The following is a 576716-nucleotide window of genomic DNA, read 5'->3' as shown; positions in this document are numbered from 1 at the left end:
CCTTCGGGTCCCATGGGTCCACTGGCTTTCAATCTAGGAGTACCTCACTCCTATCCTCATGCTCCATTTATGCCTTATATGCCAGCCCCGACGCCGCCTTGGCAATTTCCGGCTCCACCGAGGCCGTCGACGCCGGTTCCGGCTTCACCCGCTCCAGAGCGACCTCGAGAGCCTCAGGCTAAACCTTCAGATTCGATTCCGATTCCTCAGAGCCGTTGGTGGATCCGGCTGCGAGGCGTGTGAAGGGGAGGTCCAGGAGGGAGGCCCAACGCCTTTTAGAAGAAAGAAGGTATATAGAGTCTCATCCTGATATGGAAGAAGGTGAATTGGATCAAGATAGTTTTGATGAACTGGCTGATGCTAGTAGCCTGGATTTCTCCCCAGAGTGGGAATTGCCTTTACGCTCTGATACACCTTCTAAAGATGTCCAACCTTACCATATGGTTATGAGGAAGGCGGCAGATCTTCTTCAGTTAACTTTACCTACAGTGGAATTTAAGTCCAATCTTCTGACTGAGGTGTTACATTCTCCTAGTTCTGTGGTAGAGCCATTGCTTCCATTTAATGACGCCTTGACAGAGCCCATTTTGGAAGTGTGGAAGAAACCACTGTCAGCTCCTGCAGTTTCCAAGAGTGTGGCTAGAAGATACAGGGTTCCACCTGAAGACCCTGCTTTTTTGACTTCTCATCCTTCACCAGAGAACCTGGTCATTCAAGCAGCTTGCTCTAAAAAGAATGTAAGTGCCTTTCCCCAGGTTCCTTGTGAAAAGGAAGCAAAGTAACAAGATCAGGTTGCTAAAAAGACCTTCTCCTCTGCAAGCATGGCATTGAAGTCGACTAATGCCACTTGTCTGATGGGGAGATATGTGCATGCCCTTATGGATTCTTTGCGTGTTCTAACTCCTAAGGTTCCAGATGCCAACAGGAAGGATTTTGAGGAAGTGATCTCAGATGCACAGGCAGCGGCTCGCCAAGTTATACAAAGTGGTCTGGACACTGCAGACTCTGTGGCGCGTATCATGGGCACTGCTGTCGCCACTAGAAGATCAGCTTGGCTGAAATCCTCAGACTTTTCAGCGGATGTTCAAGTGACTTTATTGGATCTTCCTTTCGATGGGTCTGGCCTCTTTGGGAAGAAGGCTCATACAGCCCTTGAGAGATTTAAAGACAGTAGAGCAACTGCTAAATCTTTAGGTCTTCAGATAAGGGGCTCTTCGACCAACAAGAGATTCAGGGGTTTTGGTCGCTCTTCCTTTTGGAATTACCGACAAGGTCAGCAGCAGCAGCAACAACAGCAGCAGCAGCAAAATTTCATGTACAGATCATACAGGGGAAAGCAAAGAGCGCGTCCTCGCGGACGTCAAGCCTCTTCCTCCTCCACTTCCTCCAACCCCCCTGCCTCAGAAAAGCAGTCCTAGATCTGCCATTCGGATCATGTGGGTCCGGTGGGGGGTCGGCTTACACATTTTCTACAGGATTGGGAATCGGTTACATCAGATCTTTGGGTTCTCAATCTTGTAGAAAATAGGTATGCCCTTCCCTTTCGGGAGTTCCCTCCCAATTACCCGCCTTGCCAAGGTTTTTGCACCAAGGAACATCTGTTGCTTCTACAGGAGGAAGTGCAGACACTGTTAAGAAAGGGTGCGATAGAATGGTCCCAGAGCAGGAAAGGGGTCAGGGATGCTACTCCCGGTATTTCCTGATTCCCAAGAAGGATGGCAGACTTCGTCCAATCCTGGATCTCAGGATCTTGAATTTTTATCTGAAACAGGAGAAATTCAAGATGCTCACCCTTGCTCAGGTTCTTCAAGCGCTGCTAGAAGAAGACTGGATGGTGTCACTCGACTTGCAGGATGCGTACTTTCACATCCCAATCCTGAAGTCGCACAGGAAGTATCTCCGTTTTACGGTGGGATCGCAGCACTATCAGTTTGCGGTCCTTCCATTTGGACTTACTACTGCGCCTCGAGTCTTCACCAAGGTGATGGCAGTGGTGGCGGCGCATCTCAGAAGATCGGGGATTCCAGTATTCCCTTATTTGGACGACTGGCTGATCAAAGCAGAGTCGTCAGAGAGAGTGCTCCATCATCTGTGAGAGACAACCCAGTGTTGTACAGGTTGGGTTTTTCGATAAATGTACCCAGGTCTCACCTGGTGCCCCCCCAGCGCAACCTGTTCATAGGTGCTGTACTGGACACAACTGTATGTCGTGCATTCCCTCCTCCTCAAAGGATTCGCGACATACAGGAAATGATTCCTTTATTTTACAATGGAGCGGTCGTTCCGGTCCTGAAGGTCCTTCGCCTGCTCGGTCTGATGGCTTCCTGCATTCTGTTGGTCAACCATGCACGCTGGCACTTGAGGGCGCTCCAGTGGTGCCTCCGCAGGCAGTGGTATCAACACAACGGAGATCTCAGGGAGTCAGTGAGGATCTCCAGAGAAGCTGCGGCGGATCTGTCTTGGTGGGGCGTGGAAGGCAACCTGTCTCAGGGGAAGCCTTTTCAGCTGCCTCCTCCGGTGGCCACAGTAATAACGGATGCATCCACTCTAGGGTGGGGTGCTCATCTGGGGGATCTGGAGGTCAAGGGTCTTTGGTCTCCATAGGAAAGGTTGCTTCACATCAACCTTCTAGAATTGTGGGCGATACATTTGGCGCTCAAGGCCTTTCTCCCTTCCCTTCGCGGTCGTTCGGTCCAGGTCTTAACGGACAACACGACCGCGATGTGGTACATCAACAAGCAGGGAGGAGTGGGGTCGCAGTGTCTCTGCAGAGAGGCTCTGCGTCTCTGGTCCTGGGTTCAGGACCATCAGATTTGTCTGATGGCGAATCATCTGGCCGGAGTTCTGAACGTGCGTGCAGACAGTCTCAGTCGGCAGTTCTCAGCCGACCACGAGTGGAGGCTTCACCCGGAGGTGGTTCATCACGTCTTTCGGACGTGGGGGACTCCTCTGGTGGACCTGTTTGCCACTCGCGAGAATGCTCACTGCCTGTCATTCTGCAGTCTCCAGTATCCGTTGCAAGGAGCCTTGGGGGACGCGTTTCAGTTGAGTTGGGGAAATCAACTCCTTTACGCGTTTCCTCCCATACCTTTGATTCCTCGGGTTCTGAGGAAGATTCGCCAGGACCGGGCCCAAGTCATATTGGTCGCCCCGGACTGGCCAAGAAGGGTGTGGTATACAGATCTTCTCCACCTCTCCTCTCGCCCGCCGCTCCGTCTCCCTCTCAGGGCAGACCTCCTCTCTCAGATGGAGGGGCAGGTTCTACACCCCCACCTCCAGACATTGCACCTTCATGCCTGGAGATTGAACGGGGCAACCTGAATTCCTTTTCTCTCCCGCCTGACGTGGTGGATGTCATCTTGTCAGCCAGGCGTGACTCCACTAAGTCCATCTATTCTTATAGATGGTCAAAATTTGTCACTTGGTGTGGAGGAAAATCTATTGACCCTTTGAGAGCCCATTTGTCTGATATTCTCCAGTTTGCCCTTTCTCTGGCGCAGCAAAGGCTTGCTGTTGCCACGGTTAAGGGCTATCTTTCTGCGCTGTCGGCATTTCTCTGTTTGCCTGATCAGCCTTCTCTTTTCAAATCTCCTGTAGTTTTAAGGTTTTTAAAGGGTCTCACAAATAAGTTCCCTCCTGTTCCTTTTATTGTGTCTCAGTGGGACTTAAATCTTGTCTTGACCTTTTTGATGGGTGCTCCCTTTGAGCCTCTTCACAAATGTCCTATGAGGCTTTTGACTCTTAAGACAGTCTTCCTCGTTGCAAAAACCTCTGCAAGGAGGGTAAGTGAGCTTCAAGCTCTTAGTTCCAAGCCCCCATTCTTGACCATTCATGCTGATCGAATGGTCCTTAGGACCAGGGCTGCTTTTCTTCCAAAGGTGGTTACTCCTTTCCACCTTGGTCAATCCATTACCCTCCCTTCCTTTTATCCTCCCCCACACCCTTCCAAGGAGGAGGAGAGGTTACACCGTCTGGACCCCAAGAGGGCGGTGTCCTTTTACCTGGACAGATCTAAAGACTGTCGTTTGAATGACCAGCTCTTCATTGGCTTTGCTGGCTGCAAGAAAGGAAGAGCGGTCCATAAAAGAACTTTGTCAAGGTGGATCGTCCTCTGTATAAAGATCTGCTACTCTTTGGCCGGTAAGGAACCACCAGAGGGTATAAGGGCTCATTCTACAAGAGCTAAATCTTCAACCTCAGCATTGGCTAGAGGTGTTCCTGTAGAGGATATTTGTAGGGCGGCAACTTGGTCTTCCCTCCACACTTTCGCGAAGCATTACTGCTTAGATTCCGAAGTGAGGAGGGACGGTCATATTGCGCGTTCTGTCCTCCAGGATTTCCTGGTTTAGAAGAGTGGAAGCCCTCCTCCGGAAGTGGGGACTGCTGTGGGACTCTATTCACAAGGTGAAGAATCCACACGGCAGATGTATCTATCAGAAGAACAAGTTACTTACTTTCGGTAACGCTTTTTCTGGTAGATACAATATCTGCCTGTGGATTCCTCACCGACCCACCCGCCTCCCCGTTGTCCACTCTTCTATACCAGAATATCTGTATTGTTTTTATTTTATGGTCAAAGAAATGTGTTATTTCAAATGTTTGCTTACATTTGCTTCGCACTGTGTGTGTTATTTTGACTATCGTGTACTGTGTATACTATGTACATTACTACTGTCATTGGTCCGTCCGTGTGCCTCGAAGGCACGGAAAAAAGGGCGGAACTGATGTCATCACGCCGGCGTGGGCCTATTATAGGCGTCGGTGACATCAGCGGAGTCGTGAGCGATGTCGTGTCTCTATGACGTCCGAATCCACGTCGGCGCGAGGCTACGAAAAGAATTTCCGAATGTTGCTGACGCAAGGGGATATTCACAAGGTGAGGAATCCACAGGCAGATATTGTATCTACCAGAAAAAGCGTTACCGAAGGTAAGTAACTTGTTCTTTTGGCATCTACTGTTGTGCATGCTCAGTGTGTATACTCTGCTTCTGTCATACAGTTTTGTCCCTTCTCTGTGACTTTGTCTCTTGCAGATCCATAGGATCCTGTGTTCAGTTTAACTTCTTTTTTGAAAAGTTTATGGCATTTCTTAAGTTATACAGTACTCATTCTGGTTCTTTGGTTTCCTTTCATCCCAGTCTGGACGAAAGAGGGCTCGTACCGTCCTCTGACTGCTTGTGGTACCTTACTCCCCTTGCTCAGGCTTCCCTCCTGAGCTTCATGGGTCTGGTGTCAGCCACGCTGGCATTGCTGTCACCACCGTGTTTTAGTCAATGTTATTGACATATCTGAAAGAAACAGGTTAGTGTTAGATTCCTTACCTTAGAATATCCCAAGGTGCCAGACTAAATCCGGAAAGTTTTCATCAGCAGTACCCCTGCGCGTCGCTAGGCGTCGTCTGCTGCTCCACGTCCGTCGTCGGCGTCGTGATTGCCCTGATGAAAAGGGTTCGTTAGGGCGCACTACGTGTTTACTTGTGGTTTGTTTCCGTTGTATGGTGCTCCGAGGTATCACTCTCCGATGAAAAGTGTATAAAATAACTCAAAAGGTTGCACCCCCATAGATGTGGGGTGTGTCCCCCGGGCTCCAATGACTCCTTCTATTGAGAAGGTTACTGTAAGGTCATCAATAATATACACAATATTTTTTTGTTGAGACTTATAGTGTTTATTTCATCTTGTTATCTTCACAGAGATGTAAAGTTCATAATTTTTCACTGTTTCATGAGTAGACATTTAAACATTCCCAATGCATTTCGGCAATGAACATGCCTTCTTCCAGGGGATTTCTCTATAACAAAGCAAATGATACAGCATTCAATATGATTCCTAAACATATTATTTGTTAGCAGACATAATTCAAACATAATACATGATGAAGGATTAAAAAATGATGAACTATATTGAGCTCATACCAGTACCTCTAAATCAATGTGTGGTGGCTTGTTAATGACAAGGTAGTTGTGAAACAGAAACCTTACTAACATCGGCTTTAAACTGCAGTTAACTAGGCTCAGTGAAAAAAATATATATGCTCGGGTTTGCCGCTATCTTAGTGGGTGTGTTCCCAGTGGTGTTCCCAGTCGTGTAAAACTCACTTTTATCGGGTCTTTATTAATAAAATGCGGCGAAAACGTGCAAAAACGAACTATCTATTGATGTTAGTTAATCAAAGTAACGAGGCATAATAAGCACTCGAAGGGCGGGCTTACCGTTAAATGTTTGTTGCGTCCTGTATTACTCTCAAGGTACCGGAGCACTTTGCTATGCTCCGGATGTTTAAATAACACCAGGGTTAGTCCGTGCCTGTTGCTAGGCAACGTATGAGTGCTTATCAAGAAAGTAAATAAACTACGGTGATTAAGATATCGGGTTAGTTTCAAATTATGAAGAGTGTGAACGAACTATGTAATCAAAACACGTGTGTTCGAAATGAAGTACAGTGTATTCGGGGTGCCAAACAATAAAATACCCGTTGCGATATTTTTGATGTCAATAAAGTTCGTTGTTAAAAAAAGAAAATGTTTCACAATACGAGAGTATAGTATTATGGTTTCGATATAACACATTAAACAAAATAAATTAACATTTGGGCTGTAAAGCTGAGTTGAACAAAAAATAACCGAATAAGTATATGTAAAGCCACTTTTCGGTGTGAGGAACAAGAAGCATATTTATAAGTAACAGGTAAATTCCATACGGTCATTAAGGCCGTAGGGAGTCATGCTGGTCAGAGTAGAGATCCAGTAATTCTCTCTTTGCAATAGTCTCTTTTTATGATCTTGTCCTTCCACTCTGGGTATATTCTCCAGAACACAAAATCTTAACTGGCTGATATTGTGACCTATCTCAATGAAGTATTGAGCCACCGTTGATTTGAGTTGTTTTGTTCTAATGTTTGACTTGTGTTCGTTTAGTCTTGTTTTGATCTTACGCTCAGTTTGTCCCACGTATATCTTTCCGCAAGGGCATTTTAACATGTACACCACATTGGCGGTGTCACATGTGGCTGTAGCTCTTATATTGATTTTGTTGCCCTTCATAGGGTGATTGATAGTTGTTCCCTTAATGATGCTGTTGCAATGGTTGCAATTCCAGCAGGGAAGAGTCCCTTTGTAAGACATGAGTTTATTGTGGGATTGTTTTATACGTTCTCCAAGATTTTTGGTTCTGGTATATGCAAAAGTGGGATCCACATCGAAAATGTGATTGAAGTCTTGTTCGATGCGGAGGATCTCCCAATGTTTTTTGATTATACTCCTGTATTTTTTACTCGCTGTTGAATATTTAGAAACTACTGTGATGGATTCTTTAGTCGTGGATTGTTTCATTGTCAATAGTTCCATTCTTGTTTTTGTTGCACAACGTTGTTGGGCCTGTACTAGGATATGATCAGGGTACCCTCGTGCTTTGAATCTTGATACCATATCCTGTGACTGTTGTTTTAGTGTTTCAGGATCCGACACTATCCTTTTGGCTCTTATGAGTTGGCTGTACGGTAGATGTTCTTTAAGGGGTTGAGGATGAAAGCTCGAATAGTGCAGTGTGTTGTTTCTGTCCGTGCTTTTCCTAAACAAATCTGTTCGAAAACATGTTGGTGTTTTTATGACTCTCACATCCAAGAATGCTATTGATTCCTCCTGTATTTCGTAGGTGAATTTAATGCGTGGATCTATGTTGTTGAGGTGTACAAGTTTGGTTTCCAGGGTGTATTTGGAAGATTCCCAAAGGAGGAAAATTTCATCGATGAATCTTAGGAACATCTTAACCTGATTTTTTCAAATGGGTTTGCTGAGTATGTTGTCTTCCTCAAATCTACTCATAAAAATATTAGCATATGCAGGAGCTGCTGAATTTCCCATTGATGTCCCTGTTTTTTGTTGATACCACTCCTCATTCCATGAAAAATAGCTATGAAATAGCGTAAATTCCAAAAGTTCCATTAGGAATACTTTAAAATTCTCCTCATGATCTGTTCTCAATAAACAGTATTCTATGGCTTCAATTCCTTTTGAGTGTGGTATTGAGGTATACATTGCTGTGACGTCTACAGTACAAAGTAGTATATCGTCATTATTTTCCAAATCTAATGTTTGTAGTTTCACTAAGAAGTCTGTTGTGTCCCCGATATATGTCTGTGTAGACATAACGATGGGTTGCAGATATTTGTCCAAAGATTTCCCCACAGGTTCGTGGATGCTTCCAACAGTGGAAACTATCGGTCTACAAGGGGGGGTCTTAAGATGTGTGTGTATTTTTGGTACCAAAAAGAATTTGGGACTTTTTGGATATTCTCAAGACAAATATTTTTTGGTTTTCTCTGTGATAATCCCCTTTTTCAATGACTTTGTAAGAATGGTGTCTAGGATTGCTTTGAACTGTACAGTGGGATTTGCATCGAGTTTCAGGTATGTTTCTTGGTCCCAGAGGTGAAGGGCTGCTTGACTGTTGTAATAAGTGGTATTCATAATGACTATGGCCCCTCCTTTATCTGCTTTGGCACATGTTATATTTTGGTTAGAGGCAATGGATTTAAGGATATCCATTTCTTTTTGAGGGTGGTTCTTCTGTTTGGGTTTACGGTGCCAGTTCATCTTGGTTATGTCATTTTTTACCAGTGTTTCGAACGTGTCTAAAGTCTTGTGAGACATTGGTGCCATCAGGTTAAGATGTTCCTAAGATTCATCGATGATATTTTCCTCCTTTGGGAAGGTTCCAAATACACCCTGGAAACCGAACTTGTACACCTCAACAACATAGATCCACGCATTCAATTCACCTACGAAATACAGGAGGTATCAATAGCATTCTTGGATGTGAGAGTCATAAGACACCGACAGGTTTTCGAACAGATTTGTTTAGGAAAAGCACGAACAGAAACAACACACTGCACTATTCGAGCTTTCATCCTCAACCCCTTAAAGAACATCTACCGTACAGCCAACTCATAAGAGCCAAAAGAATAGTGTCGGATCCTGAAACACTAAAACAACAGTCACAGGATATGGTGTCAAGATTCAAAGCACGAGGGTACCCTGATCATATCTTCGAACAGGCCCAACAACGTTGTGCAACAAAAACAAGAACGGAACTATTGACAATGAAACAATCCATGACTAAAGAATCCATCACAGTAGTTTCTAAATATTCAACAGCGAGTAAAAAATACAGGAGTATAATCAAAAAACATTGGGAGAGCCTCCGCATCGAACAAGACTTCAATCACATTTTCGATGTGGATCCCACTTTTGCATATACCAGAACCAAAAATCTTGGAGAACGTATAAAACAATCCCACAATAAAGTCATGTCTTACAAAGGGACTCTTCCCTGCTGGAATTGCAACCATTGCAACATCATCATTAAGGGAACAACCATCAATCACCCTATGAAGGGCAACAATAGGTGAGTTTCACAGGTGGTGGCAGCTCCTGGGGCTCATTGGGGGCTCTACGACTTGAAACAGCATTGCTGGCTAATTTTATCTGCAGTGATTACTACTGCTCGCTATTTTAAACCCTTTCTCACTGTTTAATTTTCTTTTGAAAGCAGTGAGCTTTTACTGTTTTGTGTCATTTTTAAAACTGTACTGGTGCATCTGCATATAATTACCTACGGTCTTGGCCTCCTTTGCCCCGGTCCCGCGCGGCTCTTAGTGCCGATTGCGTGGAGGGAAGCTCCCTCAGCGCAGCTTCCTGTGCCGGTCAGCTGAAGAGCAGGCGCCATCTTAGGAGCAGCCGGAAGGGCGCGCGCACCGCAGGCAGCGGTCTAGCGGCCCGAGGCTGCTCCCTACAAAGCGGCAGACAGCGCAGGGTTCCTGGTGAGTTTCACAGGTGGTGTCAGCTCCTGGGGCTCATTGGGGGCTCTACGACTTGAAACAGCATTGCTGGCTAATTTTATCTGCAGTGATTACTACTGCTCGCTATTTTAAACCCTTTTTCACTGTTTAATTTTCTTTTGAAAGCAGTCAGCTTTTACTGTTTTGTGTCATTTTTAAAACTGTACTGGTGCATCTGCATATAATTACCTACGGTCTTGGCCTCCTTTGCCCCGGTCCCGCGCGGCTCTTAGTGCCGATTGCATGGAGGGCAGCTCCCTCAGCGCGGCTTCCTGTGCCGGTCAGCTGAAGAGCAGGCGCCATCTTAGGAGCAGCCGGAAGGGCGCGCGCACCGCAGGCAGCGGTCTAGCGGCCCGAGGCTGCTCCCTATAAAACGCACATGTGTTGCCGGAAGCGCCTTTGCATCTTGACCCTGTAATTCAGGACCATATTCGCGATATGGGCATTGCTAGAGCCTCACCTTTACCTTCTCTTCCCTTGAACACTCCCTCTTTGTTGTCACTATCCACTTCCCTACCCCTCGGGGCTACTCTAAATACTACTGCCCCCCCCCCCCCACCGGTTCCCCCGGACATTTCCACTCCTACCATTTCGGCCTTTTTGTTAAACACCCGCTCGGCCGTTAAACACCAGTCAGATCTGTTTATTTTTTGGGACACCCATAACCCGGACCTAATGTTCCTTACGGAAACCTGGCTTCGCCCCGAGTCCTTGCCTAGCCTTCTGGCCGCCCTGCCCACCTCATACTATGCTCTGCGAGCGGACCGGCCCCCTGGTAAGGCAGGAGGAGGGGTGGCCATGATTGTCCGTACTGGCATTCAGTTCCAACTCCTTCCCTCCCCCTCGATCTCAGAGGTGGATTTCCTGATTGCCTGCTCTGTGTCCTTTAAAAACCCCATTACTTGCGTTCTGATGTACCGGCCACCCCAACCTATGTCTCACTTTCTCCCAGCTCTTCAGGATCTATTAGCCACACTCATTGTAAACCATTCATAGGTCCTGTTGCTTGGAGACTTCAATTTTTGGCCCTCAGCCCCAGCGGAAACCTCACTATCCAAAGAATTTACTGAGCTGCTTGTTAGCTTAAACTTTATCTCGCACGTCCACTCTCCCACACATGTTCACGGTCATACCTTGGACCAAATTTGGTCTCTTAACATCTCTATTTCTGCCCCAATTGTTACTCCCTGTCTATGGTCTGACCACCTCTTGATCTCCTTCTCCCTAGACTTGAGGCCAGCCTACAGGCCACCCCGCCCTAAAAACATCTGGGCGCGTAATCGGGGAAAAGTTAATATTTCATCTTTGTGCACCTCTCTTTCTACTTTCAGCCCAGCTATTGACAAACTTTCTATTCCATCTCAAGCTGAGGCTATAAACAAATGGCTAACTACGTCATGTGATCAGGTGGCCCCCCTTAGGCGTGTCCAGGTGAAGCGCACTCACCACGCTAACAAGTGGTTTAATCAGGAGCTCAAGGAGCAAAAATTGGCGGCTCGCCAAGCAGAGTGCATCTGGAGACGTACCTATAGTGAGACCTCTAAAACCCGGTATCACTTTATTCAGGCGGAATACAAGAGAGCAATTTTGAAGGCAAAAACTTCTTATTTTTCTGGCAAGATTCTCCAGGCAGAGAACAAACCGAGGGAAATTTTTGCCACAGTATTCGATCTGGCTTCCTCGGACAGAACAACTGCCAAACCGGCTCCTTCTCAAAATGTATGTGATTCCCTGAACAATTTTTTTATCAGTAAAATTGAAGGTATCAAGTCAAATATTCCCTCTCCTTCCACTTCATTTTGCGACATTGTCCCGCCTAACAATTCTTATCACCTTGACCAATTAGCCTTGTTATCTGAGGAGACTTTTTTTTCTATCCTCCCCAGCATTAAATCTGGCTCTCCTGCAGATGTCTGCCCGGCTTACATCATGGGCGACATTTTCCGGACCTGCCCTGTTCCCCCCTGACTTTTCTCAATGCATCCCTTAAAACAGGTACTGTCCCTTCTTCCCATAAAGCAGTAATGATTGTTCCCATCCTAAAAAAGCCGAGCGCTGACCCTACTATGCCAGCCAATTACCGTCCCATTTCCCTCCTACCCTATTTGGCAAAGGTGTTGGAGCGGCATATTACACTCACCCTTAGTTCTTTCATCGAGTCTAGTGGGTACCTCGCTCCCTCTCAAGCGGGTTTTCATCCCCTTCATTCCACCGAAAAGGTGGTAGTGTCCGTCATGGACACACTTAGAGAGGGGCTTGATTCCAATCTCTCACAAGCGCTGATTCTCCTCGATTTATCCGCCGCCTTCGACACGGTTGATCATACCATCCTTCTTTCCCGGGTCGAGGCGGCGGGCATCGGGGGTTCTGCCCTCACTTGGGTGACCTCATTTCTCAGTGATCGCACCCAAGCCGTCCGTCTGGCAGACTTTTCCTCAGCGGCTCAAAAAGTACAATGTGGTGTCCCTCAGGGCTCGTCTCTTTCCCCTCTTCTCTTTAATTTATATATCTTTCCACTTATTTTTGCTTTACAGCAGATGGAGGTCACAGTATTCAATTACGCTGATGACCTCCAACTTATTTTCACTCTGTCTAACTCCTCTCATTCCATTCACAGCTTCCAGTCAGTGATGGTCTTTATCAGGGATTGGATGAGCTCGAACCATCTGAAACTCAACCCTGATAAGACCGAACTTGTCCTGACTGGAGGTAAACTCAATCCTTGGTCCTCTGCTTTCTGGCCCCCCTCACTTGGTCCTTCTCCTTCTCCTTCTTCTTCTGTTAAAACTCTGGGGATCACTCTTAATCAACATCTTACCCTTCATTCACATGTTAGTACGGTGGTCTCTTCTTGTTTTTTCATGTTGCGGACTATCCGCAAGATATCACGTTTTTTCTCCACCTCTGCCCTCAAGCTCATAGTCATGGCGATGGTTCTCTCTCGCCTTGACTATGGCAACGCACTGTATAATGGTATCCCCAGTTACGCCCTCCGCCGGCTTCAGCTGGTGCAGAACCAAGCTGCTCGCTTGGTTCTTAGTCTACCCAGATCTGAACACATCATCCCCGTCTCTCTGCTCTCTGCATTGGCTCCCGATAAAAGAAAGAGCCCTGTTCAAACTTGGATGCCCGACTTTTCAGGCCCGCGCCGGGACTGCCCCTGCCTTTATCAAGGCCAACATCCATAATTACATTCCGGGCAGGCAATTGCGCTCCTCCTCCCTTTCCCTCTTAGTTGTACCTCGTTTCAAGAAAAGTAGGACAGGAGGCTGTAAGTTTTCAGTCCTTGCCCCGTCCTTTTGGAACTCCTTGCCCCTCCCTATTCGAACTTCTGTATCTTACATGGAGTTCCGTAGGAGACTGAAAACTCATCTATTCTCACAAGCTTTCTCACCCTAACCAAATTGGTCCCCCCTGTTAAAGCTGTATCGCCCCCGCAGGGCCATGAAACCGCTAGGTAAACGTGCGCTATAAAAATATTTTAAAATTCAAATTCAATTCAACAAAATCAATATAAGAGCTACAGCCACATGTGACACCGCCAATGTGGTGTACATGTTAAAATGCCCTTGCGGAAAAATATACGTGGGACAAACTGAGCGTAAGATCAAAACAAGACTAAACGAACACAAGTCAAACATTAGAACAAAACAACTCAAATCAACGGTGGCTCAACACTTCATTGAGATAGGTCACAATATCAGCCAGTTAAGATTTTGTGTTCTGGAGAATATACCCAGAGTGGAAGGACAAGATCATAAAAAGAGACTATTGCAAAGAGAGAATTACTGGATCTCTACTCTGACCAGCATGACTCCCTACGGCCTTAATGACCGTATGGAATTTACCTGTTACTTATAAATATGCTTCTTGTTCCTCAAACCGAAAAGTGGCTTTACATATACTTATTCGGTTATTTTTTGTTCAACTCAGCTTTACAGCCCAAATGTTAATTTATTTTGTTTAATGTGTTATATCGAAACCATAATACTATACTCTCATATGGTGAAACATTTTCTTTTTTTAACAACGAACTTTATTGACATCAAAAATATCGCAACGGGTATTTTATTGTTTGGCACCCCGAATACACTGTACTTCATTTCGAACACACGTGTTTTGATTACATAGTTCGTTCACACTCTTCATAATTTGAAACTAACCCGATATCTTAATCACCGTAGTTTATTTACTTTCTCGATAAGCACTCATACGTTGCCTAGCAACAGGCGCGGACTAACCCTGGTGTTATTTAAACATCTGGAGCATAGCAAAGTGCTCTGGTACCTTGAGAGTAATACAGGACGCAACAAACATTTAACGGTAACCCCGCACTTCGAGTGCTTATTATGCCTCGTTACTTTGATTAACTAACATCAATAGATAGTTAGTTTTTGCACGTTTTCGCCGCATTTTATTAATAAAAACCCGATAAAAGTGAGTTTTACACGACTGGGAACACCTCTGGGAACACACCCACTAAGATAGCGGCAAACCTGAGCATATATATTTTTTTCACTGAGCCTAGTTAACTGCAGGGTAAAGCCGACGTTAGTAAGGTTTCTGTTTCACAACTACCTTGTCATTAACAAACCACCACACATTGATTTAGAGGTACTGGTATGAGCTCAATATAGTTCATCATTTTTTAATCCTTCATCATGTATTATGTTTGAATTATGTCTGCTAACAAATAATATCTTTAGGAATCATATTGAATGCTGTATCATTTGCTTTGTCATAGAGAAATCCCCTGGAAGAAGGCATGTTCATTGCCGAAATGCATTGGGAATGTTTAAATGTCTACCCATGAAACACAGTGAAAAATTATGAACTTTACATCTTCGTGAAGATAACAAGATGAAATAAACACTATAAGTCTCAACAAATAAATATCGTGTATATTATTGATGACCTTACAGTAACCTTCTCAATAGAAGGACTCATTGGAGCCCGGGGGACACACCCCACATCTATGGGGGTGCAACCTTTTGAGTGATTGCCTGGATGACATCGTCGGCGTACTTAGACGCCGCCCTCGCGCGCTGACCTCAGTTCTTCTTTTTTCCGTGCCAACAAGCGCAGATCCGGCAAGACCAGTACTCTTAGTCATTTTTTTACTAACTTTTTTGATCTATTTTGATCACTTCTCAAATCGACCTTCGACTCACGGTGCCGGTATGGATGCCTGGGTTTAAACCTTGCGAGCCCTGTCACTGCTTGATGTCGGTGACCGACCCCCACCGTCGGTGCCTTTATTGTCTCGGGGCCGACCACGATGACAAGTCGTGCCCCGACTGCCAGGCCTTGACCTCGAACGCTAAATGGGAGCGATCCCGTAAGCGACTCGAGCTCCGGCAGTTGGCTCTGCGCCGCTCGAGGTCCCGGTCAAGGAGGAAGTCGAGGGACCTGTCGTGGAGCCGCGGTCATCGCCGCTAGACGAGTCACCACCACTCGTCGGGCTCCAAGTGCTCCGGTAAGTCGAGGCACTCGAGGAAAAGTCGAAGAGGCGTCATCGCTCTTCCGACTCACCCCGAAGCTCGTGCGACACGGCCAGGGGGTTCGCAAGCACCGCCTCCAGCTCCATACCCGCCGGTCCCTGGGCTGCACGCGACGCCGGAGGAGATACGTGCCTTCCTCGTGGCCACGAGGACTCACTTGCCTCTGTTGGACCATGTCGAGGTGCCTTCGAGCCCCACGGGTCCGTCTGGGAGTCCTAGCGGGCTGGCAGCTCTGGCCCCGCCGCGGTCGTCTGGTTCGTCCCCGGCAATGTCGTCTACTTCGGTCCAGACTCCGCAGGACCCCGCAGGATCCGGGCCTGGATCCGGGTCGTCGCCAATCAACCTTCCGATTCCTCCGCTGGCGCCGACCGAGAGGGGGTCACCGGACGCGGTGTCAGACCAGCACCTCCCGGCACTGTCTACGGCGCCGATGGGTGAGCAATTCACCTACGACCTGGCTCCATCATTTTTCCCTGACTATCAGGAGATGGATGACGAGGAGGACTGGGAGGAATCTGAGGACCCTCTGGCACTGCAGTTTCAGTTGAGCCAGGACTGGGCAGACGAGCTAGGGGGGAGGCCAGCGGTCTGGACACTTCGCCTGACACTGGATTTGTCTCTCCTCCCTCCGTGGCTACAGAGGAGGGGGCTGCTTACAGCGTGGTGTTGACTAGGATGGCCAAGGCCTTGGCTCTTTAGCTCCCTGTCGTGGCCTTGAGGACTAACCTCCTCACTGAGGTGCTCAAACCGCAGGCAAGCTCCTCGGAGCCTCTACTGCCGTTCAACGAAGCCCTCACCGACTTTCTGCTGGGCACCTGGTCCAAGTCCTCCACAGGCCCCCCTGTGGATCGGAACGTGGCCCGACGCCACCACCCGACTCCGGGCGACCTTCGCTTCCTGTCCATTCACCCCACCCCCTAGAGCCTGGTGATCCAGGCCTCTACCTCCCAGACCGAATTCCTGACCGCTCCTTTGGATCGGGAATCCAAAAAGTACGATCAGTTTGGGAAGAAACTGTTCTCCTCCTTGAGTTTGGGGCTGCGGTCTGTCAAAACCGCCTGTTTTTTGGGCCGTTACACCCACTCTCTGTGGGATACGGTTGCGGAGGTGCTGCCACAGGGCCCGGAGGCCCGGGCAAAGCTCGCCCAAGCCCTTGCGGAAGGGCGGGATGCAGCACGCTACTCTATATGGTGTGGACTCGACACAACGGACTCGCTGGGCAGGGCGATTTCAACGACGGTGGCGGTTCACCGCCACTCCTGGCTGAGGTCTGCCAACTGTTCGCGGGATGTCCAGGCCATGCTCATGGACATGCCCGTTGATGGCCGTCGCCTCTTTGGCGGCAAGGCGGATAGTGCGCTGGAGCGTTTCAAGGACTCCAGGGCTACAGCCAAGCCCTTGGGCCTAGGCCAGCGCCAGCAAACTTCAGCATCTGAAAGAGACATGTTAGTATTAGATTCCTTACCTTAGAATATCCCCAGGCGTCAGACTGGATCCGGAAATTTTTGCGTAGCAGTACCCTTGCGCGTCGGTAGGCGTCGTCTGCGGCTCCGCGTCCGTCGTCGGCGTCGTGGGCGCCGTGATGACGTCGTCGGAGTACTTAGACGCCGCCTCCGCGTGCTGACGTCAGTTCTTCTTTTTTCGGCGCCAGCAAGCGCAGATCTGAAAAAAGCAGTAACCCTAGTCAATTTTGACTAAACTTTTAAATCCTTTTTGATTACTATTTCGAAGTCTTTCGACTCCGAAACGGTGCCGATAGGGATGCCCGGCTTCAAGCATTGCGACGATTGCGACCGGCTGATGTCGGTCACGGATCCTCACCGTGTGTGTTTGTCGTGTTTGGGCGTCGACCACGACGACAAGGCCTGCTCCGACTGTCGGGCCCTCTCTTCGAAAGCCAGGCGGGAGCGGTCCCGTAGGCGCCTCGAACTCCGACAGTCGGTCCCGCGCCGTGAGAGGTCCCGATCCCATGGGAGGTCGAGGGACAGGTCGCGGGCCCGGAGCCACCACAGCTCCGAGCGTAGGCCTCACTCTTCCGGGTCGAAGTCGTCGTCAGGTAGGAGGCACAAGAAGTCCAAGCGGCGTCATCGCTCCTCGGACTCCCCCCGACGCTCGCACGATGCGGCCGGGGGTTCGGGTGACACCGCCCACGCGGCTCCGACGGAGTCGCGGGCGCCGCGTCCAGCCCCATACCCTACGGTCCCTGGGCTCAACGCGACGCCGGAGGAGGTCGAGCGCTTCCTCATGGCCATGAGGAAACTCTCTCCTCCGACGGGCTCCGTGGGGCCTCCGGGTCCAGCGGACCCGTCTGGGAGCCCTAGCGGGTCGGCGGCTCCGGCCCTGACGCCGTCGGGTGCTTCGACGCCGCCGGTGCCTTCGGGCCCGGCGCCGCAGGCCCCTGTTATCCCGACGCCGCCGGCGCCTTCGGGCCCGGCGCCGAGGGGTCCAGTTGTTCCGACGCCTTCGGGCCCGGCGCCGCAGGACGCCGCTGGTCCTCCTTCGGGATCTGGTTCGTCGCCGGTGGATCTGACGGCCTCCCCGGCGTCGGACCCTCAGGTGTCGCCTCCGGCGCCGTCCTCGGGCGGCGCCGACCCCGGTTCTACTTCGGTTCCTGTTCGGCCGTCGGGGCGGCCCCGTTGGGCGCCGCTCCAGACGCCGTTGGGTGAATTTCACTTTTATGAACAGGCCCCATTGGTTGAGGACCCTGAATTTCAGGAGATGGGTGAAGGAGAGGACTGGGAGGGGTCTGAGGACCCTCTGACCAGGGAGTGTCGGTCTCATGAGGACTGGACAGAAGACCTTGGGGAGGCCAGTGGCCTGGACACCTCTCCAGACCCTGGGTTTGTCTCCCCTCCTACCGTGGCTTCGGAGGAGGGGGCAGCATATAGTGTGGTGCTGATGAGGGCGGCCAAGGCCTTAAACCTTGAGCTCCCCGTCGCAGCCGTGAGGACTAACCTCCTCACTGAGGTCCTTAAACCGCAGTCAAGCTCGGCCGAGCCTCTGCTGCCCTTTAATGAGGCCTTGACTGACGTTCTTCTGGGCACTTGGTCCAAGCCCGCTACGGGTTCGCCCGTAGATAGGAACGTGGCCAGACGCCACCGCCCCGCCCCGGGCGACCCATGTTTTCTGTCCTCCCACCCTACCCCCGAGAGCCTGGTCATCCAGGCCTCCAATTCCCAAACCGCATTCCCGTCGGCCCCGCCCGATCGGGAATCCAAGAGGTATGACCAGTATGGGAAGAAGATCTTCTCATCCATTAGTTTGGGCCTGCGGTCTTCCAACACCGCCTGCCTCTTGGGACGTTACACCCACTCTGTGTGGGATAAGGTCGCGGAAGTGCTGCCAGAGTGTCCGTTGGAGGTACGGGCCAAACTCGGCCAAGCCCTTGTGGAGGGCCGGGATGCAGCCAAGTATTCCATCCGGTGTGGGCTGGATACCACTGACTCGCTGGGTAGAGCGATGGCAACGACGGTGGCGGTCAGACGCCACGCCTGGCTGAGATCCGCCAACTTCTCGGCAGATGTCCAGAGCACGCTCATGGACATGCCGTTCGATGGCCGTCGCCTCTTTGGCGACAAGGCAGACCATGCACTTGAGCGTTTTAAGGACTCCAGGGCTACGGCCAAGTCCTTAGGCCTCTCGGGCCAACGCCAGCAACCAGCTGCCTATCACTCCTTTCGTGGCCACGGAAGGGGTGCGCCCGCACGTGCCGCCAGCCACGCGCCGCAGGGCAATACCCAACGCGGTGGCGGCCGTGGGAACCGCCGTCCAGGCGGTCGTGGGCAGCGGCGAGGTCAGGCTACACCTTCCCCCGCAGCATCCGCCTCAAAACCCTCCTAGTCCGTGCTTTCAGGCCCATGTGACGCCAGTGGGGGGCAGGGTTCGCCATCACCACCTCCACTGGCGCACTGTCACGTCGGACAGGTGGGTGCTGCAGATCGTCCGAAGGGGCTACTCCCTCCCCTTCGAGGCGACTCCTCCAACCATGCCACCGCAGAACCACCGTGTATCGGGGGATCACTTGCGACTTCTGCAGGAGGAAGTTACGGCCCTCTTGGCATCGAGCGCGTTCCTGGGCCAGAAGTAGGGTGTGGTTGCTACTCCCACTACTTCCTGGTACCCAAGAAGGGCAAAGGGGGCCTGCGCCCTATCTTGGACCTACGGAACGTCAACGGCTTCCTCCGGAAGGAGAAGTTCAAGATGCTGACGCTGGCTCAGGTCTTAGCTGCCCTGGATCCAGGAGACTGGATGGTAGCGTTGGATTTGCAGGACGCTTATTTCCACATCCCCGTCCTACCGGCGCTACCTGCGGTTCACGGTTGGCCATGAGCACTTTCAGTTTACCGTGCTCCCCTTCGGCCTTACCAGCGCCCCACGGGTGTTCACAAAGGTGATGGCGGTGGTCGCAGCTCATCTGCGCAGGTTGGGGGTTTCAGTCTTCCTCTACCTCGACAACTGGCTGTTGAAGGCGGGCTCGCCCCAGACAGTCGTCAGCCACCTCCAGACTACGGCAGACCTCCTGCATCAGCTGGGGTTCTCGATCAATGTGCCAAAGTCACACCTGTGCCCCTCTCAGAAGCTCCTCTTCATCGGAGCGGTTCTAGACTCGGCGCAGTTTCGGGTTTATCCACCCGAGCAGCGGGTCCGGGATATTCAGGCTCTGATTCCCATCTTTCAGCCGTTATCCCGGGTTTCGGTCAGGTTGACGCTGCGGCTTCTGGGGCTGATGGCCTCCTGCATCCTGCTGGTGCATCACGCCAGATGGCGGATGCGGGCTCTGCAGTGGGACCTGAAGTTTCAGTGGGCCCAGCATCAAGGCAACCTATCCGACCATGTCCTGATCTCGGAGGGCACTGCGAGACAGTTGCAGTGGTGGCTCACGGACCGCGATTGGGTCTGCGGCAGATCCCTCTCCCTTCCCCAACCGGAGCACGTAGTTGTGACGGACGCGTCCCTCCAGGGCTGGGGAGGCCACATGGGAGAGGCGGAGATCAGAGGCCTCTGGTCTCCGGCGGAGACTCGACTCCACATCAACATGTTGGAGCTTTGGGCGATTCGTCTAGCACTGAAGGCATTCCTCCCCTCTGTCCGGGGGAGTGTAGTGCAGGTGTTCACGGACAACACCACCGCCATGTGGTACTGCAACAAACAGGGCGGGGTGGGGTCGTGGACCCTTTGCCAGGAGGCTCTGCGCCTTTGGCAATGGCTGGAACATCAGGGCGTGACCCTGGTGGTTCAACACCTGGCAGGTTCTCTGAACGCCAGGGTGGACGAACTCAGCCGCAGGTGCATGATGGATCACGAATGGCGTCTGAACTCGGACGTTGGCGCAAGGCCTCTTTCAGCAATGGGGAGAGCCTTGGTTAGATCTATTCGCCACCGAAGAGAACGCTCAATGTCATCAGTTCTGCGCGTTGGAATTTCCAAGGCGGCACTCGCTCGGAGACGCTTTTCGTCGCGAGTGGAGTTGCGGTCTATTGTACGCCTTTCCGCCTATACCACTTCTGCCCAGAGTGCTGAAGAAGATCAGGCGCGACCGGGCCCAAGTCATCCTTGTGGCTCCGGACTGGGCTCGAAGGTACTGGTATCCCGAGCTACTCAGTATGTCAGTCGATCCCCCTGGTTCGTCTGCCTCTTCAGGAGGACCTTCTGTCGCAGCAGCAGGGGACGGTCCTCCACCCGAACCTGTCTGGTCTCCACCTCCATGCTTGGAGATTGAGCGGCGACAGTTGAGGCCATTTGACTTGCCTCCTGGTGTCTGTAACGTCATTCTGGCAGCCAGGCGTCCCTCCACAAAGTCGGTATACGCCTGCAGGTGGAACAGATTTGTGGCATGGTGCACAGCAAAGGCTGTGGATCCTCTTGCTGCCCCTCTTTCAGAGGTTCTTCTCTTCCTTCTTTCTCTTGCCCAGCAGGGCTCTGCTCTGGGCACTATCAAGGGCTACCTTTCTGCCCTTTCAGCCTTTCTCAGGCTACCTGATCAGCCTTCTTTGTTCAAGTCCCCTATTGTGAACAGATTTCTTAAAGGCATCACTCACACTTTTCCTCCTGTTCCGTTTGTGATGCCTCAGTGGGACTTGAACCTGGTTCTGACTTTTCTGATGTGCGCTCCCTTTGAGCCACTTCACAATTGCCCTCTTCGCCTTCTGACTCTGAAGACTGCTTTCCTGGTTGCCATCACCTCTGCCAGGAGAGTGAGTGAGCTCCAGGCTCTTTCTTGTACTCCACCTTTCCTTTCTGTCAATCCGGACAAAGTGGTGCTACGTACCAAACCATCTTTCCTGCCCAAGGTCGTCACGGCCTTCCACATTGGGCAGTCTATCACCTTGCCTACCTTCTTTCCGCCACCGCATCCCTCTAAAGAGGAAGAGCGGCTCCATCGTCTGGACCCAAAACGTGCGCTCTCGTTTTATCTGGATCGCACACGCCAGTTCCGGGTGGATGACCAACTCTTTGTTGGTTACGTGGGCGCTAAGAAGGGGAAAGCGGTGCACAAGCGGACCATCTCCCGGTGGATCATCTTGTGTATCCAGGCATGCTACTCCTTGGCTAGGAAGGAGCCCCCTGCTGGATTGCGGGCTCATTCTACCCGAGCCACGGCAACTACCACTGCCCTGGGGAGGGGTGTGCCCTTACAAGACATCTGTCAGGCAGCTACGTGGGCATCGCTGCACACGTTTGCGAGACACTACTGCCTGGACAGCCAAGTCCGGAGGGATGGCTTCTTTGGCCGTTCCGTCCTCCAGGACTTTCTGGTGTGAGTATTGGTTCGCAGACCCACCACCGGGGTTGGTATTGCTTGGGTATCTATTCTAAGGTAAGGAATCTAATACTAACGTGTCTCTTTCAGATGCACAAGTTACTACTTGTGTAACGATATATCTGTAAGAGACATTAGTTAGTATTAGATTCCTTACCGACCCACCCATTTTGAGAAGTTGGCCTGATGTGCAGTGCTCACTGTAGGAGAGTAGGGTCTGCAATCCTATGATCACCCAGATTTTTTGCTTTTTGCTGCACTGGTTTACGACTTTCCCTGGCTGTGGGCCTGCTAATCAGACCCACAGCCTAGCTGTTCTCTCTATCCAAATTGTACTCAGGTACTGAATTGGCACTGGGCCCTCTCCAAGTCCCTGTACCCAGGGCTGAGGTGCACCCAGCAGTCTCCCAGGGGCTGAAGCATGTATTATGCCACCCCTGGATTGACTGACTAAAACTGACACAACTGGCTGCACGACAGCTGGGGCGAAGTGGTGTACTCACCCTTTGCTTTAGATATAGTATATCTATATCTAACCCTAAAATGGACACACAGATCTCCTATCAGTCACTCCTATGGCAGGCCTTAACAATCCTGAAGGCAGAGTGCTTGGAATCGTGTGAGATGGTGCTCTGGCATGAGCTGAGCCTGTCTGCGGCTTTCGGGATCTATCCCTTAGCCGTTTCCATGATATCGCATACCATATACTCTTAAGTGCATTATAATCCTCGCGGTTAAATGCCAACTCTGGTATCGCTTTATCAAAACATGTCGAGTAAGGTGTCATACGAATTGGAATACTAACCCCTCGCCAATTCTGGCGACGGGGTTAGCATTCCACCCTTCTAGAGGGACACGACATGCATGTAACCTATAACCCGGTTAAAAGTCAGACAGAGCCTTAGCATCCACAAAATGGATGCTGCCACCGAGACACAAGTCTGCCCTCCTGCTGCTGGGAGTCCTCCCAGAGCAGGAGATAAGGACAAAGGGTTTCCTGCCAGGGGCGGTGCCAGCACCGTCCCAGACAGGGTTTTGTGTATTGTAGGTAGGCAGGGCTTTAGAGGAAGGTGACTGCACGTGGCACCCCGGTGCTCACTGTGCATAGGCTGGCTGGAACCAGTTCCAGGGACACTCCAGACCCTGTGCTGGGGAAAAGCCCGCCAAGGAAGTGGGTGTAACCACCCCCCTCCTGGTCTCACCCCTAGGGCAGGACTTAGTCGCGTGCCAGCCCCCTTTTTCCAAGATAAAGGTAGAGACTGGCCCCCTTCCAAATCAGATCATCTTTGAATCCTGAAACTACTTTCCACGAAAGGAACTCAAGACTTCTTCCTAAGATTTCTCCCTTGTGACTAAGGAGTAGTCACCCTGCATCCGCAGGCACCATCTTAAGAACACTGCGGTCTGCTGCAAGTCTCTCCTCCGGATCAAGACTGCCCAGCTCGACGAGAACCGGCTTCCCTGGCACCTCTGACCTCTACCTACATCATCAGTCACGCTGAGATTCGTGGGTGTGACGAGACCTCGAGGGACCGGCCATCTTCCAGACTGCACGACTTCTGCACAGCAAGCCCACCGAGTAATTTCCTGGTGAGTGCTTTGGGGTCCGAGAAGCCCCCACCCTGAGCAGCTCCAGCACCGAAGAGCAGCCCCCCAGCATCTCCACGATCGGCGTGGGGCCCTTCTGCTTTCAGCTGCTCACCGCGTTGTTTGGCTACTAGCCCGCTGGCTTGTGGCCTTCCGAACGACGCCCGACGACAACCCTGCTGCTGGTCTGGTTGCTCCAGACTGTTCCTTGCTTCCCTCCATCGGAGAAGTACCCTGGACCCTCCTGGTCCGGCTGAGACGCCATTTTAGGTCCACCGCGTGGGCCTTGCATTTGCCAAGACTTGTTGCCCAATCCTGGGTCCAGCGACGTCGCCAGCAAGAACCTTCGTGGGACAGCTCGCACCTCCATCCTGGTCGCCGACAACGCCTCCTGGTCCGAGAGACTGCAGAGCCCAGCAGCGCCCACTCACCTGACTGCGGTGACTTCGCCCGGTGCCATCCTGGTGCCCACTTAATCACTGGCTAGTGATTCAAGAACTTGGTCCCCTCTGCTTTCAGGTTTCCTTCTTCCTTGATCCAGGCTTGGATCCATCGAACTTTCCTTCACTGGTCGCCTGCCAGCAACTTCCTTCTTCCAGGCTCCTGGTCCGGCAACGAGATCCCCGACGTCTTTTCAGACCTATGCAGCTGCAGCCCCTGGGCTAGGTAACTTCAGCACTTCGGTGTCCCAGCATAGCCTCACTATCTAAGGGTCAGGATCCACTGTCGTTTTCTCCCTACCAGGTCGGGTTCGCCCGTGAACACTAACTTTGCCTTTACTAGCCTCCATAGACTTTGTCCCGCATCCCGCGTGAGAGTGCACACTCTGCACCCGAGTCCCCTAGGTCTCCTAGAAGTAATCTAACGATTCCCTAGTCAAGTCCTAGCCATTCCAAAGCCTATTAGTACTGTTACTTACCTGCTAGTAATTCGCATTCCACTTTTAGAATATATGGTTTTTCGTGCCCCTCGGGCATTTGTGTATAACGTGCTAACTTAAGTATTTTCAAAAGAGTTTTGTTGTGTGCTTAGCACCCTGTCCTCATAAAGAGTACAGGGTTGTTGTGATTCTAATAAATACATTGTTTATTTTCATAACGCTTGTGTGGTGTCCTTTCACTGGGTGTTCAAGGGGTAATGTGATGGTAAAACAGCTGGCTTAACACGCCCTCTAGAGTCTTAGCCTTAGACTGCTCGTATCCATGCTACTAGGATAGCTGGTCTATAAGGTTGACTTACAACCAATCATCAATAAGGGTTGTTTGGACTGATACATAGTGATCACTAGAATAGCAAGCAGAGACACCAGGCAATCACCGCGCCGCGAGGGCAACGGCACCAGCTCCCTACCGCCAGCGCCGTGAGGGAAACGGCAGGACCCGCCGCCAGGTAGTTCAACCAGGCGAACTACACTCCCCAGAAGCCCCGGGGGAGGCGTCCAATCCTGACGCTCTGCACGCGCCCGGAGGCGCTTTAAGAACTTGGAGCGGCGAACGCTCTTGGGGGCAAGCAGAGACACCAGGCAATCACCGCGCCGCGAGGGCAACGGCACCAGCTCCCTACCGCCAGCGCCGTGAGGGAAACGGCAGGACCCGCCGCCAGGTAGTTCAACCAGGCGAACTACTCTCCCCAGAAGCCCCGGGGGAGGCGTCCAATCCTGACGCTCTGCTCGCGCCTGGAGGCGCTTTAAGAACTTGGAGCGGCGAACGCTCTTGGGGGCAAGCAGAGACACCAGGCAATCACCGCGCCGCGAGGGCAACGGCACCAGCTCCCTACCGCCAGCGCCGTGAGGGAAACGGCAGGACCCGCCGCCAGGTAGTTCAACCAGGCGAACTACACTCCCCAGAAGCCCCGGGGGAGGCGTCCAATCCTGACGCTCTGCACGCGCCCGGAGGCGCTTTAAGAACTTGGAGCGGCGAACGCTCTTGGGGGCAAGCAGAGACACCAGGCAATCACCGCGCCGCGAGGGCAACGGCACCAGCTCCCTACCGCCAGCGCCGTGAGGGAAACGGCAGGACCCGCCGCCAGGTAGTTCAACCAGGCGAACTACACTCCCCAGAAGCCCCGGGGGAGGCGTCCAATCCTGACGCTCTGCACGCGCCCGGAGGCACTTTAAGAACTTGGAACGCCTCACGCATCGCGGGACGCGCGCGGGCAGCGCCGGGAGAAGCCCGGGACAAGGGCGGGCCCTCTGTGGCCCTCAGAGGCCTGAGGAGTCTGGTCTGGGCCAGAAACGCTGCTCGGACTGGGTAGGCCCCTTTTGTATGTCGATGCTTAGTAGCAACTGAGACATTCTAAATATTGTGCCTATATTTTGTATGGTTCTGTTTTTGCTCTGTTTATCTCTTTCTATAGTGTGTCTTATCCTTTCCAAGCTCAATGTCAAAGGCTAAAGTAGGCACTATGCCTCTGGGACAGATTGCCATCGAGAACTACATGGTAAAAAAGGTCGCCCAGATAAACTGCGATCGACGTGCCTCACTAGGGAAAGGAGATACCACAGTATGTACACAGGATGATCCTCTGGTTGTTGAACAAGATACAGAGGATACTAATAGGGCTAGTTTGTCCAACTCGGAAATGCCCTCTCTGAGGTCTCCCGACCCGCTATCAGCTAGCCCATCAACATGTATGCTGACACTAACACCAATCTCTGTAAATGTTGAGGCAATGGTACACACAGGAGAGAGGGAGCAACCCGATATAAATAGTGAAGTGAGTGAGGGGGTACCCACTAAGAAGAGGCCAGTAAGGCAGTGTAGAAAGACGGCATTACGTCAAGGGGGACAACCAACTAGCAACTCAGCGGTAGCAATCCCTAGCCACACTACCGATAACATCTGGGCTGCAGCTAACAATCCCTTTGTGTTTACGGGAGCTGATTCAGGCCCCCCCAAGCAGAATGCCAGTAATAATATTACTATTGAGCAGTTCACTGCCTTAATCTCTATTATGGAGACTAGCCTGGGAACGAAGATAGAGGAAGCTCTTAAACCACTTGTGGATAAAATTGATTCCCTTGTAAAAGAAGTTGACAGGCTTGGGGGGCTTGTCTCCTCGCAGCAAAAGGCCGCTGGAGATACTAGTACTATACTAAAAGAAATAAGGTCCACCCAAGCTGAACAGGGGAAAAAAGTGCCAGCAGCAGTTAATTCGGCAGGAGCACAGGGTGCTTCAGGGAATAGACCCCAGCGCCCACTACCTGTCAGTTCCCCCCAATCTAAAGCAGGATCCCTGCAGCCATGTGTTGGCTCACTTCCAACTACAGGTAACAAAATAGACCCTAGACCTGACAGAAGAAATCGTTATCTAAATCTTCCCCCGGATTGTGCGCCTTTTGTGGTGGTCTTAACAAATGTCCCTGCAGTTGGCACCCATCCGGCATCTCCACATGGCGAGTCATATGACTCGCTAAAAAACAAGACAGTCTCATGGCTAAATAAGAACTGCGGTTTCCCCGTTGGGTACTCAGATCAGATAACGCTAGTTAGAAGGGTAAACTGGGTGGGGCCCTCTAATAAAGTGGGTAATGGGGATTGTATTGTGGCTAATTTTAGACACCCCCAACATGTGGCAACTGTACTCCTGAGAGCTGCATCGCTGGCTTACAACGAGGGTAGTATCTGTGTTCGCCCACTGGGTTATTTTTATGCTCACCTTTGCACGGCGTCCCCGCAACTGAGTAGGCCAACACCTCGGTTTGATACTCTGACCCCGAACATTGGGAGTAATGGGATGCAATTTACATACAATGTAGTTAATTCTGGCGGGCAAGGCTTTCCAACTAACCCAGGGAACAGACTTGATCTTGGTGGGCAACGCCAGACGGGCTATAACGTCAACACACATAACAGATACGAACTCTTGTCCGGTCTTGACATGTGTGACTGACATAAAGTACCTGTGGGTAAGGATGGATTAAATGTAGCTGATCTAATATGCATTACTGACTCTACCAACCCACAGGAGCCCAATAAATGTGTGAACATTGTGTCTTGGAATGTTGCGGGTCTAGCAATCAAAATGGCAGATGAAAAATGGGTTACTTTTATTAAACAATTTAAGGTTATTTGCCTCCAAGAGACTTGGGATGTGGAGTGTGAAATGTTCTTAGAAGGTTATAAAGCGTTCTCTGTGCCAGCAACTCCATCTAATAGAGGAAGACCAAAGGGAGGTTTGGTGATTTTTGTCTCTGTTTTGATTACCTCGAGTATCCTCACCACTAATGTACAACGTTCATGTGCCCAGGGTATTGTTATGTCTGCCAAAAGTAATAGTGTTGGATTGGTCAATTTTTACAATGCTACTAATACCATCCTAGCATCTAATGATCTAACTGTACTAGATGAATATATTAATGTCTCCATGAGGAAACACAGCCTTAATTTAATGGTCATGGGAGATTTCAATGTGCACCTCTGTGGCGATCCCCTTAGGAAGTGTATACGGGATTTAAACTGCGATAGAGCAGATGGGCTACATTTTGTACATACAGCAGAGGGTGAATTTTGCAATTCCATGATGAATGATTTAGTCTTAACAATGGGCATGGAAATTAGAGATCCCTGTAAAAGCTTTGACACTCCGACTTTTTTTTTTTTTTTAAAAACCTTTATTGAAAAACAGGTATAAGTACAAGCGCTGGCCAACAACCACAGGGGCCGGCCGCAAAGTCAGGAGAGGCAATAAACATAGCAATGTACACGACAGGATGAATACAGGATGGATGCAACAAACATAACATCGCCAGCGCCAGGATAAAGAGGTTTCATTTTACATTGTATAAAGGAGGCAGTAACCACATCTACCAGCGCGTCATGCAGCATATACCGAAAGAAAAACGGGGGGGGGCGGGAGGGAACAGCCCCCCATGCAAGCCGATGATATAGTAGGGCGGAGCCCAAAGACCACACACGCCCACATCAGGTACAAAATAGACAAAGAATACCAACAAACAAATAAAGTGGACGCCATACGTACAGCCCACCCGCCCCGAAAAAGGAGAAAGTGCAGACGCTAACGAGACAAAGGAGTAAACACCAAGGGACACAGCCCACCCCCTGAAAAAGACAAAAAGGGACCATAGAATAAAACAAACTAAAACAACAAACACCCCCCCCACCCTACATCACTGTAATGGCTACGGTCTACCCCACTAACAGCGTGCCTGTCGCCCAGATTTACCCGAAATATAGAAGAAAGAAAGGGAACAATAACGAGAAGAGAGGGAAATAAGAAAGGGAGAGAGAGGGAAAGGAAAGCAAGGAAAAAGGAAAAATTATAAAAGAGCAAAAATAGGTCCCATAGAAACTAACAAAAATGAAATATAACCCCCCACCCTACACACATGCAGAGGCTATGGCCTACCCCCCCCCTAGCAGCGTGCCTGTCGCCCCATAAACCCGAAATGCAGCAAGAAAAGAAAGACGGAAGAAAGGAGAAGAGAAAGCAAGGGAAACGTAGAAAAAAGGAAAAAGGAAGATAAGAAATGAGAATTTTCACACTGGAATAGAGGGAGGAAGAAAAGGACAAGCTGATCTACCACTCCCAAAAGAAGGATGCGGGGAGGAGCCCACACAATAATAGAGCTCCCGGACCCCAAGCCGCTTGCAACCCCTACGCATTGTGAAACAAATGGTCAGCGCCATGCAGAAGGGGAGGAACAATTCTGATGAAGCAAGCCAGGAACAGGCCCAACCCAGGCCCCGCCCGCCCATGCATCCAGCACACTAAAAAGACCTAGCCCTGGCCCGATCTAAGATGTCCTCCTGCGCCCGCCCCCCCTGGGAAGCCAGCAACTGCGAAGAGAAGGGGAGAGCCCACCCCCACAAGAACAAAGAAACAAAATGGCCACACTCGGCAATAGAGAGGAGTCCAAGGACTGAGTAAAATTCGCCAGTCCCAGCCAGAGTCAACACGTAAATGGAGCAGCATGTCAAAATCCTCAACACCACACATTGTGGGAGATAACGATGTCCCCAAGAGATAGGCACAGTCAGACAGGATAGGCAAATACTGAAGCAGCGGTCCCTGGAACCCAGTGGGCGAGGTTGCTCTCCGTGTTGGGGAGAGAGACAATGTAACAGTGCACAGGCGGGAACAATGTAGCTCGCTCTCCATGAACCCGCGAAGCTGCTGATCAATTCCACACGTCCCCGGCAACAATGTCTCACAGACCGGGAACCGCGGAGGCAGTTTAGTAGAGCAGGGAGAGAGGATGGGCAGAGTGTATTCCAAATCAGCCAGGCAGCCATCAACTTTCCCCTCCAGCAGCCGCAAGCACGTTTGCCAGGCACCCCGCAGTCTAGTTAGAGCCAGGAAAACAGAGGTGAGAGTAACTTGAGAGTGTAGCTCCATTACCTCCGTGATATAAGACGCTTCAGTCAAATCAGCTCCCCAACTAGGAGCAAGCCGGGGATTTCGAGCAGGAGCCAGGGCGCCATCCGCCATTGCCTCAAATGAACCGGTCGTCATGCTCCCACCGTCGAAGCAAACAGTGATTTCAGGCAGAGCCGGCGCCAGGAGAAAATGATCCGCTCCCTCGGGACCGGACAGGTCCGCAGTCGCAGGCTGCATACCGTGGGGGGGGGGCCCCTCTCCGATCGGCACAGGAGAGGCGAGGCAGTGAGGGAGTAACGGCCGCCGAGGCGCCCCCGGCAGAAGGGAAACAATGGATGGTGATCCCGCAGCGTTTAACAGGGGGAAGGAGCAAGTCAGGCTTACAGTCGGCCAGCAGTTCCAATCACCCGATCGCCCAACGGAGAGGCCGGTTATCCAGTCGGCCAGCCCAGGATGACGGCGCCGCTACGAGGTAATTGGCCCCTGTAGCCACGGCAATCACAGGCGGCGCTGTGTGTAACAGGTCCCGGGATCAGGGCTGGGGTCGTCCCCTTCGTGGATCTAGACGTTTCTCAGGTTGCCGGGCAGGCAGAAACTCCGGAGGGACACCTCCGGAATCAGGAAACCACCCCCGACACTACGCCGGTACTCAGGTACAGGATAGGAAGCAGGATTATTGTGCGGGATACAAGGGCTCGAGGAGCCGGGAGATCACACGTCCGTCTCCGCGGCCATCTTGACACTCCGACTTTTAAAGGGCATGGCAGAGGCACCTTTATTGACCACATGCTATTTTCTGAAGCTTTGTTGCCTTTCCTAGAATCCTTTGATATTAACAAAAGTGAGTTCAGTGATCACAACCCCCTTGTGGTTTGTCTCAGGGGTTTTGGCCTCTCAGATGTCATGCCCTCACGCCTTGAAGGCAATCTGACAACGACCGATGGGAGGCGGCGCTTAAAGTGGTCAACTATTACCCCTGACCTTCTGTATAAAAATATAGAGGAATCCTGTGCAGATGAAATTGTTAATTGTACAGGGTTAGATCCGGAGGGGGTGCTTAATGCCTTTCAAGCTTTGGCGGGGAAAGTGTCAGGGTTACTTACGAAACCTTCAAAGGGAAATGTAGAGAAATGCGGGCCAAGGTGGTTTAACCAAGAGTGCTCGAAAGCTGCCCGTAACCTGAAGGTGGCATTGGCAGATGTACCGCGGAATCAGGAGAAAATTCGCCTCTGCCGCAAAGTATATAAGTCTTCCCTTAAAACACATAAGGATACTCTGCGTGTGGAGGCCTGGAATGAGCTTTTGGACCCCGAGACCCTAAATAGTAGCACGAAATTCTGGCAGTTAGTAAAAAAACCATTCCTGTCAGAATATCCGGGGGATGGGCTGGAGTGCTGTATAATGAAAGAGGATTGGTTTCGTCACTTTGAATCACTGTACTTTTCAGCCGATCTTGGAAATGGTGTGAGCTATCCTAGTGAATCTAAAGGAGTACTCAGGTTTGAGTGCGGCGAAGTGCTTGAAGCCATAGAAGGTTTAACATCAAATAAAGCCCCCGGCCCAGATGGCATCCCCCCTGATCTATTTAAGTCCAGACCACATTTCTGGGCTCCTATCTTGCAGGCGGTTTTTAACGCTGCCACAGTGGTAGGATGTCCAGTGACCTGGGGGGTGTCAACCATTGTCCCGGTTTTCAAAAAGGGAGATAGGGGTAGCCCACTGTGCTACCGTCCAATCTCCTTAATTGATTCAAAGATTAAAGTTATCGGGAGAGTTCTGTTGAGGAGAATCACTAGTTGGGCAACCGCAAATAATGTCATGTCCATATCTCAATATGGATTTTGCGAGGGCAGATCCACGATAACTCAGTGTCTTAATTTGTTCCTCATACTCAGCAAATACACGGTAGCACAGAAGGGTACGATCCACCTCGCCTTCATGGACCTGTCGTCAGCCTTCGACTGTGTCAACAGGGGGAGGCTGTGGCAGCACATGAGGGCGAGGGGAGTCGACATTGGGATTGTCGACTTCCTGGTGGATATGCACCATCAAACTAGTGCCAATGTAAGATATTCATCCAATGGGGACACCACTGATAAGTTTATGATAAATAAAGGAGTACGTCAGGGATGTATTCTTGCCCCTTTTCTTTTTAATTTTTATATTAACGATTTGGATGCAGCTCTACAATCTATACAGGTGGATTGCCCCAGAGTAGGTAGAAGGGGCATCCCCGTGCTGTTATACGCGGATGACGCGGTTTTAATTTCGCGCACAGAGAAGGGGCTCCAGGCACTTTTAACTGCTTTTAATGTTTTTATGTCTGAAAGGGACCTAATGGTCAATAATTCTAAGTCCTATATAATGCAGGTTGGCCAACGCCCAAGAAAGAACTTTGTATTTAAGCTTGATGATAGTCCCATTCCGGTCACAGAGACTTTTTCCTATCTGGGTGTGCTATTTGACTCGAAGTTAAGTTGGGCCCCTCACCTGGTGAAGAAGAAGAATGATATGTTGAGGGTTAATGGAACCATCCTTAATCTTGCGAAAAAGATAGGAAAGAAACCAATATCAGCAATGATTAAGTTATATAATGCTAAGTCTGTAGCCACGGCGGTGTACGGCAGTGAACTGTGGGGCTATGTGTCTAATACTCAATTACAGGTTATCGAAAACACCTTCTTTAAACGGTTACTATGTGTCCCTGCGAGTACCCCGAACCTTGTGGTGCACGAGGAGTTAGGGACACCGTTTTTATGCGATAACCTAGCACTGAAGCCACTGACCTGCTGGGTCTCACTGTGGCTTAACAAGGAGATACCACTCACTCACCAGATTGTACGGGATGTAACATCTCAGGATAGCTGTATGCGCATCCCCTGGCTCAAATACTTGAAATCTTGCTTTGAAATGCTGGGGTGCCCTAAACTGTTTTCCCACCCGAGTGGCATTGTGAAGGGGGACATAACAGCGGTAAAAAGAGCCTATCTCAAGTTTAAAATGGCGGACAGAGAAAGTGTGGAAGTGCTGAAACCAAGTGTTAGAAAGTTTATTATGCTAAAGTCGTGTGGTGGAATGGAGCCCTACTTGGCTTGTGCCTTCAGCTCACATGAAAAGTTTCTGCTGACTAGGTTCAGATTTAACACTTTTCAGCAGCTCTTAATAAGACCCAAATCAGACATTTTTAGTAAACATGTAGCTCCCTGTGGCTGCGACGGGAAGTCTCCCCAGGATTTGCTACATTTTATATTTTTATGTAGGTTTTATGATTATCCCAGACGCTACTTTCTTGTTGATTTGCTGAGATCATTGGATTTTAAACAAATCAGACCTGCCCTCATCTATTTGCAGCTTTTGCACCAGGACTGTGTACTCCATATTTTGTCGTTTTTAAAACTTGCACTGAGAATAAGAACCTGCTTAGACCTATGATCTTTTTTAAGCGATATTGTACTATGTCAGGACCAGCAGGCCATCTTCTGCTAACTAAACAATCATGATGATTTTAATGATATTTGTGTATAATGTTTTTTAATAATGTATTGATGTGCAATTTGATAAAGTAATCAATGTATGTACTTTTTATGGTTTGAAATATTAACCGAAATAAAGTCTTATTTGATTTGATTTGATTAGTGAGCACTGCATATCAGGCCAACTTCTCACACTCACTATTCTAGTGATCACTATATATCAGTCCAAACAACCCTTATTGATGATTGGTTGTAAGTCAACCTTATAGACCAGCTATCCTAGTAGCATGGATACGAGCAGTCTAAGGCTAAGACTCTAGAGGGCGTGTTAAGCCAGCTGTTTCACCATCACATTACCCCTTGAACACCAAGTGAAAGGACACCACACAAGTTGTTATGAAAATAAACAGTATATTTATTTATAACAAGACTACCCTGGCTCTTTATGAGACAGGGAGCTAAGCACACAACAAAACTCTTATAAAAATACTTCAAGTTGCACAATTTACACAAATGCCCGAGGGGCACGAAAAACCATATACTACAAAAGTGGAATGCGAATTACTAGCAGGTAAGTAACGATTCTCAGAGGCTTTGGGATCGCTAGGACTGGACTACTGAACCTTTAGATTACTAGCAGGAGGCCTAGGGAACTCGGGTGCAGAGTGTGCACTCTCACGCGGGATGCGGGACAAAGTCTATGGAAACTAGAATTCACAAAGTTACTGTTCTCGGGCGAACCCGACTAGCTGGGACGAAAACGGGAGTGGATCCGAACACTTGGAGTGTTGGACTATGCTGGGGCACCGGAGTGCTGGATTTACCTAGCCCAGGGGCTGCGGCTGCATAGGGTTCAAGTTGCGTCGGAAACCCACGTTGACGGACCAGGAGCCTGAAGAAGAAGTTGCTGGCAGGCGGCCAGTGAAGAAAAGTTCGAAGAGATCCAAGCCTGGATCAGGGAAGAAGAAAACCTGAAAGCAGAGGGGACCAAGTTCTGAATCACTAGCCAGTGATTAAGTGGGCACCAGGATGGCACCGGGCGAAGTCACCACAGTCAGGTGAGTGGGCGCTGCTGGGCTCTGCAGTCTCTCGGACCAGGAGGCGTTGTCGGCGACCAGGATGGAGGTGCGAGCTGTCCCACGAAGGTTCTTGCTGTCGACGTCGCTGGACCCAGGATTGGGGCAACAAGTCTTGGCAAATGCAAGGCCCACGCGGTGGACCTAAAATGGCGTTTTGAGGGTACCAGGAGGGTCCCAGGTGCTTCTCTGAAGAAGGGAAGCAAGGGCCAGTCTGGAGCAACCAGACCAGCAGTGTTGATTGTCGTGGAGCATCGTGAAGGGGCCACTAGCCAACGGGCAAGCGACCTGGACAACGCGGTGGGCAGCAACAAGCAGAAGGGCCCCACGCAGATCTCGTGGATGCGAGGGGGCTGGACTTCGGTGCTGGAGCAGCTCAGGGTCGGGGCTTCTCTTACCCCAAAGCACTCGGTCGAGGGTCACTCGGGTGTCGTGCTGGACAAGCGTCGTGCAGTTCGGAAGATGGCCGGTCCCTCGAGGTCTCGTCGCACCCACGGATCACAGCTGGGCTGATGATGTAGGTTGAGGTCAGAGGTGCCAGGGAAGCCGGTTCTCGTCGTGATGAAGCAGTCTTGATCCGATGGAGAGACTGGCAACAAACCGCGGAGCTTGGTTGGTGCCTGCTGCTGCAGGGTGACTACTCCTTAGTCACAAGGGAGAATCTTGGGAAGCAGTCTTGAGTTCCTTTCGTGGAAAGTAGTTTCAGGATTCAAAGATGATCTGATCTGGAAGGGGGCCTGCTCCTACCTTTATCCTGAAAAAGGGGGCTGGCACGCGACTAAGTCCTGCCCTATGGGTGGGACCAGGAGGGGGGTGGTTACACCCCTCTCCTTTGGCGGGCTTTCCCCAGCTCAGGGTCTGGTGTGCCCCTGGAACTGGTTCAAGCCGGCCTATGCACAGTGAGCACCGGGGTGCCACTTGCAGTCACCTTCCTCTAAAGCCCTGCCTACCTAGAATACACAAAACCCTGTCTGGGACGGTGCTGGCACCGCCCCTGGCAGGAAACCCTTTGTTCCTTGCCTCCTGCTCTGGGAGGACTCCCAGCAGCAGGAGGGCAGACTTGTGTCTCGGTGGCAGCATCCATTTTGTGGAGCTAAGGCTCTATCTGACTTTAACCGGGGTTACAGGTTACATACATGTCGTGTCCCTCTAGAAGGGTGGAATGCTAACCCCGTCGCCAGAATTGGCGAGGGGTTAGTATTCCAATTCGTATGACACCTTACTCGACATGTTTTGATAAAGCGATACCAGAGTTGGCATATAACCGCGAGGATTATAATGCACTTAAGAGTATATGGTATGCGATATCAGGGAAACGGCTAAGGGATAGATCCCGAAAGCCGCAGATAGGCTCAGCTCATGCCAGAGCACCATCTCACACGATTCCAAGCACTCTGCCTTCAGGATTGTCAAGGCCTGCCATAGGAGTGACTGATAGGAGATCTGTGTGCCCATTTAGGTTTAGATATAGGTATACTATATCTAAAGCAAAGGGTGATTACAACACCTTGCCCCAGCTGTCAAGCAGCCAGTTGTGTCAGTTTAGTTAGTCAGCCCAGGGGTGGCATAATACATGCTGCAGCCCCTGGGAGACTTCTGGGTACCCCTCAGCCCTGGGTACAGGGACTCAGAGAGGGCCCAGTGCCAATTCAGTACCTGAGTACAATTTGGATAGAGAGAACAGCTAGGCTGTGGGTCTGATTAGCAGGCCCACAGCCAGGGAAAGTCGTAAACCAGTGAAGCAAAAAGCAAAAATCTGGGTGATCATAGGATTGCAGACCCTACTCTCCTACATGACCCCCCCCCCCCCCAAACTTTGGGACAATAAACTAACCTTGACCAGGTGAGTCTTCTTGCTCTAAGTGGAAATACCTGGAGAGCCCATCAGCATTGCATAAAATCCATCCCCTGTAGGGAAATGGACCACCTAAGCAGTTTGGGGTTTTCACCCTTCATCTGACTTAGCCACAAGAGGGGCTTATGGTCGGTCTGAATGGTGAAGTGAGTGCCAAACAAGTAGGCCCTCAGCTTCTTCAGGGCCCAAACCACAGCAAAGGCCTCCCTCTCAATAGCTGACCAATTTTTCTCTCTGGGGGTCAGCCTCCTACTAATGAAAGCAATAGGCTGGTCATTACCATCAAAATTCAGCTGAGACAGAACAGCTCCCACACCCAACTCAGAAGCATCTGTTTGGACAATGAATGGCTTGGAGTAATCTGGACTCTTAAGGATAGGTGCTGTGCACATGGCCTGCTTTAGGTCATTGAATGCTTTCTGACAGCTTGCTGTCCACTGAACTTTCTTTGGCATCTTCTTGCTTGTCAGGTCATTAAGAGGGGTCACTATGGACCCATAATTTCTGACAAACTTTCTGTAATAACCAGTCAGGCCCAAGAAAGCTCGAACCTGAGTCTGGGTGATTGGAGGAGCCCAGTCCTGGATGGCCTGTATTTTACTCTCCAATGGCTGAACCTGGCCTCCACCTACAAGGTGGCCCAGGTATACAACCTGTGTCTGCCCTATCTGGCACTTAGTGGCCTTGATAGTGAGGCCTGCCTTTTGCAGGGCCTCTAACACTTTCCTCAGGTGGACCAGGTGATCCTCCCAGGTGGAGCTAAAGACAGCAATATTGTCAAGATATGCTGCACAGAAGTCATCCAGCCCAGTGAGGACTTGATTCACCAACCTTTGGAAGGTGGCAGGTGCATTTTTCAAACCAAAGGGCATTACCACAAATTGATAATGCCCACCAGGGGTAGAAAATGCTGTCTTGGGTTTGGCCTCCTCAGCTAACCTGATTTGCCAATACCCAGCTGTCAAATCAAATGTACTTAAGTACTTGGCAGAAGCCAATCTATCTATAAGTTCATCTGCTCTTGGTATTGGGTGGGCATCAGTCTTAGTGACTGCATTGAGGCCTCTGTAGTCTACGCAAAACCTCATCTCTTTCTTACCACCCTGGGTGTGAGGCTTTGGCACTAGAACTACTGGGCTAGCCCAAGGGCTATCTGAGGGCTCAATGACTCCCAGCTCCAACATTTTCTGCACTTCTGTTTTGATGCAGTCTCTAACATGATCAGGCTGTCTGTAGATTTTACTCTTGACAGGCAGACTGTCTCCAGTGTCAACATCATGGGTACACCAATCAGTTTGACTGGGTGTCAGAGAGAACATATGTCTGAAGGATTGCAGAACTTGCCTGCAATCCTGTTGCTGATGTTCAGTGAGGCTGCCACAAAAGACAACACCATCTACTGATCCATCATCAGGATTCTGAGTGAGCAGGTCTGGGAGAGGGTCACTCTCTTCCTCCTGTCCCTCATCTGTGGCCATGAGCAAGCTCATGTCCTTCCTGTCAACATATGCCTTGAGCCTGTTTACATGGAGCACTCGGAGAGGGCTCCTGGGAGTTCCAAGGTCCACCAAGTAGGTAACCTCTCCCTTTTGCTCAATGATGGTGTGGGGCCCAGACCATTTGTCTTTGAGAGCTGCTGGCGCCACTGGCTCCAGCACCCACACCTTCTGTCTAGGCTTGTACACAGTCAGGACAGCCTTTTGGTCATGCCAAGCTTTTTGGAGTTCTTGGCTGGCCTCCAGGTTTTTAGATGCCTTTTCCATATACTCAGCCATCCTGGAGCGGAGACCAAGTACATAGTCCACTATGTTGGTTGCAGGCTTTTTGAGAGGTCTCTCCCATCCTTCCTTCACCAAACACAGGGGTCCTCTTACAGGATGCCCATACAGAAGCTCAAAGGGGCTGTAGCCAACCCCCTTCTGTGGGACCTCTCTGTAAGCAAACAAGAGGCAGGGGATCAGGACATCCCATTTTCTCCTAAGAGTTTCAGGTAGTCCATGAATCATCCCTTTGAGGGTCCTGTTGAATCTCTTAACAAGCCCATTGCATTGTGGGTGGTAGGGTGTGGTGAACTTGTAGTTCACACCACACTCCTTCCACATTGCAGTCAGATATCCTGACATGAAGTTTGTACCTCTGTCAGAAACGACCTCCTTCGGAAAGCCCACTCTGGAGAACACTCCAACTAGGGCCCTTGCCACCACAGGAGCTGTGGTGGTCCTTAGGGGAATAGCTTCAGGATACCTGGTGGCATGGTCCACCACCACCAGTATAAACTTGTGCCCTGATGCTGTCTGGGGTTCCATTGGACCAACAATGTCAATCCCCACTCTTTCAAAGGGAACCCCCACCACAGGTAGTGGTATGAGGGGGCCTTTGTTGTGCCACCTGACTTACCACTGGCTTGGCAAGTGACACAGGAGCGACAAAACTCCTTGGTATTCTCATTCATGTGGGGCCAGTGAAAGTGTGAGACAAGCCTGTCCCACGTCTTTGTCTGACCTAAATGACCTGCAAGGGGAATCTCATGGGCCAAGGTGAGAAGGAAACCTCTCAGAGACAAGGGGATGACCAGCCTCCTGGTTGCACCAGGCTTGGGGTCTCTTGACTCAGAGTACAGGAGTCCATCTTCCCAGTATACCCTGTGGGCACCTGTGGCATTCCCTGCAGCCTCAGCAGCAGCCTGCTGTCTGAGGGGTTCAAGGGAAGGGCATTCTAACTGTGCCTTCCCCAGGTCTTCTCTGGAGGGTCCCCCTGAGCCCAGAAACTCAACTTGATCAAGTTCAAGCTCTTTAGGCTCAGTTTCCCTCAGCTCTCTCAGATCAGCCTCCTCAGAGACTTGATCCTCAACCTGGGGCAAGGGGGAAGGCAAAGCCTTAACCCTACTGCTCTTCTTCTTGGAAGGTGTCTGGTCCATTCTTCCAGGATCCAGCACCTGTTCAGTGGGGCATCTTCTGGCCTGTGACCTAGTCACAGCAAGCACATGTGCTGGCAAGCCTAACATTTCCATGTGAGTCCTCTGCTCCACTTCTGACCATTGTGATGACTCCAAATCATTGCCCAACAAACAATCAACTGGGAGGTCTGAACTGACTACAACTTTCTTTTGACCCTTCACTCCACCCCAGGAGAAAGCCACAATCGCCATACTATGACTGGTAGTGACGTTGCTGGCATTGGTCACCAGGAAATCTGTACCTGGCATGATCTGTCCAGGGTCCACAAAGTTAGGTGTCACCATGGTGACACTGGCACAAGTGTCCCTATAGGCCTGAGCCATCTTGCCATTAATCAAAGGTGTCTGCCTGTATTTGCCCAAAGTATTGGGACTTGTGTCAGGGGATATATCCATATCCCCTGTACAGACAAGGACAGCCTGAGTGAGTGTGCCAACTAAGTTGTCAGACCCCTCAGTTCCCAAGGTTAACCCAACTAATGCATTGGGAGGTGCACTACCACTACTGGCTGTACTTGGGGGTGCAGTTGCCTTAGGGGCTGTAGTGGTAGGAGTTTGCCCTCCTCTTTTGGTGCACTCACTAAACCAGTGAGACTTACTTTTACAGTACTGGCACCACCTTTTTGACTGGCCTTCTTGAGTCTTCTTCTTCTGGGAAGCCTGACCCCACCCTCTTTGGTTTGTTGGGGACCTGGTGAAGACTTCTGGTCATTTTGTTCATTCTTAGTATTACCCTTCTGGTCTGCTTTCTTCTGACCACCCTGGTTCTGGTTCTGGTTCTGCTTGATCCTTGTCCTGACCCATTTGTCTGCCTTCTTTCCCAATTCTTGGGGAGAGGTCAGATCTGAATCAACAAGGTGCTGGTGCAACAACTGGTTCTGACAATTGTTTAAAATGTGTTCTCTCATCATCAGATTATACAATCCTGTGTAATCAGTAACCTTGCTACCCAGCAACCAGCCCTCCAAAGCCTTAGTGGCACAATCCACAAAGTCAGACCAGTCCTGAGACTGAGTTTTCTGGGTGTCTCTGAACAGCAACCTGTACTGCTCAGTGGTTAAACCAAACCCATCAACCAGTGTATTCTTCAGGACCTGGTAATTGTTAGCATCCTCCACTCTTGTAGTGAGGAGCTTATCTCTACCTTTACCATCAAAGGAGAGCCACAGTATAGCTGCCCACTGACTCTGGGGAATGCACTGCACAGTGCAGGCCCTCTCCAAAGCAGCCATCCATTTCTGGATGTCATCCCCTTGTTTAAAGGGGGGCACTATTTTTGTCAGGTGTTTAGTATCTAAACCCTTCTCTCTATCTCTTGGGAGATTGCTGCCACCAGTGGGAACTATCCCACTCATCTGCTGCTCTCTAGCAAAGGCAAGCTTTTCTTTGGCCAGGGCAAGTTCTTCCCTTTCAATCCTCAGAGCAGCCTGTCTCATTCTAGCTTCATGCTCTATTCTCTGGGGGGAAGTCAATCTCCTCTGGGGAGAGTTCCTTCTCCTCTGAGAAGAGGCATTAGAGTGCAGAGATCTATTGGAGTCCCTAGAAAGAGATCTATCTCTCCTAACTCCAAGGTTAGGCCCACTTCGGGTCAGTACTGGGGGTCCCCCAGATCCTAGCCCAAGTAAGTCTAAGTTGGCCCTAGTTAGCCTTCTGACTACCTCAAGACCTTTGTCTACCTCATCCCCAGAGAGTTCCTCTTGATCCTCCTCCTCAACTGCATTGGCAGTGTTGGGGAGGTCTGGATCCCCAGAGGTACCCTCTAAGGCTGGCATATTCCCATCTAGCTGAGAAATCTTTCTCGCATCATAAGTCTCTAAGAGACCTATCAGAAAGGGAATGGTGGGGTTAGACCCCTGTTTCAGTTTCCTGGAGGTACACACTTGTCTCATCTCCTGGAAACTGAGAGCTGCATATCTTGAAGTGACCTGTGGAGGGTCAATAACCACAAGGGGGGTCTCAGTAGACTCTCCCTGGTTAGACATGCTTTTCTAGTGAGGTGTAAGTGGTGCACTTACCTACACTATTTGTTTGCCTACTGATCCCTTGCTAGAGTTGTAGTTTAGGGTGTGCTAGGCCCTAGGAGCTACAACAGCTGGTTCAGTAGAACTCAGAGTATGCTAAGCTAAGTTATATGTACCTTAGTACCTATGTGATCTTTCAAATGATATTCTTAGGATATGTGTGGTAAAACAACAGCAAGCTCAAATCCCAACTGCTGCTCACCAATGTGAGAAGTTGGCCTGATGTGCAGTGCTCACTATTCTAGTGATCACTATATATCAGTCCAAACAACCCTTATTGATGATTGGTTGTAAGTCAACCTTATAGACCAGCTATCCTAGTAGCATGGATATGAGCAGTCTAAGGCTAAGACTCTAGAGGGCGTGTTAAGCCAGCTGTTTCACCATCACATTACCCCTTGAACACCAAGTGAAAGGACACCACACAAGTTGTTATGAAAATAAACAGTATATTTATTTATAACAAGACTACCCTGGCTCTTTATGAGACAGGGAGCTAAGCACACAACAAAACTCTTATAAAAATACTTCAAGTTGCACAATTTACACAAATGCCCGAGGGGCACGAAAAACCATATACTACAAAAGTGGAATGCGAATTACTAGCAGGTAAGTAACGATTCTCAGAGGCTTTGGGATCCCTAGGACTGGACTACTGAACCTTTAGATTACTAGCAGGAGGCCTAGGGAACTCGGGTGCAGAGTGTGCACTCTCACGCGGGATGCGGGACAAAGTCTATGGAAACTAGAGTTCACAAAGTTACTGTTCTCGGGCGAACCCGACTAGCTGGGACGAAAACGGGAGTGGATCCGAACACTTGGAGTGTTGGACTATGCTGGGGCACCGGAGTGCTGGATTTACCTAGCCCAGGGGCTGCGGCTGCATAGGGTTCAAGTTGCGTCGGAAACCCACGTTGACGGACCAGGAGCCTGAAGAAGAAGTTGCTGGCAGGCGGCCAGTGAAGAAAAGTTCGAAGAGATCCAAGCCTGGATCAGGGAAGAAGAAAACCTGAAAGCAGAGGGGACCAAGTTCTGAATCACTAGCCAGTGATTAAGTGGGCACCAGGATGGCACCGGGCGAAGTCACCACAGTCAGGTGAGTGGGCGCTGCTGGGCTCTGCAGTCTCTCGGACCAGGAGGCGTTGTCGGCGACCAGAATGGAGGTGCGAGCTGTCCCACGAAGGTTCTTGCTGTCGACGTCGCTGGACCCAGGATTGGGGCAACAAGTCTTGGCAAATGCAAGGCCCACACGGTGGACCTAAAATGGCGTCTTGAGGGGACCAGGAGGGTCCCAGGTGCTTCTCTGAAGAAGGGAAGCAAGGGCCAGTCTGGAGCAACCAGACCAGCAGTGTTGATTGTCGTGGAGCGTCGTGAAGGGGCCACTAGCCAACGGGCAAGCGACCTGGACAACGCGGTGGGCAGCAACAAGCAGAAGGGCCCCACGCAGATCTCGTGGATGCAAGGGGGCTGGACTTCGGTGCTGGAGCTGCTCAGGGTCGGGGCTTCTCTTACCCCAAAGCACTCGGTCGAGGGTCACTCGGGTGTCGTGCTGGACAAGCGTCGTGCAGTTCGGAAGATGGCCGGTCCCTCGAGGTCTCGTCGCACCCACGGATCACAGCTGGGCTGATGATGTAGTTTGAGGTCAGAGGTGCCAGGGAAGCCGGTTCTCGTCGTGATGAAGCAGTCTTGATCCGATGGAGAGACTGGCAACAAACCGCGGAGCTTGGTTGGTGCCTGCTGCTGCAGGGTGACTACTCCTTAGTCACAAGGGAGAATCTTGGGAAGAAGTCTTGAGTTCCTTTCGTGGAAAGTAGTTTCAGGATTCAAAGATGATCTGATCTGGAAGGGGGCCTGCTCCTACCTTTATCCTGAAAAAGGGGGCTGGCACGCGACTAAGTCCTGCCCTATGGGTGGGACCAGGGGGGGGGGGGTGGTTACACCCCTCTCCTTTGGCGGGCTTTCCCCAGCTCAGGGTCTGGTGTGCCCCTGGAACTGGTTCAAGCCGGCCTATGCACAGTGAGCACTGGGGTGCCACTTGCAGTCACCTTCCTCTAAAGCCCTGCCTACCTAGAATACACAAAACCCTGTCTGGGACGGTGCTGGCACCGCCCCTGGCAGGAAACCCTTTGTCCTTGCCTCCTGCTCTGGGAGGACTCCCAGCAGCAGGAGGGCAGACTTGTGTCTCGGTGGCAGCATCCATTTTGTGGAGCTAAGGCTCTATCTGACTTTAACCCCGGTTACAGGTTACATACATGTCGTGTCCCTCTAGAAGGGTGGAATGCTAACCCCGTCGCCAGAATTGGCGAGGGGTTAGTATTCCAATTCGTATGACACCTTACTCGACATGTTTTGATAAATCGATACCAGAGTTGGCATATAACCGCGAGGATTATAATGCACTTAAGAGTATATGGTATGCGATATCAGGGAAACGGCTAAGGGATAGATCCCGAAAGCCGCAGATAGGCTCAGCTCATGCCAGAGCACCATCTCACACGATTCCAAGCACTCTGCCTTCAGGATTGTCAAGGCCTGCCATAGGAGTGACTGATAGGAGATCTGTGTGCCCATTTAGGTTTAGATATAGGTATACTATATCTAAAGCAAAGGGTGATTACACCACCCAGCTGTCAAGCAGCCAGTTGTGTCAGTTTAGTTAGTCAGCCCAGGGGTGGCATAATACATGCTGCAGCCCCTGGGAGACTTCTGGGTACCCCTCAGCCCTGGGTACAGGGACTCAGAGAGGGCCCAGTGCCAATTCAGTACCTGAGTACAATTTGGATAGAGAGAACAGCTAGGCTGTGGGTCTGATTAGCAGGCCCACAGCCAGGGAAAGTCGTAAACCAGTGAAGCAAAAAGCAAAAATCTGGGTGATCATAGGATTGCAGACCCTACTCTCCTACACCCATCCTCCCCGTTCTGCGAACCAATATCTAGGGTTAGGGTTGTCCCCTTTCAGGGCCCTAGTTTCAATGGCGCCAGTGTTGGTTTTTAACATGGCTCTGCGTTTCTGGCGCGGAAAAGCTGTGTCTAAGAACTGACGTCAGCACGCGGAGGCGGCGTCTAAGTACTCCGACGACGTCATCACGACGCCGACGACGGACGCGGAGCCGCAGACGATGCCTACCGACTCGCAAGGGTACTGCTACGCAAAAATTTCCGGATCCAGTCTGACGCCTGGGGATATTCTAAGGTAAGGAATCTAATACTAACTAATGTCTCTTACAGATATATATCGTTACACAAGTAGTAACTTGTGCTTTTCGCCCCTTTCATGGCCAAGGAAGGGGCGCCCCCACACGTTCAGCCAGCCACAGGCCGTAGAACCAGCCTCAACGCGGACGTGGTTACCGCCGTGGCGGTGCCGGGGGACAACGGCAGGGTCAGTCCACACCCGCTCCTACAGCATCTGCCTCTAAGCCTTCCTTGTCCGGCATTTCAGGCCCATTCGACGCCAGTGGGGGGCAGGGTTTGCCATCACCTCCTCCACTGGCGCACCATCACGTCGGACAGGTGGGTGCTGCAAATCGTCCGAAGGGGCTACTCCCTCCCCTTCTCGACATTCAGGACATGACTCCCTTGTTTTACAGTGGAGTGGTTGTTCCAGTTCTGAAGGTCCTTCACCTGCTCGGTATGTGCGCTTCCTGCAACCTGCAGGTCAACCATGCACGCTGGCACATGAGGGCACTCCAGTGGTGTCTCCGCAGGCAGTGGTATCAGCACAACGGAGATCTCAGGGAGTCTGTATAGATCTCCAGAGAAGCTGCAGTGGATCTATCTTGGTGGAGTGTGGAGGGCAATCTGTCTCAAGGAAAGCCCTTTCATCTTCCTTCATCGGTGGCTACAGTGATAACGGATGCCTCTACCCTAGGCTGGGGTGCACATCTGGGGGATCTGGAGATCGAGGGTCTTTGGTCTCAAGAGAAAAGGTTGTTTCACATCAACGTTTGGCCCTCAAGGCCTTTCTCCCTTCCCTTTGCAGTCACTCGGTGCAAGTCCTGAGGGACAACACTGCTGCGATGTGGTATGTCAACAAGCAGGGACGAGTAGGGTTGTACCGTCTCTGTAGAGAGACATTACGGCTCTGGTCTTGGGCTCAGGATCATCAGACTTGCTTGATGGCAACTCATCTGGCCGGGGTGCGTAACGTGCGTGGGGACAGTCTCAGTCAATAGTTCTCCGCCGACCCCGAGTGTAGGCTTCATCCAGAGGTAGTTCGATACATCTTCCAGATGTGGGGAACTCCTCGGGTGGACCTGTTTGCCACTCTTGAGAACACGCACTGCCTGTCATTGGTTAGTCTCCAGTTTCCAAGGCAGGGAACGTTGGGGGGTGGGGGGGGCAAGTTTCAGTTGATTTAGAGCTCGCAACTCCTTTACGCGTTTCCTCCCATACCCTTGATTCCTCGGGTCGTGAGGAAGATTCGCCAAGACCGGGCTCAAGTTATATTGATCGCCCCGGATTGGCCAAGAAGGGTGTGGTACACGGATCTTCTTCACCTCTCGTCGCACCCCCCGATCCGTCTCCCTCTGAGTCAGGATCCGCCAGAGGCAACGACGGACAGAGCGGGGCCTCCTAATTCCTGAGCCTGGTCCAGGAGAGGTGAGGTCTAGTCTCCGGTCTACCCGGGTGTGAGACACATCGGATTGACACGGAGAAAAGAATAAATCCGGTCACATATATCCTTTTTTGATTATCCTTTTTTGAATATATTTTATACACTTTGTGATTAACACATGCAGTAGCATAAATTTAAGAACAGAGGCCCTGAAGAAAGCCGAGGGTATTACCGCACACGGCTGAAACATGTTGGCCCCAACACACTTATTTGTTATAAACTGTTTTTTCATGCACTGTTCCTGTGTTTAATTAGGAAGAGGCCAATCTCTAATAAAGTTTTTTCTTTACCCTCTATCCTATTTTATATTCACCACATATATATACACCTCTCCTTTTGGTTTTGGCACTGCTCAAATTTCCATCAATAAAAAACTATCTACACTGTCCAGGAGTGACTGTGGGTCTGATCCCAACTCCGATCGGAGGTTGGTATAAATGTCTCAATGATCTAGAGACACACCATCCCCGAAGGATGACCAGATGATAGTATTGATCACAACAAGACTTTGATGGGAATCCTATAGTTATATATTGGTTTCGCCCACAATCACTGTTTGGTTCTGTGTGTATTGCTTTTTCACCTACTCCACTCAACCTCCCCAGACGTCCCCTTCCTGACAGAGACCTGGCTGAACCCCGCCTCGGCACCCGACATAGCCATAGCTATCCCGGAAGGCTACAAGATCACCCGCAGGGACCGCACCACCGGAGAAGGAGGAGGGATCACCATCATCTGCAGGAACACTCTGAGTCTCGACCAACACCGACAACACCCTCAGCACCGCCGAACACCTGCACTTCCAGATCCACACCGACCCCAACACCACCCTCAGAGGAACCCTCATCTACAGACCCCCGGACCCTGACCACAGTTCAGCAACTCCATCGCCGACTTCGTCAGCACACACGCCCTTGCCTCCACGGACTACATCCTCCTCGAGGACCTGAACTTCCACCTCGAGAACAACGACGACACCAACTCCACCACCCTGATCGATAACCTAGCCAACCTCGGACTCAGACAACTCGTCACAACACCCACCCACTCTGCTGGTCACACGCTTGACCCAATCTTCTCTGCAAGCCCCCACGACTCCTTCAACCACACCACCAATCTCCACTGGACCGACCATTGCTGCATCCACTTCACCTTCAAGAAACCCACCATGCACCACCGCACCCAACAGATGCCTCGCCGCTGCTGGAGCAAGGACACTGAAGATCAGCTAACCACCACCTTTGCCCAGAGCCCACCCACCGACCCCACCGACCCAGACACCGCCTCCCACAACCTCAGACAGTGGATCAACGACTGCGCCAACAGCCTCGCCCCGATTAAGAAACCCTCAAACAGTCACACCAACAAGAAAGCCAGCTGGTTCACTGAAGACCTCCGGGCCTCCAAGCAAACCTGCCGAAAGCTGGAGAAGATCTGGCTCTGTGAACGAACACTGGACAGCCACGCAGCCCACAAGAACGCCACCTGCAGACATCATCACCTCATCAGATCCGCCAAAACGGCCTCCTTCAAAAACCGCCTAGACAACAATGCGTACAACAGCAAAGAGCTCTTCAACATCGTGAAGGAACTCTCCAACCCCAGCTCCAACACCAACGACGTCCCACCCTCGCAAGACCTGTGCGACTCGCTGGCCACCTTCTTCCACCGCAAGATCGCAGACATCCACCAGAGCTTCAACGCCACGACCCCCCTGACAACCACTGAGACCTCCGCCCCCACGACCACCATCCGCACCAACTGCCTGCTCTCCTGGACCAACATCAGTGACGATGTCACCATTAAGATAATAAACACCATCCACTCTAGATCTCCGTCAGACCCATGCCCACACCACATCTTCAACAAAGCCAGCACATCCATTGCACCCCATCTCCGGAAAGTTATCAATACCTCCTTCGAGACAGCAACCTTCCCGGAGACCTGGAAGCACGCCGAGATCAGCGCCTTACTCAAGAAACCCAAGGCGGACCCCAAGGACCTCAAGAACTTCTGGCCCATCTCCCTATTCCCATTCCCGGCAAAGGTCATAGAGAAGACAGTCAACGAACAACTGACACGCTACCTCGAGGAGAACAACATCCTGGACCCTTCCCAGTCCGGGTTCCGCAGCAACCACAGCACTGAGACTGCCCTCATCGCTGCCACCGATGACATTAAGTCCCTGCTGGACAACGGAGAAAGGCAGCCCTCATCCTCCTGGACCGGTCAGCCGCCTTCGACACGGTCTGCCACCACACACTACGAACACGCCTCCAAAACGCTGGGATCCAAGAGAAGGCCCTGGACTGGACCACCTACTTTCTCTCTGGCAGAACACAAGAGCATTCGCCTTCCCCCTTTCCGCTCCAAAGACACAGACATCATCTGCGGCGTACTCCAGGGCTCATCCCTCAGCCCATCTCTGTTTATCATCTAAATGGCACCGCTCGCCCGCGTCGCCAGTCAGCACGAACTCAACATCATCTCCTACACCGATGACGCCCAGGTGATCCTCTCCCTCACCAAGGACCCCCAAAACAAACCTTTACGAAGGAATGAATGCCATCGCTGAGTGGATGAGGAACAGTCGACTGAAGCTGAACTACGACAAGATGGAGGTCCTCATCCTCGGATCCACCCCTTCAGCCTGGGACGACTCCTGGTGGCCGACCGCACTGGGAACAGCTCCAACACCCACCAACCATGCACGCAACCTAGGGGTCATCCTCGACTCCACCCTCTCCATGACTAAACAGGTCAACGCCGTCTCCTCCTCCTGCTTCAACACCCCCCGCATGCTCCGCAGGATCTACAAGTGGATCCCCACTGAAACGAGAAGAACGGTCACCCAGGTCCTCGTCAGCAGCAGGTTGGACTACGGAAACGCCCTCTACGCAGGAGCCTGGGCCAAACTCCTGAGACGGCTCCAACGCATCCAGAACGCCTCTGCACGCCTGATCCTCGACATCCCTTGCCGCAGCCACATCACACCCCACCTGAGAGACCTGCACTGGCTCCCGGTCAACAAAAAGATAAACTTCAAGCTCCTCGCCCACGCACACAAGGCACTCCACAACACCTGACCAACATACCTCAACAGAAGACTCCGCTTCTACACCCCCACCCGCCAGCTCCGCTCCGCCGACCTCGCCACAATCCCCCGCTTCCGAAGAGCGACCTCCGTTGGGAGATCGTTCTCCCACCTTGCCGCCAAGTCCTGGAACACCCTCCCCATCAACCTACGGCAGACCCAAGACCTGCTGACCTTCAGAAAACTCCTCAAGTCCTGGCTTTTCGAGCAGTAGCAGCATTCCTCACCCCAGCGCCTTGAGACCCTCACGGGTGAGTAGTGCGCTTTACAAATGATATGATTGATTGATAGATTGATTGATTTACTACTTCTCTGCAATGTCTTCTCCTTTATCACTGTAAGGTTTCCTTAGTATTTCATCCATAGGATATATTACATATCTTCATTTAATGTTTTGTGTTTGCCTTGCTAGCTTTCCTCAAGTTGTTTTATAGCTTATTCTTGCAATTGTTACCTACATGTTTGATATGCCTACTTCTTGATTTATCTTTCACGTAATTGTTATTGCTATGATTCATATACCTACTTCAGATGCCAAGTTGTTTGCTAGGATCTTGCTTAATGAGTTGAATGATTGGGCGATAGAAAGTAAGATCCTGCCACTGAATCAAACTGGCTTTGTTAAAGGACTGGGGACATCAACAAACATCCTGGCATTATCGCTAATAATGGACAAGTCAATTAGTCTTAAACAGCCCTTGTATCTTTGTTTCGTTGATTTTAAATCAGCCTTCGATTGTGTTCAAAGGAATTTACTGTAGAAAAAGCTCAGAGAAATGAAAATTCCAACGGCCTTACTGAAAATGATCCAGCTATTGTATAGCAAAACTTGGGTTAGGGTAAGGATGGGGGATGGGCAAACGCTGTCGAAGAAATCCCAGCCAACGAAGGATTAAAACAAGGCTGCGTACTGGCCCCCCTTCTTTTTAATTTATTCTTGGTAAATTTGTCAGGGACCCTAGAGGAATTAAATGCTCACCCTCCGAAATTAGCGGATAGGCATATTTCAAACTTACTGTATGCCGATGATGCCATCCTGTTAAGCCAAACAAAAATCGGGCTGCAGCGACTAATCTCTGGAACATGTACCTACGCAAGGGAAAATGGGATGGTGATTAATGAAACCAAAACAAAGATCATGATTGTCGCCAAGAGCAAAAAATTAAGACAAAAATGTAGTTGGTACATGGAAAACCCCAAACTAGAGCAAGTCGAAGTATATAAGTATCTGGAAGTACTTTTTGATGAGAAGGGTAGTTAACAGCCGCAAAGAAGAGATATTCAGAGGAAGTCCAACTCTCTAACAGCTGCATTTAGAATCCTGCAGAAATCGCTGGGCAACCTCACATATGGGCCGTTTTTAAAGATTATAGGGGCAAGATTACTACCAACAATCACATACGGCAGTGAGTCATTAATGGGAAGGGATACGGAAACAATAAATAATGCTGTATCTAAAACATATAAATTACTATTTCATCTCCCAATAAATGCCTCGCCAGCCCAAATTAGACTTGAGTTTGGCTTAACTAACCAATATTATGCGAGGACGGGACATTTTATCAAAACCTGGAACCGGATTAAAAACGATCAAGATAACCACATTTCTCAGTTATTATGGAAGGAGATAAGTAATAACACAATGGCAGAAGCATGGATCTTTCTTAAAGAAGCTATAGAAGAGTTTGCAGTAACCTCAATTTGGAATAATACCATAACTAATGCTTTCTTTAAGAAAATAATTAATAGAACCACAAACCAACTATCAATTGTAAATGATAAAGGTAGTCTGACAAAAAGAAAACATGCCTGGACAATAATAAATGGATATGAAACAAAGAAGTTTCAAGACTATTTGGAAATACCGTGGTCAGGAAACAACAAACAAATCCTTCTCAAAGCAAGATTTGGAATCCTTCCGGTAACCTGCCACCTCCCGCCTTGGAAAATCTCTGAAAAGAGTTCAATATGTACACTATGTAACAGTGGAGAGGAGAATATTGTCCACTTGCTCTGTATTTGTCCGGGACTCCAAAATGAAAGGATAAAACTACTTAAAGTCCCTTTTAATGTACGCGGAATACGGACATGTAGGCAAGCCCTGAAATGTTGTCTTCAATCAAATGATATAGGCATGAATGCTACCTTTGTAAAGTTTTTATTAATGGTAAAAACAAAATTAGCACACTAAGTCTTAAATGAAGTATATTAAGGATTTTTTTTAATGAATTTTATGATGAAAGTTCTTTTATTGTTTTTTTATACTAAAAGTATTTTTTGTAATTGTATATTGTAAGATTTTAAATAATCAAACAATAAAGTATTTGTTTGAGTTCCGCTAGAAGCTGAAGACCTGGCTTTTCGAATAACCCTACGCAAGGATAGGCATGCACACCTACTAAGCGTCAGGTGACGAAAAGAAGCAGTTAAAAAAAAAATTTGTGTAGTAGACTGTGGACGAAGCCAAGTGAAAAAAAACAGAATAGTTGGAGGCGAAGATGCAAAATCTGGAAAATGGTCTTGGCAAGCGAGCTTACGAATAGGAATGCTTGGGCATGTGTGTGGAGCATCAATTATTGCAAAGAAATGGATAATTTCTGCTGCGCACTGTTTCCAGGACACTGACCTCTTCAGGTATTCTTTGCCTTCAGTCTGGACAGTGCATATAGGAATGAGATTCATAACGAAAAACTATCATCCTTTGTTAATGAAGTCAGTTTGAAGGATTATCGTACACCCTCGCTATGACCGATACATATCAGACTATGATATTGCTCTGTTGGAACTGGAAACACCCCTGTTCTTCAATGACCATGTCCATCCCATATGCCTACCCAGAAATCCAAAGGTTTTCTCCTCTGGGACTCTCTGCTATGTCACTGGCTGGGGTTCTCAAAAAGAAAATGGTGATCTAGCAAGAGTACTGCAAGAGGCAAAAGTTAAAATATTCAGCCAAAGTGTCTGCAACAAGCTGTATGATGATTCCATCACATCCCGGATGATGTGTGCAGGAAACCTTGGCGGTGGTGTGGATGCATGTCAGGGAGATTCTGGTGGTCCACAGGCCTGTCGAGGACGAGGGAATAGATGGTACCTTGCCGGTATCGTCAGCTGGGGTGAAGGATGTGCTCGCCGCAGTCGGCCAGGCGTGTATACAAAAGTAACCGAACTTTACGACTGGATCTATGAACAGATTCATTGAAGAATTCATAATAAACCAGGAAAAAATGATTTCTGACCAAACAAATTTTATAGAGGGAAAGCTGCACAAGTTTAAAACACGTTTATAGCATTTGAACTATTTTTACAACTGCACAAATTGTATTTTTCTGCCATTTCTTTATACCCGTAAATAATATTTATGAATCAAGATACATTTTGGAAATGTCCAAGCTACAAGTTTAATCCATCAATGATGGTATTTTGATTGCGTGTTTTCAAACTTTCTCTTAATAAATGAAGCCAGCATTACATGCAGAAATTTTGGATTTGCGGAAACTCATATTAAGTCTGAACAAGTTTGTTATTTTGACTCAAGTGCCATTTCTGCCATTCTTGTAATAACGAAAGAAAACAAGACCGAAAAAAAAAATACTTCTTGATTTATCATTCAGGTATTATTATGTAAAGGGAAAGATGTGTTTTATCTGATCTTCAATGCAATGCATCTTTCCTGATTCATGGTCCTTGCCGCTCAGCCAGGGTGGATGTGTTCTAGAACGTTGGTATGTGTGGTGAGGTGATAGTGTGTTGGGATGCCTGGGGAGTGTCAGTTGAGAGTATGGGCTGAGCATCAAGGGACTTGCTCCTGGTGGGGTTTGCATTATAATCTAAGGACTATGTCAATAAAGTACCATCTTCTTCATCCACACCTCAGCTACATGAACGTATTTAACCTTACAACAGTTCCCCTCCGAGTCTCGTTACGGAGGCAAGTGCCTCATTCACAGATGTGTTGAGGAGAGTAGCAGCAGTTTTGGACGTGTCACTGCCTGCTGTGAAGATGTCCACCAACCTTCTGATTGATGTCCTTTACCAAGGACAATCAGGAAAAGAACCTGTTCTTCCAAACAGTGAGGCTCTTTTTGCCATATTGTCAGGAACATGGGCCAAGGCAGATTCAGGGGTCTCAGTGGAAGGTGATATCTTGCAGACATGCCTGCTCCAGGAGACCATTTTGTCTCCTCAGACATTCTACCACTCGTAGCGTGGTAGTTCAGGCTGTTACTGGCTCACAGGATGTGGATTCTGCACCTAAGACTCTGTTAAATAAGGAATCTAGAAGTCAAGATGCATGTGGCAGACATATTTTCCCCTCTGCTAGTTCTGTGTCAAGATTCGCAGACACTTCTTTTGTTCTGTGGGTGGATTTCCCAGGCTTTGTGGGATACTTTGCAGACCATGTTGCCATCCCTTTAGGATAGCCTCTGTTCTGAGGTTGAAAACCTAGTTAGAGATGGACAACAGGCGGCTAAGCTGACAATCAGATGTGGCAAGGATAGTACTGATTTAGTAGGCAGGACTATGGCATCTTCTGTGGCATTCCGGTATTGTGCATCGTTCAGAGCTTTAGGTTTTTCAGAGGCTGTATAGATGACTTTAGTTGATATGCCCTTTGATAGTGCTCTTTTGTTTGGGGCTCGACAGATTCAGCATTGAGACACTTCCAAGGTAAAAGAAGTGATTCAGAGTCTTAATTACTCTTTCTCTGTTATATGTTCTTTAATTTTGACCCAATACTTGAGTTCTTTACCTGCATATGGGATTTTTTTTCATGGAAGTTTGCTCCTCTTTGCTGGAGAACTTAATTCTGGCTAGCTCAGGTTGTCAGACGTGTATTGTTCTGAATATTTGCTGTCTTTGTTTCCTCTATTTTGGAAGTGATGTTTATTCTTATGTTCTGCTTCCGAGATTATCTGAGATTCTGTATCTGAATAGTTATCTCTCGGTTGTTTACGGCTATGCCTTTCATGTTTGGAAAAATTTCAGTTTTTTCCAGAGGAGATTGTTTGTTTTTCATCCTTCTTCGCTTTAACGACGCTTTGTTTTTATTCCATATCTTTGATAGTCATACATTTTCTGTCTGGTGGCTAGATGTTCTCTGTCTACTTGGGGCCAATTTCCGTTCTCTTCTAGGCAGTTGTCAATTTCTGAACCTTACAGCTTTTTAAGGGATCATAGTGTGATATCATGATCTGGTGCTTAATTGCTCTTTGAGAACTGAATATGTCTTTATGGACCTTTGCCTTATGGTCAGATTAGACTTTGGCTCATGTGTCTCATGGACAGTTATTCCAACTAGATTCCCTTTTTGGGCTTATTTTATTCATCCTAACCTTCTAAGCCAAGTGTTGTCATAAGTGCAACTAATGGCAAGGTTTCATTTTCTTATAGATTTTCATTACATAATACCAGCCAGATAAGATACGTTTAGCAGTCAGCATTAGCTTGATGCTAAGTCACCCAAGGTGTTTTGTTGAAGGTGCAATATCTCCATTGATACTTTTTTTCTGCTATTTGTAATTAAAAAGTACATTCATTTACAAACAAAAAAGATTAATTGTGAGATGTGTTTTGCCTCTCGCTTGTCTGAAAGTTTGGATTAGGGTTTATATGCATGCGTGAAAAGTGATAATATGGATCTGGATATAATTGTCAGATTTTTAAGACGCATTCCAATCTGTTAAGTGCCATCTTTACATTTCTACAGGCACTGTACATTATGTAAACCTTGGTGGTCAAATAAGCTAAAACATTATATTGTTTCAAAAACGGACTATGATGTTCATCTACCTTGATACTTAGATTGGTCGTGCCGACCTTGCAATAAATTAGTTATTTATCTTGGTTTTAATAGAAATGGTTCTGGATGCCCTTCCTTTCTTGAGTTATTAGGTTCTCCAGTATTAGGGGTGTCTTTCATAGATTCACATGCCTGAATCATTCCCCGTCGTCGGAGTGGGAGTCCCACGGTATATATAAAAGCAATAAATGCCATAAAACTTATAGCAAATATCAGAGATACTAAACCAGGAAGTAAAGTAGCACCAGCTACAGTAGAAAAAACTTCCACATTAGTGACTATCCTAGTCGTTATGTATTAGTCCAAACTGCGGCCAATCAGGCGACAGCACCCACCAGAATGTCCTCCCCAGAGGCTCAGGCTCTCAGATTTTCTACCGCACGTCGTGTGCAGGGAGTCTCCCTGAGCTCTGCTCAGTTTTTTCTTCTACATTGTCCCTGTTCAGGGCCTGTGATTCTTGTGGGAAGCCAAGACTTTTCAAGGAGGATCCCCACAAGAAATGTTTATATTGCCTTTATCCAGACCATAAGGCAAAAGAGTGCAAGATCTGCCGGACCTTCCCCCCAAGACCATCAAGGATAGAGAAGGACGACTGCTATTGTGGCTCAACAGACTCAAAGACAAGGATGACCCTTTGTCTGAGGTAGGAAGCTGTGCCTCTGGTTCTTCATTTCTTTCTACTAAGAGGAAGGCTGAAACAGAAGTTTCATCTCTAAGGGCGAAGGTGGCTAAGAAGGCTAAATCCTCTCAGGATGCTCCTGGGCCTAGTACTTCGAGTAAAACTCTTCCACCTACTAAAGGGGATAGTACGCCCTCTAAGAAGTCTGGGAAAAATACAGTTCCCAAGAAATCTTCAAAATCTGCGCCTCCTCAGTTGCCACCATTGACAATTTCAACGTCAAAAAAGGACTGTGTTTCCTCTCATGTGGCCACGTCTACCACCTGCACTATGACTTTCTCCTCACCAAAGCCTACTCTTGTCATGTCTTCAGCTTCATCGCCTACACTGGTTCATGTCCAGATCAGGCCTATCTCGTCGTCGACAATTGTCCCGTCGACGACGGTCAAGGTACCGTCGACGAGTTTCTCGTCTACGTCTATGATGTCGACAGTTGGATCCCCGTCGACGATGAAGTTGGTGCCATCGACGAAGCCCTCGACGTCGACGGCCTTTCCGTCGACGATAAAATCCTCATCGACGGCGAAGTCCACGTCGACGAAGCCACCGTCGACGACCTCGACGACGTCCCCGTCGATGATGCCACCGTCGACGACCTCGTCGACGAAGAGATCCTCGTCGACGACGAAAACCACGTCGACGAAGCAACCGTTTCAACAGCAAACGGATGTACCATCGACGCCGCCTCTATCAAGCTGCACTACTTTGCAAGTTTGGTCAGCGCACACAGCAGGGATTCCATTGCCATCACCTGCAACTACGACTACGCTGCTAAAGAAGAGAGCTACTACGGAGACGATTTCTTCAACGCTTGTAGTGCCAGACAAACTCTTGGATTCCGATGAGGAAGGATCCTATGAGGATGAAAATTTTGGGGCAGCTAGAAGTCCATCTGAGCTCCGGATTAAGGTTCAAGAGGATGTAGAGGAAGAGATGGAGGACACTGAGCCTACTTCACATGCTGACAGGCCTGCTCCTGATATGCAGTTGCCTAACGATTTTTTTTGCAATCTGCAGTACATGCTCAGTGACTATTACAGACGTTTCCCACCTTCAGAGTCTGGTGAATCTATAGTATCTACACCAAGACCTAAGACAGCGACTCCGCTTTCTAAGCGGACGCAACCAGTGACTACTGTGCCGTTGGAGGAAGGACGTCCAACGTTACCTGCGTCGGAAGTTTCAGCTCCTCAGCCAAGGGAGGAAGAGTTCTCAGATCATGAAGAACAAGAGGAAGGAGAACTGGATAATGTGTCAGAATCGTCGGAGTATGAGGATTATAATGCAAACACGCCCTCTCCGGCAGAACATACTACATCTGAGTCACCACCTGTGGACATTGCCTCATTCCACAAGATCATGAATAGAGCAACGAGGAGGTTTATGATAACCATGGAGTCAAAGCAAGAAGAATGCTTCTTGTATGATTTCAAATCTACACCACAGAAACAGAGTTGGACCATTCTGATTATAGATTTCATCTGGAAGGAAGGACTAAAGATCATGTCCAAGCCAAATTCTTTGCCAGCAGTGCTCCCAAGAGTAGATAAGAAGTATAGGGCGCCAAATTCTTCTCCAGCATGCTTCATCGGACAAGCTAAAGCAGACTCTGTGGTAGCGCAGGCAGCGCAGAAGAGATCTTCTAATCCAACGTCTCAAGTCTCTGTTCCACCAGACAAGGATGGGAGGCGCCTAGATTCTATCGGGAAGAAGGTTTCTACTATTGCAGCTACAACCATCAGAGCCGCAAACTCCCTAGCCATTTTAGGAAGATACGATAGGCAGATGTGGTCGGACATCTCGCCGTACATGGACAAGCTTCCCGAGCCAGATCGAACTGAGGCGAAGAAGATCCTTCAAGAAGGAGAGTGTGTCTCCTCGGAAATGATTGACGCTGCAGTGGACGTTGCTGCCACTGGATTTCGGCAGCTAGCGGGTGCAGCTGTTCTTAGGAGGCAAGGATGGTTGAAGGCAACATCCTTCCGGCAGGAGGTCCAAACCAGAATTATAGACATGGCATTAGATGGGGAATTCTTATTTGGAAAACATGTTGATGAGGCTCTGGAGGCCATCAAGAAAGATACTGAAACAGCACGTTCGCTGGGTACTCTGCAATACCGGAAGTATTCCTTTCGTGGAGCAAAAGGAAGAGGGAATTTCTCTAATAGAGGAGGTTACAACCAACAGCGCTCCTATTCTTCCGCCCAGGGAAACCAAAGATTCCAGCCATATCGGCAGCAAACTTATGGGCAGAGGAGAGGAAATTTCTCTCAACCTCGAGGAAAATCTAATTATCGAGGGAGAGACAATAAGAAATGAGGTACGCATCCTGCCACCACTTTTTGCCAACCCGAACCAAATTGGAGGAAAAATATCCCAAAATTACTTAAATTGGTCCAAAATTACCACAGACAAATGGGTCCTGGTTGTGGTAGCCAGAGGTCACATTTTGGAATTCGTAAAAACTCCCCCAAAAGGACCCCCTCCAGCGCACGTCAAGGAGCTGTTCATCCAGATCAACACCATGATCCGGAAGGGAGCAATCGAAAGAGTACCTCATCATCAGAAAGGAAAAGGCTTCTACTCAAGGTTTTTCCTTATTCGCAAGAAGTCGGGAGAATGGCGTCCCATCCTCGACCTGCGTGCCCTAAACAAGTTCCTGAAGAAGCTAACATTCAGGATGCTAACACTTCAAGAAATCCTCCAATTTCTTTCGGCGGGAGAGTTTATGGCAACACTCGACCTTCAAGATGCATACTTCCACATACCGATTTTTCCACGGCATCGGAAGTTTCTGAGGTTCAGAGTGGCTGGCAGGGACTTCCAGTTCAAAGTCCTTCCATTTGGACTGCGTTCAGCTCCCAGAGTGTTTACGAAGATACTGGCCCCAGTGGCTGCCCATCTTCGGTTGCAATCGATACAAATATATCCATACCTGGACGATTGCCTTATCAAGGCCAGTTCTTTCGACATGGCACAAGATCACGTTCAAAGAACTCTGTCACTGTTGCAAAACCTGGGTTTCTCAGTAAACTTCGAAAAGTCACACCTCACGCCAGCAACAAGAAAGACTTTCTTGGGAGCGACACTGGACACCAAGCTCGCCCAAGTATTCATCTCAAAGGAAAGACAGGACAAGATCCAACGACTCGCTGCGGCACTGTTATTAAAAAAGTGCGTTTTAGTGCGCATGTTCAAGTCCTTCATCGGGATGCTTTCTTCCTGCATTCTTCTCACCCCCAACTGTCGTCTTCGGATGAGGCCCTTGCAAGAAGAGCTCAGTCGCCAGTGGATCCAGGTATCAGGATCCTTCGAGGATATCATCCAAATTACACCGCGAATGCGACAAGCGATAAAATGGTGGACCCACCGATCCAACATACAAGTGGGATGCTCCTTCCTCACGGAAGTGCCCAGGTTCATAGTAACGACCGACGCATCAATGACGGGCTGGGGCGCACACCTCCAAGGCATGACGGTCAGCGGGAAATGGAACCAGATCCAAATGAGATGGCACATAAACAGGCTAGAGTTGCACGCCATATTTTTAGCCCTGAAGTCCTTTCAAGCGACTCTACAAGGTGCCACAGTTTTAATACGGACAGACAACACCACCTGCATGCATTATCTGAACAAGCAGGGCAGCACAAAATCAGCCCGGTTGTCGCAACAAGCACAAGAGTTCTGGAGTTGGGCCCTGACTCACAATATCCATCTGTCAGCGGTCCATGCTCCGGGAATCGCAAATGTGTTGGCGGACTCTCTCAGCAGGTCCGGGGCTGCACTCACGAGTGGGAACTACATCTACCATCTCTTCATCGCATCTTTCAGATATGGGGGCATCCGGATTTGGACTTGTTTGTGACATACCAGAACCGGAAATGCCCATACTTTGCAAGCTGGGTTCCCCACAAGGACTCGTGCGGGGATGCCCTTTCGCTGAATTGGAATCAAATATTCGCATACGCTTTTCCACCGATACCTCTGATCCCGAAAGTCATCAGGAAGATGAAGAAGCAGCCATGCCGGTTGATCCTGATCGCTCCACGATGGCCCAGGCAATACTGGTTCACCGAGCTACTCCTTCTCTCGGAATGCAACCCTATCCAACTTCCACGCATTCCAAATCTTCTCTCCACCCAGCAGGGCAGGGTATACCATCCGAACCCGAACTCGCTGAAATTGTCAGCTTGGCTCCTCAGCACATGGAATTTGCACACCTAAACATTCCACTGGATTGCCAGGAGGTGCTGGCGAAAGCCAGAGCACCATCCACGATCAAAACCTACCAACTTAAGTGGAAACGTTTCTGTGCATGGTGCCAATCTAATGATCTACATCCCATTCATGCAAAACCGGAGCAAATCCTTCCTTTCTTTTTGCATCTGGCCAGATTGGGTTTGGCACATTCTACTCTTAAAGTCTTCCTAGCTGCCATTTCTAGATTTCGTCAAGATGGATCAAACTCTTTGTTCTCTGTAAGGATCATACAACAATTTTTCAAGGGATTATTTCGTATGTTTCCGCCTGTCCGGAAACCTCCTCCAGCATGGCATCTGAATGTCGTACTAACTCAGCTCATGCGTCACCCTTTTGAGCCGATCCATAAGGTGGACCTGAAATTTCTGACATGGAAAGTGTCGTTGTTACTAGCCTTAACATCTGCTAGAAGGGTAAGCGATATTCAAGCGTTTACATCTAAAGCACCTTTCATTCAATTCACCACGGACTCAGTGGTACTGCGTACTAATCCAACGTACATGCCTAAAGTGCCTCTGGATTTTCATCTGAATGAGCCGGTTGTCCTCAAGACATTCTTTCCAGCCCCACAGTCTTCGGCTGAAAGAGCACTACATTCATTAGACATTAGAAGATGTCTTAAATTTTATCTCTCCAGAACTTCTGCCATCCGCAAGACAGACCAACTGTTCGTGGCTTATGGGCGGCAACGCCGGGGCTGTGCAGTTTCAAAACAGACCATTGCTAGATGGGTCTCCTCTACGATTGGACTTTATCAGCAGCAGGCCGGTAGACCCTTACAGGCCTTGCCAAGAGCACATTCTACAAGGGCGGTTAGCTCTTCCACTGCCCTTTTTGCTGGTGTGCCTCTTCGACAGATCTGCAGAGCTGCTACATGGTCTAGCAGACACACCTTTACTAGACACTACTGTCTAGATTCAGCAGATGACGCAGATGCTTCGGTTGGAAGAGCAGTGCTGCGTAATCTTTTCAAATAAGGTGAGCCTCTGTTTCCTCCTCCTCCTATATGCTCTTTAGACGTTCTTCAGATTCAATGCTTATTGTATAACTGGTATTCTGTTTTTTATATATATATATATATATATATATATATATTATATATATATATATATATATATATATGCATTTGATACTCTGACGTCTACGAGCCTTATGTTAGGAGTACTGCTTACTATTCTGATTCAGGCATGTGAATCTATGAAAGACACCCCTAATACTGGAGAAGAACAATAGTTACTTACCTGTAAGTAGGTGGTTCTCCAGTATTGGTGTCTTTCATAGATTCACATGCAACCCGCCCGCCTCCCCCCAGAGACTCACTCAGGCATTTTAGGGTTTCACTCCCGTGCGAGAAAATCTGAGAGCCTGAGCCTCTGGGGAGGACATTCTGGTGGGTGCTGTCGCCTGATTGGCCGCAGTTTGGACTAATACATAACGACTAGGATAGTCACTAATGTGGAAGTTTTTTCTACTGTAGCTGGTGCTACTTTACTTCCTGGTTTAGTATCTCTGATATTTGCTATAAGTTTTATGGCATTTATAGCTTTTATATATACCGTGGGACTCCCACTCCGACGGCGGGGAATGATTCAGGCATGTGAATCTATGAAAGACACCAATACTGGAGAACCACCTGTTTACAGGTAAGTAACTATTGTTCTTAGGTTTCCTTCAGATATTTCTTTAACGATGTAGAGAATGGCATTCGCTTGGCCCTGGCCATTCTAGTTCAAGGGCTTACTTACTTCTTGGGGGTTAAATGCTATTGTCCGGGAAGCTCCATTTTCTGGATTTCTTAGGGCAGGTTCTTAGAAGATTTCCTTACTGGTGTAGGGTGCTGTAATTCACAGGGTATTCCTTATTGCCTGTGGCCTTCTGGTCCAGACGCTCATTTCACCGTTTAGGGGTCAAGCACTGCTGTCCTTCAGTTGACTGACTCGATGTTATTCAGCTGTCCTTGGGACATGGATTCCGGGCCTCTAAGGTGGTTTCTTTATTTACGTGGTCTGTGGTCTTAGCCACGGTATTTATAAGGAGCTCGTGCTCTTTTTCTTCAAATTCCTACGTATGTCTGGTCTATGGTTAATTATGACTGGCTGGTTCTTTGAGAACTTCAGTTGGATTAGTTTGCAGACCCTCCTTTGGGTGGGCATAGCTATGGTATTTATTTCACAAGTTAAGGAATCTGCGGCTAGATGTCTCTATCAGATGAACAAGTTGTTTAGCTTGTCTTAACGTATTATTTGATAGAGACACAGTCTGTCTAGCCGCAGATTCCGTAACGCCCTGCCCACCCTGCAAACCATCAGTAATGTAAGGGTTACACCCTTTTCAGTACTGGTTTTATACAACTTTGATCACTGTTTAATGTAATTTTCTAGTCCAACGGACCATTTGCTTTAGCTTCCTAAATCCTGACTTGGTATTGCCATAATTTTTATTTGTTTGCTCCGTCATTCCTTTTGGTATTTCCTTATGGGCCTGGTCTGGGTATTTTCATACCATTTACTTCTATTTTCTCTGTTTTTCAAGATATTGTGATGTTTTTTGGCACACTGTTTTCACAGCAAGTTTCTGTTGTTGCTCCTTGTTCTGGCATGGAAGTTTAAAAAAAAAACTGATGTCCGTTTGCCGGATGGACTTATATGGCTCCACTGACGTCACAACAAGAATCGATGTCATCACGAAGCCATACAACGCCGTACCTTGGCGCGCAGAGATACTGCTGAAAATGTTCCTGATCTATTGTGACATCTGGGGGGAATTCACAAGTTAAGGAATCTGTGGCTAGACTGTGTACCAGATAGTACGTTTGTGAAGGAAAGTAACTTGTTCTTCTGGTGGATACTTTGTCTAACGTCAGTTCCCCTCCACGTCCCTGTACTGTGTAGTGGCCTCTTTTACTTTCTAAAAAGGTCCCAAAGTAGAGATTTGCAAACTGGTACTGGCATTTGTTTATATGATTCGCGCCCAAGGATGCAGAAGTAGACCAGCAACAAATAGACATTAGAAAGAGAGGGGGTGGCTCCCCTCCGTCACCTCAGGGGCAGCACGAAGTCTACACAGAACCATGAGGTGCCACCTAGCGACGGGTGGGTGCACTGCAATTTACGGTTTCTCGATCCAGTCAGGCGCCTGGGGCATATTCTAAAGGGGATGCAACAGTGGTTAGAAACTCGATCTACTAGAAAGGGTATTACCAAGGGTAATAAACTTGCTCTTCTGAAACTATTCTAGGTCATTCAGTTGGATGAATAGCAGCTACGGCAATGAAACGACATTTAGAATGACACACACTCATAAAGCATTACCAAATAATAATACCTGATGGTACTTTTAGAGTTGAGGTATAGATTTGCAGCATCAGCCACTGGTCTGCAGCTCTTAGACGCTTCTATGTAATCCGCATAGGGAATCCAATTGTATATTGTATGTTTTATTTCTTTATTTATGAATTTTGTAAAGCTTGATGTATTAAGTTGTTTTTACTTCAGAGTGCTATATCTTTTAATTTTGTTAAGTTATGCCAACACATCAGAATGGAGTGCGAGTGCCTCAGCAAGGAATGAGAATAAAGGTGCATATGGTAGAAAAGGGGTCTCATTCTCCTTCCAGGGAGTTTTCATTCTTTAAATGCAACTCAAATGTACCTAACTTACATATTTTGACAACAAAATAAACATGTAAACAGAAAATATATGGCAATATAGTATGTGAATAGAAAATACGGTCATAGAAAATCCTGTCTTAAATCCTGAGGTAAGAATTCGGTCGTGGGGTTGTTCCTGGCTCTGTCAATTAGGGGATTTAAGTTCTTCTCATCAGTTTCACAGCAGTAGGGGTGCTGCAGCAGTTAATTGTCCCTTGCTACACCAAGGAAACTGAGGGCTGAAGGAGATGTCAATTGCTTGTTAACTCTGGGTTGTCATTTCTAGGTGTTTAGATAAGAGGTCAGTTTTAACAAACTCAGTTACTGGAAGAGTGCATTACTTTTCATGTACATATTTTCCAGGAGAAAGCGGAACTGCGTAAAGCTTCAATCATTTTATTTGGGAAACTGACCAAATTCAGCACTGGGAACAATGAAGATGTTTTCTTCGAGCAAATTCTGAATGGTTTAGTTGCATTGTTACTTCACCTTCAGGACCCCATGCCAGAAGTTGTCAAGGTGAGTGTGCTTCATAGAACATTAATTTCCCGAAACTTTGGAGTTCACCATTTTAAGTTCTTGTTCTTAAACTTTCACTGACATCTTGATCATGATTATGTGACTGTTTGCTTCATATATTCGAATGGTGATCACTTTTGTATATACATTTTTGTTAAATCTTTGCTCATTATTGTTATTGTGAATCTCTGATATTGTTGCAACATACTGCAGCAATTTGTATTCTGTTAAATTCTACTAACCCCTTAAATATTGTCCTGTTGGGACTGTAAAAGGCTAGCAGTGCTAGATTTGGGCTACACCTTATTTCTTTTCAGTTGAAAGGGGGCCTATCACTGTTCACAGTGATATCCTGGACCTGAGCTCTCATCCATGCTCCCACCGATACATTGCCATTCTGAATAACATTGCATGATATTAATAAAAGTAGCTAGTTCACAGCCTGTTCAAGTCTGATCCAGTGAATAATTCGATCCTAAAATTAAGATTGAACGTTTTAGTGGGGAATATTTTTGGTTTTATAAACGTTCTTTCCATCTTGAATAACAATGGCACAATGAAAATACATCAATAATAAAACAGTTGAAATTCTTGCATGTAATTTTTGATTTCACCTATTTTCTCCAATCGTGTTAAGTGAAATAGGGATGCTGCATTTCTGGCTCTGGGACAGAATGATAGTTCTCAATCACGGAGTTCTTGATATTCATGAGCAACAAATCATCTGCATGCTTTTGTGGAATTCCAATAAATCTTGATGGTTCCGTATTTAAATGCATTTTAAACAGAAAAGCAATTAAACCAGGTTAATCAAATACGTTACATTTGTCTGAAAACATAAAAAGAACTGAAATAAAAACGCAATAATCATATCTTTTTTCATACGCTTTGATGCAAGTAATAAACCTGACCCTGCTGTTTTAAGGCTTCCAGAAATGAGGGGGCGTGGCTGGGGTCTTAAAAGGATGGCCTCCTAGAGTGCAGCTCCAAGCTTCTGTGCGGACTAGGAACCGAAGGTGGAGTACCTACTGGTTCTGTAGGGTCTCCTCTGGTCTGGTGTACTCAATACACTGACTACTAGGTCTATGTGGTGTGCTTCGAATAGACGACCATGACAGGAGGGGTTGGTGACCCTGAGGTTCCTCCTGTGCTCGACTTCTGTGTCTGAGGAGCTGTGAGGCTCAGTAGCCCTTTTTAGGTCGAGCCTTCGCAGCGCGCATGCGCTGCAAAGGAAAACTTCCTCTTCCGAGCGCTTTGGCTTTTCAGCCAAGCACGTGCATGCGTTCCATTGCCTTCAATGGCAACGCATGCACATCAGGAGATTCACTCGCGGGAGTGCGCGGCCCATCTAGCAGCAATTATCGCTCCCGCGAGTGAATCGCGCCCGCCCCATCACCCCCCAATCCCCGACCCCTCGCCGCGCGAGGCAATAGTGTTTGTTGCTTGTTCTGTTAGTAGTGTTTGTCTGTGATCGCTGACTGTCCCAGTGAGCAGTGCGTTTGTCTCTGTGGTGTGAGAACGCGTGCATATATGAGCGGCGTATGTGTTGTGACATTTGAATGAGTCTGAGAGGAGTATGTATGTGAGCAGTGGATGCGTCTGTGAGAAGTCCTCTTAAAGCTGCAAATGCAACTGTGAGCTGGTCAGTCAGGGGCATCGAGGTACCAGCGGTTTATGCATCTGTGAACTGTATATGCGTCTGAGCGAGGCATGTGGGCGCTGTGTGTGTGAGCAGTCCATGAGTGGTGTCTTTGATCAGTGTGCATGAGGGCAGTATGTCTATAAACACTGCCAGCAGTTTGGATGCCAGCAGTGTGTGCGCCTGTGAGCTGTGTGTGTGAGAGCAGCATATGAGCCTCTGTGCGGTGTGTCTGTGAGCTGTGTGTATGTGGTAGCTGTCTCCGTGGGCTGTGTAGGCATCTTTGAGCAGTGAATGTCTAGGAGTATTGTGTGAACATATGATGTATGAAAAGTGTTTGCGTCTGTGAGCTGTGCATCCGTCTGTGAGCAGTGTGTATGTGGGTCCGAGCTAAAGCTAGCTCTTTTAGTATGTTATGGGATTGGTGTTTAAATGGTGCTTACTGCCCCAGGCGAGGCGCTGAAGTGCTTTGTGGATGCACAGCACACTACTCTGTGCCAAGTGTTAGTGATTTAGTTGTGCACAGTGGTTACTTTGTCATTTTGTTTTTTATGCATTTGCTCTACAGTGTTAGCCTCTTTATGCAAATGTATAATGCAGAGTATAAGTTGTTGTCACGTATTAGTGTTTTGGATGCACAGTATTATTGACTTCAGGAAGCATATATACCCCACCTGCAGCCGTCATGCTTTATGGTACATATTACATGCAGAGAGTTCCCCTCTCTTATCAGCTGTGGCATGACCCTGTCATGCAGTTCGTTGTTTCTGGGGTGCGATATACCTTGGTGGCCATGCACAAGAAAGTTGAAGTCATTATCGAGCTGTTTGTCATGCATAGTAAACACAATTAAAATGCAGTCATAATGCTGTTAACCTCATACTTGTTACACGTTGCAAAACAAATTCACACCATTAGTTGTGGGAAAGAATCTTTTGTTGTATATCAGCGTTTTATTATTGTTATTAGTTGGGTAAATGTTTAGGTGAGGTGTGATGCCGCCCACATGGTTAATCCTTGTATATTTCATCCTTAGTACATTGGCGAACCTCCTCGTTGTGGTTTGAGTAGCAATAATTCACAATTGCTGGAAAGTTGGCCTGATATGCAGTGCTCACTATTCTAGTGATCACTATGTATCAGTCCAAACAACCCTTTTGATGATTGGTTGTAAGTCAACCTTATAGACCAGCTATCCTAGTAGCATGGATACGAGCAGTCTAAGGCTAAGACTCTAGAGGGCGTGTTAAGCCAGCTGTTTTACCATCACATTACCCCTTGAACACCAAGTGAAAGGACACCACACAAGTTGTTATGAAAAATAAAGTATATTTATTTATAACAAGACTACCCTGGCTCTTTATGAGACAGGGAGCTAAGCACACAACAAAACTCTTAAAGAAACACTGAAAGTCGCACAATTTACACAGATGCCCGAGGGGCACGAAAAACCATATACTATGAAAGTGGAATGCGAAATTACTAGCAGGTAAGTAATACTTTTCTAGACTTTAGAATCGCTAGGCCTACAATACTAAACACTTAGGTTAGGAGCAGGAGGCCTGTGGACGTCGTATGCAGAGTGGGAACTCTCACGCGTAAGGCGGGAAAAAGTCTATGGGTGCTAGCAATTGCAAAGTTACTGTTCTCGGGCGAACCCGACTAGGTGGGTCGAAAACGGGAGTGGATCCGAACACTTAGGGTGTTGGACTATGCTGGAGCACCGGAGTACTCAGTTTACCTAGCCCAGGGGCTGCGGCTGCATAGGGTTGAAGTTGCGTCGGAAACCCTCGTTGAAGAACCAGGAGCCTTAAGAAAGAAGTTGCTGGCAGGCGGCTAGTGAAGAAAGTTCGTGGAGATCCAAGCCTGGATCAGGGAAGAAGAAACCTGTAAGCAGAGGGGACCAAGTTCTGAATCACTAGCCAGTGATTTAGGTGGGCACCAGGATGGCACCGGACGAAGTCACCTCAGCCAGGTGAGTGGGCGCTGCTGGGCTCTGCAGTCTCTCGGACCAGGAGGCGTTGTCGGCGACCAGGATGGAGGTGCGAGCTGTCCCACGAAGGTACTTGCTGTCGACGTCGCTGGACCCAGGATTGGGGCAACAAGTCTTGGCAAATGCAAGGCCCACGCGGTGGACCTAAAATGGCGTCTTGAGTGGACCAGGAGGGTCCAAGGTGCTTCTCTGAAGAAGGGAAGCAAGGACCAGTCTGGAGCAACCAGACCAGCAGTCTTTGTCTTTGAAGTTCGTCGTCAGAGGGCCACTAGCCAACGGGCAAGTGACCGGGACAACGCGGTGAGCAGCCAAGAGCAGAAGGGCCCCACGCAGATCTCGTGGATGCAGGGGGGCTGACCTTCGGTGCTGGAGCTGCTCAGGGTCGGGGCTTCTCTTACCCCAAAGCACTCAGTCGAGGGTCACTCGGTGGTCGTGCTGGACAAGCGTTGTGCAGTTCTGAAGATGGCCGGTCCCTTGAGGTCTCGTCACACCCACGAATCTCAGCGTAGCTGACGATGTAGGTAGAGGTCGGAGGTGCCAGGGAAGCCGGTTCTCGTCGTGCTGAAGCAGTCTTGATCCGAAGGAGAGACTGGCAACAAACCGCGAAGCTTGGTTGGTGCCTGCTGCTGCAGGGTGACTACTCCTTAGTCACAAGGGAGAAAATCTTGAGAAGAGTCTTGAGTTCTTCGTGTAGAAGGTCGGTTCAGGATTCAAAGATTGATCTAATTTGGAAGGGGGCCTGCTCCTACCTTTATCCTGAAAAAGGGGGCTGGCACGCGTCTAAGTCCTGCCCTATGGGTGGGACCAGGAGGGGGGTGGTTACACCCCTCTCCTTTGGCGGGCTTTCCCCAGCTCAGGGTCTGGTGTGCCCGTGGAACTGGTTCAAGCCGGCCTATGCACAGTGAGCACCGGGGTGCCACTTGCAGTCACCTTCCTCTAAAGCCCTGCCTACCTAGAATACACAAAACCCTGTCTGGGACGGTGCTGGCACCGCCCCTGGCAGGAAACCCTTTGTCCTTGCTTCCTGCTCTGGGAGGACTCCCAGCAGCAGGAGGGCAGGCTTGTGTCTCGGTGGCAACATCCATTTTGTGGATGCTAAGGCTCTGTCTGACTTTAACCGGGGTTACAGGTTACCAACATGTTGTGTCCCTCTAGAAGGGTGGAATGCTAACCCCGTCGCCAGAATTGGCGAGGGATTAGTATTCCAATTCGTATGACACCTTACTCGACATGTTTTGATAAAGCGATACCAGAGTTGGCATATAACCGCGAGGATTATAATGCACTTAAGAGTATATGGTATGCGTTATCATGGAACAGCTATTAGGACTTGGTTCCGCAAGCTGCAAACGGGCTCAGCTCATGCCAGAGCACCATTTCACATTATTACAAGCACTCTTCCTTCAGGATTGTTAAGGCCTGCCATAGGAGTGACTGATAGGAATATATGTGTCCATTTTAGGGGTAGATATAGGTATACTATATCTAAAGCAAAGGGTGATTACACCACCTTGCCCCAGCTGTCAAGCAGCCAGTTGTGTCAGATTTGGATGGCCAGCCAGGGGTGGCATAATACATGCTGCAGCCCCTGGTAGGCCCTGGGTACACCTATGCCCTGGGTACCTAAGGTACACTGTACAGGGACTGATAAGGTGACTCAGTATCCAATTAGATATGTACCTAAGGTACATGGAATCCATTTTACAGAGAGAGCAGTAGGCCTGGGGTCCTGAATAGCAGGGCCCCAGGTCAACTAAGTCAGAAAACCAGCAAACCACCAGGCAAAAAGTTGGGGGCAACCATAGTCGGGGATCTACCTTCCTACAATGCACAAGAAAGTTGAAGTCATTATCGTTTGTCATGCATAGTAAACACAATTAAAATGCAGTCATAATGCTGTTAACCTCATACTTGTTACACGTTGCAAAACAAATTCACACCATTAGTTGTGGGAAAGAATCTTTTGTTGTATATCAGCGTTTTATTATTGTTATTAGTTGGGTAAATGTTTAGGTGAGGTGTGATGCCGCCCACATGGTTAATCCTTGTATATTTCATCCTTAGTACATTGGCGAACCTCCTCGTTGTGGTTTGAGTAGCAATAATTCACAATTGCTGGATTCAGCAGTGTATATTAAACATAAAGTGAGGATCTGCCCCTACTCTGGGATCTTCAAGGAAGCTCTCACTAGGCTTCAGCGCCTTTAGTCCTTGAGATGGTGACATTCACTAAATACAGAGGTATGTCAAAGGGGTATCAATATTGCACCTTCCATATCACCAGTGTTAGTGCAATATCATTCTTCCCGACATAAGCACAGAGGTGAGTAAGAAAGGAACTTTTACGCTTTCGAGGGAATCTCCGGTGCAAGGCTGGCCATAACTTCAAGTCTCTGCATGGTGAATAGGAAATAATGGAAGAGCTAAACTCTACATTGATTCGGGATAGGCATAATGGCTCCTACCTGATAACTTCCATTGTTCTCCTTGGAATGCCCTCTCTTAGAATCTTCTTGAGGTTGGATAACTTGGTCAGCCGACTTAACGAGTCCATGTTCAATATTCAAGGGCAATGACCAGTCTGTGTTTCATACCTAAGTTCAGCAGTCTCGATTTAAGGTTTTGACTGCAGTACTGCCCTGATGTGACACATCGAAAAGAGATTTGCCCTTAAATGTACACATTCTTATTTCCTCTCATACGTGAACAGCTGAAAGCAGTCTGCCTTTGAATAACGTTGGTATATATATTTCGGCAGTCCATGTGTGCAAACCAAAAACATATTTGCCGAAAGCTTCTCCCTTATGGTAGAGAACAGGTGTACAGCTGAAATCCAAGGAGATCTACTGGAGAGTTTGCCAGTTCCTTTAGAACTATGATCCTTGACAGGGAGATCTCTCTCAATCGACCAGATGGCATTCTCTCCATGTTGGGGTCAATGTTCTAGACATGCAAGAGCTGACGGATCACCACAAAACTGGTCAGAAACATCGACTAATGGAACTACTTGTTCTGTCCACACAGGCACTAGCCAGTGGTGCTGAAGCCCAGGTATTTTCAGGCATCTTCTCTTTTTCCAAGAAGAAAACAGACCATTACTAAACTAACCTACACAACACTAACAAACAACAAGCATTGGCATAGCCAATAGGTCTCGCCTTTGGGACCTTATAAGTGTTTAGCCATGCAACAGTTAATGTTGTTGCAGTAAGGATATTGTACTGCATAACTAAATACTTATAAGGTCCCAAAGGCGAGATCTATTGGCTATGCCAATGCTTGTTTGATGTGTTATCCTCCACTGACTGCGGGAGGATGTATAGCCTACTGGTGGAAGAGTGGATGTCTTTGAAGTATTGATGACATGCGTTGGCGGCGTCATGAAAGATCAGCCATCTTGAACAGAAGAGTGGAGGCCATAGGTGCTAAACCTTAAGGTGAGAAAGTCATTAAAACACTTGCAGCCACACATGGAACTGCTGGGCTTAGTGCAGTTATTTCTACTGGCTCCGAAATGGAAAATGGAGCAGGCAGGAAGTGATGCTCAGTCTCCCAGGCTCATAATCTACTACCATGAATACTAGCCTTCAAAGGTAACATTAGGGGATTATTGCGGGAGCATGAACTGTCTCTGGTGAAATACTGCAGAGGAGCAGATACAGTTGTGACTGTGGAGGACCTTAGCGGCTTACTGTTAGATATCCATTCCATATTTGCCTTCACTGTTTAGCAGGTCCTTTCGGGCACAGGCTCCTCTCTTCCTTTGGTGGGTGTCCTAGGGCCTAATCTGATTGCATTGAAAACTTTAAAACTACTAGCACTTTCTTACTTGGGCTTCAGGCTTTGTCTGTTTGTGGATTTTTTCTTGTATTATATTCCTCCAGGCTTCCTCTGGATGGTGGTTGGGGTAATTTCCATGCCTTGTCAATGTTTTACTCAGCCATGGTCATGCTAAGCTGCAGAAAGGTCATCTGATGTCTGTCGTGATCTGTTTCTTCCATAACATGGAGTGACACCAATCAAGGCTCTCTGGGGACTTTCCACCCCAACACCTCCTCAAGGGAAGCAAACACCCCCTCAAGAGAAGCAAACACCCCCTTCCAGAATAAGGCTAGCCCTCCACAGGACCACATGGTATGTCGAAAATCTCCCTGTTGTATGTTACAGCGTAGACAGTTATCCAAGCCTATTGTTGTGGGATTCAACAAGGCCTGAGGACAAGATTGCCATTTCAGTTAAACGCTTACAACTAACATTATTTTACACTGTGACTTTTAATATGCTTTGTACGTACATGATAGCATACTAAGAAATGGTTCTACTGGCAGCACATTTCTTCGTAGGCACATTATCAAGTTGTCTTGTATATTCCTTTCAAGGCTAGGAACACGAAGAACAATACATTTGCTTTTAGATGTTTGGCTAGAGACAGCTGTGAGTCGCAAAGAGAAACAAAGATATCAGTGTTGCACCTCTGACACAGTGCGATTGCAAGAATGGTTTTATTATCTAACCTACACCTGGGCTTTTTTATTTTTTTATTCTGGTTATTGAAGTTTTCAGGCATAAACAAAGAGAGCGAGGGAAAAAAGGGGGTAGGTCCTCTTCTTTGTCAGAAAACAATAAAAAACAATAATAGGAACATACTCTGAGGGGAAATTCAAATTCACTGCATCAAAAGACTAGGGAATAAGGGAAACCCATTGTGTTTTTAAAAGAACCCTCACCCACCAACCAACTGGAACAAGAGCCCATTATTCCTCAGGTCTGATCCTTCTCCAGATTTTGTCATAGTGGCAACAGCATGTAAATCACACACTGCTGCCACATCATCATCATCCTTAACTCCTCCAGATAAGGAAAGTAAGAGATGGATGCACTGGGAAAGAATGTGCCGGGACCTCTGCATCCTTCATTGAGTAGCAAGTTCCTCAGCTCTTCTTGGGCGCTACGACAGATTCAGCTTGGGATTCTCCTTCAAGGTTTACCGAAAAGTTACCGAAAGAAGACAGACAGGACTTCATGGAGGTTCTTAATGAAGGTGGCCTGGTTGCCAACGAAATCATAAGCGCAGATGCATTGGAATTGGTAGCACATGGATATGTGCATGGGGTATGTGGAAGACGATCTTTCAGGCTGCTCCTCACAGGACTGAAGCCTGAGGCGCAACATTACATCCCAAACCGCCCGTTTTCTGGTAACACCCTCTTAAGCTCTCACACAGATGAAGAGATATCCAGGATGAAGGCCAAGCTGGACACTCTGACAGCAGTGGGCCTCGAGAAAGACTTCAAGAAACAGTACAGGCCCTACGACAGGCGGTTCTACCAGCAGAGGTTTCAAACCCCTCACTTGCAGCAGCACCAGGAGCGGACAAGATCTCACTACCACCCTCGTAGACCATCAAGAGGAAAGGGTGCACAGCAGCAGCAACAAACTGCACCGCCAGGAAAGTCTGTGGCAAAGCAATGAGGAGTTTCTTTCCGCTTCCCTGTTTCCCACTTAGGTGAGGAGGCAAGTGTGACAAACTACAAGGAAGAGTGGCACATCATCATGAAAGACAAATGGGTCTTGAATATTGTGCTGAATGGCTATTCCCTATGCTTCAAGTTCCCTCCTCCAGCCATTGCCCCAGCAAATACTTCTCTTTACCAACTACTTATTTTGCATTCAGAAGTCACCATGATGATGCAATAAGAGGCAACCTGAAAGAAACATGTGAGTTATAGATTCCTTACCATTACCCCCGGCGTCAGACTGGATCCGAAAAGTTTTTTCGTCAGCAGTACCTCTGCGCGTCGGAAGGTGGCGTCAGTCGGCTCTGCGTCCGTCGTTGGCGTCGTGGTTGCCGGGATGATGTCGCGACAGCTACTTAGATGCCGCCCTCTCGCTCTGAAGTCAGTTTTTTCTTTTTCCGCGCCAGCCAGCGCAGATCCGGGAAGAGCGGTACCTCCAGTCACTTTTTGACTGACTTTATTCTCAACTTCTTTTTCGAATCTTCGGCTCCTGGTGCATGAGGGATGCCCAGCTTCAAGCCATGTGGTTCCTGTCATTAGATGATGTCAGTGACCGATCCGCACCGTGTGTGCCTCTTTTGAATGGAGCGCAACCACGACCCCAAGTCGTGCTTCGACTGCCGGTCGATGGCACCGAAGGCTTTGTGGGAGCGGTCCTGAAGGCTGCTTGAGCGCCAGCAGTCGGCTCCCCGCTGTTAAAGGTCCCGGTCGCGAGGGAGATTGAGGGACCAGTCGGGGAGCCACCACCATTGATCCAAGTCTTCGCACTGGGGTTCGGGGAAGTCACAGCATAAGAAGAAGTTGAAGTCGACCCTGGGCTCCGTCCCGACGTGGAGCCGGACCGGCGACGCCGGTTCCGGCACTGAGATGGGTTTTTGTGCCCCTGTTCACTCCTGGGGTCCCTTTTAGGCCAGATTGGCACCCAGAGGAGGAGGAGGAGGACTGGGAAGGGTCAGGTGACCCTCTGACTGACCAGTTGAACAGTGAACAGGAATGGAGAGAGGAACTGGGGGATGCCAGAGGTCTTGAATCCTCTTCTGACCTCGACATGTTGTCTCCTCCTACCTTGGCTACGGAGGAGGGAGCATCATACGCCGTGGTGTTGCATAGGGCGGCCGAGGCTCTCAACGTCAAGCTTCCTATGGTGGCAGTCAAGACAAACCTCCTGACAGAGGTGCTTCAACCAACTGCGAGCTCTTCGGAGCTCCCGTTTAATGAGGCCCTCACAGACGTTCTTTTGGGCATGTGGTCCAGGCTTAACACGAGGGCTCCCGTGGACAGTATAATTGCCTGACGCCACCGCCCGGCTCCGGACGACCTCACTTTCCTCTCCCAACACCCTACCCCGGAGAACTTGGTAGTCCAAGCCTCTACTTCCAAGAGCGCATTCCCTACTGTTCCACCAGAAAGGGAATCCAAGAAGCTGGACCAACTTGGAAAGAAAAATTTCTCTTCCGCCAGCTTAAGACTGCGGCCGGTAAGCACTGCATGTCTTTTGGGCCGTTATTCCCACTCATTGTGGGATACGGTAGCGCAGGTGCTGCCTTGGTGTCCAGAGGAGGCCCAGGTAGTGCTCTCCCAGGCTCTCGCCGCCGTGAGGGATGCGGCGAAGTTTACCATCTGTCGTGGGCTTGACACCGCCAACTCCCTGGGCAGGACCATTTCAAAGTCATTAGCACTTTGTTGCTACATCTGGATGAGATCAACTCGCATTTCTGATGGATACATCTGCCTGTGGATTCCTCACCTTATGAATATCTCCTGCGCCAGCATTCCGTGGAATTTTTTCCTAGCTCTCTATGCCGACGAGACGTCACAATGCCACGGCTCTGCAAGCGACTCTGCATGACATCACCGGAGCCATAAGAGCCTCGTCGGCGTGATTATGTCAGTTCCCTATTTTCCTCGCTGTCGACACGTAACGGTTTTCTGTCTCTCCCCATATTTGTCGAGTTACTTTGTTGTTCTTCAATCTTTAACTGTTGCTGTTGGGATGTCGTCTTTGAGGAAGTCCTGATTCAAGCCCTGTAGGGAGTGTGGGTGTCACATGTCCATCACCGTCCCCCCATGAAGATTAGAACTTAAAGAAAAGGCTGGACTGAGGGAAAAAACTTGGAGATTAAATTATTGGATCTGTTGTCACATGTTGCCTTTATGTTGTTCTTGGAGATAACTATATAAGCTTCCGTAATATTTTATGTTGGTGTGATAGGTCTTTTCTTTAAGTTCTGATTTTGATTATTGATGGGTTAGGATGACAACCCATGCCTAAGCACCCAACACCATATATAGTGATTAACTGAAATATATGCCTGTATTCTGTAAAGCGCCAATCCCACCGAAAAACAGCCATCCGGTCATAAATCCCCCCATGAAGATTGTTTATGCTGTTTGTCGTCTGATCACGACGTGGAGAACTGTTCCAGTTGCAGGAAGATGAACCCAAAGGCTCTTAAAGAACGGGAGGCCAAATTGTTTATGGCTAAGGAAAAAGAAGGAAGGAAGAGGTCGTAAAAGAGCTAAGTCGAAGTCGTCGGCTTCGCATTCGTCGAAGTCGAGGAAACACAAGAAAAAGAGGAGACATGGATCTCGGTGCCGTTTGTCGAAGGGTAAGGCTTCGAGGTCGCCATCACCGGCCCCTCGACGTCGTCAAAAAGACCTTGTGTCTCCTTCACCTCTCCTGGTGACTCCGGAGAGATCTCCTTCTTCTAAAGACACTCCGGCGCAGTCTACGGCGCCGAGGGGTTCGCCAGATTCGGAGGGGTTGCCAGACCAGGTTGATCCTTCTCCTGTGCACGAGGTTGATCCTGTGGCTCTGGCGGATCCAGCTGTTCCGGCGCCGGATGCCCCTCGTTTGGATTCTGGATCAAATCCATTTCCACAATTTCCTACTCCAGGTTCAGATCCAATGGAGTTTTTTAAATGCAATGTATAGAGTATTTGCTAAGGCAGCTTTCCCCTCCGGAGCGCCTTCGGGATCCATGGGTCCGCTGGCCTTCAACTTGGGCATGCCACAGCACTATGCCCTGGCACCCTTCATGCCTTTCATGCCGACGGCGCCGTCATGGCATTTTCCAGCTCCGGGGGTTGCAACGCTGTTTATGGAGTCCCCTGCGCTTTCTGTTGGGCCTTCCTCTCGGCCTCGTGCGGCACCGATTCTGCCTTCGGATCCTCCTTAGATGCTGGCTCAAGAGATGTTGGCGCCACGTGTGGTGCCGCCAACGCGGATTCCAAGGTTTCAATCAAGGAGAAAGGCACAGAGACTGCTGGAGGAAGATCATTATCAGAGACAGGAGGTTGAGGAGGGTGAGATAGATGATTCAGTGGATGATTTTGAAGGTATTCAGGATGCAAGTGGACTGGATACCTCCCCTGAGTGGGAGCTTTCTTCCACAAGGGCTTCTCCACCTCAAGAGGTAGCTCCATACCATAGTGTTATAAGAAAGGCTGCAAAGCTTTTGAACTTAGAATTACCACCTCGCCTTCTTCAATAGTTGAGCCCTTGTTGCCTTTTAATGAAGCCTTGACGGAGCGTATCCTCGAGGTGTGGCGAAAACCACTCTCTTCTCCTGCTGTGTCTAAATCTGTGGCGAGAAGATATAGGTATGCTCCAGGGGATCCACTTTTTCTTTACTCTCATCCTTCTCCAGAAAGTTTGGTGGTTTAGGCGTCCTACTCTAAACTATCTTCAGGCGCATTTCCCCAGGCTTCTGCTGACAAGGACTCTAAGAAACTGGAGAAGTCTGCTAAAAAGGTCTTTTCATCTTCTAGCATGGCTCTAAAATCTACTAATGCTGCCTGTTTGTTGGGCCGGTATATACATGCCTTGATGGACTTGGCTAAGCATTGGCACCCAAGTTGCCTGATGAGGAGCGGGGAAATTTTATGGAGGTTCTGTCAGATGCTCAGACTGCAGCTAGACAGGTTATTCAATATGGCCTGGATACGGCTGATTCGGTGGCCAAAGTTATGGGTTCCCCCATTGCTACCAGGAGACAATCATGGCTTAGATCCTCTGGATTATCCCCAGATGTTCAGGCTACCCTTCTTGATTTGCCCTTTGATGGTTTAAAGCTTTTGTGGGAGAAGGTGGATTCTGCTCTTCAAAGGTTTAAAGATAGCAGAGCCACGGCAAAATCTTTGGGACTGTAAACCCAGTCAAGGGGGTTTGGGTATAAAAAGTATTGTGGATTTGGAAGGTCTTCCTTTTGCAGCTTGCGACAGCCTCAGCAGCAGCAAAATCCACTCTATATGTCCTATAGAGGAAGAGCCAAGGGTTGCCAACATGGGTCTACTCGCAATCTTTCCTCCTCCTCATCTATCTACCCAGCTCCCCCTGGTAACGCAGGAAAGCAGCCCTTGACCCCCCATCCTGGATCATGTGGGTCCTGTAGTGGTTCGGTTGTCTCACTTTCTACAGGGTTGGAAATCGGTCACGTCAGACCTTTGGGTTTGAAACCTTGTAGAGAATGAATACGCCCTTCCCGTTCGGGAATTTCCTCCTCCTTACCCTCCTTGCCAAGGATATTGTTCGGAAGACCATTTGCTTCTTCTACAGAAGGAGGTCCTTGCCTTACTACAAGAAGGTGCAATTGAGGTGGTTCCGGAGCAGGAAAGGGGTCAGGGATGCTACTCCCGGTATTTCCTGATCCCCAAAAAGGATGACCGGTTACGTCCGATTCTGGACCTCAGGGTCTTGAATTTTTACCTGAGACAGGTGAAGTTCAAGATGCTTACCCTTGCTCATGTTCTTCTGACGTTGCAGCAAGAAGACTGGATGGTGTTGATCGATTTTACAGGATGCGTATTTTCACATTCCCATGCTGAAGTTGCATAGGAAGTATCTGTTTTACGGTAGGGTCACAGCACTACCAGTTTACGGTCCTACCGTTTGGTCTTACTACTGTACCTCGAGTCTTCACAAAAGTGATGGCAGTGGTGGCAGCTCATCTCACAAGGTAGGGGATTCCAGTTTTCCCTTATCTGGACGTCTGGCTGCTCAAAGCGGAGTCGCCAGAGATGGTGCTTCATCATCTGCGGGTAACAACTCAGCTGTTGTTCAACTTGGACTTTTCAATAAATGTACCCAAATCTCACTGGGTGCCCTCTCAGCGTAACCTGTTCATAGGGGTGGTACTGGATACCACTGTGTCGAGCTTTTCCGCCTCCACAAAGAATTCTCGACATTCAGGAGATGATTCCTTTGTTTCACAATATAGCGTTTGTTCCGGTCCTGAAGGTCCTTTGCCTGCTCGGTCTGTTCGCTTCCTGCATACTGTTGGTCAGTGATGCACGCTGGCACATGAGCAAAACAAGTTGCCAATACTGCACTATTACTTAACCATCAGTTCAAGAGACAATGAATGAAACAATTGCCCTTGCAAAACCAATTTTTCAGTTTGAATTTAATCAAAAAAAGTTTTATTTATATCTAACAAGTCTTTTTTTGACTTTTGAACCATTTTTTAAAATTTTTGCTAAATTCTCAAACCACATACCCAATTTTTTCCTTTTCTTATTTTGGAGCCCCTTTTAGAATTGAAATTCACACTCATTCTTTAAAAACCAACTTTATATACAACATATATACCGTGTCAGAATCATACACCTATTGCAATATTTCACACATCTATCCATACATTCTCACATCATACATACACAGAATGCCCACCCTGGGAATGCTTCACTAAACCCTATTTATGGTGCGGCACTACAAATTCAGTATTTTATATACAAAACAAAGATGTTTGCATAAATAAGGCCATCTAACAATATGACAAAATTCAGAATTTGACAAAAAACTGAAACAATACAGATTGGCCTAAGAAATGAAATGGTCTACGCGTTTCGAATCACCCTCACTGCGGGGATTCTCCTCAGGACCAAAGATTTTTTCTGAAAGACAAAAACACAGCTGTCTTACTTCCTATACTATAAAACACACCCCCTACTGTCCACTCACTCAGCATTCACATCTTACCTCTGTATTCTGGAAAAGAAATTTCCATGTCAAAATCTGAAAGTATGGAAATTATAGAAACTGTGGTCTTAAACATGTTCTTTAAATATAAAGCCAGACAATTTGGGAGGATTCTTACTTGATTAAACTTCATAAATGGTGCCGTATAGATGCACTCCTCACGCTTGTCTTTGTACTCTATCTGTTGTACAATAAAGTTTGTCAAACTTCCATTCAGAATAAACTGCTATTGACGATCTATGGTGACAAGGAATCAATGTAACTTATTCAGTGAACTAACATCAATCCAAGTTGTGTAGTCTTTTAGATAACGCTCCCGTCCGATGACATCAATCCGGACCTGTAACCCGATAAGTATATTGTGTCTTAGCATCTTGTTGTATCGAGAATATGCGCCTTTTAAAACATGCAGTCAAATCTGCCGACACTCCCTGGCTACGTCAATTAATGGAGAAGAGCTATGCAAAAAATACTTGAGTGCATCGTAAATGCAAGCATTTTATCGGGCGTCGCGCTGTGTTAACTACGGTCAGAAAAAAAGGGGGGTGGAAAGTTTGAAGGAGTTTTACCTTGCTCGTTCTCAGAAGCTTCCGACCGAGGCAACACGGGTACACAGTCTCCGATTGCTAGCTCAATAGTCGCATATGCGCCCTGGTTAGACGGCACGGTATTTTAGACATCATCGCAAATGGAGGATGCTGGGAAAGGTAGTTTGTCCAGCTCGGGGCTAATATGGCGATTAATTATTGGTATTCTAAAAAACCTTTTGTCGGTTGCTCAGTGCAATTCGCAAGTGTGTCAACACATTTATATCTATACAATTTTTTTGAGCATACAAGTTTATACATCCAAAATGTCACAGGCTTGTTATCTAGATGACTAAATACAGGTCGGTAGTAGTGGACTACTTTGTATAACGTCCTGTTAGAAAATCTCTAATTAGAGTCCTTGATGTGGTTCTTAGACCAGTTTATTCTGCCGGGTTTAAAAAATGGCTATATTTCCCCTGGTTCATAAATGTTAAATCTAAAGACTTTATGTGCGCAAGGCAAGCCGATGTTTAAACTCTCTTATAATTGGCGCCTCTATTACTGTAAAGCCTGCTTCACCACCATATGTCTGGGCCACAGTACTTATAATTAGCAGATCATAACTTCTGACCTTAAAGGATGGTTTTACAGATGATACATTTCTGATAACTGGTTCAGTCCATCAACTGCTGTATTGTACTTTATAATTAGTGTAGCTTCTCTCTTGGTCAGTTTGGTCTCCAGATCACCTCCTCTTGCATCCTGATCAACTTTGGAAATTACCATCCATCTCAAATCTTTCTCGGTATGGGCATGAGTATGCCAATGGTGCGCTAAAGGTGTCGTCTGTATATTCCTTTTAATCCTGGACTTATGTTGTGTTATTCGGTGTCTGACTTCTTGATTGGTTTTTCCAATATAAAGTTTTTGGCATGGGCACAATATACCATAAACCACATATTTAGACTTACAGTTCGTAAAATTTTCGTGTTTCCAGTATATTCCATTATGTATGAATACATCTCCTTCGATGGTCAAAGAACAGCAAATACATGTTCCACATTTGTGGTGACCTAAAATTGGCGGTAGGCCAACATAGTCCCGCAGTGTGGCAGTTTTTTGTTTGGGTATCGCAGCTCTAACAATTTGGTTCGCGATGCTCTTATCTTTTTTAATCGCAAAGAGGGGAGCCTCAATGAGTTTTGGATCTAAGTTCTTTATTAGATTGATCTGTTTTTTCAGCCAGTTGGACGTTGTATAGCACGTAGACACACATACGATTCGATTTACTGGGCTTTTTTCTTTTTTTAAGAGTAAGGTGTCTCGTGGTGTCCACCAGGCTCACTTCATAGCCCGTTTCAAATTTTCTGAAGGGTAGCCACGCGATGCAAGTTTTTCTTTTAAGTTGTTAGCATGGAACATGTATTCGTCCTGAAAAGAACAATTTCTTCGAATTCTTAGAAACTGCCCTAAGGGCAAATTCTCCTTTAGACTTCGCGGATGATTACTCGTAAAGTGTAATGCTTTGTTCCTGTCCGACTTTTTCTTAAAGAGCGGAGTTGCCAACCTTCCTTCCGAAGGGTAAATCTCAACGTCTAGAAAAGGCATTCTGTGTCTAGAATGGTTAAGGCTGAATTTGATGTCTTTAGTTCTGTTGTTTAACCACTGATGGAACGCTTGGAGTTGTTCTTCTTCACCTGTCCAAATTAGAAAGACATCATCAATATAACGGACCCAGCCACCGATCCACTGTTTGTAAGGATTATTCTCATAGACACATTTCTCTTCGAACTTGCTCATGAAGAGTACCTCTAATTCTGGGGCAAATGGACACCCCATGGCTACTCCCTTTATTTGGAAATAAAAATCTTCCTTGAATTTGAAGTAGTTTTTTTTCAATGCCATGCTTGCCAGTTCCAAAATGAATTTGGTAGGAATTTTTACTGGTCTCTGTCTACTGTATAAGTATGTCTGTAACACTGCAAGACCTTCGTCTTGCGGGATCTGAGTGTATAATGAAACGACATCCATACTGACTAGAATATGTTTATTCTCATCAAAGGGCATCTGGTCTAGTTTATTTATAAAATCCATTGTGTCCTGCAGGAATGATTTCACGTCAGACATGAAGGGTTTTAGAAAAAAGTCACGAATTTCGATACTGGTTCGAACAAAGACTCGCAGCCCGAAACTATAGGTCTTCCCGGCGGTTGTTTTTCGTCCTTGTGTACTTTTGGTAGTACATAGAACAGAGGCGTTCTCGGATGTCTATTCTGGAGGTATTCATATTCTTTCTTTCCAAAGAAGCCCTGATGGAAACCTATATTCAACACCTCAAAAAGCTGTCTTTGTAACTCCCATGTTGGATCTTTCTGTAGCAGTCTACATTGGATAATTGTTTGTTGACTTCAACTGTATATTGGGGAACACCCCATACAACAATTGATCCGCCCTTATCGGCCTGCTTAATTGTTATAGTTTCATCACTTTTCAAAGTTTACAAAGCCTCCTTTTGAGCTTTTGTCAGATTCGATTTTATAAACCCATGTTTTCTTTTTTCTTTATCGGCAATGGCTGAAAGTACTGTTCTCTCAAATGTGATCACCTCTTTGGGGATTTTGCTCGATGGGGGGCAGAAAATAGACTTCTTCTTCAGTCCTGTTGTTTCAGAATTCAATTGTATAATATGTTCAGAAAAGAAAGTGTAAGACGAATTTTCCTACAGAATTCAATGCATTCTGCTTTCATCTGGAAAAAATTAGTAGGTTTAGTAGGAACAAAAGTTAACCCCTTTTCTAACACACTAATCTCCATTTTTGTCAGAACCTTGTCTGACAGATTGTATATTGGGAACTCGTTTAATTTTTGTAACTGTCTCCTCGTGGACATCTCCCATGGTTGTTCGTTGTAGTGAGTTTTTCCTTGTGTTCTTTACTGGCCTCTCCCTACAAAAGGCTGCTGTTGTGGCAAGTTTTGTTGGTAGTTTTGTTGGAAATTACCTCTTCTTGCAAAACCTGGTCGAGTGTTTCTATTTTCAACTTCGCTTCCACTTGAGGATGAGGTGTCTGAAAAACGAACAAAATTATTTCTTGATCGCCCCTGATTTTCTGGGAGAAAACGGAAAATCAGGGGCGACTTTTGTTAGATATAAATAAAACTTTTTTTGATTAAATTCAAACTGAAAGATTGGTTTTGCAAGGGCAATTGTTTCATTCATTGTTTCTTGAACTGATGGTTAAGTAATAGTGCAGTATTGGCAACTTGTTTTGTTTATTTAGATTGTGGCGTGGCGTGGCCTTGCTGCGCTTAAGCCAAACCCTTGTTGTTTTCCTCTGGTACATGAGGGCACTTCATTGGTGCCTCCACAGGCAGTGGTTTCAACACAACGGAGATCTCAGGGAGTCAGTCATAATCTCCAGAGAGTGTTCAGGGCAGCCTGTCTCAAGGCAAACCCTTTCAACCTCTTCCACCGGTGGCACAGTTATCACGGATGCCTCCACTCTAGGGTGGGGTGCTCCTCTGGGGGATCTGGAAGTCAAAGGTCTCCAGAGGAAAAGTTGCTTCACATCAACCTTCTGGAATTGCGGGCAATATGTTTTGCACTAAAGGCTTTCCTTCCTTCCCTTTGCGGTCAGTCGGTTCAGGTCCTGACAGACAACACTACCACAATGTGGTACATTAACAAACGGTGAGGAGTGGGGTCGTATCGTCTCTGTTGAGAGGCTCTGCGACTCTGGTCCTAGGCTCAGGACCATCATATTTGTGTGTTTGCTAATCATCTAGCCGGTGTGCTGAATGTTCATGCGGATAGTCTGTCTGCATTTATCTGCAGATGACAAGTGGTGGCTTCATCCAGAGCTGGTTCATCACATCTTCCAGATGTGGGGGTCTTCTCGGTTGGACCGGTTTGCCACTCACAAGAACGCGCACTGTCCGTTGTTCTGCAGTCTCCAGTAACCGATACAGGGAGCACTGGTGAGGTACTGGGTTTTTCAGAACCGGTACTGATCCGGTAACCCAGCGGTGCCAGGGTACACCCAAAGACCTCGGGTACTTTCCTGATTCAGACCACAGAAACTCAGAGTCTTCTAGGTGAAGTCAAGGATCGATTTTATTGGCTGCAACCAAGGTAACAAGCGTCCTAGAAGTACAACACACAGGAAGTATGTTCTCAGGAGACTGCCGCAATTCACAAAGTCAGGCTTCTCTTTTTATACGAAATATTGTGCTTTAGGCAAACATTCTTTGCATTTTACTATACTATCGAGATGTTTCCATTACAAAGAGAAAGCAGAGTCATGATGACAAGGCCATAGTTCAGTGTGTACAACCCATAATAAATTACTCGGCAAGGCCCAACATTTTCATCAGATATCGCTGGACCCCCAATAAAACCGGGCACCTCCCCATCATAAAGCAAGCGAGAGAAAAGAGCAGGGACAGGTGTGAGCAAGATTCGGCAGGGTGTGTGTGCGATGGATGGGTTTATGGCCTGTTGAGCCCTGATGCTATCTTGCTCGGCCACTGGGAGAGGAACTGACCAAACAGGTTCCGCCTGGGGCAATGGTTCCAACCTGCCCAGGTCAGAGAGGAGTCCATTAAAGGTGTACGTGTCCTTTGGGATCGAATGGAGCTGCATTATAGGCCTATGTAAAGGGCAACACACAAAATGGCTGCCGTACACAAAATGGAAGCCAAGGGTTCAGGAGGTAAATGACGATTTCGAGGTGAAGTCGTCAATCAAATACGACGAAAATGCTTATATATAGCGTACTAGCCATTCTCGGTCTTTTGATACCAAATTCGTCATGTTCTGATGAAGTTTTATTCTCGAGTGCAGAATTATTACACGAGTCCAGAATTTTCAATACTACACTGGGGGACGCGTTTCATTTGGATTGGAGCTCGCAACTCCTTTTACGCGTTTCCTCCCATATCCATGATTCCTAGGGTTCTGAGGAAGACTCGCCAAGACCGGGCCCAAGTCGTATTGATCGCCCCGGTTTGGCTAAGAAGGGTGTGGTACACAGATCTACTTCACTTCTCATCGCTCCCTCTGCTCTGTCTCCCTATCAGGGCAGACCACCTCTCGCAGGGCCAGGTTCTTCGCCCCACCTCCAGAGCCTGCACCTTCATGCCTGGAGATTGAACGGGGCAACAGGAGTTCCTTCTCTCTCCCTCTGGATGTGGCGGATGGTATTTTATTGTCCAGGCAACACTCCACTAGGTCTATTAACTCGTATAGATGGTCTAGGTTTGTTAAATGGTGTGGAGAGAGATCCAATGATCCTTTAAAGGCCCACTTGGCAGATGTTTTTCACTTTTCTTGGCTCAGCAGGGTTGTGCTGTGGCCACTGTTGAGGGTTATTTGTCAGCTATATCTGCTTTTCTTTTTTTGCTGGATCAGCCGTCTTTATTTAAATCTCCCATTGTTTTGATATTTATTAAGGGCCTTACCAATAGGGTTCTGCCTACTCCTTTTGTTATGCCTCAATGGGATTTAAATCTTGTTTTGACTTTCTTGATAGGTTTCCAGTCTGAACCCTTACATAGTTGTCCTTTGAAACGCCTGTCTTTTAAAACGTTCTTTCATGTGGCTATTACCGCAGCAAGGAGGGTGAGCGAGCTTCAGGCTCTCAGTTCAAAACCCCTGTTTTTGACCATACATTCTGAAACCATGGTTCTCAGGGCCAGGGCTGCTTTTCTGCCTAAGGTGGTTACTCCCTTACATCTAGGGCAGTCCATTACTCTTCCTGTGTTCTATCCTCCCCCTTACCCTTCCAAGGAGGAGAGACTTCACCGCCAGGATCCTAAAAGAGCGGTTAGCTTTTTTTTGAACAGGACTATGGACTTGCGATTGGACGATCAGCTCTTTGTGGCCTACGTTGGATGCATGAAGGGCAATGCTGTGCACAAGCGCATTCTTTCCAGGTGGATCATCTTGTGCATCAAGATTTGCTACGCCCTTGCTGGTAAGGAACCGCCTGAAGGTGTTAGTGCTCATTCTACCAGAGCCAAGTCATCCACTTCTGCTTTGGCCAGAAGTGTACCTGTAGTGGACATTTGTAAGACTGCGACTTGGGCCTTCCTCCACACTTTCGCAAGGCATTATTGCTTGGACTCTGAAATGAGGAGGGAGGGCAACTTTGCACGCTCTAAACTGCAGGACTTTTTGGTATAGAAGGGTGGACACCCTCCTCCGAGAGTGAGACTGCTGTGGGAATCTATTCTTAAGTTGAGGAATCCACAGGCAGATGTATCCATCAGAAGAACAACTTACTTACCTTCAGTAACGCTTTTTCTGGTGGATACAGTATCTGCCTGTGGATTCCTCACTGACCCACCCTCCTCCCCGATGTCCACCCTTGTATACCTTAAAGGTGACATTGTTTGACATGTTGTTTTGCATTGTCTATTCTATCTATCTTGTACATTTATAGGAAATGGTTATATTCTTTGGCTATCCTTTTGATTTTACACTACGTGTATTTCTTTGAATATTGTGTACTGTGTATACTTTGAATCGGTTGTCGGTCCACCTGTTCGCCTCGGAGGCACGGAAAAAAATGGGTTGAACTGACGTCATCACGCTGACAAGGCTCTCTTATGGCTCCATGACGTCATGCGGAGTCGCGAGCGGTGCCACAGCATTGTGATGTCCTCGTCGGCGTGGAGAGCTAGGAAAAATTCCACGGAATGCTGCCGCAGGGGATATTCATAAGGTGAGGAATCCACAGGCAGATACTGTATCCACCAGAAAAAGCGTTACCGAAGGTAAGTAACTTGTTCATTACCACCTAAAGCATGTTTGTAATTTATTTTTCCGCACCAGCAAGCGCAGATCAGGAGAGAGCGGTACCACCAGTCAATTTTTGACTGATTTGTTTTTGGGACTTTTGTCTCTGTTCGTTGAGTCTTTGACGCCTGGTGTATAGGGATACCCGGTGTTAAGTTTTGCGCTGCTTGTCCCCGCACAATGTCTGTGACGGACCCGCACCGTGAGTGTCTCTACTGCCTGGGGCACAACCACGACTCCAAATCGTGCCCCGAATGCCGGGCCATGGCTCCAAAAACTTTGCGGGAGCATTCCCGAAAGTTGCTAGAGGCCCGGGAGTCGGCTCCGCGCCGTTCAAGGTCCCGGTCCCGTGGGAGGTCGAGGGACCGGTCGCAGAGCCACCATCACTGGGGTGCTGGGGTTCTCCATCAACGTGCCGAAGTCGCACCTGATTCCCTCTCAGATGCTCCTCTTCATCGGAGCAGTTCTGGACACAGCACAGTTTCGGGTTTATCCTCCTGAACAGCGATTCCGAAACATTCAGGCTATGATTCCGATCTTTCGGCCCTTGTCGTGGGTTTCGGTCAGGATGACATTGAGACTGCTGGGCCTCATGGCCTCCTGCATCCTGCTGACCATTCATGCCAGATGGCATATGCGGGCTCTGCAGTGGGACCTGAAGTTCCAGTGGGCGAAGCATCAAGGGGAACTGTCCAATGACGTCCAGATCTCAGAGGGCACGGTGCAACAGTTGCAGTGGTGGTTCATGAACCAGCATTGGGTCAGTGGCAGATCACTCTCCCTTCCCCAGCCGGAGCACACAGTGGTGACGGATGCGTCCCTCCTGGAATGGGGCAGCCACATGGGAGAGGCGGAGATCAGAGGCCTCTGGTCTCAGGCGGAGTCCAGGCTCCATATCAACCTCCGGGCCATCCTACTTGCACTGAAAGCATTCCCTCCCTCTGTCAAGGGGAGAGTAGTGCAGGTGTTCACAGACAACACCACCAGCATGTGGTATTGCAACAAGCAAGGCAGGGTGGGGTCATGGACCCTATGTCAAGAGGTTCTGCGTCTCTGGACATGGCTGGAACGTCAAGTCATTTCCTTGATGGTTCAACACTTGGCAGGTTCTTTGAACGCCAGGGCGAACTTCACTCGCAGGTGATGCAAGGTCTCTTTCAACAATGGGGAGAGCCTTGGTTAGATCTATTCGCCATCGAAGAGAACGTGCAATGTCAACAGTTCTGCGTGTTGGAATTTCCAAGGCGGCACTCGGTCGGTAACGCTTTTCGTCACAAGTGGAGTTGCGGTCTTTTGTACGCCTTTCCGCCTATACCACTTCTACCCAGAGTGCTGACGAAGATCAGGCGCGACCGGGCCCAGGTCATTCTTGAGGCCCCGGACTGGACTCGAAGAGTTTGGTATCCGGAGCTACTCAGTATGAGCGTGGATCCCCTGATCCGTCTCCCTCTTCGTGAGGATCTTCTGTCGCAGCAGCCGGGGGCGGTCCTCCACCGAACCTGTCCAGCCTCCACCTAAGTGCGTGGAGATTGAGCGGCGACAGTTGATTCCATTTGACTTGCCTCCTGAAGTCTGTGATATCATTCTGGCAGCCAGGTGTCCCTCCATTAAATGGGTATACGCCTGCAGGTGGAACTAATTTGTGGCATGGTGCACAGCAAAGGTTGTGGATCCCCCTTCTGCCCCTCTTTCAAAAGTCCTTTTGTTGCTTCTTTCTCTGGCCCAGCAAGGCTCTGCTCTGGGCACAATTAAGGGCTACCTCCCTGCGATTTCGGCCTTTCTCAGGCTCCCTGATCAGCCCTCTCTTTTCAAGTCCCCTGTTGTTCATAGATTTCTCAAAGGCATTACTCACCATTTCCCTCCTATTACGTTTGTGATGCCGCAGTGGGACTTGAATCTGGTTCTTACTTATCTGATTTGCGCTCCCTTTGAGCCACTTCACAACTGTCCTCTTGATCTATTGACTTTGAAGACTGCTTTCCTGGTTGCCATCACCTCCACTAGGTACATGAGTGAGCTCCAGGCTCTTTCCTGTAAGCCTCCTTTTCTGTCTGTTCATTCGGACAAGGTTGTGCTTCGCAATCGTCCTTCCTTCTTGCCGAAGGTTGTTACTGCCTTCCACATCGGACAAACTATCACCTTGCCCACTTTCTTTCTGCCTCCGCACCCTTCCAGAGAGGAAGAGAGGCTCCACCGTCTGGACCCAAAATGTACGCACTCATTTTACCTGGATTGCACACAACAGTTCCGGGTGGATGACCAGCTCTTTGTTGGCTATGTAGGCGCCAAGAAAGGTCAGGCTGTACACAAGAGGACTATCTCCTGCTGGGTCGTCTTGTGTATCAAAGCCTGTTATTCTCTAGCTAAACAGGAACCGCCGGTGGGGTTGGCCACCTCTGCTTCTGCATTGGGACGTGGTGTCCCCCTGCAAGACATCTGTCAGGCAGCCACGTGGGCCTCGCTGCACACTTTTACTAAGTATTATTGCCTTGACAGTCCAGTCCGAAGAGACCCCTTCTTTGGCCGTTCTGTTCTCCATGACTTTATGGTGTGATCTTTGTTCGCAGACCCACCACCGGGGTTGGTATTGCTGGGGTATCTATTCTAAGGTAAGGAATCTATAACGGGTTTCTTTCAGATGAACAAGTTACTACCTTCAGTAACGATATATCTGTAAGAAACATTAGTTATTCGTTACCGCCCCACCCATCCTCCCCGTTCTGCGAACTTAATTCTAGGGCCCTAGTTTCAATACACCAGTGGTCAGTATCTTGCATAGCTCTGCGTTCCTGGCGTGGAAAGTCGTGTACAGAACTGACATCAGTGCGTATGGGCGCGTCTAAGTAGCTCCAGCGGCGGCATCTCAGCGACTACAACGCCAGCGATGTACGCAGAGCCGTTCTACGACGCCTACCGACGCGCAGGGGTACTGCTGATGAAAACTTTCCGGTTCCAGTCTGACGCCTGGGGGTAATTCTAAGGTAAGGAATCTATCACTAACTAATTTTTCTTAACGATATATCGTTACTGATGGTAAGTAACTTGTTTGTTTGTGGATTTACAGATAATCTCTCTGATACAGGACTATGGTTACAGGTAAGTAACTTTTCTTCATCAAAAACATACTGATTTTAGATACTCTAATGATGATATATATGGATAGCATCTATGTTAGTCTGCATGTTAATAAGAAGTGTTTTTCACATTCTTTTGCATTCCAGGCATGCAAGTTTGCCCTAAGGATGTGTGGCCCTAACATGGGATGTGAAGGTCTTTCAGACATGTTTAAGAACCATCTGCATGAGGATAGAGGCCTGCACTATGGAGAGTTCTTGAATGACGTCTGCAAAAATCTTGTAAGGGCAGATCCAGACATCTAAAAAAGTTTGTAATAGGAATAAGTAGGGTGGTTAAGTGAGTGAGATACATTGCCTGTACCTCAATTATTATTTCTGAAATTGGTGTACCACCATTTTGTACAATATATGCCATAAAGAGAGCAGGGATTGAGCCAAAAGCATAGAATGATGACCTGAATTGTCTAAACTGTAAATATGATAAAATAATATGCATTTGAATTTACACCGCCCATTGCCCACAATGATATAAAATGCCAATTGTTTTCCTTAGAGGGCAGAGGGGCATGCATTTATAGTCTGCAGGAGCTATAATATAGTGTTGTGTTTCAGGTGTTGTCATGCTTTTTGAATGCCCACTTTGACAGTGCAACTCTTGGGTGGGTGCTGAGATAATGATTCAACATTGTGTGATTTAGCCTAGTGCAGAACACAGCCTTGAAATATGTCTGTTGCAGCTACCAGTTGGTCAATGTGACTAACATGAACCCATGGTTTGAACCCATGGTTTGACCGTACTGTGTTATATGTCTTGTTGTGTATCTCCAGTGTTTTTTATTTTTATTATTATTGTTCTGTCAAATACTGCTTCATTGGACTTGCAGCTAGCTCAGTGCTGTATAACTTAAGATAAATAAGTGGGCTCATTATTTTCCAAAAGAAACCTGAAGGTATTCTTGGGTCTCCTTGACGCTCTTGACAAATGGACTGCCCTGGAGTGCATCCTTTTGACATCTCTCCTAAGCCTGCATATTTGAGTGCTCATTTCAGGAAACAGAGCTATGAATTAGTATTTTTAGCCTTATATAACTATGGCAATATTGTCAACACATACAAGTGTAGGAGGCTGGCTTAGTATATGGTGCACACTTGCACTAATCCAGGCAACCCTTATGGTGACTGTAGTGGTATTTGATAACCATAGAATGCTCTCAAAGTGGGAGCTGGGGAGAGCAGCCTGCAGGCTTATCTTGATCTAGTGGTATGCAGCTTGCTTTACCAGTTTCATCTGTAGTTTCGATTAGAGGAAAGGTAACCACACAGGGTTTAGCAAAAAGAAGTCAATTTATTACAAAACAATATCACTATAACATTGGTATATCTCCGACCCGGAGATATCAACACAATACACTAGAATATTTCCAAAGCAATCCGGTAAGTATCATAAAATACAGTGGTCTCCAGGGGGAAGACCAAACCATATATTAAGAAAGTGGAATGTAAAGGAGAACAGGACTTGGACCACAAGACCCAGAGGAGCCAGAGCCACAAGGAACCGCCCAAGGTAAGTACCCAGGAACCCCACAGAGTCTGTGTGCAGAGTTGGAACCTGGTATATGTGCCCAGGTGGAAGCTGAAGAGGGGACACAAGTCTGCCTGTCACCATGGTGACACTGGTCCCTGTTTCCCTAGAGGCTACAGCTTCTTGACCAATTATAAAAGGCTCTTGTCTGTACATGCCCACCGTATTCAGACTTACAGTAAAGGTGGCAAGGCCCATGCCACCATCACTGACCAAGGTAGTCTGAGTGGGGGTTCTGACACGGCCAGAACCCACGTCAGTACCCCAGGAGAACCCAAAACACTACTTCTATCAGTGTTACTGCTAGAGGCCCTAGGGGTTTTTGTAGTAGTAGTCTTGCTAGCCTTAGGGCAATTGGCATACTTTGCCTTATGGCCTTTCTCTTTACAGAGATAGCACCAAGGTTTCTTGTTAGAGGAAGAGGATTGGGACCTACCCCCAGAGGAAGAGTTTTGGGGACCTTCAGGGGACTCTTTCTGTTCTTTAGAGTTTCCCCACCTTTCTCTTGGGCCTTAAAAAAATACGCTTCTTCTTGTCACCACCACCGTGAGACTTTTGTTTCACCCTGGTACAAACCCATTTGTCTGCCTTCTTTCCCAATTCTTGGAGAGAGGTGAGATCTGAGTCTACCAGGTACTGGTACAGTAGCTGATTTTGCAAATGAATAAGGATGTGCTCCCATGCACATTACTTCCATGAAGCCAGCCTTCCAGAACCTTAATAGCACTATGAACAAAATCTACCCAGTCTTCAGTGTGTGCCTTTTGTGTGTCCCTAAATGTAAACCTGTATTTCTCAGTGGTTAAACCAAACCCATCAGTGAGGACATTCTTCAAGACTGTGTCATTATCTGCATCTTCCTAACTGTGCGAAGTCTGTGTCTACTTTTGTTAGCAAAGGAGAGCCACGGTATAGCTGGCCACTGCCTCTGAGGGACCTTCTGAACTTTACAGGCCATCTCTAAATCAGTTGTCCATTTATGGATGCCATCCTCTTCCTGGTAAGGAGGGACCATTCTGCTCAAGTTCCAACTGTAAAAGGAGTGTTCCCTAACCCTATGTTCACTAGTGGTGCCACCATGGGATGCTAATCCCAAATTCTTCCTAGCCCTCTGAACTTCCAGGGTCTCCTTATCCAGGGCCATCTGTTCCTTCTTGATCCTGAGATTGGCTCTCTTAAACCAGAGCAGATGGTATTTCCTTTCTAAGGAGTCCTCTCTCTGGCTGGAGATGGATGTCCCTCTGGATTGATTAGAGGAGGTTGAATTTACAGAGGAGGTTCTAGACCTCCATGGAATCTTTGCACCCTCCCAGGAGGAATAAAAGGGGACCTACCTCTTGGGCCACCCTCTGTGTCGCTAGAACTATTCACTGGGGTGTGAGAAGTTGGCCTGGTATATGATGTTCACTATTCTAGTGAGCACCTTGCACCAGTCCAAACAACCCTTATGGTGATGGTTGTAAAGTCAACCTTATAGACAAGCTATCCTAGTGGTAGCATGGACAAAAGCAGTCTTAGGCTAAACTCAAGAGGGCATGTGAAGCCAGCTGTTTTACCAAATGCAAACCTTTTAATACCAAATGAAAGGACACCACACAGGTTATATATTCAAAATATATATGTATTTATTTCTAAATCAATCCCCTTAACTCTTTATGAGCACAGGAGCACAAGCACATAACAAGTAACTTAATATAACATACAAAAGTTGCACAAATGTGGATTGGCCCTGGTGGCCCCCTAAACCATATACTAAAATAGTGGTATAAGAACCACGTCACGAACAATGGTAAGGCCTAAGGCCTAGGGCCTTGGGAATCGCTGGGGCTACACTGGACTAACAGTAGTTAGGGAGCAGGAGGCCCACGGGATGCGGGTGCAGTGTCTAAATGCACACGCGTGCACACATAGAAGTCAATGGGTGCGCAAAGTTAGAAAGTTAAAGTTTTAGGAGTCTTCCGACTGGACTAGAGACTAACCACTTGAAACTAGGACACTAGGAGTGTAAACCTCTACAGGAGCACCGCAGTACTCTCGTTACCTCACCCACAGGAAGCGGGTGCATAGGTGTCAAAGTGTCGGGTTTCGTCGTGGAGTTCTATGGAGCCTTGGAGAAAAGATGCTGCAGGCGACCAGGAGAGAAGAGTCCGGTTGGATCCAAGGGCGGATTGAGGATGAAGAGTACCTGAAAGCAGAGGGGACAGAGTCTGGGTCACTAGCCAGTGACCAGGATGGAACCAGGAAGGAACCAGGCGAAAGTCGGGGAGCAATCAGGTGATGTCGTGAAGCTTGTCTCTGCAGCCACGTGGACCAGGAGGTGTAGACGACGACCAGGAGCTGGATACGGATGTCCCACTAAGCTGGAGCAACCAGACCAGCGTTGGAAATTCAAAGTTTCATCGTCACAGAGGCCACTAGCCAACGGGCAAGTGACCGGACAGACGCGTCGAGCAGGAAAATGCAGAAGGGCCCCACGCAGCACTCGGTGAGTGTGGAGAGGTGATATTCAGTGCAGTTGGTGCTCGGGGCTGGGTCTTCTCAATCCCCAATGCACAACTACGAGGGTGCCTCAGAAGTGGCACTGAAAGCAATTTGCTGGCTTTCCAAGATGGCCGGTCCCACATCTCGCGTCGCCTCCACGGGTCTCGGCTTTGCTGTGGCTGTGGATCGGGCTGAAGGAAGTCTGGAAGTCCGGGTCTTGTCAGGCTATGTGTTCGAGCTCCGGCTGGAGCAACGACAAAGCAAACCGTTGAGCGCTTGATGGTGCCTGCTTGCACAGGGTGGTCACTCCTTGACCACAAGGGAGATTCTTCAGTCTTCTACGTCGAGTAGGATGTCGAAGGGTCCAGAGTTTCGTATCAGAGTTTGTCAGGATTATCTAAAGTCTTGGGACTCAGCTCCTACCTATATACCAAATCTAGGGGCTGGATTACCTGCTAGGTCCCTCCTATGGGTGGGACCCAGGAAGGGGGTGGTTACACCCCTTTCCCTTTGTCCAGTTTCACGCCAGAGCTGGGGCTGGAGTGCCCCAGCACCAGTTTGAACTGACCTATGCATGGGACACCTGGTGTGCCCCAGGCAGTGTCTAGTTTCATTCAGCCCTTCCTGCCCCAATACACTATAGCCTGTCTGGGGTGGTGCTAGCACCTCCCTGTGACAGGAAACCTATTGTCCAAGCCTCCCTCGCTGGAAGGACTCCCGGCAGCAGGAGGTCAGACTTGTGTCTGTGGCAGCAGCATCCATTTTGTGATGCTGAGGCTCTGGTTAACTTTAACCAGGATTAATGGAAGTAACATGTCTTCTCCCTCTAGAAGGGTGGAATGCTACCCCCGTCGCCAGAACTGGCGAGGGGGTAGTATTCCAAAGCGTATGACACCTTACACGACATGTTTTGATAAAGCCAAACCAAAGATAGCATTTAACCGCGAGGTTCATAATGCACTTTTTGAGTATATGGTATGGCATTATTCCAGAACAGCTATAAGGACATGGTTCCGAAAGCTGCAGACAGGCTCAGCTCATGCTAGAGCACCATCTCACATAAAACCAAGCACTCTGCCTTCAGGATTGTTAAGTATATATGTAAGCAAAAATTCCCAGGCATGCACAAACGTGACTAGCAAGTACACATGTAGATAGAATTATCTACAACAACATTAGACAAACTGCTTTCTCCAATAAAATTGGTTTTAATTTTTCAAATATTCATAAAAAGTTCATATGATAAAAATGCATTACAATGTTCAGAGTCAATGCAAACTTCATTGTAACTATACATGATCTGTTAAGGTTAAAATTTCAATAAACATTATAAAAAATGATGGTTTCCTGTCAGGATTGTTAAGGCCTGCCATAGGAGTGACTTATAGGTGTATATGTGTCCAGATATAGGGTTAGACATAGGAATACTATATCTAAGCAAGGGGTGATTACACGACCTTGCCCCAGCTGAGTGATCAGCCAGTTGTGTCAGTTTGGATGGCCAGCCAGGGGTGGCAAAAGATATGCTGCAGTTCCTGGTAGGCCTTGGGTGCACCTATGCCCTGGGTACCTATAGTACACTGTACAGGGACTCATAAGAGTGACTCTACATGGGGTATTAGAGTTCATCAGTGAGTGATCGTCAGTGCCCCTGCCCCATCCCACCCCAGCACACTAAGTCCTGTCTGAGAGGTGGTTACACCTCCCTGTGACAGGAAACCTAGTGTTCTACCTTCCCCTGCAGCAGGAGGGCAGAATCGTGTCTGTGGTCAGCAGCAGCACTAGCTTGTATGCACATACTGAAAGGTTGTTGCCAGGAGATCAGGGGGTCCCCTAAGGGCCATCAAGAAACCAAGAAAGGGGAGTGAAGAGGTAATGCTCATAGGAGCAATGGAGGTGGGTGCGTCAATGATCCATTCTTGGATTGATGTTTAACCGTGTCCTCCGAGACTACATGTGTTTTCTACAGTGGTGGAAAACACACAGTTTTGTTAAAATACCCCTCACACACCAAAAGGGCCCTTGGTGTCATACTTCATCTTAGGGGGTACTATTTCTGAAAAAACAAGACTGTGTCGTGTAGGAGTGTGAGTTGATGGTTCAGGAGTGAATGATAGAGTGATTTAAAAAATACCTGGCTCTCTGGACTAAAAAACTTTAATATTCCTTTGAGCTGGTATTGTTAAAAGTGAGGAAAAAGGGTTGGAGGTATATTGCCTCAAAGAGCAGTCCCTCCTATGTCTGTCAACATGTTTCGAAGCCCTCACCTGGCTTCTGCTTCAGGACCAAGAGGATCCCTTCTACACTCACTATATAATATAGAGCGATGTCAATAAGGTATCAAAAAAATAGGGGTGGCTAAGAAAGTAGTGTATATACATGTAGTTATTACTACATGGTGAGCATACCAAATAACCATGCACAGTATACAATACCTAAATAGGTATACTACTTTGTAATTTGATCCCTAAGGAGATAATGCCCCATGAGTGAACGAGCCGCGGGGAGGCAAGACATAGTAGAGGCAGTGTCCTTGAGGTAAGTGTGACTATAGGCACACTTCCCATCCGTTTTAAGGCTCCTTATTATATAGCTCAAAGGAATATTAAAGTTTTATTAGTCCACAGAGCCAGGTATTTTTTGATTCACTCTCTTATTCACTCCTGACCCTTCCACTCACACTCCTACATGACACATAGTCTTGTTTTTTCAGAAATAGTGCTCCCACGTAGTCGTAGGTCGTAGCACGCCCCGTCCTGCAGCGGGACGGGAAGACCCCTATGATGAAGTATGACACCAAGGGGTCTTTTGGTGTGTGAGGGGTATTTTAACAAAAGGGTGTGTTTTACACCACTGCAGGAAACGTGCTTAGTCTGGAAGGACACGGTTAAATATCAATCTGAGGGTGGATCCTTATGTTTTCTATACAGTCCCCTAAGGGACCCAAGTACAAGGGGGACTCCCTTGGGGGACCCTCCTGTACTATTGGTAACAGCTTTTCAGGGTCTGACAGCAAGCTAGTGCTGATGTGGCCAAAGTCATGATTCTGCCCTCCTGCTGCTGTACCAAGCTCGAGCAGGGGAAGGTAGAAAAATTGGTTTCCTTTCACAGGGAGGTGTGACCACCTCCCGGACAGGACTTAGTGTATTGGGTTGGGGTGAGGGCGCTTCCCAGCGCCACCAGACTGCTTTCAAGGGCACATTAGGTGCCCTCTTCAATACCTCAGTTTGAGCAAGTTCCGGGAGCCCTTTGCGCCTGCTCTGGTGCAAAACTGGACAAAGGTCATGGGATTATCCTCCCCTTTGTCCAGCCTTCCTCTGGAAGGGATGCCAGAGTCATTCCAACCCTTTCCCTAGGGTACTTATGGACTTACCTGTGGGTGGTTCCTTACATTCACCATGGGACAAGAATCAAGCCTGAAACCATGTCACTCTTTGACTGTTTGGATACTTGGACTTAGCTAGACTTCGCCTGGCACCGAGACGGCATCAAGGAAGACTCCTGCTGCTCTTGGTCGAACCGTTCTGTGAGTCATCTTCATCGTGTGTGTCTGTGCTTCTTCCAGGATCTTCAACGGACCTGTGGGCTTTAAGGAAACTGGAAGTAATCTCCCTTGGAGGGAAGGAGTCACTCCCTTGCATCTGCAAGCACTGCAACAAAGCTGACCGTCTGCTGCTCCTGACGTCCCATGAACTTTGAAAGGCTCAGCAACACAGCCTGTGGTTCTGCAACTTCCTCGAGGCCTGATCTGTCCTCACTGCAATTTTGAGGCCAGTATCCCTTGTCGGAACCGCTGGGACCGAACCCTTATGCAACATGTCAACTTACCAATGCCAAGGCTTCATTGCTCTGTACTCCAGAGATCTTCGGGTTACAAGAAGCTCAATCCTCCAGCATTTCTTTCTGCTAAGTACAGCGTCCTCACCGCATCCTCTGCACCGTGGGCCTTCCTTCTAGGTGAACTTAGTGGGCTTGACTGCTTGCTCAGAGCCTGCTCTGACTCTCCTGCTTTTGGTGAGTCACTTGAACCTTCTTCGTTCTCCACACCAGTTGTGGCTACCAAGGCTTGGTATTCCCACCGAACAGCTACACCCTGGTCACCAACATCCGACGTGGGACAGCGCATGCACAGCTCTTGGTCTTCCTCGGCATCGCCTGGTCTTTCGCGGGGACAAGGACGCAGTCAACTCATCTGAACCGCCGACATCGGTGAACATTGCTCTTCGTTGCCCCCTGGTCACTCCTGAGTCGCATATACACTGTTCCCTTTGCTTGCAGGTTATTTACTTCCAGAATCCACCCTTCAATTCCACCGGGCTTCTTCACCTTCTTCTCCAGAGGCACTTTTCTCCAATTCTTCCATTGTTATCTACTGAGGTTTCACACTTCTCTTCATCCCTATGCACCTGGCTTCCCTGGTGAAGGTAACCTGGTCTCCGGGGTATACACGGGTGGGGTGGCTCTCCAACCTTCAGTCCTCCAAGGGAATTCTTCAGGGTCCTCTGGGAAGGGTCCTTCTGCAAAACCAGAACCAAGACTTCTCCATTGACTTCTACTGGGCATGCAGCTTTGTTCCTACTCGGCACACAGAATCAGTGGGGTTCCTAGATACTTACCTTGGGTGGTTTCTTGTGTCTCCGGCTCCTCTGTGTGTTCTGCTCCGAGTTCGTCCCCTCCTGCAGTTTGCATTCAACTTTTTTAATATATGATTTGATCTCCGCCTGGAGACCACTGTATGTTGTGCTACTTACCATATTATTATTTTCGTTTTGATGTGTATTGTGTTGATATCGTGGGTAGGATATATACCAAAGTGTTAGGGAGTGCTGTGTAATAAATAGAAGTATTTTTATATACACACTGTGTGGTTCTCTTTCATTTAACTTACATCCTAAGGTTAAACTGGTAAAACAAGCTGCTTAGCACTCCTTGAAGATAAGCCTTAAGACTGCTCTCCACAGACAGCTACCACTTAAAGAGCTTTCTAAGGTTGTCTAAGACCACGAAAATCACCATAAGGGTTGTCTGGGTTAGTGCAAGGTGCACCACTTAAATAAATGTCCACCATATACTAAGCCAGCATCCTACAAACGTGGTGACAATGTTTGTATATACTAATTTTACTCCTCCACACTATTTTATGTTGCTGTCACTTTCATTGACTTGATTATCTAAATAAAGTATTTAACCCCTTCCATGCTGATGACGAGCTCAGCTCGTCATCAGCTTTACCTACCCTGTGCGGATGACAAGGTGAACTCGTCATGGAACAAAGAGATTTGAGAAATCTCAGCACAGGACGGGAAAAGCCATAGCATTGAAGGTGTTAAACAACCAACCATGTGAATTTGTGTTCATGCAATGATTCCAGTAAGTTGTCATTTTACCAAGTATTCCTGGTAAAATCTGTTTAGGGAAAGGAACATGGATGCACAGTAAAACTATGCAACTTGTGACCCCAGTTCAGCTAGTAACTCCAGTTCTGATGGATACTTCTGCCTGTGGATTCCTCACCTTTTAAATATCCTCTGCGCCAGTATTCCGTGGAGGGGATATTCAAAAGGTGAGGAATCCACAAGCAGATACTGTTTCCACCAGAAAAAGCGTTAACTAAGTTAAGTAACTTGTTCTTATTAGCAGAAATAGAATTTATTGGCACCTGGAATGAAAGGTAGGAAGATATGTTGTGTGGTGTTGTTCTCTCATACATTCATCATGTTTCTACACTTGCCCTTATTTCTTAGTTATATGGCTTCTTTTCCCCTAGATGCAAGAATATCCTGAAATGCTGAACCGCTTGATTGCTACCAACATGTCTTACTTCAAGAGCATTTGGGCTGACATCAGAGCTGCTGCACCCATGTTCATTGGTAAGATCCTCATTCGATTGGTATTTTCATGAATCTTATATTTTAGCCATTATGGGTGGCTTCTGACAAGATTGTAGATGTTGATACTAGGTGCTTGACCACTGCAGTGTTCTTGATCTTTGACCTACACTGTTCTCTCAGTTTTTAAAGAAGACTTAATAACATCCTTTTAGTGTCCGTTACGTTTATTAAAGCCCACTTGAAGTTTTAAAGGGCTGTAAAGATAGAGCAGTGGCGGGTGCTAATGATCAGGGGTGGGGGGGTGAGAGGGAGCGGAATGAAAAAAAACACTTACCTGGGTACTGCCGCCGTCTCTCCTCCGTCGTCTGTTCTCTGTCCATGAAGCAAGAAGCACACAGGCTCGCAGACTCCATTAGCCAATCACAACACTGCATGACAGCAGCGTTGTGAATTGTCTGAGCACTGTGGGTCAACGCTCCGACGGGCTGGGAAGCTGTGCATGTTCTCCACCCAGGCTGTGCAATGCAGATCCTGGAGAACAATCAAAGTGGGCATGACTGTTTGGCCAGCCCAAGACAGTTGGCCCAACCGTCATGCACACTTAGAGTGCTCCCCACTCCTCCAGCTACTCTGATCAGCCCCACACCAAAGCCAGTTTGGTACAATAAAATTATAATAACATTGCGTTATCATTTTATTGTACCTTTTTGAACTGCTCAGAGAGCAGTGGGGCGACATTCCTCAGCTGAGGAGCCGCTGATGAGATGGAGGGTTCTTGGTAATTTTCTTTCCTCTACTTTACATGTGTGACCCTCTTGGTTGTATGTCTATTAGATAGCTTGCAAATTGATTTTATGATGGCTGCTTCTACCTGCAGATCCTCACTAGTTGAATATCTCAGGCACCAGACTGGATCTAAAAATGCCTTTCAAAGCTCTCCCACAGTAGTGGCACCGGCTCCACTATGACGCTGGATGCTAGCTCATGATGTGTCACTGGAGAGATATAGCATACTCCCCGGCACACTAACATCAGTTCCTTTTTACTATGCCCTTCAGTGGAGATCTAGAGTTGTCCTCAGAGGTTTTCTCCTGGGTTTTTTTCAAGTCCCTCAACCATTCACATTTTTAGTGCAGTATTATAATGGATACTTCTAAACACAGATCCTCCAACATTGGATCTTTCATTTATTTATATGCTTGAATTATTAGTCATCATCAGATTACGCATCCCTGATAATCTTAAATAGCAGTAAACAGTGTTTAGGTCTGAATAACACTGTTTGTTTTGTAGTACATCTACCTCATTTGAAGCAATCTGAATTTCAGCCAGTGAGGTAGAAGTGATCGCTCTCTTACTCCTCCTACATGACACTTAGCTCTAACCTCTCTGCAAACTTTTCCTGTTACTTTTTCTGGTCTACCCTGGGACTGAACCAGCCCAGCCTTCAACTTTTAGACAACTGTAAGTTGTCTTTAGGGTACATTTTATGAATAACCTCCAGATTCTGATAGAGACTACTAACTGCAGATTGATCACCTTCTGAATACCTCCAGTCATCAAACTAGATCCGAAAACCTTTGCTCAGCAATATCCTCCAGCATAGATAGGTGGCGTTGTGCAACGTCAAGGTTCCTCGTGCAGACGTGAAATTGGTCCCAGAATATATATATATATATCACTTGCTCATGCTGGCGTCGGTTCCTTCCATTCCGTGCAAACAGATGCGGATCCAGAGCTTCAAATGTTGAGTTTTTTGCTAAATTTCTACTAGACATTACTTTTTTAGTACAAAATGTCACCCGGACCATCATGTTTTAAGATGTTATTGACTTGAAACCAATAAATGTTGGTTACAGATCCACACAATGTCTCTTTGGAGTGCCTTTGTTCTGGTCACGTTTCAAGCTTTGTGGCAGCGGAGATGAGGAAGTCTCGTTCAATGTCAACAGCATGACAGCCTCAGTTGAGAACAAGGAGGAGATCTCGTTCTACATCTAGAGGTCATTAAAGAGACATGAGTTCATCAAAATCAAGTAAGTCCAGAAAGAGCCATAAAAAATCCAAACATGGATTTCCTGCTACATGGTGCTCCAACCATTAGAGGTCAAATGAATCACCTTGAGCTTCTAGATAAAGTTGTTCCCCTATTGTTGAACCACCTTCAACATCCTTTCCATTCCGGCTTCCAACTGATTAAGTGGCGACGCCAGACCAGCTCCAATAGCTGAAGAAACCTTTGGTGTTACTCTAGATCCGTCTGCTACGATTTAGAGCATCAGAGATCCCTGGAGGCTTCCTTTTAGACATTGACAGATCCATCCTTGATGCCAGCTGTGCCTCTTAGTTTAGTATCAAAGCCAAAGACTTCAGGCCCATCATACATGGACCTGTCAACATCTCTGCTTTCAGCACCGCATCTAACGCCACAGTCGCTCAAGACCTCAGACTCTATTGCCGATGCTGTTTGCAGATTTGATCGTTGTTTCAGACACTGAAGCATCATTTGCCACAGTTATACGCAGGGCAGCAGAGACCCTTGATCTTATTTTGCTCCCTGAGAGTTTGAAACTACTTTGGTAATGGAAATTCTAGACCCAGCTTGCACTTCGGAAGAACCTTTATTGCCATTTGATGAAGCTGGGCACCAGGGCTAAACCATGATTGTGTCCTCCAATAAATCGCCAGATTGCGGGAATCAACCATCCGTCTCTGTGAGATGCGGAGGTTCTTTTTTTCTTCTTCAGTACCCAAATCCAGAAATCTCAATAGTGCAGGCTTCAACTAGCCATACTAATCCCAATGCCTTCTCTGCTACTCACCCTGACAGGGAATCGAAAGATGGAAGCTTACACAAAGAAGGTATTCTCTTTCACTAGTTTAGCTTCAAGGTTTGTTAATGCTTCAAATATGGTGTTCAGTTTCTTAGTTTCACCCGTTTCGAACCCGGTCCCTCAGTTGCATCAGATCCTTATACCTCCGAATGCCAGATTTGATCGATGTGCAAATATGTTTGCCCTGATGAAGTTCACAGTGTGTATGAAACGCGGTGGCTGTCTGTTGCCATCATCAATGAAAAATAAAGATTTTCTGGATTATATACAACTTGGAATTAGATCTGGATATAAATAAACTTTGCTGTGTTTGGATTCAGATCCATGGGTGCTCCAGATTGTGACATAAGGTTATTCCATACACTTTCAGTCATTCCCTTCTGACATTCTTCCACTTCCACATCTACCACAACATCTACCGAAGGACCACTTGTCAATTATTCAAGAAGTCCAGGCTCCATTTACAAAGGGAGCAATAGAGAGAGTTCCAGTTTCAGAAATTGTGACTCCTGTTCATTTTTAATACCATAAAGGATCTGTGTCTTCACCCAAAATTAGATCTTTGTCCGTAAACTTCTTCATCCACCACTCAAATTACTTTCATATTTCACCATACTAATTCACCACTAATCCTTTATGGGGTCCGGAGTAGCGTGCTACTTGCCAAAAAATTGCTTCAACGCCCCATCCGGGGTAACCAGCGCTATATAAATACAAACCTTTTTTCCTCCTCGATAGTTCTGCTATCCTTCTGAATCCAAATAACTGACTAACCTATCCACCACTTAAAATTACTTTCATATTTCACTATACTAATTCAACACCAATCCTCCAAGGGTCCCGGAGTAGCGTGCTACTCGCCGAAATGCGCTTAGACACCTCGTCAGGGGTACTAAGCGCTATATAAATGCAATTACAATACAAAGGGAAAAGATAAGTTCAAGATGCTCACTCTGGGCCAAATAATCTGCCCTGGACCCAGTAGAATGAATGTTAGTGTTAGATCTGCGGGATGTGCATTTTTACTTTCCCATCCTGAAATCTCACAGATGTTTCCTGCATTTTAAGATGGAAGAGTAACATTTCCATTTTCCATCCTCCCTTTTGGGCTGACCAGTGCACCTCGGGTGTTCTCAAAGGTAAAGGTGTTGGTTGCGCCCACTTATGGAAGTTAGGAATGCCAGTCTTCCTATAACTCGACGACTACCTGTTGAAGGCTATCTCACCTCAGATACTTACGAACCATCTCCAGACAAGGGCCGACTTGTTCATATCATTGGTTTTACCATCAATATGCCTATCCGGGATACAGTATTGTTCCTCGGTATACCTCCTCAACGAGTCCAGGACATTCAGGCTATGATTCCGATGCTTCAACCTGCTGCCTGAGTATCAGTGAGAACAGCTTCGAGACTTCTGAGTCCCTTGGCCTCCTGCATCCTACTTGTGGACCATGCCAGGTGGCACATGGGGGCTCTGCCGTGGAATTTGCAGTGTTAGTGGACTAAACATAAAGGAAATCTGTCAGATTTTATTCATGTGTTGGAGGAGACTGCAAAAGACCTACAGTGGGCGTTACTTGACTGCAGTTGGACCAGTGGCAGATACCTTTTCCTACACTACCCAGAACTTTCTGTGGTGAAGTAAACACTGTTGCTGGGTTGGGAAGGCCATCTGGGAGAAATGGAGATCAGCGGACTCTGGTCTCTTGAAGACACCCAGTATCACATAAATCTTTTGGTGTTTCGAGCCATCTGTTTGACTTTAAAAGCTTTCCTTCCAAAGATCAGGTGGGAGAATGCGTACAGGTACTCATAGACAATATGGCTGTTGTGTGGTATTGCAATGAACAAGGTAGAGTAGGATTGTGGGATCTGTGCTTGGAAGCTCTGTCTTTGGAAGTGGCTAAACAATCGGGGTGTACACCTGATGGAATCTTAATAAGTCAGAATGGATAAACTCAGCCAGTATTTCCTTGCAGATCACGAATGGCACTTACAATTGGAGATGCTACAGAGCATCTTTCAGCAGTGGGGCGAACCCTGGCTTGATCTATTTGCCACTACAGAAAACATGCATTATCCAAAATTTAATGCGTTGGCGTGCCCAAGGCTGTCGTCCCTAGTAGAAACCTTTCGCCTGCATTGGGGATTGGGTGCTACCTACCTCTTTTGCCCTGAGTACTCTGGAAGATCAAGAGAAACAAGGCCTAAGTCATCCTAGTGGCTCCGGACTGGGCGAGGAGATTGTGGTACTCTGATCTTCTGGTCATCAGCATTGGTTCACCAATTTGCTTTCCTCTTCAGGAGGATCTCCTGTTGCAGCAGTAGGGAGGGTGTCTGTAGCAGAACCTGGGCAATTTACATCTCCGTGCATGATCTAGTGGCAACAACTGATGGCATACGATCTTCCTCCTGAAGTCGTTGGTGTGATCCTGGCAGCCAGGCGTCTATCTACAAAGACTGTTTATGGTGGACGCTGGGAGAAGTTTGTGGTGTTACTCATGTCGTGTTCAACATTTACAAGCTTCCCTTTCTGATATTCTCTTGATCTCTTTGTGTTCGAGGCATGTGGGCTGCTGAATTCATATCTATAGCATAGATCGCCGCCTAGTGTTGGGTCCGGATGATTGCACATTGTTGTCCTGGAAGAGTCTTCGAAGTATCACGAGATAGGTGGCTCCTCCCCTGGACTACAGTGCGCATGGGCATCGACTGCATCCCCAGATTGTTTTTTTCCGCCATTGGGTTCGGATGTATATTCATTATCTCCAGTTCGGAATCGATATAGACTTTTCTTAAGGCCTGAAGGCCTTTTTTTCCTATACCGTCGGTATTGTTTTGCGCTCGGTGCCCAGCTCTGTTCCGGCTCAGTTCCCGAGTCGGACATCCCGAGGAGTCGCGTGGCTCTTCGGTGCACGAGGCCCAGTCGACGCAACAAGACTTTCGACGACACATCATGTAGGAAGGTAGATCCCTGACTATGGTTGCCCCCAACTTTTTTGCCTGGTGTTTTGCTGGTTTTCTGACTTAGTTGACCTGAGGCCCTGCTGTTCAGGACCTCAGGCCCACTGCTCTCTCTGTAACATGGATTCCATGTACCTTAGGTACATATCTAAATTGGATACTGAGCCACCTTATCAGTCCCTGTACAGTGTACCTTAGGTACCCAGGGCATAGGTGTACCCAGGGCCTACCAGGAGCTGCAGCATGTATTATGCCACCCCTGGCTGGCCATCCAAATCTGACACAACTGGCTGCTTGACAGCTGGGGCAAGGTGGTGTAATCACCCTTTGCTTTAGATATAGTATACCTATATCTAACCCTAAAATGGACACACAGACATCCTATCAGTCACTCCTATGGCAGGCCTTAACAATCCTGAAGGCAGAGTGCTTGGAATCGTGTGAGATGGTGCTCTGGCATGAGCTGAGCCTGTCTGCGGCTTTCGGGACCCATCCCTTAGCCGTTTCCATGATATCGCATACCATATACTCTTAAGTGCATTATAATCCTCGCGGTTAAATGCCAACTCTGGTATCGCTTTATCAAAACATGTCGAGTAAGGTGTCATACGAATTGGAATACTAACCCCTCGCCAATTCTGGCGACGGGGTTAGCATTCCACCCTTCTAGAGGGACACGACATGCATGTAACCTATAACCCGGTTAAAAGTCAGACAGAGCCTTAGCATCCACAAAATGGATGCTGCCACCGAGACACAAGTCTGCCCTCCTGCTGCTGGGAGTCCTCCCAGAGCAGGAGATAAGGACAAAGGGTTTCCTGCCAGGGGCGGTGCCAGCACCGTCCCAGACAGGGTTTTGTGTATTGTAGGTAGGCAGGGCTTCAGAGGAAGGTGACTGCACGTGGCACCCCGGTGCTCACTGTGCATAGGCTGGCTTAAACCAGTTCCAGGGACACTCCAGACCCTGTGCTGGGGAAAAGCCCGCCAAGGAAGTGGGTGTAACCACCCCCCTCCTGGTCCCACCCCTAGGGCAGGACTTAGTCGCGTGCCAGCCCCCTTTTCCAAGATAAAGGTAGAGACTGGCCCCCTTCCAAATCAGATCATCTTTGAATCCTGAAACTACTTTCTACGAAAGGAACTCAAGACTTCTTCCTAAGATTTCTCCCTTGTGGCTAAGGAGTAGTCACCCTGCATCCGCAGGCACCATCTAAGAACACTGCGGTCTGCTGCACGTCCTTCCTCCGGAATCCGACTGCCCAGCTCGACGAGACCCGGCTTCCCTGGCACCTCTGACCTCTACCCACCTCTACAGCCCAGCTGAGAACCGTGGGTGCGACGAGACCTCAAGGGACCGGCCATCGCCAAGACTGCACGACTTCTGCACAGCAAGCCCACCGAGTAATTTCCTGGTGAGTGCTTTGGGGTCCGAGAAGCCCCCACCCTGAGCAGCTCCAGCACCGAAGAGCAGCCCCCCAGCATCTCCACGATCGGCGTGGGGCCCTTCTGCTTTTGCTTTGCTCACCGCGTTGTTTGGCTACTAGCCCGCTGGCTTGTGGCCTTCTGAACGACGCCCGACGACAACACTGCTGCTGGTCTGGTTGCTTCAGACTGGCCCTTGCCTCCCTCCATCGGAGAAGTATCCTGGACCCTCCTGGTCCGCCCAAGACGCCATTTTAGGTCCACCGCGTGGGCCTTGCATTTGCCAAGACTTGTTGCCCAATCCTGGGTCCAGCGACGTCGACAGCAAGAACCTTCGTGGGACAGCTCGCACCTCCATCCTGGTCGCCGACAACGCCTCCTGGTCCGAGAGACTGCAGAGCCCAGCAGCGCCCACTCACCTGACTGCGGTGACTTCGCCCGGTGCCATCCTGGTGCCCACTCAATCACTGGCTAGTGATTTAAGAACTTGGTCCCCTCTGCTTTCAGGTTTCCTTCTTCCTTGATCCAGGCTTGGATCCATCGAACTTTCCTTCACTGGTCGCCTGCCAGCAACTTCTTCCTTCCAGGCTCCTGGTCCGGCAACGAGATTCCCGACGTCTTTTCAGACCTATGCAGCTGCAGCCCTTGGGCTAGGTAACTTCGGCACTTCGGTGTCCCAGCATAGCCTCACTATCCTAGGGTCAGGATCCACTGTCGTTTTCTCCCTACCAGGTCGGGTGCGCCCGTGAACACTAACTTTGCCTTTACTAGCTTCCATAGACTTTGTCCCGCATCCCGCGTGAGAGTGCACACTCTGCACCCGAGTCCCCTAGGTCTCCTAGAAGTAATCTAACGATTCCCTAGTCAAGTCCTAGCGATTCCAAAGCCTATTAGTACTGTACTTACCTGCTAGTAATTTCGCATTCCACTTTTAGAATATATGGTTTTTCGTGCCCCTCGGGCATTTGTGTATAACGTGCTAACTTAAGTATTTTCATAAGAGTTTTGTTGTGTGCTTAGCACCCTGTCCTCATAAAGAGTACAGGGTTGTTGTGATTCTAATAAATACATTGTTTATTTTCATAACACTTGTGTGTTGTCCTTTCACTGGGTGTTCAAGGGGTAATGTGATGGTAAAACAGCTGGCTTAACACGCCCTCTAGAGTCTTAGCCTTAGACTGCTCGTATCCATGCTACTAGGATAGCTGGTCTATAAGGTTGACTTACAACCAATCATCAATAAGGGTTGTTTGGACTGATATATAGTGATCACTAGAATAGTGAACACTGCACATCAGGCCAACTTCTCACACATCATGAAACGGAGCCCGTTCAAGAAATGTCCCGTGTGTGGATCGAAGTATCCCCACATCGACGTCCACCCGGTGTGCAACAAGTGCCTGTCGCCGGACCACGATGAAGCCAACTGTATGGCTTGTTCCCGGTTTCGATCGAAGAAGACGATTCGACTTCGGCGCGTGGCGTGCCTGGAGGCCCAGAAGTCGGCCCCGGCACCGGTGGACATCTTCGAGGGAGAAGAAGCAGACGAACAAGAAGTTCATTTGCAGATTTCACCTCCAGCGGAGGAGATCGACTACGACTACGACGTTGATGCGCTCGATGCAGAAGAAGTCGTCGACGAGGTAGGAGACGACAATGAGGCCTATGGGGCCATGGAAGATAGCTCAGGCGAAGAGCTATGCCCCGTTCGAACAATCACTAAGGCTCAGGTCGAGGGATCGCCACACGGCCTTACCCAAGACCTTACACCCAGATCCAGGGCCTCCCCTACGGGCCCGGCTACGGACACTTCTGCGGCGCAGCCGTTGGTCAAAACGAAACCGAAAGGGAAACCTTTGGTGTCGACGAAAACGAAAGTGATGGAGATGCCGTCGAAACAGAAGACGTCTGTCCCTCTGGCCGCCTCCTCGTCTTCCGAGATGTCGGGGCAGCCGAAGTCGAAGAAGGCTGTCGACCCGGTGAAGCCGAACAAAGACGTCGAGCCAAAGTCGGTCACGGGCGTCGATCCAAAATCGATCAAGGGCGTCGAGCCGAAGACGGTGGCCCCAAACCCTGTTGTCAAGGCCGCCGACCCACTGACGTCGGCGCCGAAGGCCGTCGACGCGGAAGGAGGACACGGCGCACCTAAGAGGGCTGATCCTGTGCCTCGGCCGGAAAAGACCACGACATCGACACTCCAGTCTTCACACGCTGGTGGACCGAGGACGTCTGTCGGGTCGACAAAACCGTCCGCTTCCTTTACGAAGCAGGTGTCGGACTCACTGCATCGCATCAGGAACAAGGCTTCAGCGGTCGATCCGAAGGATGCTTCCACCCCGAAGCAGGCTGCCAAAACGCCAAAGTCTTCGACGCCACTCCTGTTTACGGTGCCGCCGAAGGTGGCACCGAAGGCCTTCGCACCAAGGTCGGTCGCCGAAGCGCCCGTGCAAGGGTCTGCAGGGTCGAGGCCTTCTCAGCAGCTTGGGAGCTTAAAGCATCGACAACCCTTAATGGAGGAGCAGTCGGAACACTTTATCGACGCCGACACCGGTAAACTTACCCTCTACAAGAGAAAGATCACGGCGACACAGCCTTTGGAGTCCTACACTATTCCTTTGAAGCGCAAGAAGCCTTCTACGGATTCCCCGGTTCTGGTTGAGCCACTTGCTCCATGGACTCCAAGAGTTGCTACACCCTCACCCACTTATTCAGATGTGGAGGCTGGGGAAGGTGATGACGAGGAGTATAACTTTCCTGCCAACACTGATCCTGAGGATCACCAGGACTCTTGGGCAGATGCAGGGGAATCAGGTGTACAATGTCAAACCCTCTCCTACTGAGGATTCTGCGGCATTTAATGCTCTAATTGAGAGGGCAGCTAAAAACCATGACGTCCAGCTGCATGCTGACCCTATTGAAGTGGACTTCCTCTTTGATACCTTTTCCAAGGCAGAAAAGACTGTCAAGACTCTCCAAATGCTGAAAGGGGTTCTCAAACATGCTGCAGACATTTTTAAAGAACCCACACGTGCCAGGGTAATCAACCCTAGAATTGAAAAGAAATATAAGCCGGCACCTGGCGACCCTACCTACATCAAGGGCCAGTTGCCATTGGACTCTCTGGTCGTGTCTAATGCCCGGAAGAGGGCGAATTCGCAAACCACTGGTGATGCTCCTCCCCCTGACAAGGAATCTAAAGTTCTGGAGGCATCAGGGAAGAGGGTGGCGGCTCAAGCAGCCAATATCTGGCGTATCTCGAACACTCAGGCACTCTTGGCCAGATATGACAGGGCGCACTATGACACACTAGAGACCCTGTTACAACATCTACCTGATCAGTATAAAGAGGCAGCGGAGATGCTCATTCAGGAAGGGAAGCTCATCTCCAACGCTTCTATTAAGTGTGCACTGGACGTGGCGGACACCTCGGCCAGGGCCATTAACACCAGTGTGATGTTGAGACGTCAGGCATAGCTCAGAATCTCCGGTTTCAAGCCAGAGATACAAACCACCATCCTCAATCAGCCGGTAAACCCTGATAGGTTATTTGGTCCCGAGGTGGATACCACCCTGGAAAAAATAAAGAAGGATACCGAGACTGCAAAGTCCATGGGAGCTCTCCAGTCCCAACAGTTTAGGGGCAGTACTTTTCGTCGCTCAGGCAATAGAGGTGTTTCCAGAGGCCAGATGTCCCAGCAAACGCAATACACTAAAGGTGGGGCGCAGTCCTCTTACACCAAGCAGAGTAGAGGCGGCTATCGGGGCAACAGTGCCAAGGGCAGAGGCCGTGGAAATAACAACTCCCGCTCCTCCGCCACCAACAAACAGTGACGCCCTGCCGCTGCCCCTGTCGGGGAATCCATCACCACAGACAGGTGGGTCAGGAAACTTATCCAGTTCGGTTATTGTCTGGAGTTAACATCCACTCCACCCAACATGCCACCAAAACACCGTCCTATGTCCACAGAGCATTTGCACTTATTGCAGCAGGAGGTACTTGTCATGCTGCAAAAAGGGGCAATCTAGCTCGTGCCACTGGAGGAAGAAGGCACAGGAGTGTATTCCCTGTACTTCTTAATCCCGAAGAAGGACGGGTCCCTCAGACCCATACTGGACCTCAGACCCCTAAACCAGTATATTCTCTCGGAACACTTTCACATGCTGACGCTGCAGCAAGTTCTTCCGTTGCTCAACCAGGGAGACTTCCTCGCAACCTTGGATCTCAAGGATGTGTATTTTCACATTCCACTACATCCATCACACCGAAAATACCTCTGATTCACCATTCAGGGTCGGCATTATCAGTTCAAGGTCCTACCTTTCGGGGTGACCACAGCGCCCAGGGTGTTCACGAAATGCCTGGCGACAGTGGCTGCGCACCTCAGGAGGCAGAACGTTTCACGTTTACCCTTATCTGGACGACTGGCTTGTCCAAGCAAAGTCGGCCCAGCAGTGCGCCGTCAACATGTCCCACACCATTCACCTTCTTCACAATCTGGGATTCTCACTAAATTATCCCAAGTCGCACCTTCAGCCAGCCCATGTGCGGCAGTATCTGGCCGCGACAATAAATACTCTAGCAGCCACGGCTCAGCCGAATTCTGTGAGGATCAACAGCATTCAGTCGCTGATCCAGAGGTTCAGACCGCAACACTCGCTTCCGGCACGAGTGTTCATATAGTTGATAGGCATGATGGCCTCCTGCATCTTCATAGTCCCGCACGCGAGGCTACATATGCGTCCGCTTCAAGAGTGCTTGGCACGTCAGTGGAATCAGGCTCAAGGACAGTTAAAAGACCTAGTGTTGGTGACCGGTCGGGCATACAACTCTCTGCATTGGTGGAATCCACACAACCTTTGCAAGGCCCGACCGTTCCAAGAGCCTGTGCCACAAATTATCCTGAAGACGGACGCATCTCTCCAGGGTTGGGGAGCTCATGTACTCCACTACACGGTGCAGGGACTATGGGCAACGCAGCAAAAGAAGATGCACATCAACTACCTAGAACTAATGGCAATCTTCATGGCGATGAAAGCATTCAAAGTACATCTGTGCAACAAAGTCGTGTTGATCCGGACGGACAACATGACAGCCATGTACTACATTCAAAAGCAGGGAGGTACACACTCTCCACAGTTGTCTCATCTGGCTCAGAGCATGTGGAAGTGGGCCATTCAGAGGAACATCTTCCTCATGGCGGAACACCTCCCGGGCAAGGACAATCAGATGGCGGATCTGCTCAGCAGGTACAGCCACCAAATGCACGAGTGGGAGATACATCCATCAGTACTCCACCCGTACTTCCAGCAGTGGGGTCATCCACAGATAGACCCGTTTGCCACAAGGGAAAACGCAAAATGCCAACACTTTGCCGCCAGGTTCCCTCACCCACAGTCTCAGGGCAATGCGATATGGATGAACTGGTCAGGCAGATTTGCGTACGCTTTTCCCCCAGCACCTCTCATACCGCTGGTGGCACGAAAGCTAAAGCAACACTCGATAACACTCATCCTGGTTGCTCCAACGTGGGCGCGCCAACCATGGTACACCACGTTTCTAGAACTCTCTGTGGTACCGCATCAAAGGCTGCACCTCACGCCCAGACTTTTGACGCAGAGCCATGGCGAAATTCAGCACCCAGACCCGCAACAGCTCAACCTGGCGATCTGGCTCCTGAAGTCTTAGAATTTGGCTACCTTAACTTGCCTCCCGACTGCATGGATATCATACGGGAGGCAAGAAAGCCCACCACCAGAGCTTGCTATGCAGCAAAATGGAAGCGGTTTTTCATTTACTGTACAGAACACAACATCAACCCGCTAGATGCATCCACTCACAACATCATCTGTTATTTGTTACATCTTTACAAATGCAATCTGGCATATGCTTCCATTCGGATACACTTATCCGCCATAGCGGCTTATCTCCAAAACAGGCAGCATCTCTCCGTTTTCAGAGTGCCTGCCATTAAAGCCTTCCTAGAAGGACTAAAACGGGTCATCCCTCCCAGGACCCCGCCGGCTCCTGTATGGAACCTTAATGTGGTCCTCACCAGGCTGATGGGCCCACCTTTTGAGCCTCTGCATTCATGCGAGGTTCAGTTTTTAACATGGAAAGTGGCTTTTCTAATAGCCATTACGTCTCTGCAACGTGTTAGTGAGCTCCAGGCGCTCACTGTACAAGAGCCATTCATACAAATTCACTTGAACAGGGTGGTGCTGCGCACTAACCCTAAATTTCTTCCTAAGGTGGTTTCACAGTTCCATGTCAATCAGACCATTGAACTGCCCGCGTTCTTTCAAAACCCAGAGACAGTAGCCGAAAGAATGCTCCACACTCTTGACGTCAAACGAGCTTTGATGTACTACATCGATAGGACCAAGGATTTTAGGAAGACACAACAACTCTTTGTTGCCTTTTCGGCCCAGCACAAAGGCAACCCCATTTCCAAAGCAGGTATAGCCAGGTGGATCGTTAAGTGTATTCAGATTTGCTATCACAAGGCTAAGCGCACTTTAACGGTCCCCCCCAGAGCCCACTCCACCCGCAAGTTGGGGGCCTCCATGGCTTTCCTTGGTAATATCCCTTTGGAAGACATTTGTAGAGCAGCCACATGGTCTACACCACACACATTTACTAAACACTACTGTGTAGATGTGCACTCCAAGCAGTTGTAGGGCAGGCTGTTCTTAAGACACTGTTTCAAACGTCTGCAGCTGGCACAGGCGGCCGCCGTTAATGGAGGGACTGCTGTATATTCTATGCTATAGATATGAATTCAGCAGCCCACATGCCTCGAACTGAATATGCTACTTACCAGTATGCATCTGTTCTTGGCATGTAGGGCTGCTGACATTCATATCGCCCACCCTCCTCCCCCGGCGCCTGTAGCGGCTGCAGAATTTACACTTACTCTTAGCATGGTCATCGCTCACACTGTTACACTCCATCTTCGCCACAATGGCTAAAAACAATCTGGGGATGGAGTCGATGCCCATGCGCACTGTAGTCCAGGGGAGGAGCCACCTATCTCGTGATACTTCGAAGACTCTTCCAGGACAACAATGTGCAATCATCCGGACCCAACACTAGGCGGCGATCTATGCTATAGTTATGAATGTCAGCAGCCCTACATGCCAAGAACAGATGCATACTGGTAAGTAGCATATTCACTTTGGCACAGCCAGTGTTCAAAATACTGGCTGTACTTTCTCAAGTGCAGTCCCCAAATGCACTGGTTAATATGCGAATACGGGCAATTTAAACAAAACAAACAAATGTATTTGCAATGTCACCAATGGTTCTCGTCTTATTTGTAGTTACTCTTCATGTGGATTATAAATCACTAGTCTTTTGTGGATTTTCAGATTTCATGTAATAACATCAATCAATTCTCAAACTTTTGTGTCCAAAGTGTTAATTCACCTCCAAATATTTTGGTCACATGTTCTTTGGTCCAAATTCCTCCTTTGTATTTGGGATGTTTTTGAATTTGTGCATTATGGTGTGCCTGCCAGCATCCTATCCATTCCCTTTGGTCCTGAGAACGACAGACAATTGGGTCCCCCAAATTGTCCACCGAGGCTATGCCCTTCCATTTCTTCCTACCTCGCCACAGCTTTCCACCGCCTTCAGGGCGGCTAATGGAGGACCATCTATCTGTCTTATGGCTAGAACAGCAGGCCCTTTTGGCCAAAGGTGCCATAGAGAGAGTTCCGGTCTCAGAAGTAGGAACTGGATGTTACTCCCACTGCTTCCTTGTTCTGAAAAGACAGAAACCTTTTCCCTATTGTAGATATTAGCCCTGTCAGTACCTTGTTGGAGAAGGACAAATTCAAGATGCACATTCAAGCACAGGTCCTGGCATTGGACCTGCATGATGCTTATTTTCACATACCTGCCCTGCATGCCCACAGGCACAGTCTGTGGTTCACATAGGACCAGGAGTAATTTTTGCTCTCCGTGTTCACCTTTGGCCTCGCAAGTGCTCCTTGGGTGTTTACGAAAACAGTGCCGGTGGTGGCAGCACATCTACGAAGTTCAGGGGTTCCAGTCTTCACCTACCTTTATGACTTGCTGTTGAAGGAAAACTCTACCCAGCAACTTCTCAAACACCTCCAAACGAACGACAATAAACCTCTTTTTGTCTTTAAGGTTTGCTATCAATGTGACTGAGTCACACCAGACTCCTTCGCAGATGCTACCTTTCCTCTGAAGTATTCTGGGTGCATTGCAGTTTCATGCCTCCTGCCAATCTTCCCTACCCAGCCCCCCACCCGCTGCCCACCTGTGTGGGGAGTCCAGGACATTCGGGCTATGATCCTGCTGTTTCAGCCTCTGTCTTAAATCTCTGTGAGGATGATTCTGAAGCTGCTTTAACTGATTGCCTTCTACAGGTAAAACATGGCAGGTGGCTAACGCAGGGCCTGCAGTGGAATTTGAAGACCCAGTGGGACAGTGTCATGGAATCTATCAGATTGCACCCAGATTTTGGAGGAGACTGCAGGCTACATTCAGCAGTGGATGCTGGTTCACGGTTGGACCAGCAGCAGACCCCTCCCCTTACACCACCCAAAGCTAGCTGTGGAGACCAATGCATTGATCTGGATTGGGGAGGCCATCTGGGAGAGGTGGAGATCAGAGGCATCTGGTCTCTGGTGTAGGCCCAGCTCCATCAACCGTCTGGAGTTACAGACCTTCCGCTTGATACTGAAAGCTTTCCTCCCATCCATCAAAGGGAGGCTATTGCAGGTGCTCATGGGCAAAACCACTGCCATGTGCTACTGCAACAAGAAGGGACAGGTGAGGTTCTGGACCCCGTGTAAGGAGGCACTAGACTACTGCATGTAGCTAGAACACCAGGGGATTTTCCTGGTGATACACCACCAGGTGGGACCTCTAAATGCCAGAGAAGACCTAGCCAATAACAATCGACAGTTGCACCCAGAGTGGCATAAGGTATCTTCGGAGAATGAGGAGAACCTTGGCTCGATCTTTTCTCCACCTCCAAGTACGTGCAATATCAGCACTTTTGCACACTGGAATTACCTTGATGGCTCTCTTTCAGATCAGCCCTCTTTATTTAAATCACCTGTTATGAGTTTTAAAAAAATGTTTGCAACTTAATGTTTCCGCCTACTCCTTTGATTAGTGACAACTGAATGTAGTCCTTACATTTTTCATTTGCACTCCCTTTGAATCTCTACAGAACTGCCCATTACAGCTTCTCATCCTCTTGACAGTTTTCCTCATCGCCATAACATCCTCATGACATGTAAATGAGCTGCAGGTCACTGCTTTGAACCAATCATACATAACTTTCTTTCTAGAAGTTGGTCCTAAGGATCTAGGCCTCCTTTTTCCCAAAAGCTGCGACTCCTTTTCACATTGAGCAAAACATCAGTCTCCCAGCATTCTTCGCATCATGCCTCAAAGGAGGAGGAAAGGTTCCATCAGTTGGATCCTAAAAGAGCTTTTAGCTTTTGCATTGATTGTACCAAAGCCCATCGGGGGACGATCAAGTGTTTATTTGATTCACTTGAGCGAAAAAGGACAAGGTAGGGGAGAAGAGAACCAGTGCTTGTTGGAATTTGCTCTGTATTAAAATCTGGTATGTAGTGGCCCAAAAGCTGCCCCAGAAGACTTTTAGGCTCATTCCACCAAAGCCAAGCCTGCTACCATTATGTAAGCAAATGAAGTGCTTGTTCTAGATATTTGTAAGGCTCTATCTAAAAAGGCCCACAGGTCTAGAGATCTGCGCAGTGGTCACAGCCAATCTGTTAAAGAGCTCTGCATATGGGAGCACAGACATCCTAGAAAGCAAATGATGCTAGTACGCATGGGTGGCACTTACGTGCAGCTTTGCGCAGCCCTTCTGAAACGAAACGACTTCAGTGCAGAGCTGCACGTTGCTACCTACCGGCAAGCAGGAATACTGCTAAAGTGTTTCTGAATATTAGTCTGATCCCCGGGGAATATTCAAATAGAGAAGAGTTTACAGTGAGCTAGAGTAGCCAGAATATTGTGTGCACTACAATAAGATTATAATTTTAACCAATCTTGAAACTATATTCCCAGCTTCCTAGTGTTAATCAGTGTTTATATTCATGATGAAAGGGGTTTTAAGGATCCACTAACTATTACTGTAAATCTCACAGGATGGATTGTTCCCTAATGCACACCATACCCATGTAACGCTCTGTGGGTTTTAGTCCATCGGATTTTCTGTCTCATATTGGTACGTTGACTGAGTCTTTCGTGCCAGAGGGTCTAGAGAACCCTCTCTTGGGTCTTGTTTTAGATATGAATTGCAGAATATTCAACACGTTGTAGTACAGGTATCCTCAGTCTAGTGCTTAGTAACAGTATATTTCACTATCCACCTCCTGTTCAATTCAATTAGGGATAATACAGCTGTGATGTGGCCCTCTGTTACACTTATGGTGCACAACAAGCTCTCCTGCTAAGATCACTCCTCACAGAAGCCGTATTGCCCTCTCTTAAAGTCGGAAACAGCAGTTAACACCTTCTGCATAAAGTGTCAACCAAGATGATCTGCCCACATAACAATCATGGGCCTCGTTTGAAGGCAAGGCCACATAATATGGGGAATGGTAGTTAAAAGTTACTAATGCCCATCAACAACAGGGCAGTAGATCTTCTAGCAGCAGTCCCTGTTATCTCCTCACCCATGAAAGGTAGACAAACAGGCCAATTAAGTCTTATTTTTCTGTCCCCACTTAATTCTCCCAGTGAACGTATATTTCAGGCAATTAACAGTAATCTGATAGAGACTTCTTGCTGCAGATTCCTTAACTGGAAACTTTTCATGAGCAGTACCCCTGCACACCAGAGGTTGCGTCTCTGTGTGGTGTCGTCGGCGCCAAAAGTGAAGTTCACTGTGCCTGTGTAGGAACCACACGAGTGCACTGATATCAGGTAAGGAGTCTGCTAGATTCTCTCTATCAGATAGTGAGTTACTGAAGCTAATTAACTTGTTATTTAGTGCCAGTATCTTAAGCATTGTGATCAGCTGGGATAATCTCAGCTTTCATTTCACCCTGCTAATGATGTTGATGTTGTAAATATGTAATAATTCTGTTTATTATTACTACAGGCTTTTTGGTATTGCACATGAAGCAGGAGCACTGTAAGCAAGTGGATCTAGACCACCTACTTTCTTGTGAGTAAAAGACACGCTTCAAAAAGGAACATGTCACTACATATGCAATCTTGTTAATATATTTGAGCTATAACGGGCCAGTTGGAAGAATATTCTGCATGTCTCAATATGTTAGTTACAGCTTAGTTACGTTACACTTTGAATACTTAGTGTGCTGTGGTGGTGTTTTCTGTGTGCTTGACAAGCTTCAAAAGCTTCATCTTATTTATTTATTCATTCAATGTTTTGTATAGCGCAAACTTGACCCCGTAGGGTATCAGAGCGCTACACATGTTCAGGGCATGGTTACTTTTCCGGTACATATATCTGTATAGCATTAATATATTCCAGTCCAGTTCAAAGTTGACATCTTTATTTCTTTTGATAACTGTTATAGTACGTTCGCATGCTGAAAGACTAGAGGGACCATGTCCCCAAGGTAAGCAAGAGCCCTGTAATGGACAAAGGACATTAGCTCTAAAACTCGTGTCCTTGAGCAATAGTATTTGGGCGAGCCATGTATGGATGCTCTGTAATGTTTGCGGTAAGAATTTACTCCTTAAGAAGATCTTGGTTTCTTTCTTGAATCTTGTGTGGTTGGGTAGCCTTCTGATGTCTGGGGTAGCGAATTCCATATTCTCGGTGCTGCACCTGAGAATGCTGTGTTGTAAGGTTTTTTTATTTGGCGAAAATCAGTGGTTTCAGCACTAGGTCTCTGGCACTCCTCGATTGTTTGCTTCCTTCAGAAATAACCAGTATCTGAAAGAAACAGGTAAGTGTTAGATTCCTTACCTTAGAATATCCCCAGGCGTCAGACTGGATCCGGAAAGTTTTCGTCAGCAGTACCCCTGCGCGTCGGTAGGCGTCGTCTGCGGCTCCGCGTCCGTCGTCGGCGTCGTGATCGCCAGGATGACGTTGTCAGAGTACTTAGACGCCGCCCTCGCACGCTGACGTCAGTTCTTCTTTTTTCCGCGCCAGCAAGGGCAGATCCGGGAAGAGTAGTACTCTAGTCCTTTTTCGACTAACCTTTTTGTTCTCTTTTGATCACTTTTCGAGTCGACCTTTGACTTGCGGTGTCGATAGGGATGCCTGGTTTTAAACCTTGCGAGGCCTGTCACCGCCTGATGTCGGTGACCGACCCCCACCGTCGGTGCCTTTACTGCCTCAATGCCGACCACGATGACAAGTCGTGCCCCGACTGCCGGGCCTTGACCTTGAAGGCTAGACGGGAGCGGTCCCGTAAGCTGCTCGAGGTCCGGCAGTCGGCTCCGCTCGAGGTCCCGGTCAAGGAGGAAGTCGAGGGACTGGTCGTGGAGCCGCAGTCATCGCCGCTCGTCAAGTCACCACCACTCGTCGGGCTCCAAGTCCTCCGGTAAGTCGAGGCATTCGAAAAAGAAGTGGAAGAGGCGTCCTCGCTCTTCTGACTCCTCCCCATGCTCGCGCGACGCGGCTGGAGGTGCGGGCGACACCGCCCAGGCGGCTCCGTTGGAGCCGCAGGCGCCGCGTCCAACTCTATACCCGCCGGTCTCTGGGCTGTACGCGACGGTGGAGGAGATCAGTGCTTTCCTCACGGCCATGAGGTCACACTTCCCTCTGTCGGAACCTGCTGAGCCACCTTCGGGCCCCGCGGGTCTGACTGGGAGCCCTAGCGGGCCGGTGGCTCCGGCCCCGGCGGGTGCTTCCGCCCCGGTGCTGTAGTCGACTCCGGTCCTGACCCAGCAGGATCCAGGCCTAGATCCGGGTCATCGCCAGTCGACCTTACGACTCCTCCGCTGGCACCGACCCAGAGGGTGTCGCTCCTGACGCTGTCCCCGGACGACGTGGACCCCAGTTTCAGCCCCAGTCCGTGTCCAGCGTCGCACCGGCGCCGTCTCCGGCGTCGATGGGTAAGGCCTTCACCTATGACCCGGCTCCATTATTTTTGCCTGCTTATCAGGAGATGGATGACGAGGAGGACTGGGGGAATGCCGGGATGCAGCACGCTACTCGATCCGGTGTGGACTTGACACCACTGACTCGCTGGGTAGAGCGATTGCAACATCAGTGGTGGTTCGCTACCACGCCTGGCTGAAGTCTGCCAACTTTTCGGGAGATGTCCAGGCCATGCTCATGGACATGCCCTTCGATGGCCGTCGCCTCTTTGGCGGCAAAGCGGACAGTGCGCTGGAGCGTTGCTAGGACTCCAGGGCTATGGCCAAGTCCTTGGGCCTAGGCCAACGCCAGCAAACTTCCGCTTTTTGCCCCTTTCGTGGCCAAGGAAGGGGCGCCCCCACACGTCCAGCCAGCCACAGGCCGCAGAACCAGTCTCAAAGCGGTATCGGACGTGGTTACTGCCGTGGCGGTGCCGGGGGACAACGGCAGGGTCAGTCCACATCCGCTCCCGCAGCATCTGCCTCTAAGACTTCCTAGTCCGGCATTTCAGGCCCATTCGACGCCAGTGGGGGGGCAGGGTTCACCATCACCTCCTCCACTGGTGTACCATCACGTCAGACAGGTGGGTGCTGCAAATCGTCCGAAGGGGCTACTCCCTCCCCTTCGAGGCGACCCCTCCAGCCATGCCACCGCAGTGCCCCCGCATGTCGGGGGATCACTTGCAACTTCTGCAGGAGGAAGTTACGGCCCTCTTGGCCAAGGGGGCTATTGAGCAGAAGTAGGACGTGGTTGCTATTCCCACTACTTTCTGGTACCCAGGAAGGGCAAAGGAGGCCTACGCCCTATCTTGGACCTACAGATCGTCTTCCTCCGGAAGGAGAAGTTCAAGATGCTGACTTTGACTCAGGTCCTAGCTGCCCTGGATCCAGGAGACTGGATGGTAGCGTTGGAATTGCAGGACGCGTATTTCCACATCCCCGTCCTGCCGGCCCACCGTCGCTACCTGCAGTTCACGGTAGGCCACGAGCACTTCAGTTTACAGTGCTCCCCTTCGGCCTTACCAGCGACCCTCGGGTGTTCACGAAAGTGATGGCAGTGGTCGCAGCTCATCTGCGCAGCTCAGGGGTTTCAGTCTTCCCCTATCTCGACGATTGGTTGTTGTAGGCGGGCTCGCCCCAAACAGTCGTCTCCCACCTCCAGACTACGGCCGACCTCCTGAACACGCTGGGGTTCTCTATCAACGTTCCAAAGTCACACCTGTGCCCCTCTCAGAATCTCCTTTTCATCGGAGCGGTTCTGGACTCGGCGCAGTTTCGGGTTTATCCCCCCGAGCAGCGGGTTCGGGATATTCAGGCTCTGATTCCGATCTCTCAGCCTTTATCCCGAGTCTCGGTCAGGTTGATGCTGCGGCTCCTGGGGCTGATGGCCTCCTGCATTCTTCTGGTGCATCACGCCAGGTGGCGGATGTGGGCTTTCCAGTGGGACCTGAAGTTTCAGTGGGTACAGCATCAGGGCAACCTGTCCGACCACGTCCTGATCCCGAAGGGCACTGCGAGTCAGTTGCAGTGGTGGCTCACAAACCGCGATTGGGTCAGTGGCAGATCTCTCTCCCTACCCCAACCGGAGCACGTTGTGAGAACGGATGCGTCCCTCCTGGGATGAGGGGCCACATGGAAGGGAGGGAGATCAGAGGCCTCTGGTCTCCGGTGGAGTCCCGGCTCCATATCAACCAACCTTCTGGAGCTGCGGGAGATCCGACTTGCACTGAAGCCATTCCTTCCCTCTGTCTGGGGAAGTGTAGTGCAGGTGTTCACGGACAACACCACCGCCATGTGGTACTGCAACAAACAGGGCGGGTGGGGTCGTGGACCCTTTGCAAGGAGGCTCTGCGCCTCTGGCAATGGCTGGAACACCAGGGCGTCACCCTGGTGGTTCAACACCTTGCAGGTTCCCTGAACGTCAGGGCGGACGAACTCAGCCGCCGGTGCATGATGGATCACGAATGGCGTCTGAACTCGGATGTGGCGCAAGGTCTCTTTCAGCAGTGGGGAGTGCCTTGGTTAGATCTATTCGCCACCGAAGAGAACACGCAATGTCATCCATTCTGCGCATTGGAATTTCCAAGGCGGCACTTGCTTGGCGACGCTTTTCGTCGCGAGTGGAGCTGTGGTCTGTTGTATGCCTTTCCGCCTATACCACTTCTGCCCAGAGTGCTGAAGAAGATCAGGCGAGACCGGGTGTGAAAAGTTGGCCTGGTATATGATGATCACTATTCTAGTCAGACCCTCCAGAATATCGCGATTTGCATCAAAATCGGCACTTTTGTAAAAATGCTGCAATTTTTACAAAAGTGCCCGCGAAATCGGCACTTTTGTAGAAATCGCGGCATTACAAAAGCCGCTATATCATGGGGGCCCACCTACGTTGTTTATTGGGGCGGGCGGGAAGGACACAGAAGCACAAAAGAATAACTTTCCAGGCTTAATGGGGCATTAGCAGCTCACTGTGACGGGCTTTGAAGTGCCCCTCCCGCGTCTGGCCCCCCGCTGGAGACCCTCCCGGTGACTGGGGCGAGGCCCCGCCCTCTCCTCTGGAGCCGAGGGTCAATATGGGAAAGAAAGGGCGATTGTTCGCTGACCTGTGTGAGGAAGGCCCGGGGGGAATACAACATGTGCAGCCAATGCTAACACGGGGCTTTTTTTTTTTTTTTAAATAGCGACATCTATCTTCGGCTGTCTATCTGTGTCTATATTTGTCTCTAGCTGCCTACCTGGCTGTCTTTTTATCTCCTCACTGTCTGCTTCGGTCTGTATCTTTCTTCCTTGATTATACTGAATTTTACAAACTAGTATGTTTTACATTCTTGGCAAAGCAATGAGGCACACGTGATCTTTTATTGCACGTCTGCCATCTGCCCGGGCCCGTCTCGACTGTCCAGAAAGCCCCAGGCTAAAACATCAAAATACCAGTGAGCATTCTTTCTGGCACGCATAATGAAGAAAAGACTTTAATCCACAAAAGCAATGCGTTTTTTTAAACCGTATCCTCGTGGCCAGAATAGAGCAGGTTGAAAGAATGACCTCTGCAGACACAAACACTAGCTCAAACCGAAGGTTTCTTAGTGACTGGACCAAACTTTTTCTTCACTGGCAGGATGCAGCAACAGCTTGGAGTGGACAAGCATGGACAGATGAACCTCTGGGAGCCGGTGGATTTGTGCTTTCTTTGGCAGGCAAAATACACCAAAGGGAAGCGCAAAATAATAGTCAAAGGTGATAATCCCGTAAAACAGAAAATGTAAAAAAATAATTTCTTGAAAAAAACGCATCTTGTGCAGTTAATTCTGTCATTTTTCGTCTTCCAAAAATTCCCAATATATGCAAGTAGGAGTTCAGGAGGTTTTAACAAAAAGTAACCCCTAAACCAGAGCTTTACCACTACATTGTCGACATTCATTTCGTGTAACTGTCAAGCTGTAGGAAAAGGGAATTACTTAAACCCACAATCAAGAGTGTTTCTAGGGAGGAATGCTTACATTAGTATACATACATAGCTTCATGTTGTTAAATAACTAAAAAAACTAAGATATCTGTGTTTGTTGTAGGAAAAATGGGCAAATAAAATGCCGCAAAATTGCCGCTAAATTTTCATATTTGTGCCGCTAAATTTCCATTTTTGTGCCGCTAAATTTGCTAATCCATGCCGCTATATCCTGGGGGGTCTGTCTAGTGAACACCTTGCACCAGTCCAAACAACCCTATGGTGATGGTTGTAAGTCAACCTTATAGACCAGCTATCCTAGTGGTAGCGTGGACAGAACACTCTTAGGCTAAAAGACTCTTGAGGGCGTGTAAAGCCAGCTGTTTTACCATATGTAACCCCTTGAATACCAAATGAAAGGACACCACACAGGATATATATAAAATATATATGTATTTATTTACTAACACAATCCTCTGAACTCTTTATGAAATCAGAGGCAAAAGCACATAACTAGTTACTTAGTCAGAATACGTTAAGTTGCACAATTTACGGTGAGGCCCTAGGGGCGAAGCAAACCATATACTAAGTAAGTGGTATAAGTACCACTTCACGAGAAAAGGAAAGGCCTAGGGCCTCGGGAATCGCTGGGGCTACACTATCTGAACCTTAGTTTAGAAGTAGGAGGCGCGTGCAGTGTCTTTACACACACACGCGAGAGTCAATGTTAAGTCAATAGGAACTTAGAAGTTAGATAAAGAAGGATTTAGGACACTTTCGGTTTAGCTAGGAGGAAACAACTAAAAACCTAGACACTTGGATAGTCAATACCCTTGGGAGCACCGAAGTACTCTCGTTACCTCACCCACAGGAAACGGGTGCATAGGTGTGAAGATGTCGGGTTTCGCCGTTGAAGCCTATGGAGACCTGGAGGAAAGATGCTGCAGGCGACCAGGAGGAAGATGTCCGGGTAGATTCGAAGGTGGATCGAAGATGAGGAGGACCTGAAAGCAGAGGGGACAGAGTCTGGGTCACTAGCCAGTGACCGGGTGGAACCAGGAAGGAACCAGACGACGTCGAGGAGCAATCAGGTGCTGTCGTGAAGCTTGTCTCTTCAGCCACGTGGACCAGGAGGCGTCGAGGACGACCAGATGCTGGAGAGGAGCTGTCCCACGAAGGTTCTCGCAGATGGAGGGGTCGACTGCCGGATTGGGATAAACAAGCCTTGGCAAAGGCAACCCACGCAGGATTCAAAGAAGGCTTCTGATGCAGACCAGCAAGGTCTGAGGTGCCTCACCTTTGCAGGGAGGCAAGGGCCAGACTGGAGCAACCGGACCAGCGAGTTGATTCAAAAGGATTGTCGTCACAGAGGCTACTAGCCAACGGGCCAGCAACCGGACAACGCGTTGAGCAGAACACAAGCAGAAGGGCGTCACGCAGAACTCGTGGAGTGTGGAGGACTGATCTTCGGTGCAGGTGGAGCTCGGATTTGGGGCTTCTCAATCCCAAGTGCACAGCTGCGAGGATGCCTCAGGAGCTGCACAGTTAGCAAGTCGTGGACTTTTTCAAGATGTCCAGTCCCACGTGTCTCGTCGCCTCCACGGATCTCAGCTATGCTGCAGACGTGAAGAGAGGGTCAGAGAGGTCTGGAAGTCTGGGTCTTGTCAGGCTCTGTGCTCGGGTCCCGGCGGGAGCGTCGACAAAGCAAGCCGTTGATTTGCTGGATGGTGCCTGGTTGCCCAGGGTGGTCACTCCTTGGCCACAAGGGAGATTCTTCAGTCTTCAGCTTCAGCAGAATGTGGAAGGTCCAGAGTTTCGTTTCAAGTTTCAGTTCAGGATCAAATCTAAAGTCTCAGGACTCCGCTCCTACCTTTATACAACTAAAAGGGGCTGGATTGCTTACTAGGTCCCTCCTATGAGTGGGACCAGGAAGGGGGGTGGTTACACCCCCTCTCCTTTGTCCAGTATCGCGCCAGAGCTGGGGCTGGTGTGGCCCAGCAACCGGTTTGAACTGGGGTATGCATGGAGCACCTTGCCTGCTCCAGGCAGTGTCTCATTCTATTCAGCCCTCCCTGTCTCAATACACAAAGTCCTGTCTGGGGTGGTGCTCGCACATCCCCAGGCAGGAAACCTATTGTCCAAGCCTGCCTGATTGGAAGGACTCCCAGCAGCAGGAGGTCAGACTTGTGTCTGTGGCAGCAGCATCCATTTTGTGATGCTGGGGCTCTGGTTAACTTTAACCGGGTACAGTAGTTTCAACATGTCTTCTCCCTCTAGAAGGGCGGAATGCTACCCCCGTCGCCAGAATTGGCGAGAAGGTAGTATTCCAAAGCGTATGACACCTTACGCGACATGTTTGGATAAAGTCAAACCAAAGTTAGCATTTAACCGCGAGGTGCATAATGCACTTAAGAGTATATGGTATGGCAATATCATAGAACAGCTATAAGGACATGGTTCTGAAAGCTGCAGACAGGCTCAGCTCACGCTAGAGCACCGTCGCACACATAACCAAGCACTCTGCCTCCAGGATTGTTAAGGCCTGCCATAGGAGTGACTTATAGGTTACTATGTGTCTATATATAAGGTAGGTATAGGGATACTATACCTAAGCAAGGGGTGATTACATGACCTTGCCCCAGCTGAGTGATCAGCCAGTTGTGTCAATTTAGGTGGCCAGCCAGGGGTGGCATAATATATGCTGCAGCCCCTGGTCGGCCTTGGGTGCACCTATGCCCTGGGTACCTATGGTACACTATACAGGCACTCACAAAGGTGACCCAATATCCAATTTGGTATGTACTTACAGTACATGGAGTCCATTTTACAGAGAGAGCAGATAGCCTGGGGTCCTGAATAGCAGGATCCCAGGCCAACTAAGTCGAAAACCATCTAAACACTAGGCAAAAAGTTGGGGTAACCATAGTCCGGTATCCACCTTCCTACACAGGGCCCAAGTCATCCTTGTGGCTCTGGACCTGGGCATGTAGATACTGGTATCCCGAGCTACTCAGCATGTCAGTCGATCCCCCAATTCGTCTGCCTCTTCAGGAGGACCTTCTGTCGCAGCAGTAGGGGACTGTCCTCCACCCGAAACGTGTCCATTCTCCACCTACATGCGTGGAGATTGAGCAGCGGCAGTTGAGGCCATTTGACTTGCCTCCTGAAGTTTCCGACGTGATTCTGTTTCCTCCTGTGCCCTTTTTGATGCCTCAGTGGGACTTGAATCTTGTACTAGGGTATCAGATGTGTGCTCCTTCTGAGCCACTTCATAACTGTCATCTTCGTCTTCTGACTCTTAAGACTGCATTCCTGGTTGCCATCACCTCTGCCAGGAGAGTGAGTGAGCTCTAGGCTCTATCTTCTAAACCTCCTTTCCTCTCTGTCCATCTGGACAAGGTTGTTCTAAGGACTCGTCCTTCTTTCCTGCTCAAGGTGGTCACAGCCTTTCATATCGGGCAGTCCATCACCTTGCCCACCTAATATCCGCATCCCTTGAAAGAGGAAGAGAGGCTCCACCATCTGGACCTAAAACGTGCGCTCTCCTTCTATCTGGACCGCACATGCCAGTTCCGGTTGGACGGCCAGCTCTTTGTTGGTTACGTGGGCGCAAAGAAGGGACGGGCGGAGCACAAGCGGACCATCTCTCGGTGGGTCGTCTGGTGCATCAAGGTTTGCTTCTCTTTGGCGAAAAAGGAGCCTCCTGTTGTGCTGCGCGCCCATTCCACTCTGGCCACAGCAGCTACTGCTGCCCCTGGGTCGGGGAGTACCCTTGAAGGACATCTGCCAGGCAGCTAAGTGGGCCTCGCTGCACACGTTTGATAGACACTACTGCTTGGACAGCCAAGTCCCTGAGAGATGGCTTTTTCGGCCGTTCCTTTCTCCAGGACTTTCTGGTGTGATCTTGGTTCACAGACCCACCACCGGGGTTGCTATTGCTGGGGTATCTATTCTAAGGTAATGAATCTAACACTAACCTGTTTCTTGCAGATGCACAAGTTACTTACCTTAGGTAACGATATATCTGTAAGAAACAGTAGTTAGTGTTAGATTCCTTACCGCCCCACCCATCCTTCCCATTCTGCGAACCGATATCTAGGGTTAAGGACATCCCTTTCAGGGCCCTAGTTTCATGACATCAGTGTCGGTTTCTATCATGGTTCTGCGTTACTGGCACGGAAAGCTATGTACAGAAAACATCAGCGCGCAAGGGCCGCGTCTAAGTACTCTGATGTCATCCCGGCGATCACACCGCAGATGTCGCCTACCGACGAGCAGGGGTACTGCTGACGAAAACTTTGCGGATCCAGTCTGACGCCTGGGGATATTCTAAGGTAAGGAATCTAACACTAAGGCAGTGGGCGCCCCCCTTGCTTCAATCGGCTCACCTCAGGGCCAGATCCGAGGGAGCTCGGAAGCTAGGCCTCCCCCGTCGCTCCAGAACAGGCCACCGCCCCGGCCTCGCCACCTGCCCACTGCAGGGCCGGACGGGCTTCAGCAGCCCCCTGCTGCTCTGGAAGCCCCCGATGGCAGTGGGCGCCTCCCTCGCCGCTACCCCCACTGATGGCTCAGCTCCAATGGGTGCCGGGTGCGCGGCCGCCTCCGCCGGCTTATTGCGGGTTGCCACCCCAGTCTCGTGCTCCGTCCGCAGAAGAGGGCACAGGAGCTCTACACCCCACGGGGGGCCCCCGATGGCAGTGGGCACCTCCCCTGCCGCCTCGCTACCCTCAACTCTGCCCGCGAGGGGCTCTCAGATTGCAGGCCTCACTTGCCACGCTCTAGGCCGCAGCACCGGCCTCGCCTGACTCCGGGCCCCGTCGTCCTGCAGCTCAGCTGCCGCCACCGCCCACCGGTAGGGGTAAACTTCGGATCCGGGTGCATCCCAAGGTCACTGGGACTCTTGGACCCCCTCTACGCGGTCCGAGCTCCACAGGATCAGATGCTGTGCAGGATTTTGAAGCTGGCCGGACGGGAGCTGAGGGAGCTCACGTCCTGTCGGCCATGCTGCTTGGCCATGCCCCCCCTTGTTCGCCCTAAGTCGACAAGTTATGCCCAGACATGGGTCCCTTGCTCACTTTGCCACTGGATTCAAGCTAACCTGGCTGATTAGCCAGAAACCGGTCCCAGGATGCTTGTTTCCGGTCCAGGGAAGACATGGCTTGGCAGTTCGGGCTGGACTGTTCCCAGGAGGCATAGGGTCAGACTGATTTGCATCTGATCATGTCTGTGCTGGAGTGGCGGAGTGAGCTAAAGGATGATGGATCGAACCCAGATCTGTTGACTGGGGGTGAGTGCTTGCAGTGTTCAACACTCCGTCCATCATCCCCTTTAGTTTTGCTTTGTTCGCCCTAAGTTGGCAGGGTATACCCAGATGTGGGTCCCTTGCTCACTTTTCCACTGGATTCAAGCTAGCCTGGCTGATGACGGCTGATTAGCCAGAAACCGGTCCCAGGATGCTTGTTTCCGGTCCAAGGAAAACATGGCTTGGCAGTTCGGGCTGGACTGTTCCCATTTGGCACACGGTCAGACTGATTTGCAGATTGCCATGTCTGAACTGGGGTGGCGGAGTGAGCTAAAGAATGATGATGGATTAAACCCAGATCAGTTGACTGGGGGTGAGTGCTTGCAATGTTCAACACTCCGTCCATCATACCCTTTGGTTTTGCTGTGCTTGCCCTAAGTTGGCAGGGTATGCCTAGACATGGGTCCCTTGCTCACTTTGCCACTGGATTCAAGCTAGCCTGGCTGATGACGGCTGATTAGCCAGAAACCGGTCCCAGGATGCTTGTTTCCGGTCCAGGGAAGACGGCTTGGCAGTTAGGGCTGGACTGTTCCCATGAGCCACAGGGTCAGGCTGATTTGCATATGGCCATGTCTGAACTGTGGTGGTGGAGTGAGCTAAAGAATGATGATGGATTAAACCCAGATCACTTGACTGGGGTGAGTGTTTGATTTGCTCAAACCCTCCATCCATCATCCCCTTTGGTATCGCTTGGTGTGAGGACTTGGCGGAAACCAGAGGATTGGACATTTCTCCAGATGCTTTCTCCCCCTACTGTGTCTACGGAGGAGGGAGCGTCCTTTTTAATGGTGGTCAGAGGGCGGTTGAGGTTCTGGACTTTATCTTGCTCTTGGTGGCAGTTAAGAATAAAGTCTTGACGGAGGTGCTTCAACCAGGAGTCACCCCCTCAGAACCGCTTTTTCCATTTAATGAAGCTCTCACAGACGTCCTGCTTGGGACCTGATACAAGCCCAGCACAGGGTCCCCTATGAAGAGGATGATTGCCTTCCACCATCGCCCTGCCCCAGGGGACCCCAACTTCCTCAACCAATACCCTTTTCCTAAGAGCTTGGTGGTCCAATTCTCTACCTCCCATGTAAATCCTGGTGCATTTCCTACTGCCACACCGGATAGGGAATCAAAGAGGCTGGACACCATAGGAAAGATGTGTTCTTCACTAACCTGGCACTGCCATAAGTGAACAACGTGTGCCTTTTGCGCTGTTACTCCCATGCTTTATGGGATTCAGTTGCGCAGGTGCTGCCCACTGTTCCTGAGGAGGCTCGGGCTGTACTCTCCCTGTCTGTTGCTGACTGGAGCGACGCAGCTAGGCTCATGATTATACGTGGACTGGATACCACTGAGTCGCTAGGCAGAGCGGTTCAACAGTGGCCCTATGGCACCACACCTGGCTGACGACAACTGCCTTTTATGGGGCTGTCCAAGAGTCTCTTTGATGGCTCCTGTCTCTTCGGAGACCATGCAGATTCAGTGCTGGAGCACTTTAAGGACAGCACGGCTACCATCTGAAAGAAACCGGTTAGTGTTGGATTCCTTACCTTAGAATATTCCCAGGCGTCAGGCTGGATCCGGAAAGTTTTTTCGTCAGCAGTACCCTTGCTCGTCAGTAGGCGACGTCTGTGACTCCGCGTTCGTCGTCCGCGTCGTGATCACCGGGATGACGTCGTCGGAGTACTTAGACGCCGCCCTCGCGCGCTGACGTTAGTTCTTTTTTCCGCGCCAGCTAGCTCAGATACGGGAAGAGCAGTACTCTTAGTCACTTTTTGACTAACTTTTTTTTTTTTTTTTTGGATTAAAAACTTTTATTGAGCAATCAAATAAGAGTTACAAAGATGGGCCTACAACCACACGGGCTGGCCGCTAACAGCAAAGCATAACGTAAGAAGCATAAGAGCTCTCCCGTGGTCAGGCAGAAGTCAAACTTCAACTGTTACTCAAATTATCAAACAGGACACAACAATTTTCCGTTTTATACATACAAAAAACAACGAACTACAAAAAGGCGAATGCATACTAATCAAAGTCAGCCCAGAAGGCAGAGGGGAAGCTAACAATCAGGAACACAAAAGCCAAGCAACGGGACTCGGCAAGGTGTGGGGGGGGGACAGCGGGGAGGATAAGAAAATCACAGAACAGCATGAGAGATTTCGGGAACATCAGCCTAGGGAGACAGGGTAACATCGGGTGGGTCAACCAAGGGAAGGGTACAAATATTCCCAAGATAGTCGTTCCACTGACCCCAAATCTTCGTCCACGCCCTGGGCCTGCCCCTAGCTACATAGACGGTCTTCTCGCGGAACATGGACCAGTCCATCTTATCCTCCCACACCAAAACATCGGGAGGTCTAGAGGCGCCCCAGAGCTGCGCAATGTCCCGCTTTGCGACCATGTAACCCAAGGTCGCCCATCTAGTCTGGGCCACAGAGTAGTCGGTGGGTTCCCACACATTCAACAGGCACCGTCGGGCCTCAGGCCGCAGGGCAATTCCAGTCACAACAGTCATGACCGCAAGCACATCAGTCCAGTAGGCCGCCACCGCAGGGCACTCCCAAATAATATGCAGAAATGTAGCACTCATCCCACAACCACGTTTGCATAAACCATCCGGGGAGAAACCCATCACTACTAGACGTGGACCAGTTACATACACCCGGTGGAGGATCTTAAGCTGAACCAAACGGAGACGGGCGGGGATGGCGACCTCTTTCGGAGAAGAGAGCGCCGATTGCCAGTCTTCGTCATCCAGGTCTAGCCCGTCACCGATCCAAACCTCTCTAAGCCGGACCAGTAAGTCAGCGCGATTATTAATCAGTTTCTTGTAAATCAGGGAGATAGTGCTATCGGGAAGGTGGCCATCCAGTATGCGATCCTCGAGGGGGGAGGACTCGGGCAGGGTCACGCCAGGAGTCAGGACAGAGGCCAGAGCATGTCGGACCTGTAGATATCGAAAAAATTCTCTATCACCCAAGTCATATTCGGCCTGAAGGGCCTCGAAGGACTTCACTTCACCTTTTACACAGACATCAACCACTTTACATATTCCAATCATATCCCAGCGGTCAAAGCCCTTAGTAGACCAGAGACATCCCAAACGTTCAGAGGCATAAAGTGGAGTCGCCATTGTCAGTCGATTCTCCCATCCCAGACTCACATTCGCGGCGCGCCACACACTGACTGCGATCCTGGACGGGCCCGTAAGATGGCGCCCAGCCGATCTGGAATAAAGCGCTCTATTAAAATCCCCTCCCGGCAGCTGGAGTCTATCCATCTCAAAGGCCGGATCCCGACCCGGGGAATACATTGCATGATTAATGGCAGACAGCTGGGTAGCCCAATAATATCTTTTGATATCAGGGAGCGCCATGCCCCGTCATACCAAGGGATGGTAAGTTTCGCAAGGGCAATACGCGGACGCCCGTCCCAAATCAGTTGCCTTTGGAGACTCTCGATCTCTCGGAAATAGGTTGCGGGAACGTCATCATAGGAATTCTGAAGGGCGTATAGGAATCGTGGCAAAGACATCATTTTAAAAAGGGCAGCCCTGCCCAGAGGAGACAGGGGTAACTTACGCCAGCGGGCCACATCCAGTCGCAGTCTAAGAAGCGGGGGGAGGAGATTACGCTCGAACCGGAGTGAAGAATCCAGCGCAATAAAGATCCCCAGATATTTGAAGCCAGACTGGACAACCTGAATAGGAAATCTATCCGGCAATGGGGGCAGAACACCCGAGAGAACATACACACAGGACTTAGCCCAATTAATGACCAGACCAGAGTTAGCACCAAACGAAGTGAGAACGTCAAATAAGACATTTAAAGATTTGCGCGGGGAGGTAAGGTAGAGAAGAATGTCATCCGCGTAAAGCGAGACGCGGTCCTCAAAATCTGGTGACCAACGGATCCCTTTGAGGGAAGGTTCCCATCGAAGCCACGCAGCCAACGGCTCCAAGGCAAGTGCAAAAAGCAACGGAGACAAGGGGCACCCCTGTCGGGTCCCCCTACCAAGACAAAAGGGGACAGAAACTCGACCGTTGACCACAACCTGTGCCAAGGGTTCGGCGTATAACAATTTCACCCAACCAATAAACCCAGGGCCGAAACCAAATTTCTCAAGAGCCGCCCAAAGATAGGGCCATTCTACTGTATCAAAGGCCATCGAGGCATCCAGCGAAGCCAAAATGGCTGGCTCCGTCAGAAGCCCCGCCCTCGCAATGGCACCGTGGAGACGACGCAGGTTAAGAGCCGTGTTGCGATGCGGGATAAATCTGGATTGATCCGGATGAATCAAGCTGCTGATAACCGTCAGGAGGCGGGTAGCGAGAAGCTTAGCCAGAACCTTAGGTTCGACATTCAACAGCGAAATGGGCCTATAAGACGAACAAAGGTCCCGGGGTTTACCTTCTTTGGGAATAACAACGATCGTAGCCAGACGCTGATCATATGGGAGAATACCCCGATCCCGGGACTCCAAAAACATGGTACGAAGATAGGGCGCCACCTTATCAGGACGTAACTTGTACAACTCAATTGGCAATCCATTCGGGCCCAAAGCCTTGCCCGAACGGAGTGAGCGAATGGCAGTCGCTATCTCGTCCGTAGAGAAGGGAGACTCCAAAAAGACTTGGTCTAAATCGGAGACACAGGGCAGAGCTATATCGCGCAACAGGAGGCGAGAGTCATCAACATCACGCTCAGACACAGGGGAATAAACCACACGAAAATAGTCCGCAAAACATTCCACTATCTCAACTGGGTCAGTCACTTTCGCACCATTCAAAGACTGAATCACTGGCACCACACGATTCGCCCTCTCCTTCTTGTCCAACCACGCCAGCAATTTACCCGCTTTGTCCCCCACATCATACAAACGACCCTGTTGCTCCCGAAACATCATTTTGGCCGCGTCCGTAACCAGAGACTTATAAGCAAATTGTTTCAGACCCAGGGCGTGGAGTTTACCAGGAGTAACATTCGATTCCAGGTCCGCCTCTATCTCAACAAGTTCCCTCTCAAGGTCCACCACCTCCCGCTTCCTCGCCTTCTTGGATTCAGCAATAAGGGAGAGGGCCTGCCCACGGATCACTGTCTTAAATGCCTCCCATAGGGACACCGCAGAGGAGACAGACCCCTCGTTGTCTAGAAAATAATTGTCCAATGACTCGATCAAGAGACCACGGGTCTCGGGGGAGGTGAGGTACCATGGATTGATAGGAGCCACCCAGCCTGCCGCCTCCACCCCCACCTCAAAACAAAGCCAGAGCGGAGAGTGGTCAGAGATGCCCCGGGGGAGGTGTCTAATTTCCCGAACAGCCGACGACTGCGCCGCAGGCATCAGGAAATAATCCAGTCTAGACAGACTCCCATGGGCCCCGGAATGGAAAGTGTATTGAAGCTGAGTAGGGTGCATGAGTCTCCAACAATCCACCAAACCAAAAGTATCCAGAAACCCACCCAGCCATTGTTGGGCCGAAGGAGTGTCCCTAGGGGGGTGACGGTCACGTAGACCGGAGAACACAGAATTAAAATCACCCGCTATGAAAAGAGTACTATCAGGAAGGCTCAACAACACTCGACCCAAATCGGAAAAGGTAGAGGTCTGCAGACCGGGGGGCACATAAACGGCAAACAGGGAAAGGGTCCGACCCTCATAGCGTCCCACGAGGACGGCGTAAAGCCCCCGATCATCGAGGATCACATCATCAATCGCCAGGGGGAGGGAAGCCCGAACAAGGATACCCACCCCCCTGGATCCCGTGGTAAACCCCGAATGCGCGACGAGGCGGTAGCCCCACCTATTCATTGCACGACATGTATTGCCCACCAGATGGGTCTCCTGTAGAAAAACAATATCAGGAGACAAACGTCTTAGACATCGCAACACCACACCCCGCTTTATACGATCCCCCAGACCATTGACATTCCACGAAATAAACCTCAACCTGCTACCCCCCATCCCACACAGTAATGCCGAAACCCCCCCCCAATGAGCATGACACAGAAAACATCATTAGCAAAATAGAATCGCCTTGAAAAAACCAAACACAAACATCAAACTTCCCATCAACCCACCCCCCAACGAACAAGAAAACACCCTGCACCCCTGCAAAAAGCTAAAGAGCCACCCCAACATGCAGTGTGCCTGTCGCCCAAGAACCCCCTTCTACAAAAAGACCCCGGAGGAGGAAAGGCCCTGTCCCACCCGCCACCCCAATCAAGACAAATAACGAGGAGAACACACAGAAAACAGAGGCACTTAGGCATAAAATCCCAGAAGAAGTTACGCTGCACGGAGACCCGGGCAGAGACAAGTAATTCAGCTCTCTATACCACCCTCGGCACCACCCGGGTGGTCGGCAGGCTCAGTCCCAGGAGGTCGGTCCGGCAGAGAGTCTAGCCAGTCATTCACTGACTCAGGCCAATCAAAGAAAAAGGTCCGGTCATTGTACTCAACTCGCAGCCTGGTCGGAAAAAGCATAGCGTAGCGCAGTCCCAAGTCTCGGAGACGCTTCTTGACTCCACGGAAGCCCATACGCTGTTTCTGCACCAATTGAGAAAAGTCCGGGTAGAAGTTTACCGTGGCATTCTCAAAGGCCACCGGGCCCCTCACACGCGATGCCTGCAGGATAGCGTCCCGGTCCCTATAGTGAAAGAGTTTCGCAACAATAGGCCTCGACGGGGCGCCCGGCTTGCCCTGGCCTCCCGGAACACGATGGGCACGTTCCACTGCGAAGAATTTACTCAACCCAGACGGAGAGAGGTGGTTCTGTATCAGGTCCTCGACCAGGAGATCAACAGAATGCGGGTCCGGATTTTCCGGAACGCCAACCACACGCACGTTGCAACGACGTGCCCTGTTTTCAAAGTCCTCCAAGCGCCGGGTCATGAGATCGTTCACCCTTCGGAGATTGCCAATCTCCGTCTGTATCTCCGAGACGTCGGCCGTGAGGCTGGATAACTTGAGATCCAATGACTTCACCTTCTCATTGGTTTTAGATAAGTCGGCCTGAATCAAGTTCACATCAATGGCCACGGTGTCGATTTTGTGGGCCAAAGCTTCATACTGTTGGCCTATTGTTTCCTTCATGCCAGAAATGGCGCCCATGATGTCCTGCAAGGACGGCTCTGTCAACGAGTCCACAGTGTGGTTGTAGGAGAGTAGGGTCTGCAATCCTATGATCACCCAGATTTTTGCTTTTTGCTGCACTGGTTTACGACTTTCCCTGGCTGTGGGCCTGCTAATCAGACCCACAGCCTAGCTGTTCTCTCTATCCAAATTGTACTCAGGTACTGAATTGGCACTGGGCCCTCTCCAAGTCCCTGTACCCAGGGCTGAGGTGTACCCAGAAGTCTCCCAGGGGCTGAAGCATGTATTATGCCACCCCTGGGCTGACTAACTAAACTGACACAACTGGCTGCACGACAGCTGGGGCAAGATGGTGTACTCACCCTTTGCTTTAGATATAGTATACCTATATCTAACCCTAAAATGGACACACAGATCTCCTATCAGTCACTCCTATGGCAGGCCTTAACAATCCTGAAGGCAGAGTGCTTGGAATCGTGTGAGATGGTGCTCTGGCATGAGCTGAGCCTGTCTGCGGCTTTCGGGATCCATCCCTTAACCGTTTCCATGATATCGCATACCATATACTCTTAAGTGCATTATAATCCTCGCGGTTATATGCCAACTCTGGTATCGCTTTATCAAAACATGTCGAGTAAGGTGTCATACGAATTGGAATACTAACCCCTCGCCAATTCTGGCGACGGGGTTAGCATTCCACCCTTCTAGAGGGACACGACATGTATGTAACCCCTAACCCCGGTTAAAGTCAGACAGAGCCTTAGCATCCACAAAATGGATGCTGCCACCGAGACACAAGTCTGCCCTCCTGCTGCTGGGAGTCCTCCCAGAGCAGGAGATAAGGACAAAGGGTTTCCTGCCAGGGGCGGTGCCAGCACCGTCCCAGACAGGATTTTGTGTATTGTAGGTAGGCAGGGCTTCAGAGGAAGGTGACTGCACGTGGCACCCCGGTGCTCACTGTGCATAGGCTGGCTTGAACCAGTTCCAGGGACACTCCAGACCCTGTACTGGGGAAAAGCCCGCCAAGGAAGTGGGTGTAACCACCCCCCTCCTGGTCCCACCCATAGGGCAGGACTTAGTCGCGTGCCAGCCCCCTTTTCCCAGATAAAGGTAGGGACTGGCCCCCTTCCAAATCAGATCATCTTTGAATCCTGAAACTACTTTCTACGAAAGGAACTCAAGACTTCTTCCTAAGATTTCTCCCTTGTGACTAAGGAGTAGTCACCCTGCATCCGCAGGCACCATCTTAAGAACACTGCGGTCTGCTGTAAGTCCTTCCTCCGGAATCCGACTGCCCAGCTCGACGAGAACCGGCTTCCCTGGCACCTCTGACCTCTACCCGCCTCTACAGCCCAGCTGAGAACCGTGGGTGCGACGAGACCTCGAGGGACCGGCCATCTTCAAGACTGCACGACTTCTGCACAGCAAGCCCGCCAAGTAATTTCCTGGTGAGTGCTTTGGGGTCCGAGAAGCCCCGACTCTGAGCAGCTCCAGCACCGAAGTGCAGCCTCCCAGCATCTCCACGATCTGCGTGGGGCCCTTCTGCTTTTTGCTGCTCACCGCGTTGTTTGGCTACTAGCCCGCTGGCTTGTGGCCTTCTGAACGACGCCCGACGACATTTCTGCTGCTGGTCTGGTTGCTCCAGACTGGCCCTTGCTCCCTTCCCGAAGAGGAGCACCCCGGACCCTCCTGGTCCACTCAAGACGCCATTTTTAGTCCACCGCGTGGGCTTGAATTAGCCAAGGCTTGTTGCCCAATCCTGGGTAACTTCGACGCCGACAGCTTCATCCATCGTGGGACAGCTCGCCTCTCCATCCTGGTCGCCGACAACGCCTCCTGGTCCGTGAGATCTGCAGAGCCAGCGTCGCCCACTCACCTAGTCGAGGTGACTACCATCCGGTGCCCTCCTGGTGCCCACTGACTACTGGCTAGTAGTCACGAACTTGGTCCCCTCTGCTTTCAGGTGTCATCCTTCTTCCAGATCCAGGCTTGGATCAACTCGAACAATCTTCACTGGTCGCCTGCCAGCATCTTTCTTCCAGGCTCCTGGTCCGGCAACGAGGATTCCCGACGTCTTTTGAGACCTATGCAGCTGCAGCCCCTGGGCTAGGTAACTTCGGCACTTCGGTGTCCCAGCATAGCCTCACTATCCAAGGGTCAGGATCCACTGTCGTTTTCTCCCTACCAGGTCGGGTTCGCCCGTGAACACTAACTTTAACTTTACTAGCTTCCATAGACTTTGTCCCGCATCCCGCGTGAGAGTGCACACTCTGCGCCCGAGTCCCCTAGGCCTCCTAGAAGTAATCTAACGATTCCCTAGTCAAGTCCTAGCGATTCCAAAGCCTATTAGTACTGTACTTACCTGCTAGTAATTTCGCATTCCACTTTTAGAGTATATGGTTTTTCGTGCCCCTCGGGCATTTGTATATACTGTGCTAACTTAAGTATTTTCGTAAGAGTTTTGTTGTGTGCCTAGCACCCTGTCCTCATAAAGAGTACAGGGTTGTTGTGATTCTAATAAATACACTGTTTATTTTCATAACACTTGTGTGGTGTCCTTTCACTGGGTGTTCAACGGGTAATGTGATGGTAAAACAGCTGGCTTAACACGCCCTCTAGAGTCTTAGCCTTAGACTGCTCGTATCCATGCTACTAGGATAGCTGGTCTATAAGGTTGACTTACAACCAATCATCAATAAGGGTTGTTTGGTCTGATATATAGTGATCACTAGAATAGTGAGCACTGCACATCAGGCCAACTTCTCACAGTGGTCGACTGCACTCGGGCCAGGCAAGGCGGCTCCAGGGGACCCCTTCGTAAGGGTGTATCGGTCCATAACGTTAGACTGGACCGGGCCCCCACGCAGGGGCGTTTTGGTCTTCCGTGTGTCTCGGTCCCCTCTGCCCGCCATGTTGGAGACCGCGTCTCTAGGCACACACTCGACCCGATGGAAATGGCCGCAGGAGAGTAGGGCGTGGGGGCCAAAAGGCAGCGGCGAGGGTACCACCAGGTGTGAACCAGCCCGGAAGAACAATAAGCTAGCCAAAGGCACAACAGCAGTCTCGTGCGTTGGACCCAGCAAGGGCCAGACTCCTCTGCCAGATGTCTCAGTCTGAGGCAGAATCGAAACCGAAACTTAAGAGGGGGACCCACGAGTCGAATCCCCCTGCCGCTGTTGTTCAACTCAGAGACGGCCACAATGCCTCACCCAGGCCCGGGCGCACCTCAAGGGCGGACCCCGAAAGTTTGAGTCGTCGTATCTTCGGCGCCCCTGGTCCAAATCAAAGTCCAAAAACCACAGGAAGATCAGCCCAGTGTCCTCTATACAAATCCTCGTGAAGAATCAGGATATGTTCAGGATATCATGCCGGGAGTGGCGGGGGCCCGGAGAGCGCTGTGCTCACGCGGCCATCACGGATGCCCGCCAAGCTCCTCCTCCTTGACTAACTTTTTGATCTATTTTGGATCTCTTTTTCGAGTCGACTTAGACTCCTGCTGCTGTAGGGATGCCTGGCTTCAAGCCGTGCGTGCCTGTCACCGCCTGATGTCGGTGACCGACCCCCACCATCGGTGTCTCTACTGCCTAGTGGCTGACCATGACGACAAGTCGTGCCCTGAGTGCCGGGCCTTGACCTTGAAAGCTAGGCGGGAGCGGTCCCGCAAGCTACTCGAGATCCATCAGTCGGCGCCGCTTAAGGTCCCGGTCGAGGAGGAAGTCGAGGGAACGGTCGCGGAGCCGCAGTCGTCGCTCGTTGAGTCATTGTCATCACTCGTCGGGCTCCAAGTCCTCCGGTAAGTCGAGGCACTCAGTGAAAAAGTCGAAGAGGCGACATAGCTCTTCAGACTCCCCTCGCCGCTCGCGCGAAGCGGCTGAGCGTCTGTTGGAGCCGCAGGCGCCGCCTCCAGGCCGGAGGAGATTCATGATTTCCTCATTGCTATGAGGACTCACTTCCCTCCTTTGAGGCCTGCCGGCGCGCCTTCGAGCCCCGCAGAACCGACTGGGGGCCTCGGCGGGCCGGTGGCTCATCTACTTCGATCCCGACGCCATCGGCCCCCGTGGGATCCGTGCCTGGATCCCCGTCGACGCCAGTTGACCTTAAGCCTCCTCCGCTGGCACCGACCCCAATGGTGTCGCTTCCGGCGCCGTCCTCGGACGATGTTGGCCCCAATGTCGGCCATCGACGTCTCCGGCGTCGATGGGTGAGGCCTTCACCTACGACCCGGCTCCGTCATTCCAGCCTGTTTACCAGGACACGAATGAAGGGGAGGATTGAGAGGGTTCTGAGGACCCTCTGGCACAGCAGTGCCAGTTGAGCCAGGACTGGGCAGATGAGTTAGGGGAGGCCAGTGGTTTGGACACATCGCCTGACACTGGTTTCATCTCTCCTCCCTCTGTGACTACGGAGGAGGGTGCTACATATGGTGTGGTGTTGCGCAGGGTGGCCAAGGCCTTGGCTCTTGAGCTCCCTGCTGGGGTCGTGAGGACTGACCTCTTCACTGAGGTGCTTCAGCCGCCAGTAAGCCCCTCGGAGCCTCTACTGCCGTTCACTGAGGCCCTCACGGATGTTCTGTTGGGCACCTGTTCCAAGCCCTCTACAGTGTCCCCTGTGGATCAGAACGTGGCCCGACGCCACCGCCCTGCTCCGGGCGACCCTAGCTTTCTGTCCGTGCACCCCACCCCGAGAGTCTGGTCCTTGTGGGACATGGTTGCAGACATGCTGCCCCAGTGCCCAGAGGAGGCCCGGCTCGCCCAAGCCCTTGCGGAGGGGCGGGATGCGGCGCGTTACTCCATCAGGTGTGGACTGGATACTACGGACTCGCTGGGAAGGGCGATTTCCACTACGGTGGCGGTTCGCCGCCACGCCTGGCTGAGGTCCGCCAATTTCTTGGGCGATGTCCAGGCCACACTCATGGACTTATCCTTCGATGGCCGCCGCCTTTTTGGCGACAAAGCAGACAGTGCGCTCGAGCGTTTCAAGGACTCCAGGGCTACGGCCAAGTCCTTGGGCCTGTCTGGCCATGCTGCATCAAACTTCTGCTTTTCGCCCCTTTCGTGGCCAAGGAAGGGGCACCCCCACACGTCCTGTAGCAGAACCAGCCTCAACGCGCCCGCGGATGCGGTAACCGCCATGGCGGTGCCGGGAGACAACGGCAAGGCCAGTCCACATCCGCTCCCGCAGCATCTGCCTTAAAGCCTTGCTAGTCCGAGCTTTCAGGCCCATTCGACACCAGTAGGGGGCAGGGTCCGCCATCACTTCCTCCACTGGCGCTCCATCACATCAGACAGGTGGGTGCTGCAAATCGTCCGAAGGGGCTAATCCCTCCCTTTCGAGCCGACCCGTCCAGCCATGCCACCGCAGTACCACCGCATGTTGTGGCATCACTTGCAACTTCTGCAGGAGGAAGTCATGACCCTCTTGGCCAAGGGGGCCATTGTGCGCGTTCCTGGGACAGAAGTAGGACGTGGTTGCTATTCCCACTACTTTTTGGTACCCAAGAAGGGCAAAGGAGGCCTATGCCCTATCTTGGACCTCCGGATCGTCAACGGCTTTCTCTGGTAGGAGAAGTTCAAGATGCTGACTTTAGCTCAGGTCCTCGCTGCCCTAAACCATGGAGACTGGATGGTAGCGTTGGACTTGCAGGATGCGTATTTCCACATACCCGTCCTGCCGGCCCACGGCCCTACCTGCGGTTCACGGTAGGCCACGAGCACTTTCAGTTTATCGTGCTCCCCTTCGGCCTTACCAGTGCCCCTCGGGTTTTCGCGAAAGTGATGGCGGTGGTTGCAGCTCATCTGCGCAGATCAGGAGTTTCAGTCTTCCCCTATCTCGACGACTGGTTGTTAAAGGCGGGCCGCCCCTGACAGTCGGCTCCAACCTCCAGACTACGGCGACCTCCTGCATTCGCTGGGGTTCTCCATCAACGTGCCGAAGTCGCACCTGTGCCCCTCTCAGAAGCTCCTTTTCATCGCAGAGGTTCTGGACTCGGCGCAGTTTCGAGTTTATCCCCCCGAACAGCGGGTTCAGGATATTCAGGCTCTGATTCAGATCTTTCAGCCTGTATCCCGAGTTTCGGTCAGGTTGACGCTGCGGCTCCTGGGGCTGATGGCCTCCTGCATCCTTCTGGTTCATCACGCCAGGAGGCGTATGCGGGCTCTGCAGTGGGACCTGAAGTTTCAGTGGGCACAGCATCAGGGCCACCTGTCCGACCACGTCCTGATCTTGGAGGGCACTGTTAGTCAGTTGCAGTGGTGGCTCACGAACCGCGATCAGGTCAACAGCAGATCCCTCTCCCTACCCCAACTGGAGCACGTAGTAGTGACGGATGCGTCCCTCCTGGGATGGGGGGGGTCACATGGGAGAGGCGGAGATCAGAGGCCTCTGGTCTCTGGCGGAGTTCCAGCTCCATATCAACGTTCTGGAGCTGCGGGCGATCCGACTAGCACTGAAGGCATTCCTTCCCTCTGTCCTGGGAAGTGTAGTGCAGGTGTTCACGGACAACACCACCGCCATGTGGTACTGCAACAAACAGGGCGGGGTGGGGTCGTGGACCGTATGTCAGGAGGCTCTGCGCCTCTGGACATGGCTGGAACATCAGGGCATTTCCCTGGTGGTTCAACACCTGGCAGGTTCACTGAATGCCAGGGCGGACGAACTCAGCCACCGGTGCATGATGGATCACGAATGGCGTCTGAACTCGGGCGTGGCGCAAGGACTCTTTCAGCAGTGTGGAGAGCCTTGGTTAGATCTATTTGCCACCGAAGAGAACGCGCAATGTCAGCAGTTCTGCACGTTGGAATTTCCAAGGTGGCACTCGCTAGGCAATGCTTTTCGTCGCAAGTGGAGTTGCTGTCTGTTGTACGCTTAGACCACTTCTGCCCAAAGTGCTGAAGAAAATCAGGCGCGACAAGGCCCAAGTCATTCTTGTGGCTCCGGACTGGGCTCGAAGAGTTTGTTATCCCGAGCTACTCAGTATGACCATCAATCCCCCGATCCGACTGCCTCTTCGGGAGGATCTTCTGTCGCAGCAGGGGACAGACCTCCTCCCGAACCTGTCCAGTCTCCACCTCCTTGCGTGGAGTTTGAGCGGCGGCAGTTGATTCCTTTGGACTTGCCTCCTGAAGATGTGGTCTCATTCTGGCAACCAGGCGTCCCTCTCCATAGTTGGTGTACACCTGCAGGTGGAACAAATTTGTGGCATGGTGCACAGCAAAGACTATTGGTCCCCTCTCTGCCCCTCTTTTGGAAGTCCTTCTGTTCCTTCTTTCTTTGGCCCAGCAGGGTTCTGCTCTGGGCTTTCAAGGGCTACATTTCTGCTGTTTCAGCCTTTCTTAGGCTTCCTGATCAGCCCTCTCTTTTCAAGTCCACTGTTGTAAATAGATTCCCCAAAGGTATTACTCATCTTTTCCCTCCTATTCCCTTCGTAATGCCATAGTGGGACTTGAACCTGGTTCTCACATATTTAATGTGTGCTCCCTTTGAGCATCTTCACAACTGTCCTCTTCGTCTGTTAACTTTGAAGACTGCCTTCCTGGTTGCCATCACCTCTGCTAGGATAGTGAGTGAGCTCCAGGCTCTTTCTTTCAAACCTCCTTTTCTGTCTTTCCATCCGTACAAGGTTGTACTATGAACCGTCCATCCCTCAGCCAAAGGTTGTCACTGCCTTTCACATCGGGCAGACCATCACTTTGCCCACCTTCTTTCCGCCTCTGCATCCTTCCAGAGAGGAAGAGAGGCTCCACTGTCTGGACCCAAAACGTGCATGCTCATTTTACCTGAATCGCACACAACAGTTCCGGGTGGATGACCAGCTCTGTTGGCTACGTAGGCTCCAAGAAACGTCGGGCTGTACACAAGCGGACTATCTCTCGATGGGTCGTCTTTTGTATTAAAGCCTGTTATTCTCTGGCAAAAATGGAGCTTCTGGAGGGGCTGTACGCCCATTCCACCAGGGCGACTGCTGCCAGTACTGCATTGGGATGTGGTGTCCCCTTACAAGACATCTGTCAGGCAGCTACGTGGGCCTTGTTGCACACTTTTACTTAGCACTATTGCCTGGGCAGCCAAGTCTGGAGAGACAACTTCTTTGGCCGTTCTGTTCTCCGGGACTTCCTGGTGTGATCTTGGTTTGCAGACCCACCACCGGATTGGTATTGCTGGAGTATTTGTTCTAAGGTAAGGAATCTATCACTAACGCGTTTCTTTCAGATGAACAAGTTACTTACTTTCGGTAACGATATATCTGTAAGAAACATTATATAGTGATAGATTCCTTACCGCCCCACCATCCCCCCGTTCTGCGAACTGGTTTCTAGGGTTAAGTTCGTCCTTTTCAGAGCCCTAGTTTCAGTGCACCAGTGGTCAGTATATTGCATGGATCTGCGTTCCTGGTGCGGAAAGTCGTGTACAGAACTGATGTCAGCGCGCGCAAGGGCGGCGTCTAAGTAGCTGCCGCGACGTCATTTCTGCGACCACGGAGCCACACGACGCTACCTTCCGACGCGCAGGGGTACTTCTGAAAAAACTTTTCCGGATCCAGTCTCACGCCTGGGGATAATACTAAGGTAAGGAATCTATCACTAACTAATGTTTCTTACAGGTATATCGTTACCGAAGGTAAGTAACTCGTTCATCTGTAAGAAACATTAGTTAGTTATAGATTTCTTAGTGCCCCACCCATCCTCCCCGTTCTGCGGACTGATTTCTAGGGTTAAGGTCATCCTTTCAGGGCCCTTGTTTTGTGCACCAGTGGTCAGTGTCTTGCATGGCTCTGCGTTTCTGGCACGGAAAGTCGTGTACAGAACTGACATCCGCATGCGAGGACAGTATCTAAGTAGCTACTGCGATGTTATCCCTGTGACCACGATGCCAACGACTTACGCGGAGCCGACCTACACCACCTTCTGACACGCAGAGGTACTGCTGACAAAAAACTTTCCGGATCCAGTCTGATGCCTGGGGTAATTCTAAGGTAAGGAATCTATAACTAACTAGTGTTTCTTACAGATATATTGTTACCGAAGTTAAGTAACTTGTTCTTTAGCCTCTACACAATTGTCCCCTCAGGCTTCTCAATTTGAAAACCGCTTTTCTTGTGGCAATTACATCTGCCTGCAGAGTAAGTGAGCTGCAGGCCTTATTATCTAAGCCGCTTTACCTCCAAGTCTATCTTGACAAACTGGTGCTATGCATAAAGGCCTTCTTTCTGCCAAAAGTGGTCTCCCTTTTTCATAGAGGCTTAGCTATCGCCTTGCCTACCTTTTATGCTCCCCCACATCCCTCCAAGAAAGAGGAATGACTCCACCATCTGGACCCAATAGTAGCTTTGTCGTTCTAGCTTGACTGCCTCTAATAGTTGCGGGTGGATGACCAACTCTTTGTGGGGTATGTGGGCGCAAAGAATGTTTGGGCTGTGCAGAAGCGGACCATCTCCAGATGGGTCCTGCTCTGCATCAAAATCTGCTATGCACTGGCCAAGAAGCAACCTCCTGAAGGTTTGTGGGCTCATTTCACCAGATCTAAAGTGGCCACCACTGCTTTAGCACGTGGAGGTCCAATCCTGGATATCTGCCAGGCAGCTACCTGGGCTTCCCTGCACACGTTTACCAAATAGCACCGTCTGGATAGTGAGGCTTGCAGGGATGGGCACTTTGCCTGTTCGGTCCTGCAGGACTTTTTTGTTTAAAATTTGTTTGCTACCCTTACGGAGCCCCGACAGTCTTTACCGGCGCTCCATGCAGCGCTCTGCTCCTTCGAGGGCGCCTCCGGCTGAAAATCAACCACGATAAATCGTGGGTACTTAACCTTACGATCCCTCCGGCCGATGTCCCCTCACTGGAACAGTTATGCCCCTATCGCTGGACTGATCGCCATATTAGATACCTCGGCCTATCCCTGACCCCCTCCCTGGAGGATTGGTCGGCACTCAACTGGGCGGATTGCCGCAAATCCATCCTTGATGACCTGAGACGCTGGAAACCACTTATCTCCTCGTGGCTGGGAAGGCTAAACGCAATCAAAATGTCTATCCTACCTAAACTCCTTTACCTGTTTCAGTGCCTTCCTACACCTATCCCCTTGCCAAACATCCGAGCCCTGCAAAAAGACTGCACTAACTTTATATGGGGGGGTAAGAGGCCCCGCTTCTCTCAGGCACTTCTTATGGCCCCGCGCGATCGCGGAGGGCTTGCATGCCCTAACCTGGTGGATTATTACTAGGCTGCTCACCTGCGCTTTGTGGTTGAATGGGGCACCAGGCGGAGCGAGAAGGGGTGGCTCCATATGGACAGGGCGGTCACGGGCCGCACCATCTGGAACCTGGCTTGGATTCATAAAGCGGGGCGGTCCCCTAGTGCATATTTGGCGTGCCCACGAAGACAGTCCTGAATGTGTGGGACAAGATAGCGGTGCGGAGAGGCCTCACGACCTTCCCCTCCCCGCACACCCCTATTGCAGACAACCCGTGGTTTCCACCGGCTAGCCGCACTAGTGCCTTTTGCAAATGGACGCAAGGCGACTGCAGAGTCCTTACAGATCTCTTTGATGGGGGCACCCTTAAGACTTTTGCCCACTGTAAAGAGGAATTCCGTCTTCCGCCTGAAGCTGAGTTGCAATTTCTCCAATTGCGCCATTGGGCCTTGTCGGACGCGGTATACCCAGGGGCCACCCGGGCCTGTACCCCGTTTGAGCATCTGGCCCGCTCCTGCACTGACACGAAGGGCCTAATCTCTCAGATATATCGAATTTTGCAACACCCCCAAGCTCCCCCCTTGCAGCCGTACCAGCAAAAGTGGCACGCGACGCTGGGTGAAGATATCGCGCCGACGCAATGGGCTCGCCTCTGGGGAGATATCCCCAAAGTATACCGCAGCATACCGCAGCAAGAAAACGCGTACAAAGTAATGACACAATGGTATTACACACCACAGCGCTTACACAGAATGTTCTCCTCTTCCTCCCCCGGTTGCTGGAGGTGCCATCATGTGCCTGGGGACTTTCTACACATCTGGTGGACCTGCCCCCCGATCGCTATCTTTTGGAAGGAGGTTCTGAGCCACATAAGGGGGGTCCTGGGGTTCCCTTTGCCTGATGCCGCTAGTACAGTATTGCTGGGAATCAAACCTGCCAATTTGCTTGCTCTGACCCGTAGTGAATGGAATATATCATTGCAAATGCTGGGTGCTGCCAGACAACTTATTGCCCTGTACTGGAAGAAGGCGGAGGCTCCCCTCCTTGCTGCATGGTTTGGGAAACTCTGGCAGGTCATCACTATGGAAATGCTTTCAGCGAGACTACAATCTCGCACTACACGCTTTGAGAAAGTTTGGCAGCCCCTGGTGACTTATCTGTGCAAAAGTGAACATGCGAGAAACATGCCTCCTAAGCTGCGGGCGCTGCGCTTAGTGGATGATGCTGTGATCCCCTTTGCCTCCCGTAGTACCCTGAGATAATGGCCCGCGAACCCGGCATGGAGCTGCAGAGGGGTGCCTCGACGACTGCTCCTCTCCGGGTCCTCTCACTCCCCCTTTCCTGACTTCTTCTTTCCTACCTTTCTCTCTGCTCTCCCTTGACACTGTTTCTATTCTTTTGTTGCCTTCCTCTAGGCCCCTGGTTGTGTGTTGGACCGCTATGGTCCGATGTTTGATACGTTTGGCCCACTAGTTGCTGCCCGACCTTCAGGGCTGGACCTTATGCGTGGTGACAATTGGGCGTGGTGGACTGCACATAATGCTCTTTCATATGGCCGGCCCGATTGGGTTGTAGGCAGAACACTGAATATGAGACTGAAGGAATTGCAGATCATGTACGCATGGAACGCTATTGCGCATCAAGTTATGTGTCGCGGCCGGCCCCTTGGGGGTTGTAGGCCTATCGCTGTGTAAGTGTCACCTTTTTCTTTGCATATCCCCGTCTGGGGGTTTAATAAAACAGATGTTGAAATAAAATGTGTTTGCTGGCCCACCTTCGGGGATGGTATTGCTTTGGTATCTCTTCAAAGTTAAGGAATATGCTGCTGAAAGTCGCTAGCAGATGAACAAGTTACTTACCTTTGATAACATCTTATCTGGTACAGACAATATCTAGTCACAGATTCCTTCCAGACTGTATGGAGCTGGCTCTCTTTATAGTGCACTAAAAAGTCATAGTCCAGTGGGTCCCCAATTGGCTTACAGAGGCTAAAGTAGATAATATTAATGCTCTCCCTTTTCTGCTAGTGTGAGCAAGCAGTTAGGCTTATCAGAGGGTAGTGATAAGCATTGGTTGCACTCACGGAGGCAATAAATGAGACACACACTCAAGAATAAATTGGAGACCAAATTAGAAAATAGCACTTCTTTTTATATATTTTGTTCAAAACGAAGTACTGTTTTTGTTAGCAATTTTTACAGGTAATCAAATCTTTCAAACCTGTGTGCCTTTACGCACAATGCAATCCCATGGGAGGAACATTCATAAATGCATAATGGTAAATACAGCCAGTTCCAGGGTTTCACTTTTGGGTTTGGAGTTGTAGTGGGCTAAGGTCCAATGTACTACCAGCAGTTCTTTGGGAACTGCCGGGTTTCACCAGGCGCAGGGTGTTGGTGAGGCTGAAGCAGGGCATGCTGCAGTAAAGGGGGGCCACCTGGAAACTGGCTGCACAGGGGGACAAGGGGACAACTTCGACCGCTCCTAAATGGGGGCTTGGGTCACAAGGGGTCTTAGTGCAAGGGGGCACAACTGGCTTTCTGTACCCAGACCAGGCAGCTTGGGTGCAGAGTGGTCAGGGCAGCTGTGCTTATGCTCAAAGATGCTCCTCATGGTTAGGGACAACAGCTGGCAGGGGCAAATTCAGGACAGCTTGGCCACTCATGAAGTGGGTCTCAGTGATGCTGACATCCTTTGACGGCTGCTCGGTTGTGGTGCAGTAAGAATCTGGACTTGACTCTCACTGGTGTTTGGTGCAGGGCGTCTGATACACCAGGGATTGGTGCTGTAGAGCTCCGGTTGGTCCTGTTGTCTTCACAATCGATGGGTAGACAGATTTGTCCTTCCAGAGAATGAGTACCTTTTGGTCATCTGCGGCATCACTGGGGCTGAGGAACTGCAAGGCAGTGGACCGGAAACTACTGTCTGTGCCTGCGGGCTGCAGGGGAGTAGCTCCTCTACTCCTATGGAGACTGTAGGTGATTTTTGAAGTACTGGCAAGCTACCAAAGGCTTTGGTAGTTTTCCAGCTGGTGTGACTGTCAACAGAGTTGTGAGTAGGCAGGGTTTTGTGCCAAAAGTTCTAAATCTCCTGCAGTTCTTGCCAGACAGTGACCCTTCCTCGTCCTTCTACTCCTGGTCTGTCGAATCTGAGTTCTTGGGTTCAGGGGTGCCACCTAAATAGTCAATTTAGGGGCATAAAAGGGGGGTGACAGGTTGTAGTCAGTGGACTACCTACCTTTAGGTTATCTACACCCTCTATATGACCACTTCCTGTATAAAGTGTATATAACTTTGAACCTAGAATAATAATCCTGCCCAAATCAAGGGACTAGGGAAGCTAAAAAGTGGAGTTCACATGAGCTAGTCTACCTTAGGAGTAGTGCTGGTTGAATGTGGGCACACTTCCTAATCTTCCTGCCTGTCTTGCCACCAAAATGGGGGCTGAGGACGAGGGTTGACATCTCCTCTATCTAGAGCGACCTGGGTCACATAACAAAGGCGGAAGGGCCTTTGAAGCTTCCCACCCTGGAATGCAGTTCCTGTTTGGAGGAGGTGTAAACCCCTCTGCCCAGAGTAGGCTTAATTCCCGACCTCTGAGAACGATAGCTCTCACCTCAGGAGGTCAGAAACTTGTCTAGGGTGGCTAGCTGGTCAAGACCAGTCAGTGAACACACTAGTGGTCTGTAGGTTTTCAGAGGGCATCTCTAAGGTGCCCTCTAGGTGCATTTCTTAATAAATCCAGCACTGGCATCCGTGGGGGTTTATTAAGACAAGATGTTTTGTACCAAACATCTGGGGGTACAGTGAAGCCATCATATAGCTGGTGCACTCGTTATCACTAGTGTCCAATCCATATATTTGGTATGACTTCCCTGTGCCCTTGTGGTATCTAAGGGTGATACCACAGGGACACATTCACTCATGCAAATATACCCAAACATGGGTACAGTGCACTCGGCCTTAGAGCTGTAATGCCTTGTGGAGGGGTGACTTACCTATACTACATGCAATGCTGTGTAGGCATGGTACACAGGGATGTGTGCCATGTTGACTCTTCGATTTTATCTGCACCAAGAAATGGCAGTTTGCATGAGCTTGCTGAGGAGTCCCTTAGGGTGGCACAATTTGTTCTACAGCCCTTAGGAACCCTCTTTAGTTCTAATGCGCTAGGTACCAGGGTTACCATTTACTGGTGGTGCCAATTATGCCAATTATGGCACAGTTTAGGGAAAGAACACTGGTACAGGGGACCTGGTTAGCAGGAACCCAGAACACTTTCATTCAAAGTTGTATCAGATACAAGGCAAAAAGTGGGGGGTAACCATGTCAAAAAAGACACTTTCCTACACTGATCCACCCTCCTCCCTGCTCTGTGAAATCATTTCTAGGGACAGGGCAGACCCCTTTCAGGGCCCTAGTTTTCCACACCAGTGGTCAATGTGTTTCATGGCTCCGCGCTTCTGCCGTGGATAGTCCGGAAATGTAACTAGCGTCCGCTTGCCTGGGTGGCGCCTATATAGATACTGCAATGTTTTTTCTGGCACGGACAATGCCGATGTACGACGTGGAGCTGATTAACACCACCTACAGGCACACAGGGGGTACTACTAGTGAACACACATTCTGGATCCAGTCTGACGCATGAGGAAATTCTAAGGTAAGGAATCGGAGGCTAGAAATAGTCTCTACCAGATAAGGTGTTACCTAAGGTAAGTAACTTATTAATTAAAATCCACTATGTATTGGCCAAGAAGCAGCCCGAGAAGGTCCAAGGCCGTGGTACTCTAAGTACTGCCTGAGGTCTGCATATGGCCCTCCTGACCTTTACATGCGGCCGTCACCTGAATGGCTGCACTTGGCTGCCGTTTACTTCAGAAAGCCCTAGCATTCAAAAATATGTTAAATAATCAGGAAAGCGTTTATTTTCAGCCTAACTGAAGTAAAAGAAAAGAAACAAATAAGGTGCCCTGCGATACGTAACTTCGGAAACACATTTAGAAACACATTCATTTTTCAATATATCTTGCGAAAAACGTGTAAAAATAAGATGTCTCTTCAAAATTCAAAAAGTGTATTTAATATACATGCAGAAGAGTTACGCCTTAGTACATCATAATAGATAATGTAGTCAGAAGTTTTTTATTCATAACTGATCGTTTTTAGTAATGCGTAGAAATATTCATGCCTCTTCACATCCTGACAACAATGCTAATATTGAACTTGACACATGGAACTCTCTGGGTTAATAAACATTATAGTTTATTAAATCAAACACAAGAGGTTTGTATTGCATTTGCCCTGAACTTGTGTATCTCAAGGAGCTCTTATATTTCATAATGAAGAAAAAGGAGGGAAAGGGAAACCAGGCAACTAACCAGGATCAAACAGTTAGGTCAAGTGGGAAAGCCAGTATTGATCCTAGATTTTCTACTTTCATGTCGGGCAATTCTATTTCATTACAATTCAATTCAATAATCAAGTTGCTTCCTGTTTTAGACTCTGTCTCCTAAGGTAGTGATAGCAAGCAGAAAGGCATACCCCAAAGTACGTGAGAGGGATAGCAATTAAGATGCAGAATAGCATAGTATTGTCAATTCTATGACTCTTTCCATACTGCTCTCGAAATTTAAGTTCCTAGTCTTTAGAAGAGACACTTAAAATAACCATATGATTAGCTGACCACACCATGTATGTGATTCGCTTTCCCTATGCCCACCTTAAACCCCCCACAAAGCCTCACTCCCACCATGCTGCCATTAATGTGGCCCCCGGGCACACCACACACTATAGTTTGTGGCCCCTGGAGAAATGTTCGGGGGTACCCATTGATCCTTTCTGGTGCCTGAGGATATTTACGAGATGAGGAATCTGTGGTTAGCAGGATTATCCACCAGAAAGCATGTTATCAAAGAAAAATAACTTGTTTGCTAGGTCCAACTGGCAGCCAGCCAGTATGATACTTGAACAGTAGAAGAGATGATGGCACTTTAACACCTTCCGTGTTCCTGTTGGCCGTCGCGAGCACTACCTCGCTGGTGTTGAAAGCGGCCGACGCGGCCCGCCCACTCCACGGAACTGCTGCACTGCGGCGAAATAACGGCCGCGGTTAAGGAGCTAAATCAGGCCTTTGTTTTGGTTCCAACATAAAGTGAAAATAAGAAACCCCCCTCACCACCACACGATTGCTGCTTGGAACGGGAAGCAGACAACGTGCAGGCGCTGCTGAATGTGTTCTAGTTTCAATAAATTACACTGGGGCAAATCCTGCATATTTCACTGGACCCAGCTCGGATTCAGATCAATAATAGCAGTGTGATCCCACTCATTTTCTGCCTTAGCTGTTTTTACTGCACCCCTGCTTTATCCCTTAGCACATTTGGCAGGGTGAAATTTAGCTGGGGACATTTCCTGGTGAAGGGAAATGTGTTTTCTTTATGCCTCATTCTGAGTTTATGAAATATGAGGCACTTTTTACAGGGTGCGTTACCCATAACACGTACCTTACTCAAAATCACTGCTTTATTATATAGTTTGATATGAAGAGTGCCACTACTATGAACTGGCAAATAAGGGTGCAAATTGTGCACCCCCTATTTTGTGTTAGTGCAGGGGACACTTATCAGCAGGTAGACAATTTGCATCTCAATAGGAGTGTGACGCTTGGAAATGTTCATGTTATTTCTCCTGCTACTAATACCAAACAACATTTGTACTGTCTGTTCCTCTGCTTGCAGGCAGGTTTTACCTCCTACATATCGCAGAACAAACATCTGCAATTTGCTCATATTTGTAGTCCCATTTTGGCGGCAAGCTCCCAGATTTACAGTATTTTTGTTGTCATGACCTTAGTATATTGTGGATCCGTATTGATACTTAACGTCTGATTCTTTATTCAATTACACTTCACTGATATTTTGATAAGAATAAAATAGAACCCTATATTTTCATTACTTTGGCATTTCTGACAAATTTTTCCTTTTCTCGCTCTTTTTCAGCTCTTACAGTTCTGCTCAAAGACCCCATTCCAGCAGTCCGGATGAAGGCAGCAGAGACACTAGGCCGGCTTGTAAAATTCACATAATCCTCAATATGTTGTGTATTCATCACTTGGAAGCACACTCTGGAGATAGGGTTGCAGGTCAGCCATTGAGATGCAAGAAAACACTACTACTGCTGACGGGGACCCATGCTTTCTCCATCATGCCTATGTACCCTGCTCCTGTGGGAAATCATCATAGAGAACAACAGCTCATGAGGTTTCTTCCCATGATAAAGGCTTGCTTTCAGAGGCTTCCAATGCAGTGTATACTCCTTTGAAGAGCACATGTACTTGGCACTAATAATCCTAGTCTTGAGCTCACAGTCCAGAGCTTTTCGCTCCCCACAGTATGTCATAGTAAATGAGCATCACTGACTTGAAGCCAGAGAAGCAAATGTAGTAGTTTATGCTCATATGCTGGATATATATAAACAAGCTCTGAAAGCTCAAACTTGTAGTGGGAAGCAATTAAGAGGAAACCTCAGAAGATAACACCAGCAGCCAATAAATATTGGTGTCACGAAAATATTTTAATGGACTTTCAACCATTAATATGCTATTGTCGGACTCCTTTGAAGTCTATGTCAGATGGCGGCCATGTACTACGTAATAACTATAGTCCATGCACTTAGTACGTTGGTCACATTGAAGTCACAGGAGACACTCCATTCCACTTGATGTCTGCTGGTGTTGGTGAAACGTGGACTATGGGAAGGTGTTACATGCAGTGTCGGAGTACCGGCCCATTTCTTGAACCATATTTTGTTAGTCACAGCTTATTAACTGCTGCTACTTTCACTGTCATCGGGCTGTATGCCCTCCTCTAGTGGTCTTCTGCTTCCCTGAGCTGGGATGGTAGACACCTCTTCTAGACTAAGCTTCTGTCTGTCCTGTGCCAATAAAATTTAAGAAGGTTCGTGCTCCACTGACGAAGAGATGTGACAAATCATTTCTCTTTATCGCTTGCCATTTTTAAGGTACCATGCACTCATACTTTATTTTCTCTTGGTGGAAGGGTTCGGTTGGGGTCTGAATGATCAGTGATTCTAGCCTGGTTAATGCTGATTTTTCTGCGTGTGGTATACACTAACCACAAGAAGTCCCAGGACTGTAGAATTATTAGCAAATAGTTGCGATTGTGGAAATCATCATTTTATATGCCACTTTCAAAACATATTATTTTTGCTTAGATGAACCTGTGGTGTATATAATAAAATATAATACATATTTTTAAATAAAAGATCGTCTCTAATGGTTTTATATGTCTTCAGTTCCTGTGTTCTTATTTTAGTTTTTTTAAATATATTTCATCTTTAGTTTTTTTTTATTAATATGAATGTTTTTCTTGATTTAACTTTTTTTAAATTAATTTTGTCAACAGTAACAAAACGCAGCACAGCGCATGTGATTAAGTACCGATCTTTGGGTATTGCAGACAGTAATAATTTCGAATTCAAACCAGTCTGAAAAACTCCCATCATTTGTCCCATATCAGTTTGTGGGGACATCCCTGTGCCAAATGTTTTAATTCCTCCATCTTAGCACCCCATCCCATTGCCCTGTGCCAGATCGCAGTACTCAGTGGGGTAGCCAAGTTCCATGATTGCTCAGTATCTCTTTTTGCTAGCAGGGCTCCTACTCCCACCCATGTCCGTTCACCCCAGTTTTTCCCCAGGCCCTCCAGTAGTCCTAGGAGAGCAGCTCATGCCGATACCTCTAATGAGTACTCCAACAATCTGAAAGAGACACGTTAGTGATAGATTCCTTACCTTTGAATATCCACAGGCGTCAGACTGGGTCCGGAAAGTTTTGCTAGCAGTACCTCTGCGCATCAGTAGGTGGCGTCATGCAGCTCCACGTCGGTCGCTGTCGTTTTAAGCGCCAAGATGACGTCACGGAGACTACTTAGGCGCCACCCATGCGCGCTGACATCAGTTCAATTTTTTCCACGCCAGTAAGTGCAGATCCGGTTAGAGCACGTACCTTAACACTTTTTGACTATCTTTTTGGGGACTTTTTTGTCTCTTGTTAGTCTTTTCTGGTGCATGTAGGGATGCCTGGTTTAAAGTCCTGTGGGGCCTGCCGTTGCAATATGTCGGTGGCGGACCCCCACGACGTCTGTCTCTACTGCCTGGAGCGCGACCACAACTCCCGGTACTGTCAGGCCATGGCCCGAAGGCCTTGAGGGAGTGGTGCCGGAAGTTGCTTGAAGTTCAGCATTCATCCCAGCGCCGTTTGCGGTCCAGGGGTCGTTCTAGAGAACACTCGCGGGGCCACCATCGCCGCTCCTCGGGCTCCAAAGCTTCACCCTCTGATTCGGGTAAGAGATGACACAAAAAGAAGTGGAAGAAGCGTTGTCGCTCTCTGACGTCCCCCCGTCGGACCCAGATGCGGACGAGGGGGACAGGGGTACCGCCACTGCAGCTCCTTCGGAGCCTGGGAGTCCCACGGCCTACCCGACTTACCCGGGTCCGTCGGCGACTCCCGCACAGGTGCAAGAGTTTCTTGCTGCCATGGACCTCCTGTTTAGGCCTCGGGCTCCTGCCGGTGCAACCTTTGGGCCCCGCGGTCCCGTGTCAGGATCCTGCCGGACTGTCAACTCCACCGGCGGCTCTGGCCCCCACGGCTCCATCCCCGGCGCCGCAAGGTCCTGTGCCGTTGGCTCTGGGCACGGTGCCACAAGGTCCCACGCTGCCGGCTCCGGCCCCAGCGCCACCTGCGGCTCCGCAGTGGATGCCTCTCTTCCGCCTCTGTTCCACTTCCCGGCCGGTTTTGTCCCCACCCGGGATCGAAATTGGGGCGCTGTTTGTTCCTTTCCCGGTCCTTGCCCCACCGCCGCGGTCTTTGCCACACACGCGGAGGTGGAGGACGACTGGCAGGGGTCCGAGGACCCTCTTGCTTGTCAGTGTGACTCTGAGCAGGATTGGGCGGACGACTTGAAGAAGGCTGGCGGCCTCGACGTCTCCTCTGATCCGGGGTTTGCCTCTCCCCCTCCCACTATGGAGGAAGTTGCCTCTTACACGGTGGTGCTCCGTCGGGCAGCTGAGGTCCTTAGCCTTCATCTCGCTACGGTGGCCTTAAAGAATAATCTCCTCACTGAGGTGCTCCAGTCGGCGTCCACTTCATCGGAGCCACTGCTGCCCTTTAATGATGCCCTCACCGATGTCTTGTTGGGTACTTGGTTGCAGCCGGCGACAGGGGCCCCTGTGGATAAGAACATCGCCAGGCGTCATCGCCCGGCTCCGGGTGACCCTGCCTTTCTGACCACTCATCCGACGCCCGAGAGTCTGGACATTCAAGCTTCAACATCCCAGAGTGCCTTTCTCAAGGACTCTAAAAGGCTGGAGCAGTTCGTCAAGCGGTTGTTCTCCTCGGCCAGCTTGGGGCTGCGTTCGGTGAACACTGCATGTCTGTTGGGCCGCTATTCACACCGCAATGTGGGATACTGTTGCTCAGGTGTTACCTCAGTGCCCGGAAGAGGTCCAGGCTGTGCTGTCCCAGGCTGTGGCCGAGGGTAAGAATGCGGCTATATTCGCCATTCGTTGTGGCTTAGACACCGCAGACTCCTTCGGTAGGGCAATTTCAACGACTGTAGCGCTTCGCCGTCACACCTAGTTGAGATCAACTGGGTTCTCTCCGGACGTCCAGAGCTCGCTCATGGACATGCCCTTTGGCGGCACTCGCCTGTTTGGTGATGAGGCCAACAGTGCTCTGTAACGTTTTAAGGACTCTCGGGCTACGGCCAAGTCCTTGGGCCTTTCTGCCACGCGTCCGGCCACGTCTACTTTCATTCCATTCGTGGTCATGGGAAGGGCGCCCCTGCCCGCTCATTCAGAAGCCTGTACAGAATCAGACTCAGCGTGGGTGTGGAGGCCGCCGTGGCGGCACAGGGGGCCAGCAGGCAGGTTAGTCCACCTCCGCACCTGTGACATCCGCCTCAAAGCCTTCCTAGTCCGAGCTTTGAGGTGCACCCCATGCCTGTGGGTGGCAGGATTCAACATCACCTCCCACACTGGCGTTCTGTCAGTTCAGACAAGTGGGTGCTGCAAATTGTCCGACGGGGTTACTCCCTCCCCTTCGGGTCTGCCACCCCAGCCATGCCACCTGAGTTCCACCGCTTGTCGGGGATTACTTTGCGCTTCTCCGGCAGGAAGTCATGGCCCTCCTGGCCAACGGGGCCATCAAGCGCGTTCCTGTGCCAAAAGTAGGACGTGGTTTTTATTCCCACTACTTTCTGGTCCCCAAGAAGGACAAAGGGGGCCTGTGCCCCATCTTGGACCTCAGGAACATCAATCGTTTCCTCCTGAAGGAGAAGTTCAAGATGTTGACTCTGGCTCATGTCTTGGCTGCCCTCGACCCTGGAGACTGGATGGTAACGTTGGACTTGCAGGACGCATATTTTCACATCCCCGTACTGCCGGCCCACCAGCGTTAACTGCAGTTCACGGTAGGCCGGGAGCATTTTCAGTTTGCCGTGCTCCCCTTTGGCCTTACCAGCACCCTTCTGGTGTTCACGAAAGTGATGGCGGTGGTTGCAGCTCACCTGCGCAGGTCAGGGGTGTCAGACTTCCCCTACCTCGATAAAGGCGGGCTTGCCCCAGGCAGTCGGCACCCACCTTCAGACTACGGCCGATCTCCTGCATTTGCTGGAGTCTCCATGCCAAAGTCGCATCTGAGTCCCTCTCAGAAGCTCCCCTTCATCGGAACGGTTCTGGATTCGACGCAGTTTCAGGTTTATCCTTCCGAGCAGCGAGTCTGGGATATTCAGGCTATGATTTGGATCTTTCAGCCTCAGGATGACCCTCTGGCTCCTGGGCCTGATGGCCCCCTTCATCCTGCTGGTGCAACAAGCCAGATGGCATATACAGGCTCTGCAGTGGGACCTGAAGTTCCAGTGGGCACAGCATCAGGGCAACCTGTCCGATCATGTCCAGATCTCGGAGGGCACTACTCAACAATTGCAGTGGTGGCTTACGAATTGCGATTGGGTCAATGGCAGATACCTCTCCCTTCTCCCACCTGAGCACACAGTGGTGACGGATGCGTCCCTCCTGGGATGGGGAGGCCACTTGGGAGAGGCGGAGATCAAAATTCTCCTGCGGAGTCCAGGCTCCATGTCAACCTTTTGGAGCTTCGGGCAATCCGTCTTGCACTGAAAGCATTCCTTCCCTCTATCCGGGGAAGTGTAGTGCAGGTGTTGACGGACAACACCACCGCCATGTGGTATTGCAACAAACCGGGCGTGGTGGGGTCCTGGACCCTATGTCAGGAGGCTTTGCGCCTCTGGACATGGCTTGAACATCAAGGCATTTCCTTTGCGGTTCAACACCTGGCAGGTTCTCTGAACGCCAGGGCGGACGAACTCAGCCGCCGGTGCATGATGGATCACGAATGGCATCTGCACTCCGACGTGGCGCAAGGTCTCTTTCAGCAGTGGGGAGAGCCTTGGTTAGAACCATTTGCCACAGAAGAAAATGCGCAATGTCATCAGTTCTTCGCGTTGGAATTTCCAAGGCGGCTCTTGCTCGCGACGCTTTTTGTCACCAGTGGAGCTGCGGTCTATTGTACGCCTTTCCACCTATACCACTTCTGCCCAGAGTGCTGAAGAAGATTAGGCGAGACCGGGCCCAAGTCATCCTTGTGGCTCCGGACTGGGAACGAAGATACTGGTATCCTGAGTTACTCAGCATGGCGATCGATCCCCCGATCCGTCTGCCTCTTCGGGAGGATCTTCTGTCGCAGCAGCAGGGGACGGTCCTCCACCCGAACCTGTCCAGTCTCCACCTACATGCGTGGAGATTGAGCTGCGGCAGTTGAGACCATTTGACTTGCCTCCTGAAGTTTGCGACGTGATTCTGGCAGCCAGGTGTACCTCCACAAAAACGGTATACGCCTGCCGGTGGAACAAATTTGTGGCATGGTGCACTCTCTCTGACCCCCTTTCAGAGCTTCTTCCTGCTTTCTCTTGCCCAGCAGGGCTCTGCTCTGGGCACTATCAAGTAAATGTAAATGTAAATGTATAGGCATTTATATAGCGCACTACTTACCCGTAGGGTCCCAAGGCGCTTCGACCGCTGCGAAACCCTTCCTGGCTTCCCTGAGAGATGGTCCCTTAATGGGTATCTCCAGGGTGAGACCAGGCATCCCCGGCGGTCTGGTGGGGCCGTTAGTGAAGATGAGGCAAGCTAATGCCCAGAGTTGCCGAGTGTGATCGCTGATCAGAGTGGGCACCGAGGCGAGAGAATTATCGAGTCCGCTGACCCTGGTCCAGAAACCTGCCGCGCCGGGAATCGAACCCTGGTCCCGGGCCGTCCTCTGCTCTCGGGTCTGCCGCCTCTAACCAGTGAGCCACACTACTTCACTATCAAGGGCTATCTCTCGGCCGTTTCAGCCTTCTTAAGGCTTCCTGATCAGCATTCTCTTTGCAAGTCTCCTGTTGTAAATAGATTTTTGAAAGGCATCACACACATGTGTCCTCCTGTTCCCTTCGTGATGCCTCAGTGGGACTTGAATCTTGTTCTAACATATCTGATGTGCGCTCCCTTTGAGCCACTTCATAACTGTCTTCTGACTCTTAAAACTGCATTCCTGGTTGCCATCACCTCTGCCAGTAGAGTGAGTGAGCTCCAGGCTCTGTCTTCTAAACCTCCTTCCCTCTCTGTCCATCCGGACAAAGTTGTTCTGAGGACTCATCCTTCTTTCCTGCCCAAGGTAGTCACAGCCTTTCACATCGGGCAGTCCATCACCTTGCCCACCTTCTTTCCGCCTCCGCATCCCTCGAAAGAGGAAGAGAGGCTCCACCGTCTGGACCCAAAAAATGCGCTCTCCTTCTATCTAGGTCGTACACGCCAGTTCCGGGTGGACGACCAGCTCTTTGTTGGTTACGTGGGCGCTAAGAAGGGACGGGCGGTGCACAAACGGACCATCTCTCGATGGGTTGTCTTGTGCATCAAGGTTTGCTACTCCTTGGCGAGAAAGGAGCTTCCTTTTGGGCTGCGCGCCCATTCCACTCGGGCCACGGCAGCGACTACTGCCCTAGGTCGAGGAGTCCCCTTGCAGGACATCTGCCAGGCAGCTACGTGGGCCTCGCGTCACACGTTTGCTAGACACTACTGCCTGGACTGCCAAGTCAGACTGCCAGAGAGATGGCTTTTTCGGCTGTTCCGTTCTCCAGGACTTTCTGGTGTGATCTTGGTTCGCAGACCCACCACTGGGGTTGGTATTGCTGGGGTATCTATTCTAAGGTAAGGAATTTAACACTAACGTGTTTCTTTCAGATGCACAAGTTACTTACCTTCGGTAACGATATATCTGTAAGAAACATTCGTTAGTGTTAGATTCCTTACCGATATCTAGGGTTAAGGACATCTCTTTCAGGGCCCTAGTTTCATGCACCAGTGTCTGTTTCTATCATGGCTCTGTGTTTCTGGCGCGGAAAGCTGTGTACAAACCTGACCTCAGCGCGCGAGGGCGGCTTCTAAGTACTCTGACGACATCATCCCGGCGATCACAACGCCGGACGCGGAGCCGCAGATGATGCCTAGCGACGCGCAGGGGTACTGCTGACGAAAACTTTCCGGATCCAGTCTGATGCCTGGGGATATTCTAAAGTAAGGAATCTAACACTAACTACTGTTTCTTACAGATATATCATTACCGAAGGTAAGTAACTTGTACGACTAGCTTTTCAGGGTATGTTCATGCCTCGCTTACGGACATGCCCTTTGATGGCTCCTGTCTGTCTCTGCAGAGACAAAGTGGAAAACAGTGGATACAGTGTTGGAGCGTTTCAATGATTGAGCTACAGCCAGGTCATTCTGCCTTTCCATGGACCCCGACAACCCCAGTCCGCCTCTCACTCCTTTCTTGGCCACAGAATGGGCTTCCAGCCATGACCTTACCCACCCAGCCACCATGGCACACAAGCTCCCACCCTCTGCGTGGCCAAGGATGCGGTGACCCCAGAACCTGTGGGTCAGACAGTCAGAGGTCAGGGCAGTCCACCACTTCCACCAGCGGCAGCCTACAGACCTCTTTAGTTCGCCCTCCAACCATCATGGGATACATCAAAACATGCATGACTGGAGAATGATAACATCAGACTTCTGGGTTCTCCAGATTGTCCAAAGGGGCTACTCCCTCCCCTTCGTGACTAACTTCTACCCATGCCACCCTGTTGCAACAGGCTGATGGAGGGCCATCTCTTTTTTTCTCAGCCAGGAAGTGACGTCTCTTGGCCAAGGCAGACATAGATGGGATACCAAATCCAGAAGTAAGTTGTGGTTGTTTTTCCCGCTACTTTCTAGTGCCCAAAAAGGACGGAGGATTTCGGCCTATCCTAGACCTGCTCCTTTTCAATTTTTTCCTCAAGAAGAAGTTCAAAATGATCATTCTTGCTAAAGTTCTGTCTGCCCTGGACCCGGCAGACTGTATGGTAGATTTGGATTTGCAGGACACATACTTCCTCATTCCCATTCCGCCTGCCCACAGACATTACCTGCGGTTCACGGTGGGTCACACACACTTTCAATTTGCTGTGCTCCCCTTTGGCCTTGCTAGTGCCCATTGGTTGTTCACAAAGTTGATGGCAGGTGTTGCAACTCATCTGCTGAGATTAGGGATACCGGTCTTTCCCTATCTTGACGACTTGCTTTTGTTCACAAAGTTGATGGCAGTTGTTGCAACTCATCTGCTGAGATTAGGGATACCGGTCTTTCCCTATCTTGACGACTTGCTTTTGAAAGCAGGCTCGCCCCAGCCAATCATCTCCCACCTACAGACTACGGCGTACCTCCTGCACTCGCTGGGTTTCACTATCAACATGCCAAAGTTGCACCTGACTCCCTTTCAGATGCTCACTTTTCCCAGAGCTATTCCGGACACTGCTGTTTCAAGCTTATCCTCCTGAATTGCTAGTCCAGAATATTCAGGTTTTGATACAGGTGTTTCAGCCTCTAATCTGGGTTTCGGTGAGACTGACTGACTGACATTGCTGGGCTTCTTGGCCTCCTGCTAGTGACACATGACCGCTGTAATATGCAGGCATTGCAGTGGGACCTGAAGTTCCAATGGGTGCAGCATCATGGGAATATCTCCAGCGTGGCCCCGATCTTGGAGGGAACTGCAAAAGATCTACAGTGGTGAACAAACCTCGATTGGGTCAGCACCACACCCCCTCCCTTCCTCAAACAGATCTGACAGTGGCTATAGATGCTTTACTTGGGGGATGGGGCGGCCCTCTGGGGGAGGTGAAGATCAGAGGCCTCTATTCTCCGGCAGAACCAACCTTCTTGAGCTCCGGGCGATCCTGCTGACATTAAAAGCCTTTCTACCCTCCATCAAGGGAAGGCTAGTGCAGGTGTTCACTGACAAATCCACCACCATGTGCTATTGCAACAAAGTGGGTGGGGTTGGGTCAAGGGCCCTTTGTTGAGAGGCCCTGTGTCTCTGGAAACAGCTGGATTGTCAAGGCCTTTCCCTGGTGATACCCTTTATCCTGAATTGCCACACTATGAGGTGACGCAAGTCTAGTGCAGCCTCTAGATATCTACATCATAAGGTTTTAGTAGTAGGCACTTCAAGTTAACAGGAGCTAAGGATGATGCAAATGCTTAGGGGCTTCTTATATAGGTTGTGTACTTTATACCATATGTTAAGTGCTACTAAACGTAGCACAGGCATATACAAAGGAACAATTGCCAAGGCAAATGCTGAGTACTGTGCGACATCCATTCTAGAGGCATCTAATAATGCCAGAGCTATATTCAAATTAGTGAATGGCCTTTCCAAACCAGACTGCATTACAAACAAGGTCACTGCAACCCAGAACCTATGTGAAAGTCTGCAGCCTACTTCGAGGAGAAGATCAATAACATTTTTGATGGTCTGGATATTAACAAGGGAGATAAGATCGATAGTGTCTTCGAACTATATGAGCTGATGACACCGGGGAAGCAGAAGGAGGAAGTAGATAGACAAGCTGATAATTCTGGATCATCTCCAGATTCTCACAGAAGAATTGTCTCTTCCGGGTCACCATTGGACTCTCTCCCACACAGAGTGTGGAAGGAATTTAAGGAAGAGTTGTTTCCTCAGCTCCGTCAAATCTGCTGCCAATCCTTAAGCGAGGGAGTTGTGCTAGTCTGCTGGAAACAGGCTACAGTGCCACCATTATTGAAGGAAACTAAGCTTGATCCTCTCCGTCCATCCAACTACAGAACTATTTCCTTGCTCCCTTACCCAGTAAAGATTCTAGAGCGACTAGTCAGCAAAACCCTCTCACAATTTCTAGAAAACAACCATAAGTTAGATGATGTACAATTTGGGTTTCGCCCAGCTCATGGAACAGAAACCGCGCTAGTAACTGTCTTAGATGAACTAAGAATGCAAGCAGACATCGGCTAGTCAGTTACACTGGTGTTATTAGATATATCAGCCGCTTTCAACACAGTTCATCTTTTTTTTTTTTAACATAGTTTTATTGTTTTTCAAAAGTACATCATACCATTGGTGCAGTACACTTACATCGTCCTCATTCAGGTTAACATTTGCTACAAGACAGTTCACAGCGAGTTGTGATATCCAAGACATATATCCAGTGTAAAATGACTTTTATGGAATAAACACCTATACAATCACAACCCTGCCAAATTAATGTGTTTGGTGACCGAACCCATAGTTATTACACCTTGTGTCATATCATATCCTGTGTACAGATTTCTCATCTGTTACAATAAACAATATTCCAAACTGCTCACAAACACCCCCCACCCTCCAGTCCTATGCATGCTCAGCTATTCAATAGATATGTCGTATTTAACATTTTGAGGCTCTTGATAAAGCTATGCACTTTAAAAACACATCTTGGCTTGTGGCATTCGAGAAATGATCCTCTTATTGTATGTTCTATTGTGTGCAGTTAAGGGTATTGTACTGGTTTATGTCCACTGCTTTGAGTGCCTCCAACATAACATCCCATTCTAATGTTATTGGGATTTTGGGTGAGCCTCTGAGCTCCTCTCGACATGAGGCAGCACTCTCTGCACAGCCCCAACGGGGCAGTTCACTATGCCAGGCGTGTTCCGTAGGTGGCTTCCTTGACTTCCAGCGCATAGTGATGGCACGTATGGCTAAAATGAGCGCCAAATCAACAAAACGGTATTGTACTTTATGCTTGGACACATGTTTGTGCAGGCCTAATATACATTCCTCCACAGTATTTTGTATCTCGCGGTGTGCGGCCATACTAATAATGTGTCTGACAGCATCCCAAATCCTACGTAATGTTGGACATGCCCATACCATGTGTAGGAGACCAGCCTCCTCCAATAGGCATCTCGGGCAGTAGTGCTGCGTCTGTGGGAACATTTTGTCTAATTTATGGGGGGTGAGATAAGCCCTGTGAAGAATCATGTTTTGAATAAATTTAAATATTGCATTCCTTGATACCTTTTTGGGGTGTTCTACAATAACCGCCCATTTCTTATCCGCCAAGGCTCTCCCTATGTCCTCTGCCCATGCCGTGCGCAGTGGATCTAGACCTCAGTATGGGAGCGTATCCCTGTGTATAGCCACTTAATAAGGTGTCTGCCTCTGCCCATATAATAAAGCATCTTGACCAGTTCATGTGTGGGAGGTTCCTGTCTCTACGGGGCCCAGTGCATTTGTATATATTGTACAAATGTGGCATGCAATACATACAATTGCGCTGGAGCTCACATTTCGTTAACAAAAGTATTATGGTCTAACAGCGTCCCATCCCCAAACAGGTCAACCACCATACTGATCCCTACTTCCAGCCACGGTGTTATTCTTCGTTAAGTTATTTGGCCGTCTGTCAACGGAATTCCCAGTAATGCGATGTTACCTGCATAAGCAGTGGTGCGCATGTATATTGCAGCGCTGCTTTCCAGCACTGAAGCGCAGTGCGCAGTAAGGGGGGTAACATTTCGGGATCTTGCTATTGGGTAACATCAGGGCATGTAAGGTGCCACGATCTATATCTTTTTCTGTAAACCCTACCTCTTTTAAGTGACGCCCAGCAGTCCAAAAGGTCAGCCATTGTAATTGGCATGCATAATAGTATGCTGTAGTTCAGGAACACCCAATCCTCCTCTACATGTACCCAGCTGCAGTTTCTTAAGACTGAAGCGCCGTCTACCAGATCCCCATATGAGGTCAATAAGTAAGGTATACATCAGCTCGAATGTATTATGTGGTATCATAAGAGGTAAGTTAGTGAAGTAATAAATCAGTCGCGGACCAACATTTTTGCTAAAGCTGCTCTACCCATGACTGACAACGGTAATGTAGTCCAGAAAGCAACACTGGAGCACAAGGCTCTAAGCGCTCTCTGTAAGTTACCATCTAGCATATCTATATGTGTCCGGTAGATCAGGATACCCAAGTATTTGAATGCAGTATTTGAATGTATGCTGTGCAACCTGGAGTCTTGTATCCCCAAACTCAATGTCAGTGGGGCTTGCATGTTCTGTGAAGAAAAATACATGTGACTTCGCTGCATTAATGGCAAGGCCTGAGATTAATTCAAAGTGATGGAACACCTCGTGTAGCGGGTCCAGGGGCAAGCGGAGATCACTAAGATACAGAATAATATAGTCTGCGTATGCAGAAAAAAGGTGTGTCGTGTTCCCTAGTTTTATGTCCATATCAGTTGGGTCCTTACGCACTTTGAGTGCCAGTGGTTCCAGGGCCAGTATGAATATGAGGGGCGATACGGAGCATCCCTGCCTCGCTCCTCTATATATCGGGTATTCTGCTGAAATATTACCGCCGGTATGAGCACGCGCCGTAGGAGCATCATATAATAGACTTAACCAGTCAATGTAGCCTGCTGGGATCCCAAATTTCTCCAGCACACGGAACATATAGTCCCAGTTAATAGAGTTGAACGCTTGAGGCAGATCCAAGGATATGCAGCCTGCATGTTCATATCAACTCGGGGCTTCCGTCAGGAGATAGTGGAGCTTCCTGGTGTTCAGTGATGTGCTGCGGGCAGGTAGAAAGCCAGTCTGGTCTATATGGATCAGTTTAGTCAGGGAGGGCAATAATCTATTGGCTAACACCTTACTTAGTATTTTGTACTCTGTAGTCAGTAATGATAACGGGTGATAGCTGGCCATATCTGTGGGGTCTCTCCCTGCTTTCCGGAGTGATACCACTAATGCTTGTGCTGTAGTGAGGGGTAAAGAACCCTTTTCCAGCGCTGTGTTGTATAATATTTCCATTCTGATGGATACATCTGCCAGTGGATTCCTCACCTTGTGAATTTCCCCTGCGTCAGCAACATTCGGAAATTCTTTCGTAGCTCCTCAATCCGATGTAGATGACGTCACTGAAGCACGGCATCGCGCGCGGCTCCGCTGATGTCACTGAATCCATAATAGGACCCCGTCGGCGTGATGACATCAGTCCCTTTTTTCCGCGTCATCGACGCTAACGATTTTTCTTGGGATTCTCAGTAGCTCGTTTGGTTACTTTGTTACTGATACTTGTTTAGTGTTAAATCTTGTTTCCTGTCAATATGTCTTCGAGGAAATCTGGATTCAAGCCCTGTGGGGCATGCGGAAAGTTAATGTCGATAGCGGACCTGCACGAGGACTGCGTTTGGTGCCTTTCAAATGACCACAACATCCGAGGATGCTCCAGCTGTAATAAGATGAACCCGAAGGCGCTACGAGAGAGAGAGGCGAAGCTGCTCGTACCGAAATTGAAGGAGAAGACAGGTAGGAGGCGTTCGAGGTCCCGCTTGAAGTCGAGAACGGCTTTGTGGTCGTCTTTGAGGCATCCTTCTCGGTCTAAAAAGAAGCACAAGAAGCAGCATGGGTCGCGGTGTCACTCTGGAAGAGAGTCGGATCCGAAGCCGAAATCTCCAAAACATCGACATCGGAAGGACTATGTCTCTCCTTCACCTGTTGCATCAAATCCTGAGTCGCAGGGTGAGCCTTCTCCTGTAGCTTCTCCGGAGCATTCCCTGGCTCTGGCTTCGAATCCTTCTCCGGCGCCGACCCACTCTCCATCTCGGAAGGAGGAGGAGGCTCCATTGCCTGAAGGGTCTTCGACTCCGTTGGATCCTCCCTCGGGTCCGGTTGGCCCGACTCCGATGGTACCTCAACAGGAGCAGTGTCTAGGGCCATACCCACCCTTTCCAGGCCCGGGTCAAGACCCGACGAATTATTTAAATGTGATGTACGGGGTCCTTTCAAGAGCCATGTACCCCTCTGGAGCACCATCCGGTCCCATGGGTCCAATGGCCTATAATCTGGGTGTGCCGCAGACTTGTGCACAGGCACCGTTTATGCCTTTTATGCCGGCGGTGCCATCCTGGCATTTCCTGGCTCCAAGGTCATCGACGCCGATGCCATCTTCACCGGCTCCGATTCCTGCTCGACCTTGTTCGTACCAGACTGTACCTCTGGATCCGAGCACGACGTTGGCTCCGTCGGAGTCGGTTGTGGCTCCATCAACGCCGATCCCGAGGATGAGATCTAGGCGGAAGGCTCAAAGGCTAATGGAGGAGCAAAGGTATCGAGCAGAGGAGATGGAGGAAGGAGAATTGGTGGAGTCTGAGGACTTGTTTGAAGAGCTTAAAGAGGCAAGTGCCCTGGAGTTATCTCTGGAGTGGGAGCTTTCTTTGGCTCCTGATGTTCCATCAAAGGATGTCGCACCGTATCATATGGTCATTAAAAAGGCGGTTGAGCTCTTGGATTTGAATTTGCCTACTGCAGAGTTTAAATCGAATTTGTTAACGGAGGTGCTTCATTCTCCCTCTTCGGTTGTGGAGCCAATGCAGCCATTTAATGAGGCTATTACTGAGCCGGTGTTGGAGGTGTGGCGTAAGCCCTTTTCGTCTCCTGCGGTATCGAAGGCTGTAGCAGGAAGGTATAGGGTTGCTCCTGGAGATTCGGACTTTTTGTCACCACATCCGCCTCCAGAGAGTCTGGTAGTTCAGGCAGCCTGCTCCAAGAAGTCTTCCGGAGCTTCCCCTCAAGTACCAAGTGATAGGGAGTCAAAGAGATTGGACCAATCTGCAAAAAAGGTTTTCGCATCGGCCAGCATGGCTTTAAAATCTACGAATGCCACATGCCTTCTGGGGCGTTATATTCACGCACTCATGGACTCTGCGAAGCAGTTGGTACCAAAGATACCTGAAGAAGACAGGCAGAACTTCAGTGAGGTTCTAGCAGAAACGCAGGCTGCCGCTCGTCGGGTAATCCAGAGCGGTTTGGATACAGCCGACTCTGTGGCAAGGGTCATGGGATCTTCTGTTGCCACCAGGAGGGCTGCTTGGCTGAAGACTTCTGAGTTTTCTCCTGATGTGCAGGCGACTTCGGTAGCTCTCCCTTTCGATGGTTCGGGTCTGTTTGGCAAGAAGGGAGACAAGGCCTTGGAATGGTTCAAGGAGAGTAAGGCGACGGCTAGGTCTTTGAGTCTGCAAACCAGAGGTTCTTTGAATAAGAGATTCAGAGGATTCGGAAGGTCTCCCTTTCCTCATACAAACAGCCACAGCAGCAGCAGAATTCCCTGTACAAATCGTACAGGGGCAGAAACAGGGGCCGAGCTCGAGGTAGTCAAGTCTCCTCTTCCTCCTCCTCCTCCTCCTCTTCCCACCCCCCTCCTGCCACAGCAAAGCAGCCCTAGATCTCCCATTCCGGATCATGTTGGTCCTGTAGGGGGTCGGCTTACTCATTTTCTACAGGATTGGCAATCAGTCACATCAGACCATTGTCTTCTCAATCTTGTAGAAAATGGGAATGCTCTTCCCTTTCGGGAATTTCCCCCAAATTACCCTCCTTGTCAAGGATTTTGCACGGAGGACCACCTACTTCTCCTGCAGGAGGAAGTCTTGGCGTTACTGAGAAAAGGTGCGATAGAGGTGGTTCCGGAGCAGGAAAGGGGTCAGGGATGCTACTCCCGGTATTTCTTGATACCCAAGAAGGATGGCAGGCGTCGTCCAATCCTGGACCTCACGATCTTGAACCTCTTTTTGAAGCAAGAGAAGTTCAAGATGCTCACCCTTGTGCAGGTTTTTCAAGCACTCCATCAAGAGGACTGGATGGTGTCGATCGACTTGCAGGATGCGTATTTCCACATTCCAATCCTGAAGTCGCACAGGAAGTATCTCCGTTTTACGGTAGAATCGCAACATTACCAGTTTGCGGCTCTTCCGTTTGGTCTTACTACTGCACCTCGAGTCTTCACCAAGGTGATGGTGGTGGTGGCAGCCCATCTCAGAAGGTCGGGGATACCATTATTCCCTTATCTGGACGAGTGGCTGATCAAAGCACAGTCGCTAGAGAAGGTGCTCCATCATCTGCAGATTACAACTCAGTTGTTATACAGGTTGGGTTTCTCGATAAACATGCCCAAATCTCACCTGGTGCCCTCTCAGCACAACCTGTTCATAGGTGCGGTACTGGATACCACTGTGTGTCGGGCATTCCCTCCTCCACAAAGAATTCTCGACATACAGGAAATGATTCCTTTATTTTACAATGGTGCGGTTGTTCCAGTCCTGAAGGTCCTTTGTCTGCTCGGTCTGATGGCTTTCTTTATTCTTTTGGTCAACCATGCACGCTGGCACATGAGGGCACTCTCGTGGTGTCTCCACAGGTAGTGGTATCACCACAACGGAGATCTCAGGGAGTCAGTGAGGATCTCCAGAGAAGCTGCGGCGGATCTATCTTGGTGGAGTGTGGAAGGCTATCTGTCTAAAGGAAAGCCCTTTCATCTGCCTCCATTGGTGGCCACATTGATAATGGATGCATCCACCCTAGGGTGGGGTGCTCATCGGGGGGATCTGGAGATCAAGGGTCTTTGGTTTGCAGAAGAAAGGTTATTTCACATCAACCTTCTAGAGTTGCGGCCGATATGTTTAGCGCTCAAGGCCTTTCTCCCTTCCCTTCGCGGTCAGTCGGTTCAAGTCCTGACGGACAACACTACCGCGATATGGTATGTCAACAAACAGGGAGGAGTGGGATCGCATTGCCTTTGCAGAGAGGCTTTGCGTCTCTGGTCCTGGGTTCAGGACCATCAGATTTGCCCGATGGCAAATCATCTGGCCGGAGTTCTGAACGTACATGCAGACAGTCTCAGTCGGCAGTTCTCAGCCGACCACGAGTGGAGGCTTCATCCAGAGGTAGTTCGTCACGTCTTTCGGACGTGGGGAACTCCTCAGGTGGACCTGTTTGCCACTCACGAGAAGTCTCACTGCCTGTCATTCTGCAGTCTCCAGTATCCGATGCAGGGAGCTTTGGGGGACGCGTTTCAGTTGAGTTGGGGCTCACAACTCCTTTACGCGTTTCCACCCATACCCTTAATTCCTCGGGTTCTGAGGAAGATTCGCCAAGACCGGCCCCAAGTCATATTGATCGCCCCGGATTGGCCAAGAAGGGTGTGGTACACAGATCTTCTCCACCTCTCCTCGTTCCCGCCGCTCCGTCTCCCTCTCAGGGAAGACCTCCTCTCGCAGTCGCAGGGGCAGGTTCTACACCCCCACCTCCAGAGCTTACACCTTCATGCCTGGAGATTGAACGGGGCAACCAAATTCTTTTTCTCTCCCACCTGACGTGTTATTTTATCAGTCAGGCGGCACTCCACCAAGTCTATCTATTCTTATAGGTGGTCCAAGTTTGTCTCTTGGTGTGGAGAGAAGTCCATTGACCCCTTGAAGGCTCGCTTGTCCGACATTCTTCAGTTTGCAGTCTCTTTGGCTCAGCGACTGTGAATGGTTATCTTTCGGCTTTGTCGGCCTTCCTTTGCCTGCCGGACCAGCCGTCCTTATTTAAGTCACCTGTTGTTTTAAGGTTCTTAAAGGGTCTTACAAATAAATGTCCTCCCACTCCATTTATTGTGCCTCAATGGGACTTGAATCTTGTCCTTTGGTTCTTAATGGGTTCAGCTTTCGAGCTCTTGCACAGGTGTCCTTGAGGTTGTTATCTTGTAAAACGGTCTTTCTGATTGCGATTACCTCGGCAAGGAGGGTAAGTGAGCTTCAAGCTCTAAGTTCAAAACCCCAGTTCTTGACTTTTCATGCTGAAAGAATGGTACTCAGGACCAGGGCTGCTTTTCTGCCTAAGGTGGTAACTCCCTTCCATCTGGGGCAGTCCATTACCCTCCTTAACTTCTATCTTCCCTGTGAGAAGTTGGCCTGATATGCAGTGCTCACTATTCTAGTGATCACTATGTATCAGTCCAGACAACCCTTATTGATGATTGGTTGTAAGTCAACCTTATAGACCAGCTATCCTAGTAGCATGGATACGAGCAGTCTAAGGCTAAGACTCTAGAGGGTGTGTTAAGCCAGCTGTTTTACCATCACATTACCCCTTGAACACCAAGTGAAAGGACACCACACAAGTTGTTATCAAAAATAAAGTATATTTATTTATAACAGGACTACCCTGGCTCTTTATGAGACAGGGAGCTAAGCACACAACAAAACTCTTAAAGAATTACTGAAAGTCGCACAATTTACACAAATGCCCGAGGGGCACGAAAAACCATATACACAAGAAGTGGAATGCGAATTACTAGCAGGTAAGTAACTATTCTCATAGACTTTAGAATCGCTAGGCCTACAATACTAAACACTTAGATTAGGAGCAGGAGGCCTGTGGACGTCGTGTGCAGAGTGGGAACTCTCACGCGTAAGGCGGGAAAAGTCTATGGAGGCTAGTAAAGACAAAGTTACTGTTCTCGGGCGAACCCGACTAGGTGGGTCGAAAACAAGAGTGGATCCGAACACTTAGGGTGTTGGACTATGCTGGAGCACCGGAGTACTCAGTTTACCTAGCCCAGGGGCTGCGGCTGCATAGGGTTCAAGTTGCGTCGGAAACCCTCGTTGTCGAACCAGGAGCCTGAAGAAAAGAAGTTGCTGGCAGGCGGCCAGTGAAGAAGTTCGTGGAGATCCAAGCCTGGATCAGGGAAGAAGACGACCTGTAAGCAGAGGGGACCAAGTTCTGAATCACTAGCCAGTGATTAAGTGGGCACCAGAGTGGCACCGGACGAAGTCACCTCGACCAGGTGAGTGGGCGCTGCTGGGCTCTGCAGTCTCTCGGACCAGGAAGCGTTGTCGGCGACCAGGATGGAGGTGCGAGCTGTCCCACGAAGGTGTCTGCGGTCGACGTCGCTGGACCCGGGATTGGGGCAACAAGTCTTGGCAAATTCAAGCCCACGCGGTGGACCTAAAATGGAGTCTGGAGTGGACCAGGAGGGTCCGGGGTGCTCCTCTGCTGGAGGGGAGCAAGGGCCAGTCTGGAGCAACCAGACCAGCGGTGTTTGTCGTTGAAGTTCGTCGTCAGAGGGCCACTAGCCAACGGGCAAGTGACCGGGACAACGCGGTGAGCAGCAAAGAGCAGAAGGGCCCCACGCAGATCTCGTGGATGCAGGGGGGCTGAACTTCGGTGCTGGAGCTGCTCAGGGTCGGGGCTTCTCTTACCCCAAAGCACTCAGTCGAGGGTCACTCGGTGGTCGTGCTGGACAAGCGTTGTGCAGTTCTGAAGATGGCCGGTCCCTTGAGGTCTCGTCACACCCACGAATCTCAGCGTAACTGACGATGTAGGTAGAGGTCAGAGGTGCCAGGGAAGCCGGTTCTCGTCGTGCTGGAGCAGTCTTGATCCGGAGGAGAGACTTGCAGCAAACCGCGATGCTTGGTTGGTGCCTGCTGCTGCAGGGTGACTACTCCTTTGTCACAAGGGAGAAATCTTGAGAAGAGTCTTGAGTTCCTTTCGTGGAAAGTAGTTTCAGGATTCAAAGATGATCTAAATTGGAAGGGGGCCTGCTCCTACCTTTATCCTGCAAAAGGGGGCTGGCACGCGACTAAGTCCTGCCCTATGGGTGGGACTAGGAGGGGGGTGGTTACACCCCTCTCCTTTGGCGGGCTTTTCCCCAGCTCAGGGGCTGGTGTGCCCCTGGAACTGGTTCAAGCCGGCCTATGCATAGTGAGCACCGGGGTGCCACTTGCAGTCACCTTCCTCTAAAGCCCTGCCTACCTAGGATACACAAAATCCTGTCTGGGACGGTGCTGGCACCGCCCCTGACAGGAAACCCTTTGTCCTTGCCTCCTGCGCTGGGAGGACTCCCAGCAACAGGAGGGCAGACTTGTGTCTCGGTGGCAGCATCCATCTTGTGGAGCTGAGGCTATGTCTGACTTTAACCGGGGTTACAGGTTACCAACATGTCGTGTCCCTCTAGAAGGGTGGAATGCTAACCCCATCGCCAGAATTGGCGAGGGGTTAGTATTCCAATTCGTATGACACCTTACTCGACATGTTTTGATAAAGCGATACCAGAGTTGGCATATAACCGCGAGGATTATAATGCACTTAAGAGTATATGGTATGCGTTATCATGGAACAGCTATTAGGACTTGGTTCCGCAAGCTGCAAACGGGCTCAGCTCATGCCAGAGCACCATTTCACATTATTCCAAGCACTCTGCCTTCAGGATTGTTAAGGCCTGCCATATGAGTGACTGATAGGAATATATGTGTCCATTTTAGGGTTAGATATAGGTATACTATATCTAAAGCAAAGGGTGATTACACCACCTTGCCCCAGCTGTCAAGCAGCCAGTTGTCAGTTTTGGATGGCCAGCCAGGGGTGGCATAATACATGCTTTAGCCCCTGGTAGGCCCTGGGTACACCTATGCCCTGGATACCTAAGGTATACTGTACAGGGACTGATAAGGTGACTCAGTATCCAATCAGATATGTACCTAGGGTACATGGAATCCGTTTTAACAGAGAGAGCAGTGGGCCTGGGGTCCTGAATAGCAGGGCCCCAGGTCAACTAAGTCAGAAAACCAGCAAAACACCAGGCAAAAAGTTGGGGGCAACCATAGTCAGGGATCTACCTTCCTACACTCCCCCTCACCCTTCCAAGGAGGAGGAGAGACTTCACCGTCTGGATCCTAAGAGGGCGGTGAGCTTCTACCTTGACAGAACCAGGGAGTTCCAAATTGATGACCAACTCTTGTGGGTTTCGTTGGCTGCAGGAAAGGCAGAGCAGTGCACAAGCGCATGCTGTCTAGATGGATTGTCTTGTGTATCAAGATATGCTACTCCCTGTCCGGTAAGGAACCTCCAGAAGGGTTGAGAGCTCATTCTACTAGGGCAAAGTCATCTACATCTGCCTTGTCTAGAGGTGTTCCTGTGGAGGACATTTGCAGGGTGGCAACTTGGGCCTCCCTCCACACTTTCGCAAAGCATTATTGTTTAGATACAGAGGTGAGGAGGGACAGACTCTTTGCTCGTTCCGTCCTTTAGGACTTCTTGATATAGAAGGGTGGACACCCTCTTCCGTGTTGTGACTGCTATGGGAATCTTTTCACAAGGTGAGGAATCCACGGACAGATGTATCCATCAGACGAACAAGTTACTTACCTTCGGTAACGCTTTTTCTGGTGGATACAGTATCTGCCTGTGGATTCCTCACTGACCCACCCGCCTCCCTGTTGTCCAACCTTGTATACCTATGATAGTTGCTGTTGCTTTTGTGCATGTTGTTTTTAAGTTTTTGTTGTTTTTGTGTGCCGTTTGTGTGGAGGGCGGAGCAGAGCCTGGCACTTCCGAGAGCAGGCAGAGGCGCTTCCGCCTCAATTCCCTCTATATTAAGCAAGGTGCCTGCGACCGCGCAGCGGACGCGCCGATGGCACGCAAAAGGCAAGCCCGTCTGCGCCCATCTGTGCCCGGCTGGGACCAGGGGCCAGAAACCCTGGTTCCGAGAGGATTTTAGAGAGGATTAAGTATTCAAAAGAAGCAATGTTAGACCTAAATAAACCCATTGGTATTGCATGCAGACATAATATCCATGTAGAGAACATGCCATTAACATGTAGACACTCACGACTAGGGAGTTAAAACTACAGTTAGCACTACTATACTGCAGGTCTATGGTCAAACATAAACATGAGATATGTGACCTACTCTGTGAAAAATCCCTGGACGTCTGGTTTCTAACCGAAACATGGCTCAATGAGTACTCAACACCCGATGTGATAGATGCCATTCCGAATGGTTACCGCCTAGTTAGGCAAGACAGGATAGGCGAAAGAGGGGGGGGAGGGGAATTGCTATAATCCTTAAAGAGGAGATAAAATATGAGGTACAGCAAACTGGCCTAGATAACTGAGAGTCATTTTTCTTTGCGCTGTCAGTAGCAGATAACAAGACCTTAGCGGGATTCCTTATATATCGACCACCCAGCCAAATAACAAAGTTTATGACAAGTCTGGAGGACAGGATAGTATATCCAGCACTGAGACATAATAATTTTCTGATACTGGGGACCTAAACATACACTTTGACGATAAAGAAAATCCAGAAATTAGGGCTATCTGTAAGGACCTCCTCTCACTGCATCTGGCGCAAAAAGTGGAATCTCAAACCCACCAGGGGGGCCACATCTTAGACCCGATCTTTACCACCTGCAAGGAGACAGAAGTAGGTGTACCATGGCCAGTTCCATGGTCAGATCACTATTTGGTCCCATTTACTGTGCCAGTGCAGAAACTGAAGGAACAATGTCACAGAGAGGAAATAACCACCAGAAAGTGGAATACATTTAACGCCACCTCATTTTCACGAGCTTTAAAGGAGCAGAAGCTTACGTTGGACAATGATATCAACAGAGCCAACAAACGGATTGAGACATGGATTACCGATGCGCTAGATAAGGTAGCACCTTGCAGCACGAGAATCCCGAAAAGACCAAGGGAAACAGCACCTTGGTATAATGACAAGTTAAGGCAGGCTAGGAAATCTTGCAAAAAATCAGAACGCATCTGGAGAAAGAACTACTGCAATAAACTTAGAGAAGACTATAAAAAAGAACTGAAAGTCGATCATGCACTGATCAAAAAAATCAGATGTGAATTCTATACAGATAAAATAGAAAGAGCCAATAACTCACAGAAGGAAATGTTTATTATTTTAAAATCTCTCAGAAATCAAGAAGAGAAGAAAGAGGATACTCCGGACATGAAAGAGTCCTGCAATGAGATAGCAGAATTCTTTGCAAATAAAGTAACAAATATATATGATACATTTCCTAAAGAGGCACGTCTTGGCACCATTGCACCGGTAATCAAAACGGTGAGCAATGTAAGAACTACGCTGGATGGGTTTAAAATGCAGGAAAGGGATGTTCTAAAAGCTACAGTAAAAGGAATAAAGTCCGGCTCCCCCCGAGACCCGGCACGACTGGATAAAATGATGGAGGGATGGACATAATCCTACCTTATATCACAGATCTTATCTCCCACTCCTTTCAGATGGGTATAGTTCCAAAAAAATGGAAACAAGCCATTGTCAGACCCCTCAAGAAAAACCTAGCACTAGACTATACCAAGCTAGACAATCTGCGTCCCATTTCACTGCTCCCATTTGTGGCTAAAGTCGCAGAAAAAATAGCTAACAAACAGCTGGTAGACCACATTTACGCAAATGACCTTCTGCACCCCTCACAGTCAGGCTTTAGAATGGCACATTCAACAGAATGCGAGGGACATACAGAGAACGACATAAAATGGACTGTCCTGTCGAAATTGGAAAGTGACATCAGAGGTGGCGACATGGAAACTAGATTAAGCCAACGCGAGGCACAACTTATCATGAGATTCAATACGGTCATAAATGGACTTAATGAATTCTCCGAGATCCCGCGAGTGTACTAGGATTTTCAGTCACATCCCTCATATTTCAACAAATCTACTGCACTTTCGATGAAAGAAATATTAACTGATCCCCCACAGCCGATGGGTAACATAAAGGGCCTCTGAATACGATATTTTTCAATTTTGGAACTACAACTCCCAAGTTTCCTGGGAGGTCACATGATCAATTGACCTGTTCTATTTCGTGTTCAGGCCTCAAGCAGACACACTAGTACTTCCGGGTGTCGCCCTTCGCACCGCCAGACTTCGCTGCAGGGCGAGCTATATGCGAGGGACTCGCTGTCTTCAGGTAAGCTGGCGCTTTGTGAAAACACCGAGCAAGTCCCTCCGTTAACTTAGTCTAAAACACTGGGAACATGAAGTGATTGCTCTTCAATCTATCTTCCCCAGGACAGCCGAAATTACTCAACGCCAAACAATGTATGTCGGAAACGAAACGCCTCCAGCGCCGCCCCTCCGAGTTGAAAACAGAATCTCAGCCCAGTGGCAGGCATTCGAGGTAATCCTATGGCACCCCCAGGGAAAATACTGCGTTCTTCTCTATATGTTGAGACACTGGCATTTGTAACTAAGCTGAGACACTGGCATTTGTCACTGAGTATCTTGCACCACTATGTTTTTCAGCTGCATCTAAAACTACAAAGTGGATATTCGCTGCGTGACCCCCTGTGCATTCATTAATCCAGCGCCACGAACAGAAAAGTGGTGTCTATCAGTCACGATTCTTTGCCCTACAGGTAAAATTAATGTTTCCATCTAGACCAAGCCTGACGGCAGATACTAACAAACACACAGTATTTTGTCACTGACAGCATTACATGTGTCTTCCGTAGATTCAGAATTTTACATTGATTGGATTGAAGCACGCCCTGGAACATTAAGGTAGGGGGCTTGTAGCGCTAGTGACGGGTGTGTTTTATTGAAAATTGAATACGTTTCTTGGATTTTAAGGAAATGTTCTGTTTCCTCTTTCAGATTCCCCTTTTGGGTCCTGATGAGAATCGGACAAAGGGTCCGGTTCGAAACGCGTCGACCTTGTCGTGGTATCCTATGTCTAAAAATGAATAGGCTTTATTAATAGCTTGAACAAAAATGTACCTTTAATATTGGAATTGCGGGATAACATTGTAAATTAGCTTTACTCCTGCGATATTTGTGTTATTCACAACTGAAAATTATCCTAACTTATTGACATAGGTTCCAAATTATGTTTTGCTTTATGTCTTTTTTCTTTGGGAGTATGTCTATGTGAGTGTGAGCTGAGTCAGGTTATGTCTCAGATGTTGAGTATGAAAGAGGATGTTTGAATTTGGTGTATATAATGACAACTTTTGTGCACGTCTGTTTTTTCTAAGGATTTTAGGTGTCACACATATGCATTGATATAATTTGTGTGTTGTGCTCTTTGAAAAATTTAAAAACAAATAAATTATGATGGATTAAATCCTATTCCCGACTAAAAATTCATGGTTTTTTAGTCTGCTCTAACAGTTACTTCTTGCAGTAGGACTCAGTATTGGCTTTTTGTTCTGGTTTTTTACATTCAACAGAATCAGCATTACTCATGGCAACAGAAACACTCAGGAAACATGCTGACGAGGGACAAACAGCCGCGCTGATCTTGCTGGATCTAAGCGCGGCATTTGATACCGTGTCGCACCCCTTGTTACTTCAAAGACTTGAAGCATGTGGCATCAGGAACAACGCTCTGAAGTGGCTGACCTCGTTCCTAGACGAACGTAGCTTCCAAGTCTCCCAAGGAACGCTCCGGTCTGATAGCTACCCTCTGCCCCAAGGGGTCCCACAGGGATCAATTCTGAGTCCCACCCTGTTCAATCTGTATGTGGGACCACTAGCAGAATGTGTAGAGAAGCATGAGGTGTCGATAGTGTCCTACGCAGACGACACACAGCTCATTGTACTGTTATCCCAGAACAAAGCTCAGGCAGCTACCCGTTTTACCAAATGCTTAGAGGAGGTAGCCGACTGGATGTCGAACCACTGCCTCAAATTAAATGGGAGTAAGACGGAGGTAATGGTGGTGGGTAAGGCACCCTCCATCTGGTCATCTGCTTGGTGGCCAGAAGTACTCAGCCACCTCCTGCACCCAAATTCAGTGGTAAAAAACCTTGGAATCTGGTTCGACTTCAAATTGTCTTTAGACAATCAGATGCGGAAGGTAGCGGGGAAGTGTTATGGCGCCATGAGAACACTGAGAAAAATCATAGATCTACTTCCATATAAAACCAGGAAAACCCTAGTGCATGCAGTAATTACCTCACAATTAGACTATGGTAATGTGCTGTGCTTGGGTGCGTCCAAAAAAGGCCTTGCCAAACTGCAGAGCGTGCAAAACGCTGCGGCACGTCTGTTTCTCGGCCTTCCAAGGAGAGCTGACTCGAAGAAAGCCCTGTCCACCTTACACTGGCTGCCAGTGGAGAAGAGAACCATGTTCAAGGCACTGTGCTACTGCCACCGCATCCTCTCATATAAAAGCCCAAGATACCTGCAACCATTGCTGACTAAATATACCCCAGGACGAAACCTGAGATCTAGGGACATGACATTAGTAAGCATCCCAAGAATATTCAAGGCCCGTATGGGGGCTCGTTCTTTTAGGTACTTAGCAGCCAAAAGCTGGAACGACATGCCGATTACCTTAAGAACAGAGCCTAATGAAGGCCCATTCCGCAAGCAGCTGAAAACATGGCTGTTCGCAAAAGCCAAGGACGTTATGAACTAAGGACCGGGTAAACCACACTTTCGCTCACTTAGATATGTCTCAGCGCGGGGACACACCGTTGGTGTAACCAGGCGCTCTACAAATGAAATAAATAAATAGATAAGGCAATGTCTTGTTTCTTTTTGCTCTACTGCATTGTCTTTACACTGTGTGTGTTACCTTGATTATTTTGTACTATGTACACTGTGTATATATACTGTTGTCGGTCCGTCCGTGTGTCTCGAGGGCACGGAAAAAAGGGCGGAACGGATGTCATCACGCCGACGGGGTCCTATTATGGATTCAGTGACGTCAGCGGAGCCGCGCGCGATGCCGTGCTTCTGTGACGTCGGCGTGAGGAGCTACAAAAGAATTTCCGAATGTTGCTGATGCAGGGCATATTCACAAGGTGAGGAATACAGAGGCAGACGCTGTATCCACCAGAAAAAGCGCTACCGAAGGTAAGTAACTTGTTCATTGGGGCACCAGGGAATCAGCATATGTAGCATAGAATTCAACTGATAGGCCATCCAGTCCAGGGGTTTTATTACGCAGGAGTCCCCTCATGGCGACCCTAATTTCAGATGAAGTAATGGGCCCTAACAGTTCCTTCTGGGCCTCTGCCATGAGTTGTGGGTATGTAAGGGTGGAGAAAAAAGCCTCCATATGGGCCTCCGTGCTGCTACTAGGTTTACTGTACAGTGAGGGGTAATATTGACAGAATGCAATAATAATATACCCTTGGGTAGTGGCCTTGTCACCTCCCAGGGTAGTGACTTCGTTTATGATAACCGCGGGGGTGTCTCGAATCAATCTGGCAAGCAATGACCCGGATTTATCTGCTTCAGTGTGGCGCAGCTGTGAGTACTTTTGATAATCTGTGACCCGGAGAGTTTCGAGCAATTCCGCATGACTGATTCTAGCCTCCTGTAGTGAGGCAGGCTTGTCAGTGACAGTTATGGCGTCCTGTTCCAGCCTACCCATTTTGTGTTCTACATCTAAAAGGGACTTATGGATTTCTTGTCGGGCGCCTACTGTCATATTGACTGTCCTACCCCTTATAAGCGTCTTAAAGGCGTCCCATTTAATAAGCCTATTCGATGCAGTGTTACTATTCTCTGCAAAATAATGTGCAATAGTGTCCGACATAGTAGCTCGGAACCCTGAGTCCTCCTATAATTGCGGCCATAGACGCCACGTGGTTACCGGGGTGGGTATTCTGCACCAGTTAAGTACAATCTCCAGCAGGTTATGGTCGGATAAGATCTTTGCCAAGTATGTAGCCTGGGACACTTGCATTGCAATCCTATTGGAACAATATATTCTGTCTATTCTCTTGTGAAGCATGTAAACAGGGGAATAGAAGGAGTATTTTCTGTGTAGGATGTCTCTTTCTCCAGGCATCACATATTTACCATCCTTCAGCCCATCTACCTAATGCTTCTGCTTCTTTAATCACTCCTGCAACATGTATAGGTGGGTGAGACCTGTCCAATGTAACATCCATTACTGTATTGCAATCGCCCCTTATACTCCATGGATGCAGTTCCCATTCCGCCAGTGCAATGTTTAATACACCCCAATACTTACCTTGCTCAAAATTAGGTGCATATATGTTACCCAGGACCACATGCTGGCCAACTAATGTCCCCCGCACAAACTGCTCCAGCGCTATAAAGGGCAATCCATGTCTAACCCAAATTGTGACCCCTCGCGCAAAGCTTGAGTACGTAGTGGAAAAAATCTGACCTCTCCATTTCTTATGGTGCTTTACCACTTCACGGTCCACCATATGGGACTCCTGTATTTACACTATCTGTGCTTTATGGCGCTGCAGCTGTGCTTGTATTCTATGTCGCTTCTGCACAGAGCCCAATCCCCGAACATTCCATGTGAGTATATTGTATGCATTGTGGTACAACCTTTACCCGCTTAACAGCAGGTATAGCTTCTAGGCAGCCGGGCCTAACCGAGCCTACATCTGTAATAGGACTGTTTCCCCCCCCTAAAACCCCAATACTTGGTCCATTCGAAGAACTATACCGGACCATACAACTAAACTGAACATATAAAAACATGTTAAGTACATGAAGCGCTTTCGCCATGTGAGGGGCATTGCCAGCACTTCACATGTGGTGTAATCACCGTCTCCAAGGTACATTTAAGTTCCTTAGGGGCCCTGGGCGTTAAAAGCGCGCTACTAAGCATCACTATCACATGTGTACTTAAATCATATCTTAGGAAACCATAGTACATTTTAAGGTACAATATAAGATGGTATCTAGTTAACCAAATATTTCATCAACTGTCTGCGGAGTAACAGTGGGGAACAGGGCCACACTTCCCTCTGAGTCTGTGTAGTGCGTATCTTCTGCAGAGGAGGTCTTGTCATCTATTCTTGCGGTGTGCGTAAAAGTGGCCTTTGCGAGAATCGCCTGTGACTTGTTCAGTTGCATCTGCTGCGACGTGAGGAACTTCCTTATGGTTTTTCTGCGTGACCGCCTACCATTGCGGGGACCGGGGACCAGGTACTCCCGTACTGTTTAGACTTTTGGCGGTGCTTTGAGAGACAGACGTTACAGTTTTGGTTGGCTTCATCACCTCCAGCCATTCTTCCACACCACCGGGGCTCTCAAAAAAGTATGCCTTTTTGGTCATGCAACATTTTTAAACCTGGCTGGAAGTGCGTACTTTAAATTCAGGTCTCTGTTTCCTTTTGACTGCAATGAAAGAAGATCGTTGCTTTTGCACCATGACCGTGTAATCGGGATATAGCGATATCCTGGCGTTCTTGAACTTTATCTGGGGCAGTTCATGAGCCTTTTGCAATATGGTGTCCCTATCTCGTAAGTTCAACAACTTTACTATGAGGGGATGCGGAGGGGCCCCTGGTTTTGGACGCCCTGTGGGTCGCCTGTGCGCTTGTTCAAATCAGTGTTGAGTGGAGAGCCCTTCATTTGTGACATGGTCCCTGAACCACTGTTCCATATAGCGCGTTGCATCACTTCCTTCTCTCCTCTCTGGAAGGCCAATAACATGAATGTTGTTCCTCCTGGCTCTCCCTTCTGCGTCTCGGCCCAGCAGGGTGGCAACTTGGTCCTGCAGTTGTTTAATGTGAGCTGGGTTCTGGGCCTGACGTGGGGTCAGCTCCTCCAGGTTCGCGGTATTATCTTGACCTTATCTGTGAACTTTGCCTGGTCTGCCTGGAGCAAGTAAGGCCAGTCATTATGGTCCCAATCTGGAGCTCAATAGCCTTCCTGGGATCCCGCACCTCCTGCAAAATTAGGTCTAATTTGTCCACAGGTTCGGTTGTGACAGTAGGTGGGACACAGCTGGGTGTCAGCGTGGTATCAGTGTGTTCTACGGTGTCCGGGACGTGGTCAGGGCCTCTGCCCGATTTCGGTTGCTTACCCCGAGGGTGAGCCAATAATCCGCTCAGCGACGGGTAGCGTTCTCAGTCGCCCTAGTACCGTGCCAGCGTCTTCCCAACACAGTGACCCAGCAACCACAGCCACTCTTCTTCCCTACTGATCAGCGCCCTATGCCCTTGTAGCCGCCATGCACCACGGTCCAGCTTGTCACATCGTCACTCCGCACAGCAGCACCTCGACACAACATCAAGGCTGGGCCTTTCCTGCAACAGTCCAATGTGCCAGTGAGGTCGTAAGTTCCGGACAACCCAGTCCCACAGCACAGCCACCTCACCCCCGGCACACAGATACCAACCGGCACCAGTCGCCACCCTCAGCTGCTTGCTCAAAATCCCAGCGCAGGACAAAACCAAGTAGGCTGTAATTAGGTTCCACCAGACAATCCGCCCCATCTGAACTGCATGTTGCGAAGCCTTGCCGGTGGACCGAGTCCATGTGGCAGAGATCGCCGCACTCCTCCGTCGTCCACCTCCAGTGTGCTCACCGTGAATAGGTATTCCTCTGCGGCCTCCGCTGTCCCTGCCGGTGGGCCGCCAATCAGTGCAGTGGATGTAGGCCACAACTCTGCAAGCCTAGCCAGCAGGTAACTCGCTGTAGCGCGGTGTGATGCCGCTCCTCCTCACTTCTCATAGCCAGGTTTCGGGGCAGATATCTTCCCGCACGCCGGCGTTCCGCGGCTGAAAAGCAGCTCCGAGTCTTGGCGCTGCTTCAGGCAAATTGTCCATGCATCTGTAGTCTCTGTTCTATCGTGTGCAGTAGGTTATTTTCAGGATGTTGCAGACCAGGTCCAGAGCTCGTCTAAAAGACAACCGCCATGTTCGGCTGTTAGCCACGCCCCTCTTCAACACAGTTGATCATAACATCCTTTTGAAAAGACTTAGGGATGTCGGAATTGAGGGAAAAGTACTGGACTGGTTTAAGTCATACCTGTCCATAGGCAACAGGCAGTGGCCTTACCTCCCTTTACTTCTAAATACCATTCAATTCAGCATGGTGTCCCTCAGGGATAGGTGATCAGCCCGATTCTGTTTAATATATACTTGAGCCCACTAATTTTCATCATCAAATCCTTTGGATTTAAATTGGTAAACTACGCTGACGACGCACAACTTATCTTCTCACTGGAGGGGAGTCAATCAGTATCACTTGACTGATTCCACGAATGTATGAGAAAAATGGCAAATTGGCTCAGGGACAACTCTTTACAGTTTAATGGTGACAAGACGGAAATCTTGTATTATACAGCAAACAAAGTCCCATGCCCACTTTTAGCCAACTCCCACAGATAAACAACTAATCCCATCAAAGACAGTGCGTAATCTGGTGGTGATTTTTTTTTTTTTTTGTTCGTAAGAGTTTTATTGACATTTAGCTTCATTACATTTAATTCGCCTACAACCCTCAGGCCGGCTACATTCCTCAATCACTTGCGAAGGTTATATTTTACACAGCTGTTTAGCCGACAACCAGCGGTCCGGCAGCGAATGTATCGGGTTCACGTGCACATCAAATCACATGGCATTGCCGATCTTAGGTATCTCTTACTTTTGTATTTTATAAACATAACTTTAACTTTTGATCAAGAATTTCGAAGAACATCCTTCAAGTCTGCCCTATGTATGTAGTCTTCCCCACCGGCGGTCAGTTATGCCCCCTCCTTATACGACCATGTACAGTTATCCCCCCCACAATCCCTTCCGATGTGTAAAACTTTTTAAAGAGCCCCCTAGGTCCACATTCAGTACCGTCATTCATCCGAGTCCTCTCCCTCTGAACTGTCATTATCGTCTTCATCCAGCGATTCACATATGTCTCCCCGGTATTTATTCCAGGGTGACCACACTGCATTCCATTTGCGCGGGTTGGCCCTCTTCTTATACACCGCCCTTTCTGTCACCATAATCATATCCATATTCTTGCACCACTGGCCTAGAGTTGGTGTCTCAACCGCCCCCCACTTTTGTGCTATATCCCGTTTAGCTACCATGCATCCCACAGTCGTCCATACCTGTCCCTGACGTGTCAGGTCCGTCGGTCCCCATATATGTAGTAAGGCCACACGGGGGTCTGGCACCAGTGTCGTTTCTAGCGTCTGTGAGATGGTGCGAGTGATACGTCTCCAATATTCTAAAATCCTAGGGCACTCCCAAAGTGTATGCAGGAATGTACCCTCCCCACCACAACCCCTCAGGCAACGCGGGTTATCTGTTCTGTGTAGTTTATATAGGGTTGTCCTTGTGAAGTATATTCGGTGAAGGACCTTCAGTTGGACCAGACGGAACCGTGCCGAAATACCCGCCTCTCTGGGGGAAGCTAGCGCCGCATTCCAGTCTGTTTCATCCATGTCACCCAGTTCCTCCACCCACTTCTCCCGCAACTTGAGTAAGGGGTCCGGCATATTATGTAATAACTTACGGTAAGTGAGGGAAGTGGCGCCAGTTTGCATGTACTCTGTCAGCAATCTGTCCTCCTGCGGAGAGGACTGCGGGACTGTGGTTCCCGCTGGTATCGCAGTCATCAGTGCGTGCCTAATTTGGATATATCGATACGTTTCATTTGGGCCTAGGTGGTAGGTCTGTTGGAGATGGGAGAGTGGGACTACACCATCAGCCGCCCACATGTCTCCCCCTGTAGATATACCTATGATGTCCCATGCATTAAAACCCTTAGTGTGTCGCAGGCTCCCGAGTGCCCTAGTGTCCCACAAAGGCGTCATTTTCGTTATAAGTCCCCTCCATTTAAGCTTAGTCTGTGCGCTGTGCCAGAGTGTCACTGTATGTTTGGTCGGCCCCAGTAGCTTGCTCGCCTTGCCCTTATGATACAGCAGTGCCAGCAAGCTTTGTACGCCCAGTTGATATCTATCTGCCAAATAGGCCGGATCATCCTGCGGGACATGTAGCCAGTGATTGATGACTTTAAGCTGCGCTGCCCAGTAGTACAGTTGTATATTAGGCAGGGCTATCCCGCCGTCGTACCAACTTCTAGCGAGTTTTATATGCGCTATTCGTGGTGGGCGTTCGTTCCACAATAAGTTATTCACCACCGCAGTCACTGCCCGTAGATAGCTTGTGGACACTACGCTCGGGGCGTTCTCTAGTACATGCAAAAATCGTGGTAGCGCCAGCATTTTAAATAACGCTGCCCTCCCCAGCAACGTTAATGGAAGAGTCTTCCAGTGTCTGACGTCTCTCTTCAATTTATTCAACGGTGGCAGTAAGTTCTTTTCATAAAAGCTCTTAGCGTCCCTCGTGACGTGTATGCCTAGATATTTAAATGACGTGCCCGCCGTCTCCAGAGGGCAGTCAGGTGGCAGAGCGGGGGGGGGTCCCCTCAGCTCGTATATGACAGATTTGGTCCAGTTTATCTTATAACCAGACGCCTGTCCATGCACCTTACACAGTGCCAGGAGTACTGGGACCCCTTCTTCTGGGTTTGTGAGGTAGATCAGCATATCGTCAGCGAACAGGGAAACCCTGTCTTCCCAGTTGTGACTCCAAGCGATCCCCTTAAGCAGTGGAGTGGTTCTAAGTATCACCGCCAGTGGTTCCATGAAGAGTAACGGCGAGAGCGGGCACCCCTGTCTCGTCCCTCTGTTCAGTGGTTTCTCACGGGAGACATGCCCATTGGCCGTCACTCGTGCCACCGGATCGGTATACAAAAGCCGCACCCAGGCAATGTATTTAGGGCCAAAGCCCATATGAGCTAGCACCGCGAAGAGGGAGCGCCATTCCACCATATCGAACGCCATCCTGGCATCCAATGACAGAATGGCCGTCGGTTCAGTTAACAGCGACGCCCGTGCTATTGCACCATGGACTCTCCAGAGGTTCAGTGCCGTACTTCTGTGTGGTATAAAGCCCGATTGATCTGGGTGAATCAGCTGGGCGAGATGTGGCATCAACCTGGTGGCCAGTAGCTTAGCCAATATCTTAGCCTCCACATTGAGGAGTGATATCGGGCGGTAAGACCCGCATTCCTCAGGCGGCTTACCTGGCTTCGGGATTGCCACAATGATGGCCTGCCTCTGATCGTGGGGCAACATCCCTCTAGCTAGACTGTCTTTGTACATAGCTAACAAGTGCGGGCTCAGCGTGTCTGACATCACCTTGCACCATTCGATCGGGATGCCGCTGGGGCCCATTGCCTTCCCAGAGTGTATCATGGTAATTGCCTCTTGTACTTCGTCTATTGTAAAATCGGAGTCAAGGTTATCTACCGCGTCCTGCGACAAAGTCGGCGTCGGCACATCAGTTAGCGCTGCCTCTGCCATTTCTTCCGTGACATAAGTGTCTGGGGTATAGACCTCCTGGAAGTGGTCCGCAAGCAGACCTACAATTACCGCCGGACGTGTGTGTGTCTCCCCACCCCTATCTTTCAAGTGCAGTATACTCCTGGCTCCTCCCCCCTTCCTTTCCAACCAGGCCAAGAGCTTGCTGGCCTTGTCCCCAACATCATAGATTGTCTTTGCCGTTGCTGCAATGTGTTCCACAGCCCTCTTCTTGAGGTGGTCTGTGTGGAGTCGCTGACTGAGTTGTAGGGAGTGCAGGGTGTCTGCCGACGAGTCCGTCATGTGCGCGGTGTTCGCCTCTGCCAGGTTCAGTTCCAATTGTGCGGCTTCTCTCTCTTGTGTGGGTTTGTATCCTTTTATAGTGGATATGGCCTGCCCCCTCAGAACCGTTTTATACGCCGGTCGTGGGGGAGTCTACCGAGGTTACATTTTCCTTAAAATAATTCCGGGTCGCTTTTTTCAGCTCCCTTTTTATCGCTGGTATCGCTAGGTAGCCCAGGCGTATCTGGTACATTCTTTTATACACTCTTTCCGGACACAACAGTGTAAGGGTCAAGGGTGAATGGTCAGATATACTCCGCGGTCTAATTTGGACATCATCTATGCTAAGGCGACCCTCCCCTAATGTGAAGAAGTAGTCAATGCGTGATAGGCTGTTGTGCGTTGCTGAGTAATATGTATATTGTTGCTCACTGGGGTGCATACTTCGCCATATATCTACTAGTCCCTGGGACTCCACGAACTCACTGAAGCGGGAGGGGGCTGGGGTATGTGCTCGTACAGGGAACCTGTCCTGTGTGTTATGGATGACAGCATTGAAGTCACCCCCTATGACCACGTCACCTTCCGGAAGCTCCAATAGGAACTTCCCCAGTTCAGGAAAAGCTATGTTGTGTAGTGCTGGGGGGATGTAGACCGATACTATAGTTGGTGGCTTACCCTCCCATTGGCCGCAGGCTGCCGCAAATCGGCCCTGGTCGTCTGTTTTCGTAGAGAGAAGCAGGAACGGGGATGATTTCTGCAGCAGGATTCCCGACCCCCTCGACCCTGAGGTAAAGTCAGAATGTACTATCATATGGTAGCCCTTCCTATTTAACGCCTGGCTTGCAGTACCCACTAAGTGAGTCTCCTGGAGGAGGACCAAATCCGGATTCGCTCTCTTAATACCCTGCACCACTAGACCCCGTTTAATTTTATCTCCCAGTCCCCGTACATTCCAGGACATGAGCTGCAGTGGTACCACTGGTACCATTTGGGGGCCTACCCCTGGGGCGTCAGCCTGTACATTGTGTGCCATGTTGCAATTTGGGGTGGAGCCGTCTCGATCGTCACTAGGGGGTCCCCACACGGGCATTGGAATAGTACAGTGTCTATGCGCATAACTGCCTTGCAACGTGTTCTTCCATTCTGAGATAACTTGTCAACAAACAACACCACCTGCAGTGAGGTGTAAACTTTTAAACTCACCCCCCTTGAACTCCCCCCCTCCCTGCCCTCATGCCATACGGACCCATAACTGCCCGCCCCCCCAACCTAGCAGAGTGCTTAGCCCCCAACTTGAACTTGATACTTGCTCGTTGAGGTGAGGAATGCCCCACAATCGGCGGCCTCTCATACTCTCCTCGGGGGCCCTTCGCCCGATATCCAATGGCAGTCTCTCAGGCAGTGGTCTCGTGTGTCCATTGACCTTTATCCACCGGGTGATCATTTTCCCGTCTCAGGGACGTCCTCCACCCTGCCCGACACTTCTGCATGTTCTCCTTCTGCGTGGTCTGCGGTCAGCGAGCTCGTGCGACCCCTTGCAGTTTGGTCACCTTTTTTCCTGCCCACTCTACGGTGCTGGGCGGCCGGCCTCCACCCATCAAGCCACTCTCGCGCCATCTCGGAGTTGTCAAAGAACCAAGTCTTGTTTTCCGCTACTATTTGCAGTCTGGCTGGGAAGATCATAGAATAGGGAATGTCTCGTGACCTCAGTTCCCTTTTGATGTCTAGGAACGTCCTCCTACGACGTGCGACCTCCGCTGTGTAGTCTGGAAAGAAGGCAAGTGTCGCATTTTGTATCTTGATCAGAGGGGATCCCCGGGCTGCCTGTAAGATGGCGTCTCTATCACGAAAGTTAAACATACGAGCCAGAATGGGTCTCGGAGGCGCTCCCTGTTGTGGTCTGCCCCCCGGTACTCTATGTGCTCTTTCCACCGAAAAGAACGTCGACAAACCCTTGAGCTTCAATTCGGTTTTGATCAGTTCTTCGACGAATAAATCCGTCGCTTCCGTGCCTTCCGATTCCGGAACTCCCAAAATCCTTATGTTGTTGCGCCTTAACCGCCCTTCCTGGTCGTCCAGCTTGTCTTTTAGCGCTCTGTTCTCCGCCGTGACACGTTCCATCGCCGTCTGCAGCTCCGACACATCCTCCACCAGCGATTTAGTGACCACCTCCAGCGAGCCCACTTTTTCCGATATTTTATGAAGGTCCGCTCTTAGTAATGTAATCTCCGTGGAGATGGAGCCCACCGTGGTTTGCACCTGCGTCAAAGTGCGCATAACATCATCCAGCGTCTCCTTCGGTCCCTCGCCATTCCCCTCCACTAATTTCCGGCCGGGTTGCCGTCCCTCCGGTGGCGAGGACGCCCCCTTGTTGTAAGCATATTTCTCGAGGCGGGTCTGCGCCGCACACCCTCTGGACCCCTTCCCGGCCATTTTGTCGGTTGGTGCTGTGTGTGACACTTGCGGCCTTTTCCGCCGGCGCAGTCGTGACGAGCTTGCTTTCCTTTGCCCCCCTAACGTAGCCTTGCGATATATGGTACACGCTGGCTCCGTCGTACAGAGGGGGAGCAGTTTATATAGCAGTCTAATAGTATCCGGCCTGTCCGTGCACAGTCGTGGCCACGTGGATGGGCACTGCTCAGAGGACTCTTACTAACGCTCTTCCCTTCTCGGCAATGCCCGGTGTCGTTTGTCTTCCCAGCCGGGGGTGTGTGCCAGCCGGTGCGCCGTGTGAGTAGCCAGGGTCACTGTGTGTTGCGTGATGGGGACTTACTATGCCTGAGTCTCGATCACCTTCGCCGCTATTCTGGTGTCACTCTCTCGCACTGTGCTGCGGTGTGGGTGTGTGGCTCCACCACGTGTGGCTCGCGTTCCGCGGGAGCCCAGCCGTCCCCTCCACTCCCATCGATTGTTGCGCTGGGGAAATCTGCGGCCGTACTTAGGGTCACGCTCCGCTCTGTCTCCCAGCGGGGCTCGCCTGCACGCGAGTGGCCCCCGCACCCCCTGCCGGGGACGCCCTGTATGTTGAAGGCTCGCCCTCGCCGTGAGGCCGGTTCCCAGGCGCGATGTTGACGGTGCTCTGGCGGCGCCGCTCACGGTATCTTGCGTCTTCCATCAGGCTGCTGTTCAGGACGCCCCTGCCTTCGGATTCAGTTGCGCCAGGTGCCGGAGTCTCGGCCGTGGTCTGGCCTTCTCTTTCGGCTTGTTCTTGTCTGGCGTCGCTCCGCTGCTCGCTGACCGGGTGCTTCCGGTCCGGCCAGTCCCTGCACCTTGCACTTCCTGTCGGGGTGGTCTGACACTCGCGCCCCCGGCTCCAGATCGCCGCGCAGGCCGCGTAGGTCTTCAGTGATTACTCGGTCTCCCGGTTTCGGATCGCCACCGGAGTCACTGCCTTCGATTCCGCCCGGTCTCGGGCTTCAGGTAAACCCCGAAAGAGGCAAATGTTGATTCGGATTTATGGTCGGATTTGAAGAGAGGCCGCTCTAATCACGGAGCTCGTCCTCTAAGCTGCCGCCATGCTCGTGTGGTAAATAAATAATTAAATACCGGTACTATTTTTCAGGATACTCATACAAATAGATAGCTCAATAAATAAGAGTCAAGATTCGAGGTAGCTGGAGTTTGCAGGGTTTAATACAGCATAAAGGACAGGAACAGGACAACCTGCACGGGAATAGGATGGCAGCTGCCGGGGGGCAGGAAAAAAGCTGACCTTTAATAACAGTACATTAGTATATATAGTTGAACAATTGCATTGCAGTACATACAGTAGGCGTAGCAGTGGGTGGAGTTTGTAGCAGTCGCGAAAGATAAGGCAGAAAGTAGGTGTAACAAGAGGCGTGTACATAGACATGTGATCTAAACGTAACAGAATATGTCATAAACGGGGCGGAAACATTGAGGGGGCTACCTAAGGAGCCGGGACCTCTGACCTAGTGGTGCGCGCAAGCTGGCGATGACGTGTTACTAGGGAGAACTGGGGGCTATGACTTCTGCACTAGAAGAGGAGATGAAAGTCTGGAGTGTCAGAGCGACATGTACCTAAACACTATCTAATATCTGATGTTTAGAGAACATGTTGATAGAATCCAAGAGTTATCAGGGCAAAGGCTAACAGACTCTAAGAGTGGTGCATGCATTATTCTACATGTAGTGCGGGGCGAGGAATATTAAATGAACATTAATACAGTATTTCTCTTACATGGAGACGTAAAGGCTAGACCATGACTGAAACTATTGATGCGATTCAGTAGCTTAGGAATGCAGAGTAGGAGAGCTGGACTGATAACTAGAATCATAACATACTCTTGGCAGACTGGCAGGCAGAGCCAGGCCGAGCCGGGCACTGTGAGGCAGGAAGTAAGTGAAGGGTCAGGGATACAGGTGGGGGCTGTATCGCTCCTCAGCGAGGGTTCAGGAAACAGGAGCTGAATCTGGTGTCCGGGCCCTTTTGAGGCCTAGAAACGGGGACTTTTACTGAATTAACGTGCACACTGTGAAACGTGGCAACATAGCTTTACATAGGCCTAATACTCGTAGCTTTCACGAGAACTGGAAACTGGCATACTAGAGATGGACACAACTAGAATTGCGTCTTTAATCGATCATAAGGGAATACATATGCATATTAATCATGCACATATAACATAGGATGGGGAACACGTAGGGACACAGAACATGGCAAAATTTACTTTTCCACACTCGGCTGCAAGCCACGCCCCTCCTGGTGGTGATGTTTGATGATAATCTAAAACTAGACTCCCAAGTAGATAAAACAGTGGGAATCTGACTTTCTTTGATCAGAGCCTTACGGAAAATACTTCCTATGTTACCGACCTCAGCCAGAGCGTTGGTAATGAGAAGGTTATCATGAGTCGGCTCGACTACTGACTCTCTGATGAAGTAACTTCAAAGAGTTCATACAATAGCGGCCAAGATAGCTTTAAAGAGACAGCGTAGGTCGCGGCTTCGTTGTCCCTCAAGGACCTTTGCTGGCTGCCGATTATGCAGAGAATACAGTTCAAATCGCTCTGCATTGCCTTCAAGGAAGTACATGGAATGGGACCCAGGCCTTTGCAGAGTAAATTTACCTGGTATAACCCTGTCAGAAGCCTTAGGTCATCAACAGCTAGGGTGGTAAATACCCCTAGAATTAGAAAAAACAGGATGGGAGTCAGAGCATTTAGCACTGTAGCCGCGTGACTGTGGCATGACCTCCCGGTAAATCTCAGACAAATAGAGGTCTCCCTCAGTGTAGAAAAAGGCTCAAAACCTGGCTTTTTCCAAGAGATTAAATAAACCCAGCCTTCGATCTGACATAATTTCAGTTGTGGATTGGTTGTGTATGTGCTCAGTGAAACTTAAGTTAATCTTAGCGCCAGGAAACCCGTGGGCTGATAGTGCGCTTTATAAGTGTGTATTACAATACATAATTACACATCTCACTTTTTAAGTCTGGTTATATCTAGTGTCTTAGAAAAACGCCTGTTTGATTTTGCAGGCTAAAGGGCAGTTGTCAGTCTTATATTAATACCCAGAACTGACCACTGAAGAGAGAGAAATTCACCAAGTTCACACATCCAGGCGCACAGCACCAGATTACAACTTAACCGAAGAAGGCTGTAGCAAGACTCCAAAGGCTCTGCAAAGCATTTAGCCTTAAATGACTTGTGCCAGGATTGTGCTCTTGCACAGATGTAATCTTCATTCCCTTGGTCTCCGGTGGAATATGGACCCCGGATCAACCTTCTTGAGCCCTGGGGAATCCAGCTCCCACTGAAAGCCTATTTTCGCTCCATCAAGGAAAGGCTAGTGCATGTGATGACGTACAACACCACTGCCATGTGGTACTGCAACTAACAAGGTGGGGTTGTAGCCCCTCTGTCAAGATGCCCTTTGCCTCTAGACATGACTGGAATGACATGGCATATTCCTGAAGTTCAACACCGGGTGGGCTATTTGAATGCCAGGGCGGACATCCTCAGCTGTAGATGCCTAGCGGATCACAAATGGCATCACCATCCGTAGATGGTGCAAGATCTCTTTCAGCAGTGGGGAGGGCCGTGGTTAAATCTGTTTGGCACAACCGAGTATGTGCAATTTCAGAAGTTCTGCGTCCTGGAGCTTCTAAGGCGGCTTTTGCTTGGAGACGCTTTTTGTCTTGAATGAAGCTCAGGCCTGCTGTATGCCTTTCCGCCCAAGCACTCCTGCCCAGTGATCTCAATAAGATCAGGAACAACTGTGGTCAAGTCATAATTGTGGCTCTCAACTGGGCTCATAGAGTTTGGTATCCCGCTCTGTTGAGCATGGCCATCGGTCCTCCAAACAGGCTGCCCCTTCTGCAGGATCTTCTGTCGCAACAGCTTGGGGGGATGTTCTACATACAAACCTGTCAAAACTCTGCATTCAGGCTTGTAGATTGAGCAGCAAAAGTTGACTGCATTTGACCTTCCACATGAAGTCTGCACTATTATCTTTGTAGCCAGGGATCCCTCTGCCAAGACAGTATTCGCCTGCCATTGGGACAAGCTTGTGACATGGTCAGAGAAACAGATTGACCCTCTTTCTGCTTCCCTCCAGTAAGTCCTTCTCTTTATTCTTTGTCTTGCCTAGCAGGGATCTGCTTGAGGCACCGTAAATGTCTTTTTTTTCCTGACATCTCAGCCTTTCTGCAGTTGCCAGATCTGCCATCCCTGTTCAAATCCCCTATTGTAAATAGGTTTTTGAAAGGTCAGCAACACATGTCCCCACTTTCACCCTTCATCATTCATCAATGTGAGCTTCATCTAGTGCACACTTTTTCATGTGTACTCGTTTCGAGCCACTGCACATCTGTCCTTTCAGGCCCCTTGCCATCAAGACCGCCTTCCTTGCGGTGATAACATCTGCCCAGAGGGTCAGTGAGATTCAGGCTTTGTCTTCTAGTGCTCCGTACCTGAACATCTTCCCAAACAAGCTATTTCTACACATTAAAGCTACCTTCCTGCCAAAAGTTGTCACTCCCTTTCATGTAGGCCAGTCCATCACCCTTCCTACCTTTTACGCAATGCCACATCCATCTAAGAAAGAGGAGTGATTCCACCAACTGGACCCAAAAATGGCATTGTCATTCTACCTTGACTGCACAAAAGAGTTCCGGGTGCATGCCCAACTCAACATGGGTTATGTCAGAACAAAGAAGGAAGGCCATGCAGAAACAGACCATCTCCTGATTGTTCGTGCTCTGCATTAAAATCTGCTATGCATTGGTTTGCATGCTCATTCCAACAGAGCTAAGACTGTGACTGTGACCACTGCGTTGGCAGGCCGAGTTCCAGTCCTGGACATCTGCCAGGCAGCAACGGGGGTATCTTTTGTGTAAAACAGTTTCGAAAACCCACGGATTTCTAGGAACTGGGCTTACCCCCTTCAGGGCCCAAGTTTTCCACACCTGTGGTCAGTTTTCTTCATGGCTCGGCACTCCTGTCGTGGAAAGTTACAAAAAGAAATAGACATGCGCGTGCTGGGGTGGCGCCTATATAGACACCACACATATCACTTCCGGTACCGACAATGCCATGCGGAGCCATAAAATGCCACCTACTGGTGGGCAGGGGTACTGCTCATGAATAATGTCCAGATCCAGTCTGATGCCTGGGGATAATTCTAAGGTAAGTGCAACTAGATAAGAAGGCGTTACTAAAGGTAAGTAAGTAGTAAATACCGTTTAGCCTGAATTGCCACACTATGAGGCGACACAAGTCTAGTGCAGCCTCTTGATATCTACATCACAAGGTTTTAATCGTAGGCACTTACAGTTAACATGAGCTAAGGATGACCAAATGCTTAGTGGCTTCCTATATGGGTATGTACTTTATATCTCACTGGTTTAGTCCGGTTACATCTAGTGTCTTAGAAAAATCCTCATTTGATTGTACAATGCTGGCTAAAGGGCAGCTGTCACTACTATATTAGTCCCTAGAACTGACCACTGAAGAGAGAGAAACTTCACACAGGACAAACGTAGAGACGCACATCCAGATGGTCACAGCACCAGCTTCCACCTTAATTGAAGAAGGCTCCAGCAAGACTCTCCCAAGCTCTGCAAAACATTTTGCCTTAAATGACAGATGTCTGGATTGGGTTCTTGCACAAACTTAATCTACGTGCCCTTGTGCTCGAAATAGGTGGCAAGTTTTCCAAACAGGCAATAAAACTTGCTGTTCTAGGTGTGCGCACCACCTCTGAATTTCTAGAAATAGGCTCATTATGTATAATCTGCTAGAACTAGCATAGTGCCCAGAGAAAGCACAGAGGGTATTAAGGGTCCCAAACTGTGATGTTTCAATTTTTCTTTGTTGCGTTCACTGTTCATGAAAGGCTTGGCTGCTTTTAATTTTTATCTTCTATGATGTTACCAAACAACATTGTGTGCACTAGATCCAAGGGTTTTAAAATAGCTATTTAAAATAAATATATTGGGCTGCATATTTTGCTTCTAGTGATCCTCAAGTGTTCAACTTGGTAATGAACAATCGTTTGTATTTCCACTGCATGCCTGAGCCCTTTAAGGGACTGTTAGTATTCCAGAAAGCTCAGACCCACATCAACAGGTATGCTCAGTGGGTTGTGTGGGGCTCTAGAAATGTGGTATTCCCCACTCTAGTGATGGTGCTCTGAACTCAGTGTGGCTGCACCTGTGGATTGGGAATCCAAACCTAGTTGACCTGGACAAGAGTCCCAGGATACACAACAGGCTGGTTAAGCAATCTTTCAGAAGGGATTTGTAAAACTTCTGTCTCCCCTTCTTAGGTATTTGGAGAAATAGTTCCCCTTCACATGTCAGCCTGGCATGATCAGAGATTGCTATTTGAGAAAATATCCTCCACCTCCTGCAAGCTCCAAATTAGATCTATTCATGAGTAAGACATGTGGACGTGGGAGAAAATGGAAATGTTAAATACTCTTTAAGCATCTATCGGTGGCATGTAGTGCTGTAGATCCTCATGCTCTGCATACTCCTGCCATCTATTGTTGGGTTCGGACGTGTGCAACTTCTTTTTCTTTAAAGAAGTCTTTCGAGTTTTGTGGTATAGTGAATAATCCTATGACTGGTAATGCGCATGGGCTCCATTGTTATATTGTTTTTCTGCACAGCGGGTGAGTATAAAAATGGAGCATGGAAAAGCATAAAATGGCCGAGCAAGGAAAAATAAAGAAAAGCATCGGCAACAACCTGAGACTTCTGGAGAGGAGGGTGGGTCCATGTGAATCTATATGCCAAGAGCAGATGCTTACAAAGTAAGTAATATTTTCCATTCATGGCATGTGTAGCTTTAGAGACACATGCTCTGCATAGACTATACAGCAGTTCCCCTACGTGGTGGCTAGCCTGAGGATGTTGCAGAGGATTGGAAAAGTGTACATAAAACAGCTTGGCCAACATTAGCTTGTTGGCGCTTGAAAACATCTACACAGATATATTTGAGTTAATGTGTATGGAGTGGGCCAAGCAGCTGCTTTACATGTGTCAACTATGGTAATATTACCAAGGAAAGCCATGAAGGGCCTAATTGTGTAGGTAGAGTGGGAACTGGGGGTGTAAGCAGTTGCATTTGTCTATAGAGTAGCAACTCTGAATGCACTTGACAAGTCACCTGGCTATGCCCACTTCAGAGAGAGCATGGCCTTTTTGTTGTTTTGTGAAATGAGACAGAGCGTTGCTGCATTTTGCACTTGAGCTTTGTTATACCAATTTAGTAGTAGAGGTCTATTTTGTGTGAAGAGCCCTCTCTGCCATGGAGTCTAAGTGTGGGAGGAACAACCCTAGTTCAGTAGGATGTAGGCAGTGTTTGGCGGGGAGACTACCTTGGTCACACTACCTTTCACTCTGCCCCTGGAGTTGCTACACCAGTAGCTTCCTCTGGAGTATCCCTGTGCAGGTGTCTGTTGTTGCTGTTTCTTCTGGTAGGAGGTAGACACTCGGGCAGTGGCCTTGGCACCCCTTCTTTACTAGGAAACTACGAAAGGAACACTGGGGGGAAGGTGTTTATGAGTTCCCTTTACCTTGGTTGTGTCTGTGTCAATTTTCTACAGCTAATGCTCAACCTGTGTTACAAAGAGGTGCTCCCATCAAAGAGCAGGTTGAGGAGACGCTGTTGAACCTCCGGCTTAAAATCAGAGAATGTGCAGCCAGGCATTGCATCTAATAGTGGCACTTGAATTTGTGCCCTGTGCGGCAGTATCCACAGGGTCCAGGGCATGCCGAATGGTGGTGTAGGAGTTCACCTTCCCCTCATCCATGAATTCATGGCCCCTTTCTTGTACTAATCAGGCCGGTGTTGGAGTACCTCCTCCATCCCTTTTCGAGCAGTCCGATGGAGGTGGAGACTTGTCAGTGAGTCTCAGATTGAACGGAGACCTGGTTCCCGGCTGCTTCAGTCTTCCTCCTCTCCTTATTTGGCGGAGATACTTTGCCAGTTCCCAGCCTGTATAATGAATGTGGGGAGCCCTCTGGAGAATGAGGCGGGTGAACCAAGTGAGGGTGTTGAGGTAGGAAGCGGAGAAGAGGATGAAGGTGGTGGATGTTATGGTTTAGGTGGTAGAGGATTAGTGCCCCTGTCCTGATGCTTTTTGATCTTGGCTGGAAGTGTAGGCTCCAAGGCAAATTCCTCCTCAAGAGACCGCTTCCTCTTATGAGGGATAATGTCCTGGATTTTTAGAGGAGGCTTGGTGACAATCTTGCCAGTCTGAGGGTGGATGAAAATATGCTTCTGCTGATCGTCAAGCACTTCCTGTAGATACTGCAGGATGGACTGCTCCAGTTTCTTGGATGCAGCAGAGGATAGAGATTTAGCCGACAAGCATTTCGGAACCAAGGAGTCTTTTGGCCTGCTGGCACTGAAGGAGTTGTTGCGCCATTGAGGCTGAAGATGGCTTTCTAATCTCTTTTGGCATAAAAGCTGTTGTTGTGACAGACGTCTGGGTCCCTGACTGATTCTGATCCAGCCTTTTGTTAGTGCCAACCATGGCCTTCAGACAGTGGTTGACTGGAAGCCTGGTGCTGAGCTTCTGGGTTTGACACCAGATTTCCTCAAGGGTGGTGCTTAGCCTGTGGGGGTTGTCAGGAAAATGGTGGAGGGAGGGCTGTCATACTCACAGTTTACGTCTTCCCTTGTGGTTGTATACTTTTTAGGCCTGCGGCTCCTCCTTTCTGACTCCCAGTGGGAGCGTGGCTTGGGACTGAAGTGCAGGTCTTTCTCATCTGAGGGTCTCCGCTCTGGTTCCTCCTTGACGTCTCGGTGCTCGAAGAGGTTGGGTGGAGCTATTGTCTTCTTGTCACTGTGCCATGGAACGTCAAGCGAGTCATCAAGCTGGTCAATACCATAAGGTCTGTCTGATAAAGACTTGTAGCTGCAGATTCCTTAACTTAGAATAATCCCAAGGTATCACAATAGGTCCAGAAACTTTTCTAGCACTACCTCTGTACGCGGGTAGATGGCGTCATTCGAATCTGCGTCATTCACACCCGAAGTGACTTGGCGGTGACTATATAGGCACCACCGCTACTTGTTGTCATAATTTTTTTTTGTTCCGTGCCTGTGAACACAGATTCGGGGAAAGAAACCAGTCATTTTTTGACTAACCTTTTTTGACATTTTGTTGAGCCATTTTTCAATACCTTGTCTCCCAGTGTGCTTAGGATGTCACCCAAAAAACCAGTGAGGTTTAAGACCTGTGGTTCCTGTCACAGACAGATCTCTGTGACAAACCCCCAACTGGTGTGTCTTTAGTGCTTGGAGTCAGACCACTACTCCAAGTCTTGCAATGACTGCCGCGCCATGAATCCAAATGTGCTGAGGGAGCACTTGAAGCTCAAGTAAACATAGGGATTCTATCAATATGGGGAGGTGTCAAATATTTAAAGGTTTTATGTTTTATTGTGAAGTGATAGGCTCTCTCTTAGCGGTGGAAAGATGAGAGCACGTGTGCTTTGTTAAAATACCCCTCACACACTAAAAAAATCCGTTAGTGTCATGCTTCATCATAGGGGTCTTCCCGTCCCTATAACGGGGCGGGGCGTGCTGCGACCAGACGGACTACGCGGGAGCACTGTAAAAGTGACAGATCTATGTGTAGGTGTAGTGATATCAGTGAAGTGTAGGGATCTAACTAGTGAATGCACAAAAAATAGAAAAATGGAAAAATTTAAAATTCCCTGGCTAGTAGAACAAATACATTTTATTGGTATCTCTAGCTGGAAACGTTAAAAAGGGGAGTAAAAAGTAGAGTGATTACTAACTACTAAGTCGACATGTTTCATAGACAGTCCCCAACTGCCTACTCATCAGGACCTTTCGGTGATCCCTACTAGGAAAAAAGCTCAGTTCTACAGTAATATGCCTACTGTCCTATAAATATATCAGCAAAAATAAGCTGAATATTTATGCTTCGGGGCATGAGCTGGCCCTAGTGAAGCAAAGCACCAAAAATTAGTGCCAAAAGGAAATGACCAGTGGTCTCTGTAAATGAAAAAGAGAAAAAGGGTAAGAAAGCACAGACATATTTGTATTTTCACTTCTGATCGTTCGACGTACATCAATCTGTGAGGTCACATTCGTTACTAATTTAGTAGAATCTGTCTTAATTTCTGCCAATTCATTCGTCACGTTTGTTGTGCATTGGTCAATGTGCACCTCCTAATTATGGGCGCTCTGCCCGACGTATTTGTCCAAGCAACCGTCCAGCTGGAGGCGGTTATTTATTCATTCATCATCCATACATTTGTGGCTCAACGCACTCATACACCCAATCACACTGGTAGGAAAGAAGACCCATAGGTCATATGTTTTTTTGAAAAAGTCAATAATCTAGCTCACAGTATGATTGAAGATAGTAATCAATACATTCATGGTATACATACTTAATCGTTCGTTTGACTGTGCCCCATGAGCTGGCAGGCGGGGGAAGTTTGTGCTCGGTCTACTGGAGAAATAAATAAATATTGCCGCCCTCAATAATGGATGCGGTACACTCAAGTTCTGGCATATACATTAGTGAGCCTGTCACCCGTTATTTAGAGACTCAGGGTCAGAGTCTGTTACTCACGTTACCGGCCTGGCGCATCGCCTCTCACCCCTACCGTGCAGCTCCGAGGACGCGTGGTCTCTCGTCTGCGCTGTAGATATACTGTCGGCAATTGCCGTCAGTGTGGATGGTTGCTTCCGGGAGACACCCGTCGTTGAAAACACTAGACTGGCTCTAACGAGTGAAACAATGTGTGAATCTTTGGATGGCGAGTAATTGTAAATAGATATTGTTTCATCAAAATATCTCTATAGTCAAACTGGTGGGATCCCCATTTATTCACAGATCAAGAAAAATTGAATGTCAGAAAAGGGAATAAAAATGGGAATAAAAATTCGATTTTTCAATTTGTAATGATGTTAGAGCCAGAGGCAGTGAAGAAAGACTTCCGTGTATTTTCCCCTCATAGTGCCAAATACCGTCGGCCATCTTTGAACTGAGCAGTCTAGTGTTTTCAACGACTGGCGTCTCCCGGAAGCAACCATCCACACGGACGGCAATTGCCGACAGTATATCTACAGCGCAGACGAGAGACCACGCGTCCTCGGAGCTGCACGGTAGGGGTGAGAGGCGATGCACCAGGCCGGTAACGTGAGTAACAGACTCTGACCCTGAGTCTCTAAATAAGGGGTGACAGGCTCACTAATGTATATGCCAGAACTTGAGTGTACCGCATCCATTATTGAGGGCGGCAATATTTATTTATTTCTCCAGTAGACCGAGCACAAACTTCCCCCGCCTGCCAGCTCATGGGGCACAGTCAAACGAACGATTAAGTATGTATACCATGAATGTATTGATTACTATCTTCAATCATACTGTGAGCTAGATTATTGACTTTTTCAAAAAAACATATGACCTATGGGTCTTCTTTCCTACCAGTGTGATTGGGTGTATGAGTGCGTTGAGCCACAAATGTATGGATGATGAATGAATAAATAACCGCCTCCAGCTGGACGGTTGCTTGGACAAATACGTCGGGCAGAGCGCCCATAATTAGGAGGTGCACATTGACCAATGCACAACAAACGTGACGAATGAATTGGCAGAAATTAAGACAGATTCTACTAAATTAGTAACGAATGTGACCTCACAGATTGATGTACGTCGAACGATCAGAAGTGAAAATACAAATATGTCTGTGCTTTCTTTCCCTTTTTCTCTTTTTCATTTACAGAGACCACTGGTCATTTCCTTTTGGCACTAATTTTTGGTGCTTTGCTTCACTAGGGCCAGCTCATGCCCCGAAGCATAAATATTCAGCTTATTTTTGCTGATATATTTATAGGACAGTAGGCATATTACTGTAGAACTGAGCTTTTTTCCTAGTAGGGATCACCGAAAGGTCCTGATGAGTAGGCAGTTGGGGACTGTCTATGAAACATGTCGACTTAGTAGTTAGTAATCACTCTACTTTTTACTCCCCTTTTTAACGTTTCCAGCTAGAGATACCAATAAAATGTATTTGTTCTACTAGCCAGGGAATTTTTAATTTTTCCATTTTTCTATTTTTTGTGCATTCACTAGTTAGATCCCTACACTTCACTGATATCACTACACCTACACATAGATCTGTCACTTTTACAGTGCTCCCGCGTAGTCCGTCTGGTCGCAGCACGCCCCGCCCCGTTATAGGGACGGGAAGACCCCTATGATGAAGCATGACACTAACGGATTTTTTTAGTGTGTGAGGGGTATTTTAACAAAGCACACGTGCTCTCATCTTTCCACCGCTAAGAGAGAGCCTATCACTTCACAATAAAACATAAAACCTTTAAATATTTGACACCTCCACATATTGATAGAATCCCTATGTTTACTTGAATCGTTTAGGAGGGTGATTCTATCTCAACCTCTACGCTTCCTCCTTCTGATTTTTTTGTAGCACTTGAAGCTCCCCACCAGCTGACACCAGTCCGTCCATGATGCTCCAGGAGCTGGTTATGCAGAAAGAACCAGGCCCGCTCATGGAGCCGTTCCATGTGCTCATCTTCACATTCAAAGTCATCAGGTTACATCCACAAGAAGCCAAAGTGTTCTTCGACGTCACAACGCCGGTCCATGTCATCGGAAACGCCGTGGGAACGACATCACTGTAGGCCCAGTTTGCATAAGGAGCCTACCTCTGAGTCTGCTCTGCACCTCCCAGAGTTTCCTGGAGCTGGAGTGACCCCCACCCAACTCAATGAGTTGTATGAGGTCTTCCACCTCATGTTTAGGAGGGCCAACCCCTCTGGAGTGCCTTTGGGCCACATGGGTTCAACAGCTGGCCCGCTGGATTCCCGCCAGCAGGTTAGCCCTTGGCACCAGTTGGGCCCTTTGAATCTGTTGTTAGATCTGGAACAGCTCTGCCCGTGAGACGGCAACTTTCCCCAGAGCCTATTCCAGCGACATCATCCCCAGCATTGCCAATGCTCCACAGCGGTGCTGCCCATCATCATACCGACTTGGATACAAAGCCGATTTGTTGGCACCTGTCGCCATTCTGATGCAGGCCAAAACCAGACCATCTGAGTTGGAACCAGTGCCTCTTTTCTTGGACAGAAGTGGAGAGAAGTATGATTAGAGAAATCTGAGGATCCCTATGGCTACAACCCCCTTGAGGAAGCTGAAAACAACTGTGATGTGAAACTGGTGGATGCTAGTGATCTGTACACCTCACTTGTCACTGGCCTGGTCTCTCCTCGTTGTGTGGCTATGGAGGAAGGGGCCTATTTTTCTGGTGATGCACAGGATGGCGGACTTCAGCTACCGTAGGTGGCAGTCAAATCAAATGTTTTAACAGAGGTGCTTCAACAGGGAGTCACTCTCCCAGACCCCCTTCTCCTCTTTAATAAAGCCCAATTGATGTCCTGTTTAGGGCCAGGCCAAGCCATGCACAGGGGCGCCTGTGCACAGAATCATTGCCCGCCACCAGTGCCTCGCTCCCAGGGACCCAGTTTTCCTCCCCCAGCACCCCACCCTAGAGTGCCTAGTTGTCCAGGCCTCAACCTCCAAGGTTAGCCCTGCACCTCTCCCTATCACACCACTGGATAGGTAATTCCAAGATTCTGGACACCTTTGGCAAGAGGATGTTCCCTTCCCTCTGCCTAGCCCTGAGGTCAGTGAAGACTGCATACCTTTCAGGCCAATACACCCACACAGTTTTAGATTCCATTATACAAGTGCTGCCCATGGTGTCGGAGGAGGCTCAACCCATACTCTTACAAGCTATTTCGGATGGCAGAGAAGCAGCACAGTTAACTAATTGCTGGGGACTGGACATGATCAACTCACTCGGCAGAGTGATTGCATTGTTAGTGGCATTTAATGCCATGCCTGTTTGAGATCAACTGGTTTTTCTGAGGATGTCAAGGCATTCCCTTTGATGGCACCGCCTTCTTGGGGGTAAGGCTGACAGCACTGGAGCAATTTAGGGACAGCCGGGTTACTGGCAGGTCCTTGGGCCTCTCCATGTCCCCGCCAACCCCATTCTTTCTATCGCCCCTTTTGTGACTACAGTAGTGTTAACTAACCGCATTCATTCCCAACGAGATACCATGGCCAACAGGCTCACCTGTCCTTTCATGGCCGAAGTTCCTGCAAGCTGCTTACAACAACCAGCCAGAGGTTGACCCAGACCGCCACCCCCCAACAGCTGCAGCCTCCAGACTACTGTAGTTTGCCCTCATACCATTACGGGCACCCAATTGGCGGCAGGATCAGCCATCACCTTTTTCTGGCAGTCTAGAACTTCAGATAAGTGGGTGCACATTTTTTACACGGTTCTGGTTTTCTCCCAGTATGGATCTTCTCATGATGAGGGAGGTTACGCCTGTATCCCCTTGTTCACCATCTCCTAGGGCATTAGGATATATTGTCTCATTTGTATGAGGCTTTGGTTCCGGCCACAATTCAGATCCGCTGGGATCTCCAGTGGTGGCTGAACCCTGCTCATCTGAGCAAGGGTTTTTCTTTGATTCCTCTGCCTATCCTGGTTCTCACGACCAATGCCAGTAGAAAAGATTGGGGTACCACTCTGGGGAATGCTGCAGCTCAAGGGCAATGGGATCAGATGGCGGCTCTTCAGTTTTCCAATTGGTTCCTTGGTTCCCTTGTCTTCTCTGTCTGTTTGTCAATCAACATTGGGTGTTGCTGTTCCTTCCATCTCCCCTGCGTCAGACCCTTCTTCCCCTGGACTCTCTTTGCAGGTCAAAGCTGGCAGATTGGAACTTGAATGACAGTCTCTCTTAGAACAGGGTAGCTCTGTGGATGATCCTAATCTCTTGCAGCAGTCTATGCAGCTGTCTACCCTTAAGGCTTATGACCGCCACTGGCAGAATTGTTCTGTCTAGTGTCTTGATCGGGGCTTGTCTTCTTCTTCCTGCGAGTCTATAGCGGTTTTGTAGTTCCTTCTGAATGGTTTTCAGCTGTCTTTGACTGTCTCTACCCTCCGTAGTCAGTGGGCTTCTGTTCAGGCATTTCTGGGGGTGTGTGTAGGTCCTCTGGCAGCTCATTTGCTGTGGAGTTGTTTCTTTTAGTGGCCGGTGGTGCATTCCCTGATGTTGGTTTGGGACTTGCCTTTGGTTCTGCAAGATTGGCAGTGTGCTTTCATTGAGCCATTGAAGTTCGAGGACTTCAGGATGCTCTCTGATAATGTGGTCTTTCTGGTGGCCATCTCTTCAGGGAGGCGGGTTTGGAAAATTGAGGCTTTGCTGTGCTCTCCTCCTTTCCTTCATTTTTTGTTAAGGACAAGGTGGTGCTTAGGCCTAATCCAGCCTTTCTTCCCAAGGTAATGTCTTCTTTTCATTTGGATTCAGATATTGGTTTGCCCACCTTCCTTACCCATAACTGATCTGGTGGGAGCAGAGGCCATGGGTGTAGGAGAGTAGGGTCTGCTTCCTATGGTCACCCCCACTTTTTGCTCTTGCTTTTCTGGTTTTCGACTTAGACGTGGCTGTGGGCCTGCTAATCAGACCCACAGCCCAGATGCACTCTCTCTAAATTCACACCATGTACTCTAGGTACATCCACAATTGGGAATTGGTTCAACTTGTCAGCCCCTGTAGAAGTGTACCCTAGGTACTCAGGGCATAGGTATAACCAAGGCCTACCAGGGGCTGCAGCATGTATTATGCCACCCCTGGCTGACCACTCAAACTGACACAACTGGCTGATCACTCAGCTGGGGCAAGGTCGTGTAATCACCCCTTGCTTAGGTATAGTATTTCTATATCTACCCTTATATATAGACACACAGTAACCTATAAGTCACTCCTATGGCAGGCCTTAACAATCCCGGAGGCAGAGTGCTTGGTTATGTGTGAGATGGTGCTCTAGCATGAGCTGAGCCTGTCTGCAGCTTTCTGAACCATGTCCTTATAGCTGTTCTATGATATCGCCATACCATATACTTTTAAGTGCATTATAATCCTCGCGGTTGAATGCTAACTTTGTTTTGGCTTTATCTAAACATGTCGTGTAAGGTGGCATACGCTTTGGAATACTACCCCCTCGCCAATTCTGGCAACGGGGGTAGCATTCCACCCTTCTAGAGGGAAAAGACATGTTAGTTCTGACTATCCCGGTTAGAGTTAACCAGAGCCCCAGCGTCACAAAATGGACGCTGCTGCCACAGATACAAGTCTGACCTCCTGCTGCTGGGAGTCCTTCCAGTCACGGAGGTTTGGACAATAGGTTTCCTGCCTGGAGAGGTGCGAGCACCACCCCAGACAGGACTTTGTGTATTGGGACAGGGAGGGCTGAATAGAATGAGACACTGCCTGAGGCACACTAGGTGCTTCATGCATACCCCAGTTCAAACCGGTTGCTGGGGCACTCCAGCCCCAGCTCTGGCGCGAAACTGGACAAAGGAAAGGGGGTGTAACCACCCCCCTTCCTGGTCCTACCCATAGGAGGGACCTAGGAACTAATCCAGCCCCTTTTAGCTGTATAAAGGTAGGAGCTGTGTCCCTAGACTTTAGATTTGATCCTGAACTGAAACTTGAAACGAAACTCTGGACCTTCGACATTCTGCTGAAGCTGAAGACTGAAGAATCTCCCTTGTGGCCAAAGAGTGACCACCCTGGGCAACCAGGCACCATCCAGCAAATCAACAGCCTGCTTTGTCGACGCTCCCGCAGGGACCCGAGCACAGAGCCTGACAAGACCCAGACTTCCAGACCTCTCTGACCCTCTCTTCACGTCTGCAGCATAGCTGAGATCCGTGGAAGCGACGAGACACGTTGGACCGGCCATCTTGAAAAGTCCACGACTTGCTAACTGTGCAGCTCCTGAGGTATCCTTGAAGCTGTCCACTGGGGATTGAGAAGCCCCGAATCCGAGCTCCACCTGCACCGAAGATCAGCCCTCCACACTCCACGAGTTCTGCAAGGAGCCCTTCTGCTTGTGTTCTGCTCGACGCGTTGTCCGGTTGCTGGCCCGTTGGCTAGTAGCCTCTGTGACGACAATCCTTTTGAACCAACTCACTGGTCTGGTTGCTCCAGACTGGCCCTTGCCTCCCTGCAAAGGTGAGGCACCTCAGACCTTGCTGGTCTGCATCAGAAGCCTTCTTTGAATCCTGCGGGGGTTGCCTTTGCCAAGGCTTGTTAACTCCAATCCGGCAGTCGACCCCTCCATCTGCGAGAACCTTCGTGGGACAGCTCCTCTCCAGCATCTGGTTGTCCTCGACGCCTCCTGGTCCGCGTGGCTGCAAAGACAAGCTTCAAGACAGCACCTGATCGCTCCTCGACGTCGCTTGGTTCCTTCCTGATTCCACCCGGTCACTGGCTAATGACCCAGACTCTGTCCTCTCTGCTTTCAGGTCTTCTTCATCCTCGATCCACCCTTGAATCCACCCGGACATCTTCCTCCTGGTCGCCTGAAGCTTCTTTCTTCACAGGCTCCATAGACTTCAACGGCGAAACCCGACACATCTTCACACCTATGCACCCGCTTCCTGTGGGTGAGGTAACGCGAGTACTTCGGTGCTCCCAAGGGTATTGACTATCCAAGTGTCTAGGTTTTTAGTTGTTTCCTTCTAGCTAGACTGGAAGTGTCTTAAATCCTTCTTTTTCTAAACTCTAAGTTCCCATTGACTTAATATTGACTCTCGCGTGTGTGTAAAGACACTGCACGTGCCGCCTGTGGGCCTCCTACTCCTAACCTAAGATTCAGATAGTGTAGCCCCAGCGATTCTCTATGCCCTAGGCCTTTCCTTTTCTCGTGACATGGTACTTATACCACTTTCTTAGTATATGGTTTGCTTCGCCCCTAGGGCCTAAGTGCATTTTGTGCAACTTAACGTATTCTGACTAAGTAACTTGTTATGTGCTGTAGCCTCTGATCTCATAAAGAGTTCAGAGGAGTGTGTTCGTAAATAAATACATATATATTTAATATATATACCGTGTGGTGTCCTTTCATTTGGTATTCAAGGGGTTACATATGGTAAAACAGCTGGCTTTACATGCCCTCAAGAGTCTTTTAGCCTAAGACTGTTCTGTCCACGCTACCACTAGGATAGCTGGTCTATAAGGTTGACTTACAACCATCACCATAAGGGTTGTTTGGACTGGTGCAAGGTGTTCACTAGAATAGTGAACATCATATACCAGGCCAACTTCTCACATTGGTGTGCAGCGGTTGGGATTAGAGCTTGCTGTTGTTTTACCACTTGTAATCTTGAGATATCATTTGGAAGATCACATAGGTACCTATAGGTACATATAAAAACAAGTCTTAGTATACTTAAGTTCTACTGAACTTAGCTCTTGTAGAGCCTGGGCCTAGCACACCCTGACTACAACTCCTAGAGAGGGTCTGTAGGAAAACAAATAGTGTAGGTAGGTGCAACACCACATCTCACTAGAAAACATGTCTCAGACAGTGAACCCCAGTGGTTCTCTGCCTGCGGAAGTAGATCCCTTGAGGACTGCTTCGAGATATGAAGCCTTAGCCTTCCAAGAATTGATACAATTGTGTACTTCTAGAAGGCTAAAACAGGGTTCAAACCCTACCATCAAGTTCCTGGTTGAGCTCTTAGAAGAGTATGATGCTCAACAGCCACCTAAGACAGGTGACACAGGTAGTGCAGATGAAGTCTTTCCCTCTTCTGATGATAATACTGATACTCCTGTACCAGAGGAAGAAGAGGGGGTAGAAGAAGATGATTCTGATCTTGAGACAAACAGCCAGGTCCCAGTCAGAAGACTTAGCCAGGCTAACTTAAGCATACATGGGAGTCTGTATGGGCAGCCCTCATACAGACCCCCAAGTGGGCTTAACCAGAGGCAGAGAAGAGGAAGATCCCACTCCAGGGAATCTCTCCTATCTCATGCTTCAAATAGCTCTCATGGCCTTGCTCAGAGAGGGATGACTTCCCCTCAGAGAAAGGAACATGAGGCAAAGATGAGAGAAGCTGCTCTTAGGATTGAGAGGCAGGAGGTTGCCCTGGCCAAAGAGAAGTTTGCTTCTGCTAGAGAGCATAGAGAGAATGGGTTAGAACCCACTGGTGGCAGTCATATCCCTAAGGATAAAGATAGGTCCTATGGGAATAGAAACCTAAGCAAGATTGTGCCCCCCTACAAAGAAGGGGATGACATCCACAAATGGATAACTGCTTTGGAGAGGGCCTGCAAAGTGCAGCAGGTACCCCAAAGTCAGTGGGCAGCAATCTTATGGCTCTCCTTTTCTGAAAAAGGTAGAGATAAGCTCCTCACAGTTAGTGATGGGGATGCTAACAACTACTCTGTCCTGAAGAGTGCTCTGATTGATGGGTTTGGCCTAACCACTGAACAATATAGGTTATTGTTCAGAGATACCCAGAAGACACTCACTCAGGACTGCACTGATTTTGTTGATTGTGTCACTAAGGCTCTGGAAGGCTGGTTATTGGGAAGTCAAGTTAAGGACTATACAGGATTGTATAATTTGATCATGAGCGAGCAAATACTTAACAATTGTCAAAACCAGTTTTCTGATAGATACATCTGCCGTGTGGATTCCTCACCTTGTGAATATCCCCCTTGCGTCAGCAACGTTCGGAAATTTTCTTTGTAGTACGCCGACGTGGGCCACGTCACAGGAGCACGGCATCGCGCGCGACTCCGTCTGACGTCACCGACCCCATATCAGGCCCACGCCGGCGTGATGACGTCAGTTCCCTTTTTTCCGCGTCTTCGACGCTAACGGTTTTCGGGATCTTCAGCGATACTTAGTATCTTTCTGTTAATTAATTGCCACTGTTTCTCTCTTATGACTTGATTCTTCTCCGAAGATGTCGTCGAGGAAAACAGGCTTTAAGCCATGTAGGGCTTGTGCCCGCACGATGTCCATCACTGACCCACATAAGGATTGTTTGTGGTGTCTTGGTTCGAGTCACGACGTCAAGAACTGCAATTCCTGTTTTAAGATGAATCCAAAGGCGCTTCGAGAGCGTGAAGCTAAATTACTTTTGGCGAAAGTAAAACAGGATTCTGGTCGATATTCGAGATCGACGTCACGAAGATCGAAGTCGAAGCAAAGGTCTCGATCGAAGTCGGGATCGGCGTCGAGATCCAGAGCGGGTTCGAGATCTGGAGAGGAGTCGAGATCTAAAGCGAAGTCAAAATCCAGAGAAAGATCTAGGTCTAGATCTAAATCGGCTTCCGGTCACGCTTCGAGCTCCTCGAGGAGAAAGCATAAGAGGAGGAAGCACAGTTCGAAACATCATTCGGAGAAGGAATCCTCTGATTCGAAGAGAAGATCTCACAAACATCGTAAAGACTTTGTCTCTCCTTCGCCTGCTTTATCAAAAGAAGGTTCTCCGGCTCCGGAGCCGGAGCCGGAGCTGGATCCGGATCCGGTATCCTCGGCGCATGAAGAGGAAGAAGAGGTGATTCCTCAAGATCCGGCTCCAGCGGAGACTCCTGTGGACCCAGAAGGTCAGAGTGAGGATGTGTCGGGGCGGCCTCCATTGGAACATCCGGTAGGTCCGTACCCTCCCTTTCCTGGTCCTGGACAGGATCCCTCGCATTTTCTAAATGCGATGTTTGGAGTATATTCTAGGGCAATGTACCCCACTGGAGCGCCTGTTGGCGCCATGGGTCCATTATCGTACAATCTGGGTATTCCTCAGTCGTACGCCCCGGCTCCATTTATGCCTTTCATGCCGGCGCCTCTTCCACCATGGCTCGGTACGGCTCCACCGAGGTCTTCGACTCCGCATGCGGCTTTGCCGACTCCGGATCGACCTCGCAGTCGAGATTGAGGTACCACACCTGTTCATGACTCTCGTCCTGCTGCTCCGGCTCCTCGATCGACGTCGGAACCGGCTCCGTCGGAGTCGTTACCGGATCCGTCGACTTCGATTCGATTGGAGTGGTCGAGGCGAAGAGCTCAGCGTCTTCTCGAGCAAAAGGATGATGAAAGTTCTGATGTGGAAGAAGGCGAGCTTCCTGATCATGATGATGATTTCGATGAGCTTCGGGATGCTAGTGGTCTGGAACTCTCTCCCGAGTGGGGTCTGCCTTCGACTTCTGATGCTCCGTCTAGGGACGTGGCTCCCTATCACGTGGTTATTAGGAAGGCTGCTGACCTTCTTAACTTAAAGCTGCCCACAGTGGAGTACAAGCCCAACATCCTCACTGAAGTCTTGCATTCTCCTTCTTCAATTGTTGAGCCTACACTGCCATTTACTGATGCCTTGACGGATCCAATAAAGGAGATTTGGAAGAGACCATTATCTGCTCCTGCAGTTTCAAGAGTTATTGCAAGGCGCTATAGGGTGGCTCCTGATGACCCTGCATTTCTTTCTACGCATCCATCTCCGGAAAGTCTTGTGGTTCAGGCGGCTTGCTCTAATAGGGCTGCAGGCTCTTTCCCTCAAGTGCCAGCTGACAAAGAGTCTAAGAAATTAGATCAGTCTGCGAAGAAGACTTTCTCTTCTGGGAGCATGGCTCTTAAGTCATCAAATGCTACTTGCCTTTTAGGTAGATATGTGCATGCGCTAATGGACTCAGTGAAGCAATTGTCATCAAAACTTCCTGAGGAGGATAAGAAGAACTTTAATGAAGTGGTCTCTGACACTCAGGCTGCTGCCCGCATGGTCATTCAGAGCGGCATGGACACTGTGGATTCTGTTGCTAGAATTATGGGTTCATCCATTGCGACCAGGAGAGCCGCATGGTTAAAGTCTTCAGATTTCTCTGCGGATGTGCAGTCTACATTGCTGGACTTACCCTTTGAAGGAACTGGCCTTTTTGGTAAGAAGGCTGATGTAGCCTTGGAAAGGTTTAAGGACAGCCGTGCCACCGCAAGATCTTTGGGTCTGCAGATGAGAGGGTCGACGACTAGAAAATTCAAAGGATTTGGTAAATCTTCTTTTCGTCCCTTCAAGCAGGGTCAACAACAACAGCAGCAGCAGCAGAACCCTCTATATAGGTCCTATAGAGGTAGACAGAGGGGTCGTGGACGTGGACGTCAAGTCTCCTCTTCCTCCAATAATGCCCAACCCCCACCCGCATCAGCAAAGCAGCCCTAGATCCACCATTCTGGATCATGTAGGGCCAGTAGGGGGTCGGCTTACTCATTTTCTACGAGATTGGGAATCGGTTACATCAGATCTTTGGGTTCTCAATCTCGTAGAGAATGGGTATGCACTTCCTTTTCAGGAGTTCCCTCCCAATTACCCTCCTTGCCAAGGTTATTGTTCGGAGGACCACCTGCTTCTCCTGCAGGAGGAAATCCTGGCACTGTTTCGAAAGGGTGCGATAGAGGTGGTTCCAGAGCAGGAGAGGGGTCAAGGGTGCTACTCCCGGTATTTCTTGATTCCCAAGAAGGATGGCAGGCTTCGGCCGATCCTGGATCTCAGGATTTTGAACCTCTATCTCAAACAGGAGAAGTTCAAAATGCTCACCCTTGCTCAGGTTCTTCTGGCGCTGATGGAAGAAGACTGGATGGTGTTGATCGACTTGCAGGATGCGTATTTTCACATCCCAATCCTGAAGTCGCACAGGAAGTATCTCCGTTTTACGGTGGGATCGCAGCACTACCAGTTTGCGGTTCTTCCCTTTGGACTTACTACTGCGCCTCGAGTTTTCACCAAGGTGATGGCAGTGGTGGCTGCGCATCTCAGAAGGTCAGGGATTCCAGTATTCCCTTATCTAGACGACTGACTGATCAAAGCAGAGTCGCCGGAGAAGGTGCTCCATCATCTGCAGGAGACAACTCAGTTGTTACACAGGTTGGGTTTTTCGATAAACGTACCCAAATCTCACCTGGTGCCCTCCCAGCGCAACCTGTTCATAGGTGCGGTACTGGACACTTCTGTATGTCGTGCATTCCCTCCACCTCAAAGGATTCACGACATTCAGGAGATGATTCCTTTATTCTACAATGGAGCGGTTGTTCCAGTCCTGAATGTCCTTCGTCTGCTCGGTCTGATGGCTTCTTGCATTCTGTTGGTCAGTCATGCACGCTGGCACATGAGGGCACTCCAGTGGTGCCTCCGCAGGCAGTGGTATCAGCACAACGGAGATCTCAGGGAGTCAGTGAAGATCTCCAGAGAAGCTGCAGCGGATCTGTCTTGGTGGGGCGGGGAAGGCAATCTGTCGCAAGGAAAGCCTTTTCAACTGCCTCCATCAGTGGCCACAGTGATAACGGATGCATCCACTCTCGGGTGGGGTGCTCATCTGGGAGACCTGGAGGTCAAAGGACTTTGGTCTCCGGAAGAAAGGTTGTCTCACATCAACCTTCTGGAATTGAGGGCGATACGTTTGGCGCTCAAGGCCTTCCTCCCTTCCCTTCGCGGTCGTTCAGTTCAAGTCCTAACGGACAACACGACTGCGATGTGGTACATCAACAAGCAGGGAGGAGTAGGGTCGCAGTGTCTCTGCAGAGAGGCTCTGCGTCTCTGGTCCTGGGTTCAGGACCATCAGATTTGTCTGGTGGCAAATCATCTGGCCGGAGTTCTGAACGTTCGTGCAGACAGTCTGTCGGCAGTTCTCTGCCGACCACGAGTGGAGGCTTCACCCGGAGGTTGTTCACGACATCTTTCGGATGTGGGGGACTCCTCGGGTGGATCTATTTGCCACTCGCGAGAATGCTCACTGCCTTTCATTCTGCAGTCTCCAGTATCCGATGCAAGGAGCATTGGGGGACGCGTTACAGTTGAGTTGGGGAAATCAACTCCTTTACGCGTTTCCTCCCATACCTTTGATTCCTCGGGTTCTGAGGAAGATTCGTCAAGACCGAGCCCAAGTCATATTGGTCGCTCCGGATTGGCCAAGAAGGGTGTGGTATTCGGACCTACTCCACCTCTCCTCTCACCCGCCGCTCCGTCTCCCTCACAGGGCAGACCTCCTCTCTCAGATGGAGGGGCAGGTTCTACACCCCCACCTCCAGACATTACACCTTCATGCCTGGAGATTGAACGGGGCAACTTGAGTTCTTTTTCTCTCCCTCACGAGGTGGTGGATGTCATTCTCTCTGCCAGGCGTGACACCACTAAGTCCATTTACTCCTATAGGTGGTCAAAATTTGTTTCTTGGTGCAGGGAGAGAGATGTTGACCCTTTGAAGGCTCATTTATCTAATATTTTACAATTTGCTCTTTACCTGGCACAGCAAGGTTTGGCTGTGGCCACGGTTAAGGGGTATCTTTCAGCCTTATCGGCGTTTCTATGTTTGCCGGATCAGCCATCTCTCTTTAAATCTCCGGTGGTTTTAAGATTCTTGAGGGGTCTCATAAATATGTTCCCTCCTACTCCGTTTGTTGTTCCTCATTGGGATTTGAATCTTGTGCTGACCTTCTTAATGGGGTCCCCCTTTGAACCCTTGCACAAGTGTCCATTGAGGCTTCTCTCTTTTAAAACTATCTTCCTCGTTGCAATCACCTCGGCAAGGAGGGTGAGTGAGCTTCAAGCTCTAAGTTCCAAACCCCCATTCCTGACCATTCATGCTGAAAGGATGGTTCTTAGGACCAGGGCTGCTTTTCTGCCTAAGGTGGTGACTCCTTTCCATCTTGGGCAGTCCATTACCCTTCCTACCTTCTATCCTCCCCCTCACCCGTCTAAGGAGGAAGAGAGGCTGCATCGCCTGGACCCTAAGAGGGCGGTGTCTTTCTATCTGGACAGGACTAAGGACTTCCGGATGGACGACCAGCTGTTTGTTGGCTTTGCTGGCTGCAAGAAGGGCAGAGCGGTGCACAAGCGCACTCTTTCCAGGTGGATAATCCTGTGCATCAAGATCTGCTACTCACTTGCGGGTAAGGACCCTCCTGAGGGTATTAGAGCTCATTCAACTAGAGCAAAGTCTGCAACATCTGCTTTGTCTAGGGGTGTACCTGTTGAGGATATTTGCAGGGCCGCGACTTGGGCCTCCCTCCACACTTTCGCGAAGCATTACTGCTTGGATACCGAGGTGAGGAGGGATGGCCACTTCGCGCGCTCTGTCCTCCAAGACTTCCTGGTGTAGCAGAGTGGGCACCCTCCTCCGGGAGTGGGGACTGCTGTGGGAATCTATTCACAAGGTGAGGAATCCACACGGCAGATGTATCTATCAGAAGAACAAGTTATTTACCTTCAGTAACGCTTTTTCTGGTAGATACTATATCTGCCTGTGGATTCCTCACTGACCCACCCGCCTCCCCGTTGTCCACTCTGCTATACCTGGTCTTTCTGTATATATGGTTTATACTATTGTATTAATTTAGTTCTATATGTACTGTGTACATTGTATATTTGCATATTTGCTATCGTTGGTCCGTCCGTGTGCCTCGAAGGCACGGAAAAAAGGGCGGAACTGACGTCATCACGCCGGCGTGGGCCTGATATGGGGTCGGTGACGTCAGACGGAGTCGCGCGCGATGCTGTGCTCCTGTGACGTCGCCCACGTCGGCGTACTACGAAGAAAATTTCCGAACGTTGCTGACGCAAGGGGGATATTCACAAGGTGAGGAATCCACAGGCAGATATAGTATCTACCAGAAAAAGCGTTACCGAAGGTAAGTAACTTGTTCATTGCAACAATACCTGATTGACTCTGATCTGACCTCTCCCCAAGAATTGGGAAAGAAGGCAGACAAATGGGTCAGAACCAGGATTAAGCGGAGAAACCAGAACCAGGGGGGTGATCAGAAAAAGGCAGACCAGAAGGGTAATGAGCAAAAACAAAAAGACCAGAAGTCTTCACCATGCCCCCAAAAGGCACAGGGGGAGGGTGGCTCCAAAAAGAACATACAGAAACAAGAAGGTCCAAAGAAGCCCTGGTGTGTATACTGTAAATCAGCCTCTCACTGGTTTAGTGAGTGCACCAAGAAGGGCACAGCACTGAGGTTCCGTGAATTCTGAACCCGTTTTATAAAGGTCATCATACCATGACAATTTTGGTATCAACAGACCGAGAACGGCAAGTGTAAGATGTACGAGTGTTTTTCGTCATGTTCGAGTGACTAGATCACCCTGAAATCAAGGATTCTGTTCTGAACCCTTGGGTTCCATTTTGTATGCGGCAGCCATTTTGTGGTTGCCCTCACATAGGCCGATGACTAAGGCCGAACGAGTCCTTGGGACACGTACACCTTTAGCTGACTTCTGCGTGACCCGGGCAAGCTGACTCCGTTGCCCGAGGCCGGACTTGTTGAGCCAGTTCCTTGCTCGGCAGCTGTTCAAGATTGCGGATCAGGGTGCAGGACATCATAGACCCTTTTATTGCACACCACTATGTCTTATCTGACTCCCACCTGTCTCTGCTCCTTTCTTTATGACCTGTTTTACGATGAGGAGGTGCCCGTTTTTATTAGGGGCCGTCCGATATATCTGATGAAGAGTGTTGGACCTTTCTGGGTAATCAATGGTGGGCTGGACAATGAAATGTGGGTTTGTCATGCAATGCTTTTGTCGTGTACACATGGGATTGGGCAACTGTAAATAAGGAATGTTTGCCTGAAGCCCAATATTTGGTATAAAAGGGATGACACGCTTTGTAAGATTGAGCAGTCTCCTACGAATATACAGCCTTTGTACTTCGGGGACCTCTGTTACTGGTTGCAGCCAATAAATCTGATCTTTGACGTCACCAAGAAGAGTCCGCGTTTCTGTAGTTCTGAGACAGGTGAATCCGGAGACTTCGGGTGTGTCCCCTGGCACCGCTGGGTCTTAAATAACCCGGTTCTTCATTTGGCGCCCAACGTGGGGCGACTTCAGCGGTACCGGTCCAAGCCTGAAGATCGTGAGGAGCTTCGTGTGAAAATTATGGAGGAAGGCCAACCACTTCATCGACCGCTGTATGTCGTCGTGGTCCGAAAGTCTTTGCTGCGAGGTTCCCCGCTTTCCAACGGCTACTAAGGACTGCTGCCCTGACTGTCGCCCTGTCTTGGAGCCTTAGACGATTTGTAGAGCGAGACGGTAGACGGGTCTTCTGGTGACGTCATCGACATTTCAGTTAAGTACGAGTGGAGCGTCTCCCAGTCCTTAGTTTTGGGTATCCCTTGGGATCTTTGATTTGGGTTCTTTGATTTGGGCCTTGCAAGTACCAAAGCCGAGGGACTCGTGTATTCGCGAGACTATCGTATTCGATAATCCCTTGAAGTTTGAAGCTAGGCTAGTGAGCGAAGATGCCTGGTCTTAGCAGACTTGGTAAGATATTTTGTTGTGGTTCTAATAGGGATTCCCGATTGGAGGACTCGTGTCCGGTTCCTCCAATTGGAACTCCAACCTATGAGCTCTATGTGAAGCATGGCGTGGGCCCCATCATGTATAATGAAGTGTGGATTAGGTACACTAGGAACGACGGTGTCCTCAAATGGCCCCAATATGGTAGTTTTGATACGGAAGTTCTAGATAATTTAGAGGTTAAACTCTTTAAGAAGAAAGCCCGGCCGGCGATGTTTGACTCTTTCCGCCTATGGCAAAAGGAGGCCAAACAGAAGGAAATCAAATTAGCGAAGAGAAATAAAAGAGAGAAGGCTATCTCGATAATGCAAGCTGCTATGCAGTTTAAAGATAATGAAGAAGAACAGGCGAGCGAGCAGTTGCAAAGGCAACATAAAATGGCGATTGATAAATGCTATCCAGCTTTGCCGCTTCTTCAGCAGGACGCAGCGAAGGAACTTGAGAAAGATCCCTTGATGTCGCATTTGTTGAGTTCGCCACCCCCTTATGCGCAAAGTGCTACAGCACCTCCGCAACCTTTGGTTGTGCAACCTCCAGTTGTGCAGCCTCCTGTTATCCCACAGCCACCAGCTCCTCTTCAGTTGGCTCCTGCTCCTTTGGTCCAGCCTTCTCAAGGGCTGCCGACTCTGTCACCTCCTCCGCCTTTAATTACTGCAACTTTTTCACCTGTTCTTGCTACCTCCTCTGCTACTGCTCCTATGCTGACCTTTTCTCAGTCCGCTTTATCTCCTGTCCACCTCTCTTTCTGTTCGACAGAGAATAACCAACACTGTTACTAGTCTTTTTTCTCCTTTCTTTGGGTCGCCTACTACGACCCCTGTTTCAGAGCGTAAACAGTTGCGTAGCCAACTGCCTGATTCTCGAGAGAGAGAAATATTGGATCGCCTGGCGCGTAAATGGGTCACTCGTCCTTTAAGATACGATGTAGAATCTGTTATGGATGTCTTCCGTCAATGGGAAGAACCGAAGCAGAGATATGTTTTCGATAAAATGTGTATTTTCCTTCGTGAAGAATGGGAAGATGATGATTTGGGACGGACTGCGCCGGAGTTGTCCAATGTGCAATCCGAGTTTGCAAAAGGAACGATTGTGGGTTCCGATGTTGAGAAAGCAGTTGCGACGTTGTTGTCGTTTAGGTGCGAGTCTCTTTCTCAGCCGTTGTTTGAGCCCGATCCCTCTGTTAGAAGAAAGGTGAGACAGTACCCAATGAGAGAAGTTCCTCCGGTATGGAAGGAAGCAGTTCAGGCTGATGTAGGTCTTGGCATTGTAGCTGCACCGGCTCATTTTCAGCGTGTTTGGGTACATGTTCCATGGAAACGAGCAGAAGTCTTGGCTCTTAAGCAGACCTTACCTGATCCTCGTAAGAATCCTGCAGGGTATTATAAGGAATTATCACAGACTGCAGACTCATGTGTTATGAATCTAGCTGATATAGACATTTTGTTTGGAAATGTGGTTCCACAGCCTTTATGGGGATTGATTCGTCATACTGATCATGCGCAAGAGTTAGGTGATTCATGGGTTAATATTGCTGCTGCAGATGGCCGACAAGTTGGTGGTGCCAAACCTGAGCCCTTAGTCGCAGAACTCCCTGGTAAGATTGTTAATTACATGAAAACTTTAATGCCCGCTATGTGAGTAAACTGGGACAAATTGTCTGCGTGCAAGCAGAAGAAGGATAAAACCGTATCTGACTTCTTCACCAGGTTTGAAGAAACGTTTATTGACCACAGTGGTCAAGACATGAGTACCGAGGGTGGTCAACGTTTGTTTGTTGATAAGTTTGTGCATAATTTACTTCCCGAGTTATGTACCAAGTTAAAAGATTCAGAGAGCTCTTGGGCTGTGTCGTCATCAGCACAGATACTGGCTACTGCACAGTGCTACGAAAATAGGGATAAGGATGAGAAAGATAAAGCAGACAAGAAAACTAAAGAGTTAAAAACGAAGGTGCTTTTACAGCAAGCGTATCCGCCCCGTAATAGCCAACTTGATTATCAGCAGCCTCAGCAGTTTCAGAGAAACTCGCAAAGGTTCGAGTCTCCTCAACAGCGTTTTCTGGTAGGCCCCAATCAGTGTTCATATTGTAAGGAAGAGGGTCATTTCAAGTATAGTTGCCCTATTTTGTTACAGCGTATGAATGGTGTTTCTAGTGTACGAGGTCGAGGTGTTCAACAAGCTCCTAGAGGTAGGGGACGTGGAGGTTTCCCCCAGAACGCGCGTTCATTTCCTCCACAAAATTCGATGAATAGTTTTGATCAGCAGAATAATGCATCTGGTAGGACGACTCAGTACTATGCTGACGACTACTATGTCGAAGGCGAGAATATGGATGGTAATGATTGCTAGGACAGCCATGGACAAAGAGAGGGAGTTGTTTCAGTTCCAGTAGATCAGAGTGGACCTTATGTTGAGGTGATTACATCAGGTGTGTCAGAGCCTTTTCTGTTGGATACTGGTGCTACGAAGAGTTCTATTATGCACTCTAAACTGCCTGGCGCACCTTTGTCTGGCTTAACGAATGTTTCAGTAGGTTTTTCTGGCGCCCCAGTTAGAAACCCAATTTCTAGCCCTTTGTCTCTTTCTGTTGGACCTCGCGAGCTTGAAGCACCCCTCATTCTGACGACAGGTTGTGGTGAGAACTTGTTGGGATTGGATCTGTTGAAAAGATTGTATGCGACATTGTATTGTTCTCCTTCGGGAGTACTACTTACATTAGGTAAGAGAGTGGTCTCTCCGATGTATTTGTCGAGGGATCAACTTCCGACCGAATTGTCTTCGTTTCCCGACACTATTTGGGCTGCTGGTCCTAATGATGTAGGTCTTCTGGAGATTCCGCCATATGTTGTGACGTTAAAAGCGAACGTTAAAATGCCACGTATTCCCCAATATAGGATCTCTAGTGATGGTGAAAGAGCGTTGCTAGCGATTATCCATGATTTGATTGAGAAAGATGTGATCGAGGAAACAAGAGGTAATGTGTGCAATAGTCCTGTTCTGCCTGTCTTGAAACGCACTGACTCTTCTCAGCCACCTGTTTACAGGTTTGTGATAGACCTTAGAGAGGTGAATAAGATAGTTGTGCCACAGTTTCCTGTTGTTCCGGACATCACTGCTTCATTGATTATGATTCCAGCTTCGGCAACTTGGTTTTCAGTGATTGATTTGAAGAATGCTTTCTTCAGCATCCTGATTGCCGAGGAGAGTAGAGATATTTTCTGCTTCTCTTTAGGAGGTCAAAGCTTCCGGTTCAAACGCGCTCCTCCGGGCTATTGTGAGAGTCCGTCAATCTATAGCCAGGCTTTGAAAACGCAACTTGACACGATTGTGTTACCTGATGGTGCTGCTCTTCTCCAGTACGTTGATGATTTACTAGTCACCGCCGATAATGAGGAAATTTGTAAGAAAGCTACTCTGTCGTTATTGCGTCATTTATCTAACTTCCATCACAAGGTGTCTCTTTCGAAGTTACAATATTGTCGACAAGAAGTGACCTACTTAGGTTATCTCTTATCGAAGGAGGGAAGAAGATTGACCCCAGAAAGAATTCAAGCGATTGCGAGCATGAGTGTGCCGATTACACAGAGAGACGTGCGTGCCTTTTTGGGTATCACGTCATATTGCAGACAATGGATACCGAATTTTTCTCTGCTGGCCAAACCGCTTGTGGCATTGACCTGTAAAGATACACCAAATCCCCTCCCGTGGTCTGAAGATTGTCAGAAAAGTTTTTCTGAATTGCGCGACGCATTGTGTTCGCTCCTGTGTTGGGTACCCCCGACTACAGTAAACCCTTTATGTTGTATGTCCACGAGAGAGAAGGATGTGCGTTGTCAGTGTTGACACAGTCTTTTGGGGACAAGCAGCGTCCATGTGCGTATTTTTCGTCGACTTTGGATCCGGTAGCTAGAGCGTTGCCGAGTTGTTTGAGAGCCACAGCGGCAGCAGCTGTTTCTATTCGACAGTCTGCTGGTTTAGTGATGAATAATACGCTGGTCGTGATGGTTCCACATGCAGTGGATATGTTGTTAAACAGGACCAAGACACAGCACTTGACTAGTGCTCGATTGTCAGGTTATGAGCTGACACTTTTAGCGAGTCATGTACACATAAAGAGATGCAATACGTTGAATCCAGCCACGTTGTTGCCGATTTCAGTAGAGACAGATATTGTTGAACAGCATGATTGCTTTCTCAGGACAGAGGAAGAAACAAAAGGAAGAGTAGATCTTAGGGACACTCCTCTTGTGATGTGTGATGGTACCTTATGGGTGGATGGTTCATGCTTCAAGCTTCCGAATGGTGATACGACTGCGGCATATGCTGTTACGACTTTGCAGACGATTGTTGAAGCTGCACATATCCCACATAATTCAGCTCAAGCAGCAGAATTGATTGCACTTACGAGAGCGTGTGTGTTGTCGAAAGGAAAGAAAGTGACCATATATACCGACAGCCAGTATGCGTTTGGTGTGGCTCATAGTTTTGGACGCTTGTGGAAGGAACGTGGGTTCCTTACGTCACATGGGACAAAGATACAGCATGGTCAGTTGGTGAATGAGCTTCTGGAATCACTTACCTTGCCGTTGCAAGTTGCGATTGTGAAATGCAGTGCACACAAGAAGGTCACCGATGATGTTGGGCGTGGTAATGCGTTTGCAGACGAAGTTGCGAAAGATGTGGCAAGAGATGTGATGAGTCGAAAGTATGTTGTGGGTCCGGCGAGATGGGTTCCAGATAGAGGAATGTGTGAGGATACGATAGAGAGTGTGAAGTCGATTCAAGCTGAAGCTACAGAGAAAGAGTTGAGTGTGTGGAGAGAGAGCACGGGTAAATTGGATGCGAATGGTTGTTGGATTGAGTTGTCAGAGCATCAGCGATGGTTGTTACCCGATGCGTACGTGCTTGCAGTGGTTACGATGGCACATGGAATGGCCCATATCAGTGTGAAAGGGATTTGTAAGTTGTTGACTCCAGTATGGCAAAATGCTGGAATTCCTAAATGTGCAGAGAATGTGCTCAAGAATTGTATGGTGTGCTTGAAGTACAATCCTGGTAAGGGAACTTCAACCCCAGCTGGCCACTTTGCGCCTCCGACGTATCCGTTCAAGGTTTTACAGCTAGATTTTATCCACATGGAGAGGTGCAACAACCTGAAATACGTACTCCTAGTGGTTTGTGCCTTCTCAAGATGGGTAGAAGCATATCCCTTGAAAGATAACACTGCCTTGTCCACAGCTAAAGCCCATATCAAAGAGTTTTTCCCTAGGTATGGTTTGCCGAGAATGGTCTGGAGTGATAATGGGAGTGAATTTGTGGGTCAAGTGATGAAGAGAGTATGTGAAGGGCTAGGAATCCGCCAAAAGTTCCATGCTGCAAATCACCCCCAATCAGCTGGACTAGTAGAGTGCTATAATGGCACTCTCAAACTGAAACTGGCCAAGATACAAGCAAGCTCTGGTCTTAAATGGCCTGATGCTTTGTCATTAGCACTTTTGTCAACAAGGATGACTGTACACTCCCGAGTGGGACTTAGTCCCTACGAAATCATTTTTGGTCGCCCGGCCAACATATGGGGAGTGCCGAGGCCGACAAAATTCAGTGAGATTAAACACCCTGTACTGCTTGATTACTTGTATGATTTGACGGCTAAATTGCGTGTCTTACACCAACAGGTTCATGATACACTGCCTCAGGCTTCTGAAGATCCAGGACATGTCATCGATCCTGGTTCATGGGTGTTAATCAAGAACTTCCAGCGAACAAAGAACGATCAGCCCCGCTGGATTGGTCCCTACTTGGCATCCTGTCAACACGATCTGCAGTACGAGTGCAAGGAAAAAAGAACTGGATCCACGGCGTACACTGTAAGAGGGTTCCTTTGCCTCTGCCGTACGACCGGTGGGTCCAGGAGGGTATTGCTGATTCTGAGACTGAGACTGTGCCTCGTTTTCTGCCTTTTAGCGATGCACGTTTAATTGAGACAAATTCCGAGCGAGAGAGCGACAATCTTCTACAAGAAGCTGTGCCACCGACAGTTCGATTGGACACTTCCAAGCCTGAACTCTTGTTCTGTGATCAGACATTGCCCGGGAAGGGCCGTTATAATTTACGACCAAGAGTTGTGGGACAAATAAAGTAATTCCCTTTGCTATTTTTGAACATTCAGCTCTCCCATCTGAGAAACTGTTTTGACCGATTTTTGTTTTTCGAGCCGCCATCCGGGTTCAGCTGGTAGGTCGCGGTGTCAAGTCTTCGGAGTGCAAACAGGAGACACAAGGTCGACGGTTCTGGTTGGTCCTAGGGCGTTCCCAGGACTGACAGACGCATTCCTTAGCACGGAACACCCAACAGCCGCGAACAGCACGGTTAGAGGATGGAGTTTTTCAAGATGGAGAGACCTGTTGAAGAAATGAACTTTAGAGCCAAAATGTGTACAATCATGAGCAGAAAATGTTTTTTAGTATTGTGTCTTTGCATGTTGCTTAGCGTAATGATGTTTTTGATGGGATATATAATATTCTCTTTTCAAGTGACGTTTGCACCCACTGCACAGCCCATACCTCCTTCTACTGTTTCCTCACATTCTTTTCACCCTCTGCCCGAACATGAGTCCATTAGGAGATTGGAATTCGCTAATAACTCCTTCGTTCAGCTTCTGCACCAACACCAACTAGTAGTGAACACGACTGACTGTTGGGTGTGTGGTCTTATGCCTCATACTACTGATAAAGGTATTCCTTACCTGGTCCTGCCATTTAGCTACAATGGTTCGGTGTGGGCATACAGAACGATGTTCATATATGCTCGTGAAGTCCACCCCCTACGTTCTGTGAAAGACAATCCGAAGAATAGTGCTCTAGTTAAGGGTATAGTAGACATGATTAGAGGAGCTACTTCCTATGAGACTATCACGAGAGATGAGACACTAGCATATATTGGATGGAACGTAACCGGATATGGAGTTAGTCTGAGTGAGAACCAGCGAGCAAAAAGATCTTCTCCGATCTGGATCGTACCCCATCAGGGTCATTACTGTCTGCAGGGAAATGGCAAGAATCCGAGAGCTCAGTTAGGAAAGAGTATCTGCACGGAGACATATGTTTTCGCATCCCAGACTTCCCCCTCGTTTGTAGCAGCTAAGGGTACCCATTTTGTCTGTTACGATAGAGCATACACATGGTTGCCCCCTGATTTCTCAGGCACATGTTTTGTCTCGTTCCTGTTGCCTCCCACCTACACAGCTGCGGCAGATTATTACAAGACAAGAATTGTTAGAGGTGTCTTCAGTAAGGAAGACACCGCAGGACAAGAATTAGGTGATTTCTTGAGGGGTTTTCTGCCGTTTTGGGGACCTATGGTTAACAGCAGGAACATACGGCAATTGACAAGAGTGGTTGAGTCCACCATAATTGAAACTGCCGGTGCCCTTAGTAACTTGACTGCTGAGCTCCAGTCGGGTCGCCTTATGACTCTCCAGAACAGAGTTGCGTTAGACGTCATACTAGCAGACCGAGGTGGGGTATGTAAAGTGATCCAATCAAGTTGCTGCGTTTTCATTCCAGCCAATGCTCCGACAGTGTACCAGGCCATTTCCAAGTTACATAAGATCTCCGAATCTATACACGTGGATAAAGGAGATTGGTCGTTGATGGGATGGTTCTGGGAACTGATATCCACGTGGGGATGGAAGATTCTGATGGTCATTGGAATGGTCTTAGCCATCCTTTTCCTGTTCTGTCTTTGTGTACAGTGTGCTCCTGCTATATGTGGCCTCTGTGCTGCATCGTGTGTAAGGAAACCTGTATCACGAGACGTGCTAAGTAATAGGATGATGCTACAGCAACATCTCGATGATCTGATGAGCATAGACCCAGATTCAGACTGACATGGGTTTAGGTTATTGCCTATGTAAGGGCAAAAGGAGGATCTGAGGTTCCGTGAATTCTGAACCCGTTTTATAAAGGTCATCATACCATGACGATTTTGGTTTCAACGGACCAAGAATGGCAAGTGTAAGATGTACGAGTGTTTTTCGTCATGTTCGAGTGACGAGATCACCCAGAAATCAAGGATTCCGTTCTGAACCCTTGGGTTCCATTTTGTATGCGGCAGCCATTTTGTGGTTGCCCTCACATAGGCCGATGACTAAGGCTGAACGAGTCCTCGGGACACGTACACCTTTAGCTGACTTCTGCGTGACCCGGGCAAGCTGACTCCGTTGCCCGAGGCCGGACTTGTTGAGCCAGTTCCTTGCTTGGCAGCTGTTCAAGATTGCGGATCAGGGCGCAGGACATCATAGACCCTTTTATTGCACACAACTATGTCTTATCTGACTCCCACCTGTCTCTGCTCCTTTCTTTATGACCTGTTTTACGATGAGGAGGTGCCCGTTTTTATTAGGGGCCGTCCGATATATCTGATGAAGAGTGTTGGACCTCTCTGGGTAATCAATGGTGGGCTGGACAATGAAATGTGGGTTTGTCATGCAATGCTTTTGTCGTGTACACATGGGATTGGGCAACTGTAAATAAGGAATGTTTGCCTGAAGCACAATATTTGGTATAAAAGGGATCACACGCTTTGTAAGATTGAGCAGTCTCCTACGAATATACAGCCTTTGTACTTCGTGGACCTCTGTTACTGGTTGTAGCCAATAAATCTGATCTTTGACGTCACCAAGAAGAGTCCGCGTTTCTGTAGTTCTGAGACAGGTGAATCCGGAGACTTCGGGTGTGTCCCCTGGCACCGCTGGGTCTTAAATAACCCGGTTCTTCTGCACCAACCACCATTGCCCCTATCGCAACTGTTCCCCCTAGTCCAGCTGTTAGTGGTGGTTCCCAGCAAAAGGGTGTAGTTGGGTTGACCCTGGTAACTGAGGTGGACTCTGGCCTAGTCAGAGTACCAACTCAGGCTGTTCTTGTCTGTGATGGGGACATAGCAATGTCCTCTACTATAAGTCCCAGTAATCTGAGCAAGTACAGACAGACACCTTTTATTAATGATAAGATGGCTCAGGCCTACAGGGACACATGTGCCAGTGTCACCATGGTGACACCCAACTTTGTGGACCCTGAACAGATCATACTAGGTGAGACCTACCTAGTGACCAACGCTAGCAATGCCACTACCTCCCATAGTATGGCAGTTGTTAACTTCTCCTGGGGAGGGGTAACTGGCCTCAAAAGAGTTGGTGTGAGTTCAGACCTTCCAGTAGAGTGTCTGTTAGGTAATGATCTTGAAACCTCAGTTTGGTCTGAGGTGGAGTATAGGACCCATTCAGAAATGCTGGGAATATCAGCACATGTCCTTGCTGTGACCAGGTCACAGGCCAAAAAGTGCTTACCTGAACAAGTGCTGGATCTTGGAACAATAGACCAGACACTACCCAAGAGAAAGAGCAAGAGGGTTAAGGCAGTGCCTTCCCCCCTGCCTCAGGTTGAGGATCAGCCCTCCCAGGAGGATGATTCTGAGATCCAAGAGGGAACTGTCCTAGAAGAGCTTGAGCCTGATCAGGTTGAGTTTCTTGGGACAGACGGATCCTCAAGGGCAGATCTGAGACAGGCACAATTAGATTGTTCCTCTCTTGAACCCCTCAGACAGCAGGCTGCTGCTGAGGCTGCTGGGAATGCTCAAGGTACCCATAAAGTGTATTGGGATGATGGGCTCCTTTATTCAGAGGCTAGAGACCCCAAGCATGGTGCTTCCAGGAGGTTGGTTATACCTCTGCAATTTAGGGGCTTCCTTCTTACCTTGGTCCATGATATTCCCTTAGCAGGACACTTGGGCCAGAACAAGACTTGGGACAGGCTTGTCCCTCACTTTCACTGGCCCCATATGTCGGAAGATACCAAGGAGTTTTGTCGCTCCTATGTTACCTGCCAAGCCAGTGACAAATCAGGTGGCACAACAAAGGCCCCCCTCATACCACTACCTGTGGTGGGGGTACGCTTTGAGAGAGTGGGGATAGACATTGTAGGACCAATGGACCCCCAAACAGCATCTGGACACAGATTTATACTGGTGGTAGTGGATCATGCCACCAGGTATCCAGAAGCTATTCCAGGGCCCTACTTGGAGTTTTCTCCAGAGTGGGGTTTCCAAAGGAGGTTGTCTCTGACAGAGGTGCAAACTTCATGTCAGGATATTTGACTGCAATGTGGAAGGAGTGTGGTGTCAACTATAAGTTCACCACCCCCTATCACCCACAGTGCAATGGGCTTGTGGAAAGATTCAACAAGACCCTCAAAGGGATGATAAAAGGGTTACCTGAAAAGCTGAGGCGAAGATGGGACATCCTTTTACCCTGCCTTCTGTTTGCTTTCAGAGAGGTCCTTTAAGAGGTCCCACAAAAGGGGGTTGGCTACAGCCCTTTTGAGCTTTTGTTTGGGCATCCTGTAAGGGGACCCCTATGTCTTGTGAAGGAAGGATGGGAGTTACCTCTCAAAAAGCCTAAGCAGGACATAGTGGACTATGTACTTGGTCTCTGCTCCAGGATGGCTGAGTATATGGAGAAGGCTTCCAAAAACCTTGGGGCCATCCAAGAGCTTCAGAAAGCTTGGCATGACAAAAAGGCTGTGCTGACTGTGTTCCAGCCAGGACAGAAAGTGTGGGTGTTGGAGCCAGTGGCCCCAGCAGCACTCCAGGACAAATGGTCTGGACCCCATACAATAGTTGAACAGAAGGGAGATGTCACCTACTTGGTGGACCTTGGGACTCCCAGAAGCCCCCATGGGGTGCTTCATGTCAACAGACTAAATGCATTTGTCGACAGGGCGGACATGGGCTTGCTCATGGCTACAGATGAGGGGCAGGAGGAAGAGAGTGACCCTCTCCCAGACCTGCTTACTCAGAACCCTGATGATGGGTCAGTAGATGGTGTAGTCTTTGCAGACAGCCTCTTTGAACATCAGCAACAGGAATGCAGACAAGTTCTTCAGTCCTTCAGACATCTGTTTTCTCTGACCCCAAGTCAGACAAGCTGGTGCACCCATGAGGTGGACACTGGTGATAGTCTTCCTGTCAAGAGTAAAATCTACAGGCAACCTGATCATGTCAGGGACTGCATTAGGAAGGTGTGAGTCACATTGGCGGGAACTGACAACGCAGCCCGTCGCACTCCTTCGTGGAACTGAATCGTTTCCAAAATAGTAATCCTGGGTATTCCAAATGAAACAACATAATCAAGTAGTATATTTCAATGGGTTATTTAATTTTCATTCATCACGTTTGGGTTTGTTTCAACTGTTGCATCACAGTCAACAATCCAGTATGTTGGATTCCATCATAGTATATACAATCCAGATACTATTCTTCTTATTTCATCTTGAACCAATTCATTTAAATCCCTATGCATTTCGTGCTCATGCACTTCATCAGGGGAAAGGGGTGAATCTATAAATCGAAGCATGGTAAAACAAGTATAAATTATACGGAAGTAGATAGGGGTTATAGTAAGTGAAAAAATTAGAAGAGAGTCAGTTCATGTAAGTCACATGCGTAGAACAGAATACGTGTGATCCAAAATGGTGAAGCGTGTGAATGGTAACTGTCAAACTTAAAACGCGTGTCCATAAGCAAAAAATCCCGTGCATGCTTGAGGAGGAAGTACTCGTAAACGTATCGACTGTGGTTGACCTACACACAACCCGTGTCGAGTGTAAAAGCGAAACGGAAAACAGTCTTAAAAAGTGCACTGAATCGTGTATAAACAAAAAGGCTCTAATGACGGTGATCAGGGTGCCGCTGAAACATGGAAAGAAGTGCCCCACGTTCGGACTGCATTAGGACAGAGGTCCAAAAGATGTTGGAGCTGGGAGTTATTGAGCCCTCAGAGAGCCCTTGGGCCAGTCCAGTAGTCCTGGTGCCAAAACCTCACACCCAAGATGGTAAGAGAGAGATGAGGTTTTGTGTGGACTACAGAGGTCTCAATGCTGTCACTAGGACAGATGCCCACCCCATCCCCAGGGCAGATGAGCTCATTGATAGATTGGCTTCTGCCAAGTTCTTGAGCACATTTGACCTGACAGCAGGCTACTGGCAAATCAGATTAGCTGAGGATGCAAAAGCCAAGACAGCATTTTCGACCCCAGGAGGACATTATCAATTTGTGGTAATGCCCTTTGGTTTGAAGAATGCACCTGCCACTTTCCAAAGGCTGGTGAATCAAGTTCTCACAGGACTGGATGACTATTGTGCAGCTTATCTAGATGATAATGTTGTCTTTAGCTCCACCTGGGAGGATCACCTGGTCCACCTGAGGAATGTTTTAGAGGCCCTGCAAAAGGCAAGCCTCACTATCAAGGCCACTAAGTGCCAGATAGGTCAGAGCAAGGTTGTGTACCTGGGCCACCTGGTAGATGGGGGTCAGGTTCAACCACTGGAGAGCAAGAACCAGACCATCAGAGACTGGACTCCTCCAATCACCCAGACACAGGTCAGAGCTTTCTCGAGCCTGTCTGGGTACTACAGGAAGTTTGGAAAAAACTATGGGTCCATTGTGACACCACTGAATGATTTAACTTCCAAAAAGATGCCAAAGAAAGTTCAGTGGACAGTTAGCTGTCAAAAGGCCTTTGATGACCTGAAGCAGGCCATGTGTACTGCACCTATTCTGAAAAGTCCAGATTACGCCAAAGAGTTCATAGTCCAAACAGATGCTTCTGAGTTGGGTGTGGGAGCTGTACTTTCACAACTGAATATAGATGGTCAAGACCAGCCCATTGCTTTCATAAGCAGAAGGCTGACCCCTAGAGAGAAACGTTGGTCAGCTATAGAGAGGGAGGCCTTTGCTGTGGTTTGGGCCCTGAAGAAGCTGAGGCCATACTTGTTTGGCACTCACTTCAAGATTCAGACAGACCACAAGCCCCTCCTATGGTTAAGTCAGATGAAGGGTGAAAATCCCAAACTTCTTAGGTGGTCCATTTCCCTACAGGGGATGGACTTTACAGTGGAACATAGACCTGGGACTGACCATGCCAATGCAGATGGACTCTCCCGATATTTCCACTTAGAACATGAAGACTCAACTGGCCAAGGTTAGTTTAATGTCCCTAAGTTTGAGGGGCGGGGAGGGGTTGTGTAGGAGAGCAGGGTCTGCTTCCTATGGGCACCCCCACTTTTTGCTTTTGCTTTACTGGTTTTTTACTTGGACGTGGCTGTGGGCCTGCTAATCAGACCCACAGCCCAGATGCACTCTCTCTAAATTCACACCATGTACTCTAGGTACATCCACAATTGGGAATTGGTTCACCTTGTCAGCCCCTGTAGAAGTGTACCCTAGGTATTCAGGGCATAGGTGTAACCAAGGCCTACCAGGGGCTGCAGCATGTATTATGCCACCCCTGGCTGGCCTCTCATACTGACACAACTGGCTGATCACTCAGCTGGGGCAAGGTCGTGTAATCACCCCTTGCTTAGGTATAGTATTTCTATATCTACCCTTATATATAGACACACAGTAACCTATAAGTCACTCCTATGGCAGGCCTTAACAATCGTGGAGGCAGAGTGCTTGGTTATGTGTGAGATGGTGCTCTAGCATGAGCTGAGCCCGTCTGCAGCTTTCTGAACCATGTCCTTATAGCTGTTCTATGATATCGCCATACCATATACTCTTAAGTGCATTATAATCCTTGCGGTTGAATGATAACTTTGGTTTGGCTTTATCTAAACATGTCGTGTAAGGTGTCATACGCTTTGGAATACTACCCCCTCGCCAATTCTGGCGACGGGGGTAGAATTCCACCCTTCTAGAGGGAAAAGACATGTTAGTTCTGACTATCTCGGTTAAAGTTAACCAGAGCCCCAGTGTCACAAAATGGACGCTGCTGCCACAGACACAAGTCTGACCTCCTGCTGCTGGGAGTCCTTCCAGTCACGGAGGTTTGGACAATAGGTTTCCTGCCTGGAGAGGTGCGAGCACCACCCCAGACAGGACTTTGTGTATTGGGACTGAGGTTCTGAAAATCTGGATTCGTATAATTATTCTGGACTCGAGAATTAAAACTTCGTCAAAACATGACGAATTTGGTATCAAAAGACCGAGAATGACGAGTACAACATGTACATGTATTTTCAGCACATTTGGGTGACGGTTTCACCTCGAAATTGTCATTTGCATTCTGAACCCTTGGCTTCATTTATATGTTGCCCTTTACATAGGCCTTAATCCAGTTGATTTCAATTCCACAAGCACACATACTCCTTAATCGACTTTTCCATGACCTGTACAAGCTGGAACCATTGCCCCAGGCCGAAATCGTTAGGTCAGTTCCCTCCCAGTGGCCGAAGCAAGATAGCATCTAGGCTCAACAAACCATAAAACCATTTCAGCGCGCACACCTGCCATATCTCGCCCACATCTATCTCCACTCTTTTGCTTCACTTACTTTATGGTGGGGAGGTGCCCGGTTTTATTGGGGGTCCAGCGATATCTGATGAAATGTTGGGCCTTGCCAAGTGATTTGTTGTAGTCAGCACGAAGTGAAATATGGACATGTCATCATGACTCTGCTTTCTCTTTGTATTAGAAATATGTTAACGATTTACTTTACAACCAAGAATGTTTCGCCCGAGGCCTAAAACTGTGTATAAGAAGAGAAGCCTGACTTTGCAAAAGTGTGCAGTCTCCTGAGAATATACCCGTATTGTACTTCTAGGACACTTGTTACCTTGGTTGCAGCCAATAAACTAATCTTTGACTTCACCTAGAAGACTCTGAGTTTCTGTAGGTCTGGATCAGGAAAGCCCCGAGGTCTCTGGGTGTTGATTCCCTGACACCGCTGGGTTACCGGTTCTGTGCCGGTTCTTAAAAACCCAGTACCTCAGTTGGCGCCCAACATTTGGGGCGATTCCAGTGGTACCAGTCAGCCAGAAGATCGTGAGGAGCTTCGTGTGGAAATTCCGGAGGACAGCCAACCACCTCATCGACCCCTGCATGTCGACGTGGTCCGAAGGTCTTTGCTGCGAGGTTCCCCGCTTCCCGACGGCTACAAGGACTGCTGCCCTGGCTATCGCCCTGATTTGGACCCTTGAAGTCTTTGGTAGAGCGAAACACTGAGATGAGTCTTCTGGTGACGTCATCGATATTTCAGTTAAGTATAAGTGGAGCGTCTCCCAGTCCTTAGTTGGACTTAGTTTTGGTATCTTTGGGATACAAAGTTTGTGTTGGTACTTGCAAGCACCAAAACCGAAGGACTCGTGTATTCACGAGAAATATCGTAATCGATAATCCTTTGAAGTTTGGAACTAGACTAGAGAGCAAAGATGCCTGGTCTTAGACTTGGGAATTTGTTTTGTCTTGGTGGTAATAATAGGGACTCCCGATTGGAGGACTCATGTCCGGTTCCTCCAGTTGGAACTCCGACTTACGAGCTATATGTGAAACATGGGGTAGGCCCCATCACCTACAACGAAGTATGGATTAAATACACCAGGAAAGATGGTGTTCTAAAATGGCCCCAATATGGTAGCTTTGATTCCGAAATCTTAGACAACCTTGAAGTAAAACTCTTTAAAAAGAAAGCCCGGCCGGCGATGTTTGACTCTTTCCGCCTATGGCGTAAAGAAGCCAAACAAAAAGAAATTAAATTAGCTAAGAAAAATAAAAGAGAAGGGGGACTTTCAGTAATACAAGCTGCTGTGCAGTTTAAAGACAATGAAGAAGAGCAGATGAATGAGCAGTTGCACAGGCAACGTAAAATGGCAATAGATAAGTGTTATCCAGTTTTGCCGTCTCTTCAGCAAGAGGCAGCAAAAGAGTGTGAAAAAGACCCATTAATGTCACATTTGTTAAATTCACCACCCCCCTATGCGCAGAATGCTACAGCACCTCCGCAACCTTTAGTTGCGCAAACTACGCCTCCTGCTCCTCCACAGCACCCACCAGCTGTTCTTCAGCTGGCTCCTATTTCTTTGGTGCATCCTCCTCCAGGCCCACCGACCACCTCTGTTTCACCTGTGTTTTCTACGGTTTTACCTACTGTATTCTTTTCGGCTCATAATGCTCCCTCTACGATTTTGCCTAGTGCCCCCTCTATTTTCCCTGATACCTCTTCTGCTATCTCTGCCCCTGTCTTATCTCACCCCGTTTTTCCATCTGTTTGTCCTTCAGTTTCACCTTCCATTCGGCAGAAAATGGCCAGCACTGTTACTAACCTTCTTTTACCTCTTTTCGGGTCGCCTACTACGACCCCTAACATGGGAAGAAGACATTTGCGAAGTCAACTGCCTGATTATCAAGAGAGAGATTCACTGAATAGTTTAGCACGGAAATGGGTCATGGACACTGTAAAATATGATGTACAGTCTGTCATGGAAGTCTTCCACCAATGGGAAACAGCTACACAGAGATATGTTTTCGAACAGATGTGTGTTTTCCTTTGCGAGGATTTAGAAGACAATGATCCGGATTGCCTCCCACAAGAGATGTGTCGTGTGCGGTTTAAATTTGGACAGGGTATGATTGTAGGTCCAGATGTGGAGAAAGCAGTTGAAATGTTGTTATCATATCGAAGTAAGGGAAGCAGTTCTGGGTCACCATCCGAATCTAATACATCCAGTAGGAAAAAGGCGCGACAATACCCTATGAGAGAAGTTCCCCCACAATGGAGAGAGGGTGATACGACTGCTGTCCCACCTATTCTGCCACACTTCCAGCGTGTATGGGTACATGTCCCATGGAAGCGAGCTGAAGTTTTAGCACTCAAACAAACATTACCAGATCCGCGTAAAAATCCTGCAGGGTACTATAAAGAGTTGTCGCAAACCACTGGGTCATGTATAATGAATTTAGCCGATATCGATATGTTATTTGGAAATGTTGTTCCACAGCCTTTATGGGGTAAGATTCGTCATATAGATCATGACCAGGAATTAGGTGACACATGGGCTAATATTACTGCTGCAGATGCCCGACAGGTTGGTGGTGCCAAGCCTGAGCCTTTGATAGCAGAACTCCCTGGTAAGATAGTAGATTACATGAACACGATAATGCCTGCAATACGCGTAAATTGGGATAAGTTGTCTGCATGCAAGCAGAAGAAAGAAGAAACAGTCTCAGACTTCTTCACCAGATTTGAAGAAACATTCGTTGACCACAGCGGTCAAGATATGACCACAGAAGGTGGTCAGAGATTGTTTGTCGATAAATTCGTGCACAATCTGCTTCCAGAATTGTGTAAAAAGTTAAAAGATTCAGAAAGTTCTTGGGCAGTGTCATCTTCAGCCCAGATATTGGCTACTGCACAATATTATGAGAATAGAGACAAAGATGAGAAAGATAAAGTAGAAAAGAAAACTAGGGAACTAAAAACGATGGTTTTGCTACAGCAAGCCTATCCGCCATGAGGTGGTGGTAATAAAAAAAATAATGGTCAGAATCACTACCAAAATACTTTTCAGCAGCCTCAACAGTATCAGAGAGACTCGCAAAGATTCGAGTATAATCAACCCCGTGTATCTGTAGGCCCCAACCAGTGTTTATATTGCAAACAAGAGGGTCATTTCAAGTATAATTGTCCTATTCTATTACAACGTGCAAACGGAGTTTCTGGTGTTAGAGGTCGTGGCAGTCAGCAAGCACCGAGAGGTAGAGGGCGTGGAAACGCCCCTCAGGACACACGTCCCCTTCCACCACAAAACTCTATGAACAGGTTTGATCAGAAAAATAACGTATCTGACAGGACAGCCCAATATTACGTTGATGATTATTACACAGAAGATGAGCATTGGGAAGGTAATGATTGCTAGGACAGCCATAGACAAAGAGAGGGAGTTGTTTCAGTTCCAGTAGATCAGAGTGGACCTTACGTTGAGGTGATTACATCAGGTGTGTCAGAACCTTTTCTGTTGGATACTGGTGCTACAAAGAGTTCTATTATGCACTCCAAACTCCCTGGCGCACCTTTGTCTGGCGAAATGAACGCTTCTGTAGGTTTTTCTGGCGCCCCAGTTAGAAATCCAATTTCTGACCCTTTGTCTCTTTCTGTTGGTCCCTGCGAATTCGAAGCACCCCTTATTCTGACAACAGGTTGTGGTGAAAATTTGCTAGGATTGGGTTTGTTAAAAAGATTATATGCGACTTTGTACTGTTCTCCTTCAGGAGTACAACTTACTTTAGGTAAGAAAGTAGTTTCTCCCATGTATTTGTCGAGAGATGCACTTCCAGCTGAATTGTCACTTCTCCCAGATATTCTTGGGCCACTGGACCTAATGATGTAGGTCTTTTAGAAATTCCACCATATGTTGTAACATTGAAGTCCAATGTCAAAATGCCACAAATCCCCCAATACAAAATATCTAATGAGGGTGAAAAAGCTTTGCTAGCGATTGTTTACGAATTGATTGAAAAGGATGTGATTGAGGAGATACGAGGCAACGTGTGCAATAGTCCTGTTCTGCCTGTTTTAAAACGAACTGACCCTTCTCAGCCACCTGTGTACAGATTCGTAATTGATCTTCGAGAAGTGAATAAGATAGTTGTGCCACAATTCCCAGTTGTCCCCGACATTACCACATTATTGACTATGATTCCAGCTTCTGCTTCGTGGTTTTCGGTGATTGACCTAAAGAATGCTTTCTTCAGCATCCCAATTGCTGAGGAGAGCAGGGACATTTTTTCCTTCAGTTTAGGAGGTCGAAGCTTCCGCTTTAAACGCGCTCCTCGGGGCTACTGTGAAAGCCCCTCAATATACAGTCAAGCTCTGAAAACACAGCTTGACACAATTGTTTTGCCTAAAGGTGCCACTCTTGTACAGTATGTGGACGATCTGCTCATTGCTGCAGACACTGAGAAAATTTGTAAAAAAGCCACTTTGACATTACTGCATCATCTGTGTGATCTGCATCACAAGGTGTCAATTTCCAAGCTTTAATATTGCCGACAAGAAGTGACCTACCTAGGTCACCTCTTATCGAAGGAGGGAAGGAAACTGACCCCAGAAAGAATCCAGGCAATAGCAAAATTGAATGTGCCAAGAACACAGAGAGAAGTGCGTGCTTTCTCGGGCATTACATCGTACTGTAGACAGTGGATTCCAAATTTTTCATTGTTAGCCAAACCCTTGGTGGCATTAACGTGTAAAAATACACCCAATCCCATTCCTTGGTCTGAAGAGTGTCAGAAAAGTTTTCTCGAATTACGCACAGCATTATGTTCGGCTCCAGTGTTAGGTACCCCCAACTACAGTAAACCTTTCACATTGTATGTCCATGAGAAGGAGGGCTGTGCATTGTCTGTGCTGACTCAATTATTTGGAGGTAGACAGCGGCCATGCGCCTATTTTTCGTTGACTTTGGATCCGGTAGCTAAGGCATTGCCAAGTTGTTTGAGGGCCACAGCAGCAGCAGCTGTTTCTATTCGACAGTCTGCTGGTCTAGTAATGAATAATACACTAATCGTGATGGTTCCGCATGCAGTGGACACATTGTTAAATAGGACCAAGACACAGCACTTAACTAGTGCTCGACTGTCAAGCTACGAATTGACGCTGCTAGCGAGCCATGTACACATAAAAAGATGCAGTACCTTAAATCTAGCCACGTTGTTACCAATTGCAGAAGAATCAGATGCTTTAGAACAGCACGATTGTTTCCTCACAACAGAGGAAGAGACAAAAGGGAGAGTGCATTTATTTGACACTCCTCTTGCTGAATGTGATGGTACGTTATGGGTGGATGGTTCATGCTTTAAGCTCCCAAATGGTAACGTGACTGCAGCATATGCTGTCACAACTTTGCACACAGTTGTTGAAACTGCACGAGTACCGCATGGTTCAGCTCAAGCTGCAGAATTAGTTGCACTAACGAGAGCATGTGTATTATCCAAAGGAATGAAAGTGAATGTCTACACCGACAGCCAGTATGCTTTTGGCGTGGCTCACAGTTTCGGACGATTGTGGAGAGAACGTGGGTTCCTGACTTCGCATGGAGCTAAGATTCAGAATGGTCAGTTGGTGAATGAGCTTCTTGAATCACTGACTTTGCCTCTGCAAATAGCGATTGTGAAATGTAGTGCTCACAAGAAGGTGACTGATGATGTTGGTCGTGGAAATGCATTTGCTGATGAGATCGCTAAAGAAACGGCAAAGAATGTGATGAGCCGAATGTATGTTGCAGGCCCTGAAAGATGGACTGGTGATGTTGGAATATGTGAGGACACGATAGAGAGTGTGAAGTCCATCCAAGCTGAGGCCACAGAGAAAGAGTTGAGCACGTGGAGAGAGAGTACAGGTAGAATGGATGCAAATGGTTGTTGGATTGAATTGGCAGAGCATCAGAGATGGTTGTTACCCGATGCATATGTGCTTGCAGTAGTTACAATGGCTCATGGAATGGCTCATATCAGCGTGAAAGGGATTTGTGAGTTGTTGGCCCCAGTGTGGAAGAATTCAGGGATTCCCAAGTGTGCAGAGAATGTTGTCAAGAATTGCATGGTATGTCTGAAACACAATCCTGGTAGGGGAACCCCAACTCCAGCTGGTCATTTTGCACCTCCTACGTATCCGTTTGAGGTTTTGCAGCTAGATTTCATACACATGGAGAGGTGCAACAACTTAAAATACGTGCTCGTGGTTGTTTGTGCTTTCTCAAGATGGGTAGAAGCCTATCCCCTAAAAGACAATACTGCATTGTCCACAGCAAAAGCCCTTGTGAAAGAGTACTTCCCCAGGTTCGGAATGCCTAGAATAGTCTGGTCCGACAACGGAAGTGAATTTGTGGGTCGTGTGATGAAAAGAGTGTGTGAAGGGCTAGGCATTAGGCAGAAGTTCCACGCTGCAAATCACCCCCAATCAGCTGGATTAGTAGAATGTTACAATGGCACTTTAAAACTTAAATTGGCCAAAATCCAAGCGAGCACAGGTCTTAAATGGCCTGACGCTCTACCCTTAGCACTCCTATCCACCAGAATGACTGTGCATTCGCGAGTGAAACTCAGCCCTTACGAAATTGTCTTTGGCCGGCCAGCCAACATATGGGGAGTGCCTAGGCCCACAAAGTTCAGCGAGCTGCAACACCCTATTTTGCTTGATTACCTGTATGAATTGACGGCTAAATTGCGTGTTTTGCATCAACAGGTTCACAACACCCTGCCTCCGGTCTCTGAGACTCCCGGTCACTCCATTGATCCTGGATCCTGGGTTCTCGTTAAAAACTTCCAAAGAACGACCAGCCCAGGTGGACCGGGCCTCACCTCGTCCTTCTTTCTACAAGATCTGCAGTTCGGGTGGAAGGGAAGGCCAACTGGGTCCACGGGATCCATTGTAAAAAAATAACATTTCCTCCGCCCCATGACCAATGGGTCCAGAAAGGTGTCACTGATCCAGAACCTGACACATTGCCACATGCCACCCCTGTCAAAGATTTGCGCACAAAAAGAACTGACTCTGAACCAGAAAGTGAGAACATTTCGCACAAGGCTGTGCCACCGTCCAAGCTATTGAACACTGCAGAACCTGACTTGTTGTTTCCGGACCAGACAATACCTGGGAAACAACGGTACGACCTGAGACCGAGAAAAACGAACTAATGAAAGTTTTTCTTGCAATTTGAGACCAAAACCTATGGACAAATAAAATATTCTTTTTTTTTTCCTCCCAAGTACTATTTTTGAAAGTGCAGATCTCCCATCTAGGTAACTTGCTTATTTTTGTTTTTCGAACCGCCATCCGGGTTCCGCTGCTAGGGCCGCGGTTGATTAAAGTCTTTTGGGTGCAGCTGACGACGTTAGGTCGGTAGTTCTGGTCAGTCCAAGGGAGTTGCCCTAGACTGACGGAAGCATCCTTTAGCAGAGGCAACCTACCACCGCGGGCAGCACTTTAGAGAGGATGGAGTTTCCTGATGTGGAGAGACCTGCCAAACCAACGAACTTTAAGCAGAGACTGTGTAACACGATGACAAAGAAAAGTTTTATAATATTGTGTATTTTTATGCTATTTAGCGTAATGATCTTTTTGATAAGTTATGTTTTATTCTCTTTCCATGTAACATTTGCGCCCACCGCGTCACCCATACCTCCTCCTACTGTTTCCTCTCATTCTTTCCACCCTCTGCCTGACCACGAATCCAATAGAAGGCTAGAGTTCATTAATAACTCCTTTGTTCAGCTATTACACAAACACCAGCTTGTAATGAACACAACTAACTGTTGGGTGTGCGGTCTCATGCCTCACACAACGGATAAAGGTATCCCCTATTTGGTCCTGCCATTTAGTCACAATGGTTCAGTATGGGCATATAGGACAATGTTCATATATGCACGAGAAATCCAGCCCCTACGTTCTGTAAAAGACAACCTCAAGACTAGCGCCCTAGTAAAAGGTATAGTCGACGTGATCAAGGAAGTAATTTCTTATGAAGATACTTCGGATGATGAGATGCGGGCATATGTAGGTTGGAACGGGACCGGGTATGGCACTACTTTAAGTGAAAAACAGCAAGCCAAAAGATCATCCCCTATCTGGATCGTACCCCATCAAGGTCACCTGTGTCTGCAAGGTGTTGGCAAGAATCCCGGAGCACAGTTAGGGAAAAGTGTCTGTACAAAAACGTATGTTTTTGGGTCTCAGACTTCCCCTGCATTTTTAGCAGCTAAGGGTACTTATTTCATCTGCCACGATAGAGCCTATACATGGTTGCCCCCTGATTTCTCGGGCTCATGTTTTGTTTCGTTCCTGTTACCTCCCACCTACACAGCAGCGGCGGATTACCACCGGACAAGGGTAGTTAGAGGTGTCTTGAGTAAAGAAGACACTGCAGGTCAAGAATTTTGGGACTTTGCAAAGGGTTTTCTGCCGTTCTGGGGATCCACGGCTAACAGTAGAAACATAAGGTAATTAACAAGGGTAGTTGAGTCCACCGTGACTGAAACTGCGGGTGCCCTTAGTAACTTGACTGCTGAGCTCCAGTCGGATCGACTTATGACCCTTCAGAACCGGGTCGCTTTGGATGTAATACTTGCAGACCGAGGTGGAGTATGCAAATTGATCCAGTCTAGTTGTTGCATTTTCATCCCAGATAATGCTCCAACAGTGTACGGGGCCATCTCCAAACTGCATAAGATTTCCGAATCTATTCATGTGGATAAAGGAGATTGGTCGTTAATAGGATGGTTCTGGGAACTGATATCTGCCTGGGGATGGAAAATTCTGATGGTCATTGGGATGGTCTTAGCCATTCTTTTCCTGTTCGGTCTGTGCATACAGTGCGCTCCTGCAATATGTGGCCTCTGTGCTACATCATGTGTAAGGAAGCCTGTGTCAAGAGATGAACTTAGCACTAGAATGATGTTACAGCAACATCTCAATGACTTCGCGAATATCGATCTGGACTCAGACTAACATGAGGATAGATTAATTGCCTATGTAAGGGCAAAAGGAGGGATTGAGGTTCTGAAAATCTGGATTCGTATAATTATTCTGGACTCGAGAATTAAAACTTCATCGAAACATGACAAATTTGGTATCAAAAGACCGAGAATGACGAGTACAACATGTACATGTATTTTCAGCACATTTGGGTGACGGTTTCACCTCGAAATCGTCATTTGCATTCTGAACCCTTGGCTTCATTTATATGTTGCCCTTTACATAGGCCTTAATCCAGTTGATTTCAATTCCACAAGGACACATACTCCTTAATCGACTTTTCCATGACCTGTACAAGCTGGAACCATTGCCCCAGGCCGAACTCGTTAGGTCAGTTCCCTCCCAGTGGCCGAAGCAAGATAGCATCTAGGCTCAACAAACCATAAAACCATTTCAGCGCGCACACCTGCCATATCTCGCCCACATCTATCTCCACTCTTTTGCTTCACTTACTTTATGGTGGGGAGGTGCCCGGTTTTATTGGGGGTCCAGCGATATCTGATGAAATGTTGGGCCTTGCCAAGTGATTTGTTGTAGGCAGCACGAAGTGAAATATGGACATGTCATCATGACTCTGCTTTCTCTTTGTATTAGAAATATGTTAACGATTTACTTTACAACCAAGAATGTTTCGCCCGAGGCCTAAAACTGTGTATAAGAAGAGAAGCCTGACTTTGCAAAAGTGTGCAGTCTCCTGAGAATATACCCGTATTGTACTTCTAGGACACTTGTTACCTTAGTTGCAGCCAATAAACTAATCTTTGACTTCACCTAGAAGACTCTGAGTTTCTGTAGGTCTGGATCAGGAAGAACCCGAGGTCTCTGGGTGTTGATTCCCTGACACCGCTGGGTTACCGGTTCTGTGCCGGTTCTTAAAAACCCAGTACCTCAGGACAGGGAGGGCTGAATAGAATGAGACACTGCCTGAGGCACACTAGGTGCTTCATGCATACCCCAGTTCAAACCGGTTGCTGGGGCACTCCAGCCCCAGCTCTGGCACGAAACTGGACAAAGGAAAGGGGGTGTAACCACCCCCCTTCCTGGTCCCACCCATAGGAGGGACCTAGGAACTAATCCAGCCCCTTTTAGCTGTATAAAGGTAGGAGCTGTGTCCCTAGACTTTAGATTTGATCCTGAACTGAAACTTGAAACGAAACTCTGGACCTTCGACATTCTGCTGAAGCTGAAGACTGAAGAATCTCCCTTGTGGCCAAGGAGTGACCACCCTGGGCAACCAGGCACCATCCAGCAAATCAACAGCTTGCTTTGTCAACGCTCCCGCAGGGACCCGAGCACAGAGCCTGACAAGACCCAGACTTCCAGACCTCTCTGACCCTCTCTTCACGTCTGCAGCATAGCTGAGATCCGTGGAGGCGACGAGACACGTGGGACCGGCCATCTTGAAAAGTGCACGACTTGCTAACTGTGCAGCTCCTGAGGTATCCTCGAAGCTGTGCACTGGGGATTGAGAAGCCCCGAATCCGAGCTCCACCTGCACCGAAGATCAGCCCTCCACACTCCACAAGTTCTGCGTGGGGCCCTTCTGCTTGTGTTCTGCTCGACGCGTTGTCCGGTTGCTGGCCCGTTGGCTAGTAGCCTCTGTGACGACAATCCTTTTGAACCAACTCGCTGGTCTGGTTGCTCCAGACTGGCCCATGCCTCCCTGCAAAGGTGAGGCACCTCAGACCTTGCTGGTCTGCATCAGAAGCCTTCTTTGAATCCTGCGTGGGTTGCCTTTGCCAAGGCTTGTTGACTCCAATCCGGCAGTCGACCCCTCCATCTGCGAGAACCTTCGTGGGACAGCTCCTCTCCAGCATCTGGTCATCCTCGACGCCTCCTGGTCCGTGTGGCTGAAGAGACAAGCTTCACGACAGCACCTGATCGCTCCTCGACGTCGCTTGGTTCCTTTGTGGTTCCACCCGGTCACTGGCTAGTGACCCAGAATCTGTCCCCTCTGCTTTCAGGTCTTCTTCATCCTTGATCCACCCTTGAATCCACCCGGACATCTTCCTCCTAGTCGCCTGCAGCATCTTTCTTCACAGGCTCCATAGACTTCAACGGCGAAACCCGACACATCTTCACACCTATGCACCCGCTTCCTGTGGGTGAGGTAACGCGAGTACTTCGGTGCTCCCAAGGGTATTGACTATCCAAGTGTCTAGGTTTTTAGTTGTTTCCTTCTAGCTAGACCGGAAGTGTCCTAAATCCTTCTTTTTCTAAACTCTAAGTTCCCATTGACTTAACATTGACTCTCGCGTGTGTGTAAAGACACTGCACGCGCCGCCTGTGGGCCTCCTACTCCTAACCTTAGGGTCAGATAGTGCAGCCCCAGTGATTCTCTAGGCCCTAGGCCTTTCCTTTTCTCATGACGTGGTAATTATACCACTTTCTTAGTATATGGTTTGCTTCGCCCCTAGGGCCTAACTGTATTTTGTGCAACTTAACGTATTCTGACTAAGTAACTTGTTATGTGCTGTTGCCTCTGATCTCATAAAGAGTTCAGAGGAGTGTGTTAGTAAATAAATACATATATATTTTATATATATCCTGTGTGGTGTCCTTTCATTTGGTATTCAAGGGGTTACATATGGTAAAACAGCTGGCTTTACACGCCCTCAAGAGTCTTTTAGCCTAAGACTGTTCTGTCCACGCTACCACTAGTATAGCTGGTCTATAAGGTTGACTTACAACCATCACCATAAGGGTTGTTTGGACTGGTGCAAGGTGTTCACTAGAATAGTGAACATCATATACCAGGCCAACTTCTCACAATGGGTTTCAGCCTCTCTCTCTACCCCAATCAGTCCGTATCCAGGGCATTCATTTATAGGCCTGCTGGTCCCACAGGAGGATTTATATCCTCACTATGTGATGTTCTGGCTCCTTTAACTCTTAGATATGCCCACTGCATCCTGCTGGGAGACTTTAATCTACATATGGAAAGTGAGAATGTGAGAGAAACATCTGTACTCCTAGAGAATCTGGTGGTTATGGGCCTGACCCAGTCAATTTTTGTTCCCACTCATCTTGCTAGTCACGCTTTAGACCGAATATTCACCTCTCTGCCTCTTGAAGTTGATGCCTATATCCCTTTGATCTGGTCAGACGACTATATGCTCCGGTACAGATAGACTAGGGTAAAGAGTCCACTTTCCAATAAAGGCAAATTATCCAGTACAGTAAGAGCCTTTCATAAAGTCCAATCTGAAGCCCTCTGCAGTAGGCTGGAAGTGAGAAAGCCTTCTCTCTCTGGCAAGGTCAACCAGGATGCTAGTCTTATTGTCAGTTGGATTGAGTCCTCCATACAAGCACTGGCCTCAGAAAGACTAAAACAGCTGCGTCTGAATAAATCTTCCTGTCCATGGTACAGTCACTCTCTCAAAACAATCATACTTGATATAGGGAGGGACAATGGAGGGAGACCTACTGCCCTACCAAAAAATCATACAGGGCATCACTAACAAAATATCATTTAAGAAATTAAATTAGCAAAATAGCTTTATTTTGAGGCAAAAATTTTAGATGCCGGAAATCACTCCAAGGAAATATTTTAAATTGTTAAATCGTTCACCTCCCCCAAAGCCGACATAGGCCATAAAAAACCCTCCCAGGAATGGTGTGAACGACTTGCCCTTTTCTTTCACGAGAAAATAGCTGCTATCCAGGCCAGCCTCCTCCCCCCTGGGGAGGACGGCGGCGCAATGGGTGCTGGCACGGCAGGGACATGGCAACTCCTGGGGAGAATATGGGAGTGAACAGTCTAGCTCAATTAGCTCCCCTCACTAAAGACAAAGCCGTTTTCCTAGAGTCCTTCTCTCCAATATCCATGGAAGATTCCTTGTCAGCATTGAGGCGCCTTAAATCAGGCGCTCCCTCGGATCCAGTCCCAGCCATTATTCTATCCCGAGGAGCGGAGGATATCAACTCACTTGTATATCAGCTTCTCAACACCTCCCTTTCATCAGCTACAGTATCCAGAAAATGGAAGCAGGCAAAAATTGTACCTCTACTGAAAAAAATCCAGGCCGACCCCAGAGATCTGGCCAATTATAGACTGATCTCTCTACCTCCAGCACTCTCGAAAGTGCTTGAAAAACATTTAAATCAATAGCTTTCTTCTTACCTAGAAGCCAACAACCTGCTACATGCCAGTCAATCTGGGTTTCGTTCTAACTGCAGTACTGAGACAGCACTGCTTGAAGTAGTCGACTTCATCGGAAGTAGCCTTGATGCAGGTGACAGGGCACTGCTGATCATGCTAGATTTATCGGCTTAATTTGATACTATCTCTCACCACATCTTACTGGTCCGTCTCAGCTCTGTTGGAATTGGGGGGCAGGCCTGGAACTGGCTAGCATCCTTTCTCGAGGGCAGAGGACAAGAGTGGTGCCCCCAATTTCTCAGCCAATCATCGTAAATTGAGGTTGGGAGTGCCACAGGGCTCGGCATTGAGCCCCCACACTATTTAATTTGTATATCATCCACTCGGCAGCCCTGGCAGAATCATTAGGAGCCAAAATTGTGTCATATGCTGATGACACCCAGCTAACTGCTGTTCTACTGGAAGAACAATGATGCATTCCAGGTGAGAAAATCCGAAATTGTCTCAGGCAGACTTTCGCTGGCTCTCTTGAAATCAACTCAAATGCAATGCTGCGAAGACTGAGCTCCTCTTCTTTGGACATAAAGCAGAGGTATCTTGCCAGTCTTTCTGGCCAACTGGTGCCTCCCCACCTCCTACTCAAAACTCATCAGTGAAAAACATAGGCATTAAATTTGATGAACAACTATTGTAACGCTCCCAAGTCAACACAGTGGTGACAAACTGTTTCGCCGTACTATGTATGTTGCGAAAGTTTGCATTTCTCTTGTCCTTTACAGTGAGACAACAAGTGATCTAAGCCCTGATCACAGAGTGATTGGACTACGGGAATGGACTCTACTTAGGCCTACCTGATTATCTGATAGACAGGCTGCTGGTCCAGCACGCAGCTACACGAACGATTTTTGAGCCACCCAGTAATTCCCACTTATCACAACTTCTTCACGATCTTTACTGGCTCCGGATCAGGAAGAGAATCAGCTTTAAGATCTTGCTTCTTACCCAGAAAGCCTTATACGAACTGGCCTGTGTTACTTGTGCGTCAGAATGAAGTTCTATACACCCCAAAGAAACCTGCACTCTGCCAACCTATGTCTGCCTAAAGTTCTGCGCTTTAAGAAGACAAGGTCAGGAGGCAGATCTTTCACTGTCCTATGCCCCTCTCTCTGGAATAAACGTTGTTTGGAACTCACACATCAGGACTACTCCCCTATTCTGGAAAAAACTCAAAATGTGGCTCTTCCCTAAATTCTAAATCCTTATCCTCATTCTCCTTCGGGTAACCCTTTTCTTCTGCATTAGTGCCAGGACACTCCTTTGAGTAACAGTCGTGCTCTAGAAATACTATATCAAAAGAAAGGTGTGATGTGTTACCAGATTATATTGTATCCAAAAATCCTGTCCCTCAGGACCCTTTAAGGCTGTGAAATAGAATAAAATCAATTGTGAATGCATGGGTAAAAGGAGTCGGGTGTTCATCTCTGCAATTGCTTTAACTGTGTATGAGTACATCTGTATTGTTCAGCAGTGCTCCAAGACTCGTTACTTTTTGCCTCCTGGTAGGGATGAGTGCAACATGAATATCTGTTGATGTACTGTATCATATATGGAGGATGCAAATGGTGGCACTTCTAGAGAATTCAAGGTCATGGTTTCGACTTAGTTTTTTCCCCTGAGGTCAGGGACTATTCTTTCTTTTCAGCATTGCACGCACTACACGTTAGGATAGACACCATACTGTGTAGTGGTCCCCTGGCTCCTATGGTGAAGCATACTGAATACCTGGCCAGGACCGTCTCGGACCACAATCCCTTACTGATGGCGATGCACTGGCAGCAGGCGAGATCTGTGGTCCCGAATTGGAGATTGAGGCCAGACACGCTTGAGGACCCAGTGTTTAGTGACACGGTCCAGAAGGGCATTGAGCACTATTTTGATGTGAACGAGGGCACGACGGCCACCAGATCGATTGAATGGGACGCGATGAAAGTGGTGATGAGAGGTGTCTGTATGGGAAGTTTCATGAATGCGAGGGCGACTGTGTTGACGGACCTAGAGCGGGCGGAGGGTGTGCTCCGGGACCTGGAACGGCATAGGCCTGAGCGGCCGGATCTCCAGGGCCGACTCCTAGAAGCGAAGGAGGTGGTGGCGACGCACACGGAGAGGTTGCGGTGCTTTGACTACAAGCTATATCTCACCAAGGTGCATGAGGAAAGGGATAAAGTGGGCACGCTGCTGGCAAGACTTGCCAACCCGGAACTTCGGGGTTGCCCGATATTGAGCATTAAGCTGAACTCGGGGGAGGTGGTTCACTCGCAGACAGTGGTTTTGCAACGCTTTCAGTCATACTACACGACTTTATATAAGAGCCAGCTGGAGGTGGATGATGCGGCGATAGGCGAATACCTGGACTCTGTTAGGCTCCCCGTAATAGATGACGAGACAGCCAAGGTCCTAGGTGGCCCGATAACCCTAACGGAGATTCGGGTGGCCGTTAAGCGGATGGCTAAAAACAAAACGCCGGGGGTAGATGGTCTGCCGATTGAATTCTACGTGAAGTATATAGACGTTCTGGCGCCAAGGCTCTTGGAGGTGTATTCCGAAGCTCTCTGACCTTAGGCTGCCTTCCTCAGTCAATGAGGGAAGCCTTAGTGGTGCCGCTATTGAAACCGGGTAAGGAGGCCCTGGATGTCACGTCGTATAGATCTTTGTCTATGCTTACGGTAGACTACAAGATCTTAAGCTGTATCCTGGCCACTAGGTTACTGCCGCACATGACCTCGTTGGTTCACGCTGACCAGGCGGGGTTCATCCCCACCAGAAACACATCCATTAATATCCGCCGCCTGATCCGCATCTTGGACAGTGCTCCGGACTCGGACGCCAAACCTGCGGTACTGTCGGTGGACATTGAGAAGGCCTTCGATAGCCTGGAGTGGCAGTACCTGGATAAGGTGCTGGAGAAGTTTGGCCTAGGTAACGGCTTCGGCCGTTGGACGAGGGTGCTATACTCTGCTGCTACTGCGAGAGTACGACTGGGGTCTGTTATATCATCCGACTACCCAGTATGCAGAGGAACGAGACAGGGCTGCTCGCTATCCCCTCTCCTGTTTGCTTTAGCGATGGAGCCACTGGCAGCACAGGCGAGAACAGGAGAGTGGTACGCGGGAGTTTGGAATGATGGGGACACCCATCACATTTTGCTGTATGCGGATGACCTGCTGCTCTACTTGGAGGACACGGAACGGGCTCTCGGGGGGGCTGTGGAGATGCTCTCTCGCTTTGGAGGGTACTCAGGTCTCAGGGTAAACTGGACTAAAACTTGCGTCTTCCCATTGAGGGCGGGGGTGGCATATCCCCCTCTTGCAGTGGAAGTGGCCTGGGAAGACAAGTGCTTCACATACTTAGGAGTCCGGGTTTACCATGAGGCTGTGAATCTGCTGGAGGGAAATGTAGGTCGCTGCGTACGGGCGTTGCGGGGGTGCGTGTCCTTTTGGGCTTCCCTCCCTCTGTCAGTACAGGGCCGAGTGGCACTGCTGAAGATGGTGGCGCTGCCCAGGCTACTTTACTATTTTCGAACTTTGCCGATATGGATTCCCCAGCGGATCTTCAAAGACCTGAGATCAATGATTATTGCGTTCATCTGGGGCCAAGGTAGGCGAAGAGTAGCACTGCAAACGATGATCAGACCTAAGTTGGAGGGTGGACTGGCGGTTCCTGATTTCGAACTGTATTATTTAGCGGCCCAATTGCAGATCCTGACGCAGCACATTGCGAGAGAATTCAGGGGCCCGGACCATGGGCGCGGTAGGGGTATCCAGAGGTATATCCTATCTTATATAGTCATGCAACAGAAATTGAGGCAGAATGATCTCACCATTGAGGAGAACACCCTTCGGATGTGCTGGCGCAGGAGCCTAACGAGGGCTAAAGCCGGACGACCGTATGCCCCGGAGATCCCTCTCGGGATGTTGACTGCGCTGCCGCATGGAGGCGGCTGGTCCCCGTTGTCGGAATGGGAGGAGTTGGGCTTGCAGATGGTGGGAGACCTGTATGTGGATGGGGTGTTGGCCCCCTATGGGGTACTACAGGACCAGTTTGGTCTTCCGGATGGGAGTTACCTTCTGCATGCCGCCATAACTGCGGCGATTCAAAAACACTGGAAGACAGGATTAACCGAGCTGGACACGACCGCGGCCTGCCAGTATGTGGTGATGGCGGCGGGTACGATCAAGGCGGTGACTTGCATTCACTCGCGAATCCTGAGTGAGGGCGTTGAACCACTCACGGCGCTAAAAAGTAAATGGGAGGAGAGTATAGGTAAACCCATACCAGACACGGTCTGGGGACACATCTTGCACCGAACGTGGAAAGGCTGCAGGAATGCCCGATTCCAGCTGGTGCATTTCTACGTACTGCATAGGGCATATTTAACACCAGGGAAACTGCGACGGCACTTCCAGGTGCAAGAGGCGGCGTGCCCGAGATGCCTGGCAATCGGAGTCGAGTTGGATCATATGCTGTGGGGCTGCCCGAAGTTAGGGACGTACTGGCCTGAGGTGGGCGAGCTCCTGAACGCGGTCACGGACAGGGAGGTAGAGTTCGACATGGCGGCGTGTTTACTGCTTTGGTTTCCCCACACGACGAAAACAAAAATTACGAGCAAGTTTATTGACATGGGACTTATGCTAGCACAAAGGGAGATCACCTGGCACTGGAAATCCAGGGAGGGCCCATCGGTCCGGAGGTGGACGAATGAGCTTATGAAGTGGTCAAGATGTGAGAGTGTGATCAGAATGCGGCAGGCTACGAGAACTGGTAACGAGAGGACCCTGGAATTGGCGAGGGCTTGGGAAATGGTTGTGCAGGCTCTGAGTGATTATCTGACAGTGGACGATGAGGAGGAATAACTGGAGAGTGGACATTCCTGAGGCTAGGAAGACCGAATGCCTGACCCTGATAAGCAGCGACACATCCTGGAAGGTTTAGGGATATCACACACACCAGCAGCAGTTGGGAGGGGAGGGGGGGGGGTGTTTTTTGGGGCACCGTAGTTGTGATAGGGTGGATGTATGGTATGGGGGGTTCCGCCTGGCCTTTATGGGAGAGGGAAATCCGGAAGCGCAAGTGGGCATCGGTGGAATGGTGGTAGTTATGCGCAGATAGGTGGTTGTCATTGTGGGGCGCCAACACAGACTTAGTGATGCGGGCGCGATGGGCCCGAATGCCACCCATACGATATGGCTGAATGACACTGACGGTGAGGGGGGGGGCGAGGGAGTTTGGGGGATGAAAAGCAGATACGTAAATTGTGTAGTGGACCTGAAACACCTTGGAAGAGTACGGTGACCAACTGATGGACCCTATTAAAGCGCAGCCCGGCCTCTGGGATGTGGGCTGAATGGCTGTGTCCAACTTTAAGGATGTTTAGAGTTTACATTAAGGGTATATGACGGTCGACGGACCTAGATGTTTTGTTTCTAATTCTGCAATAAAAACATATTTTTTAAAAAAAAATGGTTTTGACTTAGTTTGTCCAAGTAGCTTGCTGCCATTTTCATGTATATGAATGCCAGCCGATATGTGTATCTGAAACAGACAATTAGTTATGGTTTCCTCACCTTAGAATTAGTTATGGATTCCCCACCTTAGAATTACCCCCAGGCATCAGACTGTATCTGGAGAATCTTTTCTTCAGCAGTACCCCTGCGTGTCGATAGGCCATGAACCCGTAGTCTTTGCTGGACAGTCCCTAAAGCTTCTCGTGGCCCAGCAGTCAGTTCCGCGCTGTTTGAGGTCCTGGTCGAGAGGGAGTTCATGGGACCAGTCGCGGAGTCGTCAACACCACTCTTCATCCAAGTTTTTGTCTTCGGGTAAGTCGAAGCACAAAAAGAAGTTGGAGAAGCACCGATACTCTTTGCGTTCTTCCCGTCCGTCGTCCGACGCCACACGGGAAGCGGAATGTTGTTGTCCGGCTCTGCCTGCAGAGCCTGTGGGGTCGACTCCGGCCTTCCCTCCCTTTCCGGGAGCTGGAGAGACCCCTGCCTAGCTTCAAAGTTTTTACAAAGCCTTACTTTCCATCTTCGGGTAGCCCGACTCTGCCGGTGCGCCCTCGAGCCCCACGGACCCGGTTGGGGGCTCTAAGCCTTCGATGCCGGTGCCTTCGGTGCCGCAGGGCCCACATGGATCCAGGCCTGGACCCGGATCGGCACCGGTCAACCTCTTGACACCTCCTCCAGCGCAGAATCCAGTGACGACACCTCCTCCGACGCCGGTTGTGTCCCCAGCTGACGTCAACCCCAGCCTCCCCCTCGATGTACACATGGAGCTGGACTGACGTCAGGACCGGCGCCGACCGGTACTTTTGTTCCATTGTTCTCCCCTGGTTAAACCTATCACCCTGAGTGGCTACCAGAGGATGGTGAGGAGGACTGGGAGGGATCTGTGGACCCTCTAGCAGACCAGATAGAAGAACCGGACTTGAGAGAGGAGTTGGGTGAGGCCAGTGGTCTGGATACGTCCCCAGACCTTGGCATGCTTTATCCCCCAACTGTGGCTTGGGAGGAGTGTGCATCTTATGCAGTGGTGTTGCATGGGGCGGCCGAGGCCTAAAACCGTGAGCTTCCTACAGTGGCAGTCAAGACTGACCTCCTGACCGAGATGCTTCAGCCGGCAGCAGACTCTTCGGAGCCCCTGCTGCCGCCATTCAATGAGGTCCTCAGGGACATTGAAGTACTGGGTTTTTCGGAGCCGATAACCCAGCGGTGCCAGGGAACGCACCCTAAGACTTCGAGTCCTTCCTGTTTCAGACTAAAGAAACACAGAGTCTTCTTGGTGAAGTCAAAGATCGATTTTATTGGCTGCAGCCAGTAACAGGTATCCTAGAATTACAACACGGTGTATATTCTCAGGAGACTGCTCAACCTTACAAAGCCAGCCTTCTCTTTTTATACAAAATATTATGCTTTAGGCAAACATTCCTTATTTTACAGTTGACCATTCACATATTTTCACTACAAAGAAAAAGCAGAGTCATGATGACAAGCCCATATTTCAGTTTGTCCAGCCCACAATCAATTACCCGGCAAGGCCCAGTATTTTCATCAGATATCGGCGGACCCTCAATAAAAACGGGCACCTCCTCCTCGTAAAGCAAGTCATAAAGAAAGAAACAAGGACAGGTGTGTGTAAGATTAGGCATGGTTTGTGTGCGATGAAAGGTTTATGATATGTTGTGCCTTGATACTAATCTCATTCGGCCACTGGGAGAGGAACTGACCGAACAGGTTTGGCTTCAGGCAGAGGAGTCAGCTTGCCCAGGTCACGGAGAAGTCAGCAAAGGTGTACGTGTCCTTCAGACTCGTTTTTGGCCGTAGTCATCGGCCTATGTGAGGGCAACCCACAAAATGGCTGCCGTTCACAAAATGGAACCAGAGGGTTCAGGACGAAAACTATGATTATAGAGTGATTTCATCACTCGAACATGACGAAAATACTCGTACATGATATACTAGTCATTCTCGGTCTGCTGATACCAACATAGTCATGGTGTGACGATGTTTATGACACGGGTCCAGAATTCTCAGTACCACAGACCCTCCTTTTGCCCTTACATAGGCAATTAACCTATACTCATGCTAATCTGAGTCCAGGTCTATATCCATAAAGTCATTGAGATGTTGATGTAGCATCATCCTATTACTTAGCTCGTCCCTCGATACAGGTTTCCTTACACATGATGTAGCACAGAGGCCACATATAGCAGGAGCACACTGTACGCACAGACAGAACAGGAAAAGAATGGCTAAGATCATCCCAATGACCATCAGAATCTTCCATCCCCAGGCGGATATCAGTTCCCAGAACCACCCCATCAAAGACCAATCTCCTTTATCCACGCGAATATAGTCGGAGATCTTGTGCAGTTTGGAAATGGCCTGGTACACTGCCGGAGCGTTATCTGGAATGAAAACACAGCAACTCGATTGGATCACTTTACATACCCCACCTCAGTCTGCAAGTATGACGTCTAACGCGACCCTGTTCTGAAGGGTCATGAGACGATCCGACTGGAGCTCAGCAGTCAAGTTACTAAGGGCACCGGCAGTTTCAACTACGGTGGATTCAACCACCCTCGTCAATTGCCTAATGTTCCTGCTGTTAACCATGGGTCCCCAAAACGGCAGAAACCCCTTCACGAAGTCTCCAAATTCTTGTCCAGTAGTGTCTTCTTTACTGAAGACACCTCTAACTATCCTTGTCTTATGGTAATCTGCCGCAGCTGTGTAGGTGGGAGGCAACAGGAACGAAACAAAACATGTGCCCGAAAAATCAGGGGGCAACCATGTATAAGCTCTATCATGGCAGATGAAATAGGTACCCTTAGCTGCTAGGAACGAAGGGGAAGCCTGAGACGCAAAAACATACATTTCAGTGCAGGTACTCTTCCCTAACTGAGCTCTGGGATTCTTGCCATTACCTTGCAGACATAGGTGACCCTGATGGGGTACAATCCAAATCGGGGAAGATCTCTTAGCTTGCTGTTTCTCACTCAGAGTAACTCCATATCCGGTCACGTTCCATCCTATATATACTAGTGTCTCATCTCTCGGGATAGTCTCATAGGAAATATCTTCCCCAATCATATCTACTATGCCCTTAACTAGAGCACTATTCTTAGGATTATCTTTTACAGAACGTAGGCGGTAGACTTCATGTGCGTAGATGAACATTGTTCTGTATGCCCACACAGAACCATTATGGCTGAAAGGCAGGACCAGATAAGGGATACCTTTATCCGTAGTGTGAGGCATAAGACCACACACCCAACAGTTAGTTGTGTTTACTACTAGTTGGTGTTGGTGCAAAAGCTGAACGAAAGAGTTATTGATAAATTCTAATCTCCTAGCGGATTCATGTTCAGGAAGAGGGTGAAAAGAATGTGAGGAAACAGTAGAAGGAGGAGATATGGTCGATGTAGTGGGTGCAAATGTCACTTGAAAAGAGAATAAAGCATATCCCATTGAAAACATCATTACACTGAACAACATAAAAATGCATAATATCAAAAAGCGTTTCTTGGTCATCGTTCTGCAAATTTTATCTTTAGAGTTTGTTTCTTTGGCAGATCTCTCCATCTTGAAAAACTCCATCCTCTCTAATTGCTGCTCGCGGTGGTAGGGTGTTCTATGCTAAGGAATGCTTCTTTCAGTCCAGGGCAACTCCCTTAGACCAACCAGAACTGTCGACCTAACGTCTTCAGCTGCACCCCAAAGACTTGGGCAACCACGACCCTACAGCTGAACCCGGATGGCGGTTCGAAAAAACAAAAATAAGAACGTTTCTCAGATGAGAGAGCTGCACTTTTCGAGAATAGCAAGGGAAAGAAAAGTTTTTTTATTAGTCCATAGTTCTCGGCCTCAAATTATAACGGCTTTTTCCAGGCCAGGTACTGTCTGGTTCTGGAATAAGAGTTCAGGTTCGGTAGTGTCCAATCGATTTGACGGTGGCACAGCTTCTTGCAGAAGATTGTCACTTTCTTGTTCAGAAATTGTTCCTTTTACAGGTGCATCGCTAAAAGGCAGAAAACGAGGCACAGTTTCAGTCTCTGAGTCAGCGACACCCTCCTGGACCCACCGGTCGTACGGCAGAGGCAAAGGGACCCTCTTGCAATGTACGCCGTGGCTCCAGTTTTTCTTTCCTTCCACTCGAACGGCTGATCTCGTTGAGAGAAGAACTAGATGGGGGCCGGTCCATCGGGGCTGGTCATTCTTTGTTCGCTGGAAATTCTTGACAAGCACCCAGGATCCAGGATCGATCGGATGTCCTGGAGCTTCAGAGACCCGAGGCAGAGTATCGTGAACCTTGTTGGTGTAAAACACGCAATTTAGCCGTCAATTCATACAAATAGTCAAGCAGTACAGGGTGTTCGATCTCACTGAATTTTGTCGGCCTTGGCACTCCCCATATGTTGGCCGGATGGCCGAATACGATTTCATAGGGACTAAGTCCCACTGGCGAATGCACAGTCATTCTTGTTGATAGGAGTGCTAAGGGCAGAGCGTCAGGCTATTTAAGACCAGAGCTCGCTTGAATCTTGGCCAATTTCAGTTTCAATGTGCCATTGTAGCATTCTACTAGTCCAGCTGATTGGGGGTGATTTGCAGCGTGGAATTTTTGTTGGATACCTAGCCCTTCACATACTTTCTTCATCACTCGACCCACGAATTCACTCCCATTGTCACTCCAGACCATTCTTGGCAAACCGAACCTAGGGAAGAATTCTCTGACAAGGGCTTTAGCTGTGGACAGGGCAGTGTTGTCTTTCAGAGGATATGCTTCTACCCATCTCGAAAAGGCACAAACAACAACGAGTACGTATTTCAAATGGTTGCACCTTTCCATGTGGATGAAATCTAGCTGCAAAGCCTCGAACGGATACGTTGGAGGCGCAAAATGACCAGCTGGAGTTGGGGTTCCCCTACCAGGATTGTATTTCAGACACACCATGCAATTCTTGACCACATTCTCTGCACACTTAGGAATTCCTGCATTTTGCCATACTGGAGCCAACAACTTACAAATCCCTTTCACACTGATGTGAGCCATTCCATGAGCCATTGTAACCACTGCAAGCACATACGCATCGGGTAGCAACCATCGCTGATGCTCTGACAATTCAACCCAACAACCATTTGCATCCATTTTACCCGTACTCTCTCTCCACACACTCAATTCTTTCTCTGTAGCTTCAGCTTGAATAGACTTCACACTCTCTATCGTGTCTTCACACATTCCAACATCACCAACCCATCTTATTTATTTATTTATTTATTTAATTTCTTGTATAGCGCAGGAATCGACCCCGAACGGGGTATCTCCGCGCTTTGCTCGCCATGATGGTTAAAGATGGACTTTACAGAAGGAACTAGAGTAACAGTATCTTAACTAGGGTCTGTTATTCCTCCAGGAACAGGTTGGTTTTAAGCATTTTCCTAAAGGATAGGTGGTTGGGGATTTGTCTGAGACTGAAAGGCAAGTTGTTCCACAGGGTCGGTCCCACCAGGGAGAGCGCACGTCCACCTTGTCTGGTCTTTTTAATGAACGGGGGTTTTAATAGCAGTTGGTTGCTACAGCGCAGAGATCGATCTGGCTTATAGAGTTGTAGCTTTTGGGTCAGATAGTTGGGACCATTTCCAAACAGGCATTTGTGCACCGTGCAACAGATTTTAAATTTAACACGTTGCCGTATTGGGAGCCAGTGAAGATCTCTCAGTAGGGGCCTTGAGGGAGTTCTTGTGGGAGCATTCAGAATCAGTCTTGCCGCTGTATTCTGGACTACCTGTAGCCGGTTTATGGCGTCTTCGTTAGCTAGTATCAGGAGCCCATTGCAGTAGTCTAATTGCAGGGCCTGCAACATACATTCGACTCATCACATCCCTTGCTGTTTCTTTTGCGACTTCGTCAGCAAATGCATTGCCACGACCAACATCATCAGTAACCTTTCTGTGTGCACTACATTTCACTATCGCAACTTGCAAGGGCAAAGTAAGTGACTCAAGAAGCTCATTCACCAACTGACCATGCTGTATCTTAGCTCCATGCGAAGTCAGAAACCCACGTTCTTTCCACAATCGTCCAAAACTGTGAGCCACACCAAATGCATACTGGCTGTCGGTATATATGGTCACTTTCATTCCTTTCGACAACACACACGCTCTCGTAAGTGCAATCAACTCTGCTGCTTGAGCTGAATTATGTGGAATACGTGCTGCTTCAACAATCGTATGCAAAGTCGTGACAGCATATGCCGCAGTCGTATCACCATTTGGAAGCTTGAAGCATGAACCATCCACCCATAAGGTACCATCACACTTCGCAAGCGGAGTGTCCTGAAGATCTACTCTCCCTTTCGTTTCTTCTTCTGTTCTGAGAAAAGAATCATGCTGTTCAGAAACATCTGTCTCTGCTACAATTGGCAATAACGTAGCTGGATTCAACGTGTTGCATCTCTTTATGTGTACATGACTCGCTAAAAGTGTCAACTCATAACCTGACAATCGAGCACTAGTTAAGTGCTGTGTCTTGGTCCTGTTTAACAACGTGTCCACTGCATGTGGAACCATCACAACCAATGTATTATTCATCACTAACCCAGCAGACTGACGGATAGAAACAGCTGCTGCGGCTCTTAAGCAACTTGGCAACGCTTTAGCTACCGGGTCCAAAGTCGACGAAAAATACGCGCATGGGCGCTGCTTGTTTCCGAACAACTGTGTCAGCACCGATAATACACAACCTTCTTTCTCACGGACATACAATGTAAAGGGCTTACTGTAGTCGGGGGTACCCAACACAGGAGCCGAACATAATGCATCACGCAATTCAGAAAAACTTTTCTGACAATCTTCAGACCATGGAATGGGATTCGGTGTATCTTTACAAGTTAATGCCACCAAAGGTTGGGCCAACAAAGAAAAATTCGGTATCCATTGTCTGCAGTATGATGTAATACCTAGGAAAGCACGTACTTCTCTCTGTGTCCTTGGCACACTCAATTTCGCAATTGCCTGAATTCTTTCTGGGGTCAGTTTCCTTCCCTCCTTCGATAAGAGATGACCTAAGTAGGTCACTTCTTGTCGACAATATTGCAATTTTGAAAGAGACACTTTGTGGTGCAAATCAGACAAATGACGCAACAACGACAACGTGGCTTCTTTACAAATCTCCTCAGTATCTGCAGCGACTAGCAAGTCGTCAACATACTGAATAAGGGTAGCGCCATCAGGTAAAATAATCGTGTCAAGCTGTGTCTTTAAAGCCTGACTATATATCAATGGGCTTTCACAGTAGCCCTCGAGAGCGCGTTTGAAGCGGAAGCTTCGGCCTCCTAAACTGAATCCGAAAATATCCCTGCTCTCTTCGGCAATCGGGATGCTGAAGAAACCATTCTTCAAATCAATCACCGAAAACCAAGTCGCGGAAGCTGGAATCATAGTCAATAGGGCAGTGATATCAGGAACGACTGGAAATTGTGGCACAACAATCTTAGGTCAATCACAAACCTGTAAACAGGTGGCTGAGAAGGGTCAGTACGTTTCAAAACAAGCAGAACAGGACTATTGCAAACGTTGCCTCTTGTCTCTTCAATTACATCTTTTTCAATCAAGTCGTAATGATCGCTAGCAATGCCTTTTCGCCTTCACTAGAGATCTTGTATTGGGGAATGCGTGGCATTTTAACATTGGCTTTCAATGTTACAACATATGGCGGTATTTCCAACAGACCCACATCATTAGGACCAGTAGCCCAAAGAATATCAGGAAGAAATGACAATTCCGTCGGAAGTTTATCCTTCGACAAATACATTGGAGAGACCACTTTCTTACCCAGTGTAAGTTGTACTCCCGAAGGAGAACAATACAATGTCGCATACAATCTTTTCAACAGATCCAATCCCAACAAGTTCTCACCACAACCTGTCGTCAGAATAAGGCGTGCTCCGAATTCACAAGGTCCAACAGAAAGGGACATATGACTAGAAATCGGGTTCCTAACCGGGGCGCCAGAAAAACCTACTGAAACATTCATTTCGCCAGACAAAGGTGCGCCAAGGAGTTTTGAGTGCATAATAGAACTCTTTGTAGCACCAGTATCCAACAGAAAAGGCTCTGACACACCTGATGTAATCACCTCAACATAAGGTCCACTCTGATCTACTGGAACTGAAACAACTCCCTCTCTTTGTCTATGGCTGTCCTAGCAATCATTACCTTCCATGTTCTCATCTTCTGCATAGTAGTCATCAGCATAGTACTGAGTCGTCCTACCAGACGCGTTATTCTGCTGATCAAAGCTATTCATTGAATTTTGAGGCAGAAAGGGACGCGCGTTCTGGGGGAAATTTCCACGTCCTCTACCTCTAGGAGCTTGTGAGACACCTCGACCTCTTGCGCTAGAAATACCATTCATACGCTGTAACAAAATAGGACAACTATACTTGAAATGACCCTCTTCTTTACAATATGAACACTGATTGGGACCTACAGGGACACGTGGTTGAGAAAACTCGACCCTTTGCGAGTTTCTCTGATACTTTTGAGGTTGCTGATAGTTATTCTGGCCACCACGTGGCGGATACGCCTGCTGTAAAAGAACCTTCGTCTTTAACTCTTTAGTTTTCTTGTCTGCCCTATCCTTCTCATCTTTATCTCGATTTTCATAATACTGTGCAGTAGCCAATATCTGTGCTGAAGAGGAAACGGCCCAAGAACTTTCTGAATCTTTCAATTTCTTACATAACTCGGGGAAGCAAATTGTGTACAAACTTGTCAACGAACAACCGTTGACCACCTTCTGTACTCATATCTTGACCACTGTGGTCGATAAACGTATCTTCAAACCGGGTGAAGAAATCAGACACTGTCTCCTCTTTCTTCTGCTTACATGCAGACAACTTGTCCCAATTCACACGCATCGCAGGCATTAAAGTCTTCATGTAATTAATGATCCTACCAGGAAGCTCTGCTACCAAGGGCTCGGGTTTAGCACCACCGACTTGTCGGCCATCTGCAGCGCTAATATTAGCCCATGAGTCACCTAACTCCTGATCATGATCCGCATGACGAATCTTTCCCCATAAAGGCTGTGGAACAACATTTCCAAACAACATGTCTATATCCGCTAAATTCATAATGCATGAGCCTGCAGTCTGTGACAATTCCTTGTAATACCCTGCAGGATTTTTACGGGGATCAGGCAATGTCTGTTTAAGAGCCAAAACTTCGGCTCGCTTCCATGGAACATGTACCCAAACACGTTGAAAATGTGCTGGAATAGATGGAGGATTGTTATTCGCACCAGCAGGTATTTATTCCTTCCATACCGGAGGAACTTCTCTCATGGGATATTGTTTCACCTTCTTTCTAACAGAGGAATCAGGCTCAAACAACGACTGAGAGATACCCTCACTCCTAAACGACAACAATGTCGCAACTGCTTTCTTAACATCAGAACCTACAATCGTGCCTTTTGCAAACTCGAACCGTACACGACACAACTCAGGTGGATTGGATTCCAAATCATTTTCCTCAAATTCCTCATAAAGAAAAGCACACATTTTCTCAAAAACATATCTCTGCTTCGGTGCTTCCCACTGATGGAAGACATCCATAACAGATTCTAGCTCATATCTTATTGGGTCTGTAACCCATTTATGTGCCAAATGATCCAATATCTCCCGTTCTCTAGAATCGGGCAATTGACTACGCAACTGTTTGCGTGTTGAAACGGGGTCTTACTTGCTGCTCCAAAGAAAGGAGATAGAAGATTAACAACGGTGTCAGCCATTCTCTGTCGAACAGAAGGAGAAGTCGACAAAAGAACAGGAGGAAAAACAGAGGCGGACGCAGAGGCAGTATCAGAAGAAATACCAGAAGAGGCAGTAGGAAGTACAGAGGGAGCAGGTAGCAAAGTCGGCGGCCCTTGAGGGGGCTGCGCCATAGGAGTAGGAGCCAACTGAAGGGGAGCTGGCGGTTGTGGAAGAACCTGAGGCACAATAACCGGAGGTTGCACAACTAAAGGTTGCGGAGGTGCTGTAGCACTCTGCGCATAAGGTGGTGGCGAACTCAATAAGTGCGACATTAAAGGATCTTTTTCAAGTTCTTTTGCTGCATCTTGCTGAAGAGGGGGCAAAACAGGATAACATTTATCAATCGCCATTTTACGTTGTCTGTGCAACTGCTCACTTGCCTGTTCTTCTTCATTATCTTTATACTGCGTAGCAGCTTGCATACCCCATTCTCTCTTATTTTTCATCGCTAATTTAATTTCCTTCTGTTTGGCTTACGCCATAGGCGGAAAGAGTCAAACATCGCCGGCCGGGCTTTCTTCTTAAAAAGTTTAACCTCTAGATTATCCAGAACTTCCGTGTCAAAGCTACCATATTGGGGCCATTTTAAAACACCATCTTTCCTGGTGTATCGGATCCATACTTCATTGTATGTGATGGGGCCTACTCCATGTTTCACATACAATTCATAGGTTGGAGTTCCAATCGGAGGAACCGGACACGAGTCCCTATTACAACCAAGACAAAACAAATTTCCAAGTCTGCTAAGACCAGGCATCTTCGCTCTCTAGTCTAGCTTCAAACTTCAAAGGATTATCGAATACGATATTCTCGTGAATACACGAGTCCCTCGGCTTTGGTACTTGCAAGTTCCAAATCAAAGATCCCAAGGGGATACCCAAACTAAGAACCAAACTAAGGACTGGGAGACGCTCCACTTATACTTAACTGAGGTATCGATGACGTCACCAGAAGACTCGTCTATCGTTTCGCTCTACCAATCATCAAAGGGTCCAAAACAGGGCGATAGTCAGGGCAGCAGTCCCTCGTAGCCGTCGGGAAGCGGGGAACCTTGCAGCAAAGACTTTCGGACCACGTCGACATGCAGGGGTCGATGAAGTGGCGGCCTTCCTCCAGAATTTTCACACGAAGCTCCTCACGAACCTCTGGCTTGGACCGGTACCGCTGATATCGCCCCATGTTGGGCGCCAACTGAAGTACTGGGTTTTTCGGAGCCGATAACCCAGCGGTGCCAGGGAACGCACCCTAAGACTTCGAGTCCTTCCTGTTTCAGACTACAGAAACACAGAGTCTTCTTGGTGAAGTCAAAAATCGATTTTATTGGCTGCAGCCAGTAACAGGTATCCTAGAAGTACAACACGGTGTATATTCTCAGGAGACTGCTCAACCTTACAAAGCCAGCCTTCTCTTTTTATACAAAATATTATGCTTTAGGCAAACATTCCTTATTTTACAGTTGACCATTCACATATTTTCACTACAAAGAAAAAGCAGTCTCATGATGACAAGCCCATATTTCAGTTTGTCCAGCCCACCATCAATTACCCGGCAAGGCCCAGTATTTTCATCAGATATCGGCAGACCCTCAATAAAAACGGGCACCTCCTCCTCGTAAAGCAAGTCATAAAGAAAGAAACAGGGACAGGTGTGTGTAAGATTAGGCATGGTTTGTGTGCGATGAAAGGTTTATGATATGTTGTGCCTTGATACTAATCTCATTCGGCCACTGGGAGAGGAACTGACCGAACAGGTTTGGCTTCAGGCAGAGGAGTCAGCTTGCCCAGGTCACGGAGAAGTCAGAAAAGGTGTACGTGTCCTTCAGACTCGTTTTTGGCCTTAGTCATCGGCCTATGTGAGGGCAACCCACAAAATGGCTGCCGTTCACAAAATGAAACCCGAGGGTTCATGACGAAAACTATGATTATAGATTATAGAGTGATTTCGTCACTCGAACATGACGAAAATACTCGTACATGATATACTAGTCCTTCTCGGTCTGCTGATACCAACATTGTCATGGTGTGACGATGTTTATGACACGGGTCCAGAAATCTCAGTACCACAACATCCTTTTGGGCACCTAGTCCAAGCCCAACACAGGGGCTTCTGTGGATAGGATGATTGCCCGACGCCACCGCCCAGCCCCGGGCAACTCCATTTTCCTCTCCCAACACCCCACCCCTGAGAGCTTGGTAGTGCAAGCCTCGACTGCCAAAGGCATATTTCTTAACGCACCACCTGATAGGGAAACCAAGAAGCTGGAGCACTTTGGGAAGATGTTTTCTTCCTCCAGCGTAGGACTGCGGTTTGTGAACACAGCATGTCTCTTGAGCCGTTACTCTCACTCGCTGTGGGACTGGTTGCGCAGGTGCTGCCAAAGTGCCCGGAGGAGGCCCGGGCCATGCTATCCTGTGCTCTTGTCGAAGGGAAAGACGCAGCGAAGTTCGCCATCTGGTGTGCGCTGGACACCGCCGACTCACTAGGCAGGATGATTTCTACGTCAGTAGCACTGCGATGCTACGCCTGATTGAGGTCCACTGGATTTTCAGGTGATGTCCAAGCAGCGCTTTTGGACATGTCCTTTGATAAATGTCACCTTTTTTGCGACAAGGCAGACAATGGGCTAGAACGCTTTAAGGATTCAAGGGCTACGGCCAGATCCTTAGGCCTCGCTTCCACCTCCCGCCCAGCGCATTCTGCTTTTTTCCCCTTTCGTGGCTACGGAAGGGGGGCCCGCCACGTTCCACTCAGCCACATGCCTGTGCAAGCTGTCCAACCTCTGCGCAGCCGGGGACGTGGATCCCACCCCCTTGGGTCAGGGGACCAGCGGGAGGGCCAGTCCACCAGCGCCCCCTCTGCACAGCCTCCAAACCCTCCTAGTCCGACCTTTCAGGGCCACCAATCATCAGTGGGTGGCAGGATTCACCATCACCTCCCCCACTAGCTCAACATCACGCCGGACAGGTGGGTTTTGCATATAGTCCGAAGGGGCTACTCCCTCCTCTTCGAGACCACCCCTCCATCCATGCCACCTCAATTCCATCATGTTTTGGAAGATCACATAGCCCTTCTCCAACAGGAAGTTACAGCTCTCTTGGACAAGGGAGCCATTGAGCGCATTCCTACCCCAGAAGTAGGTTGTGGTTGTTATTTCCACTACTTTCTGGTGCCTAAGAAAGACAAAGGGCTGCGTCCTATCTTGGATCTCTGGAGTGTCAACCGCTTTCTCCGGAAGGAGAAGTTCAAGATGTTGCCACTGGCTCAGGTCCTGTCTACTCTTGACCCTCGAGACTGTATGGTAGCATGACGTTTATTTTCACATGCCCATCCTGACAACCCATTAGCGTTACCTGCGGTTCACGGTAGGCCACAAGCACTTCCAGTTTACTGTGCTCCCCTTTGGCCTTACCAGTGCCCCTCGGGTGTTCACGAAAGTGATGGCGGTGGTCGCAGCACTTCTGCGCAGATCAGGGGTTCCAGTCTTCCTCCTAGCTTGACGACTGGCTGTTGAAGGCAGGCTCGCCCCAGGCTGTTGTCTCCCACGTCCAGACTACGACCGACCTCCTGCATTCGCTGGGGTTCACCATCAATGTGCAGAAGTCACACCTGATTCCCTCTCAGAGTCTCCTTCTCATTGGAGAGGTTCTGGACACAGCGCAGTTTTGGGCTTATCCTGCTGAACAGTGAGTCCAGGATATTCGGGTATGATTCCGATCTTTCAGCCTCTATCCCGGGTTTCAGTCAGAATGAGTAAAATAGAATGTTTCCCTTGGCACAATTCATTCGTTAAGCCCACATATTAATTTTGAACACTTTGACATTTGAACAGGATAAAACAAACCAATACATGTGTAAGCAACTTATAGCAAATGTATTATTATTGTTAAAAACAAAGAGAATCACATGTTAAAAAATATGGTGGTACCATATTACAAGTAATATAAAGACAAAGGGGAAAAGAAAGGGGAAAACCTTTTCCTCTGACAATATAAAATTAAACCCAACACAATATGACGAAAGAATTGAACAATTAAAAATCCAAATGACAATACAAAGTGGATTGGTCAAATTATACTACAACACATCAGAGAGAGACACATTAAGACAATACAGTTTTGTCATTAGAGCTATAGCACACCGAGTATATTAGTCTCGAACTGGCAATCTTGGGCACATATACTTATTGCACTTTACAAAATTGACACGGTTACTCGGTTATGCAGTTTGTTTTGCGTCGACGCGTTTCGATGGCTTATTTCATTTTCTTGCCATCTTTTTCAAGACTGTTATGTTTAGTCTCTCTTTATCTGCGGCACTGGATGGTTGCCTTATAATTTGGAAGGTCCTGTATTTGTTGTTGTTTGTTAACATAAACGCACTGGTCGCGACTGCTGGGTAGAGAGCCCCCGCTGTGTTTCTGTCTCTTGTGAGTCTGCAGCTATCGCGTCTCCACTCACGGCCGGCGTTTCTTGATCGTACGTCCAATTGCCCCGGAGCAATTGGACGTACGGTCAAGAAACGCCGGCCGTGAGTGGAGACGCGATAGCTGCAGACTCACAAGAGACAGAAAACAAAAGATTGGGCGCAGCCAAGTATCCACTCCGTTTAATACTCTGCTACATGAGGAGCAAGATACAAGCCAAGCTATAACACAGCGGGGGCTCTCTACCCAGCAGTCGCGACCAGTGCGTTTATGTTAACAAACAACAACAAATACAGGACCTTCCAAATTATAAGGCAACCATCCAGTGCCGCAGATAAAGAGAGACTAAACATAACAGTCTTGAAAAAGATGGCAAGAAAATGAAATAAGCCATCGAAACGAGTCGACGCAAAACAAACTGCATAACCGAGTAACCGTGTCAATTTTGTAAAGTGCAATAAGTATATGTGCCCAAGATTGCCAGTTCGAGACTAATATACTCGGTGTGCTATAGCTCTAATGACAAAACTGTATTGTCTTAATGTGTCTCTCTCTGATGTGTTGTAGTATAATTTGACCAATCCACTTTGTATTGTCATTTGGATTTTTAATTGTTCAATTCTTTCGTCATATTGTGTTGGGTTTGATTTTATATTGTCAGAGGAAAAGGTTTTCCCCTTTCTTTTCCCCTTTGTCTTTATATTACTTGTAATATGGTACCACCATATTTTTTAACATGTGATTCTCTTTGTTTTTAACAATAATAATAAATTTGCTATAAGTTGCTTACACATGTATTGGTTTGTTTTATCCTGTTCAAATGTCAAAGTGTTCAAAATTAATATGTGGGCTTAACGAATGAATTGTGCCAAGGGAAACACTCTATTTTACTTTGAATAAGTACCCTATTCCCCTGGTTTAAAGGGGTCTCTCTCATTTAAATTAAGTTCAGTCAGAATGACCCAGAGGCTACTGTCCCTCATGGCCTCCTACATCCTGCTGATGGACTATGCCAGGTGGCATATGTGGGCTCTGCAGTAGGACCTGAAGTGCCAGTGGGCACCTCATCAGGAGAATCTTTCCGTTGCGTCCAGATCTCGGAGGGCACTGTATGTCAGTTGCAGAGATGGCTAACGAACCAGGATTGGGTCGACGGCAGATCCCTCTCCCTTCCCGAACCAGACAGATGCATCACTGTTGGGGTGGGGCAGCCACATGAGAGAGGCGGAGATCAGAGGCCTCTGGTCTCTGGCAGAGTCCAGGCTCCACATCAACCTTCTGGAGCTTCGGGCGATTCGTCTTGCACTAAAGACATTCCTTCTATCTGTCCGGGAAAGAATAGTGCAGGTGTTGAGGGACAACACCACCGCCACGTGGTATTACAACAAACAGGGCAGGGTGGGGTCGTGGACCTTATGTCAAGAGGCTCTCCGCCTTTGGACATGGCTGGAACATCGGGGCATATCTCTGGTGGTTCAACACCTAACAGGTTCTCTGAATGATAGGGCAGACAAACTCAGCTGCAGATGCATGATGGATCACAAATGGCGTCTTCACTCGGAGGTGGTGCAAGGTCTCTTTCAGCAGAGGGGAGAGACTTAGTTAGATCTATGCGCCACTGAAGAGAAGGTGCTATGTTAGCAGTTTCTGCATGTTGGAATTTCCAAGGCGGCACTTCTATACGCATTTCCACCTATACCACTTCTGCCCAGAGTGATGAAGAAGATCAAGCGCGATCGGGCCCAAGTCATTGTTGTGGCACCGGATTGGGCACGAAGAGTCTGTTATCCTGAGCTATTACACATAGCCATCGATCCCCCGATCAGACTGCCTCTTCGGGAGAATCTTCTGCCACAGCAGCAGGGATCGGTCCTCCACCCGAACCAGTCCAGCCTCCACCTCCTTGCGTGGCAATTGAGCGGTGACAGTTGACAGCTTTCGACCTTCCTCCCAAAGTCTGTAGTGTTATCTTGGCAGCCAGGCGTCCCTCCACCAAAACGGTATACACCTGTAGATGGAACAAGTTTGTGGCATAGTGCGCAGCAAGGACTATGGATCCCCTTTCTGCTCCCCTTTTAGAGGTTCTCCTCTTCATTCTTTCTTTGGTCCAGCACAGCTATGCTCTGGGCACTTTCAAAGGCTATCTTTCGGCCATTTTTGGCCTTCCTTCGGCTGCTAGACCATCCTTCTCTTTTCAAGTCCCCTATTGTAAATCGCTTCTTTAAGGACATTACTCACTTGTTTCCTCCAACCCCTTTCGTAATGCCCTAGTGGGACTTGAACCTGGTTCTCACCTATCTTAAACTGTCTATTGCACTGTTTTTAAGTTTGAGCACTGATAGATATTAATAAAAGTTTTTTTTCTCTTACTGCCCAATTTTAATTCACATTCTCGAAACTATCTCTGCACTGCACATTTATTTTCTCACATGTAGCTGCTCGCATCTGTAGGTCCATTAATAAAAGGCGTTATTTTGAGAGCACAATCAATAGCTCTTGATAAAAACATCCGCGAGCTCCCCTTTCCTTTTAAAAGTTTTGCAGCCCTTAGTGTCACTAGTGTGGCACTAGGAGGAGACCCAAATGATGAAGCATGTCACCATTGGTGAGTGATGGGAATCCATCATTTTGAGTAGGACTCCAAAACATTTGTCAAGAGAATTTCTTCTTAATTCCCTTTCACAGTTAGCTAGAGGTTAGTGATCAGGCTCTTTCAGGACTCTCCTGTCTGTCTATTTGATTGTCTAGACCAGTGGATAGAAGTGTGTTGTATCTGTCTTCAATGGGGAGTATATCCACGCTAGGTCTTTAAATATTCCCTTAGACCCTACTACAATTGGTGTGTTTGTTGAGATGCGTTTTACACCTAAAGAAAATATACTGACTGCAGTTCAGACAACCGTTTTGAAGGAAAGATCATTGACTCAGGGAAACACATAATTGTTGTGACTCCCATCCCAGCCTTAGAGGCAATTACAAAAGCCAGCATCCCCAATGCGAAACCCTTATACCCTAGGTAGATACAGTGGGCCACTTCACTAACAGCAACTGACATATACTATATCTATACAAGCAGACTAATCAGTATTTCCTTAACTGTGACATTTGCCAACAAAAAAACATTTCCACTATTGCACGCCCACCGCAGACACCTCTCTTGATTTCAACAAGCCTCTCCCTTTAAAAGTGATGGCTCTTTTAAATACATTCTGTTAGCAGTGGATTCATGTTCTAGATTTCTATGGGTGTGGCCACAATGATCAGCTGATGCTAACTGTTATAAAAGATTTGCAAGTCTTCATCAGGACTTATGCAGTAGCTGCATTCCAGTCGGCCAGGGTCCAACATTTGCCTCTAAGGCTTACCGGGATACCATGGGTGTGGCTGTACCTTATTTCTTGCTATACCATCCTGAGGGAAATTCGATAGTGGAAAGGAAAAACCTTGACTTAAAGCAGTCTTTAACATCTAGAGTACTAGATTCAGGTCATAGTTAGAACCATCGGCTGTATGGAATCTAGAGAGCCTTAAATAGTTTGCCTAGGAGATCCTTGGGTGGTCGAAGTCCCTATGAGGTCCTGTTCAGCATTCAGATGAGGGTTCTGGACCTACACAAACCTAGCACAGTGGCTGCAGAAACGCCTTTTAATATCACTGAACATTTGTCTGTCTTACAGGAATTGAAAGACTTCCAGGATCAGCACTCCAACGACCTTGAGACTCGTTCTGCCACTGGAGAAGTGAACATGCAACCAGTACCTCTAGGCTGAATTCCATAGATCGGGGATCTGGTCCGAGAAAGGATTATGGACAAGAAAGAATGTAGCCCGTGTTACAGAGCACTGGTGCCAGTCCTGGCAATTGAAGGTGCCAGAGCAGTACTTTTACTGCCTCTCGCTGGTTGTGAAAACAAAAGATTTATGTCGATTGATCTAATCAAACCACATCATATGGCCAGTTTTGTACAGTAAGCAGTGAGGGTTCCTGGGTAGTTATCTGCCTCCTCTCACTATAGTACAGGAGAGCCCATTGCAAGCCTTAAGAAACAGAGAAGTGTCTGTCCTCAAGCTACCTAGCAAAACCATGCACACACTGTATGTGAAGTCACAGACTTCGACAACACAGGCTAACACACAAAGTTATTTATTATGATCCTCCTTGGAAGTTAAATACTAGTTCTACAATACCATGTGAGTTCCCTGTTTTTCCACAGACTGAATTGAGCTATTTTGCCAACATTGATAACTTTTCCTCTGATTCATCAGACCAACCATTGAATGGAATTTGGGCATTACTTATATGACTCAATTAAGACATACTTTGTTTCACCTTGTATTTCCATTTCATTGCTTGTCCTTTTCATCTGGATTTGTTTTGTGACAGTATTTTTTGCTTCTGAGTGGACATTATCTCCCAGAACACTCTACTGTCAAACTGGCAACTGAGGTATTGAAGCCTCATACTTCATCACATAAAGTGCGAAGAGACCGGTCACTTGTGAACATTTCTGCTGTTCCCATCCCAGCCACTGTCTATGGTGCTAGTTCAAGTGTGCCTTGTATATATGCCTTGGAATACATTCAGTACAATCTATAGATTTACAACTGCTGATGAGTCCATTGAGAATCCATTTTCAGAGATGCCCTATGTGATCTCCATTGGTGCAAAATGTATAATATGAGCCTTCTGTGGATGCGTTTGGCTTCTAGATGTTTGGATCCTGGCTCGTCCTCTGTGGAGGCACTACTGGTTGTCCTCATACCTTCTCTGGGTTCTGAATGGGCTGGATATGACTATGCTTGTTCTTAGGATCTGGTGATTGGGGTTCCATAGGGAACATTGTCTGCTTAACTCAGGAACACCATGGTTCCTAAAGTTTCTCAAAACATTCATGGACTTTAGAGGATTTTAAATCAGCATTATTTTTACTCTTATTTGTTTTTTTTGTACTTTTCAGATATTTCTTGCTTCTCTTTTAATTGGTTTGTAATGCAATGTGGCTTTCTTTATGCCTTGTTATAAAATTCACCTATATTTTAGGTATTTAGGTTACAATATATTTTAATTTTGTAATCTAAAGTCTTTATTTATTTATTTTATTTATTTATTATTTTATTTTCAAAGTTTTCTATAGCGCGAACAAGATCCTTAACAGATATCAGAGCGCTTTACATAGATATGAAAAGATAAAACAATGTAATACAGGGGAAAGAAAAACTGTTAAATAGTATTTCCAAAGTTTATGTTCAAGTGAATTTAGCCAAGAGGATCGATTTGACTTCCTTTTTGAAGGATGCAGTGGATGAGATAAGTCTTGTTTCTGGAGGGAGGGCATTCCAAATCCTCGGAGCCATCCCTGAGAAGGAGCGTTTGTATGTTTTTATCTTGTGGAATTTTGTGGTTTCAGAAGGAGAGTTTGTGCACTTCTTATTGTTCTTGAACCTCCTGAGATTGTCAATTTCTGAGCAATGTAACTGGGCGAATTGTGGTGTAAGGCCTTATGAGTAATGCACGCGATTTTCAGGTCGATTCTGGCTTCGAAGGGTAGCCAGTTCAGAGATTTTAAGTCGGGAGAGATGTATGAGCGTTTTTTTGATCCTGTGATGAGTCTTGCAGCAGCATTGATAGAGGCTCTTAATGCTGCAGTTGTAGATGGGGGGAGGCCGCAGAGGGCAGTGCTTCCATAATCAATCCGAGGGATAACTAGCGCTTGGACCGCAGTTCGGAAGTAGTTGGCTGGGAGGAAGGGTTTCAGCTTCCTCAAGGTGTTGATTTGGAAATTAGCTCCCTTCGTTGCATTGCTGATATGTCGTTGCATATTGAGATTGGAGTCGAGGGTTATACCTAAAGATTTTGCTGAGTCCTCAATGATAGGTTGGACGTTGAATGTGTTTAAGCCAATCCTGAGCGATGTGGATTTTGGCAGGGGGAGCTATTAGTAAGAAGTCAGTTTTTAGAGCATTAAGTTTGAGATGGTTCTCTGCCAGCCATGTCTGTGTGTCCTTAAGCGTTGAGTTGAGAAGTTTGATGTCATCCGGGGATTGTAGTTTGAGGTAGAGTTGGGTGTCATCAGCATACATGTGGAATTGCACATTGGAGGCATGAAGCAGTACGGTGAGTGGCTCCATGCCTAGATTGAACAGTGTAGGGGATAAGGCTGATCCTTGCGGGACACCTAGTGTTACTGGGACAGGGCTGGAAAAAGTTTTGTTGATTTTGAATTTCTGAGTCCGATTATGGAGGAAGGAGGTGAACCATTTGAGAACTGTCCCTGAAAGACCCATTCTGGTATTCAGCAGATCGAGTAAGTTCTTGTGTTTGATTGTGTCGAATGCTGAAGAAAGGTCGAGAAGGATGAGGAGGCAGGTACCGTTTTGGTCAAGAATTTCAAGCGCGTCATCAATTATGTGTGTCACGGATGATTCTGTGCTGTGGCCTGCACGGAAGTCGGATTGGTGTAGGTTGAGGAGGTCAAAGTGATCGATGTGTTTTGTCAGTTGGAGGTAAACACATTTTTCTAACAGTTTGGCTAAGGTAGGAATATTGGAGATAGGGCGAAAGTTATTAAGGTCAGTAGGGTCAGCTGTGGGTTTCTTGAGTATGGGCGATACTTGTCCCACTTTGAGGGAGTCTGGGATGCATCCTTGTTGGAGAGAGCTGTTGATCATTTTGGTCCAGAGCGGTAGAAGCCATGGGATAAGATCCTTTACAGCATTAGCAGGTAGAGGGTCCGAGAGGTGGTTGGAGGGCTTCAGGGTGCCAAGGATCTTACCTATGGAATCTTCTGTGTAGGTATTAAAGGATGACCAGAATGCATTGTTTTTTAGTTTAATGGGTGTTTTGCTGAGGGGGCTAGAGTATAGGTTTAGATCAATGAGGAGATCATTCTTGATGTTGGTTGTTTTTAGATTGAAGAAGGTAGAGAATTCTTCACAGGATGGTAGGGTGCTGGATGTGTTCGGTAATCGTTGTGGTTCGTGGTTCGTCCTTGGAATGCGATTTGATTAGTTCAAAGAGGTTTTTTGGTTGTTTTTTTTGCTTGGTCAAGTGGAAGGCTAAAGAAGTCAGCTTTCGATCGTTTGATTTTCCTGAAGCCGCCAGAAGTATACAATCTATGCCATCTCCGGGGCCCGCCCTCACAATGACCGTGCCAACTCACCAGGTTCGGCGGGAGGCGCATCCTGAACCTGTGGGACCTCACCACCCGTCCCCCTGTACGTTCTCTTTGATCAGCAAGCAGGTCCTTACGATAGGTGTAGATCACTTGGGGGGCGGCAATGTCAGCTTGATAAACAGAGGTCAGCTGCATTGCGGAGCACTTCTTTCAGCCACCGGGTATGGTCTCACAATTCCCAAGGCGCCATCTTGACATATTCAATAGCAGGGACGTCGCGGCTCATAACTACGATGCAAGATCGGAGAAGGGCTCATTTGAGCTTCAGATGATCCACCTGCATTCCGGTTGCAGAATCGTTGTTTTAGGTGGAATTTCAGTGCAGCAGAACGCCGCTCAGGAAGCTGGGGAGAGGGTTAAACATGGAGTATCTGCTCCTAGTGGCCATCTTGACGAGGCTCCTCCTCCTTCCAGAGATTACAATCCTAGTCAGGGTAAGTCACAACACAATCCTAAATGATCCTGTGCTCACCTCCTGGTAGCTTGGCAAAGAGCAGGCAGGCTTAACTTTGAAGTATTTGTGCATTAACTCATAAAAGTGAAAACACCAGAAAAGACCCCACAACAGTTTAGAAAAAGACAATATTTATCTGAGAAAATTAAGAACAACAAGCATTGAAAATGCAATAGGTCTCGCAATAACGCGAGTCTGAACTATTAGCATTGTAAATGATTATGCCCTTTATTTTTGCGTTCTGGTTTTTGGAACATAAATAAAAGGCTTTGCCATTTACAAGGCCTATAGCTTACATTTGCGTTAAAACGAGACCTATTGCATTGCAATGGTGGTGGTGCTGCTGAGTTTTCTCTGAATCTGCACCCACAATCTGCACCCGTGTGTGAGTGGCGTTGCGTGTGTGAGTGGCGTTGCGTGTGTGAGTGGCGTTGCGTGTGTGAGTGGCGTTGCGTGTGCGAGTGGCGTTGCGTGTGCGAGTGGCGTTGCATGTGGCGTTGCGAGTGGTGTTGCGCGTGTGTGTGGCGTTGCGCGTGTCAGTGGCGTTGCGCGTGTCAGTGGCGTTGCGCGTGTCAGTGGCGTTGCGCGTGTCAGTGGCGTTGCGCGTGTCAGTGGCGTTGCGCGCGTCAGTGGCGTTGCGCGCGTCAGTGGCGTTGCGCGCGTCAGTGGCGCTGCGCGCGTCAGTGGCGCTGCGCGCGTGAGTGGCGTTGCGCGCGTGAGTGCCGTTGCGCGCGTGAGTGGCGTTGCGCGGGTGAGTGGCGTTGCGCGGGTGAGTGGCGTTGCGCGCGTGAGTGGCGTTGCGCGCGTGAGTGGCGTTGCGCGCGTGAGTGGCGTTGCGCGGGTGAGCGGCGTTGCGCGGGTGAGCGGCGTTGCGCGCGTGAGTGGCGTTGCGCGGGTGAGTGGCGTTGCGTGGGTGAGTGGCGTTGCGTGGGTGAGTGGTGTTGCGTGGGTGAGTGGGGTTGCGTGTGTGAGTGGGGTTGCGTGTGTGAGTGGGGTTGCGTGTGTGAGTGGTGTTGCTTGGGTGAGTGGCGTTGCGTGGGTGAGTGTGGTGTTGCGTGGATGATAGTGGGCTTGCGTGGGTGTGAGTGGCGTTGCGTGTCTGTAAGTGTTGCTGTGTGGGTGAAAGTGGCACAGAGCCTTTGATGTGGCCTGGCGCAGGAGAAATGCTGCTGCTGCTAATTAAATACAAGAGCGGCCGGGAAGCGGCCAGGAAACACAAGTACGGCCGGCCACATAATTAGGGGAGGAGAAGCCGCACAGCACACGCTGGGAGAAGCCCTTTGATGTGCTGTGCGGCCGCGATGCGCGCTCTGTGCTGGGGGAGGGCCATTAGCCTGAACTCGCGGCAGGTCTGTGGCCAGAGAGTGGGCAAGAGAGAGCGAAGGCGTAAAGGCAGGAGCGTGTACGGGGCAGCGTGAAGGGCTGACTGCACACTGAAGCAGAAGCACACAGGCATACCGCCGTGTGTAGACAGAGCAATCAAATGCGCTCATAAGGTTCACGTACTGGGACAGACCCTATTCTTCAAAGTGGGTATGAGTCTTGGTAGGACAACATCCAGTGATTCTTTTTTTTGAAAACCTTTATTGTACAGAAGGCGGTCACAAATACGGGCCTACAACCCACCGGGCCGGCCACCACAATGAAAAATATACGAGGGAATACAGGAGATGTAACAGGATTTCGAAACCAGTCAGATGAAAGGCAAAAGCAAGAAGCCTTCGAGCAACCACCACGGACAGGAGAAGAGAAGGTTAATTTTATAATAGAATAAAGGGCGTGGCAGAATGTTTACAATCCGTGGAGTCCAGAGGGCCGTGGTGAGCCGTGAGCAAGCGGGAGTACCACGCACAGGCAAATTCCAAAAAGAACAGTCACATTTTAGCAAAGGCAGAACGTGAGGCCCACATTAATAACATGCGCAACCGCTGCTCAACGCCCTCCCACCACTACGAGAGCATACAATAATACAATAACTAAAATAAGCTTGCAACACAAATGGCCCTCCGTCACAACAACCCTGGGTAAGAAAATAAAAACAGGGGGAAAAAGGGGGATAAGGGACACAGAAAAAAGGAAGAAAGGAAAGTGAGGGCGCAGCATCACAGCACGCTCCCTTCGGCTAACGAAACAATCAAGATTAGCTCGGCACAAGGAACTAGTGGTAACAGGAGGAAGGAATGCGCAGTAAACCGTGACAATAGAGATACCAGAAAGGCCCTGCCAGCAAAAACACCCCAGGGGGCCACATGCCGACACCGCGCCACGAAAATAGGGGATACACAAGAGCCATAGAAACAAAAAGGAAATGAAGAAAAATACAATAAGACAGACCCCCCCACCCCGCACAGCCCACCCTGCACCCCTGCAGAAGGCTATGGCCTACCCCCCAGCAGCGTGCCTGTCGCCCTAATCGGAACCCGAAATATAGAAGAATATAAGAAAGAATCACGGAGACAAAAAAGGAAGGGAGGGGAAAACAAGGAAAAGAACAGCGGGAGAGGAGTCATGTAAGCAAAACCCCAACAGCTCCGACCGCCCCGCCCGAAAAAAACTTCATGCCCACGGGAAGCTAGTAAACATACGGATAAGCTCCAGGAACATGACGAAGTAGCAAACATTGTAACACAAATATAAACGGATCTTCCGACCATACCACAAACTAATTGTCCACCAAGGCAAGTTCAGCTCAACCCTGCCCTCTTTTCTCGCAAGTTGCAGCAGTCCGACGTACAAGAAACCAGATCATGTGAAACAGGAGGTGAAGGATAGGGAGTGCGATAGATAATACACACAAGTCATAGCAATCGGAACCCGGATGATCCGAAACGGACAGTCCCCACCTCAGGCAATGTAGACATAGTTCCGACGGCACTATGGAAGCCGGTCCAACGGAGCAATCACAGGATCTTCGGTCGGCCATGCGAGGCAAATAGGGAAATAAAGACCCATCAAGGCCGGTCAGGACAGGAACCGGCTGGCGGACCTCCCGAGTAGGAGGAAGCACAGGATGAAGGAGGGCAGCGGACTTCCGTACAGCCACACCGACAGCAGACGCCGGGTCCAAGATCTCCAGGAAAGTTCCAGCAGCACACAACAGAGATGAAGCCTCACACACGGGGGGGGCACGGCAGGCCCAGCAAGAGGATCTCCCTTCAGGATAACGATAGGCTCAGCCATGGGCGCCCCCCAGGAGCGTAAGGCGGCGAGGATGTCGCCAAGTGTAGGCCAACCTTTACGGTATTCAGCAAACGTGCCATGCGGCGAGCCATCGCCGCCACCCCCAGCCAGGCCGAGAGTCATGGGGCCAGCCGCCATCTTAGAAGCTCGGCGGGGCCGCTGCAAACTCCGACCCGCGTCCGGACACCAGCAGGGCAAAACAGGCTACGGCCAACCACCAACAAAGGCACCACTAGAGCAGGAAGGGGGGCCACCAGAAGAAGGCGATGCGCCGGCTCCCCACACGCTTCCAGCACCGTTCTCCGAGTCCGGGCGGAGGAACTCAAAATGGCCGGGCCGGAGAACACAGGGGAGACGAGCCACACACATGGTCAACCCCGTCCATGGAAGGCAGCGCCCCAACACCAGGCCGCAGGACCGCCGGACCAGGCCCGGAGAGCCGTAATCGGTCTATTTGCACATCGGCCGTCCAGACCGACTCCACACCACCACCAAAGGGCCATCCACAGCGCCCCGCCCGGCCCGGGCGCCGCCAAGGAGCGTCAGGCCCGGTAGCTCCGGAGACCCCGAAGCAGACAGGGGTGCAGCTCAGGATCCGCGGCACCCAAGGACAAGCGGATCAAACGGTAAGTGCCTGTGAGATGTCGTCATTCCATTGCTTATCGAAGAATACTTCCCGGGGCAGGATAAAATACAGAATAGACGGTACAGACAGGAGAGCGAGCGGAGCCGAGCTAAAACGCGGCCATCTCGGACGCGAGCTTGGCTCCTCCCCCCATCCAGTGATTCTGGACAAATAAATCACGTAACCTCTCCGTACATAAGAATCAATGTGTCCTTGTGCAGAGCAACTGATTCCTCAGAGTAAAGCGCTCTGATACCTTCGGGTTGGGTTTGTGCTCTATTAAAGTGCACAATTAAAAAAAAAAAAAAATGGAGACTGAGTTTAAACAGAACTCGTAAGGAGTGGGGGAGGCAAAGATAATGGATGTGGCGTAATGGCTGGAGCCGACGTCTGTGAAGCTGGGGAACCGGGTTCAAGTCTCAAAATACACAGCTGCCAGTGAATGAACATGGGTGGCCCCACAATACCCTAGCACAGCAGAGCATGCTGGAGGAGCGCCCACTGAGTGATGGCAATACAAGTGGTGGTGCATTTCAGAAAAGCAGTGAGGCCTTCGCAATGGAGTGCGATGGGTGGAAGCAAGGGATCATGGAATGAAAGAAGGGAACTGGAGAGGTAAGGAAGGAAGACAGGAGATGCCCTTTCATGGACCTGATGGTGGCTGAGGTGTGGGTGCCAGCTCGAGAGGTAGAGATTCCACATGGCACTGCTGTCTGTGTGCCAAGCCTGACTATGTTTGCCGTGAGTGGGTACAAGGCAAAGATGGAAGGATAGAAGCGCGGATGGGAGTAAGTGAAGAAGAAAAAGAGGTGGCGAAGCAGGAAGTGGGATAAACGTGCTGGGAGGAGAGATGGGGGGAGGGGTCTAGAGGCCTCGGAGCACGAGTGTGAGGGCTGGGGAGGGGGAGCACAGGGAGAGGGGAGAAAGCCTTTGATGCAGCAGGGGGCGGAGCGGATACCTTTAAAGAGCTACTGGCGGCACATGAAATGTGAAGCAGTGGGGGGGGGGAAGCTCTTGGAGGCAGGAGCAAATGGTAAGGGGAGGAGAAATACAGCTGGAAGGCTCGGGCAAGCTCGTGCACGAGGACGTGCACTTGATGAAAACGCCTTTTTGATTGAGAGCTTAGTTTAGCTCTTGGTTTCACCCCAATAGGGCTCGCCTATTATATCCCTGCGGGATATTAATAGGCGAGCCCTAAAAATCCAACATGGAGAAGTTGAGATATTGAATTTTGAAGAAATAAATGCAGTAAAGAGCTTAGAGCAAGAAAGGGTTACTTTAGATCGCGCTGGACTGAGGCAAAGTCAAAGTTCGGGCCGACCACATAGAAGCACATGCTGGCTAAAGAACCAACGCAGACTCCGGTGAACATAGTACCTTTCTTGGTTGCAAGCAACGGAATGCGCTGATCTTTACACACAGTGAAGGCAATGCGTCGGTTCCGCTTCACGCAGGTGGGTTGATAACTCGCAGTTAAGTCTCACAGTCAGGACCTTGGATCGGCGATGTGTCAAACTGCGCAATCGGGTCAATGAGCCGAAGTCGAGCCTCGCAGTCAGATCCTGCATCATCTTAGAGCCGTACAGGGCAGTCTCCAAATCAGAACTGTGTCGGTGTCGAAGGGCGCTGCGTCGCTTCTGATCAGCGCAGTGGTGATAATGCATTGAGTTGGAACCCAACTGCTGTAGAACCTACTTCTGAGGCCCAGAACTTCGAGAAGGCACCTCAGGCAAGGGTAGGACTCACAAAACGCACAGACCAACAGCACCAGCAAGATTGCAGGAAGTCTTTTGCATCCCTGAGACTTCAGAAAACAAGCCAGCAAGCCCTTGGAGATCACCTGGAGGGAAGGTAGAGTTCAGCTCTCCTTCAGCAGAGTAAGGGAGCAGCAGGAAGCAGGGCAACAAGCAGAAAAGCAGTCTTTTCAGAAAAGCAGTTCAGTTGAGTCCTTAGAGCAGCACAGCAGTCCTTCTGACAGAAGTTCAAAACTGACTGCTTTCAGGGGGTCAGAGACCTAGTACTTATACCTAAAAGTGCCTTTGATGTAAGGTGTGACTTCAAAGCAGCTCTCTGAAGTACACAAGGATCCCTTTCAACCCAGTCCTGTCTGACATGCTAGCTGTGGGGGGTAAATCTGTGCTATGTGTGCAGATGGGACACTATCTATTAAAGTATAAGTGTCAACTCCCATTCCTCCCAGCCCAGGAAGACCCATTAGAATGCAGATGAGTCTCACCTTCCTGTGTTTGTGGCTGTCTAAAGGGAATGCACAAAGTGTAGCTGTCACCCAGCACAGACGTGTATTGGAGACAGGCTGTAAGGCACAAAGGAGCTGAGATCAGAAAAATGTCCACTTTGTAAAAGTGGCATTTCTAAAACAGTAATGTTAAATCTTACTTCACCAGTAAAGAGGATTTATCACGACCATTCCAAACATATGAAAAAGCTACTCCTCACTGATCAGGAATTACAGCTTAAAGGTGTATTAAGGAATCCCATTGCTAGCCTATGAGTAGACCTCACAGTAGTGAAAAATGAAACAGGCTGTAACTACCAGGACATCCAAACATAAAAGTACATGTCCTACCTTTTACGTACAAGTGCCCTTAGGACTACCTAGGGCCTACCTTGAAGGAGACAGACTATTTAGGGACTTCCTCACGGGTGACATATGTAATAAAAGCGGTGTTTTAGGCTTGGCAAGTAGTTTTAAATACCAAGTTGAAGTTGCAGTAAACCACACAAACAGGGAGTGCAATGGCAGGCTTGATTCATGGTTAGATGGCTACTTAAGTGGGTGACACAAGCAGTGCTGGAGGCCCACTAGTAGCAATTAATTTACAGGCCCTGCGCACATGTAGTGCACTTTACTAGGGACTTAAATATGCCAACTGGGTATGAGCCAATTTTTCCATTTTTAGAGGAGACAGCACGTGTACGTTAGCACTGGTTAGCAGTTGTAAAGGGGTTAGCGTCCTAGAGGCAAAAAATACATGGTCAGATTAACAGGAGAAGGAATGTTTGAGGTGAGCCATCAGAGAGGGACATTTTTCAACACAGAGGATAGTCAGAACTACTTAAAAAGTCATATTCCCAGCTGGTTGTGCAGTACTGGATCATCTGTTTCCCCAGTTGGTTTTCTCAGTTTAATTCGGAGCAACTTTAGTTGGACAAAAAATGATTGTTTGAACTCTATTTCACAACTAGCAGAACTTATCTTGGGTCTTGCACACAGTGGTTTATGGGAAGACTGACCTAGAATTATCTGGATCAAACAGTCAGCATTTGTAAGCTATATTGAGGAATCACCCAAAAATGAGTCAGTCATGTTATTTTCAAGTGAGAATGGCAAGATAATTCGCAATGGAATAACTTATGCTGTTGTTGAATTCATTTATTTGGAAGCATAGATCTACCAGGTTAGCTTGGAAGATTAGGCGAAAGAGGGAGAAGGGGGGACTGACAATGCCCGACTTGCAATATTATGCATGGGCATTTCAGTTATCTCATTCACGAATGCCGCTGAAGACGCCTACTAGTACAACTGTGGGAGAACTGTTCCGGGCTATGCTAAGGGGATCAGATCTGCCGGAAGATGGTTTTATGTACAAGTTCAGAGACCAAAAATTCTTTAAAAAAGTCAAATTGAAAATCCTTCCGTTAATAGCCAATACTTGGGCTGCAATAAGAAGGAGAGTAGGACTGGGCTATTTTTCCAAAAGGGCTCCATTATGGGATTCCCCGGGTACTCCTGCATGCCTCCCAGACAGTCTGAGCACGCCACTGAGAGATTCTGGATTAATGATGTGGGGAGACTTGTTGGATGGAGGTGCCCTGCCTTCCCGGGAAAATCTGCATGAGCTGGTAGGGCCTGGTCTCTCCAAATTTTAATATATTCAATTGAATAGTTGGGTCCAGTCACAGGCTAAGAGTACCGGGCTTTCAGGGTGGGACAGTAACCTAGAAGAGCAGCTCGTGACAAAGCCGGTAGGGAGAAGGCAGGTCTCTATGTGTATTGGGCTATTGTAGAGGAAGCAGATGGTGAATTTAAACTAGCGGACGACTTATGGGGACAGCAGATGAACACTCAATGCGAGTCGTTATGGATGGAATCATTTAACACCCTGTTTAAAATTGTCAACCCTGCTTGGCTGAGGCGTAATCACATCTTTACAGCTCATAGGGCCTACCTCTCCTCGCTCAGACTATCGAAATTCCAACCCGGTAAAGCGTGCAAGAAATGAGGACTCCTAGAAGCATCGGATATACATATGTTTAAAGACTGCCCCTGCCTATCCGATTTCTGGGACAAAGTCATAGCATCCATGGAATCCATCCTGAGGGTCCCTTTGACTATCAGTTTACAGCTAATTATTTTTGGTCTTGAAGACAACATCAGGGGCCCTGCAAGATCCTTACTCTTCTACGCAATTCTTCTTGCAAGAAGGCAAATATGTAAATATTGGGTAGAGTCCATACCACCGACCCACTCAGAATGGTTGACATCATTGTATGAAGTGTCCAAGGTGGATATGGCTAGATCCTGCAATAAGAAAAATGTGGCATTTTGGGATCTATTGAAGTCGTGGAGGTAGGAGTCCGGGGTTTTTTTTGTGGTTTTTTTTCCCGGGTCCTATGATTATGCCTTTGACACTCCTCGGACTACCATAAAGGGTCTTCCAGGAATCTGGTCCGGCAGGATTTGTAAAATCCTAGCTGGAGTATAAATCTCTTTCCCACGGTCCTCCTCTGAGTAATTAAATGTCTCTGACTGATGGCAGTAAAATCAGCAGGACATGAAATAAAAATTGGAGGTTTACTTCTTTCTCTTTTTCTTGAGTGGGAGTAAGGCAAATGAGGACACAAAAAAACCCAAAAAAACTTATGCTGTTGTTTTAATTATCTGTATAGAGCAGTGAATCTTAACCTTTTGATTTCTGTTGACTCCCATTTTACCTTTACTGGAATCTGGGGATCACCACTTAATCATTATTGGAATCCAAGGACCCCAATGAATTATTATTGGAATCCAGGGATCTCTGCCAAAGCAATTTCAATGATTTGAGCTGCAAAAATAAACAAAATTACAGAAACAAGCATTTGTCAAATTAAACCACAAATGATGAAATCATTTATTAAATTCGCAAACAAATGTAAATGTTAATTTTAATGCGAAGGTTGGAGCTTTTTAAAGTTCAATTGAGGCTGCCCATCGTCCATACTATAATTTGTTTAATGTACTTGCACTGCTCACACAAATCAATCGGAGTACAACTTAATTTATAGCCTCCAAATGTAACCCCATCCATGCTGCCGTCGGCCATTGGCCAACGGCAGCACTACCTCCCCAGTGCTGCCATCGGCCAATGGCCGACGCGGCCCCGCCCGTTTTGTGGAAGTGCCGGGTTAACCTTCACATTTCCAGAATATTACATTTTCTAATTTACATTTTGCTTCTTTATTGATATATCATTTATTAATCTATTATTTTTTAAGTAGTCGCGGACACCCCGAGTAGGGTTCGCGGACTCGCAGGGGCCTCATGGCAACAGGTTAAGAACCGCTGGTATAGAGGATTGGTCCAACTTTTCTTTATCCCCAGAATGGAGTATGTTTTTCAGATATCAAGGTCACCTTTGTAATTTTATTAAAATAAAGTAACTTAACAGGTAATACAACTAATTTGGAAGTGAACTGTTTATGCCAGTTTGGCTTGAGGAGTTCCCAGAGTCTAAGCCTCCTCCTAACCACCCACAAAAAAAGGAGATATAGTTCTATGTGGATGTAGTCTTTGTAAATATTATCACACATCATACCGGCACATTCCTCAAAGGATTACATGTCTTGTAAGTTGATAGGGAAATCTCCTTATGGGTATAAGGTAGTTTCTTGAGTAGTTCCATGTTGTGTTCATATTCTGCATTACTAAACTCTTAGGCTAATTGCAAGTTGCAGCTGGTCTTTTTAAACCGTGAATTGTGCCCCAACTACATCCTCTGACCGTATTTCATGGCTGGCAACTGTATAAGACCATCCACAATATGAAACAACAGGGTGATTCCAGAAGTTTTGATGCATCAATGTTTTAATAAAGTTGCCCTAGTAAAGCTTTTCTTCCTGTCTGTATACTAGTGTCGTTTTTCTCTGGTATGGATCATCTGATGCCTGTAAAGCTGTGAGGACTGATTGAATCTTTTCTCACACACACTACACTGGTATGGTTTCTCCCCGGTATGGATTCTCTGATGCCTAAAAAGAGTTGAGCAGCGACTAAAGTTTTTCATGCACTCATCGCACTGGTATGGTTTCTCCCCAGTATGGATTCTCTGATGACGAACCAGATGTGACCTTTTAATAAACGTTTTCTCACACTTTGAACACTGATAAGGCTTCTCCCTAAAATGGGTGATCAGATGTGATTGGAGATGAGAGGGCAGACTGAAGCTTTCGTCGCACTCAGTACACTTGTGTGATTTTACCCTAGTATGAATTTTCTCATGCTGTGTTAAAGCTGAATTACCACTGAAGCATTTGTCACACTTAGTACATTGGTACGGTTTCTCCCCAGTATGGATTCTATGATGCAGTACCAAAGATGACAGAAAAGAGAAGCTTTTCTGGCACTCAGGACACTGATATGGTTTTTCACCAGTATGGATCCTCTGATGAGCATATAGATTACCCCTCTGACTGAAGCTTTTTTCACACTCAATACATTTGTATGTTTTTTCTCCAGTATGGACTCGACAATGCCGGGTAAGATGTCCCCTTTTACTGAAGCTCTTCTCACACATTTCACATTGGTATGGTTTCTTCCCAGAATGGATCTTTTGATGATATAACAACCCTTTTTGATAGGTGAAGTTTTTCTGGCACTCTGTGCACTGGTATGGTTTTTCCCGAGTATGGATTTTGTGATGCTTTCTCAGATATGACTTTTCAGTGAAGCTCTTCCCACATTCCGTACACTGGTACAGTTTCTCAATAGTATGGATTTTTTGATGATTTAATAAAGAAGACTTCTGAGTGAAGCTTTTTCCACAGTCCATATTCTGATACGGTTTCTCACCAGTGTGGTTTCTTTCATGTTTTAATAAAGAAGACTTGTGAGCAAAGTTTTTCTCACACTCTGTACATTGGTACTGCCTCTTTATGGGCTTAAATCTTTCATGCTTGAATAGCTGTGAACTTTGAGTAACACTCTCCATGCAATCCATATGAGTTTCCGCCCCAGTATAACAAAGAGACACAATCAGAGATGGTTTTCCATCCGCTAGTATAAGTATTTAGAGATAATTCTCTAACATGTGAACTTATTCAAGCTGGGGGTAAAGGTTAACTGGCACTACGATGTGAATAGAGATCTTATCTTCAAGTGTTTCCTCATACTCCTTGCTGTGGGTATGATTCTTTTTTCCTTGCTCCGCTACAGAAGGCGTGCTGTGGTTAGCACATCATATTGTACAGCAGGCCTGTTCATCAGCAACCTTTCAGACTGTGAAAGAGAAGAAAAGTAATTGTAAATGTGTGGTTAAAAGGGGTCTGGTGTTCACTTATACACAAAAATACTCATGTCTTTAATTTCTTCAAAAGAGTGTAAAAGTATACATATCTGTATTGTTCCAGAGTGCAGTGACCCATGTTACTTTTCTCTCCCTGGTATGGAAAGAGAATAGTGCAACATGTATACCCTGTTGATGTTCTATGTCTAACCCACTAGAATTATGTGATTCTGCAGCCACAGCGTTTTCCTATAATTATGGATTTGTCGCATTTGCCACATAATCCATCATATCCTCCATAATTTGCAGATTTGAAACACAAAATTACATTTTGTTCCTAGCTCAAACAGATCAAGTTACAAAAAGATGCAGCAATGCTTGCTGCTGTCCAGTGTAAGGCACTTCACAAAGGTTGACTGTTCACTTTTCAGTTGCTTATAGCTGCATTTAGGTGTTAGTACGAATAAGGTGAACCCTTTGTCCAGACAGTGTTAATGTAAAAAAAAAAAAAGTGACAAAACAATGAGCTGATACTATAATGTGCTGCACCATGCAGCATAATTTAAATTTTCTTCCCACATAATTTAGTAAACACTGCTCAATAATTTGGTCCTCCTTTGGCGCTTAATTCCAGTGGACCGGACTGTGACATACATGGAAGATGTCAATGGTGCCATATTCTTGTACAGGAATGGGAGATTATGAATGTGTTGGGCCAAGGCAGAACAGGAGACTGCAGAGAAGGGTTGATATTGTCCCTTATATGTGGAGCTGTGAGTTAAATATTTAATTGATTTCATTCATTGCAAAGGTCAACATAGATACATTAATGGCAGCAGTGTATTTAGGTCTTGTTTTCTTGCAAGCAAGTGGCTTAAATCACGATTGCATTTAAACCTGAATCCAGCATTATTCCATAGGCTAGATCTGTTTTTTTAAATATCAAAGCACAAACTGTATACAGCTTTAAAACATTTACACCCTACTCCCTCTTCGCTCTGAGTGGACCCATATTAATCCGGATTAGTGTCTGAAGATATTTAATAACCAAGTTGTTTGATCCTCAGTAGACTGACCTATGCATCTACACTGTATTTAGACCAAATTAAACATGTATTCGAGTTTGCATCCAATCCAGAAGTCATACATAGTTTACATTTACAAACCGATTAGGCTTTGATCTATGAGCATTTGTATTTGTAAAGTATGTATATCATAGGGGCCTGGGATCATCTTTATTATCATCTTGAATAATTGTAATATCTCATTCCACTGTGGTGCCATAGGCTGGTTCCTCAATCTCAGCCTTTACTCTCTGTAGTGTAAGGCCCTCCGCATCTCCGAAACTAATCAGACGAAACCTGGGGTCTTTGAAAGTAGGGTAGTAGCTCTCTTACCCTATTATGAATGCCAAATCAATAAATCTCAAAGCCACATTTGCCCATTTAGGTCTCCGGAATAACCCAAGAATACAAGCATCTGCTTGTAGAAGGGCAGTCCTATAGTCAGGGTCTGAAGCCAGGGTGCATCTCAAGCTAATGTGGCCTTTCCGAAAAGGGGTTCGGAATTATCTTGTTCATTTTCTGCTGGGTGAGGTAATATTTTAGATTGTAAAAATGAATTGGGAATTCTGGGATATCTTGGCAATATTGCCATTGAGTGTCACTGAATGCACACTCTATGTCGGGCTCCCATGTACCCCTAAGTGGGACGAGAGGTATATCTGAATGTTCCAGTATTGCTTAATAGAACCAGGAGACCAGAGGTCTGACATCTCCCTTTGTGTGTAGTGTTTGTAATAAGGCAAGCTCCAGGATGGTATCCTATTGCCTTTTAACTGCATTATTTCTTCTCACATACATTAGGAATTGGCCATAGGACAGTCCTCTTATCTCTTTCTTATATGGACAGGTCACCTATTTGTGTGAAGCCTGCCATTTTCCATTGCGTCAAGTCCTTTGCAAGAAGTATTCCATCTTATGTATGGAGCGGCTTAAGAGGATTCACAGGTGCATATGGCTTAACTCCACTGTTTTTGTTCATTCACCATGTCAAACAACCCAGCGCTGTGCGTGCTAGGACAGAAAGGCCTTTGGCAGTCAAGGCACTATAAAATAAGTTGAAAGTGGCCATTTCATTACCGCACAGGAGTATAACCATATTGATCTGCAGGGGTGGGGAATTCCTATCTCCCGACGCCCGAGACATCTAGATTCCTTACAAGGACAAGAGGTTTTAATTTCTAACTTGTCCAAAGGACAAGTAGAAAGTCTTACGGTAATCCGATACACAGCTGCAGCCTGTTCAACCCTTTTGGTCACAGCCAGTTAATAAGGAGCTCCGAGCAGTTTATTGGCAGTGAAAGGGTCAATGCAAAAGCTGGCGCCTGCACTTCCCCGGAGCAGAACATCATCATGATGGAGATGAGCACAAAGTTGCAGCTCCATATAAAACATCCACAGCACCGCCAGGAAAGAGTCTTTTGTCTTTCTCCCCGAGCACTGGTGTGGTTTGCGGGTCCTTTCATTTTCTTCGAGCACGAGACGCCTCTGACTTTAACCTTGTGACCCCCTGCCTTTCATTCTGTGCTTCACCCTGGAGCTTCAAATCGGCCCAAGATCCCTCCTCACCCTTGCCTCCGGGGGCCTACAGTAAAGCCCATGCTTTCCCTTCTCGTGCAGCCCCTGCGCAACCCTCATTTGCACTTTCCTTTGCCTGTACACCTTATGATTCACCTGGTGCATGTACTTGCTAACCCCACCCCACCCCCTCTGCTGCCCCGTCTGACTGACCTGACCCGCTCCCCTTGGCCTCTCGTATCTTACCTCATCCAGGGCTTTCCTTACAGCTCATTAGTTTCCCCATGAGAAATTCAAGCAATCCTCAGGCACAGCCTCATTTCTCTCCTTGCACTGGGCCTCTCATCTCACTTTGTGCATTCACTAGGAGCACCTGAACACGCTGCTGTAGCAGCTACAGCAGCTACAGCAGCTGTGGAGTTCTCAAGGGGCCACTTCTTTCTGCAGGTCAAGACAAAGGTTCATAATTGACATGAAAGGGTGCTTGGATATATACATGGATGAATGAGTGAAAGGATGGATGTAAGGATGGATGAGTGAAAGAATAGATGGATGTGTGCAATGATGAATGAATGGATTGACGAGTGAAAGGATGGATGGAAGGATGGAAGGGGTGAAAGTGGATGGGTGAGTGAAATAATGAATGTAAGGATGGATGTGTGAAAGGATGGATGAGTGAAAGAATGGATGGATGAGTGAAAGGATGAATGGATGAGTGCAAGGATGAATGGATGATTGCAAGGATGAATGGATGATTGCAAGGATGAAGGAATGGATGGAAGGGGTGGACGTGGATGGATGAGAGAAAGGATGGATGTAAGGATGGACGAGTGAAAGGGTGAATGAATGGTTGAGATGAAAGTGGATGGTTGAATGAAAGGGTGAATTGATGGATGAGAGAGAGTGGATGAATGGCTGATGGAGTGGGTGGATGGATGGCTGGGTGGAAGGATAGATAGGTGGAAGAATAAATAGATTGATGGGTCGACGGATGGATAGATTGATGGGTGGATAGTTAAGTGAAACGGTGGATGGAGAGATGAGTGAAAGGGTGGATGGATATGAGTGGAAAGGAAGATGGAGGGATGAAAGATGGAGGAGCAAAAGGATGGCTGATGGGAGGGATGAGTGAAAGTGGATGGATATGAGTGAAAGGATGGATGGAGGGGGTGAAAGTGGATGGATGAGCGAAATGATGGATGGATGAGTTGAAGGAAGGGAGGAGGGATGGAGGCGTTTGAATGATAGATTTGGAGCTGGAAGGATAGGTTTGGCCAGGGGTGTCCTGAAACACTCACTTTAGCAGTTACAGCGGGGGTTGAACTCTTGATGAGCCTCTTCTCTCTGCAACTCGGCAGACAAAGGCCCATAATTAACGTGTAGGGGTGAGTGAGTAAAAGGATGGATGTGTGGGTGAAAGGGTGGATAGATGAGAGTGTATGAATGTTAGCGTGGCTTGCTAGATGGATGAATGAGTGAAAGGAGGGATGAGTGACAGGGATGGTGGAAGGACGATGGATGTATTGATGAAGAAAAGGGTGAAAAGATAGATGGGTTGCAGGGTGGACGGATCAGTAAGTGAAAGGATGGATGAGTGAAACGGTAAATTGATGGATGAGCGGAAGAATGGGTGAGCGAAAGGATGGACAGATGGCTGAGATGGATAAGTTTGGGGATGGATCGGTAGATATGGATGAGCAGATGGATGGATTTACAAAGAGAATGGAGAAAGGCTGGTGAAAGAATGAATGGAGGCCAATGTATAGGTGAAATGCTAGATATCAGTTGGTGAATGAATGGGTAGATCTGCAGAAAAGAGACAAAATAAGGAAATCACTAGTATTCAAATCCTTCTATGCTATGAGCCTGACATAACCAGAGAGGCTATTATCCGAGCTCTTCTATAATGAGTGCTGCCATTATTTGACGGTGCACTACATGGCACCAAAAGGACAAGTGGATTTTGTACAGGACAAGTAGGTTTATAAAGTTACCAGTCCCATGGACAAGTAGATATTTTATTAAATTCCACACCCCTGGATCTGAGTGACTCTCTACTAACCAGTAAGTCACCTATTGGAGCTTGGCTTCTGGATAAAAAGTTTCAAAAAGCGGGGCTTGATCCTCCCTTATCCGTTGGCAGTTTTAATTCTGCTAATGCCACTCGTCTTCTGTTAAAACCCCATATCAGACCACTCAGCATAGACTCAAGTTTACAAACAAATTGTTTGAGGAGCAAGGAAGGAAGATTAATAAAAGTGCAAAGAAGACGTGGTAGCCTAATCATTTTGGATATAGGGAGCTACAAGGCTCATTGCAGACAAAGGGAATGTGCAGGAGAATGCAGCCTGAGATCTGTGTATGAACCGTGGATCCTAAATTGTTCACCAATAAATCACTCTTCAGTTGATATATTAGACACCTAATTATCAGGAGATAACTCTTGCCTATTGCATCTCCTGTCACCTAGAATAACTCTTCACTGTGGTAGTGTAAAGGATGTTGATAATATGCAGAATTTGCTCTAATTAAATTCCAGGCTTGATACTTCTTTGAAGGAGCTGAGACTATTAGAAATAGTAGAGAGATTCTCTTGAATATTCCAAAATAAAGTACCATGTTATGTACATATAATGACATTGCATGATTATCATCTTCTAGTTGATTTGCCTAGTCTTCTCCCAAAACTGCTATGGTCCAATGGCTAGGGAGAAGAGCAGGAGCGAGAGGGGCACCCAGCCAGGTTCCAATCCCCACTTGATACAATGCAGATATGAATTGTGTGATTTAACGCTGGTCGTTGGCCTTGCATGGAGGATATTGATCCAGTGGAACATTAGCCATTCACCCATTTTCCCAGTACTTTGACTTATAGCACACGTTATATGTCAAGCACTGTCTTCAAGGCCACACCGGCTATGCATGGCCAAAGCCCAGGAGCCTTTTCCATAATACAATAGAGGCCTCTAATATTCAGAGATGTTTTAAGAGGGATGAAACCATTTTGGTCCTCATGTATTAAAGTGGGTAAAAAGGGTAGTAGTCTGTGTGCTAAGATTTTACTGAGAATCCTGTATTCAGTATTTAAAATCTGTAATAGGTAATATGAAGCTAAACTAAAGGGATTACGTGGTTTAAGGATACTAGTATTGCTTTGTTTGTTGAACTATGTAGATACTCATATTCCAATGCAGTTTCAAATTGTTTCCACCAGTTTGAGGGCCAAAAGAGCAGCATATTCAAGTCTTGATTTCCCTAAGGTGGTTGTCTCCCCTTGTTCACCTGGATTGTTGGCACAGACTTCTGTACTACATCATTCACCTCCTAAGGTGGTTGGCATGCTATGCACAACTTTGTGTGACTGCCCTTTTACTGTTACGGTGTTCACGTTGTGTGCTACTTTGAGTCTAGTCCCGGAGAATGGAGTCTTCAACACAGCTCTATGTTCAGTAGAGCTTTCTCAGAATACTTACTGGTGCTACAATGTGACCAATATATTACCCAAGGCTGGGCTAGAGAAGTGGATACATAGCACATCCTGGTGAAAGATCATCACCCACACACACATCTGAGATCTGATTTATTTTGGGCTTTATAGTGCTAACTGACAGCTTGCTAACAATGTAGAGTGCTGGATTACATAGATTAGGCTTGGCTAGTACTTTAAATTTATCAAACAAGAAAGCTTATTAGTGTTGTAAGCAGAGGTCATGGTAAAGTTCATCTAACATGTAGATTCTGAAAGGTGGTCAGGATGTTTGGGATATTAATCAGAACTAGGAACATGACTGACAATATCAATGGGAGTAGCCGGAAGCTGAAGCCATAGCCCAATTCGACTATCTACTGGAGTTAGGGTACAGATAGTACATGGGGTTGGCGCTCAAACTGGTTTCCTTTATTAACTGTGTTTTCTGCTGAAGCCAACTGCTTGATCGCAGAGAGGTTCTGGCCTTATTGTTTAGAAACTAGATGTTCGATGCTTCAATGTGCCTTAAAGAGGGGTCATCGCCCTGGCTATCCCTGCAGGGTATACAATTACGAGTGGCGATGTCAAAACAGGCAGAGGAGGAGGGGTTGCGGTAGTCTTCAGGGAAAATTGGTCTCTTACTCAGGGACAGTCGCAGGATTTTAGGGAGGGGAAAGCGCTGGACTTCTCCCTTACTATTTCTCTGCGTTTTTTACTGGGAGCCACGCTGTTATATAGTCCCCCTGGGCCCCCAAACTCTTTGCTAAAAGCTTTTGATGAACCATCGTGCCTAGAGCCCTACACTATTCTAATTATCTACTGCTCGGTGACTTCAATACTCACTTTGGCTGTAGAGAGGCTTCCGACACACCTTTCCTTAATGAGTCCCTGGATCTTGCCCAATTGACCCACTGGATCAACTCCCCTTCCCACAGTGGGGGACATACCATTGATGGGGTATGTTCCAACTTCCCTTAAGCTGTTCAAGATCATCTCCCTGTCTCTTGGCCTGATCCTTTTTTGATTCAACTCTCTTGGACCATTAAGCCATCCCATTCTTCTACGAAGTCTTTGAAGGCTAGAGCCCCTCCTCGCATTGAGCCTGCTGCCTTGGGCAGAGTCCTGGCAAATACCCACCCGGGTACCTTTGGGGGTCTGTTGGAAGCAGTTGGCTAATTTATTACTTGGCTGGCCAGAGCAGTGGAGCATTTCTCCGCACCTCTGGGTCATAAAAGAGCGAGAAAATCCCCGTTCCAACCCTGGTTTTCAAAGGAATTAAAAGAACTAAAAAAAAGTCCTGTAAAAAGCTTGAGCACTGTTGGAGACAGGCCTATTGTCCGCTAGCCAAAATAGCTCTCAGGAAGGCTCAGAACATCTATTACACCATGGTCAAGCTAGCCAAAGGCCACTTTTTTGCAGACCACAGTGCCCAATCAAAAAATAATTCAAAGTAAATATTTGCAATCGTTCAAAGCTTCCTGAATCCATGCGCTGAACAGATGGCTTTGCCCGTCTCGAACGACTGGCGTGAGCAGCTTTCAGGATTTTTTATGGATAACATTCAAGCCATACAGGATAGCTTTGGGACTGCTATTCAAATGCAGGCAATCTATTCGCATCAGACAGCCGTAGACTCTGATCCAGTCCACCCGTGTTTGACTACATTTACTCCCATCCCGCTGTCAGATACTCCGGCAATACTTAAATCGCTTAAATCAAGCTCTCCTACGGATCCCTGCCGAGCAAGGTTACTGGCGGCAGTTGCGGACGTAGTTAACCCGGAAGTCAACAAAATTGTCAATCTGTCCCTCCTGGCCGCCACGGTCCCGCCTGAGTGGAAACCAGCAAAACTCCTCTCCCTGCTGAAAAAACCTTCATTAAATCCCGCTACACCAGCTAGTTACCACCCAATTTCAATCCTCCCGGCTGTGGCTAAGGTGTGTGAGAAGGCCGCTCACAAGCAGCTCTCTGAGTTTGAGACTTCCTGCGCCCTCCACCCCGCCTAGTCGGGTTTCAGGGCCTCTCATAGCATCGAGACGGTCTTGGTTGAGGTGGCTTAGGCTATTAGAGAGTGCCTGGATGCCGGCGGCATAGTGGCTCTGGTGCTGTTAGACCTCTCTGTCACGTTTGACACCGTGCCACACCGCCAACTTTTGGCAGGGTTGTCTCATATCGGCATCTCTGGTAAGGTGTGGGAGTGGATTAAATCCTTTCTAGCCAATAGAATACAGAAAGTATGGCTGCCTCCTTTCTCCTCAACACCAAGAAGTCTGACTACAGGGGGTCCCTCAGGGCTCAACACTGAGCCCTCTTGTGTTTAATGTCTATATGACACCCCTAATTTACCTGGTGGAGGATCTGGGTGCTAAGATCATAGCCTGATGATACCCAGCTCCTTTTCACGTGGACGAAAACTCATTTCTCTCCGACCATTGCCAAAAATTGTCTTGCAGAAGTTTTCAAATGGTTAGCGCAGGCCCAACTGAAATGCAATGAGGAGAAATCGGAGGTGCTCCTCCATTGATCCTTCCCCCGCATTTCAGAGAGGACATCTGGCCGGTGAGTTACCCCTTGCCTAACTCTAAGGGGAGCCCGCACAAAATATCTGGGGTTTCAGTTCAGTGAGGAATTAAGATTTCTGCCGCAGATCAATAAACTATCCGGTGTTTGCTTTGGCACACTGAAACGCTTAAAGAAGTTCCTGCCCCTCTTCCCCAAAGTAGCTAAAGAAATGGTGACCCGTGCTCTCATCCTTTCATGTCTGGACTATGCCAATGCTTTGTACATTGGTCTACCGGCATATCACCTTAAAAAGCTGCAGATTGTCCAGAACGCGACGGCGAGAGCTTTACTGGGTAATCCTGGCAGGTCTAGCATAAGGCAGACTCTAGGGGATCTGCACTGGTTCCCGGTCGACCAACTGATTTTTTTTTAAGGCTCTTAGACTGGCCCACGGTGCTCTCTACAAGGCAGGGCCTCAGTATCTTAGGAGACGCTTCACGTTCTATGTGCCGCCCAGACATTTACGCTCTACAGGCCAATGCCTTGCAGTCGTACCTAGGTACCGCCTGGCTAGAATGGGAGGTAGCTCCCTCTCTGTCAGAGCGGCCATGGCTTGGAATGCCTTGCCCTTTAACTTCAAAACATCGGTAACCCCAGGCTGTTTAAAAACATTCTAAAACTTTGTTATTCAAGTAATCTTCCAACCGGGTCAATTCCCTTCTGTCTCCACCATTTGGCTTTAGCGCTGGGACACTTCCGAGTAGCCGTGCGCGCTATAAATGAAGGTTAACATAACATAACATTTCCTCTACCATCTGGAGCTATTCGGATCGTGTTGTTTCAATTAATGTGCTTTGGATTCAAATGCTATAAAATGGATGCTACCTGCCAGTATTGTGACCTGTGTTCCCTCTAAGATGTGCTCTTGGGTGCTCTTGCACACTCATGACACATGCAGATAGGATGGCACTGCACATAAACGGCACCCCTAACACATAGAGTGAAGTGATGGGGGCACCATCAAAGGCCTTAGGGGAGGTGTCCTGCTTATGTGTTCATGAATGCAGCACTCCATGACGAGTTAGCACCTGTGAAGAGTAAAGCGGTGCTAGAGCACTGTTTAACGTACAACACCTTTGGAGGAGGAGCTCCCGCCGCCAATGTGAATAAATGCAGTCAAAGCACTTCTAATTTACTGTAAGTATGAGTCCTGCCTGTTAAACAAGTAAGACTTTTTAATCAGCAAATTGAAATGTGAACTTAAATATGTTCACTTGGTCCCCTTCCGTGCTTTGCTTTACAAATCACTGGTGTTCATATTTCAGAGGAATGTACCAATAAGTGTATTAAAAGAGTTGTCGCCTATTTACAACTACTTTGAACTAAAACATTTTTTTTCTTTAATATTGAAAATTGTAATGTGTACTTTGACTAAATCTAATGGAGGACAGAAAAAAACACATATTACCAGTTTTTCTTAAGATAGTGCCACAAACAGTTTCTACTGAAGGCTTAGTTACTTCACCAGGAGTGCGTTTAGTGATGATGTTGTACGACATTTCTTAATGCTTTGTGTTAGTTAGCGAAGTTGGCTTACATTATATATGGGAAATTAGTCTTTATTGCACACAGCAGGAATTCTACAAAACCCAAGCAGCCTCAATTAGAGGGCTGCCATAAGTTTGAATCAGGAGCAGATTTCGATTCAGCCACTATTTTGCCTGCTCAGTTCCCTTCAAGCAGGACCAGCCGTAACTGGTGTGAGCAGAAGAATATGGTTAGAAGAATGATATGTAGTAAAAACCATCCGCAGATACCATTATCACATATTATTCACCTTTACCGGAGGAGAAATTCTAAAGGTATCTTGTATTAACTGTATTTTCCACTAATATGTCCCCAACTGGAATAACCCTTTCAGTGTGGGGCGTCATTACACCCCAATCGCAGTCGCACAGCAAAGACGCAAATACTCAATGCTCCAGTTCAATAAGTTCATCCATTTTATTAACCGTTTCATGACACTTTATTCCAAACATTTAATACTTTTTCATTCTTAGTCCACATACAAGGTTGAATGATTTTCCGAGACTTCTAATGCTATAGATGTGCCCATCCAGGCCTCTTCCTAGAGCACGCTGAAAAATGCACAATTCGTCTTGGGCAGTATATATCATTTAAACCCAATGCATTTCGGGCTTTCAAAGCCCTTCTTCCAGGGTAACTGGAAATTAAAAACCACCATTACGAATTTGTTCTCCATAAAACAAGTTACATAATCTGTACTCCCTTAATTACTTAGCTTAACCCTTAAAGCCATGCTGAACAAACCAAACACATTTCTATCCATGCTCTATTATTTAAAGCACCCACCCTTTCTAATAAACTCAAAATACATCCCCTCAATGTCAAACTAATCTATATGCACCCCTCCTGTGTCCCATGATCATTTATCCATCCTGTGTAACTATCTACACATACACACTGCACCCTTATCTCAAATTTCCCGGATCAAACCACTCCCTCCTTCAAACACTCCATTCTCCAGCAGCCACACACTATCCACTTTGAATTAATCTCGCAACGTGCTTAAAACCACACCAACCTCACATCATACATTTCCTGAATCAAACCACTCACTCCTCCGACCTCGCCCATTCCCCCTTCATCCACACTCTATTCACTACACAGCAACCACGCTCACCACATCCTTCAGCCATCCCAGCCACAAAACTTTGCAATACCTGCACAAACTCCAACTAGCTCTCGCCTTAACAACCAGCTCCGCCGTTCTCAATCACCTCCATGACAGGGTTTCATTACCTTCTCCAACGTGACCTCCCAATTTTGAACTGAAAAATGAAAACGTAGCCCCTCCACCTCAGTGCGTGCTAATTAACCACCCGATGCTGCCTACCCTTTCTAAACCTCCTCCCACTTCACGAACTACATGTCCCATAACTCACTATGACTCTTTGTTGGCCTTCAATAACTTTCAGTGTCGAATTCTACTCTTTTCCTTTCCCATCTAACACCGCTCCAAAGTGGTAGCTCGCTTAACATAATCACAACTTACATTTGAATCTACAGACAATCAATAAACGTGTGCACAATACCACACTGTTGATGAGAACAGAGATATATAGAAGGAACTGATAAGACCTGTGTTTAGTCTACCAAAAAATGGACCACCGATGCAATCACCTAAAGATATTGATCTCTCTCTTTAGGCACAGCTTCAGCCATGCAGCTCTTTAGGACACCCTCAGTTTTACCTTCAATTCAACAAAAAGGGGTAAGGAATTCAATCAATTACATTTTATTTTTTATGATTACGGAACTCCATGGAGGTCTACATAAACTGAAAAACTAACAACACAATAGTAAGGATTGTATTTTGATAATAAAATGAACACAGGAAATGTTCCTTCCCGACAAGGCATCAGCGACTCCTAAGCGGAATCCAACATTATAAAAAAATCTTCACATTAAAACATAGCAATATAATATACAGTACAAAATGATTAAAAATATCCTTCATGCCCTTAGAAGCAAGTATTAGCAGATACTCCCTACATACCTATGACAATAATCCCGCTCCAGCCAACGTGAATCTGCCTCCCTGTGCACCAAGTGTGTTTACTATTACGAAGGCTAGTGGGCTCTCTTCACAAAAGATTTTAAAGCTCCAAGATGCCCCATTGTCCAGCATTCCACAAATCCAAGAGCAACGTCCTTCCTGCATCCTCTGTATCAGGGGCCTTCGTCTCCTGTGTGCTGCTGAGGCTTCCCTTTGACTCCCTATGCCTGCTGCCAGAGGGTCCTCGAAGAGGCTCCATTGATTCCTGCTTGCTCTTCTGCGTGATGAGGACAGGCCCTGATTTACCCTTGCTGTCTTAGTCCCAAACACCTTGCTGATCTGCTACATAGCATCTTCTCTTGCAAACCATTGTTTGCGTTTGCCAAGGATTGTTGGTGGTCCTGCCGGCCACTGACCTTCCTGCACTCATTGATCTGTGTGGGACAGCTCAAGTAATGCTCCTGAACTGTCACCTTGTCTCCAAAGCTGCTGCTTTAACCACACTGTGCTACAGCAAGAAACTCCGACAAGGACTAGTATTGTGCTCCTGTGCCTCCTGGTCATCTCCGGGTGGTTTGGACTCTGTTTCCCTCTGCTTTCAGGTTCTTCTTGTTGGGATTTCACAGCCTGGTTCCACCAATCTGGTCGACGAGACTCTGTAGCGGACGATCCTCCATTGGCGTCAACAAGCGTTTCCGACACCCCTTCACCCCTATGCACCCAGGCTCCCTGGTGACTCTCTAAGCTTCCTTGAATCAAGTGGGTACTTTGAGAATGGTCAGAGAACCAAAAACATCCAACCGCAACTTTACCTGTGATACTCTATGGACGTCTGACGCAGTGGGTCCGTGATTCTCTGGGGTCCGCCACCTTTGGGTATTAGTCTTGTTTTGGTAATAATTTCACATTCCACTATTTCAGTATATGGTTTGGTCACCTGTTTCTGAAGTATTTCTTGTGTGTATTTGATATCTCCGGGTACGAGATTTACCAAGTTAGTGTCTAGTGTGTGCTACGGAATACTAAGTATTTTTATACTCACCTGGTGTGGTTCTTTCTTATGTGTTAGCTTGCTGACTGACTATAATGGTAAATGCACCCACTTTACACTCTCCAGAATAAGCCTTAGCTGCTCTCTACAGCTCTCCCTTGAGAGCTTTCAGGGACCTAAACACTATCACTAAGGGTTGCCTGGACCTCGCACGCAGTGTAACGCCTTCTCCATATCTACGACGACATCACTTTTGTGACATCATCGTGGCGGTGCACTTTCACGTCATACTCTGGGGACGCAGCGTGATGCGCCGTCATTTCAAACTGCACAAGTAACAATTGATGGACGGAATGCTGAACAATGAAAACATTCACCCCCAGTCACAAGGATCTGGGTTAAATCCATCATTCTTTTGCTCACCACACCACCCCAATGTGGACCAAGCCATATGCAAATCAGTCTTGACCCTTTTCCTTGTGGGAACAGTCCAGCCCGAACTGCCAAGCCAGGTCCTCCCTGGACCGGAAACAAGCATACTGGGACTGGTTTCAGGGCATCACCCTTCAACAGCCAGGCTAGCTTGAATCCAGTGGTGTAGTGAGCACGGGAATGCGCAAGAAACAATTGACTTTTTACATTTTAAATTGGGCCCCAGTGTTATAGTGTGTAACAAATCGTGCATTACCCAGTCTGTCTGGTTAATGATCCTTTATATTTGTGAGGGGAAAGACTTTATATATTGTCTTTATATTACATGCGATTTTCTTCACACATGTATCCTGAGTAAGAAGTCATTTCAGATTCACCACCTCACATTTCACGCTTCTTCAATTGTTTATACGGTATTCTTACATTCTCTTCCTGCTGGTGATTCATCTGCATTGGTGTGTGTGTGTAAATTCCTCTTTATTACCGCACACGTTTTTAGAAGAGAGTATCCTGGGATATAGTTCACCCTTTACATTTACTCAAATGTTAGCGTGTGCCTTTTAGTTGTGTAAATTGTGCACACTTACACTGTTTTAATTCTGACACTTACAATGTTATATTCTATAATACACACTACTTTTTGTAACAATGGCCTCAGGCAATGTAAGGAATCTTTCACTACTCAACCATTTTTAGCGTCGTCTGCAGAATCCACATGGAAATGGGAAGAATGGCGAAAGTATTTTATAAACTATATCTCTACTTTCGAGAAGGATGAGGATCTAACTGCTGAAAAGAAAAAGAAAATACTCCTTCACTGTTTGGGTCCTCAATGTTAGGGGAAAAAAACACAGACCTGAAGGGCAAGGAGACATTTTTTAATGCTGTAGAAGATTTAGACAATTACTTTAAACCCACTGTGTGCGTTAAGGTAGACCGTTACAAATTATTTCACAGGAAGCAAGGGAAGGAAGAGCCCATTTGGGATTTTGTGTCATCCGTGACCAAGTTGTAGTGCATGTGGCCAATCTTAGCATACATGATAACCTGTGGGCAAAGGGGGAGTCTTCTCTTCAAGATCTTGAGAGCAGAGAGGACTGGTACATGTGCAAAAGCTGTGCTTTCTAAAGGGAACATTAAAAAGAGGATAATTCTATTCTATGTTTGCGAAAACAGAAAATACCCAAATGCTTCTGGTGGATCCTTTGGGAAGAGATTTCTGGAGAAGTTAGACAATGAGAGAAAATCCATCCTTGCAACCCGTAGAAAATGCTAAATATGTAGAAGCGGCAACCACTTGGCTAATGATAAAAAATGCTCAGCACTCAAGCAGAAATTTTCTAATTGTGGCGTCATAGGGCATTTTTCAAGGTTTGCCAGAGGAAATCTGGAAACTCCGTTAAGATTGTACATCCAGATGTTGAGTTACAATCCAGTTCTTCTGATGATACAGAGCAAAACATGTGCCTTGAACACAACTGATATTCCGTGTGAGGATAGAAAGAAAAAGATACCTATGTGTGAAATGTCTATTGGGGCTGTGGATGTTTCTATCATGGCTGACTCAGGTTCACCATACACAATTGTAAATGAAGATGTTTGGAATGACAGGTTTGTTCCTGTGCCAGGAGAGAATTTACAACATCCGGACATTTCACCCAAGACATTCACAGGTGAGCCAATCAACATGTTTGGGTATAAGAAGCTATTTGAATTTATCATCCGACAAGCGTATAGCAAATTGTATAGTACCATCTCTGGGCCAACTGTACTGGGTTGGATAGATCAAGGGACACTGGGCATAACACTTGACCCTAACAGCCCTGAACTGGTTTTGCTACTACAATCGGAAGATGAATTTGTGATAAATATTTGTAAGAAAGTTCCCAAACCTTTTTATCTGGGAATATAGGAAGACTCAATGGTTTCCAACACAAAATACAGTCACATCCTGAGGCTGAACCGTTTTTACAAATAGTCAGAAGCATAAGCATACCCTTTTCTGCACCGGAAGATGTAGAGAAAGAACTAAAGAATTTACATGAAGCTGGTATTATTTAGCAAGTTGACTCAAAGTCAGTCGCATCCTTAGTGTTAAGCCAGACGGGTGAACAACCAATTAAAATTAGGCAACAACAAAAAATCTTTCCTCAGCATAAAATTTGCAAAATATTGATACTGTCCAAGGGTAGAAATGGTTTACTACAATTTAACAGCTGCATACCATCAAGTTCCCCTGCACCCCGATAGCAAAAGCGTCACTACTTTTGTGACTCTATTCGGCTGCTTTAAGCGCAAAAGAGTACCTTTTGGATTAGCCTCTGTGTTGGCCGTGTTCCAGAGACTTGAGTATATGATTTTTAATAGTGTCAAGAAACTTGCTATTTTTCAAAGATGATATTCTGGTACTGGGTAGAATCAGAGAGGAACCTGATCTCAAACTCATGCAAGTACATAGAATTCAAGAACAAAAAGGATTGACCGGAAAATTCAGCAAGTGTAAGTTTGCAAAGGAACAATTCACTTATCCTGGGCATGAGGTCACTGGGGAGGATATCAGACCTAAAAAAACGTTTTTTTCTAAAGAAAATGTATGATTTGAGACAACTACTTAAGTTGAAAAACAAATATGAGTTGTCTAAACGGTGTGAGAAAACATTCGTGTCCATTTTGACCCTGCCCTGCACAGCGTATTCGCCACTTATGCCATTAGCAAAGGCTTTAGGCGGTACTATCGCAAAGGATGTGGAGGTGTAGAAAAATAGAGTGCATTTACTTCTCGTTTGTTAACCCCCAGAGTAGAGAAATACTCAATCACAGAGCGAGAAGCACTTGCTTGTGTCTTGGACATGTAACACTTCAGGCAGTATATTTGGGGGGAAAGAGTCACCCCATGCATCGATCATAAACCACTCACAAAGGTTTTGAGCACAAGAGGTTTATACAATGCATCAACACTGCAGCTCTAATATGCAATATATGCCTGGAGTGAAGAAGAATGTAGTAGCAGATTTTTTAAGCCATATGTCATTAACCTCAAGAAAGGTGAGTGAGTTGGATGTATTTTACGTTGATCACATCATGGCTGAAATACAGCTATTACTGATGAAGATTGGTTGAACGTTCAAAACATGGAAAAAAATGTGTTGACGTTGGCAAAAGAATTACTGAAGGGTGGCCAGAAAAAAAACATGTACATGTGACATATGCGAAATTTTGGAAGTTGAGGCATCAATTGTCTTTGGAGGGAGTGTTATTTATGAGAAACAGGAGGGTAGCCCCTAAGATCTAAAATTTTGGAAAATTGCATTGAATAACATATGGGCATAGGTAAAACTAAGGGCAGAGTGAAACGTTTGGACGGGTGGCCTGGTCTAGATTCAGAAACTGAAAGTGAGGAATTGCATCCAAGTGATAATTCTGATAAGACTCACACCACTCTTAGGCCACCTTTACATCCCATAAGCAGCCCAAGCATACCTTTGGGAAAGAATCGGAATCAATGTCACTGGTCCTGTGTTGGAAAACGGTGAACAGAAATAGTCTATAGTGGTTGTTGACCATTTAACCAAGTAGCCAGAGATAGAAATTGTTCTTAAAGTTGATGTGGGTAACATTGTATTGTTTTTGAACAAGGTATTCCTAAAATATGGGTTATCCAAATGTATCATAAGTGACAATAGTCTAGATTCTCTATTATTTTTAGGTCGAATAATTTATTACTCGAACCTATTACATCTGAACCAAAGTCTCTTGAACCAGCCGGGTTTCCTACAATGCATGTTAATTTTTAAACCGTGACGCTTCTCTAGCGTGCGCTTGGCCCGTTCCCTCCCACTCGTTCGCATCCCGCCCCCCCCCCCCACCAGGCTCTTGAAGCGCGACGCTACGCCAACGCTTCCCTCCCACTCGCTCACTCCCCTGCCCCCCCACCCCACTTGTTTTTTTTATAGCAGAGACTTCGCCTCACTCCTCCTTTGCCATATCTCCGCTCACTAATCACTGTGTATTAGAATTTATTGTATTATTTTCATCTCTTGCTCCAGCGCGTCTTTTGTTTTCCAAACCTTTTCCCATTATTGCACCCATCTCTCCTGCGCTCTGCACACTTCCTCATTTCTCTCCTTAACCCACATCTTTCCTGATTCTTTCCCAGCTCCTCTACTTGTTAGGCTCATTTGCTCATAGAATCCCTTTTCTATCTTTTCCCACTTACAATCATATGTATTTTCTTTCTTCCTGTTTCTCCACATCTCTTTATTCGTCTGCGTCCTTACCCCTAGCCTCTTATCAGTATCTCTTTTTACCACGTTTCTCTGCATCCCCTCGACCTGTACTCCCCTCTCGCTAGCATCTTTTCAGTTGCATGGACTCCTACTCCACACGACTTTCTTTCCATAGCCCTTTCTTCACTCACTGCTTCCTATCAGCCATCTTCTCATACCACTCCCTTTCCTTGTTCTTTCATGTGTCATTTTTGCCACATACTATGCTCTCCAAAGTCTACCACGTGTTTTCAGTTTTCCACCTACTTCTACACGCTATTGTGTTTATATCCTGACTCAGTTCAGACCCAGACTTCGTGGAGGAGTGTGGCTCAATGGTTAGAGCGGCAGACCCTGATGCAAAGTTTTGGCCCGGGACCAGGGTTCAATTCCCGCCTCGGTGGGTCTTGGGCTCAATTTCCTCGGACCTGATAATTCTCGCCTCGGTGCCTATTCTAATCATGGGTCCCACGCTGCAACTCTGGGCAATAGCTTGATTAACCTCCACACCGGCCCCAACAGCGCTAGGATGCCTGGCTTCACCCTGGGGGTGCCCAGGAGTGGACACTTCACAGGGAAAGCCAGGAGGGGTTCCACAGCGGTATGAGTAATAGCGCCAGGAAACCGATTGGTGACAGTGCCCTCTACAAATACCTTGACATTTACATTTACCGCCCGATACCCCCGCCTTTCTTCCTGCCTCTGCCACATCCCTACTGTAAATCTGGCTTCACATTCTCACTCTTCTTTTAAATTGTATGTCCAGCTGTTGGTGAGCTGGAAGCAGGGTGATATTTTTTGAGCGGGCAGTGCTTTAAGACTGTGTTATCAGGGCAATAATCCAAGATGTTTTCTTGTTTCTGAAAGCTTGTGCTGTGGAACAGTCTTAATAGAACTCTGAAAGATTGTATAAATAGCCAGTGGTAATGGAGAGAAGGAGTAATTAATTATAGTCCAGCCCAAACGGAGTGTTTAACAGTGTACACATAAAATGTAGAAGACCGTGCAGTCCAGCCTCTAACAAAGACAGCTTTATTAAACTGTGGGAGATGCAATGCTATCCAAATCTTTTCACAAAGCCGATGAATACATGCCCCACAACACATACAGGGGCACACCGCTGAGTTGTCAGTGTAAAATGTGTGATCTCAAAGTATTTTACATTGGTTGCTCCACTGTTTATTTTTGTGTCTTTTGACACCCCTTAGTACAACAGTTGAAGTGCAGACAGAAGGTTACCGAAAATACATATGGTGTATTTTATTTATAGCGAAGACACTATGATTGCTCATTGATTTTGTTGAAGGAACCAGAGCAGTGCATTCATACTATATATACAGGTGTGGCGCTGCACGGGGCAGCACAGAGACATTTCACTCATCTATAAATACACAGTTCCCTCAGTTCTAATTCATGTTTTCCCACCTCTGCTCCATGCTGTGAATATTTGCTGGGCTTCTCTTCTGTGCACTCAGTCTTGTCCAGTTGCAATATGGCACCATTCTGTGCTTCAACTTCTCATTACGCCGAGTGCATGTGCCCGTGCACGCGCTTGCCGTTTGCTACCCGAGCCGCCTCCATGATCGCATCAGACCCGCCACAGCAATGCCGAGAACTTCACACTTCAAAGGAATGCTCTCCCCCGCCCCCCTCTGCGCAATGCCTCTTCTCTCACCCTTTAGCTATCTCCCCCGCCCTCCCACCTTCAGCCTCTTCCTCTGCAGCGCACTCTCCCCCCCCTCCCTCCTCCTCACCCCAACATTTGTCTCTCACACCACAGGCTGCTGCTCCCCCGCCCACCCAGCAATGCCGAGAGCTATTCCCTCCCACTTACTGGCTCCCCTGCTCCCCCACCCGATTTGAAAGGAAGCCTCGCACACCACGACCAGGAAAACACACACACACACATTCACAGCAAGATTTTTCTGTGTTTTAAACGCTCGCTGCTGACATCTTCAGTTATGTAATAAAGATCTTCAGTTCACATCCTGGCAGGACCAACTCAGACACGTGCTACTTAGTGTTAATACTTTCACACAAATGCACGCACGCACGCACACACGCACACACACAGCAAGATTTTTCTGTGTTTTAAACGCTCGCTGCTGACATCTTCAGTTATGTAATAAAGGTCATCAGTTCACATCCTGGCAGGACCAACTCAGACACGTGCTATTTAGTGCTAATTCTTTCACACACATGCACGCACGCACACACACGCACACACACACAGCAAGATTTTTCTGTGTTTTAAACGCTCGCTGCTGACATCTTCAGTTATGTAATAAAGGTCATCAGTTCACATCCTGGCAGGACCAACTCACACATGTGCTATTTTGTGGTAATTCTTTCACACACATGCACGCACGCACACACACATTCACAGCAAGATTTTTCTGTGTTTTAAACGCTCGCTGCTGACATCTTCAGTTATGTAATAAAGGTCATCAGTTCACATCCTGGCAGGACCAACTCACACAGGTGCTATTTAGTGCTAATTCTTTCACACACATGCACACACACACACACACACACACACACACACACGCGCACACAGCAAGATTTTTCTGTGTTTTAAACGCTCGCTGCTGACATCTTCAGTTATGTAATAAAGGTCATCAGTTCACATCCTGGCAGGACCAACTCACACACGTGCTATTTAGTGCTAATTCTTTCACACACATGCACACACACACAAACGCACGCACACACACACACACATTCACAGCAAGATTTTTCTGTGTTTTAAACGCTCGCTGCATACATCTGCATTTATGTAATGAAGGTCATCAATTCACAACCTGGCAGGACCAACTCACACTTCCAGCTTCGAAGGTGGATGAATTGAGTACCGTTACATTGGGTAATAGTAGTTCATTTTCATTGTGTTGTGAGTGCGCCTGCCGGCCAAAATAGACTGCCACATTAACGCATGCATGCAACACATAGAGCCAGTGGTTCAACGGCTACGGCTAAGGGGGATACCTTTATCACTTTGTGTGCAGACTAATTACTGAGATTCATGCGCATCAGCAAAAATGGAGGCCTGCGGGTCGGCAATTCTCATCACATTCTCTGCCTCTCTCGTCATACCGTCACTGTAAATTGCCTGGAATGCGGCTCACACAAAGCCTCCCTTTACCTGGGGAATGCTTCTGAGGAGCACGCTGCCCACAGCAGAAAATTATTAATTTAATATTATTTGCAACAGTCCTATTCTTCCTATTTTGAAAAAAGACACTGACACTAGGATTTATAGATTCATCATTGATTTGTGAGAAGTTAACAAGTTTGTAGTACCACAATACCCCGTTGTTTCTGACATAACGCCACTTCTTACCTTAGTTCCTCCGACAGCAACTACATTTACTGTGATCGACCTTAAGAATGCTTTCTTTTCGATTCCTATTCATCCTGATAGCCGATATTTGTTCGGCTTCACTTTGAATAATTGATCGTACAGATTTTGTAGAATTCCTCAAGGGTACACTGAGAGTCCTAGTATTTACAGTCAAGCATTGAAAAGACAACTTGATTCTTTGACTTTGCCTGAAGGAGTGGCTCTCATACAATATGTCGATGACATCTTGTTGGCAGCCGATACGCCTGAACAGTGTGAAAAATTTACTTTGTCTTTACTTTACTTTCTTGATTCACAACACCACAAAGTGTCCCGGAAGAAATTGCAATGTTGTAGACTGAAGGTTACCTACTTAGGTCACCTTCTGTCTAAGGAGGGACGTGCACTTACACCAGTTCGCATTCAAGCACTTTTAGACACACCAGTACCTTCTACTCAGAAAGATATCCGTGCATTCATTGATCTTACTTCTTTTTGTAGACAATGGATATTAGGGTTTTCACACATTGTTGAACCCTTGTTAGCGCTTTTGACCAAAGACACTCCAATGCCCCTTCCATGGACGACTGAATGTCGGAATGCTTTTCGTCAGTTACGTCAAGCTCTTTGCTCTGCGCCAGTGTTAGGCACTCTAGATTACACGAAGGCTTTTACACTCTATGTACACGAGAAAGATGAGTGTGCATTGTCAGTTTTAGTACAGACACACGGTGACATTCAGCATCCCTGTGCATATTTTTCAGCGGTTCTTGATCCTGTTGCTCGTGCATTGCCTGTGAGTTTTTGTTCAGTTGCAGCAGCAGCTGTGTCCATACGTCAGACTGAAGGGATAGTTTTGTCACATAAACTGTTGGTGTTAGTACCCCATGCGGTCGATGCCCTTTTGAATCTGACTAAGACACAACACTTGACTAGTGCTCGTTTGACAGGATACAAATTAACACTGTTGGCCCCTCACATTACCCTGAAGAGGTGTGCAACTCTGAACCCAGCTACTTTGTTACCATATCCAGTGACTCAGACTCAGTCACAGGAGTCTGATGATTGTATATTCCTTACTGAGGAACAGACAAAGGGTTGCGTCGATTTGCAAGATACACTCCTTTCAGATGTAGATGGAGAGCTATGGGTTCATGGGTCTTGTTTGAAGTTACCAGATGGCGTAACATCAGCTGCATATGCAATTACGACACTTCAGACAGAAGTGGAGATAGCTTGTATACCACAGAAGTCCACTCAAGCAGCTGAGCTAATAGCTTTGACACTGACTTGCGTGTGAACATCTATGCAGATAACCCCTATGCTTTTGGAGTGGCCCATGATTATGGCCGACTTTGGAAGGAAAGAGGCTTTCTTACGTCCCACTGGATGCAGATAATGCATGGAGAACTAGTGCATAATCTTCTGACTGCATTGACATATCCGAAGAAAATAGCTATTGTTAAGTGTAGCGCACACAAGAAAGTGACTGACAAGACGGAACAAGGCAATGCCTTTGCAGATCGCGTAGCTAGTGAGACTGCGATACAGTGAAGTATTGCATCAATGTACGTAGTAAAGCCACAAGCTGAACGTTGGCATGATGCTAGACAAGAAGTACTAGACATACAGAGGTCTGCTTCTGTGGAAGAACTTGAGCAATGGTCTAAAGAGGGAATGTTGGATGATGAGGGCTGTTGGCGTGATAAAGAGATGAATAAGTGGAAACTGCCTATAGCATATTTACAGCCTATGGTTCACATGGCACATGGGCCGGCACATGTTCGGAGTTTCAGCAATAACGAAATTGCTTACGCAAGTTTGAGAGCATCCATAAATTGCCAGCACAGCTAAAAGAATAGTACAGTCTTTTTTGATCTGTTGGCAGTACAATCCTGGAAAAGGAACACGGACTCCTACAGGAGGGTTTGCTACACCAACCGCACCTTTTAAAGTTTTGCAAATGGATTATATCCAACTTAAATGTTGCAATAACTTGAAGTATGTTCTAGTGGTGGTATGTGCCTTCAGTAAATGGTTAGAGGCATACCCTACAAAGGATAATACGGCTCTCACCACAGCAAAGGTGCTTTTAAAGGAATTCTTCCCTAGATTTGGTGTTTGTAAACTTTTGTGGAGTGACAACGGACCTCATTTTATTGGGCAAGTTGTTGAGTATGTTCTGAAAGGATTAGGGATCAAACACAAGTTCCATGCAGTCTTCCACCCACGATCAGCAGGATTAGTGGAGAGGTATAACGCTACGTTGAAATTGAAATTAGCGAAAATACTGGCTTCCACGTCTTTGAAATGGCCTGATGCGTTACCCTTGGCATTGTTGTCCATTAGATCGGTGCCACATTCACGATCTGGGCTTACACCATATGAGGTGGTATTTGGGAGACCGATGAACATTTGGGGGGTTCCTAAACCACGCCCCATACATGATGTACCTTGTGTTCTGATGAATGACTATTTAGCACAGTTGACTGATAGTTTGATCTCTATTCATCAACAGGTTCGAGAAGCTCTTCCTGACAGATCTACTGGTGAGGCCAATGAACTCTGGCCCGGTAACTACGTGATGGTCAAAAGTTTCTAAAGGTTGAACAGCTTGGAGCCGAGGTGGCGAGGACCGGAGAAAGTGCTCCTACCCACGAGGACAGCAGTTCGAGTGACGAACAGAAAGAACTGTATCCATAGCACTTACTGCAAGCGAGTGTAGCCTACCTTGGTGGAACCTGCTGTGCTGACTGACCATCGAGAGATTCTGGAAACGGAGAAAGGCCACGCTATCTCACCTGACGAATCTGAGGAAGTCTTCCCCGACCACACAATCCCTGGAGTATCCTGGTACCAACTGAGACCGAGGAAAGAACCTGCATTGTTGAAAAAGACTGGTTGAGCTACCGTCCTGGGTTTGTGAAAGGCGCTGTTGTGGCAAGGGGGAGGGGGGGGGGGGGGGAGTCCTACATAGCGACACCAGTCTTGACGCTCGGTGAAAAAACCAACGGCTGCCCAGGACATTAGAGCTCCAACGATTGATTCAAAGACGAAGTGATCATGTCTGCAGGGAGATCAACTAAGATCTGTAATAAAAAGACCATTTGTGCTGTAGGATGTATTGTTGCTATGTTGGCTGTTGCAGTGACAACCTGGTTTGTTAAGAAAGTGGCTCCTGCTCGACAGCTTCTGATCGCCACAACTCCAGTACCAGTTGAACATCATTACTTTACGCTTCCATATCATGAGCAAAAGCATCGACAATCCTACCTAAACAATATGTTTATTCAGATGTTGCATCACACTCACAATGCCACAAATACTACCAACTGTTGGGTGTGTGGGATGATACCTGCTCACCAGAAGAAGGGAGGACACCTTTTATTCCTCTTCCTTTCTTGCATAATGGTTCTTGCCAAGCCTGGTTTGCGCTTTTTATTGCTTCTGGAAAGAAGGCAGTAGGACGGATTAATTATCATCTCAATAAAGTGTGTTATCCAGATGAAGATGGTAATCCGCAAGCTGGAGGGATTAAATGGGAACGGGAGGAGTATCGACCTAAGAATATTTCTACATTTTCCCAAATATGAGAACTATCAAGAACAATGGACCATTTGTGATTTCTGTTACTAGAGCTAAAGCAGACTTGTGTATAAGTAGTGTTGGGAGAATTCCAGTGGGGAGAAGTGAGTGTACTGTAGTTCTGACTATTGAAGGTGCCAATAACAGCAGTTTCATATCGTCACATAATACATACTTTGTCTGTGGTAACAAGGGATATTACCAGCTACCAGATGGATGGCCTGGAATATGCTATGTGTCCTTTCTGTTGCCCCCTGTGTTTCTGGCACCTGCATCATATCATAAGGACTTCAAATTGTAGAACGATATCTCTAAAAAAAAGATATAAGAGGACAACAAGCACTGATGAGGTGGACCAGCCAGACACCACCTTACAACAATACGTTGATTTTAATTTGGGCTTGATTTTCTTTGTGGGTCCTGCATTAAATAGTAGAAAGATAAGACAATTGACTCGTGTTGTAGAAACTGTTACCAATCAGACAGCTATGGCACTTGGGAACATTACAGAAGAGCTGCAAGTTGCGAGGATTGTAGCACTCCAAAATCGTATGGTTTTAGATGTGGTCTGGCTGATCAAGGTGGTGCATGTCGCATCATCGGTAGTAAGTAAATTCTTTATTGTTTAGTCAGACCCTCCAGCTTATCGCGAAATCGGCCGATCCGTGCAAATGCTGCGATATTTACACATACGCCCGCAAAATCCGCCGTTTCCGTGAGTCGCCAATCCAATCAATGGAAAGGAGGAGGGTCAGCATCCAGCAGCGGCGAGGGGCGACGAGAGGAGAGGAACAACCAGCAGGAGAGCAGGAAGGAGACCAGGGGGAGAGAGAAGCGGCAGCGGACACGAGGAGAGTGGAGAGCAGGAAGGAGACCAGACACGACAACTCTTCTCCAGCCCCCAGCCCAGGAACACGGAAGCGGCACCCCGGCAAGCAGGAGACAGCCGGCGAACAGCGAACAGGTACGTCCTTCACGCCGTACTTAATAAAAGTATTTTTTCCTTTTGTGGGGGCCCGCCGCACACTGGGCACGCGGCGGGCCCGGGGGGGCAAAAATCCTTTTCTTTACTTTCCTGTGGGGGCCCACCGCACACGGGGCACGCGGCGGGCCCCGGGGGGCCAAAAATCATTTTCTTTACTTTCCTGTGGGGGCCCGCCGCACACGGGGCACGCGGCGGGCCCCAGGGGGCCAAAAATCATTTTCTTTACTTTCCTATGGGGGCCAGCAGCACACGGGGCACGCAGCGGGCCCCAGTGGGGCCCAAATTCATGTTTTTAACTTTGTGGGGGTCCAAATTCATGTTTTTAACTTTGTTGTGGGGGCCTGCTGCACACAGGGGCACGCAGCGTGCCCAGGGGGGGCCAAATCCATGTTTTTTTACTTTGTTGCACTGTACTGATCGATCCAGGCATTATTGTTTTTACATTATAACCAGCAGCACAATACTGGTCTAGATTTGGAGTGCTCAGAAGAACTGAACGTACATGGCCAAGATTAACATGCCTTTCAACCAAAACAAATGGGCTGAATTGTAAATAAACAAAATGTACATAGCTACATGTTGGCAAATAACTCAAACAGTAAGATATCTGTGTTTGTTGTCGAAAAAACCCCAAAATAAAATGCCGCTAAATTTTCATTTTTGTGCCGCTAAATTTGCCAATCCATGCCGCTATATCCTGGGGGGGGGGGGGTCTGTTTAGTTAATTAAAACCATTACAATATATAAAATACCACAGTGTTTAAAAAGCAGGATGTTGACACTACTATATAAGAGGTAAAATCTATAAAATCAAATGTCAATCTTGCTTAAGGATATGCTTGTTGTGGGCCGCGTCTCTGCCACAATGAAAGGAGTTCTTGTTTCGAGATCAAGTCTTTGACAAAAGGTCTTGTTTTTTTCGAAATGGGTGATGAATTTGACTGATCTGCATATCAATTGTGGATCCGTTGAGCATAGGATTTGAACAATCGCTGACCGACAGGTGCGTACTCCATGTTCATTAAACTTTGATTTTAGCCAGCGCCGACGATCTTGGTTCATGGCTGAACAGATACAAATCAAGTGAATGAAGTCTTGTTTACCTGCACCGCAAAGTTCGCATTCTTTACTTTCTTGGGGCCTCCATATCGGTTGATCTGCACTTGTTGGAAGGTTGCTCAACCTTAAATTGAGGTATTCACGCTTAATAAATGGCGAGAAAGCAAGGTCTAAATAGGCTGCTGGTACAGGCTCTTTATATGAGTTAATGGTCATCCATGCGTGGGTTCGATGACCAAAGGTTAGCTTATCGTTTAGGAGCGAGTGCCTTTTGGCAGTCTTCTTAACCACCTGTTTGAATGATATTACTAGAAGCTTAGTTTCCCAGAGAGTTGCCAACTCAGTTGCTTCTAGCGATTGTCTTAAGTACTTTGCGTACACGGAATTCGGACTCTTTTGGATTGCTTCCCACATGGCGCGGTAGACTTCATGTTCCTGGTTCCTCCAGACATCATACCAAAATTTGATGGTCTCATACTTTTTCAAGAGCACTTGCGATTGCAAACCAAATTCAAGTCTTGCTTGGTAAGACAAATACACGCCTATAGACTTTGGTTTGTATTTTGTCAATGAGTGTCGCACTTTTGCCATGATGTAACACACTCCCGTATGCTATCGTTGGCAGTAGCTTTGCTTTCATTGCAGTTAGCAAGGGGGAGACCAATGGGCCTTTGAGCTCGATCGCTAAGTTGGTGAAGGCATGTGATAGAGTAGAACCCTTTTTTTCAATGTCTTTAAAATGAGCAGAGAAGTTGAGGTGCTTGTCTAGTTGTAACCCCAGATACCTGTAGCTATCCACCACTTCCAGCTTAACGTTGTCTATTAGGAAAGTTGGTGGGGCTTTGTGACGTCCTGTTATAACCATTATCTTGCTGTTTATTTCTAGCAGATTCTGTTTGGTGTATCAGGTCAGTTCTTGCAGTAGACGGTGTAAGCCTATTCTCGTTTGACTTAATAGCACCACATCGTCGGCATAGGATAGATTTGTTACACGTAGATTACCTAGCCGAGGAGGATGAGCATTAATCTGGTCTAGGCTTACTGTCAGATCTGCCATAAACAGATTAAAGAGGTAAGGGGCCAGCACACAGCCTTGTTTTAGGCCGTCTACGGTGCTGATCTTCCGGGTTAACCGCTGCCCGTTGTCAATTTTTACCTGCATCCAAGTATTGGTATACAGGTCAATGATTGGCGAGAGGATTGAATCCGGTAGGCCCTGGTGCTTCAGTTTGGCCCAGAGTGTTTGCCTGGTGACGCGGTCAAATGCCACCTTAAAGTCCACGAAACAGGTGTAGAGTTCCAAATGACTTTGTAGACTTTTTTCAGCAATTAGGCACAGTGCCATTGCATTTGCCATGGTTCCCGTACCGCGACGGAATCGCGTCTGGTTCAGCGGTATTTACATCATCGGTAGTAGTTGCAGTGTCTACATTCCTGACCACTCACCTTCAGTGTTTGATGCAATCTCTAAACTGCATAAGATTACTGCTGAAATTCACCCAGAGACTGACACCTGGACTTTTGCTAGTTGGTTTTGGACACTCTTTGCCACTTGGGGCTGGAAGCTATTGACCATTCCATGCGTAATACTCATGATATTATTTACATGCTGTGTAAGTTTAAAATGTGGCCCAATTCTTTGCTCCGTCTGCATTACTGCCTGTACTCCTGCTAAGCGAAATGTTGCAGAAATTCGAGTCCAACGTATGCTAAATACAGAGGTTAATGAAATGATGAATATAGATGTACAAGATGTGAACCTAGATTACCCCAAACAAACAAATGTCTTCAGCTAATGCTAAAAGGGTAGTTGTTGTAAATTGGCAGCGATCAGGGTTAGCATTTAGATGAAGCCATCTTGTATTCGGCAGCCATCTTGTCTGCCATGTGCTCACCATGTGCTCTGTCCTACATTGCTGTTGTTTACTCTTTCACTATGCTTATAGACAGACTATATTTAGGATCTGCTACTCTGCACATGCGCAGAAAAAGACTGTGACTGTCCATACACCTGTTCTAGTTTGTAAATGTCAGGTTATTCTTACCGGAGTCAGCAAACTGCTAGCTCCTCCCTACTGCTGACTGTGCATTTCTGTATGACCTTTTATGTATGTAACCCTTCTCTTCTGTACTTGTACCACCTTCTTTTGAGACCCTGTATGGGTATAAAAAGACTATGCTCCTTCTGTTCAGTGTGCTACTTCATACTCTACTGAAGGGTGTTGTGTGAATGTAGTTCCACCTCATGAGGTTTAATAAACACTTTGTTTTATATTTCAGTTTCTGTGCCAACTTCTATCCTATTGGTCTAAGGACTTGTGCAGAGAAGGGCGAACCCCTAGCACTGGTAGGCCTAGCTGAGGCTCACCCCGACACACAGACATATATTTTAATTCTAGATTGCGGGAACATTGCCAGGATATAGAATGAATTCATATATCTAATACTCAAAGACATTTTGCATGTAAATTTATCAAGCGAAGGTATGCATATACGGAAGAAATGTATGATTCACGAGAATAAAAACTGTAAAGTGAGATTGTGGATCAAGCACTCATGCTTTAACATTAACTATATACTAATGAGTGATTACCTTAAATATCAGGATTACAAATCGAATACTATCACACAGATTTCCAATTGAGGGTGATATTTTAAGCACTTGCCGGGACGGAAGTACAACGGGTGTGGAAGTAAGCTGTTTGATTAAGAAACTTACTACAGATGTGTATAGTTCAGGATCATATTAGACAGAATATATGAACTGAATATGATTGTTTTGTGTTTTAGGTGCTAACAAGCGGCATTCAAGGAAGACAAGTATACGTGCACCTTTTGTGTGCCAGTGGTATTTGGAGCACCATGTTACACTTTGAGGGATTATTTATTGGCCCACTGAGTGTGTGTGATTGGTCACACCTTGGTACAACTAGAAAAATGGAAAAACTGCCCCACGTCCCACTTCACCTCACCGTAATCCTTTTGTTGAGAATTGTAATATGAGAAGAAAATACAGGATTATATATAATATAAATATGCAGAGCCAAGTCTTTGTGGGTCTTGGCTTAGAAGCTATTGGGATTGTTTTACACAGTGCACCATATACTATGTACTTAGGACGAGGTTTTTGGTTTCCACAAGACATGTGCGTACAGTGTGTTGTGTTCTTTCAAACACAACAACCAGATCTATATTATTTTCTAGCCCTGAGGAAGTTGAGGGGAATACCCTAGATGACTAAATACGTGTTGGGTGGCTGGACAGCAAAGGAAGAAAATAGAGACAAAGAGAATAAAAAAAGATATGTGTCATAAATGTTGATTAGATATTCATATAATTCAACTAAGTGTGTGCTCGGGTTGGGAATTGATCTTTAAAAATGTATTGCACAAGAATGGTATCACACATAAAACTACCTCTCTACCATCCTGCTGGTAATGTTGCTGTAGAGAGATTTAACTGTGTAATCAAAGGGATTATCCAACTGGTCAACAACAATGAGCTACAGTGGAGGAAAGAGTTGCCTCGCACTATTTGGGCCTACAGAATCACTCCATGCAACTCTACGGGGTATAGCCCTTTTAAGTTGATGGAGGGAGGACAATGTGGGGTGGATGACGACAGCCAAAAAGTTGTCTGGTCATCAGAAGATATTAAGCAAGAGTAGAAGCGAGCAGAGAATGTGTTAAAAAAAATCATTACGACATTAAGCATAAAAGGAACCTTGTGCACACTGCAGTGGGTGACAGAGCTAGAGTTGAGAAGCAGTATGTTGAAAAAGGGGCAAAGTCATTCTTCGCACCTATTTATTGAAAAAGTCCACCGTAACGTTGTACTATTGAATGACGGAAAGATCTGGTATCTCTCGTCTGTCTCTCTGTGTAAGGGGAGAGGGGGTGTATGCCCAAATGGATAACACACAACAAGTGCCCATTCCTTCAAGGAACACGTTTGATTGGTTAACTGATGGTGATGAGTGTGAACAAATGTGTAGCCAACTGACTAACCCGGCTGGGTTGGATGCATGTGAGAAAAGCTTAGACGATTCAATCAATCAATCAATCAGAGCATTTATATAGCGCACTACTCTCCCGGAGGGTCTCAAGGCGCTGGATTCAACTATCAGGGAGGAAAATTCAGAAGTAACAAACAGTGAGCACGTTCTGTAGAGTTGTTATAAGAACAAAAAAGTTAGGCGATTATATTGGTGTTTAAAGGTGCAGAACTCTAATGCACTACTCTCCCTCCATAGACCCAAGTCATTCTCGGCCCCTGCCAAAAACCTTTAACTTTTTCAGCTCAATAACACAGCATCTGAACAGAATGGAGTGGAAAATTAACTCCTTTGCTGCCGATTTCCTATACTTACAACAAGACCTTCTCAACAGGACAAAGCCACCGTGCTCCCTCTCCCCGGGTAGAATTGCTCCTACACCCCTCAATACCTCTCCCAGGGCCCCACAGAGCACCCTTCGACCCTCGAGTCCATCAGCGAGTCAAGCACTTCGACCGAACCGGAACCGCCAACCCTTTCGGTACCGAAACCTGATGAGATCAACAACTCTTATTATTGGCACGAACAGAATCCCTAAAACTGTCCACTCGCCTAGACCTCCTGCTCAATACTCCTCTATCCACCTAACTCCCCCACATCATCGAGGCTCCTGCCCTCTCTCTTGCATGTTTCTAAACTGCAGCTCAGCAGTACAACACGCCACAGACATTGCTGAAGCTCTACTTGCAAAAGAAACTGACATTGCTTTCCTCACAGAATCCTGGCTCAATGTCCACTCAACCCCCATTCTTGACATTCTAACCCCTCCAGGGTACAACATCATCAGACAAGACAGGCCGATCAAAACTAGGGGGGAGACTAGCCATCATTCACAAAGCTGGAATACAGATTACCAAACTTAAACCTGCAGAATACCTATCATTTGAATACCTGGGTGTCGAACTCACTGCCAAGAGCACCTCACCCATCAAATTCCACGCCATCTACCATCCTCCTGGAGAGCGAACCCTTTTCCCCGAAGAACTAACATACCTAATAACACGTTTCTCCATAACAGACACAAAAGACGTGTTCCTGGGTGACCTCAATATCCACTGGAACAACCCAGAAGACTCCACTGTCCGGAACCTATCCAACCTACTTGAAATATACAACCTCAAATAACTCTGCAATAAACCAACTCACGTCAAAGGTGCAACACTGGATGCGATCATTACCTACAATGAACTGGTCTCTCTGAGAGCGATTTCTCCCATTGACTGGTCCGACCACCACCTCATTCTGTTCAATATTGACGCACTTGTCAACCACCGACCTATTCGTGATGACAAACCTAAACACTGGACCAGAAACATCAAAGAAGTCCCTTTACCCGAACTTGAGTGCAACTTCCTTCTGTTTTTTACAGTGTGTATGTAAAGCACTCTGATACCTACGGGTCAAGCTAGGGCTATATAAAACTTTTAAAATAAATAAACTTGTAGTGTGGAGTTTTATGTAATTTCAATCCTTCAGAACATATATATTTGAACGTACGTAATACTTGGCAGATTTATGGTGTAGTGTTTTTATAATAAATTATAGTATTTATGCATAGTAGACCATAGTACTGTTTACAGTGGAATTCATTTAGATTTTACAGTAGAGTATTATATTTCACATATTTACATTACTATAGCTGCACAGTCGTGTGTGTGTTAAATGGAGGGAGGGGTGTTGTGATGTCATTTATGTCACTTACTAGTGGTGCCCATCCCAGGGCAACGTTGGGGAGTTGGGGTATTAGAGAATGTTTGGGAGGATGAATGGAGCAGCATTCAAGGAAGGGTGTAGTCACTATTGTACATAGTGATTTGTGTCAGGTCACTATTGTACATACTGATTTGTGTCAGGGTTTTTACTTTGCAATAAAAGTACTCCTTCTTCCAAGGCCTGCGTCCAGGAGATTCCTTACACAGAGCAGCTCTTGAGAAGAGCTGAGGCTGGAAGGGGGTCAATGGTGCACGGGGGTCGCAGAAGGATGAGAGGAGACGAGGCTGGAACGGGCTTATAAACCACCACTGAGACCTGTTAGGGTCGAAGGTGCGCGGGAGGGACGAGTCTGCGGGGAAGGGGAGGTCACTGAGGCTGTATGGGGGCCAGGAAGTCGGATCCTGGTGCGGCCGGTTCATACCGGGGTGAGAAAAAGCCCCAAGGCTGCAGAGGTCTCAGAGCGCCACTAAAGGTGTTGGTGGGGAGGGGGCAGATAGCTCCACAAGGGGGGGGGGGGCGGAGGGGAAGGGTGACAGTTTAAAATATGAGCAGATATTACTAACCAAAACCGGCGGCGGCGAAATTCGTGTTCAGCTCTCCCCCGGGCCGTAGATCTGAAGAGAAACAGAGTGATGGACGCAGAAATGAGATGCGCGGTTTCCAAATGAAAGTGATTATCCCATTCTAAGATGGCGGCGTGCTCGACTGAAACTGGTTTCTCTTCAGCGGCGGCCATCTTGACATGGCACAGGTCACGCAAGAAGGAGAGGGCGACGAGGCAAACTCAGTCACGACCATCCTTTCCGTAACCATTAGCTCTTGCTTCGGTTTTTTAAATCACCGATAGATTGTTTTGCAGACGTTAATGCAGGCTTCGTTCGCCTCTGCTATTTGGTGGGTTACTTAATGAGGTCAGTACCCTACAATTTATGCCTGCATTTCTTAGATCCTTTTTTCGTTCCACACATTCTAAATCTCACAATCAGTACCCGACAACTTATGCCTGCATTTCTTAGATCCTTTTTTCGTTCCACACATTCTAAACCACACAACCGCCAAGTCAAAACAAATATTCCAAAAAGTGTTAAATGAACAAAAAAAGTACCTTGCTTGAAGAAACGTCAAGGCCCATGTAATAGCAACCCTAAATTAGCGCACCTCTATTAGTTGTCTTTAAATCACACTTCAATTTGGTTGCCCACCACCTGTGTTCAACTGTTTTGCTTCAAAGGATTTCAGGATACCCGAGGAGTGCTTTTTAAACCAAAAAACGAGTTATGAGCAGCAGAGTGCTTTCAAACTGAACCCAAACATTGCTGCCAAGTTTTCCATTTAATTATGTGTGATATTTCAGTACATTCTATACTAATTCACCTCTAATCTTTTTTGGTTTCTCAAGTAGCATGCTACTCGCCAAAAAGCACTTCAACGCCTCGTATGGGGTAGTAATGGTTAATGTAGTGTCCTGCAGGACATGTTCTAGTGTTTACAGACTATGACATTCCCAGCCACTCCCTTGAGGGCTGGGCACACTAGCACTTCCACTCATCCATCACGAGTGACGTGGCCCGACAATAAAAGGGCCCGGGTGCAAGGGCTCGTGACCAGTTACCAGTATCATGCTACGGTGTCTGTGTGTCTCATTTTAGTAGCGTGTGGGTCCAGGGCCCACAACTCTACCCTGGCGACGAGTGGGTCATACCCTGTGTGCGAGGTAGCAGCCGCCTCACCATTCCTTGTGGTGGGAGTACAGTCCGAGGCACTCTGCATCTCCTGCCGCCGTTGTTCTGATTGGTGCTGAGGTAGGAGGAAAACAACTGTGCATCCAGCCTAGACCGGCCAATGAGCCCAGCGCCGCCTATGCCTGTTGGCGTAGCACCGTGCATCCCCGGGTGATATTGCGGCCCCATGTAAGGCGTCCCGCCACAGGTACCTGCATCAGTGCCCCAGCAAGGAAGAGGGACACGTCCGCACCACTTCAGAGTACTACTGAAGTCGCCCGGTCCATTCAAGGCCGCCGTGGCAACAAAGAGGTGTTATGCAGAGAAACGCACCCCAGGCAAGTGCCCAGAGCAAAGTCCCTGAAGCAAGAAAGGACAGGACGTGCCCGCAGTGGGTGTCCCACTGCCTTCCAGCGAGACCCGGGCACCTACACGACAGGGGGCTACCGGCAACAGATTGAGGTAGAAGGTAAGGAAGCCACCTTCTGCCATACCTCCCTTCCCGCCCATAGCGCTCCAGCAGGTTGCCCAGGCCGGCCTGCGCCCCCTTGCAGCATAGAAAAGGGGCAGCACCTACCCAGAGGGAAGCAATGACAGAGGCCGCTTCAGCGGAAGTGTGCCGTCCCCACGTTGCTCCATCGGCCCTCGCATGAGCAAAGCTGCTGTGTCCGGAGGCACCATCTAGCTGCTATACTGAAAATAAGGAGGACTGCCTCGAGAGTGCAGACTCAGCAGTCCAGCACTGACTCAGGCATGACGAGACCAGCCCAAACGGGGAGAGGTGGCATAAAGAATCCCCGCAACAGCCAGCAATCCCTTTCTACCCAGGCATAAGCACCAAACGGGCCTGCAACGCAGAGGAGGCTGCAACTGACTCTCAAGGCAATGCTCTGCCACCTAGTGGTTGCCAGTACCACCTCGGAAATTAAATGGAACAAATAACGGAGCAACCCCTGTCTGCACTGCAGCCACAGAGAAACTGCCCCAGAGTGCGAAGTGGACTGCCAGTGCTTCCAATTTCAACAAGCATTGGCATAGCCAATAGGTCTCGCTTTTGGGACCTTGTAAGTATTTAGTCATGCAGCACAATATCCTTGGTGCAACAACATCAACTGTTGCGTGGTTACACACTTATAAGGTCCAAAAGGCGAGACTTATTGGCTATGCCAATGTTTTTTTTTTTTTTTTGTAAGACCTTTATTATGCAAATAATATCTGTACACAGCCTGGGGCCTACAACCCTGGGGCCGGCCGCTTGTTAATTATTACCATACTGTGCTGATGAAGTTACACAGCCCTTCAGCCAACAACATGATGTCCGGCGGCGTGTTGTACATAAACGTGTCTTACCTTTTTTGGTTTTTGGTGATGCCTAATTACATACGTATAACAACAATTTATAAACCTAAAACTGAGACCATTACCATCTATCAGTCAAATCATTAACATCTGTACATACCACTGTATAAGCGTGCAGACAGAGCCACAAAACACACAACCACTGCGATGTTAGCCCATCCATGGCGGTTTGCTACCATAGGTTACTCATCCGAAGTTCCCTCCAATGTGCTCAAATAGTCAGTGAGGTAACACCAGAAATCCTTGGGCCTAGACTTTGCCGGTAGTTCTTCCTCATACGTCTGGAGTTTATCCCTACAGCTGGATAGATCTCGTAGCCACCTAGATGTCAGCGGCACCTTTGTACTGTGCCAGCATTGTGCAATTTGCCTCTTAGCCAGTAATAGTGAGATAACACAAAATTTTCTTTTAGTGGCTTTGAGGAGTGGCGTTATACCAAGTAAGCAAGTACGTATCGTGCACTCTACCTCCGCCCCGTCATAATGGAAATCTTTGCAGTTACCTCCTCCCAGTACTCCTGAACCTTAGGGCAAGACCAAGCTAAGTGTGTGAAATTCGCACCCTCTGCACCACACCTTTTACATCTGTCCTCAGCTTGTAGACCATATTTAAACATTCGTGCAGGTGTATAGTATGCCTGGTGGAGAAACTTGTAATGTATAATTCTAAGATTGCCATTAGGAGTGAGAATTTGGATTAATGCGCACGTCTGTTGCCATTCCTGCTCCGTCAGTGGCTCCTCTAATACAGTGTCCCATCTCGATTTAGCCTTTTCTGTGGTGTATGGTATTTCTACCTGTGCCGTGGTGTGTAGCCTCGATACCATATGTGACAGATCTTGGGTTTTGATTATGAGCTGCAGTGCATTAAGACTTTCCGGCTCGCTGGGGAAGGTGGGATAGTGTTCTCGCAATGCACGTTTCAATCTGTAATGCGTGAAGTAAAACAATTGCGACTTGTTTTGAATGTACGTTAGTTCCCCAATGTCTATGGATTTGCCCTCGCGAAATAGGTCGCCCATCTTCTCTATGCCAACCTGGTGTAATAAGGACATGCCCACTTGGTCCCCCGTTACCGACAACGCCTGATGATGATGCAGGGGCATATCCGGTGCGTATAGGGAGGATTTATGCGCCAGCCGTCCTAATTTCCGCCACGCTTTGACTGTGGTGTCGATCGTGTTTATATCTTGAGCATGTAGGGGTTGTCTCTCAAGCGTCAGAATAGCTGTAAATGGTATGGGTGTCGCGTCCCCTTCTATAGCAGGATGGGTGAGGTGCGGTACCTCATGGTACCAATAAGCAGCGTATTGGGCCTGCGCACATAAATAATATAGCAGGAAATCAGGCACTCCGAAACCGCCCCTGGCATATGGGAGAGTCAGTGTCTGCAGATCTATGCGAGCTTGTTTACCCGCCCATATGAGCTGCAGCACAAGCGTTTTTATACGACGGAAAACTTCCCCAGGTGGCGTAATAGGTATATTGTTGAAGAGGTATAAGAATTTGGGTAGTATGTTCATTTTCACGATCGCAATGCGATCCGCCAAAGACAATGGTAATTGTATCCATCGTCGTATTTTGTCTTCCAATTTAGATATTGTCGTCCCATAATTGGAACGGATCACCACTTCCGGATCTCTATGATACATAACCCCCAAGTACCGTATTGGATCTGTTTGCCATTTTAAGGGGTATTCAGTGTCTAGGGGAGTAGTCGTATCTGTCAGGGGAATGATAGAAGATTTGGACCAGTTTATGGCCAATCCTGAGTGTCCGCCGAATTTGATATATTCTCTCAGCAGCTGATTCAGATGTTCAGCGGGATCTCGGACATATAGCAGCATATCGTCTGCATATAGTGAAATATGCAGAGGCCTCGATGGGAATTGTAGGGCAGACGATTTGTACTTCTGATGGAACAGGCAAGCCAGTGGTTCCAGGGCCAGAGCGAACAGCAGGGGCGATAGTGGGCATCCCTGCCTGGTACCACGTTCAATAGTAAAGACGTCAGAGACGTACCCGTTCACCCTAACCCTGGCACACGGATTGGTGTAGATCAGGGACACTCACTGCACAAACCGCTTCGGGAAACCCATCCTGTGCAAAATGGTAATCAGATAGCTCCATTCTATAGAATCGAATGCCTTGGCGGCATCCAGCAACACCGCCACCGCCTTTGTAGAAGGTCTAAGATAGTGGGAGAGGGCGAATAGTGTCCTGGTGTTATGTGACGTGGCTCGCGTCGGTATAAACCCTGCCTGGTCAGGAAGTACTAGATTCGTCATCAGCTGCGTCAATCGAACTGCCAAGATTTTCGCAACGATTTCGGAATCAACGTTGATAAGCGACAGAGGCCTGTAGGAATCGCATAATTCTGTGTTTTTAGAGGGCTTCAGAAGGGCGATTATTACCGCTTCTCTTAGTGTCGGGGGCAATTCCGCCTGGTCAAACGCGGAACCGTACATTTCGACCATGTGTGGAGCCAGTATATCAGCATATTGTTTATAAAATTCGTTTGTGAACCCGTCTGGCCCGGGTGACTTCCCATTCGGCAGGGATTTTATCACATCCGTGACTTCCTCCACTGTAATGGGTAACGCTAGGTCTTCCCTCTGGCCATCAGATAACCACGCTATTGCCACATCTTCCAAGTAACCAAATATCTCCTCCGCTGACGCTATTGGTTGTGATCTGTACAGTGCTCCATAGGTGTCAACAAAGCAGTTTAAAATGTCAGATGCTTGTGTCTGTAGAGTGCCATCCTCTGCTCTAATACCTAGAACGGCCGTGTGTCCCCTGCCCTCGCAAATTTTGGTTGCCAATACTCTACCAGGTCTGCCTCCCTCTCCGTAGGACCTCGCCGTGTGTTTCCTGTCTAAGTATCGTACCTCCTCGTCCACAAACGTTTGATGTTCCGTGTGTATTTGCCGCAGTTCCCCCATCAGAGTGACGTCATTAGTGGTCTCATAGGCCAACTCCAAGTCCTTCATGCGTGTTTTGCAGTGCTTTATTTGTCGCCTAATGTCCCTCAGTATGCCCGCTGTTGTGCCCATGCATACACCCCGTACTGTAGCCTAAAAGGCTTCCCAGAGGAGCCCTGGGTCCTCCACCACCGGCGTGTTTATCTGAAAATATTCCTTGATTGCTTTGTGAATGGTGTCCGCATAGACTGTGTCAGTCAGTGCACGGGAATTGAATCTCCATTGAAACGGGGGCGGTACGTAATGCGGGATTGTGAGTTTTAGCAGGACTGGGTTATCAATTCAATTTCAAAGCTTTATTCGACATTTGTCATAAAAGCATCAATCCCTAACCTATACAATAAATACTATGGCTAAAAACTTTTCATTTAAAAGACATATTAAACAATGACGGTCGAATGCTTCTTACAATTAAAAGTTATTAGCAGTTCATAAAAAGACAATTAATAACAATTAAAATAATATACACATGTTTCATATATGAGAGCAATTTAACAAGGCAACCTTATTTCATTATGTTACATTTGATAGTAATGAGCGGGAACGGATTACCCAGGCCCAAGCAAGGAATTTTGCTACCGCAATCGCTACTAGAGCAGAACAGTCAGATTTTAATATTCTAAGTGCGGTTGATTGACAACGAGTGCCCATATTTAAACAGACTGGCTTTAGCCATTTACGCCTTGGACTGGCATATAAAGGGCAGCAGAACAATAAATGGGAGATGTGCTCTATTTGGTCCTCGCAATGATGACAGTGTTCATCCCGTGAAGGGTTCCAGTGTTTCATAAAGGTATTCACTGGAAGTGTTCCAATCCGGAATTGAAAGTATAATTTCCTGTCATGAGGACGTTCGATTATGTCCCAATAGTCTTCACACGATGGGAACATCTTAATGTCCCAAAAACGAGATGACAAATTAGATGAAGTGCCTTTTTGATACATTGTTGAATACACCACCTCCCAGTACAATTCTTTCAGTGTGGTTTTTGATGGAAAACAAGCCACATCCCTATTACCCCACAAATATTCTAGTTTCAGCTTTACAAGAGTAGCCCGCAGATCCTTTAGCCATGTAATACAGTGGAATCGGTCACACTTGACTACATCTAACAATGCTGTTAGATAGTGGGATAGCTCTGGGGTCACCATCAGGCGCCTCCAATATAACAAAGGCCGTAGCCGAGCTATGTCCTCTACATCTTTCCTGCCAAGGTCCAATTTCAAGGGGATTGTTGGCGTACTCTGTGGGGCCATTACAAGTCCTCGAAGAAATCTATTTTCTGCTCTCCCCAAGTCGCTCAGGTTTGAAAAGCCCCAAAGCTCGGAGCCATACAAACAAGAGCTCAGTACTTTCATGTTATAGATTTCCAGAGCACAGTTAATCGGCTTTGTCAATGAGGCCCTGTGTTTAAGGGCTACCACCCCTGCTAGTTGGTTAAACTTTAGTACTGCCGTATTAATGTGCGATTTCCATTTCATGTCTCCCTGTAGGATTATTCCTAGATAGGAAAAAGCATCTACTTTCTCAAGTGGGGTGCCCTTGTATGTTATCACGCCCTTGAACGTAGAGTGATAATTAAGGCACATGAATTTGGTCTTGGTTGTGTTCAATTCAAGGCCCCTGCCATCACAAAATTCACCAAAGGCATCTACCACTTTTTGGAGACCCCTCGGTGTACGCGAGAGTAGAAGCGTATCATCCGCAAACATTAATACGGGTACATGTGAGCCTGCTATGATGGGCGCATCAGTAGGGGATTTCTTCAGGTGGTCAACAATACCATTAATGTAAATTGAAAACAAGGTTGGTGCCAGGACACAACCTTGCCTCACCCCTCGCTCCACTGGAAAGGACTCAGTCACTTCTCCCTGTTTGCCCCATCTGATTTTTGCAAAATTGTTTTCATGAAGGCGTACTAGGAGGGTGAGAAGTTCCTGACTTAACCCAGTAGCAGCCAGGGTCTGCCACAGTTTTCCTCTTGGGACCAGGTCAAAAGCTGCTTTTAGATCTACAAAGACAGCATATAGTGTGCCCTTTTTTAAGATTAACTACACAAAACTAGCAGTGCATCTTCCAGAATATAATATTATTACCCTTTTTTAAGATGACATTTCTCCAAAAGATTGTTATAAAGTAGAAAACTTGGTCAACACTACTGGTCAAGGGGCGAAACCCTGCTTGGTAAGGTGACAGTATGTTATTTTCATCAATCCATTGTTGCAGCTTGTTCTGGACTAATCGCCCCATTAATTTTTGCGCTGTATCAATGAGACTGATGGGTCTATAATTTTTCGCCAGTGTTTTGTCACCCTTTTTAAATATAGGGATAATTTCTGCTCCCTTCCAAGAGGCGGGCACTTCCCCTCCCATCGCCACTGCGTTTGCCAGCCATGTGAAATAGGTGCACCATGAATTCCTATCAGATAAAAACACATCTGCAGGGATACCATCCATGCCCGGTGCTTTTCCCCCTGATACGCAGTCCAAGGCCAAGCTAACATCTTTTTCAGTAAATATTTTGTGTTTAAAAAAGATACTAGGAGGGGGGGAATTTACAGCGTGCATCGGGTTACATGCATACTGTGGTTTGAAAAACTCAATCCAATCTTTTTTTGCGACATGATTATGTGGCTGCGCGGCTATCTCACCCCTATCCCATTTTACTGTGGCCCAGAATAGCTTGGAGTCCTTAGCTGTGCAAGCCTGTTTCAGCTCGCACCAACGTTCCTCGTCCCAGCGTTTCTTAGCATGTTTTTGAGACAATCTATATGCGTCTCTTGCCTTCCTAACTGATATAGAATTGCCCGTTCTTAATGCGATGCTTAAATTATGGCGTGCCTGTCTACAGTGCGTATCATACCAGCCCTGCCTAGGTTGTTCCTTTTTAGCTCTACTGGGATCTACAGATTTAGTCAAAAAGCTTTGGAGTTTAGAAAAGAATGTTTTATATGCCTCCATCATGTAGACCTGGAAGTTGGATTTCTCACAGTAGGGCTTAATGTTGTTTACTTCCTCTATCACTACTTTTTTAAGGTCCTCAAGTCTCGTTGTGTCCTCAATCAACATTCTCCATTTCAAATGGCGCTGATTGTTTGAGCACACAACGTCCTGGGTGACCCGTTCGATTTTGTTAACACCATCTGTAGTCTTGTGATAGGTGTGGAGGGTCAAACACAAGGGAATATGATCACTTTCCATTCTTGCCTCCACAGACATGTCTACCAATTTACTCCATGCCCTTACGTCTATCAGAAACTAATCAATTATGCTAGTGGCCCGACCATTATCAAATGTGTTGCTCCCATTTATATCAGAGGGCGTACGTCCATTTGCCGCTCTCAAACCTCTTGCTAAGCAAAAGCTCTTTAATTGTATTGCTACAGCACTCCATCTTTTAATGGCTGGAACCTCCAACTGAGGTATGCCCCATTTACTGTCCTCCTCCTCAGACAGGGACCTATCCTCTTCACCCATAGGTTCAAAAGTAGAATTAAAATCCCCACCCACAATCACATGGAATTGTGGTTCCAGTGATTCTAGTTCATTTTCTAGTGTAGTTACTACTTCTGAGGTTTTGCCTCCACCTACACCCCTGGCATATACATTGAACAAAGCCAGTTCTTGGCCGCTGTCCCATCTAATAGTTACTAGTAGGATATCATTTGATGGGGAAGATCTTTGAGTTATTGAACAATTCAACCTCTGGTCAATCCAAATTAATAGACCTCCAGAAGGGCGTCCTGTATGATTTCTAGTTGCTGGTATGTAATAATTTAGGTACCCGTGGTGAAAAACTGGTTTTAGTGTCCAAGTTTCTTGTAACAAGATAATATCAAATTGGTCAATAAAATCAGCCCATTCAGGAGAAGATATCTTGTTATTTATGCCTGCTATGTTCCACGAGATGATAGTCAAAGCATCTGACGTTCCTGGATTACGTCCTAAATGACTCATGTCCTCAGCATTTTCCGTATGGTCAATACTCGTTATTCTACCACCCTTCAAAACATCCTCATTTTCTACTCTCACCCTATTTTCCCCCTGCTGATCTTTATCTACCTCCCCAAGTTTTAAATCTTTGATTTCATTGGGGTCTATTGGCTGTTTGCACAATTGTGTGCATGGGCAGACGACTAGCTTTTCCATATTTTGCCTTCTTTTGGATGAGACTGGCGGATATTCGTACCTTGTGAGTCAATCGCACTCATTTAAATTAGATAATGCTGAAAATCTATTTTCCAAGTGCAGCCCCCAATCATGTCTTGGGCTATCCCTAATACTTCTATTACCCACGACAGACCACTTGGTCCTTAAAACACTAGGCTTTATCCCTGATCCTCTTCTACTATAGAAGAAATCGAGTGTAAGTGGTATTAGTTCTGCAGTTCTTCGTTGTGGAGGGTATAAATTAAGCAGGATTTCCGATAGCACTTCTGGGCCCTTCAGATTCAGTACCACACAGTCCCCCGCAAATTTCTTTGGTTTACTCCCTATCCACTTCACTCTTCTAGCTGAAATCAAGTCATCTATCAGCTTTTCTTTACCCCAAGGAGAGATATGCATATTATTACTCAACAAATTGAATGCTTTGTTTAGCAGTGATTCTGGTAGCTCAGTCTGTCCTACGTTCAGGGGTGGAACATTAGCAAGAACGAGGATCAAAGGTGACGCTTCTATAACCAGCTCTACAGGTCCTGTCTCTATGTTTGGGCCTGGATCAATGGTTTTCCCTGGGATAGATGGCAGGTCAGCAATAGTAGGGGGAGATCTTTGTGTATCAGGGATTAGGCTAATTGTCTGGGTGGGGACTACAGCATCTACTACTCCCCTAGATATAATTTCTATAGGTAGTTTTTCATTAATTTTATCCAACACCAAATGCGGTATCTCCCCCACATTATCATTGGTGGTTTTTTAGAGGATCTCCATTTTATTAACTTTGTCGGTGAGATGGTCAATTTTAGATAACAACGGTTTGATTAACCTGTTAAATTTGTTATCCATCATATCCATAAGTTTCTTTATAACTGCGTCATCCCAGCCTATGCCCCCTTTCTCTTCTCCCACTTTACCTTTTGCGGGGTTCTTACTGGGAGGAGTTGCTGGTCTTTTCCTATTTGATCTCAACCCTTCTCTTCTAGGGAGGGCCTTAGAACCCCCTCTAGCTGCTCTTGGAGCGGGGACAGGGGCCAATGGGGAGGAATGACACTCAATAAGTTCTATATCATCTTGAAGGGTATCTCTATCTCTATCACCCTCCTCAATTATGTCAGGGTTAGTTTTTGAAATTGAAACCACAGAAACATTCAGCTCTAAATCGTCAGCAAAATGCTGGATGAATGGATCTGTGATATTTTCTGCATCTATATCTACCAGATTCATACATATATTTCCCTCTTGCAATGATGTTGGAGAGTTGCTAAGACCCAAAGACGATCTACGCTCATTATTAATTTTTGCCACCACCTGCACCAAATAGTTGTCCATGGTGTTGGCTGGAGCAATGGGGGTCTTCTGTTTCGACATATCAGAATCTGGTTTGCGCAAAATGCAAGAATTCACTTAAACACCCCAGGACAATATTGATAGACAATACTTCCACCCGTCTCCCCCCAGATACAATCACTAGGATAGAGGGAGACAGTAATATCTGAGTACCTCACCACGGAGATTAATTTCAATCAGGGGGTTATGGCCCAGCCCAGTCGTGGCCAGTCTTGGACTGTCTTAGACTGTCCGCCCTTAGTCCGGGCTTCGTCCGGCGCGTCCCGCGCGCGTCCCCGCGGGACGAGGGTCCTGCAGGCTTCTTATGGTGCGCCGCCTGGTGCGCTGTTCGCTGACGTCACAGCCCCCCAAGGGATGCTGGGGGCTGTAGTCCGGCCGGCGGAGCCAAGCCCGGCCGGTCGGTTTCACCCGGGAGTTCAAGCGGGTTCTGGCGGAGCCAAGCCCGGCCGCTGCACCGCAGGACAGGAGCTTTCAGGTGGGGCAGCAAAAATACAACGATGAAAGACGGGGAACTCGGCCCCTGCAGGCTTCTTATGGTGCGCCGCCTGGCGCGCTGTTCGCTGACGTCACAGCCCCCCAAGGGATGCTGGGGGCTGTAGTCCGGCCGGCGGAGCCGAGCCCGGCCGGTCGGTTTCACCCGCGAGTTCAAGCGGGTTCTGGCGGAGCCAAGCCCGGCCGCTGCACCGCAGGACAGGAGCTTTCAGGTGGGGCAGCAAAAATACAACGAAGAAAGACGGGGAACTCGGCCCCTGCAGGCTTCTTATGGTGCGCCGCCTGGCGCGCTGTTCGCTGACGTCACAGCCCCCCAAGGGATGCTGGGGGCTGTAGTCCGGCCGGCGGAGCCAAGCCCGGCCGGTCGGTTTCACCAGCGAGTTCAAGCGGGTTCTGGCGGAGCCAAGCCCGGCCGCTGCACCGCAGGACAGGAGCTTTCAGGTGGGGCAGCAAAAATACAACGATGAAAGGCGGGGAACTCGGCCCCTGCAGGCTTCTTATGGTGCGCCGCCTGGCGCGCTGTTCGCTGACGTCACAGCCCCCCAAGGGATGCTGGGGGCTGTAGTCCGGCCGGCGGAGCCAAGCCCGGCCGGTCGGTTTCACCCGCGAGTTCAAGCGGGTTCTGGCGGAGCCAAGCCCGGCCGCTGCACCGCAGGACAGGAGCTTTCAGGTGGGGCAGCAAAAATACAATGAAGAAAGACGGGGAACTCGGCCCCTGCAGGCTTCTTATGGTGCGCCGCCTGGCGCGCTGTTCGCTGACGTCACAGCCCCCCAAGGGATGCTGGGGGCTGTAGTCCGGCCGGCGGAGCCAAGCCCGGCCGGTCGGTTTCACCCGCGAGTTCAAGCGGGTTCTGGCGGAGCCAAGCCCGGCCGCTGCACCGCAGGACAGGAGCTTTCAGGTGGGGCAGCAAAAATACAACGAAGAAAAGGACTGGGTTATGGTCTGAGAGTATTCTAGGAAGGACCTGTAAGTCTTGCGCCCACAGCGTAATGTTGTCTGAGCCCAGCCAGTAATCGAGGCGTGCCCAGCTGTTGTGAAAAGCAGAAACGTGTGTTGCACCTGGTGCGTCAGAGTATCTGTGTCGCCATAGATCCGTCAATGACAAATCTTTCAACATGTGAAGAAGTTTCGTCCTTGCCTGTCTGTGCGGTTCGGTGGAGTGTGAAGAGCGATCTGTACTGTCAGCTAAAGCTACATTCCAGTCACCCCCACATATGACATGTGTGTCTGTTAGCTTCTGCAGATGCCCCCATAGCTCTTGAAAAAATGTGGGCGCGTCCACATTCGGACCGTACACATTAAGCAGCGTCAGCCTTTGCCCACGCAGCGTGCCCGTGACAATAACATATCTGCCATGTGGGTCTTGTATTACTTGTTGTGCTGTGAAGTGCATTCCCTTTCGAATCAGCGTCACTACCCCTCTTGAATAGGATGAGTAATTGGCAGTGTAGGACGATTCCGCCCAGCGCTTGCCTATGGTCTGGTGTGTGTTAGGTGCAATGTGTGTTTCTTGCAATAAGGCCACATCAATTTCCCATCTATTGAGGTATGCAAATACTTGTCGTATTTTCTTGGGCTGTGTGAAACCCCTAATGTTCCACGTTAGGAAATTAACATGAGTTCTACCCGGACCTCAGGTTCCCAGAGTCATTGAAAATGCAAAGGTGTATAAACCATCAGCAAAGTACAATCATGAACAGGACCATTGAGCATTCCAATGTGCGTGCTCGCATGTGTTCGCGAACCCGCCCGCCTCGCAACACACAGTAGTGCAACAATTCTCAGATGTTGTGGTCTCTCAACATTAACAGTACCCCAACTCCTCCCCCCCCACCCACTCCAGCAACACAATCCTTCCGAAGCCATTTGCCCTTAAGAACTTTTCCCTTAACCCTAGTGAACCCCCCAAAATATCCCATCGGGACAGAGCTCACTCTCTACAATGTCCCTCTGAACAGAACTGAATTGGGGAACACCCTTGTGGGGGACCGCTAGGGGCGCAGCTCGGCATCCAACTCAATGGATGTGGACGACTCAATTGTCACTTGTTTTACACAATCGCCTTTCATTTGGCCGCCCCCTGCCCCCGATGCCCAGCCTATATCTGATCATAACCTGTGAATACAAACATTTAAAACATTATTGGAATGTGAAGTCATGTGGAACCAATAGCGTTGTAGAGCAGGAATACAGTTATTGTAATTATGACCTCGAGATGTAAGAGACGGCATCTCGCGCATTGTCAATAAAAGCCCCTTCGGAGCAGGCTAGTGTAGTGCAGCTTAATCTGTGTGCAGTGCTGGACAATAAAGGGCCAGATAGCGTTCATTACAGTACAGCAACCCTGTGAGTGGTCGCTCCTGGGCACTCATGCCCCTGCTGCAAGCCAATTTCAGTTTATGTAGCAGGTATACAGCTATTGCAATCGTGTCCCCAAGATAGAAGAGGCAGCCTCTTGCACATTGTAAATAAAGGCCCCTCTCGGACCATGTATGTCGAGGACATCTAAACTCTGCGCAGTACATAACAATAAAGGGCCAGAAGGTGTTCATTACAGTTCATCAACCCTGAGAATAGGTGCACCTGTGCACTTTTACTCATGCTGCAATCCAAATTCGCACAGATATGTACATTACTTCCCCTCAGGTTAGCTGATTGCGATGTTAACAGCAACTGGCATCATGCAGTGTTCATTCCGACCCAGCATCCCTGAGACCCAGTGAGGGCACAGCACCCCTCAGCAGCAAGTTCACCGTTCGTCGAGACTGCCCTGTTTCTATCAGCCCCCCCCCCATCTGGGGACCAAACGAGTGCTTCTAAGTCATATTTGCAAAACCTTACCGCTGATCGTAGTTTAACGAGTACCTATCGATAGTCACCCTCAGTCCGATTCCTGGTTCTGCTCCTCACGTGCTTTGGCTTTAGACTGTTTCGACACTTTCTTAACAAACTCTTGCGCAGCTTTGGGAGTCGCCAATAGGACTGCTTTACCCTCCCATGACACCCTCAGCCGGGCTAGGTATAGCATAGAATAACTAATGTTGAGGTCCCTGAGCTTGGCTTTGACGGATGCAAATTCCTTCCTCGCTTGTTGTACTGCGACGGTGTGATCCGGGTAGAACTCCAAAGTATTTCCCTGATGGGTGATTTTTCCTTTCTCACGTGCAAGCCTCAAGTTGGTATCCCTGTCGCGGTAGTTCAATATTCTTGCCACTATAGGCCGTGGGTTGGCGCCTGGTGGTGGACGAGGCGCGAGGGATCTATGCGCCCTTTCTACAATGAAGATCGACGAAAGTGCTTCTGCTCCGAACAGATCCGTACACAACTTCTCAATGTATAGGTCCATGCGCCCAGTGTTTGTTGTCTCAGGTAGGCCCGTGACGCGTATATTGTTGCATCTGGACCGTGCTTCCAATTCCTCCTCCTTTGCTCTTATCACCTCCAATACATGTTCCATGCCGGTGCATTTGGTGGATGTAGTGTTCGACAAATCCTCAACTGCCGATATTCGCGCCTCAGCCGTCTCCAGGCGTTCGCCATGCTTTTCGATTTTGGCAGTCATCCCATCCATCCTGCATGTCAAATTATCCAGCTTGCCGTTAATGTCTTGCAGGTTCGCTTGTATAGCCAATAGTATTTTCTCCATGTTGTTGTTGGGCGGCAATTCAGCTGGTACGTCACACTCCGCCATAGTCTCCGAGTTTTGGGGTGTTTTTTTGGCCTCAAACGAGATTTTCTGTTGTTGTTTGTCGAGCTTTACCATTGTACCTGGCAGTGTTGTTTTTGGTTTTGTGTCCTGAAGTGCGGACCTGGTTTTCCTGATTGATGTCGCCGTCTTGGCTCTCGACTCTGCTGTTAGGCTGAAAGCCCTGTGTCCCAGAGAACGTCGTCGTCGTCCTAACTGCCTTGAATTTCTTTCTGCTGGAATTGATCACTACTGGGTGAGGCCGCTCGCCGTTTTATGTTGTGGGTAATATTCAGCGACCACGACCCGCAAGTTGCACATTTCTTATAATAATGCCTGGCAATGAACAGCCTGTGAGCATTACAAATTTGCGCGTGCCTGGGGGCACTCTGCTTAGCACAGCATTGACACCGATACTCTGCATACACACAGCGCCGCAGCCCCCATCGGTTCGTCGCGGTTCATGCACCCTCAGCAGAAGCTCGTTAAGGGATCCAGTAGCCTGGGACCCTTCTCAGTTTGTGATCCCGGGTCGGCACCTTTCGCGCCCTTTTCAATTGCGCCTAACGTTTTTATCAGCAGCGGTGCGTCCATTGGGGCGTAGGGGCGTAGCCCCACTAGCCCCCATGGACCCGCGGCTGTGCAAGGAAATGTAAATATTTAATTTTAATCATCCTCATGTCCAGGCCGTCAGGGATCCGGGCAGCACCCGGCGTATCCGGGAGTCGGGGGGGGGGGGAGTGCTTTGCGGCAGGGAGGCTGGTCCGGACTGCTGTGCAGCTTGAGTTGAGTGACAGTCCACGTCACTGACTCAGCTGCAGCAGAAGCGGTGTCCCGACGACGAGGCTCGACGAGTGCGCAAGAGAAGCTTGGGGCTGCAACTAGCCCAAGCATGCGCATTGTTGTTCTCCTGTGTAGCGAGTGGCCAGGGGGGTGCTGGGTTTAACTAGGCGACAGCCCCCGGCGATAGACAGGGCGACAGGGCGAGCACGCAATGTGACCCCCTAGCCAATCCTGGCTGGCCAGTCACCGCGCGCAGGCCAGGGCAATCCATTATTGGATGCCGCGCGTGGGTGGTTCAGCCGTGGCCAATCACTGTGTCCGACTTCAGTCATGATGCAGTGATTGGCCATTTCGCGGCGCTGCTGACCTGTTCTGTAATCTATTCTCTACTCTCTCGCTCTGGGTGGGTGGTGATGAGTGTGACTCTCGCCTCGTGTGTGTGCATCAGCCAGCCTGTGTGCTCTCGAGTCCGTCTGTCGACCCGTCGTCGTGTGATTTCAACTTCAGTAATTTTTTAGTGAGTATATCAAATGATATGATTATGTAGACTAATTGTTTTAATCTCCTCTCCAGTCGACGATAATAATTTAGAAGTACGACAGCGCTGTGGCTGCCACGCTACTGGGCCGGCCTTGTGCTGCACCCAGAGAGGCCTAGGCCGCCTCAGTATATCACCCATCACCAGTATTTCACTCATCCCGCCCTCTGTCGACACCATATATTCATTCAATGAACTTGAACTGTCTGACTGTGCAGTGCACTTGCCGCCCTCACAGGCCTGTACGCCTCATCATTCCCGCCCCCACACAGACATACACCACACAAATGCCCGCAGTTACTAATCCGACCAGCCGTAGCTGCAACAAGGCATCCCGTCATCAATTAATTCAAATCAAATGACTGAGTTCGCTCGCGCTTGACATCCAGTCAAAATAAAACAACATGATTTTTTCCCCCAAAAATTATTTACACTGGAGACTCTGAACAGAACATAAAAAAGCCTAGCTGCTAGCTGGCAGACCGCAGGGCCGGGCACCCGCAGCAATTAGCCCGCAGGTGGTTCGGGGACTAGGGTGCTGGCTCCGGGGCCGGGCCAGGACTTCACCAGTTCCGACCCAATGGGGGGATTAACAGAAAGTTCTTGCAGAGTAACCATGATTAAGAAGTTACTCAGTGTTTATACCCCTTAGCGTTCCATACATTTAAATTCGGTACTATCCAGTATCTTCTCCCGATACAGATGACATTTTAGGACTGGTAAGGTTAGAGATGTCTCCTAAGACACAGTTCCAGTCAGTCCGGGATTTCCTCTCCAAACACAGTGTGCTGTGATAGCCTCGTCCAATTGGTTTCATTGATGGAATTAAAGACTACAAGTCCCAGAGTGCATTATGGTGTTCATTTACAAACAGATAAGTGGTGCGAGTCGACCTTAAGTGCAGGAATCTGAACCCATTGCTGTCATCACTCCTCAGATCCGTGCTGCACCACCTCCTGCCACCCCACCCGACCCTGGCATCTGCACTTAGTCCTGTCAGCACCCCCAGTCTTGAATTCTAGCACGCCTGCTCAGCAGCAGGAATGTGCCCACGCTGATCCGCCATGATCTCTGACCTCTCGTGCCCTCTGCTATTTCAGGACTTGGGGCTAGTCGAGTAACTTCTAAATTCTTAATCATGGACAGCGGAGTAAATCGTAACCGTCCGAGGTCTCACTCCCTGACGGTCAGACAATTACACTAAGCATCCCGCCTGCCGCCTGGGAGGAGGATGAATTGGGGGGCTATATTGAGCGTGCGGGGCTCAGAATCCACGGAGCACAGGGTCAAGCGAGGCCAAAAATAATCCGAAAAGGAAACACATGAACTATGTTAATTCAGTTCTCAATCCATGGCCTTCACTTCAGAGGATTTTTTTTCTTTTACAATTACGGTGCATGCCCTCTGAGAGGATTGGGATGTGCGTTGCGCAGTTTTTGAGGTGTGTGCTTGAGGTAGCTGAGACTATGGTTTTTGATTGCACTGAGAGGGAGAGGGAGAGAGAGAGAGAGAGAGAGAGAGAGAGAAAGAGAGAGAGAAAGAGAAAGAAAGAGAGAGAGAAAGAGAAAGAAAGTGAGGGAAAGAAAGAAAGAGAAAGGGAAAGAGAGTGAGAGAGAAAGAGAGTGAGAGAAAGAGAGAAAGACAAAGAGAGAGAGAAAAAGAGAGAAAGAGAAAGAGAGAGAGAAAGGGAAAGAGAGTGAGAGAGAGCAAAAGAGAAAGAGAGAGAGAGAGAAAGGGAGAGAGAGTGAGAGAATGAGAAAGAGAGTAAGAGAGAGAGAGAAAAAGAAAGAGAGAGAGACAGAGAAAGAGAGAGTAAGAGAGAGGGAAAGAGTGAGAGAGAGAGAGGAAGAGAGTGAGAGAGAGAGAGAGAGAGAGAGAGAGAGAGAGAGAGTTTTGTCTAATTGTGTGGTTGTATTCGTGCACACGTGCACTTAAATATTTCATTTATGCATATGGGTTCATCTAAGTCTGTTCCTGCACCCAACCATGACACAGCCATATTGGGCCATTTCAACTAAGAAGACGTCAGCTTAAAAACAAATCTAGACCACTTGGCCAATGCTTGCTGTATACATTTGTTTATTTGCTCTATTATCAAGCACAAATGGACTTGCTAACATTTGTTTTCTTTGCTCTGCACTGGTAAACCCCTGCCAATAGACCCATAATGTTTAGGGGTGTTCTTTCCCACCTTGTAATTTGATTTACTCCTGCACTTCACGACATGATAATATTTATAAACGTGTCCATGGTGGCAGAGGGCCATGAAATGGTTTGCAAATCCCCATAAACGCATGTTTATGACACTCACAAGCCCTGGAATTCCATTACCACGCTCCGGGGAGAAAATTTACTTCCATGTGCAAGTAGGTGTGATTACTCTTTTTACACTTGTAAGTGTATGTTTTGCAGATTTCGTAAATCAGGCCATTTACACAGGTGAGTTCAACTGAGGTGGGCTCATAGCTAAGCTAATTTGGGTCAATGGATCCCAAAAACGGAAAAAGTTCCATTTGAGTGTGTAAGTTCCTTTCAGGCGCCCAAATGACTTTTGGGATTGGAACCAAAATTAGCAATTTCCAAAAATTGACATGTTGAGGCTGGATCTAGCAGAACCAAAGTTTGTACTAGGTAGAGTAGATGTCTGTCACTCAAGCCCCTACATCAGAGGTTCTCTGGTTACCCTGGATCTAACTCACAACACATTTCCCGAGTAGTTGTGTGTTACTCTAGTTTAATTGTTAATGCAAGCATTTTTCAGGAGTAAGACATATTTATCTAAAGGAAAAAACATTGTGAGTCACGAGACTTGTTTTGCCCCCAAAGGAGCATTTCTTCTTACGCCTGGAAATTTGTCAATCACACCTAAGCCTGAAATAAGAAACAAATACTTTAAAATGCTCAGTAAATCAGATTTGATATTCATAAGTAATTCACATTTGAAATGGGATTAAGACACAAATACTCATAGAAAAAGTTTTGCCGCTCAGATCGCCTGTCAGTGTCAGCCCATCTTTTAATTTCAGTGCCTAGTTCTCTGTCCGCATACATATATCTATCTACCTTGCAGCCTAACGATATTTTTTTCCCCGAATCTATCGCTTTCAAATTAAAAAGCATCATCTCCGCTGAAATCTTTAGCATATATGCAAGGTTATGTTGACTTTCCTAAAAAGTGAAAGCAGCGGTCTGGGCTGCCTGCTAATGAGGCAAACGTGAGAAAAGTTCAGGTGCCTTCTGCTCTACAGATCAAACACTAGCAGTCAGTCGAGTGTGTCAGTCACGCGGCCCCCTCTTTCACGATCAGTTGTCACTGCTCAGCACGATTGTTATCCAATGTTCAGAAACAGCGTGTTAGGTCTTTGTCTTTTCCCTGCCCTCCCTGAGTCCCTTCATTCTGCTAATTCTCACCTCATTATTCGTGTAATACAATACATGATTTATGCCTCCTTTATTTGCTCTTCTTTTCTCACTGTCTCAATCTGTCTCTTTACCCTAGGTGGTATATTAACATTTTTGGCTGTCTTGAAAGCTAAATAAGCCCTACTGTCCAACGCTGCTTATGACAATACCAGAGGTTAATGTGCCCTGTCCATGCAGTGTTAACTGATGTTAATTACGCACGCCGCAATTATGGGCCTAAAACCAAGGAGTGGGTGCTGAAGGAAGAGAACAGCAATTAACAGCTCTTAACCTCAAATTAGCATTAGCACCAACTCCCCCCACTCTCACTCAAAATAGGGAGACAAAGAGGCCAATCATTCTTTGTCATGTATGTCCTACAGAAGCAGCGCAACACAATGCAACACACAATGATGAACATGATTTGACGGAAATAATCGGAACTGAGTGCGGGAGGTAGGGAAGGTCCGGTCCTACTCCTACAGGCAAAGTGAGCACCCCGAGAGCCCATGAAACTGACACAGGTGGAGGGGGGTGGGCGAGTGCCGGAGCCTTGATGATGGAAATGATGGATAGATTGAGGGAGGGGGTATGGAAATAACGCCGAAGGTAGCGAGAAAACTGCTGAGACATCCGTAATACTATCCAAGAAGAGGACTCCCCTTTTTTGTAATAATGTTGGTGATATTGACATATTGCTCGGTGCATCGCCTGCCCCATACGGGGTTGTTGGCTTTACGGCTGTGAAACTTTTGAGATGGAGCTGTTGTATGGCTGCCTATTATGTTTTCAAGAGTCTTGCTCTGTATGACTGTATGCTTTTGGTTTTGTTACGTAATAAAAACTAAAAATAAAATAAAAAATAAAAAAAACAATTTGCATGCAGTTTCCCATCCTGGGAAAGCTAACACATGTACTCCTGGTACAGGCAGGAGTAAACGTATTTTGAGGGTGGAAGTGCATAGGAAGCACTGACAAAAAAAATCGGTGGGTTTAGGTGGAGGAGTTTCTACATTTGGGAAGACTGAAGAAGTAAAAAGTTTGAATGTAGTGCCACACTTCTGCACGGCGTTGGTGTCTCCGTTCACCCCCACTCTCCCCCCCCCACCTGCTGCCATGAATCAGTGTTAATGGCCCATCAGCGGGAGGCGAGAGTCTTCGCACAATGTGTACAAACGGAAAACCTCCCTTTGTATAGGTAGGCGAGTGCCCGGGGGGAGGGGCAGGAGGGGGGGCAGCTTCACACATACCTGCCAGATGTCATGTCCAGAGCCTGCTGGGGGTCGGGTGGGTAGTCGGGTGGTATCAGGTGTGCATACCTTCATTCTGTTTTTTGTGCAGCTATTAGCAACACAGGTGGGCCTTGATTGCATCCACATGCATGGAAGTCCCGAGAGCCCTTGGAAGCAGCAGTAAGGCGTGTGCTTCCGGATAATGACGTCCTCGCGACTATTTTGACTACGCTTAGCTTGCAGCCACCAGTTATCTAGGCTAAATTACCTCATACCTGGATGCAACTAAATTGGTTTCTCCTCATGAGAATATTGTAGTACCGATCTGCCTAGTTTATGCAATTTTTAGAGCACACAGCTCCGTGGGGGTAGAATAATATTTGTGTAAATTTCTGAACCTAAAGATATGGGCATTTTTAAAAGGCAGGAGGCCATGTGTACATTCTGCCGACATGCTGGCACAGATGCCCACCAGGCAGATTGGCAGAATGGTGACAAACCTGGGCAAGGGGTTTTCAGATTGTGTACATTTGCAGCTTTATTATATAGTGCGAGATCGACCCAAATATATCAGAGCACTTCACATGAGCACCAGGGACCTTACACAAGGACACATTCATTATTTTGGTAGGCGATGTAGATTAAATGATTTGCCCAAAATTCCAGAACGGTGAGGCCACACCTAGGCTCGAACCCTGTTCCCCAGCGCTAAAGTCAGAAGCTTTAGCCGTAAGGCTACATCCACAGATGAGCTGTAGATGCTCTCTCTACATACTTTCTTTGTTGTCAATACCACAGTCAAAGTGATCCCGGCAGAATCTGGTGGACGTGAATGTGCAGATAACGCAAGCATGACATTGATTGAATTGGCATATTTCAGGCAGCACTTTAAGCTTGAGTGCACATGGTTATTGTTTGTATTGTTTACCAGACTCATCATCAGTGACTAAACAGAGCTTCACAAAATGCTTTGAGGTAATGCTTTTCCATGCGTGGCATAGTGTTTCAGTAACACTTCGTGAAAGCTAAACTGTTGCTCTGGCATCCTCCAATTTATGCTTAATGTCAGGTTACGTTAATAGGGAACATGTGGTTGGAGTGAAGTTAATGTAAGTGCATTACTGTGTTAGACTGGGTGCAGTCGTTTTACTATATTAAAAGAGCAAAATCAATGCACTTTGCACAGTATGACGAACAAAACACAGAGACACAGGGCTGTAAAATAAAAGGCAGGGAAATCGACAATTGTGCTCCAAAAGCGCATGCAAATGGCTGCTTCACCTCAAACTGCCTGATTGTGTCTTTGGTCTCTGATCTATGAGATGCAGGCTCGCATGTGGTAGGAATCATGAAAAAACACTTTCTTCCTTTCATTTTCTTAATAACACCACGTAGCGCCATTAGACCATCACGAGCTTCAATGTTCCCCGGGGTAGAAAACACCTGACTAGCTGCATATGATGTAAATAGGTCAGTGAGGCACTGCTTTTGTCAGAGAGATCCTTTTGTTACTTGCAGTTTCTAAGTTAAAATCCTAACATACAGGGCGAGCTATTAACTGTCATGTAAGAGCTGCATGCAAATTGCAAGGAAAAAATTGGAGCGTTGTTTTTTCCCCCACAGTCTTTGTTTCATTACCCTACTGTTTCAAAAATATATCGTTATCTTTTCATTTTCAGCACCAGACAACCTGAAACATTACCGCATTTGGGGCAATTTTTCAGCAAACCACACGAGGACCCCAACCTCCGTTGCTGCTCTTTCACCCCGGCTACAACCCAGCAAACAACAATAGAAGGGGGCTCCCCGTAGGGTTTCTTAGAGATATAGGCAGGCCAAGGGGGGAAGAACAACTGTAAAGAGAAAATAGAAGGTACCCTGCCAATTATTTATAGAGGTCCCACCTAGAGGATCCTACTGTGATAAGGTGAGGGGGTGAATAGCCCAGAGGCTGAGGCTGCACAGGACAAAACTAGGTCATTCCAAACAAGCTCCACAACATGTTTTGGAAAAATACATATTTTTTTATTTTATTTTTTTTCCCTTCTTAGATATATTCAAAAGACATACATATATAAATTTAAATAGTCAGTGATATTTTACAAAACATATAAACAAAATGCTTTTCAAAATTAAGACCTGCCCATACTTCAGACAAACTACCACACTCATTCACACAGGGATTTTCCTAACTACGATAGAAACATTCAACTCTCATTCATCCATTCTTATAGTCCTGGCGTAGACAACAATAGATCTTAAATAGGTTGCCTAAAACGGAGGGTTCATCCAGGCAGATGGTATTAATACGGGTCCTGATGTATTTAGAACGGGTTGCCGTATTCCTGGGACAACGTGCCGACGCGCGTTTCGGTGGAAAGCCAATATGGCCGCACCTTCGTCAGGGCCAAGGTAGTATGGTGGGCAGGGATAAGGGATAAAAATCTAGAAGTAAAAAAGTCATGTCTTAGTTCTACATTTTGGATAAACTCACACACAAAAGAGACATATTCCATCATTTCATTTTGCTTGGATTTCTATCACTTTGCTGAACATTTATGAAGCAATTTTGATTCAATACATTCCAGGATGACATTTTTGACCCTGTGCAGTAACAGACCGCCTGAAAACACTCCCCAGATTGGAATTCCCTGTTTCGTGGAATCCAAAAAAGGCATACAGATAGCCTTAGCCAAATGAGTAGTAGAATTTATATTCCAACATCATACAACATCATACACCTTTTTGTTAAAATCACATATACTAAGTTTCATCCACCTAAGACCTTTTATTTCAGCAAGGCAATTTCTCATTTATATTTTTTTTGGATCAAAGAAGGTTGCTAATCTGAGAGGGTGGAAAAAAAGTTTTTTTCACAGAAGGTTTACCAGGTCGTATTCTGTACCTAGATCAGGTTATAGCTCTTTTTAAACATAATATTAGTTTATTTTCATGGATGTTACCTGTTTAGTTTATTGGGGACGCCTACGCAGTAAGGTCCACCTTCACCATTTCAGGAGGGAGTAAATTCCATTTATTGCCCTAATGAAAAGGTACATAGGGTTACTCTTTGCCCTCAGAGATTAATAGATCTTTATTACATATTCATTAGGGAGATATTCATTTACCAAGATTTAAAGAATCCACCCGTAGTCCCTCCTGCAAGGTTAACAGGTTTTATTTTATAGCTTCTTCCTTAGTAGCTGCCTTGCGTCCAGAAGGAGGTAGTTTTGGTGCGTAGTCCTATTGATGACATAGCACAATAATGCGTACTTGTTGTTTTCAAAGTATGTCTACATTACCATACTACAAGGCCAGAAATTTATTTATGCTTCATTACCTGCACTTTCTAGTCCTTTTCATTCGGTGTCACAGATCGAGTCAAAATAATGCGTCGGGTATTTCTTTACTAATACACACAAGAAAACAGATGGAAGCCAATGAAATAATTAATTAAACATCACTTTTCACGCTCGTACGTTTTTGCCATTTTAAGATACTGGTAGTCCCCTTTACTGCCAGAGTTAGCTTTAAGTGTCATATTTTGTAGTTTTCAAAGCGTGACTTTCTCTCAATGATGGAAATAATTAATAAAGCTTTACTTTCCACACTTGTATGTTTTTGGCCGTTTTAAGATACTGGTAGTCCCCTTTCCAGAGTTAGCTTTAAGTGTTATTTTGGCTATCTGTCTCCCACCAATTAATCATTGAGAGAAAGTAACACCATGAATATTACAAAACATGTCTCTTAAAGCTAACTCTGGAAAGGGGACTACCAGTATCTTAAAACGGCCAAAAACATACAAGTGTGGAAAGTAAAGCTTTATTAATTATTTCCATCATTGAGAGAAAGTCACGCTTTGAAAACTACAAAATATGACACTTAAAGCTAACTCTGGCAGTAAAGGGGACTACCAGTATCTTAAAATGGCAAAAACGTACGAGCGTGAAAAGTGATGTTTAATTAATTATTTCATTGGCTTCCATCTGTTTTCTTGTGTGTATTAGTAAAGAAATACCCGACGCATTATTTTGACTCGATCTGTGACACCGAATGAAAAGGACTAGAAAGTGCAGGTAATGAAGCATAAATAAATTTCTGGCCTTGTAGTATGGTAATGTAGACATACTTTGAAAACAACAAGTACGCATTATTGTGCTATGTCATCAATAGGACTACGCACCAAAACTACCTCCTTCTGGACGCAAGGCAGCTACTAAGGAAGAAGCTATAAAATAAAACCTGTTAACCTTGCAGGAGGGACTACGGGTGGATTCTTTAAATCTTGGTAAATGAATATCTCCCTAATGAATATGTAATAAAGATCTATTAATCTCTGAGGGCAAAGAGTAACCCTATGTACCTTTTCATTAGGGCAATAAATGGAATTTACTCCCTCCTGAAATGGTGAAGGTGGACCTTACTGCGTAGGCGTCCCCAATAAACTAAACAGGTAACATCCATGAAAATAAACTAATATTATGTTTAAAAAGAGCTATAACCTGATCTAGGTACAGAATACGACCTGGTAAACCTTCTGTGAAAAAAACTTTTTTTCCACCCTCTCAGATTAGCAACCTTCTTTGATCCAAAAAAAATATAAATGAGAAATTGCCTTGCTGAAATAAAAGGTCTTAGGTGGATGAAACTCAGTATATGTGATTTTAACAAAAAGGTGTATGATGTTGTATGATGTTGGAATATAAATTCTACTACTCATTTGGCTAAGGCTATCTGTATGCCTTTTTTGGATTCCACGAAACAGGGAATTCCAATCTGGGGAGTGTTTTCAGGCGGTCTGTTACTGCACAGGGTCAAAAATGTCATCCTGGAATGTATTGAATCAAAATTGCTTCATAAATGTTCAGCAAAGTGATAGAAATCCAAGCAAAATGAAATGATGGAATATGTCTCTTTTGTGTGTGAGTTTATCAAAAATGTAGAACTAAGACATGACTTTTTTACTTCTAGATTTTTATCCCTTATCCCTGCCCACCATACTACCTTGGCCCTGACGAAGGTGCGGCCATATTGGCTTTCCACCGAAACGCGCGTCGGCACGTTGTCCCAGGAATACGGCAACCCGTTCTAAATACATCAGGACCCGTATTAATACCATCTGCCTGGATGAACCCTCCGTTTTAGGCAACCTATTTAAGATCTATTGTTGTCTACGCCAGGACTATAAGAATGGATGAATGAGAGTTGAATGTTTCTATCGTAGTTAGGAAAATCCCTGTGTGAATGAGTGTGGTAGTTTGTCTGAAGTATGGGCAGGTCTTAATTTTGAAAAGCATTTTGTTTATATGTTTTGTAAAATATCACTGACTATTTAAATTTATATATGTATGTCTTTTGAATATATCTAAGAAGGGAAAAAAAATAAAATAAAAAAATATGTATTTTTCCAAAACATGTTGTGGAGCTTGTTTGGAATGACCTAGTTTTGTCCTGTGCAGCCTCAGCCTCTGGGCTATTCACCCCCTCACCTTATCACAGTAGGATCCTCTAGGTGGGACCTCTATAAATAATTGGCAGGGTACCTTCTATTTTCTCTTTACAACCCAGCAAACACCAGTGTTAAAGGTAAGCAAACTGATGCTATATATTTTTTTTACATGGTAGTTAGGGCTATGTAGTATGTGGTCACTCTCCAGGCCCTCAAGCAGTGTCTCTTTCAGTGCCTCCAGCAACCACTATGGCACAGAGAGGCAGGAGGCAGAAGAATGTATGAAGCTCTGTGGTAATACTGAATAAGCAGCTACCTATGTTATGCCATCTATTAATGTAATAACTGCACTTTCACAATTGGTTTATTAACCTTCCTGCTTTCTCAAATTTGCTTGAAAATGCATGGTTTTTCTTCTTTTTTTTCAAAATTTTCTTGAGGGGGGTAACCCCCCCAAACCCCCCTTTTGGGGTTCGGGATCGCTCGCTGCGCTCGCTCGCTACGGTGCTGTATGCTAATTAGTTTGCGCCCCACCACTTTAAAATCTCACCCACCGCCCCTGGTTTTTATATCTCCGGATGCACAGCCACACTTTCAGTACGTGTATGACGACCCTTCCGCAAGTGTTTCCAGGTGCAGACGCTTACCGCTTATGTCAGCCGTATTCCTAGTTCCACATTGACACAGCACACATTAGATCCCCTCGCCGATCTTCGGTTACTTGGGCGCCGCCATCTTGTGTCAGCGCAGCCCCGGACAAGCCACTTATGCACTTAGCGATAAATCCGGGCTCATAGAAAGTCAATTTAACATAGCGCCTCACATCGCCTACTCGATCCGACCACTGCTTTCAATGCTGGTGGAGAGGCAGACTATTGCGTTACTCACTGCCGTGGTACATGAGCTCCTCCGTTGGTATCTGCGGCGGCCTCCATCTTAATTGCCGCTGCGGTTCGGTCTTCGATTTTTGCCGTTATCATCCGCCCTCATGAACTTTCACCGCTGTTTCTCCCGTCCACTGGTTCCTGATACTATCACATGTCAGGGATCACTTTTTGTCAGCGTTTTTTGGCGTCGGAGCGGGCGCAGGCCATTTCGTTAACGGTCGTCCAGCGGAGCTGTGGTCTTACCCAGCCATCCCGCTGTGCGCCCCCCTGGCTATGCCAATGCTTGTTTAAAATGTTTTATTGCAAGCATAAGGTCACCGAGTTTAGACATCGTCACTGTCGTACCATCTTGTCAAGGCCAGACCTGTTGACGTTGCAGTAATAATTTGTATGTGTATGTGTACAGGTCAGAATTCAGTACATGGTATGCTCTGTTCCTCACAACTCGGATATTTTCCAACTTCATTTGAGTCACAAAAATGATTCTTAGAATTGCTAGCCGACTCTTCCAAAGCAATGTGTTAGACCTAATATACCACATAATAACACCGTCGTTTGAAATGCTTCTGAATCTGTCGAGGCGCCAACCAAAGCCGTCACTCATATGTATCCGTCCCCGTCAGTACATCAGTGTGATACCAAAGAGTAAACATTACTTTTAACGTTGTTGTGTTTTTTAGCTATGAAAGACATTTGTGCCGTTTTCTATGAAAGCACATCTCTGTGCGCGGTTATTACCCATGATAGTTGGCAGCTGAAACGCTTGTAATTAAAATAGAGAACCAATAGAGAACCACCCCGGCGCTCTTCTCTGTCTCCGTATAGGTTGCTGCCGCTTGTTTTACGGTGCTCTTATTGAACCGTATGTTTTATAAATCATGCAAATGTGTTTCTTGTTACTGCATGTGACTGCCATATCAAATATACATAATATGCTTATGCCCCGAGGACGCTGTGAATTGTGAACTGTCTGCAGCGTGCGAATTTAATATATTACGCTTTGAGGCTGTCACTCATATTTATGGAAGTTGTAAAGAATTCCTCTGAGACAATGTAGGTGAACTGAAGATCCTTTATTTTAATATGCACCAACACGAGCTCCGTACAGGCGGAGCATACAAGCTTTCACAGCCTGCCACCAGCTGTCATCTGTTAACATTCCAAGGATGACAGCTGGTGACGTAGGCAACGAGAATACGGTGTCCCTAAGCGGACACAAAGCAATCACAACAGAAGTGATGTGCGAATTACCACAGTCAATTGGCTGCACTTCAAGCCTCCAAAATATAGATCCGGGAAATGGTGGCTGATGACGTCACCGTAGTATGCGGAATACGTGCTCAAATCTAGGCGATTGTATATTGCAACCTTTCTGCCCATGTCATCTCAACTGCAAACTATATTTGTGTTTCTGAAAGGAACGGTGTGATTTCTCCAATGCTTGGTTTAAAAGGCCACAACAGAATAAACACTTTTTAGGCAAAATGCAACTCAGAGGCTTATACTTTACTTCATGCGTGTTCCATGTAAAAAATTTGAAATTTTAATTGATATCTTAAAATATCAAATATTCTTGGAACTTATATTTACTGCCAAACATGCCTCCATTCTTCTCCATTCTCTATTCTGTTTGAATTTCACAAAATGATTCCTGACAGGCATAAATGGGTAGAATTGTGTAGATTTCTCTACCATGAGTGTGTAGAAATCAGCAATAGTAAATCCCATACAAGGGGTGGAGAGTGGGAATTGAAAGGCGTGGTTACTGGTAAATTATAAGAATTTTTATTAATCCACGTCTCAGTTTACACTTGACTACTGATATCTGAGCTTCCAGAAATGGAGGCTTGCATGGGAGAGTAGAACTCTTTCAATGAACTCTTTGTTATTATGTGACTGCCTTAGAACCCCAGCTCGTAATAAACCTGGCTTCCACAACCAGTTAATCTGCTGCTTTTCTGCTTCAAAGGAGCTGATTGGTATGCTGTAGCTCCAAGACTCCACAGTTCTTATCAAACCCCTCAGATTGTATGCTGCCAATAGCATACAAGCTTTCAGGATAGGGGCTTGGTAGGTCCCAGAAACAAGATGTGTGAAGGGCCAAGTTCTTAGCCACCAACCACTTGCATTCTAACCTGATATAAGGATCGGCAGATAATTGACAGGTGGTTTGTGGCTTCAGCCTGCAGATTCTGTGGTCTTTTTGGGTTCTAATGCCCAATTGACCTACTATTGTCGAGGCTAAATTCGAATAGGATGCATATGTGCATGTGTGCTTTGATGTAAATTCATCAAGTGCTGTCAGAACTAGTTGTGGTCACTGGACTTCCAAGGTAGACCCTAGTGCTATCTACATGGACCTCTAGTGTGTGCCCAATAAGTTGCATTGGTGGTTCCTTTGCACATGTGTGCTTTTTTAGTTGGCCAATCAAGCCTTGTCAGTAATGGCTGTGAGTTCTGGTGAACAACAAGCCCGAGCAGTGGTGCCTGCGTACTTGAGAACTCTAGTACGGGATAATCATGTCCCACAAGTGGTATCTCTACTCATTGGTGCTTTAGTGAAGGCTAATCAGATCTTGTCAGTATTAGTTCTCTGTACCAGTACTCTACCAGAAGCCCATTACATTCTATCCGGTATGGTTATTTCAGTAGATGCTCACAAGTATGTCCATTATGTCATTTCAGTTGTGTCTTTATAGACTGGTGCTCAAAGGAGTGCAACAGAGCACCTCCACACCTAACTTATGAAGGTGTTTGTATGTGCTTTGTTATTGGCCAACCAATCGCTATCATGTATGCTTGCACACATCAGTGCAGTCACAAACAAAACCCCTAGTTTGGCTGCAGCGGCAAGAGGGAGAGGGTCATTGTGCATTGTATCCTCCCAGTCACTATGTTCATCCAAAAAAAAAAAACGACCAATTGTTTTTGTTGGATGTGTATGCATAGGTGCTCTGGTGTATGCCCATCATGCCCTCTCGGTGATGACTGTGTGCATAGTTGTCTAGATGCAGGTCTATTTATCCATGTGGGTTGTGTCGATGTGTGCAAGAGCTCCAATGGTGGTTGGGCAAGTGCTATCATTTTACCTGCATGCATAGGTGCTTATTATGAGCCTATCAAGCCCTTTAAAGTAAGGTGGTGTGCATGGCCAATCATTGGATCCATGTTCTCTTTCTGGTTAACATGCAGAAAAAAGGAACAAAAAAAGTACATTGCATATTTGTGTTTTCTATAAAGAATGGTGAGAAAAATGAGACTAGCAAAGTGTACAAAAGTGAAAAAATGCAATCTGCTTTGCAGTCTGCCTAATCGGGTGCCCATTCCAACTTCAAAACCAAGTGTAAATTAGGAATGTGCAGCCATACTAGAAAGGCAGAAATAGAGTTATGCAAGTACACTTTTCGTATTCCCTTTGAAACCTAATTCAAAGGGAAAATTGGGACCCGTTCAAAAATGATATACAACTGCAATTCCTCCCTAGGTTACTGGGTTTCTGTACACACATCAATATGGGTCGTGTTCACAAATGCATTTACGCGCATAAAACGACATTTACCAGTGTTAACGGCTCAATTTACACATGACAACCATCCAGAAAAGGATACTGCCTGTAAATAGATTTACAACTCTCAAAACTACACCCCATACAAGGCTGGACCAAAGCACCTTCAAGGCTGTAAGGGGGAATTCATCACCCACAGACTTGGTGGGTGCGTGAAAGATGAGGATTCTCATGGGGAAAAAGAATTGCTCATGAAGTAAAAAAAAAATGTGTGTTTGCTTAGCGGGCTATCTTTCCCCAATGTAGTGCTGTGGGGTCACTGCACAGTGCGTAAAATGCAAACTCACATGACATTCTGAACAGAACACCAGGAAACCAGTGAATGGTGCTGGTTTCCACACAAACTACTCTACTGGGAATGCTTGTTAAATGCCAAAAAATTTACATCAGCACCTGCGCAAAGGATTACGCCGGTGGGTGTAATTTAATTACTTTTTTTGCGAATCGTGTATATGTGTACAACATTCTTGTACACTTTTTAAGACAACACCGTGTTTAAGTACATCTTTAAATCTCTGACCCAAAAATTGTCTGCCCCAAGACAGAGTTGCTCGAGTGCTCATAACAAAAAAATAGAAAAATGTCTCAGTTGAACAAAAATATCACTGGTCAGTGACAGATAGATATTTTTCTACAACTATATGAATGTTGCACTAATGAGTCTGGGTATCACTAAATGAGTGAATTTTTTTTAAAAACCACAAAAAAACACTGTATTGTAGACTGCATAGTAAATAGAAAATAATGTCCTCCGCAGTCACTCTGGATCAACTTGTTTTGTGACTGGTTAAACTTGCCCACATACGCAAATTAACCAACTCCACTAATTACTCTGGAGAACCAGATGGGCGAGTTCCAGCTGTGTGTTCCTGTCTCATGACACCACTGACAAGGGTCGGGAAACAGCATCATCAACCTCCCTCGCCCACCCATGGAGCCAGAGAGCGCTTGTCCGTTTTCTTGGGGAAGAAAGAAACAAAATAAGGTAGCGGGAGACCTCCGTGAACAGAAGGGGGTCGGCACACAATGAAGCATTGAACTGGCATCAGGGAAGAGAGCTGCGGCGTCGGAGCCCACCCGACAGTGTTCATTGTGCCAGTGTTTGTTGATGTGTATCAGCGGGAGGGAGATGGGAGGGCAAGTAAGGGGGCCATTGGGTGTTAATTCACTCGCGGGAGAGAGCGGCTGGCGCCGCGATAATTGCTGCCATATGCCAGCCACACACTCCCGTGAGGAGATCGCCAAAACGTGCATGCGTTGCATTGAAATCAATGCAAGGCGTGCAAGTTTTTAACTGGAAAGCTGAAGTGATCTCAAGAGGTCTCTTTCCTATGTAGTGCTCATGCGCGCTGCGTAGGAGAGACCTAAGAAGCAACCCTATTGACTGCACAATTTGAATGCACCCCAGTGCCTCCCTACATACAGAGACTACAGGAGAATCTCTGCACCCGCAGCATCAAGAATCAGCATTTCCTCCTGTGATGTACCTTTGCTACCTCTTGTATTTTGTTTGTTCACAATTGTCACTATTGCCTCATGTAACTTAAAGTTTGCTTTTGTATTTGTTCACTTGTAATTTTCTCCTTATGTATCAGTACTGTTCCTATTGTGAAGCGCTTCGGGTAAAGTCCGTGCTATATAAAAACGCATAAATAAATAGGACCCAGGACTAATGCTGCAGTGCCACCTGGTGGACAATTCCAATTACTGCACCAGCAGGAAAGAAAACACCTACATTGTTCCCCCAGCTCAGAACCACGGTATAAGGACTACACCCCGGTAATCACACTGTCATTTCGAAGGAAGGCACAGGAAAGCCAAGCAGTATCCCTAGTCAGAGACACCAAGCCAGTACATTCCCTTAATGCCAAAACAAGGGAGGAGAAACAAGCCAACTAAGCATTTCATGCCTCATGTTAGCTGCCCTTCACTCGCTGCAAGAGGGGGAAGACCTGGTATACCCCACAGGGAGCATTAAGACGCTCACAGCTGCCCTGGCCAACAGTGACCAAGCAATAAGGCAATAAAACCGAGAGCACCTAAGCACCAGGAAGACACGAGAGAGTCGCACGCCGAACAGGCAAACCGCATTGGCAAGTAGCCACCACCGCAAGCCACAGAACGGACACACCAAGTGCCAGAAGAGGGCGCCCAGGAGAGCGGACCTCTTCACAGAAAGGTAGCAATGCCAAAGACAGCCACCACCAGCAAGAGTGGAAGACCAGCCAGACCGCAACGTCTCAACGTAGCCATCCACACCAAAAGCAAAAGAAACACTGGTGCAGAGCGCGCACCATAAGTGGCTGTCCAACGCCACCGCCAGAGAGAAGATCACTACTCGCTCTTACTGGTGTACAGACACAACCACAAGCAACAACACAGGCACACCAATTGCCAGAAGAAAAGCCCAATAAGCAAATGGAGCGCACTAAGTCCGAGGTGCACAGAAGGCCGCACCAGAGAAGGCGACAGCACGGGCAGGCGCCCGAGAGATAGAGACATCTTCATAAAGAAGCACTGCTGAACGCAGCACAGAGAGCGATTACATCTCTACTGCATCAGCAAAGCCCCACAGTGGGCTGAAGACAACACCGAGTGTCCTCCCTCGCACTGCCCCAAGATCGAGTCGGCGGTGACCCAAGACAGGCAAGAGAGGAGTTGCACACTCCACGTGGCAGGACGCCACAGCAACAGGTGCTTCGACAACCGGTGTCACGTGACCGGACGTCACATCGCACAGCAAGCAAGGTGCACGTCACACCAAGTGACCATTAAATATCAACGAGAGAGGTAGGGCTCGAGTCAACACTCCTGTGCCCCATAAGGTTTATTGAAAACAACAAAGGAGTGTTTATGTGTAACTAAAACCCAAATACTAAAGCAAAATAAAGTGACAGTTTATTCCCGGACCCCTACCTGGGTCAGGTAGTACTACGTGGGTCAGGTAGTACTACGTTATAGCATGTCTGATCCTAATAGTCAGGAGGCGACCACCCTGTGGACAAGGATGACTGTACCCAACAAGGTGAGGCAAGCAGCCTTTTGTTTAAAAGGACCCTCACTCACCACTAGTTGGTGACATGCTTCATCATTGGGTCCCCGCTGGAGTGACCGAATGCCGCCCCAGCGTGCTACAACGCCTGAGTTACAGCGGAGCGGGTTTGGTGGTGAGTGTACTAGTGAATAAACTCAAATATGTGTGCAAAATGAGTGAGTGCAAAGTTAAAAAATACGAGGTTAGAACCCAAACAAAATATTTAATGCGGGCCAACCCGTATTAAGGTTAAAAACGTGAAGGTCGGACAACAAATGGTACTATATTAGGAGACCTGTGTCCTTAATTGCAATAACTGGTACATGTTTCTGCTGTCAAAAAAGCGGGATCGCGCAGCATTCATCAGGACCACACCTAAATGGCACTCCGGGGGTATGTACGCGCTAAGGTACACCCTCCCGTGAGGCACTTAATGTGAAAAGTACAAAAATAAATAATTAAAGAGAAATTACTCACGGATATTAACCGTGTCGGCACACTGTAGAGTACAGTAGCCTAAAGGTACAAGTCATTAGAAAATCGTAGACTTCCTGGGTCAGGACGGCGTTGGGCAATGTTCACGGCGCGTCCTTTCAACGCCTGCGACTCCCCGCCCAGCACCTACATTCAGGGACCGCCGTCTGCCCGAAGAGTAACGTAGTACTACCTGACCCACACACCAAGTGACCAGTCTGGACAAGCACACTGGAAAGAAGGAAGAAGCAGACGCCACAATGGCGCCATCTCGAAGTCCAAGTGCAACGTCCTTGAGGGAAGGAGAGTGACAGCCCTGTCACCCCGGAAACTGGATGAACACAGGTGTGCTGAACAGACCAAAAGGGGGAGAAGACTGAGGACTCACACTGCAAGCCAAGAGCACACCCTGACACACCAGACAGCCACCAAAGCGGACCCACGTCCCTGGATACAGCCTCACGGGAGAACCAAACATAAGCCGCAGCAAGCGCAAACCACGTCTCATTCCAATGCTTCCCCAGGTGACCCCCATCCCAGAGTGTCGGTAGTCTAAGTCAAATGGAATCCCTGCTCCTGACCGCAGATGCCAAGGGTGAAGATCAGCACCCAGTGTCTTTCTTCATACCGCCTCAAGATGGAGTTGGCAGTGGCCCTAAGCCAGGCAAAATAGGATCTGCACACTCTACGTGTCAAGCCGCCCCCAGAAACCAATCTCAGCAAGGCAGGGACACACGGTTATTACGTCTCTCCTAACATCCAACTCTCCCAGCAAGTCACCACCACCTGTCATTCCGACTCACCACATGGCTGGCCACCAACATCACGCCAGCCCTCAGCACATGCGTCAAACAACATCAATCCTAGATTACCACTGGACTGGAGACCTACACCGTTGCCACATCAGCAGACAAAAGAAACCAGAGGCTATCTGTGAAGCTGGCCTACACCTGAACCACGGCAGCAAGAGCAAGTCTTGGCCAAGACTCATCCACCCTTCAGGGTTGTGCATGCGACTAAGTAACTGCTCCTCGGTGGTCCTGCAGCTGCCCCCAGTTGGCACACAAGAGGCCCCAGCGCAGTACTCCTGCAGTCCTGCAGCAACCCAGAAAACGGGCCTCCCCAGGTTCAAGAGTGAGAAGAGACATTGCCCCACCGACCGGTTATCAGTTACAGCCAAGCGTTTCAACAGAGACAATTGATCAGGCAACACCTCTGTGAACTCTCACCATGGACTCCATCCATGCTCATGATGCATCCCCTTGTATGAACTGTTAGAACTCACCATAGAGACAAAACATACTGATGGAGAAAGGGTCTGAGGGAATTCCAAAGACCTGGCCTAGGTTAGCACCCCTTAAACAGTATATCAACAACAAAGAAACCTAGGGGTCTAGAAAGGAGGAATTATCTCAATCTGTCATCAAGCCTCTGGCTTGTCCCGAGTTTAGGGGCCAGCCAGAGGCCAACTCGGGACCAGCCAGAGGCAACGACGGACAGAGCGTGGCCTCATTATTCCTGAGTATGTGTCCAGGTGAGGTGAGGCAAAATCCCCGGTCGTGCTGGATGCATTCAATCATCTACTGACACAGAGGATATGCTGCTGAATTATCGTATCCTTTTTGATTTTTCACTTTATTATTCCTTCTGGCACCTTAGTTTTGTTGTGTGACATAATCACTTTGCAGTAGCAACGTTCAGAACAGAGGCCCTGAAGAAAGCCTTGGGTCTTCCCCATTTAGGCTGAAACATGTTGGCCCCTATGCAGTTATTTGTTTAACACTGCTTTCTTGCACTGTTCTCGTTTTTAATTAGGAAGAGGCCAGATCCCTAATAAATTTGTTTCTCTTGTCCTCTATCCTTTTTTAACATTCACCACCTTTATGATTTTCTTGCACTGCACTTCAACCCATCAGTTTGCTATCACTTGGTCAAAAAGTGTTTGTGGGCAGTGACCCGACTATGGTACAAGGTAAGAATATGGTCTCAATGATCAAGAGACCTTTTGCCTTGGTTGGATGACAAAATGATAACATTGATCATCACAAGATTTTGATGGGAATCCTACGAATACCTTTTGGGTTCACCTCACAAATCACCGCAGACATTGTATTTGTTATTATTGTCCCACTCGTTGAAACTAGCTGTTAGTCATTAATGTATTAAATACGATTGATGACAGATTGAGATAATTCCTCCTTTCTAGACCCCTAGGTTTCTTTGTTGTTGAGAACTCACCATAGACCATACCTGATTTCAGCAAAGTGGAGCCATGCAGCACTGCAAGACATGTCATCATCAGTGAACTGACGGTATACAGCGGACGTCTCCAAGTGAGCGGTTGTGTCCTGAATCCCTCAGGTTAAACTACGAGTGTCCCCCGAGATGGTCCCGCTGCAGGCAGAGTCACCAGTCCATGTCTAACGTCTTCCCGCCACCTGACTCATAAGGCTGATGGACCCGGTGGTGTTCAGTTTGACTGTTTGATTCTCTCCACAGGTTGAACTAATTGTTGTTCTTCATTAAAGTTGGGGAGGAATGTAGTGTCCTGCAGGTCACGTTCTAGCCACTGCCTTGAGGGCTGGGCACACTTGCACTACCACCCATCCATCACGAGTGTCACGAGTAACGTGGCCCGACAAAAAAAGGGCCTGGGTGCACGGGCTTGTGGCCAGTTACCAGTATCATGCTACGGTGTCTGTGTGGCTCATTTTAGTAGCTTGTGGGCCCAGGACCCACAACTCTATAGTTAAGTGTGACATTTTAGTGCTTTGTGGGTGACATTTTGAGAGATGCTATCTGTTGTATCCTGGTTTCAATGTGTTCATGTTCTGCCAGTGAGTTCCTCCCGGAATGATGTAATATGGAATGTTGGGGTCAGAGACTACAGTTGGGGAAGGGCTGAGCAGCATGCTGGCTGCTCCTGGTGGGGCTAGTCCCAGACTGAACATCTGGGCATGTAACTTGTACAATAAATACTCCTGAAATACTACCATCTGTCTGGACCATGTTACTACAATTTATTGGCGACTAGTTGATTCAAGAGACTGCGTCTGCTACCTCTAAAGCTCAAGTGGGATTAGTTGGTAACCTACAATCAAAGAACCAATGTCTGCATCTGCATATCAGCTACTAACTGGCACACCTCAGCCCCACCAGTGACCAGATAATTGGTCGCCCTCTACGCACCAGTGCCAGTTCCTGTCTCAACTGCAGCTCAAGTCTATCCAAGCTGTCCCTACAGTGCCTCATGATCTCAGTCCTTGTTGTTCCTACAGCCGTCTGCCAGTTATTCCTGTGTGTTTGGAGAAGTCTTTCTTAAGGAGCTGCCCATCCAGACTTGGGCATCTACTCTCCAAATTCTACTTGTTTATTTTATTCTTTGGACCACTTTGCTAGTGCTGTCCCTTCAGTGAGGGTAAGCCTGATCTAATGTGTTCATCTACCACATATCAACGTTCACACTGTCTGGGGAAGAAGTGTGCTACCAAAATGTCACTGCTGTTTGGATGTTTCTTTCACTCAAAGTGTTTTGTTTGTTCCTGCGAGGATTTATTTCCCCCTCTCCTGCTGCTTTGGGACAGTTTCATAGGGCAGTGACCAGTTTTACAAAGTTGTCCCTGTGTGTCAAAACTGCCTTTCGTTTCGGAGTCTGTTGCCTAGTGTTCACATGAGCCACAACACCACTTGTTCAACTGCACATTAACGACAGTGTATGCTTCGGTTGTACATTATCTGCTGCTTCATGGTTTCCGACAATAGCCTGGTGAAAGTTGTCTCTGTACAATTTACAATAAAACTGTCATTCTGCTGTGAGGAGTTTTCCGTCAAAGTCAAGGTGAGACACATCTTTCTCTTTTATAATTGGGCTACGCTGAGACTTCTTGACTGCAGCGTTACCCAACCGACATTGTCATATTTGAACAATAACGAAGCTCGTGACAGGCATTGACGCGCTTATCTGTGTGCAGTCCTTCATCTTGTGCAGTCTCAACGCCGGCGTGTCAATGTTACGTACGGAATCTTCAGTGTGACGTGCCTGCTCCCTCAACTAAGAAGCGCGATACAGCGTGCCTTCACCTTAGGATTGTTTTACCGCAACATTTACAATCCGATGCCTGGTTCCTTTTCACTTTGCCAACCACATTTTTTCCTGACACGCCAACCACGTTTTTCCTGCCTTCTCCATGTATGCATCAGAAGAACGTGGTGACTCTTCACATTTCATTCAACAAGGCTATCACTTTTCTTCTCTGCATTCCGGGACTACGTCAGCATGCAGCTTGTTCAATTTGGGTATGCTGTTTCCATGCCAACCCTAATGTCGTCGGAAAAGGACAGAGGATACTGTTTTGTACACCGGTGGTGAATATCATCCGGTGACACATTCGTTGTGTCTTGTGGCCGTTTTCCATATGGACATAATGAAACAGTAACAGGAAGATCTTTCCTTTTGGCAGTACTCGTTTTTGAAGCTTTTTCGAGCAACGGTGACATTTCAACATGTCCAAAAGGTTTCCCCCTTGGGTAAATTTCTAAACTAGCTAGAGCTTAAACCACATTATTCCATACACATTTAATACTACACAACATATCAGGAGCAATGATGATTCAAATGATCAGGTCATACAAAAATGTACATTTTATTTTGACATATGTTAAAAAGACACAATAAAAAATATAAAGCATCAGTAAAAGTCATTATAAAAATGAACAGAACATAAGCACAAAACGTGGGAAAAATTACAAGGAAAATGATTCCAGTTAAAAAAGAGAAGAGCACATTAGTCAACAGGAATTAAATCATACTCCAAATTGTAGCTCTATCATGATTGGAGAAGTTTTTTGTCCAGCGACTTAACGTATCTCAACTCAACAAAGCATCGACGCGTTTCGGTTTGGCAACTATTATTATGAGCCAACACCTTCTTCAGGATTAAAAATAAATTCCCACTTTATAAAGTGTGTCTTATTGAGGATCACAAATAGACCTCTACGCACGCTTAATCCACGATTCTCCTCAGTAGACGTCTAATTCTTCTATCGATCTAAAATCCTATTCACGGAGCGCATAAATATACGCTGCATACAGTAATTTCCACATTTCAATGGTGCCGTAAATCACGGGATATTGTGTAAGTTTAGATCAATTCCCGCTACAGCTAGACCGCCCGCAGTCTTCTGGTAACTGGTCAACGCGGCGAAATGGGTTCCTGGAGCCTCGACAAAGTGCATAGAGTAAGCACTTTGTCGAGGCTCCAGGAACCCATTTCGCCTGGGGGGGGGGGGTCACATATATCACCTCGATAGCTGTTCCAGCTTCCCCAAATCTTTGCCCATTTCTTCGGGCACCCTCGATGGATATATACTGATACAATGTGTATTTTGAGGCATTACACTTGTTGTGGAAGGAAGGATCACTTGATATTCAGCTTGCCCACTGTTTGCTCCTAGGTTGCTTTAAAGCTAGATTTCCACATAAAGCCATTTGTGGTACTTTACTAGCTGTGACTTTGCATTGTTCCTAGGGTTGTTGCAATGTTTCCGTCCTTTATACCTACTGTGCATAGATTGTAAATGGCTTTGTACTACGTGACACATGGACAAGTGAAGCAGTGGCGTAACAAAACTTTAGGGGGCCCTCCTGCAAAGTGCACAGAGGGCCTTCCCCTCCCTAGTCCTCCACCTAGCACCTATGCTGAGGGAGCCCCCCCTGCACCGTGGGGGCTGCGTGCGCTTATGTTATGCCACTGAAGTGAAGGGGTGGGTTCCTGTAGTGCCTAGCACCCAGCTAGCGCTCTGCCCCACTGAAGTCTGTGTTGTGGTTTGGACCCACCCACAGGCTACTTTGATATTTCTGCCTCAAATGAGACTTTCCATAGTGTGTGACAGCACAAGGCTGTCTTCTGGTTTGAGCCTTCTCATGGGTTATTTGGTTTGTGGTAGGCATTCACTCACCGATTGCGTTGTGGTTTGGCACTGAACAAGGCCATGTAAGGGTTTTGGGGCACCCAGGGTGGGGCCACAAGTATTTAGTTTGTGCTTTGTTCCCATTTCACTGGCTCTATGTGGTTGGAGCCTGCAAGCAGATGGTCTATGACCACACGTATGGAGTGTATGGTTTGTGTGTACACACAGGCTGTGTTGTGTGCCCACAGCCTCTTCTTCAGGAAGTGACTTTTGTGTTTTATGTTAAGAGTGCTCCGTGCCCAAATCAAAAACTCTCTAATGAATTACTTAAAAATAGAAGATTGTTTACCTACTCTGGAACCTCTTTGCTACAAGTGACATTAAGGTTTAGTTCTGCGATGCTTCTGAAGAGGAGCAAATATGTATTTCACACTGCATCTCAGGAGAAAACCAACAAGTCTAAAAGTACAGATTCACTAATAATTCTTTTGTCACTTTTGTTCCTTTTATAGTTCAGTCTAGTTCTTCGTTATCGCTTTTGAAATTACTTACAAATATGAGTTTAGACTTCCAGTTAAACAAAAATAACACCCCCACCCACTACGCCGGCCACGCGCTTGACCCCGTCTTCTCATCCAGCAAGCACATCTCCTTCAGCCACTCCACCGGACTCCACTGGACTGACCACAGCTGCTTCCACTTCCGCTTCAGAAGAACCACGACACACCACCACCCGCAACAGGTTCCTCGCCGGAGCTGGAGCAAGATCACTGCCGAGCAGCTCAGCGCCTCCCTCAGCCAGAACCCTCCCACCAGCACAACGGACCTCAACGAAGCAGCCAGCAACCTCACCAAGTGGCTGACCGCCTGCGCCGATGACCTCGCACCACTAAAGAACCCTCCCAGCAGACCCGGCAGCAAGAAAACATCCTGGTTCACCGACGAACTCAAGGACTCCAAGAAGAACTGCCGCACCCTCGAGAAAGCCTGGCGGCTCGACCAGACCACAGACAACAGGACCGCCCTCAAGCACGCCACCCTAAACACCATCAGCTGATCCGCGCTACCAAGAAGACAGCACTCAAAGAACGACTGGACAACAACGCCCACGACAGCAAGGAACTCTTCAGCATCGTCAAAGAGTTCTCCAACCCCAGCGCCGGAAACAACAACATCACTCCCCCGCAAGACCTCTGCAACTCACTCACCTCGTTCTTCCACCGCAAGATTGCCGACATACACAACAGCTTCGACGCACAGACCACGCACCCTACCACCGAACCAACGCCCCCACCACCACCCTCTGCAACTGGACCCCGATCAGCACCGAAGACACCACCCGCACGATGAACACCATCCACTCCGGATCCCCCACCGACCCCTGCCCCACCACGTCTTCAACAAGGCCGACGCCATCATCGCACCCCATCTCCGGGACATCTTCAACACCTCCTTCCACACCGCCACCTTCCCGGAGAGCTGGAAGCACGCTGAGCTCAGCGCCCTCCTGAAGAAACCAACAGCGGACCCCACAGACCTCAAGAACTACCGTCCCATCTCGCTCCTTCCTTTTCCTGCCAAAGTCATCGAGAAGACCGTCAACAGACAGCTCGCCGCCTTCCTCGAGACGAACGGATCCCTCAACCCCTCGCAGTCCGGGTTTCTAGCCAACCACAGCACCGAGACCGCCCTGATCGCATCCACCGACGACATCAGATCCCTGATCGACAACGGGGAAACAGCGGCCCTCATCCTCCTGGACCTCTCTGCCGCGTTCGACACTGTCTACCACCGCACCCTAGTGCAGCGCCTCAGCAACATCGGAATCCAAGAGAAGGCACTGGAGTGGATCATCTCGTTCCTCGCCGGAAGAACCCAGAGAGTCCGCCTCCCCCGTTCAGATCCGAGGCCACTGAAGTCATCTGCGGCGTACCACAAGGATCATCACTCAGCCCAACCCTCTTCAACGTCTACATGAGCCCCCTCGCAGCCATCGCACGCCAACACAACCTCAACATCATCTCCTACGCCGACGACACCCAACTGATCCTCTCCCTCCCCAACGACCCCGCCACCGCCAGAGCCAGCCTACACGAAGGGATGAAAGACGTCGCAGAGTGGATGAAGAACAGCCGCCTGAAACTGAACTCAGACAAGAGGGAAGTCCTCATCCTGGGATCATCCCCCTCCGCCCGGGATGATTCCTGGTGGCCCCCTGCCCTGGGCACCACTCCCAAACCAACGGACCACGCACGCAACCTGGGCTTCATCTTGGACTCCTCCCTCTCGATGACCAGACAAGTCAACGCCGTCTCCTCATCATGCTTCAACACCCTGCGCATGCTCCGCAAGATCTTCAGATGGATCCCCACCGAAACCAGGAAGACCGTTACCCAGGAACTCGTCACCAGCCGACTGGACTACGGGAACACCCTCTACGCCGGAACCACAGCCAAACTTCAAAAACGACTCCAACGCATCCAGAACGCCTGCGCACGACTCATCCTGGACATCCCCCGACACAGCCACATCACCGGCCACCTGAGAGACCTGCACTGGCTCCCCTTCAGCAAGAGAATCACGTTCAGACTCCTCACCCACGCACACAAGGCTCTCCACGACCTGGGCCCCAAGTACCTCAACGACCGCCTGACCTTCTACATGCCCACCCGCCAGCTACGATCGACCAGCCACGCCCTCGCCACTGTACCACGCATCCGCAGAGCCACCGCCGGAGGAAGATCCTTCTCCTACCTGGCAGCCAAGACTTGGAACTCCCTCCCCATCCACCTTCGGCTGATTCAAGACCATCTCTCCTTCAGGAAGCAGCTCAAGACCTGGCTGTTCGAGCAGTAACGTACCCCTCTCCACCAGCGCCTTGAGACCCTTCCGGGTGAGTAGCGCGCTATACAAATGTCGTGATTGATTGATTGATTGACTTTAAATAAGTACTTCTCAATGCAGTGCTATAATGTGCCTATTAGTGTCAAATATTTCACGTTAAAGAACAGTAGATGTTGTAGCACCAAGTATAATGTGTTCCATGGCTAAATACTTATAAGGTCCCAAAGACGATACCTAATGGCTATGCCAATGCAAAGAGCTCCAGTGGTTTAATTGGGCCAGCTTACTTCCCCATACTGTGTAATGTTTCCATACCTGTTCTAACATCTAAGTGCTTCTCCCTGGTCGCAAACCTCCATGCTGTCCCTCTCAAATTAAATGCATTTTTCTAATGTAACATTTTTATTTCAAGCCTTCGATTCTCAAGCTTAGGCAGAAGCATTTTCTCTCTTTTTCATTCCTAACTGTGTGAATGTGACTGAGGGCAAAAACTCAGGTTGTAGACTGTGAGAATAGTGTGGCCTAATATGATGCCAGCTAGAAATGGTTATCGGTTTAAAATGCCTTTAAGTGAAGAATCCTAACTAACAGAATAGTCCTACAGACTGCAATTCATGTCTGTCTTAAACATACTGCTAAAAAAACATTCACATTACACATTACATTCACATGGGGTGAGAGCAGTGTGAGCTGGCGCTGACAGCGTGAGGAATATTTTACCGAGTGTCTGGCACTGGCGCGGTTGATTGCAAACCGGCCAGCGCAACTTTCTTTCTTGTGTAGCGCCTAGTGCACGTATTTTTAATAACTATCAACTTTGATTGGGGGGTGAACTGTGTGCTGATTAGATCTCTGTTTTACAACCTAGCACCCACCTCATTCAGTCCCCGGTCCGTCACGGCGATCTTGTGCCGATTGAACGGAGGGACGTGACTCCTCCCCCTGCTGCCTACATAGCTGCCTGTAAGTTCTGCCGCGCTGGTGAGAGCAGTGTGAGCTGGCGCTGACAGCGTGAGGAATATTTTACCGAGTGTCTGGCACTGGCGCGTTTGATTGCAAACCGGCCAGCGCAACTTTCTTTCTTGTGTAGCGCCTGGTGCACGTATTTTTAATAACTATCAACTTTGATTGGGGGGTGAACTGTGTGCTGATTAGATCTCTGTTTTACAACCTAGCACCCACCTGATTCAGTCCCCGGTCCGTCACGGCGATCTTGTGCCGATTGAACGGAGGGACGTGACTTCTCCCCCTGCTGCGTCACTTCCCTTATCTTCCTATATGAGCAATGGACACTCGTCCGCGCAGTGGGCGAGCGCAGCGGGCGCGCCTAAGGCAAGCCCGTCTGCGCCTGTCCGCGCCGGCCGGGGACAGGGGCCCCTACCCCTGGTCAAAATGGGTCAACAATATGCTGGAGCGCTCAGCAACTCCGTGCCCTATGTCCGGTAGTTGCTGATGCCTGCCTCCACAGTCTCAATGTGGAAGGATCTAGCAACTGTAAGGTATGTCAGTATTACTGGCGCTGTATACCCAGACCATACCCAGACCTAGGGCTGAGACTACTAGCCTCACATGTGGACTATTGAACACCCGATCCTTGCGGAAGCATAGTCTCGATATATACGACCTGCTTATAGACCTGAAACTTGACCTCCTTTTCCTCACTGAGACATGGCTAGATGCCAACTCAGAACCGGATATAGTTGCTTCCCTCCCTGTCGGCGACTCCATGGTAAGGTTAGATAGAATTGGGGGTAGAGGTGGCGGGATAGCCATTATTTTTAAGCAGCCACTCTGCTGTCAACTTGAACCCCATGCTATTGCCGACAGCGAGATAGGAGCCTTTTCTATTAAAGTCAATGCTAGCAATACATTGAAGGGTTTTTTGGTCTATCGCCCCCGTGGCCCCTTTTCGAACTTCACTTTCAGCCTCACTGAAGGCTTAACAGAAGCTGCTCTACGTAGGGACAAGTTTATACTGCTAGGTGACTTAAACATCCACCTAGATGACCAACTTGACAAAGGTGCTACCGACTTCTGTCAATAATTACTATCCCTCCAATTACACATTAAATCTAATGACCCCACCCACCAAAAGGGCCACTTATTAGACCCTATTTTTGCTAATTGGGAAGGCATTGAAGTAAAGACTCCCGTTCCCATTCCTTGGTCTGACCACCTGCTAGTACCTTTTAGCATTAATACTGCTACTGGAAATACTCATAAATGTACTAATTCTAAATATATGAGCCGTAATTGGCGGGCTTTCTCTATAACTAAATTCAAGACTGCATTGACTAAGGGTGGCAGACTAGGAGGTGAGGATGCTGACATGGTATCAGATAGACTAGAAGGCCGCATCAACGATGCCTTAGATGAAATAGCCCCCCTTTGTCAGAAAAAACTCGGCAGTAGACCCCAGAAATCCGCCCCCTGGTTTAGTGATGAGCTTCGTTTAGCGAAATCACAATGCAAGAAGTTAGAAAGACAGTGGCGGGTGGCATACCTAGACCTAGCTAAAAAGAGATATTTAGACAAACGCAGAGAATACCATAATTCCATCAGACGTGCTAAAACAACCTACTTCTCAGGCAGGATAGGAGAAGCCAAGAACTCAACCAAAGAGCTGTTTAAAATTTATAAGGAGATCTCTTTTTGCGGCTCATCTGTTGACCCATCACTGGTCTCGGAAGAATCTTGCAACCGTATCGCTGCTTTCTTTTCTGACAAAGTGGCTACCACCTATTCTACCTTCACGGGGAGGGGGGGGCGGGGGGAAAGGGAATTGAGTTTAGAGAAAATACACTGGAGGTTGATGGTGTCAGTAGGTTGGACCATTTCTTTACTCCATCTCCCGACAGGCTTCAGCAGATATGCCGCACCATTAAGTCAGGGTCTCCTCGTGATCCGGCGTCACCTAAACTCTTTGCAGAAAGTATCGAGACTCTTGAACCCTATATTAGGGAGGTTCTCGATACATCTTTTAAATCCAATACTGTACCTAAGACATGGAAACAGGCGGTAGTCCACCCTCTCCAAAAAAAAACTAATCTTAGTTGGGACCGGATGGATAATCTGCGTCCTATTTCACTCCTTCCCTATCTGGCCAAGGTGGCTGAAAAGGTAGTGAACCTCCAACTTATGACATTTGTTAAGCAAGCCAATCTACTTCACCCTACTCAATTTGGCTTTCGGTCCCGCCATTCCACGGAATCTGCGCTGCTGATGGCCACTGAGACCATCAGGCAAGGAGTAGATGAGGGTCAAACTATGGCCCTCATTCTACTAGACCTAAGCGCAGCGTTTGACACTGTAGCACATCACACTCTGCTACAGTGTCTAAACAAAGGGGGTGTCACGGGGTCAGCGCTGAGATGGATTCAATTTTTCCTCACTGACCGGGGTTTTCAGGTTAGACAGGGTGAACACTACTCCCGGTTGTTCAATCTTGATCAGGGGGTGCCTCAGGGCTCGGCCCTGAGTCCCACCTTGTTTAACCTTTATGCCTCCCCGGTGGCCACCATTGTTGAAGGCTATGGAATCCAACTGGTGTCATATGCCGATGACACACACCTGGCCATCTCACTATCACGGGCACCAGATGTTGCGGCGGTCAGCTTCAGTGTCTGACAACTGCCTGAGGCTGAATGGGTCCAAAACTGAGGTGCTCGTGGTAGGGGGTGGTCCGAATGTGTGGTCATCGGCATGGTGGCCGGCCTGCCTGGGCTCTACCCCAGTGCCTTGTCAACAGGCAAAAAATCTTGGGGTAATGTTTGACTCCGCCCTTACATTTGCTCCCCAGGTAGATCGGGTAGCCGGGATGTGCTTTGGTATACTCAAGAGTCTACGAAAGATCCTGGATCTACTTCCAGTCAATGTCAGACAGACTCTTGTGCACGCCTTGGTTACATCAAGATTGGATTATTCCAATCTTCTCTACCTGGGAATAACAGCAAAAAGTCTCAACCGCCTCCAGGTACTGCAAAATGCCACAGCACGGCTGGTGCTGAGGCTTCCAAGTAGAACTGCCTCTAGTGTCGCTCTGAAAACCCTCCACTGGCTTCCGGTAAGGGAGAGGATAACTTTTAAAGCACTATGCGTATGCCATCGTATCATCAATGGCAAGGCACCCAATCCTCTACTATCCCTCATCACTCCCTATAGCCCAGGACGCAGGCTCAGATCCTCGGGTACCGGGCTACTCGCAGTCCCCAAAATTCATAAAACCCGAATGGGTGGCAGATCCTTTAGGCTACTGGCGGCGAAGAGCTGGAACACGCTTCCGATGGAGTTACGTCTCGAACCTTCCGAAGCAAAATTCCGCAAAGCTCTAAAAACACATCTTTTTCGCTCAGTTTTGATGTAGCCTCCCTGTCGTGTCTCTTCACTCTCTCTCCTAGCGCGGGGACATGCCGGTGTGCGTAATGCCATGCGCTTTATAAAACTTCAAAATAAATAAATAAATAATGAATTAACAACGCCAAAAGCTCAGAGCTCGGCCATTGCAGAGACTTATTGGCTTTGCCAATGCTTGTTAGGTTTTGCATGCACAGTGCTTGCACTGTGCTTGTGAATTCTATTGTATTAAATATATCTTAAAAGGTGCTTACTCCACTTCTTATTGGTCCCTGTGCTTGTCACTTTACTTTTCCTAGTTTCTATTGGTTGTAGACGTTCTAATTCAAGTTCTTTTCGTGTGTTTTTCTTATCAGTTTCCCATCAGCAAAGTACTGTGTTCATCCACTTTGATAGAACTTTTTTTAAACATCTCAAGCAATGATCGAAAAAAAAAATAAAAGCAAGCATTGGTAATGCATCAGTTTCGCCTATGTGGTGAATAACAAGCAGTTTTTATCAATCATAGTCTGCGACGAAGAAAAGAGCTCCCTGAGAAGTAACAAAGAAGTAGGGAGGATGTGGTGAATTGGTCAGAGCTGTTGACTCGAGAGCTGGTGGGCCTGTTTCGAGTCTTGGGGGCGCAACATCTTGTTATTCTGGGCAAATCACCTAAACTCTCAAGGTGATAAGTTGCTATAGAAATCTGCTGCAAGACAAAAAAGTGAAAAGAGGATAAACTTTATGAAAAAATTGTAAATGCAGGAAAATATGACGCAGCCAATAGAAATGGAGGAAAAGTAAGTGGCACACACAGCAACCATTGAAAAGGAAGTCAAGAGATAGGGCGGGATGTAAGCACCTTTTGAGCTTATATTAAAAGCAATAGATTTCACAAGAACAGAGCAAGCGATGTGCAGGTAAATCCTAACCAGCTACACCCTTGCTTCATAGAAAATTACTGTGCTGCCCAAGTGCCGTTTATTCCTTCTTTGCGCTGTGGACAAAGTACGCACTAATTAGACCCCCGGCACAAGCAGGGTCCCACTTGAGTGTGTTCATCATCTCGTGCACTACATTGTCCTTCCGGGGCACAAGCAGGCATCCACTTCAGTGCTTGATTTTTTTACTTGTTTTGGGCTTGATTTGTCAGCAACTACAGCTCATCTAATTTTGCCAGGCACCCTAGACTGCGCAGGTGGTTTTGAGAGGATTTTCGCACACAGACATACAGGGCCAGATGTAGGTAATTCTATTTTACCGACTCATAAATACCGAATTTTACCGATTCGGTATTTATGAATCGGTAAAATAGAAGTACCGAGATGTAGGTAAATCCAGATGTGGATTTACCGAATCTTTAAAAGTCGGTATTTACCGATTCGGTAAATACCGACCGGTAATGCCCCATTCATTCCTATGGGCTTTGAAGCCCATAGGAATGAATGGGGCATTACCGGTCGGTATTTACCGAATCGGTAAATACCGATTTTGACAAGGGTGCAGGGGGTGTCACTTTGACACCCTCTAGCACCCCCAAAAAAGGTTCGGGGGCCATGTGGCAAGCATACCTGCCCTAAGGGCAGGTCTGCCTGTCATATGGCACAGGTGTGCATGCACACATGTGCATGCACACCTGAATCGGTATTTTACCATCAAATTGAATTTGATGGTAAAATACCGAATTTGTAGGGCTTGTGGGACTCAGAAGAGTCCCACCTACATCTCTATTTTACCGATTCTGTAAAAATACCGGTCGGTAAATTTACCGAAATGGCCTGTTTCCTGCCCCCTACATCTCAAAAGCCAAATACCGGTCGGTAATGGTTGAATTCGGCCGTTACCGACCGGTATTTGGCTACCTACATCTGGCCCACAGTAGCTTGGGGCTCTCACATACTCATTCAAATGATCTACTTATACACACAGACTGCCGTCTTGGAGGTGCTCAGTGCTGCACTCGTCAGAAGTTTACTCTTTGTCAGGGTGACTGAACAGAGGAGAGCTGGCATTCTCGGGCCGGTCACTGATCTCGGGCCCCTGGGCCATGATATATGAGTTAAGTAATAGCCGGACTGGGAACAACAACCGGCCCTGGCAAAGTGCTCGGCCAACCCCCCTCCCCCTCCGTGCTCGGGGGATTGGAGGTGCCGCCGAGCTTTTTGCCGGGGCCGGTTTTCGGCCGATTTTGGTACAGGGCCGATTTTGCAGCTATGCTGCAAAAACGGCCCTGTAACAAAAACGCCCCCCAGGGACCCAAAACCGGCCCCCACCCGTGCGGCGCACCGCGGGATTTCCCGGTGCCCGCAACGGCCAGGCCCTGCCTGTCGCCCTGCTTGCAGGAACCAACGATTTATGCTGGATGAAAGACTTGCCATCAGGTATTTGGCAACACAAAAAAGTTCTCTGGAATTTAACAGGTAGCCAACTTTCTTTTTCATCCCATTTAATTCCTCTGCTTTACTGTTACTTTGACAGCAACAGTAATACTCGGCCTTCGGGGTTCCTCTGGGGTTTTGATTTGGGTATTTATGACAAACATTTCTTTCTTCAGTTCCAGGTGTATTTTTTCGCTAGAGATCTGAACAAGATTGAGGTGGGGGAACTCTGAAAGGAAATGTCTATCTTTGTACGCCACACAGTTAACGTTGTTCCATAATTTTTATCACCATAATATGATTGAAGTTATTTATCATTAGTACTCTGTTAATCTTGCCAACTACACCATACCTATGATGAGTCCAGAACAACTCAAAATGTGTCTCTGATTGCTGCATGTTTTTCAGACTCTTTGGTCTTTGACAAGGTCTTGTTCAACGTGGCAATGCCCTCAAAGTATTACATTTTACTAACATTTTGCTTGGATTCTGGGGCAAACAAAAAAAGCGAATAGTGAAAACTTAGATGTACACAAGTATGGGTTTTTGTCAGAATGCATTGATCAGATATAGAGGACTCCCTGGCATAAACTGCAGGTACAGCTACTAATTTTAGACTGGGGACGCTGCCTTCTGAGGAATGCTCGGATGTCGCCGTTTTATAATAATATGAAGCACAGTGGAATCATCTTGTTTTTTAAATACTGCTCCCAGGTGCACATGTATGCCTTTGCATGTACTTTCTATGCAGATTACCGTATTCCGGTAGCATCTTTTTTTCTCTTTGAGAATAGTCCAGGATAGGGTGAACTGAGGAAGGGACTGTCAAAATCCACACATTCATTACTTCTCTATGAAGAGAATTAACTTTTGCATTCCTTCAAACATGTTGCCTTGAGGCACTTCCTAGGGACTTCAACGTACTTAGTGGTGACAGAAGAAAAGGAAGCAATCAATCTTTTATTGGTGTTTGTTTGTTCAGTTGGTATTCTTAGGGTCTGGGGCAATATCCTAAAAGTCTGTGCTGGAACAGAGCTCAGAGACAGTGCATGAGCTGCAGGTTCTACACTAAGAAAGGGAAACTACTCCACGCCACCCCACTCTGCGACACTTTACTCTATGCCATTCTCCTCTACGCCACACCACTAATGTTTAGCCAAGGTGAACAGCAGCCATGCTGTCCACAACATGGCTAAAACACATTGCCAAAGCTAATAGCTCTTGTATAGGCTTTGCCAGGCATGCCTCACTGGTGTTCGACTGATTTACATATGCACCACTTACATTACACAGGGACACTTTCATTTTTGGTTTTTATTGGAAGATTAAGTTGATTGCCCAGAATCACAGGATGTTGAGCAGACAGCAAGACTCGAACCGCGCTGCTGTACAACATGCTCAGTGGCACATTTTACACCTTACTTAAAGCGGGATGGGCCCTGCACCCCTCCGGCTCCCAGCTCTAGTGGCACTTCCTGTGCTTGTTTGTTTTAGCGACTGCAGGGCATCTCGTGCCTCCTCTGATATGTCAGCGGTGTGAGTTTTCTTCTACAGAATACCGTATCTATAGATAGAATTAACGCTTAGTGTGGCTGCATTTTGCGCCACATCAGAGTATATTATACTCAAAAGAGGGGGCACAGAGTGTCTAAGTTAAATATTGATTTTGTTTCTCTTACTTGCTTGACCCCGGAATATCCTGTCATCCTATCATGGTGGTGTGCTTACAATGCTCCTCCCACCTTTTCCTTTATAGATATAGGTGGGTTTTCTTTTTACTGCCTCTATTTTTTCTTACCAAGGTAAGGGGGTTAATAAGTAGTATCCTATTCCTCAGAGGAAAGGAGATGTTTTGCCCCTGCCAAAATGTTGGCCATCCCAGACACATTGGGTCCAGCAGAATATATTGCCTTTCTCAATAAAAAAAATGCCATAACACTTTAACGGAGTTCCAGTAACTTATATTGCACACCTGCTCACCAAGCTACAACTTACAACAAAAAATAGCTTATTATTGGTCACATAGGCGAAACCTAATGCATTTACCAATGCTTGCTGATATGGTCACCCCCACTTTTTGGCAATTATCTGATGCAATTCTGACAGAAGTGCACTGGGTTCCTGCTATTCTGCTATCCAGGTCCCCAGTGCCAGATCTCTTTCCCTAAACTGTACATTTGTTCCCCCCAATTTTCAATACCCTTAGCACCCCCTCTAAGTCCCAAGTAAATGGTACTACTGACACTGACTGAGGCAGATGCTGAGTCTTATGACCTCATGAAAGAAATCTTGATTGATGGCTTTGGACTCGACACTGAGGAATACAGGATCAGGTTCAGGGAAACTCTCAAATCCTTGGGTCAGACCTGGGTAGAATTTGTTGACTTCTCAGTTAAAACACTAGCTGGCTGGTTAAAAGATAACAAGTTGCAAGACTATGATGGGCTTTATAATCTTATTATGAAAGAGCCTCTGTTGAGTAACTGTGTTCCTGAAAAACTGCATCAGCACTTGGTAGACTTAGGTCCAACCTCTCCCCAAGAACTGGGAAAGAAGGCTGACCACTGGGTCAAGAATCGGATAACCAAGACAGCTCATGGTGCGGGTGATCAAAAGAAAGGAGTTACTGAGACCCCCCACGGGAAAAATGGCGAACAGTCAAAAGATAGAAAACAAGAGTCCTCTAAAGGTCCCTAACAACCTGTTAAGGAGGGTGAGCCCAGAGACACTCCACAGTCCAAGGGAGAATACCAAGGTAAAAACTGGGATCCCAAGTAGGCTTGGTGCTTTCATTGTAAAACCAATGGGCACCGAACTGGAGACCATAGCTGTACCAAAAAGGCTCCCCCTAGTGCACCTTCAGTTACTGCTGCAGCGGTAAGTCTCCTGATGGGATCTTTGGTGTGCCCTGACCAGGTCAGAGTGCACACCAAAGCTACTCTAGTTTCTGAGGGTGGGGTAGATGTAGCTGCCCTGGCAGCTTGGGCCACTAACATGGAAAAATAGAAACAACAGCCTATGAATAATGGGAACAGAGTAGAAGCACCGAGAGATACAGGTGTAAGTGTAACCATGGTGTATCCAGTCACCAATGCAGATAACTTGACTAAGATTCATGCTATGGTGTCCTTGGAGTGGGGTGAGGTTACTGGCCAAAAGAAGGTGGTTGTATCCTCTGCAAATCCTGTTGAATGTCTGCTAGGGAATGATCTGGAGTCCTCCGCATGGGCTGAGGTAGAGCTGAGATCTCATGTAGCCATGCTGGGAATCCCTGAATGGGTGTGTGAAAAAACCAGAGCACAGAGAAAAGCCCATGGTGAGAAAGAGGTGTTGGAGTCTGAAAGAGTGTCCCACCCCTCCAAGAGAAAAAGTAAGACATCTGTTTAACCTGCTTCTGATCAGCCTCACGGTCAGGTCCCCTCCCCTCAGGGAGAAGACCTGTCATCTCCAGAGGGAACTGAACTCCAGGAACTTGGGCCTTACCAGTCAGAGCTCCTGGGCCCAGGGGACCCTCTAGGGAAGAGCTGTGCCAAGGGTAGAGGACCTGTCCTACTCTTGAAAGCCTAAGACAGCAAGCTGCTGTACAGGGGAAGGGAGGGGTCAGTGGCTCACACAGGACCTATTGGGAAGAGGGACGTCTGTACACTGAGGCCAGAGCCCTCAGACCTGGTGCCACTAGCTGGGCATCTTGGCCAGAACAAGACTTGGAGTAGGCTAGTTAGCCTCTTCTACTTTCCAAACATATCCCAGAATGTAAAGAAGTTTTGTAATTCCTGTGTTACCTGCCAAGCCAGTGGCAAAACAGGTAACCACCCAAAGGCCCCCTTCATTTCATTTCCAGTTGCTGGGGTTCACTTTGAAAGGGTAGGGGTAGACGTTGTTGGGCCCATGGACCATTCAACAGCATCAGGGAACAGATTCATACTAGTAGTAGTGGACCATTCCACCAGGTACCCTCAAACTAGACCCCTCAGCACCTACATGCATACTGCCACTGCAAGCTGTGTGTCTTGGTGCAAAGAAAAATGAAGCCATGACATGGCGCACAGTTCTGTGAGCCATGCCTTGGGACACTGCATGCATTATAGGTAAGACACCCCTACCGAGAGGCCTTAAAGCCCTAAGGCAGGGTGCACTATACTACATGAGCAGATATGTTCCTGTAATATCTATGTCGATTCTTAGATATTACAAGTGACCACAGCAGCCATTTTAAATACATGTGCTGGAAACCGGGCAATATGAGTTTCCGGCTACATGATAGCTTCACTGATAATAGGGATGTTTGGCATCAAACATCTTGTATCGGTAAAACCACACCGATGCCAGTGCTGGATTTATGTGCATGGACACAGAGGGCATCTCAGAGGTGCCCCCTGAAAACTTACCAACCTCTAATGTGTGGACTGACTGGTCTTGGCCAGATTGCCACCACAGACAAGTTTCTGACCCCCTAAGGTGAGGGCCCCTGCCCTCTGAGGTCAGAAGCAAAGCCTGTTCTGGTTCATAGATGGTTAAACCTTTCCCCGAGCAGGATGACTATGTGCCAGCACTATCAAGTCAGGAAGCTTCAACTGCCTTTGATATGCAACGCCGGCTCACCAGACCCAAGGAGATGCCAACCTCCCTGTCTTAGCTCACATTTTGGTGGCAAGACAGGCGGGAACACTAGAAAGAGTTGGAGGTGTGTCCCTCATCAGGCTAGTATCACCCCTAGGCCAGGATACCTGATGAGGACACAACTTTTCAGATTCACCCATCTTGTTTTGGGCGAACTTAGGCACTCTTCGTTAGGGGTATGCCCGCTCCCCATAGGGAGAGGGCATGAAAAGGTTGTAGTCACCCTTAGGGGAAGCGGCCCATTGGCCACTCCCCTAAACACACCTAAATTCAAGATTTAGAAGGCACCCCAGACATCAGAAAATTAGAATCTGCCAACCTAAGAAGAAAGATACCAAAGAGCCGCAAGGAGGACAGGATTCATGACTGACCTGGCACCAGTCCTGCTGGCCTGCCTAATGTCGCCGTCTCCTGCACAAAAGTCATCTCGTTCTGCAGCTATACTCCAGATACCCGGAAGGCCTTCCTGCCTTGGCCATAGAACCAGGAACTCCCTTGGATTGTTGGAGCCACTCTCCTGCATGTCGCATGCCAAACCAAGTCCGAAGCAACAGCGAAGTGCTTGCCACTGGGCCCGTCGAGGTGGTGGCTGACCAGCAAAGTGGCTAGAGCACCTCAAGAGGGATAGCAGGCTCTCACTGACGTTCCGAGCCACTACCTAATACCAAACGACCTCCAGCCTGTGAGGTCCCTTTCAACACCATTTTCTGCAGCAAAATATTTGTTGGTAGCCAGTCTGGCCACCAACCCCTTCAGTCTTCACTCCAGCAAGAGGGCAAACTACAGCACCTGCGACCAATATCAAAAACACCTAGCTCCTTTGATTTTGCATCACCCGTTGGGTGGCGTTGACTGTGTGGCAGAAACGGACTTCACACGACGGCTACTTAATTGACTGACTGACTGAGGCGTATATTTGTCACACCCACCTGCAAACATTTACATGTGTCCCTGCTTCCAGAGCCCCTGGGCAAGGTAATTGAGAACTGTATGTTCCACTCGGGTCCTGGGACCCCAAAAAACTCGCCCATTGGCACAAGATGTACAAAAGCCTGTGTGCTTTTACGACTGACTGCGACAGTCCTGCCCGTCACTTGATTCCCAATTCCCAATCATTATATGCAGGCCAGCATGAGAACACAGAGCTCACTCCTTTTCAAATCACAGAGCAAGTATAGGCCTCACAAAACAATAACGAAAAAAGAACGCAGCAGTGTGTTTATCAGCAAAACTGGGATGCCCAAGGTGGACGCCATGATCTACAGCAGTTGGGGAACTGAATATGCTTAAGAGGGCTGTTCCATCCACCCCCAGCTATGGCATTGGCAGCCACTCCTAAGGCAATGAAAGATATTCGGGGTACTTTTCCATTGAGTATGTCAGACCTGGTATAAAGGCCCATTCTGAATGTCAACTAACTAATGTACAGCCAAGAGAGCAGGGGCGAAGCATGGATGGGGCGGTTCAGCAACTTTCCCCCCCACCACCGAGCTCCAATGTCAAAATAGTCAACAGCGTCTCATGCTCTTGCTATGCTGATAGGTTCTCCTCTTTGACAGGACACGAGCCCCGGCCTAGAAATTCAATGTGCAACAAGCCCAATCAATCACAAACGGGCCGGCCATCCAGAAGGGTTGGCTGAATTCACACTTGCTTACTTCCACTTCACACTGGTCTTGGAAATTAGGCAGGCCCTGGTGCTCCAGTCTCCAGGGGCAGGTGTTCTTGGATTCCGGGTGATGTCTCCTCACTCAGCTGCGAGACTAGCAATCCTTAGCCTTCAGTTTTGGTCACGGGCAGAAGTCTTGCAGAGCTTCTCCTCCTCTTACAGCCCAACTGGCTGCTTGGCAGGTGACAGTTTTGGAGGCCTGAACCTCCCTTTCCATAGTACATTTCCAGAAACCAAATGTGATTTAAGGTTTGAGCCTTTGAAGTTTATGTTAGGGGTCTGCTTCCTTTTGTCCTCTGCCCTAACATTTCTTAAAAAAGCCATCTGCCACAGCAAGAGCGACTCCAAAGCTGATGGCCCCAGAACTTAGGCCATGGGAGTGACTAGAGTGTCACACTTGAATGTCAGCCACACTGATTTGTGTATCAAAAGGCCCCCCAGGACTTCAGCCCTACTCTTTATGATTCTCTAATCATCCCGATTTCCTTCCAGAGATGTGCTCATGTCCTACTCCAGTGACCTCTGAATCAAAGAGTACCCTTTGAAGTGTACTGAAGAGCCTGGCTCTCCTTCCTCCAGTGTGTGTCCCCCCCAGCTCACAGGAATGCAGCAATCCACTTGGGGGATTCCTCTACCTCCTCCTCCTCCAGTGAGCACTGGGTCTCTCAAAATGGAATTCAGAATCTTTAATGTATTGCACCAATAACAGGCACACAGACACCCAGCAGATGCATATAACACAAGCACTGCACAGCACTACATATTGCACGTTTTGTACCATTCACAGCACACATACAGCAGGCACATGCATATAGACCACGTGCACTTCCCAGCACTCCATCCTCCATGTATTTTATGATAAACAAGCCCACATACACCCAGAACATGCAGATAACACACCCACTGCACAACACTACATACCAACCCTGATGTGGGCCAAGGGTGAGTTAAGCACACAGCAGCAGAACTTTACATGAGTGAGCTTGTAAGCCTCACTCCAGTGATACAGGAACAAAAGGCCTGTTCACTTCTGCTGACCACTACACGGTATGCTGCACCACTGCACTTGTGCTGGTTCACTCTTGGCAAAGGCAATGGCCTTTCACAAATATGAGGGTAGAAATTTGAGCGCCCCTCCCGGGTCAAAAAGACTGTGATCCATGAAACAAGCCTAGGTCACGACACTCACACCTGATGAGTGTTTACCCATGACAACAAAAGTCAGCACTAGGGATCTAGACATCATTGCATTTGGGGGCACTCAAGGCAGGGGTGTACACACATCACCATCTGAAGGACTTTTCCATCCCAACATAATGCATTTCTTGGGGTTTCATTCCATAACCCCCTCCTCTAAATCAAGGCATATTAAAAGAAATACCTCATTCAGATACTGGGCCGAGGATGAGTACTGTGGCATAATGTATTTGAGTTCCTATCCCTTTACCACTTCCTGGTATAAGCCTTGACTGTTCGCTGTAATGAGGTAGTCACTGCTGAGGGATGGAGCGCTGCCTAGAAGGACGGGTTGACCCAAACATCTCTAAATATACATTGTTCCATGGGTTCCCTTAATTTGAATTGCTGCCTCTGGGAGAGTCTTCTTTGCACTTCCAACTGTTAGGGTCTTAGCTACAGTTTTACAGCAAATGAAACAACATTTATGCTGGTACCTGCTGTCAGACCTGACATTCTTGTTATGGTATTCCCGTACACTTTTTGCCTTCACTCCCCTGTTTTGCTGGACTTGTTTTATTGGACTTAGGACTCTGTGCACTTAACACTCCTAACCAGAGGTAAAGAGCATGTGCTCTCTCCTTTAAACATGTTTATGTAATTTACTTGTAGTTCCCAGGTAAAAAGTACTACATGTACTCAGGGCCTGTAAATTAAATGCTGCTAGTGGGCTGCAGCACTCATTGTGCCAACAACTAACCAGGCGTGGCCGGCACAGGTAGGAGCGGTGAAGCGGGGCAGGGACTGGGGGTGGGTGGAGAAATCGACAGACGGTAAAAGTAAATAAAAAAAAATGAAACCACTTACCTTGCGCTCAATGTGACGCCCGCCCTGCCACACCACTCTTACCTGTGCCGGCCACGCATGCCACTAACATAACACTGAAAAGCATGCCTACAGGCCTGCCAATTCACCTTGTGTGTGCAGTTGTAAAACTGCCATTTCGACCTGCAGAACCAACCTTTTGCCAGGCCTCAACCTTCCTTTTTAATACCTACAAGTCACCACTAATGCAGGCGGTAAAGGCTCATAGGGCAGGGTGCATGGCATTTAGAAAGTAGGATATGTGTATTTAAGTTTTACATGCCCTGGGAGTTCGAAACTTCTAACATTGTTTTTCACTATTGTAAGGCTGTCTCTCCCATAGACTAACATTGAGTTACCTTATTACACTTAATAAGTAATAACTTTAGATTTGGAGCTGATGAAAAAATATCTCTCACACTCAAATGAATAGTAGTGTATATTCTTCTTTACTGGTGTGGTCGAATTTTAAATTACTGCTCTGAAAATTCCACTTTTATAATGTTGCATCTTTTCTGACTAAACCAAGTGTGCCTTTCTGCCAGGGTCACATGACTGTAACTATCTTTCATTTAGTGGGTTGTTGATTATTTCCAGACATGGGGAGAAGAAGGGCTAAGGTGTTGACAGGATGGGTCTTCCTGAGAGGATGACTGGGGAGAAGTTACGCCCTGATTACACTCCAAAGGATTAGGCTTGCAGCGCACTCAAAGGAACCTGATACCAGGTCTGCCCTTACCTATATCACCCTAGAGAGTTGGGAGCCAAACTCAGGAAGGAATGGGGATCGGGCTAGAACTCATTTGAGAGTCGGTCAGTTTTCGTCCTTGTTACAAAGGCTGGCTCAAGGTATGAAGGTGGCACCTTCGGAAGCCCTTATAAGAACACTCCTGGACCTGTGCAAGATGCAGAAGGACTGCACAGCAGTCCGAGGAAGGAAAATAGGACCTGCTTCCCTTGAACCCAGGATCCTCAGAGTGATTCCAAGGGTCAGTTTGCTGATCTACTGTTTAAGTTATACAACTGCCCAGCTGACTGGTTTACCAGAACCAACTGGACCTGTCTGAATCCTGCTATTGGTCCCTGCTGGAGTGAGCCCTGATCCAAGAGGTGCTCTCCCAGTCTGGACTCTTTTTTGGTGGAGTACATTCCTCCTCAACTCCAATGAAATACCAGAAAGCTTAGGCTCTTAGTGACTGGGCCACTTTGTGCGAGAACTCTGTCGTCCGCATTACCCGCCAATACGAGTCTCCAGCTATGACTTGCACTTCAAGTAGACAATGGCCGCTAGTGATTTAAGCAATGCGAGCCTCCAGCACCGGCATGCTCTTTGCACTGATAAAGTCCACTAGTAAGTACCGCAACACAGGGATCCAGCGACAACTGCTCTTCACTTTGGCAGTGACCGTCCATGACTCCCATCAGGGCAAAGTTCCAGCGATGACCGGCTCTCCACGCTACAACAGCGACCATCCGTGATGCCCAGCCTGCTCCTCACACCAACAACAGTTTCCTTGCCGGTCTGGCCAATGTGAACCTCCACCTGCAACACTTTGCATGAACTCTTGAAAAGGTAAACTCTCACTTGGGCAAGCTGGTCCCGGCACCCTGCTCACACTCCATTGCGATTGGCCTTAACTTGTGATTCTCCCTCAGTCCACCGCTACCACATACCTGCAAGTGGTGCTTTTTGATACTATTTTCATCTAGAAATTTAAAAACTCATATGTACATTTCTATTAACTGGATGTTTGTCATTTAGGTGCCATTTTATTTAGTAAAATGTTATCTAGTTTTCTAAACTGATTTGGGATTTTTCTTATGTTGTGTTTTCACTTTATTACTGCTTGGGTGTTGCATAAATACTGTACAAATTGCCTCTAAGTTCAGCGTAACTGCTGTGTGCCAAGCTATCAGAGGGTTACGCACAGGTTTAGTTAGTGACTCTTGTGATTTAACAGACAAGGATTGTGTTTATTATTTGAGTGCGAATTCCACCCCTCTTACTAATAACCCAATATCTTACATGTATTGGTCGAACCTAGCATTTTAAATACCAGGATGTGTTGCTTTAAATCCTCAGACATACTAAATGTATAGTATCTTCATTGTAATTCATCAGTACCTTCGTAGCACATAATGGCAGAATCCAGAAGGTACATCCGCAAGTGATCTGTGCAAAAATTCATAGGACATTCTACAGTTCCCATAAAAGCAGTGAGGATGTATTTTCTGCAAAACTTTTTTTGTCTTCCTGCCAACCTGTCTCTTGAGAACCTGTTTCGATCTAGCCATAAAACATTCTTCAGTAAACACTTCTGGGACACAGCATTAGCTGCAGGACAATTCTTGTAATTATAGTGACACAGTGCATGCTCTGGTATGCCGCCGTATCACGACTCTGCAGCTTGCTTAGGGAAAAGTTAGGTACAGAGAAATGGATGTGAAGTTGACTTTTATGACAGAATGCCTGCAATAATTGTCACCGTTGTGTTTTTTAGGTCTCTCCTAGGCAGTGCTTGCACTGTCTCTTCGAAACATGCTGTATTCAGGTATGGACTTTAAGCTGCACCCATTTTCCGTCTATCTTTTCAATTGGCTCCTATTACTGTCCTTTGTAAATGGTGACTTTTGCTTTGTGAATAGACTTAGTATTCCCTACTTAGTACCTCCCTTTCGTCTGATGCTACTTTCCATGAGGATAGCCCCTCTTACATGTGTCATTATTCACTAGCTTTCATTAGCAGTGAGTGTACACTATTTAGTTTATTAATGGGTTGTTGAAGCTGGCTTTTGCAACCCGCCCTGGTCTCCTGCTTCTGGTATCAGTGATGCTGCAGAGGAGGTAATTTAAAGTGTGCATTACTGTTACATTAACAGAGTAATGCTTTTATTTTACAATTTTTTCAGCATTTGCGGCACGTCAGGCTTTTGCTTCACATGTTTAAAGATAAAGGCAGGGTACAGTGTATTCTTCAAAAGTAAATAAATAGAAAACGAAAGGCATGGGGCCACCACGTATGTTTTGCATAAATTTACTTTTATAGCAATCGCAGCAGGCTGTGTTTCGTCTTTAAACGTTTCAAGCTACAGCGCGAAGTGCTGCTATTACTACAAAAGTAAATAAATAGAAAAACATAGGCTTTTTTCTATTTATTTACTTTTGAAGCAATCACGGCACGTCACGATTTAGCTTGAAACATCTTAAGCTTAAACGGGGCACGCTCCCATTGCTTCAAAAGTAAATAAATTGCACAAAAAAACAGCAGGCAGACGCCACATTTCCTTTCATTTATTTACTCTGGTATCAATCAATGAATACCGCACTTTAGCTTCAACATTTAAAGTTAAACCGCAGTGTGCAATCCTTGCTACAAAACAACATAAATTACAAAAAAAAATAAGTATTTGCAATGCAATAGGTTTCGCATAAGTGATAGTTTGAGGTATTGATGTTGCAAATAATAATGCAACGCAAATAGCTTATACTTTCAGTAATACGAGACCTAGTGCATTGCAAATGCTTGCGTAGTGAGCCACGAACCAGCATTGTATGTCTCAGGGCAGTACCGAAAGCTGCTCCTAGAGGTCCCTAATGAGCAAGGCATAGCACTGCATGTCTCAGTGCAGTACTACAAGCTGCTCCTAGGGGTACCTAGTGAGTAAGGCACCAGCACTGCGGACCTCTTTTGGTCACATATGGTACTGCACCCTGCAGAAGATATGATAAATCCACCCTAGCCATAATGCATTGCATGCAAGACAGTCCTACAAGTACATTCCAATAACTATGTCCATAGTGGACAGTCTCATCTAAATGTGAAATGTTGTAGTGAGTGAAGTAACCACTGACAGCGGAGCTTAAAACCAAGTGTGTGTCTTGCCTGCAGCCTTTTAAGAAAAATAACACATGTAACAGGGGGTGTCATGGGAGGTTACAAGAAGAGACAAGGCGTTACTAATGGGGGACTACTAAGTCTATTGATCACTAAAAAGCCACCATGTACGAAGGACAAGGACAGGAGCTAATTAAAAAGATGGGTGGGAAGTGGACGGAGCCTTATGCCCATTTCCTGAATAGTAGAAACTGTGGGAATGACCTGGCTACTGGTTCGTGGTACTGCTATTTAATTATACAGACACACTACAAGAACCAACATTGAATTGGGGGAAAAACACTTCAAGTCTGTGCCTCCACCCACTGGAACAAGCTTCCCTTGTCCATCCGGACCATCCAGGAGGAACTCCCCTTTAGGAGAGCCCTAAAAACCTTTCTCTTCTGTTAGTACCACCTGAGTCAGATACAGCATCAATTCTCACAGAAGCGCCGGGACACCCCGTTGGGGTATCTGTGCGCTATATAAAATTCCCTAAATAAAATAAATTAAATTATTCTTGGATCTGATTATTTAATCTTTTTCTTTTTAACATTTCAGATCTTCTCAATCTTTAAACCATTTGAATACAAAGGAAACACTATTCATTTAGACATTCGAAAACATCATTCAAAAACAAACAAATTATTAAAAAATATTGTGACAACAAATGTGTACAGTTTAAGACATACAGTAATAATAATAATAATAATAGGGGCATTTGTAAAGCGCTGAGTTACGCACACCGGCGTGTCCCCGCGCTAACGATGAGAGGGCATAAACAGAGGAATGGGGCTGCCAACGTGGGCTTGCTTATCTGACATATAGGTGGGTTTTTAATTTAGCTCTAAACCTGGATTCTACAGGTTCCAAGCGAAGAGCTACTGGAAGTTTATTCCAATGGTAGGGTGCTAGCTGCCTGAAAGATCTGCCGCCCATACGAGCCTTCTTCACCTTAAGGGTCGACAGCAATCCCCCGCCCGCGGATCTAAGTGCTCTAGCAGGTTCATAAGCTTTGATCAAGCTCTGCAGAGGTCACGGTGCCCTGCCATTCAAAATCCGATGGCAGGTGCAGAGGGCTTTGTACTCAACTCTACTCCTCACGGGTAGCCAATGTAATTTTTGCAAAGCCTGCTTCGAGGGTGCTCTCTTGGGCAACCTAAGGACCAGGCGTGCTGCCGCATTCTGCAGCACTTGAAGACGCCCAACACTTTTACTTGGCGCTCCCAGATACAGCAGGTTCGCATAGTCCATCCTTGCGGTAACCAGAGCATGTACCAGGGTTTGACGAGCTTCCACCGGCAACAAGTCAAGGACTTTCCTCAATCTTTTCAGGATCCCAAAGCATATTCCGACAACACGGTTAATCTGGGGCCCAAAGGTGAGACCTTCGTCAAACCAGACGCCCAGGTTTTTTGCCTCCCGACAGGGGGTGGGGGTCGGCCCCAGACAGGGTGGCCACCAGGCCGATGACCAGGCCGACTGGGCTCTCCCTACCACCAGCACCTCTGTCTTGCTGCCGTTGAGCTTTAAACAATTCATGGCCATCCAGTCGGCAAGCTCTTTCATTCACGAGCGGAAACCATCGGCAGCAAGACAGGGCGCGTGTGACAGGGAGATGACCAGCTGCGTATCATCTGCGTATGATACCAATTGGAGGCCATGACTCTCCACGATGGATGCCACAGGAGCCACATACAGGTTAAACAGGGTCGGGCTCAGGGACGAGCCCTGAGGCACGCCCTGGCCCAGAGGTACCCCACATGAGTAACAGTCACCCTGTCTCACCTGAAAACTCCTTCCCGACAGGAATGCCTGGATCCACCTCAGTGCGGTGCCAGCAATGCCACCTTTGCTCAGACACTGTAGCAAGGTGGAATGTGCTACAGTGTCGAATGCCGCACTGAGGTCAAGCAAGATTAAGGCCATCGTATGTCCCTCGTCCGCACCCTTTCTCAGATGTTCTGTTGCCATTAGAAGGGCGGACTCAGTAGAGTGCCGTGGTCTGAAGCCGAACTGCGTGTCATGTAGCAAACCCACCTCCTCAACATAATTCATGATTTGAGTGTTTACTACCTTCTCAGCCACTTTGGACAGAAACGGTAGCAGTGAGATAGGTCTCAGATTTTCCAACACCTCAAAACCAATGTGCGCTTTCTTTCGGAGGGGGAGCACAACCGCTTGTTTCCACCCCTCGGGAGCGTTCCTGACTTAATAGAGATATCCAGAACATGCCTTATATAAGGCTCCAGAACTCCCAGGCTGTCCCCCAACCGTTTGGGAGACACCGGGTCCAACGGGGAGCCAGATTTTACTGAGAGACATGTTCTGACCAGCTCCTCCGGAAGAGGAGTAATAAAATCAGTGAGGAGCCCTGATCTCTCCGTGTCATCTGATGTAACATCAAGCTCGATCCCCATAGAAGGAAGGATGGGGAAGGTCGAGTAAATTTTCTCGACTTTGGTGGAAAAGTAGTTGGCGATTCGATCGCACATTTCGATCGAACAGCTCTTCGGATCTGCAGACGAGTCAAAAGTAGTCAATGACTTATAGATACAGAAGAGCTCTCTAGCTGAATTTTTCGCCCCTAAAATTTGCCCTGCATAAAAGGACGCCTTAGACTTTTTAATCAGTCTGTGGTGCAGACGCCTCTTCTCTAGGAACCTTTCCCTAGCCTGAGTATCATACGATACTCTCCAGGCTCGTTCAGCACGCTTACAATCCGCCTTAGTCTGCCGCAACTCTCCATTAAACCAAGGAGCTGATCTTTCTTTGCGGCCGGCCGCGGATGTGCGGCAGAGTGGAGCTGTCTGATCTAGCGCGTCTGTAATACGCCCGTTCAAATTGCGAACGGCAGATTCGATGTCCTCACCTCCAGGCTGGCCATCCCTTGTCAATGCTTCATTAAAAGCATCCAAGGAGAATTTAGCCCACTTCCTTCTTAGATAGTTCAGTGGTGCCTGGCTGTGTTTTGCGGGTTTGGTGCTATTAATAGCAAATACCACCAGAAAATGATCTGTCCAGGGGATCGGTTCCACTTTGGAGCCCTGAACCCCTTCCCAGTTCGCAAATACCGGGTCCAACAGATGACCTAAGCGATGCGTAGGGGTTGAGAGCTTGAGTTCAAGCTGCAGGGCTTGCATGTCCCTGCAGAACTCCTCCGCTCCTTTATCCTCTGAACAATTAAGGTGCATGTTCAGGTCTCCCAATAAGAGAAATTTGTCTCTTCGTAGCGCTGCCTCGGTGACATTTTCAAGCAGACTCTCCCTAAATTTGGTACTGGATCCCGGCGGCCTGTATATAAGCAGGCCTTTTATAGCCATCCCCCCAGTCATTTGAAGGGTGAAAGCTCCGGTTTCGCTCTCCGCGACCGGGATGGGCTCCAATGAGCATTCCAGGCTCTTCTTAAAAAGGATTGCTATTCCCCCTGCCTTCCCTACAGATCTATCCTGCCTGACTATGGAATAATTCTCAGGCATGGCCTCAATGGCCTCAGAGTCGGAGAACTGGTCTAACCACGTTTCCGTGAGGAACAACAAATCGAATTTTCTCTCCGTGAGTAACTCGAATATATCGAGTCTATGCTTCCGCAATGAACGCACGTTGAAAAGTCCGCATAACAGCGCGGCATGTTCCCCAGTTGTTATCGACGTGTTAGTGAAACGATAGCGGCATTGGCACCTTCTTTTTACACATTAGTGTTTGCAATAGACCCTTTAGGTTTGGTATTAATACATTGAAAAGGGGGAAGAAAATGACAGTCTATTCTTTCAATTTCAGATAAATGCCGATGCCGACGCGTTTCAAGTCCCAGTGAAGCTCATGGGACTCTCATCAAGGCTTCTTGATTTCTAATCTGACTCAGTGTGTAGATGAAATGGTGTTAGGTTTTGTATTCACTGATTTCTAGTTGTGTCCGGGTGATTCCTATGTTCATGGGGGGGCTGGATTGTGGGCAGCGGCGTCTTTCCATTTGTGCGTGCCAATCTTACATAGTATGAGCAGTACTATTCAAATCAAATCAATTCTTTCCTGTTTGTTAGTGGGCAGCATTTCCCTTTCATGAACAATGCTCCCGAGCGGCTTGCCGAGCTATTTCCTCCCTGTTTATCACTGTATATACAGAGATAACATAGCATATCTCCTGTCAGTATGCCTAACGGCAGGAACACCACTCTAGTCAGGGAAGTAAGATACACACTAAAGGTTTACATGTGCCAAGTTGGTGGCTTGGCACAGAACAGTCAGGCTAAATGAAAGAGGCAATGTGTAAAATATTTGTGCAACACTGACAATGAATACCCCACAAAAAAATACCCCACACAGGTGTATAAAATATACGCAAGCCTGCAGTGTCGACTGCTGCCGTGAGGGGAACGGCCACCTTGTTCAGCACTTCTGACGTGAGGGGAACGGCTTTCCATTTCTATCGCCGCAATTCAGCGCCGTGAGGAAAACGGCTGACCGGGGAACTACATTCCCCAGAATCCTCTGAGCCAGCGCTCCCAGTGACGCCGCGGCTGCGCCAGGAGGCGCAACAAAAGCACCGCCACACTCCTGCGGTGTGGGATGCAAGCCTGCAGTGTCGACTGTTGCCGTGAGGGGAACGGCCACCTTGTTCAGCACTTCTGCCGTGAGGGTAAAGGCTTTCCACTTCTATCGCCGCAAACCAGCGCAGTGAGGGAAACGGCGGACTGGGGAACTACATTCCCCAGAATCCCCCAAGCCCACGCTCCCAGTGATGGCGCGGCAGCGCCAGGAGGCTCAACAAAAGCACCGCCACACTCCTGCGGCCCGCGCCGCGCCCGGGCGAAGCCCGGTCCAAGGGCTGGCCTGTCTGCGCCCATCAGAGGCCGGGCTGGGCCACCCCCCTGAGAGGTGTTGCTGAAGCAGTTGTGTTGCCAGACCTAGGTGAGTGCCAATTAGACATTGCGATATGGGGAAACACACCACCACACCAATCTCTCGTCCTACCACCACAACTACCATAGGCAGCATGTTAGAAAGGGCAGTTAACATCGTCTCAACAGAAATTGAGCTAACAGAAAGGCGACTATCCCTGGACTGTTATCACCTAGACCCACTATGATGGAAGGGGAGGAGCAGGAGGACTGTATCAGCCCTCCTCTAACACCAAATATAATTGTTAACACCAACAGACATTCATTAACCCAGAAAAGTTGTAAGTTGCTACACAATGAAGGCGATAAAGACAATGAAGTCCTTCACGGAAAATCAAACCATGATCCCTGCAAACGATATTGTTCCAAATAAAGATGTCTACCTAAATCCAACAACAGGGGCTAAAAGAAAAAGAACTTTGGCCAAACCAATCAGTTCCAAGAGGAAACGACCATCACGCTCCAAACCACAATGTACAGCCCTGAGTTCATAAATACAAGGTACAGCTGCCCCGGCGACCACAGTAAATATGGAGCCTACTGTTGCCATAACTGATACCATTGTTGATCTGACCCCACCAGAAGCTATAACTCCCTCTATTCACACGCAAACTGTGCATACAATAGCCCTGACGACTTGTACCAGGCCTGGTGACATTTTAACTGACACTATAGTGGACATGGTATACGAACATATGAAAAACTTGGTGGATAAAAATGTTAAGGCTCTTTTGAAACGTCTAGATCGTTTGGAGGCTCTGATAAATAAATCAAACACACACACAAGTACAACAATTTGTGGATGAGAGGCAACATACAAAAAACAAATCCAATGTGCATATTAAGTCGACGAAAACATTCTTGTGTTGAAGTTTTCTTTTATTTGCCAGATGTGTTCAGTATGCACAGGATCAACAACAGCCAACGTGTTTCGCCCATAGAGCGGGCTTCTTCAGGGCAAGGAAATGAAAGGACCTGCTACTCGTACATCGAACCAACGACTTAGGTCTCGCGGAGCACACCGGACATGGCTCCTAGACTGCAGATCGGACCGGATGACTAGCAGGTCCTTTCATTTCCCTCAAAGAGATTTCGACATTACATGGGACACTCTCTACTTGGGACTAGACTTTACATCGTGCGTCCCTGACACAACAAAATAAATTTTGTTGTTACAAATACCATCTCTATTACAATTATTGCCCTGAAGAAGCCCGCCCTATGGGCGAAATGCGCTGGCTGTTGTTGATCCTGTGCATACTGAACACATCTGGCAAATAAAAGAAAACTTCAACACAAGAATTTTCTCGTTGACTTAATATGCACATTTGATTTGTTTTTTGTATGTTGCCTCTCATCCACAAATTGTTGTTTCTATTTTTTATGATCTACTAGCAGCAGATCATTTGAGGTGGCAAATATAGATTAAAAAAGTCTGTGACTAAAGCCTAGTACCCAGCTGCTTGGCTCATTCAAATACACACACAAGTACATCTAAAGTCATAACCAAATCAGGGGGGGTTCAGAATCTAAAACCTTCTGGCGTAGTAAATAAATACGCAACAGCAAATTGTAAATGTTATATCCTCCCCTCTTAAAAATGCTAGTACAATGTGTGGTAAAGAAAAGGAAAGTCTTCCCCCTAAATCTATCCGCAGTGAGAATATCTCACTATGTGCAGTGCACACTAACAATATCAGCAGCCTGCATTGTAATACTCCTCTAGCCAATCCTCCTGTTACCAATAACCCTACAGTTTTGGCCCCCTTGTGGCCCAACACCTTGAGCGCCACTTCTATTACAGACAACCATGGCATAGGGCTGCTCCTACAGCCTAGGAGTGATGTTCTTAACACCTGCAGCATGCCCCTATGTTTTAGTCTTAGCAGGCTTTCTCACGTTAAGAAAAAAAAAATTGATACATGGGAACAACTGCGGAATAAAGGCCCTGATTGGCTAGTTAAGTGCAAAGGCCTAAGGGTGACAAATGTCAGTGAGATACTAATGGTGCGCAGGGTGGGCTGGGTAGGACCCTCACAAAAGAACATCAAAGGAGATTGCGTTGTTATTAATTTTAGACGACCGTTACTGGTAAAATCGTTACTGTCAGCACAGGAATTTAATAATAACCCCCCAACCCTCATTTGGTCGATGCCCCTAGGTTTTTTCTATAAACCAACCCTGGGCCTAAACACCTTTGCTATCCCCCCCACACACCATGCATAACAGGTTCTCTGCTTTGTCTGGATTAGACAGCCTGGATTGACGGTCTTCCTCTCCAAAACCAGCTGCACCTATTGTCACAGGACCTTTGTTAGAACCTCCTGTCATTACTATCCCTGAACTAGACTATTTCAATTTGCAGGTGCTTAGTTGGAACGTTGCAGGCTTAGCCTCTAAACTGCTCCACAGACTGGGTTAACACAGTCCAAACATATGATATCCTAATGTTCCAGGAAACATGGTGCACAAAGGAACTATTCTTAGAAGAATGTGTACATTTATTAATGTTGCTATCTGCTTGTCCGGTTGGAAATTTTAATCATGATACTGCTGTTCGGACATTATGCCCCTTTTCAACATCTGTACACAATTGTAGTTTTTTGATCTTATAAGCTCTTTTTAACTATTGCTTTATATGACTTTTTTTAAATAAGAAACTGTATTGTTGCTGAACTGTGCTTTTATGGATATTTGTATCCGAATAAAGATTATTGATCTGATCTGAAATAGTTTATATGAGAAAGAAAACAAGATCAAAACAACAAAAATAGAGAAGTTGAGATACTGAATTTTAAAGGAATAAACGCAGTAAAGCCTTTAGAAGATAGTTACGCTAAAAAGGTTACTTTAGGCCGTACTGGACCGGGACAAAGTCTAGGCTTGGACAAATCTCATGTAAATGTGGGTGTACTTGTAAAGCGCACTGCGACTCCATGGAGTATCCTGGCGCTGAAGACCGCTGGGGAACCCGTCCTGGTTTTCCCTGTGAGATGGTCCCTTTCTGGGTATCTCCAAGGTGAAACCAGGCATCCCCGATGTCTGTGGGGGTCCGTTGTAGAGATGAGGCAAGCTTAATGCCCAGAGTTGCCGAGTGTGTTCCCTGGTTAGAGTAGGCACCGAGGCGAGAATTATCGAACCCGTTTTGACCCTGGTCCACGACCCTGCCGCGTCGGGAATTGAACCCTGGTCCCGGGCCGTTCTCTGCTTACGGGTCTGCCGCCACTAACCAGTGATTATTTACAACAAGGGGTGGTGAGGGACAGAGTCTCTGAATTAAGCAGAATACTCTCACCCAGTCAAGAGATCAGGGCTAGATCCAACACCGTTTTTTTTTTAGCTCATTGCACCATCCCAGTTTCAGAACCTGGCTGTATGCAAATTAGTCTGTTCCTGTCCCAGTGCATGATGGGAACAGGGCAAACCAAACTACAAAAGCCAATTCTTACACTGGGAAGGAAACAAGCTTCCGGGGACCGGTTTCTGGCATTACAGCCGTCTTCGGCCCGGCTTGCTTGAATCCTGATGGTGCAATGAGCAAGGGACTCATGTCTGAGTATACCCTTCCACGCTTAGGGTGGACAAAATTATTTACAACAAGGGGTGGTGAGGGACAGAGTCTCTGAATTAAGCAGAATACTCTCACCCAGTCAAGAGATCAGGGCTAGATCCAACACCGTTTTTTAGCTCATTGCACCATCCCAGTTTCAGAACCTGGCTGTATGCAAATTAGTCTGTTCCTGTCCCAGTGCATGATGGGAACAGGGCAAACCAAACTACAAAAGCCAATTCTTACACTGGGAAGGAAACAAGCTTCCGGGGACCGGTTTCTGGCATTACAGCCGTCTTCGGCCCGGCTTGCTTGAATCCTGATGGTGCAATGAGCAAGGGACTCATGTCTGAGTATACCCTTCCACGCTTAGGGTGGACAAAATTATTTACAACAAGGGGTGGTGAGGGACAGAGTCTCTGAATTAAGCAGAATACTCTCACCCAGTCAAGAGATCAGGGCTAGATCCAACACCGTTTTTTAGCTCATTGCACCATCCCAGTTTCAGAACCTGGCTGTATGCAAATTAGTCTGTTCCTGTCCCAGTGCATGATGGGAACAGGGCAAACCAAACTACAAAAGCCAATTCTTACACTGGGAAGGAAACAAGCTTCCGGGGACCGGTTTCTGGCATTACAGCCGTCTTCGGCCCGGCTTGCTTGAATCCTGATGGTGCAATGAGCAAGGGACTCATGTCTGAGTATACCCTTCCACGCTTAGGGTGGACAAAATTATTTACAACAAGGGGTGGTGAGGGACAGAGTCTCTGAATTAAGCAGAATACTCTCACCCAGTCAAGAGATCAGGGCTAGATCCAACACCGTTTTTTAGCTCATTGCACCATCCCAGTTTCAGAACCTGGCTGTATGCAAATTAGTCTGTTCCTGTCCCAGTGCATGATGGGAACAGGGCAAACCAAACTACAAAAGCCAATTCTTACACTGGGAAGGAAACAAGCTTCCGGGGACCGGTTTCTGGCATTACAGCCGTCTTCGGCCCGGCTTGCTTGAATCCTGATGGTGCAATGAGCAAGGGACTCATGTCTGAGTATACCCTTCCACGCTTAGGGTGGACAAAATTATTTACAACAAGGGGTGGTGAGGGACAGAGTCTCTGAATTAAGCAGAATACTCTCACCCAGTCAAGAGATCAGGGCTAGATCCAACACCGTTTTTTAGCTCATTGCACCATCCCAGTTTCAGAACCTGGCTGTATGCAAATTAGTCTGTTCCTGTCCCAGTGCATGATGGGAACAGGGCAAACCAAACTACAACAGCCAATTCTTACACTGGGAAGGAAACAAGCTTCCGGGGACCGGTTTCTGGCATTACAGCCGTCTTCGGCCCGGCTTGCTTGAATCCTGATGGTGCAATGAGCAAGGGACTCATGTCTGAGTATACCCTTCCATGCTTAGGGTGGACAAAATTATTTACAACAAGGGGTGGTGAGGGACAGAGTCTCTGAATTAAGCAGAATACTCTCACCCAGTCAAGAGATCAGGGCTAGATCCAACACCGTTTTTTAGCTCATTGCACCATCCCAGTTTCAGAACCTGGCTGTATGCAAATTAGTCTGTTCCTGTCCCAGTGCATGATGGGAACAGGGCAAACCAAACTACAAAAGCCAATTCTTACACTGGGAAGGAAACAAGCTTCCGGGGACCGGTTTCTGGCATTACAGCCGTCTTCGGCCCGGCTTGCTTGAATCCTGATGGTGCAATGAGCAAGGGACTCATGTCTGAGTATACCCTTCCACGCTTAGGGTGGACAAAATTATTTACAACAAGGGGTGGTGAGGGACAGAGTCTCTGAATTAAGCAGAATACTCTCACCCAGTCAAGAGATCAGGGCTAGATCCAACACCGTTTTTTAGCTCATTGCACCATCCCAGTTTCAGAACCTGGCTGTATGCAAATTAGTCTGTTCCTGTCCCAGTGCATGATGGGAACAGGGCAAACCAAACTACAAAAGCCAATTCTTACACTGGGAAGGAAACAAGCTTCCGGGGACCGGTTTCTGGCATTACAGCCGTCTTCGGCCCGGCTTGCTTGAATCCTGATGGTGCAATGAGCAAGGGACTCATGTCTGAGTATACCCTTCCACGCTTAGGGTGGACAAAATTATTTACAACAAGGGGTGGTGAGGGACAGAGTCTCTGAATTAAGCAGAATACTCTCACCCAGTCAAGAGATCAGGGCTAGATCCAACACCGTTTTTTAGCTCATTGCACCGTCCGTTGTAGAGATGAGGCAAGCTTAATGCCCAGAGTTGCCGAGTGTGTTCCCTGGTTAGAGTAGGCACCGAGGCGAGAATTATCGAACCCGTTTTGACCCTGGTCCACGACCCTGCCGCGTCGGGAATTGAACCCTGGTCCCGGGCCGTTCTCTGCTTACGGGTCTGCCGCCACTAACCAGTGAGCCACACTACTCCACTCATGGAAGTACAGGCCGGCTACAGGACCCATGCAGGCCCTGGTGAACAAAATAACCTTTCCTGGTCGCAAGCAACGAAATGCATCAATCTTCTTCACGCAGAGAAGGAGATGCATTGGTTCCAAAGCCGGGTGCCAGAGTTTAGAGGCGATGAGAGATGGGTAGGTCCTGATTCACACGATCAGGTTGATGCGCTGAAGTCGAGCCTCACGGTCGGGAACTCGAATCAATGCTGCATCATTATTGAACCTCACAATTGGGTCCCGTGTCATCATCAAGCCACGTGGCTAGCGGCCATCTTGGCGACGAAAACGACAAACTACACCGCTGGTCTGGTTGCTCCAGATTGGCCCTTGCTCCCCTGAAAAGGAGCACCCGCTCTGACCTTGCTGGTCCGAGTGAGAAGCTTGAATCACTTCCTGCGTGGCTTGCTTTAGCCAAGGCCTGTTTGCTCCAATCAAGTTGCCGACACCGCCATCAGCGAGAGCCTACGTGGGACAGCTCGTGACCGACTCCTGGACATCCTTGACCTCTTCGTGTCCACGTGGCTGTAGAGACAATCTTCACGACATCACCTGTTTGCGCCCGACATCGCCTGGTTCCTTCCTGGTTCCACGGTAGTCACTGGCTAGTGACTTTGAACATTGTCCCCTCTGCTTTCAGGTCTTTACCTCTTCAGATCCACCCTTGGATCCACCGGAACTCTTCACATCGAGCCGCCTGCAGCATCTTCAGCTCCAAGCACCATCGACCATCGTGATGAAACCCGACACTACTTCGACCCTGTGCACCCGCTTCCTGTGGGTGAGGTAACTCAGCAACGCTGGTGTTCCCACACTGGTATACACCTCTAGTGGCTGTGTCTAAAGTTTCATCCTTCTAGGTCACTCTGAAAGTTCCTTAATAACTAACTTTGTAACGTTTACGCACCATTGACATTGCATTGGTAATGCGTTCACTTTCCGCACTGCACCCGAGTCCCGCGGGCCTTTCCCGACTTTCTCACTGCTAGTCCCGAACAGCTCCAGCAATTCCCCAGGCCTTAGGCCTCTTCACGTTCCCCATAGTGGTTCTTATACCACTATTTTAGTATATGGTTTAGGTGGCCCCTAGGACTCATCCATAATTGTGCAACTTTTGTGTATTTAAACTGTGTTTTGTTTTAACGCATTTGCTTCTGTGCTCATAAAGAGTATCAGGGTTATTTGTAGAAATAAATCTAAATATATTTTCAATATATATCTGTGTGGTGTCCTTTCATTTGGTATTCAAGGGATTGTGTATGGTAAAACAGCTTGCTTCACATGCCTTTACAGAGTTTAGCCTAAGACTGCTTAGTCCATGCTACCCCTAGGATAGCTTGTCTATAAGGTTGACTTTACAACCTGCACCATAAGGGTTGCTTGGCATGGTACAAGGTGATCACTAGAGCTAGTGAGCATCATATACCAGGCCAACTTCTCACATTGGTGAGCAGCGGATTGGGATTTGAGCTTGCTGTTGTTTTACCATTACAATCTTTGAAAGTATCATTTGAAAGATCATACAGGTACCTGATAGGTACACTAAAACAAGACTAGATATACTTAAGTTCTACTGAACTTAGTTGTTGTAGAGGATAGGGAGTAGCACACCCTGACTACAACTACTAGAAAGGTTTTGTAGGAAAACACAAGTGTAGGTAGATTGCAACACATCCACCACACTAGAGCAATGTCTGGAGCAGAGGGATCCACTGGACCCATCTCTGTTGAGAGTGACCCTCCAAGGGCACCATCCAAATTTGCTATCTTTCCATTTAAGGAACTGAGGCAACTGTGTTCCATGAGAGGAATCAAAACAGGTCCTACTCCTACAGCAGGACACCTCAGAGAGCTTTTAGACCAGTCTGAAGCTCTAAAGAACTCTAAACCAGGCTCCTCAGGGACTGGTGATGGAGGTTCTCCTTCTGAAGAAGAAAACACTGATGCCCCTGCCCCTGTTATCCACATAGATGAGGAAGGCCAGGCCACTGGAGATACTCAGCCAGAGGATGAGGAAGAAGAGGAGGAGGAGGAAGAAAGTGGGTCTGATGATGAGAGAAATAGCCAGGTGTTAGTCAGCAGGCTTAACCAGGCTAACTTAAGCTTATTTGGGACTGAAGGTGGGTCCAACCCCTTCAGACCCCCAAGTGGACTTAACCAGGAGCATAGGAGGAGGAGGAATCACTCAGGTGAGTCCAATACTTCCCATGTTTCTAGAGGTTCTCATGGCAACTCCAGAAAGGAGTGACTAGCCCTCAGAGAAGGGAACATGAGGCCAAAATGAGAGAGGCTGAACTTAGGATCCAGAAGCAAGAATTAGAAGTTGCCCTGGCCAAAGGGAAACTTGCTAGAGCAAGACAGCCTAGAGAGAGTGGATTAGGATCCACTGGTGGCAGCACTATCCCTAAGGATAAAGACAGGTCCTATGACAATAGAAACCTGAGTAAGATTGTGCCCCCCTACAAAGTTGGGGATGATATACACAAATGGATGACTGCACTTGAGAGAGCTTGCAAAGTACAGCAGGTCCCTGAGGATCAGTGGGCAGCAATCTTGTGGCTCTCCTTTGAAGGTAGAGGCCGAGACAGACTCCTCACAGTTAGTGATGGGGATTCTAGAAACTACCTGGTCCTGAAGAGTGCTCTGATTGATGGGTTAGGCTTAACCACTGAACAGTACAGGTTAATGTACAGAGATACCCAGAAGACACAGACTCAGGACTGGTCTGAATTTGTTGAATGTGCCACTAAGGCTCTGGAGGGCTGGTTGCTGGGAAGTAACGTTACAGACTATGAAGGATTGTACAATTTGCTTATGAGAGAACAGATTTTAAATAACTGTCAGAACCAGCAATTGCATCAACATTTGGTTGACTCAGATCTAACCTCTCCCCAAGAATTGGGAAAGAGGGCAGACAAATGGGTTAGAACCAGAGTTAAGCAATAGAACCAGAACCAGAGCCAGGGTGGTGACCAAAAGAAAACAGACCAGAAGGGTGGGGAGCAGAAAGCTAAAGACCAGAAGTCTTCAACAGGGCCCCAAACTAATACTGAGGGTGGGTCCCAAACTTCCAAGAAGAAGAAGAAAGAAGGTCAAAGAAAACCCTGGTGTAGCTTTTGCAAAAACACCACTCACTGGACAAGTGATTGTAAAAAGGGTGGAGCCCCCAACACTGCAGCCCCTAAGGCACCTGCACCCACTAGTACAGTTAGCAGTGTTGGTCCACAGACTAAGGGGGTAGTGGGTATCACCTTGGGAACTGAGGGAGATTCTGACCTAGTCAGAATCCCCACACAGGCTGTTCTGATTTGTGATGGGGAGATTGATTTTTCCCCTACTGTCAGTCCCAATAATTTGGGCAAGTACAGACAGACACCTCTGATTAATGAAAAAGTGGCTCAAGCATACAGAGACACATGTGCCAGTGTCACTATGGTGATGCCTAGCTTTGTGGACCCTGGACAATACATACCAGGTGATAATTACCTGGTGACCAATGCCAGCAATGTCACTACTACACATAGTGTGGCAATTGCTAACTTTTCCTGGGGAGGGGTAACTGGCCTAAAAAGAGTTGTGGTTAGTGCTGATCTCCCAGTAGAATGTTTGTTGGGCAATGACCTGGAGAGCTCTCTATGGTCAGAAGTTGAGTACAGGACTCATGCAGAGATGTTAGGGATATCATCACATGTCCTTGCTGTGACCAGGTCACAGGCCAAAAAGTGCCTCTCTGAACCTCAGGTCTTGGATCCTGGAACAAAGGATCAAGTACCTTCCAAGACAAGGAACAGGAGGGTAAAGGCTGTGCCTTCCCAAATGCCTACAAGTGAGGATCAGCCTTCACAGGAAGATGATCTAGAGACCCCTGAAGGAACTGTCCCTATAGAGCTTGAACCTGATCAGGTTGAGTTTCTGGGGACAGGGGGACCTTCTAGGGCAGACTTGGGGCATGCTCAGTTATCCTGTCCTTCTCTTGAACCCCTCAGACAGCAGGCTGCTGCTGAGGCTGCTGGGAATGCTCAAGGTACCCATAAAGTTTATTGGGATGATGGGCTCCTTTATTCAGAGGGTAGAGACCCCAAGCCTGGTACAACCAGGAGGTTGGTCATACCTCTGCAATTTAGGGGCTTCCTTCTTACCTTGGCACACGATATTCCCTTAGCAGGACACCTAGGCCAGAACAAAACATGGGACAGACTTGTCTGTCACTTTCACTGGCCTCACATGTCAGAAGATACAACGGAGTTTTGTCGCTCCTGTGTAACCTGCCAAGCAAGTGGCAAAGCAGGTGGTACCACAAAGGCCCCCCTGATACCACTACCTGTGGTGGGGGTGCCCTTTGAAAGGGTAGGGATTGACATTGTTGGACCAATGGATCCCCCTACAGCATCTGGGCACAGATTCATACTGGTGGTGGTGGACCATGCCACCAGGTACCCAGAGGCAATTCCACTTCGGACCACAACAGCTCCTGTTGTGGCCAGGGCCTTACTTGGAGTTTTCTCCAGAGTGGGGTTTCCTAAGGAGGTAGTATCTGATAGAGGTGCAAACTTCATGTCAGGATACTTGACAGCTATGTGGAAGGAATGTGGTGTCAACTACAAGTTCACCACTCCCTATCATCCACAATGCAATGGGCTTGTTGAAAGATTCAACAAGACCCTAAAGGGCATGATCAAAGGATTACCTGAGAAGCTCAGGCGAAGATGGGATATCCTTCTGCCCTGCCTTCTGTTTGCTTACAGAGAGGTCCCACAAAAAGGTGTTGGCTTCAGCCCCTTTGAATTGTTGTTTGGGCACCCTGTAAGAGGACCCCTATGTCTGGTGAGGGAAGGATGGGAGTTACCTCTCAAAAAGCCCAAGTAAGACATAGTGGACTATGTACTTGGTCTCCGCTCCAGGATGGCTGAGTATACGGAGAAGGCATCCAAAAACCTTGAGGCTAGCCAGGAATTACAGAAAGCCTGGCATGACCAAAAGGCTGTCCTGACTGAGTATCAGCCTGGACAGAAGGTATGGGTGTTGGAGCCAGTGGCCCCAGCAGCACTCCAAGACAAATGGTCTGGACCCCATACAATCCTTGAGAAAAGGGGAGAGGTTACCTACTTGGTGGACCTTGGAACTCCCAGGAGCCCCCACAGGGTGCTCCATGTTAACAGGCTGAAAGCATATGTTGACAGGAGAGACATGGGCTTGCTCATGGCTACAGATGAGGGGCAGGAGGAAGAGAGTGACCCTCTCCCAGACCTGCTGACTCAGAATCCTGAGGATGGCTCAGTTGATGGTGTGGCCTTAGATGGCAGCCTCACTGAACATCAGCAACATGACTGTAGACAGGTTTTGCAGTCATACCGACATATGTTCTCCCTGACACCCAGTCAGACTAACTGGTGTACCCATGTGGTGGACACTGGTGATAGTCTTCTGGTAAAGAAAAAAATGTACAGGCAGCCTGACCATGTCAGAGACTGTATCAAGGCTGAGGTGCAAAAGATGCTGGAGTTAGGTGTCATTGAGCCTTCAGAGAGCCCCTGGGCTAGCCCAGTGGTTCTGGTCCCCAAACCTCACACCAAAGATGGAAAGAGAGAGATGAGGTTCTGTGTGGATTACAGAGGACTCAATGCTGTCACCAGGACAGATGCACACCCAATTCCAAGGGCAGATGAGCTCATAGACAAATTGGCTTCTGCCAAGTAGTTGAGCACATTTGACTTGACAGCTGGCTACTGGCAAATCAGGTTAGCTGAGCAGTCTAAAGCCAAGACAGCATTTTCTACCTGCCACCTTCCAAAGGTTGGTGAATCAAGTCCTTACTGGGTTGGATGACTTTTGTGCAGCATATCTGGATGATATTGCTGTCTTTAGCTCCACCTGGGAGGATCACCTGGTCCACCTGAAGGAAGTGCTAGAGGCTCTGCAAAAGGCAGGCCTCACTATCAAGGCAACCAAGTGCCAGATAGGGCAGAGTAAGGTTGTGTACTTGGGCCACCTTGTGGGTGGAGGCCAAGTTCAACCACTGGAGAGTAAGATTCAGACCATAAAGGACTGGACTCCTCCAACTACCTAGACTCAGGTCAGAGCTTTCTTGGGCCTGACTGGGTACTACAGGAAGTTTGTTAAGAACTATGGGTCCATTGTGACTCCTCTTAATGATCTGACATCCAAGAAGATGCCCAAAAAAGTTCAGTGGACAGAATACTGTCAAAAGGCTTTTGATGACCTGAAGAAGACCATGTGCTCTGCACCTATCCTGAAGAGTCCTGACTACTCAAGAGAGTTTATTGTCCAAACAGATGCTTCTGAGTTGGGAGTGGAAGCTGTGCTTTCACAACTTAATGTAGATGGTCAAGATCAGCCCATTGCTTTCATTAGCAGAATGCTGACCCCCAGAGAGAAACGTTGGTCAGCCATTGAGAGGGAGGCCTTTGCTGTGGTGGGGGCCCTGAAGAAGTTGAGACCATACTTGCTTGGCACTCACTTCAAGATTCAGACCGACCATAAGCCCCTCTTATGGCTTAATCAGATGAAGGGTGAAAACCCCAAACTGCTCAGGTGGTCCATTTCCCTACAGGGGATGGACTTTACAGTGGAGCTCTGCCCAGGGACTGACCATGGTAATGCAGATGGTCTCTCCAGGTACTTCCACTTAGAACATGAAGACACAACTGGTCAAGGTTAGTCTAATGTCCCTGCGTTTGGGGGGGGGGGTGTAGGAGAGTAGGGTCTGCTATCCTATGGTCACCCCAAATTTTTGCTTTTTGCTTCACTGGTTTATGACTTAATGTGGCTGTGGGCCTGCTAATCAGACCCACAGCCTGCTGTTCTCTCTCTAAATTGTTACCCATGTACTTTAGGTGCATAACGACATTGGAACTGGTTCACCTTATTGGCCCCTGTAACAGTGTACCCAGGTAGCCAGGGCATAGGTGCTTCCAAGGGCTACCAGGGGCTGCAGCATGTATTGTGCCACCCCTGGCCTGGCCTCCATATTTGACACAACTGGCTGATCACTCAGCTGGGGTAAGTCGGTGTAACCACCCCTTACTTAGGTGTAGTATGCCTATACCTAACCTAAAATGGACACATATGTCCCTATCAGCCACTCCTATGGAAGGCCTCATCAATCCTGGAGGCAGAGTGCTTGGGAATATGTGAGATAGTGCTCTGGCATGAGCTGAGCCTGTCTGCAGCTTTCGGAACCATGTCCTTTAGCTGTTTCATGATACTGCCATACCATATACTCTTAAGTGCATTATGAACCTCGCGGTTAAATGCTATCTTTGGTTTGGCTTTATCAAAACATGTCGAGTAAGGTGTCATACGAATTGGAATACTACCCCCTCGCCAGTTCTGGCGACGGGGGTAGCATTCCACCCTTCTAGAGGGACACGACATGTACCTAACCTGAACCCCGGTTAAAGTTAAACAAAGCCTTAGCATCACAAAATGGATGCTGCCACCACAGACACAAGTCTGACCTCCTGCTGCTGGGAGTCCTTCCAGCGAGGGCAGCTTGGACAAAGGGTTTCCTGCCTTGGGAGGTGCTAGCACCACCCCAGACAGGATTTTGTGTATTGGGTAGGACAGGGCTGAATAGAATCAGACATGCCTGGGGCACACAAGGTGTCCCTGTGCATAGGCCAGTTCAAACCGGTGCTGGGGCCTTCCAGCCCCAGTCCTGGCACGAAACTGGACAAAGGAAAGGGGGTGTAACCACCCCCCTTCCTGGTCCCACCCAGAGGAGGGACCTAGTAGGTGATCCGGCCCCCCAGATTCGAATAAGAGTGGGAGCTGTGTCCTGAGACTTCAGATCATCCTGAATCAACTTGAAACTAAGAAGACGACTGGACTTCGACATTCTGCTGCACAGAAGACTGAATAGCATCTCCCTTGTGGCCTAGGAGTGGCCACCCTGTGAACACAGGCACCATCCAGCAACTTGACGTCTGCTTTGCCGCCGCCTCCCGCCGGAGCCTGAGCCCAGAGCCTGACAAGACCCAGACTCCCAGACTTCTCACAGCCCGATCCACAGTCCCTGCAAAGAAGGGACCCGTGGAGGCACCGAGAGACGTGGGACCGGACCTCTTGAAAGACCCCCGAGAAGCTGACTGCGCAGTATCCAAGGCATCCTCTACACTGTGCTTTGGGGTTTGAGAAGCCCCAACCTCGAGCAGCCCTTGCACAGAAGATCAGCCCCCCAGCATCTCCACGATCTGCGTGGGGCCCTTTTGCACTGTGCCACTCAACGCGCCATCCCGGCCACTTGCCACGTGGCTAGCGGCCATCTTGGTGACGAAAACGACAAACTACACCGCTGGTCTGGTTGCTCCAGATTGGCCCTTGCGCCCCTGAAAAGGAGCACCCGCTCTGACCTTGCTGGTCCAAGTGAGAAGCTTGAATCACTTCCTGCGTGACTTGCTTTAGCCAAGGCCTGTTTGCTCCAATCAAGTTGCCGACACCGCCATCAGCGAGAGCCTACGTGGGACAGCTCGTGACCGATTCTTGGACATCCTTGACCTCTTCGTGTCCACGTGGCTGCAGAGACAATCTTCACGACATCACCTGTTTGCGCCCGACATCGCCTGGTTCCTTCCTGGTTCCACGGTAGTCACTGGCTAGTGACTTTGAACATTGTCCCCTCTGCTTTCAGGTCTTCACCTCTTCAGATCCACCCTTGGATCCACCGGAACTCTTCACATCGAGCCGCCTGCAGCATCTTCAGCTCCAAGCACCATCGACCTGCGTGACGAAACCCGACACTACTTCGACCCTGTGCACCCGCTTCCTGTGGGTGAGGTAACTCAGCAATGCCGGTGTTCCCACACTGGTATACACCTCTAGTGTCTGTGTCTAAAGTTTCATCCTTCTAGGTCACTCGGAAGGTTCCTTAATAACTAACTTTGTAACTTTTACGCACCATTGACATTGCATTGGTAATGCGTGCACTTTCCGCACTGCACCCGAGTCCCGCGGGCCTTTCCAGACTTCTTCACTGCTAGCCCCGAACAGCTCCAGCGATTCCCCAGGCCCTAGGCCTCTTCACTTTCCCCATAGTGGTTCTTATACCACTATTTTAGTACATGGTTTAGGTGGCCCCTAGGGCTCATCCATAATTGTGCAATGTTTGTGTATTTAAACTGTGTTTTGTTTTAACGCATTTGCTTCTGTGCTCATAAAGAGTATCAGGGTTATTTGTAGAAATAAATCTATATATATTTTCAATATATATCTGTGTGGTGTCCTTTCATTTGGTATTCAAGGGATTGTGTATGGTAAAACAGCTTGCTTCACATGCCTTCACAGAGTTTAGCCTAAGACTGCTTAGTCCATGCTACCCCTAGGATAGCTTGTCTATAAGGTTGACTTTACAACCTGCACCATAAGGGTTGCTTGGCATGGTACAAGGTGATCACTAGAACTAGTGAGCATCATATACCAGGCCAACTTCTCACACAAAGGACCACCAAGGCCACTAGAAGATGGGATTAATACAACAAACTCCCATGTCATCTTTTACTGAGACAATTCACTAGAGCGTGCCTTGCATTATGTGTTATACAGATACAATGACAACGTTAACATTATGCATTATATTTCTGGTACGATGGTGGCTAGAGGCAAGACTGTGGCCGACGTCACACTGCTGTCCCTCGACCCCTCGCAGTCCGGTTTCCGAGCCAACCACAGCACCGAGACCGCCCTGATCGCAGCCACCGATGAGATCAGATCCCTCCTCGACAACAGGGAAACTGCGGCCCTCATCCTCCTGGACCTCTCCGCAGCGTTCGACACTGTCTGCTACCGCACCCTAGTACAGCGCCTCAGCAACATCAGAATCCAAGAAAAGGCACTGGAGTGGATCATCTAGTTCCTCGTAAGACAAACCCAGAGAGTCCGCCTCCCCCGTTCAGATCCGCGGCCACCGAAGTCATCTGCGGCGTACCACAAGGATCATCACTCAGCCAAACCCTCTTCAACGTCTACATGAGCCCCCTCGCGGCCATCGCACGACAACACAACTTCAACATCACCTCCTACGCCGACGATACCCAGCTGATCCTATCCCTCACCAACGACCCCGACGCCGCCAGGACCAGCCTACACAAAGGGATGCAAGACGTCGCCGAGTGGATCAAGAACAGCCGCCTGAAGCTGAACTCAGACAAGACGGAAGTCCTCATCCTGGGACCATCGCCCTCCTCCTGGGATGACTCCTGGTGGCCCCTGCCCTGGGCACCACTCCCAAGCCAACGGACCACGCACGCAACCTGGGCGTCATCCTGGACTCCTCCCTCTCGATGACCAGACAAGTCAACGCCATCTCCTCATCTTGCTTCAACACCCTGCGCAAGCTCCGTAAGATCTTCAGATGGATCCCCACCGTGACCAGGAGGACCGTCACCCAGGCACTCATCACCAGCCGACTAGACTACGGGAACACCCTCTACGCTGGAACCACAGCCAAACTTCAGAAAAGACTCCAACGCATCCAGAACGATGGATTTAGAGTGTTTCCGGAATGGGAGGGAGATAGGTGTGGCAGCCCCAAGAGATCTCTCATCTAAGGAGCAGGGTAGGAGGATAAAGTGGGAGAAGATTGTTCCCGAAAACTTCTTCCAAACATTAGCGCAGGAAACAGAGGCAAAGATGGCAGTCTGCTTAGATCCCACTTCCTTAGGGCCTGATGTTGTGGCCGCCTATGTTGAGATATGTTCAAGGATCTCCAAGAACTTGGAGTCCAGGAATGGCCCGCAAGGCAATAAGAACATACACAAATGGTTCGATAAGGAATGCTCGAAAAAACACAGCGCCTTACTGAAAGCACTCAAACAGAGACCTAGAGATAGGACTCTAGTGGCAACCCTGTGAAAGGAATACAAATCCGCACTTGCCAAACGCAAGACACAAATCAAGGAGGAAGCTTGGGACAGTTTATTATCCGTAGATGTAATGAGAGACAGTAAAAAATTTTGGGCCATCGTTAATCAGTCTTTCTTCACCGAGGATGGGAAATCAGACATGGATTGTGTGATTGAAGACGAAAGATGGCTTAACCATTTTAAACAAATTTATGAAACCGAGGTTCCAATCCCCCCAGCTAGTGCCCCTTCGCGAAATATCATGATCATGGATTTTAACACTTCTGAGGTGGAAAGGGCGATTAAAGACACAAGTAAACATAAGGCCCCTGGACCTGACGGAGTACCTGCCGATCTTTACATTCAGTATCCACAATTTTGGTCCAAAATACTGACCAACGTCTTTAATGCGATACCTTCAGCAGGCTTCCCGTCCTCCTGGTCCACCTCCATAATTGTCCCGATTTTTAAGAAGGGGAACAGGGGGGACCCTGCTTCCTACAGGCCAATCTCCTTGTTGGACTCTGCTGTTAAAATCTTGGGCAGAGTCATTTTACAAAGACTCGGGGATTGGCTTGAGGGAAGTGGGGTTCTCTCTGACCTTCAGTATGGTTTTAGAGCACACAGGGGGACCATGAACCAATGTTTAAACCTTCACCTCATTATTAGTAAATATACTGTGGTGAAGGAGGGGCTTTTATATTTAGGATTTATGGACTTATCCTCCGCTTTTGATTTGGTTAATCGCTCTAAACTTTGGCTTATTTTGCGGGATTTGGGTTTGGACACTACCTTGGTGAATTTTTTACATGATCTCCATCAGAATTTGTTAGCTTCTGTTAGGGTAACAAGGGAAGGTAGGTGTACTGAAAAATTTAGATCAGGGAGAGGGGTCAGACAAGGCTGTATTCTGGCCCCTCTTCTATTTACACTCTACATTAATTCCCTTGGTAAATCACTAAATTTAGCCACCTTGGACGTCCCGCGTATGGGAGGGTCACCCATTCCGGTCCTCCTGTACGCGGACGACGCCGTCCTACTAGCACGAACAGGCACGGGCTTACAAAGACTGCTAGACCATTTTGGATCTTTTATGGAAGCTCTGGATTTAAAGATCAATATATCAAAATCCCATGTCATGGTAACTGGCTCACGCAGGAAAAGCATGAGGATTAAAACTTTTAGATGCAACGAAACACCAATCTCTAGGGTACCTTTCTTTTGCTATTTAGGCGTCACTTTTGACGAAAGAGGATCCTGGGGACCTCAGCTAAAACTGAAGGGCAACGGAGTTGCAAGATCTACTACAGGCCTTATGAACTTTTCTAAAAGACTAGGTTCGAGACCCATGGAGGCCATGATCCGCATCTATAAATCCAAATGCCTAGCAATCGCATCCTATGGGGCTGATATTTGGGGCTATGTTTCATCTCCAGGCATCCAAATTATAGAAAATAATTTTATACAAGCTTTGTTGTCACTCCCAAAGTCATCTCCTACATACTCAATTCATAGTGAAGTGGGTTTGGGACATATTACCGACCTTCTAAAAATGTCCCCCCTGCTATGGTGGGTCAAAACCTGGACAAATGAGGAGATCACGTTGAACCATCTCATACTCAAAGACTGTATGGCCTTAGATAAAGCGGACAGTATTCCCTGGCTTGCGTATGTTAGAGCGGCATGCGTGAAGCTGGGGCGTCCGGATATGTACTCTTTACCTCAGGGCCTCAAGAAAGAGGATGTAGGGTGGGTCAAGTTGCATCTCCGGAATCTGTTGGAGTTAGAAAGGGAGGAGGTTGAACTTAATAAACCAATGGTGAGAACAATATATCAACTATCTATCTCCCCAGTCATGGAACCCTACCTAAAATACGTGACTAAACCATACCATCGTTTTCTTCTATTGAGATTTAGGTTCAACCTCATTCATTTAGTGCTTGGTACCCATATAAAGTGGGGGACCTTAGAAAACACCCCACCTTGTACATGTGACAGCTTTTCAATACAGGATACGCTTCACTTTGTGATGTTTTGCGAACACTATCTGGCGCCCCGAAATTTTTTTTTATATCCAATCCTGAAGGAACTCAATTTTGTCCAGGTGAGGCCTGCACTTTTAAATTTGCAAATGCTTAACTCTGTGCAGGTCACATATGGTGTAGCCAGTTTTTTGGTAGCGGCAGCTCGATTAAATAAAACAAGAGTTACCCAGACAAATACACAACTAGGTTGATATTTTGTCAACTTCGTTCTGGGGAACTGCACCAAGATTAGTGGGATACAGAGGTGCCTGTTTTTCTTGGACCTGATTTTGTATAGTATCTATTTTTTGTATCAAAACTTTTTAAATTGTTTTAGGAATGAACTTAGGAACTGCAATCAGGTGTACATTCGTTTAATTGTAAAAAAATTTAATTTATGGATATTTTACAATGAATTGTGTATTGCTTTTATGGTTTTAATTAACCGAATAAAGATATTTGACTGACTGACTGACTCCAACGCATCCAGAACGCCTCCGCACGACGCGTCCTGGACATCCCCCGACACAGCCACATCTCCGGCCACCTACGAGACCTGCACTGGCTCCCCGTCAGCAAGCGGATCATGTTCAGGCTCCTCACCCACCCACACAAGGCTCTCCACGACCTGGGCCCCAAGTACCTCAACGACCGCCTGACCTTCTACACGCTCACCCGCCAGCTACGATCGACCAGCCACGCCCTAGCCACCATACCACGCATCCGCAGAGCCACCGCCGGAGGAAGATCCTTCTCCTACCTGGCAGCCAAGACCTGGAACTCCCTCCCCATCCACCTTCGGCTGACCCAGGACCATCTCTCCTTCAGGAAGCAACTCAAGACCTGGCTGTTCGAGCAGTAATGGACCCCTCTACCCCAGCGCCTTGAGACCCTTCCGGGTGAGTAGCGCGCTATACAAATGCTATGATTGATTGATTGATTGCTGGCTTTGGCAATAAAGAAAGAAATAGGAACGGTGGCAAAAATTTTAAAAAAGGACTAGAGAGGGGAGAAGAGAAATCATGAAGGAGAGAAAGGGGGGGCAGGTGGTGGCGTCTCGATTGGGGGCCAACATTGCGACAGGTGTTCAAAGAGTTGGAGGGCTCGGAGTTGAGGGGGGGGTGAGACGTGTGAAACGTGATCTATCAGTGGCTGCTAGATACGCGTGAATTTGGTCTCAGTATGTGTCATCCGACTTGAAATTCGATCACCAATACCTGCCAAAGGTGTGTAACCCATAGGGCATAACAGATTTTTTCCAATAGAGGGCTAATAACCGTTTGGCAGCTCCGAGCATGTGTGAGGTGAGATGCCAGTCAGAGTGGGTCTTGGTGGAGAGCATTAGTGGTTGAATTCCCAATTTAACCAATGTATGTGTATTCGGCATAGGGGAGCCAATGGTGTTTTTAATGTGGCTCAGAATATCTTTCCTATATAGAGTCCACAACGGGCAGAACCACCAGCCAGCAGGTGGGGGAGGAGGCAGGGAACATTTTGTGCAAGTGTTGAGGCATACAGTACCATCTTGTTATGAGTTTATAAGTGGTTTCCCGCTGGTGTATGCTTCTATGTATTTTAGGCATGTCCCTCCATAATTGCTCCCACTGTTTCGGTGAGATCTCTTCTGCGGCATCTATATGCCATTGTGTTTGGTATGTGTGAGATATGATCGGGGTAGAGTGCTGTAGCACTTTGTAGGTACGCTATATCCATTTCAGTGAGCCGTTGTATGAGCACGCTAGTGATTCAAAGGCGGTAAGTGGCCGAATTGCTCCTTTGATGCTTTCTGATGTGAGCAGCCAGTGTCGGATGTGATACATTTGCAGTCTAGACCTTTCAGGTAGGTGGTAGTCGCTTTTACAATGTTTGAAACTTATGGGCCTATGTCCCTCCAAAAAGTCTTGAATTATGTGGCACTCGCTCTCATGCAATGCTGAAAAGGTTTGTGGCTGTAGAGCCGGTGGAAAGTCAGGGTTGTGCACCAACGATGTGTTGGGAGAGGGAACGGAGGCGAGGCCCCTTTGTACTGAAATCTTGTTCCATATATCCAGCACTGTTTTCGTGGGGATAGCTATGTAGGTACTACGGGGTCGGGCGTGTCGTGGGAGGCAAGCTAGGTCCAAGAGCGGCCTACAGGCCACCATCTGGTCGATGTGGAACCAGTGCTTCTCGCTTTCTCGGACCACAAATTCCAAAATTAATCGGAGATGTGCCGCCCAGTAGTATTCCAAGAGATTGGGGCACGCCAACCCCCCCCTGTCTCTAGGTAGCATGAGGATTCTGTTGGGGAACCTCGGGTGCTTCCCACCCCAGATAAGGGTGGCGAGGTCTCGCTGTAGGCGCATAATATCTGCTTGTGGAATAGGGGTTGGTACTGTTTGGATAGGTAAAAGATTTTCGAGAGGATAGACATTTTAATCATGTTAACTGCCCAAGCCAGGAGATTGAAAGCAATTTCCTGGTTCTCAGGTCTTCTAGTACAGATTTTCTTCACTGCGGCCAGTTTGACTGCATCCATGTTGATAAGGAGATGGTTAGGTTCAGCCCGAGGTAGAGGATGAAGTGTGAAACCCATTGGAATGAGGTGAGAGATTGCAAAATAATTTGCCTGAACGTGAGAGGCCCAAATGCTCCTGCAAAACGTTTAGGTACAATGTCAATGTTGCAGGACTATGACTGCGATATCGGTCTCCTTCAGAAAACCCACCTGCTTAAAAATGTCAGGGGGAATTCTGATGGTTTGCCAACCAATACTTCTCCGCAGGACTCAGCAAAAAAGCAGGAGGTGGCCAATTTATAGCTAGAAAACTCTGGGCGTAGGTCCTCTGGACAGAAGCAGTGATATCAGTTAGGCTCCTTTCAGTACAGATCTCCCTAAGCCCACACACCTTCACCCTAGCCACACTTTACGCATTCAACTATTACCAAAAGCAATTTATCATCACAGCCCTCCATAAGGTGCCATCAACGGTAAACAGTCATAATATCGTTTCCAAAATATAGAATGGACATAATATCGAAGTAAAAATATAGAATGGACAAAATATCGAATGGACACAATATAGTGGTTAAAAATATCGAATTTAAGGTAAGTAATATCGATTTTCAAAATATAGAAGTCAAAATATCGAAGTATACAATATAGGCATTAAATATATCAATTTTTTAATAATATCAATTTTTTTAAAGTGTTTTGTATGTTAGTATATGTGTGAAAAGTGTATATTAATTTTTGTAATGTATGTTTAATGTATTTTAAGTAATGAATTTTATGTTATTTAATTTTTGCGTAATTTAATTCTGTAGTGGGTTGTGGGTTTATAGGGGAATAGGGTGGGAAGTAATTTAATTATATTAAATTAAATATTAATTTTTAGCAATTATTATTAATTTTTAATTAAATTTTGCTTTCTAGTTCTGTAGCGGGTTGTGAGTTTATAGGGGAATAGGGTGGGAAGTAATTTAATTGTAATTAATTAAATATTTTTATTTATTTATTGGTATTCATTTTGAATTTATTGTTATTTTTTAATTGGTAATTAATTTTTATTAATTGCCAATTAATTTGTATTAATTGATTAATTGTTAATTATGTTAATTTTCTAAATTTATTTTCTGTAGCGGGTTGTGGGTTTATAGGGGAATAGGGTGGGAAGTAATTTAATTGTAATTAAGTAAATAATTTATTTCATTTATTGGTATTGATTTTAAATGTATTGTTAATTAATTGGTAAGTAATTTCTATTAATTGGCAATTAATTTTTATTAATTGGTAATTGTTTTGTATTAATTAAATATTTGATAATTATGATAATTGTATTAATGTATTTTCTGTAGTGGGATGTAGGTTTATAGGGGAATAGAGTGGGAAGTAATGTAATTGTAATTAATTACATATTAAAAATACTTTTTGTGTATTGATAATTAATTTACTGTTAATTTTTAATTGGTATTCATTTTTATTATTAATTAGTTTTTGTTATTGAAAATTAATTAGTTGTTAAATAATTATGAATAGGTTATTAATTTTTAATAACTAATATGTAGTTGTATTTCTAATTAATTATTACATAATATTAAATTGGTTATTAATTTCAATTAATGTTTTATTGGTGTTGATATTTAATTTATTTTTAATAATATATTAAATCATTACTTTCCCTACTGTTAAACTCACTGGAGTGGGAATAGTAATTTTCACCCTCCCGCTATCCAACGCTTTCCCTACTGTTGCACTCTCTGGAGTGGGAATAGTATTTTTTACCCCTACGCTATCCAACAATTCCCCTACTGTTGCACTCTCTGGAGTGGGAATAGTAATTTTTACCCCTACGCTATCCAAAGCTTTCCCTACTGTTGCACTATCTGGAGTGGGAATAGTCATTTTCACACTCCCGCTATCCAACGCTTTCCCTACTGTTGCACTCTCTGGAGTGGGAATAGTAATTTTTACCCCTACGCTATCCAACGCTTTCCCTACTGTTGCACGCCCTGGAGTTGGAATAGTAATTTTTACCCTCCCGCTATCCAACGCTTTCCCTACTTTTGCACTCTCTGGAGTGGGAATAGTAATTTTTACCCTTACGCTATCCAACGCTTTCCCTACTGTTGCACTCACTGGAGTGGGAATAGTATTTTTTACCCTTACGCTATCCAACGCTTTCCCTACTGTTGCACTCTCTGGACTGGGAATAGTAATTTTTACCCCTACGCTATCCAAAGCTTTCCCTACTGTTGCACTCACTGGAGTGGGAATAGTATTTTTTACCCCTACGCTATCCAACACTTTCCCTACTGTTGCACTCACTGGAGTGGTAATATTAAATGTAACCCTCCTGCTATCCTACGGTAAAATATTGTACATTTTTTTATTAATAACTTAAATTAATTATATCTTAATTTTAAGGTTATTTGAGTATTTTTAAGTATGTTTTAGTTAATTATATTTATTATTTCATTAATTTTAAATTACTTTTAAGACATTTAAAAATATTCAATATTTTGACTGACTATATTTTTTACAGACTATATTTTGGATTCGATATTTTTGTACTTACCTGTTTGTAGATAAGAATTCGATATTTTGGCATTCTATATTTTGGTGACTATATTTTGGTAAGTCTATATTTTGTCATTCTATATTATGTCAGTGATCCGCCATCAACCACAGACAAAGATCTCCTTACAGTAGGATCTTTTATTTAGCGCCACACAGATCAGCCCAAAGAACAGGTCAAGGCGGAGCAATTTCAGAAGGCTGAAAGACATGGCCTAATTGGTCTAACGTTCATGCTATTCCACATCCAGAGATTACACTTTCTTCTTAGCCTCGCAGCAGACATACACTAGGCTAGGCTTCTTCCATAACATCCCCCCAAATTCTAGCTGTGACTAGTCAAATTAAAATTGGAGTTTCAGCGATATTGGGTCACTCCCTCTCCATGATCTCCTTCAGAACCCCCAGGATTGCCAATAACAGACTTGTGGAGACTCAACAAGACTCCTAACATATGGTGCCACCCTGAAAGAAGTTTGAGATGATCCGACATTACCTCCATAATAACAATACCACAGATATGCCCATATTACTCCTGTGGGAAGAATTGAACGGGGAAATCAGAGAGACTCCATTGGCTATCTACGCATGTCTCAATACAGCTAGGAGAGACAAACAAGTAGAATTGGAGGGGTAGGTGTAGGCCTTGGAAGACACACACAAGTGCATCAAAACTCTAGCTCTAGAAATTGATAAAGCTGAATATGCACTCATTCGCACTAAGCATAGGTACTATGCAGGGGGCAAGAAGGCTCAGCAATTTCTTGCCTGTAAACTGAAAGGTTAATATCCACATCTATAGAACTGTATGGATCTGAATGCTTCAACACTGCTCTCTGCACAGCCAAGGAGGCAGATAGAGGAGACGATTACCTACCTATCTAAGCTTACATTATGAGCCTGCCCATTCAAGACGTTTTGAAGCAGACATCCATGTAGATGAGGTGCTTGTGACCATAGCGAAACTCCAACCTGGTAAACCTCCAGGGCTTAATGGATTCAACCCCTCTTTCTAGAAATCATTGGACCCAGTCCAACTAGCCCCCATTCTCACTCACCTATACAACTCAATTCAACAGTGAACCAAAAACAAGGTAAAGACCCAACCTTTTGCTCCTCATACCAACCCATATCCCTCCTGAATGTAAATGCAAAGCACTTCATAGGCATACTGGCCACCTGAATGACATGCACAACTTCATAGACACAGATTAAACAGGGTTTATACCAAAGACGAGCTGCACTGACAATACAAAACAACTGTTACAGGTAATGGACATGGCATTTCTTGCCTGGCACGCCTTATGTCAATCGACGCAGAAAAAACGTCCGACCAAGTCCATTAGCCGTTCTTGCGCACCCCACCCTAGACAAACTGGAATAAGGTCCTCACTACCAAAAGCGTGGGCGAAGTAACTACACCGGACCCAATGTCTGAGTGAGAGTCAATGTTGATGGTCTTTGCAGTTACTAGAGGAATGCAGCAGGGATAGCATCTTCCCACTCCTCTTAGCTTTCTACATAGAGCCTCTAGCCGTAGGGATAAGGATAGACCTGCAAATCACTGGCATAACTATGGGCGTCAAGAAAACAAACCAGGGCTCTGTGCAGACGATGTTATGGTGACTCTCTCCCAGCCACACTCCTCCATACCAACCCTGTTAGTGGACATGGAAGCATTCAATACGGTGTCCGGCTTTAAAGTATATGTCGAGAAATCACAAATCCTGAATCTCTCTTCCCTGCTCAAAGATGAGACTCAACTGGAACATCTATACCCATTCCCATGGGGCAGCCATTGGGTGCAATACTAGGGCCTAAAAATCTGCTCCTCGTCAAACAAGACAGTGGAACGCAATTACATAGACCCAAATGCCACAGCCCACTCGGATCTACAGAGTTAGATAGACATCAGGGGCTCTCAATGACAGGAAGGATGGCAGCAGTCAAAATGACTCTCATATAGGTTATGCAGACACTACCTCTCCAGCAGCCCACACATCTCATGAGCAAATTGCAACAGCTGATTGATACCTTTATACAGAAGGGTAGGAAACCATGCAAGACAGGAAGAGGGCCTTCTTGACAGTAGCAGGAGGAGGCCTGGGCATACACTACTTTATCACCTACTACCTCGCTGCACAGCTGACATACATGATTGAATGAAGCAGACCCCTAACTGAAAAACACTGGTGCGTTATTGAACAAACAGTGGCAGGGATCCATATATGGAAAATCCCTTTCCTAACACCCCTGTGGTAAGGGTGACGGTGGAGGCTTGGGACAGAACTGCCATCTGCAGAGGGATGTCCTCTCATCCCTCCCCATTTACACCCATCATTTACAATCCAGATTTTCCACCAGTGCTGAAACGCAAAGTACCAACCCTAGCAGGCAGCCAACTGTAAGTGAACTTAGAATCTCTTTGGACACATAGCCCTCATGAACTCTGCATAAATACAATCTCACTATGGAATATCAGACCAGGAGACTGGGAGATTCAACTATATTAAAGACTGGGTAATCCAACCCAACATTAGGCTCTAGGTCAGCATGCAACTCACAAATTTTTTGAAGTGGTTGATCACTCAAGTGGACGACTAACAACTGCTATTGGACATCTACAACTTACTGAACAAAGCACCAACTGCTCGCAAATCCATGGCTCAAAGAAAATGGGAAGATGAACTAGAATAACTTTATACCCCGAAAGAATGGTCAACATGACTCGTAGGACCCATTTCTTTTCTATTAGGACATCCCACAAGAAAGCCGTGCTTCAAATAATACAACTGGTACTATACCCCAGCCAGGATGGCAAAATGGAAGGCAGACTCCAGAGATGGATGCTGGTGTAACAGTGCAGGATCTGGAAAGTGGCCTGGCACAGTCAATGACTGAAAAGATAATGGACGACATATTGAAAGACATTGATGAAATTTTTTACACCGAGATTTCACGCTTCCCTAGTTATACGAAATTGAGACTCCTTAATGCACTGATCTACCCACCAAGCTCTCACAAGGGGAGGGCTATGTTGCTGTCCCTGTGTGCATATACACAAGGGATCACGGCTAAATGGGGGAAACTGACAAGCTATCGGACCAGTAGACTGGGCAATAAACTATGGCACCTAGAGGGGATGGAAAAACTCATAGCATTCCTGGAGAATAAACTCCCTCAATTTAACAATGTGGGTACCTTGCGTGCACTTCCTTTATTTCAATGCTTTACTTCAGAGGGATATTATTTTGGATGTATATCTTTTACATAGTCAGACAGTTACTTCTTGCTTTTAATTTGCTGACCCTTCCCCACCCTTTAAGCACCATCCATCTCCATCTCCTTCCAATGCCTAACCTCCACCCATTCTTGACCCCTAAAAGCCCTTTAACTTCTAAACTGCAACCATCCCATATCCCCGTATCCCCTCAATACTTCTAAACTCCACCCATTCCTGAACCCTAAAACCCCATTTCTATGCCTAAAACCCACCAATCCCTGGGCACTTAAAAACTCTCACCACACCTAAACTCCAACCGTTCCTGACCCCTAAATAACTCCCTACCTCTAAACTCCACCCATCCCTGAACCTTAAAAACCCTTCCTACATATCAACTCCACTCATTCTTGAACCCTTAAGACTACATTCTAACTCCACCCATTCCCGATCCCTGAAATCCTTTCTACCCACATACCCCATCCATCTGATTCATCACTGACCCTTAAAATCCCTTACCACTGCTAAACTCCATCCATTCCAGAGCCCTAAACATCTCTACCTCTAAACTCCACCCACCCCTGAAGCATAAAACCCCTTTCTACATCTAAACTCCACCTATACATGAAGCCTAAAGGTTTTGTGGCCATAAACTCAACCCGTCCCCGGCCCCAAAACCCCTCAACACTCCTAAAATCTACCCATTCCTGGAAACTTAAAACCCTTCACTACTCATAAGCCGTACCCATCATTAATTTGTGTTACAGCTCACAGCTACTCACGCTGAAGGTGTGCTCAGTGGTGGGAAGCGGGGTGGTTTTAATTCGCGCTAGTGCCTCTGTATGATTCTTACTTTTAACTGCACTTAATGAAACGCTATTTCACTGAAACTTTTGTGATGCTTTTAATGTAGTAAAAATTATTCTACCAGGAAACTAATTTCTCAGATCAGCTCCTCTGTTGTTTCTTCCTACCTGCTCTGACTCCGATTTAGGGGGCCAGCTGCTAACAGCCCTCCCCGGTCCACCGCTGCCAGTCAGTGCTGATTGAGTGGAGGGAGGTGTGACTGGAAATACACACTTCCTGCTCGCCGTACCCGCCGCCATCTTTAGCAGGGTGACGGTCTAGCCTGCAGGAAAGCCCGGCTCAAGCCCAGTGAAAAGGGGCTGATGGCGCGGAAGCGCAGCGGATGCGCGCAGTGGGCGCCCGTCTGCGCCCGTCCGCACCAGTTCATCGCCAGATGCCAGACACCCTGCCCCTGTCACTAAACACAGGCTGATCTACACTAAACAAGAGCTGTTAGCCTTTAGAAAAGGGGTGAGTAACTGTAGACTGCTTTGTGGGAATACTTTCGAGGGGCCATTTTGCTGCATGAGTTATGGCTTTAGCGCCTCCTCCACGCTACCATCTCAAGGTCAACAGTCTTGGGCTGAGAAGGCCATCAAGATTTTTAACCTTAAAAGCCCATCCTTGGCCAAACATTATGCCGACATATATGATCTACTGGAGGACTCCTCCCCTGATATCCTTTTTCTTACTGAGACGTGGCTCTCGGATATCATGACCGCGGAGCCCAGTCTGGCGCTTCCTGCTGGTTATAGCATCCTCACCCTCAATAGGGCCCAAGAGGAGGGGGCATCGCGGTCATTCATAAATCGGGCTACCCCTGCACTTTTATTAGGCAGTCTATACCCGGATGTGAATGTGGCCTCTTTAAAATTACATGCAGTCCAAATTATACCATATCCGGGCTCCTGGTCTACAGACCGCCGGGGCCAGCTGCAGACGCTAAGGCAGCACTCGTAGAGGTGGTCAGCGTACTGGCAGTTAACACCGCCAATTTCACAGTACTGGGGATTTAAATATTCACCTTGATAAATTAGACGACCCTGATGTCTCCAACTTTATAGCTGATATGGCAGCTTGCCAACTAGCTCAACTGGTGTCAAGTCCCATCCATACAGCCGGTCACCTGGTGGATCCAGTTTTCTCAAATATACCCAATCTGACTATTCGTGCCCCCATTTCCACGGGGTGGTCCGACCACTATCTGGTCCCTATGCTTCTCCGGGAGTTTATTCCCCCACAAAGCAAGGACCAGTCAATCTCGCTCAAACGCTCCTGGCACAAGCTTAACTGGGAGTCTTTTCAGGCCTGCTTGTCTAACACCTGCCCTAACCTGTCCAATGATTCCAACAAGGCATATAGGGCCTTAACAGACTGGATTAGTCAGCCACTTGATAGACTGATCCCTGAGAAATGGTCCCTAAATCGTAAACTCAGATCAAAGCCTTGGTATAATAGCGACCTAGCCGATTTGTGTTAAAACCACAAAAGGCTAGAACGCATATGGAGAAGGGACTTTAATACCACCGCGAAAGACATCTACAGAGCGGCAGTAAAAAGTTACCATAGGGCCATTCAATTGGCACGCGCAACGTTCTATGCCGATCAAATCCGGAAAAGCGAAAATCCGGCAAAGAGCGTATTTTCTATACTCTCCAGCCTTAAATCGCAGCAGACCAATGCGGGGCAGAAAATTCAGTCCAATGAGCAGTGTGAGGACCTTGCCTCCTTCTTTGTTAAGAAAGTAGATATCATCTATAGGTCCTTCCCAACCTCAGTTATCACCCCTCAAGCTGCAGGTGTGACCAAACTACCAACACTTTGGAGTCTTTCACACCCATTTCTACAGACCAGCTGCAAGCATTGTGCAGGGAAATGAAATCTGGCTCCCCTGCTGACCAATTCAGAAAGGTGCTGCCTGCGATTATGCCCTCCCTGAGGCAGGTAATCAATATATCGCTCGCCTCGGCAACTGTACCCAAGGCGTGGAAACAAGCTAAGGTGTTACCCCTACTCAAAAAACCTTTGTTAGACCCGGCCAAGCCTGAAAACTATCGCCCAATTTCCCTACTTCCCTGGGCAGCTAAGATCACGGAGGCACATTTCAACTCATTGCTTTCAGACTTTATGACCAAGAACAACACTCTGGACCCCTCCCAAAATGGTTTTCGACCTGGCCATAGCACAGAATCTGCTCTCCTGGCTGTGACAGAGCTTCTTTGGTCTGCCTTAGATGCTGGGCATACGTCGGCGCTGATCCTGTTGGATCACAGTGTCCCATGCCATTCTGTTACAACACCTGGAGGAGGCGGGGATTGTAGGCTTGGCCTTGAAGTGGCTCACCTCGTTTCTTAGCGAAAGGTCATTTATGGTCACAGTCCCCCTTTTTCATCGGGATCACACTCCATAAAACAGGGCGTCCCTCAGGGCTCTTCCCTCAATCCCCTTTTATTCAATCTCTACGTCCAACCACTGGCGGCGGTGGCCAGAAATAGGGGACTGACCATGGTCTCCTACGCCAACGATACTCAGCTGGTGGTAACACTCTCTAACAGCATCAAGAGGGATGCCCTGAAATTTCGGGGCAACCTGGCGGTGGTCGCTTAGTGGATGACCGCCAATTGCCTCCAGCTGAATGCTAGTAAATCTGAGGTGCTATTGGTGGGGAAGGAAGGACCATGATTTATGGAGTGAACGCTGGTGGCCTGAAAGCCTAGGTAGCGCCCCCCTCCCAAGCAAGCCGTCAAAAACTTGGGGGTATGGCTGGACTCATCCCTCAGCTACCAAGTCCAAACCAAAAAGGTAGCGGGGACCTGTTTTGGGCTTTTGCAGGAACGTAGACCCTTACTGGGTTTCTTTGATCCACCTACTCGCTAGACCATCATCCAGACATCTATACTGTCCAGATTAGATTACGCCTGCTCCCTGTATTAGCTGTTTTTGCTGTCAGCGCCGGGACGCCCCTTGGCTGGGGCAGCTGTTGCGCTATGCAAATTGAGGTAACATAACATAACATAACATAAACATTAAAAACCATCATCAGCCAATCTCAGCTCATTCATAACCCTAACCCCTCAGCAAGCCTCCATTCCACTCATCCCTGATCACTAAAAATTCATCCCCACCCCTAAACTCCACTCATCCGTAAACTCAAAAAAACCCTCACTACCACTAAACCCCACCCATGCCTGATCCCTGGCAAACCCTGAGCACAGCTAAACTCCACCCATTGCTGAACTCAAAAAAAAACTCTCAGCCTCCACTTATACCCCATTCCTGACCCCTAAAAACTTGTTATCACCCTTAAACATAAGCCCTCCCTCACTACTGCTAAACTCCAGCCAAGTTTAATGTCATTTTTGATTTTTCCTTAAAATGATCTTTCTTCTGAAATGTTTCCTTTAATTTTCAATGTATTTGTACTTCCTTAAAATTGGCTTGACCTAAACTTGGTTTTCCGTGATTTGGTTTCGTCTATTGACATTTCTCAGTTTTCGTTTCTCAGTTCATTCAAATACAACAATTAAGCACACTATCTTTTAAAGCAGCATTTATCAAACTGAGGGTCGCCAGCTGATATTGGTGGGTCACAGTCAAAGCAATAAATAAAGATGCCTTTAAGTTCTGTACTTGTCACATTTTCTGCGCTTTAAAGACAGATGTCAAATGCCAGGCTGTCTTCTGAAAAACTGCTAATTGTTTTACGTTGGGATTGGAGTTTACAAACCTGTCTAACTTTGCAGTCAGTTAAAGTGAATTAAGTGACAATTTTGCTTGGCCACAGAGTGTGAAAGGGAAGTTGTAGGATGTCATTTCTGTAACACATAACAACATGTTTATACCTGGAAATTAACTATACTCGTTCAGCAGTTAGGAAAACAAACAAGAAGCACATTTTTCTGTACTTCTGAAGTGTGATGGAAACAAAGATTTTAATAGGAACAAAAACACAAACAAAAACAAAAGACACTTCACTGGTGATGCACAAATGACAACTATTCACTGAAACACGATTTCCACACATCATTTGTGTGCAATTTAGTTCTAGCAGTAAAACTGTATGTCAATGCAAATTTAGTAGCCATTTCAATGGAAAATGTGCTGTCTGTAAAAGACACTGCGCTTCCACACTATGCTTTGGTTATATTAAAAATTGTCTGCCACATGTCCACCAAAGCTAGGTGTGTCGTGAAAGTTTTTCGCTCAGAAAATGGGGCTGGTGTATGCAAAGGTTTGGTAAGCACCGATTTAAGGCACAGGATTGAAATAAGCTGAAATTACATAGGTTGAATATTGAAAAATATTTGTTACGTGGTGTTCTCATTAGTAGAATTTGAATGAATCTTGCACGGAGTTGGAGGATTTTCAGTAATGATGAGTGGCTCCACTATCAGCACCACTGAGTAAACTTGTTGACACTGAGAACTACAATATAGGATGGTCAAAACTACTTGATAGTTGTATTCCAGGCTGGCCATGCAGAACTGGATTATGTTTTTCCCCACTTGGTTGCCTAAGTCAGACTGAGAGCAACATTTTAGTTTGACACTTTACTCTAGTCAACAACTTGCCAAACATATCTCGGGTCTTACATACTAGAGTTAAGGAACACTGATCTGGAATTGTTTAGTGTCAGGCTCCGGCAAGTCAGATCGAACAGTGAGCATTTGTAAGCTACATTAGGTAATCACCCAGAAATTACTCCAAGTCATGTTATTTTCAAGAGAGAATGATAAGATAAATAGCAATCGAGCAACTTATGTTTTGCTTAAATTATCTGTATAGAGCAGTAGTTCTTAACTTTTTGACCTCTCTGGACCTTACTTCATTTTTACTCAAATCATGTGAACGCCCCACTCAATTAGTATTTGAATGCACTGACTCCCACTGAATCATTATTGGAATTCAAGGACCCCGGCCTAAGCAATTTCGAGGATTTGAACCCAAAAACAATACACAAAACTACACATACAAGCATGAATCAAACACACAAATTCTGAAATAGTTTATTTCATTCGCTAACAAATGTGAAAAAATATCAAAATAATACATTGAAACAGGAATGTTAGAGCTTTTTCTTAAAGTTTAAATGGAGCCACCCATCATCTATCTTATAATCTGTTTGGTGTTCCTTGCACCACTCTCACAAATCAATATGAGTATACCACCTTAAATGATTGCCTCTAATTTCAAGCTTCTTTTCATTTGCAGATATCAAGGTCTCCTTTGTAACTTCATTAAAATATGGTCATAAAACTGAGTTGGAAGTGAACTGGTTATGCCAGTCTGGGTTCAGGAGTTCCCATCTAAGCCTCCTCAGACCACCCACAAAAAAGGATTTACATATTTCTATGTCGAGGTAGTCTTTGTAAATACATCAATATCATAACGGCAGCTTCCTCAAAGGAATACATGTCTTGTACGTTGATAGGGAAATCTCCTTATGGCTATAGGGCAGTTTCTTGAGTAGTTCCATGTTGTGTTCATATTCTGTATTAATAAACTCTTAGGCTAATTGGAAGTTGCAGCTGGTCTTTTTAAACTGTGAATTGGCCCAAACCACATCTTCTGACCGTTTCTCAGAGCTGGCAGCTGCATAAGCCCTTCCAAAATATTAAACAGGGCGATTCCAGAAGTATAGATGCATCAATGTTTTAATAAAGCTGTCCTAGTGAAGCTTTTCTTCCAATCTGTACAGTAGTGTGGTTTTTCTTCGGTATGGATAATCAGGTGTCTGTACTCAAGTGAGGATCACCTGAATCTTTTCTTGCACCCACTACACTGGTGTAGTTTCTCCCCAGTGTGGATACTCTGATGCCTATCAAGAATTGAGACTTGACTCTGATGACGAACCAAATGATACCTTCGAAGAAAGAATTTCTCACACACTGAACACTGATAAGGTTTCTTCCTAATATGGATCATCTGACGCGCGTTGAGTTCACTATTTTGAATGAAGCTTTTCTGACACTCTGTACATTGGTGTGGTTTCTACCTGGTATGAATCTTCTGCTGTGTTTGGAGATGCGGGAGTAGACTGCATCTTTTATCAAACTTAGTACACTTCTGTGATTTCACCCTATCATGATTTTTCCCATGACGCAATAAACCTGATTTATCAATGAAGCTTTTGTCACACTCAGTACATTGGTACGGTTTCTCCCCAGTATGGACTTTGAAATGCAGTACCAGAGATGACAGTAAAGAGAAGTTTTTCTGGCACTCTGGACACTGACACAGTATGGATCCTCTGATGACAATACAGATGACCCCTCTGACTGAAGCTTTTTTCACACTTTGTACATTTGTATGGTTTTTCTCCAGGATGGATTCTACGATGCTGGGAAAGGTGTGACGATTGACTAAAGCTCTTCTCACACATTTCACATTGGTATGGTTTCTCCCCAGAATGGACCCTTTGATGAACTAAAAAAGCTTTTTGATGACTGAAGGTTTTCTGGTACTCTGTGCAGTGGTATGGATTCTCCCCCGTATGAACTCTTTGATGCTTTCTCAGATTTGACTTTTGAGGAAAGGTTTTATCGCACTCTGTGCACTGGTACGGTTTCTCCCCAGTATGGATTGTTTGATGATTGTTCAGACCAGACTTTCGAGTGAAGCGTTTACCACAGCCCGTACACTGGTACAGTCGCTCACCAGTGTGGATTCTTTGATGAGTTAATAAGGATGACTTACGAGTGAAGCTTTTCTCACACTCTCTACACTGGTACTGCCTCTTCAGGGGCTGGATCCTTTGGTGCTTCAATATATTTGAACTTTGAGTGAAACTCTCCATGCAATCCATATGAGTTTTCGCCCCAGTATAGCTGTTTTGATATAACAAAGCCATCATCAGTGATTGTTCTCACACTGGTAAAAGTATTTAGAGATTATTTCTACTCATTCAAGCTGGGGGTAAAGGTTAACTGGCATTAGATTTTCCCACAACAGACCTGATGTGTTTACAGATTTGTTCTTCAAGTGTTTCCTCACACTACTTGCTGTGGTACGATTCTTTTTTTATTTCTGTTGCTGTGGATGATGTGCTGCAGTGTTAGCGCATCATATCGTACAGCACGTCTGTTCATCAGCAACCTTTCCGGCTCTGAAAGAGAAGAACATCAATTGTAAATGTGTGGTTAAAAGGGGTCTGGTGTTTACTTATGCACAACATTGCCACATTATCCATCATATTCTGCATAGTTTGCAGAAAGACATTTTTTTCTAGCTCAAACAGGTAAAAAGTTTAAATAACAATGCAGCAGAGCTTGCTGCTGTGCAGCAGAAGGCACTTCACAAAGGCTGACTGATCACCTTTCAGTTACTTATTGCTGTATTTGGGTGTTAAACTAGTACTAAGTAAGTTGAAACTATGCCCTGACCGTGTTAGTATTTAAAAATAACGAAATAGTGAACCTATACAATAAGAGAATGTGCTGCATTATGCTGTATGTTTTGCATTTTCTTGCCACATAATTTAGTAAACCCAATTCCAATGACCTTAACTATTTCATACATGGAAGTCGCAAATGGTGGCTTTTCTAAAAAAATCCATGGTCATTGTTTCAGCCTAGTTTGTCCAAGTTGTTTATCGTCATTTTCATGTATATGCATGGGAGGCAACGGGTGTGATGGGGCAAGTGAGAATAGGACACTGGAGTGAAGGGGTGAGAGTACCCTTCATATGATTGGGCTGTGAGTCCTCATGGCTTGTTTCACCTTTTATTTTTTTTAAGTTTCAAAGATCTAATTCATTACAAACAGTGTTATCATTTTCTTGCAAGCAACAGCTTAAATCACAATTGCATTTAAAAATGAATCCAGCATTATTCCATAGGCTAAATCTGAATTTTAAAAGATTAAACTACAAACTGTATATAGCTTTAAAACATTTACACTCCTCGCGACCCTATTCCTTATAAGTGGGCCCATATTAATTAATCAGGATTAGCATGAGAAAACAATGAATAAACTAGTCAATCAATTATCAGGGGATTGACCTGTGCATACTCATTTTACATATACACCAAATTAGTTATGGTTCTGCTGTGTATCCCATCCACCAAGCATACATAGTTTACAGATACAAACACAGTTTACAGATACAAAAGGTTTACATTTACAAGCAGGTTAGGTTTTAATTTATGACATTTCCGTTTGTAAAGTAGGGACATCTCCTAAGGTCTCAGATCATCGTTATTATTGTCTTGAACAATTTTAAATGTTCATTCCACTATTGTACCATAGGCGGCTTCCTCAATGCCAGTCTTTACTACTCTGTGCAGTGCAAGGGTCTCTGCAGCTCCCAAATTAATCACACATGTCTTCCAGCTGGAGGCCAGACAGAGTCTGGGGGTCTTTCAAAGTAGGGGAATATCTCTCTTGCCTATTATGAATTCCAAATCAATAAACTCAAAGCTCCTTCTCCCATTTAGGTCTCCAGAATAACCACAGAATACAAGCCTCTGCTTGAAGAAGCATGGGTCAGAAGCTGTTGTGCATCTCACAGCAATGTGGGCTTTCTGAAGAGGGGGGTCAGAATTATCTTGTTGATTTTCTGCTGGGTGAGGCAAGATTTCTAGCATGTTAGATTGAATAAATGAATTGTGAATTCTGGGAGATCTTATGCGGACAGGAAATGGTGATGGAGCAAGGATTTGCATATTACGCGACTTGCTTGAATTCATGAACCTCGAGTAATATGTAACAAAGTAATCCAACCTGTTTGTCTTACTAATTTCCCTTTTATTTGACATTGGGAACGCCTGAGAGACGCTTGCCTATGTGTTTACTAACTCAACAACTCTTGTCCCTAAAATGGCCGCTGCTTGGCGGGTTTTCTTCTGCGCATGCGTTAGTCACACTCACGTGACGTGACGTATTTGCAGTTCTGGTGGGAACCTTTGCGCTTGCGCAATAGCAACTAATATGGCTGCTTGGTATCCTCACATGGTGAAGCTTGCACTGATGGGTTCGTGTTGTAGTTTATTTGCATTAACCCCAATGCCAATAGTTTATATGAAGTAAGGGGTATAGAGTAGAAATTCATGGTATACAGTGTATTCATTTTTTTGTGTGTTTCTAATTTATTTTCGCTTACTTTTCATGTACCGCGTTCTTGAGGGTCTGCGAGACACTCGTGAATCCATATTGAGTTTCCCTACTGCGCATGACAAGTCTTCTGCCGGTGGCATTGAAACCCAGCCAACCAGAGGTCTCAGCCAAGATGTGCCTGGGAAGATGCACCCTCACCTAGCAGAAGAAGTTAAACTGTATTGCAAATGCTACATTTGTATTCTATTTCATTGTATTCCGTAGAATATGTCATGGGAACCCCAAAACCAATAGGCGGTCCCAGAATATGTTAATATAGGCTTGTAGAATTGAAATGTGATTGGTGTATTAACCTATCCTACTTGGGGACCAATCGAAATTTGGGGATTCTCACACTTGCAACATTTGGGGGGTGGTACACTGACCCGAAAACAGTATAACTAGGCTAGGTTTAGCTAGAGAAATTGTCCGACTTGTCCGAATAGCTGACCTGTCACTGACCCAACGCACTCAATAGGTGACTTTGATACAGAGGGCTGCGGAGCACTCTGTCCAAAAATCCATAGACTCTAGAGGTTTAAAACCTTAAGTGCTGGCGGGGCACTTTGGGGAATTCGAAAACCCAATAGGGGTTCTGACCGATAGCTGCAGAGAGGGTGGAGCGCAGGCGTTGCTTCCGAACTGCGGGTGCTGGTCGTGCCTTGGTGGTCCTGTCCTGATCCTAATCTGGGTTTCCTGTCCTGTCCTGGGTTGTCCATTCTGCACCTGCTGTCCTATTGATGACAGGTTTCCTTTGGGGTCCCTCCTGTTCTTAACTGACCTGTGGCCAGGGTTGGTCTTCACACCATTCTAGGTAAATATAGTGCTGAAACTCTATACTGCACCTTTCTATTTTTCTGTCTTTTGCTTTAATAAAGACATACCTTTGCATATATTGATTCTCCATGCTTTCCGCAAACTACTGATTGAAAAGGTTATACATTATTGCTGTTATCTAGCATGTTCCTATTTTTTCCCCTTCCTTAAGTACATTTTTCTCAATACCCTTCATGAAAATATAGATGTGTTTGATTTTACCTTTTAAGTTGACTCAATGAAGGTTCTGAAATTCTAGTATGTTCCACTTCTTCTCCCCCCATAGGTATATGTTCTTTTAGAGCTCTAGTAAAATTCACAATCCAAAGGTTTTTTCCAAATTCTATTTGTCCCAGGTAGATTTTTTTTACATATGACCTTATAAGTACGTTTTAAAGCTTTCCCGTATTTAGTATTCTCAGATAGAGACTAATTCCGAGGTTTCCAATTAAGCAGTTTCTTGTTCTACAATTTCATGATACTTATAAATGATTAGCTTGATCTATTTCCTCTATGGATATGTACTCTTTATTATCTTGATTATTGATTGCTTACTGGTTATAAATCTCATGTTTTCTGAATCTGAAATCTAGATAAAATCTTTAAAACTTCCCCAGAGTCTGTGGTTTATTAATGAAATACAGAAGGATATAAAATTGGTATTGTGTCTGTTTACCTTTTTCCTTCACAGCTAGCTCCCTGATTTATTGTGGTCATTAGGTACCCGTAACGGTGGATTGGTAAGTCGGGTACAATAAAATTACATAGGAAGGAAACTGGGATACTGGTAGTAGAGCGTAAGGTTACCTGACTAATGAATATGGTAAATTAACATCTATGGGCCCGATACGTATATGGTAAAATTGTTGGTTGGGTGACCTGCGCGCTCTATGAGTATTTTTCTGGTAGCAGAAAGGATGGTTAGGGACTAGTTAAAGAAAATGGTTAAGGACTAGTTAAGATAAGTAGGTAGGTCGGATGCTGCTAAAAATTATTGCTGCTAATTGTGAAAATTTTGCTGCTAAATACATTTGAAAATGTTTTATTACTTTGAAAATTGTGAAATGTTTTAAGTTGTTTTTCTTGCTGCTATATTGATTTATGTTCTAACAAAACTCGTTAGTAAATGTTATATGTTGTTTGGAATCCCCGGGGAATTGAATAGCGAGTGGTGAGGAGAATCCACTTTGCTTTGAGGCCACTGGCTAGAGGAAAATTGGTGCAGGTTAGGCAGAACTGGAAGCACTAATAAGGGTTTCTTTTTGAATGTGTGCTTGAATAAACGATAGCAAAGAGTTCGCTGTCAAAACTTCTATTGTGATATAACCTAATAAGGGTCACACGGGAGGAGTAGCAGGTTAATCTAAGCTTGAGTGATAAGCAAAAGGGTTCGCTAGTGAAACTTTAGACTCGGTAAATATCCCGAAAAGAAGTGGATGAGTCAAAGAAGTAGCAGGTTCCTTAGCGCTTGAGTGAAGGGTAGGCGGAAGGGTTCTACTCGTAGCAATTGAAAAGTAAATGGAAGTAGTTTACTTGTAGTGAAAGTATCTTTTCTTTCTAGACACTCGAGTACAGTGGCGAATGTGTTCACGTTGTTAAATAACTAAAGCACTTGCACTTTAAGAAAGAAATAAAAAGTTTCCGTTACCATGGGAAGGAGGGAGTCAGTTGCGGAGCTGCGCTGACGTCACTCTGTGCCGCGCTGGGATTGGTAGAGACAGCGGGTGTGTAGCGGAGCTGAAATTGTAAAGGAGGGGTGAGTGCCGAAGCGTGAGAACCTGTCTCGCGAAAAAACGCCGCGCACCCATTGGTCGAAATTTTTTGAAATCGTGCCGTTTATTGGTTGCACGAAAATAAAAGACGCATTTGGATTGGGAGTGATTTTGTAAACAAAGTCACTCGCAGGAAATCGTACGTGGCATACGTATAGGCCAGTGACTAGACCTGATCCAAGACATTTAGGGTTTGAAAACGATCAGTGGAAAGGTCATAACATCAGCATAATGTACGGAAATAAGAGAAAACTGTCCCTTGTAAACAAAGTGAAAAATTATTTCAAAAAGGACAAACCTATTAAAACCAGAGAAGGTGTTGTCATACCCCCACCTAATACGCCCGCATCTTTCATGATGTTCGACAAGGGGTATCATTCATGTGTATGGTTGGAAAACTGGGCGGAGTACACAAAAGATGATGGAATTTTGGCTTTCCCATTGGAAGGTACATTTAATGGCAGAATCCTTTTTAATTTAAGAACACGAATTAATGATTTACATCCCAGACCTAGATTGACACAGTACAAAGCATTAGAGGAGTGGGAGATAGAGGCTTTTGAAAGAAATAAGCCCCGAATGGATAAAGGGTTAACCAAATGGTATCCGAAATTAAAGCAAGAGACCCGAGATAAAAAGATGAAACAATGGAGACAGAATATGATTGTAGAAGGACTGTATCCAATGATGGCAATGGGTGGTCCTGCGGGATAGAAAAAGACAGAAAAGACCAAACATTGGGTGTCCAGTGGGGATTCAGATGACGATTTATTGGATGACATGTTTATGAAAAATCCGCCTCCTTATAATGAAGGACCCAGATCTTCTAGTGTAGGGGATGCTTCCCAACGACCCCCATGTCAGGAAGGGAATAGATCTATAAACGCAAGAGACAGTTGTCAAGTACCTTTCTATAATGAGGGCGTTGGACCCATGGGTGCCAGAGACACCTGTCTAAGACCACCATTTAGTGGAGAATCAAGATATTCAGGTGAAAGGGATTTTTGTCCAAGACCTCCTTATGAGGAAGAACCGAGATCTTTAAACACAGGAAGCCTGTACCCGAAACCTAATTATGGTGAAGGACCAAGTATGACGCATCCAACCGCCCCAACACTGACTCCGCAAATAATACCCGAAACAAGCCTGGAGAGAATACTGCATGAAAGAGAGCAAGAGGCTCTAGCCAAACAAAGAACCGAAATAATTCAGAAAATCTCCCAGTTAAATACAAGCCCCGAAGCCTTGACCACACCAGTAACTATTGGACCAGTTGTTCCTTTGTATGGGGATAGACAAGGGAGTCCAAAGACTCCGATCATTACCCCAACTGTAGTGCAGCCAAGAAAAGAGCCCTTAATTGTAGATGATCAGACAAGCGAATGTGAATCTGAAATTTCTTTAATGGATTTGCCGGTTAGGAACCCAGGAAGGAGTTTGCAGAAAAGACATAATCCTTTCAATACGAGAGAGATTCAAATGGAATCGACATCAGGTACCAAGAGTGTCACATTGGTGACTCCTGAAGAAATTGAGAGATGGAGTCGAGAACTAGAGAGACAAACTCCCCAGACAAAACCATTAGATATTTACAAATTAAGAATTGAAATGGAAGAACTGACGGCTGGAAATGTGGGGTTAGACAGATTAAATACCTATTCCGAGGAAGAGCTGCTGTTTATCTGCAAGAGTTTTACCCGTAATACCAGAGTGCTCCATGAGAAATTAACAGACACTGCAGCTAGTATGGGAATAGATATTTCGAAATCAAAGCCATTACAAAAACCCTATAGAGCTGAGTTCTCAGACAAAGATCTGGAAAATATGAATGTGTCAGGAAAAAAGGTGCAGATCAAAGAATTGTTAACCGTGTTACAAAAATGGGGAGACTTAGAAAAATGGAAAGCCAAGTGGGAAAAGAAAAAAGAAGAGGTTAGATCCAAACAGACAACTTCTGAGTTTGTTTTAAAAGAAGCAGACAAGCCCGAACAGTTATACCCCATGCGAGAAGTGCCAGGTGGAAAGTATGTGCACGTTCCATGGTCCAGACAGGATATTGTGTCTTTTACTAATGACTTTCCAAAATTAAGAGAGAAACCCGTGGAGTGGTACAGACAGGTAGAAAGGTTTGTGAAAGTACAAAAATGACTGTGGAAAGATCTGGATGGGTTCTTCGATATAGTAGTTCCCGTAGACTTGTGGACAGAATGTAAAATAGCCATTGGTTGGCCTAGTGAGGAATACACGAGGGATCCTGTTACAGGAGCTCCTTCTGAGGAGGTAATGAAAAAATACCAGCAAGTAATACTTCACCTGAAAGGAAAGGTGCCTGCAAAAGAAACTGATTGGACCAGAATAGATAGAACTACACAGGAAAGAGATGAGACTGCGCATTCCTTTTATGAAAGACTGTTACAGGTGTTTAAAACATACAGCGGTATAGATAACATCGAGATGAAGGATATGACCCACTTCATTTACAGGTTTGTAAACGGTTTAAGACCTGAAATTTGCCAGTGGATCAAAGACAATAAAATCTGTTGGCATTCTAAGAAGATAGATGAAGTCTTGCGATACGCAAAGTATTGCGAAGACGAGCTAGCTGATAAGAAAAAGGCTTTGAAGGTAAAGGTTATTTGGGCACAAGTCAAACTAGCTGAACAACAAGAAAAGCAGTTAAATAAAATGAATACTAATACCCAAAACCAGGGTTCTGGGGGTGGAGGGAAGCCAAAGGTGAAAATGAGTCGAGAGGAAGCTAAAAAGAAGTTTCCATGTCACGGGTGCGGACAGATAGGGCACTGGAGAGACGAGTGTCCATATGCACAGAGTAATAACCCCCAAACCCCTGATTTAAATCCACAGACTCAGAATGAAAAACAAAGAAAGACCCAGCAACAGGTAAAAGCGAGTCAGGTGCCTCGTGCGCCTAGACCGAATTATAAAGGAAAGACACCGCAGGGTGAAGATATAGAAATTTGGGGAGGAAAAGAGGATAGAAATGCAGCAACTTCGCAATTTCTGTTGAGTTACACTTTTCTCTGTGATGAACCTTACTGACGGTGCCTGAGGGGGGAGGACAAGGAGTGCGTACTTGGCACCCCCTTGCCGGTAGACCAGTCAGGGCCATACATTGAAGGAAAGGTTGAAGGTAATGATGTCACCTTTCTATTGGACACTGGTGCTACCCGATCTACTGTAAGAACAGCAGACGTTCCAAACCTACCCCTCTCGGGAGAAGCGATCCAAGTAGTGGGTGTATCTAATCAATTGATTAGTACCCCAGTTACTGAGCCCATGGAGATTACAATAGGGAATTTCAAAGAAATGCACAGATTTGTAGTCTGTGATACCAGTCCTGTAAACTTGTTAGGACGTGATTTGTTGTGTATAATGAACTGCACCATCTTTTGCACACCAAAGGGCGTCGAAATCCAAACCCCAGACGAAGATGGAATATACAAATTAATGTTAATCAGACCTGACTCAGAAATTAAACGACTGACAATACAAGACTTACCTGAAGAACTCCAACAGACCGTGAAACCAGAAGTATGGGACTTTACTGGAAAGGATGTAGGATTAATGGCAAATGTAGACCCAATTAAAATAGCCATAAAAGAAGATGCAGTTTACCCCAATACTAAGCCATACAAAATGAGTGCAGAAGTGAGAGCAGGAGTGGCTATTGAAATAAAAAGATTGCTAGAAGCCAACATCATACAAGAATTAATGAGTAGCCCATGTAACTCACCTATAATTGGAATCAAGAAACCTAGTGGCAAATACTGGGTAGTACAGGACCTGAGAAAGGTAAACAAAATTGTTGTTCCTTGCTGTCCTATTGTTCCGAACCCTGCAATAATCCTGTATCAGATTCCCTGGGATGCTGAGTGGTTCACCGTGATTGACCTATGTCACGCATTCTTTTCGATACCATTGCATCCAGATAGCAAATTTCTTTTCTCATTTGCATTCGACAGTCACGTGTTCGTTTGGAATCGCGTCCCCCAGGGGTACACAGAAAGCCCCTCAATCTTTAATCAGATTCTGAAAAAGTGCCTCGAATCCTTAGTGTTACCTGGAAATTCAGTTTTGGTGCAGTATATAGATGACCTCTTGGTGGCGTCTAAGAGCCAGAAAGACTGTGTTGTAGACACCATTGCCTTACTGAATCATCTAGGTGAGAGAGGACACAAAGTATCACCTGACAAACTGCAGTTTTGTACCAATTCAGTAAAATATCTGGGGCACCAGATAGAGAAGGGTATCAGGAAAGTCACTTCAGAAAGAATTAGGATAATTCGAGACATGCAATTACCCAATATTCAGAAAGAAATCAGAATGTTCCTTGGAGTTGTAGGATACTGCAGGCAATGGATTGTGGGATTTGCAGTCCTAGCAAAACCATTGATAAAAATGACTAAGAAAGGAGCAAAGGACCCAGTGGAGTGGGATGAGGAAAGCCTGAAAGCATTTACTAAATTGCGAGAATGTCTGTGTACAGCCCCCGCGTTAGGAATGCCTGACTATTCAAAGGAGTTTGCACTGTTTTGTGACACTCGAGACAATTGTGCATTGTCAGTGCTAACTCAATAACATGGTTTGACTAGACGTCCAGTAGCATATTTTTCTGCTACATTGGATCCAGTGGCTGCTGGATTACCTGGATGTCTGAAAGCAGTAGCTGCGGCTTGCATGAGTCTTGAACAGAGTGAATCTATTGTTATGGGACATCATGTAACTGTGTATGTTCCACATGCAGTTGTAATCCTACTGACCAGAACAAAGACTCAGTATCTCACACCTAGTCGGCTGACTAAGTATGAGAGGTGCTGCAAATGTAGTCATTACTCGGTGTAACATATTAAATCCAGCAACCTTATTGCCTGAGTCACTGATTGCAGAGGCAAGGGGAGAGGTCGAGCATGACTGCATTGACCTAACTGAATTTAGTACCAAACCACGTCCAGATATCAAGGAAATGCCCCTACCTGTAGAAGATTACGAGCTGTTTGTTGATGGCTCATGTCTGAGACATGAATTTGCAGGCCTAAGTGCTGCTTATGCTGTAGTCACGGTATCTCGCACTATAGAAGCATCCTGTCTATTTGGAGTAAAGTCTGCACAAGTAGCCGAATTGGTTGCATTAACAAGAGCCTGTAAAATTGGGAAAAATAAAAGAGTAACAGTATATACTGACAGTCAATATGGGTACGGGGTTGTGCATGACTTTGGCCAATTGTGGCTACAAAGAGAGTTTCTGACTTCTTCAGGTACTCCTATCAGAAATGGAAAAGTGGTACAGGAATTACTGGACGCCATCCAGTTACCAAAAGAATTGGCAGTGGTCAAGTGTGCTGCTCACAAATCTGGCAATGACAATGTGACAGTAGGTAATAACTATGCTGACCAAGTAGCCCAACATTGTGCCAGACATCGAATGTTTGTCAATATTAAATTGGGGGGATATGGAAACAGCTGCCAACTTATGGTGTTTGAGGATGTGCCTACATGGGAAGAATTGAAAGATTTACAGAATGCAGTGACACCAAAGGAAAGGGAGCGATGGAGAAAATGTGGTTGTCGCCAGAGAGGCGAGGAAGGTGTCATTGTTGGCCCTGATGGTATGCCTGTATTGCCTGACAGCCTGCTTGCTTCTGTGGCCAGATTGATACATGGAAATACACACATTGGTAGGGATGCCATGGTTCGTGTTTTCCAACAGACATGGTACAGCTCGAAGTTCAGGAAGGTAGCAGAGTCGCTCTGCCAGAGGTGCTTAACATGTCAACAGTTCAACGCTGGGAAGAGAACAGAAGTTGAAATAGGGAAAATTGGCAAGTCAGGAGGTCCTTTTGTAAGATTACAAATTGACTTCATCCAGTTACCCATGTGCAAAGGAATGAGATACGTTCTCGTTATTGTCTGCTTATTTTCAAAATGGGTAGAAGCTTACCCAGCCAAAAAGAATGATGCCATCACTGTAGCCAAATTGTTACTACGAGAACTAATACCTAGGTACGGGGTTCCAATCACAATTGAATCAGATAGAGGTGGGCATTTCCAGAATGAAATAATTGAGCAGCTCTGTAAAGCCTTCAAGATTACACAAAAACTGCACTGTGCATATCGTCCAGAGGCTTCTGGAGTGGTGGAACAAGTAAATGGCACTATCAAGTCGAGATTAGGGAAAATGTGTGAATCTACTGGCATGAACTGGATAGAGGCTTTACCTCTTGTTCTGATGGGACTTCGAAGTATTCCAGACCGAAATACAGGCCTGAGTCCCCATGAAATCCTAATGGGAAGAGTGATGAGACAAGCATGGGTACCAGGACACAAACTGATAAACATTTCTGATGATTTGGTACTTGAGTACTGCAAGCAACTGGGTGACCAAGTGCGTTCTATCTCTCGCCAGATTGGGGAAGACGCCGTCGCCAGTCCAGCCACTCCAGTCCATAAATTGATTCCAGGTGATTGGGTGGTACTCAAGAAGCACACCCGTTCGAATTGCCTTGCACCGAAGTGGGGAAAGCCGAGACAGGTGATCCTGGTGACCACGACAGCGGTGAAGTGTGCAGGAGTACCAAAGTGGATCCATGCCAGCCACACCAAGAGAGTGACAGAAGACGAAAAGAAGACTGACGCTGAAGGTTGCCCAGCTGAGGGGTCTCCAGACGTGCATCCCGAAGTAGCTGATGATGATCAACCGAGCACCAGTCAAGATGATTGGATTCCAGTGATCGACCTGACTGAAGATCCAATAGGAACCAGGAGCCAGACATACGCAGACAGAGAGTGGAATAGTGAGGAAGAGACAGGAATAGGAGAAGACGATCAGATTATTGAAATCCATGTAAAATCTGAAGACGAAGAAAATCAGATAGGGACAGAACAAGTTATCGACACACCCCCAAGAACTCCTGAGATTGAAAAGGGACAGACAGATATTAGGGCAAAAGTTCAAGCGGAAGAAAATCAAAGGTTCGAAGTGCTTGAACAGGATCAGATAGACATAGACGAATGTGTTCAGGATACAGAAATTGAAACGCTCAAAAGTCAAACTCAGTCTATACCTGAACAAGGCCAGCTTAGTGACCAGGCAGAAGAAACAGATATAAGACCTGGGACTAGTCAGACTGGAAGGGAAGAAGCGGAAGCAGAAGTGCCACAACTGAACGAAAATAAAAGAGCATTAGACGAAAGCCCAACCACAGTGCCAGTTAAAAGACTTAAGAAGAAAAAGACAGAACCAAGGTACATTAAAAGACTGAGACTGAGATTGAAAACAGTGGAAGAGAAACTTGAGCAAAGGAAACAAGTTTCCAGTAAATCAGAGCTACCTGGAGAAAGCAGTAAGCGAAAAAGTGCCCGAATAAAAAGACAGAACGAAAAGTACCAAGATCCTGAATGGACGTACCTGGTGTTGGAGGAGTTTGATGATCTTGATATAACTGACGAAAGTGACGAGGAACAGACTACTGACCAGTCTGCCGAAGAAGACGAACCAACCTGAAATTGCTCAGTGTAAGCTACCTGTGCAGAGTTACCAAGAGGGGTTGAAAGGCTTCTTTTAAGCAGAAATGTCTGATTCAAATGTGAATGGAATACCTAGACAAAATTGTCATAAAACATGCTGTAAAGTATGTGTATGTAGTGTAGCTTTAGTATTAATATTATGGATAGGACTAACAATTACTATTCCTTATATGATGAGCAAAGAGACTAATATTGACTCTACAACGATGGTAACAAAGGACACTGAAGAGTTGACAACACAAAGTGTAGAAAGACATGAAAGAGCACTTAACATTAGACAGACTCAAATGGACTTAGAAGCATCAGATGAGGAAGGACTACATTACCACGGAATCAAGAACAAGACGCATTTAAATGTGTTCGCAAACCTTTTAGTACACTATGTAGAAACCATGGAAATAGAGGACTGTTATGTTTGCATGAAGCTACCCACTTCTGTAGCCATAGCGAGTGACTTACCATCACTTGCCAATAACATACGGAATTTCCTTTTAGTATTTTAGCTAGCCTATTCTACAAAAGAGGACCGTTACAGTATTACTACTCTAACTCAGACGTGATATTTTCTGAACTTCCTATACGTGGAAATCTGAATCCTGTACATACCAAAAGTGACGTGACAGGTTATATGGGAGAATACTTTTTGACTATAGGTACCATAGATTTAGGTGAAGCACATAGAGATAACTTGACCTGTTCATTACATGAACAAGAGAAAATGTTTCTGAACATGGCAGAGAAAAGAAGAGAAAGTTTCCAAAGAAAGGCAAATGACAAAAAGCAGAGAATTCCTTTGGTCCAACTAATTAAATCATTTGGCAACTCCGCATTTAATTATGCTGATGACACCCAGTTGGTCTTTTCGCTGGAAGGGAAGGACGCGGTCCCGCTGGAGGCTTTCCACCGATGCATGTCTGCCACAGCGGATTGGCTCCGGTCCAACTCCTTGCAGTTTAATAGTACAAAGACCGAGGTGTTGTATTGTTCTACGGACCGGATTCCTCGTGAACTCCCGGAGAACTTCTGGCCCCCGACCTTCCCCGAGATTGTGTCAGCTGCTGAGTCGGCACGCAACCTGGGGGTGATTTTCGGCCCCAACTTGCAGCTGGATATGTACGTGAACAAGACCACATCCTCGTGCATGATGCTGCTACGTATGCTGCGTAAAGTTCTGCCCCTTCTCCCCGAGCAGGCCAGGCCTGAAGTAGTGCGCGGCACCATCTTGAGTCGTCTTGACTATTGTAATGCGCTACTTCTGGAGGCTACAAAAACACTGCTGGGGAAGTTGCAACGGGTGCAGAACTTGGCCGCCAAGCTGGCTCTTTCCCGCCCTAATCATAGCTCTTCAGCAGCAGCCCTACGAGATCTACACTGGCTGCCTGTGCACCTACGCGTCTGTTACAAGGCTGCATGTTTAGTGTTTAGGGCGGTGCATGGACAAGGCCCGGTTCCATTGCAGAATATGTTTGTTTGGTACTCTCCTCCGCGGTCCTTACGCTCTTCTTCGGCTCATCTGCTTGTGGTACCGAGATTCCAGAGAGTGAGGATGGGTGGTCGTTCGTTCAGTGTCGCAGCGGCCAAGCTCTGGAACTCCCTGCCACTGTCCCTAAGAAGCCAAAGGGACTTCTTCCTGTTTAGAAAAGCCCTGAAAACCCATCTTTTCCCCAGGGTTGTCTGAGCAGCGTATGTGGTGTTAACGTTGATTTCAAGCGCCAGGATGCCCTTGGGGTGACAGGACCGCGCTATACAAGTATACATACAATACATACAATACAATACAAGTGGGCTGAAAGCATGGGAAGCACCTCAAATGGTGGGGCTAGTCCTGCTTTGTTGCTGGATTTTGAGAGAAAAGGGAAGCTTTGTCTTCACCGCGAAAAGACTAGTTATTATAATAAGGTTTTCATAGGTTCCAGTCAATGCGAACACAATTACAAGGTAATTGGAGGTTGGGGTTTCAAAAATGGGTCAGAACCTGTGTTTCCCGGAATTTATTACATATGTGGAAACAAGGCTTATTTCTTTTTTTTTTTTTTTTTTGGGTAAAAACTTTTATTGAGCAATCAAATAAGGTTACAAGGATGGGCCTACAACCACACGGGCTGGCCGCTAAAATCAAGGCACAATGTAAAGATCATACGATCACTCCCGTGGTCAGGCACAGATCAGATACCAAATGTTACTCGAAGTATAGAACAGGACACAACAATTTTCTGTTATATACATACAAAAAACAACAAACCACAAAAAGGCGAATGCATACTAATCAAAGTCAGCCCAGAAGGCGGAGGGGAAACTCACTAATCAGGAAGACGGAATCACAATCGATAGGACTCGGCAAGGCGGGGGGGGGGACAGCGGGGAGGAAAGGCAAATCATAAAACAGCATAAGAAATCTCGGGAACACCAGCCTAGGGAGATAGGGTAACATCGGGTGCGTCAACCAAGGGAGGAGTACAAATATTTCCACGATATTCGTTCCACTGACCCCAAATCTTCGTCCACGCCCTGGGTCTGCCCCTAGCTACATAGACGGTCTTCTCGCGGAACATGGACCAGTCCATGTTGTCCTCCCACACCGAGACGTCGGGAGGTCTAGATGCGCCCCAGAGTTGCGCAATGTCTCGCTTTGCAACCATGTATCCCAAGGTCGCCCATCTGGTCTGGGCCACAGAATAGTCGGTGGGTTCCCACACATTCAACAGGCATCGTCGGGCCTCAGGCCGCAAGGCAATCCCAGTCACAACTGTCATCACCGCAAGTACTTCAGTCCAGTAGGCCGCCACCCCCGGGCGCTCCCAAATAATATGTAGAAACGTCGCACTCATTCCACATCCACGTTTGCATAGACCATCCGGGGAAAAACCCATCACAACCAGACGCGGACCAGTAACATACACCCGGTGGAGGATCTTAAGCTGAACCAAACGGAGACGGGCAGGGATGGCGACCTCTTTCGGAGAAGAGAGTGCCGATTGCCAATCTTCGTCATCTAAGTCCAGCCCGTCGCCGACCCAAACCTCCTTAAGTCGGACAAGTAAGTCAGTGCGATTATTGATCAGCTTCTTGTAAATCAGGGAGATAGTGCTATCGGGAAGGTGGCCATCCAGAATGCGATCCTCGAGGGGAGAGGACTCGGGGAGGGCCACATCAGGAGTCAAAACAGAGGCCAGGGCATGTCGGACCTGCAGATAACGAAAAAATTCCCTATCACTCAAGTCATATTCGGCCCGAAGGGCCTCAAAGGACTTCATTCTACCATTCACACAGACATCACCCACTCTACATATCCCAATCATATCCCAGCGGTCAAAGCCCTTAGTAGACCAGAGACATCCCAAACGCTCGGAAGCATAAAGCGGCGTCGCCAGTGTCAGACGATTCTCCCATCCCAGACTCACAGTCGCGGCGCGCCACACACTGACTGCAATCTTGGACGGGCCCATAAGATGGCGCCCAGCCGACCTGGAATAAAGCGCTCTATTAAAATCCCCTCCCGGCAGCTGGAGTCTGTCCATCTCAAAGGCCGGATCCCGACCCGGGGAATACATTGCATGGTTAATGGCCGACAGCTGGGTAGCCCAGTAATATCTCTTGATATCAGGGAGCGCCATGCCCCCGTCAAACCAAGGGATGGTAAGTTTCGCAAGGGCGATACGTGGACGCCCGTCCCAAATCAGCTGCCTTTGGAGACTCTCAATCTCTCGGAAATAGGTAGCGGGAACGTCATCATAGGAATTCTGAAGTGCGTACAGGAATCGTGGCAAAGACATAATTTTGAAAAGGGCAGCCCTGCCCAGAGGGGACAAGGGCAACTTACGCCAGCGAGCCACATCCAGTCGCAGTCTAAGAAGCGGGGGGAGGAGATTACGTTCAAACCGGAGTGAGGAGTCCAGCGTAATAAAGATCCCCAGATATTTGAAGCCAGACTGGACAACCTGGATAGGGAGTCTATCCGGCAACGGGGGCAGAACACCCGAAAGAACATACACGCAGGACTTAGCCCAATTAATGACCAGACCAGAGTTGGCGCCAAACGAAGTAAGAACGTCAAATAGAACATTTAAAGATTTGCGCGGGGAAGTAAGATAAAGAAGAATGTCATCCGCGTAAAGCGAGACGCGGTCCTCAAAATCTGGTGACCAACGGATCCCTTTGAGTGAAGGTTCCCATCGAAGCCACGCAGCTAATGGCTCCAAAGCAAGAGCAAAAAGTAGCGGAGACAAGGGGCACCCCTGTCTGGTCCCCCTACCAAGGCAAAAGGGAACAGAAACTCGACCGTTGACCACAACCTGCGCCAGGGGTTCGGCGTATAGTAACTTCACCCAACCAATAAATCCAGGGCCGAAACCAAATTTCTCAAGAGCTGCCCAAAGATAGGGCCACTCTATCGTATCAAAGGCCATCGAGGCATCAAGCGAAGCCAAAATGGCCGGCTCCGTCAGAAGCCCCGCCCTCGCAATGGCTCCATGGAGACGACGCAGATTAAGAGCCGTGTTACGATGCGGGATAAAACCGGACTGGTCCGGATGAATCAAGCCGCTAATAACCGTCAGGAGGCGGGTAGCCAGGAGCTTAGCCAGAACCTTGGGCTCAACATTCAACAGGGAAATGGGCCTATAAGACGAACAAAGGTCCCGGGGTTTACCTTCCTTAGGAATAACAACGATCGTAGCCAGCCGCTGATCATATGGGAGAATACCCCGTTCCCTGGACTACAAAAACATGGTACGAAGATAGGGCGCCACCCTATCAGGACGTAGCTTGTACAACTCAATTGGCAATCCATTCGGGCCCAAAGCCTTGCCCGAACGGAGTGAGCGAATGGCAGTCGCTATCTCGTCCGTGGAGAAAGGAGACTCCAAAGAGACTCGGTCTAAATCGGAGACACAGGGCAGAGCTATATCACGCAACAAGAGGCGAGAGTCATCCACATCCCGTTCAGACACAGGGGAATAAACCACACGAAAATAGTCTGCAAAACATTCCACTATTTCAACCGGGTCAGTCACTCTCACACCATTCAAAGTCTGAATCACCGGTACCACACGATTCGCCCTCTCCTTCTTGTCCAACCACGCCAGCAATTTACCCGCTTTGTCCCCCACATCATACAAACGACCCTGTTGTTCCCGAAACATCATTTTAGCCGCGTCCGTAACCAGAGACCTATAAGCAAATTGTTTCAGACCCAGGGCGTGAAGTTTATCAGGAGTAACAGTCAATTCCAAGTCAGCCTCTATCCCAACAATCTCCCTCTCGAGCTCCACCACCTCCCGATTCCTCGCCTTTTTGGATTCAGCAATAAGGGAAAGAGCCTGCCCGCGGATCACTGTCTTAAAGGCCTCCCATAGGGACACCGCAGAGGAGACGGACCCCTCGTTGTCTAGAAAATAATTGTCCAACGACTTAATCAAGAGACCACGGGTCTCGGGGGAGGTTAGATACCATGGATTGATAGGAGCCACCCGGCCCGCCGCCTCCACCCCCATCTCAAAACAAAGCCAAAGCGGAGAATGGTCAGAGATGCCCCGGGGGAGGTGTCTAATCTCCCGAACAGCCGACGACTGCGCCGCAGGCATCAGGAAATAATCCAGTCTAGACAGACTCCCATGGGCCCCGGAATGGAAAGTGTATTGAAGCTGAGTAGGGTGCATGAGTCTCCAACAATCCACCAACCCAAAAGTATCCAGAAACCCACCCAGCCATTGTTGGGCCGAAGGAGTGTCCCTAGGGGGGTGACGATCATGTAGACCGGAGAACACAGAGTTAAAGTCACCCGCCATGAAAAGAGTACTGTCTGGGAGGCTCAACAACACTCGGCCCAAATCGGAAAAGGTAGAGGTCTGTAGACCGGGGGGCACATAAACGGCAAACAGGGAAAGGGTCCGGCCCTCATAGCGCCCCACGAGGACGGCGTAACGCCCCCGATCATCAAGGATCACATCATCAATCGCCAGGGGGAGGGAAGCCCGGACAAGGATGCCCACCCCCCTGGAACCCGTGGTAAACCCCGAATGTGCGACGAGGCGATAGCCCCACCTGTTCATTGCACGACAAGTAATGCCCACTAGATGAGTCTCCTGCAGAAAGACAATATCAGGAGACAAACGTCGTAGACATTGCAATACCACACCCCGCTTTATACGATCCCCCAGACCATTGACATTCCACGAAATAAACCTCAACCCGCTACCCCCCACCCCACACAGTGATGCCGGACCCCTCCCCCAATGAGCATGACATCGAAAATACCATTAGCAAAATAGAATCGCCTTGAAAAAACAAAACACAAACATCAAACTTCCCATCAACCCACCCCCCAACGACCAAGAAAACACCCCCCACCCTGCACCCCTGCAAGAAGCTAAAAAGCCACCCCAACATGCAGTGTGCCTGTCGCCCAGAAACCCCCATTCTACAAAAAGACCCCGGAGGAGGAAAGGCCCTGTCCCACCCGCCACCCCGAACAAAATAAAGAAAGAGGAGAACACACAGAAAATAGAGGCACTTAGGCATAGGATCACAGAAGAAGTGACGTGGCACGGTGACCGAGGCATAGACCACAAGTTCAGCTCTCTACACCACCCTCGGCACCACCCAGGTGTTCGGCGGGCTCAGTACCAGGAGGTCGGTCCAGCAGAGAGTCCAGCCAGTCATTCACGGAATCAGGCCGATCAAAGAAAAAGGTCCGGTCATTGTATTCAACTCGCAGCCTGGTTGGAAAAAGCATAGCGTAGCGCAGTCCCAAGTCCCGGAGACGCCTCTTGACTCCACGGAAGCCCATACGCTGTTTCTGCACCAATTGAGAAAAGTCCGGGTAGAAGTTCACCGTGGCATTCTCAAAGGCCACCGGGCCCTTCACTCGCGATGCCTGCAGGATAGCGTCCCGGTCCCTATAGTGAAAGAGTTTCGCAACAATAGGCCTCGGCGGGGCGCCAGGCTTGCCCTGGCCTCCCGGAACACGATGGGCACGTTCCACTGCGAAGAATTTACTCAACCCAGACGGAGAGAGGTAGTTCTGTATCAGGTCCTTGACCAGGAGATCAACAGAATGCGGGTCCGGATTTTCCGGAACGCCAACCACACGCACGTTACAACGACGTGCTCTGTTTTCAAAGTCCTCCAAGCGCCGGGTCATGAAATCGTTCACCCTTCGGAGGTTGCCAATCTCCGTCTGTATCTCCGAGACGTCGGCCGTAAGGCTGGATGACTTGAGATCCAATGACTTCACCTTCTCGTTGGTTTTAGATAGGTCGGCCCGAATCAAGTTCACGTCAATGGCCACGGTGTCGATTTTGTGGGCCAAAGCTTCATACTGTTGGCCTAATGTTTCCTTCATGCCAGAAATGGCGCCCATGATGTCCTGCAAGGAAGGCTCCGTCGACTCTTCCACAGTGTGGCCAACTGCACTCGGGCCAGGCAAGGCGGCTCCAGGGGACCCCTTCGAATGGGTGTACCGGTCCATGACATTAGACTGGACCGGGCCCCCGCGAAGGGGCGTTTTGGTCTTCCGTGTCTCTCGGTCCCCTCTGCCCGCCATGTTGGAGACCGCGTCCCAGGGGACTCACTCGACCCGGTGAAAATGGCCACAGGAGAGCAGGGCGTTGTAGCCGAAAGGCAGCGGCGAGGGTACCTCTAGGTGTGAGCCAGCCTGGAAGGACAATAAGCTAGCCAAAGGCACAACAGCAGTCTTGTGCCGCCGGACCCAGCAAGGGCCAGACTCCTTTGCCAGATGCACAGTCTGAGGCAGAATCGAAACCGAAACTTAAGAGGAGGACCCACCAGTCGAATCCCCCTGCCGTTGTTGTTCAACTCAGACACGGCCACTGTGCCTCACCCAAACCCGGGCGCACCTCCAGGGCGGACCCCGAAAGTTCGAGTCGTCGTATCTTCGGTGTCCCTGGTCCAAATCAAAATTCAAAAACCACAGGAAGATCAGCCCAGTGTCCTCTACACAAGTCCTCGGGAAAAATCAGGATATGTTCAGGATATTATGCCGGGAGTGGCGGGGGTCCGGAGAGCGCTGTGCTCACGCGGCCATCACGGATGCCCGCCAAGCTCCTCCTCCCAACAAGGCTTATTTCAAATTGCCAGATCACTGGTATGGAAGCTGCTATTTTGGCATTGTCTTCCCGAAAATATACCATGTGAATGAAATTGCTGGAAGCAATGAAAACACTAACAGTTTAGTGCGTAGTAGAAGAGAAAGTGTAGGTGAAATAATGGGTAGTATATTTAGTGCATTGATACCTGCAGTGGGAGTGGTTCTGAACACACACAGAATTTGCAAATTGTCTACAGTAGTGGATCGGTTAGCTACTGACACTGCTAGTGGATTTCTGATGGTCAATACCGAAATGGTTGCGATCAGATCTATGGTTTTGCAGAACAGACTTGCTCTTGATACCTTATTAGCAAAAGAGGGCGGAGTCTGCCGAATGTTGAAAGCGCAACATTGTTGCACTTACATACCCGATAAAAGTGTGCAACTCAAAAGGTATGTAAGGAACATTACAAATTTGGAAAAGGAACTCAAACCACTGGAGGTTGATAGTGCCTGGAAGAGACTTGCTGATGGTCTCTCCTCTGTAGGTCATTGGTTTTCTAATCTAGGTAAAAGTTTTTTGTTAAAGGTACTGATGCCAATTGCAGTGGTAGGTTTTATCATATTCTTTATATTTGTCTGTTGCAAATGTCCCAAACACCAAAAGAAGTATACTGTGAACAAAAGAGGTATGAAACGGAGTGTCGATGAACTTGAATTAGAGGATCTGAATAATCAGATTTATAAAAGGGTGAAGAATTCACACCCTAACTAAGAGACAAAGGAGAAATTAAATTGAATGTTAGAAGAAATTGAAATGCATAAAGTGTGAGAAAAGTTGGCATCTGATTCCATTAGTTTGTGATGATAGTAAATATCATCAAAGAGGGGATTGATGGAGCAAGGATTCACACATTACGCGACTTGCTTGAATTCATGAACCTCGAGTAATATGTAACAAAGTAATCCAACCTGTTTGTCTTACTAATTTCCCTTTTATTTGACATTGGGAACGCCCGACAGACGCTTGCCTATGTGTTTACTAACTCAATAACTCTTGTCCCTAAATTGGCCGCTGCTTGGCGGGTTTTCTTCTGGCATGCGTTAGTCACACTCACGTGACGTATTTGCAGTTCTGGTGGGAACCTTTGCGCTTGCGCAATAGCAACTAATATGGCTGCTTGGTATCCTCACATGGTGAAGCTTGCACTGATGGTTTCGTGTTGTAGTTTATTTGCATTAATCCTAATGCCAATAGTTTATATGAAGTAAGGGGTATAGAGTAGCAATTCATGGTATTTAGTGTATTCATTTTTTTTGTGTTTCTAATTTGTTTTAGTTTACTTTTCATGTACCGCGTTCTTGAGGGTCTACGAGACACTCGTGAATCCATATTGAGTTTCCCTACTGCGCATGACAAGTCTTCTGCCGGTGGCATTGAAACCCAGCCAACCAGAGGTCTCAGCCAAGATGTGCCTGGGAAGATGCACCCTCACCTAGCAGAAGAAGTTAAACTGTATTGCAAATGCTACATTTGTATTCTATTTCATTGTATTCCGTAGAATATGTCATGGGAACCCCAAAACCAATAGGCGGTCCCAGAATATGTTAATATAGGCTTGTAGTATTGAAATGTGATTGGTGTGTTAACCTATCCTACTTGGGGACCAATCGAAATTTGGGGATTCTTACACTTGCAACATTTGGGGGGTGGTACACTGACCCGAAAACAGTATAACTAGCCTAGGTTTAGCTAGAGAAATTGTCCGACTTGTCCGAATAGCTGACCTGTCACTGACCCAACGCACTCAATAGGTGACTTTGATACAAAGGGCTGCGGAGCACTCTGTCCGAAAATCCATAGACTCTAGAGGTTTAAAACCTTAAGTGCTGGCGGAGCACTTTGCTGGGGAATTCGAAAACCCAATCGGGGTTCTGACCGATAGCTGCAGAGAGGGTGGAGCGCAGGCGTTGCTTCCGAACTGCGGGTGCTGGTCGTGCCTTGGTGGTCCTGTCCTGATCCTAATCTGGGTTTCCTGTCCTGTCCTGGGTTGTCCATTCTGCACCTGCTGTCCTATTGATGACGGGTTTCCTTTGGGGTCCCTCCTGTTCTTAACTGACCTGTGGCCAGGTTTGGTCTTCACACCATTCTAGGTAAATATAGTGCTGAAACTCTATACTGCACCTTTCTATTTTTCTGTCTTTTGCTTTAATAAAGACATACCTTTGCATATATTGATTCTCCATGCTTTCCGCAAACTACTGATTGAAAAGGTTATACATTATTGCTGTTATCTAGCATGTTTCTATTTTTTCCCCTTCCTTAAGTACATTTTTCTCAACACCCTTCATGAAAATATAGATGTGTTTGATTTTACCTTTTAAGTTGACTCAATGAAGGTTCTGAAATTCTAGTATGTTCCACTTCTTCTCCCCCCACAGGTATATGTTATTTTAGAGCTCTAGTAAAATTCAGAATCCAAAGGTTTTTTCCAAATTCTATTTGTCCCAGGTAGATGTTTTTTTACATATGACCTTATAAGTACGTTTTAAAGCTTTCCCGTATTTAGTATTCTCAGATAAAGACTAATTCCGAGGTTTCGAATTAAGCAGTTTCTTTTTCTACAATTTCTTGATACTTATAAATGATTAGCTTGATCTATTTCCTCTATGGATATGTACTCTTCATTATCTTGATTATTGATTGCTTACTGGTTATAAATCTCATGTTTTCTGAATCCGAAATCTAGATAAAATCTTTAAAACTTCCTCAGAGTCTGTGGTTTATTAATGAAATACAGAAGGATATAAAATTGGTATTGTGTCTGTTTACCTTTTTCCTTCACAGCTAGCTCCCTGATTCATTGTGGTCATTAGGTACCCGTAACGGTGGATTGGTAAGTCGGGTACAATAAAATTACATAGGAAGGAAACTGGGATACTGGTAGTAGAGCGTAAGGTTACCTGATTAATGAATATGGTAAATTAACATTTATGGGCCCGATACGTATATGGTAAAATTGTTGGTTGGGTGACCTGCGCGCTCTATCAATGGTATATATTGTCATTGAACACACGCTCTATGTCGGTTTCTCATGTGCCCCTAAGTGGGACAAGAGGTATGCCTGACTGTTCCAGTATTGCTTTATAGAGCCAGGAGGCTAGAGGTCTGACATCCCTCATTGTGTGTAGTGTTTATAAAAGGTCATGCTCCAGGATGGTCTCCTGTTGCCCTGTAATTACATTAGTTTTTCTTCCATTAATTAGGTGTTGGCCACAAGACAGCCGTACACAGCTCTTCTTTTGATGGATAGGTCACCTATTTGTGTGAAGCCTGCCATTTCTCATTGCATCAAGGATGGAAGATTCTTAAATTGTAAAGAAGATATGGCAGCAAATATTTTGGATATAGAGAGCTATACAGCTCACAGTAGACTTGGGGAATGTGCATGAGGTGCAACCGCAGATCCTAAATTGCCCTCCAAAAAATCACGCTTCATATGATCTATCATGACTCCCAATTATCAGGAGATAAATCCTTCCCATTGCATCTCCTGCCCCCTAGAATAACCCTACACTGTGGTAGTGTAAGGGATGTTGAGAATATGCAGAATTTACTCCAATTAATGCCCAGTCTTGACATTTCTTAGAAGGGGCTGAGACTTTTCGAAGTATGTGAGAGGTCACACTCAACATCCGTAAACGGAGTAGCAGATCATCTGACCAACATACATAAATCTTGCTTCACCTAAGGTGGTTGTCATCCCTTGTACAGCTGGATGATTGGCACAGATTGCTCTACTACATCATGCACACTCTATGAGGGTTGGCAACTCTACTAGTGTAACCCTTGTAGGGTCACGAGGTTAACGTTGTGTTTCACTATGAGTCTAGTCACCCAGGCTGGCGTTTCCAACATATCTGTGTGTTCAGTAGAGCTCTTCGAGAATGGAGTCTGATATAAATATGTGCTCTCTACAGCCCAACACTATTAATACTTACAAGTCCTACAATGTGAGCAATCTATGACCATAGACTGGACTAGAGAAGTGGTTTCATGGCACATCCTGGTGAAAGATTAACAACCTCACACACATCTGAAATCCGATTCAAGTTAGGCTTTGTTGCGCCAACTTGCATCTTGCTAACAATTTACAGTGCTGGATTACGTAATTTTAGTCGGGGTTAGTACTTTAAATTTACCAAGCAAGTTACGAAAGCGTGTTAGTGTTAGTAAGTAGAGGTCATGGTAAAGTTCATCTGTAGATTTTGAAAAAAAGGTTGAGATATTAATGAGAACAAGGAATATGACTGACACTATTCAATTGGAGCGGAAGTCAGCGCCCAGCCCTCTGTCTGACTCTTCAGTTGCTACGTCCATCCCAACCATCTATCTACTGGAGTTTGTGATATAGCAAACCCACTAAACACCTATTATTGCAATATGTTACTAGTAAGCAAGCAGTCACAAGCTTAGGTACCCCCTAAATACCAATTATTGCTATATGTTACTACTAAGAAAGTAGTCACAAAGGAAGTTAGTTACCTTGAAGACACTAGGGTCATGGTTTGAATTGTGCAGCAGGTGCAGTGGCACAGGGCGCGAAAGTTCTAGGAAACCCACTGAACACTGATTATTGCTATATGTTACTACTGATCAAGCAGTCACAAGAACGGTTTGCTTGCAGGCACTAAGACTTTGATTTGAAGGGTGCAGCAGGTGCAATGGCACAGGGGCCAAAATGTCTTGGAAACCACTTCAACACTAATTATAACTATATCTTATTACTAAACAAGCAGTTGCAAGTGCAGTTATCTTGCGGGCCCGGGGGGCATGATTTGAATGTTGTAGCAGGTGCAGTGGCACAGGGGTCAAATGTTCTAGGAACCCGAATGAACGCCAATTATTGCTATATGTTACTACTAAACAAGCAGTCACAGGTTACCTTGCAGGCACTAGGGCCATGCTTTGAATGGTGCAGCAGGTGCAGTTGCACAGAGGTCAAAAGCTCAAGGAAACACCCTGAACAACGATTATTGCTATATTTTACTACTAAACAAGCAGCCACAAGTGCAGTTAACGTGCAGTCACCAGGGCAATGATTTAAAAGGTGCAGCAGCACAGGGGTGAAAAGGTCTAGGAAACCCACTGAACACTGATTATTGTAATATTTTACTACTGAACAAGCATTCTGGAGCACTATTTTGGTTCTTTTGTCACCATTGCACCCAAACACACACATAGGCCAAAGCATCACTGTAATAAAGGCAGTAACCTATTGGACTTTTCTGTCTACCTACAACTCATGTTACATTTAGCGCTTTATATGGCACATTTTCACCGTTTTTGGATGGTCCTAAAATGCTTCTGAATGTGGACACACTAATACCTTGGCAAGGACATGCTTAATTTTATAATATTAGTAATTTAGCCATTTTAAACACTATATAAATAATTATAACTTACCATATGGCTCCAAACCAAGCACTGGCAAAGCCAATATTTGTTTTGCCATATTATACTGCAGCGCTAGCTTCAGTGCAGCATAACTGAAAATAAATTATTTTAAAACAATATAACACGGGCAACGCTGGCTGTGTCATACAGCTTTTTTACACTGCTTTCAGCCATTTGCAACATTGCTAAAAATGAAATCTGCAAATTCAATAAATCTCACACTGGCAAGACCTATTGGCTTTGCCATTGCTTCTTTACATATGAAACTTTGCTGTCCCTCTATAACTTCCATTGTCGAATTCTACTCTTTTCCGCTCCTATCCAACACCACTTCAAAGTGGTAGGTCGCTTAGCATAATCACAACTTACTCTTGAGTCTACAGACCATCAATACATGTGCGCACATTACCACAAAACAGAAAAATAAGTAGAGGGAACATTGATAGGACCTGTGTTTAGTCTACCAAAAATTGACCACCCCTCCAATCACCTAAACATACTGATCCCGCACTTTAGGCACAGCTTCAGCCATGCAGCTCTTTAGACCGCCCTCACGTTTAGCTTCATTACAACAAAAAGGGGAATGTAATTCCATTAAAGTTGAATGTGGGGAACATGTACTTCAAGCAGATCATCTCAAGAGGCGAGGCCCCAAAGTGGATGTAAAAGTCCCGATCTTACAATTCTTGTTATTGCAAATAAATCTTACTTGTGTCTCCCCATAATTCCAAACTGTCTGCGGCACAGCCTACCCGACCCCTGCGATCACTTAACACAGGCCTGACATCACTCCCCTACTCACCTCTGCCCCAACCAATACCCTAGCTTTCACAATACAATCCACACACCCACCAACAGCCGTCACCACAACCCACCAAACTTCAGTCTTCACCTCTCCCAGTGCACAAATCTATACTAAGACATTGCACATTTTGCACGCCTACACCACTTTACCCAAATGCATCATGGTAGATGTAGTTCTAGGCAGTCTCCAAACTCATTTAAGCTGTACTTGTTGACAAATTCAAGTGCAAGTAGTTCTGGACATTTTCCAACATACAAAAGACTCCCTCCAGTCAGAATCCTCCATATTGTTTTGGAGGACTCTAGCCAATAGGGTTAAGAATATGCTCCCTCCCCAAAGGGAGTGGACAAAGGGTGTAGTCCCCCTAAAGGTAAGCAGCCAAATAGGCATTAACTTCTGACACCTGTAATGCCCCTAAAGCCAGCTTCCTACAACATTCACTCATATTCCTAGGGATACTGGGTTGCCGCATTTGTTGTATCCAAGTCCCTTCTTTGTAAAGGCAGAACATCACAGATAAGGGGTAACAATTGAAGCATTTTCCTTCTAGTGCTTGAGGATCTCAGGGGGGCAGGGATTGGGGGAGAGGGGGGAACACGTACGTATTATAGAAAACCAAGAAGGGTGGGATGAAGACTCTGTACCAGATGTGAATAATCCTAAGGAGAGAACAACAGGTTGAGGCCAGAGGCAAAGTGTGGTATAAAAGCCATTCTGGATCAACTGTAGTCTCAGGGTGCGATATTGCAAGGTCACTCGACCATGAGCACTCCACTTTTCCAAGAGTAAAGAAGCAGACAACTCCTATAGAAAGGAGGGAATCTACACCCCCCACCCCCATTCGTTTGGACAGAAAGCTGCAGAAGGAGTGTGCAGAGGCAGGGAGCGGCTGGTTGGACGATCCTGGGCCCGCAGTGAGGAGAGGCTCTCCCACCCGCCCCTAAAAGACAGAACCAGACGGGGTAAGAAGGAGCGGGGAACCAGGACTGTGGTCGTGACGGCACATAGTGAGGCCTGCAGTGGACCAGTGGGTCCCTGGCCAGCAAACGCCGTGCCTGACATCACGATCTCGGGGGAACTGAGTGAGGTACACCGCTGTATGCCCCACAGGGGAGAAAATGAAAGAGCAACTGAAGGGCCTGATGAGACATTGAGCACAGGGTCCAGAAAACAAAGATGCTAGAGTGGCTGGCTGCAATGTGAGGCAGACCGACTGTATCCCCAGCATCAGTACCACAGTTGCATCTCTCCTAGCCGGAGAAGGACTTCTGGACCCAAGCTCCAAATGAGTGATGTGCCCCACCTAGGTCCAGAAATGGCCTGGAATAAATGTGCGACTAGCAGCGAGAAACCAGAGAAGCCACGCAAGAGACTCCTTGCACAGGAGAAAAATTGGGGGCGAGTACCACGGCAACCCTGATTGAGGCCAAACACCGCATGAGCATTTATTATAATGACAGGTGGCAAGGACGCCCGGACCTCGCAGCTAACAAAGCTGTATAAATTTGCCCTCTCCTGAGACGCAGCAGGGGGGGGTGAATGACCGAAGGGCTGGCTCCCCTCCCCGAGCGGCGAGGATCCCATCCTTGGGGATATCATGGCAGCAATCCAATAGCGGCAGGGCTCCCTAAAGGCAAAAATAGGCTCAGTCTCCACAGAGGTAAGGCTGGTCAGGGTGGACCTCTCCAACATGAGTGAGAAGATGAGAGAGGCAGAAGATTTGATTGCAGCTTAAAAGACTACAACCCTGAGAAAGCAAGCTGACGAACCGCAAGCCAATGTGGAGGCAATGGGTACGAGACTGGAGGACTTTGAGGGACGCTCAAGGAGGCATATTTGGGTGGTGGGATTCCCAGAGAGAGCAGAGGGCCCGAGTGCAAACCTCTTCTTCGAAGACCTAATGCTCAATACACTCAAGCCACAGGGTCTTTCGAAATACTTATCCACTGAACGTGCTCACAGGGTACCGGGCGACACGTCATGCACCCTCACTGCCCACATCTTTAACTACAGAGACCTCTATGCAAACATCCAGGCCACGCGCTGTGCCCTGCCACTCAAATATGAAAACACAAACATCAGCTTCTTCCCGGACTTTACACCTAGAGTTCAATGGCTCCGGCGCACCTTTGATGAAATAAAGACGCTGAGAAGACGAGAAATTAAGTATTCGATGATGTTCCGAGTCAAGCTACGTGTGGCTGCGAAGGTTAAACTTAGAATAACCGGAGGAGGCGTGGCTCCGGCTTGAAGGCTGGAGGCCAGCAGGAGGGGCAAGGACTCTAAATTGCTCCCATCAACAGCAAAATGACAAGACAGGCCCGGATCGTAAGTCCGCGATGGAGGAGGAGAGACTGGGCCAGCAATCACTGCAACAAGGGGCCTCCCAGGATGGCATGCCAGAGAGATTCCGGAGGGACTGGTTAGACGACACAGGCTGATGCAAGAGGCTACTGACACGACCACGTGAGCCAAGCCCAAGCAGGGCAATTGGACAAACAGAGAACTGAGCAGTCTTACATGGCTAAGCAAGCAAATGAAGGGACAAATTCTGATGAGATAGATGGACAATGGTATACAGTAAAACATAGGGGTGGAATTTGAAGGCGGGAAGTCGAGCTTCCGGTTGGGACCACTGGTCTCCGCTGTTTTAGTTCTTTGTTGGGGCATCAGGCGCTCTGCAATTTTGGGAGGTGGGCAGTCCAAAGTCCGCCATGCAGGAATGCAGGGAGGGTGCGGCTGCAAAGGAAATGTTCTTTTTTAAGTTGGCTGTTATTGAGGTTTTTGGTTCATCGGTATGCACTGTCACTACAGACTAGAAAACATGACCATCTCCAACTACCCGCCAAATCCCAAGATTAGAAGGGACATTGCATGGGCCTGTGAAGCCCTGGCTCCGAGTTATGAAGCAAACAAAATGGCAGCGAAGGCCTCCGTGAGGATAATGTTCTAGGAAATAAAACTAAGAGGGGGATAGTACTGCAATATCTTAAATGCCAAGCACCTGATGTGATCCTCCTGCAAGAGAACCACATGATGGGCAACACCTATCGACCTCTTGACAGATGAGGCTACAGAATGGTAGCTCATGCATGTAATTTGTAGCGCTCTAGGGGGTGAGGATATTAATGAAACATTTACCCCCAGTTACGATCAACACGTATGGACAGACCTACAAGGGAGGTGTGTGGCCCTGTAGGGGAGATGCGAGGGAACAACACTCAATTTTTATTCAGTTTATGTCCCACCCAGTCTGTATGCCACTACCTTCTCTGGCCTAATTGCCCTGTTGCTCCAGATGTACTTCTCATGGGGGTGACTTTAACTCTCTGCTCAGCTAAGAGCGTCAACACTGAAGCCCCAAAAATGCAGGGTCAACCAACCACTCTCAGACTTTCTGACTGCCCCTGGACTGATAAGTATATGACAAACGCATAATCCCAAGAACAACAATACACTTTCCACTCAGGTGCACACAGGAGCCTCTCCTGAATAGACCACCTCATCACACACCAACAGCATGTCCACCAATACTCACAGGTGCGCCACCTGGTTTGGGGTATAAGGGACCACTCCCCGATATATTGGGCATCCTTGTAATACATATGTAATCGCCGATATCCCATTCTGTACATGTGGTGGTCGATCTATTCAGAATAATTTGCACTTTCAGTTTTTTTGTAAATTTTATTGTGATGAAAGGAAAATGTTTATTGTCCTTCTTATGCGTAAAATGAATTTTAAACAGTGTTGTGTGGCCCTTTACTTCCTGCAGTTATTTTCTGACCCTTTTACATGCCTATCATTGGTGTCCTTTCTTTTATCTGCCCTAAAAATGAGACGCACAATCAGATAAATGTTATACTTAATAGAGGAATCGACTTATTGAATTGTGCTAAATAACTGTGTGTGTATGAATTTCTTCTTTTTATCTTTATAATAGGATTAATAATTTTAACATGTTTCCCTTTTTAGAAATATCGCTCTAATCTTTATATTTTAAGCTTAATGCTAATATTGATTTGTAGTATACTTTTTATGCCTTCATTGTGTTGGTGAAATAAAGTTATTTCTGGCTGACATCATATATGATGTGGAATAATTAATTTTCAAGCCCAAAGCATCCATAAAATCATAAAAACTGTCCAATAAAAACTGCAGACCATTGGATGCAAGGGCAATTAAAGCAGAATCATATGCGTACAGCAAAGCTGTATAATAATCACCAAAAAAACATGTTTTTTAAATAGTGGAAACATACTATTTTTGACTATTTAGGGGTCTAGGCAGTTGAATAAACAATGATAACCACTGCTTTCAATAGAGTTTGAAAACCACATAAAATAAACACTGAAAACAGGATAGGCTATCTATACATTAAACAAAAGAGGAGATACAAGGAAGAGATCTGGTGCTGAAGGTGAACATGCTCCACTAACCCACTTGAGCAAGTGCCGACAAACAGGAACAAATCCAGTTCAGGGCTACTAATGACCATTACAGATAAATGGTGGTGGAGGATCCAATTGTCAATAATGCCAAAACCTGGTGAAAAATCAAATAAATTGATAGCTCCGACATTGGTTTTGTCTACCAGCATTCTGAGTTACCCAAAATGATACCCCTACTATCTCCATATTAGAACCATTACAAAAAGGGGGTGGTGATGGACTGAGTATCTGAGTTAATCAGAACACTCTGCTTAATTCAGAGACTCTGTCCATCACCACCCCTTGTTGTAAATAATTTTGTCCACCCTAAGCGTGGAAGGGTATACTCAGATGTGAGTCCCTTGCTCATTGCACCATCAGGATTCAAGCAAGCCGGGCCGAAGACGGCTGAAATGCCAGAAACCGGTCCCCGGAAGCTTGTTTCCTTCCCAGTGTAAGAATTGGCTTTTGTAGTCTGGTCTGCCCTGTTCCCATGATGCACTGGGCCAGGGACAGACTAATTTGCATACAGCCAGGTTCTGAAACTGGGATGGTGCAATGAGCTAAAAAACGGTGTTGGATCTAGCCCTGATCTCTTGACTGGGTGAGAGTACTCTGCTTAATTCAGAGACTCTGTCCATCACCACCCCTTGTTGCATATTAGAACCATGACAGAAACCAATCTGTCTGAGGTTCCACTGTAAAATCTGTTCAACAAAGCTTTAAAATTAAAACATGACTTCTTTTTACACAAGCTTAACCATAAAGGAATAGGCTTAAAGTTAGATAGCTTTGAAACTGTGGCTTTATGAAGTAGGGTCTAACCACTGCCATTTTGAGCACAGTTGGCATATACATGATAGACAGAAAATTATTAACAGCATGAATCATGGGGCAGACTGAGCCCCCTATATTTTTAACAACCCGTTCCTTGGCAGATGTCTGAGGGACAACTGGAGGACTTCTAGATAACAAGAGATATTTTGTTTCAGACAAGGTGAGCCCACTAAAGGAATCAGGGAATCCTCACCTAGAGAAAAATGAAGACAGAAGGAGAGTCAATAAGTTCTTAGAAGGAGATAACTTCTTTCCTCAATGCCTTGGGATGCTTGAACTCTGATCAACATGTAGTGCTCCTTGGGAGAGTTTATGCTGGTTTCAATTGTTCTAGCTCTTTTGAACAATGAAAGCCCGAGTCCAATACTGTATCATAAACTCTATCTCAAATTATTTGCAACTGCCTGCACTATAATGGAGAGAACCAGTGACATTTACATTTTGAGGGGGTATTGATACATGTAAGGAAACTGCCACTATATTTTTGAAAGATTTTAGGATCTTAGAGGCAAACTTAGGTAACCATTAGTCTGAGAGGTGCAGACACTCCTGATAGACATTAATAAAAAAAGAGGATTTAGCAATGATCGGCCCAAGTCATGGGGATAGGATGTCCAATAGTAGGCCTAATGGTAGAACAAAAGATTTCATCAATACTGTAATAGGTTCTGTCAGTGACTTACTATCTACTAAACCCAATAATGAGTTGCCATGTTTTCCTTCCCAGGCAACCACTATATCCGAGCACAAAGACTATATAACCCTGTCTCTTTTACGAAAATTCTCTAGCTAACTGTGAGGCAGTACCCCCTGCCCCTTGCACCCCCCCCCCCCCACCCGCTCCCCCCGTCAACTCAAAACCTCTGCTTGGAGCTATGAGTTTTTTCACTATAAAATTGCAGAACTCTTATCCTCCTTCACTCTGGCATCCCGCTCCCTTTCTTCTCTAGAAACCAAGACATTTTTATGTTCTTGGTCAGACTTCAATCTAGCGTGGCACAACTCTGTCCTAGCCTAGATACAGTCTATTAACCCTGGCTCTCCCCTTGGATCTCTGTCCTGCTAAGATTTTTGAGACTATTGCTGTTATCAGTAAGTCCTCGGATAACACCCACTTGTATTCAGTTATTAGCAATGGGCAAGGTTTCAGATTTTTTTTAAACTGCTTTAGTACTACCTCTTTTTAAAGAAACCTTCAATATATCTTAGGACCCTTGCTAACAATCTGAATGGGATCCAAACAAATCAAGACACTTTACTTGGTGACGCACAAATGATAAATACTCACTGAAATCAGATTTTCCACATTCTCATTTTTGTACAATATACTCTTTATCAGTAAAACTTAGTGGCCATTTCAATGGAAAATGTTTTGTCTGTAAATGACAGTACGCTACCAAATGATGCTTTGGTTATATTAAAAATTGTGTGCCTCATGCCCACCAAAGCTAAAAGTGATGCGTAAATTTGCCGCTCTAAAAATTAGGATTATGTTCAAAAGCATGGATACTCAGAAACGTTTGCCCAGGGGCCAAAAAGTAGTCGGTGATGTAACTGAGGGCCTCACTGATGCCAGCAGGGCAGCAGTAGGAGGTGTGGGTGGGTCAGGGATTGTGTAAGGAGTAGTTTCTGTCCTGTAACTCCAGTTCTGTAGTAGGGGTATCTCTGTTATAGTCATAATCTAGTGAATAGTCCCGCCCATGTGCGTGGACCCCGGAGCAATCAAAAATAATCTCTTACAGTGTCGAAAAATGCAGAACTGCACAGACACTTAAGAGAGAATTTAAAGACAGATAATGCAGCCTAAAAAGGCTACACTGTCAGTACTTCAACTAGAAATTCCACCACAAAAATCCACAAAACAGCAAAGCCTGTACAGATTTCCCTTGCTTTAACAGCAAAATCCCTCAGGAATGATAGAGAGAAGAACCTGGACAGACAAGCCCCATAGGCTGCCATTATGTGGCTCAGAACAGGATACTGTGCCTTTAAGAGAACTTTCCAGAACTTCACAGTATCCCAGAATGCCCTGCAGGTCCCAGTTACTTTCAGTTCTTTTTGAAGGTGTAACACGCCAGACCTGTAGCATTCCGTACATGAATATCTCTCTCTCCACCGGGGAGGAGGGCGGGCGCTTATGACTATAACAGAGATACCCCTACTACAGAACTGGAGTTACAGGACAGAAACTACTCCTTCTGTAGTAGGGGATCTCTGTGTATAGTCATAATCTAGTGAATAGAATGGCAAGCCCATCCCTACACCAAAGCGGCGGTGGAGAAACGAGAAATAACACCACTATTGTGCGAACAGATTTTGCAGCGAAGCCTGCCCAACCTGAGCGTCTGCCCTGGCATCAGAGTCCAGACAGTAATGCTTAGCAAAGGTATGGACCGACTTCCAAGTGGCCGCCTTGCAGATTTCCGCAATAGGCACGTTACGAAGCAAAGCCGTCGTGGCGGCTTTGCCCCTGGTGGAATGAGCCTTAGGTTTTCCCCCTAAGGTCTTATTAGCTTGTTGGTAACACAATTGTATGCAGGACACAATCCACCTCGAGATGGACTGTTTAGAGGTAGCAAGACCCGTCCTGACTGATCCATAATTGATGAACAATTGGTCTGACCTACGAATATCTTTGGTTTTATCCAGATAAAATTTCAGCACCCTCCTAACATCCAGGGAATGCAAGGACCTTTCCGCTGGAGATGAAGGATTCTGAAAGAACGTAGGTAAAGTTATAGTCTGGTTGATATGAAAATCAGAAACAACCTTGGGAAGAAATTTAGGGTGAGTACGCATAACAACCTTAGCAGCATGAAATACAGTATAAGGTTCTTGGCAACACAATGCCTGAATTTCACTCACCCTGCGGGCCGAGGTAATGGCCACGAGGAACGCCGCCTTCCAGGACAGGTGCTGCAACGAAGCCTTATGAATAGGTTCAAAAGGCTCCTTCATCAACCTGGACAGCACCACATTCAAGTCCCATGAAGGCGAAGGAAGCCTGACAGGAGGGAATACTTTCTTCAAGCCTTCCAGAAAATCTTTGATCACAGGGATCTGGAAGAAGGAAGTCTGTGAAGGGCATTTCCTGTAGGCAGTCAAAGCAGCCAGATGAACCTTAATGGAGTGGACATTAAGGCCAGACTGCGCCAGATGTAGCAGATATGGAAGGATGACATCCTCCTTGCATGTCGTAGGGTCATAGTTCTTAGACTTGCACCAGATGCAAAACCTCTTCCACTTGTAAGCATAAGAAGTCCTAGTGGAAGGTCGCTTAGCCTCCTTCAGTATGTCCATACAATCCTCTGGGAGATTCAGATGGCCATATTGCACTATTTCAGGAGCCATGCCGCCAAACTCAAAGACGAGAGGTTGGGGTGCACCATTCGCCCCCCGAACTTCGTGAGAAGGTCCGGCCTGCACGGCAGCTTCATGTGAGGAAGGAGAGACCGGTGAAGCAGGTCCGTGACCCACCACTGTCTGGGCCATTCCGGGGCAATCAGAATCATCATCGCCCTGGATTGGGACAGCTTGATGAGAACCGTCGGGATCAGGGGAATGGGTGGAAAAGCGTACAGAAAGCTGTTCGACCAGTTGATCCATAACGCGTTCCCCAGCGTCCCTGGCTGGTAGTACCTGGAGGCGAAGTCTCGGCATTTGCTGTTTTCGGCGGTGGCTAACAGATCTACGTCTGGAGTTCCCCACCTTGCGAAGACTTCTCCTAGTACTTCGTCGTTTATGACCCATTCGTGGTTTTCCTGAATCAGTCTGCTCAGCTCGTCTGCCTGAACATTCTGCACACCCGGCAGATGAGTGGCCGTTATCGACAGTCCTCGGGCCAGAAGCCAGTGCCAGATCGCCTGCGCCTCCTGCGACAGAGTGCGGGATCTCGAGCCCCCCTGCTTGTTGAGGTAATACATGTAGTCGTATTGTCCGTCTGTACAAGCAGAGAGTTGGTCCGGAAGGACGGGCGAAAAGCCTTCAGCGCTAAATGAACAGCTCTGAGTTCCAGGAAATTGATGTGGTACGTGGACTCCGTCGGTGACCACGTCCCTTGAATCTGTAGGTCTCCGGAGTGCGCTCCCCATCCCTGGAGAGAAGCATCCGTCACGATAGTCTGCGTGAGAATGTCCTTGTGGAAGGGAACCCCTCTGAGGAGATTCTCCGCTGAACACCACCACTTCAGAGACTGAAGAGCATGCAGAGACAGTCGTATTTTGTCGTCCCAAGAACCTCTCCTCTGGTCCCACTGATCTTCTAAGCACTCCTGCAGCGGTCTCATGTGCAGCCGCGCATGTGGCGTCAGGAAGATACAAGAGGCCATCGATCCCAGTAGAGAAGACACCGTCCTTACTGTCGTAGATGGAGTGGCCATGAGAGCCTGAGCCTTCCGAAGGAGTGATAATCGTCGCTCCTCCGAAGGAGACACGCTTGCTGACAGCGTATCGATGGAGGCTCCCAAGTACTGAATGCACTGGACCGGAGTCGGAACAGACTTGGACATGTTGATGTGCAACCCCAGCTTGTTCAACAGAACGCACGTCTTCTGGAAGTGTGCTTGAGCTTCCGAGAAGGAGGAGGCCTTGATCAACCAATCGTCCAGGTACAGGTAGACAAACACCTTGTTCTTCCTCAGGTGTGCCGCTACCACTGCCATGCACTTCGAGAACGTCCTGGGCGCAGACTTCAGCCCAAACGGAAGTACCGTGTACTGATAGTGATTGGTGCCGACTTGAAATCGCAGGAACTTCCTGTGTTTGTGTGCAATGGGCACATGGAAGTATGCATCCTGTAGGTCTATGGCACATAGCCAGTCTCCCCGTTGCAACTGAGGATAAATCTGATGCAACGACAGCATGCGAAACTTTTCTCTGCGAATCCACTTGTTTGCCTGTCGCAAGTCCAGAATGGGCCTGAACTCGTTCTTGTCCTTCTTGCGGACCAGAAAGAACCGGGAGTACAGACCTCTTCCCCTTTGAGACAGCGGTATCTCTTCTATCGCCCTTTTCCTTAACAGGATATCCGCCTCTGCCTGGAGCTCGCGCAGCTGATACTGCAAGCTGACCGGAGGAATCGATGGAGGAGGGCTGACGAACCGAAGACTGTATCCATTGCAAACAATATTCAGCACCCACTTGTCCTGAGTTTTTTTCTCCACTCTGCCAGAAAAAATTGAACGCTTCCCCCCACCGGAGCGGGTAACGGATGAAGGGGAAGTAACCGCTCAGGGGCGAGACCCGGCCGGGCCTTTGGTCGCGGTAGAGGACTGCTGTCAACCTCTACCCCTGTGACGTTTTTGGAAGGGTCTTCGGAACTGCTGCTGTTGTTGCTGCTGCTGTTGACCAGAAGACTGTCCTCTTCCTTTCCCCTGCAAGCCGAACCGCCGTTGGAACTGGCGGTAAGGCTTTTTGTCCTTGGGTTTCTCTAGACCCACAGCTGTCAGGGTTTCAGCCTCGGCCTTCATCCGGGCCATTTCGTCGTCTGCATGTTTTCCGAAGAGTGTTTCACCGGAAAACGGCAGATTGGCCACCCGCTGTTGCGCCTCAGGCCTGAGTGACGTAAGCCTGAGCCAAGCATGGCGGTGCTGGTTGACCCCGTGACAGTAGCCATGTGCGGCCAACAGCGCTTTGTCCACAGCAGCACTGATGGCCTGGTTGGAAACCAGCATCCCTTCCGAGACAATTTCCAGGAAGTCCTCCCTCCTGTCGCGTGGCACAAGGTCCGCAAACTGTTCCAGGGAGTCCCATAGCGCACGGTTGTACCGCCCTAGCAAAGCCGAATCGCTGGAGGCTTTCATGGTGGTGGAAGAAGTCCCACAGGCTTTCCTACCAGCCGAATCAATCCAGCGGCTCTCTTTATCCGGTGGCACTGTGGAGGACAGGGAGGTAGAATGCAGCTTCCTGGCCGCCGTCACTATCACCGAGTCGGGCACCGGGTCCACACGTAGGAAGGCCGGGTCCGAATCAGGCGCTCGGTACTTTTTCAGGAGTCTTGAGGGAGCAGCCTTCACCACCGCCAGCGTAAGGAACAGCGCTTCCGCCGGTTCGACCAGTCCTGGGACCAACGGCATAAGAGGGCGAGACAGGTGCTTCTTGTGAAGCGTCTCGAATATCACGGACGTCATAGGTGTAGGAGCCGTCACCGTGATACCCAACTTCGCAGCCCCTCTCAGGAGCACCTCCTGGAACGTGCCAATGTTGTCGACCGGGGACACCCTAGTCTCTGGAGAATCCGATAGGGTAGGCGAATAGGAACGGGTCTTAGATGATGGTGTACGGGATCTGGACCTATACCTCCTGTGGCGATGTCTAGATCTGGTGGAGGACCTGTGTCTGCTCCTCTATCTGTCTCTCCGCCTGGAGCGCGACCTTGACCTCCGAGGTCTGGGGCGTTCTGCCGGTTTCCCAGGGGCGGACGTCTTGGGCTTGGGCGGTTCCTTAGACTTAGGAGTCTTCTTGGGAGGAGTCGGAAGCCTGGGCAACGAGACAGACCTTGGCACAGGGGTCCTAGGTCCCGTTGGAAGTGGAGGCAGAGGAGGCAACGGAGGAGGGGTTGGAGCCCTCGGAGGTAGACCTCCAGGCAACGGAGGAGGAGGTGGAACAGCCTTCCTTGGGGTATACACCTCCTTACCGGACTGAGGGGAGCCCCCCACAGTCCTAGGCCTGTCAGCACGACCCCGAACAACGGTGACCAGGCGTCGAACGCAGGTCCCTCGACGTTGAGCGCCCCTTCGGCGTCGACTTTCTTCTATGCTTCGGCGTCGAACGGCCTCCAAGCCTCGACGTCGAGCCCGACCACCTCGACGACGATCCTTTATGCCTCGACGGCGATCTCTTGCGCCTCGACGGCGACCTCGACCGCCTCGACGGCGACCTCTTCGAACGCCTTGACGGCGATCTTGTCCGCCTCGACGGCGACCTCGACCGCCTCGACGGCGACTTCTTCCTCGCCGGAGATCTCTTCTGCCTCGACGGCGACCTCTTCCGCTTCGACGGCGGTCTCGACGACGAGGATCCCCTCGACGACGACGATGTCCTGTCCGTCGACGGCGATCGGCGGTGTCGCCTCGAAGGCGAGCGCTGACGCCGGGCCCGTCGACGCCGATCACTCGACGTCGACGCCGAAGACGACGACGAAGAAATCGTCACTGGGTTCGACGGCGGCCGGTGTAAGTCCCTCGACGTCGACGGGCGACGTTTTCTTGACCCAGAGCCCTGGGGAGACCGGGAGCTGGCCGTGGACCTCCCTCTCGACGTCGTGGTCAGTGCTACTGACCCAGACGGAGAATGTGGGCGTTTGCTGGACTTCCTGCCCCTGGGGAGCCCCCAAAGGCCTCAGCATGGGCAGATGAAGCCCCTCCAGACCCACCTTGCGCCTTCAGCCTTCTTTCCTCGAGTCCCTGAAGCCTGATCTTCTTTCTTTCCTTCAGGGTCCTGCCAGAGAAGCCCTGGCAGATCTCACACTTCTCAGGGACATGGGAAGAGGGAAGGCAGAGGATACACACCTCATGGGAATCTGACTTTGCCTTCTTCCTGGAGCACTCCGGGCATTTGTCAAATAATGCAGGCATATTTGACATCGAAAGAGTGCAAAACACCAAGAAGAAAAGCCTAAAAGTACTTAGAAAGTACTCAAATCGAATTTACAGTGAAAAAACACCAATAAAACCTTGAAAAGGGAGAGCTCAATGCTCCAGGGTCCTGCTTGCAGGAGCCGGAAAAAAGAACTGAAAGTAACTGGGACCTGCAGGGCATTCTGGGATACTGAGAAGTTCTGGAAAGTTCTCTTAAAGGCACAGTATCCTGTTTTGAGCCACATAATGGCAGCCTATGGGGCTTGTCTGTCCAGGTTCTTCTCTCTATCATTCCTGAGGGATTTTGCTGTTAAAGCAAGGGAAATCTGTACAGGCTTTGCTGTTTTGTGGATTTTTGTGGTGGAATTTCTAGTTGAAGTACTGGACAGTGTAGCCTTTTTAGGCTGCATTATCTGTCTTTAAATTCTCTCTTAAGTGTCTGTGCAGTTCTGCATTTTTCGACACTGTAAGAGATTATTTTTGATTGCTCCGGGGTCCACGCACATGGGCGGGACTATTCACTAGATTATGACTATACACAGAGATCCCCTACTACAGAAGGAGGTCTAACAAAATGTTAAATAAACGGTCCAGCATTTATTTACAGGTTAACTAAAGTTAAGTGGTGCAGAACACCACCGTAGTTACTTCCTGATTTCATTTAACCTGCATAATAAATGCTTGCTCATTTATTTAACATTTTTTTCTGAATTTTAGTGCTCAGCAAATAAACAGCAGCTCGTTTTCCTGTTTACCAGCAGGGCCACATGTAAAGGCCAAGAGGGTCACAAGCGTCCCCCGGGCTGTACTTTGAGTATCACTGTTCTAAAGGCCTTGGAAAGCAGTCATTTAAAGCACCATAAAACACAGGTTTGGAAGAAGAGCAAATGCCATAGGCTGAATATTGGGAATTATAAGTTACATGTCTGCCTAGTCCAGAAAGGTGTTACAGGACTGGGCAGGCGTGGCTTCCTTGCTTGGAGTTTTTTTAATTTTTTTTAATTCTTTTTTATTGAACATAAACAACAAAATATAAACTGAAAATGACCATCGTGCCACAGGTATCTGCAAATCACAATGAGAGAATGTAGATTCCAACATTACTGAAATTATTAAGGAGTGTGAAAAGTGGACTCAGGTATCATCCAATTTCGTCACAAACTGGATCTAGTTCTGGCAGTGTACATCTATCCCCACGGTATGCATTCCAAACATTCCATATCTTCCCCCATTTGCGGGGTCTCCCTCTGGCCACATACACGGACCTCTCCCGAAACATGCACCAATCAAGGTCCTTCATCCATTTCCCAAGCTGAGGAGCTCGATTAGCACCCCATAATTGTGCAATGTTTCGCTTGGCAACCATACATGCAAGAGTGACCCACAGTTTACCATGGCTCGAGAGGTCAGAAGGTTCCCATACGTTAAGTAGGTAACGGCGTGCCTCAAGTGCAATCTGTACACCCCACACCTCACTCATTTTCTCATGGATCTTGATCCAGTAGCCATGGATCTCCGGGCACTCCCACAAGATATGCAAAACCGTTCCAACCATACCACAATCCCTACGACAATCTGCGTTCGAAGCAAGCCCCATCCGACACAACCCTGGGCCCGTGGTGTAGGACCGGTGAAGAATCCTAAGCTGCACCAGACGGAGTCTCATAGGAACCGCCACTACCCGAGGGGAAGACACAGCCTCCCCCCAGTCTTCGTCATCCAGGACGAAGCCATCTGCAACCCATTGTTCCCTAATTTTCACTAGGGGATCCTCAGTTTGGTTGACCAATTTCTTATAAACCAGGGAAATCTCCTTGGTAGGAAGGTACCCATCCAACAGTCGATCCTCCAGCGGAGAGGCCACCGGCGGCTTCACATCACGTGGAATAGCCGCCGCCAGTGCATGCTTAATTTATAAATAACGATACCGCTCACTCTCATTCAGTTGGTGTCTGGCTTGCAGTTCCTCAAAAGTTAATATCCCATTCTTACCCCACATGTCTCGGACCTGCGAGATACCAATCAGATCCCAGCGATCGAAACCCTTCGATTTCCACAAACGACCCAATGCCTCAGAGTTCCACAATGGCGTGGCCATTGTTATCTTACCCTCCCATTTGAGAGCACAGTTAGCCTCATGCCACACCCGCGTCAATACCGACGTCGGACCCATCAGAGGAAACCTACCACGTCTAGCGTATAGGACCCTAGTGTACTCAACCCCCGGCAGCTGGCCGCGATCCATGGCAAACCCGGGGTCAGCCGGAGAGCCATAGATTGCATGATTAATAGGAGCTAATTGGGAAGCCCAGTAATATTTCCTCATATTAGGCAAACCAATCCCTCGTCGTACCAGGGTAACATCAATTTAGAAAGCACAATCCGCAGTTTTCTGCCCCAGAGAAGTTGACGCTGCAACGATTCAATCTCGTTGAAGTATGAAGAGGGTACGGGATCGAAGGAATTCTGTAAGACACATAAAAGCCGGGGTAGCGCCATCATTTTAAACAAAACCGCCTGACCCAACAGGAAGAGCGGCAGCTCCCTCCTTTTTGCAATATTGCAGCGGAGTCTGGCCAAGGGGGGACCCAAATTAGCATTGAATCGTACTTTAGGATCTTTTGATATGTGAATTCCGAGGTAGCGAAAACTCACTGGTTCGACTTTTACCGGACAATTCGCTGGCACTCTAGGCGGATCACCGCTCAACACGAAGAGGACCGACTTCGCCCAGTTGATGGCAAAGCTCGAGTATCTCCCATAGATTGCTAAGATGTCCAGGAAAACAATCAGGGACTGTCGAGGGGAGGTGAGGTACATAAGAATATCATCCGCATAAAGCGATATTTTATCCTCTCACTCCGGTGTCCATCGCAGCCCCTTGATTGATCTGTCCCACCGAAGCCAAGCCGCAAGTAGCTCCAGGGCCAAGGCAAACAAAAGTGGTGAGAGGGGACAACCCTGACGGGTGCCCCTCCCCAGCTGAAAACCCCAGGACTTATGGTTATTCACCACCACTCGAGTCAACAGAGCAGAGTAAAGAAGACGAATCCAACATATAAATTCGGGTCCAAACCCTAGCTTCTCCAACACCGCAAAAAGGTAAGACCATTCCACCCTGTCGAAAGCCATAGTGGCATCCAGCGACAGAAGCACCGCCGGTTCATGAATGCGGGAAGCACCCACCACCACTCCATGGAGTCTACGCAGATTAAGAGCAGTGTTACGGCGCGGCATGAAGCCGGACTGATCCGGATGCACCAGCGCCGCAACAACCTTCACCAACCGGTTAGCGAGTAACTTGGCCAGGACCTTGGGCTCCGCATTCAGAAGGGAGATCGGTCGATAGGAGGAACACTCCAACCGGGGCTTACCCTCCTTATGAATTACAATAATATTGGCGATGCGCTGGTCATATGGCAGTACACCACTACCTCTACTCTCGACATACATGTCTTTTAGAAACGGAGCCAGATGGTCTGCATGCAGTTTATATAGTTCTATGGGGATACCATTCGGGCCCGAGGCTTTTCCGGAGTGAACCCCCCGGATAGCCATCTTACGTGGGCCACATTAGTCTCTGAATGCGCCCCATGGGATTTCATCGTTCAACCCAAGGGTGTCTGTGTGTAATCTGAACACCCATCATGTTCAGATTACACACAGACACCCTTGGGTTGAACGATGAAATCCCATGGGGCGCATTCAGAGACTAATGTGGCCCACGTAAGATAAAAACATACCATTCAGAAACCATGGGTATCTATTCAAAGTTTTTTCTGACCATTCACAAAACTCCATCAGGCTGTATGATAAAATTATAAAAAACAGTTGTGAGTACATCAAACCATGTTGTGTTCAATGAAGCAAATGCACAAAGTATACCAAAACCAAGCCACTACCAAAGAACCAAGTGCACCAGTAACCCTGTCTTTATTAATCTGACCTTTTCACTGATCTAGGATTTGGAATAACTAACGTTTTTATCGATTTCAAAAAATTGTTCTAAATACCACACAATAGATGGAAATCATTATGAGACCTACATAAAAACTTTCTTTCTAAAAATTTCAGTGAAAAACGGCATCTACGGGGAATTTTGGTAACACACTCGCTCCCAGCACGATAAAATCTACCCAAGATGGCTGCCATAGACCCGACGGTCTAGTTCCCAACAATCAGAACCCGGAAGCGCGATGACAACAAATTCACCGTCAATATGCGGTCGGGTGAGGATCGAGCAGGTAATACCGAGCGGTTTCACCGATAGGAAGTAAGTACAGCAAAACGGAGCATCAGGAGATAAAACTGGTATATTGTTCTCACAAAGGGTTGAGACCCTTCATTGAAAACGCGCAATTTTTGATGTAACGCGAATTTAATACTTGCTTTAAAAAACCTTACAGCAATGTTTCCACGAGGTGATCCCGCCCTCGCCTGAGACCATGAAGTGCAATTTAGCACCAATACATGTAAATATGCCCTTTGCCATGACGAAATTATGTGTATATATATGTTGTGTGTCAAGTCTATAGTCACATCAAGTCCTGTGTTATTTATATGTGTGAATTCACGAAACCACGGTTTTTCACATTATTTTTATTCTTTGCACCGGATTTGAGAGCCTGCACGCACCAATAAGGTGCACAAGGCACACCCACGCCCTAGACAATGTGAGCTGCATGTGTGATCCCCTTGCTCTTTAGGGGGGATGTTTGCCACTAATCAAGTGTCATTCTCTTTTACAGATACGCCAGTAAGATACAAATCGTATGTATAAACACGCATGTCTAATAAGTAATAGCGCAAAAGAATAATATCAGAATCAATCCTATTTATTTAAATATAGGAGTGGTATATACAGGGCTGGACCCTGTATGGTCCTGATGAAAAGCTTGGGGAGCTTGAAACATGTAGACCACTTAACACTGATCTAGCCCAATTTAAGGTTAGATAACAGTGTTACCCCATTTTATCATACCAAACTAGGAGCAGAATAAATTGTTGAGGCCCACTAGCACGGTATTTTTAATCACACAACCACTCCACCACCACAACACTTTACACCACACATAGCCTTTCACAAATATAGTGCTCCTGCGTAGTTCGCTAGTCGCAGCACGCCCCTTTTCGTAGAGAACTGGGATGGCCCCAATGATGAAGCATGTCACCGTGGGGAAACCCCGGTGAGTGAGGGGACTCTAGAAAGAAATTTTTCTTTCTCCTTATGGCAGACACTGACAGAATTACGCAGTAACCATACATACAAACTAGGTCTCTGAACCCATCACAGTGGGTTCCTGACTTTTTGATATAGACTGGAGGCTGACCTAGTTTGTTTATCCTCCCTCTCCCCCCATTTCTTCTTCACTTCCTGAACAAACATTGCCTGAGACGCAGGCACCAATACATGATCAATCTTGGAGAAAGAGTGGTGTGCCGCGGACACATGTGTGTACTCCGAGTCACCGGGGTGCCGTAGTCTCGACCCGTCAACCATACCAGTTGCGGATACAAAATCCGGCAACCACCTACGAGAGGGCAACAACACACGGTAGGGATACCTGTCCAGCTCGCCATCCATCACAGCATTAAAGTTTCCTCTTAACACCATGATACCTACGGGCAATGACAAAAACAGTCGCGAAAGGTGTCTGCCTGCAACGCGGGAGGAACATAGATAGAAAGGAATGTAACAGTCCTACCCTTCCAGAGCCCCGAGATGCCAACATAGCCGCCCCGGTTATCAGACCAAGTCGCCTGTATAGTAAATGGAAAGGAGTTCTTCACTAGTATCCCTACCCCTCTAGAACCCGAGGTGAAACCTGCATGAGCCACCAATTTATACCCTCCCGGTGTAGCGCCATACATCGCTTACCCATAAGGTGGGTTTCCTGTAACAAAACCACATCTGGCGATCGTCGTCTGATTAGCTGCTCCACCATAGCATGCTTGATCTTATCTCCCAAGCCATTCACATTCCAACTGAGGACGGATATACCCAAGCCCAATCTAACGGAAGCCATACTCATCCCCCGAGAATTCTGATGCATTCCGTGACACCCATAGCAGACACAGGTCATAAACAAAACACAAACCAACAATCAAAATACCCCTAAACCCAACTCTCCAACCCCCCTCCCTGCACCCCTGCATGCAAAATATGCACATCTAAAACTAGCAGTGTGCCTGTCTCCCCAAGACTAACTACAATATCTAAACGTAGAAAACAGAGGAGGACCTTACAACAGGCAACCAGCCTCCACTATCCCCAACCCGATAGCGAACCCCCATCAAAAATGTTCAATTAGAGTCCAAAAATGACAAAAATATCGATGGGGGAAAAACGCCCCAGTCAAACCAGCACCGCCACCACCACCATCAAGTCGGCACAAACAGGATAAAAGTCACTGTTCCTCATTCTCCGCCCGGGTGTCTCCCTCCGTATCCGGCACCTGGACACGGTCCAGCCAGTCCACTGCTGCCGCAGGATTGTCAAAAAAAAAGTGTTTCTGTCGTGCTCGATCCGGAAGGATAGCCGGGAACAGCATGGAGTACTTATTTTCCGAGGCGCGCAGCCTCCGTTTAATTGCCGTTTAATTGCCATGAAACCCTGCGGCTGTTTCTGGACTGTCTGGGTGAAATCAGGGAAAAAGAGCAAGGAAGCGTTCTCAAATGCCAGCGGTCCGGAGGATCTTGCCGTCTGTAGGATAGCGTTCCGATCTCGAAAATTCAATATCCGTGCGATAATGGGAGGAGGGAGCGCCCCAGGCTTCGGGCGTCTGCCAGGAACTCTGTGGGCTCTCTCCACCGTGAAAAAGTTGCTAAGGCCCTTGGGTTTTAGATGGTTAAGGATGAGATCCTCCACAAAGAGATCCGACTTCTCCGGTACTCCTAGAATGCGAACGTTATTGCGCCTCGCTCGTCCCTCATACTCATCCAGCTTTCGGTCGCATTGAGACCGAGACGCCTTTAGGTCTCTCATTTCCCGCTGAAGTTCCGACACATCGTCTGTGAGGCTCGACATTTTAATCTCAAGCGTCTTGACCTTCTGCGAGGTTTTGGTTAGGTCCGCTTTGATAAGGCCCACCTCAATAGACACTGTGTCCAATTTGGAGTCCATTCTGCCCAGGGAAGACTGGACCCCGGTGATCGCTGCCATCAGATCCTACATCATCTGGTCCTCTCCGGAGGGATCACTCTCCTGGCCTCCCGTCTGAGCGCGCTTCTCATCCACCGGGGAGCCCTTAGAAAAACTGTACTTTTCCAGTCTGTTGGACTGAACCAGTCTGGTAGTCCTCGATGTTTTTGGCGGTGGCTTTTCAGGGTCCCCTCTCGCCGCCATTCTCAACCCCTATCCGGACACCACCTCTGCCGATCGAACAAGGCCGAGCCAATGTGTAGCCAACGTCAATCAAAGCCTGTCGATCGCGGGGTGTTCCGTCCCGGCAGGAGAGTACAGTAAGAGCAAGTCTTAGAGGGGGACCCGGAGGCACCTCAGGTGCAACACGACTTCCTTGGACCGGGCTCCGACCGAGCACTTCCAGTCCCACTCGCCGATGTTGTCGAACTCCAGAGCGGGCAGTGCCACACGCAGGGTCCCGGTGTCATTTCCAGAAGGCTCCAAAGTTCCAGACGACGGTATTATGTCATCGGAGTGCCCAAATCAATCAGAATTTCACCTGGTGGTTCAGGTGCTGGTCCCCCACCCAATGGTAGGGACGGGGCTCAGGAGAATGTGCCGGATGACAAGTCAGGATGTGGCGGCCGGCGGAGCCGATGCTCAAGCGGCCATCTTGGTCGCTGGCGCGGCTCCTCCCCCTTGCCTGGAGTTTTTAACCTTGTTCGCAGGATTGGGTAAAAGTGGTCTGCCTTCCCAATGCCGTCCCGAGTCAAAGATTTACTAGAATATAGTCCACAACACAAAAGTTGGACAGTATTTGGCAAGAGGAGACCCAGACATGAGCAGCCTGAAACAAGAGCACAGGTGCTGTAGGGAATGAGATGAGCCGATGCTCAAGCGGCCATCTTGGTCGCTGGCGCGGCTCCTCCCCCTTGCCTGGAGTTTTTAACCTTGTTCGCAGGATTGGGTAAAAGTGGTCTGCCTTCCCAATGCCGTCCCGAGTCAAAGATTTACTAGAATATAGTCCACAACACAAAAGTTGGACAGTATTTGGCAAGAGGAGACCCAGACATGAGCAGCCTGAAACAAGAGCACAGGTGCTGTAGGGAATGAGATGAGAACAACAGAGATTGAGGACGGGACGATGAATAGAGATTGAGGGCCTGGTGAGAGACTTGGGACCCCAGAATTAGGCTGCTAGGTGTGGGTGGAGTGCCAAGTAGGGCAGACAAACTCAGGTAGAAACAACTTGACCCTTTTGCCCTGGCCATGATCACTACAGTGGAAATCGATTGGATCCTGCACTTACGAGTTGTGTAGAGGTTATCACTGACAAACAACTTTTGTTTTCACACAAAAAATCAGCCACATATTGCAATGCATAAAAGCATAGGTACAAGCAAAAGGTAAGACTTTCCCGATGTACGAATCTGGCAGGTTACAAAATAGTATAGGTGAACATTTCCATAACTCTAAATCAGTCCCCCCAGCCACTTCCCCCACACCCTACGATATTTCTTAGGACAACCGCCTGCTTCATACAATGTTTTCTCCTGCGCGGTGCACCAGTCTACCCCGCTCCGCCATCGTCCAACACTCTGAGAATCCGGACATATCCAGGAGGAAGCTAAGTCCCTTTTAGCCACAGCCAATGTAGTTGTGACAAACAGTTTTTAATTCCTGAGCCCATCCGTAATCGCCAGAAGTGCGTGTCCTGGATCATGGGGTACCACCCAACACAGCACCTCCGTAAGCTCTTCATAACAGGGTCAATTTGGGACAAGTCCACACCATGTGGAAGAAGTTGGTGGGATCATGTGCGCACCTGTTGTATGCAGGGGAGGGGCGGAGTCCAGCCCGATGAAGGCGGGCTAGGGTCAGGTAGGCAGCGTGCAAGTAGTATAGCTGGACGAAGCGAAGTCTGGCGGAAGCCGTGATAGTCCTGGGGCCATCAGGGCATGACGCCAATCCACCTCGTCCAGAGTTCCCACCCACTGCTCCCATTGATGTCGGATTCGGTCGAGCGTGGTTGGGGTATTATTAATTAGTGTGCGGTAGATACGGGAGACTCCCCCTTCCCCAGATCCCCTAGCATGATCTGCACCTCAGGCGGGTTGTGTTCAGGGATCCGCGTGCCCTCAGAGAGGTGTACATAGAGGGCATGATGCAGCTGCAAATATTTATAGAATTGGGACTGGTGCAGGGAATACAGGGTCCGTAGGTCCGCAAATTAACGCATATGGTCAATCGCCCACAAGTCGCCCAGCTGAGAGATCCCTATAAGATCCCAGGAACGAAAGCCCTGTAGGCCACTCACCTCCTTAAGCCATGTGCCGTACCAGAGGGGGGTGCACTGCGTCAACTTGTGTGTCCACTGGGTGTGCCGTAGCGCTGCCCGCCAGCCAAGGAGCACTAAGTGCGTCACGTCCGGCAGTCGGGAAGGAATGGGGTCTCCATAAAGAATGGATTGGATGTAAGTCAGTGGCAGTGTGTGCAGTTCAAGCCTGTAGGCTGGGTCAGACCACCCCCCCATTAAACCAGTCATGTATGGAGAGTAAGCGTGTTGGCAGGTAATACAGATATAAGTGAGTCATCCCCAGACCCCCGTCAAAGGATGGTATCTTGCAAGTGCTTAGGGCCAGGCGAGCCCTCCTTCTCCCCCATAGGAATTTAGAGGCCATACCGTCTAGCTCTCGGAACCAGTTCCTAGGGAAGCAGAGGGGGGTATTTTGAAGGTCGTAGGGGAACCTGGGAAGAATCATTATTTTAAACAAGGCGATTCTCCCCATGGGGTATAGAGGTAGCGTCTGCCATTTCTGGAAGTTCAATTCGGCTTTCTTAACCAAAGGAGAGACGTTAAGGGCCCAAACCAAGTTGGGGAGCAGGGTCACCCATTTCCCTAGGTAGTTAAACGACTGGTGCCTGATTGGTATGTTGGACTGCCAGTCATAACATTCCCTGGATAGGTGTAGAGGTACCAGGACTGACGTGCCAGGGTTCAGCCGGAGGATGGAAGCCTGTTCGAAGGACTGGATAGTCTAGAGGCCTGGCCCGGACCGGGTCCGCCAGATAGATAAGAACATCGTACGCTTAGAGGGTGATCTTATCGGCCTCTGCATTGGGCCAGGCCCAACCCTGCACATCCCTCTCAGACCTTATTAAAGCAGCCAAGGGCTCCACCACTAGGGCGAAGAGTATTGGAGATAGGGCACCGCTGTCGAGTTCCTCGGCAGACAGGAAAGGCCTCCGACAGAATCCTGTTGATTAAAACACGAGCTCTGGCGTGGGCATAAAGGACCCGGACCAGGCTCCGGAAGTGTGGACCAAAGCCCATCGTGGTGAGAACGGTGTCCAGAAACCCCCAATCTACAGAGTCGAAGGCTTTCTCAAAATCCACCAGGAGGACCGCCAAATATGGGGTGAGCAAGTTACGGTGGGCTAGGGCCAGGCGCAGTCGTCGGAGACAGTGTTGGGTGCCGCGGGAGGGCATAAACCCGCACTGGTCCGAGTGAACCAGGACGGTCAGGTGCGGCTGGAGTCGTTGAGCCAGGATTGTGGCAAAAAGTTTTAGGTCCGTATTGATAAGGGAGATGGGTCAGTAGTCCGCACACCTAGAAGGGGGTGGCTGGAATTTGGGAAGAACCACAATGATGGCCAGGTCTATCTTGGGTGGGAAGGAACCCTTGTCAACCGCCTCCTTAAACAATCCAGCAAGGTATGGAATGAGGCTATCCTGATACAAATCGTATGTATAAACACGCATGTTTAGAGCATAGAATTCTTGTGGGAATCCATCTGGACCCGGCATCTTGCCGGAGGCGGTACGGGTTATGGCCTCGCCAATCTCCTCACGAGTGATAGGACGGGCGAGATGAGACTGGACCGTGGGGTCTAAGCGCGGAAGGCGAGCGTTCCCGGCTTTTAGCAGGCCTGTGAGTGAGAGTGTCGGGGATTTGGTTGTGTATAGTTAGCGGGAGTAGTAGGAGAAGGCGCGGGCGATCTCCATAGGGGAGAAATGCACCGAGCCATCCCTGTCAACTATTTTGGGAATAATGCATTTCGCCCTGGGATAGGTGGCCAACCTGTGAAGGAGGGTGTCATTTTTGTCACTCCACCCATATACCCTGGTGACCGATGAATGCCAGAGAAGTATAGCGGCATCCTTAGAAAGTTGGCTAATCTCAGCGCGGAGGTGGGCAAGAAGTCTCTCCCCGGGCGCGTCCGCAGCTACAGACAAGTTTTGTTCGAGGCGCAGCGCCTGCGCCTCACGGGAGGAAATCTGTTGCAGTTGCTCCTGCCGTTGACGCTTAAGCTGGCCTGAACTGATGTTACGAAGGATGCAACAAGCCCCGAGTTTTGATTACTGTTATCAGTAGTAGAACTAATCTTGCATGGAGCTAGAGGGATTTTACTAATGGTTAGTGGCTACACAATCGGCACCACTGAGTAAACTTGTTCACACACACAGAACTACAGTATTCAGTGTGGTAAAAATAGGGGCTCTAGTTGGCAGAGGTATGCACCCTGTCCAAGTAGGGATTACAATCCTTGACCAGGTACGTCACAACACAATCCTAAATGATCCTGTGCTCACCTTCTGGTAGCTTGGCACAGAGCAGACAGGCTTAACTTTAAAGGCAATGTGCAAAGTATTTGTACAATAACTCCTAACAGTGAAAACACAACAAAAGACTTCACAGCAGTTTGGAAAATAGATAATATTTATCTGATTAGAACCCACTTCTGAAGTTCAGAACTTTGAGAGGGCACCAGAGCAAGGGTAGGACCCACAGAAAGCCGAGTCCAACAGCACCAACAGGACTGCAGAAGTATTTTGTTTCCAGAGACTTCAGTAATCAGAAGGCAAGCCAGCAAGCCCCTGGAGATCACTAGGAGGGAAAGCAGAGTTCAACTCTCCTTCAGCGGAGTCAGGGAGCAGCATGCAGCAAAGAGGTCTTTCCAGAAAAGCTGTCCAGTTGAAACCTTGGAGCAGCACAGCAATCCTTCTGACGGACGTTCAGTTCAAAACCCAGAAGTGTCTGATTTTCAGGGGGTCAGAGACCTAGGGCCTTATGTATCAAGCCATTTCCCCATAGACACAGAATGGGTAAAACCCTTTGATACATCTGGACCCTAGTTCTTATACCCAAAAGTGCCTTTGATTAGGGGATGACTCAAAGCAGCTGTCTGGAGTGCACAAGGACTTGGTGCTGCTTACAGCTACAGAGGGGTGTACATGGTGTAGCTCACAGACACCGAAGAGGGGACTTGGCGCTGCTTAGAGACACAGATGGGGGGACATGGTGCTACTCACAGCCACAGAGGGGTGGACGTGGTGCCTCAAACAGCCACACAAGGGTAGACGTGGTGCTGCTCACAGTCACAGAGGGTTTACATGGCACTGCTTTAGTCACAGAAGGGGGGGACATGGTGCTGCTCACAGACACCGAAGGGGGGTCTTGGTGCTGCTTAGAGACACAGAGGGGTGGACATGGTGCTGCTCACAGACACTGAAGGGTGAACATTGCCCTAGTCACAGAAGGGGGGACATGGTGCTGTTCACAGACACCGAAGAGGGGGACTTGGTGCTGCTTAGAGACACAGACGGGGGACATGGTGCTACTCACAGCCACAGAGGGGTGGACGTGGTGCCTCAAACAGCCACACAAGGGTAGACGTGGTGCTGCTCACAGCCACAGAGGGTGGACATGGCACTGCTTTAGTCACAGAAGGGGGGACATGGTGCTGCTCACAGACATCGAAGAGGGGACTTGGTGCTGCTTAGAGACACAGAGGGGTGGACAAGGTGCTGCTCACAGATACAGAGGGGTGGACATGGTGCTGCTTGCAGCCACAGATGGGTGGACATGGTGCTATTCACAGCCACAGAGGGGTGGACGTGGTGCTTCTTACAGCCACACAAAGGTGGTTGTGGTGCTGCTCACAGCCACAAAAGGGTGGATGTGGTGCTGCTCACAGCCACAGATGAGTGGACGTGGAGCTGCTACAGTCACAGAAGGATGGACATGGCACTGCTCACAGCCACCAAAGAGTGAACGTGGCACTGCTTACAGCTGCAGAAGGGTGGACATGGCGCTGCTTCATTCTCTTTAGCCACTGTACACAGCGTTTCAATTAGATAAGTTCTTATATCTAGGACTGCCCGTCTATTCAGTCGATCACAAGGGAAATGTTGAATCAATGGTACGCTCTTACTCTATGTTCCCGCACCTCTAAGTTACCCACAAAATTCTACCCTGGTCATCAAACGCGGTAGTTTGCACGGGCTCTCACCTGTATGCGCATGTGTTGGACCCGGCCTCGTGGCGTGGTCCTACTCCTCCCACATGGCGGGCCCTGGACGACATCTGCCCTCCATCGACCCGCTGTCGCCCCCCTGAAACTACCCTCCACGAACTCTCGACGAGAGCAGCCCCCCTAGCAACCCACGGCTCTCCCCCCTGGAACCCGGCGCACCCTGCTCGCCCCAACCCTGCAGGTCCGGCTACCACTCCGGGCCGCCATTTCAGGCCCGACTCCATCTTGGGCCCATCACGTCCCGAGCACGTGGCCTCGGCCCGACCCCGGCCGCGGCCCCAGCGAAGCCCCGACATCGAGGCACCAAGATCCGACCAGGTGGTAGAGTGGCCACTTGACGGATCCAGGAGGAGGGGAGTTTAGATGGCCCTCCAGCCGTCCCCGGATGCCTGGTATCGATCGCACTCCGGCCTCCCTGGGCGCTGGCTCCACCCCCCTGCTGGGTGTCTGGACACTCTCATCCCGGCCCCTCTGACCCCCAGGCGCGAGGGTCCGGACATCAAAGGACTCCAGTCCTATATCTGGGCCAGCCCTGGATTAGGACTCCAGTTGTACCTTGGAGTCGAAGCCCTGCTGACCTCGTCGCGGCTGATCCTGATAAGAACTCTTGTACTTGGAACCTGGAACCTCGGAGCCCTGCTGACGCTGTCGCGGCCCGACCACGCTGAACCATCCTCGGAGCCCTGCTGACGCTGTCGCGGCCCGACCACGCTGAACCATCCTTGGAGCCCTGCTGACGCTGTCGCGGCCCGAGCACGCTGAACCATCCTCGGAGCCCTGCTGACGCTGTCGCGGCCTGACCACGCTGAACCATCCTCGGAGCCCTGCTGACGCTGTCACGGCCCGACCACGCTGAACCATCCACAGAGCCCTGCTTACAACATCGCGGCTCCTTGCACCCCCCAGCTCGAGGATTGAGAGCTGTGCGCAGGGTATCCTAGTACCAGTTGGTACCAAGACTGTCCCGCTACCCCATTCCCCCTGATACCGAGACTTTAAGGATCCCTCGATCCCCCTGTACATATTGCTGCAAGAACTTGCCTTTATTCTTTATATAAAGACTCTTAAGAATCTACTCTCGTGTGGTGTCCCTTTGTAGTGGTGTGATTGCTCGGCTGTTACGATTGTAGGAGAGGAGCCTCGCCAAGGAGGCCTCTCGACGGCGCTCGGCCAATTCCATACGGAGAGGTGGGTCTCGGGGTGGTCAGTCAGACATCTTCTGTCTCCCCTGGGATCGCCTTTCTAACATTGGTGGCAGGCGACGGGATCCGAGCCGACGCAAATCGTACAGCGAGTAACTCGCCCACTACTATAGGAGACACACAGCAACCATGAGTACTAAAGAAGCCGGAACGACCGCAGAGTTCCAGAAGGAACTATTGGAGGAGTACACCCATAAAGAACTCAAACAATTTTGCAAAGACTTAGGTATCGCTACCACCGGACTAAGCACCAAAGAGGATTTTAAAGAAGCGCTGCAAACATGGGTGGAGGCCGAAGCGACACCACCCCAAACCGAAGGTGACACGGTCCCAGACGTGCCCCAGGAAACCATAACAGCCCCCGCGTAAGAAAGAACCGCCAACATAGACACGGGCCTCTCCCACGAAGACGCCCCAGAGCGAGAGAGAAGCCGTCTCCATGAGTTGTAGCTCGCACGACTCCGGCTGGACGGAGAACTCCAGCTAGCGGAAAAGAAAATGGCCCTTGAGCAACTACGGCTGCAATGAGACCTGGAGGAGAGACGGAGGCAGAGAGAATTGGAAGAAAAGAAAGTCACGTTCGAGCACGAGCGTGGCCTCAAAGAACTGGAGATCAAGGCCAAGAGTGAAGAAGCTGGCGCCGCTGTGAACCGAAGCCCCCCGCCTCCTGCCGACACGAAGGTCCACATTCCCAAGGATGTCGTCAAAGAATACTATAAAAATTACGACATCCAGCAGTGGTTTAAGGCCTACGAAGTCGCCATGACCGCGCACCGCATACCCCGAAAAGATTGGGGTGCCGGCTTAAGGGGGAAATTAGTCAGCGAAGGAAGAGACACCCTGCTGGAACTGGCCGACGATGTGATGTCCTCCTATGATCACATGAAGGACGCCCTGCTCACCCGTTACGGCCTCACCCCTGAGATGTACCGGCAGAGATTCAGAGACTGTAAAAAGATCCCCGGTACTACATGGGTGGAGTACGTGAACTTTTATAGCAGGGCGCTGGAAGGGTGGATCAAGGGCAGCAAAGTGACCACCTACGAGCAGCTGTTCAACCTCATTGTATGGGAGCACCTCTCCAACAACTGCTTTGTCGAGCTCAGACAGCATCTACTCGACAGCAAACTGACCGAGCCACGGAAACTCGCCGTCGAGGCCAATCGAAGGGTGAGCACCCGGGTCCCCCGGGCCCCGATAGGAGAATCAGGACGGAACCCCCAGGGGCACCTCCGCCAGCGTGGCTGCGGAGGAGGCCAGAACCGGAACAGAGTCTTCCCGTCTGCGCCGCCCCGGAGTCCGCCCCGGGGGTCGCCCCAGAACAACACTTCGCCATCCCTGACCAGAAGAGGGGCCCCCCAGCACGGCCGGGGCCCCGCCCGAACGTTACCTGCCACAGATGCCAGCGGCCAGGTCACTTTGCCATTGACCCCCACTGCCCAATGAACCAGCGTCCCGGCACCACCGGGCCTCCGACCCGCCAGATCGCTGCCGCAGCCCTGGGAGAAGGAGAAGAAGAAGAAGAGGTCTACAACGAGGACCAGACCCAGTGGGAGCCAGCCGCCATGGCCCTAGTCTGTCTGGGCGAAAGAGACATGATCCCCCGGGCTCCACTCCCGAGCAACACCCAAAAATACCGTCAGTGGGTCAACATTAATGGACGCCGGGCCGAAGCACTCCGTGACACTGGAGCCAGTGTGACGGCCGTCCGCTGCCACTTGGTGACTCCCGAACAGATCCTACCAAATGTGCTGTGCCCCGTGCTGCCCGCCGACAATTCCGAGACCCTGTGCCAGATGGCCCGAATCCCCTTTGAGTGGGGAGGGGTGTCGGGCCTGCTAAAGGTGACCGTCCGGGACGACGCCCCCGTGGACTGCCTCCTCGGAAACGACCTCGAGAGTTCCCCCTGGGCCCAAGTCGAGCGGAGAGAGCATCTGGGGATGCTAGGACTACCCGAGTGGGTCTGCGCGACCACCCGATCCATGGCAGCCCGGGCCCCGACGCCGACCGAGGCTGCCCCGACCGAAAAACCGGAGTGGCCTGCGCCACCTCCACCCTCCGTCGATGAAGAAACCGACCCTGAGTCCGGGCCACCGGAGCCCAACCGCGAAGACATCGCCGAGCTCGGCGACATCCCTGAACTAGCCCAATGGCGCCAGGAAGGTGGTCCCACCCGGGAACAATTCCGGCAGGAACAAAAAGCCTGTCCCTCCCTCGCGGGAACCCGGCAGCAAGCCGCAGCTCAAGCCGCCGGGGACACGTTGGGGTCCCACTGGGTCTACAGGGACCACGACCTCCTATACAGCGAACAGAAAATTGCCGAACTAGGGGCCAGCCGAGTGTTGGTGGTCCCCCTACGATTCAGAGACTTCCTCGTAAACCTGGCACACGACGTGCCCCTCGCCGGGTACCTGGGGCAGGACAAAACCTACAGCCGCCTGGTGACCCATTTTTACTAGCCATAAATGCGCAACGATGTGGACAATCACTGCAGAACATGTCCGACCTGTCAAGCCAGCGGAAAGAGCGGGGGAAAAGTCAAGGCCCCGCTCCAACCCTTACCCGTGGTAACCACCCCCTTCGAGCGAGTGGGGATCGACATCGTGGAGCCCCTGGACCCCCGAACCTCTGAGGGGCACCGCTTCATCCTCGTCCTGGTGGACCATGCCACCCGCTACCCAGAAGCCATCCCCCTCCGGACCATAACGGCCCCCGTGGTGGGCCAAGCGCTAATGGGGATCTTCTCCCGAGTGGGGTTCCCCCGAGAGGTCGTAAGTGATCGGGGCACAAACTTTATATCAAAATATATGTGGTCCCTGTGGCAACAGTGCGGGGTCACATATAAGTTCACCACCCCGTATCACCCCCAAGGGAATGGACTTGTGGAGCGGTTTAACCGAACACTCAAGGGGATGATCAAGGGCCTGGAAGAGCCCCTACGCCGCAAATGGGACGTCCTGCTGCCCTGCCTCCTGTTTGCCTATCTGGAGGTGCCACAGAAGTCCTTGGGGTTCAGCCCCTTTGAACTATTGTACGGACACCCTGTCCGAGGTCCCCTCAGCCTGGTCAAAGAAGGCTGGGAGACTACAGTCCGAGATGCTCCGCCTGATGTCTACCGGTACCTCCTGACCCTCCGAAACCAGACTCGGAAGTTCCGGGAACTTGCCGAGGCCAACCTTGAGGCCAGTCAGGAGGAGATGAAACGCTGGTATGACCAGAACGCCTCGTCCATCGAGTTTGAGTCGGGCCCTCCAGGACAAATGGACGGGGCCCTTCAAAGTGGTGGAGCGCAAGAGCCCCGTCACCTATCTGGTGGACATGGAGTCCCCCAGGAACCCCCTCCGGGTTCTGCACGCCAACCGGCTCAAGCCTCACTTTGCCCGCACAGAGCTGAGCCTGCTGCTAGCTACGGATGACGGAGCCGAAGACGACTCCGAGCCCCTGCCCGACCTCCTGAAGTGCTCTGAAAAAGACGGCTCCATCGAGGGAGTCACCCTCTCCTCCGCCCTGACCCCCGAACAGCGCCAGGACTGCCAAGAGCTGTTGGGGCAGTTTGCGGACCTGTTTTCGCTCACTCCCGGGGTCACACAGTGGTGTGTCCACGATGTCTACACCGGGGACAGCCCGCCCGTGCGAAACCGGGCCTACCGAGTTCCCGACCGAGTTCGAGCCTGCATCCAGTCCGAAGTTGCCAAGATGCTAGCCCTGGGGGTGGTCGAGCCCTCAGACAGTCCCTGGGCCAGTCCAGTTGTCCTGGTCCCTAAAGCCGCCGCCCCCGGCGCCACTCCGGAACTCAGGTTTTGTGTCGACTACCGGGGACTGAATGCCGTCACCAGGACCGACGCCCATCCCATCCCATCCCCCGGGCCGATGAACTGATCGATCGCCTGGGGGCCGCCAGGTACCTCAGCACCTTCGACCTCACGGCCGGGTATTGGCAGATAGGCCTCACCCCTGGTGCCCAAGAGCGATCTGCCTTCTCAACCCCCGATGGCCACTTCCATTTCAAGGTGATGCCCTTTGGCATGAAAAACGCCCCGGCCACCTTCCAGAGACTGGTGAATAAGGTGCTGGCGGGGCTAGAAGAGTTCAGTGCCGCATATCTGGACGATATTGCGGTGTACAGCCTCCACTGGGCCGAGCATTTGAAGCACCTCTGGGAGGTCCTGACGGCCTTCCGACGGGCTGGACTAACTGTGAAAGCAAGCAAGTGCCAGATAGGCCAAGGGTCTGTGACCTATCTGGGGCACCAAGTGGGGAGCGGCCATGTGGCTCCCCTCCAACCAAAGATTGACGCCATCGTGGCCTGGGAGCCCCCGGTCACCCAGACAGCAGTCCGAGCCTTCCTGGGGCTCACTGGGTATTACCGGCGCTTCGTAAAAAACTATGGGAGCATTGACCTCCAAAAAGCAGCCACAGAAGGTGCACTGGACCCCCGAGTGTCAGACGGCCTTCGAGACTCTGAAGACTGCCATGTGCTGTGCTCCAAGCCCCCGACTACAGCCGAGAGTTTGTAGTCCAAACCAACGCCTCGGGGGAAACGGCATTGGGCGGTCCTATCGCAAGTTAACCCCGAGGGGGTTGACCATCCTGTGGCCTTCATCAGCCGGCGACTGCTGGCTCGAGAACAACGGTGGAGCACCATCGAGAGAGAAGCCTTCGCCGTCGTGTGGGCCCTAAAGAAACTCCGGCCCTACCTCTTCGGCACCCACTTCCGGGTCCAGACCGACCACCGGCCCCTGCGGTGGCTGATGCAGATGCGTGGCGAGAACCCAAAGCTGCTGCGATGGTCCATCTCCCTGCAAGGGATGGATTTCACTGTGGAGCATCACCCCGGCAACGACCACACCAACGCGGATGGCCTGTCCCGCTTCTTCCGCCTCGGCGAGGAGAACCCCCAAGATGATGGTTGACTCTCCCTGCCTTCAGCTGGAGGGGACGTGTGTTGGACCCGGCCTCGTGGCGTGGTCCTACCCCTCCCACATGGCGGGCCCTGGACGACATCGGCCCTCCATCGACCCGCTGTCGCCCCCCCTGAAACTACCCTCCACGAACTCTCGACGAGAGCAGCCCCCCTGGCAACCCACGGCTCTCCCCCCTGGAACCCGGCGAACCCTGCTCGCCCCAACCCTGCAGGTCCGGCTACCACTCCGGGCCGCCATTTCAGGCCCGACTCCATCTTGGGCCCATCACGTCCCGAGCACGTGGCCTCGGCCCGACCCCGGCCGCGGCCCCAGCGAAGCCCCGACATCGAGGCACCAAGATCCGACCAGGTGGTAGAGTGGCCACTTGACGGATCCAGGAGGAGGGGAGTTTCGATGGCCCTCCAGCCGTCCCCGGACGCCTGGTATCGATCGCCCTCCGGCCTCCCTGGGCGCTGGCTCCACCCCCCTGCTGAGTGTCTGGACACTCTCATCCCGGCCCCTCTGACCCCCGGGCGCGAGGGTGCGGACATCAAAGGACTCCAGTCCTATATCTGGGCCAGCCCTGGATTAGGACTCCAGTTGTATCTTGGAGTCGAAGCCCTGCTGACCTCGTCGCGGCTGATCCTGATAAGAACTCTTGTACTTGGAACCTGGAACCTCGGAGCCCTACTGACGCTGTCTCGGCCCGACCACGCTGAACCATCCTCGGAGCCCTGCTGACGCTGTCGCGGCCCGACCACGCTGAACCATCCTCGGAGCCCTGCTGACTCTGTCGCGGCCCGACCACGCTGAACCATCCTCGGAGCCCTGCTGACGCTGTCGCGGCCCGACCAAGCTGAACCATCCTCGGAGCCCTGCTGACGCTGTCGCGGCCCGACCACGCTGAACCATCCACAGAGCCCTGCTGACGACGTCGCAGCTCTTTGCACCCCCAAGCTCGAGGATTGAGAGCTGTGCGCAGGGTATCCTAGTACCAGTTGGTACCAAGACTGACCCGCTACCCCCTTCCCCCTGATACCAAGACTTTAAGGATCCCTCGATCCCCCTGTACATATTGCTGCGAGAACTTGCCTTTATTCTTTATATAAAGACTCTTAAGAACCTACTCTCGTGTGGTGTCCCTTTGTAGTGGTGAGATTGCTCGGCTGTTACGATTGTAGGAGAGGAGCCTCGCCAAGGAGGCCTCTCGACGGCGCTCGGCCAATTCCATACGGAGAGGTGGGTCTCGAGGTGGTCAGTCAGACATCTTCTGTCTCCCCTGGGATCGCCTTTCTAACAGCATGTTAAACAATCCTTTTGGTCAATTAAGAATACAACTTTGACCGTATATCTCCCTATCATTATAGGCACCGTGGTTGAATTATATCCACGAAGAGGACCTAGAAAATAATCCTGAGGGCCCTATACTCAATGAAAAATTATGAAAAATGTTGATTCACAAGCAATGAAAGTAAGCACTGTACACTGGTTAATGTAAAAAAAAAACTGAGGATACGCAGATAGACGCATGACATGCAAGAGTAGGGACCGGTTCTTTCATTTAAGAAATTTTGAAATTAATTGTATGTATTCGTCTTTTTAGAAAGAAGACATCTGGTTTTAATAAAGTTCAGTCCTGAGGAAGGTGTTTACACGACTTAAACCCAAGCACCGAAACGCGTCGACAAAAGGACTTCATGTGATTTTAATTTTTAATTGAAATAATTGCTTAAACTGTATTAACCTTTTTGTTTTATACGCAACCAACGACTCATAGATCAAGGGTTGGAATATTACTGATCTGAGCCATTGAATGCATAATATTTTATTGTATATTGTATAATTTTAACCAAAATATTTGCTTAATAATAAACTTGCGTAATAATGATGAACCTTTAGAGTTTCTTGCACTAAATATTTTGTCATGTCATGTATAAAATTGTTTGTGAATATCTGCTATGTGCCAAATGGTCATTAGTTAACTGAAGAACACAGAAAGGACCCCCCGCCCCCCTTTTTTAGGTCTCGTGACCTACAATGCGCGCAAGCGCATTGAGGGATCGAGAATTCAAGTGCTCGATCGTCTAGTGAAACCACTGCGGTTTCTTCACAGTGCATGTGAGGTCACGTGGCCACAAAAGCGGGTCACGTGACCACACAAGCACGCGCATCTACCTAATCTGCCTGCCTCCCCTCGCTCGCATTCACGCCCCAGGCTCTCCCACCCCCATCCGGCTTCCCTCCTCGCTCGCATTCACGCCCCAGGCTCTCCCACCCCCATCCGGCTTCCCTCCTCGCTCGCATTCACGCCCCAGGCTCTCCCACCCCCATCCGGCTCCCTCCTCGCTCGCATTCACGCCCCAGGCTCTCCCACCCCCATCCGGCTTCCCTCCTCGCTCGCATTCACGCCCCAGGCTCTCCCACCCCCATCCGGCTTCCCTCCTCGCTCGCATTCACGCCCCAGGCTCTCCCACCCCCATCCGGCTTCCCTCCGCGCACATAAAACATCTCCCGCGATGGCTGTAAAATGCTGGTCAGCATTACTACAGAGCTGCGGTCACAGGGCATTGTGCGCCTTGTTTTTTTTTTTTTACACCATCTCTAGTTCTGAAGTGCGCATGTGTGCTTGCGTCCAGCCAGCAGCGGAAGTGCCAGAGTCCCCTGCATCCTCTACCTCGGGCGGGAGGCGCTCGCTGTCTGTGCAGGGTGGCAGCCGGAGATAATACTTTTTTTCTTTAAAATACACGGGACTTGGACTGCCCCACCTTCCCCCTAACAACGAGCCTTCCGATGCCGCCTTGAGGTGGTATGGCTTTGCCCCCACTTGCATTCTAAACTCTGCTCTCAGCCTCACAAATTGTCCGTGTTGACTTTGCTCCAGCCCCCCCACCCCTCTCCCCGTCCCTGTGAGCTGTGTTGCCGACCTCCTACGTCATTCCTCCTCTCCCTTTTCTGTGCACGTAGTATTTTGTTTGAATTATTTTTAATAAATGTAACTTTTTTATTGGAAAACACAGGTCTCTCGCCACCCCACCTTCCCCCAGCCTGTTTTATTTATTAATAGATAACAGTTTAAACCAGAGCTGAGTCACTGCTCTAATAAGCACACCGCATAGTCATAAACTGCCAAGATGACATCAGACGGCAACGCCTCCTCCAGCCGAGAACTGAAGTGTTGGGAGTAGTAAAATCATCCACTTCTGCTGCTCTATTCCAATGTAACCTGCACACTCTGAAGGGGTGCTCCTAAGGCGGAGGAGAGACACTTGTGCAACCTATGCAGAGCTCACTGCTGGATACCCCAATGGCCACAGTCCAGGAGAAAGCAGCGGTTCTAAGTTTATGCCCCTGGCATTGCTTTCCATGCTTTTTTACTGCAGCTAAAGTGCGTGCTAAATTAAAAATAGAGACTGTTGCTGATCCTCGCTTGTTTTTAATAGGTATCCCTTCTGAGCACAGATTTCAGGGCAGCAATACTTTAGTATTCCAGTCTACAAACACCAGCAATAGCCTAGTTTCTTTAAATTATCACTGCACTTAAAAAACATACCTGAAAAATATTGCCATTTACAATGTCAATAGCTCCAACTCCAAAAATGCGAGACCTATTGCATTGCAAATGCTTGTTTTGAACATCCATGGTGACGCAAGGGTATGATATGGCAGGCTGGCATAGGGAAGCTGACGCATCTCTACAGACGCGTCAGTTTCTTGTAAATCTGCCCCAAACAATCATCCCCGTGATGCAGGCATTCCTGTACCATGGTGCAAGGGTGCCTGCATCAGCACATGGCAGCCCTTTGTGTGCCAGCGCAGGGGAGAGCACAGGAATGCGACATATTATTGTAAATATGTTGCATCCCTGTCCTTTGAAAGTGCCACAGCGTGGTGCAGCCAAAGGGCTTGCAGTGCCATGCTGCGGCACTTTGGTGCTTATTTCTATTTATTTATTTAGATTTATACAGCGCCTTATCACCCAGAGGTCTCTAAGCGCTTGTCCAGAAGTACATACTGGTTGACCCCGGGGCAGGGGCACTAGGACGTGCCCCAAGCCTCCCGGAAGAGCACGGTTTTAAGCATCTTCCGGAAGGGTAGGAGGTTCGATTCCTTGCGCAGATGTATTTTGCAAATTATTCCAGGCAACTGGAATCGCATTGGAAAAAGCACGCCCTCCCATAGCAGATAATCTGAAAAGGGGGCAAACCAAGAGGGTAGCATCTGCGAACGGAGTGTCCTACTAGGAACATATGGAACTAGGCGCTCCTTGATATATCTTGGCGCTTGTCCATACAGGGCTTTGTGTGTAATACAAAGGCCCTTAAACATTATTCTTTGTCTAATTGGCAACCAGTGGAGCTCACATAGCAAAGGTGTAACATGCGCCCGTCTAGGTTTTTTAAAGATTAATCTAGCTGCATCATTCATAACTGTTTGTAATCTAGTCAGCAGTTGTTAGGGGAGGCCAGCATACAGCGAATTGCCATAATCTAGGCACGACAGGATCATAGCTGATACTGCGCGTCTGAGGGTGGCCGAGGTCAGAAGTCGAGATATTCTCCGAAGTTGTCTCAATAGGTCTACACAAGAGCCGACGACTGATGAAACTTGTTTTGTCATAGACAGTTTGCCATCTATATAGATGCCCAAACTTTTCACAGCCGCTGCTGGTTCTGGGAAGCGTCCTTATTCATTAGCCCAGAATAAATCATTCCAGGGACTGGTTGTTATGGCAATCGGCAACACCTCTGTTTTGCCCGGATTTATCTTTAAAGAATTAGCGGACATCCAATTAACCGTGTATTTCAGAATATTTAGCAATCTAGCGAGTTATCAATTTGGATGACAATTTGAGTGTCATCGGCATAGTTATAAATCCGGCATTCCATCTGATTTAGTGCCGAGATCAAAGGTTGCAAGTACACATTAAAAAGCCCTTGGGCCACCAGTACATCACTTTTTCACATATTAAAATATGTTGTAAATGAGGCCCCCTGAATTTGAGGGGCCAGGGTTATGCTACGGTTTGAGGAAGAGATAGCACCCAGAGCATTCTTCTGAGTGTTGTCTCTTAATACTTGGGGCACATTTAGTCTAGGTTTCACGAGTTTTGGCATCGGTTGTTCCTTTGCAGGTGAATGGCTTATTCTGACTTTCACGCACACGAAAGACTCCATGGCCGCGCAGAGACCTAAACGGCATCCTCTACTCCACAGCCGGCGCCGGACCCACCGAGCTTCTGACTAAGTCTGGGTGGTGAACTCCGCTCTGCTCGCTGAGTTTTCCGCACTCCGCGTTATGCAGAGCCTGCGAAGTTGCGAAAAACTCTGCCCGCATAGAGGAGCGGTGTTTTCTCCCTCGCTCACGTTCATCAATGTCAAGTTGGCGAGAGCGAGCGAGGAAAATCCACCTCCCGGCGACATTTTCCCTTGTTCGTGATCGTCAACATCAAGTTGGCGAAAGCGAGCGTGGAAAATCAATCTCCCGGCGAGATTTCTCAACGCGGGCGGTCAGATTTCTCATTGCGAGTGGTCGTGTATGCTCGTGATCGCTCGCATTGAGAAACAACCCGTTTGCATTGAGTAAAAATCTACTCGAGCGGCTGAAAGGAATCAGCGCCCTCTTGCGCTGTGCATGGTGCCGTTCGCGATAATTGCACAGTGGGGACAAGCACCTGGCACTGATAATCATGGCATTTATCTAAAGAAACTCTGCCACTTGCAGAGCTTTGCGTAGCACGGCAGAGTTTTTTTTGCACTTCGCTGAGGCTTACTACATGTTCTCAATTAACAGGTCTTCGCACATCCTGGCTGTGCGGCCTGGGCTCGGGCAGGATGGGCACGGGCCATGCAGGTAGACACAGGGTGGCATTGTTGACGTAATTCTCCCTGACCATGTGTGCATCTGAGGGGGGATGGGGAGGGTACAAACATGCACGCAGGCCTGACCAGACACACAGAGCATGTTGTGGTGGGGTGCCCATACGATGTCACCCCACAAGAGAAGGAGATCATCATCTAGGGAAGAGGATGTGGTGTCACGGCTAGAGCTGCCAACCTTGGAGTTGAAAATCCAGGTCTAAGCCTCTTAATCTCCCGGCGCATTTGCAAGAATTAGAGCGATTGGTTTTGTAAATTACAATGTCTTTTACCTATGTTTTGATTTTGAGTGTAGTCAATATGTGTGGAGTGGAGTTGTGTGGGTTGTACTGGAATTGTTAGTTGTGGAATTGTGTGGGGTGGAATTGTGTGATGTGGAGTGTGTTTGTGTAGTGGAATTGTGTGGTATGGTGAATAGATTAGGGTGAGAGCAATAAAGAATAGACAGAAAGGAAGATAGAGAGATAGGTAGATTATGCAGGGAGTGGTGAATGAACAAGAGACATAGGAGCAGAAAGAGTGTGTAGAGAAAGAGATAAGAAGGGGAGAGCAGGCAAGTGACGCATAAAGAGGGAGGACCTGTGTATGCACAAGACACCCAAAAAAGAGGAGGAGAGCGTGAGTTTGAGGAACGGAATCCTTGAAAAGGCACAGGAAAGAAACTGTTTATTATGTGTAAGCAGGCAGTATCAAGTAGAAATAGGGAATGTAAGGGAGGGGCAGTGGCAGTGTTATGGGGAGATGAGAGGGTCAGTGGGTGTGTGGGGGAGAGTTGAAAGGATTTTGGAAGTGCAAGGGAGAGATGTGTTGGATTGGAGTTGTTTGTAGTGGAATCGTGTGGCGTGAAATATGTGGTATGTCAGTGACATACCTTTGAAAGTTGTTTCCTAGAATGACTAGTCATACATTCTCAAAATAAAAATGTGGGTTGTGAGTGAAACCCAAGACCATATGTGCTACTTTCATATTTCCATGAGACTTTAATAGAGAACACTTGTGTTTCCCCCAGCAAATTGTAATGAAGTTCAAGCGACAGTGTGCGCGCAGAATTTACCACCACAGAGGACCAAAGACAGAGCGTGCTCTCAAGTCCAGTGCAAACAGGAGCGACCAAGCATGTAAAAAATGGGCAATATGCAACAGGTGTATTTTAGAAAGTAATTTAAATACAGAAGCATTCTAAAAAATATTTTTTAAATAAAAAATGAAAAGCTAGACAAAAAAAGACAAGTTAAAAAAGTCACTTTTTGAAATTCTATATTAGGAAAATAAATAAAAACAAAGGTCCACCACATGTAGGTTAAAGTGATTGATGCTAAAAGACAATTACAGCAGTGACGAGTACGTCCACGAGTGTTATTTGTCCAACATTCACCGGATTGGCAGAGTTATTTTTCAGAGTGCGCGCCCTGCCCTCCATCTATTCCCAATGCCACTTCATACAGACAATAACATGTCTACATCGGGTTATGGCAAGTTACCAGGAACAGCAATCATTTGCTCGTTTCCCAAGCACTTTGGAGCAGAGTGGTCTGTTTTGCATGATGTGATCAATGGTAGTAGTTGGCTGACCCACTATGCTACATGATGTGGTGAATGGAGCTCTGTGGGAGTCAACAAAACACAAGCAAGCAACACTCACAAAAAACTTGAATTGCTTGCAGACCCTATGCTGCCCCCTGGCTCATCGATGTACTATTTCAGAGAACACCAGAAAGCATCCCCAAATGTTGTTCTCAGATTTAAAATGAGATTTGTGATGGAAAAAGCTGTAATGCGTGCATTCTGTATGTTTCACAGGGCAGGATAGCATTATAATATATAGGTTACAGGGGGCATGAGCGTACTGTACACAATGTTTACATAAACAACACACAAGTAAATACAGACTATAATAAGAAAATCCAGCTGTTCAGTGGAGTTATCAGCAAAAGGTATTGCACATTAAATAACGACCCACTAAGTACTAACTTTTGGGGTATTGACAGACACACAGCAGTACATTTTTCCAAACTTAAAATGCCCACCAAATTTACAACCAGATATCTCAGTGGTAAGGGGTGCTTAGACTGTTGACAAGTCCAGCAATCTGTACGGATTCAATAGGCTTTGATTTGGAGGCAGTATCATTTGCAGTCAAAATAATCGTGACGGGTTAAACTACAGTAATGAGTATGAAGAGAATTACACGTTTTTGCTAAGCCTACTCATTGGTAAAATAAGCAAATGTGGAAATGACAAAGCATGTGGAAGGTCTGCATACCAAGCAAGGGAATGTACTCAAATACTCACTATCCCGCTATTCATGGCTCCTGGAATTATGTAATTCTGTTCCTACTGCGTTTTTCGAACAATGATTGATTTGCCACACAATCCATTATGTGCTGCATAATTTGAAGAGCTTAACAAAAAAGCGGAATCATACAGAACAAAGGTTACTAAAAATACAAGTGTTCGAGAGCAGTGGAAGGCCCTGTAGTAAACGTTGACTGTCATCTTTCAGTTGCTTATTGCTATATTTGAGTGGGTAAATGGTACTGAGTGAAAATCTTTCGCCTGACAGTGGTACCATGTATAATTGAGTCAATCCTGCCACATAACTTGGTCCCGCCCTGCCTCATAATTCCAGTAGCTCTCCCTATACTGCCATGACTGTGGCGTCATGCTGACTCGTGGTTCAATTTCAGCCCCAGAAGGTGCTTGTAGGTCATCACTGCCTGGGCCATCCAGCTCCTTTCACATGGTTGGTAAAGGCATTTCGTGTAATGGTAAAAGTGTAAGGGGAGAAGTAATGGGGCCATGCTCCTGTGGCACAGAAAGGAAAGCAAGCATTGGCATTGCCAATAGGTCTCGCTTTTGGGACCTTATAAGTATTTAGTTATGCAGCACAATATCGTTGGTGCAACAACATCAACTGTTGCATGGATAAACACTTATAAGGTACAAGGTTTAGCCATGCAACAGCTGATGTTGTTGCACCAAGGATATTGTGCTGCAAAACTAAATACTTATAAGGTCCCAAAAGCGAGACCTATTGGCTATGCCAATGCTTGTAATATAAGTGCCCTACGAGTTGCTTGAATAATCATTTAGAACGAATGTACACAGCTCTCAAATACGCTTAATTTCTTTATGTATTTGGTACCTTCAGTGTATTAGCCAAAGGGTTAAAATAATCGATGTCACAAGTTGTTACCCCTATTAGTTTTACTGGTCTTGGTATAAAAATGTAGCTCAGGACAATAAAATACTGGCCAGACAGCAAGCCTGCACCCTGCACCGCGCCCCATTCGCAGCTGACCTGGTACTACTTCATCACAGTGAAGAACTTTCGGCAAGGTATGTTCCGAAACTGGTAAGTTGCTGCAGAGCTGAATCGGCTAGCGATCGAAATTAGCTGCCTGGAAAATCTGTGCTTTCCTGCTAACTACGATCTGTTGATCTGGTCTTTTGCCAGTTTTGATAGCAGGGAGAGACATGTTATTGACTTTGACTAAAGCAGCCACCTTGCTTAGACACTAGAGATACAAAGTGATAAAAGGAAGGAAAGAGCGCCGTAGAATTCATGCAACAGCGTCACGTGTGCTCTCTTTGATCCTACTATGCATTGACTAGGAAGTGCTGCACAAGTCAGCGTATCGAGTTTCCTGCTTCTTAACTCTAGTTGTTCCGTCAGACCAGGCGCGTTCCTGATTGGGTCATATAAAGTTAGTCCTCCTCATTGGTTACAGCTAGGGCAGGCTCGATCGAGCAAGGGAAAAATGTTCTCATTGGCCAAAACATCGTTAAAGATCAAAGCAAAGCAACCAAACGAGCTAAAAAAATAGTCCCTCGTAACACCAGCTTTGCAACAATGTATCTCACTCCATAATGTATTTCAAACGTGGCTAAGAAGGATTCCCTGTTCGGGAGAGACAAAAACAAAGATCGAGACCATTTCAAAATTAGTCTTCTAGCTAAGTTTTTAGTTTGAATGGCCATCTAGATGGAAAAGTGCATTACCTGGATATGAGGATATAAGCTAGCGTGCAGCAGCAGTGCAGTAGAGCGTCCCGCTGGCCGAGAAACCGCCCGGGTGAAAAGCTAATTAACTCGGGCATTTAAATAGCCTAATAGCCTCACATGTTTGTATCCGCAAGTGGCGCAGAACGCATGGAATACGCCGATGAGCGTTGAGTTTGCTATCCCCTGTGACTTCTTAAAGGGATAAGGCCCTCTCAATCAAAGAGGCAATACACGGGTGCCGCATATACTAATCCTTGTGGATTGTTAAAAGGGATAAAGCCCCCAGCTGTGCATAGATCCCCGAGAGTCCGTGCTGGAGTGCAAGAGCAGCGAAATACAGTACATTCAAAGACAATAAGAAAAAGCATTGCCCGCATGGCCGTAAAAGTAACTCTGCGCGGCCGCGAAAGTCAACGCGATCACGGTGAAAGCGATGACACGCTCTGTGCTGGTAAAAATGATTTTTTTTTTTAAATGCAGGTGGTGTGCACGCGCGCGACTGGAAAAAGTGCTGTGCAGTTCGGGCGCGCTTGTGCGCGTAATAGCAAGCTGGTGGCCGGCAAGATAGCACTTTTGAAGCAGCTACTAAATGTCTTGCCAGAGCAGCGCATGGGCTAGCTCAGGCGAGACCTAAAAAGGAGGGTCAATGGGAAGGCGTGACCACTAGCAAGCAAGGATTTTTTAAGGGCGCTGAAATAGACAAATCAAACCAGGGGGCCGGCTGTAAGCCCGCCCACAAAGAAGTATATAAAGTATATACAAGAGGTCTTGAAAACTCGACCTAAAAAGAGAGCTCGGGTTGCCGGCATCTACCGCCTAGTAATCATGGCGCATGCACACTGGCAGCTTCTCAGATTCATGGCCCAGTCCGGCCTTTGGGGTCACCTGTGGTCGCCAAGTTGAAGACCTCGCTGGTGCTTCATAGGAGGCTTCACATGAGCAAGAAGAAGGTGTGAACTTCTGGCCCTGCCTGCCCCAGCCGTATGCTTCTCTGCACTTTCACATGCTTGGCAGAAGAGTCTGTGCCATCCGCTGAGGGCCCTGGGGAACTTTGGCTGTAAGTGCATTTTAGGCGTCAGTGGGAGGGCATACGTGTTTCCAGGGACATATCAGGCCGGATTGGATCCAAGGCAGGTGGGAGGCTGTGTTAGTTGGTCCAGAGGCAGGGAAACTCAGCATGGCAGCTCGCACAACAGGGAAACTCAGCATGGCAGCTTGCACAACAGGGAATCACAGCATGGCATCCCGTGCAACACAGATGCAAAGCTGCTTGCACAACAGGGACACATGACAGCTCACACAACAGGGGGACAAAGCATGGGAGCTCACACAACAGGGGTTATGTTATGTTATGTTAAATTAATTTGTTGAGCGCACTAACACCATTAGGTTCCTTGGCGCTGTTCGGAGAGAGCAGAGAGAGACAGAACTAACATAACAGTAAATAAAAGCTAATTGTATGCTTCAATGAAAAGGTGAGTTTTGAGGGAGGATCTGAAACTGGAATAGGGGGAAGATAGCCTGAGCGGGAGAGGTAAAGCATTCCAAAAGGACGGGGCTAGGAAAGAGAACCTAAGGCCACCGTGTTTCTTCCGCTTAAATCTGGGGGCAGATAAAAGGGCCATATGGGACGATCGGAGGGTACGGGAGGGGACATAGTGATGAAGCAGAGAAGAAATGAAGGCAGGGCCATGACCAGAGAGGGATTTGAAGATGATACAACCCAGCTTGAATTTGCAACGGGCAGAGACCGGAAGCCAGTGGAGATCCTTTAAGAGCAGTTGGACATGTTGATCTCTGGGCTGATGATATATCAAACGGGCAGCCTGATTTTGAATCAGCTGGAGTCTCCTAAGTTGGTAAACAGGGATGCCTACATATAATACATTCGCGTAGTCAAGCCTAGACATGACTAACACAAGTAAGGCCAAAATGAGGGCATCGGTGGTAAGTAGGCGAGAGATCTTGCGTATCTTCCTGAGCTGGAAATGACTGGAGGAGACTACAGCACTAATCTGGGGTGTCATCGATAGATCGTTGCTGATGACAACACCCAGACTTTTTGCTGAATTGACAGGGCAAGGCGGGGTGCCCAGGCTGGCCGGCCAGAAGGAGGGATGCCATGGATTGGAGGGTCGCCCGACAAGCACCAGCTCGGTCTTGTCGGGGTTAAGTTTCAGATGGTTTGCACCCATCCAATCGCTAATGAAACAGAGGGCATTTTGAAAGGTAGAGATGGATTCGGTCCCGGAGTCAATGGTGAAGACCAATTGAATGTCGTCCGCATAATTGAATGCGGAGACATTAAAACGGTGAAGGGAGCGGATTAAAGGGGCCAAATATAAATTAAAAAGAAGAGGGGATAGGGAAGAGCCCTGAGGGACACCACAGGTCAGCTCGACTTGAGAGGCGGAGAACTGAGACAGCCTGACGGCCTGATGGCGGTGGGTCAGGAAAGAGCGCACCCAGTCCAGGGCAATGCCCTGGATGCCAGCCTCTCTGACACGGTCGACCAGGATATCATGGTCGACCGTGTCAAAGGCGGCTGACAGATCCAAAAGGACCAGGGCCTGGCAGATGTTGGTGTCGGCGCCCCTGCGTAGTTCGTCCATCACAGAGAGGATGACTGCTTCTGTGGAATGTGCTGGTCTAAATCCGGCCTGCTGGGGGTCCAGAACACAAGAGTCCTCCACAAAAGAGGTAAGGGTTTGGGTAACGTGAGACTCCAAGACCTTGCTGAGGAAGGGGAGGAGGGAAATTGGGCGATAATTGCTCATGTTGGACTGGTCAGCCGTGGGTTTTTTCAAGATAGCGACCACTTCTGCCCGTTTGAAAGATCCTGGGACCACCCCCATAGCCAGGGAGTTATTTAGAAGAGCCAAAGGGGGGTCCGGGCATGAAGTGAAGGCTTCTCGTAGGGCCGACGGGGGGCAGCAATCGCTAGGAGATCCGGAGGAGACTTTAAGCAAGAGGGAAAGGAATTTGTCTTTAGAAATGAGCGGGAGCTGGGTGAGGGTGTGAGTGTGATGGGGAGGGGAAGGAATGGGAGGAGGGGAAGCAGATGAGACGTGGACAGAGATGCTGGTTTTAATTTTGACAATTTTGTCCACAAAAAATTGATTCAGAGAATCACACAGTAACTGGGAAGGGAGAGGAGCGATAGTGGCTCTCGTCGGATTAGATAATTCCTCAACAATAGAAAAGATGTCTTTGGACTTGTTGATGGAATTCAAGATCTTATTGGAGAAATAACAGGATTTAGCCCTGGCTATGGCAGACTTGTATTCTCTCAGCTGGGAGGAGAAGACAGCTTTAGTCTGCGAAGAGTAGTCTCGGCGCCAGCGTCTTTCGGCCTGACGAAGACTAAGTTTCAGTGCCTTAAGTTCCTCGGTGAACCACCTATGGGCGTCGTGATTTCGCCGCGTTTTAACAGGTTTTAAAGGTGCCACCGAGTCGGCAGCAGAGACCAGCCAGTGGACAAGGTTGTCGGACTGAGAGTCAATAGAGGTAATGGGTTCCATAATAGAGGGAGCAGATGAGCTCAGAAGGGAGGTGAATTTGTTAATGTCAGCCTTATTCCAATTGCGTGCCAAGAAGTTGGAGTCTCGGGCAACACTAACCGGAACGGGTTTGGCAAGGGAGAAAGTGATGAGTAGATGATCCGACCAAAGACAGGGGAGAACAAGAGGGGTGGAGATAGCCAGGGAAGAGGTCCATACCTGATCCAGGATATGACCTTTGGTGTGCGTGGGTGTATGTATATGCTGGGTACAATTGAAACCCCAATAAATCAAAAATGGACTAGCTAAATAATCAAAAGAAAATAAATTATTTTAATTTATCAAGGACTCAAGTATGCTTTGTCAATGGTTTGAGGCACCTGGTAGGTGTGCTCATAAAGCCCTCACCCACCAACCTAGTTGGTGGCATGCTTCATCATCGGGCCCACCCAGTGACACCTAGCGTGTCCCGGGTGTGCTTCGACGCCTGAAGACAGCGGAGCAGGTATGTCGCTGTGTGTGCGGTGAAGACTGTTATGGATTGTGAATTTAAAACGGCTTGGCGGGGATCCCAGTGCCCAAGGGCAAGTACACTTTATTAGCTGGGTCACCGTCAGCGGTTAAAAATAAGGCTTATCGGATGGTGGAGGCGAGTTACGACCTCTCACATCCTGGGGTGTGTCAACATGTTTCAGCCAGTGCCTTATTACTATGCTGGCTTTCTTCAGGACGGGTAAAAAAGTGTGTGCAATTAAAATTAGTGGGTGTATATCCAGACTATGTGTATACACGCCCTAAAGTGTTTTTCTATGTGTGAGTGGGGAATTCCCAACTCGAGAAAACACGCTGCACCGGTGCAGCGAAGGAGGCAGTACAGGTCCACGGCAGGCTCTGACCAAGAACTCAGGTCAACCCATGCCACTTCTCTAAACCATGAAGTAGCACTTTTGACAAACCAGCGTGTTTTCTCGAGTTGGGAATTCCCCACTCACACATAGAAAAACACTTTAGGGCGTGTATACACATAGTCTGGATATACACCCACTAATTTTAATTGCACACACTTTTTTACCCGTCCTGAAGAAAGCCAGCATAGTAATAAGGCACTGGCTGAAACATGTTGACACACCCCAGGATGTGAGAGGTCGTAACTCGCCTCCACCATCCGATAAGCCTTATTTTTAACCGCTGACGGTGACCCAGCTAATAAAGTGTACTTGCCCTTGGGCACTGGGATCCCCGCCAAGCCGTTTTAAATTCACAATCCATAACAGTCTTCACCGCACACACAGCGACATACCTGCTCCGCTGTCTTCAGGCGTCGAAGCACACCCGGGACACGCTAGGTGTCACTGGGTGGGCCCGATGATGAAGCATGCCACCAACTAGGTTGGTGGGTGAGGGCTTTATGAGCACACCTACCAGGTGCCTCAAACCATTGACAAAGCATACTTGAGTCCTTGATAAATTAAAATAATTTATTTTCTTTTGATTATTTAGCTAGTCCATTTTTGATTTATTGACATATAATTCGGGGGATAAGGACTAGCTTTCTGGTCCTCTCTCTCCCTCTTGATACACGCATACAATTGAAACCCAGCATGAGCTCAGAAAAGGCGAGGGAATCAGAGGTTTCGTGGGGGTCAGATGGCCAGTAATTAAAATCGCCCAGGACCAAAACATTGGTGTTATTAATGGTCAGCTGCGAGATGAGCTCGCCGAACTGGACTGAGAAATTTGGCATGGATTGGGGGGGACGGTAGACTAGGACACATACTAGAGAGGAGCCGGGTTGCTCCAACCTGAGTGCTAAACAGTCAACCATGGAAATACTAGGGGTAGACACCATGGAAAACCGGTTTGGGTGCCTAATGATGGCTGCAACCCCGCCGCCCACTTTACCAGAGGGGCGGTTGGCTTGTAGTATGTAATATCCGGGGGGAATAGCCGCCAGGATATCAGGAGTAGAATCATCTGTGAGCCAGGTCTCGGTCAAGAATAGGATATCAGGCTGTTCCGACCCTAATAGATAAAAGATTTCAGATTGATGGCTGACCAGAGACCGAGTATTAAGGTACATCACAGATAGAGAAGGGTTGGGTCCTAGTCCCGAGATGGGAAGAGAGGACTTGCCGGGGGAGTCCGGGGGTCTATGGATAGGAGATGAGAGAATGATCTCGGGGAATGTAGTCCTAGGAGCGGGCAAGCCGCAAACAGCGTGCTTGACTGAAGGCTCGGGGGGGGGGAGGGCAGGATTGTGAAGGGAAATAATAAATGAACGGGGAAGAGTAGGGCTAGGGACAGAGTGAGGTGCCCCGTGCCCCGGCCTGCCGCGGACGGGCGCAGACGGGCTTAACTCAGGCGCAACTCCGGCGCGCCTACGGCGCGCCCGCTGCGCTCGTCCGCTGCGCTGACACATAATGGCCGTTTAAATAGGGGCGGGACGAGGGAGGAGTATCAGGGGAGCTTAATGCAGAGGGAAGCCCAAACTAAGATGGCGCCCGCTGCGCTGGGGACCCGCGATTTCAAACAGCCCCCAGCCAGCCGCTCCGCTCTGCAAGTGAAAACAGGAATTAGTAACCTGCACAACTTTGAGGTAAGGTTATCAGACAATATTAAAAGTAATGCGCTAAAAAAGACGCCACCGCTCGCAATCAGCGGGGCGAGATACCACAAATATCACAAGAGGCTCTCTCTCACTCTTAGCTCTCTAATGTCGGCAGAACGAGCCCACTGCCACCGGGCTGCCCGCCAAAAACCAGCAGAGAAGTGAAATGCGCTCCTAAATAGGGGCGGGACGAGGGAGGAGTATCAGGGGAGCTTAATGCAGAGGGGACACAGCATGGCAGCTCACACAACAGCGGGACACAGCATGGCGGCTCACACGACCAGGATACACAGCATAACATCTCCCACAAAAGGTACACGCAGCATGGCAGCTCCCTCAACAGGGACACGCAGCATGGCAGCTCATACAATAGGGACCCACAGCATGGCGGCTCACACAATCGGGACCCACAGCATGGCAGCTCACACAACAGAGACAACATAGGAGCCCACACTACAGGGGCAGCCCACTCAACGGGCAAAAAGCATGGCAGCACACACAACAGGGACCCACAGCATGGCAGCTCACACAACCAGGACACAAAGCCTGTAAGGTATGTGTTCTACAAGGTGTAAGCCTGTGATGTCTGTTCTATGGGTTTCAGGCCTGTGATGTCTGTGTTGTACAGGATGTAAGCATGTGATGTCTGTGTTCTACAGGGTGTAAGCCTGTGATGTATGCGTTGTGCAGGGTGTAAGCCATGAGGTCTGTTCTACGGGTTTCAGACTTGCGAAGTCTTTGTTGTACAGGGTGTAAGCCGGTGATGTATGTTCTACGGGTTTCCGACTTGTGATGTGTTTGTTGTACACGGTGTAAGCCAGTTCTACAGGTTTCAGGCCAGTGATATCAGTGTTGTACAGTATGTAAGCCTGAGATGTCAGTGTTGTACACAGTGTAAGCTTGTGACGTCTGTGTTGTACAGGAGTCCAGGATGTTAACCTGTGATGTTTGTGTTCTACAGGGTGCTAGCCTGTGATGTATGTGTTCTATAGGATCTACGCCTGTAATGTCTGTGTACTACAGCATGTAAACCTGTGATGTATGCTTTAGTGTGTAAACCTGTGATGTATTTGTTCTAAAGGATGCTAGCCTGTGATGCCTGTGTTCTATAGGATGTACGCCTGTAATGTCTGCGTACTACAGGATGTAAACCTGTGATGTATGTTTTACAGGGTGTAAATCTGTTATGTATATGTTCTACAGGATGCTAGCCTGTGATGCCTGTGTTCTATAGGATGTACGCGTGTAATGTCTGTGTACTACAGGATGTAAACCTGTAATGTCTGTGCTGTACAGGATGCATCCGTGATGTATGTGTTGTACAGGATGTAAGTGTAAAGATCCATTCCAATGCAAGATGTGATGTTAGGTATCTTTATTAAGTAAGATACAATCACAGATACCTCTAGCTCTTCCTTCCAGCTTCACAGCCCTAACTACTCTTTTCCCTTCAAAGAGTAACATTCCACCCTATCCACAAGCTCTACATTCCATCTCCCCCTTGTATACAGTGAACAAAAATCATCCTCTAAACAATGCATAGAGGACAACAAAAATGGCGAAGGCCACAAAAACATTAATCACAGAGAATTGGCTGGGGAGCATGACATTTACAAACATTCCAGTACTCCAAGCAATACCATCAGTTAAAATGAGAACATTCTTCTTCACAGTTTTCACTTGCATAGGTTTAGAACATTTGCTCTTGACTTTGGTGACAATTCCTCCTCTTTTTTACCACAACCCAGTCTCCCTCTTTTATATTAGGAATCTTGACACCTTTTCTGGCATTATAATACCTCATTGCAGCCAATTGCTGCCGGGCCACACCATTCTCCACAGCAGCACGATCAACCCATACACAATCTTTATTTTTAGCCAGCCCAGGACTTTTTTCACACCAAGCTCACGCCCCTTGAGAGAGACGAATGGCGACACTCCAGTCACTGAGTGTGGTGTCACCCTATAAGACCACACTAATTTCCTGAGTTCTTCAAACCATGACAGCCCGTTCGAGAGTAAGAGTTGAATGTTTTCCAATATTAAACGATTAATTCTCACAACTAATACATTTGCTTGGGGCCTCAACATGGTGACTTTTTCTTGCCTGATACCCAATTTGCACAAAAAGTCTTGCATTTTCTTTGATACCAATTTAATACCATTATCGGATACCAAGGTCTTAGGAATACCTTTGTTCAGGAATACTCTTTCCATAAACACAACAACCTTCTCAGTATCAATACAATAAGTAGTTTCAATGACAAACCACTTGGAGTGGTAATCTACCAAAACCATTAAATAGTTGCATCGTGATCCAAGTTTGGAAATTGAACCCAAAAAATCAATCACCACCCTCTACCATGGGCTCTTGGGAAAAGCCACACATGCTAGAATGGGTTGCTTTACCACTTTGGTCTTATCACTTTTGGCAAACACATGGCACCGCTTCACAACTTCCTCAACATCACCATCCATGCTGGGCACCAAAATGACTGTTGTGCTCATCTTTTAGTTATATTTCTACCCAGATGCCCCTCATGTGCAATGTTCACAATCCTTTTCCTACCTCCTACTGGTGGCACCAACTGACTCCTTCTCAATAGTCTCCCTTCACACACACTCAACTCAGCCTCCACATGACGATAACTTTTCGAAGCAAATATACTCAATGAGATCCTCCTTCCACCCTTCTGATACACATCTCAGGACATGCTGTAAGACATCATCATTCAACATGGCATTTGCGCATTCCTCTTTATCAAGGGCCAATTCCTCGCTTTCGCCCCTATTCACCTCAACTCATTCTACCATGTCCACTTCAACCTCATCCACCGGCATTCAAGATAAATAGTCAGCCACTACATTCTTTAAACCTCTCACATATTCCACTTCAGAATTATACTCAAGAACTGATAACATCCATCTGGAAATCCTGGGAGTCACACTACCTTCCAAACCCCTACCTCCCTTAAATAAATTAACATGGGGCTTGCGATCTGAGCGGACTTTGAAAGGCAACCCCCAAACAAAATATCTGAATTGCTTTATGCCCCAACAACATGCTAGGGCTTCTTTTTCAATCACAGAATATGATACTACTGCATCTCGAAGCCTCCTAGATACAAAACTGTCTCCTAGATACAAAACTGATAATGTTCTCTTGCCCGTCACACACTTGGGTCAGGACAGCTCCAATCCCCACTGCACTGGCATCCGTAGCAAGAGTTTTAACTTTGACATCGAAATGCCCAAGAGTTGGAGTATGGAGTATACAGGTCTTTATCTTATTGAACACCTTGTTATAGTTGTCATCCCATTCAAACACAACACCTTTCTTCATTAGCAGACTCAGTGGTTCTACTATTTCCGTGAACCCACTCACAAACTTGGAACAGTATTCTGCTAAACCAGGAAAACATTTTAACTGTTATTTGTTAAGGGGAGTAGGAGCATCCTTGACAGCAGAAACAATACTCTTCCTAGTTTGATCCCCCCGTTAGATATTTTGTGTCCCAAATATGTCACACAACTCTTCCTTAATTGGCACTTTTCCTTTTTTATGATTAACCCATGACTCTCCATTCGCTTCAAAACTTTGTTCATCACCTCGTCATGATGTGCACTGTCCTTTCCTACAAACAACACATCGTCTTGAAAACAGAAGACATCTTTAATACACACAAAGATTTGTTGCACGACTCTTTGAAACACCGCTGAGGCAGATGCTAAGCCAAATGGCATCCTGTAGTAACTAAATGCACCCAGCGGTGTAACAAATTAAATGGGGTGTCTTGATTCCTCATTCAAATCAATATGGTGATATGCTGCAGACATATCAATCACACTAAACATCACTCCGCCACCCATGGCCGTCAGCATCGCAGAGATGTTGGGTAGCCGCTGTATATGCACCCAAATATTTTTGCTCAGGTCAAACAAATCATCACATAAGCAAATTTTACCTCCATACTTGGGTGCAACCACGATGGGTGTCAACCATTCCGAGGCCTCAATGGGCTCTATAATTCCTTGAGCTAATAACTTCTTGAGGGCTTCTTGAAGAGGATGTCTCATTAAATGTACATTTCTTACTTTATGTATGACAGGCATTGCATTTTTCTTTAAGATAATCTTATGAGAGAGGTTTTTAAGTTTCCTCAGCTTGTCAGAGAAAACCTCAGGATACTTCTCCATTATAGTTGTCTCATAAGCATCAATGTCATGCACTAAACGTAAAAAAAACGGAAACGTGGTTACTTATATAGCGCACGTATCACCCCCGCAAAGGGGTCTCACGGCGCTTGCTTAGGGAACCCGTCCTGGTATTCCCCTGTGAGATAACCCCGGCAGGGTATCCACAAGGTGAAAGCCAGGCATCCCGCCGCGAGGGGCCGTAGTGGAGATTAGGCAAGCTATTGCCCAGAGTCGCAGAGTGTGAACCCGTGAGTCGAGTAGGCACCGGGGCGAGAATTATCGAGTCCGTGGAATTTTTAGCCCAAGACCCGCCGAGGCGGGGAATTGAACCCTGGTCCAGGACCGATCTCAGCTTCCGGGTCTGCTGCCTCTAACCCCTGAGCCACACTTCTCCACTATAGTAGACATGACCAGCTCAGTTGCGTTGGGATTGAGCATGATGCCAAGATCCTTTTGATGGCGCCAACCTAGTAAATTCGAGCCCTGTCTTTGTAACTATACCCGACTATTCACTTTTTTACCATTAAAGAAGATCACATCCACCTTAACCCCAAAAAGTTCAATGGTTTTTCCACTATATCCAACAGCTTTGATATCAAACTTCTCCCAAGACTCCATATCGGCCTTACCTAACCACACCTTGGAATACATGTCTTTAGATAATAATGTGTACAAACTTCCTGAATCAACCAACATCATGAAATCACACTTATACAGATTTATGATACAGTGTTCTAGTTTGGCTGTACTTTCTCTGACAATACTACAATCCAAGACAGTACGGTTGCAGCACGATTCGCCAGGAATATCAGAACCCTCTCTACACAACATTAATTCATGGGCATTTTCAGACGTGTCGTTCACTTCTTGTACTAGAACAAATTGAGTTTTGGTTCTGCAAACCATAGGCAAGATGCCCTCTTTTGCCACATGCTCTACATATTACATCCCTGGCCATGCATTTGGTACTGGAAGCAATGTGCCAGGAGCATCACATCGATAACAATTACCCTTGTATTGATCCCTGGAGAAGCAGTGGCAACTCGAGGAACATGTTTGTTAGGAGGCTTATTTTGCAATTCTGGAGTGTTTCACCATTTCAGTCTCATCAACAAACACATGAATGTCAGACCCTTTAGAAATTTGATCTTTTGACGTTATGGAATTACTATATTTATCTATTTCCTTGATCCATAAGTCTGTGTGCTCTAACCCTTCGGTTATCTGAATCGCCTCTTCTAACGTGGGATCCTGAATGAGTAATTTTTCTCGCACCCTCTTGTTGTTTGTACACCTAACTATTTGAACGTGTATGGGAGAATCTCCCAATCCCTCAAAACGGCAAGTTAAAGAAAGCCCTCTTAAAGTGGCAACATAAGTTGCAATATCTTCATCCATTTTTGTGCCTCTCCCAAAAAACATTAATTTTAGTAGTGAACTGCATATCTAACATTTGCATAGTCATCTCGTAAACATTACTTGGTTAACCATCACCCATTCCTAAAGAATTCTTAGGAAGGACTTCATACAAGCGCCGCCCTTCAACTCCTAAGTGATGAATTAGATTAGCTTGCCTGCGCCCAGGACCATATTTGTCCGTGCCAGTTGCTAGCACATAGGTAATGAACAACTTTATCCATTCTTTCCAAGGAATGGAAGGGTCCCCAGGAGTAGGTAGAAATGTAGGTGAAGCAACATACCTTGGTCAGACATAATAGTAATAAAACAATGCAATATGTCAATGTGGCAGAAAGAACAACTGATCAAAAATGTATAGTCCTACCTGTGAATGAATTAGAAGTTACATCAAATAACAAACCAATACAATAAATTAAAATAAAAACATAAAAATAACAAACCAGAATGTCATGCAGATCCAGTGGTAATACAGGTTGTAGAGATCCAAGTAAGCATATTGTTTAAGTGGTGGAAATTGGAGTTGTTTAAAGGAATGTCCATTCAGTTGAGTAATCGATGTTTCCGATGAGAGAAAAAAGTAAAATGTCATGGTTTCACTTCTTAATAAGGAGGTCTTCCCAAACTCTTAAAAAGGCCGCCACTGTACGTGGCTAGCGTCAAGTTTCTACGGGAAATTGAGAGCATATGAGTGCCAGGGCACAAAGACACGAAGAGCACACGTCAAGTGCAATCACGGGACAATGCGAGTCGAGAACTAAGCGTGTGACAGAGCGAGCTCAGAGGCGAGTGTTCGATTGTTGTTTGTTTAATATTGAAATTTAAACATTTTGCCCAATAAATGTTTCGTCGGCAATAAATCTCCAGAAAAGTCTAAATTTGTCACACGTAGCAAATGAAATCAGAGTGCGGCTGCTCAAAAGAATAGGTGTAAACTTAGTCCGTAAATCCACAAACACGGCTGTTTGGGGTCTCTAGTGAAATCGGAGGGTTGCCGCTGAACAAAACTTGCCGCAAACTGAAGCATATGTTCACCTGTAGCTGTGGACAGCTCGATTGCAACTTTAAATTGGATTAAATCACTGGCAACAGTACACATCAGGCAACTCTTGCAAGGGAGCACAAAGTAAGGCAGCCAAACTTTGTTGATACCTACACTCGTCGCCAATGTAAAGATCCACACCAACGCAAGATGTGAAGTTAAGTATCTTGATTAGGTAAGATAACTCCAGATACCTCTAGCTCTTCCTTCCAGCTTCACAGCCCCATCTACTCTTTTCTGTTCAAAGAGTAACATTCCACCCTAGCAATAAGCTCTAAATTCCATCCCCATTAAGAGAACGCCACAGTAAGCCTTTGATGTATATGTAGTACGGGATGTATTGTATGTGTTGTACAGAATCCCAAGCCTCCGCCTACTGCTTTGACCTCCAAAACAAATATGTCTAAATCTTTACTCCACTATCCTTTTCAATCAAAATAACAGACTAACAAGGCCACCTCCCAAATTTATTTCATAGTTCACTATATTAATTCATAACTAATCCTGAAAGGGTTCCGGAGTAGCGTGCTACTCACGAAAAATGAGCTTCAACACATCAACAGTGGTAGCAAATGCTATATAAATGCAAACCTTTTTCCTTCTTCTATCCCTCCGCTATCCTTCTCAATCCAAATAACTGACTGTTAGATCTGGGGGTCTCTAGTTGGCAATGGCATTCACCTTTGTCCAAATAGGGAACCTTACTTCTAAGTCAGGATAAGGGGATTACACTCCTTAATAACCCCTGCTCACCTCCTTGGTAGCTTGGCACGAGCAGACAGGCCTATCTGAGAGGCAGTGTGTTAAGCATTTGTGGATATACACAGTAATACAGTGAAAACACTACAGATGGACACAACACAGGTTTTATAAAAATAAGTATTCTTTATATAGACTTAAACACAAGACCAAAAACGACAAAAATCCACAATAGTACACTTAAGATTACTTAAAAGATGATTAAAGTCTCTTAGTTCAAGTTGATGGTAAATGCTGCAAAGTTTTCAACAAAGTACCTGGATGCGTAACGCAAAGTGAAAAAAAGGCTTGCAAAAGGGGAGATGCGTCGGTTCCGTGACCCGGGGGAACGGTTGCGTCCTTCCTCACTGTTTGCGCAGAGTAGGGGACTCGTCATGAGCCTTACCGGTGCGGAGGTGATGCGTAGATTCTCGGATTGTGGGCCCGTTGCGGTGCGCAAGATGGCGCCTTGATGCGATGCGACGATCCGGTTGCGATGCGAGAAGATGGCGCCCTTGATGCAGTGATGCGATGACAATGACGCCCTGGCAGGCTTGCGACGACTCTGTACTTTGGAGCCGCGACTGGCCCTGCGACATGCTTCTCCGGTGATGCGATGGCAACTCTCTCGATGGCGTCACGCTTCTACGGTGATGCGACAGCAGGCAGCTTCGATTAACACACGCTTCCAGGGAGATGCGGTGAAGGCTCGCTTCTCCGGCATTGCGACGATTTCAGCTGTGGTAATGACACGCTTCTTCTCGATGTGTCGCGCTACAGTGGCACGCAAGTGACAGGAGTCAGAATTCCCAGCAAGGAAATTAAGGAGGGAGCTGGAGGTGAAGTCTTTTGTCCCTGAGACTTCAGCAGGAAGCAAGCACAGTTCAAGCCCTTGGAGAATATTCTGTAGATGAAAGTCCTAACAAAGTTCCTTCTCCTTCCCCTTGGCAATGAAGCAACCACTGCAGGCCAACCCAGCAAACAGCACACCGGCAGAGGGAGGGGCAGTCCAAACTCCTGCAACTTCCCTGGTTCTTCTCCTTGGCAGAAAGGTTTCTTGTTCCAGAAGTGATTTAATTTCTTGGGATCAGGGTCCCAATATTTATACCCCAAAATCCTTTGTTCTCTGAAGGCAGAGAGGCCTCTGCCTAGTCCAAACCAGTTCCTGAGCACTTTGTTTAAGGACTCTTCTTCTTCCTTTCACTGTGAGGGCAGAGACATCAGCCACCCCACAGGAGGTGCAGCCAGCACAGGAGAGGGAAGATCCAGCTCTGGAGCACTATGTTGACATGATTCCTCCTCTCCTTTCAGAGTGCAGGGCAGAGACATCAGACAAGCCACAGGGGGTGGAGCCAACATTGTAGAGGGAAGACCCGGTCCTATTCAGGTCCCAGGTACAACTCCTCCCTCCCATTTAGATGCAGATCGCTCTATTCACCACCGGGCTGCCCCAGCCTGTCTCCTGGAATTCCCCAGCCCTGTCACTCACAAACCCAGACAAGGAATACACAACCCAGCAGAGGCAGGCCTGGATAGTTAGGCAAGAAAATACCTACTTTCTAAAAGTGGTATTTTCAAACACAGAATATTAAAACCAACTTTACTAAAATATGTATTTTATTATTCTGAGTTCAGGCATACTAAATTCGAATTTCTACCATGTTCCCTGAGTCAATTAGGAATAGGATTATAAGAATGTAATAATCTAACTGACCATTCTGGCCTATGAGAACAGGTAGCCTTCAATAGTGAAAAACGAAAATGGCTGTAATTCACTATTAGAACATGCTACACACATCAGAGCAGGTCCTACCTTATACTTACAATGCACCCTGCCCATGGGCCTACCATAGGAGTGTCTAACATGAAGCAAAGGGAAGGTTTAGGGACTGGCAAGTGGGTGCACTTGGGCAAGTCGACATGGCAGTGCTAGACTGCACACAGGCCTTGCAATGGCAGGCCTGAGACACACTTTACAAGCTGCTTCTGTGGGTGGCACAACCAGTGCTGCAAGCTCACCAGCAGCATTTGATTTACAAGCCCTGGGCACACATGGTGCACTGTACTAGGGGCTGACAGCTAAATCAAATAACCCAATCATGGAATAACCAATTAGTACATAAATTTAACATAGAGAGCACTTGCACTGTGGCACTGATTAGCAGTGGCACAGTGCCAAAAGCATAAATCCAGCAAAAACATATCAAAACAGGGGAAGCAATCCGTCAAAATGGAAGGGAGACTCACGCCAATGATGCCAGGTCTAACACTGACTAACATAGCCACCACTCACATTACTTTAATATTGAACTATACTAACTCACCACTAATCCTTTGTGTGTTACAGAGTAGTGTGCTACTCGCCGAAAAAGTGCTTCAACACCCCATCAGGGGTAGCATTATATAAATGCAAATCTTTTCCCTCCACTATCCTCCAGAATCCAAATAACTGACTAACATATCCACCGCTCAAATTACTTTCATATTTCACTATACTAATTCCCAACTAATCCTTTATGGGTTCCAGAGTAGCGTGCTACTTGCCAAAAAAGCGATTCGATGCCTCGTCAGGGTAGTAAGCGCTATATAAATGAAAATACTAAACAATCATTATTGGAATCCATGGGCCCTCACTGTCATTATAGGAATCCGGGGATCTCTGCCAAAGCAATTTCAATGATTTGAGCTGCAAAAAATACACAAAATTACAGAAACAAGCATTTGTCAAATAAATACACAAATAATGAAATCATTTATTCAATTTGCAAACAAATATAAAATAAAATCTAAATGTAAATTTTAATGGGAAGGTTGGAGCTTTTTAAAGTTCAATTGAGGCTACCCATCATTCATACTATAATTTGTTTGATGTACTTGCACTGTTCACACAAATCAATCTGAGTACACCAACTTAATTTGTAGCCTCCAATTTCAACTTTCTTCACATCTGCAGAATGTTACATTTTTAAATATACATTTTGCTTCTTTATTGATATACACTTAATTAATCTGTTAATATTTTATTTTCTAAGCAGCTGCGGACACCCTGAGTAGGGCTACTGGACCCGCAGTCGCCTTATGAACACAGGTAAAGAGCTGCTGATATAGAGGATTGGTCCAGCTTTACTTGATCCCCAGAATGGAGTATGTTCTTCAGATATTAAGGTCACCTTTGTAACTTTATTAAAGTAAAGTAACAGGTCATAAAACTAAGCTGGAAGTGAAATGGCCATGCCAGTCTGCTTGAGGTGTTCCCAGAGTCTATGCCTCCTCTTAACCCCCACTTACAAACTAAAAGCTATAGTTCTATGTGGAGGTAGTTTTTGTAAATATTTCTCTCATCATACCGGCACACTCCTCAAAAGAATACACGTCTTGTAAGTTGATAGGGAAATCTCCTTATGGCTATAAGGCAGTTTCTTCAGTAGTTCCATATTATATTTATATTCAAATTACTAAACTCTGAGGCTTATTGCAAGTTGCAGCTGGTCTTTTTAAACTTTGAATTGTGCCCCAACATCATTCTCAGACCGTAGCTCAGGGCTGACAGCTGCACAAGCCATTCAAAAATATGAAAAAACAGAGTTATTCCAGAAGTATAGATGCATTAATGTTTTTAAAAAGTTGCCCTAGAGAAGCTTTTCTTCCTGCCTGCACAGTAGTGCGGTTTTTCTCTGGTATGGATCATCTGATGCCCGTAAAGAAGTGAGGATTGACAATCTTTTTTCACACCCACTAGACAGGTGTTGTTTCTTCCCAGTATGGATTCTCTGATGAGAGTATAGATTACTCCTTTGACTGAAGCTTTTTTCACACTCTGTACATTTGTATGTTTTTTCTCCAGCATGGATTCTACAATGCAGAGTAAGATGTCCCCTTCGACTGAAGCTCTTCTCACACATTTCACATTGGTATGGTTTCTCCCCAGAATGGATCCTTAGATGATATAACAAACTGCTTCGATAGGTGAAGTTTTTCTGGCACTGTGTGCACTGGTATGGTGTCTCCCCAGTATGGATTCTGTGATGCTTTAATAAAGATGACTTTTCAGTGAAGCTTTTCCCACATTCCGTACACTGGTACGGTTTCTCCCCAGTATGGATTCTTTGATGAGAGTATAGATTACTCCTTTGACTGAAGCTTTTTTCACACTCTGTACATTTGTATGTTTTTTCTCCAGCATGGATTCTACAATGCAGAGTAAGATGTCCCCTTTGACTGAAGCTCTTCTCACACATTTCACATTGGTATGGTTTCTCCCCAGAATGGATCCTTAGATGATATAACAAACCGCTTCGATAGGTGAAGTTTTTCTGGCACTGTGTGCACTGGTATGGTTTCTCCCCAGTATGGATTCTGTGATGCTTTAGTAAAGATGACTTTTCAGTGAAGCTTTTCCCACATTCCGTACACTGGTACGGTTTCTCCCCAGTATGGATTCTTTGATGATTTAATAAAGATGACTTGTTAGTGAAACGTTTCCCACATTCCGTACACTGGTACGGTTTCTCCCCAGTATGGATTCTTTGATGATTTAGTAAAGATGACCTTTCGGGGAAGCTTTTTTCACATTCCGTACACTGGTACGGTTTCTCCCCAGTATGGAGTCTTTGATGATTGAGTAAAGATGGCTGCTGAGTAAAGTTTTTCCCACATTCTGTACACTGGTACGGTTTCTCCCCAGTATGGATTCTTTGATGATTTAGTAAAGATGACCTGTCAGTGAAGCTTTTCCCACATTCTGTACACTGGTACGGTTTCTCCCCAGTATGGATTCTTTGATGTTTTAGTAAAGATGACTGTGCAGTGAAGCTTTTCCCACATTCTGTACACGTGTACGGTTTCTCCCCAGTATGGATTCTTTGATGATTTAATAAACACGACTTGTGAGTGAAACGTTTCCTACATTCTTTACATTGGTACAGTTTCTCCCCAGTATGGATTTTTTGATGTTTTAATAAATATGACTTGTGAGTGAAGTTTTTCTCACACTCTGTACACTGGAACTGTCTCTTTGGGGGCTTAAACCTTTCATGCTTGAATAGATGTGAAGTTTGAGTGACACTCTTCATGCAATCCATATGAGTTTCTTCAACAGTATAACTAAGCCACAATCAGTAATGGTTTTTCCTCCCGCTAGTATGTCTTTAGAGATAATTCTCTAACATGCAAACTTATTAAAGCTGGGAGTAAAGGTTAGCTGGCACTCCGATGTGTATATGATCTTTTCTTTAAGTGTTTCCTCATACTCCTTGCTGTGGTCCGATTCTTTTTCCTAACTTTGTTACAGAGGACGTGCTGTGGTAGAACACCATATTGTACAGCAGGTCTGTTTATCAGCGACCTTTCAGGCTGTGAAAGAGAAGAAAAGAAATTGTAAATGTGCGGTTAAAAGGAGTCTTTTATTCACTTATGCACAACACAATTCATGTCTGTATTTTCTTTAAAAGAGTGTATAGGTATGCATAGCTATATCTCTCTGGAGTGGGGAGACCCATGTTACTTTTCTCTTCCTGGTATGGAAAGAGAAAAGTGCAATATGTATACCCTGTTGATGTAATATGTCCAGCCCACTGGAATTATGTGATTCTGCAGCCACAGCGTTTTTCGTATAATTATGGATTTGCCGCATTTGCTACATATTCCATCATATGCTCCATAATGTGCAGATTTTACCACAAAAAGAAATGTTCTTTCTAGCTCAAACAGATGAAGTTACAATAAGATGTGGCAATGCTTGCTGATATCCAGTGTAAGGCACTTCGCAAAGGTTGACTGTTCACTTTTCAGTTGCTTTTAGCTGCATTTGCGTGTTAAACTAGTACTAGTAAGGTGAACCCTTTGTCCAGACAGTGTTACTGTATAAAAGTGACAAAACAATGATTTGATTCTATCACATACCGTGCTGCACTATGCAGCATAATTTGCATTTTCTTCTCACTTAATTTAGTAAAAACTGCTCAATAATTTGGTCCTCCTCTGCCGCATAATTCTAGTGGCCCGACTACAACAGACATGGAAGATGTAAACGGTGCGATATTCCTGTATAGGAATGGGAGACTATGAATGTGTTGGGCCAAGGCAGAACAGGAGACTGGAGAGAAGGGTTGAGATTGTCCCTTATATGTGGAGCTGTGAGTCCTCATGGCTTGCGTCACCTTTTACTTTTTTCATTGATTTCATCATTGCAAACTGTCATTATAGATAAATTAATGACAGCACTGTATTTAGGTTTCATTTCTTGCAAGCTAGTGGCTTAAATCTCAATTGCATTTTAACCTGAATCCAGCATTATTCCATAAGTTAGATCTAATTTATAAAAGATGAAACTGCAAACTGTATACAGCTTTAAATCATATACACACTCCACCCGCTCTTCACTCTGAGTCGACCCATATTAATCAAGATTACTGTGAGAAAATATTTAATAACCTATTTGATTGATTTCAATGCTGTGGGGTCCTTTCGAAGTAGACCTTTTTGCAAGCAGACTTACCTTTCAGGTAGATCGTTTCTTCAGTTGGAGGCCGGACCCCTTAGCCTTAGCAGTGGACGGTCTTCTCCAACCTTGGAAGTCCCTGATCTCCTATGCCTTCCCTCCCTTTGCCCTAATTCAAAGAGTTCTGTTGAAAGTTCGAAGAGAGCTTTGCCAAACTGTTCTAATTACTCCCTTTTGGAGTTCTCAGATTTGGTTCCCAGGGGTGATGGAACTAACAATAGACTTTCCTCGCCTTATCCCCGGGAGTTTGGATCTTCTTCAGGTTCCCGACGGTAGAGTTTCATCCTCTTCTCTTAGAAGACAAAATGGACCTTCTTGTCTGGAAGATTTCAGGGGTTCGGGAAGATACTCTGGCCTTTCAGGAGAGGCTAAAGATCTTTTGGATGAGTCATGGGCTCCGGGAACAAGGAGAAGATATATTGGTTCCTGGAGAAAGTGGTGTAGTTGGTGCTTGGAACGGGATTTGGATCCAGTGGCTGCTCCTCCTGTAGAAGTAGCAAATTTTCTTGCAGATCTTTTTAGGTCTGGACTTTCTTATAGAATAGTTAATTGTTACAGATCTGCAATTTCTGCAGGTCACTCTCTATCAAATGATTTTTCTATTGGTACTGACCCTCTAGTTCGCAGAGTTATGAAAGGTATAAGACTCAAACGTCCTCCTAAGGCTAAGTATAATTCTTTATGGAATGTTAACCTTGTTTTCGATCTTTTTACCTCATGGCCTGATAACCTTTTTCTTTCCAGGAAACAACTGCCTATTAAGTTAGCTACACTCCTTTGTCTGATTTCTTTTAGACGTGTTTCTGATGTTAAGGCTTTAGAAATTTGTAATAAAATGTATTCTCCTGATGGTGTGTTGTTTGAAATTTGGAAAAGAACTAAAACTATGTCTGAAAATATTTTTTATCCTCACTTTTTGGATTGTCCCAAGCTTTGTGTTGTTAACTGTATCAAAGCATATGAGCAGAAAATGAGTGTTCTAAGACCTTTAAATGAAAATCAGCTACTGATTTCGTATGTTAAACCCTTTCGGGCAGTCTCTTCTGCTACGATTTCGAGATGGGTGAGAACTGTTATGCTTGAAGCTGGCATTGACTTATCCAAATTTGGTGCTCACTCTTCTCGAGGGGCTATGGCCAGCAAGGTTTTTTGGAGTGGTGGTTCTATTTCAGATATCCTCAAGGCAGCAGATTGGTCTAATGCCTCCACTTTTGTTAATTTTTATCTTAAACCTGTTGAACATGTAAGTAATTTGGCTTTACAGAGCTTTAAACGTGCTTAATGTAGCCTCCGGTCTTGTAATGAAATGTCGATTCTCCAATTATCATGCTGAGAGAATCTTGATTTCATTAAAGACAACGGAGGCTGACATTATCCCCCCCACCACTCCCTGGTGGTTGATTTGTTTATTCTGTAATTTTCTTTCTTGCAGGATGTCTTACATCTTTAATCCTTGACTACTTATATTTTTTTATTTTATCAGTTTTTACCATAAATTTCTTTCTTCCATTTCAGAATCTTCATAATTATAAAAGAATCTATGGAGCATGTTTTTTCGGAAGAAGTTGTTTTATTCGTTTGCAGCTCTAAGAGGAAGATTGCTGGTCGTCATGGTGCTTTGTTGTTACTATGGAATGTTTCCTTTATGATGTTTTTTTGTTACACTTCTAAGGGCTGCATGTCCTGGGAGCAATAAAAGTTATTGCATAATGTCAGCCTCCGTTGTCTTTAATGAAATCAAGATTCTCTCAGCATGATAATTGGAGAATCGACATTCTCAGTCGGCTTACATGTGTATATTCACTGTACATACACCAATTTGAACATGCATTCAGGTTGGCCTCCAATCCAAAAGTCATACATAGTTTACATTTACAAACCGATTAGGCTTTCATTTATGAGCATTTGTAAAGTAGGGACATCACAGGGGCTTGGGATCACCTTTATTATCATCTTGATTAACTGTAATATCTCATAGACTGCTTCCTCATCTCAGTCTTTACTCTCTGTAGTGCAAGGCCCTCCATATCTCCAAAACTAATCACAACTTTCCTTCGTATAGTGGCCAGGCGGAATCTGGGGTCTTTGAGTGTAGGATAATAGCTCTCTTACCTATTATGAATGCCAAATAAATAAATCTCAAAGCCACTTTCCCCCATTTTGGTCTCCGGGATAACCCAAGGATACAAGCATCTGCTTGTATAAGGGCAGTCTTATAGCCAGGGTCTGAAGCAAGGGTGCATCTCAAGTTAATGTGACCTTTCAGAAGAGGTGTTCGGAATTATCTTGTTCATTTTCTGCTGGGTGAGGTAACATTTTAGATTGTATAAATGAATTGGGAATTCTGGGAGATCTTGGCAAAACTGTCATTGATTGTCACTGAACGCTCACTCTATGTTGGTTTCCCATGTACCCCTAAGTGGGACAAGAGGTATGTCTGCATGTTCCAGTATTGCTTTTTAGAACCAGGAGACCAGAGGTCTGACATTTCTCTTTGTGTGTAGTGTTTGTAATAAGGCATGCTCCAGGATGGTGTCCCATTGCCTTTTACCTGCATTAGTTATTATCCCATAAATTAGGAATTGGCCATAGGACAGTACTCTTATCTCTTCTTATATGGACAGGTTACCTATTTGTGTGAAGATTGCCATTTTTCATTGCGTCAAGTCCTTTGAAAGAAGTATTCCAGCTTATGTATGGATCTTTTAAGAGGATTTACAGGCGCATATGGCTTAGCTGGACTGGTTTTGTTCATGCACCACTTCAAACAACCCAGCGCGGTGCGCGCTAAGACAGAAAGGTCTTTGGCAATTAAGGCACTTTAAAATAATCTTAAAGTGACCATCTTGTTTCTGCACAGGAGTATAACCATATACATCTGAGTGACTCTCTACGAACCAGTAAGTCACCAATTGGAGCTGGGCTTCCAGATAAAAAGCTTCAAAAAGCAGGGTTTGGCCCTTCCTTATCCGTTGGCAGTTCTAATTCTGCTAATGCCACTCGTCTTCTATTAGAGCCCCATATCAGACCACTCAGCGTAGACTCAAGTTCACAAACATATTGTTTGGGGAGCAAGGAAGGAAGAATCATAACATTGCAAAGAAGATGCGGTCGCCTAATCATTTTGGATATAGGGAGCTATATGGCTCATCACAGACAAAGGGAGTGTGCATGAGAATGCAGCCTGAGATCTGTGTACAAACTACAGATCCTAAATTGTTCACCAACAAATCACCCATCAGTGGATATATTATGACACCCAATCATCAAGAGATAACTCCTGCCTACTGTTTCTCCTGCATCCCTAGAATAACTCTTCACTGTAAGGGATGTTAGGAATATGCAGCATTTGCTCTAATTAAAGACCAGGTTTGATACTTCTTTGAAGGAGCTGAGACTATGTGAATTAGTAGAGAGATCCTCTTGCATATTCCTAAATAAAGTACCATATTATCTACATATAATGAGATTGCATTATTAGCATCTTCTATTTGATTTGCCCATTCCTCTCCCAAAACTGCTAGCCAGGCCTGGCATGGAGAATCTTGATCCATTGGAACATTTGCCCATAACACATTTCCCGTTCCTTGGACGCATGTTACACATCAAAATCGGTCGTCAAGGCCACACAGGCCATGCATGGCCAAAGACCAGGAGCCTTTTCAATAGTACAACCGAGGCCTCTAATATTCAGAGATGTGTTAAGGGGGATAAAGCCATTTTGGTCTGTATGTATTAAAGTAGGTAAAAAAGGTAGTAGTCTGTGCTAAGATTTTACTGAGGATGCAGTATTCAGTATTTAAAATCCGTAATGGGCGATATGAAGCTAAACTAAGGGGATTACCTGATTTAAGGGGACCAATTTTGCTTTGTTTGTTGAACTAGGTAGATACCCATATGCAAGTGCAGTTTCACATTTTTCCACCAGTTTGGGGGCCAAAAGAGCAGCAGATTAAAGTCTTGATTTCCCTAAGCTGGCTGTCTCCCCTTATGCACCTGCATGGTTTACAAAGACTTATGTACTACATCATTCTCCTCTTAAGGAGGTTGGCATGCTATGCATAACTTTGAGTGACTTGCCCTTTGATTGTTACGGGTTCAAGTTATGTGGTACTTTGAGTTTAGTCCTCCAGAATGAAGCCTTCAACACAGCTATATGTGATATCCTGCTGCATATCCTGCCCTGAGACGACACACTCGAGAAGAAACAGACACGTAACGTGTTGCTCCTACTCACCGTCTGACCTGGAGGCTCCTGCGTGCCGTGGTTCCGAAGTTGTGCCCCCGGAGGGACCGGGGCCTCCGCGGTGATGAGACCGGGGCCTCGCCTATTGTACCCAGCCTGGCGTTGATGTAAACGTCGGCCCCGGCCGAGAGAGGGAGCCACTGGCGAGAGGCCATTGTGCGAACATCCCGGTGGTCCTGATCCGGGCTTGCCTTGGCGACCGTGAGGCTGGTGCGGGGCGCGATGCTCCGAGGACTGATCGTGTGAAGGGGTCCCCCCGCCGCTGCTCCGTCCATCCACCCTGGAGCCTCGCGCCCGGGCTCTATTCGTCAGACGCGCCAGCGATAGTACAGGCGGACCCCCGACTTTGGCGGCTCTCCTTTCTGCACCAAGGCTGCCATTAGTGGGACCCCCTTAGTACCTGAGGGGGTCCGCATCTGTGGGACTGATCCGAGAGTCGCGGAGGGTGGTGACGAGGCTGAATTTACAAAATGGCGGCCGTCGAACTAGGCCGTGGATATCCTCAAGACGGCGGACTTGGGTTGCTGGACTGCACGGGGGCCTGGACATGTGTGCGTGAGCCTACAATTGGCGACGTTCTTGACGCATTACGATCCTTGCATGCGGCCTTGGCCCCCGGTACCCCTGGGGGATCGGTGCGGTCCGCCGCCATCTTAGATGGACGGTTCTTCATGGTCCCCTCTCGTCTCAGTGATGCCACTGCCTCGCCCCCCTCGGTCGCGACGAGGGTTACTACCGCTGTCCGTCGACAGGTCTGCAAGCAAGTGGCTTTGGAACCTCCTGCGATTCAATGTTTGGAGTTTGGGGACTTGGATATCGTGCTGGGGCCCGATCCTACCCGAGTGACCGAGAAGCATGGTGGACTGTTGCATATCTTTGCCTTGATGAGGTCGTGTTTCTGTACTGCAGGGGAACCCCCACTTTCCCGAACGGCGAGACTGAACTCCTGTCTTTTACTGCCCTTGTTAACATTGTTGGGACACTTGAACTGCATACCCGGACTTTTGTTCTCTTGCCTATGGATTGACCTCCCTGGCCTACGTTTTTATCGGAATTTTTTTCATTCGTGTGATTGCCCCGCACCGAGTTGCTCACTTCCCGCTGTCATGTGGTGGGTGGTAATTGTGGCTAAGAAAGGCCTGGGGTGAGATACATTGCTCCCGGTGGATTGCTGGTGTACAGATCCGTGGCGCAGGTGCCCGTATACATAGTGCTGTGGGTGACCCCCTTGTAAGTTTTATGGCGCTCGAGATTGTGTCGTTTTCGTTTAAACGTATTACGATTGTATGGTTGGGCGGAGGGCTGAGGCCGACCGTTTTGTCTCTGCTCCTTTACTCCTCCCTCCTACTTCTTTCTGTCTTCATGTCCTTCTTTTTGTCTCTTTATTCCTCTTCTCTCTCTTGTCTCTACTACATTTCGGGTTCTGATTTAGGGCGACAGGCACGCTGCTGGGGGGGTAGGCCGTAGCCTTCTGCAGGGGTGCTGGGTGGGATGGGTCTTATCTGCTGTTTTATTTTCCTTAGTTCTATGGCCCTTTTGTGTCTCTTATAGGAGCGCCGCGTCTGTCCCCGCCTCCCATGGTATGATTGGGGTGGGGTCTGTATCATCGCTGCTCTCCTTCTTGTGGCTATGCTGCATTTCAATTGCGACTCCCATCCCCTCCTCGTTGCTAATAATCCTGCTCTTTTATGTGTCCTTGCTACGGGGTGCTTGCATCGGCGCGGCGTTCTTCTCTTTCAGTCTGTATTTTTCTTTTTCCCCTCTTCCTTCCCCTCCCCTCCTCCCTTTTTCTCTCCCAAAGGTTAGTATGACGGGTTAGTTCTAGTGATGTCAATATTCCGGTTCCTTTGTTCTGTTTCCGATGTACTACTGGGTGGTGGATGTGCATAAGATGAGTCTAATTGAATATTGATTTGTGTTAACCGCATCTGTTTTCATACTGATGTATACTGCAGTGACACTCCTCCGCATTGCTTCCCTTTAGCTTCTTGTAGCCACTGGTTGCTTTGGGAACCCGGATTCATTTATGCTGTAACCGAGCCTGTTATACTCCTTCTCGTAATCTTATAAAAATTAACCTTCTTTGTTCCTGTTTGCAGGCCGTCCAGATCCCCCCCCCCCCTTTTTTGGGCTGTTTTGATTGCGCTCCATTATGATTGATTCTGTATATTTTCCTTCTGGATTTCTTGACTGCTCTATCGTGTCGTGGCCGGCCGGACTGGTTGTAGGCCCAGATTTGTATATCCTTTCTGTACAAATAAAGGTTTAAAAAAAAACCAAAAAAAAAAACCCACAGCTATATGTTCAGTAGAGCTTTCTCAGAATTCTTACTAGTGATACAATGTGACCAATCAATAACCCAAGGCTGGACTAGAGAAGTGGATTCATGGCACATCCTGGTGAAAGATCGACATCCTCACACACATCTGAGATCTGATTTATTTTGGGTTTTATTGCGCTGACAGCTTGCTAACAATGTAGAGTGCTGGATTTCATAGATTAGTCTTGGTCAGTACTTTAAATGTATCAAACAAGTTAAGAAAGCTTATTAGTGTTAGTAAGCAGAGGTCATGGTAAAGTTAATCTAACCTGTAGATTCTGAAAGAAGGTCAGGATGGATGGGATATTAATCAGAACTAGGAACATGACTGACAATATCAATAGAAGTGGCTGGAAACAGAAGCCATAGCCCAGCTATGACTTTCTTCAGATGCTACATTCATCCAAATCGACTATCTACTGGAGTTAGGGTACAGATAGTACATGGGGTTGGCTCTCAAACTGGTTTCTTTTATTAACCGTGTTTTCTGCTGAAGCCAACTGCTTGATCGCAGACAGGTCCTGGACTTATTGTTTAGAAACTAGATGTCCGATGATTCAATGTGCCTTAAAGAGGGGATTTCCTGAGCCATCTGGAGCTATTCGCATTGTTTGAAAATAATTACACATACAAAGGTTTTAATTAATGTGCTTTGGATACAAATGCTATAAAATGGATGCCACCTGCTTGTATTGTGACCTCAGTTCAGTCTAGGACGAGCTCTTGGGTGCACTAGCACACTCACGTGTAATGATAAGCACAGAGGGGACGGCACTGCACATAAAAGGGAACCCCTAACACACAGGGTGAAGTGAAGGGGGCACCATCAAAGGCCTTAGGGGAGGTGTCCTGCTTATGTGTTCATGAAGGAAGCACTCCATGACGAGTTAGCACCTGTGAAGAGTAAGGCAGTGCTGGAGAAAGGCTGTGCTAGAGCACTGCTTAACGTACGACACCTTTGGAGGTGCAGCTCCTGCCTCCAATGTGAACACATACAGTAAATTAGAAGTAGTTTGACTGAAAGTATGAGTCCTGCCTGTTAAACAAGTAAGACTTTTTAATCAGCAAATTGAAATATGAAATTAAATAAGGTCTCCTTCCGTGCTATGCGTTACAAATCATTGGTGTTCATATTTCAGAGAAATGCACCAATAAGTGTATTAAAAGAGGAGTTGTTGCCTATTTACCCTTACTTTGAACTGAAACATGTTTTTATCCTTTAATATTGAAAATTGTAAGGTGTACTTTGACTAAATCTAATGGAGCACATAAAAAAACACATATAATAAGAGTTTTTCTTACGAGAGTGCCAGAAACAGTTTCTACTCAAGGCTTAGGTACTTCACCAGGAGTGCGTTTAGAGATAATGCTGTATGACATTTCTTACTGCTTTGTGTTTAGTTAGCGATGTTGGCTAACATTACATATGGCATGTTAGTCTTTATTGCATGCAGCAGGAATTCTACAAACCCCAAGCAGCCTCATGAGGAGTGCTGCCATACGTTTGAATCAAAAGCAGATTTCTATTCAGCCGCTATATTGCATCCTCAGTTCCCTTCAAGCAGGACCTGCCATAACTTGTGTGGGCAGAAGACTTGTTATTAGAATGTTATGTAGTAAAACCGGCCTAAGATATCATTATCACACATTAGTCACCATTGCCGGAGAAAAAATTCTAAAGGTATCTTGTACTAACTGTATTTTTGACTAATATGTCCCCAACTGGAATAAGCCTTGTATTGGGAGTTGTGCTCCACGGAATGTTAAAATCTTCCATTTGAAGGCATTATGTGAAACACCTAATATACCTTTTTCTCACCAATCATTGTTGTTATATTTAACAGTGTGATAAATATTAAATTAATGTGGCAAGTTAATACAGAGATATGAACTGTGGCCTATAGACTTAGATTTAGGTTCAGGCTTATTATCAGGGCTGCTGGAATAATGCGACTGTGCAGCTGCTCCATTTTTTGCATAGTTATGGATTTATAGCATTTGCCTCATAATCCATAATGTTCTACATAATACGCAAATTGTAACAAAAGAAATATTGCTCTAGCTAAAACAGCTCAAAAGTTACCAAAACCCAGCAACACTTGTTGCCGATCAGAAGTTAACATTTTTCAAATACTTAGATGTTAAACTGGTACTAATGAGGTGCAACCTATGCCTGGTGTTAACAAATGTAAAAATAATAAAATAACAGTAATACTATCACAAAATGTGCTGCATTGTGCTGCATAATTCGCCTTTTCTTGATGCATCATTTAATCAACCTTGCTGCATCATTTGGTACTCCCATTCGCAGAATTCTAGTGGAACTGCTCATTATTCATGAGAACTTTCAGCATATCTACACAACTGAACTTGACACAGCAGCATTAAACCTCAGCTTTCAGTGGGAGGTCAATGTGCTCAAATCAATGGTTCAAACGGGCACATGCATCATTGTAGGATTTTGCACTTCCTAAATTGCGAAAATTAAGGAATCGCAATTTAGGAATTGCTAAATCCTATGCATCAAGAAATCCTAAAAGTCTTTAGGATTTCTTAATTTTCAGAAATTGCGATTCCTTAATTGCGAATCGCAATTAAGGAATGGCATTACATTGATTCCTATGGGTCTAGAGGCCCATAGGAATCAATGCCGTTTTGCATTTCTTTTTTTTGGAATTCGCAATTTTTTGATGCATTGCAAGGGTGCACCCCTGGAATGTATTTTAAAGTGCATGTTTCACACACACATGTCCTAAGGACATGTGTGTCTGTAACATGACACTTTCCAAAATGCATTTTTGTGCTTTTTTAAAGATTTTCGCAAATTAACACGAGGGTCAACCTCGTGTTAATTTGCACTTCCTATTTCAATATTCGCATTTTTTCCAAAATTGATGCATTGCATTTAAGGAATCGCACAAATGCGATTCCTTAAATGCATTCGCATTTTTAGGAAATGCAAAAAAAAACGAATTTTGAAAAATTGTTTGGTGCATCCCAAAAACGTATTTAGGAAGCGCAAACGGCCGAATTTACCGATTCGCACCGTTTGCACTTCCTAAATATGTTGATGCATGTGCCCAAAAGTGTTCAACTGGAGCCCTGGTTGAAGACGCACAGGACATACTTGCTTCTGTCTTGCTCTTTGTTTTTCATATGAATCTTTGTTGGCCTTCAATAACTTTCAGTGTTAAATAATACTCTCTTCATTTGCCATCTAACAAATCTCCAAAGTGGTAGCTTGCTGAACATAATCACAACTTACTCTTGAATCTACAGACAATCAATAAATGTGTGCACAATACCACACTGTTGCTGAAAACAGGGAAAAATAATTAGAGAGAACTGATAAGACCTGTATTTAGTCTACCGAAAAATGGACCACCCGTGCAATCATCTAAAGATATTGATCTCTCACTTTAGGTACAGCTTCAGCCATGCAGCTCTTTAGGACACCCTAACTTTTACCTTCAATACAACAAAAAGGGTAAGGAAATCCCTTAAAATTGCTTGGGGGGGACACGTACTTCAAGCAGATTATCTCAAGAGGCGAAGACCCAACCTGGAGGTAAAAGTACGTATCTTATAATTCTTGTTATAGCAAATAAAGCTCACTTCTGTTTCCCCCACAATACCAAACTGTCTGCGACGCACCTGAACCCTGCGATCACTTCAAACAGGTTTGACGTTGCTCCCCTACTCACCTCTGCCCTACCCTAGCTTTCACAATACAATCCCCACATCCACCCACAGCTGTCACCACCACCCACATAACTTCAGTCTCCACCTCTCCCAGTGTACAAATCTAGACTGAGAGATTGCACACCTTCACCACTTTACCCAAATGCATCATGGCAGATGTAGTTAAAGGCAGACTCTAAACTCATTTAAGCTGTACTTGGCAAATTCAAGTACAGGTAGTTGTAGACATCTTCCAACATATAAATGTTTTATACTTGTCAGAAGACAGCAGTCTTATGGGATTGTGCGATTTGCTGCTTTTAAGTTTCTCTGGGAAAATACTTAACGCTCATACAATTGGCTCAAACAACCTTCACCAGCGATTTTAGCGGATAGGAGCTTGACAGACATTTATACAGATGGACTGCAAGCCTACACCAGTCATCACAAATGCACCAAGACCGATGTGGTAGAAAGCAATCTGTTAGCTCAAATAGTTTACAGTATTCACTAACAAATTCTAGACAAGATTGCGCAACATATATCCTGCTATTCATGCATGTGTCCATCAGAAGAGAGCAGTCTAGATTGGGGTGCAAGAGTGTTTTGATACCACAACAAATAGTTCATATCAGTGGCTTGATTTATTCAGATATTAGGTTTAAATTAGGGTGCAACAGAATTCATATGAAAACTTAAGCATTTTGCATCACAGATCAAGTCTGCTTTTTTATTGTGAAAGTTTATTTAAAATGGCACAGAAATCTGCGTAAATGGGACATCTTCAGTTTTCCAGGCAGAGAAGGGTTCGTGATATGCAGACAAATTAGCGCTGAAGACCGTAGACTATCTGTTTTATTCTTGTCTATGTAAGGGGTAGAAAGAAGAAGCAAAAAATGAGGGACACTTATGGTGTTCGGACGAGAACCCTCACTCACCCTAGCGTGACATGCTTCATCATAGGGTCCCCTCCGCTCAGTGGGGCCGTAAGGTACCCAGTGTGGGCTACAACTCTCCCTTGGTAGAGGAGCAGGGGTGTTCTACAGCACCTTAAGTACTACTTCCTATGTGGGCGGAGTTAGGGGCAGAGTGCAAAAAATAGTGATTAAAACTATCTCATGGTGGACAAAAAAAAGATTTATTCTGGTGCCCCAGTGGATAGTGATAAAAAAGATAAGTGAGATAGGGATATGGGTGTTACCCTAGATCATGGTCAACATGTTTGATGCACGAATCTGAAAAATTTTAGGCCAATCTCTCAGCTGCCTTTTTTGGCCAAAATACTCGAACAGCACGTTCTACAGTCCCTTTCCCACCATCTTGAAGATAACCACCTCCTAGAACCGAACCAGGCTGGCTTCAGAGCCCATCACAGCACGGGATTAGTCATGCTCTCCGTGCTGGATGATCTGAGACTTAGAGCTGATAAAAAATGCCATGTCCCCTGTTATTGCTAGACCTATCCGCGGCATTTGACACGGTTAATCACTCCCAACTTTTGTCACGGATTACGGATCTGGGAATACAGGGCTCAGCGCTTGCCGGTCTCACCTCCTTTCTTCATGACCGTTCCCAGAGAGTCCAATTAAGTGATCTGGTGTCTGATCCAGCTACGCTCTTCTGTGGTGTACCGCAGGGCTCAGCACTCTTGCCCCTTCTTTTCAACGCCTATCTACAGCCTCCGATCTCCGCACTAAACCAGCTGGAGTGTCTGATCTATAACTACGCCGACAATACCCAATTTATCCTCCAGATTGACAGTTCACCATCAGCCCACCTAAAGATGCAAAACATCTTAAAATTCACTGTCAACTGGATGGCGGCTAACTCCCTAAAGATAAATCCAGATAAAACAGAGGTATTGGCGGTCACCACAGCCCCCAAACCTTGGAACAATTTTTTCTGCCCGAAGGAACTTGGGCCTTTTCCAGAACCAGCTTTGGCCGTAAAAAGTCTGGGCATCAAGATTGATGCCAAACTATCTATGGCTCAAAGTGCTCCCCACAGATGACAATGTCCAGTCATTTCTCTGCAATATCTGCATGCCGTACCTCTATGAGACAAATCAAGACCTCCAAAATGCAGACATTAAAGAAGAGGAAATGGAGAGGACAGTGCGAGAGCTTCCTCTGGCAAAGCTATAGGTCCTAATGGAATTCCAGTCGAAGCCTACAAAATGCTGGCCTCCAAGCTAGCCCCCACCTACTGAAGATCTATAAATAAAGAAAACACCACAGTTCTTTGCCACGCGACCAGAGCCTGACCCCAATAGTGTCCATACATAAAGAGAAGAAACCCTCCGAAGACTGCGTCTCTTATAAGCCTACTTGCTCTTGAACGCTTAGGTTAAAATATTGGCCAAGGCGTTAGCCATGCGCCTGATCAAAGTGATCCAAACTTTAATCCATCTGAATCAATGGAGATTTATGCCCCACCGAAGCATGTCCCCTAATCTATGCGCCACCAGGGTGTGTTAGGACAGTCGGCCAACCTACGGGAACAGGCTCTGGTGCTGTCACTGAACGCCAGGATGGCATTTGCTACAGTGGAATAGGACTATATCTTTGAGGTATTGGACAAGTTGGGATTTGGACCACACTTCGTGCAATGGATACAGCTTCTGTACTCTGCTTTGATGGCGCTAGTCAAAGTCAACTGGGATATGTCCCGGGAGCTCCAATTTCAAAGAGGAACCAGGCAGGGTTGTCCCTTATCACCACTGATTTTTGTCTTGGCTTTAGAACCTTTGGCAGCATGGATCCGTCAGGATCCCTTTGTCAGAGATCTACAATGGGAGGGGCAATGAAAGGGTAGAATCTCCTTATATGCGGACGATGTGCTGCTCTAACAGATCCGAAACTCACTCTAGACAGACTGGTGCAGATTAAAAATGTTGGCAAATATTCTGGGTATAGCACTAACTGGCACAAGTTCTTAAAATATCCTCTCATAGGATAGATTCCATAACTGCTGCCTGGTTGCACTGCAACAGTGGAGACCACAGGTTTCCTTTATTTCAGGTAATACATCACACCAGATGCAGACCTCTTTTTCCTAAGCAACTTAGCCCTGTTACTAGCGGGGCTGTGGCGAGATGTGCAGCATTGGAGGTCTCTACTGCTCTCGGTTCTAGGAGGGCTGCACTATTTAAAATGATGTCCCTACCACTTTTTCTATATGCCCTCTAAAATACACTATATGAGATTCACAAATCCTACTTTAAGGTATTTAAGGGGGGGTCCCAGCAATGCTCAGGGACAGGTGCTCTGCTCGAACAGTGATTCAGAGGCTTACACAGACTGGTAAGATGGGGGAATTGCGTTATCACATGGTCAGAAGTATTACTGGGTGGCGCAGCTGAGCACTATAAATAACTGGGTCTTCCACCCCAGATGGAACCGGTCTTCTGTATAGTCAGATTAGCGCTGCAGCCTGGGGGATACCTCAGAGCCCTCTATGGAGGGGCTGAACGACATGACTGTCCGGACCTCACTACAATGTAGTAGCAATTTTTTTAAGCCATATGCCATTACCCTTAAGAAAGGTGAGTGAGTTGGATGTATTTTGCGTTGATAACATCATGGATGAAATACAGCTATTACTGAGGAAGATTGGTTGAACGCTCAAAACATGGAGGAGAAAAAAGTGTTGAGGTTGGCGAAAGAATTACTGAAGGGTGGCCCCAAAAAAAACATGTACATGCGACATTTGCACATTTTGGAAGTTGAGGCATGAATTGTCTTTTGAGGTAGTGTTATGAGAAACAGGAGTGTAGTACCTAAGACCTAAAATTTTGGAAAATTGCAATGAAGAACATTTGGGCATAGGTAAAACTAAGGGCAGAGTGAAACGTTTGGACTGGTGGCCTGCTCTAGATTTAGAAACTGAAAGCGAGGAATTGCATCCAATTGATATTTCTGCTAAGACTCACACCACTCTAAGGCCACCTTTTAATCCCATAAGCAGCCCAAGCATGCCTTTGGGAAAGAATCAGAATCAATGTCACTGGTCCTGTGTTGGAAAACGGTGAACAGAAATACTCTATAGTGGTTGTTGACTATTTCACCAAGTAGCCAGAGATAGAAATTGTTCTCAAAGTTGATGTGGGTAACATAGTGTTGTTTTTGAACAAGGTATTCTTAAAATAAGGGTTACCCAAATGCATCATAAATGACAACGACCTAGATCCTCTAAATTTTTTTGTATTGCTTCCTTATCTTTTGTTCTCATGATCACTATACATTTACATCACTTATCAGCACTAAGACCAGGGCTTTAAGTGGGCTGGGTCTCACCGGTGCTGAGCACTGGCAGTTTTTAAGAGGGGGGGGCCTCGAAACTGGTCTCTATCGGGTTCTGTTTTGTGCCCTGGCACAGGCGGTCCGTTTTTTTCCAGACAGTAGTGACGAGAGGCACATCGATGTGCGCTGCTCACACTGCTCACTTCTCACTAGTAGAGACGGTATGGCATGACGTAATGACAGGTGAGCGTTTTAGGGGAAGGGGAATCCTTTAAAGAGAGTCATTTTCTTTCTGGATTTCCCTTCTCTTTTTGAAACTCAGGAAAAGCAACACTGTTGTGGTGTCACCATGGGTTTAAGTGGAAGCTTTTTCACTATTATATACAAGCCATAGTTGCTGCTTATTTATTTTATGCAACTAACAGCCACTGACAAAGCCAATAGTCCTGACTTGTAGGTATGATGTAACTTGTTGTATCATATATCTGGATGCATTGAAAGAAACAGCAAAATACAAGTTGGGCGGTACACTATGCTAAGCACAGATTTTTAGCCTACGTGTTTGTAAGCCACACCCTTAATTACATTGACCACACCCCTGTGAGAGACCCCCAGTTTATGCATCCCACTAAAAGCCCTGCGTAAGACAGACTATTTACATTTAAACACCAATTCACTCTTCACCCCCTATTGATGACCCCAAATTTTGGGAGAATCTAACCGCACAAATTAAATCAGAACCCGATGCTGCCACACTCATTCTTACTAGTGACTTTAATCTACCTCTTGACCCTGTTATGGATAGAAACTCTTCTTCATGTCCCTTACGCCCGAATAAATCGCATAAAGCACTTACAAAACTATGTAGTAAATACAATATGATTGATACATGGAGACTGCAGAACCCTACAGAGAGGAATACATGCTACTCTTTTCCACATAACACATGCTCATACATAGACTGTATACTCATATTAGGTAACTCCACCAGCCGGGTCGATCAAACTATGATAGAACCAAGGGTTATATCAGACCATTCATGTTTAACTCCCTACATCACTGACCCAACACCCCCCTTAAAGCTACCCCTCTAGAGACTTAATGAATAAATGATTTCACCCCCACAAAACAAACAACTTATAGAAGACGCAATTAAGAAATTTCTTCTTGAGAACAAAGAAAATGATACCTCAGATCTCATAAGATGGGAAGCTCGAAAACAAAATTAAGGAGTGATATTAAAGATAAGGTCCAATATAAATAAAAAAAGTAACAGGAAACTTCTGACCCTAGAAAATGAAATCTCAGAACGTGAAAAGCTTCACATCTCCAGTAAAGACTCCCTACTCCTAAATAAGATAATTAACAAAATACAATTACAACAAGGGCAGGTATCTGGGTTAACAAACAAAAATGTCTACGTTTATGTGAAGCCAACAACTCCAGGAAGTCATTAGCGTTTTACTTGAAATTCCAATTTCAAAATCACACTATCAATGTGCTCAAACATGAGGGCGGTTCGGGGCACACTAATACAAACAAGATACCAGACATATTCAAAGATTTCTATCGAAATTTAAACAACAAAAATTCCAATCTAAACCACACTAAATGTAACAAGCATTTACAATGCAATAGGTCTCGCATTTAGGAGAGTTTGAGCTATTGGCATTGTAAATGGCAATACCTTCTATTTATGTGTTGTTAACAGATAAATAAAAAACATTGCCATTTACAATGCAAACACAAGGAGATAGTGGACGGAGCGCTGAAACTTTTCAGACACTCACCCCCAGTCAAAGATCTGGGTTGAATCCATCATCCTTCATTAGCTCACTTCGCCACCTCAGTTCAGTCCCAGCTATAGGCAAATCAGTCTTTACAATGCCAATAGCTGAAACTCTCACAAATGCGATACCTATTGCATTGCAAATGTGTGCTATAGAAATAAAATGAAGTGTTAGGAGAGAGGTGTCCTGCCTACAATAGCAGGCAGGACAACGCTATTAGAGAAAATAGTGCTCTGGGGATGTCATTAAAGCCTACCGAGCAACAACACATGTAAAAGGGGGTGTCACCATGGGAGGTTACAAAATGAGACAAGGCGGAACTACTAAGCCTTTTGACCAATGAACAGCCACAGTTTGGAGTACACAGTGACACAAGCCAATGAAAAATGTGTACAGGGAGTGGGCGGAACTTCAAGTCCCAACTTCAATACAGCATGCCTCGCAGAGCAGAGCATGAGCTGCCCAGGCTCGACCTAAAAAGGTGCAAAGTGAAAAGTCGTAAAAACTAAATTTCGTAAATGACATGGTGATTGGTAAACCATGCAAACTACAACCACGAAACGCAAAATTATTCATGAAACAGGCCGAAACAACAGGCCTGTGAAATATTTTGTAAAAAGGGAAATTTTCGTGAAACTCGCAGCAAATCTGTTCCATGTGCGAAAGTCCTTTGGTGGGGTTTGGGCAGGGTGCTGTGCTCAGTACAGATGTTAACCAGCGAATCATATCAAAATTATGAAAAATAATAATTACGAAGGCCTTGGGGCGCTTGGGAATAACCCGCCTTTAGTAAAGCACTTCCGGGTTCAGGGCTTGCTTTATAAACGTCAAAAACACAACGAATTTCTCTGGTCTCTGCATGGGCATGCACCAATAACAAACACATGATGGACTGTACCAAAACTTGTAAACTTTTTTTTATTAGATATCCTGTTACTGTTGGCTAAGCACGGAGAAACAAGATTAAAATAAAATGCATCTCTACTGAAGGCTCCGAAATTAGCTTTAGAGCGGAGTCCAGATTACTTCAGAGCAAGGCAGTGGTCTTTAATTTTTTTAATGCTGCGCCAGCCCCACTGCAAAAAAAAAAAAAAAAATATATATATATATATATATATATATATATATATATCGGGCTCCCCTTCAAAAAATGTCACAATCATTCTATTAAACTGGCAATGTTTAAATATGCTTAGAATTATTTAAATATTGAAGGTAAGTCCTGTTACAGTTTTAAAAATGCAGCCAAATGCATGATTGCCAAACATATTATTCTGGTCAGGCAGGCCTTACTAACGTGTAAACGTATCCACAGTGTGATCAATAGAAATGGGGGTGGGGGGTTTGAAGAATATTTGGAGTGCCTTCCCTTTTGACACCTTTCCCCAAGTAATAAATGATAAAAGATGTTAGTGATTGCCCATTACAGAGCATTTCACTTCTGCTCATTTTAATCAACTGAAAACAAAGCGCTATCAGCATAATGCTTATTTTGGCTAGACCCTCGCACTGCCCCCTGCCCCTCCTCCTCCCCCCATCACTTGAGGCCCAAGTTTGAAGACCCCTAAGTAAGGTAAACTGGACCTGTGACCTTTGAAGACATCTTCCCAAGAGAACAAGCCGCTGAAGTGGCTTCTGAGCGCTAGCCTGGACTGGCCAAACTGCGTGGGTGTGGGAATTTGTGCCCGTGGAGTCTTCGCTCTGAAATTTTGTTTTGGGTCAGATTAGAAAAAGGAAAAAAAGACTATGTTTTATAATAATGCACTGAAAGGCAATTGATTACTTTTCAATTCACACAAAGGGTCTGACCGTATAGAAAAGCAGAAACTGTGCTGAAAGAGCGCTATTCACAAAAGGCAATAAAAGTCTCCGAAGTGCGTGCACGAGCGCCAGCACGTCGTGAAAACACCGCCCACCTGAGTCGGGTAGTAAGGCAGCGCTTCGGGACTTCGCTCTGGTAGCATTATAAACGATTCATTCATGTTACAGTTAAGGGTCTGCGAAATGTTCATAATTTGCTTTCATGTAATCACATACAAGTTTGGCAAAAAAAATGTGAAATGAAAATCTTTCTTTTGCGCTATATTTGAGTGCAAAATGCATCTTCACTGCAATTTTTGGCAGGAGGACACACTCAGCAAAAGCGCAGCAGAAAACAACCACTTGTGTTCTCTTGTTCAGGGTAAATTTTGTAATCGTAAATAACGGATATTTATCCAAACTGGCGAAATGATGTAATTTCAGGACATTTCCGCATCTAGTGTTACACAAAATTACCAAAATGATGCTGGCTTATTTTAAATTTCATCGAGGCCTAGTTATTATATTTTATATATAACGATATACATTCTATCATCATAAGTCACCTAAGTTAATCACTTCAAAAGGACATCTGCAACACAAGAGCTTTATTTAACCTTGGCCCGCCATCAAAGGACTCCTAGACAGCTATCAAGTAAGCCAACATTAGGAAACAGATATAAGGACATTTTATAAACTAGTGGTGTGCGCGCACCACAGAGGAGTGGGGCCGGGAATCGAAACCAGTGGTGCGCGAGCACCACAGAGGAGCGGGGGCGATGGAGCGCGGCATCGAGGCGAACGTGCACTGCTGCGCGTAATAGACACCGATGGGACTGGGCGGAGCAAAGGCGGAACATGCGCCCGCCTTTGCCCAATTGCATGCCTTATTTTTTTTTTAAAACACGCTAAAGCCAATGGCAGCCGGCGAAAGCAAAACCACACCCACGAGCGTGTGGTCAGCTTTCAGAACTTCGTACTGCGCACTGCAACGCTAGGCGTGAGACCTAAAAACCACTTAAACAAGCTAACCCTCACCACATTAACTGAACAAGAAAATGATTCCATTAACGGACCAATAAACAAACAGGAAATTGAGGAAACTGCTAAGAAAATAAAAACTGGCAAAGCCCCAGGCCCCAGTGGATATAATGCTATATTTTTTAAAAGATTCTACACCTCCTTACCCCCTCTGCTCTTGAAACTATTAATTCACTGTGGAACTTGGTCTAAATATTGATCAAGAATTACAATACTTTCTTGGGGAATAAATGTGTACAGGATTGGAGAACAATGTCAACAGAATATACATATAGTGCATATGTATATATAACAACATGTTGTTGGATTATATCATCATATTCATTTATAAAGAATAGGAGGAATAATGTACATGAACCAATCATGAATATGTGGCCAAACAATGAAATGTCAATCATAAGACTTTATGCTATTTTTTATTTTACGGAGTTTTATATAGCGCGAATTTGACGCAAAGGAATCGGGTATCAGAGCGCTTTACATAGCATCAGTTGCTTTACATGAGGACACCTTTATTTTTGTTAGGCACGAGGCGATTAAGTGATTTGCCCAGAATCACAGGATGTTCAGCGTTGTTGCCGAGACTCTAACCCAGTTCCCCAGATTCGAGGTCGACCGCCCTAGCCATTAGGCAAACTCCTCTGCCCCATGCTATAATATTGGGGTCTCATTCCCAATAATATTAATATAAGATTGTGATTATCCTCGGAGTGGGACGTGATGCAGTTTCGTACATTTTCAGAGTACAAGTATAAATTTCAGATACTTTGAGATGTATGACCATCCTGGGTCAACACACATTTATAAATGGCACGAACATATATTGATAGGTCGTATAAATTACACCTGATGCAATGCAAAGGAAGTAAGTATTTAACCATATAGATAAATCTTCAATATGGCAGCTAGATCGATCGTTACTGAAGACATAGTCACTCACTCAATATGGCACTGGGTGCTTGTCGTAGACATTACAAATATTAACAGGCACCATAATATGGCGCTGGTACTGTTTACATTGCTGGCTCAATTATCTTTACAATAGGGTGCCTATTTCATGGCCCAACAAAGTTCACCCAAGTGCGGCACAAGCGCAACATCGTTGATCACTGCATTGCTGAGTGCCAAATCCAGTAACTGCCCAGGTCGGGCCACATGTAAATATATTTATGTGCGGTACCTAAGACACATCAGTCGTGAACATGAGCACATTACCATCTTATCAGACAAGGATGATATACAAGAATTGATTGTAGCATATATGGGAGTCTCAAATCCGTCCAGACGGTCTCCATAATAAGCATTGTCACCCGTCAAATATGACACCCGGATCGGGCCATATCTAAATATACTCACATGCGGTATCGAAGACAGAGCGTTAGTGAACATAAGCACAACACCATCTTAACAGACAAGAATTGCATAGAAGATTTAATTTTAGCACATATCCGAATCTCAACTCCGCCCGAATGTTCTTCATAACGAGTGCAGTCGCCCTTCTAATATGGTGTCCAGATTGGGCCATATGGAAATGCGCTCTAGTGCGGCTTCAGCGCGATGACGGTATTTATATCAGTTCAGAGCGTCCTATCCGGTTGGACACAAACACGGCGGGAGATAGGGAAGCCATTTGGATGCTTAGTGGGGTCCTCGCTGCAGGTAAGAGATTTGGTGCAACAAGAGACTAAACTTAGACGGTCTTCATTGTAACTTCCCCGTCTCAGGTCTTATATAACACAGACATATATTTTAATTCTAGATTGCCAGAACATTGGCAGGATATAGAATGCATTAATATTTCGGGTACTCAAAGACATTTTGCATGTTAATTTATCAAGCGAAGTTATGCAGATATGAAAGAAATGTATAATTCAGAAAATAAAAACTATAAGTTGAGATTGCGGAACAAGCAATCATGCTTTAACATTAACTATATACTAATGAGTGACTACCTTTAATATCAGGATTACAAATTGAATATTATCACACAGATTTCCAATTGACGGTGATATTTTAAGAGCTTGCCGGGGCGGAAGTACAACAGGAGTGGAGGTAGGCTGTTTGATTAAGAAACTTATTACAGATGTGTATAGTTCAGGATCATATATGAAAGAATATATGAACTGAATATGATTGTATTACTTTCTAGGTACTAACAAGCTGCATTCAATGAAGACAGGTATGCATGCACCCTTTGTGTGCCAGTGGCATTTTGAGTACCATGTTACACTTTGAGGGATGATTTATTAGCCCACTGAGTGTGTGTGATTGGTCATACATTGGTATGACTAGAAATATGGATATACTGCACCACGTCCCACTTCACCTCACCGTAATCATTTTGTTGACAATTGTAATAGGAGAAGAAAATACAGGATTATATGTAACATGAATATGCAGAGCCAAGTCTTTGTGGGTCTTGGCTTGGATGCTATTGGGATTGTTTCAGAAAGTGCACCATATACTATGTACTTACAAGGTTTTTGGTTTCCACAAGACACATGTGTATAGTGTGTGGTGTTCTTTCACACACTACAACCACATCTATATTATTTTCCTGGCCTGAGGAAGTCATGGGGAATACCCTAGATGACGAAATATGTGTTGGATGGCTGGACAACAAAGGAAGAAAATAGAGACGAAGAGAATAAAAAAAGAAATGTGTCAAATGTTGATTAGATATTTATATATTTCAACTAAGTGTGTGCTCGCTTTGGGAATTGATCTTTAAAAATGTATTGCACAGGAATGGTATCACACATAAAACTACTTCTCTGTACCATCCTGCTGGTAATGGTGCTGTAGAGAGATTTAACCGTGCAATCAAAGGGATTATCCAACTGGCCAACAACAATGAGCTGGAGTGGAGGAAAGAGTGGCTTCGCACTATTTGGGCCTACAGAATCACTCCATGCAACTCTACGGGGTGTATCCCTTTTGAGTTGATATGAGGTTCTGTAATTCTCGAGTCTGACTCCATTTTGTTCTGTGCCACCATTTTGTGTTGCCCTCACATAGGCCTGTAAAGGTAGCCTGGCGAACAAAGTGGCCTGGCCTTCTTAGTTCATGTATACATTAACTAGGTTTCTTTTTTTCACTCTGAAATGAACTGTAAGAAACTGACCTCTTTACCTGAAACTGACCTCACAAAGCCAATTTCCCTGATCGATATTTGTCTGAGATTGCCAATCAATGTTGAGGACATCGTTAACTTTTTAGTTTCCTTGCACATGCCTTATCTTGTTCAGCATCTGTTACTGTTTCTTTTTTTATGTTTCTTCATTACATGGGTTATGCTTTCAATTATAGGTTTGTCCGGCTTGTGGAGATTGAATTTGGGACATTCCTAATAATTAACTTTTGGGTTGGGATACTGTAAATTGAGTTTTTGCTATGTGATACTTTGTTTGAAAATGTATCTTATTGTCTAGAATTTTGTGCAGTGGGTGTACATTTATAATGTGAATATTGGGTATAAAAGGAGACGTCTCGCCTTAGTAAAATGAGCAGTCTCCTGAGAATTTACACCGTGATGTATTTCTAGGATCACTGTTACTAGCTGCAGCTAATAAACTTGGTCTCTGCCACCATCCAGAAGTATTCCGTGTCTTTGAATACCAAGACAGGTGAACTCGAAGATCTTAGGCGTGCCCCTGACGCCGCTGGGTTAAACCCCGGTTCTTCAGTTGGAGGGAGGACAATGTGGGGTGGATGATTTGATTTGATTTGATTTAGGATTTCTAAAGCGCGTAGCTACCCTCGGGCGTCCCAGCGCTATCGTGAAGCTTGACAGTACTCCTGGGGCTGGTTTATTGGGGGAACAGCCAGGTTTTCAATAATCTGCGAAATGCGAGAAGATTGTTTTCACTGCGGATGTTAAGGGGTAAACTGTTCCAAAGCTTGGAAGCATTATAAGAAAAGCGGCGACCGCCAGCACGAGCTTTCCTTATTCTGGGAACGCTTGCTAGAAACGGGGTGTCTGATCTGAGCTGTCGGGATGATTTGTGTGGTTTGATGAGGGGTCTCAGTATTGGTGGACCCTTGCCTTGTAGGATTTTATGGGAGATGCACAAGGCTTTAAAGGAGATGCGTTCTTGAACGGGAAGCCAATGAAGAGCCTTGAGGGAGGGTCTGGCTGAACATCTGGATTTTGTTCCAGTCAGTAGTCTTGCTGCAGCTGTCAGATGTCTTGATGAAGACATCCAAAAGCGTTGACTGGTCAACGGAAGATATTAATCAAAAGTTGAAGCGAGCAGAAAATGTGTTAAAAAATCATTATGACATTAAGCATAAAAGGAACCTTGTGCACATTGCAGTGGGTGACAGAGCTAGAGTTAAGAAGCAGTATGTTGAAAAATAGGGGTAAAGTCATTTTTCGCACCTATTTATTGAGAAAGTCCACTGTAACTTCGTACTATTGAATGATGGAAAGATCTGGTATCTCTCTTCTGTCTTTCTGTGTAAGGGAGAGGAGGGGGGGTATAAGCCCAAACGGATAACACAGAAGTGCAAATTCCTTCAAGGAACAAGTTTGATTGGTTAAATGATGGTGATGTGTGTGAACAAAGGCATCGCCAGCTGACCAACCCGGCTGGGTTGGATGCATGTGAGTAAAGCTTAGACGATTCAACCATCAGGGAGGAAAATTCAGAAGCAACAAACAGAGTGAACACGATTGGTAGAGTTGTTCTAAGAACAAAAAAGGTGCCCTATTATATTAGTGATTAAAGCTGCAGAACAACTCTAATGAACTACTACTTGTAGTGTGGAGTTTTATGTAATTTCAATCACGTCAGTAATACTTGGCAAATGTATGGTGTAATGTTTCTATAATACATTATAGTATTTATGCGTAGTAGACCATAGTACTGTTTACAGTGTAATGCATTTAGATTTTACAGTAGAGTATTATATTTCACATATTTCGTTACTATAGCTATACAGTCCTGTGTGTGTATTACAAGGAGGGAGGGGAATTGAGATGTCCTTTAAGTCGCTTACTAGTGGTGTCCTTCCCAGAGCAACGTACTGTGATATGGAATGAGGGGAGTTGGGGGATTAGTGAATGTTTGGAAGGATGATGCGTGCAGCCTTCAAGGAAGGGGTGTCAGGGTTTTTAACTTTGCAATAAAAGTACTCCTTCATCCAAGGCCTGCGTCCAGGAGATTCCTTACACAGAGCAGTTCTTGAGAAGAACTGAGGATGGAAGGGGGTCAATGTAGCACGGAGGTCGCAGAAGGATGAGAGGAAGACCGAGGCTTTAAAGGGCTTTGAAAGCAGCACTGAGACGGGTAGGTAGGAAGTCCTGCCAAGTGTCACGCACCAGGAGTGACACTAACGCATTTCAGTGTGGTACTCCGCATGACCGCACTGAAATTCATTGTCACGCATATGTATAGTGTCTGAGCTATGACACTCCCTGAAGGAGCTGACTAACTGTTAAGTATGGCAGCGCGCAGCCAGTGGCGCGCGCTGCTCCAGGCTTGGGGCAAGGCTGCTGGCAGGAGTACTCAGTGTAACACTTGTATCATTCTTGTGATTCCCCAGGCGCGGCGCTCTGACGTCGTCGAGGGCCCAGTCATGTTGTATCCATGCCGGCGCAGCGGGGATGTCACATCCTGTTGCTATTGAAGGCGGCTTGCAGCTATTGGTTTGCGGCGCCACTGCAAATTCAATCAGGCTGTTAATTACCACCCGCCGAATTCGCTTATTTACGAAGCCGAGGGAGACCGTGTAGATGGAGAGGAGTTAGGGACCCGGGTTGCAGTGGCTGCCAGGACAGTCTGTCACTAGACGGTTGGGCCCCGCTTAGCACTCTCCCCGGACTGCCTGGGCGAATCTCACTGAAGGTGGGTCGGGCGGCAAACCCGAATAGCTGAGGCCCACGGCCTGAGCCTGCCTGTAACCAGCCTTGCGTGTGAATGGCCTGCAATTATTGAAGCACCACCGTCCTCCGGACTCTCAGCCGCGGATCAGGTAACGTAGCAGCCTGTATATTCATATGACACAAATGGTAATGGCAGCGCGCGATCAGACAGCTGCGGCGCCTCTCGGTGTTAGTTACTCTCAGGTGACAGTCAGTTGCCAAGCCCATTCGGTTTACAGAGCGATAAAGGTGATTGGAGTTTGACATTGGAGTTGACGATAATAATGCCTTGTATTTTATCTGCTGCGTCATACCACACATCTTTATTTTCTGGGAGCCTCAATTCTACCTCCTGAGGAAGTATGGAAGGTAGGCCTGACTCGGTGATGCTTGCGGTAAGTGTTATGTGTTCCAGAATGATACCCAGTTACGTGTGTGTCATAGAAATACAAACGCACATGAACTGTACATTTGCAAGCACAGGCACTCTTAACCAGCTAGGGAAGTTCTCTCTAATATTATCGCTCCAGATAAATCAGCCTGGTGATTTGTCTCCAGGGGACCCCGCAGACCCTCTGCTGGGGATCAGAAAGACCACGTGGCCTTTACAGTGACATGAAATGAGCGAATTTTGCCAGCTCTGACTCCCCCCTCGCGTCTGCTCAGACTTGCTGCAGCAGTAGAGCGAAATCCCTCACATTTCTGGACGTGCCCTCTTTGGTGGCCTGAAGATTTATGACTGGATGTCAATAAGTTTTTGCTTTTTGAACAAATAACCCAAAAAATAGCATTTCACCAGCAACACGAGCATGGCCACTAGCAACATCCATAGCAGCCAATACAACCAGGGCAGATAGTCCATGCCGAGTGGGTAGCCTTAATACTGGTACCCACACGATGCATCTAGTCTGGAACTTGGAACTAGGTGTGAGCAAAGTAGAAACAAAAAAATAAGAAAAGTTGCAGGTTGTTGCAAAAATCTATGTTAAACTAAATAAGTGGTATCTCTGATGAACAAGCATTGGTAATGCATCGCTTTTACCTATGCGATTAATAATAAGCTGTTTTTTGTTATAAGTTGAAAAAAAGTCATAACGCTTAAACTGAGTTTTCTAAAATATTGCACAACTGCTCACTAAGCTACAGAGTACAACAAAATCTGCTCATTATTAATCACATAGGCGAAACCGATGCAGTACCAATGACTGTTAGGATATGGATACAGATTTGTTTTTGATAAATTGGTCTTTCATCACACTACTTTATTTGCTGCACACATGTAGTTGGTTAATTTGTCATGATGTCATACACCAGATGCCCATGGTTGAGTTTGAGTTCATGCAGGACTGAGAGGGGGCGCTACCAGTCACATTAGTAATAAAAGTGTGTGAAAAGAAAAAGGAAACTAATGTGAGATGTCTTGCAAGGTTGGCTCGCATCCTGCAGTGTCCTTAGTTCCCTGGTACTTTGCAGCAGTTTACAATCATTTTAGAGTTTCGTGTTGCTCAAATGGTTAGAATTTCTGATATTTATATGTTTCCCTCGTCTTCATTGCTTGATTTTGGTCTCGAGAAAGTGTCACTCAAAGTCGTTGAATGTCACTGATAATTACACTGAAATGTAGAAATGTCACTCATAAGCAATCTGTGGTACGGGAGTGACGAGTCTGCGGGGAAGGGGGGGGGGGGGGGGGATCGGGTCACTGAGGCTGTATGAGGGTCAGGAAGTCGGAGGACCCTGGTGCGGCCGGTTTATACAGGGGTGAGAATAGCCCCAAGGCTGCAAAGGCCTCGGAGCACCACTGAAGGTGTTCGGGAGTGGCAGATACCTGCACAAGATGGGGGAGGGGCGGGGGCTGACTGAAAGACGAGCAGATACTAACCAGAACCGGCGGCGGCGACGAAATTCGTGTTCAGCTCTCCTCCGGGCCGTGCATCTGAAGAGAAACAGAGTGATGAACGTAGAATGGAGATGCGCTGTTGCCAAATGACAGTGATTATCCCATTCTAAGATGGCGGCGGACTCAACTGAAACTGATTGCTCTTCAGCGGCGGCCATCTTGACATGGCACAGGTCACGCAAGAAGGAGAGGCCGAGGAAGCAAACTCAGCCACGATCATCCTTTCCGTTACCATTAGCTCTGGCCTCGGTCTTTTAAATCACCGATAGATTGTTTTGCAGACGTTAATGCAGGCTTCGTTCGCCTCTGCCATTTGGTAGAATTAAGAGATGTATTCCAAAAATCGGCATTACACGGGAGTGCTGCCGCCTTCGAGTCAGACCAACAGCTGAATGGCTTTTCCAACAGCTGTGATCCTAACTGGAAGGCAGCCCCACGAGAGATGCATCTTCAAACATCAACATGTTTGAAGATACACTCTCTGCGAGGATGCAACATATGGAACATAGAGCTTAATGAATGATTCCATTAACAATAAACCTGTAATAAAAGATATAAAGAAAAGACTATACACTACAGTAGGTTACTTATGCCATTTAGTAGGTTACTTAATGAAGTCAACACATTCATCATTGTAAACTTGTAATATTTTCTTGTACATTCCCCACCCTTGCTTGATGTGTTTGATATTGTGTTCTTGTCTTCCATGGTTTTATCCTACCTCTTCTAGTCTCCTGCTTATTTTTGTAACGTTCTATTTTGTAACAGTTCTCTCATGTAACGTAACTGGTTCTATTGTACAGTGCTCTGACACCTTCGGGTAAAGTATGCGCCTTATAAAAATGCATTAAATAAATAAATAAATAAAGATACAACTTTGCCTACATTTCTTGGATCCTCTTCGTTCCACACATTTATTTAATGCGATTTTATAAAGTGCAAACATTACCCGAAAGTGTCAGAGCACTTTACAAAAGAACCTGTTGCGTTACATAAGGATTTTGGATTACATGATTTTCATAAGATTTAAACACATCCTAAACTACAAACGCCAAGTCAAAACAAATATTCAAGAAAGTGTTAAATGAACAAAAAAAAGTACATTGCTTGAAAGAAACAACTACGCCCATGTAATAGCAATCCTAAATTAGCACACCTCTATTAGTTGTCTTTAAATCACATTCCAATTTGGTTGCCCACCACCACCTGTTCAACTGTTTTGCTACAAAGGTTCTCAGGATACCCGTGGAGTGCATTTCAAACCAAAAAACGAGTTATGAGTAGCAAAGTGCTTTCAAACTGAACCAAAACATTGCTGCCAAGTTTTCCATTTAATTATGTGTGACATTTCAGTACATTCTATACTAATTCACCACTAATCTTTTTTGGGTTCCCGAGTAGCATACTACTCGTCGAGAATCGCTTCAACGCCTCGTATGAGGTAGTAAGCGCTATATAAATGCAATTACAATTTTATTTAGCGTGGTTATGCGTGACAGTTCAGTGCTTTATGTTTGTCATTTTGTGAGATGCTATCACAAGAAACAAAAAAGCAATTAAACCCATGTAATAAGTGTATGGCCCTCCCCAACCTGTGTACATATAAATAATCATGTTGTATTCCTGGCTCGGTTACATGTCTTTATTCAGCACTGTAAATACCATTAACTGTAGGAAAGAGCCCCTTTTCAGGTCTCGGCTCTAGATGGCGCACATGAGCGGTCTCAAACCGAGACATGCTGTATCTCCATCGTGGTAACAGCCTGCCCATGGCTTCCCATTTGCTGCCACATTAGTCGCTCCATTTTTCTTTCTCCCTATTTGTGAAGGGCATGCATACATAGGGCCTCTCCAGTGTTTAACCCTCCCCGCAGCGCAGGGCCGGCTTTAGGGCAGTGCGACTGGTGCGGCGGCACTGGGTGCTGTGACCTCAGGGGGCACTGTGTTTGGCAATATCTTTTGCTAGGAGAGATGAGGGGCACTTTTGCAGGTGGTAGTGAGAGAATCCGAGGAGGCGGTCATGGGACGTGGAGGCACCAAAAGTGATTGCCGCAACGGGCGCCACCAGTGCTAAAGTACATTTGAACCTAACCAGCGGCTTTTGTTATCATTGTATCGGAACTACTTTATTTAATTTTTTTATGGGTCACTCGTCCCGCCAATCATTAGGATCACTGTTGTTTAAATTAACACAGAGCGCCGATTTTTATTATTTTTAAAATCACGTTTGCTACTCTTATTATTATTAATTTTTTTTTAACCGAGGACACATTGACTTGGTAAGGTGTGCATTCCTTAGTTCTGAAGCACACAGCTTTTGTGACACATCGAAGTCTACACATCAGACACATTACATCTTTATATCATGCATTTTGATTAGTTTGAGGTAGAATTTGTTTTCATTGAACTCTGCAATTTATGCAGCAGATGGAGTAATATGTGGTGGGGGTAAAAATCCTAATTACACAGGAAGAAAAACTCAGAATTGCATAATTCCAGTGGTCATGCGTGCCTTTTAAAACATAATTACCTTAATTCATTAATGTGTTCCTGTTGCCATGACGTCTGGGTCACGTGAATATCTGGAGTCAATGGCAGGGGCATCTCCTATGATGGAGAATGCCTCTGTCATTCATGTAATCTGTACCTCCAATTCCCTCCGTGTACTGTGTTGTCACTTTCAATAGGAGGAAGGAAGGTTGAGTTCAGTGATAAAGGCATTCAGCGTTTTTGTCCCTGTAAATACCAATTAAGTTTGAGCCTAGGTTTAAAAAAAAAAAAAGACAGCACAGTACTGCATAAAGATGCACTGTGCTGTATGGAGGGACAAATTGCACAGAGCTGTTTGTGCTAAGAATGCTGTGACTGCAGTGGGTCACGCTGGGGTATATGTTTGCCAAACGGAATATCACCCAGTTGAGGGGGGCGGTACAGCCCCCCTCCCTGGAAGAGTGGGAAAACAACTTAGACTTGTGTATGTTCAGGGAGAAAACTACATATCTAGCGAGGGGATGCCCTCGGAAATGGTCATTGATTTGGGGGCCTTGGAACAGTTACAGAGGAGGAATTTGGACACCACCTGTAAGCGATATCCCTCATGAATCCACCTCCCCGTGAAATTCTGACATGTTTTGGAGTTTGGTTTATTCTGTTGCCCTGTGGTGTATACTCAACTACCATGCTTTACCCTCTGTAGTGTAAATTATTGCTGATGTTTGTTTCAATAAAAAGAAATATATAAAAAAAAGAATGCTGTGACTTCATCCTCTGCCCTCGCTCTAAAACTGATCTGCTATTCAAGCTCTTTAGTGCTGCCACGCTGCAAACTCAAATGAGTGGTCTCTTCTGTGAGATTTGTACTGAAGGCACAGCCACAGTACACCTTTCTATGCGGAGAGAACCACCCAGAGGTAAGCCTGATAAAATGTGTCTTTTGGGACATTGCACTTGTTGTGGAAGGAAGGATCGCGGGATATTCAGCTCGCCCACTGTTTGCTCCAAGGTGGCTTTAAAGCTAAATTTCCACGTAAAGCTATTTATGTAAATGTAAATGTAGTTGAGCTTATATAGCGCACAGCTACCCGCAGTGGGTTTCCCGGCGCTTGCTTAGGGAACCCTTCCTGATATTCCCCTGTGAGATAGCAGGGTATCCACAAGGTGAAAGTCAGGCATCCCACCGCGAGGGGCCGTTGTGGAGATTAAGCAAGCTATTGCCCAGAATCGCAGAGTGTGAACCCGTGAGTCGAGGAGGCACCGGGGCGAGAATTATCGAGTCCGTGGAATTTTTAGCCCAAGACCCGCCGAGGCGGGGAATTGAACCCTGGTCCAGGACCGATCTCAGCTTCCGGGTCTGCCGCCTCTAACCCCTGAGCCACACTTCTGGTACTTTACTAGCTGTGGCTTTGCATGGGTCCTAGGGTTGTTGCAATGTTCCCGTCCTTTGCCTGCCTACTGTGCATAGATTGTAAATGGCTTTGTACTACGTGACACATGGACAAGTAAAATTGAGGAGGCCCTCCTGCAAAGTGCACAGAGGGCCCTCCCCTCCCTAGCCCTCCACCTAGCACTTTTGCTGAGGGATCTCCCCTCCCCCACCCCACGCAACGTGGGGCCTGCGTGTGCTTATGTTATGCCACTGAAGTGAAGCTGTGTGTTCCTCAGTGCTGAAGAACACCGCCTGTGTTCTGCCCCACTGAAGTCTGTGTTGTGGTTTGGACCCATTCACAGGCAACTGTTGATGTTTCTGCCTCAAATGAGACTTTTCATAGTTTGTGCCAGCACAAAGCTGTGTTCTGGTTTGAGGCTTCTCATGGGTTATTTGGTTGTGGTAGGCATTCACTCACCGATTGCGTTGTGGTTTGGCACTTAACAAGGCCATGTAAGGGTTTTGGTATTTAGAGAAACAAGGGGACCCACTCGGTAAGCAAGGACCAAGGGTATTAGTATAAATGTGCAACAATGGTCCTTGACAACAGGGAGATACAATATTCAATAATTATAGGCCACAATCTGCGCTATAATGAACAGGAAGTCCAGCCGGACTTCAAATTTAATCGATAGTGTAATGAAGCAGAGTATACGAGCAACAATTTAGCAGTGGGACACAGTCCTGTATCCACCAAGGCTAGACAGACAAGATACAATACAAAAGGGTTAAAAGGTTTTTCAGGCAATTTACAAAAGTGAGCAGCTAGTATTTAAATAGAATCAGTTAGCTTGGCTCATGTAGAAAAAACGTCATTTAGGTACATAATAGTGAACCGCTGTTTAGACTACATCAACTGTCGACGGCGTTTCGATCCTGTAAGAATCAAGGATCATCATCAGGACAATACATTGGTTGTCCTGATGATGATCCTTGATTCTTAAATGGCGTTTTTTCTACATGAGCCAAGCTAACTGATTCTATTTAAATACTAGCTGCTCACTTTTGTAAATTGCCTGAAAAACCTTTTAACCCTTTTGTATTGTATTTTGTCTCTCTAGCCTTGGTGGATACAGGATTGTGTCCCACTGCTAAATTGTTGCTCGTATACTCTGCTTCATTACACTATCGATTAAATTTGAAGTCCGGCTGGACTTCCTGTTCATTATAGCGCAGATTGTGGCCTATAATTATTGAATATTGTATCTCCCTGTTGTCAAGGACCGTTGTTGCCCATATGTAAGGGTTTTGGGGCACCCAGGCTGGGGCCACAAGTATTTAGTTTGTGCTTTGTGTATTTGGAGCCTGCAAGCAGATGGTCTATGACCACATGTAGGGAGTGTATGGTTTGTGTGTACACACAGGCAGTTTTGTGGCCAACACAGCTGCTTCTTGAGGAAGTCACTGTTGTGTTTTATGTTAAGGGTGAAATGTGCTCCGTGCTCAAATTAACAACTCTCTAATTTATCACTTAAAAATAGAATATTGTTTACCTACTCTGGAACCTCTTTGCTACAAGTGACATTACGTTTTAGTTCTGTGATGCTTCTTAAGAGGAGCAAATATGTATTTCACACTGCATCTCTGGATAAAATTCACATGTCTAAAAGTACAGATTCACTAATAATATTTGTGCCACTTTTGTGCCTTTCATAGTTCAGTCTAGTTCTTCGTTATTGCTTTTGAAAGTACTTACAAATATGAGTTCAGACTTCCAGTAATACAAAAATAACACTTTAAATAAGTACTTCTCAATGCAGGGCTATAATGTGCCTATTAGTGTCAAAGCTTTCATGTTAAAGAACAGTAGATGTTGAAGCACAAAGTATAATGAGCTGCATGGCTAAATACTTATAAGGTCCCAAAGGCGAGACCTAATGGCTAAGCCAATGTACAGAGTGCCAGTGGTTTAATTGGGCCTGCTTATTACCCCATGCTGTAAATTGTTTCCATACCTGTTCGACTAGGGGGGGGCACTTACATGTTAGTAAGTGCTCCCCCCTGGTCGGAAACCCCCATGCTGTCCTTTTCAAATGAAATGCATTTTTTTAATGTAACATTTTTATTGCAAGCATTCGATTCTCAAGCTTAGGCAGAAGCATTCTCTCTCTTTTTCATTTCTTGACTGTGTGAATGTGACTGAAGGCGAAAGTTCAGGTTGTAGCGCTGTGAGAATAGTGTGGCCTAAAATGATGCCAGATATGTTATGTTATGTTACTTGTAAAGCGCGCGGCTACTTCACAGTGTCCCGGCGCTAGATAGAGATGGCTATCTGGTTAAAAGGCCTTTAAGTGAAGAATACTAACTAACAGAATAGTCCTACAGACTGCTATTCATGTCTGTCTTAAACATACTTCTAAAAAACATTCCCATTAACAACGTCAAAAGCTCGGAGCTCGGCCATTGTAGCCACTTATTGGCTTTGCCAATGCTTTATAGGTTTTGCCTGCACAGCGCTTGCACTGTGCTTGTGAAATCTATTGTATCAAATATAACTTAAAAGGGACTTACTTCACTTCTTAAAAAAATTCTAACTCCCAAGCACACGTATATTCATAAGATTGATTTCACTTATTCAGAATTTCACAAATATCATATGCAAAGAAAATGTGAGTCAACAGTTCCAATTTTCAAATCAAGTTCTTATCTTGTTTTAATTCGGATTTCTTCCCAACAGCAAACAACAGCCAACGTGTTTCGTCGCTACAGATAGTAGTTCCGTGACTTTTTCAAGGCTGCATAAGATAGACATACAAAATTGTATAGTATTTCTTCAAAATCAGTAACTATCAATTTACCCCAAGCACAATAGTGAAATACTGTATTAACAAGACAGTACACCCGTTGTGGTATAGCCATTAAGTGGCCAAATGGTTGTTCATATTCTAACATTCATTTTATTAGTTTGATTGTATCCGTCACAACACAATCAAGTTACGACTTGTATATAATCTAGACACAATGGGATGGAAAGAACTGAAACATGTGGTTCCAAATGGTCCATAATATCTCAACCTTACTACCCAGAAAAGCGAAGTTAGAGGCCAGTTTTAGAATTCAGTGATAAATTGTGTCGGTATGCATGCACCAGTCTAAATGAGGTCCCAATTAGTAATTCGATATTTCATGCAAGACAGGATGGAGGAATAGTAAACCTAATAAGCCAAGATATCCTTGTATCTATACGCTACCTAAGGTACATAAGGCTATGACATTTCCCCCTGGTAGACCGATCATCTACGGCATGGGGGGACCTACGGAATGACTTTCAGAATATGTAGATGTGTTCATCAATCCTTTAGTTAAGAATCTACCCTCATATATAAGGGATACAAAACACATTCTGAGTATATTATCTGATTTAGTCTGGGATGAAAACATGTACCTGGTCACATTAGACGTGACATCCCTGTACACAAGCATCAAAAGAGAATGTGGTTTGCGGGCAATGAGGAATATGCTTAACAAAAGAGCAGCAGGTGCACTAAGACACTCAGAAATGCTGATTGAGATGGTGGAAATCATCCTTGACAACAATGTTTTTCTGTTTAAAGAAAAATGGTACAGACAGAAACAGGGAGTGGCAATGGGCTCCAGGTTTTCTCCCTCGTATGCCAACCTATTCATGGGTTGGCTGGAGGAGAGAAGGATCTGGGGCCTTGAAGGCCAACCATGGAATGACTCAATTCTATACTAGGGACGATACATAGATGATTGCATAATGATATGGACGGGTTCTCAAGACAAGCTTATTGGCTTTATTGAATACATGAACAGTAATGACTTAAACATTTCCTTTACTTCGGTATACAGTAAGAACAGGATTTCCTTTTTGGATGTCGAACTTTTTATAAAAGAGGGTAAAATTGAGAGCAGGACTTTCAGAAAAGAAACAGCTTGCAATTCTCTGCTGCATGCAACGAGTGCGCATCCGCCACACCAAATAAATGCAATCCCCTATGGGGAATTGATGAGAATAAGGCGTAATTGCAGCACAAACACAGACTTTGATGACCAGAAAAAAGGAACCCTACAAAGATTTCTTAATAGGGGTTATGACAAAACCATACTAAAGAGAGCTGAATCCAGGATTAACAAGATTAAACGTGATGACACATTAAAGGATTCCCTAAAGAAGGACAAAGAGGTGGACAAAATTAGGTTAATCACGGGATATAATGACTGGTCCAAAATATTGAGTAAGATTTTGAATAAACATTGACATTTACTCCAAGCAGATAAGTGCTTGGAGAAATATGTAACTAAGAGACCAGCAATAACCTATAGGAGGGGACGCACACTCAGGAACATCTTAAGTCCGAGTTATCCTACTACATCACTCAATACCAATTGGTTAACTGAACATGGTAGGGTCTTTCACAGTTGCAATCAATGCACGGCATGCAAATGGGCCAAACCCAAAGTTACACACTTTGATGGTCCAAGTAATGATAAAAAATATGAGATTAGGAGTAACATTAATTGTCTCTCAAAATACGTTGTGTATGCTGTTGAATGCAAGTGTAAGAAAACTTATATTGGCAGTACAATCAGCGCTTTACGAGAAAGGATATGTGAGCATGTCAGGGCAGTTAAACTAGGAGACATGAGATATCCCCTAGCTGCACACATGTCAATTTGTCCATTACAAACAACCAATAGATGTTTTGAGTACTATGGGATAGATCACATACAGAGACATCCGAGAGGGGGAAATAGGGAACTTATGTTGCGCAGAAGAGAAGCTATGTGGATACTGAAGATGCGTAGCATAGAGTGTGGTCTGAATATCGACCAGGAGCTACACTATTTCTTAGGAGATAACAGATGAATGATATTGCATACAGTTAAGGTACATTGAGTTTGTTATGCAGTTATCTATTTAAATGTATAACCAGATGCTGATAATACTAGGCAATACTGTAAACAATTTCTGTATATGATGACCTTTGTCTCTATGATTCTGTAACTGTTATTTTTAATTATGGATGGAAGGTTCTTGGTTCTATATATTTCCCTTACTTAACTACAGAAAAGCTTCTAATCATAGTTTATTTTGACTAACACTACATACATACGTAAAAATAAAAACAATATATCTTGACTTGAGGTTCCAAAAAACATAGGGCATGTAAGAAATGGGGTTACCCAAATCTCCAAGGGGGTAGCACGGACCAAGCGGGCAGGCCAAACTTCGAGGACATGTGAAGCACTCACGCAGTACCCACAGACGACACACCAGGCACACCACAAAAGAGGCAGGACACCAGTTTGAGTTGGAAAATTAAGACGTTTAGTATCTCCAACCTGCAAAGCAAAAATGCATAACAGTGGTATCATAACACGGCGCCAACTGGCACCGGAGCCAAGTGTATCAAGGGGGATTATTTACATGGGAAGTAAGGGCTGAGTCTCTAAGTCCATCTGAAATAGAAAAATGTGACTAAATTAACATTGTACCTGGGGCCAATATGGCGGGGCCAACTCAGGCTCTCATCCTTGGCAGTTTAACTTCAACCCAACCCCTGTAAAGGATAACTTCAGGGCGGTATGCAACGTTTACCACGCAATTTTTACAACGCACTACCATTACAACGAAACTTTTACAACGCAAAAACTTTTACAACGCATACCTTTACAACGCATGTTTTTACAACGCAGGTACCTTCACAACGCATACCATTACAACGTAAGTATTGGTAAGTATATAATTATTTTTAAAATGTTATATGTTTGGGTTTTTGGGTAAAGGGGTATTTTTAGGGTTCAGGGTCAGTTCTCAGTTTTTGGGTAAAGGTTTTTTTTTAGGGTTCAGGGTCAGTTTTCAGTTTTTGGGTAAAGGGATATTTTTAGGGTTCAGGGTCAGTTTTCAGTTTTTGGGTAAAGGGGTATTTTTAGGGTTCAGGGTCAGTTTTCAGTTTTTGGGTAAAGGGGTATTTTTGGGGTTCAGGGTCAGTTTTCAGTTTTTGGGTAAAGGGGTATTTTTAGGGTTCAGGGTCAGTTTTCAGTTTTTGGGTAAAGGGGTATTTTTAGGGTTCAGGGTCAGTTTTCAGTTTTAGGGTAAAGGGGTATTTTTAGGGTACAGGGTCAGTTTTCAGTTTATGGGTAAAGGGGTATTTTTAGGGTTCAGGGTCAGTTTTCAGTTTTTGGGTAAAGGGGTATTTTTGGGGTTCAGGGTCAGTTTTCAGTTTTTGGGTAAAGGGGTATTTTTAGGGTTCAGGGTCAGTTTTCAGTTTTTGGGTAAAGGGGTATTTTTAGGGTTCAGGGTCAGTTTTCAGTTTTAGGGTAAAGGGGTATTTTTAGGGTTCAGGGTCAGTTTTCAGTTTATGGGTAAAGGGGTATTTTTAGGGTTCAGGGTCAGTTTTCAGTTTTTGAGTAAAGGGGTATTTTTAGGGTTCAGGGTCAGTTTTCAGTTTTTGGGTAAAGGGGTATTTTTAGGGTTCAGGGTCAGTTTTTAGTTTTTGGGTAAAGGGGTATTTTTAGGGTTCAGGGTCAGTTTTGGGTTTTTGGGGTAATGGGGTATTTTTAGGGTTCAGGGTCAGTTTTCAGTTTTTGGGTAAAGGGGTATTTTTAGGGTTCAGGGTCAATTTTGGGTTTTTGGGGTACAGGGGTATTTTTTATAAATAAAATAAAATTACATTTAAATTAAATTAATTAAATAAAATTAAACAAAATTAAATTATATTACAATATTTTTAATTAATTTAAATTAAAAAAATTATTATATACTTACCAATACTTACGTTGTAATGGTATGCGTTGTAAAGGTACCTGCGTTGTCAAATCTTGCGTTGTAAAGGTATGCGTTGTAACAGTTTTTGCGTTGTAAAAGTTTCGTTGTAATGGTATGCGTTGTAAAAGTATGCGTTGTAACGTCATGCATCCCTTCAGGGCATCACAATAAATCCCAACAGACAGGAACACCTGCAATAAATCAGCAATGGGATATCACATGGGGCCTGGAATGACACGTCAGGCCAGCACAGGGGCAGGACACCTATAATAAAAGGGCACATCAACATTAGATATCGGTCTCTTCACCTTAGGTCAGGGAGATGACCATCTCATCAGGGTAGCAGGCACCTGGTATGCAATTGAACCTTAGGCATACACATTACGCTGTGACATTATGCATTTAACTATAAGCATTTCCACACTGGTGCATTATTCCTGAGCAATACCCTGGCATCTAACACATTGTGCACCTCACCAGTGCGTACATTAGGCTCACTTAGGCAGGTAAATAACATCTGCAGGGGCCCACAACCTTAGTTGTCTAACAGCCTGGGATCAGCGTAGGATCAGCTAACAGGCGGGAAACATCAATATGCTTTGGCATCAGTAACATTGACAACAGGGGGTACCCTTAAACATTTCCTATCACCTGGTCACTGTGCAGGAATAAACATTCTATTAGGGCAACCCAAAGGTCTCCTCAGGCGAATAACGCATGGGGGACATCAAGCATCAGGCGGGGCAGGCCTTAATCAAGGGACAGACAACCCCTCAACCTGGAATGCACATATCAATAGACCTCAGGCAACATCACATTAGGCCCAAACACATTAGTCCGGAACATGAGTATGGGAGCCTGGGGCAACAGACCTACAACAGCAGTAAAGGGACCACTGGGCCTCCTCTCTCCACAGGTGCCCCCTAATCACACTGGGGGGACCATGCCCTTCCACAAAGACCTTTACTCAGGGCACCTTGCTGGGTTTTGTTTGGTCCCCACGGGCAGCTGCATACAGGTTGATAGGTCTTTGACCGATGGAGTCCCCTGACAGTCACTTGCGGCCTTTACTCATTTTCGGGTCAGTTAGGCCCTGGTCAGTTAACCGGGGAGGGGGTGGACACCAACCCTGTGTCCCGTTGCCCTCTCCACCCTCCGCCTAGGATACTCAAGGCCCCACTCACCGGGCTATTCCGGGGCTCTTCTCCCTCACTGCTGGTGCAGGGAACACGCTGGGCACTCTCCTCAATACGGAAGCCCCGCAGGCAGCAACACCATCCTGGCAGCCGGACTTCCACTGCGGAGGGGCCAGGCACCGACAGTGTGCCTCGAGGCCCCCCTCCTCCTCTCGATGGCAGGGCTCTCCCTTCACACGGGGCCCTGCAGGCGGGGCAGTCTGTTGGGCGGCTCTCCGTCCTCACCCGCGCCCTTACAACACAATCGGGGCTCCCTCTTCCTCACGGGAGCCCCGCAGGCACTCTGCACCTTCCGGCCATCTCCGGGCCCCTCTTCTCTCTCGGGGACCCGGGGCTTCCGTCGGCCTCCTCCGGCGGGCCGGTTCTCAGGCACAATCGGGGCTCCCTCTTCACCATGGGAGCCCCGCCACGCTATCGGCTGGCTTCTTCCTGTCTTCCTGGCCGGCAGCCAATCGCTGCGCGGCCTTTCAGGGGGCATTGCCGCTGGGCCAATCCTTACGCGGCGTGGCTGGGGGCGTGGCGGAAGATGTCACCGGCGCCCCAGCCACGTGATGCGGTCCAGGCCAACTTCAGGGCCTAGCGCGGCTCTCACCTCACATCGGCGGCCCTCTCCTGGCCCCGGGGGCCGCCGCAACGATACACCCCGCGGGGGCCTCTCCCAGGCAGCTTCCAGGCGGCACGAGGCAGCGCCAACACTCCTCGGGCTGCGGCGGTGAGATCGGCGGCAATAAGGAGTAGGCTCCCTTCTATTTAATTATTTTTATGGCGCTATTCACAGCGCACCGCTCCTCACTCGGCCCACACAATTCTCAGGGCCAGCAGCACTTCGGGGGCCACACCAGTCACAGGGCACAATACTTCACCATGCCACAGTCCCTCGGGGGCAAAATCCTCCCCGGGCAGCTCCTCACGACCCAGCACTTCCACAGGGGCCACAGCTTCACCCTGGGGGGCAGACAGTCCCACAACAGCTCCTCAGGGGCACACTCCTCACCTCCTGCGTGCTTCTACATGCAGTGCTGGCGTGGTACCCGGTCCAAACAGCGTCAGTGACCTGGGTAGGGGCCCTCCCTTGTCAGGGGCCCAGGGGACAGTAGAGTAGGGGGGTTTTAGGGGTGCAGGGCCCAGCTCACAGGCCCATGTGGTGGTAGCACCTTGCAGCAGGTCCCCTCTCTTCCTTGTCCCAGCGCTGACTGACTCTCTGGTGGCACATCCCCCTTACTAATACCCTCCTCCCAGGCAGTGCCAGAACCTTCTAGAATGTTGGCAAAACTAGCCTAAACTGGCTCAAGGGGAGGAGTTGAGCACCCTGGGTGCCAGGCTTTCCCTCCAAAAGCTAGGGGTGGCTGGGTAATAATAACTAGACCGCTGACCTATGGCAGTCCAGTGGCAAAACCCATGGCCATGGCATCCATTTTAAACATAGTACATTTTAGTCAGGTGCATTTCTAAAATGGGGGTAATTTACAAGTGATCACACCATTACATAGCATTACAATTTAACAAGGTGTCTCACACCACTCATGGCCTATTCAGGTTTAATCCCATGGGGGAGACATTCCAAATTAGGGGGGCAAAAGCGAAAAATTTCAGGGGACAGGCCAAGTCCAACAGGGCACCATAGCTATTCTTTGAATATTAGGATATGAACTCATGCGCCTCTTAAAATAATGGTTAGGTATAATCTAACTATAAAAATTATCCTTTTACTGACCATTTATAAACAATGATTAAGCGTTTATGAGCGTGAGCCGAGCACACAATATTTCGTTTGCAATTGGAGCTATAAAAGACGCATAATCAATGATGAGTTTTATAGTAATTTAATTTGATAAATCACTACCAATATGGCCGCTCTATTGAGTTAGCTTGTAGTCCTCTTTTGATTTTCCTGACTTGCGAGTATTACCCAATCAGGGACGTGGATTGAGGAGAGTCTGTTTGAATTAGAGGCGGACTACACCTGGGCCGCAGATGCGAAACACACATGGCGATGGGAAACCTGGGAGCAGCACTACTCTAGCTGGGGCAATAGGTAAGGGATCACCCAATATCAAGTCATTGGAACATTTGGCTTAATTGAGTAATTCTCATGTAGGAATAGGGGACGCATAAAAATATCGGGGAACACAATTACCATTTATAATGTCAGAGAGTGATTTCATGTCCGACTTCCTCAGTGAGCCGTTTCCTTAACATAGTAGTATTTACTCAGTGTGTGATGTTATAATATAGTTGAAAATAAGTATTGAGACCACGCTTATATGGAAACATGCACTAGCAATAACTTTTGGGGTGAAACGTGGTTATTAACTATGTAACTTATCAAACGTTAGAAGAGGATACTAAATACATTACTTCTTAAACTTTAGAAATGAATAATAAAGACTCGATACAGAATAGAAGAAAATCAACGCACATATAGCGTTTTCGTCATTTGGAACCCACGTGTGGGTTGGAAATATCACCACGCATAAAGTAGGTGACCTTTTAATCTTTGGTCTTTACTCTATTAAATTTCATCTCTAGAAATTGTCTATAATCTAGTTTTTTATTCCTTACAGAGCACAACACAGAAATTCTTAGGTATCGTTATTATATCCTTTAATAACTAGCGATTACTTTAACAGACCTTTTTTGTTTTCACAGTTTGTATTCCTTTTCGTTACTATTCCTCCATCCTGTCTTGCATGAAATATAGAATTACTAATTGGGACCTCATTTAGACTGGTGCATACATACCGACACAATTGATCACTGAATTCTAAAACTGACCTCTAACTTTGCTTTTCTGGGTAGTAAGGTTGAGATATTATGGACCATTTGGAACCACATGTTTCCGTTCTTTCCATCCCATTTTGTCTAGATTATATACAAGTCGTAACTTGATTGTGTTGTGACGGATACAATCAAACTAATAAAATAAATGTTAGAATATGAACAACCATTTGGCCACTTAATGGCTATACGGGTGTACTGTCTTGTTGATACAGTATTTCACTATTGTGCTTGGGGTAAATTGATAGTTACTAATTTTGAAGAAATACTATACAATTTTGTATGTCTATTTTATGCAGCCTTGAGAAAGTCGCGGAACTACTATCTGTAGCGACAAAACGCGTTGGCTGTTGTTTGCTGTTGGGAAAAAATCCGAATTAAAACAAGATAAGAACTTGATTTGAAAATTGGAACTGTTGACTCACATTTTCTTTGCATATGATATTTGTGGAATTCTGAATAAGTGAAATCAATCTTATGAATATACGTGTGCTTGGGAGTTAGAATTTTCTTGGTGAGAGATTAGTCTCTTGATTTATGGAGTTTGTGTGGTTCTCCATTCCTTTGAGCATCGTGCAAATAATTGGGAATTGATTATTATCTAGTGCGAATCTAAACCCTAAGCGCCACTGAACCTATAGGTATAACCACGTCGCTGTTTGTTGTGACAATTACTTCACATCTTATTGGTCCTTGTCACTTTACTTTTTCTTGTTTCTTTTGGTTGTAGGAGTTCTATTGAATAATCTTTCGTGTGTGCTTCTCTTATCAGTTTCCCATAAGCAAAGTACTGTGTTCATCTACTTTGGTAGAACTTCTTTTAAACATCTCAAGCATTACCTATGTCCGGCACGACGGAAAGAGTTCCCTTAGAAGTAACACAGGAGTGGGGAGGATGTGGCGCAGCGGTCAAAGCTGCTGACCTGAGAGCTGGTGATCCCACTTCGAGTCTTGGGGGCGCGAGATCCTGTGATTATGAGAAAATCACTTAATGTCTCCAGGTGACAAGTTGCTATATAAATCAACTGCAAGATGAAAAAGCAAAAAGAGACAAAACTTTATGTAAAAATACTTCCACCAAAGCGGGTGTTAACAGTATTTCGGTTACAGTAAACGGATAAGAGAAGCAGACGCATTGGTAAATGAAGGAAAATATGCTACAAGCAATAGAAATGGAGGAAAAGTAAGTGGCACACACAGTAACCAATGAAAAGCCAGGTAAGAGAGGGAGCGAGATGTAAGCTCCGTTTAAGCTTATAGTAATACAATAGATTTCACAAACACAGAGTAAGTGATGTGCAGGTGAAACCTAACAAGCTACACCCTTGCTTTAAAGCACTGTGGGCTCAGCGCTCTGGTATTATCTCAGTGGAGATCCTCTGACATGCCTTTTATTCCTTCTTTGTGCTCTAGAGGTAGCACGCACTACTTAGTGCCCCGGGCACAAGCAGGGTCCCACTTGAGTGTGTTCGTAATAGTGTGAACTACACTGCCCATCCATATTTGCGTGAATAGCCTCCTATCTGGTTGTTCATATGTCCTTCCTCTTTGCCAGCCAGGCCCGATAAATCCTGCTGCCTTTTCTTAGTACCCACCTCCCATATTACTGTGTTCCACCTCTGCTAAATTGGTATTAGTACCTAGGTATAAGCTCGCCTCTTAGGTCGGTAGAGGCTTTGTGGCGGGAGTCGCAAAAGCATGGAACAATCTTTTCTTTCATATCAAAACTATGCCAAATCTGCTGGCATTTAGGAATTAATAAAAAATCTGGTTCTTTCGGTCCTGCTAAAAACTTCTCTGGGATCCTTTCTTTTGCAGTTTCTCAGCTAGCGCCAAGACGCCTGTGGCATTCGAGCGCTAAACAAGACCATTTAACATAACATTTTGCCCCATATCAGAATATATTTTACTCAATAGAGGGGGCACAGAGTGTCTAAGTTAAACACTGCTTTAGCTTCTTTTACTTACTTAACCCCTACATGCCCTGTCAGCCTCTCATGGTGGTGTGCTAACAGTGCTCCTCCCACTATTTCCATTTAAGATATAGATGGGTGGTCTTTCTACTGCCTGTATATTTTTTGTTCAAAGGTATGAGGGCTAATAAATAGTAGCCTATTCCTCATAGGCGAGGGCATGTTTTGCCCCTGCCAAAATGTTGGCCATTCCAGACACATTGTGTCCAACATAATATTTTGGCTTTCTCAATAAAAAGGCTATAACACTTTAACAGAGTTTCAGTAACTTATATTGCACAACTGCTCACCAAGCTACAACTTGTAACAAAATAGATTATTATTTTTATTTTTTATTTGTTTCTTAAATTATTTTTATTTGCATTTTAGAACCATATAAACATATCAAGCTTGTCAGATAAGAGCGTCCACCATCCCCTGCCCCACCCCCGCCAACCGCCCACCCTCCCAGAGTTTCACAGAACATAACACTTCTTGTGGAGACATTGATGTACCTCCCAACGTTGTGTCACACACCATCATCCATATCCCCCCACATGTGTCGGGACAGCAAGGAGGCCATTTCCCTCCCTATCAGAGCCCCCATCTAGACCATAGTATCGTCTCCATTTCCCCTACACTCTACTGAATTTCTTGGGGCAACCTCTAGCTTTATATGTGACCCTCTCCGCTGCCATGTAGACATCCATACCCCTCCTCCACTCATCTAGGCTCGGGGGGATAGGAGCGCCCCAGGCCAGAGCCACGTCCCTCTTGGCTACCACTAGCGCAAACATTAGGAAAATTATGTGTGGGCGAGCCAGATCCACCTAATTTGTTATGCCCAATAGAACTAGTTTAGGCTCTACCGGGAGGTCCGTTTCCAATATGTCACTGAGGTCCCCCAACACCCCGGCCCAGTATTCCTGAATAACCCGGCATTCCCAGAAAGTATGATAAAAGTTTCCCTCCACACAGCCACAGCGCAGACAATTAAGGTCGCTGGCTCGCCCCACCTGGTGTAAGCGATATCTGTCATAACAGACCCTATGGAGAATTTTATATTGTATGAGTCGAAGTCGGGACTTTATCGTAACATCCCTAGGGTGCATCAGGGCCGTCTCCCAGTCCAGTGTGTCTATCTCTCCCAGGTTTGATTACCACGTGTCTTTCAGGTTCACCAGCCCGTCCGGCATGTTATTGATCAGAGTTTTATATGTCAAGGAGACTATTTTAGTAGGGACTTGTTCCTGCAACAAACGTCCCTCCAGCGGCGCGTACTCCGGCAAGGGCCCTGCGTGCGTCGCCTCCACCCTCCAGGCATGACGTACCTGCGCGTATTTCAGGTACTGCGTACGATGTAGTCAATACTCCACCCTCAGCGCCTGGAAGGACTTCAAAGCTCCCTGTTTCGTCAAGTCACCCAAGACTGAAATACCAATGGCATCCCATCTTGGAAACCCTTTCAGTTTATGTAGCTCCTTCAGCCATGCACAATGCCATAGCGGGGTTTGTCTCGACGGTTTGTGTAACCAGCCAATCCGTTTTGTTTCCCTTGCCCACATCTCCACCATCACACGCGTCACAGAGAATAGTCTTTCTTTCCCCCTACCACCATATATGTAGTGCAAACACGTCCGATGCGCCATTGTCACCCTCTCCAGTCTGTACGTGGGATGGTCCGCTGGGGCATGAAGCCAGTCGTTTATGGGCGCTAAATGTTCCTCCCAATAATATGCCTCAACGTTAGGTAAGGAGAACCCCCCATTGTAATGGTTTCTCTGCAGTGTCTCTAGGGCTATCCTGGGTTGTTTCCCCAGCCAAAGTAGCGCCCGTAACCCCTTGTTTATCTCTTTAAAAACCTGACGGGGAGGGGGAAATACTCATTCCGCAATGCGTATAAAAACCACGGCAGTGTTATCATCTTATACATTGCCGCGTGACCTAAAATCGTGAGGGGGATGGTCTTCCATCTGGCTGTGTCGTCAGCGAAGTTTGCAAGGACCCGCTGGATATTTCTCTGATACGAGGTTAAGCGGTCCTTTGTCATGTAGATCCCCAAGTATGTAAACCCCTCATCCGTTACCAGAAGCGCGGCAGGAAAGGCAGGCCCTCCGCCCTCCCCCTTGGGGCTGTATAGCACTGACTTATGCCAATTAACTGTGTAGCCTGATTGAGAGCCATAACGGGCCAACAGGGTGAAAAGACGCGAGACCGAAACCTCTGGCTGGGTGACGTATAGGAGGATGTCATCCGCAAATAGAGAGATCTTCTCCTCGGCGTCATCACTCTGATCAATTTTAAACCCCGTTATCCCTCTGTCCTGTCGTATTTCACACGCCGCTATTTCTATAGTAAGGGCCTGGCGGCTTACCCTGTTTATAGATTGGTACTATTGTGGCCATACGAAGATCCAGCGGTAACGAGCCCTCCTGCGCCAGTGTATTAGGGCAGCAGGTGAGTAGTGAGTAGATCCGCCATTTTAAAAAAAAATTCTGCGGGAAACCCGTTCGGGCCAGGAGATTTTCCTGGACGGTGGATTAGAGTCCAGAGAGACCGCATTTCACCGCCTCCTTCGTGCTGATCCTGTTTTGGGGTATGGAGTAACCGCCAAGCTGCGGCTGGCATGTCTCTGTCGCAATCTCTGCAGCTTTGGTGATCCTTGCGGTCCATCCTCAGGTCGGTCCTTAGCTGATGTCTTCTGGACCCCAGACTGTTGTCGCGACAGAGGGGGGTGCTCCTCCAACCACTGCCACGCCTCTTCCGAAGATTGAAAGAAATATGTTTTCTCTTTGTACATCACCTTCAGCTTTGCCGGAAACAGCAGCATGTACTGAATGCGAAGGTCTCTGAGCTTGGCCTTGACCGAGCCAAAGGAGTGCCTCTTTTTCTGCACCTCCTGGCTGGAGTCCGGGAAAATCATTATGTGGGCATTTTCATAGCGGATCTCCCCAAGTTTCCTAGCCTCCCGGAGAATCATGTTTCTATCCAAAAAGTTGAGAAAGCGAGCAATGACTGGCTGCGGCCTTGCTCCTGCCGGTGTCTTCGCCAGTAGTGCCCTATGCGCCCTTTCTATGATGAAACAAGTGGAGAATTTGTTCTTCGGGAAAGTGTGGAGTAGCCAGGAGTGCAGGAACTCCGCCATTTTCGCCCCTTAAAGACGCTCTCTAAAGCCCACAAGACGGAGGTTGTTGCGTCTTGCCCTATTTTCGGCGACGTCCACCTTCCACAGAAGCTGCTTATGGGAGGCCTGTAGTTCCGCCATACCTTTCTTCAGGTCCGTTATGGCATCTTCAGTCTCCCCTATCCTAGTCTCCCAGACCGTCACTATTTCCGCTAGGTTGCGGAGGTCCTGCCTTAGGAGCGCCACGTCCACGCCCACCTCCCTGATCTGTTTCTGCAGGGCATCCCGGGACGCCTGTATGGCCCCCATCAGCAAGGCCGTATCCGACCTTGCTCCAGTAGAGTCACCGTCTGGGGGAGGGGGCGCCGTGGCATATCGATGCAGCGTACCCTGTCTGGGGGGCTTGGGGTCCGAGTTCTTCTTGCCCATGGCTTTGTGCGTGCTGGCCGCGCCCTTGCAGCCACCCCACCGTCCAGGAGCAGGCTGATGCCCTTCGCCTCGCACCACAGTTGCAATCCTCAATAGACTGGGCGCCTCTGTCCCCGTCCCCCTACAGACGCCACACCAAGCACTTTCCTCACGGTCACCACTGCCAGAGGGAGTCGTAGCCTGTGCCCGGGGTGCGGGCAGCACCCCCTGTCGCCCTCCAGGAAATCTCTGCAGGACCTCACTCTCCTCCGTCGGCCACTCCACCGCGTCAAGGGGGAGGGGTTGGTGAGGGCACTACTGGCCACTTCTGATCTCAATGCTGGCCCCCCGCACCTCCATGCCAGGCCCCTATCTCCCCCACACCCGCGCCCCTCCAACGCCAGGTATCGCCAGTCTCCCACCGGTCACCAGGCCTCAAAAGCCTCTCTGGCCTTTCCTCCAGTCTCTAGGCATGGCAAATGTCCCGCACCGGGTCCGCACACCACCCCGCGAACTTCAAGGCCGCGTTACTCGGCACTTAGCTCCCCAGGGCTGACCCCGTTCCTCCAGTCGGGCCCACACATAGAACGCATTCAGTGCGGTCCTCCACGTGATGCAGTTCCCCAATCCTGCAGGGCACAGCCGAGAGTCAGGGACCCAGATGTTCGGGAGGGGGGGGGTAACGGGAACGGAGCGGACCGCTTCACAGCTCCCTGCCAGTCCAGCCGCACGTCGGCCTCCTCCCGCTCGGAGACCCCGGACCTCCAGGATCCCCCCCTGCCACCGGGGTTGCTCCGGCCTCAGGTAATTGTTAGGGGCCCTCAGCCTCAATTCCTCTACTCGTATAGAAGAGCCCGACACGGCGGCCCCAGCCAGTCTCCGCCTCTGCTCCAGTCGACCTACTCAATTCGCGCCTACGGGTGAAGGCCTGCGTCCGCCCCTCCTCCAAGCCTTCTCCGGTCCCCAGGACCAATGTCGTCTCCCGCCGACGCCGCGGTCCAGCCCCGCAGACCCAAGCAGGCAGGCAGGGAAGCTCTTCCCCCGCGGCGATGAGCCCAGCGAACAGCGACAGCCCTAGCAGGTCTCTTTCACCGCCAGCTCACCGACGGCGCCATCTTGGGTCACAGGCCGGGCCTCGGACTCGAGCGATGCCTCTCGCGCAAACGGGCCACCACAGCCCTCGAACGACATTCTCCGCTCTCCAGGAGGGGCAAGGGTCCCCACAGTCTACAAAAGTGCGGATTCCAGGACTTTAAGTCATCTGTAGGTACGTCGGATCAATGTGGGTAGCCGGAGCAACACAGGCACACGTCTTACCCAGCCATGTTGCTGGCCACGCCCCCCCCCCCCCCACAAAACAGATTATTACTAATCACATATGTGAAACCTAATGCATCTACCAATGCTTGCTCACATGGTAACCCCCACTATTTGCCTAGTATGTGATGCAATTTTGATAGAAGTGCACTGGGTTCCTGCTATCCAGGTCCACAGTGTCAGATCTCTGTCCCTAAATTGTACAAGTGTTCCCTCAATTTTCAATACCTTTAGCATCCCCTCTAAGCCCCAAGTAAATTGTACTCCTGACACTGAATGAGGGAGATACAGGATCAGGTTCAAGGAAACTTGCAAAACCTTGGGTCCGACCTGGGTAGATTCTGTTGACTTCTTAGTCAAAACACTAGGTGGCTGGTTAAAAGGTAACATGTTGCAAGACTATGATGGGCTTTATAATCTTATAATGAAAGAGCCTCTGTTGAGTAAATGTGTTTCTGGAAACATTGCATCAGCACTTGGTAGACCTAGGTCCAACCTCTCCCCAAGACTTGGGAAAGAAGGCTGAACACTGAGTCAGGACTAGCATAATCAGGACAACTCATGGTGGGGGTGACAAAAAGAAAAGCGTTGCTAAGACTCCCCAAGGGGAAGATGGTGAACAGTCAAAAGATACAAAAAGAGTCCTCTAAAGGCCCCCAGCAACCTGTTAAGGAGGGTAGGCTCAGAGACACTCCACAGTTCAAGGGAGGATACCAGTGTAAAAACTGGAATACCAAGAAGGCTTGGTGCTTTCATTGTAAGACCAACGGGCACCAAGCTGTAGACCATAGCTGTACCAAAAAGGCTCTCCTATTGCACCTGCAGTTCCTGCTGCAGTGGAAAGTCTCCAAAAGTGATCATTGGTGTTCCCTGACCAGGCCAGAGTGCACACCAAAGCTACTCTAGTTTCTGAGGGTGGGGTGAATGTAGCTGCCTTGTTTGTTTGGTCCACTAACATGGAAAAATACAAAGAGCAGCCTATGATTAATGGGATCAGAGAAGAAGCACCGAGAAATACAGGTGCAAGGGTCACCACTGTGACAGAAAAACTGGTAACTCCAGAACATTCAGTCCTGCCAAATACCACGCATCAGGCGTTAGACTAACGCATTTCAGTGTGGTACTCTGCATTACCTCACTGAAATGCATTGTCAAACATGTCTGTGTTGTGTATCAGCTGTCACTTAAAGCGTCAAGGAAGCTGGCAGCGCGCTGCCCATGGCATGCACTTCGCTCCTGCAGGTTTCGGCTATTGCACTATGACTTAAGGCACTGATGGCAGGCTCTCACTATAATGTGCTGCTGGCAGTCCCATGAAATTTACTTTTAGTCCACTAGCGGCCGGTAAGGTACTGGGGTGGCGGCTGGTTTTAAATAAAAAAAAATCACTTACCTGATCCCGCCACCGTCTCTCCATTGCCACATCTCTCCCTCGTTGAGTGAGTTGTGATTGGTCCGAGTGCCATGGGGGCCTGGGCATGTTCCCCATGCAGATTGTAATGCAGCCTGCATGGAGAACATGCAAAGTGTGCATGAATGTATGGCGGGCCCTAGAGGGCCGGTTAAACATTGATGCACATTTTACAGAGATCACAACCACTCCTCCTCCCCGACGTCAGGAGAGCCAAGCCCCGCCCTGCCCTAGCCTGACCACACGAAAAATAAAATGATAACTTCAGTTACTATCATTTTATTTTTTCGTTTACACTACTCCGTAAGCAGTGGGGTGACACACCTCCCCTTAGTTAAGGAGCCGCTACTTTTTTAGATGCATATAGGAGGTAAGAAAATGCAGATTAAAGATATTGATAGAGGTACAGGATGAGAAATAGAGTAGTGCATTGGAGATGCTTTTTCAGGAGAAAAGTAACAGACACACAGATCCAAGTACATGGAGGTACATAGATGCACAATGGAAGCAACTACATGTAGACCAAAGATGATTTTTTATGTTTTTCTAACAACATAATTATTCTACATGTTTATCCAAAGCAATACACAAAGATAGGTAAATATCTATAGTGAAAATGAATGGTTATATATTCAGAGGGACACATACATAGAGTGGGTATTAATGAATGGGAAAATGGGCAGCATTTCTGTCCCCAGCCCCAACCAGTCTCTAACAGGCTCAAACAGGCACTCACCCCTGTCCTCTCCACTTATAGCGCCGACTCCCGGGCTGAGCCGCCCTAAGGCTTGGCTGTTTATGGCCCTAGTGTCATGTGACCCCTTCAGCCAATGGGAACCCTAGCCCTACCACTATCCAATCACAACACTAGCCCTAAACTCTAGAACCAATAGGAGGCCAGGACCTTACAGCCAATTTTAGCCCTAGTCCAAACACCCAATCAGTTTAAAAAAAACCCTGATCTCTACGTCCATTAGAGGCCTTAGCCCCACCAGTAGTCCCAAGCCTAGTCCAAGCAACCAATGGCACATGAAGCCCTAGTTCCTACTTCCAATAGAACGCCTAACCATACTCTTAGTCCCACACCTAGTTCAGCAACCAATCACACCAGAACCCCTAATCGCTACTTCCAATTAAAGGCCTAACCCTAGCCCTAGTCTCACCTTTGTCCCAACAACCAATAACACAGGAAGCCCTAGTCCCTACTTCCAATTGAAATCCTAACCATAGCCCCAACCCTACATTGATTGAATCACAGACCCAGAAACCAATCAGAACCCTCAAATATCCAACCAATGACAACACTAACCCTAACCCAATAGAAACATCAGATACAACCACCACTCAGTGTACACATGTACCAAACAATATCAGACTATATAAGGTCCCAGCTACCTCAGACAAGGTTTGCTGGCCAGGGAGGTGGAAGCTGCTCCTCTATTCAGATATCTCCTAGGAGACAGACAGGCTCAGTCCAAACTTTGGACTTCTGTAGGTAAGGCCCTAACAAACTTTTCCTCTAACGACACTATTTGATAAAACTGTACTCCCTCCTCTGGCCAAAAAACGAAGTGCACAGTCCCTAATAAACACAGTTTAAACAGTTTACAGCAGATTACTGCTGTCTCAGAGGGAAAGAGGGGCTGCTTTCTCTGACTTGTTAACACAAAATGGTCGCTGGGGTGCACTGCTTAACATACAGTTCTTAGCACAGAGCAAAGGAGACATTTGGAGGGAAAAACTGATAGTCACGGGGAATGAGAGGAAAAAACGACAGAGTTTGGACTGCAAATCCCACAATTCAACAGGTTAAATGGAAGTAGTCACAGGCAGGAAAAAAGAACAAGTTTAAACACAAAAACATGGGATAAATTATGCAATCACTGGCCGGTTAAAACTACAATTTTAAACTGTAACAACCACATGCAAAGACAGTTAAAGAAATGTAAAAAGAAAAAAATAAGATGATGCAATGACAGGTAGGGAAAATCGTTGATTAAACTTTTTTAGGAAAGAGACAGCACTAGTCTGCCTCCTTACTTCTTTCTGGACTCTGCTCACTGCAATCTGAGCACAGGTAGGGTGCAACTCACAAGATGGAGGAGAATGTTTTGGGGTGCACCCAGCAAAGCCTTAAGGGGCCTGGGCAGGTGTGAGAGGAGGGCTCAGATTTGCTTGGAGCTGGGGAAAACCAATAGCAGTTCTAGGTCTGCTGGCTTGGGGGTGGGCCTGGGACTGGGGAGCTGCTCTATTCAGAAATCTCCTAGGAGACAGACAGGCTCAATCCACACATAGGTAATGCCCTAACAAACAAACCTTCTAACAACACTATTTGTATAAAAACGTTACTCCTTCTCCTGGCCAACAAGAATTTGCAAAAGTTGGAAAGTTGGAGCTATTGGTATTGGAAATGACACATTTTTTATTTATGTGTTGGTTTTGAAAATAGCGAAATTAATAGCTTTGTCATTTGCAATGCCAATAGTTTTAACTTTCACAAATGTGACACCTATAGCATTTGTAATGCAATATGTGTTGTATTTACGTGACTTAGATGTATTGATATTACAAATAACAATGGCTTTTAATTTTTTAAGTAATTAATACTTAAATAAAAGTTATTGTAATTTATAATGACAATAGCTTACACTGTTGTAAATAACTTTTGTGAAGATTATGTTCAGTGTATTTTACTGTGACAAAAATCCAAGAACAGAAGTGAAATATTAACATCTTTTTGTGACATTTGTAATAAAGCTTGAAACATTGAGAGAACATATTTGAACCAGTTGTTGTTGAATGGTGGCACAGATTGATGCTGTGGTGGTGCTGAGTGATGTTGTGGTGGCGACGAGTGATGCTGTGGCGTTCAGTGATGCTGTGGTAGCGCATAGTGATGTTGTGGTGCCCCTGAGTGATGCTGTGGTGGTGCTGAGTGATGCTGTGGTGATCTGATAGATAGATAGAGGGAGGGCAATAGATAGATAGAGGGAGGGCGATAGATAGAGTCAGGGCGATAGATAGATAGAGTCAGGTCGATAGATAGATAGAGTCAGGGCGATAGATAGATAGAGTGAGGGCGATAGATAGGTAGAGTGAGGGCGATAGATAGATAGATAGAGTGAGGGCGATAGATAGATAGATTAATAGATAGATAGAGTGAGGGCGATAGATAGATAGATAGATAGATAGATAGATAGATAGAGTGAGGTCGATAGATAGATAGATAGAGTGAGGGCGATAGATAGATAGAGTGAGGGCGATAGATAGATAGATAGACAGATAGATAGAGTGAGGGCGATAGACAGATAGATAGAGTGAGGGCAATAGATAGATAGATAGCTAGATAGATAGCTAGATAGATAGAGTGAGGGCGATAGATAGATAGATAGATAGATAGATAGATAGATAGATAGATAGATAGATAGATAGATAGATAGATAGATAGATAGTGTGAGGGCGATAGATAGAGTGAGGGCGATAGATAGATAGATAGATAGAGTGAGGGCGAGGTTGGCGGCTTTATGCTAAGTGTAATGGTTATCCAAAATTACCAATTCCGAGCAGTAGAAGAGGGCCGGTTTGACTAAAGTGCGAAGTCTGAAAAAGACACATTTATATTCCTGACAGTCTAGCATGAGTAGGTGGATAGAATCACAATACTTGTAGCTGAAGAGTTTAACAATAATTGGTTTGGAAGCAGAATGGAACCAGAGTGAGAGATCCACACAAGTGCTCAACAGTACAATGCTTCGATATCTCAGATGTATTAAACAGTTCAGCCAATTGTATCCACCCTGAATGTTAATGTAGAAGTGCTGTTCTGCATCGTATATTGTGCCCAATTATCCAAATAAGACCATCGTGCGTTGAATATCAACCACAGTAAACTAACAGTGCCCGGGTGGGGCAAAAAGGGTAGTTTCCAAACGCGCATTCTTTTTAGTGTCGTCATCACAGATACATAAGGTTGTCTCCCTGCAGAAGCACAAACGGTCCTTTGCTGGTCGCCCATTGACCTTACTTACGCTGAACGAGCCTTAAAAAGCCAGCACTCTAACTAAAGGGGGCAGCGAGTGACCTCCGACTTACAATGTGCTATAAAGCCATGCAGAAGTTGTACTGTTTTGCCTCCTTCCAACTATTGTTTTGCACCTTTAGTCTGTGGTGTCTAGGAAAGGAGATGGTGCTTTTTTATGCCTGGTGTTTGCTGAGCCAATACGCAAATAGCCTGCCTACCCAACTTGCATTAGACCGATAATTAATGGATGATGCGAAACGGTACAATGACCAAAGCAGAGCAGAACAAAAACTTGCAGTATCTTTGAATTGCAAATGTTTTCTATTACATCAACAAAATACTACATATCTTAATAGTTTTTCCTTTTTATCAGTCATATTATCAGGGATGCGCACGCAGTAGTGCGCGTCATAGGTGGAATGGCGCGAGTGGTGTGCACAAGCATTACCCAAGTGGTACTTTGCCGGCGAGCAGCTTGCTATAACGGGCATCCGCGCGCGCTCTTGTGTGTGTTCTAGCAAGCTGATCGCTGGCAAAGTAGCATTTCTGAGAGACCCGAAATGTCTCGGCCGAGACCGGCACATGCGCTGGATCAGGCCGAGACCTAAAGAAAGTGCACAGTCCCTATTAAACACAGTTTAAACAGCTTACAGCAGATTACTGCTGTCTCAGGGGGGAAAGAGGGGACATTTAAAAAGAAAAAAATAAGATGATACAATCACAGGTAGGGAAAATTGTTTTTTAAACTTTTTTAGGAAAGAGACCGCACTAGTCTGCCTCCTTACTACTTCCTGGACTCTGCTCACTGCAATCTGGGCACAAGTAGGCTGCAACTCACAAGATGGAGGAGAATGTTTTGGGGTGCACCCAGCAAAACCTTAAGGGGCCTGGGCAGGTGTGAGAGGAGGGCTCAGATTTGCCTGGAGCTGGGGAAAACCAATAGCAGTGCTAGGTCTGCTGGCTTGGGGGTGGGACTGGGACTGGGGAGCTGCTCTATTCAGAAATCTCCTAGAAGACAGACAGGATCAATCCACACGTAGGTAATGCCCTAACAAACAAACCTTCTAACAACACTATTTGTATATAAACATTACTCCTTCTACTGGCCAAAAAACAAAGTGCACAGTCCCTATTAAACACAGGTTAAACAGCTTACAGCAGATTACTGCTGTCTCAGGGGGGGAAAGGGGGAGCTGGATTCACTGACTTGTTAACACAAAATGGTCGCTGGGGTGCATTGCTTAGCATACAGGTCTTCGCACAGAGCAAAGGAGACATTTGAAGGGAAAAACTGATAGTCACGGTGAATGAGAGGGGAAAAACGACAGAGTTTGGACTGTAAATCCCATAATTCAACAGGTTAAATGGAAGCAGTCATGGGCAGAAAAACCCACCAGTTTAAACACAAAAACATCAGATAAATTATGCAATCACTGGCTATGGTGTCCTTGGAGTAGGGAGGGGCTACTGGCCAAAAGCAGGTGGTTGTCTCCTCTGCAGGTCCTGTTGAATGTCTGCTAGGGAATGAACTGGAGCCCTCAGCTTGGGCTGAGATAGAACTGATATCTCACGCAGCCATGCTGGGAATCCATGAATGAATGTGTGTAAAAACCCCAGCACAGAGAAAATCCCAGGGCGTGAAAGAGGTGTTGGAGTCTGAACTTGTATCTCAACCCTCCAAGAGAAAAGGAAGGGAGTCTGGTAAGACAGCTTATAAACAGCCACAAACGTAGATCCCCTCTCCTCAGGGAGAAAACCTGTCAGCCCCAGAGGGAACTGAGCCCCAGGAGCTTGATCCTTACCATTCAGAGCTCCAGGGCCCAGGGGGACCCTATAGGGAAGAGCTTTGCCAAGGTCAGATGATCTGTCCTACTCTTGAAAGCGTGAGGCAGCAAGCTGATGTATAGGAAAAGGGAGAGGTCACTCCTATACACTGAGACCAGAGCCACCAAACCTGGTGCAGTTAGGAGAGTGGTAGTGCCTCAGCAGTACAGAGAGTTTCTACTCTCATTGGTCCATGAGATACCTCTAGCTGGGCATCCTGGCCAGAACAAGACGTGGAGTAGGTTAGTTAGCTACTTCTACTGGCCAAACATGTCCCAGAAGATGATGGAGTTTTGTAACTCCTGTGTTACCTGCCAAGTCAGTGGCAGAACGGGTGACCACCCAAAGGCCCCCTTAATTCTACTTCCAGTGGTTGGGGTTCCCTTTGAAAGGCAGGCGGCTGACGTTGTTGGCCCCGTGGACCCTCCAACAGCATCATTGAACAGATTCATACGTGGCTGCGACAGGTGAAAGGTGCGAAGGCAGTGAGCCCTGTCTGGCGGATATGCCTTGACTGTAGCCTATGGATCCAGGTGTAGGATCCTACACCTGGATCCGAGAGACCTGCCACCGCCGGGCTCCTCTTCTTTCAATTTTAGCTTTTGGCCCCTGGACACACCCGTCTATAGGCTACAGTCAAGGCGTATCCGCAAGACAGGGCTCACTGCCCCCGCACCTTTCACCTGTCGCAGCCGGCTCCTTCCCTGCCGCCCCTGCGTTTCCAACCCTCTACATAGAGAACCCAGCCCTGAAGTGTCATATCTTCACACGATGTGACGAAACACATGTCGGCTTACATTGTTCTTAATGTACTGATCAAAACTGAACTATAAATCAATTTTCACACTCCTCTGGATTTCGACTATTTAATTTCTTGTCTATAACAAACTATAACTTATTGTTCTTAAATAAGAACCCTTCACCTTGATGTGTGCACAGGACCTTTGCACATATTGATTTTGGTGTTTAAATATATATAAATATAAAAGTAATTTTCATAAATTGGTGTGGATCTTCTTGAGTCGTGTGCATCACTTGTTGACTGTGTGTATATAGCTGATGTCTAACAATCCTCTCTGATAAGCCTAAGGCTGCTCGACCACAGTACCACATAGAGAGCACTTTGGGATTGTTAGAGCAAACCCCTGTTCACTTCTACGGGATACCTGGACACTTTGCAAGATATATCTCATTTTGATATATCATATCAGCCACCTTCCTACAAATGGTAAATAGATATTTGCAGTTATTTTTCTTTCCTTATCTTATTATAATGCAGGTTATAGAATTGTGGTCTTTCAACTTAGTGGCCCATGGTTATACACCTGCTCTGTGGGTTCCAAACGCTTCTGCTAGGCACTTGCGGCTTAAAATCACTGTATGTGGATGAACCATCGTGGGCTTGTGCTTTTGATCAATAAACTTAAAAGAAAAGAAACCTTTCTTAATTGCTACCTTATTGTTTCACTATAAGCAGGGACACACTCTTTCCCTCTTGAGCCAGGAAGACCCGACTGGTGGCCCCTGTGCGGCTTGAGGACCTGTGCCCCTACCCTTCTTTCATTGCATCCCTCTCAACTGATTCGTAGCCCAAATCGCCTGAATCATCCGAATCACATGAATTAAGCTCAAACTGCCCAGAAATCGCCAGAGCCACCCAAAGCCTCCGGATGAAAGTGCCTCAAAAGTACACTAACATTAATGGCTGACATTTTGGCATCTGAATAAGTGGACATTTTCTCCTTCCTCACCCACAGGAGGGGCACATGTGTTACTTCCGAGTCATTTCATGCTTTTTCTGCTTTTTGGGTGCACCACACTGCTCTTCACTACTTATATGCAGGCCAGCATGAGAACACGGAGCTCACTCCTCCTGCAATCACAGGGCCAGTATAGGCCACACAAAACAATAAATTAAAAAAAGAATGCAGCAAGGAGTTTATCAGCAAAACTGGGATGCCCAAGGCGGATCGCCATGATCTACAGCCCTAATCTGCTTAAGAGGGCTATTCCATCCACCCCAAGCTATGGCATTGGCAGCCACTCCTAAGGCAAGGAAAGCTATTCGGGGTACTTTTCCATTCAATGTGTCAGACCTGGTGTGTGCGGGCCCAGTCTGTCTTCTCACTCCACCTCCAGTAAAACAAGCATTTGCAATGCAATAGGTCTCGCATTAGGAAAGTGTGAGCTATTGGTATTGTAAATTACAATTTTTTTTAATATGTGTTGGCTTTGAAAATATATAAATTAATAGCATTGTTATTCACAAAGCCAATAGCTTACACTTTCCTAAAGCGAGTCCTATTGGCTATGGCGATGCTTATTGGTAGCAAGCAAGGACAATGCTGTTGTGGTGCTGAGTGACGATGTGGTTGGGCTGAGTGATGTGGTGGTGTATTAGAGTGATGTGGCGGTGTATTAGAGTGATGTGGTGGTGTCCCAGAGTGATGTGGGGTGTGCCCCTGAGTGATGTGGTGATGCCCCTGAGTGATGTGGTGGTGTCCCTGAATGATGTGGTGGTGCCCCTGAGTGATGTGGTGGTGCCCCTGAGTGATGTGGTGGTGTCCCTGAATGATGTGGTGGTGTTCCTGAGTGATGTGGTGGTGTCCCTGAGTGATGCGGTGGTGCCCCTGAGTGATGTGGTGGTGTTCCTGAGTGATTGGGTGGTGTTCCTGAGTGATGTGGTGGTGCCCCTGAGTGATGTGGTGGTGTCCCTGAATGATGTGGTGGTGTCCCCGAGTGATGTGGTGGTGTCCCCGAGTGGTGTGGTGGTGTCCCTGAGTGATGTGGTGGTGTCCCCGAGTGATGTGTTGGTGTCCTCGAGTGATGTGGTGGTGTCCCTGAGCGATGTTGTGGTGTCCCCGAGTGATGTGGTGGTGCCCCTGAGTGATGTGCTGAGTGACGATGTGGTTGGGCTGAGTGATGTGGCGGTGTATTAGAGTGATGTGGTGGTGTCCCTGAGTGATGTGGTGGTGCCCCTGAGTGATGTGGTGGTGTCCCTGAATGATGTGGTGGTGTTCCTGAGTGATGTGGTGGTGTCCCTGAGTGATGCGGTGGTGCCCCTGAGTGATGTGGTGGTGTTCCTGAGTGATGTGGTGGTGTTCCTGAGTGATGTGGTGGTGTCCCAGAGTGAAGTGGTGGTGTCCCCGAGTGATGTGGTGGTGTCCCCGAGTGATGTGGTGGTGTCCCCGAGTGATGTGTTGGTGTCCCTGAGTGATGTGGTAGTGTCCCTGAGCGATGTTGTGATGTGGTGGTGCCCCTGAGTGATGTGGTGATGCCCCTGAGTGATGTGGTGATGTCCCTGAGTGATGTGGTGGTGTCCCCGAGTGATGTAGTGGTGTTCCTGAGTGATGTGATGGTGTTCCAGAGTGATGTGGTGGTGTCCCTGAGTGATGTGGTGGTGTCCCTGAGTAATGTGGTGGTGTCCCTGAGTGATGTGGTGGTGCTCCTAAGTGGTGACCCTGAGTGATGTGGTGGTGCCCCCAAGTGATGTGGCGGTGTCCCTGAGTGATGTGGTGGTGTTCCTGAGTGATGTGGTAGTGTCCCTGAGTGAAGTGGTTGTAGTGATGGGCCTCATCAAGGCCTACCAGTGCTAGGGGTTCTCCGTTCTCTGCACAGCGTCCTCAGACCATAGAATAGAAGTTGGCACAGAAACTGGAATAGAAAGTACAAAGTTTATTAAACCTCATGAGGTGGAACTACATTCACACAGCACCCTTCAGTAATGTATGAAGTAGCACACTGAATGGAAGGAGCTTGGTCCTTTTATACCCACACAGGGGTGCAAATGAAGGCGGCACAAGTACAAAATGCTGGTTGTAGGTACATATAAGGTCATACAGAAAGTGTACAGGCAACAAGTGGGAGGAGCTAACAGTTTGCTAATTCTGGTGGACACATCCTGACAGTTACAGACTACAGCAGCTGCAAGCTCAACTGAGCATGTGCGAAGGTGGAAGATGCTAAATATATCTTGTCTCTAGGCAGATTTAAAGAGCAGTTAACAGAAAGGTAGGACAGAGCACATGGCAAACAAAATGGCTGACAGAAATACAAAATGGATTCCACAAAACGGACAAGATAGTCTCTAAATACAGAATGTCTTCTGCTAATGCTTAACCTAATTGCTGCCAAATTGCAACAGACGACCCTTTCAGCATTAGCTGAAGACATTTGTTTATCTGGGGTAATCTAGATACGCAACTTGTACATTGATGCTCATCATCTCAGTGATTTCTTTATTTAACATTTGTTGTGTTTTTATTTCTGCAATATTTCCTTTGGCAGGTGTACAAGCAGTGATACACATGGAGCAAAGCATAGGACCACAATGTATACAAGTACCGCATGTAAATAGTATCACCAGTAGTGAATGTAAATGTAAATGTAAATGTACAGGAATTTATATAGCGCAAATCACCAAGCGGTTTCTAAGCGCTTGCTTAGGGAACCCGTCCTGGTATTCCCCTGTGAGATAACCCCGGCAGGGTATCCGCAAGGTGAAAGCCAGGCATCCCGCCGCGAGGGGCCGTTGTGGAGATTAAGCAAGCTATTGCCCAGAGTCGCAGAGTGTGAACCCGTGAATTGAGTAGGCACCGGAGCGAGAATTGTCGAGTCCATGGACATTTTAGGACTCAAGACCCTGCCGAGCCGGGAATTGAACCCTGGTCCCGGGCTGACCTCTGCTTCCAGGTCTGCCTCCTCTAACCAGTGAGCCACACTTCTCCACAGTAGTATACATAGAATAGTCAGTAGCTTCCAGCCCCAAGTAATAGAGTGTCCATATCCAGTTCGAAAATGTCCATGTATCCGTCTCTGTGTGAAGGTCTGCAGCAATCTTATGCAGTTTTGAGATTGCATCATATACTGAAGGTGAGTGATCTGGTATAAATACGCAGCAACTGCTACCGATGATGCGACATGCACCACCTCGATCAGCCAAAATCACATCAAGCACCATTCTGTTTGTGCTACAATCCTTGCAATTTGCAGTTCCTCTGTAATATTCCCAAGTGCCATTGCTGTTTGATTGGTAACAGCTTCTACAACACGAGTCAATCGCCTTATCTTTCTGCTATTCAATGCAGCACCCACAAAGAAGAACAGTCCCAAATTGAAATCAACATATTATTGCAAAGTGGTATCAGTCTGATTGACCTCATCTGTACCTATTGTTCGTTTGTATCTATTCTTGGAAATGTCATTATACAACTTTAAATTTCGGTGATACGATGGAGGGGCCAAGAACACAGGTGGTAACAAAAATGATATGTACCATACCCCAGACCACCCAACCGGTAATTGATAGTATCCTTTATTACCACACACAAAATACGTGTTATGTGAAGACGTAAAACTGCTGTTATTAGCACCTTCAATAGTCAATGTCAAAATACATTCACTCTGTCCTACTGGAATTCTTCCAGCACTGCCAATACATAAATCTGCTTTAGCTCTGGTCACAGAAATTACAAAAGGTCCAGTGTTTTTGATGTTCCTCATATTCGTGAAGACATATGGTGTCAAAATATTGTCCGGTTGATACTCTTCCCATTCCCATTTAGCCCCTTCAGCTGGAGGATAACCATATTTATCCTGATAGCATACTTTATTTAAGTGAAAGATAATTTCACCTACTGAAGGTTTTCAGGAAGCAAACAGAAGTGCATACCAAGCTTGACACGAACCATTATGGGAAAACGGTAGAGGAATAAAAGGTGTTCCTCCTTTCTTTTGGTGTGCAGGTATCATCCAACACACACAACAGTTGGTAGCATTTGTGGCATTGTGCGTATGATGTAACATCTGGATGACTGTATTATTTAGGTAGGATTGTCAATGCTTCTGCTAATGGTAGGGAAGCGTGACGTAATGATGTTCCACTGGAGCTGGAGTAGTGGCAACAAAAAGCTGTCGAGCAGGAGCCACTTTCTCAACAAACCAGGTGATTATTGCCATAACCACCAGAGTAACAACAAACCCCATAGCACAAATGATTATTTTGTTATTCATTTCAGCAACTGCGATTCTAAAAACTCGTTGAAAACAATCGTTGGAGTTCTTATCCCTGGGCAGCCGTTGATTTCTTCACCAGGGACTAAGACGGGTGTCACTACACTACGCAGGACTGATCTCCCCCCTTGCCACCTCAGCGTTCCGTTTCACTAACTCAGGGCGGTAGCTCAACCAGTCTTTTTCGGCAAAGCAGGTTCTTTCCTTGGTCTCAGCTGATATCGGGATTCTCCAGCGATCGTGTGGTCTGGGAAGACTTCGGCAGATTCATCAGGTGAGATAGCTTGACCTTTCTCCGTCTCCAGAATCTCTCGATGGTTGGTCAGCACAGCAGATTCCACCAAGGCAGGCGACACGTTTGCAGTGTGTGCTAGGGACCTAATTCCTAGTTGTTTGTCACTCGAACTGCTGTCCTTGTCGCAATGAGCACCTGCTCTGGTCCTCGCCACCTCGGCTCGACGCTGTTCGATCTGTCGAAGACCTTGACCATCACGTGGTCGCCAGGACGGAGTTCGTGGGCCTCACCTGTAGATCTGTCAGGAAGTGCTTCTTGAACCTGCTGATGAATAGAGATCAAACTGTTGGTTAACTGTGCCAAATAATCATTCAACAGAACACAAGGAACATCATGTATGAGGCGTGGTTTAGGAACTCCCCAAATGTTCATCGGTCTCCCAAATACTATCTCATACGGTGTAAGCCCAGATCGTGAGTTTGGCACCGATCTTATAGACAACAATGCCAAAGGTATTGCATCTGGACATTTTAAGGACGTGGAAGCCAGTATTTTCGCCAACTTTAATTTTAAAGTAGCGTTGTACCTTTCCACTAATCCTGCTGATTGAGGGTGGAAGACTGTATGGAATTTCTGTTTGATCCCTAATCCTTTCAGGACATACTCAGCAACTTGCCCAATAAAATGAGGTCCGTTGTCACTCCACAAAAGCTAACAAACACCATATCTAGGGAAAAACTCCTTTAGAAGCACCTTTGCTGTGGGGAGAGCAGTATTATCCTTTGTAGGGTATGCCTCTATCCATTTGCTGAAGGCACATACCACCACTAGGACATATTTCAAATTATTGCAGCATTTAAGTTTGATGTAATCCATCTGCAAAACTTCAAAAGGTGCGGTTGGTGTTGCAAACCCTCCTGTAGGAGTCCGTGTCCCTTTTCCAGGATTATACTGCCAACAGATCAAACAGGATTGTACTACTCCTTTAGCTGTGCTGGCAATTTCAGGAAGCTCCCAAACTTGCGTAAGCATTTTAGTTATTGCTAGAACTCCAACATGTGCCAGCCCATGTGCCATCTGAACAATAGGTTGTAAATAGTCTGCAGGCAATTTCCACTTATTCATTTCTTTGTTATGCCAACAACCCTCATTGTCCAATATTCCTTCTTTAGCCCATTGCTCAAGTTCTGCTACAGAAGCAGATCTATGTATATCCAATACTTCTTCTCTAGGGTCATGCCAACACTCAGCTTGTGATTTTACTATGTACATGGATGTAGTGCTTCGCTGCATCGCAGTTTCACGAGCTACGCGATCTGCAAAGGCATTGCCTTGTCCTATTTTGTCAATGATTTTCTTGTGTGCGCTACACTTCATAATAGCAACTTTCTTTGGGTATGTAAGTGCAGTCAAGAGATTATGTACTAATTCTCCGTGCATTATCTGCATCCCGTGGGATGTAAGAAAGCCTCTTTCCTGCCAGAGTAGGCCAAAATCATGAACCACTCCAAAAGCATAGTGGCTATCCGTGTAAATGTTCACACACAAGTCAGTGCTAAGTTCACACGCTTGTGTCAAAGCTATTAGTTCAGCTGCTTGAGCCGACTTCTGAGGTGTGCGAGCTGTTTCCACTACTGTCTCAAGCGTGGTAATTGCATAAGCAGCTGAAGTCGTGCCATCTGGTAACTTCAAACAGGACCCATCAACCCACAGTTCCCCATCTACATCTAAAAGGGGCGTATCTTGCAAATCAATGCGACCCTTTGTCTGTTCCTCAGTAAGGAATATACAATCGTGAGGCTCCTTTGACTGAGACTGAGTCGCAGGATATGGCAACAAAGTGGCTGGGTTCAGTGTCGCACACCTCTTCAAGGTAATATGAGGTGCTAACAATGTCAATTCGTATCCTGTCAGACGAGCACTAGTTAAGTGTTGTGTCTTAGTCTGATTCAAAAGGGCATCTACGCATCGGGTACTAGCACCAACAGTTTGTGTGACAAAACTATCCCTTCACTCTGACGTATGGACACAGCTGTCGCTGCAACTGAACGGAAGCACCCAGGCAACGCACGAGCAACAGGATCAAGGACAGCAGAAAAGTATGCTCAGGGACGCTGCTTGTCCCCGTGTGTCTGTACTAAAACTGACAATGCACAACCATCTTTCTCGTGTACATAGAGTGTAAAAGCCTTTGTGTAATCTGGTGTGCCTAACACTGGTGCAGAGCAAAGAGCTTGTCTTAACTGACGAAAAGCGTTTTTGCATTCATCTGTCCTTGAAAGTTGGATCGGAATGTTTTTAGTCAAAATGCATTGCCTACAAAACGAAGTCAAACCAATGAACGCACGGACATCTTTCTGTGTGTAAGGTACTGGGGTGTCTAAAATTGCTTGAATGCGATCTGGTGTCAATGCACGGCCCTCCTTAGACAGAAGGTGACCTAAGTAGGTTACCTTCGCTCTACAATATTGCAATTTCTTTTGTGATACTTTATGATGGTGTGTAGCAAGAAAAGAAAGCAAAGACAAAGTACATTTTTCACACTGCTCAGGCGTATCAGCTGCCAACAAGATGTCATTGACATATTGTATGGGAGCCACTCCTTCAGACAAAGTAAAGGAATCGAGTGTCGTTTTAAGGCTTGACTATAAATACTCGGACTCTCAGTGTACCCTTGAGGAACTCTACAAAATCTGTATGATCGATTATTCAGAGTGAAACCAAACAAATATCGGCTATGAGGATGAATAGGAATCGAGAAGAAAGCATGATTCAAATCGATTACAGAAAATGTAGTTGCTGTTGGAGGGACCAGGGTAAGTAATGTCATTATGTCAGAAACCACAGGGTACTGCGGTACTACAATCTTGTTGACTTCTCTTAAATCAATTATGAATCTATAAATCTTGGTGTCAGTATCTTTTTTCAAAATGGTAAGAATCGGACTATTGCAAACATTGTAAGGATCTTCTTCCACAACCCCCACTTTAATCAAATCATGAACAATGCGTGTAAGTGCTTCTTCTCCTTCTCTAGAAATTTTATACTGAGGCAGTCTTGGCAATGAAGCGCCCTCCTTGACACTAATATGCACGGGCAGAATAACCATTTGTCCTACATCAGTGTCTGAAGTAGCCCACAAAGTACTAGGTAGTGAAGCTAATGCAATGTCCTCTTTAACAATACCGAATCTCCCAGTCACAGGGTAGTTGTCATTCAAAATAACCCGTACTCCTTCCGGAGAACATCGTATCGTAGCCCTGAAATATTTGAGCATATCAAGACCCACAATATTATCTGGTGTGTTTGGAGAGAGCAAAAACGGACATGGAGCAGTAAATTTATCAACATGGAATGCAAGTGGTTGTGATAGTGGGCTAAAGGAAGGTAATAATAACTATGCCCCTGCACTTAGACATTTATGGGATGACAGATGGTAATTGTAAGAGGAAATTTACGGTTGACAGTTATTATATTTTTATACAAATCCAAACATGTAAAACATCTTCGAGAAAGAGTTCATATTCTTGAGTGTGGGTAATATCAGTAGAAACACAGTTCGTTCATAGTGTGGATACTTCAGTTTATTTGTTCCAATTCGTAAGCCAACACGTGTTTCATCGCAGGGAACAAGCTGCGAATCTTCAGGGCTGGATAAAAACATAAGGATACATTTTTTGGGGACACATTCATTCTATAGCACATTGAGTTAGTGACTTGGTGATGTCAACCCAATGTGAGCAAAGCATGCCATGTTATATGTGACTTCGTATAGTCTTCAATTGTTTACCATAGTAGTGACTATGGGTGAGACATGTGTCTGATGGTTGTAGAAACAGAAGCCGAATTTGTGGGTGAAATGGTGATGTGCAAGATTCTATCGTATCATCCACGCGTGATCCCAAGTGACTTGTAATAAGTGCCTAATTTTATACAAATTTAAAAATTGAAATAAATATGAACAAGTCATCGCAAAGGTCGAATTCTTCCATCTTGAACAGGTTTTAAGTCTATTATTTGCATAGATCTATCATGTGGAGACCTTATAACCCTTACGTATGTGCAAGTTGTTGGGTACCTGTTATACCTGAATGAGAAAAAGCTTTGAAGACCACAAAGAATCTGTATAGATCTCTAGTCTTTTGTCGTTAGGAATTTGGGTTGTTGAAGTTATTACGGCTTTATTCTATGTCTGTAAGTTGTACAGAAAAAACAGAAAGGAAACAAGGGAGATAGGATAAAAATCGTATATTGAATAATCGGGAAAAACAGAATAGGATAACTAAGGAAAGTCCTCTCACCCTCGTAGAAAATATTTACGGGATGATCAGTCACAAGAAAATGCCCCGTCCGGGCGTTGCTCGATAAATCCGGTCACAATCCAAATCGTTAAAAGGGTACCTGGGAAATATCAATTGGTTGTACCCCAGTGAATGCACAGTCTAGTTGTTGCATTGTTAGAAATGTATACAAGTAATGCTTGAGAAAGGCTTTCACAATGTAGTATTCTCACGAGTGCCTACCTTGTTCAGCACCGTGAGTTGAGTATACCGGGAGGAGAAAACGTTGCGAAAGAGGCGGGTGCGCCGTCTTGTCAACGTCGACAAAGTTCTGTTGAGAACATAAGTGATTAGGAATGTCTTTGCTTGGTATTTAATGGTCTATGGTAAAGTACAAAAGAATTTGTATAAAAGGGAGAATTTCCTTACTTTGTCAGTGTTAGTCTCCCTTTTTCAAGGTTCCCGGTCGCCGTGTTCCAGGTACGGACACGTGACCGGAAGTGAAACTGCCTTAAGTAGTGCTCACTCGTGGGGGAGAATGGACAACTAGAATGGCAACTGTGTTATCGTCAATAACGGTTGGAGTGGAGAAGAAGAGTTACTACTTCGCAATGCAAAAATCAAAACGGCCTTAAATATAGTTCACGATGATGAAGGAAAAGGTTGTTATTGAAGTGAACTGTCAGTGAAGAAATATAAAAACAAAAAGGGGAAATAAAAATTATATATAGAAACTTTCTGTGTAGAGTGAACAAGGGGGCGGGAGGTGAGGAGGTGGAACAGTTATTGTTCACTATTCTAACGATTCCAATGTGGTGCCATGTGATCAGATATCATTATTAACGAGTAATGGGCATTGGAATCTGACATATGAGGATACGTGTATGTATCAAGTACTGTCAATTATGTCAGAGAGCATGGCGTAAAAGGTATGCATCACGTAGCGTTTCTGAATTGTGAATAGCGCAAGTACTGGATCAAGTTTGGACAGCCAGTGAGTTGCTGAGTCCTCTGGTCAGCTAAAAATGGGAATTGATCAACTTAGAAAAATAAAAACAAAGAACCTTTCCGAGATCATTATTCTTATCGTGAGCACCGAGTAAGTGATTATGATATACACTTTTTCTGGTTATAAATACAAGCGAAAACAAAGCTATTTGGAGATGCCGTGGGACAATGTTACAGAAACAAAACATACTGTTATAGCATCAAATAGAACATACAGATTTTTGCAGGAATAGCAAAGATTAATTCATGAATCACTAAGTATTAATCTCCTAGAAAGAATTGAAGTTCAGGATCATAATTGAGACCTAGCTCAATACTACGTAGACGCATAATCCAGGTTGCTTCTTTGCGTCTCAGAGCTAGTTCTCGATTACCCCCCCTAATGTGGACAGGCATTGTATCAATTCCGAAAAAAGAAACTTTGAAGTCTTCAACATTCGGTTGACATTTGGCTATGTGCAATGCTACTGTGTACTTGGGATCCTGTTTTTGTATGGCCCTCATGTGTTCCGAGATCTTGTCCTTCAAAGCTCTTATAGTACTGCCTACGTACTTTTTACCGCATTGGCATTCTAAAATGTAAACTACATATTTTGTAGTGCAATTAATGTTCATTTTGATTATGTAGGATTCTCCAGATGGGCCAATGAATTGTTTTGTTTTATGTTTCGCCCACTTGCACATGGTGCAAAATCCACATTTGAAGAACCCATCGGTCCGTTGTGTGAGCCAGTTGGGGGTCATGTCACTTCGTGGAACCGTCGGACTCAACCTGTTTTTAAGTGTTCTTCCTTTGCGAAATGTGATTTGCGGGGTTGAAGGGATCATTTCTTTCAGTACCGTGTCGCCTGTCAGTAGACTCCAATGTTTGGTCATACTGTTCCTGACAAAATGGTGAAGTGCGTTAAACTCAGTGATCATTCTCACTGTTTTCTCGGTCATCTCCTTGTTGTCTTTGCTCTTTAGAGTTTCAGGTCTCTTGATACTGTTGAGTTTCTTTTTGGCCCCAGTCAAAATATTTTTAGGGTAGCCACGTGTCTCAAAGCGTCTTTCCATATCTGCTAGAGTGATATTGAGCTCCTCATCTTCACTGCAGTTTCGTCTGGCACGAAGGAATTCACCATAAGGTATGGATCTGATTTGATGAAATGGATGAAAGCTATCAGCTCGTAAGATTGCATTGCATGATGTGGGTTTCCTATATAGTTTGCTATGTAGAGTATTCTCTTTCACATAGAATTCTAGGTCCAGGAATTCTATTTTGGACTTGCTTTGATTCATGGTAAAACTAAGTTCCCAATTATTAGAATTGAGATGGTTGAAAAAACTCAGTAATAGTTCATCTGTGCCTGTCCATAACAAGATACAGTCATCTATATACCGACCCCAAAACAAAATGGAGTCAGTATATAGGCTGCCCTTGCTACCCCAAATGTGGTCTGCTTCAAATGCACCCATAAATAGATTAGCAAATGATGGTGAAAACTTTGAGCCCATGGCCACTCCTCTCTTTTGTCGATACCACTCTTTGTTGAAAATAAAGAAATTGTTGTTCAGGATTAGGTTCATCATGGTGATTAGCATCTGTGTATGTGCCCAAAGGGATGCTGGTCGGTTGGATAAAATCCGAGCCACAGCTTCTATACCTAAGGTGGGATTAATACTAGTGTATAGTGCGACAACATCCATAGTCACCAGGGTTGTGTCTTCTTGCCATTCGATATCTCCCAAAAGGCTAAGAATGTGTTTTGAGTCCTGAATATATGAAGGTAGATTTCTAACTAGTGGGCCCAGAAAAAGATCCACATATTCAGCCAGTCTTTCGGTCGGGCCTCCGATACCAGAGACTATTGGTCTTCCTGGAGGAAAAGGAAGATCCTTATGGATTTTTGGTAAAGTGTAGAGCCATGGGTATGTTGGTTTAAAGACTTTTAGATACATATATTCATCTTCGTTTAAGAGACCTGCCTCTTTCCAATGTCGAAGGTTGTCATTGATAGTTAGTGTCAATGCACCTGTAGGATTTTGTGCAATCGGTTCATAGCATGAGTGGTCCGCTAACTGATTCATTATTTCTTCATTGTAGTCGCTTGCATTCATAACAACAATGTTACCTCCCTTGTCTGCCTCACGAATAATGATGGTGGGATTGCTGGTAAGTGTAGACAGGGCACTGCGCTCTCCTTTTGTTAAGTTATCTCTAAACAAAAAAGACTCGTTAAGTTTTGTGGTATTGATCTTATTTAAATCTTCCAAAACATGCCTGTGGAAATTAACAATACTATTGCCACTAGAAAGTGTGGGCGTCCATGTGGACTTAGATTTAAGACCACTTGCGACCCCAAGATCTGTTACAATGTTAAGCTCGTCCAATAGTTGTTCCATCTCAAGAGGACTATCTTCTCTCTCAGTTAATGACAAAAGCAAATGAATTGATTGAATATCTTTTATTGAGTGTACATCA

At 47.2% G+C, this 576716-nt stretch overlaps 2 protein-coding genes and 1 pseudogene across 7 annotated transcripts in view; 2 read left to right on the top strand and 1 right to left on the bottom strand.

The window, feature by feature from the left end:
- The window catches only part of MROH1 (maestro heat like repeat family member 1), a 2054050-nt gene extending 1900011 nt beyond the window's left edge, over window positions 1-154039 (top strand). For all 5 annotated transcript variants that reach the window (XM_078686516.1, XM_078686513.1, XM_078686514.1 and 2 more), the window contains 5 exons: window positions 63872-64027; window positions 89703-89837; window positions 99389-99491; window positions 117789-117854; window positions 152756-154039. In XM_078686516.1, the coding sequence (XP_078542642.1) occupies window positions 63872-64027; window positions 89703-89837; window positions 99389-99491; window positions 117789-117854; window positions 152756-152841 (546 nt within the window). In that variant the 3' untranslated portion in view covers window positions 152842-154039. The remainder of the gene's footprint in view (window positions 1-63871; window positions 64028-89702; window positions 89838-99388; window positions 99492-117788; window positions 117855-152755) is intronic.
- On the top strand, window positions 51663-52447 carry LOC144826805 (plasma kallikrein pseudogene; annotated as a pseudogene). The gene is made up of 2 exons (XR_013609963.1): window positions 51663-51751; window positions 51956-52447. The product of XR_013609963.1 is annotated as a plasma kallikrein pseudogene (transcript).
- Window positions 154040-280693: 126654 nt separating the features above from the next.
- Window positions 280694-534131, bottom strand: LOC144827949 (uncharacterized). Its single transcript, XM_078686112.1, is given in 13 exon segments — window positions 280694-282869; window positions 286021-286110; window positions 326696-327245; window positions 330620-331445; window positions 417001-417574; window positions 417576-417771; window positions 417940-418200; window positions 497217-497480; window positions 497970-498128; window positions 503279-503330; window positions 504264-504360; window positions 504362-505996; window positions 534011-534131. Coding segments are annotated over 12 exon segments (5586 nt in total). The 5' UTR covers window positions 505726-505996; window positions 534011-534131; the 3' UTR covers window positions 280694-281716.
- Window positions 534132-576716: the final 42585 nt, after the last annotated feature.

Source organism: Lissotriton helveticus, chromosome 4_1, assembly GCF_964261635.1.
Source record: "Lissotriton helveticus chromosome 4_1, aLisHel1.1, whole genome shotgun sequence".
In the NCBI taxonomy this organism is placed as follows: Eukaryota; Metazoa; Chordata; class Amphibia; order Caudata; family Salamandridae; genus Lissotriton; species Lissotriton helveticus.
Note: the sequence above shows the minus strand (reverse complement) of the source record. Positions and strands in the feature narration are given on the sequence as shown.